This window comes from Cucumis melo, chromosome 7 (genome assembly GCF_025177605.1).
Source record: "Cucumis melo cultivar AY chromosome 7, USDA_Cmelo_AY_1.0, whole genome shotgun sequence".
In the NCBI taxonomy this organism is placed as follows: domain Eukaryota; kingdom Viridiplantae; phylum Streptophyta; class Magnoliopsida; order Cucurbitales; family Cucurbitaceae; genus Cucumis; species Cucumis melo.
The window spans coordinates 111,321-659,511 of record NC_066863.1 but is presented as its reverse complement, the minus strand read 5'-3'; the positions used below and the strand labels follow the sequence as shown (position 1 = coordinate 659,511).

General features: G+C 34.4%; 82 protein-coding genes, 3 long non-coding RNA genes, 3 other non-coding genes and 1 pseudogene across 187 annotated transcripts in view; 39 read left to right on the top strand and 50 right to left on the bottom strand.

Annotated features, from left to right (window-relative positions):
- The window catches only part of LOC103493772 (probable receptor-like protein kinase At1g80640), a 5,781-nt gene extending 1,057 nt beyond the window's left edge, over positions 1–4,724 (bottom strand). The window contains exons 1-7 of one of the 4 annotated variants that reach the window (XM_008454656.3): positions 4,485–4,724; positions 4,149–4,307; positions 3,821–4,047; positions 3,237–3,369; positions 2,978–3,041; positions 1,670–1,766; positions 1,029–1,131 (exon numbers count right to left, since the gene is read on the bottom strand). In XM_008454656.3, coding sequence (XP_008452878.2) covers positions 1,029–1,131; positions 1,670–1,766; positions 2,978–3,041; positions 3,237–3,369; positions 3,821–4,047; positions 4,149–4,281 — 757 coding nt within the window. In that variant the 5' untranslated portion in view covers positions 4,282–4,307; positions 4,485–4,724. Of the gene's footprint in view, positions 1–1,028; positions 1,132–1,669; positions 1,767–2,977; positions 3,042–3,236; positions 3,370–3,820; positions 4,071–4,148; positions 4,437–4,484 lie in introns of those variants that run through there. The other 3 variants (XM_017045793.2, XM_017045794.2, XM_008454657.2) reach the window with 3 other exon arrangements.
- An 8,864-nt stretch (positions 4,725–13,588) lies between these two features.
- LOC103493773 (uncharacterized) lies at positions 13,589–17,799 on the top strand. 4 transcript variants are annotated; one of them, XM_051087804.1, is made up of 6 exons: positions 14,154–14,397; positions 14,513–15,603; positions 16,253–16,312; positions 16,514–16,576; positions 16,843–16,911; positions 17,139–17,799. In XM_051087804.1, the coding sequence occupies exons 2-6, from the start codon at positions 15,583–15,585 to the stop codon at positions 17,382–17,384; spliced, it is 459 nt and encodes a 152-aa protein (XP_050943761.1). In that variant the 5' UTR covers positions 14,154–14,397; positions 14,513–15,582; the 3' UTR covers positions 17,385–17,799. The 4 variants fall into 4 exon arrangements, with proteins under 4 accessions (XP_016901256.2, XP_008452882.2, XP_050943761.1 ...); XM_051087803.1 differs by having other exon boundaries at positions 14,154–14,414; XM_017045767.2 differs by lacking the exons at positions 14,154–14,397; positions 14,513–15,603 and adding an exon at positions 13,589–14,104.
- An 880-nt stretch (positions 17,800–18,679) lies between these two features.
- LOC103493774 (aberrant root formation protein 4) lies at positions 18,680–24,195 on the bottom strand. Of its 3 annotated transcripts, none has more exons than XM_051087802.1 (14): positions 23,808–24,195; positions 23,224–23,400; positions 22,954–23,100; positions 22,297–22,363; positions 21,530–21,708; positions 21,376–21,435; positions 21,057–21,207; positions 20,919–20,969; positions 20,546–20,808; positions 20,337–20,408; positions 20,164–20,241; positions 19,875–20,072; positions 19,374–19,425; positions 18,680–19,216 (listed from the first exon to the last, which is right to left on the bottom strand). In XM_051087802.1, exons 1-14 carry the CDS (start codon positions 23,913–23,915, stop codon positions 19,005–19,007), a joined length of 1,815 nt encoding a protein of 604 aa, XP_050943759.1. In that variant the 5' UTR covers positions 23,916–24,195; the 3' UTR covers positions 18,680–19,004. The 3 variants fall into 3 exon arrangements, with proteins under 3 accessions (XP_050943759.1, XP_008452883.2, XP_016901309.2); XM_008454661.3 differs by having other exon boundaries at positions 20,919–20,978; positions 23,808–24,192; XM_017045820.2 differs by having other exon boundaries at positions 20,919–20,978; positions 23,224–23,324; positions 23,808–24,187.
- Positions 24,196–24,829: 634 nt separating this feature from the next.
- On the top strand, positions 24,830–32,741 carry LOC103493775 (trafficking protein particle complex II-specific subunit 120 homolog). The gene is made up of 10 exons (XM_008454662.3): positions 24,830–25,372; positions 25,518–25,724; positions 25,904–26,086; positions 27,137–27,246; positions 27,695–27,754; positions 28,104–28,392; positions 29,108–29,403; positions 29,706–30,583; positions 31,022–31,957; positions 32,231–32,741. Exons 1-10 carry the CDS (start codon positions 24,962–24,964, stop codon positions 32,449–32,451), a joined length of 3,591 nt encoding a protein of 1,196 aa, XP_008452884.2. The 5' UTR covers positions 24,830–24,961; the 3' UTR covers positions 32,452–32,741.
- Positions 32,742–49,845: 17,104 nt separating this feature from the next.
- LOC103493777 (homeobox protein knotted-1-like 3) lies at positions 49,846–54,338 on the top strand. Of its 10 annotated transcripts, none has more exons than XM_051087798.1 (7): positions 49,846–49,952; positions 50,105–50,973; positions 52,019–52,139; positions 52,561–52,754; positions 52,893–53,024; positions 53,531–53,667; positions 53,771–54,338. In XM_051087798.1, exons 2-7 carry the CDS (start codon positions 50,185–50,187, stop codon positions 53,805–53,807), a joined length of 1,410 nt encoding a protein of 469 aa, XP_050943755.1. In that variant the 5' UTR covers positions 49,846–49,952; positions 50,105–50,184; the 3' UTR covers positions 53,808–54,338. The 10 variants fall into 10 exon arrangements, with proteins under 10 accessions (XP_050943755.1, XP_008452888.2, XP_050943753.1 ...); XM_051087801.1 differs by having other exon boundaries at positions 49,868–49,952; positions 53,779–54,338; XM_008454664.3 differs by having other exon boundaries at positions 49,873–50,028; positions 53,768–54,338.
- A 1,500-nt stretch (positions 54,339–55,838) lies between these two features.
- Positions 55,839–56,198, bottom strand: LOC103493778 (uncharacterized). Its single transcript, XM_008454669.3, has one exon. The coding sequence runs from the start codon at positions 56,196–56,198 to the stop codon at positions 55,839–55,841; it is 360 nt and encodes a 119-aa protein (XP_008452891.1).
- Positions 56,199–59,285: 3,087 nt separating this feature from the next.
- On the top strand, positions 59,286–68,230 carry LOC103493779 (uncharacterized). 7 transcript variants are annotated; one of them, XM_051087793.1, is made up of 20 exons: positions 59,289–59,475; positions 59,920–60,209; positions 60,318–60,510; positions 60,625–60,787; positions 61,270–61,406; positions 61,498–61,601; positions 61,744–61,836; positions 62,037–62,130; positions 62,803–62,923; positions 63,007–63,203; positions 64,229–64,320; positions 64,402–64,457; positions 64,989–65,078; positions 65,170–65,269; positions 65,392–65,496; positions 65,774–65,846; positions 66,331–66,494; positions 66,801–66,855; positions 67,246–67,347; positions 68,082–68,230. In XM_051087793.1, exons 2-19 carry the CDS (start codon positions 60,207–60,209, stop codon positions 67,311–67,313), a joined length of 1,908 nt encoding a protein of 635 aa, XP_050943750.1. In that variant the 5' UTR covers positions 59,289–59,475; positions 59,920–60,206; the 3' UTR covers positions 67,314–67,347; positions 68,082–68,230. The 7 variants fall into 7 exon arrangements, 5 of the variants coding, with proteins under 5 accessions (XP_008452894.2, XP_050943750.1, XP_050943749.1 ...); XM_051087792.1 differs by lacking the exon at positions 68,082–68,230 and adding an exon at positions 67,444–67,598; XM_008454671.2 differs by lacking the exon at positions 68,082–68,230 and adding an exon at positions 67,444–67,598 and having other exon boundaries at positions 59,290–59,475; positions 66,798–66,855.
- A 773-nt stretch (positions 68,231–69,003) lies between these two features.
- LOC103493780 (uncharacterized) lies at positions 69,004–73,191 on the bottom strand. The gene is made up of 4 exons (XR_538512.3): positions 72,911–73,191; positions 72,697–72,741; positions 72,441–72,567; positions 69,004–69,252 (listed from the first exon to the last, which is right to left on the bottom strand). It is a non-coding gene; the product is annotated as an uncharacterized LOC103493780 (long non-coding RNA).
- Positions 73,192–74,109: 918 nt separating this feature from the next.
- LOC103493781 (protein PHOX1) lies at positions 74,110–77,945 on the bottom strand. Of its 2 annotated transcripts, XR_007822558.1 has the most exons (3): positions 75,299–77,945; positions 74,932–75,173; positions 74,110–74,456 (listed from the first exon to the last, which is right to left on the bottom strand). XR_007822558.1 is itself a non-coding variant. In XM_051087791.1 (2 exons), exons 1-2 carry the CDS (start codon positions 77,307–77,309, stop codon positions 75,025–75,027), a joined length of 2,160 nt encoding a protein of 719 aa, XP_050943748.1. In that variant the 5' UTR covers positions 77,310–77,925; the 3' UTR covers positions 74,110–75,024. The 2 variants fall into 2 exon arrangements, 1 of the variants encoding a protein (XP_050943748.1); XM_051087791.1 differs by having other exon boundaries at positions 74,110–75,173; positions 75,299–77,925.
- Positions 77,946–80,452: 2,507 nt separating this feature from the next.
- On the bottom strand, positions 80,453–84,408 carry LOC103493782 (calcium uptake protein, mitochondrial). The gene is made up of 7 exons (XM_008454675.3): positions 83,678–84,408; positions 83,406–83,473; positions 82,606–82,829; positions 82,365–82,448; positions 81,517–81,730; positions 81,027–81,323; positions 80,453–80,933 (listed from the first exon to the last, which is right to left on the bottom strand). The coding sequence occupies exons 1-7, from the start codon at positions 84,024–84,026 to the stop codon at positions 80,739–80,741; spliced, it is 1,431 nt and encodes a 476-aa protein (XP_008452897.2). The 5' UTR covers positions 84,027–84,408; the 3' UTR covers positions 80,453–80,738.
- Positions 84,409–86,083: 1,675 nt separating this feature from the next.
- On the bottom strand, positions 86,084–88,145 carry LOC103493784 (uncharacterized). The gene is made up of 3 exons (XM_008454676.3): positions 87,377–88,145; positions 86,715–86,810; positions 86,084–86,603 (listed from the first exon to the last, which is right to left on the bottom strand). The coding sequence occupies exon 1, from the start codon at positions 88,027–88,029 to the stop codon at positions 87,388–87,390; it is 642 nt and encodes a 213-aa protein (XP_008452898.2). The 5' UTR covers positions 88,030–88,145; the 3' UTR covers positions 86,084–86,603; positions 86,715–86,810; positions 87,377–87,387.
- A 6,405-nt stretch (positions 88,146–94,550) lies between these two features.
- Positions 94,551–98,791, bottom strand: LOC103493785 (uncharacterized). Of its 3 annotated transcripts, none has more exons than XM_008454678.3 (10): positions 98,518–98,782; positions 98,131–98,333; positions 97,630–97,811; positions 97,254–97,538; positions 97,111–97,169; positions 96,961–96,997; positions 96,556–96,627; positions 95,835–96,159; positions 95,352–95,740; positions 94,551–95,055 (listed from the first exon to the last, which is right to left on the bottom strand). In XM_008454678.3, the coding sequence occupies exons 1-9, from the start codon at positions 98,633–98,635 to the stop codon at positions 95,357–95,359; spliced, it is 1,665 nt and encodes a 554-aa protein (XP_008452900.1). In that variant the 5' UTR covers positions 98,636–98,782; the 3' UTR covers positions 94,551–95,055; positions 95,352–95,356. The 3 variants fall into 3 exon arrangements, with proteins under 3 accessions (XP_008452900.1, XP_008452901.1, XP_008452899.1); XM_008454679.3 differs by having other exon boundaries at positions 94,551–94,964; XM_008454677.3 differs by lacking the exon at positions 94,551–95,055 and having other exon boundaries at positions 95,108–95,740; positions 98,518–98,791.
- Positions 98,792–105,696: 6,905 nt separating this feature from the next.
- Positions 105,697–107,076, bottom strand: LOC103493786 (protein TPR1-like). Its single transcript, XM_008454684.3, has 4 exons — positions 106,914–107,076; positions 106,656–106,835; positions 106,464–106,532; positions 105,697–106,056 (listed from the first exon to the last, which is right to left on the bottom strand). The coding sequence occupies exons 1-4, from the start codon at positions 107,000–107,002 to the stop codon at positions 105,846–105,848; spliced, it is 549 nt and encodes a 182-aa protein (XP_008452906.1). The 5' UTR covers positions 107,003–107,076; the 3' UTR covers positions 105,697–105,845.
- A 3,925-nt stretch (positions 107,077–111,001) lies between these two features.
- Positions 111,002–112,496, top strand: LOC103493787 (U11/U12 small nuclear ribonucleoprotein 25 kDa protein). 2 transcript variants are annotated; one of them, XM_008454686.3, is made up of 5 exons: positions 111,002–111,294; positions 111,465–111,710; positions 111,820–111,925; positions 112,010–112,109; positions 112,200–112,496. In XM_008454686.3, the coding sequence occupies exons 2-5, from the start codon at positions 111,467–111,469 to the stop codon at positions 112,293–112,295; spliced, it is 546 nt and encodes a 181-aa protein (XP_008452908.1). In that variant the 5' UTR covers positions 111,002–111,294; positions 111,465–111,466; the 3' UTR covers positions 112,296–112,496. The 2 variants fall into 2 exon arrangements, with proteins under 2 accessions (XP_008452908.1, XP_050943747.1); XM_051087790.1 differs by having other exon boundaries at positions 111,021–111,294; positions 111,452–111,710.
- Positions 112,497–113,309: 813 nt separating this feature from the next.
- Positions 113,310–115,449, bottom strand: LOC103493788 (high mobility group B protein 9). Its single transcript, XM_008454688.3, has 6 exons — positions 114,975–115,449; positions 114,744–114,822; positions 114,485–114,647; positions 114,293–114,391; positions 113,735–114,093; positions 113,310–113,650 (listed from the first exon to the last, which is right to left on the bottom strand). The coding sequence occupies exons 1-6, from the start codon at positions 115,124–115,126 to the stop codon at positions 113,528–113,530; spliced, it is 975 nt and encodes a 324-aa protein (XP_008452910.1). The 5' UTR covers positions 115,127–115,449; the 3' UTR covers positions 113,310–113,527.
- A 1,740-nt stretch (positions 115,450–117,189) lies between these two features.
- TRNAP-UGG (transfer RNA proline (anticodon UGG)) lies at positions 117,190–117,261 on the top strand. Its single transcript has one exon. It is a non-coding gene; the product is annotated as a tRNA-Pro (tRNA).
- Positions 117,262–119,812: 2,551 nt separating this feature from the next.
- On the bottom strand, positions 119,813–121,178 carry LOC103493905 (F-box protein SKIP23-like). The gene has a single exon (XM_008454859.2). The coding sequence runs from the start codon at positions 121,062–121,064 to the stop codon at positions 119,886–119,888; it is 1,179 nt and encodes a 392-aa protein (XP_008453081.1). The 5' UTR covers positions 121,065–121,178; the 3' UTR covers positions 119,813–119,885.
- A 39-nt stretch (positions 121,179–121,217) lies between these two features.
- LOC103493789 (uncharacterized) lies at positions 121,218–123,869 on the bottom strand. Of its 2 annotated transcripts, XM_008454690.3 has the most exons (3): positions 122,477–123,869; positions 122,041–122,359; positions 121,218–121,710 (listed from the first exon to the last, which is right to left on the bottom strand). In XM_008454690.3, the coding sequence occupies exons 1-2, from the start codon at positions 123,718–123,720 to the stop codon at positions 122,044–122,046; spliced, it is 1,560 nt and encodes a 519-aa protein (XP_008452912.1). In that variant the 5' UTR covers positions 123,721–123,869; the 3' UTR covers positions 121,218–121,710; positions 122,041–122,043. The 2 variants fall into 2 exon arrangements, with proteins under 2 accessions (XP_008452912.1, XP_008452911.1); XM_008454689.3 differs by lacking the exon at positions 121,218–121,710 and having other exon boundaries at positions 121,867–122,359.
- A 1,656-nt stretch (positions 123,870–125,525) lies between these two features.
- On the top strand, positions 125,526–136,114 carry LOC103493790 (probable alpha-amylase 2). 18 transcript variants are annotated; one of them, XR_007822557.1, is made up of 17 exons: positions 125,533–125,740; positions 125,993–126,204; positions 126,345–126,427; positions 126,565–126,598; positions 126,973–127,010; positions 127,294–127,420; positions 127,504–127,730; positions 127,811–127,956; positions 128,195–128,307; positions 128,438–128,550; positions 128,866–128,988; positions 129,738–129,773; positions 130,264–130,362; positions 130,456–130,645; positions 132,618–132,715; positions 132,822–132,871; positions 134,374–136,114. XR_007822557.1 is itself a non-coding variant. In XM_051087786.1 (15 exons), the coding sequence occupies exons 2-14, from the start codon at positions 126,195–126,197 to the stop codon at positions 130,642–130,644; spliced, it is 1,338 nt and encodes a 445-aa protein (XP_050943743.1). In that variant the 5' UTR covers positions 125,533–125,740; positions 125,993–126,194; the 3' UTR covers position 130,645; positions 132,618–132,965. The 18 variants fall into 18 exon arrangements, 11 of the variants coding, with proteins under 11 accessions (XP_016901348.1, XP_050943743.1, XP_050943742.1 ...); XR_007822555.1 differs by having other exon boundaries at positions 132,603–132,715; XR_001763191.2 differs by having other exon boundaries at positions 132,603–132,715; positions 132,778–132,871.
- Positions 136,115–143,821: 7,707 nt separating this feature from the next.
- On the top strand, positions 143,822–145,403 carry LOC127150320 (uncharacterized). Its single transcript, XR_007822551.1, has 3 exons — positions 143,822–144,437; positions 144,683–144,705; positions 145,101–145,403. It is a non-coding gene; the product is annotated as an uncharacterized LOC127150320 (long non-coding RNA).
- Positions 145,404–150,216: 4,813 nt separating this feature from the next.
- LOC103493792 (uncharacterized) lies at positions 150,217–155,865 on the top strand. Its single transcript, XM_008454702.3, has 12 exons — positions 150,217–150,571; positions 150,740–150,959; positions 151,073–151,273; positions 151,383–151,453; positions 151,732–151,894; positions 152,622–153,215; positions 153,489–153,869; positions 153,959–154,034; positions 154,107–154,170; positions 154,342–154,477; positions 155,336–155,449; positions 155,575–155,865. Exons 1-12 carry the CDS (start codon positions 150,306–150,308, stop codon positions 155,638–155,640), a joined length of 2,352 nt encoding a protein of 783 aa, XP_008452924.2. The 5' UTR covers positions 150,217–150,305; the 3' UTR covers positions 155,641–155,865.
- Positions 155,866–156,340: 475 nt separating this feature from the next.
- LOC103493791 (uncharacterized) lies at positions 156,341–162,727 on the bottom strand. The gene is made up of 16 exons (XM_008454700.3): positions 162,474–162,727; positions 160,942–161,255; positions 160,200–160,320; positions 159,904–160,024; positions 158,915–159,015; positions 158,470–158,541; positions 158,299–158,367; positions 158,145–158,225; positions 157,957–158,076; positions 157,800–157,874; positions 157,635–157,715; positions 157,463–157,536; positions 157,312–157,372; positions 156,975–157,030; positions 156,759–156,862; positions 156,341–156,656 (listed from the first exon to the last, which is right to left on the bottom strand). The coding sequence occupies exons 1-15, from the start codon at positions 162,612–162,614 to the stop codon at positions 156,778–156,780; spliced, it is 1,572 nt and encodes a 523-aa protein (XP_008452922.1). The 5' UTR covers positions 162,615–162,727; the 3' UTR covers positions 156,341–156,656; positions 156,759–156,777.
- A 594-nt stretch (positions 162,728–163,321) lies between these two features.
- LOC103493793 (L-ascorbate oxidase homolog) lies at positions 163,322–169,293 on the bottom strand. Its single transcript, XM_008454704.3, has 8 exons — positions 168,600–169,293; positions 168,403–168,512; positions 166,602–166,872; positions 165,396–165,495; positions 164,953–165,298; positions 164,249–164,614; positions 164,055–164,133; positions 163,322–163,970 (listed from the first exon to the last, which is right to left on the bottom strand). The coding sequence occupies exons 1-8, from the start codon at positions 168,738–168,740 to the stop codon at positions 163,758–163,760; spliced, it is 1,626 nt and encodes a 541-aa protein (XP_008452926.1). The 5' UTR covers positions 168,741–169,293; the 3' UTR covers positions 163,322–163,757.
- A 565-nt stretch (positions 169,294–169,858) lies between these two features.
- On the bottom strand, positions 169,859–172,677 carry LOC103493794 (uncharacterized). 4 transcript variants are annotated; one of them, XR_538515.3, is made up of 3 exons: positions 172,223–172,677; positions 172,075–172,136; positions 169,859–170,179 (listed from the first exon to the last, which is right to left on the bottom strand). XR_538515.3 is itself a non-coding variant. In XM_008454705.3 (2 exons), exon 1 carries the CDS (start codon positions 172,567–172,569, stop codon positions 172,243–172,245), a length of 327 nt encoding a protein of 108 aa, XP_008452927.1. In that variant the 5' UTR covers positions 172,570–172,675; the 3' UTR covers positions 169,859–170,179; positions 172,223–172,242. The 4 variants fall into 4 exon arrangements, 2 of the variants coding, with proteins under 2 accessions (XP_008452927.1, XP_008452928.1); XR_538516.3 differs by lacking the exon at positions 169,859–170,179 and adding an exon at positions 170,200–171,305; XM_008454705.3 differs by lacking the exon at positions 172,075–172,136 and having other exon boundaries at positions 172,223–172,675.
- Positions 172,678–173,569: 892 nt separating this feature from the next.
- On the bottom strand, positions 173,570–175,146 carry LOC103493795 (uncharacterized). 2 transcript variants are annotated; one of them, XM_008454709.3, is made up of 6 exons: positions 175,089–175,146; positions 174,778–174,850; positions 174,577–174,698; positions 174,314–174,478; positions 174,072–174,221; positions 173,570–173,931 (listed from the first exon to the last, which is right to left on the bottom strand). In XM_008454709.3, exons 2-6 carry the CDS (start codon positions 174,818–174,820, stop codon positions 173,863–173,865), a joined length of 549 nt encoding a protein of 182 aa, XP_008452931.1. In that variant the 5' UTR covers positions 174,821–174,850; positions 175,089–175,146; the 3' UTR covers positions 173,570–173,862. The 2 variants fall into 2 exon arrangements, with proteins under 2 accessions (XP_008452931.1, XP_008452933.1); XM_008454711.3 differs by having other exon boundaries at positions 174,781–174,850; positions 175,089–175,143.
- A 1,427-nt stretch (positions 175,147–176,573) lies between these two features.
- LOC103493796 (ubiquitin-like domain-containing protein CIP73) lies at positions 176,574–188,490 on the bottom strand. Of its 2 annotated transcripts, none has more exons than XM_008454712.3 (18): positions 188,109–188,490; positions 187,325–187,472; positions 186,464–186,581; positions 185,679–185,774; positions 185,459–185,592; positions 185,194–185,271; positions 183,723–183,908; positions 183,544–183,616; positions 183,275–183,396; positions 180,283–180,447; positions 180,118–180,189; positions 179,650–179,770; positions 179,299–179,571; positions 179,091–179,227; positions 178,783–178,986; positions 177,622–178,266; positions 177,084–177,233; positions 176,574–176,984 (listed from the first exon to the last, which is right to left on the bottom strand). In XM_008454712.3, the coding sequence occupies exons 2-18, from the start codon at positions 187,448–187,450 to the stop codon at positions 176,916–176,918; spliced, it is 2,769 nt and encodes a 922-aa protein (XP_008452934.2). In that variant the 5' UTR covers positions 187,451–187,472; positions 188,109–188,490; the 3' UTR covers positions 176,574–176,915. The 2 variants fall into 2 exon arrangements, with proteins under 2 accessions (XP_008452934.2, XP_008452935.2); XM_008454713.3 differs by having other exon boundaries at positions 179,416–179,571.
- Positions 188,491–189,199: 709 nt separating this feature from the next.
- LOC103493797 (probable CoA ligase CCL5) lies at positions 189,200–192,352 on the bottom strand. The gene is made up of 5 exons (XM_008454714.3): positions 190,844–192,352; positions 190,450–190,595; positions 190,187–190,254; positions 189,832–189,934; positions 189,200–189,526 (listed from the first exon to the last, which is right to left on the bottom strand). The coding sequence occupies exons 1-5, from the start codon at positions 192,063–192,065 to the stop codon at positions 189,413–189,415; spliced, it is 1,653 nt and encodes a 550-aa protein (XP_008452936.2). The 5' UTR covers positions 192,066–192,352; the 3' UTR covers positions 189,200–189,412.
- Positions 192,353–193,095: 743 nt separating this feature from the next.
- LOC103493798 (NADH dehydrogenase [ubiquinone] 1 beta subcomplex subunit 2) lies at positions 193,096–194,647 on the top strand. 4 transcript variants are annotated; one of them, XR_538518.3, is made up of 5 exons: positions 193,096–193,289; positions 193,626–193,671; positions 194,073–194,138; positions 194,201–194,278; positions 194,372–194,647. XR_538518.3 is itself a non-coding variant. In XM_008454716.3 (4 exons), exons 1-3 carry the CDS (start codon positions 193,183–193,185, stop codon positions 194,136–194,138), a joined length of 219 nt encoding a protein of 72 aa, XP_008452938.2. In that variant the 5' UTR covers positions 193,098–193,182; the 3' UTR covers positions 194,372–194,647. The 4 variants fall into 4 exon arrangements, 2 of the variants coding, with proteins under 2 accessions (XP_008452938.2, XP_008452937.2); XR_538517.3 differs by having other exon boundaries at positions 194,361–194,647; XM_008454716.3 differs by lacking the exon at positions 194,201–194,278 and having other exon boundaries at positions 193,098–193,289.
- A 1,294-nt stretch (positions 194,648–195,941) lies between these two features.
- On the bottom strand, positions 195,942–196,014 carry TRNAK-CUU (transfer RNA lysine (anticodon CUU)). Its single transcript has one exon. It is a non-coding gene; the product is annotated as a tRNA-Lys (tRNA).
- A 128-nt stretch (positions 196,015–196,142) lies between these two features.
- On the top strand, positions 196,143–199,350 carry LOC103493800 (ATP-dependent zinc metalloprotease FTSH, chloroplastic). Its single transcript, XM_008454719.3, has 5 exons — positions 196,143–197,752; positions 197,988–198,234; positions 198,342–198,525; positions 198,774–198,945; positions 199,026–199,350. Exons 1-5 carry the CDS (start codon positions 196,430–196,432, stop codon positions 199,245–199,247), a joined length of 2,148 nt encoding a protein of 715 aa, XP_008452941.2. The 5' UTR covers positions 196,143–196,429; the 3' UTR covers positions 199,248–199,350.
- Positions 199,253–203,329, bottom strand: LOC103493799 (serine/threonine-protein kinase BSK1-like). The gene is made up of 9 exons (XM_017045819.2): positions 202,440–203,329; positions 202,164–202,299; positions 201,692–201,825; positions 201,236–201,341; positions 200,805–200,890; positions 200,519–200,707; positions 200,076–200,240; positions 199,860–199,973; positions 199,253–199,733 (listed from the first exon to the last, which is right to left on the bottom strand). The coding sequence occupies exons 1-9, from the start codon at positions 202,773–202,775 to the stop codon at positions 199,479–199,481; spliced, it is 1,521 nt and encodes a 506-aa protein (XP_016901308.1). The 5' UTR covers positions 202,776–203,329; the 3' UTR covers positions 199,253–199,478.
- A 4,320-nt stretch (positions 203,330–207,649) lies between these two features.
- Positions 207,650–215,834, bottom strand: LOC103493801 (uncharacterized). The gene is made up of 3 exons (XM_008454720.3): positions 215,820–215,834; positions 215,111–215,140; positions 207,650–208,894 (listed from the first exon to the last, which is right to left on the bottom strand). The coding sequence occupies exons 1-3, from the start codon at positions 215,832–215,834 to the stop codon at positions 208,046–208,048; spliced, it is 894 nt and encodes a 297-aa protein (XP_008452942.2). The 3' UTR covers positions 207,650–208,045.
- Positions 215,835–216,014: 180 nt separating this feature from the next.
- On the top strand, positions 216,015–216,495 carry LOC103493802 (uncharacterized). The gene has a single exon (XM_008454721.3). The coding sequence runs from the start codon at positions 216,050–216,052 to the stop codon at positions 216,353–216,355; it is 306 nt and encodes a 101-aa protein (XP_008452943.2). The 5' UTR covers positions 216,015–216,049; the 3' UTR covers positions 216,356–216,495.
- A 555-nt stretch (positions 216,496–217,050) lies between these two features.
- Positions 217,051–219,449, bottom strand: LOC103493803 (uncharacterized). Its single transcript, XM_008454722.3, has 2 exons — positions 218,658–219,449; positions 217,051–217,920 (listed from the first exon to the last, which is right to left on the bottom strand). Exons 1-2 carry the CDS (start codon positions 219,222–219,224, stop codon positions 217,150–217,152), a joined length of 1,338 nt encoding a protein of 445 aa, XP_008452944.3. The 5' UTR covers positions 219,225–219,449; the 3' UTR covers positions 217,051–217,149.
- Positions 219,450–224,645: 5,196 nt separating this feature from the next.
- LOC103493804 (O-fucosyltransferase 16-like) lies at positions 224,646–229,270 on the bottom strand. 2 transcript variants are annotated; one of them, XM_008454723.3, is made up of 10 exons: positions 228,883–229,270; positions 228,751–228,807; positions 228,529–228,619; positions 228,221–228,297; positions 227,779–227,867; positions 227,510–227,693; positions 227,170–227,351; positions 226,564–226,666; positions 225,860–226,194; positions 224,646–225,770 (listed from the first exon to the last, which is right to left on the bottom strand). In XM_008454723.3, exons 1-10 carry the CDS (start codon positions 229,039–229,041, stop codon positions 225,323–225,325), a joined length of 1,725 nt encoding a protein of 574 aa, XP_008452945.1. In that variant the 5' UTR covers positions 229,042–229,270; the 3' UTR covers positions 224,646–225,322. The 2 variants fall into 2 exon arrangements, with proteins under 2 accessions (XP_008452945.1, XP_016901336.1); XM_017045847.2 differs by having other exon boundaries at positions 228,751–228,801.
- Positions 229,271–233,335: 4,065 nt separating this feature from the next.
- On the bottom strand, positions 233,336–235,875 carry LOC103493805 (butanoate--CoA ligase AAE1-like). The gene is made up of 2 exons (XM_008454725.3): positions 235,522–235,875; positions 233,336–235,158 (listed from the first exon to the last, which is right to left on the bottom strand). Exons 1-2 carry the CDS (start codon positions 235,717–235,719, stop codon positions 233,698–233,700), a joined length of 1,659 nt encoding a protein of 552 aa, XP_008452947.2. The 5' UTR covers positions 235,720–235,875; the 3' UTR covers positions 233,336–233,697.
- Positions 235,876–237,339: 1,464 nt separating this feature from the next.
- Positions 237,340–239,468, bottom strand: LOC103493806 (butanoate--CoA ligase AAE1-like). Its single transcript, XM_008454726.3, has 2 exons — positions 239,271–239,468; positions 237,340–238,818 (listed from the first exon to the last, which is right to left on the bottom strand). The coding sequence occupies exons 1-2, from the start codon at positions 239,466–239,468 to the stop codon at positions 237,340–237,342; spliced, it is 1,677 nt and encodes a 558-aa protein (XP_008452948.2).
- Positions 239,469–244,424: 4,956 nt separating this feature from the next.
- LOC103493807 (dolichol-phosphate mannosyltransferase subunit 1) lies at positions 244,425–247,760 on the bottom strand. The gene is made up of 8 exons (XM_008454727.3): positions 247,459–247,760; positions 246,872–246,971; positions 246,748–246,781; positions 246,597–246,673; positions 245,767–245,792; positions 245,493–245,657; positions 245,296–245,410; positions 244,425–244,908 (listed from the first exon to the last, which is right to left on the bottom strand). The coding sequence occupies exons 1-8, from the start codon at positions 247,563–247,565 to the stop codon at positions 244,804–244,806; spliced, it is 729 nt and encodes a 242-aa protein (XP_008452949.2). The 5' UTR covers positions 247,566–247,760; the 3' UTR covers positions 244,425–244,803.
- A 124-nt stretch (positions 247,761–247,884) lies between these two features.
- On the top strand, positions 247,885–250,253 carry LOC103493808 (small nuclear ribonucleoprotein SmD3a). The gene is made up of 5 exons (XM_008454728.3): positions 247,885–248,150; positions 249,210–249,262; positions 249,375–249,441; positions 249,534–249,590; positions 249,794–250,253. The coding sequence occupies exons 1-5, from the start codon at positions 247,992–247,994 to the stop codon at positions 249,854–249,856; spliced, it is 399 nt and encodes a 132-aa protein (XP_008452950.1). The 5' UTR covers positions 247,885–247,991; the 3' UTR covers positions 249,857–250,253.
- A 537-nt stretch (positions 250,254–250,790) lies between these two features.
- Positions 250,791–257,930, bottom strand: LOC103493809 (BTB/POZ domain-containing protein At2g30600). Of its 3 annotated transcripts, none has more exons than XM_008454731.3 (13): positions 257,725–257,930; positions 255,923–256,816; positions 255,247–255,576; positions 254,368–254,598; positions 253,854–254,015; positions 253,110–253,322; positions 252,976–253,023; positions 252,813–252,877; positions 252,020–252,152; positions 251,852–251,926; positions 251,693–251,773; positions 251,326–251,394; positions 250,791–251,250 (listed from the first exon to the last, which is right to left on the bottom strand). In XM_008454731.3, exons 2-13 carry the CDS (start codon positions 256,715–256,717, stop codon positions 251,032–251,034), a joined length of 2,421 nt encoding a protein of 806 aa, XP_008452953.2. In that variant the 5' UTR covers positions 256,718–256,816; positions 257,725–257,930; the 3' UTR covers positions 250,791–251,031. The 3 variants fall into 3 exon arrangements, with proteins under 3 accessions (XP_008452953.2, XP_008452951.2, XP_008452952.2); XM_008454729.3 differs by lacking the exon at positions 257,725–257,930 and adding an exon at positions 257,303–257,523; XM_008454730.3 differs by lacking the exon at positions 257,725–257,930 and adding an exon at positions 256,951–257,247.
- Positions 257,931–260,370: 2,440 nt separating this feature from the next.
- On the bottom strand, positions 260,371–263,628 carry LOC103493811 (G2/mitotic-specific cyclin-2). Its single transcript, XM_008454732.3, has 11 exons — positions 263,276–263,628; positions 263,015–263,078; positions 262,737–262,884; positions 262,514–262,573; positions 262,215–262,413; positions 261,999–262,124; positions 261,810–261,899; positions 261,179–261,400; positions 261,001–261,099; positions 260,731–260,909; positions 260,371–260,632 (listed from the first exon to the last, which is right to left on the bottom strand). Exons 2-11 carry the CDS (start codon positions 263,067–263,069, stop codon positions 260,488–260,490), a joined length of 1,323 nt encoding a protein of 440 aa, XP_008452954.2. The 5' UTR covers positions 263,070–263,078; positions 263,276–263,628; the 3' UTR covers positions 260,371–260,487.
- A 7,322-nt stretch (positions 263,629–270,950) lies between these two features.
- Positions 270,951–274,724, top strand: LOC103493812 (catalase isozyme 1). Its single transcript, XM_008454734.2, has 8 exons — positions 270,951–271,116; positions 271,539–271,635; positions 272,335–272,612; positions 272,982–273,758; positions 273,930–274,019; positions 274,140–274,207; positions 274,300–274,393; positions 274,492–274,724. Exons 1-8 carry the CDS (start codon positions 271,102–271,104, stop codon positions 274,549–274,551), a joined length of 1,479 nt encoding a protein of 492 aa, XP_008452956.2. The 5' UTR covers positions 270,951–271,101; the 3' UTR covers positions 274,552–274,724.
- Positions 274,725–276,857: 2,133 nt separating this feature from the next.
- On the top strand, positions 276,858–280,115 carry LOC103493813 (catalase isozyme 1-like). The gene is made up of 8 exons (XM_008454735.3): positions 276,858–277,037; positions 277,148–277,244; positions 277,362–277,639; positions 277,989–278,765; positions 279,244–279,333; positions 279,444–279,511; positions 279,592–279,685; positions 279,778–280,115. The coding sequence occupies exons 1-8, from the start codon at positions 277,023–277,025 to the stop codon at positions 279,835–279,837; spliced, it is 1,479 nt and encodes a 492-aa protein (XP_008452957.2). The 5' UTR covers positions 276,858–277,022; the 3' UTR covers positions 279,838–280,115.
- A 4,219-nt stretch (positions 280,116–284,334) lies between these two features.
- Positions 284,335–289,694, top strand: LOC103493814 (protein NLP4). Of its 6 annotated transcripts, none has more exons than XM_051087780.1 (6): positions 284,367–284,837; positions 285,239–286,247; positions 286,840–286,887; positions 287,007–287,687; positions 287,778–288,021; positions 288,260–289,694. In XM_051087780.1, the coding sequence occupies exons 2-6, from the start codon at positions 285,375–285,377 to the stop codon at positions 289,144–289,146; spliced, it is 2,733 nt and encodes a 910-aa protein (XP_050943737.1). In that variant the 5' UTR covers positions 284,367–284,837; positions 285,239–285,374; the 3' UTR covers positions 289,147–289,694. The 6 variants fall into 6 exon arrangements, with proteins under 6 accessions (XP_050943736.1, XP_050943737.1, XP_008452959.2 ...); XM_008454740.3 differs by having other exon boundaries at positions 284,480–284,837; positions 287,004–287,687; XM_008454737.3 differs by having other exon boundaries at positions 284,478–284,837; positions 287,004–288,021.
- A 1,413-nt stretch (positions 289,695–291,107) lies between these two features.
- LOC103493815 (uncharacterized) lies at positions 291,108–306,100 on the bottom strand. 4 transcript variants are annotated; one of them, XM_008454742.3, is made up of 39 exons: positions 305,893–306,098; positions 305,195–305,268; positions 304,873–304,972; positions 304,595–304,702; positions 304,076–304,192; positions 303,225–303,375; positions 302,623–302,870; positions 302,341–302,529; positions 301,976–302,052; positions 301,780–301,897; positions 300,920–301,003; positions 300,679–300,774; positions 300,422–300,523; positions 300,181–300,249; positions 299,803–299,898; positions 299,615–299,722; positions 298,692–298,805; positions 298,413–298,496; positions 298,123–298,251; positions 297,265–297,463; positions 297,018–297,158; positions 296,861–296,904; positions 296,326–296,409; positions 296,167–296,235; positions 295,959–296,035; positions 295,085–295,154; positions 294,788–294,937; positions 294,401–294,472; positions 294,105–294,249; positions 293,929–293,993; positions 293,752–293,817; positions 293,450–293,543; positions 293,162–293,198; positions 293,007–293,064; positions 292,776–292,886; positions 292,356–292,423; positions 292,156–292,222; positions 292,003–292,071; positions 291,108–291,475 (listed from the first exon to the last, which is right to left on the bottom strand). In XM_008454742.3, the coding sequence occupies exons 1-39, from the start codon at positions 305,935–305,937 to the stop codon at positions 291,389–291,391; spliced, it is 3,882 nt and encodes a 1,293-aa protein (XP_008452964.1). In that variant the 5' UTR covers positions 305,938–306,098; the 3' UTR covers positions 291,108–291,388. The 4 variants fall into 4 exon arrangements, 3 of the variants coding, with proteins under 3 accessions (XP_008452964.1, XP_050943735.1, XP_008452965.1); XM_051087778.1 differs by lacking the exon at positions 305,893–306,098 and adding an exon at positions 305,399–305,577; XM_008454743.2 differs by lacking the exon at positions 305,893–306,098 and having other exon boundaries at positions 304,595–304,698; positions 305,195–305,237.
- An 8,951-nt stretch (positions 306,101–315,051) lies between these two features.
- Positions 315,052–318,371, bottom strand: LOC103493817 (probable serine/threonine-protein kinase PBL21). 4 transcript variants are annotated; one of them, XM_051087776.1, is made up of 8 exons: positions 317,933–318,318; positions 317,585–317,833; positions 317,440–317,469; positions 317,154–317,329; positions 316,830–317,019; positions 316,221–316,612; positions 315,567–315,905; positions 315,052–315,247 (listed from the first exon to the last, which is right to left on the bottom strand). In XM_051087776.1, the coding sequence occupies exons 2-7, from the start codon at positions 317,646–317,648 to the stop codon at positions 315,600–315,602; spliced, it is 1,158 nt and encodes a 385-aa protein (XP_050943733.1). In that variant the 5' UTR covers positions 317,649–317,833; positions 317,933–318,318; the 3' UTR covers positions 315,052–315,247; positions 315,567–315,599. The 4 variants fall into 4 exon arrangements, with proteins under 4 accessions (XP_050943733.1, XP_008452968.2, XP_008452969.2 ...); XM_008454746.3 differs by having other exon boundaries at positions 317,585–318,371; XM_008454747.3 differs by lacking the exon at positions 317,440–317,469 and having other exon boundaries at positions 317,585–318,331.
- Positions 318,372–319,016: 645 nt separating this feature from the next.
- On the top strand, positions 319,017–322,121 carry LOC103493818 (DNA repair RAD52-like protein 2, chloroplastic). Of its 2 annotated transcripts, XM_017045827.2 has the most exons (4): positions 319,608–319,838; positions 319,946–320,046; positions 320,967–321,011; positions 321,092–322,121. In XM_017045827.2, the coding sequence occupies exon 4, from the start codon at positions 321,247–321,249 to the stop codon at positions 321,874–321,876; it is 630 nt and encodes a 209-aa protein (XP_016901316.2). In that variant the 5' UTR covers positions 319,608–319,838; positions 319,946–320,046; positions 320,967–321,011; positions 321,092–321,246; the 3' UTR covers positions 321,877–322,121. The 2 variants fall into 2 exon arrangements, with proteins under 2 accessions (XP_008452970.2, XP_016901316.2); XM_008454748.3 differs by having other exon boundaries at positions 319,017–319,838; positions 320,967–322,121.
- A 972-nt stretch (positions 322,122–323,093) lies between these two features.
- LOC103493819 (uncharacterized) lies at positions 323,094–327,527 on the bottom strand. Of its 2 annotated transcripts, XM_051087774.1 has the most exons (10): positions 326,969–327,527; positions 326,369–326,408; positions 326,152–326,230; positions 326,015–326,060; positions 325,815–325,913; positions 325,124–325,192; positions 324,667–325,027; positions 324,423–324,574; positions 323,677–324,147; positions 323,094–323,584 (listed from the first exon to the last, which is right to left on the bottom strand). In XM_051087774.1, the coding sequence occupies exons 1-10, from the start codon at positions 327,374–327,376 to the stop codon at positions 323,576–323,578; spliced, it is 1,734 nt and encodes a 577-aa protein (XP_050943731.1). In that variant the 5' UTR covers positions 327,377–327,527; the 3' UTR covers positions 323,094–323,575. The 2 variants fall into 2 exon arrangements, with proteins under 2 accessions (XP_050943731.1, XP_008452972.2); XM_008454750.3 differs by having other exon boundaries at positions 323,094–324,147; positions 326,969–327,526.
- Positions 327,528–328,150: 623 nt separating this feature from the next.
- Positions 328,151–330,116, top strand: LOC103493820 (HMG1/2-like protein). Of its 2 annotated transcripts, none has more exons than XM_008454751.3 (8): positions 328,151–328,446; positions 328,555–328,609; positions 328,795–328,896; positions 329,219–329,276; positions 329,391–329,435; positions 329,516–329,596; positions 329,687–329,779; positions 329,870–330,116. In XM_008454751.3, exons 2-8 carry the CDS (start codon positions 328,563–328,565, stop codon positions 329,885–329,887), a joined length of 444 nt encoding a protein of 147 aa, XP_008452973.1. In that variant the 5' UTR covers positions 328,151–328,446; positions 328,555–328,562; the 3' UTR covers positions 329,888–330,116. The 2 variants fall into 2 exon arrangements, with proteins under 2 accessions (XP_008452973.1, XP_050943730.1); XM_051087773.1 differs by having other exon boundaries at positions 328,183–328,446; positions 329,873–330,116.
- A 777-nt stretch (positions 330,117–330,893) lies between these two features.
- On the bottom strand, positions 330,894–332,890 carry LOC103493821 (putative 12-oxophytodienoate reductase 3; annotated as a pseudogene).
- A 164-nt stretch (positions 332,891–333,054) lies between these two features.
- On the top strand, positions 333,055–334,780 carry LOC103493822 (WUSCHEL-related homeobox 8-like). Its single transcript, XM_008454753.2, has 3 exons — positions 333,055–333,462; positions 333,837–334,346; positions 334,500–334,780. The coding sequence occupies exons 1-3, from the start codon at positions 333,246–333,248 to the stop codon at positions 334,580–334,582; spliced, it is 810 nt and encodes a 269-aa protein (XP_008452975.2). The 5' UTR covers positions 333,055–333,245; the 3' UTR covers positions 334,583–334,780.
- A 355-nt stretch (positions 334,781–335,135) lies between these two features.
- Positions 335,136–353,948, bottom strand: LOC103493825 (uncharacterized). 4 transcript variants are annotated; one of them, XM_051087771.1, is made up of 29 exons: positions 343,682–343,811; positions 343,199–343,353; positions 343,010–343,094; positions 342,828–342,903; positions 342,556–342,620; positions 342,405–342,449; positions 342,203–342,303; positions 341,981–342,122; positions 341,802–341,863; positions 341,646–341,719; positions 341,493–341,563; positions 341,000–341,087; positions 340,836–340,908; positions 340,664–340,759; positions 340,258–340,366; positions 339,796–339,889; positions 339,631–339,714; positions 339,396–339,552; positions 339,028–339,218; positions 338,637–338,681; positions 338,439–338,467; positions 338,234–338,355; positions 338,085–338,132; positions 337,603–337,727; positions 337,365–337,499; positions 337,220–337,281; positions 336,033–336,975; positions 335,826–335,897; positions 335,136–335,720 (listed from the first exon to the last, which is right to left on the bottom strand). In XM_051087771.1, exons 4-29 carry the CDS (start codon positions 342,837–342,839, stop codon positions 335,577–335,579), a joined length of 3,189 nt encoding a protein of 1,062 aa, XP_050943728.1. In that variant the 5' UTR covers positions 342,840–342,903; positions 343,010–343,094; positions 343,199–343,353; positions 343,682–343,811; the 3' UTR covers positions 335,136–335,576. The 4 variants fall into 4 exon arrangements, with proteins under 4 accessions (XP_050943728.1, XP_050943726.1, XP_050943727.1 ...); XM_051087769.1 differs by lacking the exons at positions 342,828–342,903; positions 343,010–343,094; positions 343,199–343,353; positions 343,682–343,811 and adding exons at positions 352,529–352,604; positions 352,715–352,799; positions 353,424–353,948; XM_051087770.1 differs by lacking the exons at positions 342,828–342,903; positions 343,010–343,094; positions 343,199–343,353; positions 343,682–343,811 and adding exons at positions 352,529–352,604; positions 352,715–352,799; positions 352,943–353,292.
- On the bottom strand, positions 345,677–352,318 carry LOC103493823 (uncharacterized). The gene is made up of 24 exons (XM_017045787.2): positions 352,259–352,318; positions 352,109–352,153; positions 351,901–351,964; positions 351,680–351,821; positions 351,501–351,562; positions 351,345–351,418; positions 351,195–351,262; positions 350,742–350,829; positions 350,578–350,650; positions 350,406–350,501; positions 350,155–350,263; positions 349,710–349,803; positions 349,539–349,622; positions 349,305–349,461; positions 348,954–349,126; positions 348,544–348,588; positions 348,342–348,370; positions 348,136–348,257; positions 347,983–348,030; positions 347,509–347,633; positions 347,271–347,405; positions 346,578–347,187; positions 346,369–346,441; positions 345,677–346,262 (listed from the first exon to the last, which is right to left on the bottom strand). The coding sequence occupies exons 3-22, from the start codon at positions 351,923–351,925 to the stop codon at positions 347,131–347,133; spliced, it is 1,806 nt and encodes a 601-aa protein (XP_016901276.2). The 5' UTR covers positions 351,926–351,964; positions 352,109–352,153; positions 352,259–352,318; the 3' UTR covers positions 345,677–346,262; positions 346,369–346,441; positions 346,578–347,130.
- Positions 353,949–356,057: 2,109 nt separating the features above from the next.
- On the top strand, positions 356,058–359,363 carry LOC103493826 (putative pentatricopeptide repeat-containing protein At5g43820). Of its 5 annotated transcripts, none has more exons than XM_051087768.1 (3): positions 356,058–357,994; positions 358,468–358,616; positions 358,970–359,363. In XM_051087768.1, the coding sequence occupies exon 1, from the start codon at positions 356,215–356,217 to the stop codon at positions 357,931–357,933; it is 1,719 nt and encodes a 572-aa protein (XP_050943725.1). In that variant the 5' UTR covers positions 356,058–356,214; the 3' UTR covers positions 357,934–357,994; positions 358,468–358,616; positions 358,970–359,363. The 5 variants fall into 5 exon arrangements, with proteins under 5 accessions (XP_050943725.1, XP_008452986.2, XP_008452987.2 ...); XM_008454764.3 differs by having other exon boundaries at positions 358,468–358,880; XM_008454765.3 differs by having other exon boundaries at positions 356,059–357,994; positions 358,447–358,616.
- Positions 359,364–359,855: 492 nt separating this feature from the next.
- On the top strand, positions 359,856–371,408 carry LOC103493829 (uncharacterized). 2 transcript variants are annotated; one of them, XM_008454770.3, is made up of 13 exons: positions 359,856–360,378; positions 361,057–362,128; positions 364,299–364,517; positions 364,614–364,813; positions 365,039–365,113; positions 367,516–367,587; positions 367,663–367,761; positions 368,308–368,379; positions 368,472–368,586; positions 368,863–368,931; positions 369,080–369,383; positions 369,484–369,565; positions 370,612–371,408. In XM_008454770.3, exons 1-13 carry the CDS (start codon positions 360,259–360,261, stop codon positions 371,200–371,202), a joined length of 3,090 nt encoding a protein of 1,029 aa, XP_008452992.2. In that variant the 5' UTR covers positions 359,856–360,258; the 3' UTR covers positions 371,203–371,408. The 2 variants fall into 2 exon arrangements, with proteins under 2 accessions (XP_008452992.2, XP_008452991.2); XM_008454769.3 differs by having other exon boundaries at positions 369,481–369,565.
- A 157-nt stretch (positions 371,409–371,565) lies between these two features.
- On the bottom strand, positions 371,566–373,943 carry LOC103493827 (uncharacterized). Its single transcript, XM_008454768.3, has 7 exons — positions 373,776–373,943; positions 373,445–373,650; positions 372,966–373,083; positions 372,526–372,678; positions 372,302–372,357; positions 372,027–372,114; positions 371,566–371,919 (listed from the first exon to the last, which is right to left on the bottom strand). The coding sequence occupies exons 2-7, from the start codon at positions 373,631–373,633 to the stop codon at positions 371,813–371,815; spliced, it is 711 nt and encodes a 236-aa protein (XP_008452990.2). The 5' UTR covers positions 373,634–373,650; positions 373,776–373,943; the 3' UTR covers positions 371,566–371,812.
- A 237-nt stretch (positions 373,944–374,180) lies between these two features.
- Positions 374,181–377,641, top strand: LOC103493830 (uncharacterized). Of its 2 annotated transcripts, none has more exons than XM_008454773.3 (9): positions 374,181–374,370; positions 374,762–374,788; positions 374,941–375,020; positions 375,661–375,733; positions 375,860–375,914; positions 376,224–376,275; positions 376,381–376,405; positions 376,512–376,600; positions 377,301–377,641. In XM_008454773.3, the coding sequence occupies exons 1-9, from the start codon at positions 374,269–374,271 to the stop codon at positions 377,344–377,346; spliced, it is 549 nt and encodes a 182-aa protein (XP_008452995.1). In that variant the 5' UTR covers positions 374,181–374,268; the 3' UTR covers positions 377,347–377,641. The 2 variants fall into 2 exon arrangements, with proteins under 2 accessions (XP_008452995.1, XP_008452994.1); XM_008454772.3 differs by having other exon boundaries at positions 377,298–377,641.
- Positions 377,642–378,456: 815 nt separating this feature from the next.
- On the bottom strand, positions 378,457–382,610 carry LOC103493831 (probable protein phosphatase 2C 27). Its single transcript, XM_008454774.3, has 4 exons — positions 381,517–382,610; positions 380,772–380,963; positions 380,096–380,301; positions 378,457–379,178 (listed from the first exon to the last, which is right to left on the bottom strand). The coding sequence occupies exons 1-4, from the start codon at positions 381,718–381,720 to the stop codon at positions 378,620–378,622; spliced, it is 1,161 nt and encodes a 386-aa protein (XP_008452996.1). The 5' UTR covers positions 381,721–382,610; the 3' UTR covers positions 378,457–378,619.
- A 2,144-nt stretch (positions 382,611–384,754) lies between these two features.
- LOC103493834 (glutamate receptor 3.3) lies at positions 384,755–392,176 on the top strand. Of its 5 annotated transcripts, none has more exons than XM_051087763.1 (7): positions 384,762–384,833; positions 384,972–385,939; positions 386,072–387,414; positions 387,494–387,771; positions 388,373–388,404; positions 388,542–388,951; positions 389,060–389,747. In XM_051087763.1, exons 2-7 carry the CDS (start codon positions 385,675–385,677, stop codon positions 389,486–389,488), a joined length of 2,757 nt encoding a protein of 918 aa, XP_050943720.1. In that variant the 5' UTR covers positions 384,762–384,833; positions 384,972–385,674; the 3' UTR covers positions 389,489–389,747. The 5 variants fall into 5 exon arrangements, 4 of the variants coding, with proteins under 4 accessions (XP_008452999.2, XP_050943720.1, XP_016901297.2 ...); XR_538522.3 differs by lacking the exon at positions 384,762–384,833 and adding an exon at positions 389,814–392,176 and having other exon boundaries at positions 384,856–385,939; positions 389,060–389,711; XM_017045808.2 differs by lacking the exon at positions 384,762–384,833 and having other exon boundaries at positions 384,856–385,046; positions 385,826–385,939.
- On the bottom strand, positions 390,026–392,872 carry LOC103493832 (glyceraldehyde-3-phosphate dehydrogenase B, chloroplastic). Its single transcript, XM_008454776.3, has 9 exons — positions 392,394–392,872; positions 392,199–392,309; positions 391,853–392,014; positions 391,566–391,733; positions 391,295–391,455; positions 391,104–391,165; positions 390,979–391,028; positions 390,454–390,860; positions 390,026–390,361 (listed from the first exon to the last, which is right to left on the bottom strand). Exons 1-9 carry the CDS (start codon positions 392,490–392,492, stop codon positions 390,226–390,228), a joined length of 1,356 nt encoding a protein of 451 aa, XP_008452998.1. The 5' UTR covers positions 392,493–392,872; the 3' UTR covers positions 390,026–390,225.
- An 853-nt stretch (positions 392,873–393,725) lies between these two features.
- Positions 393,726–397,062, bottom strand: LOC103493844 (uncharacterized). Its single transcript, XM_051087766.1, has 5 exons — positions 396,840–397,062; positions 395,770–395,902; positions 394,784–394,880; positions 394,471–394,557; positions 393,726–394,141 (listed from the first exon to the last, which is right to left on the bottom strand). The coding sequence occupies exons 1-5, from the start codon at positions 396,898–396,900 to the stop codon at positions 394,007–394,009; spliced, it is 513 nt and encodes a 170-aa protein (XP_050943723.1). The 5' UTR covers positions 396,901–397,062; the 3' UTR covers positions 393,726–394,006.
- A 392-nt stretch (positions 397,063–397,454) lies between these two features.
- Positions 397,455–400,254, top strand: LOC103493843 (peptidyl-prolyl cis-trans isomerase FKBP18, chloroplastic). 2 transcript variants are annotated; one of them, XM_051087764.1, is made up of 6 exons: positions 397,455–397,798; positions 398,137–398,207; positions 398,285–398,371; positions 398,624–398,773; positions 398,901–398,960; positions 399,194–399,391. In XM_051087764.1, the coding sequence occupies exons 1-6, from the start codon at positions 397,552–397,554 to the stop codon at positions 399,215–399,217; spliced, it is 639 nt and encodes a 212-aa protein (XP_050943721.1). In that variant the 5' UTR covers positions 397,455–397,551; the 3' UTR covers positions 399,218–399,391. The 2 variants fall into 2 exon arrangements, with proteins under 2 accessions (XP_050943721.1, XP_008453010.1); XM_008454788.3 differs by lacking the exon at positions 399,194–399,391 and adding an exon at positions 399,928–400,254 and having other exon boundaries at positions 397,466–397,798.
- A 1,914-nt stretch (positions 400,255–402,168) lies between these two features.
- On the top strand, positions 402,169–403,253 carry LOC103493842 (RING-H2 finger protein ATL80). Its single transcript, XM_008454787.3, has one exon. It carries the CDS (start codon positions 402,370–402,372, stop codon positions 402,925–402,927), a length of 558 nt encoding a protein of 185 aa, XP_008453009.1. The 5' UTR covers positions 402,169–402,369; the 3' UTR covers positions 402,928–403,253.
- A 2,954-nt stretch (positions 403,254–406,207) lies between these two features.
- TRNAW-CCA (transfer RNA tryptophan (anticodon CCA)) lies at positions 406,208–406,279 on the bottom strand. Its single transcript has one exon. It is a non-coding gene; the product is annotated as a tRNA-Trp (tRNA).
- Positions 406,273–410,247, top strand: LOC103493840 (protein MULTIPLE CHLOROPLAST DIVISION SITE 1). Its single transcript, XM_008454786.3, has 6 exons — positions 406,273–406,530; positions 406,615–406,905; positions 407,204–407,370; positions 407,506–407,893; positions 409,481–409,673; positions 409,774–410,247. Exons 1-5 carry the CDS (start codon positions 406,486–406,488, stop codon positions 409,670–409,672), a joined length of 1,083 nt encoding a protein of 360 aa, XP_008453008.2. The 5' UTR covers positions 406,273–406,485; the 3' UTR covers position 409,673; positions 409,774–410,247.
- A 565-nt stretch (positions 410,248–410,812) lies between these two features.
- On the bottom strand, positions 410,813–414,027 carry LOC103493839 (protein PLASTID MOVEMENT IMPAIRED 1). Its single transcript, XM_008454784.3, has one exon. The coding sequence runs from the start codon at positions 413,602–413,604 to the stop codon at positions 411,004–411,006; it is 2,601 nt and encodes an 866-aa protein (XP_008453006.1). The 5' UTR covers positions 413,605–414,027; the 3' UTR covers positions 410,813–411,003.
- A 1,915-nt stretch (positions 414,028–415,942) lies between these two features.
- On the top strand, positions 415,943–417,187 carry LOC103493837 (uncharacterized). The gene is made up of 2 exons (XR_538523.3): positions 415,943–416,186; positions 417,031–417,187. It is a non-coding gene; the product is annotated as an uncharacterized LOC103493837 (long non-coding RNA).
- Positions 417,188–418,864: 1,677 nt separating this feature from the next.
- Positions 418,865–428,621, bottom strand: LOC103493836 (protein CUP-SHAPED COTYLEDON 3-like). 3 transcript variants are annotated; one of them, XM_051087762.1, is made up of 5 exons: positions 428,328–428,621; positions 421,849–422,272; positions 421,171–421,378; positions 420,256–420,530; positions 418,865–419,782 (listed from the first exon to the last, which is right to left on the bottom strand). In XM_051087762.1, the coding sequence occupies exons 3-5, from the start codon at positions 421,370–421,372 to the stop codon at positions 419,015–419,017; spliced, it is 1,245 nt and encodes a 414-aa protein (XP_050943719.1). In that variant the 5' UTR covers positions 421,373–421,378; positions 421,849–422,272; positions 428,328–428,621; the 3' UTR covers positions 418,865–419,014. The 3 variants fall into 3 exon arrangements, with proteins under 3 accessions (XP_050943719.1, XP_016901299.2, XP_050943718.1); XM_017045810.2 differs by lacking the exon at positions 421,849–422,272; XM_051087761.1 differs by lacking the exons at positions 421,849–422,272; positions 428,328–428,621 and having other exon boundaries at positions 421,171–421,607.
- Positions 426,417–427,963, top strand: LOC103493835 (cysteine protease XCP2). The gene is made up of 4 exons (XM_008454780.3): positions 426,417–426,923; positions 427,011–427,246; positions 427,346–427,486; positions 427,576–427,963. The coding sequence occupies exons 1-4, from the start codon at positions 426,473–426,475 to the stop codon at positions 427,789–427,791; spliced, it is 1,044 nt and encodes a 347-aa protein (XP_008453002.1). The 5' UTR covers positions 426,417–426,472; the 3' UTR covers positions 427,792–427,963.
- A 2,017-nt stretch (positions 428,622–430,638) lies between the features above and the next one.
- Positions 430,639–433,255, bottom strand: LOC103493845 (probable inorganic phosphate transporter 1-9). Its single transcript, XM_008454792.3, has 2 exons — positions 432,158–433,255; positions 430,639–431,775 (listed from the first exon to the last, which is right to left on the bottom strand). Exons 1-2 carry the CDS (start codon positions 432,841–432,843, stop codon positions 430,791–430,793), a joined length of 1,671 nt encoding a protein of 556 aa, XP_008453014.2. The 5' UTR covers positions 432,844–433,255; the 3' UTR covers positions 430,639–430,790.
- Positions 433,256–433,823: 568 nt separating this feature from the next.
- Positions 433,824–434,684, top strand: LOC103493846 (heavy metal-associated isoprenylated plant protein 44-like). The gene is made up of 3 exons (XM_008454793.3): positions 433,824–434,165; positions 434,296–434,368; positions 434,488–434,684. Exons 1-3 carry the CDS (start codon positions 434,160–434,162, stop codon positions 434,682–434,684), a joined length of 276 nt encoding a protein of 91 aa, XP_008453015.1. The 5' UTR covers positions 433,824–434,159.
- Positions 434,685–435,635: 951 nt separating this feature from the next.
- Positions 435,636–438,186, top strand: LOC103493848 (uncharacterized). The gene is made up of 5 exons (XM_008454796.3): positions 435,636–435,825; positions 436,145–436,487; positions 436,656–436,927; positions 437,062–437,258; positions 437,504–438,186. The coding sequence occupies exons 1-5, from the start codon at positions 435,636–435,638 to the stop codon at positions 437,936–437,938; spliced, it is 1,437 nt and encodes a 478-aa protein (XP_008453018.1). The 3' UTR covers positions 437,939–438,186.
- LOC103493847 (AT-hook motif nuclear-localized protein 10) lies at positions 438,042–441,785 on the bottom strand. Of its 3 annotated transcripts, none has more exons than XM_008454794.3 (6): positions 441,608–441,785; positions 440,376–440,898; positions 439,758–439,810; positions 439,317–439,448; positions 438,783–438,944; positions 438,042–438,633 (listed from the first exon to the last, which is right to left on the bottom strand). In XM_008454794.3, the coding sequence occupies exons 2-6, from the start codon at positions 440,848–440,850 to the stop codon at positions 438,400–438,402; spliced, it is 1,056 nt and encodes a 351-aa protein (XP_008453016.1). In that variant the 5' UTR covers positions 440,851–440,898; positions 441,608–441,785; the 3' UTR covers positions 438,042–438,399. The 3 variants fall into 3 exon arrangements, with proteins under 3 accessions (XP_008453016.1, XP_008453017.1, XP_050943717.1); XM_008454795.3 differs by lacking the exon at positions 441,608–441,785 and adding an exon at positions 441,307–441,464; XM_051087760.1 differs by lacking the exon at positions 441,608–441,785 and adding an exon at positions 441,316–441,451.
- A 3,306-nt stretch (positions 441,786–445,091) lies between these two features.
- LOC103493849 (cyclin-dependent kinase B2-2) lies at positions 445,092–447,361 on the top strand. Its single transcript, XM_008454797.3, has 7 exons — positions 445,092–445,568; positions 445,899–446,040; positions 446,145–446,206; positions 446,294–446,405; positions 446,522–446,615; positions 446,720–446,789; positions 446,885–447,361. Exons 1-7 carry the CDS (start codon positions 445,342–445,344, stop codon positions 447,114–447,116), a joined length of 939 nt encoding a protein of 312 aa, XP_008453019.1. The 5' UTR covers positions 445,092–445,341; the 3' UTR covers positions 447,117–447,361.
- A 391-nt stretch (positions 447,362–447,752) lies between these two features.
- Positions 447,753–450,380, bottom strand: LOC103493850 (protein PIN-LIKES 3-like). Of its 2 annotated transcripts, none has more exons than XM_008454798.2 (10): positions 449,954–450,380; positions 449,751–449,830; positions 449,507–449,631; positions 449,303–449,424; positions 448,954–449,199; positions 448,779–448,859; positions 448,586–448,686; positions 448,447–448,499; positions 448,155–448,346; positions 447,753–448,046 (listed from the first exon to the last, which is right to left on the bottom strand). In XM_008454798.2, the coding sequence occupies exons 1-10, from the start codon at positions 450,092–450,094 to the stop codon at positions 447,922–447,924; spliced, it is 1,266 nt and encodes a 421-aa protein (XP_008453020.1). In that variant the 5' UTR covers positions 450,095–450,380; the 3' UTR covers positions 447,753–447,921. The 2 variants fall into 2 exon arrangements, with proteins under 2 accessions (XP_008453020.1, XP_016901341.1); XM_017045852.2 differs by having other exon boundaries at positions 449,747–449,830; positions 449,954–450,364.
- Positions 450,381–453,497: 3,117 nt separating this feature from the next.
- On the top strand, positions 453,498–456,211 carry LOC103493852 (cinnamoyl-CoA reductase 1-like). 2 transcript variants are annotated; one of them, XM_008454799.3, is made up of 6 exons: positions 453,498–453,850; positions 454,032–454,201; positions 454,743–454,928; positions 455,004–455,166; positions 455,482–455,671; positions 455,756–456,211. In XM_008454799.3, the coding sequence occupies exons 1-6, from the start codon at positions 453,727–453,729 to the stop codon at positions 455,889–455,891; spliced, it is 969 nt and encodes a 322-aa protein (XP_008453021.1). In that variant the 5' UTR covers positions 453,498–453,726; the 3' UTR covers positions 455,892–456,211. The 2 variants fall into 2 exon arrangements, with proteins under 2 accessions (XP_008453021.1, XP_008453022.1); XM_008454800.3 differs by having other exon boundaries at positions 453,642–453,850; positions 455,485–455,671.
- A 1,126-nt stretch (positions 456,212–457,337) lies between these two features.
- Positions 457,338–462,460, top strand: LOC103493854 (SWI/SNF complex subunit SWI3B). Its single transcript, XM_008454803.3, has 6 exons — positions 457,338–457,743; positions 457,815–458,245; positions 458,857–459,270; positions 460,140–460,278; positions 462,025–462,113; positions 462,207–462,460. Exons 1-6 carry the CDS (start codon positions 457,524–457,526, stop codon positions 462,384–462,386), a joined length of 1,473 nt encoding a protein of 490 aa, XP_008453025.3. The 5' UTR covers positions 457,338–457,523; the 3' UTR covers positions 462,387–462,460.
- A 230-nt stretch (positions 462,461–462,690) lies between these two features.
- LOC103493853 (pyrophosphate--fructose 6-phosphate 1-phosphotransferase subunit alpha) lies at positions 462,691–467,806 on the bottom strand. The gene is made up of 19 exons (XM_008454801.3): positions 467,511–467,806; positions 466,851–467,023; positions 466,509–466,621; positions 466,173–466,247; positions 465,969–466,082; positions 465,824–465,891; positions 465,541–465,624; positions 465,346–465,399; positions 465,121–465,201; positions 464,924–465,017; positions 464,773–464,846; positions 464,501–464,611; positions 464,367–464,411; positions 464,221–464,277; positions 463,933–464,037; positions 463,720–463,836; positions 463,491–463,594; positions 463,196–463,361; positions 462,691–463,076 (listed from the first exon to the last, which is right to left on the bottom strand). The coding sequence occupies exons 1-19, from the start codon at positions 467,598–467,600 to the stop codon at positions 462,942–462,944; spliced, it is 1,860 nt and encodes a 619-aa protein (XP_008453023.1). The 5' UTR covers positions 467,601–467,806; the 3' UTR covers positions 462,691–462,941.
- Positions 467,807–468,612: 806 nt separating this feature from the next.
- Positions 468,613–472,223, bottom strand: LOC103493855 (bZIP transcription factor 60). Its single transcript, XM_008454804.3, has 3 exons — positions 471,447–472,223; positions 470,766–470,989; positions 468,613–469,269 (listed from the first exon to the last, which is right to left on the bottom strand). Exons 1-3 carry the CDS (start codon positions 472,022–472,024, stop codon positions 468,995–468,997), a joined length of 1,077 nt encoding a protein of 358 aa, XP_008453026.1. The 5' UTR covers positions 472,025–472,223; the 3' UTR covers positions 468,613–468,994.
- Positions 472,224–473,231: 1,008 nt separating this feature from the next.
- Positions 473,232–476,014, bottom strand: LOC103493856 (splicing factor U2af small subunit B-like). 3 transcript variants are annotated; one of them, XM_051087758.1, is made up of 2 exons: positions 474,763–476,014; positions 473,232–473,597 (listed from the first exon to the last, which is right to left on the bottom strand). In XM_051087758.1, the coding sequence occupies exon 1, from the start codon at positions 475,620–475,622 to the stop codon at positions 474,792–474,794; it is 831 nt and encodes a 276-aa protein (XP_050943715.1). In that variant the 5' UTR covers positions 475,623–476,014; the 3' UTR covers positions 473,232–473,597; positions 474,763–474,791. The 3 variants fall into 3 exon arrangements, with proteins under 3 accessions (XP_050943715.1, XP_050943714.1, XP_050943712.1); XM_051087757.1 differs by lacking the exon at positions 473,232–473,597 and adding an exon at positions 473,716–473,990; XM_051087755.1 differs by lacking the exon at positions 473,232–473,597 and adding an exon at positions 474,562–474,685.
- Positions 476,015–477,597: 1,583 nt separating this feature from the next.
- Positions 477,598–480,843, bottom strand: LOC103493857 (mitotic spindle checkpoint protein BUBR1). The gene is made up of 11 exons (XM_008454807.3): positions 480,512–480,843; positions 480,374–480,433; positions 479,980–480,124; positions 479,726–479,883; positions 479,091–479,172; positions 478,881–478,947; positions 478,760–478,814; positions 478,403–478,571; positions 478,228–478,310; positions 478,062–478,145; positions 477,598–477,969 (listed from the first exon to the last, which is right to left on the bottom strand). The coding sequence occupies exons 1-11, from the start codon at positions 480,706–480,708 to the stop codon at positions 477,909–477,911; spliced, it is 1,161 nt and encodes a 386-aa protein (XP_008453029.1). The 5' UTR covers positions 480,709–480,843; the 3' UTR covers positions 477,598–477,908.
- A 563-nt stretch (positions 480,844–481,406) lies between these two features.
- Positions 481,407–490,924, top strand: LOC103493859 (chlorophyll a-b binding protein 7, chloroplastic). Its single transcript, XM_008454810.3, has 6 exons — positions 481,407–481,679; positions 481,755–481,921; positions 487,824–487,970; positions 488,428–488,560; positions 489,091–489,183; positions 490,446–490,924. Exons 1-6 carry the CDS (start codon positions 481,407–481,409, stop codon positions 490,746–490,748), a joined length of 1,116 nt encoding a protein of 371 aa, XP_008453032.3. The 3' UTR covers positions 490,749–490,924.
- Positions 490,925–494,732: 3,808 nt separating this feature from the next.
- LOC103493858 (uncharacterized) lies at positions 494,733–501,691 on the top strand. 2 transcript variants are annotated; one of them, XM_051087754.1, is made up of 8 exons: positions 494,733–494,839; positions 495,006–497,878; positions 497,986–498,144; positions 498,280–498,459; positions 498,809–499,003; positions 499,609–499,707; positions 499,843–500,433; positions 500,536–501,691. In XM_051087754.1, exons 2-8 carry the CDS (start codon positions 495,047–495,049, stop codon positions 500,863–500,865), a joined length of 4,386 nt encoding a protein of 1,461 aa, XP_050943711.1. In that variant the 5' UTR covers positions 494,733–494,839; positions 495,006–495,046; the 3' UTR covers positions 500,866–501,691. The 2 variants fall into 2 exon arrangements, with proteins under 2 accessions (XP_050943711.1, XP_008453031.1); XM_008454809.3 differs by lacking the exon at positions 494,733–494,839 and having other exon boundaries at positions 494,858–497,878.
- Positions 501,692–503,982: 2,291 nt separating this feature from the next.
- On the top strand, positions 503,983–510,271 carry LOC103493862 (squamosa promoter-binding-like protein 14). Its single transcript, XM_008454815.3, has 10 exons — positions 503,983–504,983; positions 505,088–505,281; positions 505,376–506,199; positions 506,307–506,381; positions 506,467–506,574; positions 506,660–506,777; positions 507,063–507,198; positions 507,325–507,466; positions 507,564–508,163; positions 509,164–510,271. The coding sequence occupies exons 1-10, from the start codon at positions 504,517–504,519 to the stop codon at positions 509,578–509,580; spliced, it is 3,081 nt and encodes a 1,026-aa protein (XP_008453037.2). The 5' UTR covers positions 503,983–504,516; the 3' UTR covers positions 509,581–510,271.
- Positions 510,272–510,697: 426 nt separating this feature from the next.
- On the top strand, positions 510,698–513,681 carry LOC103493861 (wall-associated receptor kinase 2-like). Its single transcript, XM_008454814.3, has 2 exons — positions 510,698–512,143; positions 512,246–513,681. Exons 1-2 carry the CDS (start codon positions 511,078–511,080, stop codon positions 513,475–513,477), a joined length of 2,298 nt encoding a protein of 765 aa, XP_008453036.2. The 5' UTR covers positions 510,698–511,077; the 3' UTR covers positions 513,478–513,681.
- A 678-nt stretch (positions 513,682–514,359) lies between these two features.
- On the bottom strand, positions 514,360–516,040 carry LOC103493863 (uncharacterized). 2 transcript variants are annotated; one of them, XM_008454816.2, is made up of 2 exons: positions 515,433–516,040; positions 514,360–515,308 (listed from the first exon to the last, which is right to left on the bottom strand). In XM_008454816.2, exons 1-2 carry the CDS (start codon positions 515,842–515,844, stop codon positions 514,794–514,796), a joined length of 927 nt encoding a protein of 308 aa, XP_008453038.2. In that variant the 5' UTR covers positions 515,845–516,040; the 3' UTR covers positions 514,360–514,793. The 2 variants fall into 2 exon arrangements, with proteins under 2 accessions (XP_008453038.2, XP_050943709.1); XM_051087752.1 differs by having other exon boundaries at positions 514,360–515,302; positions 515,433–515,975.
- Positions 516,041–521,891: 5,851 nt separating this feature from the next.
- On the top strand, positions 521,892–522,533 carry LOC103493864 (uncharacterized). The gene has a single exon (XM_008454817.3). The coding sequence runs from the start codon at positions 521,892–521,894 to the stop codon at positions 522,531–522,533; it is 642 nt and encodes a 213-aa protein (XP_008453039.2).
- Positions 522,534–526,621: 4,088 nt separating this feature from the next.
- Positions 526,622–545,153, top strand: LOC103493866 (tetratricopeptide repeat protein SKI3). 2 transcript variants are annotated; one of them, XM_008454818.3, is made up of 22 exons: positions 526,622–526,825; positions 526,914–527,033; positions 527,112–527,318; positions 527,402–527,524; positions 528,050–528,133; positions 528,213–528,263; positions 528,375–528,467; positions 528,973–529,113; positions 529,192–529,272; positions 530,259–530,497; positions 530,583–530,754; positions 538,136–538,251; positions 538,425–538,482; positions 538,828–538,893; positions 538,983–539,195; positions 539,363–539,414; positions 539,523–539,896; positions 540,001–540,095; positions 542,371–542,613; positions 543,177–543,811; positions 544,058–544,258; positions 544,632–545,153. In XM_008454818.3, exons 1-22 carry the CDS (start codon positions 526,823–526,825, stop codon positions 544,814–544,816), a joined length of 3,552 nt encoding a protein of 1,183 aa, XP_008453040.2. In that variant the 5' UTR covers positions 526,622–526,822; the 3' UTR covers positions 544,817–545,153. The 2 variants fall into 2 exon arrangements, with proteins under 2 accessions (XP_008453040.2, XP_050943708.1); XM_051087751.1 differs by lacking the exon at positions 530,259–530,497 and having other exon boundaries at positions 530,587–530,754.
- Positions 545,154–548,107: 2,954 nt separating this feature from the next.
- Positions 548,108–548,191, bottom strand: part of LOC103493867 (uncharacterized protein At1g76660) — a 4,955-nt gene continuing 4,871 nt past the window's right edge. For all 5 annotated transcript variants that reach the window (XM_008454819.3, XM_051087748.1, XM_051087749.1 and 2 more), the window contains one exon: positions 548,108–548,191. This exon is cut by the window's right edge and continues 388 nt beyond it. The gene's annotated coding sequence lies outside the window, so the exon portion shown is untranslated.

Here is a 548,191-nt window from a genome sequence, read left to right as displayed (position 1 = left end):
AGAATCCCAACCATCGCCTGAGAAAAGATGACCTATAATAAATGTTTCTAGTCGTTCATTTATGAAACAGATGGCCTTCAATACTAACACACGCCCCACAGATGGCATCATTTAAATCTCAAAATTCAATTTCACAAAATATCCTACGGGTCATTATTTATCCTACCTCCTTCAATCGAAAAATATTAAATGATACCATTAATTATGCTATAGCCGTCTCCTTCCAGAGTGATTGATGGTTGGATTTTGGAACTAATCAAGAATCAAATTAAACCATTCGGTTTTGCATACAAGGGACCTAAACCAATGTCCAATAAAAACAAAACCAATGGACTGGCTTTATGAGTTATTATTCGGTTGTTTCTCGGTTTTTAACATATTTTTTCATTTCAAATTTTTATTCTTACTTTTCATTTTGTTTTGAATTAATCTTTTTTGCAAACTTTAAATTAAAATTTGGTCTATTTCTTTCTTTATAAATGGTAATTTGACATTTTAAAATCTTTTTGGTACTTTTCTAAATACAAATGGCTAGTAACATTAAAATTTAGTCTTTTATTCTAAATAAATATACATGCATCATAATAATTATAACATTAAAATAATTATAATACAAAAAGATACCTAGTGAAGAATGTAATGTTAGGAGTATATAAACACCATTTGGTTTGGTTCGATTTTCAATAGATTTTCCAACAAAAATTCAATCCAAACCAATACTTTCTGTTTTTCTCTAAATACAAACCAAAAATCCAGTTTGTTACTAAAAAACCAAACCATTAGGATTCTTTGATTCGAATCAATATTTTTTTTTATTTTAATGGATGTTGCCATGGTATAGGAATTCAAATTCTTAGATTGAACAAAAATATGAAACTAAACAAATTCTTAAATAACTAGTGAAGGAAATTAAATGTCTAGTCTAAGATATATAGATACTATAAGAACCAATATTGAACGAAGTAAGTTTAATCCTAATTATAATAGAATTTATGCGGGAGTAATAAAGTAAAGTGAATGTGGGTTACCATGTAATAGATACTCTGGAGCTACATATCCCAAGGTGCCAGAAAGCTTAATTTTGTTATTGTTTTGGGTTCCATCAGTGATTGCAATCCCAAAGTCAGCCAACTGAATTGCATTCAACAACACCAACAAAACTTTTGTTTAGGCTAAATTCTACCGACTACTCTAAACCTTTTTTTTTTCCTCGAAACTATCATTTATCTTTTATTAGATGTTCCAAAACTATTACTGAAGTAAAAATTAAATTAAAGAAAAAAAAGATCAAACTTCAAAGGAATGTTTTGGTGGCCGCCATCATGGGTCATGAGCACGCAGTCCAAGATTCTATTTTTAGATACAAAATTTTATAAGATTGTATAACTTAAACAAGTGGGATTGACTATTAAAACGGCCTCCAAATGTAATGGTGGTGTTTATAACTATTTCTAGTCTACAAATAATTATAATAATATTATTTAAACTCTTCCTTGTTAGAGTGTCATAACTCATAATAACTCATGCATTTTCTTCCTTGTTAGAATGTCGTAACTCATATGCTATAATTAATTCGACGCATCATTTGTTAAAGCATTGATAGTTCAAAAATAGTATTGGGTAATTTTGCAGGTTTGGAAAGAATAGAAACAGGAAGCTAGAGAAGTACCTTAGCGTTGAAGTTGGCATCAAGAAGGATGTTGGAAGTCTTCAAATCTCTATGAATAACTGCAGGCTGGCAATGCTCGTGAAGGTATTCTAATCCTCTGCGAATTCATTAGCTTTCCATTATTTTACCTCTATTTATATTACCATGTATTCTATTTAAATGCATAACAAATGTTTTTTAAGAAAATAAATGTTACATGAAAATATTGAATCCTCGTTTAAGAAAAAAAATAAAACAAACAAATTTTTGTGTGAAGCTTTTAAAAAGGAAACAAGCAATATGAACGAGAGCGTACCAATTATTTGAAAACAAGTTTTTCAAACAAAAAAAAAATCAAAAATTTATTTATTTGAGATAAATTGCATCGGATAACAATAAAATTAGAAGAAACAAAAAATAGCTCATAGAATCTCTTTTTTTGCATATTGCAAATATAATAAGTAATTAGATATATCATCCAATATCAAAGATTATTAACAAACTATTCGCTTTTAAATTTACTACTTTTACTATTTAAAAAATATAGTAAGATGAGCTCTATTATTATTAAATGTTTTGCTATTTTTGTAAATGTCCCCTTAAAAGGGTCATGTTAGGTTTGATTGGATTTTTTTTTTTTTTCTTATTTCTAAAAATTAAGCTAATTGATATTAATAATAATGCATCTGAAAATATAAATTTTAAAACTTAAAAGTAAAATGAAAACCAACTTAAATTTAAGGACTAAAAAGCTAGTTTAATTAACATCAAGACAAAAAGATTTGTTATCAGGTAAGTGACGTTTTCAAGATTTGCATGTCAAATATAGCATCAAAGAAATTCACAAATTTTGTGAGAAAATATTAATTTATAATCTAATTTTTAGTTAGTTTAAATATTAAATTAATAATTGTATCAATTTAAACTTAAATTTTAAAAGTTGTTTTAATTTAAACTCAAACTAATAATATCAATATAAACCCTAAATTTTACAAGCTTTTCAATTTAGATTCTTAATTTTTATAAATATATCAATTTAAATCCACCATTTATATTTAATTTGAACAATTTTGATGAAAGTTGAAAATTTCTAAAGTTTAAGATTTTAATTGATTTAACTATTAATTTAAATTTTAAATTGATACAACTTCGTAAATCATCGAGTAATTGCCTAAAATCTTAAAACGATGATTATAAACTTTTTAAAAACAAGTCGAGTTTTATAATTTTTTTTTTTTGTCAAAAAAAATATAAAAAGTGCACATGATTATTTTATTTATCAAAGGGGATCACGAGAATTGAGAATAAAAAGGAAAGCAAGAGACATGCCTTGCAACATCGAGAGCAATCTTCATCCGCATGTGCCAATTTAAGGCCGAACCACGAGAGGGCCCTGCATCATAATTTTCAACTTACAGCAATTAAAAATGCATCACATGGACATGGCAACTCTAGTTCTAATTTGGTAAAAATAAATAAATCATTTGGTTTATTTAGTCCTAGTATTTTATTTTTCTTCTGTTGATGCTAAAATTTGAGATAAAGTACTTAATATCTTTTCGTTGTTAGAAAGTAAGAAAAGAATTACCATGGAGTTGAGTTTCTAGAGATCCATTCTCCATGAGCTCATAAACAATCAACTTTGCATCTCCCTCACTGCTACATCCCAATTGGCAAATAATATTCGGATGATGAATTCTGCTCAATATATTCACTTCATTCTGCATTAGAAGTCGAAGCAAAAATTCCATTTCAAGATAAAAACAAAAAATAAAAAAGAATAATAACAATAATCAAACGTGTCAAACAGATGATAGAATTGCTATCGAATTTGTGTCTATATCCATTAGCTATCTAATTGATGTTTAATACGTCAAATTTTAAAGTAGATATGTAAATTATAACAAAACAAACCTATACTTTTAAATTTTCACTTTTGTTAACATTGAACTCTTATAAAATTTCGAATAAAAACGACACTTAAAATGATGCATGCAGTGTTAAATTTCTTTTAGTTGGTTGCCACGCCATTTCACACTCAATTCTCATCCAAAGTTTTAAAGAATTTCTACCCTAACAATGTCTTGAACCATTCTGCAATCGAAGTATATCGATATTTTTTAAACAAAATCACAACGTTTGGAAGGCATACGGCAAAGAAAAAGGAATCACCTCAAATTCTGTGTCAGCTTGAAGGCCACTGCAGTCAAGCTTCTTCACAGCCACGACCAAATTATCATCCAACAAAGCCTTATAAACTCTCGCAAACCCACCTTCACCCAATACATTACTCTCCCCAAAATTCCCAGTAGCTTTCTCCAATACTTTGAAATCAATCACCGATACACATCCCTTCTTCCCAGTCACAAATGGAGCTAATCCCATCCCTTTCTCAGCATCTTATGATCCACACACAAACACACTTTCTTTCAGAAATTTCTAAGTAACTCCATTTCAACGAATGATCTTAACACAGATATATTTCAGATTCTAGGCTTACCTTTCCGTTTGCTTTTACCAGCATTTCTTCTCTGCCGGTGAATCCACAACCAGAGCAATGAAAACAAAGCAGCGATAAGCAGGGCAGAGCAAAATCCAGCCACAGCCACTCCTATTCTCTTCCGAGCTTCCATCTAACGATTGTGATATTGACGATGTTCTTCACCTCGAAATTTAAATGGAGAAGTTAATAAGCGATTCGGAAAAAAAAAAATAACGTATTAATCAGAGAAACTTCAATTTAGGGAGAAAAAGAAGGACTATGGATTTGAGAATGGGATGCTTCTTTATGCGGAAAATCAAATACAAGATTGTAATGTGTAATTAATGTACCTACCGAGTGAATGAGCAGCGGTTGAAGACGAAATGGGAGAGAGTGATGGAGATAAAATGGGGGACCGATGGCTGTATAACACCAACCAAAATGGGACATCGCCATTGATTAGTGCTCTATTCTTCTTCTTCTTCTTCTTCCTCTTCTTGGCTAGGGTTCAGAAGAAGCTTGAAAATGGCGAAAAATCTGATGAGCTTAAGAGATGCGGGAAATGGTTTTAGGAGTGAATGTTTGTTTAGCTTTTCATGTTTCCTAATTTGAATCTTTTCGCGAAAATTGAAGAAAAAAAAACCGCTAACGATATATTTATGTTTAATAATAAATTAAGCTTAATGTTAAATGAATAATTGATATTAGTTTTAAATTAATTGCACTATATTTTTATTTTCATCTCAATGCATAAATTTTACACAATTCTACATAGTATTAAAAAAAATTATATGGAAGGTATGTTTTAAATTCTTTGTAAACTAATATTTTAAGCTTTAGAAAAAAAAAATAAATTTTGCAAGACGAATAAATAAAGTAAATATATGCTTAAAATTCTATGAAAAAAACATGTGAAACATATAGAGTGGTGGACTAATAACAACCATGAACTATGTCACGGGGTAAAAGTTCTTGCACATGCAATATCTCTTTAACAGCACCTCAATAGTCCCAGTTTGAGGTAAGTCTTTCGTATTATTCTCGAGTTGGATTGGTTTTACCCTCCCATTGGCTCGTCTGTAAAGGTGTTATGCACATCCGTCCTAGACTAGTGACAACCCTCCCCGACCTACTTTGGCCAGTTTGTCTAACTAAAGAGTAGGCATACAACTCTAGCCCGTACTCCACTTGATCCCTATTTCACATGCTCTATTGAGCATATATTGGGACTAACCAACCCACTCATGTCTCCCCATGCATGTCGTGCATCTTTAATACGTGACGACTAACAAAAACTAACTAAATAATCAAAATGAATTCATGAATTTTCTCCACATAGATCGGAAGGTAAATCCCTCCCACACGTAGGTCTTTTGCTAAAATGATGGACTAAAAAATAAAAGTTAAAATTAGATATTTAACCATTCAAAATTGAACTAAACTCGAAGGATTGTAGACTAAAATGATATGTGTTAACTCAAATATATGTAATAATTTAGGTCTAACTTGACTTAGACAAGAGTACTAAATAGTTATCAATCATCCGTTCCTTTATTGGAGCAAACATGGGCCTCAACCTCTTTTTTGTTTCCAGCCCAATCTTTTCCCATGGGCTCCCCATTGGGCCACAATTCATTTGCATGTAATTTTGCCAACAAAATTATATAAAAGGTAATTATAATATGTAGCAATATTTAGAATAATTATTAAATATGTAACAATATTTTAAAAAAATTGCAAAAATAGCAAAATCTATCAATGATAGGAGTCTATCACCGATAGATTTTGACAGATTTTGCTATATTTGCAATTTTTTTAAAATATTGTTACATATTTAATTATTTTGAATATAATTGCTACATTTGCAACTATCCCTTATATAAAAGCTTGTTTATTTTAAAACTAATTATAATTTATACCATAGATTTCAAAATGGGTTTTTTTTTCAGAATAGTAAAAAAACAAAATATTTCCATATCATTACAAAAATCATTAAAAAAAATAAATATATTTCCACATCACGACAAAAATACAAAAATTCAATACATTTGAATTTGTCTTAAACCTTAAATATTCTGTCAATTTTACCGTCTTTTATCTAAGGATGTATATATATATATATATTTTTTTTAATACAGGTTATATGTGTTGTGAAATAATATTATAAAGAATTAACAATAGAATTTTAAAATTTCAAAAGACAAATTGAAATTTTGATCAATGTAGAAGATAAAGGGGAATAGAAAAATGAATATTCAAAAACAAATGGAAAAGAATAAATAATAACCAAATAAATTCTCATTCCGTTATATGAAGTCCAATATTCTAAAATAACTAATGACTAAATGACCAAAGAATATGGAAATGAAAAAGAGAATTTGTTGGGGTGATCGCTATTTTAGTTTTGTCTCAATTTAGTTAATAAATTTTAAAATGATTTAACTTTACCTCTTAAAAATTACTTATTTTATTCGAAAGTAAAGACACCTACTGAATTCACATAAGAAATCGACAAAAGAAAGACGAAATAGAAATTGGGTTTTTTTTTTTATCGGGTAGAAAAACAGGTCAATATTTACATTTGTCACTTCGTTTCTTTAACTAAATATTCGATTGTATGAAACAAAAATCATATCAATTACCGTGTTGAATGATAATTGATATAGTACTTGTTTTACCGAAACATACAATACTTCTTTGATAAATCATCTATTTGATTCTTTAATATTTTATAATTTAGTTTCGATAGTTTATAATTATAAATAGTATAATTTAAATTTTAACCCATTTTGAAGAATTTTCTTAAACTTTTAAGCTATTGTTTTTTGTGGGAACGATTGGAAGGAAAGTGAGAAAATAAATTCCATTGTTGAATTTCGAATCATCCACTGAAATAGATTGCACTTTCCTTCAAAATTTTCGGAATTTTCTTTTTGTATAATCTAATTTTTCTTGTTCTTCCTTTCTCTCCAAGTAATCATAATATTCAAGTTATAGAGGAAGTCAACTTTAGTTGTTTACAAAATATATATATACACACACTAGAGGTTCAAAATTAATATTAATTTTTTTAAAATAAATTTTAGATTTTCTGATTTCTTTTTTAATCTCTCGTAATCAAATTTGGAAATTGACTTCCAAAGTTCGCGAATCAAAATGGATCTAAAAACTGTAGAGAACAATAAGGAAGCGACTACTACATATCAATAGACGACAATCGAACTACACTCAATCTGAAATAACCTTGGAATCTTGAGTTTTAAAAACAAGTCTGACATTACTGTAGTGTGGTCGGCTCAACATCGTACTAGTGCGAGGATTTAAGTCAATTCATAGAGCAAGACCAAACCAGTAGAAGTAGATTGAAGGTTGAGTATAACAAACAAACACACGTGAGCAAATCTTATAAGATAAAAAATTAAAGGTCGTTTGGGACAAATATTAACTATGACTATAATAACCATCTCTTACTACGATAAATCTCTAATTAGTTTATTTACTACCGTGTTTATTATTTGTTACATAGGAATTATAATAACCTACTTCTTATCTCAAACCGTCGTTTAAAATTTACGAACCAAGTTTATAATTTATAAAATAATATTAATGATTAATAAAAAGTTAGGAATTGAAGAAGTACTTTATAGTTGAGTCAATGAAGACTACAAATGGTTGGAAGAATGATAGAAATGGGACAGAGAAGTCAAGGTCACATGAGTGATGATGATTCCTTTCTCTAAAATCCAACAAAGCATTTTAGCATCTTTCTTTATTATTTTTTTTTAAATTTATTTTAATGCATATTTCATCTTTAATTTGTACTTTGTTATTTCTTTTTGGGGTCCCCTTTTATTGTAATTGTCTTTATTTGGATATGGAATTTCTTATACTATCCATAAGGTTTATAACACTATAATATGTATCATTGTTGTTATTTGAGAGATTTTAATTTCCTAAATTTTATCTCATAATTTTGTCAAGTTGTATCATAATTTGACCTAATTTTGGTTTTTTCACGTTGACCTTTTAACCTAATTTTGTCAATATTGAACATATGTTCTTAAAGATTGTTGAATGTATATGTATATATAAGAAAATTATTATAAATGATAAAACAATTGTTGAAAATATTTCTAAAATTTAATAAAATTTTAGATTATGTCAGTGTCTGATATTGGTAAACAAATAAAATCTGAAACTTTGCTATATTTTGTTTTACTAAAAAGAATTATTTAAATTTTGATTTTTAATTTAAAAAATAAAAACTCAACGTGTTTAAAAGTTTGAGATTAAAATCGTAATACTTACCTAAATTTAAAATGTAATTTGCTTAAATTGAAATATAAGATGAATGTTGACCCAACATTAACAACTGTGTATTTGGGTTAACTTTTCAAGTATTTAGTTTTTAAAATAACTCGCTTTCGGAAGAAAAAAATTAAAGTATTTGACGATCATTCGAAACATGAAATTCATCGCATGAAAATGGTCGTGGAAGTTGCGTTTAGACAGAGTTTGTTATTAAAGCTTAAAATTGGTCGTCATAGTTGGATATGCAAGGGTAGTCGTTGGAGGTGGTTGTCGAAGTTTTTCGTCAAAGGTAATTGCTGGAATGAACCATTAAAAACATTAAGGAGAATGAAGAGTAGATAATATTATCTCACTCAATTCATATCACGTTAGCGAGTCAAATACCTACTAAAATTTTTGCAATAAAAACTTTAAAACAACTTTTTTTCTCTAAACTTATGAATCAAAATTGACTTTTATCCCATGAGTGAGAATGATTTATTTTGAGACCATACATTAATTAGTTCATCTTTTGAGACCAAAAGAAAGAAAGCAATGACTCTTAGTTATTCTTTACCATAAAATATCCCATCTTTTCTTCTGTAAAGTAAAAATTTTGAAAACATCTTTATTCACTCAAAGTCAATACATTTTTTATTTTAAGGATTAGTTGTTTAATTTTAATTTTAATGGTTTTGTTTTATAAAACGTAAATAAACTCTTAATTATTAATTCAATTCCTTCGAATTATTCTATAATTCTATAAATTTTTTGGTTTTTTTTTTTTTTTAAAGATTTGGCTATATTGTAATAAAAATTTTGTTATATTCTAATACTTTAAATATAATTGATATATTTATAATCGTCTCACAAATCTTTTAAACAAAAAAAATATTTCTTAAAATAAAATATCTATATTTTGTCTCTCGAATTAGTAGGTGTAGTTAGTTTACACAAATAGATTTCTATTTTCAACAAAAAAAAAAAAAAAAAGTTATTTACTTTTTCTTAATAGATTCTAAAAACATATCACGTAGAACAATTGATTCATAGATAAAAATTACAATCCAAAAAATCATCATAATATCAAGTTATATTTATATTATCGACACTTTCAAAAAAAAAGAAAAGTAACTATTCATAACACGATCAAGTATAGATGAAGGCAGTCATACGAGTATGTCGAGTACAACCGAACAAATTATGTTGAGTCAAGAACATCTTCGTTTCTTCAAGTCACACGTTGATTTCTACCACATCGTTTTTAAACGAAGCTTTACCATAACATCTAATTTTTTTAGGGATTTGACTTTTCTAAAAGGTAAACTATTCGAAAGAAAAGGAAATTGATCGTACCAATGCTCGAAGGATTGTATATCCACACAGATTAATTGCGTTAAAAATGGTATTATCCAATTTTAATTAAGCAATGAATTGGATTGAATTGAAGAATACGATTTTTTAGGGGAAAAAAATAATTGCGATGTTAGTTGCTGGGAATATTGATATCCTCATAAATGTATCGGTCCGATGCCCGTGACAACCAAAATTGCATACAATAATAATGGAGACCCAATACTTTACGGAATATCAATACACTATTTCTATTAATGTAATCATAAATAATAATACTAAATTAATTAAATCATTAATATTCATTAATATTAAATTATTTTAAATAAAGTAAAAAAATATTATCCTAAATATTTAAAAATTACTATTTACATATAAGAAATGGGTGAATTGAAACATTGAACAAACGATCAAAATTATAATAAAATGAAACAATAATTATTGAAATTTTATTAAATGAAGTGAATTTTAATATCGACAAATGAAGTGGATATAAATCGTATGGGATAAAATTGTCACAAATTGAAGATGATAAGGACATCTCTTCCTTCAACATTGCCCACTCTAATAATCATATGTGAATTTCAGCATTTAAAAATCATTTTAATTCTTTTTATTTTATTTTATTTTCTTTTTCTAGCTATACATTATATGGACAAAAAATGTATTCAAATAATTATATTATTTCCATACGTGTGACAGAAAAGGGGTCAAATATATTTATAGAAGCCAGTAACAATATCTCATTAAAGTTTAGATTATATTGAGATATGAAACTAAAAAAAGGAGTGTATGGGTAATCTTAAGAGATCAAGCAGTTTTTTTTCTTAGATATTATTATAGTTCCTTGTAATTTTGAAATTATTATGTTGGAAAAATATTTTCGATCGATCTTAAATTTAGGATTCGGTTGATTTGACTTTCTAAATGTTTATAAACATATGTTTTTCACTTATAAATGCTATTCTTAATAACCTTATAAATATATATATATATATATTAAGATAAAAATGTTAAAATAGTAGTAAATACTAAAATTAAAACTTTTTAATTTATTGGAAAGGAAATTGTTATATACTGCAAAAGAAAAATTGAAACTATTTACAAAACATTAAAAAATAAAAAATAAATAGATTAAAGAGAGTTTGATGAATTTTGATATATTGTAAATAGTTTCCATATTTTGATATTTTTAAAAAACAACCCTTATAATACATAGGATAACGTTAAGGATGCGTTTGAGGGAGTGAAAGAGTTATGGAGAAAAATGATTATAATAATCATAGGATTATGACAATTTTAGTGTTATGATAATATGTGTTTGGGGGAAATAATATAAAAAGTAGTGTTATGACAGTATGTGTTTGAGAAGTGTGATTATGATACGTGTTATAATAATATGTGTTTGGAGAATAATTATGATTGTAGTAATTTAAAAGATAATAATAGAATTTGGATTGGGCTATTTGTGTAGGGTAACGCACGATTGTAAGAAAGTAAAAGAGAGATAAGATATGGTTACTTAGGGATTAGGATAACCCTAATCCCCATTTATCATATTCCTTAGGCCAAACACGGTTTGACCCAATTTTCTAATCATTTTCTCCTTAAGACCCTACCCCAAACATACCTTAAATATCAGAAGTGAGCATAACGGACCGAAAAATCGAGCCGACTTACCAGACCAAAGTACTTTGGTCGAAAATCGAAAGGAGTCGGTCAGGGTCATTTTCAAAAAGTTTTAAATCGAGAATTTTAAAAAAGTATTTTTAAGTCTTAAACCGACCCGAACAACCATTACTCATTGATGTCGAGGTCAGTTTGATCACCCCTACTAAATATACTTAGGAAAACTATTTGTAGTAAATATTTACAAAATATAGACGGATTAAGACAGATAAATCTACGCTTTCTTATATTTTATAAATATTTTGATTAATGTTAGTTATATTAAAAAATGATAGAAATATTAGTATTTACAATTACAAAGTAAAAAAAAAAAAAAAGAAATTATTATTATTATTATTATTATTATTATGTTCCACTTGAAAATTAACCCATTGACTTGGGGAATGGCGGAGGGTGCAAAAGTGGAAATATTTGACAACAAATTAATTAGGAAGAATTTTGGGGAAGAATTGAAATTACGTTCTTTGTTCGGTACTTTTGGCCCAATTTTTAGGCTCATTCCTAAAAGGGAACTGCTCATTGGCCAATTAACTTCCCAATAAGCAAGCTGACAAGCGTTTCCTTCTACCCAACCACGTGGCGTCCCGTTATTGGACACCTTTGATGATATGTACAACTACGACCGTACGTTGTTTAGTTGAAGTTTGGAGTAAATATCAATTAATCGATATTTTTAAAATAAAAATAAAATACACAAAAGGGTTTGTTTAAAAAACCATCAAAATTAATGACATTTTTTTAATAAAAAAAAATTATTAATTAAGAAACTTTGTTTTTTTTTTTTAATAAATAAAACAGGAAACTTACGACAAATTAGGTTAGTTTTATTAATTTAAATAAACCAAATAAAACTAAATCATATCTTTTAGTTTTGAAAACGTTGTGACCATACAAAAACAAGTCGAAATCTTAGATATAGTCCCAAAGTGTTTATTTATTAATATAAAACACATTTTCAAGTTTGATTGTTGTGCTATACTATATAGTTTTTACTTGAAATCATAAATGAGAAAACTAAATATTTTCATATTTAAATTAATAAATTAATATTGTACGGTGATTTATTTATTATTTATATTATAACTAGCTTAATATCTTCATTTTGTATTTATATATATATTTTTTGTGTGTATATTGATAATATAGCTTCACTATCAAGTCGAATCTACATAAATAAAAATATTTTTCATTGACGTGTCAGTGAATACACTGTAATACCATGATTAAGACCAACAATCAAGTATTTTAAATTGTGTATTAGTCCATCTATTTTGTAGTGGTTAAACTTTAGAATTAGATAAATTTGGGACAACCGTCCAACAAGACTTGATTTGTAATTGAGCCTAGAAACATGAATCATCACTCTACATGATTTCAAATTTTTAGCAACACAAATTTTTCGCAATAGAATTTGGTGAAAATTGAAGCAAAAATATCTTGCAGCTAACATCAAATTTTACATATTAACATATTGCATTTTTAATTTCAAAATTACTATATGAGAAATCTCGATTCAAATGCGATTATAAATACTACAATTGAACAAGAGAACAAACAAAATATTACATGACTACTTAAAATAACTATTAGATACATTTTAAACAACTTTTATTAAAATGTTAAAAATATTTTTCAATTCAAACAGACTTTAAAAATTATAACGAGTAAAATTTGGAAAAAATTGATAAATAGATGAACAATGTTTAACATTTTTATTGGAGTAAATGATATTGTAACGGGAACTGGAGGCTAACCGAAAACCCGTGTAGTTGACACCGTTGACAGGAGGAAGGAGGACAAAGCGGTGAATGAAATGGGAAATTAGGGTCCGTCCGGGTTTACGGAAAGGAAAAGAGAAAACCCGAAACAAGAATGGAAGCTGTCACTTTTACGTCTAAGGGACCCACATATCCAAGAGCTAATTAAAATTAAAAAAAAAAAAGTGAAAAAAATTTGAAATTAAAATTAAAAAGAGAAAAAAAAAAAAAAAAAAAAAAGAGAGTGAGAGTGGAAGGCCCACGCCGAAGCTGACAAGGAAGTGGAACAAAGAAGGGAAACCTGAACAACCACCACATAGCAAAGGCAAACCCCACTCTCTCTCTCTCTCTTTCCCCCCTTTTTTTTTTTTTTTTTTTTTTTTTTTTTTTTTTGTATCTAATATTTTTCCCCCAATATTTATACCCTTTCTTTACTCTCTCCGCCACCCTCTTTCCCTTTTCTCTTCTTCTTCTTCTTCTTCTTCTTCTTCTTTCCCCCATTTCCCCATCATGCTCAACCAAGACAAATGGCTTTCAGCGGCCATGGCCGACGATACCCTCGTTGCTGACTTATTGTTGAGGTTGAAGCAGTCTCAGGCTGTTTTACCTTCCAAATCTCCTCTTCCGATGTCCGTTCCGTTTACCTGGGGTATTAAGCAACCGAGGTCCAGGATGTCCACAGCTACGGCTACGGCTACGGCTACGGTGTCTGTCAGATGTGGCGATGTTGTATTGAAGAGGAATAATAAGGATGTTGACTCTACTAGATGTAGTCCTACCACGCCGCTTTCATGGAGTGGTGGAGCTTCGCCTTCTGCTACGCTTGACGGTTTTGAGGAGTCCAGTCGTCCCGCTACGCTCTCTCAGGCTGCTTCCAGATTTAAGGTTCTTGAGTTTTTATTTTGTTTATTATCTTCTCATTCTCTGTTTTGATTTATGCCGTCTGTTTTGGATTTTTGTAGTTTCGTCTCTTTTCTCGCGTCTGTGTGCTTTGAGTTTCCGATCTTTCTGATTTTTTTTTTGTCTTTTTGGATATTCTTTTTTTTACGAGTTCTCTCGAATCTTGACGCCGGCGTTCTTAATTATGGTTTTTTTTTCTCGGCGGTGGTGTCTCGTCGGCTGCGGATTTTAAGCCGCTGGTGGCGGCGTAGATTTTCAGATGAAACATTCTTATCTCGGTGAAGCTTCATATATTGTATCGTCACCGTTTTTTTTCTCCATTTGCTTTTTCAAGAATCTGATTCCGTTTCGTGAAATCTCTTCTGATTTTCTCTCTCTCATTTTGTTCGTCAGTTAGTCGAAACGAACTTCCTCTCTCAGAACTCACAACCTGCAAATCTCTCAATTCCATAATCGCTCCGTACTTCACCGAACAGTTTCCAATTCTCTCCATCAATGGCGGACAATCCTCACAAATCACCGTCGAGAAAACCGCTCTTTAATTCCATAAATCCACAAATAAACTCCTAGATTTTCCTAAAAATTTCACTTCTCGGGTCAGCGAAAGGACGCGTGTTGAAAATACTTAGCGTTTTCTTCTCGCCTCTTTTCGAGCTCCAAATCCATTATTTCTTCGAAAATTGACGAAAACGCCCTTCAAATCCCTCGCTAGATTCCAAACCTTTCCAAATCGTACATCGAGTCGCTGTTTCGTCACGCACGCGATTTCGCAAATATAAACTCTCTTCCATCGCCGACGGTCAGTCTACCCAGGGACCATTCACCATAGTAAGGGCCTCGAAACTTCCCTACATCCATCGTCCTTTCTTTTTCCTCTCCTTTTGACTGTACTACCACTCGACGCGTAGAAGATTCATCACCAAACCGCGAGGCTATTCTGGTCATTCTTCACATTCAGAGCCGGTCTGGTCGAACCGGCGGCCAGATTCAACCGTCGACGAAGCTACGAAGTGAGGTCCCAAATAGGATCAGGTAAGAGATGAAACGCTCCCAAGAGAAGAGATAGGCGTGCGTTAGGTTTGATGCAGACTTGTTGTTTGGGGAGGGAGTAATTATCAGGTGTGGCGATGGTACACGGTTTGTTCCTGCTTCGCTTTCTAAAATATATATATATATATATATTATATATATATATATATTAATGATAAAATGGAATCTACCCTATTGTTCATGATTGATGGATAGGAGTAGAATAACAAAAAAATATACGATTACGAATTTGAATTTGGATCGTGAAAATGGTTGGGGGAAAATATATAATTTATGTATAGAATTGTTTTATAAGTTGTTGAGGTGAGAAAAGGAAGAGGATGATCCACGTGACCAAGTCACGCGAGGTGGGAAAGCAAGACATGAGATGGTACGGGGTGTGGTCGCAATCTTAAAGTGACCACGTGGAATTCATGATGTGGCGTGAGATTCTGGTAAATGTGTATTTGGGTCATATTTGTTTCCCAAATAATACTCCGATTCATTCCGGTTCTGGACAATACTTATTTTGTTTGTTGTCAAATAATAATTTATCTTAATAAGGGTAAGATGGATGTATATTCCCCATCTCTTCTTAGTGGGAGGAGAGAGAAGAGGTATTTGCTGTTTCCGTTTCAAATTTTGTGCCACTTTGCTTTTTTTTCCTTTTTTTTCTTCTTGTTCTTGTACTGATTCATTCTTGTTCATATGTCTATATGTTTGCAATTTTGATTCTTATTAATGGGTTTGATAATTGGAGTTGATTTGAATATTGTGTTTAACTGTTTTGTGATAATGATCCTCATCAATATGTTTGGAGTTGAATTTAAAGCCTGTGTTATTTGTTCTGTAATACTGATTCATATTAATGGGCTTGAAAATGGGGTTGATTTAAACTTTTTTGTGACAATGATTCATATCAATGTGTTTTGTGGTTGATTATATAACTTTTGTTACTTATTTTGTAATTTTGATACTTGTTAATGGGTGTGGACTTGATTTATACCTTATACTAGTTGTTTTGTTGGTTATGTTGGTTCTTCTTCTTATTGATAGACTTTATGTTAGTTATTTTTTATAATATGTTTGGGATTTGCTTTTCAGGGTGCTGCTGGAAATGAGTCGGCGGCTGGTAATACTACAAAGAGGTTAAGACGAAAGAAGGTAATTTCTTGTAGGGAAAATCAATTTTGGATTTGTTGGGGTCTGGCCGTATAAGTCAAGTATTTGTTTATTGCTGACTTTAATTGAGTTGTTGGCTTGCATTGTTCTTGATGAATGAATTGTTCAACAACCAACTGTATATCTAACTTATTTCTTTTTGTGCTCTCATTTGATGACGTATTCTCTTTGTTTGTTTTCCAGACATTTGCTGAACTTAAGGAAGAGGAAAGCATCCTTTTGAAGGAGAAAGTTCATCTAAAAATGGTATGAATACGATCTTCTTTTGTTATCCTCTATTAATTCCTTATTGTTTTTTCTTTTGTTATAGAAGTGGATATGTATATGCTATATATTGTTTTGTTTATAATTTATAATTGGGAATAAAGAACTTTAAATTTATAATTTGTTTTGTATTTTCTTGATGTTTTGTTCAATATAGGACAAATTATGGGCTGTTGCCTTTTTCCTTTCTTGTTGGCAGTGTCACCATCTTTTGTTTTTGAGGACCTAACCTCTTACTTTTTGAACAGGAACTGGCCACTTTAAGGGCAAACTTAGAAGAACAAAGAGCCAAGAATGAGGGTCTGAAGAAAATGAAGGTAATTCCACCTCTTTTATTTTTAATCAACATGTCTGCTGCTTTCTTTTTCCATGAAAATTTGAGTTGCTGTCTTTTTGCCTTTGTAAAGTTGTGAAAAGATTGATAGAAAAAAGTGTTTCAAAGATGTTGACATTTCACAACCAATATTCTCTTTCTTTATCAAACAAATCACTTCCTTGATTTACTAAGGCTTCTTAAGAACAATAAATCTCTCACTTTATGCAGGTAGATCTCAACTTGAAATACCCAGAGAAATTCAGTAAAAACTCCAATATGATGATGATGATGATGATGCCAGAAGAATCTTCATCCACTCTAACCCATCAAAGAGAAAGCTCTTCCCCCACATTGCCATTCACAACATCAGGCTCAGGTTCTTCCGACGCTCAATCGCAGAAGAACTTGAAATCAACCGAAGAAGATTGTGTCTTTCTCTTACCCGATTTAAATATGATACCCTCAGAAGATTAACTAAGATCAAAATACATCGACTCTCTCTCTCTCTCTCTCTCTTCCTCTTGCTCTCGTTCTCTTTCTTGTTTTTCGTTCTTGCTAATATGTTGACATGGGCAGGCACAGATTGTAAAGCCATGAGAGCTCCAATGGCTTTACAATTTGTAGATGGCAAAAAAGTTTGCCGTCTTGTAGAAGAACATTCAATTCTGTCTGTTATTAGCATTTGTTAATTCCTATGTTTCTTACAAATTTTTTTCTCTCCCCTTTTTGAAGGATGTAACTCTTGTTGGGTTAAACAAATTGTTGAATCCCTCTAGAAGAATGGTGTAGGGTTGATTCATTCGTTGTAGCGTTTATTATATAGGTACATAGTTACTGAATTTGTTTGTCATGACTTTGTTGTTATAAAAATTATTTTTCTTTTTGGCCATTTTCCACTTTACTGCGCCTCCCTCCTTTTGTGCTTTCTTACTCATTATGTTCACTCACAAGTGCTTTTAGTGCAAAGCATTAGCACAATTTTATTTGAATTAGTGTTAAATCGATGTTAAAAGTTTTGGTTCAAATAATGAGAGACCCACTCATGAGAAAATGTGTTCGATGTATTGGTGAGGCACTACATGTTGAATAGAATATAGTTTTAGTGTAGAATTTTGGTTTAAATATTACTTTGTTTGGTTTTTGTACTTTCGATTTTAGTTTAGTTTGATCTTTTCAAAATATTCATCGATTGTTTTATTTCCAAAATTAACCTTACTTTCATAAGTAAGGAAGACTTGCAATAATTTTTGGTATACTTTGAGATTTAATTTAACGAGTTTAATGTAAAAAATTTAATCGAAAAGAAAGGTGAAGTGATTAAAAAATGGTCTCAAGTTTAAGTGCATAGGGAACTAAAACGTGCATGTTAAAAATCTAAGAATTGAATAAATCAAAACTGCTGATGTGAGTTGACTTAGTGACATTGGCATGCATTTTTCAACTCGTATTTGTTGGTTGAACTAAAAAATAATATAAGGTATGTTATTTGTTGGTTATGGTAAAAAAATTAATTCAAAGTGAACAAATATTGAAGAATATTTAATTTTGATGTAATTTAAAATTATCTTTGTTCGTAAAATTGAATTTGTGTTTATGTTTATTTGATGTAATGTGGTCATACAATCTTCTGATTCTCTCTTGATTGGATAATATGTGAAAAAATTCGAACGTTTGATATATGAAAACCAAACATTCAATATTCTTGAAGTTAGAAGTTTGGAAGAAAATTTGTATTTTTAAAGAACCTAAAGAACTTGAGGTTGAGGGGATGGATTAGAAATTATGTGTCGATTTGTGATTGATTCAAAATTTTTCAACCAACTATTAATGTCTCCTAATTTCTCATAAAGTCAATTCAAGAAAGAGTAGTTGAATAAATATAAATAAAACAGCAACACGTTTCAGAACTGGGAAACGGACGTTCTAAGGGACACTATCCATTGTTTTCCTCGACTCATTACGTGAAATTATCTTACGTAAACATAAGACTTTTGGCATTTCCATTTTTGACTGGAAGCATGAATCATCTTGTGTAGAAGAAATGAAGACTTTTGGTCACCATCTCTCTCACCAATCTCCACCAATTTTTAAGCTTCATCTCAACTTCTCTTCGACAAGATCGATGCAACGATATAATACAAGCTCTACAGGGTTTAAGGCACACTCTATGTCCACTGTAATCTCATCATAATCGGTCTTGTTCTCCGACATTATCCCCGTCACTAACGTCCGGAGAGGGAGAAGCCATTCGTTATAGGATTTCTGCAAATTGCTCTTCAACAAAACCCCAGTATAGTTTGTGTTTCCTGTTCCGTGGATTTTGATTATGATTCACAATCATCAATAATAATTAAACATTAAGAGTCCATACGTTCAAGCAGATTGTATTATCTCTAGTAGTAACTCAGATGCAAACTGTAAATACCAAAAGGCATTGATATTTAACATTCACCAGTGACATACCTGTTGCCTCGGTTATCAGCACGTAACGGTATAGATTGAGGGCCGAAAGAACCTGTAGTAACATTACAAGTTTTTAACTGAACAATATAGAAGAACCAAGATGAAGAAAGCCAAACACTTCATTTGTAATTTCTAGCCCAGTTCTCAAATACATGACACCCTTCTACAAGCTCCCCTGTCTTATCTATTGGTTCATGACAGACACGATGTAAAGCACATATGTACTTTCCATCTATTATTTTGCATTTTAAAGACCATAACTGCAATTATACGTAAGCATAGACATCGGTATCCACTAAAACTCAGTTTTAAGGATTGCATCAATAATAGAAACATCTATATGGATGTACTTAAAGATGGGAATAATTGATGAACAAGGGCGAAACTAGTAAAAATGATAACAAATCAATGGAGATATGGCTTTAGAAAGTAAAATGGGGCAGGCAAAGCGAAAAAATTACGAAAAGGCAAGAAAGTTTTGTTATATAGTTGTTTAAGTACCGCATCACTTTGCTCTGGAAGCACTGGAGGCCCCCCTTTCGGAGGCCTCAAAACGAGCTCCACCAATTCTAGGATACTTGGAGTGCAAAATGAAGGTTCTGAACGTGCTTTGGTATCAACTTGCAAACTGCCAGCTGCTCTTTTCTGGCAAAGCTCCGCATGCATTTCTCCTTTGACAAGATCTAAAAGAAGTCCAACCTATTTTAATGTTTTAACCATAAGGTCAGAGATGATATAACCAGGATGATCAATAACATTTAACTGAAAAGGGAGGCTAGATTAGGTTTACCATAGAGGGAGAGTCACTATTCATAATTAGAGCTCTAAACATGTCGAACCTTTGAGAATAGGGAATATCAGCAAGTAACTGGTTATGGTAGTTAGACATAAATAAGTTGATATTCTCATAGAAAAAATGCACCGTGTAAAAAAGAATTAAATTATTGAACTTAAGAAACACACCTTTTTAAATAAATCAAACCCATTCCTCCGTAGTGTTGCATCTGGTGCATACATGATAATTATCTGAACAGCCTGAAATGTAACTTGACCAACAAAGAAGAGTTTAGACAATCTTCACCACCCTAATCTATACATAGTAATAAGTAATAATAATAACAATAAAGAAGGTTGAGTGCTCAATATGGGATCTGAAGAACATGAAGTACTACCTGCAAAGCAGCAAATAAACTAGGCATATACGATATGTAGTCACTTTGTTTGTCATCAAAACTTTCAGACCCATGAATGCAGAGCAAGAAATCGATGGCATGTTTCTTTAGTTTCCAAGATAGAGCGGCAAAAGAGAGTATGTGCCTGAACATGCCTATAGCTTTCCATCTTTCAGTTTGTTTGGACGTCAGTTCATCTTTAAGAACATTAACTTTTTCATCTGCAGCCTGAGCAACCTCTTCAGAAATAAATCCCCAGAGAACTGCATGAATAAAGCAATAGAAAAAGGATGGGGAAACAAAAAAGAAGCCAACGATTTAGAACCTGACGTTTAAGCATGCAAGGACTCCTTTGAAATTAATGAACACAAACCTGAAAGACATGCACCGTGCTTGATGTAGGAAAAACAGGCCGTATAATCATCTTCATCCTCTAAGTACAAAAAATGAACAAGGAATACATGGATTTGTTAAAAATTACAAACTTGCTAGGAAAAGTAGCAAGGTTTACCTCCAATAATGTTATTAGAAATTTTGTCGATATCGAATCCAGTGATAAGACCAGCGTATGACAACCCACAGAATGGAAGAAAGGATGACAACTTTGAGACAAAAGGAAGACAGCTTGAAACTTCATGACTCATGCTGACTGAAAAGAGAGCCTGCATTTCAATCATGCATTTCAATCATGCATTTGATGTTTGAGAGACTAACCATATCAGCACCCCCAACTCTGAACACAACGAGAATTTAAGAGAAGGTGGGGAAGAGAAGCAAGACGTGACTTGATGAACAAACTTGGCAAATTTTCATTTGAATGGACAAAATACCATGATTTGCAACACATAGAGTCCAAGCAGAGAATGGAGCTTCTCCTGTACTTTGCCATCCTGTATCATAAATTAGAAAACGCTAGGGAGTCAACAGTAATTGATAGGCAAATCATTGGATGAATGAACCATAGCACACCAAAACACCACATACCACCAACTTTACACAAACTGACTGAATGGAACTGGCAATGTCCATCGCTCTAGCATATAAAGTGTCACAGTTCACATCCCCTTCACTTGTTTCAAAATCCACGGCTTTAAGTGCATTGAGAACAACAGGAACTGCTATTTTTATTTGCTCAAAATGACGCCTCTGAATGGAACGAATCACTGGAAATCAATTTGTCTTAGAAGATGCTACTTAAAAATATATTAAAAAGTTTGAAGAGAAGATAAATGTAACTTAAATTTAAGGCATCATGAGCAAGCCCTCTGGACAAATAATGCCTCACTTTAATACTAAACCAAAAGTGTGGTAAGGTGGAGGATAACTTTTATTCAGTATTACATCATGTGAGCCGAATTCAAGGATCCTAATGCCAGTGTTCTCCCACAATAGATGATGACCCAAAGATGGTTTTGACCATACTCCAGGAGGGATAGAAAGGGAACTGGACAAGGGAACACTCGTCCAGTGGGATGTAGGAATGTTGTTAGTAAGTTTGTTGGTCTGTTAGTAGTATTATAGCTGTCTGTGTTCTGGCTATTCTTTTTCAAGCTTGTATTTTGAAGAAACAGTAGTTTTAGGGTTGTGAGAGATGATGGGCCCTTTCAAAATTGCTGGGCTTATTGTGTTTGGGTTTTATTTCCCATTATCATTCTCATTGGCAACTAAAAGAATCGTGAGGAAGAATGCTTAGCTTACAGCTAGCAATCCAATCACCCTGCCCACAGAGATACTCAATGTGTAGTAATTACCTTTTGAGAGCCCACTTAGAAAAGGGGCAGCACAAGTGGCTGCTTTGGTCGTCTGCAAATCTAATGCCTGAAGCAATTGCAATAATTGTTAAATGAAGAACTATAATATGCAATTAAACCACCATGTTAAGCAAAAACGAGTTTGAAATGAACTTTATCTCCTCCAAAGAAGCCTATTAAAAATATCTACGAGCTGCAACTCAGTCATTACATGGAGTTATTCAGAATTAAAAGTGCAGTTCACTTATAAAGCACATTGCCCCAGATGCTTTCACTTGAATGCCATGTGTTAGAGGTAAACGTTTTATTGTTTTGCATCAACCTGCTAACTTGAGCAAGGTATAGATACAAGAGTGGAAGTTCTTTTCAATTTTATTTTAATTTAGTATTCACCTATGAGTCTGTAATTGTCTTGCAAGATCTCACTGAACAATTGCTCGACTGTACTACTAGTGGAAGATACAATAGTAATCTAATTATATAGATCATTATTTTAAAACAAAGTAACAGTTTTGGAAGAGCTGTACGCAGGTGGAAACAAGAAAACCCTACAGTTATAGACGTCCACCGGTGAACTAAAAAGTTGAATGCCAAAACATGTTGTAACAGCAAAGAAACCATCCAGTTATCACTATGAAGAATTTAATACTGATGTACCTCACAAAGAACCGAAAGCATATCCCGTGGACTGCACAGAGTAACGAACCTGTCAATAATGCTATCAACAATCTCCAGACATCCACCTACTCTTATAAACTTGGAAACTGCCTTTGGAAGATCAAATGAAAGAGTGTCAATAGTACCCTGCAACGTTTGTGGGCAGTGGTGTCAGCTGGGAAAACAGCTAAAGTGCAGCAAAAACCATAAAGATCAAATGGCAGAAATATCGATATGAGCTTAAAATATATGTATATATAGATATGGAACCTGGTCTAATGAAGGAGAAGATATAAAACGATAGATCTCATTGAGGACTTCAAAGGCATCACTCTCTGTATCTCCATTGTCCAACTCTGTTTCAGCAGCCTCTGAAATACAATCAAGGTAATTCACCAGCTCAGATATCAAGGCTTCAGATTGATGGGTGTCTCCGTTTTCAATCGACTTGAAAATAGACAAACAGATTGTTAAAATCCAGCCATTGTCAAAACAACTAAACGCAAAACATGAGTAGTCATGGACTCCTTCATCATGCTTCATTTGAAGAAACGAAATTAAGTGCAGATAATGGTGGCCCATGAAAACATTTACATGGTTCTTATCTATAAAAGTCACCATCACATTAAACAAAAGAACTTGCAGCCAGGTAAGCCAACTGCCGAAAAACTTAATTTCATTCAGGTTCATTGCCTAAAATCTTAAAAATGACAGTTTTAAAAGCATACACTTTCAATAACAAACCGAAAAAATCCGGTCCCTGGTGTCACTTAGTTAAATGGAGCAGCCAACAATCCGGAGGGGGGATGAAGTTTGAGCAGAGAAGTTCTTGGAGTGGAACTTCTAGGTCTTACCTTGGAGCAAGCCGCAAGTAATTCACGGAGCCGAAGCACTGAAGGACGATCATCGGAAGGCACGGTGAGTTGAAGTTTAGACAAACAGTGATCGTCGGCCTTCTCCATTGAAATGGCTTTCCTCCGCTATAAGTGTGACCTTGAGATTACTGCACAAAGTTCTGATAAATATACCGGTTATTCTCTGCCGCCCACCGGCGGTTCAAAGTTTCGGTCCGCCGTGCCTCTTCTCCGGCGGGGCGGAGTTTCTGTCGACTTGATGGGCGAAGAGGTAATCTCTTCCGGACGGATCTTCCCGGTTCGAATATATATGTATGCACGCAAATAAAGGAAATTTACCACATCGAAGAGCATACGCTTGGAAAGTTATATGTAAATTAATGGTATTTTGCTGTAATAACCAAAAAGAAAAAATTATGAAAATAGACTCAAATAAGATTATATTTTTTAAATACTAAAAATAGTAAATTGAAAAGCGGATAACTCATACTATGACTGTGTTTATTATATTTTGGTACTTTAACATCTCTAAAGTTATACCTATAAATGTTATGTTTCAATTTAATATGAAAATGAAATATTGTATAAACAATATTTTAATCGAGAGTGTATAAGATTAATTGAAAAATAATAGTGATTTTCTCTCAAATCTAAATAACACGATCGTTGTATTAAAAAATAAAAAATGTTCTTTTCATCCATAAATTGAGTTTTGGATAAGAAGAGAGAAAGACAGATAATATTATAACATAATTTTGTCACGTCATTTTTCTATCTGTCGATTAGATTAAGGTGTAAGTAACTTTCGAACTATTTTTTTAATATATAAAATTAAAGTATTTATTTTAGATTAATGTGTAAGTAACTTTAGAACTATTTTTTTAATATGCAAAATTAAAGTATTTATTTTAACATTTTAGAGACCAAATAAACACGAAGGAGAAGTGTATTTTCGAGAGCTACTGAGAAAGATAATTACTGTTGAGTGAACAATAATGTACACTTAGAGAGGATAATTACATAACTTGGGAAGGGGCAGCATAACGCCGAATCCAAACAGACCTCTCCACTGTCCTCGAAGCTCCACCAACGATCACACCAAAATCTCGATCGTCTTCTTCCCTTCCGTTCCAATTTTCGTCGAAGATCCCACAATGGAGCCCGATGTGAGCATCGAAACCGGCTCCATGATCAGAGTGGCGGTGCTTCCGGTCGGTTCAGTTCCGCCGACTCTACTGCGGGACTACTTGTCCATGCTTCTCCGTCATCAATTGATTCCACTTTCCGCCATAAGTTCTTTCTACACCGAGCATCAGAAATCCCCCTTCTCCCATCAACCTTGGGACTCTGGAAGTCTTCGTTTTAAGTTTATTCTCGGTGGAGATCCGCCTAACCCTTGGGAAGACTTCCAATCCAACCGCAAGATCCTTGCTGTTATTGGTATCTGTCACTGTCCTTCTTCTCCTGATCTTGATTCTGCTATTGACCAGTTTAATGCCGCCTGTAAGAGTTATACTTCCGCGCTTGTTGAACGATGTTTCGCCTTTTGTCCCGATGATTCTCAGGCAGGGAGTTACTTTTCTGCTGTTTCTTAACTTCGATTTATCCTTGTTCATCTGAAAACAGAATGTATATCTATGATACTCATAGATTTATTTATGATTAATTAAAGGTTTTGAGGATCTAATTCTCTGTTGGAATTTGCTGCAGCTTGAAGAAGGCAGCAAAAAAGGAGGGAATTTGAGGTTGTTTCCTCCAGCTGACCGGCAAACTCAGGAGTTTCATCTGAACACAATGATGCAAGATATTGCAGCTTCTTTGTTGATGGAATTTGAGAAATGGGTCCTTCAAGCAGAGTCTGCTGGAACTATTTTGAAAACCCCCTTGGATTCTCAAGCAAGTCTCAGCTCAGAGGAGGTTTATGTTTAGGTGTCCTAATTAATTGATTTCTTTTTCATGTTACAATTGTTGCTGGAGAAGCTATTTTTCATATCTTGATACGACTGTCATCTTCACTTTCAATTGGTATTGTACGTACATGTGAAAGGATGTTCTAAATGCTGCAACTTAATCATGTTTATTTAATGAAATTGCAGGTTATTAAAGCCAAAAAGAGAAGGCTTGGTCGTGCTCAGAAGACAATTGGTGACTATTGTTTGCTGGCAGGATCGCCAGTTGATGCTAATGCTCACTATTCTACTGCAATCGATCTTGCTAGGTTAACTGGGGACTATTTTTGGTACGCGGGGGCTTTGGAGGGAAGTGTCTGTGCCTTACTGGTACATTCCTCTCACTAGTATTTCTCTCCTTGTTTTTTCTCCAAGATGATGCAACATTATTTTCGTTACTAAAATAATAAGCATCCAGAACTAGAATGCAGAGAATTCAATGTATGAGGAAATTTCATTAGTGATTTCCTGTTCTGCCCACGTAGTTTTAGCAGCTATTTTCTATGATCGAAGTACAAACATGACTTCCAAGTTTGAGGCGGTTTAGAATATGTGTATACCTATGAACTTTTCTTTTTCTTCTGATCTCTTTGATGGATGTTTTATTTTACCGGAATGTAGGAGGGTGGAGAGCTACTATGGCCATTTTTCTTATGAGTTTAGAAGTCACTTCAATGACAGTTAGGATCAGTAGTTTGTTATTAGTTGATTACGCGATGAAGAATAATCCATCTATTGGACTTCAAAGATTCTTACAGGACCTCCATGTCATGGCATTGTGCATGATGCTATCATACTATGGATTGTTTCAAAATTGGGATATTATCATGGGATGCACTTCATTGTCGATGACATTGACCGAATTTGGCTGAACTTAATTCATTCAATTTGACCGCCACGTAGAAGGATGGTAGGAGTAGTCCCATAAATGCTCTAATTGTTGATAGGCCTCCCCTTGTATTTTACTTGTGGCCAGAGGTGAAGAGAGTAGTAGTTGTGAATATGTAGAATAAAGGGCTGCCTCTGGCATCCCAACCTATTTCAAAATACAAGAGAGACAGCTTAAATAAGTAGATCCTATAAGAGAGAGCTTAAATGTTGTTGATTTGAGAGCAAGAGGTCTTCTTAATACGCCCATCTACTGGACCTGTTTTGAGTCAACATAGAACGTGTTCGACAGAAAATCTGTTTAAGTTTCTAACCATTATACATGTAGGTAGCCAAATCCCTTATTTTGTCATTCGTTTCAAGATAAAATTAGCTTAATTGATGTATGAGTTTTTAAATCCTGTTGGTAGTCATGGGATGCTTAAAAATTTGGGGTGCTTGTGTTTTTATGATGTATTTTTGTTACATTACACTTTATACATGTGATTTCAGATTGATCGAATGGGTCAAAAGGATTCAGCTCTGGAGGAAGAAGTCAGATACAGATACAGTAGTGTCATTTTGCATTACAGGAAGTCGTTTATACAAGATAACACCCAAAGGTAGTTTGGGGTTTTTTTTAAAAAAATAATTTTTTAATAAATTAAAAAAAGAATATTTTGGCAAATTAATTAATTGGGTATTGTTAAAAACATTCTCCTCTCAAATAATTTATTCAGACAGTTTTATGCAATTATGTTAAATATTGATGTACCTAGTTAAGAACTACACGAAGACTGAAATCTCCCACAATTGAGATTGCCTAATGGTATTAGGGCCTGTGCAGAAATAAATGAAATTTCAGGGGTAGGCACCTATGATTTTCTTTTTAGGACGATAGTAAGAAATTGTGTTTCTTTGTGAAAATCTTTTGTTGTTCTTGTTCTAGTTTGAAATTCACTTTTTGCAATTCAATTAACATATATGAATATTTTCATGTATTTTTTTTCATGATTTCCTTTCATATATTTGCCCCTTTAACATTCTTTTATTTTTTTCTCTCTTCATCAGGGTTTCACCCCTAAGTTTTGAACTTGAGGCTACTTTGAAGTTGGCTAGATTTCTTTGCAGGTATATTTTATGATTTATGCACTTGAATACTGAACAAGATACCGTGTATAGGTGACATCATGGGTGACCTGAAGTAAAAGAATCAAGATAAAATGTTATCTGATTACAAATAATACATTGGCTATTTGTGTGAATCTGTGTGTGTGGATCTCTTCCAGAACATGCATCTCTGTATGTTTTGAAAGTTAGTTGCCCACTAAAATAAAATTTACACTAAAAATTATTAGTTCGTATTTTAACATAGAATTAGCTTTTTTCAGTGATAACTACTTGCATATTAATTCATATCCTTTACTTTACTTGTGCAATAAATAACTTTATCTACTCTTTCGAGGGGTTTGATTTACAGGAGTGAGCTGGCTAAAGAGGTTGCAGAGTTATTAACCAGTGCAGCAGATGGTGCTAAATCTTTGATTGATGCCAGTGATAGATTAATATTATATGTTGAAATAGCTCGTTTATTTGGTTCTCTTGGTTACCAGCGGAAAGCTGCTTTCTTTTCGAGGCAGGTTGCTCAGTTATATTTGCAACAGGAAAATAGACATGCTGCTGTTAGCGCCTTGCAAGTCTTGGCCCTGACAACAAAAGCTTATCGTGTACAAAGTAGATCATCTGAGATGGACGATTCTTTCTCCCATGTGAGTATTACAAGAGTTATATGACAAGATCTAGTTTGTTTTTCCATTTTTTGTTCTTTTTGTTTTTGATAAGGACGTTTCATTGATTAAATGAAATAGGAGAAATACCCACACCTATAGGAAAGAGATCTAGTTTCGTAACTCCTCTGACTTTTGTGGGTAGGCTTTTGCCTCGTGTTTCCACTTTTTTAGTGGAACTTTCTCTCACGTTGCTGTGTGTATTGGTATATATTTTTCTATCTTCTCGATAATGCTATGAATTTAGTACAAACACAATCTGATTGTTTGACTCGTGAAGGATATAAACCCTGCCTTTTGCTTTGATGGCTGATTGTGATGTATTTGGTTTGTTTCTAGTTGCTGCAAGTCCTGTCTCTTAATGGTGCAAGCCTGCAATCAGATTGTTCTCTGAAATTCTCATTTCCAACTTCAAACTTTATGAAGTTTTTTTTTGGTCAATTTAATTTACCATGTATATAGTCTTATTATTCTCAATCTTCAATTCTATTGTCATTCACTTGTTGCTCATCTTATATTAAAAATATTCTAGCAGGTCTAGTCAGTTCCCTTAGTTCCCTTTGGTTGAAGTCCAACGTCAGTTTTCATATTGGTTTAATTAATCTTTCCAGTTTCCTCTTTCTCCTATATCTTGATTTAATGTTTTGTTCTGAACTGACTTGTTTAACTACATTTTCCTTCTTTTCTATCCTTAAAGAATAAGGTAGGCCTGAGTAATTCTGATTCTGGAAAAATGCACCATCAGTCATTAGTATCTTTATTTGAGTCTCAATGGAGTACTTTGCAAATGGTTGTATTAAGGGAGATTCTACTGTCTGCTGTCCGTGCTGGAGATCCTCTTGCTGCATGGAGTGCTGCAGCACGACTACTTAGATCTTATTATCCTTTAATAACACCAGCAGGGCAAAATGGCCTAGCAAGTGCCCTTTCAAATTCCGCAGATAGGTTACCATCAGGCGTTCGCTGTGTCGATCCTGCCTTACCTTTCATAAGGTGATTAGCCATTTTAATACTTGTACTGTATGAGGAATAATCATCTAATCTGTTGTATCACACACATTAACCATTGTGATAATCACAGACACACACAAAAAGTTCGATAAGTTACCATCAAATATGAGTGCTTATCTGAAAACGTTTATACCACCTGAACAGATTTCCTTGATTTCCATTTATACTATCTGAGTGCTTATCTGAAAACATTTATACCACCTGAACAGCCACCTAAACTGTACTCAATTATGCACAACCTTGAATTTGTTGTTAGTTAATTAATGATTAACTGGTTGTTCTAGGTTGCATTCCTTCCCTCTCCATCCTTCACAATTAGACATTGTAAAACGCAATCCAGATAAGGAAGACTGGTGGGCAGGATCTGCCCCTTCTGGACCTTTCATTTATACTCCATTCAGCAAAGGAGACACGTCAAATAACAACAAGCAGGAAATGGTTTGGGTTGTTGGCGAACCAGTGCAGGTCTTGGTGGAATTAGCTAACCCATGCGGCTTTGAGTTGAGGGTCGATAGTATATACCTCTCCGTGCATTCGGGAAATTTTGATGCTTTTCCAGTTTCTGTGAATCTTCCTCCCAATTCATCGAAGGTGGTTACTTTATCTGGTATTCCAACTTCAGTTGGGCCAGTGAGAATTCCTGGGTGCATAGTACATTGCTTTGGTGCAATAACTGAACACCTTTTCAAGGATGTTGACAATCTACTCAATGGAGTAGCTCAAGGACTTGTTCTTTCTGACCCATTCAGGAGCTGTGGGTCCATGAAGTTGAGGAATGTATTGGTTCCAAATATATCTGTGATATCATCATTGCCGTTGCTAGTTTCACACGTTGTTGGTGGTAATGGTGCCATTATTCTCTATGAAGGTGAAATTCGTGATGTATGGATACATCTGGCTAATGCAGGTACAATTCCAGTTGAGCAGGCACACATATCATTATCTGGAAAACACCAAGATTCCGTTATTTCAATTGCTTTTGAAACTTTAAAATCTGCTCTTCCTTTGAAGCCTGGTGCTGAAGTGATCATACCTGTGACCTTAAAAGCTTGGCAGCTTGGGGTGGTTGATTCAGATACGGTTAGTGGCAAGAATGCATCTGCAAGCATGTTAAGGCATTCCAAGGATGGCAGCAGCCCCACTTTCTTAATACATTATGCAGGTATTTGCTTCTGATAGTTCTTCCTTTCCATTATTGATCACAACTGATGTTTCATAAAATTGTACTATTCGGATCTTTTCTTTTCAACTTGTACTTCGTTGACCACGTTCACCCATGCCTTCCTTGAACTTTTTGTGCACCTAATCCAGGTGGGACCATCTAAATTATGCTCCTCTTCATATCTTATATCCATGGTTTATGCGTGCCCTTGTCTGTCATTAATTCCTTTAGTTAAGTTCATTATCAAGTTAAATTCTACGCATTGCATGACACTCATTCTCATGAATATCAGTCCAAGCATTGGTTGTTTACCTGTCCTTCTATTGTGTGAGAAATGAGAATGAACCGTCAAAATAGTGTAACGGCACTCAATGATCCATTTCCTAGAAGATTTCCTGTTTATGTTGATGGTATATAATCATTTATTTTGCTTTCTAGGGCCTGTGGCAAATCCTGGAGATCTCCCCAATGATTCTGCTATACCCCCTGGTCGACGCCTAGTTATTCCGCTGCAAATCTGTGTTTTACAGGGCTTGTCTTTTGTGAAAGCTCGATTGCTTTCAATGGAAATTCCAGCACATGTGGGTGAAAATCTTCCTAAACCAGCTGAAGTTGATAACAACTCTACAGAGCCACCAGTTGATACTAAAAGCAAGATTGACAGATTGGTGAAGATTGATCCATTCCGGGGAAGTTGGGGTCTTCGGTTTCTTGAACTTGAGTTGTCTAATCCAACCGATGTATTGTTCGAAATTAGTGTTTCTGTCCAGGTTGAAAACTCATGCCAAGGGGAAAACACATCTGGTGACCAAAACGTTACCGAATATAGTTATCATAAAACCAGAATAGACAGAGATTTCTCTGCAAGAGTGCTAATCCCCTTAGAACACTTCAAATTGCCTGTTCTTGATGGTTCATTCTTTCGGAAAGATATTCGAGCAGACGGAATGGCCAATGCCAGAAATTTGAGCTTCTCAGAAAAGAATACGAAAGCTGAACTAAATGCTTCGATCAAGAATCTAACATCTAGAATAAAGGTCAAGTGGCAATCAGGACGGAATAGCTTTGGAGAACTAAACATCAAGGATGCTATACTCGCAGCCTTGCAGTCGTCAATGATGGATGTATTATTGCCAGATCCATTAACTTTTGGGTTCAGGACAGTTAGCAATAGTTTAGAAAGGAAAGAATCTGATCAGAATCTTCACTCCGTATCTCCCCAGAGCTCTTTGGAAGCACATGAAATGACTCCTTTAGAAGTTATTGTTCGTAACAACACCAAGGAAATGATCAAAATGAGTCTTAATATAACATGCAGAGACGTAGCTGGTGAGAGTTGCGTTGAGGGTGCGAAATCAACAGTCTTATGGAACGGTAAGTTACTTCTCTTAAATCACCAATGAATCCAAAAGTTAAAATTAATGGATTACGGTAAATTTATTTACATTAATACTTTTGATAAGTTGTTACTTTATATCTTCATTCATAATGAATTGCATTTAGATTTTATTATATTGTAATTAGTCTATTTTCTTTGAACAAAAGCTTCTGCTACTTGCTCCATCCAGTCTAATAATGTAAAACTTCCTTCTCTACGTCTTTCTCCCTCTCTCTCTTTTTGACCTTTCATTGTTACTTTTCTTGTAGGTGTATTAAGTGGGATCACCCTGGAAGTGCCTCCGCTTGAAGAAACTGCACATTCTTTCTCATTGTATTTCCTTATTCCCGGCGAATATACATTGTCAGCTGCTGCTATTATCGATGATGCTACAGACATACTCCGGGCTCGTGCAAGAACAAGTTCACCCGATGAACCAATTTTCTGCTGTGGACCTCCATACCACCTTTGCGTTAACGGTACAGTGTGAGTTCCTTCTTCTTTCATCTGTATCAATCGGTTATCTCATTATAGCTGTTTTTCGAGGGAATTATTTATCTCCCAGATTACAGGAGCCAAGCTTTTATTCGGTAAGGCATGAGTACATCGACAAATTCTTTTCCATTCTTCCGTTTGTAACCTTTGTGTCTTGCTAAAAGAGGGGGAAAAGACCCTGTCCAATCTTCTTGAGTTGTTGGATGGGGTTGTCATTAGTTACACTTTGCACATTGAATTTCTCAATCTCCGAAAAGAAACTATTGAGTTGTCATTCTGCTTTAATATTGTCCAATTTCACACCTTATGGTTTCTTTTGTTGTACAAATTGATTCAGGGTGTTGATTCCTATCATCTTAGTAGAATCACATAAACAGGTTAATGGTAGATTCTATTCTCTAATAACATTTTCTGGCTGATTGCTCAACCACCAAAATTTACCAAATACATTGAGATGAAATATTACTACACTATATTTCATCTCAAATAATTATGTTTTGAGAAGTTGTTTTGTAACAATAATGATAAATTATTATTATTTTCGAGGAAAACAACGTTATTGTTACAAATGTTCTCGCAATCAACACCAGTCAAGCAATGATCACTACTGCGATGTCCACATTCAGACTCAAACCAAGCTAGAAAAGAGTCGCACCCTATAGTTCTCAATACTTCACTTTGTCCTATCATCACAAGGAATATTAATAAAATGAAATCGAGACAAAACCTCCTTCGAAATCTAATATTTTCCGCAGCAAATGTCAAACCATACCTCAAATGGTGAGCCATAAGTTTATAATTGTTGTTAATTTTCAGTATTTTGTGATCTTCTCAAAGATTGTTACAAGCCCTTTTTTGTCAATGTTTTTGTAGATCTCAAAAACTTCTTGTAGAGCAATACAAGAATGAATTCATGAATACAAGACATACCCATCTTCAAGCTTTTAATCCAACAGGGAGGAATTTTTACATTTTGATCTTCCATCTCACATTCAATTAACAACAAAATAAGAACGCCACAAACTAAAAAAACCATTGGATATGAACTTAAAAAAGATTATTATTATTTTTTACTTGTTTTATACTCTTTACATGCATGTCAAGATTGACATAAAGTACAATGAAGTGAAGTGAAGATGAATTATTCCACTATCAATGCATGACTTAAAGAAATATCTCATGTATTGAAATTATCACTATTGTTATTACTATTACAATTATTCTTCTTTAAAAAAACATTAAATCAAATAAATGCAATATTCTTCACATTTTTTGTACTATTAAACTTCTTTTTTTCTTTTATGTATCTCTATGCTCCAAAAAAGGATTAAGACATTTTATCATCCTAAGGAAAGTATGCACTTTTTCTCTGATAGGGATACTCCATAACCTTTTAACTCCAAAAGATGTTGATTCCAATGGATGATCATTATTTGAGTGAATCTTTCTTATTCTATTCTTGCAAATTATGCTCTTTTGATTTCTCCATTCTCGGTTGTTCTTTTTTCGTTACTTTAAAAGATGCATCCTTATTGTTTTCTCCTTTTTCTTTTCTACTCTCAAAAGGAATTTTCTTTTCCTTTTTTAAGATAAACCGTAGGTTAACTAGTTAGGGTGATCTCGAGTTCATGTTGATTAAGAAAGCAGTTCAATAAAAAAGAAATAAAAAAGTCTTTCAATCTTCTTTACTCAATAATTAGGGAAAAAAAAAAGAGATTATAATATAAGATACTTTCTTCTTTATCGTCTTTCAAACTATTTTTTTCTTTTTATTATTACGATAAGTTTGGGAGTACTTTGTAATATTATAAACTACTTTGGTGATATGCAGAAGTTATTAAGTGATTAGAGACATATTTAAAGTGATTTTGAATTTGAGAAAAATAATTTTAATAATTTTAAAATCACCTTACACCTCCCGTAAACTGTACAAATTCTTCTTTAATCTCAACTCAACACAATAACTTTCTTAAACCAGCACAAAAGATAGCAAAGTTAAAGTTGGGCATGCATGACTTTTAGATACAACTGAGTTCTTTTAGCCCATCAAAAACATTTTTCAATGCTTACATGATGTTTTGATGTACAGATCAAAAGTGATTTTTGAAAATCCTAAAAAAAATTGAAAGTATTTTCAATTACTTTTACTTTTTTTTTTCTCAAAAATATATCTCAATAAAAAAATTATACTTCAAAAAAATCGTATCAAACTCACTCAATGAAATATAAAAGAGAGAAAAAACATTTTTTTAGCGTAAAAATAGTCATAGAGTCGAAAGATTAAATCGCCGTAATAATTATAATAAATAATAATTTTAGAGATAATAATTAAGTGTATAATAACTTTTTTGAAAAAAATTATAAAAAATCTATTAGCAATAAACCAAGCTGTAATATGATCTATCAGTGATAAACTTATATTATTGATAAATTATGATAGATTTTGTTATATTTGTAATTTTCTTTCTAAAATTTTGTTATGTATGAATATAATTATTCCTAAATTTAGATAAAATTCTCAAAGACCGCTAATAGATATATTAAAGTCTGTATTTGATATTTTGATATATATACCATTATGGGTAATTATAATGGATAGTAATTTTTAAAATAATTATTAAGAATATTGTTATCTTTTTAAAAAATTGTAAACATAGCAAAATTTATCGGTGATAGACCAGCATTTATTACATAGTCTATTAGTGATAGACTACACATAGACTCCTATCATTAATAGATTTTGTTATATTTGTAATTTTTTTAAATTGTTGCTATATACTTAATTATTTTGAATATAATTGCTAAGTTTGCAATTAATTATCCTATAATTATTAACGCAATTACCTAAATTTGAAGAGGGAAGTGAGGAAGAGCAATGGGCTTTGGTTTTTAATTGGGCCAAGAAAAACACAAAAGGAAGAGCCCTTCCTATTCGAAAGGAATCATTGGTTAGTTCATGTTGAAAAAAATCAAAATTTCCCTCGAAAAATCAATCAGATTCCATTGATATTTTTCTCTCCATGGCTCTGCAGATCTGCTGTGCCAAGGTACGCCGGCCAGATGCTCCAAATATCATTTCTTCTAAAAGTTTTGACATTCTTTTACTTTTCTGAATTGGACGAATTGAGTGATGAACAATGCAAGCATTTTCCTCATAATTATCCAAAACCTGGGAATAAATAAATTGCTTTATGTTTATTTATCAATAATTGACCTCTTGATGTTGCCATATTTCATTTCTACTCATATTTCCTACTTTAGATATGATAGTTGGTTTTTTTTCCAATCCTTATTGTTTGTTTCCCTGTTCATTGGACGATTGTACTTTGAGAGTCATGTCGGTGGATTGAATTCTCTCTTTTGGGGGCCCTTTTTAGGGTAAGGAAATAACCAACAGAGATAAGAAGGCATTTGGGAATTAGGTTCTTAAAATTGCGACATATGAAAACGATTCTTTGTTATTCCGACCAATAATTTAATTTGGTCTACTGTTTTTCAATTCCTTTGGGTTCACCAATTTGATACTAAGACATCACTTAATGTAGACAGCATGTGAGTATGATAAAAAGAAAGTACCTAGGTTTTTATTTGTTTATTTTTTGCCTTTTTTTTTTTTTTTGTCTCCTAATATTCTTCTCTACTTAATACTGTATTTGGCTTGAAGTCAAGTGGGTATTTCTTGAAAAACAAAGAAGAGGGTTAGAGTTATAATGGGTGGTGGTGGGGTAATAGCAGTAGAAGTAGTTGGAAAGGTTTGGGGGCATGGTCGCTCTCTGATTACAGAGTCAGGAATGGAAAGAATGGAAACAATTCACTGTTTTGAAAATGAAATGGGAATGAAATTGGACTGAAATTGTGGGAAAATGTAAGGCTCCAACCACATCTGTGACAATGATTGTAGATACCCACCTTCTTCTTTTTCTGTTTCTTTTTCCTTTCTCGAGTTTAATAGTGATGATTTGGACTTTTGATCTCTTACTTAGTCGCATTTCACTTTGTTATAATAGGTTAAATTATTTTTTTCAAAAAAAAAGGAAAAGAAAATACTCATGAACTTGGTTATTTATTTCAATAATACGTGCATACATTCAAAAGTTGCAATATTACTCTTTAACCTTTCGTAAATGTTTCCAAACTATCCTTGAGCATAAGACTTGGGTTATGTGATAGGGGCCTAGAATGAGCATAAGACTTGGGTTATGTGATAGGGGCCTAGAATGAAAGTTTGTATTGTCACACCATTCTAGGTTACTACCACACCATTCTTTGTCCTAACATTTGTCTAAAATTCTAAAGAATGTCTATTCCAATGTTACTTTTGATAACTTCTATAAAAGGTTAAGTGTAATTGTACAACTTTAAACTTAAAATACTTAGTTTTCAAGTATCTAAAAAATGCATTGTTTTGTGTATCTCATCTTTTCGATCTTACAAATTACTTGAAGATTACAAAATGACTATGGAATAAATTAGTGTAAGATATGAGGTTCAAACAAGTTTATTTCCCCTGTTTAGAACATCCTTTAGGCACTCTACTTTGACGATGCAATGATGCGGTCCTTATCCTCTTTTGATATTTGGTTTCTACAGTAGATGCACACGGGGTTCTCTGTATAATGATGTGAAGTCCTTTCACAATCAGCACTTTTTTTTAACCTCATCAATATTTTAATGGTCTATTCAATTTTCTTTTGTTATTGAGGCTTTAAGAACTATGAATATAAATAAATTGGTGTTGTTTTTCTGCCCTTCGGTTACATTACATCATTCCCATCCAAGAATTCCTTATTCATCTCACCTTGTTCACAACCCCCAAAACATTTGTACACTGAATCTTTGCAAAGAAATAAAAACACTTTGGACCAATATACTCCGTTTGCCTTAAATTATTGAACAGTTCTGTCCCATAGTGAATTGAGTTTATGGCCTTGGAGGCTGCTAACCCAAACTTCATAGAATGATGCCAACATCCTTCTTAGTTCTTTTTCTATGTCTAGTGCAATCTATGTCATGCAAAGGGGAAATATGCTTCTCTGGTAGTGTTTGTCTTTATAAAATTCTTAATTTCAAATGTTAAGATGGTCCCACCAATAATAAGGGGGAATTTTTTTAATTACTATTACTATTATTTATTTATTTATTTTTTTGGGGGGGAAGCAGAATGGTTTGACACCGCTGAAGAGTAGCAATGAAAACACAACATCAAGGCCATGTTTGTTCATAGCATACGTCCTTTATTGCCCTTTTTTCCTCATCTATCTTATCACCTACATTAAATGGTGGGGCAGCTGGAAAGAATGGACTACTTTTTACCCATTTTGGCCCTTTTTTCCTCTCTCTCTCTCTTTTTTTTTAACTGTTCTTCCGGCTTTAGATCTGCCACTGAGGGTCTTTGTTCAACAGTTTTTAGCGACATCCAAATGAGGATCTGTTTTGTGTATCATCTTGTTTTCTATATGTCAAGCTAGACGTCTGCCTGTCCCTGTCTCTCTCTATTTGAAGACCTACAGTATCAACAATTTTGATGGACTTTTATTATAGGTAATTCCATTGTTCAAGAAAAATTTATTTGCATTTGCACTAGTAATGTGAAACATACTTTTCCTTGTGCTGGAAGTCCCATTTCTCATATGACAAAACATTTTATTGAAGAAAAATGATCAGTCTAAGACTTCCTAGCTCTTACTTTTTAACTACCAAATTGGAAAAAAAGAGTAGGCAAGCATGGTTATAATGACAAATGATGCTTTGCCACAAGGATCATTCTCTAGTCTTTATTTTGTTTTCCAGCTCCCATGCTCCCTCTTTTGGTTCAGCAGAGACTTGGGTTGCTAACTTCCAAAGTAAAATAGAAAAGTAGTTCATCTTGTTTTAGAGTTTTCAATCTAAAAATATCTAATAATTTGACTAACAATAGATGAAACTACTGTTGAAGTTCCTCAGAGACATCATTTTTCCTCTCCTAAGTTTGATTTATTTATTTTTGAATATATGTGGCGTAGAATCATAAAGAGTGATAGATAAGTGGGTTGTGTGGTCCATTGCAAAAATGGTGCCTTTTGTGCAAGTGATGTAGTGGTCCATGGAGCAAAAGCCTAATTTGGAGCGCAAAGGGAACATATGTGTGGAAGACATGGAAGGATGAATGGATGTGGGCTATAAAGACAAACTCATCAAAGAAAAACCCAAAACACAACAGTACAGTTCATGCAGAAGACCAATTGATATGACTTCCTTTACTCTCCCATCTTTTCAATCAATCTTCTTAACCCTCCTTTCTCTTTCCCCACCATTTATCATCATCATCCTAATCATCTTGTCATTTACCTTATAAAAACTCTCCCTTTTCCTTTTCTTAAAAGAAAAAAAAAGAAAGAAAACTCTAAATTCTTTCATGTCTAACTTTTAAAAACAACTACTATTGAAATCAAAATTCTTTAGCTTTTTTATTCAATGGAAAAGAAAATTTGGATTGTCACCGATTTTAAGCAACGACTATCTCCTTCTAGTTCTCAAGAATTTCAAGAATAGTAGTTTTGAAACGTGTATAAAAAGGCGAGTATTTTTGTTTATCATGTAGACTAGATTTCACAGCACACAAAGGCTTGTAAATATTGTATACTGAGGCTTTTCTCCTTTAGGTGTGTGTAGGGCATGAGATAGGGAAGTATAGGGTTTGTAGCCTTTTGATTTAAATTTCTAATCCATACCATGAGACAAGTGCTGGCTCAAAAGCAAATATATAAACAGTCCTACACCGAAAAGGGTACCTTCTTCCTTTCTATTCTACACATAAACGTTATGTCAAATATGGATAAGGGCCACAGGTTTTCCTTTGTGGGGGCACTCTCATTCCCACTAGTCAACACCATTTTCACGCGCAATTCCAACCGAAACCTATTACACAAAACACTTCCCCTCCCTCCAATTCATTCATTTTATCCTTCTATTTTTTTTTCATTGCCATATCCTTTTATCCAACAACTTTTACGACAATGTTTCTTTTCTTCTAGTTTTGATTGATAGATATCAATTATCCTTTAAACTCTTCTTAAGTCTAAAATATAGAATTAGGAAGGAATAAGTTTAATCTATGATAGTCGCCTATGTATATTTTTATATTTTGCAAAGTTTCATTTTCATATTTTGAGATCTGTTGGTTCGAATGACACCAATTATTCTTCATACTCTTTAAACTAGAGATGAAACAAAGTTCAATCTATGGTTTTCGCCCATCTAGACTTAAATTTCTTATAAGTTTCTTTACATTTCCTGATAGTTCAAAAGATGTCAATTATTCTTCACGCTCTTTGAACTAGAGATGAAATGGTAAAATAAAAGGCTTGAGAGAGGGAATAATTTCAATACATTGAATAAAAGGATATCTTACGGGTTTTCTTTACGTCTCTAGAAATTTGTCAAAGTCCACACACTAGTTATTCGTATATATATGTATCAAACATAGATCTACATTTGTGAGGGTGAGGGCCACGAAGAAAGGAGAAAAGCTTGGGAGAGCTTTGGTTTGGTCAAAGTTGAAAAGAAAGGATTATCAATAATAATGCAATGGTTGAAATATTGATGAGATGTGAATTCAAATAGGTGTGCTTTGAAGCATTGGTGAGAGTCCCTTGGCGATATCTTTTCTAAAAAGGTCTCTTCCAAATGAAATGCTACCCCACTTCTTGTCCTTGCAAAATTATGACACATAAGAAAAACCAAATCTATACGTTCTTCTTTCATATTTATCCATGCTTGTGTGACTCTTATAATTAGCATGTTTTCCTCCCCATTTTCTTTTTTTCTATTACTTCCAATTTCGAGTCATTTAATTTCTATCAAGTTTGAAAACATAGCTAAATGATCTTTGACCAAAGCTATATCGACTTGTTACAAGTGACATCTTTGGTTATTATTCATAGATTACCCATAGTTTATATCACCAATAGTGTACTTAAAGTCGCACACCAACTATCACGAATATACCATTATTAATGGACTTAGCAATAAAGACAATTCAATCATCGCACCAACTTTTGTGGAATTATAGTTGGAGTCGTAAAAAATTGTACATCCCTACAAAACTCATTTCATGTGCCATACGATAATGATTTTTCTTTTCCTTTTTGTTCAAGTGGGTTGACGAGGATAGATTTATGCTTCCGATAAGGGGTGCCCCCATGTTCAAAAAACAAACCAAAGTTGTCCACTCAAAAACAATCCCTTCTAATCTCTTATATATCATATAATATTCACATACAGTTTGAACACTAATTGATCCCAACAAATTTAAAGTAGCAGAATTTCTTTAAACTTAAAAATAAATATATAACAGGGTTAAAGGGTGATGATGAAAAGAGGCATATAAGTTTTATTAGTTCATAACCCCTAAAATCCAAGATAGTTTTGTAGATTAGGGTTTGTTGTTTGGTGAGACAATGAAAAAGTATACCCCCCTCCCCCCCCCCCCCCCCCCCCAAATAATTTTTTTTCTAAAATAATTTATAGTTTAGTTATGTTGGTACGTGTGAAGCGTGTGGGGGCCAATGGTGGCGTGGAAGAGACGATAGGTGGAAGAGATTGATTGGTACAGCGTTTAGAGAGAAACTCTCAGATATTTTTTTTATTAATAATTTTACAAAAGCCAAAAGGGTGGCGGATGCCCCACGAAACCCTTTCCTTCGTTTCTTTTCTTTCTTCTTTTTCTTTCTTTTTTTTCAGTGTTCTATTTTCACACGTCATTCTCTCCCTTTAAATAAAAAAAAAAAAATTAGCTGACTATTTCTATTGGATTTTTATTTTATTTTATTTCCACTATTTTGTTTTTAAGGTAAAATATTTACAAAATTTTTATTTTTATCGATAATAAAAAATTTATTATAATTAATTTAACTTGTATTCATTTTTTTTAGATATTAGGTTGAATTTACCAAAAAGATTGTTTTGTTTTGGATTGTTGTACTTTGCATGAAGAAATGATTTTTGTTTTCTTTTATAGGTCAGGTAGTTAGAGACTCAATTGTGATTTATCTTTCTTTTTAGTACAAAAAAAAATAATAGCATGTGTATGGTTTTGGAGGAATTCAAATTCTTTGTGAGGTATATATTAATTAAATTAGTTCTTTTACATTCATTTTGTCATCATAATATCTGATTTCCTTTTCCTTTTGTGTCTTTTTTTGTTTTTGTATTTTTGAATTCTGTGATTGTTAATACGGTTCTTTTGCTTTCTTTTCTTATCTCATTTGTAATATTGTTATCTCTAGCCATGTATTAAAAAGCTTGTTTGCTTTCTTTCTTCTGTTGGTGGTTTTGTTTTTTATAGGATATATGTTGTGGTTTGAAGTAGGGTTTGAAGTACATTACTAAAATGGAGGTTTTGAAATTATAATCCTAAAACTCAATAAAAACAAATTTGTAAATTTTGAGACTAAAAATAAAACACAAACTTAACTTCAAAATATATTAGACTCAAAACATATGAATAAAAAATGTTCTTTTTTTTAATTATAATAATAACAACTAACTAACTAAACCAAGATGGAATATTGTAATATTTTCAAGGGTGATTGAGATGTTGAGATAGTTATTATAGTTTGTGTATTATAGTAATTTGAACATGATAGACCAAAAATCGAACTGAAGTCAATCGAACGAAGAAGAATATGGATTGGTTGGTGTCAATTTGGGAAAACCAAAACAAAAAATTTTCTTAAAAATACTTTAAAGAGTTAAACCAACCAACCGAATAAACTTTGGATCATAGTGGGTTTGATGATGATTTTGGTCGGAAAATCGACTCTGACCTACCGTTGCAAGTCCCTAACTTATATATAATAATAATTTGTATTTAATCTAAATTATAATAGCTAGTATTTGTTCGAGTGAAAATACTAAACCCTAAACGAGAGCATAAAATATTGAACACTATAACAAAAATTGAAATTATAACACTATAATTAGTAGTTATAATAGTCGAAATCTCCAACGTGACTAAAAGTTACATTAACTCATTCTATCCACCTATTCAAAAACTGCTTTAATTTTTTTTCTTAAAATATAAATAAATTATAATACAAATGGAAGAGAGAAAGTCAGAGACTGACAGATTGACAGAAAAGAGAAAATAATTAATCTCCAAAACCAAATCCGAAACCCAATCCCGAAAAGAGTATCAGAAACTCTTAAAAAAACAATGTCCCATCGCCCTCTTCTTCTTTTCTCTATTTTTCTTCATTAATTTTTTCAAAATTCCCACTTCCAAATCTGCTCTCCCATCTGCTTCTGCTTCTGCTTCTGTTTCTGCCCCCTCTCTTCTGCCTCCCTTTTTGTACTCTTCTTTCCACCCTTTTACTTTTGTAAAATACATACCTAAATTAAAGTTATAGTTACAATTTTAACTTCTAATATCGTAAATTTATTCATTCATGTAAGTTTGAGGATTGGGTTTTAAGATTTAGATAAGTTAAAAGATTTTATTTTTAATTTTAAAAGTTTTAGGGTACAATTGTGCAACAAGTGGTTTTTGCAATTTGCTCTAGATTCTAATATCATTTTCGTCCTTTATTCTTTTGTTTCAGTTTCCTCTCTGTTCGTTTTTTTTTCTCTCTCTTTCTTTGAATGTGTAATTTAAAGATAGGTTTAAAGTATATATTATTTACTATTTTATATCATCAATTACATTCCATTTCAAATACAGTATAATATCAGTTTTATAATTTTTCCAAATATAATAAAACTAATCAAAATATATACAAATGATAGCATGCCAATTTATTTTTTAAAAATTTGACATTGGAAGAAGTTTTCAACGAAAATTTTGATCAATATTTACATATATTGTTATTTTCTAAAATTTAAAATAATAACATTGATATTTTTCAAATGGTGAAATAATTTACACGAGTTTTGAATTATATCCTTATCCCAATTCTACGTGGAGATATCTCAAATTGACATATTTTATATGGCTAGAGAAAGTTCCACCCTTGTTGGCATTTTATATATATATATATATATATTAATTGGAGGAATTTTCAAATTTTCTAATGGAAAAGACATTAGAAAGAAATAGTTTTGTATATTCATATTCCCAACCATCTCAAAGACTTTGAAAATTATTATATATTACAATTAAAATGCTTGCCGGCAATATTCCTCTAAACCCTGCGGAAAATTCAACGTCAATTTTATTAAATAATCCTCATTGAAAATTTCAAACCCTAGCTACGGTTAAAAATATGGGAATCTAGATGCCCCCTATAGTAGTGAGGAATCTTCGGTTAAATTTTTTTTTACCGCACATTAAATTCAACTGATGAAAGGACCACTTTGCATCTCTCTCTCTCTCTCTCTCTAGGGTGCCCTGGGGTTTGGCCCAACTCTAGTGCCTGAATACAATGGTAAAAGGAGAAAAAAAAGGTTTACTTTTTCAGTCCTAGGTCTTGGATTATTTCGTCATGGTCTCACTTAGTTCTAGATATTTACTATTTTAATCTTGGGTCAGATGTTTTATTTTGTTTTTAGGGTTTCAATTTTTAATAGGAGTGAACATCCGTGGGTTGGAGTCGGTTAGGTAAGGAGACGATCTTGAATATATAAGTATGGACAACTATCTCTAGTGGTATGAGACATTTTAAGATGATTCTAAAAACAAAGTTACAAGGGTCACGTATGCCCAAAGTAGACAATATCATACCATTGTAAAGATATTCGAGAAATTTGTTGTCCTAACAAAAACAATTTAGATGCTCAAGTTTGGTTTAAGTGTTTGAAATTTCAAAAAAATGTTGTTGGTTTGGATTTTTTTCAAGTCAACACCGAATGAATCCTTTCTTATTTTCGATTGATCACCTTCAGTTTTTTCGATGTATTATGCGCATATCTAAAGTTTAGTATTCATTTGGTACTTAAATTGGTATATTATCTTTTTCTTTTGAGTTTTCATTGATGTTTAGTTTGATATTTGAATTAACTTTTCTGTTAAAATAGCTATGAAGTTGAGTTTTACGATTAATTTTAATAATGTTTGGAAAATGATTGAAAAGGGATTAATTATTATTTAAATTTATTAATAGATATTGAGATTCATAATCAAAATTGTGTGTATTTAGAGGGAAAAAATAAAGAGAAAGAAAGGTTTATCTCCCCCTTAAAATAAATTAATATAAATATGAAATTTTATTTTCCAATTTAGAAAACATAAATATTTACAAAAACAATAATATTTTTCTAACAAATATTAAGTTTATTATAATATTTTATCTTAAATCTTAAATCTTAAATAAGTTAGAGAAACATTATTGATAGAAAAAAAATCTCTTGGTGCCTACATATTTTATCTCTAAACTTTTGATAAATATTAAAATTAATCTCAACCTTTTATTTATTGTTAACTCTTCCATACAAAACTTGACTAATTTAATCTCTACAAAATTTGAAAATACAATTCTAATTTTAAGATGTATTTTTAAATATAGTAAAATAAACAAAAATATTTACAAAATATAACGAAATTTTAGATTTTTTTTAACATATTGATAGACGGTTATCATTGTCTATTAATGCATTAACATACAATTATAAGTATGGACATTTTTAAATATAAATAAATTAATTAAAATATTTACAACATATAACAAAATTTTGGATTATACCAATGATAGACACTTATAGATTTCTATTATTGCTTATCAATACGATTGGTAGAAGCATATCAGGTTTATCGATATCTATTATTGATAGAATCTAAACTTTTACTATATTTTATAAATATTTCGTCAAATTCTTCATTTTTGACAATTGTCTTTATAAGTCTTTAATATCAGTTATTATTTTATTATATGTTATACATATTTTTAATACTTTTTTTCATTTCTAACCATTTTAATTTATTTGTTTGTTTGGAGATGTACTAAAAATATATTTAAAAAAAAATATACGAATGATAGAACATTTGAAATCACGGACTAAAAGGGAATAATTAACTAAAAAAACTAGTTTTTAATTCCAAAAAAGAAAAAATACAATAATTAAATAAATAACGAAAGGATGTGATGTGGGTAAACGGAGTAGTAGGGGACCATGGCTTTCTCGCGGAGACCGGCATTTAAACCAAAACAGTTTCACTTTTTTTTCTTTTTCTTTTTCTTTTATTTCTTTTTTTCCTTTTCCAAAATAATAATTTATTATTATTATTATTATTTTGGGGGGGGGGGGGGGGGGGGGGGGGGGCTAGTTAGTGGACCCGACCTATTGTTTGTGCCTCCAATCTTCACGCATGGGTCCCGCCTAAGCAGAGCGTCCCATTGTGCGGACCACCCCGCGGTTCGCATTCATTTCAGCCGGCGGCTGTCAGATTATTGATCAAGGAATTCCCCTCTTTCGTGGTCCCCAGTTCTCCTTCCTCCACGTGTTCTCTTCTCATTCGCTTATCCCAAGCGTGCTTCCTTCCCGGTCCCCACATTTGTGGTCCAAACGCTTTCAGCTCGACGCGTGTCGACCGGTCGTTGTCCCGCGAGTGGCGGAGAGAGAACCGACGTAATCAATGGTCCCCTACACTTTCTTCTTTTCTTTTTCTTCTCTTCCTTTTTGCCACCGGCTCACCCGGTCACTTTAAACCCTCTAAACCGGTGGCAGGTGGAACGGGTATGTAAAATTAGGTCAATGGACAATGAATAAATAATAATTTTTTTTTTTTTGTACGTGGTCGTTAATTTTTTTTTTAATTTAATTTTTTCGATTGGTTGGTTGGGTCACCCACGCCAGAGTGGATGACGTGGAGGCCACGCTCCAAGACTTAGGGGGGGATATTAACGAACTTCCACTAACCTCCTCCTCCTAGATCACTATCTACTTTTATTATAGAATGGGAATTATTACTTTCATTAAAGTATTTTTTTTTCTCTTTTTCTTTTGGTTCTTATCATTATTATCTTAATTTAATCTTTAAATCATTATGTTTAAGCCATGATTTCCCCATAACATAACAAATTGCTTTTAACCTTCTCCACGTGTTGTCTCCTCATTTCCTTTCATTATCTAATCAACTCCTAATTATAAAGCTTCCTTAGTTCCCATATAATATTATCTTTCCCTTTTTCTAAAGATACATAGAGTATAATTTTGGACTATGTCGTCGATTGTCACCTGCAAAATGTATATATTGCTAGCTAGGATTTTTTTTTCCTTGTAGTATTTGAAACCACGTATCTCTTAGTTGTTAATACATATATGTATGTATGTTAGTTTATCTATGATTGTTTTAGCATAAGTCATATGATCACGATAATGTGGTTGAGGTAATCCAATTCTTAGAATTACGTAAATTCAAAGGTTTAATTTTCACAATTATAAAATAATGAATACTTTAATGACAATGACCACAACGGGAATGGATGAAACATTATTTATAATCATCATAAAAAACCAATGGTACGATGTCTTGCTCTACAATTGTTGAGTAAAAAATTGTGATTCTAGTACAACAGTTGAGTAAAACTCAAATGGAGATTAAAAATATAGTTTGCATACGTAATTTAATTTGAGTTGTAAACTTGTGGCTTGTGTCTTATTAAATGTCATGTTAACTTTTCCTCTTAAGAGACAATTTTAATGTGTAAAATTGAGAGGATGTGACTTCCAAATAGACAACCTAATATATATATACTTATATATTTGTACCAAATACATGATAAAAAAAACAATAATATTAAACAATAAAAGCTCTACAAATAGAGTCATATATATATACCTTTTTTCATCAAAACATTTGTTGTTTTATAATGATGCAACTTTTTGTTAAAATAAAGAATAAGAATGAGGTTTGATTGGTGTGACAAGTTAAAAGGAAGATTAATAGCTTGTATAATGCAAATTAAATAAGTTTAGGACCAACCTAAACAAAGTAGGAATAAAAAAGGTGATGCACCCATCTGGAAAAATTAAAAACAATAAATCAAAATAAAATCAAACCAAGATTCCAATGTACTTAAAAATAATTAATAATTTATCCGTAGGTGGCTGTTGGGTATCTTCAAAACACGTAGCGCACACGATTATTTTACAATTATTAAATCATATACCCCAAAATTCCCCCCTTTTCTTCACCAACTTTTTTGTTTAAGGCTATGTTGATTTTCTTCTTTATCGCGATTTTGTTCGATAAATATTACGTGAAACGTATAATTTTGAATCAATTAAATTTATTAAATTTGACATGTGATTGTGATTACGTAATTTACTTTTATAAGTTGTTTAGGCATAATCTCAAATATGTGTATACTTCTTGATATTTTGATTTTTATAAAAAGTTGTAAGAGTTCAAAAGTATATTGAAATACATTCGAATTTCAATTTTTTTTAAAGAGTTTGAATGTAAATGATTTTTTTTTTAAATTATTAATATAAAAATCAAGGACCGTTTGTGATAAAGATCTATAACTATAACAACCACATTTTGCTACAATAAACACTGTTTAAAAGTCTATGAAACATCATTTAAAAAATGATATCTATTTCATACAGTGTTTACTATTTGACATTCATCATTTTTCTTAGTCGGTTGCTACAGTGTTGATTATTTCTTTATAAACAAAAATAGTTTACACACCAAACATACTTACTATTATAACCTAAACTAAAATAATCTTACACTTCAAACACAAACTATAATAACCGAGAACTATTAATAGTTCACTCATTACCCCAAACACCTTCTAATAACCTCATATGATTTTTCTCAAATAAATGTAATAAATAGAGTTTTCCAAAAATCTTATATGATTTTTCTCAAATAAATTGTAATAAATAGAGTTTATTAACATGAAAATTGAAAACCGAGAGTTAAAATTCAATTTATATTTAAAAAATAAATTTAGTTAATTAATTAAATAAGTTTATCATTTCAAACACAAACTACAATAACTGAGAACTATAATAGTTCACTCATTATCCCAAACACCTTCTAATAATCTCATATGACTTTTCTCAAATAAATCGTAATAAATAGAGTTTATTAACATGAAAAATGAAAATCGAGAGTTAAAATTCAATTTATATTTTAAAAAACTTTAATTAATTAATCAATCAAAGTGTAGTGGAAATAACCCAACGAGATATTATTTTTATTTTTATTTTTATTATTATTTTCTTAATAAAAATATTTATTTAAATTCAACGACCAGATGCTGCAGTGAGAAGCCGGAGAGGGTATTGTTTTTGTTTTTTAATTTATTCATTCATTTCATTGCATTTTAAAAAAAATATACAAAAAAAAAAAAAGAAAAAAAGTGACCGAAACGAACAGTAAGTCACGCGCTTTTCTCCGTGGCCGTTCGGTTCCTCTCTCTTCCTCCTGACTCAGCTAAAACATAACGATTTGTACGGCGGAACAATGCCGCATATACCACGCGCCAATCTCATTCTCTCACGCGCTCGTTACTCTCTATGATGTTCCGAATTTGATCCAACGTTGACGGTTCTACACCGTCCGATTCCCTTCTAATAAAACATGATTCTTATTGGTCCACGTCAACAGATTTGTTTTTTGTTTTGTTTTAAAAACTATTGTTATTGTTAATATTATTTTTATGTTTTTGTTTGATTATTACTTATTTGTTAGTATTTTCAAGTCAATGGCTGTGATTTGATAATCCCTAAGCTAAAGATTTTGATATTCCTTCTAAATATCACATATATAATTTGAGGGTATTTTTTTTATCATCCCTTCTCTTTCTTTTTTGCTTTATACAAAAAAAATATCTATTTAAATTTGTCTAAATAAGTTTAGTTCAATTATAAGATGTTAAATATATGTTACAATTTAATTTTAGAAAACACAAATCTTTTTAGTTCTTAACACCAACATTTCCAAACTATTTTTGTTAGAATTTTAAATGGGAATCATGTGGTTATAATTTGTCATCAAAATTTAGAATACAGTGTTATCTCTTACTTCTTTTTACTACACTATTTTGAGCATTTTATTTTTGGTTTATTGTGTTCATGAAAAGCAAACATAATAGTACAATTATGGAAAGAATAAAAATACCTTAGAAATAAATTTAAAAAATTCAAAACATTTTCTTATAACTTATTGTGTAGGAAAACAAACAAATATAAAATAAATTATCCGATGAAGTTGTCATATTTTACAAGTCAGGTTAAAAAAATATCATAAAACTCATCAAATTATAGTTATTAAAATATACTTGAAGATTTATTAATTCAAATTCGTTATTACTATAAAATTAAAATAAAGTATGACAATGGTTGTGAAGGTTTTATTAAATAATAGGTAATTATGAAGGAAAAAAAATCTCAATGGTACAATTTTTTTTGTATGTGCTATAATGTTTTAGAGTAGAAGAAGACTAGGAAGTAGAGGTTCATAATCATAATTCATATCATCTTCTTTCTCTCTCTCTCTCTCTCTCTCTCTCTCTCTCTCTCTCTCCTATTCAAACTTTCTGTTCCAATCACCATTGAAAAGCATACGTACAAACCTTTCCCCCATTTTTCTCTCTCTCTCTCTCTCTCTCCATATTATTTGTTATTACTGCAACAAAGAACTGTAAATCTTCTCTTTCCTTTTATTTCCACAGATTTTTATTGGTTTCTCGAATTTGATGATCCCTTTTTGCTTACAGGATCCACCGCCATGGCTACATAATCACTGACCCATTTCACAAAATAATTCCTTCTTCTTCCCTCCATCTCCTTTCTTCCCATGGCGTATCACAATCACCTCTCTCAAGACCTTCCTCTTCACTTCTCTGACCACCACCACCAAAATCAACCTCTCTCTGATTCTTCTTCTCTCCGTAACATTCTGCCGGACCAACTTCCCGCCGGCCACACCTCGCCGGACCCCAAGTCTCAACAACCCCATCATCACCACCATCATCAACACCCTCTTCAGACCGCCCCCAATTGGCTCAACAACGCACTCCTTCGTAACCAAAACCCCCATTCTCACTTCTCTACCGACACCGCCACCACCGCCGCTGCTGCTAATACTAATTTCCTCAACCTTCATACAACTGCATCTGATTCTACCGTTTCTCACTCCTCTAACCAATGGCTTTCCCGTCCGATTCTTCACCGTAACCATAGCGATGTTATAGATGATGTCGCCGCCGCCGCTGCCGGTGATGCTATGATCGGTGCTGCCACTGCTGCGCTGTCTCATGATTCTGGTGACTTGAAGAACGATGCTAATAGTGGTGATGGATTGAATAAAAGTGAAGGTATGGTGATGGAACCTGGTGCGGGTGGAGAAGGGGTTTTGAATTGGCAACATGCTCGTTATAAAGCTGAGATTCTTGCTCATCCTCTTTATGAGCAGCTTCTCTCCGCTCATGTTGCTTGTCTTCGTATCGCGACCCCGGTCGATCAATTACCGAGGATCGACGCTCAGCTCGCTCAGTCTCAGAATGTCGTCGCCAAGTACTCCGCCTTGGGCCACTCGGCTCCACCATCCATGGTTGGTGATGATAAAGAGCTCGATCAATTCATGGTATATTCCCACATAATCCTTCCAATTTTCTTCCTCTTTTTACCATATTCATAAATCTGTTCTTATTGGCAATTGCTAAATTGATGCTGAAACTTCATTTGCTATTGCTGTTTATGTATACGAATGTCTTCCTTTTCAGCTATAATCCATTGGGTTTCTCTCTTTGTCAGAAATTGTTCTATTTTTCTGGCTTGCTTCAATTAATTGGGAAATGAAATGTTTGTATTCCTGGGTAATTTGAGTTGGGTATTGGGTATTGGGTAATGGGTAATTATTCTTTGGTTGTTAAATTAATGTTTTTATGATCATTTTCACTAGTGGATAGACATTTTATGTATTTGCTTGCAACTTGGAGTACTGCCATAATTAGTAAGCTAGATGTGGTGATAATAAATAAACTGAAATCTCCATTTAATTATGTTACCTGGCTTTTTACAATGTATGGACAAATTTTCAAGACAGTAACCATAAATTATATTTTTTATGTCGGTTGTCACTTGGTCATTTTTTTTTTAAGTTGTACTCTCCTGCTGCTTGGGTGGAGAAAATTTATGTGTTTTTGCATTGCAGCTGATAAAAGGCTGTCCTGCCTAGTTTATGGACTCTCTCGGAATGATACAATCACCCATAGATTTTTATTTTTTATTTTATTTTTTTGTTTGTTTCTAACAATCTCTTCGTATCTTGTAACATATATTGATATATTGACATTTAATTGAGTGACTGATGATCAGAACCAAGATTTGGGACAAAGTGTACTGTAGACGTCATGCTAACTTAAATGAATCTTATTTAAAATTTTGAAAAATGTGTCTTCTTTTACATTTGTGATGCTTTTTGTTTCTGTAGTAAGTTTCTAAAAGCATTTTGAAAATAGATAAAGTCGCATTAAAGGAATTATAATTTGCGGTAATCTGATTAATCTTTGTTGTTCTTTTTTATTTACTTTAACACTCTGCATCCGTTTTTTTTTTTTTTTTTCCTTTCAATTAGGAATGGAAATTAATCTGTCTTAGTCCTTGATATACATATTCTCTTGTTGCAGACACATTACGTTCTTTTGCTTTGTTCATTCAAAGAACAACTCCAACAACATGTTCGAGTTCATGCTATGGAAGCAGTAATGGCTTGCTGGGACATTGAGCAGTCCTTACAAAGTTTAACAGGTATATATTCTTGTTGTAGCCTTTTGTGTTTTGCTATTACTTGCTTCTATGATCCTTATCTCTGATTAGCCACTCTTCGATGGAACTTTAGCTTTAGCCAATTCTAATCAAGGACCCATTGAGTTTAACACTATTTTTTTACTGGTGTTAACAAAATCCAATTCAAGTTTCTGAAAACTTTAGAAAGTTGTTTTTAGAATTTTGATTATATTTTTAGAATTTGTGTAAAAATTAGGCTAAAATGCAATGGAAACTCCTACAAGACAGTCGGAGAATCAGTTGGATGTCAAATCCTTACTCAAAAATTATGAAAAACTACGGTTAAGACAATGTGAAAAAAACGAGCCTGATTTTCATTTTCTTTCTAATGTAAAGAGTGTCATACATTAAGAACAACGTTGTATTCTTTTTGCTATATCAGGAGTTTCACCTGGCGAAGGTACAGGAGCAACAATGTCCGACGACGACGAGGACCAAGTTGACAGTGATGCAAATCTGTTTGATGGAAGTTTAGAGGGTCCAGACACCATGGGATTTGGCCCTCTTATTCCCACAGAGAGTGAGAGGTCCTTAATGGAGAGGGTCAGGCAAGAACTGAAGCACGAATTAAAAGCGGTAAGGGATATAATATTACATTGAATATTTTGTTTCATTAAATATGTTCTGTTCCTGAATCCCTTTCTCTCTCTCTCTCTCTCTCTCTCTCTCTCTTCTTCTTCTTCTTCTTCTTCTTTTTTTTTTTTTTGCTTACAGGGTTACAAGGAGAAAATTGTTGATATAAGGGAAGAAATTCTGAGAAAGAGGAGAGCTGGAAAACTCCCTGGTGACACCACCTCTGTCCTCAAACAATGGTGGCAATCACATTCAAAGTGGCCTTATCCTACAGTAAGTTGGGGGGTTTGAGCTTAAAAGCTATTACTTACACTTACTTTCAATTAATCACCTAGTCCAACGATATCAAGAAAAAATGTTGTTGTGTCAATCTTACTTTGGTCTTAAATAAAACATTAACATGGTTTAGAATAACTTTGAAAATCTACTCATGTTATTGACTAGGGAAAAGTCCAGATAGATAAACGCTTTGTATGCTTTTAATTCAATTCTTTTACTTTTCTACTTTACTCATCTTTCTCCCTGTCACATCATCTTTTAGTTAGCATAAATAAAACCTGTAATGATGATTTATGAGTTTGAAAATGAAGTATAAGAGCAGGAGATGATGCTTAGTTTGATAAAACTTTTACAATTTACTCTCCTCTAGATTCACGAACACTAGCAATTGACTTGAAGTGCTTTATGAAAAAACTTTTAAGAATTGACTTGAAGTGCTTTATGACAAACTTCAAAGCTAGTCAAAACTTTAATCTGTATTTGGATGGTTACTTTATCAGGAAGAAGACAAGGCAAGATTAGTGCAAGAAACTGGTCTACAACTGAAACAGATAAACAATTGGTTCATCAACCAAAGGAAGAGAAACTGGCACAGCAATCCTTCAAGTTCTACAAACTTGAAAAGCAAACGCAAAAGGTACAATATAAATTCCTTAAAATTTTTTTTGAGTATATGTCTATTTCTTTTCTTTACGATTTTTAACTTAAACGAACTTGCACCAACCTTAATTTGAAAGAAGTAATGCAGGTGAAAACAGCAGCGACCGTTTCAAATGACTTGTAATTTCAACTTCAACAGCCAACAAAATCCTGTTTTTCAACACTTTTTTGCTGCAGCAATTATAAACCCAACCCCCCCATACTAATTATTTTACAAAGCATTGGAGGTAATTCATTTTTAAGCTTGCAAAACAAACATAGTTATCGCTTTGACCGAAGAAGTTAAGGATGAAAGAAAGATGGGACGATCGATCGAGGACGGAGACGGAGACGAAGAAATATATGCATGCTATATGTCGTGAGGCGCAAGCGCGTAAAGATATCGAAAAGCTGCTGCTCAACTAAAAGAATATGAAGCATGTGAAGGGTTTTTTGTTTTTCTTCTATGATATATGGTTAGAAGAAGTTTATATTTAGGAGTATTTTAGTGGAAATGAATTGGATACTCCACATGGAATGGAGTTATGATTTTTGTTTTAGCTTCTTCATGTATGTGAATAATTAAGAAAAGGTCATGGGTTATATGGGTGTACAGTTTTAATAATCTGTGCATTGTTTCCTCACAGTATAATACATGTCATTAATATAGCTCTTTTTTAAACAAAAAAATTATATATTTTATACAAAGTGGAGTATTATATATACTTTATATATATATTGGTGATATCCTCTCTTAACTATTTTTTTTTGGGTTTCTATTTCTTTGAGTTTTCATATATTATAATATAGAGATTACACAGTAAATTGGGTGTGACAGAACAGAACTATATGGTTGCCTTATTTATAACCCATTAACAAATTACCATGGAGTTTAATTCGTAAAGTTTTCTTTTTCTTTCGAGCATAAATAGGTGGAAGGTTTAAATTACGGATCATTAGGTCCTCTGCATATATTGATTTCAATTGACGAGAAAAATTACAAACTAAAGGAAATAACGATTATTTGAAAATTTATATTTTCGATCTTAAAGTTAGAAATAAGTTATACAAAGGTATCTAAGTTTACCGCTTTAAATCACTATCGTTAGGTTATTGTTATTATATATAAATTACATTTAAATCCTAAGATAATAGATATGTTTAAATCAAATACTAACATTTACATTATATTTATTTTGAGGGGAATAATTTGATTGATAATTATTATTTTTAATTAATTTAATTTTAAATTCAAAAACTCCATCTAAGATTAATCATTTTGATGATTTTTTTAGTGAAATTAAACTAATTAATTTCAAATTTAAATATAATTTATTTTAAAGAAACGATAGATGAACTATTGCAAAAACTCGGTCCTCATAATTTTTTTGTTGGAAGCTCCAACCCGGTCCAAAATCAAATGGGAAATGTGAATGGGGACAAGGAAGGTTGGCAAGCATTGCCTCGTGAATGTATGTATTCAACATATATCAATGGTTGTCATTCGTTGATTGTCTTCCAACCGATGTAGTTTTTTCTTTTCTTTCTCCTTCTATTTAATTTGTTTTCTCTCTTTCGCTTTTCTTTTGATCTATACTTTGAAATGTATAACTTCTCCTTCCAAAATTCACGGAACTACTAAACAAAAAAATTAAAGTTTGAGAATTTATGTTGAACTATATTGATAATAGTAATTAAGCTACTAATTCATAATATGCTAAGATATGAGTTTGTGTGGTCTAGCTGAATTCATGTTTATAAACTATTTCTTTGTACTTATAAATACTTATTAAGACACTTATAAAAATCTATCCAAACATATATTCTAAATTTTCTCAATTACTTCGATAAATTTTGCCAATTTTGTGGAGAAATGAAGAAACTAATAGTTTGTACATGTTTATTGACATTATCAAATTCATAAATTACAAAGAGGTTTCAGTTATATAACTAAACTTTTTTTAGTAGAAGGTTTATTGAAATTAAACGAAATTAGAGACAAACATAATCGGTTAATAATAACAATAGAAAGAATATATAATTAGAGAACCTTTTTTAGATATTTATACACTTGGCTCTACGAACAACATCTTTAGCAAATTACAGTATACACATAGTTAATTAGAATCAATGGGTAGAGACTGTCTGTAGATCCCCAATCCCATGGTTTCAAAATCGCATGAGATTTACCGGCGGCGGCGGCGACGCCGGCAATCTTGAAGTGAAATCCCTAATTGGGAACTCATTGTCATCTCGAACTTGTTCGTCTTCGAAATTAAGGGCATAGCTGGAAGGATCGTATCGAAAATCAGCAGAGTGATGGTAGCGTCGGCGACTCGGCCAACTGATCCGAGCGACGAGACTCCGGCACATCCCACGGAGCTCCGGGAGGTCAGAGGTCATTGATTTGAGAGCAGGATTATCGTCTTCGTTTTCATGTAATTCGGCATCGTGATCGGGGCGGAAACAAGAAGGGATTGAGGATTTGAGCTTGTGAGTAAATGAAAAGGGATTGTAGTGGTTGAACATGGTGAAGATGGAAACTGAAAAATGGATGAGAGGTGAGAATTGAGTAGTGATGATGGAATTGGAGGAGAGAAATGGGAAGAGATATTTATAGAGAACTGTTGGGAGAAAAATAAGAAGAAGAGGAATGAAGAATGGAAGGGGACAGATAAGAGTGAGAGAGAAGAGATAATTGCGGCAGTTTGGCTCTCTAAAGTTCGTTGGGGAAGGAGCGGGGAAAGCGTGTGTGAAAAGAGTAGTATCCTTTTCATTTTTAATTTAGGTTTTTTTTAAAGAAAAATTGTTTTAAATACTCTTCTCAAATATAACAAAATAAATTATTTTATATAATATAACAAAATATCATAGATCAAAATAAACTACTATCTACATCAAAAAAAAATTTAGTACGGGTTCAAGGAAAATTCGAGCTCTCTCAACTTTATACTCTTTGTAATATATGTATATATATAATTGAAATGATACCTAAGTTAATAGCTAGCCTAGTAGACTCATTTTCAAGCCCTAATCTTGAAGTAGTTTGTGATATTTTGCTATACCTTTTAAAAGTTTTGTCGGCTAAAATTAATTTTTTTTGTTTTAAATAAATTAAAAATTAGATTGACTAATAACCAACATTCATCCAATATTCATACTTGAACATGTTTATAAGTTATAAGTTTAATTTGATTAAAAAGAATGTGTAAATTGATAACAAAAGTTTAGAATAGAATTGAAATTGATACAATTACTGTATCCTTGATTTGAATTAGTAGTTAAATTGTCAAAGTACTTTACCATATTTTAATCCCACATTTCATTAAACGATATATGCAATGTGGGTGCACTTGAGAATATCAATTAAGAGACAATGGATGCAGCCAAACACAGTTCCCAATTCAGCATAACCACGAGCTCTTTTCTAGGAAGAATACAAATGCAATGCATCAATGACCAAAAACAATTAACTTGAAATTGAGAACTATGCTTTGTACGAGAAGAAAAATATCTAAATCAATATAAGTTTATTCTAAATTTAAAACTTGAACTAATAATTATATCAGTTTTCGAAAATATATCAATTTGTATTATTTTTAGTTTGAATTATTTAGTAAACTATTTGTGCATTGATTTCAATTGTTCATCATGCTATTTCAATATATTTGAAGAAGACTACCCATATATAATATTTGTTTAATTAATATCAACTTTCACTTATTACAATTTAGAAGTTTAATTGAAACAACCCTAATTAAGTTTCTCGTGTAAAATTACAACAAGATCAAATGAAGGGTAAATCAATACCGTTAAGAAAGTTGATGACTAAAATTAACAGAGAAAACTACTGTTTTAGTCCCAAAGTTTTGACAAATATGGTGTTTTCTCCACGAGTTCTAAAAGTGGACATTTTTTAGTCTCGAAATTTAAAACATTAAACAATTTTGGTCATCGAATTTTTTAGATCGTACGTTTCTAATCATTGAGTTTTAAAAAATAAGTTTATAAGATCCTAAAAGTATTTTATGTTTGATTTTTAAAATTAAAAAACATATAGTTTTAGAATGAGATATGATTTTTAAAAACTTTCTTCTAATTTTAAAACGTCAAATAATTATTTAAAACAAATATATACACTTATTTAAGATGTCTTTTAAATCTATTTTTAAAAACTCAACGATCCAGAAACTCAATAACCTAACCAGTTATAAACTTGAGAAGGCTGAAATATCTATTTTTAAAATTTAAGAACTAATTCATACATATTCATCAAAACAACTAAAAATGTAATTCTTTCAATTTAAATTTAATACAACTAAATTAATATTTTTAATTTGTTAAAAAAGCTATATATATATATATATTATTATTATTATATTACTTTTGGAATTGAATGAGTTTATGTGGCCTCCGATGGTCACTTCCATAGGGATCTCAGCCACAGCCACCCGCCAAAGCATCCAACGACCATTTTCAAAGTCTGCACCAATCAGAATTCCACACGGCTTTCCTTTTCTTTCTTTCTTTCTTTTTTTGTTTTAAAGTCTATTTTATTTGTTTATTGATTCTGTAGCGCACGTGACCAACACCACCTGCCGACCATTTTTGGTTCATTCGCCAGCTGAAGGTTGTTCCTTCATCTCCGCAACTAACAACAACACGTTTCTTAATTTATTATTATTACACTAACTATAATTTATTTTAATGCATAGTAATGCCATTAAATGTTGCAAATTTAAGATTGTTTGATGTGTGGTATAAACTCTTAATTATATTTTGGAAGAGGGTTAACAGTAGCGGATCTAAAAAATATATTGATAGAGGGCTAAAAGAAAAATATGGAAAATGTAGGTAAGGTTTGAACTCTAGTTAGAAGGGAGTTAGCAAACAAAATAACCACTAAACTAACTATAAATATTAAAAAATAAATAGTTTTTTTTAATATATATTATATATAGACAATAAAGTTGTGGGGGAACTCGAGCCCCTAGACCTATGCTAAATCTACCGATGGAGTTAATGGATGCAAAATTATCTTATATTTTACGTTACAGTAAATATATTTAAAACTCCTCGATTAGTTATAATAAATAATATTTCAAAAACTTAGTTTACTGTAGTTTTTACTATTTTACGTTTATTGTTTTTTATTACTTGTTACAGATGTTTACTATTTTATTTTCGAAATAAAATAGCATGTACTTAAAAAATATGCTATTATAATCCAAACCGAAATAATAACTATTAATTATAATAATTCACTCATTGTCCAAAATGTCTTATAAAATGTGAGCTTTAGCATTTAAGTTTAAAGTTTAGATAACTTGCCTTCAATAAAACAAATTTTGAAGCATGTGTTGAGTTTAAAAGGATCGTGCTTTGAAATCTGAAGTGCATATTTAGGAGATTTCATTGTCTTTAATCCATGGTTAAATCTTATAGTAATTTAAATAGGGGTGCAAAAACCAAACCGACTCAGTTCGATTCATGCTGGATCGGTTTAAAAGAATAAAAGTATCGAACCAAACTGAACCGGTTTCGATTGGGTTCGGTTGGCGATTCAGTTAAAATTATCATTTTACAGTAGGTTAAAATTAAAGCCACTTTCTTAACACTCTGCTTGGAAGCCGTCATTCCTCATTTCGACTTAGTGAGTTCGTGGGTCTCCTCTAAGTCCTCTCCTTCATTCATCTTCGTTCGTTCTCCTTCTTTTGTCCGGTGTGGGTTTCTTCTTTACAGTAGCCTCCGTCGGCATGGGTTTCGTTTTTACTGTAGGCCTCCGGCGTCGGTTGAACCTTCTGAGGTATTTGACGATTTTAAAGTATTTTTTATGTAAATATTGCGAGGATTAATTTCACCCAACTAATTATGTACTAACAAGAATTACGGTAGCGTCCTTTACTGTATTTCACGATTCAGTATAATATACCGTAGTTCAAATGAAAACAACTGAAGAAGGGTAGTTGAGTCGTTCTTTATTTACTTTTGAATTCCATGATTCTTGTGAAAACATACTCTTCTTTGTGAAATTTATTCAATCAACATGCTTGTTGAGTTGAATTCCCATTTGAATCCTAATTAATCATAGTTAAATTCAATTAAGTTGATGTTGCAAGTCCAATCACCGCTCTGCACCTTTTGCTGTGTATCCGATTTTGCATCGACCGAGAAAATGCCAATGCCAACTCACTTTTTCTTAATTTTAAATTAATTTTTTCTAATCGCTGATTTTTCTCTTTTTCAATAGCCTACGGCCCACTTATATATAAGAGATCGGCCCAAATATAAATAAGTGGCCTTTGCAATAGTCTGTTACTTTCTGGGCTTCGGAATTGGAGGCGGGAAGGGGAGCCCTCTCGAAGCATCCATGGCCGAATTTCGTTTCTGTATTACAATTTTGAACCATGCTTGGAAGCCATAACCTCAAACAAGCATCATCGAAGAGAAGCAAGACGAAGTGAAGAAAAGCTTTCTGAATCATCTTCTTGGTTCGACTTTTCAAGTTCATTCTCCAGTATCGGCTTCTTCGATTTCATGGCGAGTATCTTTGTCTTTTTCTGTTTTTTTTTTTTTTTTTCTTGTACGAACTGCATTTCGTAGCATTCTCATTGTATGTATTTTTCTTCTTGTTTTACTATTTTGTAGGAGTTACAACAGGAGCAAACTCCGTCGGTATCCATAGAAGATTGCTTGAAGCTCCTGAAGGGAGAGAAAGACGAGCAGCGTCTTGCTGGCCTTTTCTTAGTTGCTAAAATTTGCAAGGTGGATGACCTTGCCTCGCTTTCTAGAGTTTATAATGCCGTTGGAGCGAAGTTTCTTGAACGACTTCTGAGAACTGGTATGTTTCTTAACACTTCGTGATCACTTAAACTTTTTAGTTGTACTTGAACAGTTTGAGGCTTATATGCTTCTTTTGATGTATACACTCTGAAACTGTGTTTAAAACTTCTAGGCATGGGTAAAGGAACTGTCAGTGGACCTGGAGAAGATAATCGCGATGCGTATTTGCAACTGTCTGTTAGGATTCTGGCAGCGTTTTGTCATGTTCCTGAGATCGCTGCTTCAGAAGAAATGGTCTCGAAGATTCCACTGATACTGGAAACCCTATCCAACCAGTGCGTGCGCTATCAGTAAACTCTTTCTTGGTTACATTTCTACTTTAATCAGTTTATTATGCGTACGGAATTAGAACGACGAATATCCTCTGAGAGATTGAGGTGATTTTGAACGAAAACGTGTCACACTGGAATTAGAAAAAGAAAATCGTTTGTGCTATTTTTCTTTTCGTATTCACCTGTATTCTTCTTGTTCCTTTGCATATTGGTGTTTCGTTAAGGAGATTTAGAGATTGATCTTCAAGCAGACTTTAGATTTGCAGTACGAGTACGTACTCAACCATTTTTCTGATTGCAATACATAAATTTATTTATATTATTAATGCATTCTTGAATCTACTTGTGCTATCGGGATTTAGGTTCTTACCATCAAGAAATGACTAATTGCATTAAGGACTGGATTTTCTTAATTGCTATTTACATCATGCTTTCTTGTCCTTTCGAATCCCTTTCATCGATGTTTCTTTTGTTGTTTATGGAAGGTCAGGATCTTCTGTTTTGGAGGAGTATCTTGAATTTTTGTATCTGGTATCAACTGCATCTGATGCTGGAGTGACCACTCTGTATGAATCTGGTAGTCTGAAAATTATAGCTTCTTGGATGTTGTCAATGCCAGATGGTAACACTTCTCATTGTTTGTTGAATCTCATTGATGACCTTGTTGTGGGCTGTTGATCACTCAATATCTCAGTATAACCTTTTGCATACAGGTCCTAATCTGATGAAGATTTCCATGCAACTTGTTCAATTGATCATCAGTAAGATTTCTCTGGACATCATCATCATCGACTCTTTGCCTGAACTATCAGATATTGTGAGTTAAATTTATGTTTATTCTAGTTACTATCTATTAGGTTAGGACATGTCACTCGTTTTGGTTTGTTTTCGGTCATATTCTTATAGGGAGACACAAAAATTCTATTCCCCCCATAATCGAGTAAATATTATCCAATTAGGTTGTCGCTATTGCGAGGCAATTTGGAGTGGCACACGATGCTATGAAGTTTGAAGCCCTTCGCCTGCTTTCTGCCATCCTGTCTTCAAATTTGGTATGCAATTAATGGTTCCAATAGGAAATATTACTTTAGTAGTTTCGCTGCTTAGCCTTGACTGATGCATTACTTTTTAGGTTGATATACATTCTTTTTAGTTTTAATAATTGTCGTCCTTTGCTACCTTTTCAGACATGTTAGTTCTTAGTTCTGTTATAACTCATAATCATGTTTTGCAAACGGCATTTCATTTTCAGACACCACTTTTTGAAACCCTTCGTCAAGTGCCCTCCAATGTTTGGGCAAAACATATGCGTGATGGAGTTTCAGCTATTCTTCATAACCGCACAGGTATCCTAAGCTGCAATTTCTTCAATGTAAAAGATTTCTCCTCCTTTTCTATTTCTGGCAATCATCGTGTAGCTATATGTTTTTCCTATGTTGCTATTACTCAATTTCGCACTAAACTGCCATATTATCAATCTTCTACTTAGCTTGATTATAATGTATTTGACATATATTCCAATTGTTGGGTGTTGATTTTTTTGGTGTTTGCAATCTACAAGTTTATTTGATTTATTATGAAAGCTGCAGCAATCCTATGTTATTAGACTGGTGAAACTTGGTCTCTGAGTTGGTATAGAAGGAGACATGAAATATAGTTGAAAGGATATTTGCAATTTGGCCCTTTTCTATTTTCTTTTGGGGTGAAGATAAAATGAAGTGTATGTTAGGGCCTGGATACTGTATATGTTGGAAGGCCACCCTTTTTTCTTTAAAAGTAAATTAATTACAGTGCATTAATTTAGATAATCATTCATATTTAGCGCTTCATAAGGTGAAATTTTCTTTTCTTTCGATTGAGATTTAGATGTTTATTTGCTCTTGTAATGGAAAAGTGAAAAATTGGAGGCAAACGTTTCAAGTATATTCTGTTTTTTGAAGCTTTTTTTGTAGTTGTGTCCAGGAAGATGTTTGAGTTTCTAATTTATTGAATCTCTTGCTTTGCTGTCCAATGTTCAGCACCTGCTGAAAAGCTTCAGGCTCTTAGTTTGGCCGAGTCGATGGTATCTATTCTAGGAGAAGGTTGGCTGATAGGTGAAATAGAATTACCTGATGTACAAGACGCTATTCCATCGGACAGGTATTCGGTGATTGCTACCAGTACTGATGCTTTATTAACTTCTCGGATATATTTTTCATTTTTCTCTTCTATCTTGATCTCAGATGTCTAATACTTGTCTTAGAGCAGTCAAGGGTTGAGATTGCCGTGATGCTGAATGAACTGGCTTATATGAAATATGAAGCTTCCAAAAATTCGTCCTTGAAGGAAGATATCATCTTAAAGCAGCGTAATGTAGCTACTGCCTTCTCTTTGGTGGAAAAGATAATTAAGTTAATATCAAATATCGGAGAAGAACAAGGTGAATTACTAATGTGATGTCAATTATTTGCTAGGTCTTGAATTTTATTTATTAGCATTGAGATTGATAGCCCAGATTTCAAAAGTTTAGGAGAATAAGCTCCTGAAGAATGGGTTGGGGGGGGGGGGGGCATGTGAAGTATAGTTTCTTCATATCTTTATATTTTGTTGGTTAGAGAAAGGGTGCGATGGGGCAGGATGATATGGGTCAGTGTTATCCTTTTGCTGACAACTCTAATCTGTAGGCTTTCTCTATGTTTCTAATGGTAGGTTTAAGATTTTGTCCCATTTGTAGTTTACTTCATAGAATCAATTGGATAATTAATTAATTGGATGATAAATGTATAATTAGATGATTGCTTTAAGGGTGCATAAACAAATTAAGGAAATTGATGACTTAACTCAACCAACTATATAAATGAGCCTTTTATATTTTCTTAAAATTTTACAATTATCAATTTTATATTATTTTTGAGTTAAGTCAGATTATGTACTGATTGAAGTTTGCTCTAGAAAAGAAGGGAGTTCGGAAATGTCTTAGAGATTTTTTTTTTACACGAAATTATTATTATTATTGTTATTTTTCAAAACAGGATCAATCTAAATAGAATTACATAAAACTTGAAGATGGTTGAAGCTTGGAGTCATGGACATAAATGTCACTTGATGTGTTTGAAATAGTTGGTCTTTCATTGACCCTTTTGGGGCTTTACGTGGTTGAATTACTAACCTATTGATATTGCTTTGTGGCTTGCCCAAGCTTGTTTGGTGGATGGTCTGTCCATGTACTAGGTCTTTCTTTTAAAGTACAGAAAATGCAGGACTGATTTTAAGGGTTTTTTTTTTTGTGTGTGTGTGTGTGTGTATCTGAGAAACCATTTGAAATAGACATTTTAATTAACGTTGTTATGATGTTGTAATCCAGTGTTGACCTTTGGCTAATATATTCGGCAACGCCAAGTTATTTTCTTTTTAATTAGTTCACAATCTAATAGTTTCTTGAATACCTGGGGAATTTATCTGTAGGGGATCTTATCAGTGAAAACACACTGATGAAAGTGATTAGAGGGCTTAATGAGACTACTGGGGTTGTGCTAGAATATTTGCAAGATGCAAAGGTAATTATGGGAAAACTTATAGTTGTAGTAGGATATGGGGATACTGTTCCTTATTTAAGATTGTGATTTATGATTCTTCAGGAGCATGGACAAAGAAAAGGAGATGACATTTTAGCATCTGTACGGGTTATTGGGAGGTAATGTATTCTATATTTGTTTGCAATCCTTTGTGAGAGAGCAGAGTGTTTCAAATTCTAAAAACAAGGAAACGGTTTTGAATGAATTTCTTTTTACTGTTTAATATATTGAAATGCCCCTTGTTTATCCTTTTTATGAATATCTATTTTGTAAGAAGCATAGAATGGAAAATTTGAGCTAGTTTGCGTATTCTTCAATCTTAGATATAAATAGAAGAAAAAGAATGTAGCAAATCTTCAATGTCTTTTGCCTTTGCTGTGTAATTGCTTGTCTTAGTATTGCTTGATAATTGAGGAGTGTCTAGGTGCAAATTTTATAACAAGGAACAATACTCATTTGCAATGGTACCAACTACCAAAGACCGTTGAAGTAATATGAAATGTGAATTTTCTTCATTCAGTTAGTATAACATGTGGGTACTCTAAATTTTTGGTCCGGTGGACCATTTATGATTTGGTATCTTCAAACTAGACTATAGTTTTATTTGTACATGGATTGCCTTTGGTTAACATTATTCTCTTTTATTCCAGTTTTCTTGCACAAACCCCCGATGCATGGACAGAAAAAGTTAAGGAACTCTTGGACTATATGCTCTCTGTTGAAGGTGAAGATGAACAGAGGTTTGTCAGCGCCCAGTTATTACCGACAATTTGGTATTTATTGTATGAATCTAAAATACCTGAATTCCGTTTCTATGTTTACAAATGACAGCCCCTTCAACTCTGTGTGCTTCTTGCTTCCCATGCTATGTCAAATTACGATGAATGTTGAAGGATGTAAGACTTTGGTTTCTTCTGGAGGTCTTGCAGCTGTAAGTGATTGCAATATGGAATTGGCTTTTATACAAGTGGCCTTGTGAACTCTGAAACTTTCTATTTATTACTTTTGCCAGATTGAAGTTCTTAATAACTGAGCATTTGGGTCTACACACAGGTTGTGAATTGCCTTATTAATTTGATTCACAAGCACGGTTGCTGGATTGACAATGATGGATCCATCTTCTTGGCTTGTGATACAATCTTGAATGTGCTTCTGAAGGTACTCATCTAGTAAACTACTGTAGTACGGAGTTCTGTTTATATTGTTTCTTTAAGGTCTTGATTGGTCACCATTTGATTTTCTATTTTTGGTTTTTAAAAATTGAGCTTATAATCACTACTTCCATCTTTTAAGTTTCTTTGTTTTCTTGTCCACTTCCTACCAATGTTTTGAAAAACCAAGCCAAATTTTGAAAACTAAAAAGGTATTCAAAAACTCCTTACTAGTACTCGTTCAATTTTGTAAGTTGTAACAAGGTACTTGTACTCCTTTCTAGAAAGAGCTTGGTGGGCTTCTATGTGGCGAATCATCTTTTATTCACCTGTTGGATGCAATCGTAAATTCAACTGGTATTTTTCTTGATTTTTTGTTTTTTACCTGCATGTTCAATGACTACCTTAGCTTTAATTATTGCCTCCATGTTTAAAGATAATATCCGATGGTGCTTGCTTTATTAGTCCTTTCTTAAACAAGATCTTATATCCTAATAGCATAGGAAAAAACTTACAACTCACCAGAACATTTTTATAACGTATGTTGTTTGATTTTGATATAATAGTTGAATGATTTAGGCAATTGTGCATAGTTGGTAATGAAAAAATGTGTATAACTTTATTTAATATTTTTTTAGTACAACAAAAGTAGGGTGTGGGGAATTCTTCAACCTCAAGGAAATGAGTAAATGATAACTATTTCCTAACTGTGCTTATGTTTGAAAATTATTTTCTCTTCTTTTAGATATCTTGGGAATGTGTGTTAAATAAATAAAATTTGATTATTTATTTATTATTATTACGTTTTTAAAAAGTTACATTGTGTTTATGATGGTTGTAGAGGATTCCAAAGAGCTATCTGTTATCATGATGGCTGGTAGTATATGTGCCTTGATATTTGATTTCACCTCGGAGACCGCTCTTCTAAGCAATCCTAATTTTGCCGATAAATCTCTCGATAAGTTGTGCAAACTCTTTTCAAGAATCTTCATTTTGTCTCAACAGGTATGGTAAACATTAACAATGTGCTTCCTTGAAGGCCTAAGTATTCTTATTTTATATCTAAATGGTCATTAACATTCCACATTTTACAAACTTCACAATTCTAGCAGGAAAGCTAATTAAATATGTTTGGAGACTAAACGTAAAAATTATAAGTCTATTTTCCTTGACCTACACATTGAAAGTTTCATAGATTTATTAGAGATTTACTAAATATCCATTTGAAGGAAAATGTAGTAAACTTATAATTTAACAACAGTGTGCTGAAGATGAATATATAAAATGTTGAATTTCTCTGTATTTCAGCAGAGCATGAACGACGATGTAATGGCACACATGGATCTTCTCGAGATTATCACAGCAGGTTTGTGCTTTACTCAAACATATATTAACAAGACAACTTTAAAAATTCTATTGCAAGAGAAATTTTCTATTTGAAACTCAACATTGCACCATTCAAATCTTTTTCCCTTCGTTTTATTTTTTCATTTTTATAATTATTAGTCTTACGCAATTGTGAAATGTGACGTGTCATTTAAAAATGTTAATTATGCAATGGGACACTTCATTGAGTCTTTAGTTTTATTAATTGATTCCATTTTCGGAGAGATGTATTACATTTCATGGTGTCTGGACTCTCGTAGGGCAGAAGCCACTGTGTTTAGGCCTTTTGGCTTCCTGTATTTAGAGGAATGGTGAGGATGTTTGTTTTCTTCTTTGCAAACATTGAAAAATGCTTTAAATTTGATTTCAGGATATTCTCGTTGGGGAGACAGATTTCCGCGTGTTCAAAAGGCAATTGGCAGTTCACGATACTCATGAGCATTGCATCCATCCTTATGATTATTGGTAAATGGTAATGAATAAGGAAATCATATGTTTGCGTTGTGGGGTCGTTAATTAGTATAATTTATGAAATTAGAGTTTTCCTGTTTGTTGCTTTTTTTTTTAGATGACAAAGCATGCAGCAAGCCATATTTATGAGTGTAACGTTCCATCTATGGAAGTGTAGCCATATTTATTAGATTTCGAGCGTTGAAGGGAATTGTTGAGAGAGAATTTAGAAATAGAAGCAAAAAGGATGATTTACTCGCATAGTTTAGTTTAGAGAGGTTTTCGGTCTTTTCTTTGGTATTCTAAAATTTACTCACTAAATCAAATGTGTTTTGGAAGAAAAGCTTTTAGGCGCCGTGAGCATAGATATTGAATGTCTAGGATAACCTATCGTTTGGGCAAGTCTAGGATCGAAGGAATTATTTAGAAGTAATGTAGTCATTATAATTAGATTTTAATTATTAACATCGTTATGTTAATTATTTAATCACAAATAATTTTTAATGTAACATTATTTAAATCATCAATAATAATTAATTAAATGTTAGAATAACAAATTCATATTTATTAAAATTGTTAACTATAAAAAAGTTATTTTGGATGAATAAAATATTATGATTTATTTTTGTCTTATATTTTGTTATATCTGTAAATATTTTTTATTGATTTTGCCATATAATCTAAACGTAATTTTTAATTTATCAATTGGGTTTTATTTATCTTTCTACAAAGTGTCTATTGGGTTTTATTTTATAGGTTTAAGTGTCTATCTACAGTCTCACGACGATATTGACAAAACAGACAGGTTGGAAGTTTTGGTTAATTTTAAATGAGACTTTTTTCAAATGCATAAGAAAACGTAATCTTTTTTAGTTCTCAAGTTTTAATAGATGTATGTGTTTAGTTCTTATGTTTTAAAAGTGTATTTTTATAGTTCTTAAATTTATAGGAATAGATTTATTTGGTTCCTAAGTCTTTCAAAAGGTAGTCTTTGAGTTTTTAAAAATTGTATCAAAAGGATAGTAAAAACAAAACTTATTTTTTAAAATAATTATATGATATTTAAGATTAGAAAAGACTTTTAGAAAAAAAATGATTTTTAGATCATATCTTTTTAAATGTAAATGTTATATAATATTTAAAATAGAAGAAGAAAGTTACAAGGGACTTGAAACGTACATTTTCAAGATCAAGGAACTAAACAAAATTTGGGATTAAAACGATGTTTTTTCCAAAAGAACCTAAAATGATCAATGGTCTTATGTGAGAACACTATAAGTCAAAATCTATCTTAAAGTATCTTTTTACCTTATCTGAGGTGGAAAGAAACTTCTGTCCATGAAGGCAAAAGGTTTTCATGTTTACAAGGAGTGGAAATGATCGATCAGCTTCAAGTTCAGAAAGCTTAAAGGAACTTGTGATAAAGAAATGCAGAAATAAATTAACGATTTATGCACATCGTAAAAATCAGAGTAAATTTCATAAAATTGGGTCCGGCGTAAATCTACATTACAAATTCAATTCTTCTTTTCCCACTAAACGTCTAAACTAGTGAAATAGTGCTTAATAGCTTAATACCTAACAACATCTTTTATCTTTCAGAAAATGTCTAATGACTTGTTATGTTCTCCATATTTTTCAAAACCCGGCCACAATTGATTGTTTAAATCTCCTTATATAACACAATTCAATTTTGTCAAAGTTTTATTATGAATTGAGAGTTGCCACAAATACTATGTTCAAGAGTTGTACTGTTTAGAAAGTTGGATTAAGGACGTTCAGCAAAATCTTTATTCATCCAGAAAAGATAGTAACGAAATATTCAAGTAAGAAAATATACCTTCTCATAGGCTACCTATGAATCAAGCATTCTATTGCTCAAGAGTTTATGTATTTTCACATCCAAGAATTTTGTAACCACCTGCAGCTGCGGTAAAAAGAGTACAAATTTTAAAAGTAGTATAAATAAAGCATCCAACATTCTATTAGCCAAGTTCCCCCACGTTTTCTTGGGTGGGAAAAAAGAAAGAAAAAAGAATCTATCGAATAACATAAAAATACTTTTATAGTTCTAAGTTCTAAAAAAGAGGATAGAGAAAAACTTGTTTGGAAAATTTGGGGTTTGAACCTGAGCCAGTATCTATCTTCTAAGTTCTAATATTGATTAGCGAAACAAATTTTAGATTGAAAGCTCTTAACGCGTAACTGTTACATAATCACATTCAAATATCAGTAGTATATTTAGCTCGATGAATTACTTTACTTTTTCGGGAGAAGAGACAAGTATATTAATAATTAATATTTCATGCTTTACAAAAATTTGAAAAACTAAAGAACACAGAAGCATGCATTGAACATTAGAATGGTGATGGATGTATTATCCGCCACTAAGCTACGCTCAAATTGGCAAAGATACAAACCACTATTTCTAACCATGCATGAATGTGTGATCCGCTAACGGAGTACTGCAAAGAGGGGGAAGGGCAAGATCTTTTCTTTATTCTAAAAGGATCAATAGGTGTAAAATTTTTTAAGGGTGGTCGGGAAAGATACAACTAATGATCGGTAAGTATTATTCTCAAAAGATGTATGAGAACACAAACCAGAACTCAAGAGGATGCAAGAAAGGGCAATTGAAGCATATCACCCTAAATTTCAAACTTTTTTTTTTCTTTTTTGGATAGAAACAACTTTTTTCTCAATGAAATAATAAATTTTGAAATACTATACACAGTTAAATACAAGAAAATGTACGAGTGGTTGAGAATACATTATAAAGACTACATTCAACCTAATTGTAGACACACTAAACTACAGATCTACAGTCGATTATAACATGCTTATGCAACTATGCAACATAAATTCTTTCACGGACAGTAATTTGGAATGCACAATGACAACAAAACATGCCAGGTATGTATAGACAAACAGGGTCAGATGAACGTAAACCAGTCAGATGGCAACAGAGCAGAGCCATCCAATCTCCATTGCCGCAACTAATTTACGAAGACAAAATTCATACGAACAAAACACTGCTCAAGTCCTAAAGGAAAACACATAATCCATAAAACAAATACGATGGAGCCTAACGATTCAATATTCTCAGCAATGGAGGTTATAGTAGTACTACAACTTGCTTTCAAACTGTGTCATTAAAATTCGATAGTCGGTTGTGTTCTAAGTTCTAATATCGACATGCAGTTTATGCAGTTTGAATTATTATTATCTTTTTTTTGCTATAACAATCGAACTGGACAAACTCCTTGTTCAGGTTTTTAGTGTCTGTGGTAATGGAGATGGAGCAGAAACTAAAGCGTTAATGAGCCACATAATTTTAGACTGAAGGCTCTCGAGATGGACAAAGCTCTTAACGAGCAACTGTTAGAATATCAAATATCATTGTGTTTGCTCAATGAATTACTGTATTCTTTTTTTTTTTTTCTTTCGTTTCGTTTTTGAACAAGAAACAAGTTTATTGACATTTAATGAAAAAAATTATAAAAATTTAGTCTAAATCTCTGATTAATCCTCTGTTTTTGAACTATGCAATGCTAATTTTTTCTCAACTTTCTATATTGATTTACATTTCTGACGTAAAAGAGTTGAATTCTTAACCAAATTTCATTAAAAGAACAAGTTTTAAAAACAATCCTTTTAGTTTCAAAATAGATAACAACGACAAAAATTTACATGTGGAATTGCATGGGTGCGTATGGGCATAATTTTCAAAAAGTTAAAGTTATGTTTGACAAATTATTTTGTTTTATGTTTTTGGTTTTCGAAAATTAAACACTTAAATCTTCTAATACGAGCCCAATCCTAAATTTGAAAAACATATTTTAAAATCAAATTTTTAGTTGTTTTTGGTAGATTATATAGTAAGAAATTTAGAGGTTTATAAGCTTTTTGAAAACTGAAAAATAAAAAATCAAATAGTTAAACCTAATTACTTAAATGATTACCAAGCTAGGCATATAATATTAGAAGCAATAGTGACAAACAAGTAAACAAGAACAACTAACAACTTTCCGAATCTAATGGGAAAATATCTACACAAAAGCCCGAACGTCCAAAAGAATCTCTCTTTCACATGGTTCAATTCTTTTCATCATAAACATCAGAAATTGTATTCATTAAAAAATAGAGAAAGCCAGCTTGGAAGACAGGACATCACCTCAGTCCATCTAAAAGGGCATTTAAAAATACTAATCTAGAGAAGAAAAGCTAACAGAATTACTTTTCTTTAGTTTAACAGGTGGAAGATTGGACGACCATTGAAATTTAGAAATGTAACAGTAATGGATGACTTATCCACTAATCCGATCGGCAAGAATACTAACTAATGTTTCTAACGATTAAAAGAGTAACGCATGGTGGGAAACTGATGATGGCTTTTTTTTAAAAAAAAATCAACAAAGATCAGGAAAGATGCAACTAACTAGTAATAGGTAAGCTATCATCCTCAAAGAAAACCAAGAAAGAGATGCAAGACAAAATAAAACAGAAACTGAGAGGATGGAAGGGAGGGCAAGGAGGAAGCGTATGACCTAAATTTGAAACATTATTCACAGTTAAAGTACAATGATGTTCAACCAACCATCCGGTAGTACATTTGCATACTTATACGTTTAGCTTTCAGCCAAACACTCGCATGTATGAATGCAAATGTATGAGTTGTTGAAAATACATTATAGACTACGTTCAACCTAATTATAGAACACACTTTAGATCTACCGTCAACTAAAACATGCTTATGCGACTATGCAACAAAAAAATCTATCACGAACTGTAATTTGAAATGTCGACAACAAAACATGCTAGATCTATATGAACAAACAAGGTCAGATGAACGCAAACCAATCAGAAGGCAACAGAGCCATCCAAGCTCAAGTGCCGTAGCTAAGTTAACAGGACAAAATTCATACGAACGAAACGCTAATCAATACCTAAAGGAAACACATAATCCCTAAAACAAACACGAAGGAGCCGAACAATTCATTCTCAGAAATGCACAGGTTATAGTTCCACATATTTCTCGATTTGGAAAGCAATCCAAATCAAGAAGACGAAAATAGACGCAGCAAGTAGCAAGGGACGAAAAAACCAAACGCAAACCTGTTTTCGCCGCCGGAGACTCGTAGAGGAGCCATCACAACTGTACTCTAGATGACAACAATGCCAGTCATAATCCATCACTTGAAAAGTCGACAGCCATCATTCCACAGAAGAAGTGAAACAAAACCTTCGGATTCAAGCACCGAAAACAAAAAGAAGAGAAGGAAGAGACATTAGGCGTAGAACACAATAAACTATTTCAGAAATTCCAAAAACAGAACCCTAAATGTAAAAGAACATGGAGTTAAGTAGTTACAGAGCTCCTCGAGCGTTTTCCGGCAATGTACACGAAGAACAGTACCTTTAAGCCGTAAGCATATCGATCAACGCCGGAGAAGAAGAAAGCATCCATCGGATTCAAGCACCAAAAACAGAAAGGAAGAGAGATTAGGCGTAAAACACAACAAAAGATTTCAGAAATGCCAAAAATGGAACCGTAAATGTAAAATAAAATGGAGTTAAGTAGTTACAGAGCTCCTCGATCGTTTTCCAGCAATGTACACGAAGAAGAACAGCACCGTCAGCCGCATGCATATCGATCAACGCCGGAGATGAAGAGAGAGCATCCGCACACACATTGATTGAGAACGATTTTAGAAATTATTCTTCATTCAGAATCCAAGATCGGTTTCTTCGAGTCGACGATGGATCGGTTGGGAATTTTGATTAGAGAAAAAAGACGAACTGTGGAGTATTTTGTAGCGTAAGAAAGAAAACAAACAAACAGAGAAATGCTTTTTGCGTTGCGCCCCCGCCAACAAACCTGAAACGTGGTTTCCTTTTATACGTGACTTGTGTGGGCCCTACTAAAATACTTTTTAATTTTGGAAAAATGGCCCACATGGTCCTATTCGGGAGTTTAGCGGGTAATACTACGCATCGTTCGTAAAAATGACTCCTTATCTAATCTTCGACATGTGGCCTACCATTCATTTATTTTTTATTATTTATTTATTACTTTGTTTTTTTTGCTTCACAAACTTCAAAGAAAAGCATAGAATTTGTTTTTTTTTTCAAAAAAAAAAAAAAAATTGAAGTATTTTCAAATTTAGTGCAATGAACCCATTATTTAAAAAAATATAACAAATTTTCGAATTCAATCAATGATAGACGTCGATGGACTTCTATCACTGCATTTAATAGACATCGATAGACTTCTATCAGTGTATTTTATAGACAATAATAGACTTTTACCACTCTCTATCTTAATAAAATTTGATATTTTGATATATTTTGTAAATATTTTCAACAATTTTATCATTTTTCAATAATTTTTGTTTTTATTTTGAAGTTTCTTTAAATTTGAAAATATAGAAGCACTATTAATATGTTGATTTTAAAACAAACAATAAAAAAACAAATGATTTCTAAAGAAAACCCATGATATTGTTAGTTTTTTAGCTGATAAGTATAGATATAAGTTCTCGAAGTTTTAAATTTTAGAATAGTTACATTTTATAAATTTTATGACCAAGCTATTTAGAAGGAGCATTTCAAGAAAATGAACTAAAATAATTACAAAACATAGCAACATTTCATATTTATCACTAATAGACTTTTATCCGAATATATCATTAGTCGTAAATATTTTTAACTGTTTATCAAATACCAAAATAATTTGAACAAGTTCGAACTAAAAAGCATAAAGAGAATTTTCTACATGGGAAAGTAACAAAGAATATTAATTTGTTGTAGCTATATAATTTCATTACAATCACTCTTCAAATTCCAAAACAATCACTTTAACAATCTCTATCATAAACAAACTGCTCTTGAAATTTCACAAACAACAACTTCTCTGTATTCAATCTCATAAATCAAATTCAAAATTAAAGTTTCTTCCTCCACCCTATAGAATCGTCGTTGATGAATAATGAATAGTTCTACAACTATATCTTTGTTGCTGAATTGCCCATCTTCTCTTGAATGAAAGTGCAAATGAAAAATACTATAAACAAACTTACACTCTGACCAAGTAAACAACAAATCGAAAAGATAACGGCTGGCGTAAAACATCTGCAACCACAGAAAGAATGCAGCATGAGTAACTTGGAAGATGAGGAATGAAACATGTTAACAGGCATGCTGAGTTTATTGGAAGAAATTGTATAGAAATTTTCGAATAGAGGACTGAAAGAAAACATGAAGTATATACTAGAAGCTACAAGAATCGAGTTCTCGAGAAATAAAGAACGTAATGCGTCTCTGCTCTGGTATTGTATGTGTATAAACTAATAAACAACAGGGTCTATGAAGAGGGCAGCGCCACAAAACACATAAGAAAGATAAACTTGAAATATATCAAGAGAATAATTAGAGCTACCAATTTACATCATATAATTGCATTTATAGAAGAAATAAGTTTAAATTAATAACAATTCAGCATGGTGGGGTTAATATAGATTGCATTAACAACATTGAGTTCTGTAAAGGTAACTTTCTGTCATAAATAAATAAATTTGGAAAGCTTCTAAATGAGATGCTCTATTACCTTTGTCTATAGGGGAAAGCAGAACACCAGAAAATTTGATGCAAAGAAAACTGAAATATTGCTTATAAAGAAAGCCCCCATCGACAAAAACTCTCAAAAATGTTCGAGAGTGAAGTGAAGTTTTGGAGCCCGACGTCGAAATAAAGGCTCGAGGCGGAAAGATGGAACGCCAAACTGCCACCTTTTAGCATCATACATTTCATTCCATGCCTGCACGATCTCATCGATTTTGAAGCCGAAACCTGCAAGCCCAAAATAATAAGATGCTCTATTAACAACAGAAAAAGATTGTGTGAAAAGAAAAGTTGAATAATATTGCATCAAACAGAAGCTGTATTCTCCATGGGGAGGCCAGCTTGTGCTTTACCTTCCAGTGCTGTTTCATTGGAACAATGATTCTTTATCATAACTGCAATATCTGTTTGGGAAGCCCCAGCAAGTTCGAACTTCTCCACCGACACTTCCAAACATTCCTCCCAGGTTGGTAGCTCGATCTTATATTCCACGACAGAACGCTCATACAACAAGGTGCCCCATAAAAGGTATATCTGTGATCTCATGTTTGAAGCCAGCTCTGCAGCTTCATCAGCAGGTATCTCAGTAAATAGTTTTTCCAATCCCATTTTTTCTAACTCAGATCTGTATTTTTCACTTTTGGAGAGTCCATTCAGGCGCTGTTCCTCCATTTCTTCCCACATCAGCATGCCCTTCTCCATGCTGTCCTCGGCCTTGTTATAAAGTTGTAAGACCTCTGTGGAGAAGCTCGATTCCAAATCGATTTTGCTTCCACTAGCAATAGCATAATACCAGCAAAGCTTAGCCTGCTCAAACTGCTGCTGCCCAAGTGCAAGGAAACCTTCATAGAAGTCAGGTTTTACATTTAGAGCTTCTTCGTATCTCATTTCGGCTTTTTTGTATTCTTTTCGTGCCCATTCATATGCATCCTTAATCCGTAGAAGTAGAGTTTCTCTCGAACTGTCTTCTGGAAAGAACACCTGCTTCCTTGCCCTGGACATGTGAACATTGCCCCAGTTGAAGAATGCCAGAGCTGCCATTTCTTGAAACTTATCAGCAGCAATTTCAAAAAGTTCCTGTGCACTATCTCCTGTTACTGAATCCTCCATCGCTTCCGAGTACAGCTTCATTCCAAGCTCATGAAGATCTAAGTATGAATCAGAATCAACCGCAACATGGTTCTTGAACAATCGTGCAAACTGGACTATCCAGTCCTCAACCGTGGTCGTTCCCCTTACAATCTCTTTGTCATTTACCGAATCCCCATTCATCACCGCTGTATTTTTTCTTTTACCAACAACCTCTGGATGCTTCTCCTCGCTCTCGATTTCCTTGTAGGCAGGTTCCTGGTCAGGACTGACCTCTGTGATGTAAAGTCTAAGTGAACCCTGCGACTGACTAGATGATTCAACCGACCTTAACTCCTCTGTGGTAGTAATTGTAACCAGATCACCCTCTTGATCTCTGTACTTCACAAGAACACCCTTCAAGCTTGGAAATCTGTCTCGAACTATCTCGCTCACCAATTTCATGCTGCAATTTGTAGGTAACTGTGCCCATCTTATGTCTTCTCCAAATACTAACTTCACTGTCTTTGAGACCGGTTTTTCCTCAATCGGTTCAATGAACAGTTTGTCTTCCTCAATAGTATTTATTGTAACTTCCTTATCTTCAACATGATCAACTTGAATCACTTGATCAACCTTCTCCTCCACAATCAACTTATCATCTGTCTTTTCATCAATTTTCTTATTCTTCTTCTTCCTTAGTTTCTCCCTAACCACCTTTCGCAAATGCGCTCCGGGAGGTAGCTTTACGCTGGCCAAACCAATTTCTTTCTCATCAATATCAACACCCTTTTCTCTCATCGTCTTCTTGACACTATCCAAAATCTCCAACGCAGAGAAGTTATTAGGCTCCAAGCTCAAAACAGTATTGACATCTCTCAACGCCAAATCAAACCGATTCAAAGCCTCGTAACACCTTGCTCTCTTCAACAACGCCTTGCTGTACCTTGGATGAGCCTCCAACGCCAAATTGCACTCGTTAATCGCCCGTGGATACTCGCCCAATCCCAATTGCATATAACAAGCAGCCATGTTGCTATGGAGATGAGCAACATCAATATGATTTCTCGGCAAAAGCTTAAGAGCTTTCTCATATTTCAACATGGCGCCTTCATGATCTCGCTTCTGAAATAGCCGGTTGCCTTCCTCCTTAAGCTCTTGGGACATGTTTATGAAAATCGCCGTGTCTTCATCGAACGCCTTCGAATTCCGGTCAGAGGGCCGAGCAGTCTTAGAATTAGTATTCCCAGGCTTCTCCCCAACATTTTCCTTCTTCTTTCCCGTTGGCTTCCCCATTAAAATAACTCAGAAATCACAAAGTTGCTGATTCAAATCTCAAATCCAAGCCTCACCCTCCTTCCTTTTTAATCCTCAAATCATACAAAACTGCATCTATACATGTATGTAGGAATTTAAAATTCGTGGAATATAGAATACAAAATACAGAGAGGCAAATGAAACAGGAATTGAAGCTAGAGTAATAAAATTGAAAAAAAAAAACCCCCCAATCAAATACGCTTCCCAACTTGAAGATCGAAATTACAAAACTCGTACAAATCTTAGTTGATGAACGAAAAAAAAAAAAAAAGAAACGAAAATCAAAGAAGCACGTCTGTATATGTATCTGGCTTCCTCTTAACTGCTCCGGACCTGAAAATTCAGATTCTGAAATCGAAAATGGGGAGAGAAATCAACAGAATCAAATAGAGATGGAATTGTTGAGCCGAGAATTTCAGGAACGGAAGAAGGAGATGAGGAAGCCAGATGGAAATGGACAAGAAAAGGGCGCGTAGGATAATGGGGAAATGAAACGGAATATTATTAATATTATTCTTCTTCTTCTAGGCCTCTAGGGTTTCGGGAATGGCAGGTCAACTTTTCAAATGATCTTGTCAATCCCCATTGTCATTACCGCGCATGTCGCTACTTTTTCCTTCTTCCTATTCATAAAAATTACATACCTTTGACCCATCCACCCAACATATTTGGAAACATACATTTATTTAATTTTCTTCATTTGAATTCAAATATTCATCGTACTAAAATAATAATCAATTTAAATAAAAAAAATATCCACATTTTTTGGGGTTTTTTAAAAAATGATAAAAAAAAAAAATACAAACCTTTTACTCTATAGTAAAAAAACAAAAACTCGTTACCCTCTATGACAATTGTCTTCTGGTTTTTTTGCAATAAATTAGTTTAACATTTTTCTTTTTACATCGAGATGGTATTTTTTTTTATCACGATCTAGCTTGTCAATTTCAAAAAATCATTTTTGATGTTGGAATAGAAGATCATTCTTTAAAGGTGGACGTGGTCGTTAATTGTGATTTAAAATTCTTGACTTAAAAATACTTTAAAATTTCAAATTTATTTATATTAAATCAATAAAACAAAAAAGTTAAAAATTTTAGAGTATATTAAACATTGCCAATATAATTTAAATTTAAAAAGTTATTATATACTTTTTTAAATTGGGTTTTTTCGAAATAAAATAATAATTAATAATAAACTAACTAATAATATTAAAATCATCTACAAAATATATCAAAATTTATACTTTTTGAATTAAATTTTTTGCTATATTATGTAAATATCTTTTTTTTTATTATTCATAACAATTTGGGTTTTAAAAGGTAATTTCTAGAAAAGTAGACACTGTTTCATTAGAAAAATAAAATTTCTTTCTTTAAAAGGGAAAAAAAATTGGAGATACTGACTCACTGTTGTTAGTATTTAGGAAAGTTGGAAATAAAAATGTAGTGGAATTGGTTGTCCTCCAGCTCTTACCTTATAAAGTTTCCTTCAAACCTGCTCAATTTCAAATAATAATAATGAATATGTGAAGTTTTGTTCATTAAATAATGGGGTATTTAAAAAAAAAACAAATTATTAAATACTAAAAGACAATAATAAAATATACTTTATTTTTCATTAAGTATAAATATTTTGTTTATTTGACTATTTTTTACCATTTTTCTTAAATTATTAAACGTAGTTTAAATGGAGTACAACAAGTATGTTGTTGACGTCCCTCTCAAATGGTCTCTCTCAAGGTCAAATTTTAATTTTAGACCAAATAATTGTTTAGGTTTTTATAGACTATGATACTACACTAAATAAACATGAAATTTTGTTTCAAAATTAATTTGAAACGTATTAAGTAGTCCAAAATATCATTTTAATATGAAAATTTGCTAGATATCTCTTTAAATGAGTTAACAACATAATAAGTAGTCTAATATACCGTTTTAAACATGAAAATTTGTAAGATCACTTATTTTTTTTAATGTGGAATCCTCAAGGCTAAAAACTATAACCATGTTATTTTTGGTCATATACAAGAAAATGATCAAACTTGGGTTCATATCTCAAATTTTAAACTATCTAGAGATGATAATTTTTGAGTAAATAGACTGGTTTTTCATTTTAAAAAATAATAAAATAAAATACAACCAAATTTTCAAACACAAAGCATTTCAATCTTTTAACCGTCGCCCAACAATTTTTTCCACGTTTTATTTTCACTCTTGTTCTTGTTCATACTTTCGTTTTTGATCCCTTGCTTGCTCTTCCTCTCGTTCTTTTTCATGTAAAATCATTCTAGCTCATTTTTTATGGTTAAATAAGATTTTTGACCTATTTTTTTAAAAGTAAATCTATTAAATTACTCTCCACATTTTGTGCATATAAAGAAAAAAAAGGCAGCAATGTATATAATTTTGTGGGAGTTTTAGGGTTTTAGGTGAGCTATTTAGTCGTTCAAGCGTGGGAATGGTTGTCCACAAAAGCTTAGTATGGGAGAAGGTGAAGAATATTTGTAATTTGTGTAAAGGGAATATGATCCTTCCTGGTTTGCCGTGCCTTGTCTGCCCACTTAAATTTCTGTGCTCTAAAAAAATATAATAATGGTGAAACATCAATTTACAAATGAGATAATACTTGGCTCAAGTGACATAACGTTCTACAAAGTAACAGGTCATTTATGAAAACGTCTCACATTTAAATATATTAAAAAGAGAGTGATTGTATTTCCCAAAACATATCAACCATTTAAAGCCCAATAAATCTCATTTCAATCAACTTAATTCAAATAGACTGTTGCTTGAATATAGCTTTCAATCAACTTAATTCAAATAGACGGTTGGTTGAATATAGCTTAACTTATATTTTAGTGATCAAAAGTTTTATGGTCCGAATCCATGTACACATTTTACCAAGAAAAAAAAAACTTAAATTGATCCTCAACTAACCAAAAACAACATTTTTGGACTTTCCTTCATAACATTAAGAGAGATTTGACTTACTTAAAGATATTCAGAGAACATAATCTCTATCCCAACAGTAATTAAAGAGATTAACAAACTAACAGAATCTTAACAATCAAAAACAAACTCAAGTATATTCTATCATTACTATCCATACAAGAAAAGTAATGAAAGTTATAAGACTGAACCATATTCAACTAATATTTGACAAGATTTAGTCCCAACAAAGTATGAACTAAATACACATAAATGCTGCCATATAAGCTTTATACGAGTTAGAAGCAATTATAAAGATTTTCTTTAAAAGAACATTAATCAAGATAAGTTGGCTAGCTAGGCCTACGCTATTATTTACATTTTTGAAGCATATGAGATCCAACGTGGTAGGGGCCGTACGATGGTTAAACTTTACACAAACTAAAAACTAGTAAGAAAGAAAGCAAACCTACAAAAATCAAGGGCTTATTTCGCAACTCCAGCAGCGAGAGAAAAGACCCATCATTCCTGCCTCCACAGGCTGAGCAACGTCCCTCTCTCGATTATGCAACACTCTTACAAATTCCTCTGAACTCAGTTCGCCATCTAAATTTGTATCGAACAGATGAAAAATTATGTCCACAACCTCGTCCGAGAGATTGATGCCACACACCTGACATTACACAAAATCAATGGTTTGTTCTTCAGTCTTCAGAATGTATAAGGGTTAGATAGATTGTAAGAAGGTTGATTATAAACACGATACCTGTGATGCAGCACGTTGAAAATCGTTCTTTGTCAGAAGGCCGTTTACCTTTCCGTAACTAAATAATGCTAGAGAAAAAGGTTGCAATTTTCTGCGTAGAGTATCGAAATCCTTGAACTCCTCCCATGAAATACGAATGTCCTTAAAATGTGGTTTATCGTCCATTCTACTAACTCGATCGAGCAACTCACGTAAACGAGATGAGTCAGCTGAGGCAACCATGGACAATGCAAAGTCCTTTGCAGATATGGTTCCTCTTAATTTATAGTCATAATGTGCAAACTCCAATTTCAGCATCTACAACACAAATGGATATTTTGGAGTTCAGGATTTAAATAGAAGGTAAGTGAGCATTTTCCAAACTGTTTCCTGATCAAGCAATTTTGAAATGTCACAACGAATAAGCTTTTCGCAACAAGTTAGTTTAGATTGAGTCGTTGAAAAAAAAAAATTAGAAATTCAACACTAGGCTTGGTTAGCATACGGTTACCTCAATCTGCAGATCTTTCATAAATTGGATAAACTTTTCAAGTTTGAGGCCTGAGTTTCCATCTTTACCAAAGAAGTATTCTACAAGGCCTCCATTTTCCACACAACCGTCAAAGATTAATCTGCTACGATGTCCATTTCTATGTTGAGAGCCTTGTCGGTTATGGGACCGCATCAAAGCCATCACTTTCTTGAATTCTTCCTTGTCAATCTCTCTACATAATGCAATACTGTTACTCAAGCAACATTGTAAATGAAATACATGTAAATTCAAGGAGGTTAGTGGCAGTTTAAACTGTTTTAGGAATTCAGAATTCAGCTAAAAGATGCTTAAACAAACAAACTAAATTCAAAACGATTATAGTGTAAAGTTCAAATGCTAATATAATGAGAATAAAACTATCAAGCATGTCACCCCCTAAATGGCTCCGATCATTGAAGATCCTTGAGAAAATGCTAAGACAACAGATCCACATGTAAATCTCAATAGCCTAAGTTATCGAGAATCATTCTAGCTTTCCAACAGCTGGTGTAACTTAAATGTGTTAGGACCGTGGAGCCACAAATATTGCCACAACATTGACAGAACTCCATGAATCATGAGGCACACAATGTAAACTTCAGTTAAAGTTAGTTTTGGGCTCCGCTCCATTATTGAATAGGTTAGCATTTGTTACTTTATGAGTGATTACCTAGTTGCCTCTAACTTGTGAAGTGGAAGTTCGAGATACAAGAATATTTCGCAATTATTTATATCACAATAAGATTTGACCAGGCTCAAAATTGCAAGACTGGTGTCTGGAAACTTTGTGAAAGTAAATTTATTGAATAAGGTTACACGTTACATACCCATCGTTGTTGAGGTCAAACATTTTAAACGTAACAATAAAACTTGATTCTGGGATGCTGAGTAGTGTTTTCAGGAAGATGTACCTGTTAAGCAAAGAAAAGCATCTTCAAGATTGAGTATAATAACAGACTAAATGTCATAGTGCGAATATGTGTAAGCATGCGATGACATGGAATGAAAACATAATCTCATAGCACAAAGCAAATGAAAAAAGTAACATAAAAATATAAAATGGCTTACTCTTTAAAAGAAACATGCCCATCATTGTTTATATCAAAAAGCATGAGCAAATCAGAAGGGGCACAACGTAGCTCCCCAGGGTTTCTTTCCCCGCACAAATATCCATCTCTTACAAGATGTGACTCTGAAGGCGGAAAGACAGGAATCACTGCCCGCATGAGATCCATAGGTGTCATGAGTAAATCACCATCTGGAGCACGAAATGATGCAAAATACTCAAAGACCTTCAAGAAAGGATCAGATGGCAAGAAAACATGTCAAATAAAACAAAATTTGAATAACAAGATTTAAGAGCAAATTAATTGATCCTTGGACCAAAATTTTCCTACAATCCAGATTTAGTATTCGCAAAGAAAGACTACTACTAGGTTACTGGATTTGGCTACAAGTTGATAATAACTCACACGATTGTTAGTAATACTGTCAAAGAAAACACGATGGAGAAAATCAGATTATGCCTATAAACTATGAAGTTGAATAAACTAAAACTTCAAATTAATAATTGTATTGATTTAAAACTCTATAAACTTCGAATCAATTTAGATTGAATTATACTTATTTTCATTTAAAATAAGCTCAAAAGTCAGGTAATTAAAATTATATTTATCCCAATATCCCACCGAAGTAGCAACAAAAATTATCGCACAATTCTATTTTAACTGGTAGCGGAAGCAGACGGCTCGTACTAAAAAAAACCGCTACTATCAATTTAATTCGAGTATTTCACTATAACTATGTTATGTCAATCCCAACTAAATAAAGAATAGCACATAATACGCAGAATAAAAGGCATAATATACCTTCTCAGGAGGACTGTACAATCGAATCCGTTTCTCGTAATTGAAGAATACCTTTCGACGAAACTCCTCTGCAACGACAAGTAGAAAGGAGCAAAGAGTAAAAAACAGTAAACTTCATTTGATTTTCATCCTTTCCAACTACGATTACTCATCTAATAACGTAATCAGTAAGTTCAAAAACCAAACAAACAACCTCTCATAAACAATTCTACTCCCCTAATACTGACGAAAGAAAAAACAATGAAGAAATGGAAGAACGATTACTTCTTTACCTCCAAACAGAAACTTGGTGGATATTTCAGGAAGAGAGAATTTCCGAAAAAACGAAGTCGAACGCGGGTGCTTGACAACGGCATCTTCAGCACTATCCACGACAGTTGAATCAGCAAAAGCTAATGCTGGAGTAGCAGAAGTAGCAGACACGTAGAAAAACCCTAATCCAGAAGCAAGCAAAATTCCTGACGACCATTTGAGAAAAGAAGAGATCCAGAGGCGATCACCATCGGAAGTGGAAGGTGAAGCCGACGAAGAGGATGATTGATTGACGGAGAGCCATCGGATGGAGTAGAGTGAGGGAATGGACGGTGATGATCTACGGAGAGACCGTAAAGACAAAGCCATAGCTAAAAGTATTTTGGAGTTTGAGGTTGAAAAGAGAGAGAACTATGGGAAAGGAAAAAAGAGTCCGCGCTTTTATATGTGGCGATTTGTGGGCGCCAATGGGATTGTCGTCTAGTCAAACGTGGAATTAATCACCAACCCCACTTTATTTTAAAAAAAAATAGTATTTTGCACCATAATTTTGATCTCAAAAGATGAGATTTTTCAAATATTGAAAAGTGAAAACTTAAAAATAGAGTAAAATTTTGTGGGGATTAAAAAATGATTAATAGTTAATCGTGGGCCAATTTAGGCACGAAATTCTTGGACTTTGATTACGATTATACCCAACAATAGATAGATCTTTTGCTTAGTCCATTGGATAGTTGTAGTTTACCAAATCTAACCCAAATATTATGCACTCAAAACCATGTTGTATTTAAGCATATTATATGCTATAAATAAAATTATCTATAGTATACATTTTGCTAAATTGCTTGCAATTAATATCGCTCAACTAAAATACAAAAGGGGAAAAGAAACTAGAACGCTAGGCCATATAGTCTTTTTGTCTTAAACTTTTTTTTTAAATATATAAACACTTATATTTATATTTTAGCCGAGATATAAAGTTTGCTATGGATAGATTTACTCGAATGGACCTATAGTTTAGAGATATAGGAAATCCAAGGACATTGAGAGCTAGATATGGCAAACCGAAGCTAATTCGTCCAACCAATAGTTAGTCGTGGTCGTAAAAGACCTATATGATTGATTGTTTGAGATCCACGAGAGAGATCATAGTACCAATCGATAAACGCAAGATGACCCATGAGGATCTTAGAGGGGCTCATATGACCTAAAGAGGGTCTATTTAAGTAGCCAAAGGACCACGAAAAGCTCAAGGGTAACTCAAAAAAGCCCATAAAAAAGCCTAACAATACCCTAAATGTTACATAAAATGAGTCTAGTGGTAGTTTAGAAGAATTGCATAGAGTACTTCGAAGGGGATTGAAGGACCCATGAAGTACCTTGAAGTGAGTAAGTTTGGAATTGTGTAGATTATCAACAAACGATCCATAAAAGAGTCCTCGAGAAGTTTTAAATGTTGCATTCTAGCATATGTTACACCCTAGAGTAGTGGTAGGAGTAATCACTCAACGAGTAATTGATTAAAGGTTTTATAAATTTAAGATGAACAATACGAGTCTATACCTCAATTACTTTACTAACCTATATGAATGATCGAAGTCATTAGTTGTACACCTGAAATTTCAAAATCAACACCATTTAGTTTAATCTTTTGATACGAGGACAAGAGGATTTTGAATCAAGAATCTCTTAATGAGTTAAACTCTTATTGATGAGCATAGTTAAACTCTTATTGATGAGCATATGGTACTTAATAGGAAAGTTTTGGACGTTATACCAATAGGTTTTTTTTTTTTTTATTAATGAAAATGAAATATATCGAATGAAAGCTATATTGATGAAGTTAGACAGTTGGAGAAACAAAAGGGACAGCTGGACTGCAATTAGTGGTTTTTATTATATTTTGTATTATTTAAAAAACGTCTTTATTATCTTTTACTGAAAGGGAAATTGTAATTTATTTGGGATTTTTTTTCTTTAATTATTGAGATTTTACTGTGTGGGGGAAATTGAGAGTGTGTAAACTAATAAAAGAAAGAACATTCCAAAATAAATTGATAGGGAATGGCAATGCCAGCTGGCGAGCTGAGTGGGATTCACCGAAAAACGCGTTGAGTTGCCGTCCATTCATTGTATGCAACATTTTCATACAAATTACAAAACCTTTTTCAGTTCATGAATTTTCAAAAATGTTAAACTCAAATTCCACGATGTTTCAGAAACACGTTTCGTTTTAATTGGAGGAAATTTGAGACATATAATTTAAAAATCTTAGACTGTTTATATTTATTAGAATTTAAAAAATAATTTTAATTTAAATACCTTTGCTTGGCTGTATTTTTTTCAGAAGTTTTTTCTTTCACTAACAAATTATCTAACCTTATTAACATTCAAAGTTCATATGTTATATTTTATAAGCACTCCAATTTTTGTAAAATAATATATATATTTTTTTTTTCAAAACGACACTTGAAAGGATGCTCCCACTGGGGTCACAAGAATCTCGGGGGCACCGCCTTGTAGTAGATGAGAGGGTCCTTCTTAATTTTCTTTCTTTTATTAACTATTTCTGTTTTGTCTGTTGAACCATCACACTCATTTCCAGCACAAAATTGTCTCCCAAACTTTTTAAAATTTTGATGAATTTTATTTTTGTTAACGTCCATTCCTTTGTATTTTCTTCTTCATTTTTCTTTTAACTTTTAATCAATTTATTAATTTCAGAATGTTTCTCGTTAATTTATTTTTCTCAAACCACACTCGTAAAAGTTCCATAAGAGTAATTAAGGTCCAATCCAATGGAGCAGCGACACGTAAATTCCGCCAACGTAAATGTGTAATTTTAATTAATCTTCCGGTAGTCAAAAAGTCAAAGGTCAAAGTTTCATCTCAAAAGGATCAGCGCAGGTTTCGTGACGAAATTTATCACCGGGCGGCACTTCCTTCCTGCACCAAAAAAATAATACAAATCGTAACACAAAAATAAATAAAAATTAAACTTTATGGTAACAAAATGAAATGAAATGAAATGAAATGAAATAAAATAAAAAAAAATACCTGGAATGGACACGGAATGAACGGGAAGGGAGTAAACGGAACACGTGAAACGACGGGGAAGAAAATCACGAGGACGGCACAGACGGAATCCCAACGCTGCACACATAACGGATTTGGAACGGTGACATTATTTTTCATCCAACGGCGTTAAAACCCATATGCAAATTGTTGGAAGATACAGATTAGTTCATGTTGAAAAGAGTAATCTTTCGAATTATAAGTTCATTGTTTTGTTGTTTCAATTTTGATTTTGTTTGTTAGGTTGTCAAATTTCAAAATAAAAATGTCCGAAATTCTCCTTCCACAGCAAATGATGTTATATGTACAATTGGTGAAAAATTCGTCGGTTTATCTTCTTCAATCCTCGGCCAAAAACCACGAAGGATTTCGACTGACGAACTATCCCCTCAGCGTACAAAACTCGGTGAGCCGACCCAGTACCGCTTCGAAATCAAAAGCTGAACTCATCACGAGTCACAAACTCAGTAAACAAACAAACACAATCTGAATTTTGATTCTACTAGATTTCACCACTGATTCCTTCTCGAAGATTATGCTCTGCGTGTGGTGTTTCTTTTTCTCTATAATTCTTAATCAGAAACGTTCACAAACCGATCCACTTCGTCGAACCTGAGATCATAAAGTTTTAGACATCACCGTACCTTCTGCAATTTCAAGCGTCGTCGGCTTTCGACATGACAGAGAGACGACTAGATCTAGGTTGAAATGCCGCTCTCCTTCTCTGCTGATGCGAAGAAGGACGAATCAGTGTGGTCAATGCTCGTTTCACCAACTCTCCTTCCACACCGCCGATTCTTACGATCGAATTCGCCATAGCCGACCTCCACATATTCAATCTGGTTGAAGGAAACGACACCATTTGACTATGGCCACCGCCACTCGAAACGTTTTTATGAAGACTACACCGGAACGAGCCTGGATGCGTGGTCGGAGAGCACATACAAGTCCTCTTGACGTTGGATACCGGCCTATTTTTCCTGGAAACGATAACCGATCGATTCGGAGAACTCGAACGATTATCAATAAAAAAACGGACAGAAGGCGTAAGAGAAGGAGATGAATACACATTAACACGGCTGGGAGATGTGGATCTAGTTTGATGATTATGAGTGGGAAAATCACGATGGTCATCGTGACGGAAAGCGGAAGAAGACGAGTAAAAGCTTGAAGATGAAGCAAACGCTGAGGGAGAAGAGGACAAAGAAGGAGAGTTACAGAATCGGCCGCCCGGTGAGAGTGACCGGAGCACCGGGCCACTGGATCTGGTTTTCGAGGAAGAAGATGAAGTCACCATTAGAGAGGAGAAGAGAGAGAAAGAGAGCGAAGAAAAAGGAAGAAGAAAGAAGAAAGCTCCTTAGTTGTGCTTCCCTCAAAGGGGCCCCTCGGGGCGTTAGTTTGGCAAACCTAACGATTCTCAAAGGCCGATTTTATAGAATAGAGAAAACGGGGTTAGATGGTAATTAAGAGAAAAACGAGGGCAGTTGTGGAAAGAAGTGGAGTCAGTTGACTTAACCATGGTATGGTTAAAGAGTGGTTAGGGTTTGAAGGTGGGTTGGGTTAAAGGAGCGTTGGGAATCTTAATCTAACGGCTGGAAGAGGAATTGGACTGAGGAAGAAGACGAAAATGGGAGCCGTTTATCCAAGATTAAGGAGGTGGCAGAATGTGCCACGTGTTAAGATGCTTCTGACAAGAAAAAAGGAGGGTGTGAAAGTACGAGAAAACCAGATAAAAAGTAGTTAATTGCAATTTGACATTGGATGAGGATATGCTAAAGCCACGGTATCCATTGCGTGAACTCCACGTAGTGTAACTGTAAAGTTTTCTCTTCCTTGTGATTTGTGACGGGCAAACCGTAATGTAAGTATCACCATTCTTCCAACACAAGTAAATAATAATAGTAATACCATTTCTTAAAATCACAAAATATTTAAATAAAATTATAACTTTAGTCTCCTGTAAGAGAATTGCGTTTGTTGTTCCATGAACTAGATCATTGATTTTTATACGCAAAATTTAATGACATTTATGGCTAATTAATGTGAATCTGGGGAGAGTTGGAAAGTAGAAAGAGAGAGAGAGATAGAGAAAAATATGAGAGGGATATTTAATTTTTCCTGTCTGACTTCGAGATCAGCTTGATTTTTAAATTTTCCACAATGAGGTTCAAATTTAATAGTGTTTTGTTTATGCTTCTACTACCAAATTTTTGTTTTATATCTAAAAATTTGAAATAAGACGCTCCGTCGGCTCGGCCGCATATTGTTGACGAAATTTTGTTGATTAAGTCGTTTTGTATCTGTATGGTTGATGTTTGAATATTTCGTGCGACATGTCGAAAGTTCGGGAAATGGAGGGAAATGGTAAATGTAAATAATAATAATTACGAGTTAAAGGCTACAGAACCGGAAAGTTGAAAAAACAATGAGTTGACAAATCCAAGAGAAGCGGGAAATCCGCAATTCTTTATTTCTTTTGGTGGATCGACAGCTGTCTCTTTTTATTAATTTATACCTTTTCATTCTTCACTATTTTCTTTATTTTATATAATTTCTATTTTAGTTCGAATCTCTATTAATTTAATTTAATTCAATATCATCAACGCCAAATTTCATTTATAATTATCTTTTCTAAGAAAAATTACTAGAAGATAGCATGCCAAATATTAAATTTCATTTATAATTATCAAGTCATAACTATTTATTCTTGATGAGATGATGAAGACCGGAAACTTTACCTAGATTCCTATCCTCACAAGCTTCTGATATTAAACCTCTTAAGGTGGAGCGTTTTTATTCTTTTTGAGTTATCTTTTCCAGAAAAGTAAATATTATTGTCTCGACTAATAGAACTACAACTACTACATAGTTAAAGTATAGTTCAAACACCTAATGTGCTTAGAGTAAGAAAATTTTCATACTATATTTACGAAGCAAATAACTTATGAGATTCTTTGGAGTGAAATTCAATAAATATATGTTAAATTTTTAAGTTTATAATGAACAACGACAATAATTGTTGGATAATCACGCTAAAGCCCACTAATAATTAGTGGAACGTGAGCTGTTAGGTTTTGGTGTTGGATGTAATTAGTTTATCAATAGAGAACTTTTCAAATCTTGTAAAAAGAAGTTGGTCTTTTAAGGGCCCGTTTGGTAACGTTTCTATTCTCTGTTTCTTGTTTCTTGTTCCTTGTTCTCTGTTTCCTGTTTCTTCTTTTTTTAGAACAAGAAACAGTAATGCTTTTGATAACTGTTTCTATTTTTTGTTTCTTGAAAAAAAAAAAAGAAACATAAACAAAAAAAGTGTTCGATAACTGTTTCTTGTTTATTGATTTTCTTCTAGATTTATTTTTTATTTTTCACATCTACTTCAATTAAACATTAAACAAAAATATAGGTCTATCCATCAAACATAACAAATAAAATTATCAAAAGTTTATTCATTTAATACGAAGAAGTATCAATGCACGAATAAAAATAATAACATAAACATAAAATTATATTTATCCTTCAAATGTTACCAAATTTGATTGACAATATCATCTCTTACTCAGGCAATTTCTCTGTTTAATCCATCAATTTCTACAATCTCATCGTTATTTCGTGACATCTAGAATTTAATATTAATTTTAAAGTAAGTTATTATGTCTTCAATATTCAGAATTGAAAGAAACAAAACAAAATTTAACCTTTAACTCTTAACCTATGATGCTTTAGAGAAAAACCCACAACGAAAATCCAGATTTGCACAAAGAGAAAGATGAAAACTATGGATCCGACGAAGAGGAACAATCAGGCAAAAACTATGGATCCGACGAAGAGGAAGAGTTCGGGTTGTCGAGAAAGACGATGAGAGGTGAAGAGGAAGACAGTGTGCAAAGAAAAACGATGAGTAAAAGAGGAAGAGGATGATTATTTGGAGAAGACGATGGAGATAAAAGGAAAAGGAAACCAATAAAAATAATTGAAAAAAGAAAAATGAACCAATAAAAATAATTGAGAAAAAGGAAAATAAAAGAAATAAAAATAATTGAGAAAAATGAAAAGGAAACCAATAAAAATAATTGAGAAAAAGAAAAAAGCCAATAAAAATAATTGAGAAAAATGAAAGGAAAAAAAATTGAGAAAAAGGAAAAGGAAACAAATAGAAATAAATTGAGAAAAAGGAAACTAATAAAAGCAATTGAGAAACGGAACAGAAGAAACTACTTTTTTTTGTTCCCAATAATTCTTTATAAAATGAGAAACGTTTCTACTTTTTTTGAGAACGAGAAACAAGAAACGTTATCAAACACTTCTGTTTCTTAAGAAATGAAAACAGAAACAAGAAACAGGAAACAAGAACGTTACCAAACAGGCCCTTTTAGTTTCTAAACAAAATTTCGCAGGAGAAATTACTCTCCCAACTTCCAACCCTACTTCCATTCTCCAATTAATTTCCATCTATATCTCTCTAATACTTCAATTATCAGGTCTCACAATTTGATTTTAAGTCCGAAAAATAACGGATCAACACTAATGGTGGTCCGGTTCGAGTTCGTGAGAAGATTACAAGTATTCGGGAGCTATGAAGGTATATATGATGACTTCAAACCCTAATTCTATTATTAAGTTAGGGAGTTTTTAAGTCTGTTAATTTCTAGATTAGATTAAATGCAATTAAAATATTGTTTATTCGTAGTCTGTTACGCATGTCTATCGTTTCCATGATCATGTGGTATCATAAGATTATAAATGGTTTCTCATCACTACTCTTGTGTCAACCTTTTTATATGTAGTATATACATACACACATACATACATATGTGTGTGTGAAAGGATATGGAACCAAGGATAATATAATGTAGTGATTTAAAATTTTCTTCTAAAATCAAGTAGGCCCTGCCCCCATACTTAAAACATTAACAACTTAATTATATAATTTAATTAAACAGCACAATATTTTGTAATGGTATTTGACATTCTTATTGTCAATACAAATATTGCATTATTATTGATGCCACACTTGGTGTAATTGCAATTATGTGTATATTTTAAGTTTTAATTAACACAAAAAATATATATTGCTATTTGTAAATAAAAAAACAATACTGGCCTTTGATTCCCCCAGAGGGTTGGTTACCCTTATGCACTTGAAATATATACACCATATAAATATAAACTTGGCCTTCCCACTTTTCAACTAATTAATTTAAAATATATGTATTATTCAACGACACGTAAATGTTCGAAATTAATGTATTGAAAGAAAAAAAAAACAATTTTTTTAGGTTTTAAATCACAAGAAAGTGAGAAGGGTACATAATCGATATCGAACTAAGTCACATCAAAACATAAATAGAACTAAAAGATTTAAGAAAAGTTAGTTAAAGACACATCAACCAAAGAAATATATTTGATCATCGAAGAGAATCAGTTTGCTTTTAGATTGCTTTAAATGCTTCAAGCTACTAAGAACAACAAAGAAAAACTCTTTTAAACCAAGGATACATAGATTAGGTAATTCACGTCAAATGTGATAAATAACAACACATCTCAAGCCACTCTCAAACTTTATATCTAAAATGTTCACCTACACCAGAAATGACAAATATCCATCGTAACCAATATTATATTGCTTCTATAATTCTATTTTCATCTTTTCATTCTTGTTAAAAGAATGATCTATAATTTCTTAAACCTCATAAATCCATCAAAAACAACATCATATCAATGGAATATAGTTCAAACTAACTAGAATATGAAAGTTGATTAAAATGTCAGACATTTGAATCTTTACCCTTGACATGTTGTTGATCTAAAAAATTATATTACGTAAAATACAACTCATAGAAAATAATGCACACTTTTATCAATATTTTAAATATATAGTATAGTTACATATTACAAAAAAAAAATGGAAGGTGATGATGTAAATATTATAAAGTTTGGAAAGAGAAAGATTGGGAAAGAAAAAGTGGATAGGGAGTGGGAAGGAAAGGAGTAGAGAGAGCAAATCACATGGGAAGGAAGGTGGAGACATTAAAAGAGTGGTAGGGTGATTGGGAAGCAAAAGGGTGACATTGTTCCAATTGGCTCTCCCACTTTTGCACCTCATATGTTGTGTTTTTTTCTCACAAGTCATAGTTAGCTTATTTTAGTTCATTTGTTTATTTATTTTTATTTATTAAATAAGTAAACGAAGGATCGAACCCAAAACATTACAAAACAAGTGTGTGATAATTACTATTATATCAAGTTTACTTTTGTAGTAAACTATATAGTACTATCGAATATGTATACGTTGTAAGGTCGAACGATGTTAATAAAGTACATTTTAAAAAAAATTATAGTATGAATAAAAGGAATAGAAAAAAAAAATTAAATGGTTTAAAGTTAGTTTGATGGATTTTGTTATAATTTGTAAACAGTTTCAATATTTTGTTATTTTTTAAAATGTCACAAAGGAATGTGCGTTTTATTTAATATAAATGATGATGCATATTTACTATTTGTTATAATTTTTATTATTGACATTCATCATCTTTATTATTCGTGCTTTGATACAATATGATATTTACTATTTTCTTATCAAATTAAAATAGTCTACATACAAAACGTATATTATTATAAACCAAACTAAAATATTCTACTCCTTGAACATAAACTATAATAACTCACTCGTTTCTCCAAATACCTTCTAAAAATTCACAAAAGAAGAAGATAATGACCTTTTATATATATATATATATATATATATATATATATATATATATATATAAAATTTTATCCTCATCAACTTGAAAGTCAATGAAGATAGAGTTCAACTATTCATTCAACTTTATTTAATATATATATACATACACAATGATATATATTTTAAAATAAATATTGAAAACAACAAAACTACTTAAAATATTATGATAAATGACAGAAGTCTATGGATGTCTATTAAATTTAACAGACATAGATAGTAACAAAAGAATATTAATATATATCATTGATAGAATCTAAAATTTTATTATATTTTATAAATATTTTAATTTATAACATTATATTTAAAAATATTTCTATATTTTATATTTTAAATTTTATTTTAAGAATGGTTGTTATTTCTTAAATTCCGAATAAATAAAAAAATGAATGGAGCTAAAATATTATCTTAGGCCTTACGTGACGGCTGGACCCCCTACACTACAAACTCTATCATCTAAAAATATATGTTTAGTTCTTTAAAAAAGATTTTAAATGCATTAATAATTTTATTTATTATTGAATTTCTACCTTATCAAAACATTTTAGGTCCAATCTCCAATCCCAAGGCTTCAAGCTCTATCCAAAGAATTCAACCATTTGAATTTTTAATTAACTTCCATGGCTATAAAACCGTCTTAACTATTAAACTCGTATTAAAATAAAATAGAACTTTGACTATTGCAGTTAATTAAAAACTCTTAAATTTTTTTCCACCCCATTTATAAAAAAATATTATTTTATTTGTTGATTTATTGTTTTAAAAATAACTTTGATCAAAATTAAAATCAAATAAAGATCAATTAGATCATCAAAATTGAAATAACATGCAAGGAAAATCATCCACCTTCTTTTATATCTTTTGTGATTATATATCTTACTTACCTACTAAATAATAAGTTAGCAATCAAGAAATCTCTGGCTTAAATAATTCGTTTCTATGTAGAATGATACTTCAAATCAACACATCTCTTCAAGATCATGGAGCTATTTTGAGAATGTGATTAGATTACCATCCTCATCATAAGTAAAGATTCATTGATATCAATTTCGCCAACTACCCTCTTACCATTAACCAACTAATTTTTTCTGCCAAAGGAAACAAAAGAAATTTTATTCCCAAGAAAAGTAAGGTGGGCAGAGCAGAAACAAGAAATATCCTTTCTTACAAATACTTCCAACCCCTACAACCTTTCTCACCATCTTCTAACAAATATGTTTACTTTAAGCTTACTAATAGCTCTCCATTTTCCTCATCATCAAAGAAAATTTGTAACCATATATGCCTTTTTACTTCAGTAAAATCAATCTACAAGTAGAGCTACACTACCATTACTTTCCATAATCAAGCTATCACATATTATGATAACCAACTCTTCGTAGACTTCCTTTCCGAAACGCCAACCAACTACAACCGCTCGCATCTGTCCCTCTAATAAATGATCCTTATTTGAATTAACACAATCTAATAGTCTTCTTTTCTCTCCTTTAGTTCCCCTGCGATGCATACCAAACTATATGATAAACAACTTTTCGTAGACTTAGTTTCCGAAACACCAACCATCTACAACTGCTTATACCGGTCCGTCTGTTCCATAAATGAATTCAATGGCTGAATCACAAGCCAAATAACATGTTCATAACACAATCTAATAGTCTTCTTTTCTTCAGTTTAGTACGCCGGCAATGCATACCAGCAGTATAGAAAGAAGCTGGCTAATAAAGCAATGTCGGTTTTGAATGAAAGAATATCGAAAAATAGGTCGGCACACTAAATAGAATTTTGGCATATCATACATTCATGGAATTATGCGAAAAAAGTATAAGTAGGTCCTTAGATATAAGCTATGTTAGCAGTGGAAATAATCTTACATTTACACTTACAGTTTTCAAGATTCTTTGGTCCCCTCCAACTCCTCGTCAGTTGGTTTAGAAGTGAACCCTTTTCCAGAAGCACGATAGTGCCGTTCTCGACCATAAATAATCCATAATATCAAAGACAGCATAACAGCAATGGAGACGGTTGCTAATCCAACATAGACCCATCTGCTGTATTGTTGTAGACCAGGACAAAATTTTCTATGAATGTCATCAAATGTCTGTCGAACAAACGTGCAATCTTGAAGCTCGACCAAAGTAGGGCTATAATTTAAAAGTGCATAACTTAAATTAACTCCACTCGCCATCTGGCTGTACAAGCTTGGAGTCAACCGCCCTGTTGTGATGCATATATCACCAGTAGGCGAAACTTGGCAGACATAGTTGCCCCATACCTGCAAAATGAAAATAAGGCTTCTCGTTTAACATTTGTCAGTTAAGAATAATAATTGCACTATCCTATCTTGATTTGAGGGTCATATGTCTTACTTGTGTAGCATTTTGCAAGTCTACTTCACCAGAAGAACAAGTTCTTGGTGTCAAATCTGGGTGAAATGGGTTACAAAGAGTTGGCATAACCGGACCAGATTGGTTGAAGTACATAGGTTTGAAGTTCGGTGAAAAATTTATGTTGGAAACATTGGTGATCACCTCATTGACCAGATCGACAAGTTGTGCACTCACTTCCTTGCTTTTTAACAGGGTTTCTTGGGCAGTCACTTTATCCACACAGGGAAGAATGTCATCTAAGGCCGTATGCGCAGTAGGATTGCGAACCCACTGGTCCATTGCAACACAAGTATCCGCAGCCACGCTACATATCAAGGTGAACAATATATCAGATTTCATTGTTTATGAATCGAAGGACAAAGAGTGAAAAAAGAACGATAGGCTATTGATTCCATCTCTCCCTGCCCCTAGAAAGAAGGAAAGAGAAGACGGTGAACCCATAATTCAAATGCATATGTTCGTTTGTTTTCTATGAATGCTTAGATTCACGCCTAATAATTAGATCTACTAGGAACAAAATTTAAGCTTAGGCACCTTGCCGTAGAAGTGGAATTCTAACAATCAACTTCAGTACGAGTGAGGATTGTAAATATTTCTTCCAAATGAATGTAAGCACATGAACGACAAGAAATACTTTCGCGTTTTATAGAATTCACTTCATTTCATTTATGCATCATAAGATTGTATGAAGAAAGCTTACTTGTGGAGAACAAGGAATGTGCCGGATAAGATGAATGTCCCAGTTACAAGTAACCAGCCAGTTATCACCAGGCTGCAATAGTATACAACGCATCATGATGGTTGTTTAAGGAAATACAATGTGAAAATAAACTACTATAGAATGGCATACATGAAGAGAAGAAATGAAGAGCAAAAGGCCAAGGCCCCTTTTGATTACAATTTCACTTTTAGTTTCTGTTTTAAAAATGTATGCTTCTTCCCACCTAATTTTCGTACTAAGGTCATTACATTTTCGTTTTAAGGAACATTAAGAACTTTTTAGGTCAAATTATATAAGCAAAATTAGCAAGTTTTGAAAGCATTTGGGAAAGGGTGGATAACAGAAGGAAAAAACTTAGACGTGGGACCTATATGTTTCACTTACATGTAGACGAGAAGTTGCATACCAAATATGGAGAATACTGCAAGAAAAGTTATATCATACTAAAACGAGTAAGAATCACAAAAGGAATTTTCATAGGTAGAGGGAAATTAAGGAACTGATGAGCATGTTTAAAACTTAGAAAGAGCTTACAGAATCCAAGAAATGTCAGCAGAAGCATAATAGCTGCAACGATTATAAGAGCCAGACGACTGCGTTGTCTGAAGATTGTCAGCTCATGACCAAAATATGGGAAACGTTTAAAAAGGGAAAAGAGAAGTGAAGGCTACACGTACATAGAATCAAGGAGATCTTTTATGTCATTTGAGTTGTGCACAGTTTTGTCGTCAAGAATACTAGCAGAAGAGTTTATCTTTATCTCAATTTGATCAATGTCAGTTTGAACATCAGATGGCAGAAAAACTTGATCCACTCCAGTCTGTTTGGCTGCAGCAAAATAATCCGAAACATCACGAAGCTTTTGAGCAGTCAAATCTGCTTGACTTACAACATATTCCAATGTTTCTGATGTACTATTGTGAAACTTTCCTTGACCAGTGTATAAAATAACACATCCTATGCTGAAACACAAGATGATGATGCATAAGCTTTCCCCTCCGAGATAACAACCAAATACTTAACAAGTGGAAGAGAGAAAGACAAGATAATTACATTGATGCAATGGAGAACAGAATGAGGAAAAGAAGTGAAAGAGCATAAGCCATTCGAGAATAGCCATATGACTGCCTTCCGCAACAGAAGTAACAAAGAGAGACGACCAATAAGCAAAGCCCAAAACCCAAAAGCCAGGCTGCAGCAACAGCAAACAAAGGAACTGCCGTGAAGCCAACAGACTGTATCCAAATGCAGAAGCACAAAGTAAGAACAAAGACAGTGATATATCTTGGATGGAATGAAAATGCTAATGAATGGAATACCCTCTACGAGAAGTTCGATATTTAACTAATGTAAGAAATGCATCAACCACTAAATGATATGGAGATAAGCTTAAATTGTTTGCATGTCTTATATTGGACAGCAGCAGCTCTAAGTTTTCATATATTTTCCAAGCAATAGAACAAAAGTTGAATGTCCTTACAACGTAACTTCACAGAGGAAAAGCAACTTATGTAAAAATTTCAGCAAGGAATTGAGTTGGATGAACGAACTTACAGCCCAATAATGGCGGTCGCTGATATTCCACCCACTAGTGTAAGCTTGAAAGCCATTAAGAGGATCTTTTCTTCGAGTTCTTTCAGCTGCCAACACAAATAACGAGTACTCAACAGGCTCCATTGTAGGGCCTTCCACAACAGACCCACTCGGACTTACCCCAACAAGTTCCACACCGGAGTAATAGTCTTCAGTTCTCCATTCTACAAAATAATAGCCGTAAAAAGAAGAAAGCAGCTAGAAAATCAGTAACGATCCTTGTTTTTGTCCCTCTTTGTAAACGTTATCCTTTTCAGGCTGTTAACCAAAGACAAAAATCGAAACAACCCTTTTCACTAAATACGTTACGCTTTCGAAAAGAAACCAGAAAAAATTGAAAGTAGGAACCTGAGATAGGTGGAATTTGAGAATCGCCATGGGAGAAGGAAACTAAAGCAGGGGAACAGCAGAGTGAGAATGCAGCGAGAACTAGAACTGAAAATGCCGGTGGCCTATGACGTGGCATTTTGAGCCGTTTTTAGAGTGAGAAAGAGAGAAGTTTTCAACAATGGAGCTGATGCTTGATGCTTGCCGGTGACCGGAAAAAATGGTGGTCGGAAATGAAAACGGTGGCAAAGGGAATTAACAAAACGTTGGATATGCTTTGGATTTATTTTAGTTTTATTTGGGTGTGTCCTTTATTTCTCTGCTGTCCCACACTTGTAATAATAGTTGGGAATTTTTCTGACGAGATTACCCTTCCGTCCGTTATGATGGTTTTGGAAAATAATAACCACAAGAAGCATTTTTTGTTATTTGTTAAATTGTATATAATATGAACAAAAATTCTCATAAATTTCTATCGTAGGTTTCAATATGAAATTGTAACGTTATTCTTTACCTCCAAACTATTGTGGGTGTTTAAAACTTCTGATGAAAATTGAAAGTGTCATGGGTTTTTTTTCTTTACGAAAATAAATGATAAAATTTAAATATGATTGAATATCTATGCAATGTTAAGTATACTTGTATTTAAAAATAGTAAAATATTTTTATGAACGAAAAAAAGTAACTTTCTTAAAATTAGACCAAAAAAGGATATTCATACTATAAGCGGTAGGGAATCATGTTTGATCGATGCTATTTTTGTAGAGGTTAATATTTCTTCTTAATTAACTATTAGTCTCTTCTTTATAAAAAGATAGGATTAAGATCTAATATTATTCTTTTCTCTCGACGAAATTAGTTTCTATTTACATTTTTTTAATAAATAATAAAATACAATAACCACCAAAATAATTACTATTATTTAACTAATATGGATAAAAGAAAATATTTTAAAGTATGAATTTTAGGATTTATTAGAAGCATGGGAATTTAAGAACTATAAAAAAGTTTATAGACAAAAAGTTGGAGAACTAAAATCCATTGATTATTATAACCTAATTTAGATTTGGAAATTTACGGTGAAAAGGCGGGAAAGGTAGGGGCATTTACGTCAGAAGAAAAGACGGGCGGGGAAATTTGATTGGGCCATGGGATTGTGAAGTGCGGCCCAAATAAAGATTTATATTTCAAAAGGTGGTGGGTCCCACCAAGGCTCGACGTCCGATGAATGAATTTTTCTCTCTTTTTTTTTGTTGGCTTTTCTGAGTTTTGTTTGTCTGATTTTTGGAGTACGCAAAGGCCCATTAAGGCCCACTAATTCCGCCTCCCCTTTCGGCTTTCCATATACCAAATAGCGAGATTGGAAAAATAATATGAATATATATAAAGATAAACTTTTTGCTTACCTCTTTTATCTTTTTTGCGTTCGTGCTCTTCTATCCTCATTATTGGTTGTTTAATCTAATTCGATATAATTAGTTTTAACTATTCTTCCGTGACTTCCTCATACTTTGCCAATCTAGAAAAAAAAGGAAGAAAGAAAACATTAACCGTATTTATTATATTTTGTATATATTTCGATTCACCTTATTATGGATGAATTTAAGTATGAAGTCTTGTGTGAGAATATCGATGAACTCATGAGCTGAATGGATAGCGATAAATTCAATTGTACCATCACTTTTAATAAATCAAATATAAATATAAAATTTATCGTAAAGACCGTCAGAATGGAAGAAGTCAATAGTACTAACCTACCTTAAAGAAAGCCACAAAAGTAAATAATGTTGTGTATGAAGGAAGGTTTCAGATTACATTATGTTATGAGTTATGAATTGTTTTAGTCGTAAAATTAGGGCTTAGTGTGTATAAAAAGTCCATTGCTCCACATTGAAAGTGTAAAGAAATACAAATTTATACTCCCAAAAGCTCACATGGACTGAAATCTTAATTAAAACTATGGTTGATTTGGGTTTAAGAATGTTAAATGCATCAAAGACTTGAACATTTCACACTGATTTATTTTAACTAATCTAAATAGCATAATATGACGTAGTATGTAAAGATAATTATTAGAAAGAAAATAATCCCCCAAAGTTTCCTTTCCCCAAAAATGTGTTGAGAAAAGTGGTGTCCTTCCTGCCAAATTGAACCCTATTTTTTCAAACATCTGTCTTTGACTTTTTGACCATAGAGACAGAAACTGGGGCCCACTGCCCACGAAAATGGTTCATATTCGTGGGCCTCGCTGGCAATGCAACAAAGATAGGCCCACGGGAAAGCCCACATAAAAGCTTCTCTCTCAGTCTCCACTGCAAATCTATTAGGTATTTGTAAATCTGAAATGTGAACAGGGGTGTAAGAATAACCCGATCAACCCGAGAACCCGAACAACCCAACCCATATTATATGGGTTGGGTTGGGTTAGTTTAAAATGTGGGTTGGGTTGGGTTAAAAAAATTTAAAATTTTCGGGTTGGGTTGGGTCTCGGGTTGGGGGTTGAAAAATTCGGGTCAACCCAACCCAACCCGAATTAATATAATATTAATATATTTATATTTATATTTATACTTTATATTATATTTTTTTTAAATAAAAGATTTATTTTTAGGGTTTCTTTCATTTGTTGAAATTGAAAATCTTCAAACTTCAAAGGACAGCAGTAGCCTCACGTCTCCCATCCCAGTCCCTCCTCAGCCGTCATTCACATCTCCCCGTCGTTCACGTCTCCCCAGCCCCAGCCCAGTCGCCGACTCCCCCGACTCCCCAGCCCCAGCCCCGACGACTCAGCCCCGACGACTCCCCCGACTCCCCAGCCCCAACCCCGACGACTCAGCCCCAGCCCTAGCCCCGACGACTCGTTCACGTCTCCCCAGCCCCAGCCCAGTCGCCGACGCCCTTCACGTTCAGCCCCAGCCCAGTCGCCGACGCCCTTCACGTTCAGCCATTGTAACAGGTTTGTTCTATTTGAATTTTGAAATTTAAATTACATTTTATATAAATTATTGTTTGTATTTTGAAACATATTTATATAAATTTTGTTGGTTACCATAGAGATGATTGGAACTCTTTGTGCTTGGAACTCTTTGTGCTAAATAAAGATGTATCAAAATATAGGATTGGAACTCTTTGTGCTTCTCTTTAGTAAAAACTAAATACTTGAGATTTTAGACACTGGCCTCCTAAATAAAGATGATTGGATGTATCAAAATATATAAATAAACATATTTATATAAATTTATAAATTTTGCTGGAAATTACATATTTATATGAGTTGATTGGATGCTTGCTGGAAATTACATATTTATATGAGTTGATTGGATGCTTGCTGGAAATAATTGCGGTGATGGTTGATTGAATGATTGCTGGAAATAATTACTGAATTACATAGAGTGCTTGCTGGAAATAATTTTAATTATGGTTGTCGTAATTGTTTATATTGTTGGTTGATTGTGTGAGCTATCTGACTTTAGCTGTTATACTTATATTTTTTTGTTGGTTGCGATTGCCTTGACTGTTTAAAATTGTTGGTTCATTGTGTGGGTTATCTAACTTTAGTTGTTATATTCTTTTAGACCATGGAGACAAGTAGTGGACAACATAGTGAAACTAGCCCCAGTCTTAGTCCTAGTCCTGCCCCTTCCACTAATAACGCAACGGGAACTGTGAGTTCAAGTAAACCACCACTACCAGATAAGAAGAAAGTTAGAGCCACTAAGAAAACAACTTCCACGGTATGGGATCACTTCACAAAGTTGGAAGAGAATAGTTCTAGGTGCACATGCAATTATTGTGATAAAGAGTATTGTTGTGATACTACATCATGTGGAACTAGCACATTATGGAAGCACCTAAAAAATCAGTGTAAGAAGTACCCATATAAGGAAGTAGAAGTAGGACAAACTATTTTGACTCTCCAAACTTCCACTAGTGGAAAAAGTGGTAGTAACTTTGTGACCTCTCTTTTTAGTCAACAATTATGTAGGGAAGCATGTGCTAAGATGATAATTGTTGATGAGTTGCCATTCAAGTTTATCGAGAACGAGGGATTTAGAAATTTTTGTAGAGTGGCTTGTCCTAAGTTTGACCCTCCTTCAAGAGTTACAATTGCTAAAGATATATATCAATTGTACCTTGATGAAAAGAAGAAGTTGAAATCATTCTTAGTTTGCAATTCTCAAAGGGTATGTTTAACAACTGACACATGGACTTCTTTGCAAAATGTTAACTACATGGTACTCACTGCACACTTCATTGATTCAGATTGGGTTTTGCATAAAAAGATTTTAAACTTTTGTCAAGTTGCTAATCACAAGGGTGAGACTATTGGAAAGTTGATAGAGAGTTGTTTATTGGAATGGGGGATCGATAAAGTCTTTTCTATAACTGTTGATAATGCAAGTTCAAATGATGGGGCAATTTCCTATATTATGAAAAGACTTAGAAGTTGGAAAACCCTAATTTTGGAAGGAGAACTGTTACACATGAGGTGTTGTGCTCACGTAATTAACTTGATTGTAAATGAGGGATTAAAAGAAATGCACGATTCAATTGCTTGTGTTCGTAATGCTGTACGGTATGTTAGATCATCTCCTAAAAGATTGATAAAGTTTAAAACTTGTGTGGAGCAAGAAAAAATTGATTGCAAAGCTCTTGTTTGTTTAGATGTTCCAACAAGATGGAATTCTACATATCTTATGCTTGAGCATGCACTTAAATTTGAAAAAGCTTTTCAAATATTAGAGGAAGAAGAGTTAGATTATCAAGACTATTTTGCAGAAGATGAACATGGGAAGAAAAAGATTGGGCCACCAAGTAATTATGATTGGAAGAATGTTGAAGTGTTTGTCATGTTTTTGAAGGTGTTTTATAATGTCACTAATAAGATTAGTGGTTCCTTATATGTGACTGCCAATTCTTTCTTTCATGAGATGTGGGGGATTAATGATCTTTTAATTGGTTGGAGCAACGAGCATAACTCTATTTTACGTAATATGGCTATAAATATGAAGTCAAAATATGACAAGTACTGGGGTTCAATTGAGAAAATTAACAAGCTTGTATTTCTAGCTGTGGTGCTGGACCCTCGATATAAATTGGACTATGTTGGCTTTTGCTTTGGAAGTATACATGATGATGCTACGGTTAAAGTTCTTGTTGATGGGATTCAAGCTTATTTGATGCGTTTGTATAATTGTTACAAATCACAAAATGGTGACTTTGCCTTTCGTAATGATTTGAGTGGTCAAGCTGTTGTTTGCGAACAAGTTGAATCAAGTGATAGTTTAAAAGTATTGAGTTCGGGAACTACAATGGAAACTGACGCGAGTTGTAGAGTATTATCACGCTACAAGAGAAGAAGACAAGAACAAAATACTTTAGAATTGAGGAATGATGTTGATCGGTACTTATCCGACCCTTGTGAGGAGCTAAATGATCAGTTTGATGTTCTAACTTGGTGGAAATTAAATGCGGTCAAATATCCAATTTTGTCAAAAATTGCTCAAGATATTTTTGCCGTTCCGGTGTCTACTGTGGCTTCTGAATCTGCATTTAGTACTGGAGGAAGGATTCTTGATTCTTTTAGGAGTTCCTTATCACCTAAAACAGTGGAAGCTTTGATTTGTACACAAAATTGGATTCGTGGCAAAACAACCTTATTGGATCTTTGTCCAGAGCTTGAAGAAATGGAAATTTGTGAAAAAATTGAGAACGGTAAGTTTTGTACTCTCCAACTTTTATTTTTATTGAACATTGTATTCTTATATAGTTATATTACACTTTATAATTTTATTTTGTGTTTTTAGATAATATCAAGTCCTCCATCACATCATCAACGTGATCTAAGCATGATTTATGGGTTGACAATTTTCATGGTAAGTTGATTACTTGTATTTTCGTCATTTCGTTTATTTTATATATTTAAACTACTAACTTGGTATGTTTTTTTTTTTTCAATTTTCAGGACAAATTTGATTGCTTGGGATGCTTATTGGATTTTAGAAATTTATATTTGGCTTCTCTTATGTTTAAGAACTTTTTTATTCCTTTATTATTAAAGTTGTACTTAGTGTTCTTTTATGAGTAATTTGTTTGGATTTATGTATCTTAATGTTCTTTGAATTTGTTTGGATTTATGAGCTTTATAAACTTTGGTATTTAAAAATTTAAAAAGAAAAAAACAACCCGACAACCCAACCCAACCCAACCCATATTTTATGGGTTGGGTTGGGTTGGGTTGGATACATAATTCGGGTTATTCGGGTTGGTAACCCACCCAACCCGAAAATATGGGTTGGGTTGAGAATATCTCCCAACCCAACCCAACCCAACCCATTTACACCCCTAAATGTGAATAACGCTTTGTATATTCTATATTGGACCTTTTTTCCCAACTAAGAATAAAATAAAATAAATTGACATTTTTAAACACAGCGTCACATTCGTTGGTGTCTTTAATAGATATTTATAAACTTCTATCGTTGATAGAAGCTTATACTTTGTAAATATTTTCAATAGTATTTTTTTTTAAATAAAACCAATATTAATTAACAACTATCTCGTTCAAAATACACTACTTGCAAATATTTTTAAACATAATAAACTAACGAATATTAGTTTAACGAAAAAAATACCTGTATACGTCGAAACTATATACCTAATAGTGTTTTAATTTATAAATAACAAGTAAATATTTATTTTGATAATTATTTATTTATTAAAAAAACGTACAAATACTACTTGCAACTACTAGGTTTTTTTTTTTTTTTTTTTTTTTAACTTTGTTTATACATCTTTAAGTGTTTTCAAAATTTAAGCCAAATTTTTAAAATTCAACGGTGTTTGGTAATTAATTGACTATTAGTAGTATCATGAACTTAAAAAAAGGGGTGTGTTTGACATTCTATAGAATGTTTATTTGTTTGTTTTTACAATTTATTTTGAAAACAACATTCTTCATTTAGTTATTATGAAATAGAAATAAAGAGAAATTAAAAATACAATCATCTAATAAAATAAGAAATTTGTTTGAAAAGTATATAAGAAAGCTTTGAAATTAAAATTATAGGTTTTGTTTAAACGTCGAAGAACAAGTTCCTTAGCTGATTAGACATCAACATAGAACCACATAGAATGTGAGATAATAATTTTAGAGTACTTTTTACTCGCAATAATGATTTGTTTCACTCCATGAAATAATGCATAACCAAACGTCTAAGCGTACTTTTTATTTTCACTTCGTTAAAATTACTTACAAAACATAAATTAATTGAAAGATCATGAAGAACAGTTTTTATGTTGAGCAGCAATAATATATCCCCAATAAAATCTAATTCTCATTGATACTTTCAATCTTTGAAATCTCGCCTGCAAGTCGCCGGTGCCCTGCCCCGGGAGGCCATAGCCTCCATGTAGAAGGCTTGCAGCGTCGTCGAAAGCGGCGGAAATGAAAGCTTCCCTTGAAGAAGGGGATTAGCTTCAATGCATTTCTTGATATTTTCCATCACAACTTTTCTTGCTTCTTTCATATTTTTGTAACTTGAAAGCAATATGTGAGACCTGCATTTCATGAAGAGTGATGACATATCATGTTTTTGAAAAAGAAACGCTATATATTTGGTCCTTTGATTACAATTTGGTATATCTATAATTTGATTAGATCATTAATCTTCTTAAGATTTTTGTTAAATATTGAACACGAAGAAGGTAATCAACAAAATAAATTAGGTTGACAAAAACAACTCTAAAGATATACAAGAGCAGAAAACCGATTAACTAAATTCGACGAAAACTTTAAAATTCACAGGACTGAATTTTAATTTAGTTAAAGTTTAAAATTTGGTTTTTAAAATATAAAATAGGACCAAATTCGTAATTTAAGATTAGGGAGAGAAAAAATGATAAGGAATTTGAAAACTTGCATAAAATTGTCCATTTGGAGTAGCTCAAAAGCTTGCTGGACCAACCCGGGATTATATTGGTCGAAGATTTCGATGTCCTTTTCAACCACTTCACGAGCAACCTCCCGCTCTCCACTGCATATATATAGTTTTCATCATCGTAAGTTTGAGTTAAATTATCCTTGTAATCAATCAATCTTCCAAATATTTTAGAATAGATGTAATTAATTATTATTAAAGGACGTAGATCAGACGTACTCTGCTAGTGCTTCAAGGAATTTGAGCTTTCTAATCCCAAAGTAGATCTTTGTGGAATAAATATTATCGTGAATATCAGTGAATCCACAAAGGTAGCTTTCAGCCTCATTATAAGCACAACAGTTCAACAACTCCTCAAAATAAGTCATGTTGAAGAACAATCCCGTTTCACATTCCAATCTACAAATAAACCAAACACAATATCACCATTTAAACGTACGTTTGAATATACAAAATAATGACAATAATTATTCTTACGATCGAGCGGTCTCCGAGAGGTTTTGGTGGTCGAGGAATTGGAGGATGAGGAAGAGCAAGGCACGATCGGGATCGGGGTCGGTGGCCATATCGATGGCGGAAGAATGATGAAAGGAGAGAGGTGGAAAAGGGTGGCCGGAAGAGGTTGAATTTATAAATGGGAATTTGGGGCCACCTGCATTATTTGTCATTCAGTGTAAGTTGTAACCGGCGAATAGCATCACCTTCTTTACGTGAAAGGGAAACTTTTTATGAATGGTAACTTCGCCAGGATGGAACCATATGGCAGTATGACCGACACGTGTCTATGTATGATGAGGTTGTAAATTAAATGTAACTTCTTAATTGGAAATATAGTATTTGTTAAAACAATTTTTTTAATAAATAAAACAATATAATTATTGCTGTATTGCCATTTGAAGCCATTCATATGTGAAATTGGGGATGAGAATGAGGGTTTTCTTTTCTTTTTGTAACGGTTACTTTGGAGGCTTTAATATGGTAAGGAATCTGATGTTGGAACTCTACCATATGAAATAATATACATAAACACATAAATACTACCATTTTAATTAAATGTATACTCCTAATTAAAATTCCGCTAAGTTTGAATTATGTAATTTAGAGTTTCAATCGATATCGTTTTTTTAATATATTTATAAGTAAGTTTTTTTGGATATTTCTACTTCATCGACTAATATACACGTGGGTTATGCTTTCTTGACAATGAAAGGAAAATTTTACTCTTTTCGCGTAGAATAATGCTTCTCTCACTTTTGTATGCGTTTAAAATTCACTGTTTTTCTTAAACATCCATCGTTTTAATATTCGACAAAATTTTAATTGTGATATTGATTTTTACTGAAAATATATATTACATATACAAGGGAGTTTATATTTAATTGATTGTTACGGTTTTTATATAACTATTCTGTTTTTTTCTTTTTCTTTTTTTTGTTAATATATCTATTAATTTTGAAGAAAAGTAATAAAAATCACTCATTTTAATATGAAAATTTAAGTTTAAGTTTATATTAATATGTAAATTAACCATTTAATAATATTTGTCAAAACTCACTGGATCGAAGAAAACATAGTTTACTAAATTATTCGATGGTAATTTGATATAAGGTAAATTAGTTTTAATATATTTTTTATTAGTGAATTAAATTATGGGGTGGGGAGATGAAATATCGCATATGATTATCGTCGATTATTATTAATCTAAATAAATATTTTTCTAAAGATAAATGTATTTTAAAATAGATCAGATTAGCACATATAATTTTCACGACAAACATAATTAAATGATCATTAGTATATTTTTGTCGTTATGCAATGTATTAACTAACTATATCATTGATAACATATAGTTATTAATTGTTGCCGTTAATAATAATCATGACGAACGATAATTTATTATACATATCTAAAGAGTTGTACATCATTAAAGCTAGAAACGGTTTTGTGTTAGGTCAATCACACTTTGAAAGAAGACCAATTTGTATGATCCCTAGCTTTTCAAAATTTATATTTTGAGTTCACAAGTTTTTAACAATAAATGTGTTTCATGCCTAAGTTTTCAATTTTTATGTTTTTAGTCCTTGAATTTTAAAATTGGTTGGTCAAATATCCCCTTAATATCAATTAAATAAAATGCATGTATATATAATTTTTGCCCTTACAACAATTCTTTTTACATAAAACATACATACATACATACATACATACACACACACACACACACACACACATATATATATATATATATATATATATAAAGAATTTCAATTATATTAGTTAAATTTTATTTTTTAAAAAAAAAATTCCATCCATGAAGTCAATTCTCTCAATTTCAATCTTCAAATAACTTTTGCACTCTATTTAATTTAGTGATAGAAAGTGAAGCAATTAAATAAAATAAGAGAAATGTATATCAAAGTTATGGAAACAAAATATAAAGGAAATGTATATTAAGTTTTATATAAAGATATATATTTTATAAGAAAAATGATCAAAAATAGAAAATTTAACAAAAATATTTATGCTTATATTTATGCTTCATTGACAAGTGTAATTAATGGTTTTGTTATATAAATTGTAATAAGTTAGTCAAACTTTTTTATTTTTTAAAAAAATCTATTAATACAAAAACAATTTTTGGAATTTTCAATAATATATGTTTTTTAGTTATGGAATTTTGAAATGGGTCGAAGTAAATTCACTTTAATCTCAATTAAATAATATACATGTATAAATAATTCTTCCCTTTACAACAACTTTTTTATATTTAGAGGAAGATATTATAAAATAACAATATAAAATTTCCCTTTCAAAAAAACAAGAGAACGATATAAATTTATTGTGATTTTAGTTAATTGTTCCAGAAAATAAAAAATCATAATCAAAACAAATATATATATATATATATATATATATATATTTATAGCAGCAGAAGACCAAAAAACTAAAAACCACCTTGAGGGATAAGGCAAATGACAAAATGAAAATTCTCTTGTAGCATAAAGACCAAAGTAAAAGCTACCTCGATATCGATTTGCCGTGCTAAGGGAAAAGCTACAAGTCTCAGGATTAGCCACGATGTTCAAGGGGAAAAAAAAAACCCCATTTGACAAATTGTATAGTACAATCCAAAAATCTGTATCAATTCTTCCTTCCATTGCAATAACCGTAACCGATACATAATACATTACATAAGTAATCAAAAATAATACAAAGGCATCAACAAGGATGGAAATGATTCTACCCAAAGAAGATTATTCTTCATCGTAAAGCAAGAACGTATAATATTCATAACAGACAGACAACATTACCATTTGTAAAGGTTATAGGAATGGATATCAATAGTAGCCATGGAAAAAATGTTGGAAGTTTCAAATAATCCATCAGAGATATGAAACCACATAAACAAAGCTGAGACAAACGGAAGGAAAAAGGCTGCCTTAGCAGGCCGATCTCTATTTGTTCTTCATTGAAAAAGAACAGAGAAAAAGATCAAAATGAAGATGTTCATGTTAGCTAGCTAAAAGAATACAAAAAGAAGATAAAAAATCAAAGAGAGGAAGAAGAAGAAGAAGAAGAAGAAAAGAATAAAGTGAAGAATGGTTTGTGTGTATATATATTAAATATATATATAGACTTAAAGACTTGGTCATGAGTTGTCCTATTCATGCAGACGTAGAACCTGACACCACCTGCCACTGTCCTATTCCCTCTCTATTTTTTATTCAGCTTTAATTCTTTTATATTTTTAAAGAAATTAGGACCCTTTTCTACTCATTTGTGAAACTGAATAAGAAAGTGCAGTGGGAGATGTTAGATAGAAAGCAAGCAAGCAAGCAGCCCCAGAGAAAATCTTCTGATAGAAAATATTTAATTTGTCCTGTTGTTAATTTGTTTGTCTTTTGTGTGCTTTGTCTCTTTTGCATTTTTAGCCCTTAGCTTCGAAGTTTCATTATGTTCTTTAGTATAAATAGAAAGCTATGCTCTCTGATTTGATAAGAAAAAATATACAGAAACTGTTGCTCTATAGAAGCGTTTTTGTGTTGCTTGGCCATAAAAGAAATTTTGTGTCTCTCAAAGGGCAGTTTGTTGATGTTTTGATTGGCAGAAAAATCTTCTTTTATGATTTGATTGTTATTTTGTTTCCTCGTTGAGTCTTTACTTACTGTTCTCCCAAATGTTGTGGGATTTGTCCTTTTTGTGGTTGTTGGCCTCAATGGCTGGTTGGAATATATTGGCTGCTTTACGAGTCTGCCCTAGTGTGTTGAATAGAAAACCTAATTGTGTGCTGATGTTCGATTTCGATAGATTGTTCAACATTAATCGAGAAGTTGAAGTATAGTTGTTAAAAGGAACCTAATCCGATTACATCTCCAAAGAACGATTATACATTATACCTAATTTAATTTAACATATTTATAATAAAAATTATTATTTGTTGCGAATATAGCAAAAAATTTAGATTTTATTCGTGATAGAAATTTATTATCCGCATTTATTCATGATAAAATTTAAAATTTTATAATATTTTATAAATGTTTTCTAGAATAGTTGCTTTTCAACATTTTCCTAAATATAATTTGGCCGGAAGAATGGTTTTTTTTTCTTATTGTTTACTCTAACTCGAAGACAACCCCTCTATTTCCTTCTCCATCCCTCTTTTGAGTCCACCTCTCTTTCCTCTTCCTCCAAACACCCACGTCACTGGCGGCGACGCCTGCTGTTGCAGATCAGGCGGCGTGAACTGAGTCCGGCCGAGACGGTGGTTACCCAAACGGCAGTCACCTACCGGGAGCCCTGCAGCGAATTGTCAGCTTCGCAACCTCCGTGAACAGTCTGGTCATTTTTCCCATTTAAGGTGAGGTTTAATATTTTAGTCTTCGATTGATTTGTGTAAGAATTTTTTCGAAATTTGTTGTTTGGGATTTCAAATATTTTGTTTAAATAACCTTTGGAAGTAGAATAGTCTGCTGAGTGAAATGTTTTGTTTGGGTCTCAATAAAATAATTTGGAAGCAAAATTGTGTAGCAATGAAGGAAAACGGAGATGGATCAATGAAATCCATGAGTAAAGATGAAGAGAATGTGGTAGGTTACCACAGCAACAACGTAAAAAAAGTTAGGTTAAATTCAACTCTCGCTGCTCTGCTTGACGATCCTATTCTCGCCGATGTCCCCAAAAATCCCACCCTATCGCACGTCGACACTCTCATCAGCCTCGAATTGGGAAGCGCCATGCGTATCTCCGTTCTTAAGCTCGATGGCACTGCCATTGGTACACACGTTTTCCTAATGTTCCCTTCTCTTTCTCTGTCTGGCATTTTCACAAACACCTTGTTATATGAACAACTGAAACTCAATTCACCATCTTGTTCTTTGTTTAGATGTGCTGATCATGAATTCTGCGACATTGAAAGACTTGAAGCTTGCAATCAAGCAGAAAGTAAACGAGACGGAACAATCCAAGATGGGGCATCGCCACATTTCATGGTACTCTTTCTTGATAGCTCTCTAACCCAATCATTCAATGATCGCTGTTCATTGATTACAATTCCTTCGCTTTTGGATTTGCAGGAAACACGTATGGGCAAATTTTTGCTTAGCACACCACAACGAGAAGATTCTTGATGATAGCTCAGTACTTCAGGATTTTGGAATCCGTAACAATTCTCAGGTTGGATTTTTAGTAGAGTTGGAAGTATTTGAAATTTATCTGAGTTGAATCATTCAATCATTATATACAATGAACAAAAACTTGTTGCAGGTGCGTTTTATCCCATACGTTATGTCAAAGAACTCCAGAACACATTCTAGGAGGAGAAAACACCGATTCTTTCATGGTCTCAACAAATGTGCTTGAGCTTCCAGATGCTTTGGAGGATGTTTCTCTTCAACACAAATTCAGTAAGCTTGAGTTCCATTACAATTTTTGTAACTGAATATGAACTTTAGATGAATGTGTTTATAGGAACTTGACCCTTCCATGTACATTTAACATTATGATATGTAAAAATGCAAACTAATATCTACATGATTAGCAAATTTTTGTTGTTTGTGGAAATTTGGTTAATTTAAGTGGAAAATTGAATCAAGCTATTCCTTCCCAACCCCAACAACAAAAGGATCTTTACTTTATCTCATAAACTTGTTCTCATTTAGCTGAATTGTTATGGATATTATTTATTTCTGATCCGTTGTTTCTAATAATCACTTCTTTGCTACTGTTCTCTTGTTGTTTTATTTTCCTCCCTTTTAGCCACGTTTATTATATTTTAACTTTCAACTTTGGTCTCTATATATTAAACTTTGGTCTCTATATATTTTTTAAAAGTTAGAATTGATTCTTTTGTTTTGATAAAACATAATATAACCATATAGTTTATTGATAAAATCTTCATAATTAGTGTTAACTTAGGTATTAAATTCTAGTTATATACTATAAAAACTAAATTCAAACCTTTTCATGATCAAATTTGTAATTTCAACTACTAATTATTTGAAACTTAGCACCAATATCGTTTACGTTTTAAAACTACTACTACAGTATGTTCTTAAGAATACCAAACAAAATTATGACATAGAGGACTTGACATTAATCTAAACCAAAATTTCGAATCCGTAAACAAATTCTACTCCAATATAAAGCCCAATGAAATAATGCAACTTTACATTGTTTTTTGGTTTTAATAAATTAACCATATTTTAATACTGACGAAGCCTCTCGTCTCAAGCTCAATTAATTGGCTTCTTCATCCTCTAATGGAAGGGTCTTCATTCAACATCTTATGTTCTTCAAGATTTGGGGTTGTATATAATGAACTTTCTTGAACTTTTGTCAATATAAATGGTTTTTAAAGCAAAACCAACCATCAAATGGCAGTTCCAAGAGTGAACTTTTGTAAGTGACTGTAAAATCTTGTGGCCAAGCACTATAGATATGAGAGAACCTATGGTTTGCCAAGTAAAGTTAGGAGGATATAAATATGATATGATATGATATGATACAAAATCTATATATCATATTAAATTTAGCAGATCCCCAAAAAAAAACCTAAAAATAGACTGCTGAATTCTCATCCTCCTTTGTTACTACTAGTCTCCATGTTTTGAATAGTTAGCTCCATCAACATCTGTTCCCATCCTCATTTTCTCCTTGTACTCCTTCAACTCTCTCCTGTATCTTTCCTTATCTTTCAACCCAATGTTCTGATAAACCTATAACACAAATCAAATCAACCAAATAACTTTACGACTCTTTAAACTAAAGAGAAAAAGAGAATGTATGAAACACATACATACCATCCTTTCTTCAGGGCTAAGATTATTCCAAGACTCTCCGATCATCTTAGTGAACTCCCTCTCTCTGTTTGGATACAGAGATTTAAGCTTATAATGCTTCTCGGCAAAGAAGAAATTATACCCACTTCTATTCGGTTTCGGATGATTCGGATCTCCCTTTCTCCGGCTCCTCCGGTGCCGTCGACCCGAATGTCGATGTCTCCCGCCGGTATACGGTACAATGGCGTTGGTAGATAGAGGTCGGAGATCCGATGGAGGTGGCTGCTCTGGATGGTAAAGAACTCCTCTTAAAACCTCAGATCCCAATTTCACAGTTACAAGATAACCACAGTCGAATTTGCCATCAATTGTTCCGGTAACTGAAAGAACAAGTAATATACATAAGCCCAAAAAGAGAAATTTAAAAAGAAATGGTCAGAGTGGCAATAATTTGTTGAACAAGTTGAGTTATATAGAAAAGCCAAGGCATTGGTGGAGAACTGTTGAGCTTTTACTGCTTGACCCCACGAAGGGGAATTAAAAGAAGTGAATGAAGTGAAAAAAGGGGTGGTTTGTCACCTTCAGAAGGAGGGCCAGGGGAAAACGACGTAGTTTTGGGAGTATATTCCACTAGAGCCAATTCGTTTTCACTGGTAGGGCTACCAAAAGAAAATGGTGCTGTTGTAGTAGAAAGACAAAAGCCAAATCAGATTTTTAAAAAATCCAATGTGGAAAAGAAATGGATAAATGAAAGAAGAAAAAAAAAGGGACCTTGAGGGACACAAATGGGGCCCTGCCGGCCGAACAAATAAACTTGCTCGTAATGGTAAAGAAGACTTAGATAATGTTTTCTCAATACAAATGAAGCACTTGTAGTTGTAGGAGAAAATTTAAAAACACTTCCAACTTCTCTCCATTTCTTCTCTGCAACAACCTAAATCCGCCATGAAAAAGAAAAAAAAATAAAAAAAAAAACCAGAGTCAAAAAGCTTCATTAAATAAAACCAAAATCCCAAACCCCAAAACTTACTTTTTCATGCCCTCCTCTTCTTGTAACTTCCGAATACAAAACATGCAAGTCTAGTTCCTTCCCTCCAATCACAGGAATCCTTTAAAATATTCAACAAGTAAAGATAAAAGTAGCCATTAGTAAACAGGGGAAGGGAAAAAGTGTAAAAGTGTAAAAGTATTGTGTCTTTTGGTTATGTAGCCGCCATTAATATCATATTATGAAGCTTTAGAAAAGAACAAAAATACTCACATGAACTTTGTGTTCATCATAAAATGGAAACGGCGCAAAGTGTCCCAAAAAACAATGGGGTCGGAAATAACTTCATCGTGTGTAGCAAGTGGGGGTGGATAATGCTTATCGAGGCCGCCGTTCCATGTTTTGGTTCTGGCCGGCGGTGACATGGCTGGAAAAAAAAAAAAAAAAAGAACAGAGAAAATAAGGAAGGAAGAAGGAGAGTGAGAGAAAGTGAGTGAAGAAGAAAGGAAAGAGAAAAAGTAATGATGGTATTAAAGAACATATGATTTCCAAGATAAAGTAATTAAATTGAAAGAAGAGAGAGAGAAGGGAGGAAGCTGGAATTAAAGAAGATGGTTGGAAGCGTGAAAGGCAACTGTTGTGCAGAATTGGCTTTTTCTGAGAGGAATTTGGGCAAAGACCAGTGAACAAAAAGGAAAAAAATTTAATAAATAAATAAATAACATTTGTAATTACAAATTATATTAATTAATATTTGTGTGTGTGTATATATATTTTAATGTGTTTGTAATGTTGTTGAGTCGTGTGATTGGAAGTGTACAGAGAGAGAGAGAGAGAGAGAAGGAACGTTGACATGCACCTGGGGACTACTTTTTGGGTTTCTGAAGCATATCTCTGGGGGAAGATATTTGAATTACACTTTTTTTTGGGGCTACGAGTTAATAATATTGACTCCTACCATTTCACTATTTAGACTCGAAAGTACCCTACACAATCCCAATTCTAGGATTTCAAATTACAATATTCTTGTCCAACTTAAAACAAATATTCCATCTTAGGAGTGTTTATAGTATTGATGAAGTTATTTATTAAAAGTACAAACTTGATAAAAAGGATAAAAACATGTTGTTTATTGATAAATGTGTTACTGTTGTAATCTTCAAGGTGTATTAATTTATCATCTTTCAAATGCCATAGTGAGAGACTTACTCACATGAACTTGGTAAAGCTGCTGGTGGTTTAAATGGCTACAAATCATAAATTTGAAGATTATAAATTGAAGTTTTTTTTTTTAGAGAGAAGAAAGAAAGAAATAAATAAATAGGTGGATTGTATGAAGAAGTGATGAGATGGGTCCCGTTTTGAGGTCGGGGTTAGGTTCCCTATCCACTGGCTGCATGTTTCGTCCCTCCATGCATAACCTGCACTGAGTGGTCTATATTCCCACTTCCCTTCAACTCTCTTTTTCTTCTTTTGTTGCTGTCTCTATTTATTTTCATCACTCTTTATTTAATGGATTCCATTTCCAACATTAAAACCCTCTCTTCTTTTTCTTCTTTTCAATTTGTACTGGAAAAATAATGTTTGTTTTGACAACTCAATCCTAATTCAAACACATTAAAATTGTCTACAAGTAAACTAGTGCGATATTGTTTTGTTTTATATGACCGTATATACCCATGCTTTATTTACATAAAAACAACGCCATAGTGAAATATTTTACTGATCTATAACTTCCAACAAATATTTGTAGAGTTTATATGAAGTGAAATAATATTTCAGTATTGAATATAAATAAATTGTATGAATGGAAGGTTGAATTTATTTTGAGTATTGATGTTTGTTTGCGTTATAAGTCAAGTAGAGTAGGCAGTGTGATAAGACAATGCTGTGTACAGATTGTCTATGCTAAATTACTGAAAGAGGGATTAAATTTCTTATTGAATAAGTTGCATTATAATAATATTTTTTTATATGAAAAAAAAAAACATTTGCAAAAATATAATAATAATTATTTAATGTTTAAAAATAAATAAATAAATGGTAGTAATATTATTGTTTTTGCATTTGTGAGTAGCCGAACTTATTTATGCATATATCGACCATTAATGGAAAACATCAGTTTTTTTTTTTTTTTCGATGTCTGCCAAATTAGCAGAACTTTGCAAAAGAAAAAAAAAAGTCTATTATTTTCAAGTTATTTGATTAATAATTAATATATCAATTTATTTTTCATTAATGGAAATGTAAATCAAAAAATAATTTTTTGAAGAGCAACTGCTGCTGAGATAAGTAATATCATCAATTGGGTAACTACCCAATAACCATTAACCATTATTAATTCAAATTCAAATCTTGTATGTAACCGTTAGCATTCCTAATGTATTTCCTCCACTTTAACCGTTTTTTACTGGCTCCAACCATTAAACACCACGTGGCATTAATAATATTAATTATCTGTGAAAGATATAACACAAGTCAACAAAATGGGCATTTGGTCTAGTGGTATGATTCTCGCTTTGGGTGCGAGAGGTCCCGAGTTCGATTCTCGGAATGCCCCTTTTTTCTGTAAATGTTAATTTTAATAGTTTACTTTTTTAAAAAATTATTTTTGCTATACTTTCTAATTTTTTTTATTTTTCATTAACGTTAAATATAGGAAACAAAATTGAAATTTTTTACAAAATACATCAAATCCTATTAAATTCTTTAAATTTTTTTTTTATTCTTTTTGTTATATTTTATAAATAATTTTAATTTTTATCATCTATAAAAAAAATTATATACTATTTTATTTTATTTAATTAGATTGATAATAAACGCCTACTAATTAAACTCAATCAAAATTGATATATTATGATAGAAACTAAGTTACAAGTATTTCTAGTCACATTTTACAATATATTTGAGCTAGTGATTTCAAAATCTGTAATTTTATTATATTTTTTATTTTATAAACTGCTTTTATAATGACATTTAAAAGAAAAATCTAAAATGACCTAAAACGAAGGGTTATCAACATTTTCGTTTGAGATTGACCATACAATATTGACGAGCTAAAATTTTATTCTAGATCATCGATAGAAAATTATAGGTCTTGATTTTTGTTCAAAATTTTAAATATTTTTACTATGATTGAAACTTGTTTCAAATGTTAAAAGTAATATTACATGCTTTGAAATAATATGATTATCTTTCAAAATATTGATAGCTATAAAAGTTCGTGAGTGTTTTTTTATAATATAAACTTTAAAAAGTATGTGGTTTTCGCACAATAATATGTCATCTAATTAATTTGACCGTGTATGTTTTGTTCAGTTAAACGTACTCAAATGGTAATGTATTGCTAAAACGAGTATGGACCATTTTGTTATAGTATTGACTTGGGTTCTCTTAGTAAATGCACTTCTCCTTTATCTTAATTATTATGGGAAAATTAGGAAAACATTAAATAGACATAAATGACTGAGCCTTCTAAGCAGAAGGAATTATACTTCATATTTTAAGAGTCCCATTCCTATTCATAAAATCTAATGTTAGATTGAAGTTATTTTCTTGTGTTGTTTATTCAACAAAAAGCATTGTTTTCCCAAAACCAAGAAACCCTATTTATTCTTCCTCCTACTATTATTAATAAATTCAAATTTATAATTTATAAATCCAATTGCATTGCCCAGAAAAGTAAATATAGGTACGGTAGTCTAATTTTAATGTAAATTAATTGACCTATTATATGCATACATACACTTATACATACATGAATGTTATTGCCATGAAATTCAAAACTTTCAATTTTTATGTTAGGGAGAACCATGAATTTTAAAAAACACCATAAAGACCAATGAGATACAAAATTAAAATTTGTGAGCTGTATTAAATACAATAATTAAAAATTTAAGAACATATTAAATACTTAAAAGGACTATTTGAAGAGATGGAATGTAATTATAATTATTAAAAACTAGATGAGGGTTGGAAAATGTAAGTTAACAAAGACAAAATGAAAATGAAAGCATCAAAGCAATGAAAAAAGAGTTAGATTATAAATTTTGGGTTACAATACAATGTTAGAATCCATTTATGCAATAGTCAAAATAACTTTAAATTTGATCTAATTACATCAAAATTAATTTTTAATTATCAAAAGTATGATTTGAAATGATTTTAAAAATAAAAAAGAATTATTATAGTCGTAAGATTTAAAAAAAAAAAACAATATAAATACATTGTTATATTTCCTAGATCTTTGTTGTGATTTAGAAAATTTGACATTTTAGTCCAAAAGGTTATAGTTTTGGAAAAACGGTTTTAAAAGGGTCCCTCACTATCCTCATTTCTCGTTAGTCTTTAATCAAGTAAAATTTATTATTGAATGCATATTAGAAAGAAAAAGAAAAAAATATATATATTTTCACTCTCTTATGGACTTAAAAAATATTTTTCAAAAAATACTTTTTTCCTTTAAACATTCTTTTTCTAAAAAAAACTCTTTTTAGAAATATAACTGTTTTCGGTAACTTTTATTTCACTAAGTGCTTTTAGGTAAAAATAAAAGTTTTCTTTTCTTATAATTTCAAATTATTTTGATAGAAGTTCGATAATGATAGAAGATGGTCGTCGGAAGTGACCGAAAACAATCACTGTAAAGTAATAATCAAAGGTTGGAAACTTACGATGAAAGTTGATCAAAGGTTGGCCGCATATGATAAAAGTTGACAACAGTCACTAAATTAATTCTGGTACAAATCGGGAGCGGAACTGGAGGGTACAAATTGGTTTTCCCTCTTAACTTCTTCATTTTTATTCTTATGAAGTGTACGCGAGAGATTAAATCGACTGAGCCAGTAGGAAAATTTTGAGAAAAGGAACTCCCATCTATCAAAAAATGTTTTGAAGACAAATTTTCTCACAATTAAACAAAATTTCTGAAGAACACACGCAAATCCCCTGTTTGTTTGGTTATGAGAACATTTAAAAAACAATGGTTTATCAACAATATGGAATTCCAAAGAAAATCACAATTTTTATTTAACCCAGACTTTTATCTATAAATTTCAATTGAAACGAGTCTACTTGTGTTTATCTTCATCACCGATTCAATCGAAAATAAATGAAAAGCAACAATAATGACGTGCAATTATTTTAATTGAAACGGTCCACAAACGCCACACGTACAATTAACAATTAACAAGGGTTCGGAGTAACCCAAATGGGTGGAAGCAAACGCCGGCGAGAATGGGAGCCGCCGGAGTAATACGGCAGCGGCTCGAAGCTTTCGTCGCACAATCGGAAAATCCCCATATCGGGTTCTTCACCTTGTCCCTGATAATCGCTATCCGAATAATCATCGGTGTAATATATACAATTCCCTGAGATTTCACCAAAATCGGCAGCAGAGAAGGCCATTGAAGAATTTCCCCCAACAAACAACGCCATTTCATTCAAGTTTTCAACTTTCTCCCATCGTGGTCCTTCCCATTCCATTCGAAACACTTCAAATCGTACCGTCCGATACATTACAGATATCAGTTCGTCATCCATGCCGTCATTGACAATATCCAAATACCGGCTCACCAGCAGCAATTCCTGCCCTAATCTCACCAGATATTGTATATCGCCGGCCAATTGCCTCTCTGTCGCAACTAGTGAAACTTGAGAGCGGGAACCACGTAGATCCATCAATGAAACGACGCCGTACTTATCCACCGCGTAGAACACCCCGTCGGTGTATATAACATCTTCGCAATCAGACGGTGCGTCGTCTACGAAAGTCCACGATCCCCCACCGCTCCGGCAAAACGCCAAATCGCCGCTGTGATTCAGAATCGCCACGGCTAAGAAATCGTTTTGGTTCGATGGACTTGAGGATAGAACGATTTTCTTGACAAAAGAATCGCGCATCTGCCGCAAATTTCGAGTGTAGATATGTCCTGTGGGTGTACGGATCAGATATTCTCGGCCAACTCTGGAGTAATCGAAAGAGACGACGTTTGGGAACGTGGAGAGTGGAGGTAGCCGGAATTTGGCCCTGGTTAAGGGGTTGAGAAGGAGAATCGACGGAGTTTCATCGAGGATCGTAAGCCAGCCGTGGGAAGAACCACACGGGCGCTTCCGGAGAGAAGCCTCCGGGAGGTAGAGGAAGTGGATTTTGTTGTCGGAGAAGTTGAATAGACCACAGCGGCAGTCGTGATACAGAGGAATTATGAGGCATGGAAGCTGGGGAGGAAGACGGTGAGGGATTTTAGGGACCGATGATCGCCAGCTTTGACAAACAACTCGAAATCGGAGATAGTCGGAGTAAACGGTAAGGTAATCTGAGATTTGTTGAAGGAGATCGGGCGGGAGTTCAGTCCAGTCGGCCATTTTTCCAAGCCCTTACAATTTCGTTGAGGAGATGGAAAGACGAGCTGATGATGTGTTCGCTACTCTTCATTTTTGTCTTCTTTCTTTTCATTTTAATTTATGATATCTTTTTGTTTCTGTTTCTTTATTTTTCTTGGAAAAAGACTTACAAACTAACCGATGGAAATAGAATCCTTTAATTAGTACGGGGAGGTTCAAAACTAATGGATTAAATGGATAACAAAAGAAAAAGGACAACAAATAAAGTGCTTACATGTTGCTCCTTACAAAATACATAAACATATTTTAAAAACTTTTACATGTTTCGTGACAATTCTTTATTGTTTCTCAAACGACTATCAGAACGTCTAATTTGATTTGCCAGACAGCATTCCAGAAATCCTTGCTAAATGGTCAGGTGAGAATTTTATGTCAAACACCAAAGTGTTTGACCTCTCCAAATTTTTGTGGTCTACTGCTTCTTGAGTTATTCACAAACTCGAGCACGACCCAATTGAAAAGAAAGTGCAAGAAAGAAACCATTCTTTTTTCCTCAAATAAATCTAAGCTGAAGGCAATGAACTGCTGCAGATATTCTTCATTAGATGTTCCAAAAGTTATATAAGCTGAAGGTCATCTACGATATACAATCTCGAGAGCAGATTTTCTACATGAATTGGGCAAAAAACATTTTAGAGTTCCTCTCTAGTACCCCTAATCTAATATTCTCAAAGTTACAACAACTCTCGTTGACCTATGTTTTCTAGAAAAATTATAACCCTTGTCAGTAGGGTTCTATAAGGAAAATATGACTCATAGGTAGTAATTAGAACTTAACATAATTAATGGATTTGCCTCACTTTCTTAAGCAAAATTTATGCATAATCTGATTGGGTTTATAATTTAACAAGCACTAAATCATCAAAAACAAGTATTTTTCCGCTCAGAATCCAAATGGACGGTTAATGCTTAAATAAAAGCAAAGGTGGAAGAAGACCTTTTAAGTTTCAGCTTGCGTCTCCATGTCAACACTGGTGTTCTTAGCAATTTTGGCAACTTCATCAATGACACGTAAATCTGGATAATTTCGATGATTTAGAGAATGCAACCATAAGGCCACGGCTCCATCTTTGTGCTCTGTGGAAGCAATGTGAGAATATATTTGTTTCATTTTGAAATCTTCTGCTACCTCTTCGTATGCTTTCATTGATACCTCTTCATGAGTGTCTTTCCACTTTTGATTATATGATGTGAATAGGCACTCATCTAAGTACAGCCCAACCTCAGGTGCAGTGGGCACATTGATATTTACATCCCTGTGTTTGAATTTTGATTACCAGAAGTTGGTGAAATCCAATTCTATTCTATTCTAATAACAAATGAAAATCAAATTGGATCAATTCAAATCGTTGTCGAAAATGGAAATTACTTACTTTTGCAAAGCTTTCTCGATCAATGACTCTGGAGCACAGTTCCTCATGATTGCCACAGCAAGACCCATCATCTTACGGATCTGATGAAGCATGAAGCTCTGCCCTACAACTTCACATTTCACAAATTCAATGCCTTCAACGACGACGGTTGTAGAAGCATCAAACGAAACAATGAATCGGCGAGCAGCAGGATCCTCTGCTTTTGTTCTAGTAGTAAAATTGTGGAAGTTATGAGTTCCCACATAATGTTTTAAAATCCTATTGAACCTAGCCTTTTCCTCCTCGCCGTACTTGAAGCTCCCTGAAGGTTTCTCTTTCCCATTAACGCTCTCTTTGCTTACAACAATCTCTGAATCATTCCCTAATCCAGACATTTCACTGCTTTCACTTTTTGCAATACCTTCGCTTGCAACAGTGAGTTCAGTAGCAGTGTTTTCTACTAAAACGCTAGTTTGTTTGTTAGAATCAGAGGTCGTGGCACTGTCCTCCAAAACCCCATTTGCTTGAACATCAGAAACTTCAATGGCGTTGACAATGTTCGACGAAATGTCTGACTCAGTTATCGCAGTTTTTACTTCGAAATTGCGCTTGCCCATCAAGCCTTCGACCTTGCGTCCGCGTTCAGAGCACTCTAAGCACTTCACAAGCTCGTTATCAGACCCTAAACTAGCTTTCACACTTTCTCTATCACGATGGCAATTGGGATCGAGAGCGAAGACAGGGATTAGGTATACATACCTTCTCCGATCGCAGAACTTTTTCGCATTGAATGACGCTGTGACGCGCTTGTACCCGAAAATCCGAATCTGAGGCGAAAGATTCGAATTGAGACGATCAACAAAACCTGGTGGATCGATGTAGAAGCGACCAGAAACGACCTGACCCACGGCGCTCACGCCCTTATCAGTGCGAGCCGAGCGGGCCCAATCATAGCGCTTCGAGAGCCCTCGGTCCTGCTCCGGGACGGCTCCGGCGAGATATAGGGCCTCTTCAAGGTCAGCTTCAATGGTTTTAGCGCCAGGGTTCTTCTGCATCCCTTGGTAACCGACGCCACAGTAGGCAAAGAAAATGGCGACCTTGCGGCGCTTGTACCTTTGTTTCTTGGGCGCCGCAGAGTTGGAATTGACATCTTCGTCGTCGGATGTGGTGGTTGTAGATGACATTTTGAGCTTCTTGGGGTCGGGTTCTTCGATCAACGGTTGTGGCGGTGACCTTCTGGTTTCAGTTGGCGGTTCTTCTTCCATTCTAGTCGGGTAGGGAAATGGAGTGAAGTAGACATTAGGGTTTTAGAGACCATCCCATCCAACAGATTTTAGTAACTTCCCCTCAATAATAGTTTTTCTTTTTTCTTTTTTAAACAATAATTTTCTACTTTTGCATTTCTTTTTTATTTTCATTTCATAACTTCCGAAAGCAACCGTAATTTTCAAAAATTTTAAAGGAGTAATTTACATAAAAGCAACAAAAACTCACAGTATTTATGTAGGTTGCGCATCATTCTTTTATAAATTACATATATGCCTTTCTAATTTATATTTTCTTTACAATTTAATATTCCCATACCATTTTGATACAATTAAAACCCGAGGTCGGATAACTAAATGCAAAAGTCTTTCATCTCAAGAGGCAATATATGTACAAGATTGAATGAAATAAATGAATAATTCTTTCATTCTCGGTCATCTCAATGTAATTAAGGTTCGAGATCAAATAATTAAAGGCAGAAGTCTTTCATCTCGGGATATTTTCAGAGCAATGTATGCCTAAGATTGAATAAAATAAAAGCAGAACTCTTTCATCTCGGGCTATCTTAGTGCAATTAAGGCTCAAGATTGAATGACTAAAGGCAGAAGTCTTTCATTTCGATGCATCTCGGATAATATATACCCGATACCGAATAAACTAAAGATAGAATTCTTCCAGAACTATTTTAGTGCACCTAAAGCCCCATATACAATAACTAAAGGAATAATTCTTTCGTATTGAGGCATTCGGGGCATGGTATGCATGAGATCGTGTATCAAATCTACACGATCGTGTATCACGCATGTGGTCGATTTATTGCGTATTAACAGTGTAATATTGGTATTTTACATTGTGTACCTGTGAGTCTTTTTCATTTTCAAAACTATTATATGTAGTGTATAAATATTTTGTCAATTTGTTGTATTTTTTAAAAAAGAAAATTGCCAAAAATATAAAATTTTAGCAAGTACTTACATTTCATAGAAAAAGGGTGAAATAAATTTTATTTTCGAGTATTTTCTATAAAGTGTAAGATTTTTTTTCTATTTTTGAAAAAAATATATTTTTAAAAATATTACCGTAATCCATTCGATGGTCTAAAAGTTTGGTAGCCAATATGTAAGAATGAGTTTGGCTAGCTGTACTAAGAAGACATGACTTTCTAGTTAGTTACCGAAACTATGTCTCATTTTTTACCATTCGACAACCATATGCTTTAGTTATATGCAACACATAATTAAAAAATAAACCATGTTAATCTAATGAAGTTTAGGGTACCGGGAACAATATCATTTTGGAGTAATTATAGACAAGATACGAGAGTGAATTATCTGTAATCACATTTTGGACTAGTTTCATTTCTCATGGATATAATGTAATGACTTATTAGTTAGTCAGTGGGTTATCTCTTAAGATTATTATCGTTAGATTTGGTTGAAACCAACTTATTTCACGACCGTCTTTACTTCACGTATCTCTCCATTAATTATTCATCTCGAGCATTAGATTAAAAAAAAAAACAGAGTTTGTGAAAGTATAATTCCCTTTCAGTAATAATCGAATAAACAATGAAACTCGAACCATTTCACTTTCTTCAATTTACTATTCAAAGAGGTGAGACGTAGCATTGTCTCTAATACAAGGCTACGAAATTACATCACACTATTATGTTCGATAAAATAGAATGAGATACAAAGTTTATAAAAATAAAAACAAAAATTTAGATTTAAACCAATAAAATAAATAAAGGGCAATATCGTGATTCAATTAGCATACGTTCAATCGGACGTCCCATTGTTAGTATTCCATGAAACTGACTGTTGCCTAACGCTTAAGCGATTGCAAAATGATCAGAGACGGAAGTCTACATCCTACACCTCTTCGATTGGCTCTAGCGAAGAATCTCGAGCCCACGCGGCTGCAGATCAATTGCCTGATTGCAAATGGTTCGAACAGATAAAATCGTTTCCCTGAACCAGCAGAACCTGGAACGTCGAACCGCGAAGTGATTGCTTCTTGGTAACGTTTTTCATTATTTGCTTAGTAACTTTTATTCATGATCGCCTTATGTTCTTGCGACGTTCAAATGCGGAATTCTAATCGCATGGCTTAGTGAAGCGTTTTGGTTGTTTAGCTATTTTCCCATTAATAAATATGTATACACGACGAATCACTCTCAAAGCATCTTTCGTTGTAATTGCGTTCTTCTTTTATTTTTTCTGATACGAAGATTCTTGCTAGCTGATCTTATCTCTTTCTTGAATTTTTCAGCTGTAAATGTCTTCAAGCCAATCTGAAACTATGATTTCAGCTGATTAATTCGTATTGTCAAGGTTGTGAACGCATCTGCTGCATAGCTACTTAGAAGTTGATTTTGGACAATTTTAAGAAGTGTGAGTGGTTTATCCAGTTTGAAATTGAGGAATAGATTCTCAAAATGAAGCTAGAGCCATGAATAGTCCCCAGTCCCACCATGTCACTAAGTATTCTGTTATAATTCTAGCTCGTTATCTTATTTTCTTTTTCGTTGTTCGAGTGGCCATACGGGTAATGAAGTTAAGACCACACAATATGAATGAGGTTACACTTTGCAGATTGTGATGCTTTTTGATTTTGGTTGTAGGACTAGGACGTCCCTATCTTCTGCAACCAAGACGACAAGGTTTTCACAAGTTTCTCCCAAGTATTATGGGTGACCATGATAATGTATGCTTCTTGTTTAATTTGGAAATTGTTTCCTTGATGAGTTTTCTGCATCAGTGTGATATGCTTTTAGTTATAAATTTGTCGGAATTAGAATATAGATTCTGATATACAAATTACTTATTTATGTTGGAATTCAGGTTTTCGATGAAAACTACGAACAGACTGATACTGGTATGGTTTTTTCTTTGTAAATTTCACATCATGGTATGCTCACGTCGATCTTAAGTGTTTGTCAAAAGATCATACCTCTCTTGGAAGTGACTTCAAACTCTAATACATTTGCTTGGTCTAACTAACTAAAGAGAATGTTTGATGATGCTCAAAATTTGACTCAGGGATAAGAAATTTGAAAAGAAATATATGCTTCTTAGGTGTGAGTACGTTGCAATATTTGCTTTTAGTTTACATAAAATTTGTGGTTTATGAAAAGGATTGAAACACGTGGATTTGAAATCAGAGCTGGATTTCTGCTACGTAAATTTTCTTTTGTTTGAAATTATTTTATCGTTTTAATAATTTCAGTGTTTCTTTATGGTCACCTGTAGGGGCAGTGATACGCAATGGAAGAGAAATCCTTTTCCAGGTAGAGGTTACAATTTCAGCTCTCTGATTTTTCTCTAGAGCAGAGGTCAGCAGGAAGGAAAATATTATCTTGCTCTTAATTGAGCCGAAGTCTCGGAAACAGAAAAAGAAAAAAATGTTTGCCGTTTGAAATTCATGCTCGATGTTGTTGATTCTTTTAATGTAAATCGGCTAGAATTTGAGGTGGAAGGACTTCGGGACTGTCAATGTTTTGGATCAAATCTCCAGGTCATGCTAAACTTATGGGAGAAATTTTGCACCCATAATTTCTATTGTAATTACAGGCATTCAACTGGGAATCTCATAAATGTGATTGGTCGGGAAATCTAGAGTGTAAAGTTCATGATATCGCAAAAAGTGGATTTACCTCTGCATGGTTGCCTCCTCCAACTCATTCCATTGCTCCTCAAGGTCAAAGGAACAAATTCACTTGAATTTTTATGTTCCTTTCACATATATGCGTGCATAACTCAATATTTTCTTCACAATTTCAGGTTACCTCCCTCAGAACCTTTACTCCCTAAACTCTTCATACGGTTCTGAGGACATGCTGAAAGCTTTACTTCTCAAAATGAAGCAGTGCAAGGTTAGAGCAATGGCTGACATAGTCATCAATCATCGTGTTGGAACTGTTGTAGGACATGGAGGAATGCATAATCGCTTTGATGGAATACTATTACCATGGGATGAGCATGCTGTTACCTCGTGTTCTGGTGGCCTGGTATTTTTCTGTTACAAATTCCAAGTGAGCTCATAATTATAAGAAAACCTTTGGTCTTTAGTCTGTGGTATCTGTTCTAGGGCAATCGTAGCACTGGTGACAACTTCCATGGGGTTCCAAACATTGATCATACCCAACCTTTTGTCCGTAGAGATATCATAGCATGGCTGAAGTGGCTACGCAGTAGTGTTGGATTTCAGGATTTTCGTTTTGATTTTGCAAGGGGGTAATATTGTCCTTCTCTGTTTGTGTGTGTGTGTAAATATATTGTGGGGAGGCTGGGGCGTTACAGAGGTTCAAGGATAAATTGTTCTGAAAATGACAAGATCCCTCCTCTGTTTCAAAATTTCACTGTATCATCTTCTCAACATTCGGCTTGTCTTTTCTTGTAAGGAGTTCTTCAATGGATTATAACATACATTTGCCGTCTGCTTTTTTTTTTTTTTTTTGATGCTTTAACTCAGTTTTTCTGCAAAATTCGTGAAAGAATATATTGAAGCAGCAAAGCCAATGTTTTCTATTGGGGAATATTGGGATTCTTGTAATTATAATGGCCATGACTTGGACTATAATCAAGGTAACATGATGATGCATTATGTTGATAAATTGAAATCATGTTTTCAAGTTTCAGGATTTTTAGTTTTTTTGAATGGTCTTGTCTGTGAATAATATCCTTTGTTCGTCTTATCAATTCATGTGTTCCATAGTGATGATTACAGCTCTAAATGCAGATGGACATAGACAGCGGATAATAAATTGGATTGATGGCACAGGACAACTTTCAGCTGCTTTTGATTTTACAACTAAGGGAGTCCTTCAGGTATTGGTGTTTTGTGAGGCCATTGCTAACTTCCTTCCCTCCTAAAAATTGTAATACTACGGAGCTCAAATCTTAATTACTTAAAATAGAAAGGATGAAGTGACAGCTATGTCATGGGTTTTTTCCCCTCTAGATCAGTAGATCCACAACATTTGACATTTTACAACTCTTTCTATTTGCTTCTTTTCTCCTTCTTTATTAAGTGAAGTTTGGGTTTTGTTAATATTTGCTCTTGCTAGTACATTGCTTGACTAACATGCATTTGTTTCCTTGTTTGCTTAGTAATAAACATAGTATAATTAATTTTGCTTGTAGGAAGCTGTTAAAGGACAATTATGGCGTCTGTGTGACTGTCGAGGAAAGCCACCCGGTGTGATGGGATGGTGGCCTTCAAGGGCCGTGACATTCTTAGATAACCATGATACTGGTTCAACACAGGTACCATGTCTTCAAATCTGTTCGTGAAATTATTGGTTGACAAATTTCAACATTTGTTTTCATTGCTCATTGTGCATGTGCCTTTTAAAATTGTCTCAACTTGACCGCGTATCCATGTCCTTTTATTTGGATTAATATTTGACAACACGTATTTGGAAGTCATGCCCTGTATTGGGGATTGAGTGTGACCAGACCATACATGAAAATGTCATAGGAAGCAAGGGAGAAAGGAAGTATTGATGCATACCTGAATGAAGTTGTAATGTCTGGTTGTTCTACACGGCTTCTATATGGCCAAATATGATGCCATCAGAACAGCTACTGGACTCTGTTCCATTTTTCTATTTTTCTATTATCTTTTGTAAGATTCGTATGTGTTTTTTGCAACATGTAACTGAGATTTATTGGCCAAGCTTTCTTTCATATAGGTTTGTTCAAATTGAACTAATTAAAATGTAAATAGTTCTAGGCTTCATCCAACTCTGCATCTTATTGAGTAGATAGCTTTAGATTATTATTCGGAAACTCTTAATTAAATTTTTTTCCTAGGTTGAAAGCAAGCATCAAGTGTGCTTTCAAGTATAGATATTGACTTGAGCAGATCATGACAATTAATGCAACTCGACATGCTTGGCAAATGAGCTATATAATTCTTCATATGTATTTTCTTGAAACATTTATAGAAGGTGAAATTGTACCATTAGAATGTTGGTGACTCCACTAACCTCAGCGTACCATTGTTCTTGCAGGCCCATTGGCCCTTTCCTGCCAACCATATCATGGAGGTATGCAAGTGTGGCATATCATTCCATTTGCAATCTCTTTATTGCTTATAGTCTTATTCTTGCTGCTGTGGCTTCATCGTGGTTTTTGGAAGCTCTCAATTGTTTGGTCCAATTATTCGTTGTGTAAAGTCTAATTATCCCCCATCAGGTGGTCCTCATTGTTCCCTGTGTGTTTTGGAAGCTTTCAATTGTTTGTTCCAATTGATCCTATGTATGACTGTCTATACATTTGAAGTTAGTTTCCTACTTTTAGCTGCAAATTCTATGGCTATAACTGTTCAGTATAAATTTAAAAAAAGAAAAAAGAAAAAAAAAAAAAAACTGTTCAGCATACTAAGCAATCAATCTTTGATGTTTCTGGGTGAATTTCGTTGAAAGAGCTTTATAATTACTTTTATGCTTGGCCTAGAGTCGTCACTTGTCTTCCAGTAAAAAAAATTCCGTCATGTTTCTATTTTCTGATTCCTGGAGCTTTGGTTATTCCCTGCAGGGCTATGCATATATTCTCACACACCCAGGGATACCAACAGTATTTTATGACCACTTTTACGATTGGGGTGACTCAGTGCACGACGAGATAGTAAAATTAGTATGTGGCATAGTCAATAATGCTTCAATAGAGTTTGTTATCTTCTATTCAAGCAAACTTCTCATAGTACTTAAAATTTTATTTTTCTTGCAGATAGACATTCGAAAACATCAAGACATCAACAGTCGGTCATCTGTGAAGATCCTCGAGGCACGATCAGATCTTTATTCTGCAATAATTGGGGAGAACTTGTGCATGAAAATCGGAGATGGTTCTTGGTGTCCTGGTACGGAATGGACTCTTGCAACCTATGGATGCAGATATGCAGTGTGGCAGAAATAAGGTTTGGAAAATTTACCTGCTTTCCCCATGTTTCCTTTTTGTGCCATCGGGGCTACCTGTGTAAACTATAAATTTTCGTATCAAGTTGGCTACTCAAAGTATGTATCATAAATAAAATCACTGTGGATGAAATGTATTTTCATATAGTCTAGATTAAATCACATCGCTTATATTACTGTCTACTGTGTGATTTTTAAATACATCGTACGGTTAATTCTGTTAATAGAAATGATTGTTTTCTTCAAGCAAACTAACCTTCCCCATTTGGAGCTTTGAGTGCTATATATGGTGGAATGCCTCTCGAACAAAGTTTGATGTACTTGGATAGTTGGAACTTGGTAGATAGTTATTCATAATTTGAATTATGTGGATACGTAATATGTTTTTATTTACAGATTCATCTGTGCTTTTGATTAAGTTCAAGATGGTAAAATGGTGCTCATTATGAAATTGTTCAATAACGTTACTAAAGCTCGTTGTCATGGAGATGTTTACTACTTGGATTACAATGATTTATGAACTTAGAATTGGAATATAATGAAAAGGAAGCACTTTGAAGTCCTCTACGAGATTGGGATGGTTTGTGGAATTGAGCTATGAAGAAATTTGAGGAGTTACACATCCTTAGAAAGGTTGTCTTATTCTTGTTCGGGAACTATAATCCGAAATTTACTTTTTCTTTTTATTTTCTAAACCAAATAATATAGTCAAATCATATTCAAATATTTTGTTTATAAAAAAAATTGTCCTAAACTACAAACATGAAGGTAATGTTTAAAACTTTCAATTAGTATAATATAATCTCCATGGGCCATTCTATCATAAATTTTGAAATGAAGTAGAATTCCAGGGTATTGAGCACTTGGTGTCGTTTCATCGATACCTCAAAAAGTCCGTCCAGTCCTTTTTAGGGTTCATTTCTTATCCTATGTAGGCCTTCCCTTCATCAAGTTTCTACTCACTACGCTATATAGACACTGATGTCTTTATGTGGGCGTAAGGTTGAGCAATCATTGATTCTTTGGATAAATCTTAAGGCATGGAGGAAAAGTACTGATGAAGTTAGTTTGAATGTGCGAAGCTCTGGATAGGGAGTCCACGGTATTAGAACTTTAAATTAAATTTGGTATGTAGATTGGTTGGAAAAGTAGGGACAGAGTTTAGGCATAGCAAGATGAAAAATCACCATAGTTTGATCGGCTCAGTTTTATTTAGTAGGTTGATTCAATTCAATTTCAGTTTGTTCGATAGTTGGTTATGATATATCAGATATTCCAAAAGGTTAGTCTCGGCATCTGACTAAATGGAGTCGAACTAATCTGTTTGTTCTCTTGATTCTTAAAGTGTGTGCCACATGGCAGAAGAGTAGGGAAGAGACGACAAAGCATCGCCATCACAATACAACGGTCAATCCCCTCATCATTTTTGCTTTGAAACTCCAAAAGATACACAGAACAACGCAACCCTTCCACGGCTTCCCTTAATCTTGACCTTCATCTCGTATATGTATGTATTAGTTGGGCCATTATCATGTTTATCAACAGTGAATCTCTATAATTTCTTGAGTTATGTAACCTTGTCCTGTGTGGACGCTACCTTTGCCCATGTCGTCAAACTTGGACAACTTTGTTTTACCTGCCACTTGATTATTTGATAGGCTGATTAATTTATTCTCAAGGGGTACCAATTAATCACAGTAGATAGTTTGCTTTTATAAATTTGACTAGTAAATATTCATGATTCATCTACCGGCATCAGCACTAGCACTTTCCATATATCTATTGGAAATTATGATTTTTTTTAATTCAGAAACACATAACTACTGTCTGAAGCAGCAGTAAATCTGGCATTCATGTGACAGAATATTAGCTACCAGTAACATGGCTGATTGCAGCAAAATGAGTCTTAACTTTTTTATACCAAGCATTCATTCTTTTGTTCTCTAACTGCCTTTTCAGATTCTCTTCGTGCAGGATTATAAAGTAGATTTCTTGAGGCTCCAAATGCAGCAGCCAGCGATGAACTCCCTCTCTCTGACGTCCACCGCCGGACCATAATTGGGGATTCTAAGGTAAAGTTAAAAAAAAAAAAAAAAAAAATTAAATTGGCTTTGAGACATTTTCATTACGGCAGATATCCACTTTTTAACCACAACGGCTCGCAATCATTGAAAACAGTATGGGAATCCTATCCAGTATCCACCGAGAGCTGTGCAGTAAACAAAAGTGTAAGGCCCACTTGAACAATAACAAAATGTTGTTGGTTTTTACTGCTTGCTTGCTGCCTGATTCTTTGAATGAAATTCAACTTGTCTTGGTCAACCATCCTGAATTTCAGTTAAGAAAGAGAAAGAAAATTAGATGCTTATAAGCATGCGTAAGTGAAGTTTTCTAGTGGTCGTCCCTACAAACAAAATGCCATACACGTTTCCCCAAGGAACATGGAAGTTGTTGGAATTTTTGCACCCCAGCCCTAGGAACGAACCACATGAAAATCCTTTCCAAAAATTCAAGTAAAGATCACATGAATATTTTCCCTATCAACATTAGACTAAATGAAGGGTAGTGGGTCATTTTAGAATGTTTGACTCATGTGGGTATCTACTAAGAATTTTTCCAGTATTATAGGAATACCATTACTTTTCTTCGTTGATACTGTAAATTTGTTTTTATAAATATTTGTAGATCCTATATTAATGTCAATAAATTTCGTTCCATTTTAAAAACATAGTATAGAAGATCCGAATTCAACATTTATGGTCAGTGAGAGAGTCTAGGAAGATTGTCTAAGCCAGAGGGTCTAGGAAGCTTTTTGCCTTTGGAGTGTAAGTTTGAAAAACTATGTGAGAAAGTAAAAGTGTGCACGGTTGAATCTCGTTAGCTTGTTCATAACTTGACAAATCCAAAACCAAACATAAGTTTGATATATTAAAGCCAAATTTACTTAAATCCAAACTGAGACTCTCGATCCAAACACCCAAAATAGGTTCAAAACTTTAGCCTTCCATGATTATGAGTTTAGAAGCTTCAATTTAAGTTGACTACATAGAGAAATATATTTTAAAATTTTAAGTTCGTATAGTTTTTGGGATAAATAAATTTATAATCTAAAATAAACAAAATTATTGTGTGTTGAGAACTCGAGAGTACTTTTTCAATGGTTAAAAACAATTATTTTTCAACATTTGGCAAAAAACCTAAAACTAAAACGGAAAGCATGTCAATTGTCAATCATGAAAGTAATTCTTCTCAAAAAAAAAAAAAAAGAGTTGAAAGTAGTTTCTTGTTCATCAAGTTTTTTATTCTTAAATTGCCTTCTTTCTTCTTTCTTTTTTCAAGTTCAATTGATGGAAATCAAAACGTTTGTTTGAAATATTAATTGGTGCGATCTTCTCTCAAAGTAGGTTAGGTTTGAAATATTATTGAATGTTTGAGTTAGTTTATGTATTTCGTGTGAAAAAACTTATGAAATATGAGTTTTTAGATAACTAGGTAATCATCTTAGACTATACTTGTGATTTCTTAATTATTTAGAGAATGTCTCATCTTTTACTATTGGACTAATCCATAATGGTTTAAGAAATTAATTCTTATTTTTCAAAAAGTGGTTCATAAGCTCGATTTTTTTTTTTTTTTTTGTAAAGAAAACAAAAACAAAACACAACAAAAATATCAGTAGGATTCTAAATTAGTTTTGTTGTTAACCCAACTGCATAATCTCAATTTGCAGGTTAAATTTCTCATGTATTTCTTCAAATTTGGTGAGTTTTCTCTGAATGTTCAAAGTCTAGCAATGATTTGGTCTAGAAAGAACATAATAATGCTCACATCTACCACCAATGATGCTTAACAAATTTCTTAATCCTTGCAAGCCTTGATTCACAATCTGGTGGGGAAAAATCATTATTTAGTATTAAAATTAAAAAAAAAAAAGTTGAAAAATAAATAATAATTTTTGGAATATTATCACTTTAGTTAGCCTCCAACAACAAGCGACTTAGAAAAAGCATAGAGTTTTATTATATATTTATGTAGTTGAGAATTATTTTTATATATACGATTATTTAAATATTCTTGATTTTTTGTTTTTTTGAAAAGTAGATATTATTTTTTAAAAATATGGTTGATTGATTGTATGCCTTCTAATTAAACTTTAGCTCCAATGAATATATAAATAAATCAATTATTAAAAGCAACTCTACATGATTGGAGTCGGATGATATAGACGCTGATATCCCCACCTTATGTAAAAAAAGGTGATCTAAAATTATGACAATATATGATATATCTTTTTGGCATTAAACTTTAGGAAAATCAATAATTACCAGTTTTCGACTATGATTCTATATAGTTTATTAATTTGGTAATGGGATTCGAATGTGGCATGATTAGTAGTTGTCTACTTATCTATCCATTCATGCTGAATTTATTCTACTTTTCCTTTTTCTTTTTCACGATGGTGTCATGTTAGCATTTTATTAATGATATCAATATCTAACAACACATTGTAGGAACCATTTATCATACCAAGGTATAAAATGCATTTTAGGAATGTTTATGACAAAGTATTTTAACAAAAAAGAGATGGCATATTAATACATTTGACTTTATTTCTTGTTTCTTGGTTCCTTTTTCTCATTTAACAAAACTTCCCTCGTGTTACTATGAATGAGAGATGTGAAAAGTAATTTCAAATGTGTGTGGGGATATAGGCTAAGAAGTACAAATACTTTAGTTTGGATGACGTGTTTGAGTCTGACACGTTAACACTCTAACACTTGGTGGATACCTATTGGACGCTTAGTAGTACAACGTATGTATTAGATATGCATAAAAAACTCGTTGCAGAGACAAAAAATATAGATATATGACAATAAGAATAACTTTTAAGCGTAGAATACATCAAGCTAAGTTTTTTAAGCATATAAATTCATCAATTCACTCACTATGAATTTTCTTTTACTATAAAAATGATATATATTTTAAAAATGAACATTTTAATAAACATGTCCTTGTTGTCTCGTGTCTTATATTTTTAAAATATGGTATGTGGCCATCGTATTTGTATCTCGTATCCGTGTTCGTGCTTCTTAGAGTATAAGAATTAATTTATGTGGTTGATATTTGTGTTATTATTATTTAGTTTAGTAGTGAAGAAATTTAAAGGAAAAAGTGTGGAAGGATAGAGTAAAGGAGGGAAGAGAATAAAATCAGGGGGCGGTGATAAGAAGATCTGGGGAGCAATCTTGAGACAAGATAGGGGAGGTTGGAAGGGGACGATACGGCAGTGTCCTCTTTGCTGGGAGACCCAATGGGTAAGCTTAAGAGCCAAGAGGAAAGGGAATCTCTTGGGTTAATCCCACACATTTCCCATTTGCTATCCCAAATATAATCATAATAATAACGATGTTTTTTTGTTCTATCGATTTTAAACCATAGATGTATTCGGGTTCATAATATTTTCAGTTAGTCGTTTTAGTTTTTAAGATTTTCTTTTTAATGAAACTTTGTATATAGGTGTTTGGTGGATCTAATATGTGCAATTGATTTGATGAGCTAAAGTTCTTTAAGATGAAACATGATTATAATTTGAACTAATGTATTTGTTGAGTTCAACAAAAATTGATGTATCAACGAGTTACGATTATTTGGATAGATATGGTTGCATATCGATTTGTTTTATTGTTTCATTTATGAGTATATGTTTGTATAATTAAAAAAAAAGTGTTATTTATATTCCCTAAATTGAATTGATTATGCATGATTGAGAAATAAAACATTTATATATGTCATATGATGTGTTTGCATTTGATTTTTTTTTTTTTAAAATTCGTTGAGTACTATTTTAAAACAATAAATATAAACTTTTTTTACATATTCATTGCTAATAAATTTAAAATGTTTTAGTAGAAGAATAATTAGATTTAAACATAAGATTGATGTGACAACCTAATCTAAAAAGTTCATTTGTATCCGACATTAAATTAGATGATAAATACGATTTTAGCATCCTGTTTTGCAAGCTATAAAAATTATCTAGGTTAATAATCGTTAGTATTCCGTATTCTTAACCATTTAGGTCAAATAGAGACTACTTTCTTATGTCACACAACACTTCAAATCAATGTCTATCAATGATCATCTCCCTTAGATTATTTGAGGCCCTAACTTCCGAGTGAAATGGGTGAGAACCCATTTCGTTTACAAAATTCAATTAACAATTAGTGTTTGTAATTATTATAACTTACAATTAATTACAATATTAGTATTTCAAATTCCTCTTTGTTTTAGTATTTACCATTTCTTATCTATCTTCTAAAATAATTTATACAATCTACTATAACTCACCAAAATAGTAGACATTTCTAGATTATATAACTATAATAATCAATTCAACTTTCTAAAACGTCAAACCAAAGTCTGTCGGTCGGAGAACGAAGGGATCGACTTTGAAAATTTCCAAATCGAAAAAATTACAAAAATAAAGAAAAAAACTAAAAGTTAAATCGATCAATTGATTCTTACTATTCAATAGTCGGAAAGATTCGAACATTTACTAGATCGATCATTCTTAATTTAATAGGTATGTTGATGGAAAGATGGATTCGGACGTATACCGGTAGGCATCCTCGGAAAAGAATTGTTGATTTGGGGGATCCTCTCTCCCTCCTTCGTCCCCGTGATTCAATCATGGCTTGTGTCAGTGACTACAGCACATCTCTCTCTCTCTCTCTTTTATTTCTTCCCTGCATTACTTCTGTTTCCTTTGTGTTATTACATCAGACAAAAACAAAACCAAACCGAATTCCAAAGACAGAATACTCTTTATTTATTAATTTCATAGAAATAAAGAAAAGAAAAAACCCATCCCATTCCATTCCTCTTACCATTGATTTTGAAACTCTACTGAATTCAATGCGAGTCGTTGGTGGTAGATTTCAACCCATTTAAAATTTTTCACAATATAATAAATATATAGAGAGAAACATATAAGGATGTTGGTTGCTTTCATAAATGCAGCCATACACAGACACCAACACTCATACATATTGGTGCGACTTTTGTTTTCTTTTGCTTTCCTTTCCTTTTCTATCTTCTTTTCATTTTAAACCATCTTTCCCTTCTCTTTGATAATGACCTTTCACTCGACAAAATGGACCATTCCCACCCTCCCCTTCACTTCTCTTTTACTGTGCCCCTTCCTATTCCTATTCCTATTCCTAACCTTCTCTCTCTCTCTTCTTTAACTAACCATCCCACCCTAAAATTTGAATTCTTTCACCTTACAAGTTCATGGACATGGAAACATAGACTTTTCTTTTCAACCTTTGACTCTAATCTATCTTTTCACTCTAAAACTTTCCATTTATATCCTTAACTAATATTAATTTACACCTTAAAAATATATTAATTCAAACTTAAGAAACATTGACAGATAGTATTCAAGTCCGACACTTGAACACTCTGACACTTACTAGTATCACTAATATATTAAACATGCATAGAACACTCGTCGAGTAGACTAAAAAGATACATATATATATATGACAATAATAATAACTTTTGAGTATGAAATACATCAAGCTAAGTCTTTTAAACTATGAATTTTCTTTTACTAAACATGTCCTTGTCGTGTCATGTTGTATTCGTTTCTTGTATCCGTGTTTGTGCTACTTAGATGTAGATCATTAACATAACAATGTGTCGATTTAAACACTTGATCAGTGTGTACTTATGAAAATTGAGTATTTAAATTGGTATATGCATAAAAGTTGACGGTTTAAGATATGAATTGATATTTAACTCTGTTTATTTACTCTTTTTTGTTTTCTTTAGTTTCTCATTTTCAAATCAACTTGATTGTGGTTTTAATATATTTGTGCATGTCATGCTCATGCCTTTATTTTCAACAGTGGCAGTAGGGGTAGGGTTTTAATTTTGGTTTCCTTATTTGTAATGTACACAGTGCTATAAAACAGATATCTTTTAGAGTATAATGAATTGGACTTCTTATAATTCATGAGTGGGACTCCAAAATTGTTCCTTTTTTCAGACCAGTGGTTAAGGGTTTATAATTGCCAGTTTTTATGGGTGGAATACTTTGTGATTTCGATAGGATCATTACTATTAGTTTAGTTGTTCGTTTGGTTCGTTCTAGCCACATTTCATTGTCATTACTCAAGTTTTGGATTTGCATTAGCTTTGTTTGATTATGTATTAGTTAGTGCATGCTTCGATACCATCCTTGTAATTGTTCCTATAGTTCGAGTCGTTCAATTTTAGTTAATATCTAATTTTAATCTTTATATTTTAAATAAATTTTCAATTTAGTCTCCGATGCTAGTTTTTGTTAAACTCTTTTAAAATATATTTTATTGCACGAAAGTTTTTTACAATCGTTTAATGATCTATTTCGAAAAAAATTAACTTTGAAATACTAAATTTAAGATTTAAACTAAAGATATTTTAATTTTTTTAAAAAAACTTATAAACGTGTTGTTAATATGGAGATTGAAATTAACTAAACTATTATTTTATTTTTTTATATCTATAAATTACCTTATAATTTATAAAAAAATTAATTCCTATGTATACAGTAAGTGAAAAAGAAAATAAAAGTAAACTTTAGTGGGTAAAAAATAAATACTTTTACAGTTGTAATAATTATAACAAGTCCCATATAGTTTTTATTATTATAATAAGAGAGAGAGAGAGAGAGAGAGAGTTTGGTTCTTCGATATTCTCCCTTTTGTTGTATGTGAAATGAAAACACGAAGGAAGGAAGTCAGAACAGAAGAAGAAGAAGAAGAAGAAGAAGAAGAAGGGGGAAATTGCAGTTTTGAAAATGCTTTGTGAAACGGACCTAATAAATAATAATATTAAAAAAGGAAAAGAAAAAAAACACACACAAAGTGAGGGTCCCACCCAACACAAAACACCGACTTCCTCTCTTTCCCTATTTCTTCTTCCCATCGTCTCTCATTCAAAACCAAAACATATTCCCTACTTTTCCTCTCCTTTTTACTTAATCTATTTATCAATCATTCTCTCTTTGACCTATTCCTATTTCTATTTCTATTTCCTCCTCAACAAATACACCTATTTTCAATTTCTTATTCTTACCCATATTTTAATCCTTATAATAATATAATCATAATTTTAAAAATAATAATTTAGGATATACCAATATTTTTAAAAAATTATAAATATGTCAAAATCTATTAATGGTGATAGACTTCTATTACTGATAGACTATTTGGTCTTAATCTATAAGTGATAAACCAATATTTACAACATGGTTTATCAGTAGTGATAGACTTTGGATAGATTTTACTATATTTGTAAATTTTTTAAAATGTTATTATATACTTACTTATTTTGAATCTAATTGTTATATTTGCTATTATCTTTAATTTTCATTTGATCCATATTTATGAAAATAAAATTATGATAAAATAAATAATTAGGTTAATATTTTACGGTTTATTATTTACGTCGATGACATTTTGTTACTTTTTGTTTCTCTTTTGTATGTTTCTTGAATTTCTTATGATATAACTAAAACATCGATTTCTCCTCTAATTTCAATGAAAATATATGCCGAAAAATGCAACGTTGCGACTTTATATTAAAACCTACCTAATTGTTGTTAAAAATATATATCCTTATGTTGTTAATGGTAGAATAGGTTAAAAATGTCATTGTGGTTTTTTTTTTTTTTTCAAGTTTTATTAATTTTAGTTATTGTATTTTTCTTGTTTGTTATTGAAAACTTTTTGTTATTTAATGCAACTTTTGCAAAGATGAAATTTAACCTTGAGAATTTAATTTTATATTTATTAATGTACGAGAACTAAAAATGGAACAAAACTCAAATTTTTAAGATAGAAAGTATATTTTAATTAATAAAAATGTTACCTCCTACCATCACTTGTCCAATTGATACTATTGCAAATTAAAATATTGTGCATTTGATATTAAAAATCAATACTGCTATTGATTGTGGGTATGAACGTTTTTATTATTTTTCCATGGACCATTAAATTCTAATTATTCATAAAGTATTTAACACATTTAGTTTGAATGTTGAAAAACCTGCCCTATTTTGACTGAAAAAAACGTTGATTAAAGGTGCATAATCAATATCATCAATGTTTTTTATTTTCTTCTTCTTCTTCTTTTCGTTCTCGTTAACTTACTGATTCAATTTGAATGGAACAATAATAAAGTATTACGTCCTTTAGCACTATATATATATATATTGTTCTTTCCAATAGTCAGACATTTTGCAACTTATGTTGACACGTACTTGATGGTCTCTTTGGAAATGTTTTAATGACACTTTATTTGTCAATAGCTTTGAAATTTTTACAACACTGAAATCAGAAAAAAAAAAAAAAAACATTTAATTTTTGTGAATCCGTAGTCCCACATCGTTTATGAGGCCTTTTGGGATGATACAAAAAGCAAAGTCATGATGGTGTGTATATCTAAACTGGACAATATTATACCATTGTGGAGATATTCAGATAACTTGTTGTCCTAACAATTTTTAGTTAGAATTTAAGTCTATAATATAACATTTGATTTTTCTTGATAAAACTTCGAATTTTTGTAATAGTGTTATACTCATGATTTTGTAGTGGTGGAGGGTTGACATTTTCTAGCGAATCTCGAGCAACGATAAAAAAAAAAAAAAAACAACAAGTTTTCTTTAGTTTGAAGTACCTTTTCAAAACAAGATAGTTTTTTCTCGCATTTTAATTTACTTTCTCTATGAACAAAACCTAAAGAAAAACACGAGTTTTTTTGACAAAAGTTCGTGGTGGTTTGACTTTTCTCAAAATATCATTTAAATTTTTTTTAATATTCTTTTGATGTATTCCTAATATTTATAATCCTTAAAAATTAAACAACTCAATCTAAGTACATAATTATTTCGATAAAGATGACACACGACCTTCATATATATATATAAGTGAGATTAGGAAGTTTGAAGTCAATAAACCTAATTAATATTTTTAACCAAGAGCAAGTTTAGGGGTAATAAAGTCAAATGAATGAACTTAAATCATATATAGAAAAGCTTAATTATTAACAATAAAAGAAAAATAAAACAAGAAATTCATGTGATTTAAAGACAAAATTTAGTGTTGTTTTATATGTTATATAGAATAAATAATGGTCAGCCAGCAAATATGAAAAAGGTTTGTATTATATAACGTAGATGAGAGTGCTCCTCCAATGATGAAAACCCTAATAAAAGGAAAAGAGGTAGGATGTGTTCTCATTTCATTCATTCCATTAGCCAATTATGAAAATGGTTTCGTGTAAAAAGTGGTTTTTCTTTTTTTGCACAAAGTATAGAAAGTAGAAAGTAAGTAATCTGTATATATAGAATTAGATCAAAGAAAGAAAGAAAGAAAGATGTGAGATTATTGTGAGTTTGGTGTGTGAAGTTAATAATTTGTTTTTTTGACACAAACAAAACAACCGTTGAAAAAAACCATTTATGAGGCGCGGAGGGATATGAACCCTTCTTTTCATTCTCATCATTTCTTCAACTCCTCTCCTCTATAACCAAAACCCCTATTTTCTTTTTCTTTTTATATATATATAGTTTTTAGGTTTTATATAGTTTTACTTTTAAAATATTTATTTTTGGTATCGTATTTTTTAATTTTTAGTTTGTATATTTTTAAAACCAATCATTAGAGCTTGTTACGGTGTGAAAATGGCTGTTTTTGTAATGATTTAAAGTTAATGTTTCAATTTTGATGGTTGTAAATATTTTAATTGTTTTACGGTTTTTTAATGATGTATTTTAATACATTAATCGTTATAGATTTAAAATTGTATCATTATTGTTTTTATATATATTTGAGGAAGAAAGAGTAAAAGATCTAATTATTATAAGAAATACGGAGGAAAGAGGTTTAATTTTCATAAACCAATAACGAAAAGGACGATAGTTATTGAATGAGACATTCATTGTTTGTTTTCATTTTGGATACAGATACTATCAAACTTGAAAGTAGGAGTGTAAAATGAACATTTTAAATGTGTATATAGACAAAAAAAAAATGTGAACTAAAGTTAAAAAGTAAAAACACTTAAAAAAATGTCTTAAAAGTATATAAATTAGAAACTAAACTCAATCATATTTGAAAGTACGATATTGATCAAAATAAACAAACACCATTATAAACGAGTTTGTAAAAGTTTTAGAAGTTTTTTTTTTCTAATGAAACCGTAAATAAAAAACATTTATATATTACCCATTTAAATGTTAAATTACTAATTCAATCATAAATCCAAACATATTATTGAACTTTTGGTTTGCCTTTCAAAGAGCATTTTGAACTTCTAAATTTTGAAAATACACACTTTTTAAAGTAAAGAATTGTATTAGATACAAATTCAAAAGTATACTCATATATACTAATTCATCATCTTTAATTTACTCGATCTCAAGCAAAATACCTAATGAAAAATTAAATTTAATGGAAATGATTGAATCGACAAACCCCAATTTTTCATAAACGAAATTGGATCGATGTATAGTGAAATTCATAAACTTCAATAAAAAAGCATACACCGATCTTGAGTAAATAGGTTTAATCTTTATACAAACTTAATTACCGTGGGTTAATTTTTCTTTTTTTCAAAACCTCAAACTATAACATAAATCTTAACACTCCTAGAGTAGAAACATGAACAACAACCCCAACAAATAATGTAGAGTAGTAATAATAAAAAGTAAATAATAATTAAAGAAGAAAATCCTAGTTAGGGTTTTAATAGATGAAACAAAAGTGGTTGTTAATTACTATTTGGGAAGAAGTGGGTAGTGGACTTAATAATTTAGTTGAACAAAGCAATTGAGATTTGAGCAAAAAAATAAAATAAAAAATAGCAATGGGAGAAAGAAAAGACAGATTGATGGAGCAAAGAAAGAAGGTAATATATTTTCAGAAAAGTGACCAAAAACAAAAAACCCTTCTCATCATTATTTCTTTGATCCCTCTTCTAATTTTTTTTGCAATTTGCACCCCAAAGCCACCAATGAAAAAAAGAAAAAAGAAAAAAAAGAAAAAACACTTCTCTCTCATCCCTCATGCATCTCTGTCATCTTAATTAATAACTCTCTTTCTTTTTTTCTTTGTATCTCTCTCTCTCTTAATTACTTACTGTTTATTCACTTCTTTTTTCCATCTTAAATACAACCCTCCTATCTTCTTCGTTTTCCCTATATTCATTCTCTCATTTCCTTTTTTCTCTCTTTTTTAGGACTTTTTCTTGTTTGGTTTCTTATAAGATCACTTCCATGGTGGTTTCTTGTTGAAAATTTGAAGTTTATTCAAGGGAAAATCAAATGATTTGAAGACCTAATTTCATGTGGGTTTTGTTTTAGCAAAGGATTTCCCAATAGAGTTTATTGGCATTCTGTCCACCTCCCCTCCTTTCTTCAAATCTTTTTATTCAAATTTTTTGGTTTTTGTTTTTTTTTTTTTTTTTTATAAAGAAAATTTATTTATAATATAGGGGGAGGTGGGCATACTGCCAACTGAGTTCTGTTGGATTCTCTTTGTTACAACCCTCATGATGCCTCTTCTCTTTCATCATCTTTCATTTTTTAGTTCTTTCTGATGAGAAAATATATACAATTTCTAAGCCAAATATTTAACATCATTATATCATTTTCTTTTTATTTGTTCAATGTTCTCTGAAAATTTTCTCATCATGCTGTTTTTCCTCAGCTCACTATCATGGAGAGGTTCCTTTCTTTCTCAGGTTTGATTTCATCTCTCTCACACTCTTCTTCTTTTTAGAAAGAAATTCCTAAACTAAAGAAATTTTTAGGGTTTTCTTGGGAGAAGTGAAAGAAAACCCTAAAAGTTTCAATCAAGGCTTACTAGGTTTGAAGAAACATTTGGGTCAAATCCCAAATCTCAAAATCTCTTAGATTTCTTTCATGAGTGAGTGAAAAAAGTTGTGTAGAAAAAAATGAAGTGATTGTTTCTTTTTATTTTTTGCAGCTTATGGGGCCAAAATGATGAAGGTATATTATGTAGGTTTTTTTTAGATGAAAAAATATTCACTGTTAGTCTACAAAATAAACTTTTTGCCACTGATTTCTTGTAAAAGGAATAAAATTTTCAGAATGATTTGTTATCATAAGGTCAACAAATAATTATTTTAGATTTTATTTTAATTTTTTTTTCAGATCATCAGTATGTTCATGGCCTTCATGCATGCTTTGTCTAATTTCACTTTAAGATCTTTGCTTTAATTATTATTATCATTGTGTTTGGTTAAATCAATTTGTTCGTAAGTTATTTTATAAAAATCAATCTAATTTTTACTCAATTTCCCAAGCCTTGAATACTACGACGCAGCCCCTCATCATTGTCCACTGACAAAAGAGTTTAAGCTTTTCTTTTACTTTGATGCCAGCCGAAGATGCTTCCATTATTTACCCATTCGTCCGGCGGCGCGTGAGTTCTCCACGGCGGCGGAGAAAACAGTAAAAGAGTTTTGTTTAAAAAATAATAATAATAATAATAATAATAATGGAGTTTTGTGTGTTTTTGGTATTGGAATTTGAGCCTTTTGAAGATCTGATATGATCTTCTTCAAGCTTTGGAGCTACCTAGGGTTTGCCCTTATAATTCTCTGCCCTTTTCACAGTCGTAGGGGAATGGAATGGAATGTATTCTCTCTCTAATTTATTATTATTATTACTTTTTCAAATCTCAATTGTCTTTTTAACTTTTTACTTTTTAACCTTTTTACTTTAGCATTACCAATTTAGCTTTTCAAAATTTTATTATTTACTGGCCCCTAAAGCAATCCTAACTGTGTCCAATGTTGATTTTCTTTTCAAACTTATGGCCAAGTGTTTGAGCTTTGAATCAATTACGTAGAAATTTAGAAATATCATTGTTGTTTTCGATGGATATCTTATGGATCTTTAAGTTAAGTTATGGATATTGTAAGTTTTATTTTTCTATCGATATCCGACTAAATTGATGATATGTTTTATGTGTTTCTATATAGCATTAATAAAGGATGTTTTTTGAATTTCTAAACTTGTGGATGTATTGCTTATAGTTTAGGAAGTTGAGTGTAGTTTGTTTTATGACATTGAATTTACTTGTATTCGATTAATTTAGAGAATTCTTAAATTTAAATTCCCGTGTCTTATACTAAAATATTATAGATAACATTCTATTTGGTAATTATATTATTTGTCTATAAATTAAGTCGATAGAAATATCTTTTGGTTTTTTCTTGTTAATATATCTTATCAATAGTGAAAAAGGAAGAAAATATTAAGGATATTTTCTTCTTATTAAAGCAAAATGGTTATTAAATGGATTTTTATTTATTAAATTTTCTTGCATGAGTGTTTGCAAAATTTATGAAGATTGAATAATAAAGGAATTAGTGAGAAAAGAAAGTAGAATGAGAGCATCTTAATTCTCAATGCTAATTTTCTTTTCCTTTTAATTTCATACATAGTTAGGCCTTTGACTTTGTTTGTGTACATGTTAAAAAGTGATTATAAAAAGTTTTCAACTATTTTAAGTGGTTGGTAAAAGTCAATTTATTTAACTTAAAAAAGTACTTTTTCTAAACTACATTTTCAAAATCTAATTAATACTAAATATTTTAAATTATCTATTCATAAAATGTATACTTTGTTGGGACTGAATCACCATCCATTTTCAGCCTCTTATCTTTAATTTTAATTCAATTTAATTTCTTTTCTAACCTTTTTCTTATACAAATTTAAATAACAATTTTCTTTCCAATATGATCTTTTATAGCATATTAGCAATGGGTGTTTTGTGAAAAGCCTATTATTGCTAGAACTTCCCCCATGCCTATTTAGAACACCTCAGTGAAGGAGCACTCTACAATTATTGATTCTTACAAATGGCTAATTTTCAAATAGGTTGACTTTTGAGTGGAAAGTGATATTTACTTTTTTTTTTCTCTCTCGAACACAAATTGAGAGTTTAAAACAAACGTGAATTTTCATAAATAAATTTTTCTTCACCCATACACTTAAGCTAATATTAGCCGGATTTGTGATTTAAGATGGTATCATACCAAAGGTCTGATATCAATAACACTCTAAAGGTTTTCAAATGTAGGATTTGAATATTTTAAAAGTAATTTTTTTTTTTTTAGAAAAACATTGGAACTGTTTACAAAATATAACAAATAGTTTTATTTTTTATATTTTTATTAAAACCAAATTTTGTTAATGATATATAATTAAGTTTATCTTCAGAGTTAACAACTCATTTAAGAAAATTGAGAAAAAAAAAGAAAAAAAACTTTGATATCACAAACCCTAATTGCCGAATGCAATTTGTGGGCCAATTTATCTTAAAGATGGTTAGAGCACATATCAAAAGTTCAAAACTGACGTATGGGCTTTCACAATAAAAGCCCAAAACAAAGAAACTATATGCAATGACAAAATAATAAAGAAAATAATTCGTGGCTGTTCTCTGTTATCTAATCTAAAAGTTAAAAAAAATAAGCATTTTTTTCAAATGCACCTTTGAGGGGATTTGATCTCTAAATATACCAATCGAGCTAGGCTCTTGTTTATATTCAGAGCACAACAACTTATCCAAAAAAATAAATGTGTATTTTCTAATATAGTAAAATAAACTAAAATATTTACGAAATATAGTAAAATTTTAATGGTAGTTTTATAAGTGTTAGTAAAATATAAAATCTCTTTATATTTGATAATTTTTTTTAACATAGTTTTGCAATTTATAATAATTTTTCAATAAAAGAAAGAGGGTGTTTTTGAATTCACTTCTCTTAAGTTTGGATAAATTAATAAAGTAGTTGATTCATTTTTTAAGATTTGAAAGTCAATTGTTAATTTTATGTTAACCACATAAAGTTTTATTGTTTTTAATAAAGAGGATGAAAGTGAGTACGATTGGACGTCGTGATTCTTTTCTTTCTTTATTTCTTTCTGTTTTTTGGGAGTCCACCACCAACCTTCTTACTAGTAAAAGGGAGAAGAAATAAGTTAAAAACAGTACCGGTAAATATGATAAATCGAAAAATTGAATTGATCGATCAAATCAAAATCAATTTCAAAATATATGTATTAGTGTTAAACCGATCGATTAGCATTTACTCATTGATAATTGAAATTGTTTTGAATATTTATTAAACTGATTATAATTGGTCCGGTGGTAATTAGGTTGAAAAACTGATTTCGGCCGACAAATGATCATCCTTACTTTAAAGCAATAAATTACTTTAAAAAATTAGTTTTTAATTATTAGTGTTTGCATTTTAATTTAATCATTGAATTAACGGTAATAGTTCAGTCTCCATAGTCACAAAATATTTCAGCAAAATTAAATTTCACTTTCTACTGTGTGTTGAATGAGATTTGGCACTTATAACGTTATACACTTGATTTATAATAAGTTTTTTGGATCAACGTATCTGAATTTTTTTTATTAAGTCCGACTAAAAACATTACAAATTCTAATATATAATGTTGAATGATATAACATTAACTTTGTCTTCACTTGTTAACTTAGACTTTTAAATCAATCGGTGTTATAATGATTAGATTGTTACGGATTAAAATGTATAGATTAAATAGTTTTTTTTAGATACAACAATATGTGGGACATAGAATTTGAATCTCATACCTCTCTTGATTAATAGTTATAGTTCGTATCTTATGTCACTCAAGTTATGCTTTTATTGACTTGTAAACTAAATAGTCGTATAATTAAAGGTATAGGAATAACTTCTTGCCAACTAAAGGGGAAAAGGTAAATGGTTACTTTCTAAAAATATAGAGATAAATAGAAATATTAAAAAATTAAGAAAAAAATATTTGTAAAAAGAAAAGTTAATCACCAATGAGGATAACCTCCTACTTGAAAAATAGAAGATCACGTCAATTATTGTTAAGCTAAATTAACTTTACGGAATGGAAAAAAAAAACCATATTTTGTACTCAAACATTGATAAAAAGAAAAAAGGTTCGAAAAACATTTCTTCTATTGTAGTAAGTGATGGGGAGTTTTACAAAAGCTATAATCATCTGTCCAAAGTTGTTTTTTATAACATAGTGTAGTTGATCAAACTTTAAAGTTGTGCTAATTTGACGTCAATTAAGATATACTTTATTTTGGCTAGAGTGGAACGTTTTTTTTTTTTTTTTTTTAAGATATCCACGCTTTTCATAAAAAAATGTCTCGACACGCCCCTCCTAGACCACCTCCTATCTTGATTCGAGAGACATGGTGAGACCAATAGATACAATTCTCCTACTTAAAAGTACACGTTGATCCTAACCTCTGGTATCTTTACTTGTATAAACCGTGAAAGCAAAATAAACAGAATTCTAAAGAAAGAAGAATCAAAGGAACTCAAGTGTGGCCCATATTATAACAAACATAAAGAAATGTCTTACATGGAATATTTGAAAATGAATATTCTACATGGCATATTGTTTGGGTTATGAGGTAAGAATGTCCAACACTTATACAGTGTTTGGTTGGAAGAGCATCCTCAATGAGTGGATGCCCTAATCTATAGGGTAGTTTTTCTTTTTCTTTTCCTTCGACGTTTTAGTTTTGCTTCAAATTATGTTTAAAAAATTTAAAAGTTCGATGAGATGATGACTAATCTGTGAACTTTTAAAATATCTATTTTAATTCATATATCAAAGAAGAAAAAAACTAAGTACTTGGATTTTGCTATTTTTGTAAATGTTTATTTCTAATTTATTTAAATTAAAATCATGGTCAAGTCAATGGAAGTTAATTTGTTAAAACTAAAGTAAATTAAGGACCAAAATAGTTGAATTTTTATGTTAGTAGATTGCAATAGACACATATCTTTAAGAAAATGGAACAAACTTGAAAATTCATATGCTAAAATGTCTATTTTGAAAGTGTAAAGAAAAAAAAAACACACCCTTAAGAAAAAGAAAATAGATAATGACCTTGAAATCTAAAGATTGTTAGAGTTTATAGGCTCGACGTCTATTTACATGTCATATATGACTGTGATTGAGACTAAGCTTACAATTAATTATAGGAATGCATGACAAAAGGAAATTTAAACTTTTCCGAATACGTAGATTTATATCCTAAACTTTCATTGTATTAACGATTTAAACTTTGAATTTCTATAAGCATATCTAAATAGAATGTCAAGTAAATATAATTCTAAAAAATTCATATATATATATATATTTGACATTTACTATAAAACTTATATCGATATATTCTTATTAAAAAAATTATTATAAATATCAAAATTATTAAAAAATATTTATAATTTATAATTAAGTCTCCGATTCTAATTTTATTGGTGGAATATAAAATTTTGATATATTTTATAAATATTGTGAGTCAATATAGCAATATTTTATCGATTGAAATGAGAGAAAGGAAGAAAAAAGGAATAATAGAAAAAAAGAATTTAGGATATTCCAAAAGCGAAGGTGTGTATCATCGGCGAAAAGTGCGAGAGAAACAATGTAAGCCTTAGGGAGAAGGGAAATCCAAAAGTTTGTTTAGAAATTAAATTTAAGAAAAGGTAAAGAAAAAAAAGAATGAAGAGCGTGTCGACATAGATGTTGCCACCATGGTCTCATTCCGCTTCGCTCTTCCTTATATCATCCCGTTATCCTTCTCTCCTCTCTTCCCGCCTCGTCTCCCTCTTTCTTCTCTCTCTTCTCTCTCTTCTCCATTTCCCTTCCTTCGCCCTTCTTCCTCTTTCTTCAACCACTCTCGACGGAGGATGGGATCTCTCTCTGCTCTCATCGATCCATTCCTCTACCCTACTGCTCGCCGAGATGACTCCGTTGTCGACGATTATCACGGCTTTCAGATCCCCGACCCTTACCGATGGTAACCTCTTTCTAATTCTTTCTTCTTGCTTTCATTTCCTGTTTTCTTTTTCGTGTTTGTACTTTCTAGTCTAGTGTCTGTCGGTGTTGTTTTGTGAAGTTCTTCTTGATCTGTTTTTGAACATGCTTCTCGAATTCTTGTTTCATTTTGAGACTTGCTTGTTCGTAGGCTTGAAGATCCTGACGCGGATGAAGTGAAGGAGTTTGTGGAGAAACAGGTGAAATTGACGGAATCGGTGCTTCAGAAGTGTGATACTAGAGAAAAGCTTCGCGCGAAGATTACTGAACTATTTGATCATCCGCGATATGAACCGCCGTTTAAGCGAGGGAATAAGTACTTTTACTATCACAATACTGGACTTCAAGCGCAGAGCGTTCTTTATGTCCAGGTTCGTTAACTTCGAATTCAGATTCGTCTTCTTGCGGTGCGCTCTCTTTAGGTAGCTAATGCATGCATTGTGTGTCTTTTTTTTTCTTCTTTTCTTCCGATTTTACCTTTCAGGATAGTTTGGATGGAGAACCTGAGGTTTTGCTGGATCCTAATGCGCTAAGTGAAGATGGAACAGTTTCGTTGAGTAATCTTTCTGTCAGTAAGGATGCGAAATACTTGGCCTATGGCCTTAGTTCAAGCGGCAGTGATTGGGTGACAATTAAGGTCATGCGAGTTGATGATAAGAAAACTGAACCGGATACATTATCATGGGTGCGTATTTGAAGTATATTTTTAATTTTTTTCCATTGTTTACTGGAACGGCAGAATGAAGAGTGCAATGAGGTCTAATGATCTGATGTATTGTTCTCTGGTGTTTTAGGTTAAGTTTTCAAGTATTAGTTGGACAGTTGATGGCAAAGGTTTTTTCTACAGTCGCTATCCTGCTCCCAAGTGAGTAACATATACAATGCTACTTAAGTTCCTGGCAGGATTGTCCAATAATCGATGATATGTTTGATTGAATTTATTGCACAACGATTCTCGTCAAATTTATGAAAGATGGATTAGTAATATAAGAATTGAACGTAGGAAATTAGTTAGACTGTCGATCTAGACAGTTCAGCAGCTAGGTAGTTTAGTCCGCATGATCAGTTCAATAATCTTTTTTCCTTTTATTTTTATTGATGAGTTATATATTATATATTTTGGTTTTCTTGTTGGTACTATAGAGAAGTAGGAACTTTGGATGCTGGTACTGAGACGAATGCAAATCTTTATCACGAAGTATACTACCATTTCTTGGGAACTGATCAATCTGATGATGTATTATGTTGGAGGGATCAAGATCATCCTAAATACCTCTTTTCTGCCTCTGTTACTGACGATGGAAAGGTAATAGTCCCATGTTTCATGGTTTGGAGTTTTGTTATGATTTATGATTGTTTTCTGATTTCCTGCAACTATGTTGGCAATATCACGGTCTTAGAGCTGTTATAAACAAGTATTAATTATTGTTTATTGGTTTCATGCCTTCTGCATTCCTTGCTGTTCATGTCAAGCTCTCTCCATTCGTACTTGGCCTTTATGAAAAAAATGCATGTGTTTCTTCAGTTGTTCTACTGAATATGGAATGAACAATAAGTTGGCTCCTGCTATAGACTTTAACATTATAATATTGTGATGCTGCTGCTTTACCTAATCTTGTAAGTTGTATAGACTACAAGTGGTCACTCTGTTAGTTTGCCTTTGTTTTGTTTAATTTTTTTTTCAAAGAAACATCTCTCTGCCATCCTACGGAGTTACAATTTAAAAGAAAAAATGCTCTTAGTTGGTATGACATGTGGTTCAGTGATATATTAAGATTTAAGGGACTTACAATTGTTTTGTTTTTGTTATGCAAGATTTATCCTGCAGAGGCGTGTTTTAAACTCTAGAATATTTATATATATGCCATTTCCCATGTGCGCATGAGTTCATTGTTGCTTCACTTCAAATCTCCCCTTGTGGTTTTTAGCTTGCAAGCTTGTTTACAATATAAGTATTTCCTCATATATTGCCTCTTTGACTGATTGTTATCCAGTTGCATTTACATTTGTACTAATGCCATTTTAATTTCCAGTATGTCGTTATGGAAATTGAGGAGGGTTGTGATCCGGTCAACAAATTTTACTATTGTAAAATATCGGCACTTCCTAATGGACTTGAAGGCTTCAAGGGGAAAAATGACCTGCTCCCTTTTACAAAACTTATTGACGACTTTGATGCTCAATATCATGACATTGCAAACGATGATACATTGTTCACCTTTATAACGAATAAAAATGCTCCTAAATATAAGCTTGTAAGGGTTGATCTGAATGATCCTACAGTATGGACAGAATTACTTCCAGAATCTGAAAAGGATGTGCTAGAATCTGCATGTGCTGTTAATGGAGACCAAATGATAGTGAGCTACTTGAGTGATGTTAAATATGTCCTGCAGATAAGGGACTTGAAGTCAGGTTCCTTATTGCATCAACTACCCATCGATATTGGCACAGTTTATGGAATCTCTGCTAGGCGTGAAGATAGTCTAATTTTCATAGGGTTTAGTAGCTTTCTTACGCCTGGAATTATTTATCAGTGTAATTTGGAGTGTGGGACTCCAGATCTGAAGATATTCCGTGAAATTGCCGTTCCTGGATTTGAGCGTTCAGAATTCAATGTTGATCAGGTAAGAGTACTTTATAAGTTGAAAATGAAATCCTAGTCCAAATGTCTTGCTGATTTATCATTGTCAATTGTGGCATGTTTATATTAGCTGTCTGGACATTTGTTTTTTTTAATCAATTTAGTTCATTCATCACACTGTTTCATTTAGATGGCAGAAATTCATATTTTTCTTCTGGGTCTGTAGGGTTTGAGTTTCTCTCTGTCAACACCAAGAAATTATGCATTTCCTACGGATAATTTTCTCCTCAAGTTCTTTTGTGGTTCTTATGTGTAGGTTTTCGTACGTAGTAAAGATGGCACAAATATACCAATGTTCATTGTGGCACGAAAGAATATTGTGTTTGATGGATCACACCCTTGCTTGCTATATGGGTATGGAGGATTTAACATTAACTTGACGCCATATTTCAGTGTGAGTCGTACGGTACTCGCAAGGCATTTAGGTGCTGTTTTCTGCATTGCTAACATTCGTGGTGGCGGAGAATATGGAGAGGAATGGCACAAAGCAGGTTCTCTTGCAAAGAAGCAGAATTGCTTTGATGACTTCATTTCTTGTGCGGAGTACCTTATCTCCGCTGGTTATACCCAGCCCAGTAAATTGTGTATTGAAGGTGGAAGCAATGGAGGGCTTCTCGTTGGAGCTTGCATTAATCAGGTGCGAGACCTTTTCTAAGTTTTATTTTACGCACATTTCTAATACCGATCCTATTCTTCAATGAGGTACTGAATGCCTTTCTATGGCAGAGACCCGATCTTTTTGGTTGTGCATTGGCTCATGTTGGTGTAATGGACATGCTGCGATTTCACAAGTTTACAATAGGTTAGTTCACACCATTCATCAACATTGATTTTTATTCATTAGTTCTGTGTTTAACCAAGTTATTGTCTTTAGGTCATGCCTGGACTTCTGATTATGGTTGTTCCGACAACGAGGAAGAGTTCAAGTGGCTAATCAAGTGAGTAAAATTTTATTCTCCGCATAACACATATCATCAGTTGCTATCGTTATTGTAGTTTGCGGAGTTATGCTGCGGACGTTGCAATGTCTTCAAGCTGAGAAACAGTTGTTGAGTACTTGAATCATGACAGAATTATTGTTCTTATTATAATTGTGTTACTGTTTCCAGGTATTCCCCACTCCACAATGTGAAGAGGCCATGGGAACAGCATCCTGATCGACTTCTACAGTACCCATCAACCATGCTATTAACCGCTGATCACGATGATCGTGTTGTGCCATTGCATTCATTGAAGTTATTGGCGGTCAGTTTCTTTCTAACTTGACGATGGTTTGCATTGTTTACTTCACATTCATATCTACACTATTTTGTTGGCACATCGTTGCATCAAAACATCTGTTTGTGCATCAAAAATTGAATTTGGCTAAATTACAAAATTGATACCTATAGGTTCTAGAAAGTTAAAGTTTAGTGCCTATAGTTTCAAGAGTTATAATTTAGTCTATTGTTTGATAAAATACCAAGTCAACATCATTTTTTTGTTTGACATTATTTTGAAACACACTTTCGTTAACTCGATCAATTCAATATTTAAATCTGTACCTTTTTAAAATCATGTGCTGTAATATTAAAATTAATTTTAGATCATAAGTAATTTGTGAGTGACTTCGAGAATAACATTTAAACTATTTTAGAATCGCTCTCAAACCTATTTAGTTTGTATAATTTGATAAAATTCTCAGTTGCAGACTAAATTCTTATTATAAAAGTTAAATTCTAACTTTATTCAAATATCAAATTTATAGATTAGCGTACAAATTATGAATGGTCTGTCTTCTGTTTTACTTCATTTTTGTTTTTTATTGGGGATGATTTAAACTTTTAAAACTTTTAGGCCGATTAGTAATTTCAAATTTTTGTTTTTGTTTTTAAATTGTTGTTTCTTAAAAACAGAATCCTGAACAAAATAATATTACATATTGTTTTAAAGTTATTTTTTTTCCTTTTCAATTTTCCTTCATAAATTTAAAAACGAATTTCTTGTTTAAAGAAAAGGAAAAAGGGAATTTGTTAGCAAAGAACACACCTGTTTTAGATAGTATTTTGGTTTTGTTCAAATTTGTTCCAACTTCACTTCATTGGGGTATTTTTTTTATTCCAGACAATGCAATATATTCTATGCACAAGTTTGGAGAAAAGCCCTCAAACCAACCCTATAGTTGGCCGCATCGAGTGCAAGGCGGGTCATGGAGCCGGCCGTCCTACACAGAAAATGGTAATCATAATCTTACGCGGTTGATTGCATATGTTGATTTGCTTTTCTTTTCTTCTTTTTTGTTTTTCGCAAAGTATTGTACTAACTTACTACAACAATTGTTGCCCATTTTGTTATATTTACAGATTGATGAAGCATCAGACCGTTATGCGTTCATGGCGAAGATGTTGGCAGCAACATGGATTGATTAGATTATTATTATTATTAGATGCAACAATCAGATAAAATTATGCATTGGTTTTCTAAAGTTTACAAAAATTTACCAAAGCCATCATCTTAGATGTTTCTGTGCTTTCCTACAATTTATTTGTAACTCTTGCGTAATAAGCTCTACTTTGGTAATAGTTCAAATTGTTTGAGCGGCCGTGTTTTTGGTTTGCCGCCAGGTCCTAGAAAAGAAAAAAAAAGAAAAGAAAAAGATCCTAATACCGCTCTTTTTTTTCTCTTAGTTTTAAGAAACCGTAACTATTTTATTTTTTAGAACTACATTAATATATTAAAAGTATATAAGGTTGTCTTGTGAATAAATAGTTTGGTAGCCGTTATTTTTTTTATTTTTATTTTGTTTTTGTTTTTCATTCTTTGGTTATCCACATTTTACTATTGGTTTTGAAAACTCAGCCAGAATTTAAAAAAACAAAAATAGAAAAAGTAGCAAAGCATGTTTTCACTTTGAAATTTAATATAAGAATTGAAAGGAAATAGGCTTAAAAGTCTAAATGATTTGAAATATTGTTGCATATTATATGATTTGAAATGTAGACAGATTATTTTCGTCTTATCAATATTAGGAACAAAATCAACTCAACATATACCCTACCGGCTTGCCTTACCTAACGAGATAGACCACAATAATTAAATTTAGACAAAAATGAGGGCGAAACTACTCTCTACAAAAAGAAAGATATCATAATCTAGTCTAAAAAAATAAAAGGAGTTTACCAACTAACCTTACTGACAATACATTGCCACATTGCTTAATTTGAAAGTACGTCTTGACCCTCCCCTTTATAGCACTTATAAATTCAATACGACCTCCAACAATGATTCCCCCAAGAAAATGGGGAAAAGAAAAGTTTAGGTTAATCAATTTTAAATTATCAAATCAAATAAATCTATTTGAAATTACCAAATTGACGGACGGGGAGGAGGGGCATGTGAGGGCACCAAAGTGAATCTCATCCTTCTCCTTCTTCTATGAATGAACCTGTTGATAATGTGATAAGTTGGGGTCCAACATGATCAAGAGAGTAATACAATTTGCAAAATCCACGAGAATGAGAGCCAGAGTTAAAGCAGGAACGCATACCTTAGACCAAACCTTTCTTTTATTCGGCCAAATGGCAGTCCATTTTTATATCCGTAACGTCAAGTTGAAGAATCTCAGCTCGGCAACTAAGAATAGATCCTATACTGGTAATAGATAACAAATCCATAAATATATGTTAAGACAACTTAGAACCTCAACAATGTGGGTTACTACCAACTACAATGGTTATGCTGAACCAAGAGTTCCTCACAATACCTGGGATGAGTCCGACCAAGATCCCCATGGACGAATTCTTTAATGTATGTTCCAGCCTATGTAACACAGAATCGTTAGGTTTTACATTTTACTATTTAAAAGTGTAAGGTTTACATCCGATTCAACTAATCGTTTATGCTTTTCGCCTTTTCTTTTAACAACAAAGTTGCTCATGGTTTTTTCCAAATTTTGGTGTTGGTGTTAGTTTCACCGTTTAACACCATCTTTTAAATTATGTTTGTAAATAATTTCAATCGAAAGGTCAAGGTAATTTAGGGGTATATGTATATGTATAGGACAAAGCGTGGCCTTAATTCAACTTTAAAAGAGTATATACCTGAGTACACAAATGTAGGAGATAGTACTGAGAACTTTTAGCAACCTTCTCAATCTTCATCCTATAATGAAATAAAAGAACGTTGTCAGTGACCTTAGTGGAAGCATGAGTGGATTGTAGTTTCACTGTACAATTGAAAAAGGACTCTAACCAGTGGATGATCTTTTCACGTTCTAATGGACTTCGGCGATGAAGCACTCTTATTGGAGTTCTTTGCAAAATTTTCTGCACAAGAAAAAATAATTTCATAAGCATAGTTCTAAAATGTAATGCATCAATAATAAGTTATGAAATCAAAGCATCAAGCTCGCTGAACTCCTCACCAAGTCTTTGAGTGATGATATTGATAAAAAATCGTCATCCTCGAGTGGGCGAGATGTCCACACAAGTGCAGCATATTGCTTCTGCATCATATAAAGAGTTACAAATGCAGAATTAAACAGAACTTTGTATTTGTAATTGACAAAAAGATTGCTCATAGAAAAAACCTGCTTCTCTGCTTCTCCTTCTTGAACCAGGGCCCAACCTTCGCTGCCTACAACTTTCAGATTTCTTACGCCAACCTGAAATAATAATGTGATTCATATGAAGTTTGCAATAGTTTTAATCAACGGAAGAAGCAGTACAGTATGAACAGTGTGTTACCAATTTAGTTTCTGGACTATTTATCTTTGACTGTATTTCATTTATTATCATCTCAGATGGGAGAAGACGTGCGTTCTGTATTTCAACCAAGAAAGGTCTACCTGAACCCAACATTCGAACCTGGAAAGAGAATTTAATATTACAAACAGTAGAGAGCTTCCTGAATGTCAATAAGGAAAGAATATTACATCGAGATCCTCTCTACCGGCAGCATGGAACTTGTAACTATCACCTCGACAGAAGGGAAGAATATTGTTGCCTAGAATCTCCTGCAGATACCCATGAACTGTCAACTTTTTCTTGCCAAATGAACAGTTAGTCACCAAAGCAAAAAATCATTACCTCGACAGATGCTTCTCCCATTCTCTCTTCACCAATTACCCAACGTGTCTGACTCACATTTCTTGAATACTACAATAAAAAAGTTAATAATCCAGGGGGTTATGAGTCAGTGAAGTACTCAACCAAGTTTTTTGGGGGAAAAATGAAATGTAGAAAATAGAACTTAGTTACCTTTATATATCTGCCAAACATGTATATCGAAGTTCTATAACAAGTTAGAGCCAAATGGCATGGTTCTTTGATCTACGACGAGAAGCAGAGAGTACCACCATTAGTAACCAATAAAAATGTAACAAAAATCTGAATGCAAGGGATCAAATTACTATGCACAACAAAGAGTTGATCTTGAGTCCCTTAAACCGAGAATAGAAAACGATAAAAAGAAAAAGATACAGTATCCTTTTCTACATCATGAACCTGCAGTTTATTGACTTTAAATCCTTTAATCAAAATCTTATACCTCCATTCATTTTTTTTTCCAATATACACTTGCGATGATGAAATCAAATGGTCAAGGTCACGATTTTATTAATATCTAGAAGGACATAAAGACCAAAGTTCATTTAGTCAGTGCCATCATCTTTTTAATTATTTAAATAGTACACAACAAACTTACCGTTTCTTGAGGAAAAATAACTTCTTGTGAAGGGTTGATACAATCATCAGCAACAGAATTGACATTACAGTTTGAAATATCCGAGGGTTCATCACTGCCAACTGCAATAGAATCATCAATAGTCTCTAAGCTACAATCACTGGCACCAACAGCCATCTCAGTTCACATGTCAAAGGTAACCTTGTTTTTTTATCTTTCCAGAAATTACATGTTGAAGGTAACTGAATAAATACATGTAAAGAAATACAAATCAATTCCCTACTCTAGGTTCCCAAAGGTAAAGGGACTCACTACAACATCCCCACTGGGATTAGGAAGTAAAAACAACACCTCTAAGACAAAAGAAATGGAATCGGGCTCTACTGTACAACTTTGTGCTACAGATAAGACATTTTTAAATATAATAGTGACTTTGGAGAAAAATTCCAACTCCAAATGGCTAATGAAAAAAGAGGAAAGTACTAACTTCATCCAAATATAATAATAACAATAATGATAATAATAATAAATCTTATATTCTTAACTCCTGATTTTTCTTGGGATACAATTTCTGCTACAAACAGAATTTGGCTTGAAAGGCCCATCAAAGAAATTTGTATGCAGCTAAAAATATTTAAACTTCAACAAATCTCAAGATGCTGACGATCGGTCAGCAAAGTTCTTCACAAAGGAGTGCAATGACAATATGGACACGTTTCAAATGAATTTTTCTACATCCAAGTGTGTGATTTAAGTAAATGAACTACGATTCTATGTTTCTCAAATCTCTTGCACTTTCTAATTAAGTTATATAGTATTGCGAATTTGCAATAGGTTTTGATATGAATTTACCGTGCATGTACTTTCAAACATATAGATTACTAGAGCTTGACATCCAATAAAGTTGATGAGAGTGAGAAAATTTTGGAGGTAACCAATAGATAACTTCTTGTTTCTCAATCTATACAGAAGAGTAGTGAAAATTTATAGCAAAGGTTCAACTAACTTACTGATTTTTCTCATCTTGAAGCCATCCTGGTTTCTTTTGATGGAATTACCATTGCCATTTGAAGCTTTAGGATGACTATAAGTTAACCGGATGCGCAAGCCACTTGAACTAGATTTGCAATCCTGCATAACTTCATGGATAAATTAATCAACGAACTTTTTCCTTTCAAATACCAAAATAATAAAATAAATAGAAAAAAAAACTAAAAAATAGTCCTCTTCATGGTGAAAAGCTCACAGCTATCATTTTGCATAAGATAAACACTTGTCTTCAGTAAACAATGAAGAATGCACTCACCAGTAAAGTTTCAAGAGGCTTTGTTATACAGATTTTTAAGGCATCCTTCGCTGAAAGACATATAGGAGGAGGCTTGCCTTGAAACCACTGTTCAGACCCATATTTTCTTTTCAAATACAGCCTGCAATGCAGAAATGAAAAATAGTAACTACAATATGAACTGGCACATTAAATGAACTAATGAAAATCCAATGTCAGCAAGGCTTGGCAGCACAAACGAAAGAGGTTTTAAGAGGATCAACTTCTTCAGCCATGTCACGTATGAAATCTCCCAATAACAATAACTTTCAAAAGGTTATGCGTTTTAGAGCTTATAATGATAATCATTTTTATTCTGCTATTCTAACAGTTTACTTTGTCTTCAAAAGAAGCTTACAAGAGATCAGCCCATGTAAGAGCGAAAAAAAAACATGTATCAATTATTTATTATTCAAAATCACTTGTTAGATAATATGCTCTAGTTATGAACTTGTTTATCACTTTCTATAGGCAATTTATTTCCTTAACCTTTAATCTTACTTTCCCTCAGTAATTTCTTTCTGCAATCTCTTTTCCCACATCTCTGCTTAATCTCTTTGTACGCACTTTCTCTCATGGCACTCTCCTAATGTATTAGTATTAACACAAAGCTTTCTTCTTACATGAAAAGTTAACTACAGTTCTGTTCGGAATACAAAAACCGCAATTTATGTTGTTATTGGAAACACACACACATTTAACTTTGGGGGGGGGGAGCTCTTACCAAACACGCTTCTCATTCTCCAGAATGATTGAAGGAACCGACACCTCAAGAGAAAAGCTATCAATCTGATGGCCCTCTTTCTTTACCATCTCAGAAATCGAGACAGCTAAATCATCAACTCCTTTACATTTTATAAAGTCACCTTTATCGTCAATGTAACTGAACTGTAAAATACCTAAACATAAGCAGCAAGTATTTCTATCATTATCATCCTCAATTGCCTCCGTATCAGAACCTAAGATTGGTGCTGACAATGAAAAGGAATAATTGTGCCTTTCAATGCCAGATAGGCGAATGATGCAGGGAATGCATACCTGCAAGGAAAGTAACGATCAAACATCTTCTGGCTATCCTAAACAGTACCATCGATGCAATTCCAATACATGCCAACATTATTGCTTTAAATAGTAAATGCATGTCAATATGAAAGCAGGAAAACACCGCCAAATGTATCCTACAATATAATAGATGCCGATCTTCTCAGCTGTAAACCATTATTAGGCACCAATAAAATTAAATTATAAAAAAAGAGCAAAAAGTAAAAAATAATGCTGCTACTGATGCTACTTCTATCATGATTCCATCAACATCTTCTGATTTTTTATTGTTATAATAAAACCATTGGCATTACGCCAGTCGTCAGTAATAACAGACATAATTATTTTCAAGAAATTAATAGGACTTGTAAAACTGTATATTGCTAAATGGCAAGCGGAAGTATATATAAAACAGGACGCCTTGAAAAGCTAGAAAACAACTTATGAAGCGAAAGTTAACAGGCCAAACTCGTGTTTACTGTATAAATAGGAAAAAGTAGAATACATAAAACTGAAATTTGGAAATATAAAAGATGACTTATCATGTTAAAGATGTCACAAAAATAAATAGCCCTAACTCGGTGAGGTAGAAAAATCAAGAATAATGATCGAATAAAGGAGCACATTCAACACAAAAGCAATTTCCTCCAAACTACAGGTAATCAAGATATAATATAAAAGTGACGTTCGTTATATTAATCGCCTTCCTATCGACGGTGATTACGCTATGAAATCCTAGGTTCAAGTGAGGAAAAATTGAGGTTAGCGATCGAATGAAAAAGCATATTCAAGAATTTCCTCCAAATTATAAACTGTTCATTTAAGAAGCGAAAGTTAATCGATTGCATTCGTATAATTATCCACGAAAATTTAGGTTGCGATGAAAAATTAAGAATAGCGACTGAATATAGAAGCACATTCAAAGTTAAGACACAACCAGAAACTTCCTCCAAACTGCAAATCATCAAGTTAGGAAGTGATATCTTCGTCGATAGCATTCCTAACGACGGCGATTCTTAACTCTAGAGGTTTTAGCATGAAGTGAACAAAAAAGAAATCAAGGATATCGACAAAATGAACAAGCACATTCAAACACGACTAGAAATCGCTTGAAACTACAAACTAAGACGATATGAAGTGAGTGAAATCGATCGCATTCGTAACCACGACTGTTTAATACTACGAAACCGAAGATTTAAAGACAAGAAAATGTACTCCAATCGACAACAGGTCTTTTGCGGCGTAAGAAGGAAACTGCAGTTTGTCACCGGGAGAAATGGCCTCTTGAGTGACGGAAGTAAGTGCCAGCGGTGTAGCCTCAGGATTAGCTTGAACTTCGTCCTGTTCGTTGGCCATTGAAGAACTGCGGGAAGTAACTCTGTGCGGGGAGAGAGAGAGAGAGAGAGAGAGAGAGTTGTCCGCCGAATTGTTAGTTTAGTGCGCTTTCAGTTTATTAGCGGCAAGGGAAGGGAAGTTCCTTTATTTATATATATATATATGTAGTTTTTACTTTGCACGTTCGGTACGCAATAGGGAGTACGCTTCTGTCCCGCGTTCTTGATCGTTAGATCATTTCGATCTTGAACATCGTCAGAATCGTGTTAACATTCCATATTCCAGATAATGCAAAAACGTCGACGTATTGCTTTCATCATTATTTAAAATAAAAAAGCTAAAGGTTTCATATTTACAATTTAAAATTTTAAATAAATTGTTTATGTTAACAAATATACCTTTTTAAAAATGGTGCGTAACTATGTCTAAATTTTGCATTTAGATTTAATATTTGGGGTATGCAGTGAACAATGCATCAACACTAATTTATATTCAAATTAGGGGGCTTTGTCTATCCAACATTTATTTGTTTGAATGTCTAAATTAATTAATCAGCCTTCCCATTTCATGCCATTGTTGTAATCAAATCCTTGAAAATTACTTCATTGAATTGATAATATACTTGCACCTTCAAATTATAAGTTCGTTACAATCAAGCCTCCATTTTCTTTTTGTTTGCAAAAGAAGTGCATTTTCTGTTTTGTAAATTCAATCAAAGTAATGAGGGGTATCTCAAAGATCATCTATTAAAATTCACTACTCCATTGACAAGCGTGAGAGATTGTCAACAATAAAAGATTATTCATACAGCAGAAGAATACTTGGATTCTAAAGGAACAAACTCATGTTATTTTGGATTGATAGATTCTTCTATCCACACCTCAAAACCAAAACAATCTTGATATTAATTAACGTTGACAGATTTAGCAATATCATAGAGAAAATATGACTAAATGGGTAAGGATACCAAATGATATCTAGCGAAAGAATATGACCGGACCCCGAGCTGGGGTTGATTGGAGAACCGAGAGCGGTCTAACTATGGATATTCCTGGCTACAACAATATGAAAAAGCAAAGAGAACTTGCTTTTCCATCATATATTAAAGTTAAGATAGACTTTAACTACCTTGTGGGGGTCTAAGTATTTGGAACGGTTAATGATTTAGAGCGGTCTAGTGTGTCTACCGCTTGCCCTGCCGCACAGAAGAGCATTCTTTGGAATGGGAAACTCGTCCCTGAGTGATGTCGATGGAGTGTAGACACGAAGGTAGAATTGTTGTCCGAGATACTGCCTTGCCCAAAACTCCGACCTCACATTCCACAAACCTACATTATCGAGGGCCACGTAAATTGCAGTCCACGAATAAGGGTATACCTGCACCAAACACCATCATCAGACCATTTAAACATAGGAACTGTGGGGAAGAAAGGCAGAACGGAATCAATATCCAATGCTCACCTGAGTTGTGCAACGAGCGATGGCGTCCCGAAGATTGTATTGGTTTCTGCTAGACTGCGTCCATTGGCCTCCATCCATGCTAAAAATAGAACGGTTTTAGCACGTGAGGTTTTTAACCATAGACTAACAATCAAACATTAACCAATCCTAGTGTTGTAATGTATGTGTAAACCAACCAAAGTATCGGAGCTTACCCGACCACAAAGAAAGAGTAGCCATCAATATGCCAACTTTGGACAATGTTTTCATTGTTTTGGAAAACAATTTCGACAAATGCTCTATAGTCTGCACCCATCACGGATGTGTCGAGGTATATTCCTCCACCAGTAGGCCTATCAGAGATGCTTCCAACGCGAAAAACCCCTCCAATTTTGAAGAAGTCGGCAAGTTTCAAGGGAGTGTCAGCAGGGACAAATGACACACTGTTAACCGCATACCTTTGTTTGCGGTTGACTTGACCCGCAGAATTGGCAAGTATGATGGTTTTGGTTGTGTTTATGAGGCCATAGTGATACGACCCTTGCGGGTTTGGCCTTGGTCCACTGGCTGTAAGATTGGTCCTGCAAAAGAGAAAAAGTCATAATCATGGAAACAGATTAACCTATTGGTCTGATTCAGTGAACAAAAGGGGGGTGGAGGGTTGCAATAAAGCTTTAATGAAAAGTTGGTTAAATTCCCCTTCCAAAACTCAAAAGCTTGAGTTAAGATGTTAGATTGCATTCAACATGTTTCCAACGATCCCTAGCTATGTATTATAGACATTTAGTTGGTTTCACAAAGTTCAAATTCAAAATTTAGTGCATGTTTGGGAGCAATTCTGAGATGTAACAAAGCACTTTTAACTTGTTTAAAATCAATTGGAAAAGGATGGTTAACAACTTAACAGAAAGTAACTAACCTAATAGAGCGTGCTTGGTTGAGGGACCAATCGATCTGTATCGTCGGACCGCCAGGAGGGGGACCTTTGACAGGACCAGCAGAGTTACTGTAACGAAGAATGCCAGTGGTAGCGAGCACCCGAGAGGTGAAGCGAGTGGAAACGACAATGTAGTAGTCCTGAGCTGGCTGATCAGCTGTGACGAGCACAGAGTAAGACTGACCAACATGAACATCAAGCGAGGAGTAGGTTGTTTGAAGGGTATGTGTTCCCTCCACTTCTACAAGCTTCATTTTATGACCTTGAATTCGAAAGTTGAGGGAATGCTGCAGCCCCACATTTGAAATTCTCAACCTGTAAGTTTTTCCTACAATAAGATTGACATAAACGATCGTCATCTCATTTCCATTTCCCTTCAAATCAGCAATCCTCAAATCAGCAATCCAATTAGTCAGGGAATGTACCTTGTTCGACACTAAAAGAAGTATCATTGGCACGACCATTGATGAGGATTCCATCTGGAAATGGAAGCTTCTTACCACGATCCAGATGAGCCTTCAGGGTCTATTCACCATACCAAAAATTTAAAGGTTCAAATAAGAAAAGAGAGAAGATACAGAAACTTGGAGCAACTTAGGAAGGGAAAATGCTATTTAAAATACATTCTTCACCTGGACAAAAGACCAGGTTCTATTGTGGTCTCTCAAACATCAAATATTGCTTTCAACGAGAGGTTAATTTAGCGATAATTGGGTGGGGCATATTTTCTAAAGGTTGGGAGTCCAATTCTTATATCTCCGACAAAAATTCAAACATTGTATATATAAACAATTTATTTATCACAACCATGTTTTCATTCAGTCAAAACTTCAAATTCATTTAGACACCCAATCCGTTGTTTAAAAGCATTTACAAACTTAAACAACCAAGCATAAAATGATGAATATTTTCAAGTATATTAAAAAGTTCAAAATATCACAAAAATAACTTAAATTCAAACCAAACACAAACTCAAATTTAATACAAATATAAAACACAAATGAATTTTTTTGGTAGATGCAATAACACCAGTTTACAATGCATGTTGAATATTGGCTATTTAGTGAAGTATTTTCCCAAGTTTATTACATGTAGTTTATATATATAAGATAACTAAATAGAATTTAAATTTCGGTTCAATAATGTATATATATATAAAGAGGAATTGTTATAGATAGCAAAAAAAAAAAAAAAAAAAAAAATATATATATATATATAACAAAAAAAACTGTGTAAATAGTGTTCATATTTCGATATTTTTGAAAATGACCCTAAAAATAATTGGTCAATTCAATAATTCATCTTTAAATGTAAAATTTAAAAATTAGCATTAAATGTTAGAAATTAATGCAGGATAATTGAATAATAATTATTTTCAAAGTTTTAGGTACGAAACGACCATTCCAAAGGTCATTAAACCCCACAGGACCAGAAAAGCGAACATTTGATTCGGTCGTCAATAATACAAAGTCACGGAGTGGACTCCACCAGCGACCGACGGGGCAAAAAGAAATAGCGATAATGCGATCCGCATTCACCGCCCACTCCCCGGTTTCCAACATTTTTTTTTCATAATTTTTAAGAAATAAAAATAAAAATTGCTTGGCGAGAAAGGAAGTTCAAATACATACCGTGTGATTAGACTTGTACCAGTCGCCAATGAGGACTGTGTAGTCGCCGGCGGGATCGGGGAAGGGGACCGGAATGCGAGGCCGGCTGAGGATTCTGATGCCACCGAAACCCCCTGCGGCCTTGTGGAAGGCGAGGGAAGGGAAATAGTAAAAGCTGCCGATCTGATCCTTGACTTGGAGAATGTACGTGAAGTTCTTCCCGGGAGGGATTGGGCACGTTGTTCCATAAACACCGTCTTCGTACGAGTTTCTCCTCTGTTGGATTCCGTTCCTGAATTTTGCACAGTTCGAACTCCAACGTAAGATGATAAGATTATTCCGACCAAAAAACAAAAAATATATATATATACGTTTTTTTATTTAAAAAAATAGTTGTTTATTTCGTTTAAATTTTGATGTTAATTACTCATTTAAATTTTTTACTTTCTACCAACTAAATTTTCAAATAACATTTCAAAAAGAAAAACGTATCTTTTTTTAACCACAAATTAAATACCATTTTAATTTGTTTTGAAAAAAAAAACATTTTAGTTCTATATTTCGGTTTTATTTTAAATTTTAATTTTAGTAAATGCACTTTTAATAAATCAAAAAGTAGTTGATGGTGTTAGTTATTATTGATTTCTTTTTTTGAAATTTGAAAACATATTTGACTTTTTTTTTTCTTTTTACATGAAAAGTATTATTACTACTATTTAACTAATTTCATTAAAAGTTGAAATAACTAACTAAATTTAGACAAAGTCTATAATAAAATGAAATGCGATGTAGAGACATAAACGGGAAATCTTGTTTAGTACTAAAATGTTGAAATGATATCTATTTTGATCCTTTTTCTACTTCTATCCTAACCTCAACTTATGTGATTTCATCCACTTCATTACCTATGGTCTATGTGTTAAATAATCAATCAATAATTGAAATAACAGTGAGAATTAAAATTTTCATTTTTTTTTAAAAAAAGAATTTGGTATTTTGAAGGATTTGAAGCTATGGGTACACTAAAATAGTAATTTTAAAAGTTTCATTAGAGAGAGAGAGAGAAATCGAATCATATATGTGCTTTCTGTTACGTATATGTATCATAAAAGCACTTGGAACAAAGTGGACCACAAAAAGAATGAGGGAAAAAATAATAAAAGAAAAGGAAAAAAATGATCAATAAATGTTTTAAGGGTTTTAATTACACAAAACGACTTCCATTAATCATGACATAGAAGCTTTCTCATCAAACAAAACTTCCATTCTTCATTATTTTGCTTGGCATTTAATCCATAATGATACATACAAACACAAGCATTATTACAACAAGTCTTTATCAAAACTCAAAAGCACTTCTAACTTTAGTAGTCAACCACAGCAAAGACATCAAATCAAAACACAAACAAGATCTAAACATACTGGTATTCATATTCGAGATTGAACGCAGTATCAGAACAGAAAAACACAAACAGAAATGTCCTAACTCCTAATATTTTCTTTTAGTTCAAGAAGACCCATCAAAAAAGCACATCAAGAAGAGTAAGATGACAAGCTCAAAGACATCAAAAAGAAAAAAAAACTCCAAAAGTAAAGCAAGAAAAACACAAGTCAATGAAAGCACGAAGAGTCAGATCTCGGAATAAAAAAACTAATTACAAATTCACAACACGACAAACGCTCTGCCACTGAACTCTAGTACACTAGAAGCAGTATAAGTGGGGCGGTGGCTGTTGGACTTTACTTTTTTTTTTTTTAGCCCTTTTCTTTTTTGCCGACTAAAATTGAGATGAAGAAAAAATAGAGAGTAAATGGGAATCACCAGGATATGAGGAAGGGTTCATCCAAGCTGTTGAAGACATTGATGATGAGGTTGTCATTGGTGACACAGTGGATGTCAGGGCCAGGGAATTGGCCATTGATGAGTATTCCCTGAAAAAGAAGAAGAAGAGATCATGGAAGTCATTAACAACGATCAGATCAAAGTAAAGAAAGAGGGATTGCTAGGAAAAAACTAACCTGCTGGCGGACGCCGAGAGGGTAAATGTTGGCGTAAGAGACATTCCAGGTGAAGAAACGGTAGGGATTTTCAGCAGAGAGGGTGGAGAAGAAGCAGAAAAATGCACAGAGTGCAAAGAAAGGTGAAGTTAGAGGGAGCATTTTGGATTATGGGAATAGGAAAAAAAGGGTAAGATTTAAGAGGAAGGATGGGGAGTGGGTAATGAAGGTGATGGAGATGGGGATGGGGTGTATTTAAAGTGGGATACAGGAAGAAGAGGAAGAATACAGTGGGTTTTTTTTTTTTTTTTTTTGAAGAACTACTTAGCCGCAAAATAAATTATAAAGTAAAAAAGAAAAGAAAAGAAAAGAAAAGGAGGGAAAAATGAGGCAATGTTATTAGAGAGAGAATTTAAAGAAGAGTGTGGAGTGTCGGTGGTGGGATCCCACAATAACATTAATATAATGAATTGTGCATGTATGTCTACCACATGGCTTGGTTTTGAAGGCTAAGATGGCATGTGATTTGATGACATCTGACTTCTTAATTAAATTCTAATTACTACGCTTAATTATCACTAGGCTATATGCTTAGTTTGACAGTAAATTTTTCAATGAGTGAAGTCATTTTTCAGTTTTAATATAATATAATGGATCACTCTCATAATGCCATAGGTTTAGAAAAATGTATTTATAAACTTATAAAGTATATAAAGTATAGAACCCTTATTTTCTAATTTATGAATCTTAAATTCTAGCCTATCAAATTTAAAAATCTACTTGACACTCCTTAAATTTTATAGAACTATTAGAGAAAAGTTTATAAACTAAACCCATTTGGTTGGCATATTAAGAGAATTTATCAACTTTCTAAACAATATGCTTTGAAATTAAATTTTTCACTAGAAACCAAAATGCCAACGGAAGATAATCAATAGCAAGTGCAGTATATTGTATCACATCAGCAATGTAGTCAAAGAATCATCAAAAAATTGTAATGATATCACAAATTGAATAACGTTGCTAAAGACAAGAATTAAATAGAAGAAACCAAATTCACTAGTTAAAAGAATAAATTCATTTTTTTGCTACGGAATGTGGTACAAGTTCTTTAATCCAGAACTTTACTATGATATGACAAAATATAGTTCTACATATACAATAGAGCAAAACTCAAATAACTTTGTTTTTTGAAGGGTTAGGTTCTTGATCCGCCGGAGTATTTATAAACTCACAGAAAAGAAAGAAATCAAATGTTAAAAGGCAAATCTTTCCAGTAATTAGCCAACAAAAAGACCATTTTGAGCATAAAGTAACGACCAAAAGCAACAGAAAGGCCCTGTTCTGAGAATTTGAAATAAAAAAGAAGGGAAACGTCAAATCTAGAATTTGAAAACGTTCCGCAAGAAGCGCTAAAACTATATAATAAGTTCAAATAATCACTACAAAACAACGCTGACCCACAGACAGCTGCCAACCTTCCCTTTTGTTGCATGTGGACTGAACATTATTGAAACCATACCACATAATTATGCAATCGAATAAACCAAAACGCCAAGCCAAGCAACCTGATACCCCTAAACGCGGCAAAGTTATAGAACCTGTAGCATTACAACAGTGCTCGAGTTAACGCGCCATTATATTTGAACTCAAATCAAATGCTCAATATGGCTACAAATCATTCCAAATCAAGGTTTCGATCCTCTAATAGGGTCCCCCTCTTCGCAATACAAATAATGGAATAGACAAATAATTGAAAAAAATTCACCATTGGCTTACAATTTTGAATGGCAACACACTTGACCAGGCAAGCTAATCATAAAAAATGTAAGCAACTGTTAAGAGTAGAATACCACAAATCCTATGAAATATGATCAATGCTGTTGATGAATTTTAGAAAATAAGTAATGAGAAAGAAGGTTAAGCAAGAGGGAAGATGAGCTCAATAGATCGTTGAATAGCTTTATTGAGTGTAGGGATGAATGCAGTGGAACTGAACTACACATAGTAGTGCTCAAAATTCAATCAGCTGTATGGCAAATAAGTTTGAAGGTACACCCAATCAGTTCATACATGATTCTCCAAAGTAGCTGGGTCCAAACAGAAAAAAGCTTAGATTGTGATTGTTCTTGTACTTGGTAGTGACTCATGAGTGACGTGAAGAAAGGGGCAATACAACTCTAGAGAGAATTAGCTCAAATGAACTACGTCAAATAGCATAAATTTAACCATCTCGACTTTGATAAAGAGCTAGTGATTTTTTAGTTTTCTTGACACCCAAATGTTGTTGTTCGACTTTGATAAAGAGCTAGTGATTTTTTAATTTTCTTGACACCCAAATGTTGTAGAGTTAAACAGGTTGTTCCCAAAACAAATAGCATAACCTTGGCACATCGTGGTCCACATTAAAGTCCCATACCTAGAGTGAGTTTTTCTTCCCAAGGCAAGGATAATGATGCATGCATCAGTAGAACATGTGGGCACAAAACAAACTTCACTCTAACTAATGGAAACTTTTTGAAGAATCAGCACATCTACTATTCTACCCTATAAAATTTTCTACGAACTATCCATCACTTGAATGTGAAAGTGTGCCCTTGGGCGTTTTCCTTGGGCTAGTTGGTGGGCAGGGCACAATCGGTTTTATAAGAAATGTCTTTGAAGATATGAGCCCACAGTCTAGCTCTTCAAATGGCAGCAGATCTTCAAACAATAGATTAATTTATCCTACATCACAAGAATAGCACAACGTAAGCTTTGTAGTATCCTTGCGCCAAAAAAATTGCCATAAATTACACAACCAGGAGCTTTAACATTAGTCAGATACATACTTGAATTGAAGGTAAAGGAACCAGATGTTTAACAAGTTCACCCTATTCCTGACAAGTACCAAACTTGTTCTCAACTCATTCTTTCAGGAAAATACTTAGGTGCATCTTGCGTTACACCTATCTTAATGCTGCCCATTAGACGTCCACGACAATGTTAAAGATGGGCACAACGGGATGCTGTCTAAGATCAACCAATCTAAATCAATATCTAACTAAACAAAAATTTCTTCCTGAAAACCGTATAAAGTAATTTTCATCTCTTGATATCTCTAGACGAAAGGATCTTAAGAAGAAACAAGACCTTAAAACATCAAGAACCAGCCTGAAAGAACAATTTCCTATCGTACCCGGATGTTTCCAAAAACATCCATAGTACTTTTAATCAATGTTTTTTTAGCATATTTTTACAGAGCTCGAAGTCTTGAAGCATAATCACCCATTCACCCTACCATTTCTATCTATGACCGAGTGGTAAGAATGATGTCACACAATAAATGCGCAGCCCGGTGGGAACAGAGTCTATTAGAAAGATGAACAATCAATAAAACCCTAAATCAATAGGGTTTAGGGATTTTGTATCGCTAGAAACAACAAATTCAACCATCCAATTCAGAATAACCAAAAAACAATGAACAAAACAAAACTTCATCGAAGATTGAATTAACCTCTTTATTGCATTAGAACAAGTAAACAAAAAGTTTCACCAAGCATTCTGGAATTTTACAAACTGCAACAACAAAAATGCAGGGAAATTTCAAAAATCCAGTAACAATTGGGTACAGAAGCATGAAGAAAATACACTACGAAACTCACAGATTGAAGACTTAAAGCAATCAATCTTCATCGCTGAAGAGAAGGCGAAGCCTGGATGCAAAGAGGCCAGTGGATTCGAGGGATGCCTCATGAAGGAGGCTGCGCTTGATGTTCTTCATACGGTCGACTAAGGTTTCGTGTTCTTGTTTGAGAGCCGTAGTGTCTTCTTGAAGGTTGTTGATACGGTACTTCTGACCCAAAGATCGACAGCTTAAAAGCAAAATACCAGTCATGGCCAACAACTGAATGAGGCCATCCTTGTGTTTTAGTACGTTAGCATAGAAACCAAGTGGCTTTTTAGACATTTGAAATTCAGGGGTTGAGCTTGACGGAGCTGAAGGCGCCATGGGATGACTGTAACAATGAAAACCCCAAACACGAACTCGAAGGCACACCAGTAGGCTGAATAATTCTCCCTCTCTCTCTCTCTCGACCGTCAAGGGAAGGAGAAGTCAATGGTGAGTAAAATCCTCCACGGGTGACTTCATTTTCTTTGTTAGCTTTTAACGAATTAAACTTCGTCACGTCCTCGGGGCAGGAAAACGATATTTTTGTTGATTAAGAAAAGTGAAATTAAACATATAACAAAACTAAGATAAAATTGTGTAAATATTTTTTTCAAATATTCTTTTTTTGACAATTTTTTTTTATTAATATTTTATATCAATAGATCATTTCAATTCTCTCTCATAAATTTTTATAATTACATCAGTAAAATTAATTGCTTCAATAAATAGGTATTAAACCTTTTACGCAGGGTATAAGTCTTTTTTTTTTTACTATATTCGTAAATTTGGTTTAAAATGGAAAGTTTAATAGCAATTGATCATAAAATTAAAATTCTAAAGGAAAACAGGCATTCCTTGAAAAGAAAATAAAACATGAACATTTCCATCTCTCATAAAATATTTTTTTTATAACCTTTATACACAATACTACAAATTGCTACTAAATTAATGCATTTTTAAAGATTAAAATAAAGTTATTTATTTAAACAATAAAAACTAGCTCCATTCACGTAAGATGGTTATACGACAAATTAATGATAAGTGTATGTATATGATATATGATCTACAAACATTATTAACAACAATTAAGATATATATGAGCCAACAATCACATCCTTGTCTTTCAAATTTTTATTTTAATTTTCTCTCCAAATTAAATAATTATTACTTTTGAAGAAAAACAATAAAAAAAATACTTCTTGTATTGTTTGAATGTAGTAAATAAAATTATATAAATTTAACGTGCATTCTTAAATTACATTTCATCTAATCTTAGAAGGTAATTCATTTTGATCCTACAATATTTTTGTATTTTTTAAAGAATTAATTCTTTTATAGATGAATTAAATTAAGAATTAAAAAAGATAGCTCGAAATGTATTTTACAGACTCGAGAATCTACAATTAGAATGTAATAAATAGATTAAAACATAACATACTCACATAGTTTAGAGGATATATATAATCATATATATGTTTATAAGAAAAAGGAAAAAGAAGCATTAAACCAAGAACAGAAGTTGAGAGAGAGAGAGAGAGAGAGAGAGAGAGAGGCATTGTTGTTGAAGAAGAAGAAGTTCCCAATTAACATCCTCCACAAATCTCCCATATTAATTCTTCCAGAAAAAATGCATTAATCTTCCTGTTCTGAATTGCTTTGTAAACGTCGGGTTATATCACTTGCTAATATCTCTAAATATTCCTACAAAATCAATTCACAGAGAAATAACCAACCAACCAACCTATATAAGAACTACAAAATAATTCACATCTTGATCTACTAAAGAAAAGAATGAATAGAGAAAGTAATTATATATATATATAGAGAGAGAGAGAGAGTACCTCAGCAAGTGAGTCATGGGTGCACAAGTGATTAGCAATATCATGAGTACTACTCCCAGAAATACGAGCTGAACTTTCTACCACAGCTCGAAACACATCCATTGGACAATTGGTTGATACAACTCTTTCAGCTAGATCTTGCAAATCAACCTAATTAAACGAATAACACCACTTAGCTTTCATTAATTATAGTTATTTACCCATAGTGATCTTAACTAAATTTATATTAAAATTAAACTTACAGTTGATTGTTCCAAGCGAAGCGTCAAGATGGAACTCCCAAGATCCAAAAGAAGGGCTCCAAATTGTTGCATTCTAAGGCCTACTTGAACTAACTCTTCCTGAATTTGACCCCTCACGTCAGGATCACTTGAAGACCCATCTTGCTCGAATCGCTCAGCAATACGCTACGTTTAATTTGTTTTGTTTTTTCCTTTCAATTTAATATTGTTGAAGTAGAAAATGAAGAAAAGGAAATACGTTATATAATTTGATTAAGACTTACAGGCAATGAAAAAATGGCGTAATCACTTAGGAGTTTTTGTGCATTTCGCAAAACAATACTCAAAGATTCAGGGCTTTGCAATTCTTGAGGATTGGTGGGCAGTTCAAACCTCGGTGCACCTCCTACAAATTTAAATTACAAATCATAAATTACTATAAGAAAGACTCAATCGAATCAATCAAATGAACAAACAAACATTACCACCATTTTGAGATATTGATATTGCGCGCTCGAATCGGTTCATGAGCGCTCAGAAATTGTGTTGTCAAAGAATCAAGAGTTGATAACGAAGAGAAGAGAAGGAAAAAGAAATAATCAATAAAAATCAAAAGAACCAAGAAATGAAATGAATCAAGAAATGAATCAATTCAATTCACCCATGAAATTAAAATTAAAGAGAAGAAAGATTAGGATATGAATGTAGTTTGTTGTATTGATCTAAATTTTCTGTTTGGGTGATGAAGAAGGCAACAAAAATTGAAGAGTGAAGAAAAAAAAAAGGAAAGGCTTACAATTTTTTGCATCTCAGAAATTAAGTGTTTCATCAATTTTCTTCCCTTCTTGGTCAATGAATTCTCCGAATAAAAAGCATCTAATTCTGACTATCAAAACTATAAAATTAGTTTTTCTTTTTTTCCTTAATTTTATTACCACAAAAAATATAAATAAATAAACTCTTTATTATTTATTGTAATAGCACCAAATCAGCAATTTTTTATTTTTTAAAAAAATTGCTTTCTTTTTATTATTATCATTATTTTAAAATTGCACGTCCATGAGAAAATCAATCATTTTCTGGTTTGGTTTTGAAAATACAAATAGACTTTTCACACAAATTTTTATTCTCAATAGTGTTCGTGCTTATGTTATTTTAAAGATAGTGTGAGATCCACTACTATTGAAAGAATATATGCTAATAGACACAAAAATTTGCCAAAATGAGTATGGTACCCTTGAATCTCGACCAATTACTTTTTTTATTATGTTAAGTTGCTATGTTTTTATTTCTAAATAGATGCTTTCTTCAATCAATTGAAAGAAAATCAGATTTGTTTCCTGAGATGATTTCTCTTGGAAGAAAAGAAACTAAAGTGTTTTGAATGAACTATTGTTCTAACAGTTGAAATTTTGATTCCAACTAACAAGTTTTTGGTATAATTAGTATAGATGTTAGTTTATAGTGATTTAGTAAATATTTTCCAATTTGTAAATTGTGAGATAATCAGTTTGTTGGTCTGGTTATACTGCATTTACAAATTCCTCCATTATTCTTAATCGTTGAGTAGTTTCTATTTAATCCAACTTTTCTTGCAGTATGTAACATCTTTATCACATTTTATTGAGAAAGTCTAAAAAAGAATATTTTAGAAATAATACGCATACAGAGAAATAGAGAAGAGAACAATGTTTTTATTTCATGAATATCAAAAGAGAATTTTTTATGGATAAACAAAAAAAAGTTGAAACTAGAAATATAAAAGAAAAAATTAGTAGATTTTGTTATATTAATAAATAGTTTCAATTTTTTTTTCTATATTTAAAAATCGTGTATTTAACAAAGTCATTGCGTGATGGTAGAAATTGCCGATTGAAGTTCTTGATTGACTGGCAAGAGAAGTCAATTGCAAGGGTCGAAAGGATGAAATGACAAGAAATAAAGTTGATAAAGTCAATTTAAGATCAAGAGGTCGAGAAATCAAGTTGATATTTGACAAGAAATTGATATCGAATAAGTAGTTCAATGTTAAAGATTTATCCCAAATTGGCGCTAATTGTGAAGCTTTGGTGAAAATAAACAATTAATTGCCCTTTCAATGAAAAAAAGCATCAAGAACATAGTTAAATACTCAAAAAGTCAGCAAATTGTGAAAATCAAAACACACAACCATTAAATTGGATGGAATTAGCCCTAAAAGAATGCAACAAGAAGGTTTTGTTTTGCACTTCCTTGATATAATTCATCCCCAATGTAAAATTACAAATCTAGAGAGTGAGTGTAGCAGCAATAAATAATATTGAATTTCATAATAATAATCTCAAGAGGATTCGAAAATATCTCCATCGTCTTATAAACCAGAAAAGGAAAAAGAAAGGGGAAAAAAAGGAAGGTATTTTACAACCTAGAGAATCTACAATAAAAAAAATGCAAAACATGATTTAAAGGAGATGGTAACATAAAGTTACTTTGGAGCATCATCTTGTGTATAACGACAAAGCACATGGGAAAAGAAAGGATAAATAATCAATTCACCGTTACCAACCAAGCAAAGCCACTGTTCCACACCCATGAATCATCATATAATATAATATACCCTCTTCGGCTTCCCCACGTATTAATTTTACTTTTCCTGATCTGAATTGCCTTGTAACCGTCGGTTTACATCACTGGATAACATCTCTACGTATTCCTACAACCATACATTCACACGGAGGATCCCATCATCAGAAGAACTCAAATCTACAATATCTTAAACTTTATATTATGCAAGTATAATATTTGTGTTCACCTTAGCAAGTCTCTCATCGCTGCACAACTCATTTGCGATATCTTCGCTACTACTGCCAGAAAGCCGAGCTGAGCTCTCAACTACAGCACGAAAGACGTCCCTTGGTGAATTGGTAGATGTGATCCTTCGAGCAAGATCTTGAGAGTCGATCTAGAAAACATGAAATGATTAGTAGAGTTCATTATGAACAAAAACAAAAAAGAGAGATTCATCATTCTAAACGATATCATAAGAGCATTGGCTAAAACCAACTCTTCGAGGTACTTAGAACACTTCCGAAACCATCTAAAACAATTCTCTAACTTCCTATTTTCTCCCTTTTTTATAGCCAAATATCAAAAGAACCTCTCCTAATTACTGGTACACCTCCAATATTCTAATAAAACACTAATAATAGCATTCCTCTGATACTTGTTGGTTACAAGCAAAGGCTTCAACAAGTCACAGAACTTTTAAAGGATCTCGCAGCATTAAGCAAAATAATCAGACAGGACTAGGTTTACATTGGATTAAATTAAATTAAACATGTTAAACAAACCTGAAAATTTGGATTATTAGATGTTTCCAGCCCACTACCGGACCTCTCGCTATGTGTTGGCTCTCTTTCCAGGTTTGACGAAGGTGGTTGCTGCCTTGGCTCTCTGTTCATGCTAGAGGAAGACGGTTGCATTGGCCCTCCTCCAAGCACTTGAGAGACGATGGGCATCATCTGTTGGAACATCCTGGACAAATCGATACCACCACCTTGGCCTCTTCCTGACCCAGCAAACATGTGCTCCATATCTTGAGGGTCAACCTGCTGAGCAATTTGATTGACCGTGTTTCTCATCTGAGGGCTTTGCGTGAGCTGTTGCAACATGTTCCTCAAAACATCAGGAGAACCAACGCCAGCTTGCTCTGAAAGCCCTGTCAATAGGCCATTTAAAGCAGGACTCTGCAAAACTTGGGACATACTGCTTCCCAGATCAATTTGGCCGTCAGAACCCGACCCATGTGAGGCTCTTCCAGCCACAGTCGGGCTAGCAGTCGAATGTAGGCCTGAAGAGGGTTCACGAGCATTTGACCTATTCATGGAAGCACTGGAGGCAAGAGATTGTAAAATCTGCTGGCCTGTAGAGCCTTGGCTGTGGCTGGTTCCACTGCTACCCCCTTTAGCCTGCGAACTTTGCTGCCTGCCTCGCCTCTGATCAACCAATTACCAAAAGGAGGAAAACATGACATAATTAAAGAAGAAAGAACAAAAGAAGATGAAAGAGAACCGAAGAGATTTGTGAATTCTTTTAGTAGAAACAAGTGGTATGGGGACCTAAACCTCCCAAAGAGAATTGCAAATTAAACTCCAATATAACAAGAACTATCCACGGAGTGGATATGAATCACATCTCAATATAATTAATGCCCTATAATGCTTCTAAGACAAGTACCACAAAAGGTCTCCACACTACACATTGTCAAAAAAAAAACCATCGATTTGTAAAAAGAAAAATAGGCCAATAAAACTATGAATACGGACCCAACCGTAAAAGAATAGAGCACCATAGTGTTCTATGAACTAAAACAGTTCCAAGTGCTCCACATAGACTATAGGCACAATGTGTATAGTTCAACAATAGGCCGTCAGAACAGAGATCTATTATGACAACCAACATCAATGATTATCAAAATTAAAAAAAAAAAAAAAAATACAGCTTCATCTTACCGGTCGTTCCAAACCCCCCAGTCCAAGTCCGAGTGGAACAGTTTGAGAAGGCCCTGTTTCCGTGCTCTTCTCACAAGATGCCTGACTTTGAAAATTTTCTTCATTTCTTCCAACAAATTCAGATCCTCCACCACCAGAGCATGTTGGTAAATCCGGTGGGTTTACAGCCCCTGTATCTCGACAAATATTGTCTGGGTTTACCATCTGTGGTTGGTTAAAACTAGATTTAGCATTTAATCACATAAGAGGACCAGCTTAAAAAAGTACTGGCAAGGGTGAGAAGGAAAAATAATGTACTGAAATTCTACCTTGTCAATTCCATTTTCTGGATTGTGTGCATGTAATGACTCACTCGACTCTCCACCCATGTCCCTTTTTGTATCACTGTGCTGTTCACTCCCTTGTCCAGAACCACTAGAAGTATTCTGAACAGTTTGCACTTGACCTGAATACAAGATGTTCAATAGAAATGAAAAACGCAAAGTATTCTGGTGATCAAACAACTAGTATTCTTACCTGATTCAGTAGGGCTACCACCTCCAACATTACCAACTAAATCTCTAATTCGTGAATTGACATCAGCAATAATGGAGGACAATGAAACGGAATCAGGGGAAGGCTGGGAAAAAGCACCTTCACCAGGTTGCACAGCAGCAGAAATCGAAACGCCCAGCGGATGTGGAATGTTGATGACAGGAGGTGCCTGTGCTACACTCGAATCTGTAGGTCCACTGACCACATTCTGACGCTCTGCAGGTGCACCCTCCCCATTATTTGACCTGGTACCAACTGCAGGTGGCAGAACTTAGGAGAAAGCACATTGCATTGCATGAAAATAACACACCATATAAACACCAACATCCTCACCAGCATGTATGTGAATGTTGATGTGCCTAGGGGCAGTTCCAATACCAACTGCACCGACAGAAACTGGGTTTGATGGTAGTACAGCACCACCAAGGAGAGAATTAGTTTGAAGGGGGAAAGGCTGCAAAAGAAGAAGATGCGATGATTTGCAACTAGCAAAACTCACAAAAGCACAGAACGTGATAATGTAAATAAGAGCAATTATTAATATTCGACTATTTATTTAAATATTATAAGAGCAATTTCTCTCATCATTAATACTAATTATTTAGATCAAATGTAGATATTCACTTAGAAGCACAATAATTTGTATGGTTCTGTTGTAAATATGTAAAGAAAAACCCTTCATCCAGATAAGCAGTTCGTACAGGACACCCCAGCCCAAATATTTTGCAATGAGAAAGAGAGAACTTTCCAAACAAATCAGCAAACGAACAGAAATTACTTTTAACAAGAGACAGCGCTAACCTGAACCATTAAGGGATTTGGCCCCATAGGAGAAATATACACAGCAGGGCCAGCATTAATAACTGACTCAGCCTGCAGAAGCAAAAAAATACGATGATACAATTTCAAATCACAATTTTGAATTACTGTATAAACCAGGATTATCCAGAACCAACAAAAACTTACAGGTGACTGCCCCATGCGGAGTGTCAAGATTGTACGGCCCAGTTCCAGAAGAAGAGAACCAAATTGTTGCATCCTAAGTCCGACTTGTACCGACTCTTCCTGAATTTGACCCCTCACAGTAGGATCAGTGGAAGAGCTATCTTGCTCCAAACGCTCAGCAATACGCTAAATATTTTTCACAAACACACAAGGAATAAGATTCACGTTGTTTAGAAGCATAGTTCAGCTGATTGTACTTTGGAGTGCATAGTGTAAGATAAGCAATAGAAAGGGAATGCAAATTTACTCATCAGTCATCCCATATTCTATGCATTCAGATCCATGAAACCACCAGTACCTTATTTATTAAGATACTACAACACTTGAGAAATCTTTTGGACACCCTCATAAATGATGAGCAGTTCTTCACAAACAACTCATTTTAGTCCCAGGGGCAAGTCTCAAGAACCCCATAGGCAACGAATATCATAATGTTTCCATGGTAATTCTAAAAGTCTAATATCTACAGCTTATACTTTTATACTCTCCATGAAAAACTTTCTTATTTAAAAATGAAAATAAAGCACCAAGAAACTCTACGTTCAATAACTATTTTCTTTTATTAATAAAAGTAACAATAAAATAAATAAATAGAAGAAAAAAAAAGGTCATGTTTTTCACACAGCAGCTAGTAAAAATTCTCAAGCACTCACTGAACGATAAAACTCCATTTTTCACCCTAAAAGGAAGGAACCAAGAAGATGGAGAGAAAATTGGCTGAGAACCAACACCATAGACAATACTATTTTAACAGATCATAACCTAGAATCATATGCTTTTAGATCATTCGTTCATCTGGACTTGCAATCAAGTTCTTCTGTACCTCAACTGAGAATTATTGTCTCGACTTACTAGCATACAAGCTTCCTTTATTAGGATTTTTGTTACTAATGAAAAAAGAGATTCTATGCTTTTGCAAATGGCTTGTGTGTCATGGCCATCCCCTCGATGATTGGTTTCATGAAACCAAGAAAGGTGCAGTGGATTCATAAGTGGATCTAACTTACCAGGCTAAAGGCTTTGGAAGGGTTTGGCATAAGTGGATTCATGGATTTGTCTCTAGTGCATTATTATTAGTGGTAGACCTCCTGATAAAATAATCCCTACTCGCGGCATTAGACAATGTGATCCTCTTTCTCCTTTTCTTTTTATATTGGTCACCAATTGCTTAAGTTGTCTGTTGGACCATAGTTTATCTAAAAATTTGATTGCCACTCACCCCATCGGAGCTTCGAGTTTTACCTTTAATCACTTGCAATTTGCTGACAACACTTTGCTCTTTTCCATTGCTTACCGCACTGCCCTTACATGCTTGTTTGAGGTTGCAAGGTATTCAGAAACACAGACAATGCAGATTCAACTGCACCACCATCTGCTACCACCATATTGGACTCAAGAGTCCTCTTGATGATTGATAACACATCATGCAAAGCCCTCTCCATCTCGTCCAGCACATAGTCATCGGAAACATGCTTGTTTGAGTTTATTTTCATTTGACCAATCTTCTGATTTATCTATTAATCTCTCTAAAAGTGAGCTCCTTGGCATTCGTACATCTGATGATGCTTTGGGTTGGATGGTGACTGTTTTTGAGTGTAAGAAAGGCTCAAACCATGATGGCCAGCTACCTAGAAATTAATTTCCTACGAGTTTTCTCGACACCCAAATGTTGTAGGGTCAAGCGGATTGTCCCATGAGATTAGCCGAGGTACAGGTAAACTGGTCTGGACACTCACAGATATAGAATAAATAAAAAAGGGACAATGGCCTTGGCCTTCCCCTTGATGGCAACTCTAAATTGATGATTTCCTAGCAACCAATTATTGAGAAGTTCCAACAAAAACTCCATAGCTAGAAATATGCCTACATCTCCAAGGGTGGTCGTCATACACTTATTCAAGCCACCCTTTCAAGCTTGCCTACTTATTACCTTTTTCTTATTCATGCCCCTAGTGATGTGATTAATTGTTTGGAGAAACTGATTCATAATTTTTTAGGGTTGGTTCATGTGATGAAAATGGTATGCATAACTTTAATTGGATTACTATTCAATGCCCTCAGTTTCTAGGTGGCCTTGGCATTGGCAATTTTCATCATTGAAATTCTGCCCTTTTGGCGAAGTGAATCTGGAGATTTTTACATGAGCAAGATGATTTGTGCGTCGGCTAATTGTGGATAAGTACTATTATCCCTCTTGTGTTTGGCCGACTATAGTTAGGTCATCAAAGTCCCCGTGGGGCTCCATCTGCCATACTGCTGACCTTATATTTTCTAGGACTCAACATTGCCTTGGTACAGGTGACACTCTCTTTTTGGAAAGATCGATGGCATGATTTTGGTATTCTCTTTGTGATTATTCCTTGTTTGTTTCGTCTCTTTTAATGACTTGACAGGTGCTCTCGAGCCTTCTAAAAGGGAATTTTTATTCGATCATTTGGATGGATCACTCTAAAATGTCTCTTTCTCCTTCTTGGTGTATTATGTGTTGTACTAACGCTGAATGCCCGGGTCATCTTTTTATTCATCTGTCCTTTTGCTCGACAATTTGAGGATCTAATTTTGGAGGCTTTTGGTTGGTCTACTGCTTTGTCCAATGACATTTCGAAAATCCTCAACTCTCTCATGTGCGTCACCCGTTTATTGGTTGTAAGAAGGTTATTTGGCTGGCTGTTCTTCAGGCTTTTTTTTGGACTTTATGGGGAGATCGTAATAGGCATCTTTTTCAAGACTCTTTTTTCATCTTTGGGCACCCTCTTAAGAACTTTAGCTTATCGGTCTTAGTTGCCAATTGGCGCTCTTTTCGTAAGCACCTCTAGGTGCTTGAGGTTTCCCCTTGTTTCACTTTATCAATGAAATGTTTGTTTCTTATAAAAAAAATAAAAAGAGGCAAAAATTACACCACCAACTTCCAGAAGCTGTCAATTTCGAGAAATGAAATAAATGTAGTACTTACAGATAGTGAAGATATGGCATAATCACTTAGAAGCCGTTGAGCATGACGCAAAACAATGCTCAAAGATTCAGTGGTTGGCAAACCTTGGGGATTGGTAGGCAGTTCCACCCTGGTTAAATCTCCTATGTTATCATAAAATGTGAAAAAGAAATTGTTAGTAGTCCGGGACAGAAAAATTAAGAAATATAAGTTAAAAGTATGCAGAAAGCTGTTCAAATTGAGCATCTATTTAAACTATCAAATCAATAATATTGTGGTTTAGAGCTTACCGCCATTCTGAGATATTGCTAACTCCATACGGTTCATGAACTCAGAAAGTGTTGTTATAGAATCAGGAATGGGCTAAAAGTAGAAGGGTAAACAAATGGTCAATAGGAGAACAAAGACACCAACCCTATCAAGCAATATAAATCACAATCTGGATCATGTACAGAAAAGGGCACCCTACCGAATGAATGGAAGGAACTGATACAGCTGCACTAGCAAGTGGAATTTGAATCACATGAGGAAAACTTTGTGATGGTTGGCCCGGAAATGCCTGTCCGATTTGAGCCTGACTTGTTGCTTGCCCTCCAACCCCATTATTAGCTCTAAACGTTTCATTTCCTTGATTTGCTGTTCCACGATTGTTTGGCTATAAGAGCATAACCACGTCAACCAGATTTTATATGATATCCAAAATAATAATAATAATAATAAATGAAGTCCCAATTAAAATGTCGTAGGAATATGATATCGACATCAACAAAAAAAATGATGTTTAAAGCTAATAAAATCATGCAATTAAGATGAATATGATAAAAAAAAATAACAATTAAATATTTGAGGGAACTACAGACATATGAGGGAATGATTAATTGGGTCACATTCAACACAACACAGCGTCAAAACAGGTTCTTCTTCAACTACAATGTACCACATAACATAACTATTTTTGAAAAGAACAGGAAAAAATGAAAAGGCAAGCTCACTTGTGTACACTTCTACTGGGAGATATACCGTTTTAGTTAGAATTAGGAAACATACATGATACCAAGAAAAACAAAAAGAGCTGATGAGAAATCAACTCAAAGCAGAGGGAACAAAAAAATTCCTCCAATTGGATTTAATAACAATAACATCAATTTGATAAAGAGAAAAAAGTTACAAAAGAAGCCTTCCTAAAAACTTTGATTCAATCAAGAAAAGAGTTGTAGACTTGTAGTTCATATTTTTTGTATTTTTTTAACGTGTGTTTGTAGCAGCAAATTTAGAAATATATTTATAGAACAAATAAATATTTATGGTTACTATTTACCAAGTAGATATTTAGTTGAATCTCAACTATTATTAATTAATAATAAATATGTTTTATGTTATAAATTTGCTATAATTATCATTTTACAAAATTATATAATTTAGAATGTATTATTATACTAATGTTTGATGATATCAATTTCATGTAATTATCACTTTACAATGTTATACGATTTATGAGATCTTATATGTCTATGCAATAGAAGATTTTATTTAAATAATGAGATGCTATGATTTTTTGTTTATCTAGATTTTAAAATTTTAAATGAATGATTATTATTATTTTAAAAAAAGTTAGATTCTTTTAATAGAAATACTCTATCATGTTATAAACTCGTCTCATTTTTAATAGAAATACTATACACTATTGTGAAAATGAATCAAATACAGTTTTCAAAAACAAAATTGCTAGACAGGTATTCACTAAATGAGTAAATTCATATGATTAAGTGAATTTGAAGCCAAAAAACAAAGTCTGAATTGCGAGCAAAGCAGGACCTAAAATATACCAAACTTCCCAACAATTCTTGATTTTTCATGGAAACACACATCATTTATCATTTTTTTTTCTTTTCCGAGTGTATACACCGCTATCGTTTAACGTTAAAGAACTCCTCACTTACCCCTGTAGACTGCATACCAGTAGGGATGTTTGTATTTTGGCCGCTTAGTCCAATAGAATTCAGAACTGCCCCAATAACCTAAAAATAAAAATAAATAAATGTTTCATTTTTATTGGCCTAATGGACAATGAAACATTCGTTAATGTCCATCACAATGGGGATGGGATTACATTAATAAGATGAGAATCCATTATAAGCACATTAATTACAATAACAAACAAATAAATAGAAGGCCAAAAGGAAAAAAGAACATTAAGATATGTACCCGTGAAAGATCAGGAACAATTCCTTCACCTTGATCCCCAACATTAAATGTTCCTAAAACCACACTATGTGCAATTTGTCCAACACGATTTCGAGGGGCACCAGCGCCAGTTTCATTACCGGTTGATGAAGGTACTAAGAAGCAAATAAAAGAAACTTGAGAAAATTAACTAATCCACAGTGTTCATAAATTCTCAAACCTAGAACTCTATCTAGCATACCATTTCCTGGTCTGTCACCGGTGCTACTTTCAGATGGTGCATGCTGCTGAGTTGGTTGCCTTTCAACTAAATGCAATGTATGTCCATTTTCCAAATCTTAAAGCGTTAAGAAACCACACTCCAAAAATCCAAATGCGTAAACAAGTGCACTCAATTGCACAAAAAGAAGTATCGAACAGCAAAACTAAGCAACAAAATTTTCAAGGCCGCAAATATAGATGTGCATATGCATAGACAGTACTTTACTAAAAGTTTAGGCTGTCCTGTTGTTAAAACTAACTAAATAATATAAGAATCACAACTATGTTAACATTTTAGCCAGTTGAACCCCGTTTTTCTTTGGGGGGCTTTGTGGATCTGGTTTTTTTTATGCCCTTGTATTCTTTCTTTCTTTTCTTTTTTTTTTTTCCAATGAAAGTTGCGTTTTCTATCAATAAATAAATAAAATGTTAAAACTAGTTACAAAATGTCATATTTTAATCTAACTTAAGAAGAAATTCCCATGTGCAATATCAACCCATATGCTATTGGCTTTTGAGATCAACTTCACCATATTATTGAAATAGCTGATTTTCACCATCAACGTGCAAATCTATCAAGTACAGATTATTACCCAATTAATTTGAGATCAGATACGCAGGTTAGGAAGCAAGTGCACCCTACATGAAAAATGTGGCAACAAGGTTTGCAACTAAAAAAATAGGACATGTGGTGGGAAAAGAGAAGGCGAAATGTAAAACAAATGTTATAGAGAAATAAATTCAACGCAGAAAATGGAAGGATACAATATTCAGAAAGCGAACATTCATCCTTTAAAACCTTTCCCCTGAATATCAAACGTTGCTGATTCACTGGGATTCCTATTTCATTTGCGATTTTCTCCTTGAATAATTGAACTGGCATCTAATACATTGACAAACAAAGAGAATACGTGAGGAATGTGCATGAACAGAAAGCAGACTTGAATATTAAGAAAAGGGAAGGGCTATTCATTTCTCTTTCCTGGTACGTTTTTGAACATCAAAATTGATGTTTTTTTTCGTTTTAATCGTTATTCCCTCTTCAAGAACAATGAATTTCCCAAGTAAAATACATATAATCATGGCTACATTTTTTTTTTTTTGTTCTAATAGATAAATAACATTTTCACTGATAATTTTCTTTTGTTGATACATCAAGATTCTTATAAGAAAAAAATAAGGGTATGTTCGGCAGGCAACTCAAATTCTGTTTTATATTTTCAGATTGACTGAGTTAAGCAAATATGAGTTCGGTTGGCAGGCTGGACTCTGTCTTCGAAAACTATTTCCAGATTTTGTGATCCAAACCGAACAAATTCTGAAAACAACTTTGACATGTTTTCAATGTATCCAGATCTTGAATTCAAAATTTTAAAATGCAACACTAGATCCAAAATGATAAAAGCAATAACAAATATAGCATTTCATGTTAGAAGCAAAATTAATTTTCATCAAATAAAATATGAAATATATTATATATTATATATTTCCATCAAACCGAACAAATTAAAAATTCTGTCTCTAGATTGCCTACCAAACCCCAAGTAGTTTAAGTAACATTTCAAACAAAAAAAAAAAAACAAAAAAAGTAATTTTCTTTCTAGAATAAAGAAGTTCACTTCTTACATCTTTATTCACGTGAAAACTGTAGATATGTGAATCTAAAGTCTTAATGTTCAGCTCAATAATGGAAGTTCCAGGCTCGCCGGAATTACTGCTGGTGCTGGAACCTTCATGTGAATGGTCCGCCATGCTATTCAACTTCAGCTACCGTCTAAATAAATAGGCTCATTCAGAAACAATATCCCAGTCCAAGAATGAAAATCATAATATAGATATATGACAATAACCAACAAACCAAAGCAGATACATTCATCGCGGGGATGTTGTTTGGAGCGGAGAGGCCGCACCAACTCAACGCCCCCCATACAATAGATAGCACTTTGGACGAGGGTACTACAGATATTGATGAAATGGCAATGATTCCATTGCAAACCTATTCAAATTTCTTTACATATTAGCGAATCTATAATGTGAGAGACCTCCGTTCGCGCCAATACAAAATGGGCAACAATAAGATATTAAGATCTAACGCAATGCCCTCAATCTACGCAAAAATCTAGCCAAGCTAAATCATACTAGCACAGCTCTTGGGGAAGAAGTTGCTGTATTCATTTAAGTTCCGTTCAAATTGATGGTGAGGAATAACAGCAGTTAGGCAAGATGTCAAATAACAAAAAGAATCACCCATGGAAACGTAAAAAGCAGAATAAAGGTGAAGATCCAATTATGAAGGAAAGAATCATCCAACCAACGAAAAGACAACCCGACGATCCCGATGGAAATGAAATCAAGAAACGAAAATACAATCCTCCTAGGGTTTTCGGAAGCAACGATAAAAAAAACGTACCTCTTCAGACGAGAAAATAGTACAAGCAACGGAAACAATAACCGGCGCCGATGGAAATGAATGTAGTCAATAATCAGAATAAACCACCGGCGAAATCCTTTTGTAGTCGGAGTTCGATTCAATTCAATAACAGGACCGCAGTTTCCCGAAGGCGATGAAGGTGGTGGGGCAGAACAGCGGAGGAGTTATATGAAAATTGCTTCCAGAAAGATCTAGACCTTCCCGACGGCGAATGGCCTTTATCCGTAAAGAACGGACCGGAGCTGAGAGAAGAGGCGCCAAAAACGGTGCGTTTTGAGATAAATATTTTTCTCGACGGCTTTTGTGTTGGCAATAATGATGGAAGAATTATGAAATATGGTATTTTGCTTAAGCCGTGCCCGCGAGTCGCCATTTGCTGTTTCCCGTTTGCGCTTTCTGAAACTATATATCAGGCCTGTCAAGCCCATTGATTTGCCATGTCGGCCCAATAACTTTAACCAAGTTTCTAAAAATTTAACTACAATGAATATCAATTCTAAAAATCTATCGCCCATATCTACGATAAATCAATATTTGCAACATTATCTATTCGTCGTATTTTTTGCAACATTATCTGTTCTTCGTATTTTTTACAATAATATTATATATGTTAATATTTTGAATTTAGTTACTATATTTATAATTGATCTTATTTAATTAAATTGTCAAATTCTCCCCTATGTTTTAAACTTAGTTTAAAAAGTTTCAAAATTAATTTTAAACTTCTAATTTTTATATAATGTATTTTTAATAAGCTTTAAAGTATATCAAATAAAATTCTAAATTTTTAATTTTGTATGCATGTTATACTATTTACTTCAACATCGAATCAATTGTATCTATTTCTATTTACTTTTGTCAAATAACATAAAGAAATGAAGTTTTTTGAGTGATATAATCCAACGTCTTATTCAAAAGTTTATTGTGCAAGTTTGCGTCTTTGAACTACTTAAATTTATAGTCTGCTTTAATCATCGATGGTGCTTTATCAGATAAATTATCCACCATATTAGTTCTTTTTTTTTCTACACTCAATCGCTACTATTCATTATTTGAGTCTTTAAGCAACGTAATATAAAATTGACTTCTATTAAGTTTTATTCTCAATACAACTTCATACATATTATTATACATTCAACATTTAAAAAGGAAAAAATGACAATTGTATCAAAACGACGTCGTTACAATCAACGTATAGTATATCGACTTTGTGTACATGGACTAAATCTCATCAACATCTAACGATCTCATCAATGGTCCAGATTATATAAAGATCGTTAAATTTAGAGTTTGGAGGTTGCAAGCTTTATAAGATCCTTCCTCAAAATTTTACCGGACGGATTCTTGGGAATGGAATCCACGAACGCCACCCGTCGAATCCTCTTGTACGGTGCCACCTGTGCAACAGACCCATATCAATTTATAAATTTATGATCATAGCAGAACATAACAACATTATTCTTTTCACAATTTGATTCATTCTTAGATGAATAGAGACATCTTATTGTAATTTCATCGACTAGAAATATATTAATTATATTATCATATGAACACGTGTTTTTGCAACAATTTAAATTACTTTAAAAACATTTTATGTTTTAATTTTATTTAATTTCTTTTGATCGATACTATCAAACACTCTATTGGTGTTTTTCTCAAATGACTTGTTTTTAAAATTAATCACTTAAAAATGTATTGTTACCTGTTTTGCTACAAATTGCATGATATCGTCGTGTGAAAGGTCACTTCCGGCCTTTCTTACCACATAAGCCATAGGAAACTGTCCAACATCCTTGTCTGGATATCTGAAATTAGAAGAAAAGAAGGGTATAAAGATGATATATAAAATATATCACTCCACTTATGTAGAGGGGCATTACCTAAAAGGAATAATTTAGTTGAGGACTTTATAAGTATTTTATTTTTTTTTGGTTTTTATAATCAACATTATAAAAATGAATCATACTAATTTAATTTGACAATTTTCCAATAAATCTTAGTTTTCATTTGAATTTAAACAACAAAAACAAAAAACAACGTGAAAATGTTTAACTTACGGAATCACGGCTACGTCGGAGATGTTGGGATGAGTTAGCAACAATGCCTCTAATTCTGCCGGTGGCACCTACAAAACAATAAGACATTGGATGAAATACAATAATTTTTCGTGAGAATACATTGAATGCACGAAAAATCAAAGGGTTGACTGGAAATCGTATTTCAATATTACAAATCGAGTCTAGAATACTCAATCTAGATGCGTATTGTGGATTATATTAAAATACTTATACAACCGAAAAGAAAAATGAAGGTATATTACCTGATAACCCTTATATTTGATGAGTTCCTTAAGCCTATCAACTACAAAAATAAAACCATCTTCGTCGATATAACACAGATCACCGGTTCTCAACCATCCCTCCGAGTCGAGGGTTGAATTTGTTGCCTCCACATTACCAAAATACCCTAAACATACATACCAAATGCATTAATTATACGAAATAAAAATTGAATCAAAGTTAGTCCAAAAAAAAAAAAAAAGATCACGTGTAAAATGTTGAAAAACAAATAAAGTCAAATAAAATCCACTGCTTGTTTAAAAATTATTACAGATTCATCTTTTAGACTAAAAGAAATTTACTAATTTAGTATCCAAACAAAATGCATAGGACAAATTGGATCCAATCATGTCGGCCATTGACCATTTTCTTTACCTTTCATCACGGTGGGGCCTCTAAGCCAAAGTTCTCCGGTCCGGTTCACAGGAAGAGCCTCACCGGTTTCCGGGTCAACAATCATCCCTTCAGTACTCGGCGACAGAAGCCCCGCCGTGCCGTACCGGCGACTCTCCTCCAAAGAATCGGTAGACGCCCCAATTCCGGTGGACTCTGTCAATCCATAACCCTGAAGAATCGCAACATGCGGAAATTTCTCAACAAAACCCTCAATCACCTCCTTCCCCAGCGGCGCTCCGCCGGAAAGCGCCGTGTGCAATGACCCCAAATCGTACTTTCCTTTTATTTGCTCGGCAGCGTTCACCAGCGCCACCAAAATCGGCGGCACGAGAGGCAAGTACGTAGCCTTGTACTTCTCAATCGCTGACAACATTTCATGAATCTCGAATTTCGACAATACAACGATAGTCGATCCTGAGGAAAGCAGCCCCGTAGCGAACGCCACAAGGCCGTAAATATGAAACATTGGGACTGTACAGATAAAAGTCCCTTCCCCTTCGCTTAATTTGAACCTCGTTACCACCACTTGAACCATGGCGATTAGATTCTTGTGAGACGACACCACGCCTTTGCTCGCTCCTGTCGTTCCAGAGGAATAAAGCAGAGTCGCTGTGTCGTTTTGCTCCACGCGTTCCTTGATTTGACTCCCACTTGCTTTTTTCTTCATCATTTCGCTCAACGTCGTCACGATTTTGTCTTGGGATTTCGGAATTTGACCGTCGATTATGACGATTGGTAATTTGGAAGTAGAGATTTTGGGTATTAATTCTTGGGTGGTGAAGGCTAAAATCGGTCTGGAATCGGCTATTTGCTTGGCGATTTCTTGGGGAGTATTGAGGGGATTTGTGGTGGTGATGATGGCGCCGATGGACATGACGGCGAGGCAAATAATGGGGAAGTGGATAGAATTTGGGGAAAGGAGGAGGATGACGTGGCCTTTTCTGATGCCCATGTCGGAAAGGGAAGAGGCGACGGAGTGGACGGCGTTCCAGAGATCGGAGTAGGTTATGTGGTGGCCGGTGGCGGCGTCGATCAGGGCGATCTTGCCGTTATGAGGACGGGAAGAGATAAACGTCGTGGCATCGAGGGATTCGTTAGGGGGAAGTGGGATTGGGCGGCGTTTGCTGTGGAAGATTTTTGTGGACTTACAGAAACCGCTTCTTGGATCCACTTCGACATTCTCACCGCCGTACTCCGCCATGGGGTGGTCGAAAAAACAAAGAGTTTTTCACAGGAGTTTGAGTGTTTTGAGCAACGATTTTGGTTGGGGATTTTTAGACTCGGTTCTTGTAGGATGTGAGCAGCCACCGCCGTTGACTGGTCTAAATTGAAATAATAATAATTTAATTTCAAAAAAATTTATATATTAGTGGAAATTTTGTTTAAAATAATCTGTGATAGAAATGAATGTTTAGTTTGTTTTGATTTAAATTGAATATCTTTCTTTCAAGAAAAAAAGGAAAGAAAAACAATAGCTTTCTTTTGGCCGGTAACACGTTTATCTTCTTTCTTTTTTTCCCTCTCTTTTTCGACTATGTCAGGAAAATTATTATTGATTCGTAAACGGACGGAACACTAAACAGAATCTTGCGGGTTTTTCTTTTTGGCGCTTTTTTTGTAAGTGGAGGTTTGAGTGGGCGACTGATCAAATAAAGGTTTCTGTTCTTTTCTTAGCATGTTAGGATCAGGACTACCACATAAAGTATAAGATTTATATGTTAATTATATAGTGGAAAATAATTTGGTAATAAGTACTTCTCCATATCAATAATCGATCTGTTTTGATTGACTATATTTGTAAAATTAAAATTTTCAATTATGATGTGTAGTCCTTAAAATTTTCAATGTTAGTCGTAGTTAATTAGTTTCCTATAGTTATCTAATATTATTGTAATCATTCAGACATGTATTTAGATAATGTCATGGATCGATGTTAAGCTAACAAATAGATGAACGAGAAAAATTTGATATGTCGAAGTAATTATTAATCAAGATAGCTATAGTATTAAAATTATTTTTAAGGGAAGACAACCATTGCATCATAATATATTAAATATTTGATTACGAAACTTGAAAATTCTAAATCAACAATGCCATTTTGTTTGTTGCGTGGGCTTGGGCTTCGGGGCTTAGTGGGCCGAATGAAGGGCCTGTTAACCGAAATGGCCTAGTTTCGGAGCCCAATTAACTGACTTCTCCCATAGTTGAACACAAAGTCGAGTTTTCTGTTTGATTTTTAATCTCAAGCTTCCATCTTCTTCATTCGATCCTTTCTGCAGTCGGATTTTGGTGATCAATTGAAAGTGTAGAGGGCAATTATGGGAGGCGGTGGACATGGAGCTGGAACTACTTACAAGGGCGTGACCATACACCCACCAAAGCGATGGCACACCGTCACCGGCAAGGGGCTGTGCGCCATTATGTGGTATAAACCCTAGCTTCATTAGTTTCCGATCGAGCAATTCTATTGAAGGAACCTAATTTTGATTTTCCTGTTTCAGCCAAATTGCCTCATAGTTAATTTCTTTACTTTCTTTTTCTGTTTTACAAATCCTGCGTCTATTCCGATCTGTCCTCGTCGCATTATTCCAAATAAATGCATCGCGCTCGAGTGGAGTTACAAGTTTTAATAATATCTTGATGCCAGATGCTATATCCGAGTTCATCGTCTCGTATGCAATTTGATGTTGAGAATCAGTAGGATTGCTATTGAGAAATTGGCATCTGGGTATTGACCAAATTTTTTATGACTATCTTTCAGGTTTTGGGTGCTATACAGGGCGAAACAAGATGGACCTGTAGTACTGGTAAAAATCACTGTTTCCTTAATCGTAAATTATATTTCTACTTATTATTGGTTAAAATCTCTAAATTTTCTGGCTGAAGTTCTTGAGGATATATATGTTTTAGGGCAATCTTTGGAGCGATTTAAAATCATTTTGTTGTTTTTAAATTTAGTAGAAAAATGTTGCAATCATTCAAAATCCATTATATTTCTAATAGTATGGAAAATTCAATTAGAAGTGTAAAATTAAACATTAAATTGATTTTAAGTGATTAAAGCCTAACCTTGTGTTTGGAAGTTATTTTAAATATGACAAAAAGTGACGTTAACCATTTTCAAAACATTTTGTTGCCATTTTTAGCTTACACAGTATGTATTTTCTATTCCAGAAAATCTAACTTTTGTAATATTTGTTACGATCAGGGCTGGAGACATCCATGGGAAGGCCATGGTCATGGTGACCATGGTGACCATGGGCATGAGCACTAGGTATTGTTTTTATTATTTACCTCTCTTTCCAAATTTCCCCAATTAATTATCTGTTTTTATAGAGAAAAAAAGTCGAAACAAAGTGTGTCCTAGCATTCTGATATAATTACAACACTGAACTATTAGCTATTTGACATCAGGTAATATGAGCGCTATCAGCTATGGGCACTTTTTGTTTTTTTTTTTTTGGTTGGAGTGCATTTCTATTGATAAGCTTTCCAGTTTACTTGTAGTGGCTCGATGCTAATGGTGGGCGAAGGGGAAATGGCAAGGCCTCAGTTGCAGGTTCTCTATTTGAACGTTAAGAGTACCATATTTGCTAAGTTCTGTTCAAATAAGGATATTGTGATAGCCAAATGGATATAAACATCACTTCATCATTTTTATTTTGTAATCATGAATTCTTCTGATGTGTTTTGAATATTTAATTTGTGCTCAATCACCGCTGTGGTTGAGTTGAAGCAAAGATCAATGCGCTATTTCTGAATATAGGTTGTTCTTTTATTTCATTATGTCTTTTGCATGGCGCATACCTTTCTTTTAAATTAAGGTTATTCCATTTGTATAATTTGATCTGCTTAAACTGAAATTCACGTACCCTTCAATCTAGTGTCACAACAATGGGATTTTATTTGCCATGAGACAGTTACAGGCATTGTATTTGCATAATTCCTCTAGAAACTTAATTGAAGTGATACGAAGAATGCATAGAACCGAGATCCGCTTTTTACTTGCTGCAATCAGAGAATTGTTAAGACATTTGAAAGAGCATTCCGGCCTCCTAGCTTAGCTTTTATATTTTTGTCGTATATATAGATAGCAAATTCGACTAACTCAGTGCCTGTTTGCTTGGTGGAGGGTAAGCCTTAGGCCAGGGAGATTATTTTCTAAAGTTCATTGTAGAAATAAGATCACATTATATAGGTAAATTTTTTCTGTTAGCTCGGCGCTAGCAAACATTCTCTTGTTCTTCATATCTTTCTATAGAAGACTAAGATCGATGCTTTTCAGCAAACGGAGCATGCGTGATTGAAAGAGTTGGATTTTACTGCTTCATCAGTTAAGAGCATGGTCTTGCTAGCCACTTTCCTTAAATTTTGAATGCATTTTTTTTTCTCTTCCGGATTTATAGAAATTTGTAACTGTAAACTATAACGATGAGAATCGAACTTTGAAATGCCTCGCAAACTGCGGAAGTTATTATGTTGTCCTTTCCATTTAAAGGTGGTTGATAGATTTTTATCTCAAGGTTTTGGCTTCCTGATAGGTCTATTCTTACTACTTCTCTTAGTTTCAACTGGAGTGTTCTCAATCGAGCCAGTTCGGCAGCTAAAACCACGTCAAACTGCAAAATGCGAAAAAAATTCTTATCCAAAATCGAACTGTTCATGAATCGATCCTTATCTATAAATATTAGAATTGAAACCCTTTGTGAACATTATACATGAATAAAAGTCTTCCAAAGTTACAAATATTAATTAAATTAATTTGTACAGTAATTTAAGTACAAAAGTCTGTTCATCCAAATAATTCTATCAAAGTTCACCTTACATTCAAACTTTGTCACTCCTTCACGATCCTATTCTTTTTCTCATTTTTGTTTTTCTCCTTGATTTTTGCCACTATATCCGATTTGAAGTCTAAGAAAATCTAGAATATATCTCTATTTACTTTTAGTATTCATTTACCAATCTCTGATACATATGACATGAAGTCAGGTTCCTATTTAAAATGCTCTTATACTTGGAAGATAAAAACGGTCCAATACACAAAAGGGCAAAAGAGAGTAAAAAAAGGAGAATTCGCCCACCGTGGGGCTCGAACCCACGACCACAAGGTTAAGAGCCTTGCGCTCTACCGACTGAGCTAGACGGGCCGTTGAGAGTAGAATCCCTAATTTTTGTATTTATTTCATATTCAAATGAACTAATTGCTTTAGCCATATGGAATTTGGGCTTCAACAACGTTCGTAAAGAAAAATAGAAGACACATAAATATTATGTCATTCTTAGGATGCCACGAAAGATATTTGGTAGAAGAGAAACGATTTAGAGGAAAAATGAAAGAATTAATTGGAGTTTAACGATACACGTGGAGGAGAAGCTAACACTACTTGAATCTATGGCGCGGATTCAAAGATGAAGCCCACCCCCATTCCCCCTTCACATTATCAGACTACAAACAACGAAAAGTGGATGCAATTTCTCTGATTTTTTCTCTTTATTTACCCTTTCATTCCCTTTTCATCTCATTGAATTTTGAAGCAATCCACTGAAATTCTCGCCGGAGTTATGGCTTCCTCCGCCACTAATCTCCTTCTATCTTCAACCTTCATTGGAACTAATACTTTTATCTTTCCTCCAACCCCCAAAACCACCAGATCGATTACGCATTTGTCGTTCTTTTCCAAGAGAAAATCTGTTCTTACGCGAAGCGTTCTTAGTGAGAAACCCAATTCCGAACCCTACAAATCCATTCCATCCCAAGCTGCTTTGGCTGCTCTTATCTTCTCTTCGATTGCGCCACAAGCTTTGGCTGTGGATGATGCTTCCCCTCCGCCGCCTCCGCCGGTAATTGAAGCTCAGGCGGTGAGTCCAAGTACTTCTACTTCCTCACCCTTCTCTCAGAATCTTCTTCTTACTGCTCCGAAACCTCAATCTCAATCGGTTTCGGACCTTCCCGAAGGTAGTCAATGGCGATACAGTGAATTCTTGAATGCGGTAAAGAAGGGAAAGGTGGAACGAGTTAGGTTTAGTAAAGATGGCTCTGCGCTTCAGCTCACTGCCATTGATGGCCGTCGTGCCACTGTGATAGTCCCAAATGACCCTGATCTTATCGACATTCTTGCTATGAATGGCGTTGATATTTCGGTGTCTGAAGGCGATACTGGAAATGGGTTGTTCAATTTCATTGGTAATTTGTTGTTCCCCTTTCTGGCTTTTGCTGGATTGTTCTTCCTCTTCCGCCGTGCTCAGGGCGGCCCTGGCGGTCCCGGTGGACTTGGTGGGCCAATGGATTTTGGAAGATCGAAATCCAAGTTCCAAGAAGTGCCTGAGACTGGTGTGACTTTTGCTGATGTTGCTGGAGCTGACCAAGCCAAGCTTGAATTGCAAGAAGTTGTTGATTTCTTGAAGAATCCTGATAAGTACACAGCTCTTGGAGCTAAAATCCCAAAAGGGTGTCTTCTTGTTGGACCACCGGGTACCGGAAAAACTCTTCTGGCCCGGGCCGTGGCTGGTGAAGCTGGCGTGCCATTCTTCTCCTGTGCTGCCTCAGAGTTTGTAGAATTGTTTGTTGGTGTGGGTGCATCGAGAGTCCGGGACTTGTTTGACAAAGCCAAGTCCAAAGCTCCTTGCATTGTTTTCATTGATGAGATTGATGCTGTGGGGAGACAGAGAGGGGCAGGTCTTGGAGGTGGGAATGATGAGAGAGAGCAAACGATCAATCAGCTATTGACTGAAATGGATGGGTTTTCTGGTAATTCTGGTGTGATTGTGTTGGCTGCTACAAACAGACCAGATGTTCTCGATTCAGCTTTGCTAAGACCCGGAAGGTTTGATAGACAAGTTACCGTTGACCGTCCCGATGTTGCTGGGCGAGTCAAGATTCTTCAGGTTTGTGCATTGGGAACTCTTGAGTTCAAAGAAATTGTAATGGCTTCTTGGTTTGAGCTGTTGTTATGCTCGATTTTTATGGTCTTTCAACCTTAGAAACAGAGTTAAAGATGCATATTTTGGATTTTGATGTGTTATAATATAGTTTAGAACATCTGCTGCATTCTTGTTTTGTTTAAAACATTTTAAGCTCTCTTTATTCTTTCTTTTTAAATGATATGCCAATATCTTGTAGGTGCACTCAAGAGGGAAGGCACTTGCTAAAGATGTCGATTTCGAAAAGATAGCTAGGAGAACCCCTGGTTTCACTGGAGCTGATTTGCAAAACTTGATGAATGAAGCAGCCATTCTTGCAGCCCGGCGCGATCTTAAGGAAATTAGCAAAGATGAGATTTCGGATGCTCTCGAGAGGATAATAGCAGGGCCAGAAAAGAAGAATGCCGTTGTCTCTGATGAGAAAAAGAAATTAGTTGCATACCATGGTATATCAATATGTTGAACTCTTAGCCATTCTTCTATGAACTTCAATTTCTTTCATTATTTGGTTTTGCAATTTTATTAACAGCTCATACTCTTTTCCAAATGCCAGAGGCCGGGCATGCTCTTGTTGGTGCTTTGATGCCAGAATACGATCCCGTGGCAAAGATATCAATCATTCCCCGTGGCCAAGCTGGTGGACTTACCTTTTTCGCCCCAAGTGAAGAGAGGCTCGAGTCTGGATTGTATAGCAGAAGCTACCTGGAGAATCAAATGGCTGTCGCCCTTGGAGGAAGGTATACATCATTCAAATTTCATCCTATTATTTGATTGTCTGGCTTGATTACTTGATGGTCTTTTATGTATTACAACTGTTATGAGTTTGGCTTTGATGATTCTTTACCCCAACCTGACTTTTTGAAATACGCTATAGAGTTCTTAGCCAATTGAAATTAGAGATACATCTTTCCCCTCAAAATTGTTGTAGTTTTAGAGTTATATAGAGCTGATATGATGCTTAATTTGCAATTAATGGCTAATGTAGGGTGGCCGAAGAGGTAATATTTGGAGAAGACAACGTGACAACAGGCGCATCGAACGACTTCATGCAAGTCTCTCGAGTGGCAAGACAAATGGTTGAGAGGTTTGGATTCAGTAAAAAGATTGGGCAAATCGCAATTGGTGGACCCGGCGGAAATCCCTTCTTGGGTCAACAGGTATGCTCTAATAATGTTACACAATTCACGTTTAATAGTTTGACAGACTCGACTTATAGTGAATCCTTTTTAACTTGCAGATGTCATCCCAGAAAGATTACTCTATGGCAACTGCAGATATTGTGGATGCAGAGGTTAGAGAGTTGGTAGAGAGAGCATATTCAAGGGCTACGCAAATTATCACAACCCACATTGACATTCTTCACAAACTTGCACAACTCCTTATCGAGAAAGAAACTGTGGACGGGGAAGAGTTCATGAGCCTCTTCATCGATGGAAAAGCTGAGTTATATGTTGCGTAGAGACATACCAACACGGAATTGTATTATAAATGTTAAATATACAGATGAATCAACTAATCATTTTCACTTGTTTTCACAAAATTACATACTACTTGATTGATAACTTACAGATCCCATGGTATGTCGTTTTGCCTGACATCGACCCCAGCTGATTTGTTACAACTTAGAAGAAGAAGAGAAAAAAAAAAAAAAAAAAAAGAATACACCAAAGAATTTGTGAGAAGTGAATTCTCAATACCCTCTGCCACCTCTATGCCTTTTCTTCTCTAATGTTGATGCTTCATTCAACATATCGGCTGCATCCTTCTGCATTCCAAGCTTAACAAGAGCAACTGCTTGCAAGTAAAATGCGATTGGCCATTCAGGGTGAACCAATTGTGCTTGCATAGCATCTCTAAGTGCAGCATCTGGTTTATCGCACAGCAGATAACAAATACTTCTTCGTGCGTAGACTGTTGGGGAAAGTATGTTGCCCACGTCAATGAACTGCACATTATACCATAAATAATAAGGTAATCTTGAGCCTAGAGTAGTTCAATATAACCATCCAGATCCTCGTTTTCTTAGGTTCTAAGAAATTTTTCATGTTTATCATCAAGAATTATAGCTTACCGTAGTATATCCATCAATTGCACCTTTGAAATCTTTGTCCCGAAATGCCATGTCTCCTCGCTTGCGTGCCTCCAACATATCTCTTATCTGTTGCGTCCATTCTTGGAAGGAAAGCTGCATGTATACACATGGAGATGAAGTTTTTAGTATTTATTTACAATCAACAATCTAATTAATAGGGATGGAACAAAAGTTTCTGTAACAAAGATGGTTTACTTCACAGGATCCATCATCGTCTTTATAGTGCAACACGAGCAAAAGTTGATGAATGGCTGTAAGGTCGACTCGTGAACAAGCATCCCCCATTGCAGAGAGAGGCTCTTGTGGCACCAATGGTATTTCCTCATGTTTTGGGATGCCCAACATTTCATATGATGGAGTCTATAAGCAAGAACTTATCATGTTAGATGTCTTCAAAAAGGAACCGAACCAAAACATGAAAACAATCAAAATAAACATGAATCAGGCTTTGCAGCATTCTAAGTTGGGAACTGGACATTAACTTGAAGAATTTAGATCGACACCCATATATGTAAAACAATTGAACTCGAATCAGAGGAGCAGGTTGGATTATAATCCTTCAAAGTACAGAGACGGACACTCATAATATTTAACCAATCACCACTAGAAGTCCACAGGTTGAAAAAACAAACGCTTACATCAGATTTATTTTGCAGAGGGACGAGTGCTGCAACAAGTTCTTTAATACTTGGTCGATCCCGAGGTTCATATTGTAAGCACTGTGAAGCAAGCTCAAACACTAACGTTGCCTCTTCAGTTGAAAATTTGCCGTCTAAATGTGAATCCATCAACAGCGTAATGTTTTTACCTCCTATCATATCAAGTGCCTGCATGTAAAATCATAAAAGTATAAAAAAATATTTGCTAGTGAAAGCAGTTGGCTAGTTGCTAGTGACACTCATAAAATATTTATAAAGTACTTACTTGATTTGGTGGGACATGCTTTCCACTAAGAAGGTCTAAAAGGATTGTCCCAAAGCTATAAATAACGCTTTCAGCAATTACCGTTCCTGAAAAACAGTAACCATTACGACAATGATACAATCCAAAACAAATGGGACAAAATCCGATTGAAGTTCAGCTATAATTTCTAAGGAACATTTATTAGGATCGTACAACTCATTTTCATTTTCCTTCATACACTAAGATTCTAGATGCAGGAGAAGAAAACTGATGATCACGTGCTAAGGGAGATTGAATGTATGGATAATCGGATAATTGAATATTATAAATTCTAATAAGCAATTTTGTAGGTTTCCTATAAACTTTTGTATTGACATTGTACAGATATGCTCCTTTTGTAAATGGAAGCAGAATTTAAGTTTGGTAATAGAAAGAAGATGATGTTCAAGTACCATCTCTTAAATACTCTGGAGGTGTATAAGCCAAATTAGTGCTGTAACTTTTCCCATCCATGCTGTTTTTCATCAATCCAAAACATGAAAGTCGTGGATCACCATTCTGCAAAACCCTTTATGAATCTCCACAATAATACAATATGATACAAAGGGTCTCTCAATTAGGAATTTTCATAATGAAATCGCTATACAAATGTGACTGTTTCATAATAACCGTTGGACATATTTTCAATAATTTGCAATCTCATATACTTCTCTCTACATCCAACGGTGAAAAATAGTCGGCCATGTTATAACAATCACATCGAATAATTCCTTATCGAGTGGATAACCTCATAAAAATCAGAAAATTGGCATTTGAAGAAAAAAAAAACCACATGTTTTCTCTCAAGTTTTATCATACATATCATATCAAGGAAATTAAGCGAAGAAAAGGGAAAGGGGTCGGTGTACCTCATCAAATAGAACCCTATCTGCATTCAAGTCGTGGTATAATGGACGTTCTGCCTGACTACAATATTCTAATGCTTCAGCAATGTATAGAGCAACTCTTAAACGCATTGCCCATTCAATGGTTTGTTTCTCCCCTGTCAAAGAGATTTGTACAACTGATCTAAGTTTTACTTGAAAACAAAATAACCCATTGCATATCAAATTTGCAAGAATCAAAATGCAGAATCTCCCTCAATCAGGTTTTCAAGAAAAAGGACAAAAATAGAAAGGAATCAACAGATTCAAACTATGGTGAATCATCAACAGCTTCTCTTCCATGGCAGTTCTAGGTCGTCCATAGGCAGATTCCACAACGAAGAAGAGACAACGACGTAGAAGAGGAAGAGGGAGAAGAAGAAGAATTCGTTTGCATTTGATATGATAAATTCCAGAAATCTTCAATCACGAATGAATTGAAAGTGAAACGACTTACAGTGGAACAAATGCTTTGCAAGGGTACAATTAGGCATATACTCCGCAACAAGCAGCCTTTCATCGCCCTCGCAGCAATAGCCGATTAAATTGGCGATTCTCTTGTTTCTCAATTTCCCCACACCAGAGGCTTCATCCTGAATATGAATTCAACATTAACAACAAAATCAAATAACAATTTCAAAACCTAGGGAACAACAATGGTGAAAATATCAGAACCAGGGAAAATTGAAAAAAAAAAAAAAAAAAAAAAAAACAATGAACATCAGTTGCGTACAGCGAACTGTTGGTGGTCCGGCCACGCAGCTTTGGTAAATTTTTTAACCGCAACACAGCGTTGATTGTTCTCTTTCTGAAGACGTCCTTTGTAAACCACATTAGGAGATTTATCACTTTTTTCCGATACAATATGATCAGTAGAGAAGTTGTTAGTCGCCGCCTTGAGGTCAGCGAAGGAAAACTCCACAAACGCCGGCACGCATTCATCGGCCGGCAAGGCATCTACTCCATTCTGATGGTGATGATTCTTCCGGTCTTGAGAATGACCACCTAGGCTACTAACATCCCCTGAAGGTTTTTTCAGTTTAAGTAACGATGATTGACAACAGCCCATAATAACAAGAACTCGATTCAATTCAACTCCTAATAATCCTGGGACTGGAACTTAAGAATTAAAAAACGAGAAGCGGGCAGAGATAGATTCTGAGAGAGGTTTGTGAAAAGGGAAATTCTACGGGATTGAGGTGGTTGGTTTGTGAGAAAGATAGAGAAACAATGAAAGCTAATTGCAGGTTGCATTTCTCCTTGATGACATTGCCGGTCGTCGTTGTGTGTTCTTGGTGTTGAATGTTGAATTTCTTCCAGCGGATTACAGAGAGATTTGGGGGATTCGTGGTTTCTTCAACAAATGAGTTGTCGTAAAGAGATAATTAAGCAAACATTTTGTTACAACTTCCCCCATTTCATTCTTCTCCCGCCACAACGTCTAATTTATATTCTGTTTCTTCATTCTTGTTTCCTTTAACAAACATTCATCCCCATTAAAACAAACTTCTTGCTTTTTAACTTAACCATTTCTTTTTTCCCTTCTTCTTCTTCTTCATCCTCATTCAAAAATCTATTTTCATATAAACAGATATTTTGGTTTTATTTCATTTTTATTATTTTGAAATTTTAATCACTTTAGAATTTATCCCAAAAATGTCTTTAATACCCTATTTTGATCCTATTTTATCCTATTTTCGTCCCTTCCTTCTTAAATTATCCTAATTTGATCCCTTAATTTTTAAAAATCGTCCATTTTTATGCTCAAACTTCAAAATAAAAATATTATTTTGGTCATTACCGTTAGAATTCCGTTAAAACGGGATAATGATACAACTTCGATTGGGTTTAGATTATTCTTAGTATTAATTCAATTGACAAATGACTTAGTTGTTAATTTATTTTATAAATATTTTATGCAAATGAAATAATTAAAAACTTATTCTTTTTTATTTTTTTTCTTTTTTCTTTTGCAAAACTTAAATCTCTTACCTTTTATTACTTATTTATTTATTCTTTTCTCAAATTGAAATCGTGAAGCAAATCAAAAGAAAAAAAAAAAAAAGATGATATATTGGTGTTAACATACATGCATGGTAAAATAAATTAGAAAAATAAAATAAGTTCGTATAAATAAACTTTGCGAAATTGCTAATAAATATTTTTACAATGAATCACAACCCTCCCAAAAATACATCACAATTAATTACAAAATATCTCAAATTTTGAGGCATTAAAAATTTTTGTATGTGGATAAATTGCATTTAGCATGTGAGTTGAGAAAATAAAGTCGAATGACAATGCGACAAAATGATGACAATCAAAATCTTGAATACAATTAGTTTTTTGAGTTTTTCGATAAGACGCCAATTTATCTAGTATTTAATTAAAAATTAACCCTAAATTATCAAGAGTGACTAATGCAACTTAATCATCCAAATATAGAAGTAATCCCATCAATTCGATAAAAAGTTAACAAAATCTTGACTAAAATAGACTCGATTCAAAAGTTCAAAGACCAAAATAAAATGAAATAAGAAGTCTAAGCCTTTAATTTACTAAATTATTAGTATGTTATTTATTAATTTAGTTTTGTACCCTATAATTTATTTAGATTTTTTAATATATATTTGGTCTTTAATTTTAATTTTAAGAACTTTAAATGGATTTTAATTAAAACAGTTGAAGTTCTATATCTATAATGATACAAAATTATATTTAACCGCTAAAATGAGCATAACTTAACTAATACAACAGTCAACCGTAGTTAGTTTTTTTATTTTTTTAATAGATGTTTTCGATAATAAGGGATGCAAAATAATATTTTAGTTCTCAAACTCTCTCTAATATAATATTGATCATTATTTTCCAGCTTCGATCTATTATCTTTTAAAATAAATCATATTTATTTTTTAAATTAATATCAAATCTATTATAGATATCGATTCAAGTTGACCGTTATTTAAATTTTTAAAAATTTTAAAATACAAAATATATTTATACGTTAAATTAAAATTATTTCACATTATCGTTTGGAATAAGTTAAAATTTAATCCACAGTTTAGAAGTAAACTATCATATAACACTTTTTAGAAAATTTTACTTCCTCTCCTATTAAGACAAAATATTAACTTTTTTTCTTTTTTATTTCAATTTATAGAGATTAAATTTATAATTTATCATTAAAAAAGTCCAAAATATGTTGCAAATTTATTATTAGTTGTCCCTCTTTTGGACAGATCATGTAGTCATCATTTTTCATGTGCATTGTGGAATTTAATATTATAATGGGGAATTAAAATCATATTTTTTAAGTACAATTAAAATTATATTATATATGATATTATTACAATTAAAATTAAACAACTACATGATGTATATGTTGACATTCTTAAAAGGTTTTTTTCCCCTCTAAAATATTCCCAATGTTACATATTTATATTTAAATTTGATTTGTTGCTAATCTAGATTTTGTAGTTGCTGATTTTTAATTAATAGTATTTATTAGCATTTGTATGAACAATTAAATTATAAAGTATAGAGTTTTATTTTTGTTCAATTTATTATATTTAAAAAAATTAATATTCACTAAATTATAGATTTAGATTTAATTTTAAATTTTGGTTTGTTAATAATATGTCTAGTTTATGCACGTACCTTCTCTTAAACTCTTTTTTATCCCAAAATTTTAGTCTCGTTCGGTAATTATTTTGCTTTTTAAAAGTAAACTTATTTTGTCCCAATTTCTTATAATGTTTTACTTAAAATGGTGAAAATTTTAATCAAATTCTAAAATAAAACAAGTTTTTTTCTTCTAAATAACGTATTATGTAATTTAAATTAAAGGTGAAAGGAATTTTTAATACGCTTGATATTATTCATAAACGAAAAACTAAAAAATCAAAGGGTTGAAAAATGTTCTTAGGCTTTAAAATTTGTATTTAATGTATATTTGATTAAATTTATTTTTTTAATTTACAAATTTATTGAATTCCAAATTTAGAGTTTAGAGCTTTATTACATATAAAATTCAATTTAGTATATTACTGTAAATGATTTTTAACATTTTTAAATGATACAAAATTAAAACTTAATAATATATTAGACCTTTTTATTGCATGCATAAAAAAAAAAAAGAAAAAAAAGAAAATTAAAACTCATTAACAACGTTAAAAGTTTAGAAATAGATATAAAACGCTTTAAAATTTGTACTATAGTTTGTCAATTATATATTTATATATACACACTAGAAATAAGTAGAGCATTGCTCATTAATTTTCTGAATATAGTCTATATTTTTTGGTAATTCATTAATTTTCTGTTTTTAGTTTTTTAAAAATTGATGTGTTTAATAGCTAGGTTATCTTCTTGTTTTTAGAATAAGAAATTTATTTTTAAATTAGGAAGGATTTGAGAAAAATAAAGAAAATTTTTGTATTTAAATGGGTTAGCAAACCTACATGATTTTTTTTTTTTTTTTAATAAACACAATTTTAAAAACATAAAAAACTAAAATGATTGGAATGTACATGGAAAAGTAATAAAAATCCAATTGTAATATTATATATATATATATGACTTAAACACATGTTTAATAAACAAAGAATAAAGTATAAGTTAGGGAATATATTTCCCTTTTTCTCAAATTTAATTAATGCAACTAAGTATATCTATATTTTCACAAGTGCTATTTTTTTTTATTTAAGCATATTAAGACAATAAAAGACAATTTTATAGGTCAAATTGTTCGAAAATTATAAAAAAAAATACAAAAAACCAAAAAAACAAAACAAAATATTTACAAAATATATTAAAAATTAACATTTATTTTGTGATAAACATGGATAGAAATATCAGTAACATGATAGAAGTTTTTTTATATTCTTACTTTTTTAAATGTTTAGATTCATATATTGTATTGAAAATGTACGATTTTGTTTTCATTTTTTCTCTCTTGTATTAATAGTCAATTATCATTTTAATTTTTAAAAATTTCCCACATTAATTAATCGCAGTGTCGGCAAAGTGTATATATATATATATATATATATTTATTTATTTATTTTTCTTGAAGGAAAAAGAAAAAGAAAAAGGAAAACACCCACGAAAAATTAAAAAAAGAAAAAAGAAAAGGTTTCATTCAAAACATCTCATGTTCTTCGAGAAGGTCACATCCAACAAAAAAATAATATATAATTATATGTATATATATCCAAAGATTATTATTATTATTATTATTATTATTATTATTATTGTTATTGTTATTGTTATTATTTAAATACTTAAAAATCTCATTGGAATATCGCCGCCGTGAATTTTGGAACTTAATCCATGAAATTATACAACACAACTTGAGACTTTCAAGAGTGGAGCAGACGTTACAACTTAGAAGCAGCCCAACCACGCCTCCCTTTACTTTTATTTACTTTACCCCTTAAACCTTTACCTTTATAATATATATTATAAATATGCTAATATATTTTAATAAACTTGCATTTTTATTTTTTTTTTCTTCTAATTTTTAAGGTAATTCAGGTTCAATTTTTAATTATTTTCCAAAGAAAATAATAAAATTTAAAATTTAAAAGTTTAGTGTATGATTCGAGTTCGTGAATACAAAATTTCTCTGTCTAAAACTATATTGCACTAATAGTTATTTGCATTAAATGGATAAATTTCAATGTGATAGTGATCCTAACTAATATTAGTTATAGTTGAATTTCAACGAGCTACTGTTTAAGAAACAATATTTTCTTAATGATTCCATTCAAAGCCATATACGTAATCATTCTTTTTAATCGAAATTTTCCTATCAAGAAATTTGTGGACGAAGGAACTAATTTAAATAGAATGAGAGATAACCTAATGTTGGTATTTAAAAAATAACGATAAGACTTGCCTTTTTTTTATAGATTAAATCTTTATTGGTAACATCACACTACCAATCTTAAATTTTATTTATTTATATATAAGTTTTGAAATTACATATTATTAAAATATAATGCATCAATCAAATGGAACAAAATTCACAAAAATTTAATAAACATAAAATTCAAATTATGATATCCAACAATTAATATGGGATGGCCATGGCTATCAATTTGCTACACACTTCCAAAGATTCTATCTTCAATATATCATACAAACCAGCTCATATGTACACACCACAACACCTCATAATGTAAATTAATTGTATTTTCCCCTAAATTAGATTTTTTTTTTCTTTTCAAACCCTTTTTTTTTTCTTGACAAAGAGGATTAAAATCTCTAATTAATGTACATATATTTAATTAATTAGTATAGTAATTTTGTGTAAAAAAGTTTTTAAAAAATTTCCCTCTAATTTTTGTGTTCTTGCTGCTGCGACAGAGCGTTGAGCAATGAAACTCTTGCACTGATCAAACTTCTGAAAACCCTTTGGCTTCCATTTTCAATGTCGCTTATCCAATCCTCCAAATCTCTCATCTTCTTCATCGCTATTTTCGTTTCTTCTTTCCCTTTCTTCTTCAATTCTCTCAAATTCTCCGACCCAATTTCTCTGAATTCTTGAATCCCCTTCTCCTGATCTTCCGCCGATTTCTTCACCTTCTTCGTGACGCGATCTAATCTTGTCCATCTCCATGTGTTTTTAGTCCCGAATGATTCTGAGATTCCGTTGAACAGTGCCAGGGAAACTGTCATCGTTACTCCTATGACTTCTTCGATCACTGCGGCAAGATCGGCGGTGACTCCGGCTTGGCCTTGTTCGGCAATTTTGGTTTTCTTCTGTACGGTCGAAAGACTCGAGACCAGTTTTGCCATTTGCCTAGCTAACCTCTTCCTTGATTTAACGTACAACGCTATTTTCTCTTCGTCTTTTCTCCTCATCGCGACCTGTGCGGCGGAGTGTTCTTCTTTGAGGGAGAGAATCAAAGTCTGGAAGATTCCGTAGACGTCGACGAAGCGTAAGAAATGTTCTAGAAGCTTATCGATCCAGTGCGGGTTGTGTCGGAGGGACTCTCGAGTTTGAGGGAGGTTGAGAATGTCGTCGAGATGGTTGTGGACGGTTTTGAGATGGCTTAAGCCTTCACAGATCCAGGCGGCGGTGCGGGAATCGGAGTTGAGGGACCAGGAATGGAGATTGGCGATCTGGTCCTTGAGTTGGAAAATCAAAGGGTGAGATCGGCAGGGAAGACTGATGGAACGGACGTGATGGGAGAGGGAGGGCTTAACCGGAGTCTTGTTCGGAAAAGAGATGGATCGCCGGAAAACGCCGACCATGGTTTTTGTGGGAGCGGGCGGGAAGAAGATTTGGGGATTTTGGGATTTAGTGGTGAGGAAAATGAGAAGGAATTTTTGAAGTATTTAAAGGGGGAGCGGAGAAGAGGGCGGAATTTGAGAGAGAGAATGTGTGAGATGAGATGCACGAGGGAAAGGTAGAGTGTGAAAATAAAAAGAAAAATATGTACGCGTAGTATTTCTCTTTTACATAACTTAGCATTTTATTTTTGTTTTGTTTTCCATTCCTCACGCATTCCAATATCTTCTCCTTTCCAATAATCTTAATCAAGTTTTAAATAACTTCTCCAGGTGTGTTATAATGATTGGAATTTACATTTGATAATTACTATACTGAAATAAATAAATACCTATAATCAAATTTGAATTTATAATTAGTTAATCTCAACATAAAAATACAAATAGGGTTAATGTGTTTCAAAGAAATAAGGTAATTTGTCATTTAAAACTCAATTTATAATTATTTTGAGAATAACAATGAAGGAACGCCAATTAATTAAAAGGAGAGTAATATAGTGAATAACCCTAAAGCATAGTAATTAGTTTGGTTGATATGTGATGTAGATTCCGATGATTGATGGAAGAAACACCCAAACTGCTCCCTTTCATCCACCACTTCATAGAAATAGACCTACCCATGATATATATATATATATTAAAAAAAAGAAGAAGAAGAAGAAAAAAGTGGTGAGCGTTAAAAAGGCAAAGGTAAACGAAGTGTGTGTTAGTATATGGAGGAGAGGGGACTAGATCCGGGAATAAGTAAAGTAAAGAAAATGAAGAAGTGGGAAGGCATGGGGGGCGGAGGGACACGGAGGCGGTTGTGTTCTACTGTTTTCCTGGGGAGCAGACACCACGTGCCTTCACACGCTGGATCACTTATTTTGCGGGCCCCCCGCCCCATCTCTTCTTCTTCTTCTTCTATACTTCTAAGTTCTAAGCAAGCAACATTAACATTAAAACATATTAATTATTTCAATTACCATACTTAATCATCCAAATATCCTCACTATTAATAATATTTAATATCACCTTTTTTTTCACATATATATATATATATATATATATAAAAGTGAAGTTTCATGTTTGTTTCATTTGATTTATTAAATAATTATAATTTTTTATTTATTATATGTAGGACGGAGAATCAAACTTTTAATCTTCAGATTAAAATAAAAATTTTATGTGAAAAAACGTGATTTAAAACTATTAAATATCATAAGCAATATTTATTCATTTATTATGATCTTTAAAATTTTTATTTTCGAGCCCTTTTTACTTATTTTACTTGACGTGGTTCGTCACATCAAATAATGTCTTTATAATATAAAGATACATGATTTGTTCAAACTATATTAACTACTATAATTTGAATTAGATGATCTTTTTAAAAATACTAATATACATATATTATTACCACTATATGACAACATGTTATTGTCCCGAACGATGGTTACAGTTTTTTTCTTAGGAAGGACGTCTTATTTCAAGTAAGTAGTCTTGCATATCTAAAAATTAACGAAATATACATATATTTACATGAAAATACGAAGAGATGAAACGATTTTAATCGTGAAATAATTAACAAATATATATTTATATAAAAAAATATGTATGCTGCCATCACAAGTAGCTAACTTGATTGTGAAAGTTGCCACAATGTATACATTTATATTAATTGAATCTCTCTAAGTTGTCTATATAGACTCAATATATATATATATATATCTAATAAATATTTTATGTCATTAAATTGAAGAACTATTCAAATGAAAGCCAATGAATGAACATAGTGGAAATTGATATTAATTTCGTTAACAAATGAAAATGGTAATGGTTATGTGCACTTTTCTTTGTCCTCCCTCAAGTTGTACACTACAAGACAACCAACGTTGGGATTTTAGGAAACAAATTGTGTTTTTTTTCGAATAATTCCTAACCACAATTTCACGTCTTTTAATTAATTAGGTCTAAAAAATGGTTTTTTTTAAAAAAGGGTTTCAATTAAACATGTTGGATGAAAATGGTTTAAAATAAAATAGTTACAGAGTTTGTCGTAATTAGAGTTGACCGTTAGAGATAGATGGCGGAGGTGGTGGTGGCCAGAGATAATCGTCAGAAGGCAATGGTAGCCACAATAAGTAGATGACATTTGAAGCATTTTGAAAAATTTAAAAGTTATACAAACTAGGTAAAGATTAACCATTAATTAAACGGTTAATTTTGTTTCCTAAAAGTTTATTTTATGTTGCTTTTATGTCATATCCAACCATATTAATTTTTAATGTTTTCTAAACTCGAGAGGGAGTAAAACATCTACGGTTGCACATGAAATGAAATAAAATCAATTGTGGGAATATATTGGGCTAAATTTCTTTCATAGTTACAATACAATCGCTCAAATCTTGACAATCACCTAAGTGTTTGACGACGTCGTCTCAACAAAGCTTTCATATATATATATATTTTGCATGAAAATATAATGTTGGAGAAAAAGAGAATTTTAGGAATTGTTTGTGAAGACAAATTGTAAGGGCCAAAATGAGAACTTAACTATTTAATATTTATGCTTCCTACAACTCTATATCTTGGACCTATAGAATTAGAATTCAACAAACCATTCAAAGATTCAAAATATATAGAACCCAAAAAGAAGAAGAAAAACATCAATAATTAAAACTACATTAAGATGCGATGGGACATTTCATTGTCTTTGAAGCACAGAATTTTAACCATTAAATTTTAAGTATATGGAATCCCATCAACTCAACTTTATACCTCAATGTACTTCCTAACTTGTCTTTCTCCCAAATAATAACAATAACCAAACAAAAAACTTCAAATTCTCATTTTTATTAAATTAATCAATTATTTAATGATAAAAAATAATTATAATAATATACTTAATGTGTTAATTAATGGCTGATTAATTAAAACAAGGAAGTTATAATTAAAATTAAAGAAAAGAAAATAAATATAGAGATATGAGACGACGATCCACGTGGATGATCGGAAGATCGAAGGAGATCTCCACCGTTGAAATGCAATAACCAAATCTTCGGATATTAAATGTGAGAATTAAAGAGAATGAGAAAATAGAAATAAAATAAAAATGAAATCCCCAAAGTTTCGGATCTAAGGAAGTCAAAATAAAAGAAAGGAAGTTAGTATTAATTATGATTAAGAAAAGGGATTAAGGTTTAGTTAATTAAGGTTTAGTTAAAGGCCCGTGAAAGTGATTTGGGTTAAGTGAGTGATTGGATAGAGAGACAAAGACAGGGAGGGTTGGAATTAGTTGTCCGTTGTCCCAAACAAAACAACAAAAATTGTTCCGATTCCTAAAACTCCAAATTTTAATTTATTAAATCATTCGAAATTAAAAATAAAAAAAGAATTCGTCATTTATAGGGAAAAAAAAATGAAGTTATTTATAAAATATAGAAGAAAAAAAAACTTAAATAAAATGTATAAAACCCGATGAATTTTGCTATATTTTGTTATTCTTTAAAATGTTCTAAAAAATGCATGTGATGTTTTTGTCGTTGTATTCTCGATTCAATTCATTCCTCATCATGGCTTCTCTTTTTGCAGTCAAAATTAATCGTGCTATTTTTGTTCTCACTTTATTCCTTATGTTTATTCAAACTTTTGTGATCCCTACTTTTGTTTTAAATCTCAAGGTTATTATACATATCTAAGTTAGGTTTGTTCTTCGAGAAGACTTCTAATAATCAATTAAATCTTTTTTTATGAATTAAAAATGAAAAATCATTGTAAATAACAAAATTGTTGAAAATATTTATAAAATATACTAAAATTTCATATTTTTATCAATGATAGGCATAAATAGAAGTCTATTAATGTTTATTAACGATAAATTTGAAAATTTCCTACATTTTAATTCGTTTTGTTATATTTAAAGATATCCAAATAAAAAATTATAAATAAGTACTTTTTTCTTTCTTTTTCTTTTGTAAGTTCTTATCTTTGATTTGGTATTAAGTCCTTTTTGTTATGTACCATACCTAGCAAGCAATATAAAACTATAAATTTAGTTAGAATTCAAAATTCAACATGACATTGCACCCATCATTAGTCAATTATTTGCATGTCTCTCACATATAATTTGTCACTCACATTATTATAAAAAGAAGTCCAAACTTTTTGCATCTCTAACATTTTAGTTTGTTGTATGTGATATGAATGAGAAAAAATGATTCTTTTTGTTTTTCTATCTTTTTTTTAGTAGATTGAGAAATTAAAACTTTTAGACCTCTTCACATTATTATAAATTATAAAATGGAGTATAGATAAAGTGGCTATATATATATATATATATATATATATATATATATATATATATATATAATGTGGTTGTTATATCATAATGGATTGTACTCTCTTAATGATTGAATATAATGCAGACTTTATTACTTCTATCAAAGTCATGCATCCAACAACTATAAGGTCATTTTCATCAAATGACAAACACCATATGATCATTACCTATACACACACAAGGTAGGTCACAAAAGCAAGTCCAACGGGGATACCCTACGTATATAAACTTTCACGTTTTTGCCTAATTTTGTCTAAGAACTTTGAAAAACATCTAATGATAAGTTTCAAAAACTTTCGAAATTTTGTCTAACAATGAAACTTCCAATCTTCCAAGTTCGTGTCTAGTGAATATATTTTAGAAGATATCAAATAGATCCCAAAGCGAAATGTACAAAACTGAAAAAATTCAATAGTCTACTGTACACACAAAATTGTCAACAGTACACTTTTTGTAGTTAACTTTGAATAAACTTGCTTTCGATTTTAAAAACGTACGTCTCAAACCATCATTTATTTGTATATTTCTCTAAAAGACCCTCTTGACCATCGTCAAAGATAACCGTAAACCTAAATATTACTCGATTGAGATGAAATTATACAATCTACCTCGAAACGTTTGTAAAAAAAGAAAAAAACAATATCAAAAGCTATAAAATTACAAACAAAGCAGAGAGAAGAAAAATCAAAGTCAAAGTAAGGAAAGAAATAATGCAAAAGTAGTCCAATGTAGAATTGAATTGAATATGATGAAAAGTTGAGTCAATGATGAGTTACCGAAAAAAAAAAAAAAAAGAAGAAGAAGAAAGGAAAACATAAGGAATCTAATAACTAGAAGTGGGGCTGCTGCAAAACGTGACACATTAACATTAGAAAAAGAACACAAAATGGTTAGTTAAAGTATGAAATTTGGATTGAATATTATTAACAATCAGTGGTTCAAATCAAATGCATTGAAATGAAAGGGACGGCTTAGATCCATTCCCCTTTTCTTCAATGTTTTTCAATGGTCCTTTGCTTTTCCTAAAAGACCTTCAAAAATAAATATGTCTCTTTTCCCTCTCTCTCCCTCTAGCTGTCTCCATGAGTTTTGGGTTTATATCATTCAAAAAGTGTTCCATAAAAATATTTATTATTAGTGTTATTGATTCTTTTGTGTTATGATAATTAATAATTATTCATTCAAGATTTGTATTAATTTAGTTGCTAAAATGTGTCCTACGACGTGTCCTATGGTTTTGTCTTTCATTTTTTTAAGAATTAAAATTCAACACTCACCAACATGGATGTCTTTAATCATTTAGTTTTATGAGATGTTACATATTTTGAGATTAAAAGATCCATAAACAATATTACAAAAATTAGAGCTAAATTAAATTACTTATTTGGTAATTTGACTCATTGGACATTTCCAAATTTTATTGTTTCAATTTTGTGCTTAAAAAACATGTGAATTTCATAAAATTGAAAGTTTATGGGTTATTTACATTTTTAATGTTTAAGGATCTATTTGGAATTTTTGTATAGTTATATATTTGGGAAATCGAACTTTCAAATATAGGTTAGTTATCGTTGAGGTAAATTTATTTGTCAATTCTCTTCAATCTAATAAACTATCAAAGTCATACATTATTATAAATGTTAAAAAAAAATTAATCTGTCGGTAACTAATTAAACTTTAAGTAGATACGTGGGCGCACAGTTATTATTGGTCACTGCAAACTATTTATAACCAATAATTAAATATATATACTATTTTAAAACTCTCTTTGCTACAATTTTAGGTATTCTTTTCTTTATTACAATATTTACTATTTTCTACTCAATAAAAGTAATTTATACTTCAAACACAAAATACAAAAAACTTATATAGAAATAATATGTACTTCGAACAAAAATTATCAGAACAATCGACTATTATAAACTAGGAATAGTTGCAAATATAGAAATTATATTCAAAATAATTAAATGTATAGAAACATCTTAAAAAAATTACAAATATAGAAAAATATGTCTAAAACTGTAAATGATAAGAGTATTACTGATAAACTATATAACAAATGTTAGCCTATTACTAATAAATCATAGGAGTCTATTAATGATAAAAGTAAGGGATAGTTGCAAATGTAGCAATTATATTCAAAATAATTAAGTATTTAGCGACATTTTATAAAAATTGCAAATATAGCAAAATCTGTCAAAATCTTTCGATAGGAGTTTATCACTAATAGATCATGTGGCAAATGTTGGTCTATCATTAATAAACCATAAAAGTCTTTCAATGACCACAAGAATCTATCAATGATAGAAGTATATCATTGATTTTGCTATACTTGTAATTTTTTAAAAATATTGATACATACTTAATAATTATTCAAAAAATTGCTATCCATTGTAATTATTCAGAAGATTGTTATCCACCGTAATTACCCGTAAACTTCATACCTTCGTCTTCCGTAGATATATATAATGGGCCTTAGACGTGAATCCAGCAAACAAAGCGCAGGCCCATGTACGAAACCTACAACTACAGGCCCACCCAATAAGGGACGTGGACAGAAATAAAACAGAATAAACCCACGTGGCATGGCACGTGGGATGGAACGTGGCGTTTGATAAAACCGCCAAGGAAGTGATATCGACACGTGGAAAGAAACTCGAATTTAAGATATAAAAAAGGGGAAAAGCGATTTAAAGTAATGGGGTTTTAGGTCGAATTACCCTAAAATGGAAAACAAGCAGAGGATAGAGATGGAGAGGGAGCAGCAGAGGCGAGAACAATCAAAGAAGATAGAGCAAGAACCGCCGTACTACATTTCTCCGATGCAGCCATTGACGGAAAGTGCTTACGGCGGAGGAATGTACGGCACGGAGGAGGGAGATCAGGAAAGCCTGCAGATCAAGAAAGTACCTGCGAGCCAGACGCAGAGCGCCGATGGACCAGTCGAAGCGGAAATGAAGCTGAAGCATCCGCCTCCGCCGTCATCAGGCGACAGAGACATCGATATCACCGGGCAATCGTATTTCCAGTAGCGTGAAATTAAAAGCTCGTGAAGGCTGCCCCGATTGCCTATTGTGAATGTGTTTAATAATGGCGATCGAGAGGTAGTTTGTTCCATGTAATTTGGTTCGTTTTCTTTACTCGATTGATGCGTTTGCTTTTTTTATGGATCTATGAATGATTGCATCAGTTATTTCCAAGAGATTGAGTATACAACTTAACCTAAATTAATATATAAAATTAGGGGAAAATACAGTTTTAATTAAAAAGATTTAAGATAACCTAAATTAATCGGTATTTATGACAAATTTCTACAAAAAGAATATTTGTTAAAAACATATTTTTATCAATCCATTCATGAAAAAAAGGGTAAGGACGCAATGTATTCACGGAGAAAACGAATTCATTTGACATTTGAAACGTATAACGTAATATTTCATTAATAATTATTAAAATATGAACCCAACTACGTGACACGCGAACTGCCAAACTACCTAAAACCTCTAATCAAACCAACCAACCAATCTCATTTCCAACTCTTACGTTTTCCATTTCTTCCATTTTCCTTTTTGAGAAAAAGTGTAACAATTTATTCTTAACAAAAAACATTTACACTTATTAATTAAAATTAAGTTTCTTATATAATTCATGTTAATAAGTGTGTGTGTATATATATTGACTTTTTGGTTGTCTAGTTTGATCTGGAAAAGATTAAGATCTTGTACTAATTAAAAAACTTTGTATATCATTGTGTGACCAAAATATTTAAACTATACATTGATTTTTTGAGCTTATAACCCTTTTTTGAGACCTTGGTATTAATTAATTAAGTTCTAAAACCCAACTTACAAATATTCTCCCCATTTGGCGAATCCCAAATCCCACTTCGTCTTTTCATTTGGTTAAAACCTTGAACACATTCACTCATCTTCATCTTCTGAATTTTCCAACTCAAATCCCCCATTTCTGCCCCAACCATTTCCTCGTATATTTTCTCCCATCCCATCTCCCATTCTCCACTCGCATTGCACAATCCCATTGTCCCATTTTCCCAATTCGTCCAACTCCATCCTTTCTCTAACCAAACCATAACCCTCTCCACACACTCTCCCTCACACGCCACCCTACACGGCCTACACTTCGTCCCACTCAGCGGCCCCCGGCTCGACATCGCCGCCACTGGTACCCCAAACCTCCCCGGCGGAAATTCATACTGCCTCTCCGTCACTATACAAAACGGCAAACGCATCCTTTCGAACGGTACCCCCATGGTGGTTAACTGCGCCTTGAAAGCGGTTTCCGAGTTCAGTTGGAGGAATCCGGCGGCATCCAGATTAGGAATAAGACCAAGGCGCGAAAGAGCGACGGTGGAGGTGTTGAGGTCTCCGACGCCGAAACGGTCGTTGAGTCCGCCGTAGGAGGATCCCGACGGCACTACGTAATGGCCGGAGACGAAGTAATCGGGTCGGAGTGGGGCGTTCCAGTACCCGTCGACACGTGTCCGCACAACCCAGTCGTAGGTGAAGTTGTTGAGTTGTTGGTACGTTCGGATCATCGTAAGGCATCCTTCCACCAATTGAAAATACTTCAAAAGCCCCTGAAAGATAACTCATCCATTAATATACAGAAGGGCTAACATCGTACTTTCACATAAAAACTATCCCTCGATGCACACGTGTCAGTATTTGCTGATCCGAAGTATAATTGTCACATTCCCCAAACCATACTTTTTCTAGTAATGTTCCCAACTCTATAATCATAGGTCGCATAACATTTCAATTATACAAACTAAATCATTAATTTGGTAACATTTTTTCTGTTCGTTTGATCTTAATTTACTTTCACCAAAACTATAGTTAGTTTTCTTTAAGTTAAATTTTAGACATCATAAAGTTATTATAAAAAAAACCAAAAAATAGGTATATCAATTAATTGGAGGCATTAATATAATGATGAAATATTGAAATCTAGCTAAGTTGTCAATTGAAATTAAATCTCGGTTCAATCACAAACTTTATATTATCAATTTTGTATAATAGTGTATGTAAAAACAAATAAGAGAGTAAATAAGTTTAATTTTGTAAAAGAATTGATGGAAGAAAGAAAAGGAAATAATTAAAAGGGAAGCAAAAGTTTAGGCTTATAAAAGAAGCAAAAAAAGGGAAGAAAAGAGAAGTGGTTTTAATGTGAAAAAAGGGAGAACGGTTGGGATACAGAGGGGGCCTTATTCTTCATCCAAAAAGCTACCTAATCATATAACGTTTCAACTTAAATTCGGAAATAGCAAAATTCAATATATTGAGAGTATATAGTTTTATAGTTAGACGGAATAACCTGGATGCCGTTGGGCGAGTTCTTCGCCGTTAGAACTCGGAGTTGCGACTCAGTCTCCGGAATCGGTTTCGGCTCAAAGATTCTCACGGCGGCGATTTTCGGCGCGTTTTTCAAGTACGATAACTTGAACGTGTTCTCATCAAGCGGACTATGCAGAAACAAGTCCGCATTCGGATACTCCTTAAGAATGTTCTCCATAATCGACGGTCCAGTAACCTCAAACCTCCTCGCTCCACCGACTAAACACACAGCCATTTTCGATTTCTGTAACTGAATCTTCATCTTAGCCTCGGGCGACGACGACGACGACGACGAATTCTCTGCCTCCATCGGAAAGGAAGAATCACGATCAGGAGTCGTCATCGGACGATAATTCGAAGCGCGAGGCTGTTGAAAGGCAGCGCCGATGATGAAGGATTGGAGCGGCGCGAAAGTGGAAAAGGGAATGTCAGAGAGGGTGGAGGAAGCGGAGAAAAAGAGGATGAGAGAGATAAAAGTTAGGATGAGAAAGAAGAGACGGCAATCGATGAGATGATCGGTTAGAGATGATCTTCGAAAGGCGGCCATTATTATAATTGAGAATGGAAGGAAAAGGGCAGAGTGCTTATGAATAATGTGGGAAGAGGAAGAGGAAGAGGAAGAGGAAGAGGAGAAGGAGAAGGAGAAGAAGAAGAAGAAGAAGAAGAGAATATGAAAATGAAAATGAAAATGAAGGAATTTTGTGAAACTGAAATTTGCGTTTCCATTTGAAAGGAGAATCGGTTAGGTTAGGCATTGGAAGAATATGAATGAAAAAATTGGGGTCCGACTCCGACCTTTTTGGCGTGATAAAAACGTACCCATATTTGTCTCATTATATCATTCCTTATTAGTGTAAACTTAATTAATTAATTAATTAATTAATTCATCATTATATTTTAAGATAATCAAATATTACATTATATTAACACAGTCCATTTAATTAATTATTTGGTAATTTTGTTTTCATTTCTTTATAAACTTAAGTAATTGCATTTAGTTTTTCTTAACCAATTTGACATATACTTTAGTTAATAGGTACAAACTACCAACCTAAATACCACAATTATTATTGTTAGAGCAAGTTAAGCATCAAGGTTAACTAAGTCCTGTTTGTTAATTAGTTTTCTAATAAGGTTGTCTCTTTAGTTATTTTTCTATAAATATATTATTTTGTTCCTTTTACAGAACGAAAAAATACTTCCAAATATTAGTGTAATTTTTTCTTTATTTTTTTTTAATTGAGACAGTATATTTAACTTAAAAGTGTTTAAAAGAAATATACTGTGTTTGAAGTTTATTACTTTCTTGAATTTTTAACTGTGGGACAAACTGCTCTTCTAATTCTTTTGCCAAAATCCAATACTATAGAGTTTATGTTGATTTCTTTTGTTATTTGTCGTTCACTCACTTTCTTTGTTTCTTTCAATTAAAACATATTAATTTTACCATAACGCACAATTAATTAATTAAGACATATAATCTAGACATCAAAACATGATGAAGAAGGATCAAATCCAACCTCACCTCACATGTTTTAGAGTAAGAAATAAAACCAATTAATAAGTCGAGTTTAGAAACATATATTGTGCTATGTATTCATTAAATATTTTACTTTCCCGATAAGCCAATTACAAAATGGTATCCATCCAATCCAACTCGTTGTTAAAAAAAGAATTATTATGTGTACAACAAAATATTAAAATTGTTTATAAAATATAGAAAAAAAAAACTTAAATAGACTAACAAATTTGATAAATTTTTCTACGGTTTGTAAATAATTTTAATATTTTGTTATTTTTAAAAATAACCCTTCCATTACAAAAATTATCTAACTTTAAAAGTGTCTAATTGCCCATATATATAATATATATAATTGGCGATTTTCTTAATTAAGTTTGGGTAATACGTTGATCAAGTATTGTTGAACAACCTAATCTACATTTAGTTGGTCGACCCTTCAATAATAATCTTCTTTATAGTTTAAACAACAATATATGCACAATAATTTTCGATTAATTATTCAAAATCAAAAAATTTTATTTTATTGAACATATTGGACAATTTAGCATTAGAAAATAAGGATATTCAAATGTGTTATTAACCTTTTGCATTTTTGATACGATATAGAATGTATTATATGTATCATATATATATATATATATAAATATAAATAAGTGATTTAAAAAGAAAAGTGAGAGAGAGAGAGTAATATTTCGTTTATGCAATTGATTATTAAAAATAGAAAGTAAAGATTTGGGATTTTTTTGTTTTTATGGTTTAAAAGACACAAACACACAAAAAAGGAATTTATCGTAACAACAACAACAACAAGAATAATAATAATAATAATAATAATAATAATAATAATAATAATAATAATAATAATAATAATAATAATAATAATAATAATAATAACAATAAAAAACCGTTAAATAGAAATAGAACGAAATTATATCATTATTCCATTAATAATTATTGTGTTTTTCTCCGTCACTTTATTTGAATATTTGCCTTTTTCTTTTTTCTTTTCTTAATTATTTTTGAGAAAGACAAGAGCAGGCTTTGTTTTTAAATAATCCTTTTTCTAAAGATAATTACTATGAAAAATATGTCTTTGTTTTATATCTTTTTATTATTTTTTCTAAACTCAATTTTGTCATTTACTTTTAATTTTAGGATAAAAACAAAGTCATATTTTTTTAAATAGCAAAATATTATAGTATTCTTTTCAAAAATATAACAAAGCGTCAACAATGAAAAATACAAAAAATATTAACAAACCCTAATATATTTGGTACATTATGTTTCATATTTGACTATTATTTGGATAGCCAAATCTAAATGATTTATTTTTTAAATTCTCTATACGATATACACGATCGTTTAGATTGACTAAACGATAGATTATTTTGGTATATAATCGTTTAGATTTGTCTTAAACTACGTTTTTTTCCAGTGTACACGATCTTGAACAACCAAATAAAAGTTTGAGAAAAAAATATGTCTTTTATATTTGATACACGATCTTGAACAAAAAAAAAAAAGTAAAAGAATGATCGAAAGACGAAAAGAATGAAAAATGATGGAATAGACGAAAACGGAAAGAAAGAAGAAAAAAAATGAAAAAGGACGAAAGAACAAACCTGAAATATTTAAAAAATATCTAATTTTATAGGATTTGTTACACGAGTTTGATGTTTTATTATATTTATGAAAGTTTCTGAATATTATAACTATATATAAAATATGGTAAAATTCATTTTTAGTTATATTTAGTAGGTAGTTTTTTTTTTTTGGTTATACATAACAATTTCTTTAAAACCAATGTATTTTTAATTAATTGGAAGATGCATGAATTTTTAACTTATTAATACATTGAATTAACAGGAACTAATTTTTTGAATTCTCTTAATAAAGTGATTAATGACGGTGATCAGTTCATTTAGTTTTTAGAAATTGGTGTATGTGTTTTTCGTTGTATTTGGAATTCATCATCTAATTTCTATGGTTGGATTCAAGATGTGTTTAATTATTCGACTAAAGTTTTGATGATAGTTGATCTGTGTTTGAAATACATTTTTAAATAATTAATTTATAAAATAAATTAGTTTTGAAAAGTTTCGAAGTATTTGTTTAAGTAAAAATAAATCTTTTTTCTCAAGTCAATTTAAAAGAATTCTTATTCCTTTCATATGCTAATAGTTGTAGAATTTTAAAATCTATCTTAAATTTATGAAAAACGAAAGGATATGAATATCGTACAAATTATCATTGAGCTAAACTCGATTTAGCCACAGTTGAGTTTTTGTCATTTAGGATGTTTTGTTTTTAGGAGGAGAGATGAAATATTAGTTCACTATTTAAATCTCATTTCTTCCTCTCGCTTCTCACTCTTTTGATTTTTCTTTTCTTTCTCAAATTTGTAACTCTTTTCTTTGATTTGTTTTCCTGTTTCCTATTGCTCTCACATTCCATCTTAGGAAGATTCATGTAAATTAGGTTTGAATATTTGTCTCCCCCGTCTTAAAAATTCTGTGTTTGAAGTCAATATTTTATTAAAAGAATATATTTAATATAAAAGATTTTTTTTATTTTTTTTTTTAATTTTAAATAGTTCATCTCAAGATATTATTGTTAAGAAAAGTTTCGGTGATCAAAATCTTATATTCACTTCTTTCATGGAATATGGTAGTATTTTAGGTTCTTATATATTTTTCATTGAATGACATTTTTGCACGAAAAATAAAAAAGTTACAACGTAAAAATTTGTGAAGCAATAAAACAAGGATCAACAAGTAGTAAATGAGATTGCTTGGAATTGTCTTTTTAGTTTTGTGAAAAACGAAAAACTCGACTTCAGTAAAAAGACCAAAAGCTTCATTACGATGAAGGAACACTGAAGCTTAATTAGATGATTGATGAGAAACTTGATTAAAGGGACAATTCCTAATCTATTAATTGATGAGATACATAGTTTAAGGGAGAGATTTCTATTCATTTTATCTTTGAAATGTATTAGTGGTAGATTTAGTTACAGTAATATGTTTTGACCCTTGTACTTAAGATCATAAGATTGTATATATGATTCATATGTATGAAAGTAATAAAATCTTTGATCGTGGGTCAAGGACCCCAACGTAGATTTTGTGTCATCAATTTAGGTTAACAATGTATTGTGTTCCTACTGTTTAATTCACATATTGCATCGTTTGTTTGTTGTAACTTTTGTTCTTAACTGAGGGATCTTCTCAAGTTGTTGACTCTTATGTTGTTTTATCAAATTAGATCTAAGATAAACATTTTGCAAATGGAGAGGCAAAAGAAGAAGCGGGAGATAAACGTTTCCATGATTATCTCAATCAAAGAAGAAACAAAACGATTGAGAATGAATAAAACATAGAAATGATTTTGGTAATTTCACAAGCGATGCCATAAGTAAAACACCAAAAAAGAAATGAAAAGAAAAATCTTTATTCTCAAAATATAAACCAAATATCATTTGAACATCTCATTTTTAATTAGGATTAATAGATTGAATGTGAGGCCAAAGTTTATGGTGTTTCCGTTGCAACTATGTCAACTAATAACACATAATCCTTCTCCAACTCTACATCATATTTTTCAACATTTTTTTTCTATCTTTTCAACAGCAGCAATATATATATATATATATATATATATATATATATATATTGATTTTTATTGTCAAACAAACAATGAAATTCAGTCTTGGAGGCTTTCAAATTAGATTATTGACTGAATTTGGGCATAATTTTCTTCTTGAAAGAATAATAAAAGAGAAAAAAAAACTTAGAAATTTGAAAACTATGTAAGAGAAAGATATGAGAAAGTTGTATATAGTCTGATTTCTTTACGAAGTATAAATATTTCTATTAGATGTTCTATTAAAAAAAACTTTTTTTTCTAATAAATATCCAATTGATAGGTTTTTTTTTTTTTCTTTTGAAAAAAGGAAAAATTAAGTTGAGAAAGAAAATGTAAAATAAACATAATGGGCGTTAATATACGATTGATTGTATAGACAATAGAGGCGAAACCAAACTCATATTCTAAAATACTACAATTAAGAGCAAACCTAACTTTTTGACGAAATTTGGCATCTTTCATTAGTAGAAAATTCATAAAAAAGAAATGCAGTAAGACGACAGAAACCTTACTTTACAAATTTTGATACCATAAATCAATTTGATAATTATTATTAACTTGATTATGAAATTACTTAACAATTAAATTACCAAATTCGCATTAATTTCTCAAACAAACATTCATAACCTTTAAATAAAACCAAAACGAATATAACTCAATCCTCAAACCTAATATCAGAAATATGATTTATTATCCAACAGATCATAAACCAATTTTGAGATTAAACCAATAAGTATTAACTAAAAATTCAGCAACATAATTAGAGAAGTTGGCTAAAAAATGAAAGCTACCAGAGAGAGAGAGCTCTAATCTTGAAATATTATTAATAGACGAAACTTGAAATAAATAGAAAAACCACAACAACACATCATTGATGAGACGAGAAGAAAAGAAGGCAAACTATTTTCTGGAAAAAGGCTCTAATCAATCTATAGGGGACCGGAAACTAGAAATAAATCAAAATCCACGCAAAACCTAATTACCACACTGAAAAAAAGAAAAAAAAAAAAAAAAAAAAAACAATGTACAGGCAAGGTTTTTAAGGCCCTACCTCAGAGGAATTTGACAATGGCAATGGCATTTCTTTGGTTCTTTTTTCTTTTGCAAGCTCTCCTCCTCCTAAAGCCCCCAACCTTGATTGCAAAAGTCCTGCCCACACCACTACTTTGTCGAGATACTCAAATTGTTGATGTAATATCCGACAGTTGAAAACCACGGCCGAAAAGAACGTGTTATGATTGTTCAAAACATGGGAGGGAGACATTTTCTTTCTTGGGTCTGGATGGGGTGTTATATACAGGATGACACACACGCACACACCAAAATCTGACAGGGTTCGTCTTGTTTGAATGAAAAATGGACCTGTGGGATCTAACTCTCAAATTCTCGTTTTCTTTCCTGTTTGGGGGTGCAAAGTTTCTTAGTGAAAGTAGGGTTAATAAAGTACCAACAAGAGTAAGGATACGGATAGAGGTTGTTTAGTCGGAGAGCATCTCTTCCAATTCAGGCTCCTCAGAGTTAATTGCATCATACTCCAAATTTGTCGCATTCAACGGACCTTTATCTTGGAAGTCAACTTGATCCTCCTCTTCCTCTGAGTCTGGCCATTCTGGCTCATAATCACTGTTTTGGTCGTCTACTGTTGCAGGCTCATCTCTCCTTGGTGTTATATCACTCTTGCCATATTTTCTAGGTCCCGAATCAGACTTTACATGAGGCTTGGCAACTTCACATATACAAGGCGATGGGTTTTCATGAAATTCACCCCTGCCTGGCCTCACCTCATTCGGCTCCCCCATGAAGCCTCTCTGATAAGTTCTAACCCTGGAGGAAAATGCTCCCCATGTCATGTTGGTTCTGTTCAAAAACAACCTATAGAGTTTCTTGGCATTTGGACGAATGGTAGGCTTGTGTCCGAAATATCTTCTGAAATGTAATTCAAATTTTAGAAAGTTAACCATCTGATCAGATAAATGTTTTAAAAATATGTTTCGGGGAGGGGGGGGATTCCGCACCTTCTTCCAGCCAATATTCTCGCCATATTGCCATTATTGTTGGTGACAAATACATCGCTCTCGTCACAGACAATGAAATCAAGTGCAGCCATACGAGAAGAATATGAAGAAAATTTGTCCAATTCCGCCTTGGAAGCTATGGTCTCTTTTGAATGGAAATTAGGAAAGAGGGCTTTTAAAGGAGCTAGTGTCTCTTCCCCTCCATATACTTCACCAGATGCCACATAGATATGAACATCCTGCCCATATCCGAGTGCTCTCAGCATCAAACCAACCTCTTCTGGAGTCAGTGGACATTTTCCATGCCTCCTTTCTTTATCAGGGTTGCTTACTTGCTGAAATAAATTTGAATCAGTTTTATACAACAGATCATACAAGGCATTAATAGTTGTCATCTAAATTTAAACTAGAACTTAGAAATTAGACTCATCTTAATATCAGAATGTATAGATATCTGAGACAAATTTTTGCTAACAGATGAATTCTATAGAAGACCCGGACCAATATTGCTATGCTATTTACTACATTTCCCAGACAAGGATTAATTATGCCCCTCATAAATATTCAAACACAAAATCCATTGGGCTGGTCAATTTCATTTCACAACAATTGACCTGCAAATATTGGTGAGAAGAAATGGATTTTTCTGTAAATAAATCAAATCAAACAAATGGATTCACATAATTAAAACTAAGACCCCTTACATGTAATGTTTTCCATCGCCTTCGAATAGCTCCAAGTTCTCTCCTTTCCTTTTCACCTCCACCATAATAGCAACCTGAGAATGCTAGCATATCTGGTTCAAACCTATGGTAATACACAAATGGCAGGATCAAAATCACAACTGATGTCCAATTCTGCAATAAGCTTCGGTATGCATTACATGGCATATAATCAAGAGTAAACAAATTGTTATTCCACAATATCATGGACATTATAATTAAGAACCTTCACTCCAACGTGGAAATGCATTTGTTTGCAGAAATTGAAATTGATTCTATATTTCGAGCTGGAATAGTATAAATAAATAAATCTAAGAAAGGCACATAAAGAACATGTGAATATCTTTGTAAAATCAAATGTGTTTCTATGTGTGGAAATAGAAGCATAAACCGGTAGAAAAGACTTTTGTATTCCATTTCATCAAAGCAATTTCAGATGAATTATTGAAATTTGCAGTCCATTTACTAAATAAATCATTTGAGAACAACACACCTGCAGAACAACTGTACGCTATAATAACTAACCAATAAACAGAAATGGAAAGCAATTAATCGATAATGTAGGACCAAGTGGTTACCATCACATACCTGAGGTGCAAAGCAATGTAATGATTGCTTCTTGCCCGCATTCGATTGACCAATTTTTCGCCCATTTTCTGTATTGAGTCAGTGAATTTCAAAGCATGGTAGTTAACTCTACATCTGAGTTTCTGCAAATCTGTCTCCAACTTGTTTGCTAGTCTATAATCGAACTTGGAGAGCTGAATAGCCTGACATATTATGAATACTTCTGAGTACATATTAAAAATTAATAGAAACTTGAGACAAAGATAAAGTACAAAAATAAGCAGTATCAGACCACTGTACAAAGTTTCTAATGAAGCCGTGTTTATGTAATCAAATGGGTTGTAGAGAACGGAGAACTTACATGCCTTTTCAAAAGAACAGGTAATACACGGTTCTGATAACATCTTTCACTACACTTCCTGGGGACACGCATTGAGTGTGTATTCCATGTTTTCCCACCCCTCTTTGGTAGCTGATGAATAATTTTCACATCTTTTGACAGGAATGATATAAACCAATCAACATCGAAGATCTCTGAAAAGTTGCTGTTGAGAAATAACAAACATAATTCTGTGATATAACAAGGACAAATTTGGAGAAGTTACTTTTATTCCATAAAATGTAACAAACCTGGAATCCCTCCAAAAGGACTTCTGATCAAGCTTAGGCACAACAAGTGTAGCATTTAATATACGTGCTGCAACAACGGCATCTGTTATCTGCCATTAGGAGCTTTAGTCAGCTTGAAAATAGCTATAGAAGTAAAGAAATCAATTCAATTTAAGCAACTAAAGAGTGGACAACAACACAATTATCAGAGAGTGCATCAAAAAGATGGGCGTTAAAGCCATGGAAATCATACAAAACTAATACGTTAATAGCCTACATAGCCTGCGGATACTCTATAAAACATAAACTACTCACAACAAATCCAATTCAAACGCAATTTGTTGTCAACATTTATATAATGTTCGGTTTCATTGGGATTCTTCCAATAAATCTTTGAGCCTTATTGTGAATAGCAAACCAATAAATAATCGTCAAAAAGAATAATTCAAGCCCATGACATTACCCCAGTTCTTTGTTGATTTAAACCTCCACTAGTTGCAATCAGCAAGTAACGGTTCGGGTGTGTAATAGCATTAGCTTCTGCAGCAAAGTGAGAAAATATTAGCTCTGATTCTCAGCAAAAAAAACTTAAAAACCATATAAGATGCGAGCTCACTACATCCGAGTTTAACATGAATTGGTTCCTTTTTAAAAACGGAAATTGAGAATATTAGTTAAGGGATCTAATTCATCTCAAATCGTCAGAAGAAGATACGGTGATTCAATTTCTTCCAATTACTAAACAACAGATAACTTCCGAATGTAACATACTCTGAAACTTGTTGCTAGCATTACAACATCCAGAGTAGAACTTCGCATTTCTAGAAGTCCAAAGATCACGACCGGATCTCGCTCCATTGCGCTGGTTACAGAAGCAAGAAAATCACATCAAGGAAACAAAGATCTGTCAGCTCCAGCATCAACTAAAAGAAACAGTAAAAAAAAAAAAAAAAAAAAAGAACACTGAAGTAACAAATTCAAGAAAACCCTAACCGGAACGCGAAAATGCGAAACACCAATCGCCACGTCGGAAGCAGCATTGAACTGAACCTATCCCATGAAAAGCAATTAAAAAAAAAAAAAGAATAAAAACACAAGAAACAGAAAGTAAGAGGAGATAAATACCGGAGGAATGAGGCGGTGATGATCGGAATCATTAGGAGAAGGAGCAAGAAAAGAAAGAAGTGCAAAGAATAGAAGGAGACCGGCAGAAATGGCGGAAATGAATGGGATCAAGAATCTAAAACGATGGTAATAGTGGTTACGCCGCCGTTGAAAAGCCATAGCGACAGTGACCACCGTAGCTCCCCTCCCCCCGCCCCCTGTTATCACTCCTCCACACTGATTGGGAAAGAAGGGAAGAAAAATTGAAGAGAAGAGAAGAGAAGAGAAAAAAAGAAGAAAAGGGAAAAAGAGATGAAACGAAAAATGGATCTCTCAGTGTTACCGCTACGGCTCCAACAGAGCCTGAAGAATCCTCCTCATCTTTATTATTATTATTTTCCTTTTCTGAACAAAGGACAGTCTAATAACGACAATGGAATCAAAGAAATCAAATATATAGCTTATTGTCGCGCTAACACAAAACGATTCGTCGGAAAATTGTGGGCCGCACGGCCCATTTCGCTCCCTTTTTCCCTTTTTCAATTTTCTCTATTTCCCATTTTGCCCTCCTTCTCTTCCATTTGCTTAATTGCTTTGTGATGAGACTTCCCTTCCGTACTTACCCATTTCGACAATTTGCGATTTTTATATTGTTTTCCGTTTGTCAACTAAAATGTGTTTAGCTTCTAAACGTCGTCGTTTTATGGATTCGATTTCATAGCCTAAATTAGGAATGTCATTCTTCGATGTTCACCGGCTACAGCTCAGTGAACCAAATCCATTTTTTTTAGTCTCATCTTCGTGGTTTAGTTTCATTCTTTCTTGCCTTCTTGGTTGTTATGGAGTTGAATTTATTAACAAAATTTGTTGATGATTTTGTAATTAATGTTTTTTTTATCTTCTAATCTTTAATTAATTTTGTTACAAATCTATCCATTTAGTCTAATCAATAATTAGATTGGCATACCAATAAATAAACTTTGATTGGGTTGATATAAATATAACCCTAATTAGATTGACATACCATTAAATAGCTTTTAATTGGGTTCATACAATATAATCCCTTTCAAGAGCTAATTAACAGCCTGCTTGTACTATGAAAATAATAATAACAAAAAAAGACACAATGTCTACTTTGTGTGTGTGTTTGTCTATGTCTATCTATATATTGAGTTTGTTAAAGTTTACTTCAACTAATCTTGTAAAACAACTCGTTCGAATTATTATATTTGAGCGTCGAAGAAAGTTGTTTGATATTAAATCTTAGGTAGATGATTATCTTGAGTTGTATTCATTCTTTTTATAACCTTGTGTTTAGTTCATCAATTAAATTGAGAATGTTTTACTCGTTAACCTATTTTTTTAACTAGTTATTACCGACTCGACTCGACTCAACTCAACTCACGATTCAACACCTTAAACACAAAGGGGCCATTTGGTGTACTAATTAGAATTTGATAGCTTACTCCATATTTATACATCAATTATACAAGTGGTGTGTAACTATTTATATCCTAAAATTAAATTTAGTAAAACATTATTTTAAAGTCCATTTTGCTACAATATTTACTATTTTTTCTCTCATAGTCTCTTTTCGAAGACCCATAGTTGAATTAGCACTCTACATCTAAGCAATGTAATGTTCTTCTTTTACACGAAAGCATGATTAACCCGATACGTAGAAGAAGATGAGGTATTCAACTTAAGCATGGTAGAACAAAGAATTGAACTTCATCTTATGAGATTCTTTAGCCATCATATGAACTTGTAAGTCTCATTGCTCATGGACTGCGACTAACTAGAGGAGACAATCTCAAGTTAAAGTTGCCAAAACTTGGGCTCTCTTAAGAACATTGGAAGACTTCCAAAATACGTAAATCAAATCTGACATCTTCTGCAAGCACGACGCTTTCGATGTTATTCATTCATGTTTGGAGAGGCGTCGTCTTCTTTGCATAACATACACATGCTCTGTACTTGCATTGCTTCCAACTCCATGGTGGTGCTGTGATAACCACCAAGGTAAAAGAGAAGACTCAATGGCAAGTCGAAAGGTCAGGCGGAATCTTTTTGCGGTTCAACAACAAACGCAATCACATCAATCCCTTACCTAACATCCATTTTTAGAAAAAATCGAGAAAGGATGATGATGGGCTGAAATCAGAATAGAAATCATTAAGGACATTTATTACTAATCACAAAAGCATACAACAACAAATGATGGTTTGGAATACCAAGAATGGATAATGTGTCAAGGTCCAACGTAATTGAAAAGAATTACATTTATTTAAGCAGTTGATGGAGTGCTTTGAGAAGTGTTGTTATTAACGTATTTGGCTATAAACACTGTGGTGTTTGAAATCTTTTACTGAGAAGGAATACCTTTTTCACAAGCTTTCTGCATGATTGTATTAATTATAACTACGCATCAAGTTCGATCCCTTCGAACTGGCTTGATCCAAAAGATTCGGGGCATCGTCAAATCTCTCGAATCCCAAGCACAACCTGCATCAGGATAATCCAAACGTTAAATTTTGAATGTTATAATAACACAATAAACTGATAAAGGAAAAGATTAACAAGTAAGAGTATTAATATGAGTTGGAACAAAACATATTTAGCTGCTTTTGCAATCATTCTGTTGAAAAATTGACGCTATTTTATAACCACTTAAAGAAGCCCCGAGTAGCACACTAGCATCAGCTTGGAAAAGCATATTACGAACCGTGTAATTGCACAAAATTACTTCAGAAATTTTAGAACATAAGCAATTGCATTTGTAAGACGTTACGCCTTAAAATTGTTAAATTGGAAGATCTTGATGAATTCTGGTCTATGCAGTCTTCCGGTCTTCCAATCTTGAATAAAACCAATATAAACTTTCTTAGAGACGAACCATTTGCACTGTCGTTTCTTTACAAAGTCTGTCCAGATTTCATGCACAGAAGACAAGTTTTTCTGATGAACTTCAAGATGATTGAAAAAAGAGAGCTTAGTATTCATTCATAGAGACTTCTAATACACCACATCAAAACACATTCCCGAAACAGTTATACAAGAATGATCATCATAACTTAAAAGTAAATATACGCTATAACAATACTCTTAAAACAAAAACTTTCCTGCCAAAAGGTGTCATGCGATTGAAACTGAAGAACGGACATGAATATCCTTCTATCACACTAAACAAGAGAAAGTCTAAGTATCCTGATGATCATCATCATCAGTTTAAAAAAACTAAATGATGCAGAAATATAGCATTCAAAAAGTGAAAGGGAATCAGGCTTCTTGTAGACCTTAGTGCAGAATATGTAGCTTCATTCTTCCCAACCATTATGTGATCCATCAGATCCAAAAATTGACTAACATGAACCCTAATTTGCCTTTTGGCATAGGCTCTCAAGATACAATTGAACACAAGCAGAACAGGAAAACATGACAGGACATTCTGCTAGGAAATTTGTTAGACCAATGGCATGTGTTATCACAAGAAGAGAAAATTGTTTGTTGTTATTGCAACTGGATGTGGGTGCAAAAGATTGCATAGAATCTCAGAATAAATAATATGCTTATACCTCATCAATGTAACCTCCTTTACAGAGTGCTTCTATCGAAAGTACGAAGCATGCATTATTTAGGACAAACAGCAAATAATAATAGATAGATAGATAGATAGATAATAACAAATACTGATGTACAATATAAATATAATACCTTTCAATTCATTTTTTCCCCGGGATAGCCAATAAAATGGGTAGATGCCACCTACCATGTCCGTTTGTAGCATATTCATGGTGACATTGTATCATAATGCATCAAAGATGGGAACACACAACTTGCTTTCATAACACCCTTATATTTGGAAACTAATAACATAAGATGCAATAGAGGATAACAGAGAACACATAAGCCTACCAATGGATCAGGTGATCATTTAAAAACGATAATAACAAATAAAAATCCAAACTGACTTCAAATCTAGAGACAGCATAGGGGGAAATGAAAGAGGGAGGTAATGAAGATAGATAAATGGTTTTGGATACTAAAAATAAGGATATTCTTTCAACTTCTTTTTGTTCTGAGAAAAAAAAGTAGATTGAGACTTGAGAGTATTGCAACTGTTGAAAGTTCAGCATATTTTTCAATGGAGGTCTTAACAGTTTTCATCCATAAAAAATACTCTTACTACTAGTATAGCTTTTGTTTTTTAACGTTCAAGATATTGCTGAAAAAAATTTTTAAAGTTCAAAAATATTTTCATTAACAGCGGTTTATCTTTTCTCGTTTTGCTATAATAAGAAAATAAAGATATTGGTGAAACTTATAAGGAATATTTAGGGTGTTGTGCTTGTTATTGTGGTTTGAAGGTTATAACGGTCTATGTTTGAGATGCAGACTATTTTAATCGATGAAAAAATAGTAAACACTATATAACAAAGAAGAAGAGAGAATGAGTGGGAAATAGTGAACACAATTTAAAGGAAGTCAACTCCGTGAAAGATCAAAATTAAGTACCAGAACCGGCAGTAGTAAATAATAATTATGTACTTTCACATATTTGACCAATGTTTGTCGAAAGAAAAAATGCAATATCAATCGTACCATTACAACATCTTCGATAAATAGAACTAAGACAGACTCTCTTTTAGTTCTTAATTTTCCTGAAAATGTAAAAGTACAACATTAAATGCAATCAAAACAGAGAAGATTTGTAGGCCGGTGCACATCTATGGAGAACTAAAATTTATACCAATCAAGACACAAACAATCAGGACCTTAATTATTTAGAACATCATTGCCTTTCCAACACCGTTGCCTTCCCTTTCAAGAGTGAATTTACAGTTTACTAACCCGTTTTGGAAGGCTACCCATGGCTTTGGCTTCCTTCTTGAGAATAAATTTTTGAGTTTTCCCCGTAGAAGTTTTAGGTAATTCCCTAAATACAACACTTCGTGGAGCCATGTAATGAGGTAGGTGTTCTCTACAGAATTTTATGATCTCTTCTTCAGTAGCACTGCACCCATCTTTGAGCTTCAGAAATGCGCATGGTGTTTCTCCCCAGTGATCATCAGGTCTTCCCACAACAGCAGCGTCAAGAACTGATGGATGACTGAAAAGAACAGACTCCACTTCAATTGTGCTAATATTTTCTCCCCCAGAAATGATAATGTCCTTTGAACGGTCCTTCAATTCTATATAACCATCAGGGTGTTTGACTCCTAAGTCCCCACTCCGAAACCATCCGCCATTAAACGCTTCCTGTGTGGCTTTGAGATCTTTCAAATATCCACTCATCACAGTATTGCCTCTGAGCATAACTTCACCCATGGTTTTTCCATCAGCTGGAACACTCTTCATTGTGACAGGATCCTTTATGTCTACTGCCTCTAGCCCAATATGCTGCAATCCTTGGCGAGAATTTAGTTTTGCTTGTTTATCTTGAGGTAGTGAATCCCATTCAGGCTTCCAAGAGCAAACTGTTCCCGGCCCATATGTTTCAGTTAAACCATATGAATGGACAATACGAAATCCCAAAGCTTTAAGCTTATAGAGTACATGAGAAGGCGGCGGAGCACCACCAGACATCATAGTTACTTTCCTGGGAAGTGGCTTCTGTTCGCTAATTGGTGCATTGATAATCATGTTCGAAACTGTTGGTGCACCACCCATATGAGTAACCTTATGCAGAGAAATATTATCAAAGATTTCTTTGGCAGTCACATTTCTCTGGCAGATGTTTGTGCCGCTCTGTGCAGCTACACCCCAAGTTAAACACCATCCATTGCAATGAAACATTGGAACAGTCCACAAATACACAGGAAGCGAACACATATCATTCAGTAGGACTGCAGATAGTGCATTGAGATATGCGCCTCTATGGGAGTAAATAACACCCTTTGGCCTCGAAGTTGTGCCTGAAGTATAATTAAGAGCGATTGGATCCCATTCATCCCTAGGTCGCCTTATCTCAAAATCGAGTTCTCCAGATGCTAAAAAGCTCTCGAACTCTAAAGCAGATCCCGGTCTATCGATGTGGGAAGGCGGTTGATCATACTCTTGTATAATAACGACACGAGGTAGCTTTTCTTTCCTTTCAGACATAGTATTAATTGCTCCGGTTACGATATGTTCAAGCTGGTAGTCTACAACAATGATTTTAGCTTCTGAATGGCTTAGCAATGTTGAAACCATTGCCGCATCATGGCGTGTGTTGAGGGAGCAAAGAACTGCACCAGCCATTGGTACAGCAAAATGTAACTCGTACATAGCTGGAATATTCGGTACCAAGGCAGCAACCTGCTCGAAAGAATCGGACTTCATTTCCAAAATTATGTCGAGAAAGTTTAACCAAGAAATACCTTAATCTAACCAAATACTACTTTCAATTTCGCAATTGATCACAATAAGACGGGAAACAGAGTTCATCCATCCAGATAACTATCACCATAAACACAAAACTAGAACCGTAAGCTTCAAATCGTCGCAAGTAAACGTCGAACTCATAAAACAAGCATCAAAGCAACTTGCACAATTCATCGTTCTACATAAACACAGTGACCTCAAAAAATCGAGCAAAATAAGAAAAACACAAACTTATATAGAGAGTAAGAATGAAAAAAAAAAAAAAGAGAGAGAGAGAGAGAAGTTGTGAACACATACCACATCTCCACGAGCGATTCCCGTACGAACAAGAGCAGAAGCAAGCCTGGTACATCGCTCAAGCGTATCCCGCCAAGTATACTGAACACGTCCATAGACAAGAGAAATCCGGTCGCCATAGACGGCGGCGGATCGCTCCAAGAAGGTTATCGGAGTGAGAGGAACGTAATTAGCAGAGCAACGGTGGATTCCGTCCATGGATTTTGGAGGGGTTGATGGAGCGAAGTGGAAGAGAAGAAGAAATCAGTGTCCAATCCTTCAGCTGAGAAGGATAATGGCGTCCGAATTTGCCCATTCCGAAACGTCGTCTTAAATGTAACTCTTTCTAGAAGAATAATACAAACAAATAACTTAAACCCACGTTTAAAATCAACTAAAATATTTCAAACTTTTCAATTCTATTATTCATCAAACTTTCTTTCAATATTATTGATAGAACTTATTTTTAATATCTATGGAATCTAATTTTTTTTTATATATATTTTATAAATATTTTATCAAATTTGTTATCTTTAACCATTTACTGACTTAAATTTCTTAAATCTACTTTTCAAGATAAAGAAAAAAAAAAAAAACTAAAACACTTAGCAATGTCCTATGTGATGACGATGAATATGACTTAACAAATAGTCGTTTTAAAATAAAAAACTAGCAAAACTTAAAATCGAGAATTATTATATTTTTACCGACTATAGAAGAAAAAAACTTAGATGAGGTAGAGAGAGTTAAATGGATTTGTTTATATTTTATAAATAACATCAATATTTATATTTTAACCATAATTATTTAAATTTGGACGGCTAAAGATAAAATGTGATACGAGTGATTCATCGAATAACATTTTTAGAATTAATAATTATTTTGTATAAAATTCTCAAGAGAATTACAAATTATAAAAAAGTTTATCGGTGGTAAATTATAGTCTTAAATAAAGCATAAATAACATATTTGGAGCTAATACTTTTTTTTTTTTTTTTGTATAACAACGTTACTAAGAAAAGTACAAATATAAAAAATATATTGATGGTAGACTATATTCTTATATAAGCATAAATAACATGTCTAGAGTTAATAATTATTTTGTATAACAACATTTTTCAAAATAATTACAAATATAACAAAGTTTTATCAGTAATAGACTATAGTCTTATATAAGCGATACTTACAAATATATATGTGCAATGCACTCATTAGTGATAGAGTTTACTAATATTTTAAAAGGTAAATTTTGGTCGTATCGATTTAAATCATAAACGCATCATTTCAAACGTATCAATTTAAACTCTTAACATTCGTAGGGGTGTTCAATTGAAACATAATTAGAGTGTTTAAATTGATACATATGTATAAGTTTGTGGTTTTAATCGATATACTTGTGAAAGTTTAGGGTATAATTTGATACAATTTTTTGATTTTTTAATTTAAATTAGTATAATTTCCAAAGTGGTGGGTTTAAATTTATATCTATACTTATAAATTGAAAATTATAACTATATAATTTTTAGAGCTACACTTTAGGAGTTCAATTACATTAATTATTGCCTTGAATGAATCCAATATAATAAATTTTTAAATTAAAGTCAACGCTAGAATTAGGCCATGATAATAATAATAATAATAAGATCAGTATGAAGATAAATATATGAAATTGATCTAATCCAACACTTAATTTAATATATATATATATATATCTAAAAAATTAACAAAGATTATGATGGGAATTTCTCAAAATTGCTAAATTGACCTGCAGGTAGTAATTAATTTATTTGGTTTATTAAACTTTTCTCAATTTGTTTTATGTAATAAAAAATTATTTATTTAGTCAAACCTCTTAGCAGGGGAAAGGCTCCCCATGGCCTTAGCTTCTTCCTTGAGAATAAGCTTCTGAATTTTCCCTGTAGAAGATTTAGGCAAATCTGATTTAAACACAACAGTTTTTGGAGCCATGTAATGAGGAAGTTTATCTCTACAAAACTCTATGATTTCTTCTTGTGTAGCATTAGAACCATCTTTGAGATTCACAAAAGCACATGGAGTTTCACCCCAATGATCATCAGGTCTTCCAACAATGGCAGCTTCAAGAACTGATGGATGATTGAATAGCACAGATTCAACTTCAATTGTACTAATGTTTTCTCCTCCAGAAATTATGATGTCTTTTGAACGATCTTTCAGTTCTATGTAACCATCGGGATGTCTTACTCCCAAATCTCCACTTCGAAACCATCCCCCATTGAAGGCTTCTTCTGTAGCTTTAAGATCTTTCAAATAACCACTCATTACGGTGTTACCTCTGATCATAACTTCCCCCATGGTTTTTCCATCAGCTGGAACACTTTCCATGGTGATGGGATTCTTAATATCCAATCCCTCCACTCCGATATGTTGCATTCCTTGACGAGATTTCAGTTTTGCTTGCTTGTCATCGGGAAGGGAATCCCATTCAGGTTTCCATTGGCAAAATGTTGCAACACCACATGTTTCGGTTAAACCATAACAATGGACAATAAGGAATCCTAATTCTCTCATCTTGTACAGTATGTTAGATGGCGGAGGAGCACCCCCAGTCATTACAGTTACCTTCCCCGGAAGCGGCTTCTGTTCAGTAATTGGTGCATTGACGATCATGTTTAATACGGTCGGTGCGCCACCCATGTGAGTGACCTTGTGTAGAGAAATATTGGCGAAGATTTCTTTGGCATTCACATTTCTTTGGCAGATGTTTGTGCCGCCTTGTGCAGCCACACCCCAAGTCATAGACCATCCGTTGCAATGGAACATTGGAACAGTCCACAAATATACAGGCATCGAGGACATATCATTCAGAAGGATTGTGGATAGAGTATTGAGATAAGTACCTCTATGGGAGTAAATCACACCTTTTGGTCTTGATGTTGTGCCTGAAGTATAGTTAAGAGAGATTGGATCCCATTCATCTATAGGACGTCTGATTTCGAAATCGAGTGTTCCAGTGTTTAGAAGGCTCTCGTACTCTAAATCATCTGAAGCAGAGTCGAATCCGTTGATGTTGGAGGATGGATGATCAAACTCTTGAACAATGACAATACGAGGCAGCTCTTCTGCCGCCGTCATCTTGGACATAATTTCGATTGCTGCCTTTACAATATGTAGATATTGGTGGTCTACAACAATGATTTTAGCTTCTGAATGACCCAACAATGTAGAAATCATTGCTGCATCATGGCGCATGTTGAGAGTGCAAAGAATTGCACCAGCCATTGGTACAGCAAAATGAAGCTCGTATGTAGCTGGAACATTCGGTGCCAAAACAGCAACCTGCTCGAGTTGATTCGAGTAATTAGTTGCAAAATTAGATCAATGATTATAATCAACAACCAACCGAATTATCCGGAAAACAATTAGAACATAGAAGCTTCAAATTAGATCCGTAACATAAAATTAGATACTAAGAAGAATCAACACCATAAGAAACAGAATCGAATTGATTCACAATTCAGAAGCAAGAAAGAACAAAATCAGTAACTTAGTGATTCTTCTTCAAAACGAAACCTACATCTTCAGTCATACACAATGCACGCTATCAAAGCTCAAATTCACCGTTCTCACCTATCTCCAATTCAATATAAATTTTCATTAACAGTAATGCAGCAAATCACTCCGGTTCTACAAATACAGCCACATCCAGATACTAACAATGCCAATCAACAGCCGAACCAAAAACCAAAAATATATCAAACAAACGAAATGAAAAAGTTCAAAATACAGACCACATCGCCGCGAGAGATTCCGAGGTGAACTAGAGCAGAAGCGAATTTAGTACATCGTTGGAGAGTTTCTCCCCAAGTGAAGCGGACATTTCCATAGACGAGAGAAATTCTGTCAGCAAAGACGGCGGCGGCTCGCTCCAAGAAAGTGATGGGAGTGAGAGGAAGGGAATTGGCAGAGCAAGGGATGATTCCTTCCATTGAAATTGGGAATGTGAAGTTTAAAGGAAGAAGCAAAGCCAATTTCGTTGATCCTCCTTCTCTTCTGCTTTCGGCTATTTATATAAGAAACCAACAATGGATGAATGAATGAAGCGGCAAATTCAAACATATAATTCTTTTTGTATTGCGTTACAAATAAATAAATAAATCGTAACTTATAATATGATGGTGATTAGAGTTAAGAACTATAACTTAAAACTTAATACTCATTAATATAATGTTTGAGTTTTTTCTTTAGCTTTTCGTTATAAATAGGGAGATGGTGATTTAAATATCAAATAGGTTTTTTTTTCCCTTCAAAAGTAATAAAAAAGAATTAACTATTTACCCTAAATTTATTCTTTTTCAATTTTAACTTTTTCAATTTTAGGTTTGGATGTTTCGATTGTTAATTCCATAGAATTCAACATCAACATTTCTGTCAACTATATCAACATTTCTTGTAGTGACACAACGAAATCTCTAACATAATTTTAATGTAATTATGCAATACAGTTCGATTAACTCAAAAAGAGCGATAACCTAATAAAAACGAAGAAAACACTTATTATCTCTTGAATTCAACATTACCATATTAGTTAATACTTTTTTCTCCGTACGTTTTAGTTTACAAATAATTGTTGGATTCAAACTTTACATCGACTCTAAAAATTTCTATTTCATCCACCACTTTTTTTCCAAAAATGTCTTTTGTCTTCTCCCACCTTTTCATTCATTATATTAATTAAAGGGAAGTTTTAAATCACATTGCTCATTTGAGGTGGAAATTTATTTATACTAATCTACCACTTTGTAGTCAATTCATGTTAATATGGTTGAGTTGGTCTAAGTTGTCAAATTAAGATTTTGGTTAAAAGGGATTCTCAACATCAATTTTATTTCGGTTTTTTTTCGTTCAAATGTCCAATTTTAGTGACTTTAAATAAATCTTAAATTTAGTCCTTATTATACTAAATTTCTCGTTACTTTCTTTTTTTATTAGCATTTTCACTGTGAATATTAAGAATATATTAACATATTGTGTTTCTTTGCATGAAAATTTCAATTAAAAAAAATAATTTCGAGAGACTAAATTTAAAATTTACTAAAAGTACGTTGACTGAAATTTAACATTTAAAAGTAAAATGATTAAACTTGAACAAATTTCGAAGTAACACGATCAAAATAATCTTTAATCTACATTTTAGAGCACCAATAAAAATAATTTAAGACTTTACTTTATATTTTTTGATTAGGTTATGAATAAAAAAAAAACAAGTCAATTTTATTGAATATGAATAAGTAGTTCAATTACAAATTATGAGGTAAGAACATAAAACTAAACATATACAGATTATGTCCAAACATCACTAAGAAAGTAAAATTAAAATGTTAACAAACTACTTCACAAGAAATAAGTCTTCGCTCTTCAAGTTTAAACGCGAACGGCTATTCCTTCCAACTCTTGACTTGGTATATCTTGACGATCAATTTTCTTCGATTCTATGAGTAAATTAAAATAAAAATATTATTTACGATTAATGGAAGTCAAAAGCACCAAAAAAAAAAAAAAGAAAAGAATAGTTATCTACTAAAGTCTAAAATATATATTTCTATTTCAAAGGAACAATTACATCAAATTTGAAATATAGTGTATTTAATTGAGGAAAAGATCCATATGATTGAGATAGTTAGCACCGATTCTCACTTCACATTTATGACTCAAATGAGAGTTGGATCAATTGATTGTGTCGGTTAATTTAAAGGAAAAATCACATAGGAATAAAAAATTTATAATAAGGAAGCAACTTGGCATAAACGTTCTTTTTTATTTTTTATCACCCACTCTACAAGTTTATGTTAATTGCAATTTAAAGATTTCACGAATTTTTGAAAAAAAAAGATATTTACTTATATGTTCTCAAATGTCCTAGAGCTATACAAATCATATCTAATTGTTTCCAACAACATTTCATGCACATGTGATTGAAAAAATTAATTACATAGAGAAAAATAAATTACATACCTAATTATTATTAGTTCACTCAAGTCGGCTTCAATAATTCCTCAAAATCTCTCATAGAATCAAGATTCTCGTTGAAATCAAAGACGGGCTTGATCTTGTCAAGAGATTCCCTTGAAGCTCGTCTTTGTTCTTGTATGGAGCATACCTTTGGAGCCTCAACAACAATGTATTTATAAATATTCGAATCCTTATTGAAAAGCTTTTGTTGAGCCTTCAAAATGGTACTTCCAAATTTTTCTTTGAGCATCTCAACTCGAGCCGCTTGTCTTGGTGACAACACTACGATAGTAGTTTTTGTTTTTTTGGGCGACAATGTACTGTTATTGTTTTTTGATGATGGAGATTTGAACTTTGCTAGTTCATGATTACTATTGGATTTCTTTGTTTGGTGAATGGCGGTATATAGTTCTCCAACGGTCGTTGTAACTTTGGTTGAAAGAACTTTGCGTTTTGGAAACCGATCATTTACATATCTTCGTTTTGCTTGCGCCATCCTCATCTTTCTGATGCTTTCTGAGAGAAAACAGTGAGGAAGAGATGAGAGGCAAAATATATATTAGGATGGATTGTTATATTGTATATTAGAAACAAACAAAAAAAACGTAAAGATAATTGAACTTAGAAAAAGAAAAACTCACAAGAGAATGTATGAAACTGTGATGAAATTAGAGAAAGACAATCTTAAAATTACTTCGTTCTCTTCTAATTTTCTGGACTTTAAATTGCTTCTGTTTTATTTATATTTGTAATATACTTTAATGTCAATTCTATAATTTGTTAATTATTATATGCTCAAGCATACACAATGTACAAAAGAATCTGAAAATTAACACGATCTTTTAATCTACTTTTGGAGAGTCTTCTATCTTTTGAGAGAATTTCTATAGATTTTTTGTAGTAAAAAAATTTCAAATCTACAAATGATGAGAACTCCTATGTTGAATTTTAGACTTAATCACATGAATTTGAGTCATATCTAACTTTAGACAGATTATTTTTTGGTTCAATTAAATTTTAGCCCAATAAATAATATTTAATTGAATCAAAATAATTAATTTGATGAAATGGCATGTGACATAGTTGAATCAAAATAATTAATTTGATCAAATGGCATGTGACATAGTTAGAATTGCCCATTTCTAGTTAATGACATGTCAATTTGTGATTAGTTCCAAAAATTCTTATTATCCTACAACCCAATTTGTAGGATTGGTCAAGAAAATCTCCCTAACTCAATCCAATCTAAGTATAAGAAAGCTTATAGATGTTGAAACAAAATGCAAGATAATTAAATTTGAGAAAAAGAAAGAAAATCTCTTGAGACTTACCTTGATTTGAGGAAGCGAGCGAGGAGTTGGGAGTATTTTTGAGGAAGCGAGTGAGGAAAGTTGGGAGTGTTTTTGAGAAAATTTTCTCTAGACAAAAATTTTCAACCCCACAAATGAAGAGAACTCCTTTATTTATAGAGTCTGTGCTGGACTAAATTAAATTTATTTTTTGGTTCAATTAAATATGATAAAATTGTCATATTGACATTAAAATTGTCCAATTTGTCTAATTGGGGACATTTGTCTTAATCCCAAATACAATTATGGTTAATCCCAAATACAATTATTTTGGTAAATAATGTAATTAGTTCCCAAATACAATTATTTTGGTAAATAATGTGATTAGTTCTAAAGTTTGAATCCTCTTATTTTCCTAACTCAATCCATTCCAGTCATAGGAAAGCTTATGGAAATCGAAACAGAAGGCAAGATAATTAAATTTGAGAGAAAGAAAGAAAAGCTCACCGTAATCGAAATGGAAAAATATTTGGGAGAAGTTGCAGACGGCGAAGAAAGTAGAGAGAGATATCTACAGAAATCACCCTCTTTACTTTTAACTCTAAATTGCTCTCTTTTCATCTATAAGTATATATTACGGTTTATATATAAATAAATAAAACTATAAAAGCAAAAAAAGTTATTTACATTTACAAAAATATGTATTTATATGCATATGTATGTGTATCATTGAAATTAAAAATAAAACCATTTTCTATCATTAAGCTTAAAAATAAAACCATATCGTTAGTTTTTATTTTAGATTGGGTTGGAATGAACCTTTTTATGTTTTTATTTTCTTGTTCAGTTGGATTAGATTTTTAAAAATTCGAGTTGGCCTATAGCCCAACCCAAATTCATAATATGATTAATATACATATATATCATAATTTATAAATATTATAATTCATACATTTTGTTATAAAGTTTGTAATAGACACGTTGAATTTTGATGTTTAACGTTTAAGTTTTATGAAATTTTAGTTGTTATTTATGACAATTCCGCTTGTGTAATTACATTTTGCAGACAAATTTAAATATTTTAAGTTAATAAAAAAATAATTTAAAAAATAAAAGAATAATAATCCGATAATTCAATCTAATCCAACTCAAAAATTGAATTCTATTGATTGCTTTTTTTCTTCATAATTTAGACTCTTACTTGTATAAAGGACCTAAATATGTTAGATCAAATTTTTTAAAATTTATGATCAAACAAACAACAAGTAAAGTCCAAGTGTTGCCCTCAAATACATGAGACCTAAGTTTATGTAAAATCTAAGTCTATATTCAAATTCATTCAAAGTAGAAATAAAAAGCATTCAAAATTTAAGTTGTTGAGTTATGTTGGATTGATCGGATTACTAAATATTACCTTAAGGTTTAGACTCGTTGGATAATCCACCCTCTTTATTTGTTACTTTAAATTGTGTTTTCTTTTCATTGATATTTGTATGGAGAAATATTTTTTTACCGGATTTTAGCGCCACCTTCACATATATTATTAGAAAAATTTAATAATATATTTTTCTAACCGAAAATGACTTTTCAATAATTTTTTTATTATACTTTTTTTTCAGAAAGACATGAATTGAATTAAATAAATTTTGTGAACGTAAATTGTTTAAGTATTACGTAAATTGAACTTTTATTACATATACCAATCACCTATGTTTGTAAATGAGATGTTGTACAATTGATATTGAGAGGAAGTAAATGACACGGGGGGTGGGGGAATCCAATACCTGAGCTATGATAATGCTAGCTACCATAATCAAAATCAATCTATGACATTTGCTATTTGAAGGGAAATTAGGGGGAAAACTAATAGTTATGAAAATATTTCCTAAGAAATCAATCTCAAATTTACACACAAAAAAGCCTGGGGGTGGTGGTGGGTACTTTAAATCAGAAATTGGCAAAGGGTTGAAATCAAACAAGAAGTTCACCTGCCAATCAATCAAATTCACTGTTTAATGTCTGATCATGTGGTGACTAGAAGGTACAATAGACCTTTCAAATACTCTACAATTTCAGATCCTCCAAGCTTGGAAGTTCCAAACACTCTATCAACAAACGTAATTGGAACCTGTAGGCCACAATGAAACACAAATTATCTCGAGAACAACGGAAGAAAGAGTAATACTTCAGCACATCCCAAAATTCATCTATCTTTGTGCATCCCACTTCCATCACACATAATAAAATGGATTAAAATGTTGAAGGAAAAAGTTAAGAGTAATTGTCAAGAAAAAATTATGATTTGACTATTTGGTGGGATGCATAAAGATGGGTGCTACTCGAGATGCACTTAAAAATTTTCCAAAAGAAAAAAAAAAAAGATTTGACCATATATATATATATATATATATATTCAAACATTTATCTAAGGTGTTCAAGATCCCGTGATAGGCAGAAATGAAGGGGGGGAAATATTGTAAAACAACAGTTACATTGTCACAGGTCCCAACTCTACCTCTTCAATGTGATAACCATTTCTTGTAGCTCGAACAATCATCTCCATTTGGAAGACGTATCCCTTGCTAACAACTGAAGTAATGATATCTTCAAGCACTGATTTCTTGTAGAGCCTACAGCATAAGAATAAATCATTCATCAAGAATTAGGAACGATTGATTCAATTCATAAATTGAAAAGAAAACTGATAATTACCGAAAAGATCCAGTTAAATCTGATACACCAGGCCACAAAAGTGTTTGTGCAAGAACATTAGCTCCTCTACTTGTTAGTTTTCGCATAAGATTCCATCCATGTACACCGCCACCTTTCACATATCGGGTTCCTGTAACTATATCGGCACCAGTTTGTAACTGTTTCCTGAAAAAGAAAAAAAGGCAAAATAAGTGGTCGTTAATATTAAGAGTTTAATTTTTTTGATGTTGAGTTAAGGAATTGAAGGAAAGTAATTGAAAGAAGTCAGTCTTACTGAATGAAGCTGGATAAATATTTTGGCTGCAAAAACAAGGCGCAAAAGGAAATAAAAAGACAAAGTTATTCCATGGACAAAGGATCATAAGAAAGCTACCGAAGAGAAAAATGGAGAAGGGAAAAATTAGAACTCCAGTAAACATGCGCATGGAAGTTTGCAAATTGAGTTTCAGAAATGAAGACAGGCTTGAAGAAAGTAGAAGTTTGGATAGTATTATCCAATTACATGCTCAAGTGGTGAAATTCAGAAGCAAAAACATATGATTAACGGTCTTTACTTCCTAGCGTCCATATAAGCAAAGCAAAAACCTAGATTCAGTCAAACATCTGCATGATCAAAAGAAATCCGGATTTCTTGTCCCAACATTCCAAAAGTTTTTGAATAGAAACCCAACACAAATTATATGACCACATTCTTTTCTTGTCACTCAATCTTTTATGTTAGAACATCCTCATTCCCCTCTAAAACTTATAACAGAGCCAATTTGTTAGAGCAATGAAACTAGAATCATGTGTTCCTACTATACGACATTCAGCAATTATAAGTATTCTTATCTACTGTTCTTCCATACATTAGAGCCATAATTTTAAACAGAACCTTTAGTTAAGCATCAAACAAAGACGAGGAAGTTTACGTACGTCTTATTCATGCCATTTTATTGTTAAATTATAAAAGAAACTTAGATGTCAACTAATAAAATATGAAGATAATGACATCGTGGAAATAGGCATGATAATGCAGATTGGAACCCATGGAAACATTACAAACCCCAAATCCAATGCTAGAATATTCTTTTCAGAAGTTTCCAGAACTCCTAAAACACTTACATGGTGAGATAAGTCAGCATCCATTATAACAACAAAATTACCAGTTGCATGCTTGAGACCATGACAGTAAGCCGTTCCTGAGATTAGTTATTCATCAATCATCGGTAATGAGATCTGTTGAATTTTCAAAAGAAGTAATCGTACAACATACCTAATCCAAGCTTCCTAGGTCTGGCTCTCAATAGCTGCATTGGAAAAACAAATAAACAAAATAAGCTAAAGAGTACACTGTGCTGCAACAAATCCAGAAACCATGCACAGCACAAAGAACTTACGATCCGATCTTCACCATATACCCCTTGCAACTGTTTCACAACTTCTTGAGTACCATCAGGACTTCCATCATCAACAACAATTATTTCAAAATCAACATCCCTGATACCAGAAAGAAAATACCATGCATCATCATTTCCAATTTCCTCTTCTTAAAATTGGACGGTGAACAATAAAAGGATGCATGAGTAATCCGTTGCTATTTCAACTTCCATTCCAATATTGTAAAAATAAACAGAAAAGAGTAGAATTGAACACTCTAGGTTAACTCAATACAACAGCACAAACAAAATGATAATTCAATCCTAAAAACACAAGTATGAAATCTGCAAACAATAATCTCACAGAAGAATCCTCCTCGGCCTCAAGAACAAGATCGATCTCATAAAGGTAAATCCTCACTGTAAAAGCTGAATAAATTGAAACCGAAGCGAATCCTGATTTAATCTAAATTAACTGAATTACAATTTTATACAAACGAAGCCTCATTTGGAAAATCTGATTACAGCATTCCAGAGAGTCTCGTAACAAGAATATAACAAATGATCGATAGATGGATACAATTGAAAACAGAGAAAGGAATACGTACGGGAGGTGCTTGAAAATGAGGTAGACGAGGAGAGCAATATTGAGGCGCTCGTTGTAGGTTGGGACAATCAAACTGTACTTATTCCTCTCCTTCTCCGGCTCCGCCATGAATTCGATTACGTAAATGCTTAGAGAAGACTCTTAAACCAGGAAGTCGTATGATCAACAATCTCGAAATCAACTGGAAAGTGATCGACGGCAGTTTCGATTTGCTCCCTCTAGATTCTGGGCGGGGGCAGCGATGCACGCTGAAGAGACGAAGACGCCGACGAACACAAGTCGTAGTAGTTTCAGTGGGCCTTATTCATGAGAATTGGGCCGTGGGCTTTCATTTTAAATAAATAAATGGTGCAACGACGTCGTTTAGGTCAAAGAAGGTAGGAAATAAAAGCAGTAAAACGACGTCGTTTTTAAGTAGACTTGGCGCTGCATTTCGCAAGTTCTAAAGGTTAAAGAGAAGGTGAGAGGGCGTTAGGGTTTTAGAGGGAGATTTGAGATTTGAGGTTTCAGATTTGTCAATTGCAGGGAGTAGCCATGAGTAGGAGCTTGGGAATTCCAGTGAAGCTACTCCATGAGGCCGCGGGCCACGTTGTATCGGTGGAGCTTAAAAGCGGTGAGCTTTACAGAGGAAGTATGATCGAGTGCGAGGATAACTGGAACTGCCAGCTCGAAAACATCACCTACACTGCTAAGGTTCCTCTCTTTTTTTATGTTTTTTTGTTGTTCATCATTCCTTTGTGCAATTTCTGTCTGTTAGTCGACTCTTTACGTTTGTTAGTTTTGGCTTTAGTTCATCTCGTACGTTCTGCTTCTTTCTTTCTAAAGCTGCCTACTTCAATATATAGTTCAAGTTCTTTTTGAATTTTGTATTAAACCTAACTTGGTGTAGTTTCCAAAAATTTGTAGCTTCAAATGCCGTGATCCCTCGTTTTCTTTGTCTTGTTTTTAATTTTAATACAAAATATGTGTAGGAAATGAAAGTAGCATCGTTCGAACGGCAGAAAATTTCCGAGAATAGAAAATGCTCCCCATGTCGTTAGTTCCAACATATAAAAGGAACAACAATTGCATTTAAACCTCACAAACCTGATATCTATGTTCCACAATAAAGCTGGGGTCTAATGAGACTGAAAATGGGAAATCAATTGTCTGATTTCCCACAATGTCCAGTCCTGAGCACCACGGCCCTAGTTGGCGCAGGCTTCCTAAAGGTTTTTAACATTTTGACAGGAGATGGCTTTTTTGTATCTTTTAACTTCTGGGCCTGGCTTCGTAGGTTTTGTTGCTTCTGGTTATTCTGAATCTCCCAAATGAATCTGGGACAGTATGTGAAAAGGAGATCTCTACAACTGAGTACCCAGCTTCCTCTCTATGTAAACCAAAATGCCACATTCTTGATTGCAAAAGGAATTGATTAAATCAACTATAGGGACAAATGTTAATTATGCACATTGATTCTCCCTGAGTGCACCGTTTAACTGCAACTTTCTTGCTATGCGATGCACAATCACCAAGTTGAATTTGAGAGATTGGCATCATCATGGATTCATATTAATTAGAAAGAAAACATTTTCTATAAAATGTTGAGATATATCATCGTTTTCATTAACTGATCTCCCTTGTTTAAACTATTGGTGTTTTGCTTATGTTATAGTTATTGCTCAACGTCTCTGAGTTTTTTAACCCTTTGCTTGTGTGTGTATAATTGAGAGTTATGTTCTCCGGATTTACTTTATGGGTTTTCTTTTGTAGGATGGTAAGGTTTCACAACTTGAGCATGTTTTCATCCGAGGCAGCAAAGTCAGGTATCTGTACCATCTCCTTTATTATAGATTATCCAATTATTTTATTATTTCTTATTCAAGGGGTTTCTTTTAGGATTTGGTTGGCATGCTGACATACGTTCATACATGATAGGTTTATGGTCATACCAGACATGCTGAAGAATGCTCCAATGTTCAAGCGTCTTGATGCTAGAATTAAAGTATTTTCAACTCAATACCTATGAATTTTAATTCAGATGGAATCTTTGTTTGTGTTTTCTTTTTCCTAACCCATGCTTTCTGGATCTTGAAGGGTAAAGGCGCCTCACTTGGTGTTGGCAGGGGCCGGGCTGTTGCTATGCGAGCTAAAGTAAGTCCTTTGCATCTTATTTTTGTACATCTGTTGTTTATTTCCTGGACCCATTTTGAATCATTTTGTAATCAGTGTGCTTTGTGCATGTGTTTAAAATGTCTGGTTGATGTCATATTACAAGCAAAAACTGAGTGTGTCACAGAAAATTTTGTTCATTTATCGATTTCCAAAAATTGACAAGAATATCCTCTCTTTCCTAGGCTCAAGCGGCTGGCCGTGGAAGTGCACCTGGTCGGGGTGCTCCACCATCTGGCAGAAGGTGATGAAAACCATGAATATAGTTTGTTATATCCTTAGTTCAAACCCTAGAAAGTCATTGGAACATCGACCATCAAGTTTTTACTAGTTCCGGGTATTGACATCATCAACATTGAAGAGGGCTATATGCAATTGTTCATTTTGTTGAAAATGGGCGATTGACCATAATATCACCAACTTGATAATCAACTATTTACTTCAGCCCAATTTTTTTTTTTTTTGTTGAGATCAAACTTTCCTTTACCCTTCTTGTTCATCTTTGCCATGTATGTATTGGACGTTCTTTGCATCTTATCACCATAGGAGTAATGTCTTTGTGCCATTTATTCTACTTCTACCGTTGGCTGTATGTTATGGGTTGAGCTATGATTATGAGACTGCCTACACTGAAGTTGTTTTTAACATCTGCTTACAATTTACTTGGTTCGGTATTACCTTCTTCAGAACAAGGTTCCACCCTCACAATCATCGCCCTTTTTGTATTCAAAACACAAGTCTTAGTTTGAAAATTTAGTTCTTTTTTCAAACTAAAATTTTCTTTTGAAAGGAAACCATGCATATTTTTCGTATATTTGTACCAATATAATTTTACCAGATAATTGCCAATTGTCTATCGCTTGTTTTGTCAATTGACTTCAAAATTTGATTGTAATTAATTCAAATTTGCCAATTAACTGTTTAAATATTCACTGATTAATACTCTCACGTTATTGAAGTTTATACAAATACATCTGATCAGGAAAATCGACAACGATGTCAATGTTCACACTATGCTTTTTGGCAACACCTTTATTCCCTTATATTCCCGATGGGTATATGAGCAACATGGTATATAAGATTGCTCACTGTTCACAAAAACAGAAAGGGGCAAAGCAAATAAACTGGCTAGGTTTAATTCCACTTTGAGTTTCACTAAAGAAATATAAAAAGGCAAAAGGAGAAGAAAAAACTGAAAAATCGTTTACTTCTTCGTATCCAAACATATTGCAGTATTTCCATACATTAACATACATCTGAAAACCCTTTATTCCTGAAGATTTCATCTTAAAGTAGCATTGCCCTAGACAATGCTTACAAAAACCTCAAAACATTTTTATTCTGAAACAGTAAGCATCATCTGCCCGCATAATTTACAGCTCGAAAGGAAAGGGGTGGCACGATAATTTACAAATACAGGAATCTAGAGGAAGTAGCCATAAAGTTCCAGAAAGCAAATGCACAAGTTCCACGGATTCGAAGCATCAGTTGTTGGGGCTGTGAGAAGAACACGGAAGAATCTAAATGGAAGTAAAGCGTTTGGTCCAGTTACTGGCCATGATGCAAACTGACCAGGTTTGCAGACCGTCTGATCGTTCTCATGTACTCGCAAGTTTGTCCAAGTTTTCCCGTCCAATGACCCCTAAACAAATGCACGTAATGACAAGTTTGCAAAAAGAGAGTAAGGATAGAGAGAAAAAGAGAGATGAGCTTTTACCTGAAGATTCCAGTATCTGATGAATGCCCTTGACCCATCTTGTCTTAATGTGTAATAATTGCACATCAGCTGCGTCCAAAAGAAATACCATTTGATGAGGCTATAACTTAAGAACAAAGCAAGTGACGGTTGCAGTAGAGCTCATCACTTGAATACCCTTGTTTCATAAGGATTATAAACGGATTGTTTCAAAAAAAAATTGACCGACTCTCAAGCCCAAAAGCTACAAGATGGTTTACAATTCTTCTGTCCGCCCACTCCAAAAAGCCTAGAAGTACGGTTTTTGTTTTCTATGTCTAATGCAACAAGTTGAAATCCATGCTTTAATTTTACTAAATCGATAGTGCTACAGAAAAAAGAGAAAAACCTGATGATCTTCGCCAATATCTACCATCCACCATGAACAAGTTTTCCCATCTTCCACGCGAAGGCCCGCAAAGGAAGTTCCCTAAAAAGCACAACCAACCGGATTAACAGAGCACTCTCCATTGGTATGAAAAGATGTTTCGCACAGAAGTTTCATTACCTGGTAAGTTCTCGAGACCAGAACCTTTGGATCTGTATATCTTGAAGGTGGACTGCTTGTTGTAATAGTAATTTTCTAAAAAGTAAAAGAAGAACAAAAAGTTCAGCGATGAATTTACCAAAACTGAGAAGCGCTGAAACAAGAACGTCTAGAAGCTTGAGAACCTACCTTTGAAAGAATGGGATTAACCCACTGGTGCTCTCCATATGATGTACCGGCAAAGAATAGAACTCCATTGCTGTCCCCATCACAAATGTACTGCAGCTCCTTATAACTAGACCGTCTATGTTGAAATCTCACACTGCAAATACAAATAGTCCAACATGAAAACTTGATACAATACCTCTGGCCAAGCCACTTGCAAAGTAAAAAGGTCTATATTCTAACGCAACTTGAATTATCTATTTATTTATAAAGGAACGTGCTAGCTTGGAAAAAACTATAAATTCCATATGCTCAAATGAACACTCTATTTGACAACTTGCTAACAGAAGTTATAACAAAAACAGTTTAAATGGTACGTGTGCCTACTCGGATCACCAAATATCAAGCAGATTTGAAAATTTTACATCTAAGTATTTCCAACGAGGTGAAATCAAGAAATTTATCCGAAAAGGCAGTCTCATGAAAAAATAAAATAACCCCATCAGATATTACTAATTAGGCTGAAACATGTGTTCGGTTCCCAGTAATTTAGTTCCTGTAATGTTCGATCCTTAAACTTCCACTTCCTATGATTTAGTCTCGTTAGAAAAATGTAACAGAGCCTTTGCATAAAATATCTCTTTCAACGACTTATAAGGAGGCAGTGAACATATTCAACTAGATCTCACTAACATAACGTTATTTCCTTTCCATCTTACACATCAGATATAATAATCTCCTAAAATTTATGATGATGAAATATGAAATTACGATCATAAAAATAGAATAAGCAGTAAAAAATGAAAAAGCACATTACTTGTTCTTCTTCTTGTCCTCTAGGCTTGATGGTTCAAGTTTCACAAAGTCGATAGCCTCCTTCACCTGATAAATAAGGTTCAACAGAAGGAAATGGTAAGGTATTGAAGCATCAATTTTATCATATCATCTCTTATTTACACCAAAGGAAATGATTCACTCACAAGATTCTTAAAGGTACGAATCTTCCTGCTAATGCTACTGTTCTGCAACTGTATGATAATCATATGAAACCAAGAGTGAGAAAGTTTGTATTTTAATCACAAGCCAGGAAATCTTTTAACTGCGACATGCATACCTTCTTCAACAAGTCATATGGGAGTAATGGAAATCGCACGAGAGAAAGCAAATCCTGAACTGATTGAAGTCTCTCACCAAAAAGGATTTCAGGGGTTGAAAATGTTATAAGCTCATCTACAGCCATCCACCCACATAATTCACTTGCTTCTAAACCCCACATTAAGATTGCATTGAGTACTTTTTCCTCAGACGTCACTGTCAAATCAGGGCACTGCAAGAAGCACTTCACCTAATGATGATAAACGTCCAAAAATATCTAAACAGACATAGTTTTCCACAGGTCTTCCTTTCTTGATCATATATGATTTTCATAAGAGTGTTACTACATTATCAGGGCAAAGAAATGGTCCCACATAAATAACCTTCTCAATAGAGAAAGCAAAGCAACTATCAATTACAAAAGTCTTGATGGCTTCACAGCAACAGCTTCAAGTAGAAAATACTTTAAAGCAGGGGAAATGTGGGGATGTCGATTTAACAAGAGGTTTTATGATGTCATTTCTAAAACTAGATAGCTAATAGTTCAGTTGAAGCACTTCTATTGATCTAATTACCCAAAGTAACCACCATCACTGCATCCATAAATTTTAATTAAAAGCCAAATCCCTCTTCCACTAAACCTAGAGTTGTTTCAGAGTAGCTTTATGATAGAAGATACTCCAACTTAGCAATAAATACTTGTCCTAAAATTCTTAACCATTAGTACCCGTAAAAGAAAGCAGTAGAAAACGTGAGCCCATACCTGAAGGATTTTGCGGAAAGTTGACTCATCTAACATAACAAATTCAATGTTCGCAGTCGTACAATAATCAAAGTGCATTGAGAACTTCCTCTCACAAGTTTCTTCAATGAGCTTACAGCATGGAATTGATGAAACAACTTGAAGGATGGAACATACTGAATCCTGCAACAAAGTTCAACAGTTAGCTTCGGAAGCAAAGTCCAACTTTCCCAAAATTGTCTGCTTCCTCGTCCATTAAACTTGTGCATAAACAAAAAATCTTGATGTATGACCATCTTCCACTAGGAGACTCCATCCCTGCATATAATATGTACAATATCAATACTTCTATAATTCATTACATAAAATGATTCTCTTCTTTTGTTCTCAGAACCCCGAAACCGCATGACGATCCTCCCTTTATCTTCCAGTCATACAAGTACAATAAGAAATAATGAACAATCCACAAAAAAATTAACAAAAGAATTAAATACATCCTCTTAACAAGTGTACAAGATAAGGATTACCACACTACCTCCGAAAGGCATTCTAGAAGTATTTTGCAGCATTCTTGATGAAGAAGAGAGACACCAAATTGATCAGCTAAAAATAGTAGTTGAAGTAACAAGACATCAGATTCCATTGTACTATCTTTACTCAATTCTCCACTATACATGAACTTGAGCATGGTTTGAAAAGCTTCTGGTGATACATCCCTAATATAAACCTCAGAGGACGCTGTTTCACTCATTCCATTGGTAAACATCTGCCCACGTACCACCAGAATAGAATTTTAAACATAAGAAGAAAAAACATATATACACTAACCTGAGACAAAAAGTATACAGAGACAGCAAATTCTAGTTGAAAGCATCCTGACCCATATATGAAGGCACAGTAGGTATCAACTATAGGAAACTCGGTATCAAACAACAGAAGAGGTGCTATCATACCTAAGCAAATATTGCACAGAATCTCTAATTTGTTTTTCTGTCTCCATTATAAATTACAAGCCAAACCTTTCAAGTTGCATTTCAATTATCAGTTCTTACTCCGCAGTCCACTATTAAACAAAGTTGTGTAATCACAGAAGTTTCCCAAAAAAAAATTAATGGTATAAGCATACCAAGTATCAAGGAGCATTTTTTATCATGGAACATAAAAAATCTTGAAAGTCCTATCAATAGAGAGAAGAACGCAAACTAAAAGATGCATAACTATGTGATTGAGAAAAAAACTATACAGGAATGTGGCCTCCAATAACTTTGCTTTGAGGATTTTGTTTACTGTTTTTCACAACAAGAAACGTTGTGCTCAACATACCCAAAAGAAATAATAAACAAAGACAATAACAAAGTAATAATAATAACAATAACCTAATTGCATTAGATGAGATGCAGTATCGATTGCTCACCCTTTCAAATGGCATGCTCCATAAGCTAAGAATGATTTTGTGCACGTGGGCAACAAACCCATGACCTTGTATATAGATGGACACATCACTGAACTCGCCAGTACATTGTAATTGTTTGAGCCTCTGTACGTTTAGTGGAAGCCCGGAGGGGAATACTGTAGTACAATGGGGTTGAGTCCTTGGATATGATAATTCCACCCTATTGCCCGAGTCCAACAACTTTTTGTTCAGTTTTAACTGTCCCATCATGTCATCACACTGGTTCACTAACACTATCACTTCAAGTTGTAAGGCTAAATCCCTCAAGGAACCAAGTTGAGACTCCAGAATCTATAGTAAATAAGAAGCATTGATCGTCAATCTATTAAACATGATAGTAATTTAGTTGTATCTGTGATGAGATTCAAAATTGCCTACTTTTGGTGCAGCTTAACAGAATATCAGAGTAGATCTAGAATCAATTTAAACCGAACACATTAGGCAAAAAGGAAATGGTCAAGACACAAAATAAAAAGGGGCAGAAAGAGATAGGAGCGGAAAGTTTTCATGTCAAAGTTATCTGTATGATGTCAAAAGACAACAAGCCATGGTCATAATCTGACAAATAATTATGCATTCAACCAAAAGTAGCAAAGAGGATATATATATAGAAAAAACATATGATCGGAGAAATTACCTCAGTTTGACCTGTGTAAACATATTGGAGAAGAGCATGGAGAACTGGATATGATACTCCATGTAGCTGCACGACAACTTGCGACAAATTCGAGGGAAAGTTTCCCGAAGCAAATAAGATAGCTTTATGAGCAGGCACAAGTGTTTCTCCAGAATCAACACAGAAAAGTATATCTGATAAATCCCAATTTTCAAGAAAATGTTCGAGGCCCCAGTTCTTGTAATCTTTGTATTCATCTTCAAACTCCAATTCCACATCGTCCTCGCCTTCATCACCATTATCCACATGCTTCCACAAGGAAATATGATCCTGCGTCAGTGGCAAAACGTTAACATTTCTATATCCCACATGTTTATCCCAGCTACTAAGCCCAATATATTGAACGCTGCAGTTTGGATTTGTATCAAGCCATTGGAAGACCATATTCTGAAAAGGGTATCTTCCCTTCCCAATGCTGATCAAACCATCATAGACACTGATCCAATAGCTTTGAAATGCTGAGGAACTGCAAAGAGCAACACCCTCTTCATCAACAACAGTTCTCCCATCGGCTATAATTCTTAGACGTCGATTTCGGTGACTACCTATTATAACCGTATAATGAGGACTCATATCTCGTTTGTAATGGTAATGTTGACTCCCCACGTTCTCTCGGAACACGAGTGTGACATCGTTGTGAGCGGAAGCTTCAAAAGCCACACACCCCCGTCCTGCTTCCCGAAATCTTAAATCCTTGAGCCAAGCACACTCAAAAGGAGCCACCGTGATGGAGTTCTTCTCCTTCTTATCCATCATCAGACCTCAAGAATATTGGAATATCCACTCCCCAGAGCACGAAGAACAGTTGAATTGATAGGAACCTCAAATAATTATATGGATGGCAAACTTGTCTACCTGGTAAGAAACACACTGTCGCAGTTTGAGTGGAGGATATAGACAGAAATGAATATGCGGGATATAAGAACTGCTTAAAAGCACTCCTAGTTGGAAGAAAAAAAATAAGCTCCAATCAGTAAATAAGAACATACTAGCCAGTGAGAAAATCGGTGGAGATGGATTGTGAACCAGATTTTTTCTACAGGTACCCCCATTATCCATGACAATCTTAGAGGACAAAAACAAAGACCTACAACTATTCAAATATCTCAATCACAGGATATCTAGAAATTGCTAGAAGAACCCAACTGGTCCAAGAATCTGAACCCACAACAAACAGCAACACCACTAACAAACGGAGGTTTTGTTCGCATAGATTTCCCGAGAACATACGACAAATAGATGCAGAAAACGTTAAAATCACTCCACTGGAAAATCTCGAAAAAGAGATTCAATCTCCAACATAAATTTAGTAAGAAAATAAAGGGCAAACGCAAAACCCACCTCAAAATTTTTGGATCATATTGAAACAAATCGATCGATTCTCATCGCAGGTATTGGGTTGGCGCCATTAGTATTTAATGGAGTTTCACCCCTACAAGTATAAATCTAAACACAGCACGAAATGAGGACCATTACTTGATCCAGATATTTGCACAACTTGCGACATGGACGGCTTGTTTTGATTGATGACATGAGAGAACTGATGGATATATTTTTGGAACTTTCTTCTGTTTTCTTTCCAATTATCCACAGAAAGGGCAAAATATATTAAAACCGACATCAAAGTGCGTGGCAGAGCTAATCTACTCGACTAAACGACAGGATGAACGAAATCGATTATCCAGAAACTCGATTCGTCATTTCGTTTTCAAACAAAAATTCACAATCATGATTAACATAGCATAGATCTTTGTCTTTCTTACCGATTACAGTGCTCCAAAACTTTCCCTTCGATTTTTCACTTTCCACAGAGAATCAACCCTCGCTATATTTATTTATATATACACACATATACATATATGTAAAATCAAACCATCAGACGTGATCCCAAAATTCATGGGATGATCATCAACTCTGGTTGGTTTAGAAAAGTGTTAAACCACATAATTTAGAAACAATCCATCATATCGGTTTAATACTTAAATTGAAATTTTTCGAAATCGATCTCTCTTGTTTTTTTCGTCTGGGTCATTTTCCGACGTTCGATCTTAATTTTAATAGTTAAATTTTATTTTACTTTTTCTTTAATTATAATTAAACTCTAAACTAATAATTTTATCGATTTAAACGTCAAACTCGTAACTATATCATCTTAAGCTCTAAATATATTGATTTAGATACCATACAAATATATCAATTTAGACTTTTCATTACGTTTTACTTCGATTTACTTACGAAAGTTAAATGTTTAAATTAATGATACATATATGGAAGTTGGAGGTTTCAATTAATATATTTATGAAAATTCAGAGTCTACATTGATATAACTATTAGTTTCAAATTTAAATTGATACAATTTTTAGAGTTCAATATTTAAATCGATACAATTATTAGTTTAACCTTAAAATTGATACAATCTGTAGGGTTTAGAGCTATAGATCGATATTTGTCCTTTAATATTTTTGGTATGTAATTCTAAATTTTTCATGATTATCTTTTGTTTGTCGTTAGCTTTTGATAACTATTTGGGGGAAAAAGAAAGTTTAAACACTTTATTGATATGACTATGAGAATGGGATCAACGTATTCATTCATATCTACAAAAATTAAGATTGGATCAACTCGACAATCATATATCTTTTATAAATACTTTTGGTTAGTAATCTTTTTCTATAAATAGGTAGCAAACATGAGAATAAAATATTACTTTGAATTTGTTTTTCTATTTAAACAATATTCGTCGCATCCCCATATTAATAAAAATAAAATATCTAATCAATATTGATATTGTCATCAATGTTCAATATTGTTTGAAGTCAACACAATTATTATTGTGCATAATAATCATGATGTTCTAATTACCGTAAAACGTTCATTTACATTTGATTAAGATAGGCAAAGTTAAGTATTTTTATCACTTGATTGTTTTAGTATTACTTTAATGAAAGGGAAATGAATCTTGAATAATAGCAATGAGTACAAAATTGATCGTTATTTATCAAATGTCTACGATAGACCATTTTTTAAAAGTTAAAATAAAAATAGAGATAATTGTCCGTACTAATTTTTGTAATTTCCACATGATTGTCGAACTATAATAAAAACTTACCTAAGTTTTGAATCTCAAATAAATGTTTTAAACTAAATTACAAAAATATCTTTCAACTTTGATGTCTATTGTCAAAAATATCTTTAAACTTTCGAAAGTGATTCAAAAATATTCTCACTCAAACGGGCAAAGTTCTGTTTCAAAAATACGTTCGGCCTTAAGGTTAAGAAATACTCTCATTGATTCAAATTTTAGATCCATTTTCTCACTAACTAAAATTAAGATCAAATTTTTAAGTTTAATTTGACTATTAACACACAATAATAAATTACTAACGTAGTCAATCTCAATGGTTATACATGCAATTAATTGTCAAATAAAAAATTGTACTTGATTATTAACATACAATAATAGTATGATAGATATAAGTGTGAATTTTTTTTATTTGACTAGTTATTGTTTTAATATGTTTTAAGGATTTTTTTTAAACTTACATGAGATTATATCAAATTTTATGTTTAACGACGGTCAAAAATATTAATATTGATTGATATATAGAAATTTTAATTATACATAAATTTTGATTTTGATTGATATTTATCAAAAATTATAAAAAACAACAAGTTCAAAAATAATTTTAAACTAATAAATAAATATTTTTATTATTTTCAAATTAGTAAACACGACTGTTAGTTATATTAGTATCATTTTCTTGTGTGATTCATCCGATACACCATTTCTATTCAACCCTATGGAAATGTTAAAATATCAAATATCCACAATTAATTTTTTAACTTAAAATTATGGCTTTAATTTTGAGGGGAAGGAAATTTAGTATAAAAATTGGATTAATAAAAATATATTTTTAGTTGTTTAAAAGTATTTATGAAAATTTTCAATAGTTAAGATATTCTTGAAGTAAAACTTTAACCGTTCTTTCCCAAACAGTAATGGCGTTTTCTAACATTTTTTGAAAGTTTGAAGGCATTTTTGAAACTATTAAAAAAGTTTAGAAGTATTTTTGTATACATACACATCAAAGTTGAGATACATTTTATATAATTTAGCCATTCTTTTCGATATAACAAATTTGAGGATGGAGTACTAAGTTAAACTCACTTTCTAAATGAGATCCACCTTTTAAATTCAAGATAAATGTTACAATTTTAATTTACTTTAAAGAACATATCACAAGACACAAAAATGGAGAAAAATGATTTTTTTTTTTTTTTTTTTTTGTGTGTCCAAATTAGAATTATCATTCAGAAGGAAAATAAAGAAGGCAGGGGCAACTTGTGTTGCTCTTTCTACAACAACATCCCATTTCCCCCCAACCCAAAAAGGGAATATCATCAAGCAAAAAGGTTAGCAGCCCAATTATAAAAAAGAAAAACTCAATTATTCTTGACACACTAAAAAAAAAAAAGATTTTTTTTTCTTGTTCCTTTCATTCATATATTCACAAAATCAAAAGATATCACAACCTTTCTTCCAATAGAAAGCTTGCTGGCTCACTTCTAGCAGCATATCCAAACTTTGATGTGCAATACTTCCTGTGAACTCCTGTCAATTTCCCCGTCCCTGCTTTCTTATGAAACCCCACCATCAGCTTTGAACATTCCCTAAAAACCACAAACCCCATTCTTTATATAAATCCATCCCATTGTAATATTTAATAAGATACAACAAACACACCACACAAACATCTTTCTCTACTTACAGAAGTTGTTCTTGTGAATACCCAGTGTGCCACTCACTGGTTTTGCTCCATTCTTTGAAGCCATTCAATGTGCATTGAGCAGTGAAGACTGCAGCAGCAGCCATTAATGAAGGTCTATACTTCAGCATTTCATATTCTACTAGACAGAGCTCCACCATGAAGAAGGAGAGGAGGTCCAGCTAAGTAAAAAAAAGGGAAATGACAAAACATCAAAATGTAACCTAAGTTGTTGTATTTATGTTGTGGCTTCATTCTGCTGTTTTTTCTTACCTCTCTATCAGATTGTGCAGCTTTGAGAAACCTCCTCATGAAGACATAAGGAGTTGGAACAGACAGATTGAACTGTAAAGTATTGATCATCAACTTCTCCTGCAAAAAACCATTCAATAAAATCATATCCCTTGTATTCAGAATTCTGCATGACATCAAAAGAAGAAAGAAAACCAACCATGTCAAGAACTTCTTTCCGGCTGTAGGCCTTGTCAGATATGAGAATAAGATCATCCACAACAGGAACAGAAACCTCTTCATACTTGCAGGCAATAAGCATGGCTGTCACTCCAACAAGCTGGAGTTTCTTTCTCACAACTGAGTGAACCGCCAAGAATCTGTCGATCAGGTTGACTGTTAAGTACAATGTCTCCTCCATCAGCTCAAATTTGTAGTGTACCTTTGAAGCAATCATCATGTTCTGCTTTGTTAGTTCCTTCATAATGAAATGGAGTTCATGTTCATATAATATAAACACTCTCTCACTTGTGGAAGTGTTTGTGGTAAATTAACACAAGCCTCACTGAGCGGTGATCAACAAGTATTGACTAATATTAGTTCAAGAACAAATGAGAGTCCATATGGACTTCATTCTTATAAATCATCACAAATATTGCATCGTTATTTCCCTATGTTTAGGACAACAAAACACGCCGTATCTCTATAGTCATACGAGATTGATCGTTTTTGACATTTGGCTTCACTCAAGGTGTCTTGTAGCAATAGAGATGATGTCCCTTACTACATACCGTTATCTTTTCCTTATAGTTGCATTTTCAATTGCCTTGCTACCTCACTACTAAACTAACCTCAATTAGCCAGTCAATGAGAATCCCTCTCATCCTCTCGTTGATATCTGCTTGCTGAGCCATGTAGTTTGGTGAGACACAGCCAGAAACCTGTCAAGAGGAACATTTTAATTAGATAGAAAGACCCTGAAAGAACAAGAACATGAGCTTTATGTTTTAGACTTGTCTGGAAGATTCTTCGCTCTTTACCTCGGATTTCCTATAGTAAGCATACAAGTCATCAATGTACTCCACAACAGCTAGTTGATCACTTTTATCGCGGCTGTCTATGTCAATGACTGGTTCTTCTTCTATATCTTCCATTTCCACCTCCTCCTGTAGATTACTTAAATGCATGTCAATGACACAGTTCAAGGAAAGAATGAGTGAGTTGTGATACGAAATGAAAAGGTTTCAAATCATTACCATTCTGTCAATTTCGTCCAACATTGCTTCTGTGTGTTGAACAAACATTGGAACTGCTGATTCACCCATGGAATCATCTTCCTCTATGGTGGTGTGGTGATCTGAAGACTCCTTTCGAGTTACAGCAGATTGCAGTGGTTTTTTATCTATCTCAGGCACAGGTGGTTGGTGCTTATTGGCCAGCTGAGCTGCAAACTTCCTAAAACAAACAAGAAAACAAAATGCAGATCAAGAAGCTGTGATTGAAATTGCAGACAATTATCACACACAAAGGCTATTTATGAGGCTGGTTTACTGACCGAGTGATGGGTCGATGAATTGGAATCGGAGGGTCTTTATTGTTGAGGAAAACTTCAGTTCTGAGAATTAAGAACAAACGTAAGATCTAGAGTTGAAACACAGAAAGAAACAAGAGATAAGCACTCGGGTCATCGATTAAAGCAAGAAAGAAACAAAAGATGCCATGGGGATTTTCATTGTCCTGGATTTTCTTAAGAACCAAACAGATTAAAAGATCATTACTCTGTTAAGCCTCTTTTCAGGACGGCACAGGGATGAGGGGCAGGAGGTGCTGCTGCAACATTTCCATTAATGCTGCTCAAAGCTCTGCGGTTTTGACCCATCCCCACCACGAATTTGCCACCGCCACCGCCACCAATTCGTAAATTCCCTTTAAAATTCATCCAGAGAAAAAAAAAATCATTTCCATTACAGGCCTTGAGGGAAAACTAATTTCAAATCAAATAGAAATCCCCATTTTGAAGAAACACCTAAAAAAAGTCCATTTCTAATTCAATTACCATGGAGATTTTCCCGTCCGATCACTCCAGGGTTGTTCTCATCCGATCCAGCCATTTCCTTCACCTACAGATCGTAACCCCCACAAGATTTCACAATCAAATCGCCATATCCACAGCCAGTCAAAGAAGATCGAACATTACAGTCAAAGAATACGAACTAGTCTTTCAAGCTATGGAGGGAAAAAAATTCAAACTTCAAAAGAACGAGAGAAGATTCCATCAAGAAGCGCTATACCCAGATCGTGAATCGCAAAAACCAACCTTCTAAAATCAAGAACTCCAAAAAATTCCTTTCAGACTTTTGATCAAAAAGGTTACAGTCCCTAATGAGTGCCAGCCGGTGCTCCCACTTTCAAACAAACGAGAGAGAGACAACTTCGGAAAACTTCCATCAGTAGCCGGAGCGATCTCTCTCCGCCAATACGCCGCCGCTTCTCACAGTCCAGGAAGTGGATCGGTGGCGCTCTTCTCCCTCTCTCTCTCTCTCTCTCTGGTCGTGGTTTTTAGTACAAAAGAAGGTAAAAGAACAGATGAGAAAAATAAGAAAGAGAGAATGAAAATCCAAATTCCAAACTGCATAAGCGAAATAGAGACGTAAACAGCGGATATATGTCCGCACATGGTCCTGCTACGAAAAAATTTAAATCTAACGGCTAGTGAATCATTGCCGTTGGATCTCTTTGATGAAAAGTCGCGTGGTTCTCTGCGCTCCTCAACGGTTACCTCTCCATGTGCTTTCAAAATTTCTTCCCGTTCACTTCCAAAATCCTTTTTCAAGGCTAAAACCGTCTTTTTCCATTCCCTTAACGTTCATCTTTTTTCTCATCCCAATAATAATTTCTCCTCACCTAATTAACCCATCATTCAATTGTTTCAGTTTTTTTTTTTTTTTTTAATTAATTCTCTTAATTCTTAGGAAAAGAAAAAAAAAAGATCAAACCTCTTTGTGGGTATTTTAAATTTAACTAACTTTAATATAATTAAATTGGTCAAAATATTTCTTTTTTCTTCTTTTACTTCTTTCATTATTTAAATAATATTGTTTAATTGAATTATAAAATTGAACGCCAACTCTACTTTAAAATGTATAAATACCATTTTGACCTTACATTTTAAATATTCAATTTTAGTTCACAAATTTAGTTCATCCAACCAATTTACTACTAATAGTTTCAAAATCCTTTTATTTTCTATTATCATCGTCTCAATAAAAATTAGTTTTGATAAATTAAATTTAAAAATAACGAAAAGTACAAAAACTAAAATTTAATTAACTCATGTATTTTTAACTCGTATTTTACAATTTAAATTATTTTTAAAATTAATTTTTTATAAATTAGCTAATTTGTTTTTGTAGTTTTTATTTATTTATATAACATTTATTTTTGGAAATGATTTTTTTTATTTGAAACTTAGGTGATTAAATTATTTGTGTATAAATAAATTTAGGATATTTTAAACATTGCATCCCAATTACTTTGTTTCCTTATTCCTTCCTCGTTTAGGAAAAAGTTGGATGTACCACACCCACCACATATATATCTAATAATCTATCATTTCCATATTTTTGTTTCTAGGGAGAATATCTTGGCAAATTAGGCCTATATTTACACGTGTAATGTAGGTCTTCTTAGTTGTCGTTGAGGTGAACATTAATATTGGTCGAAGAAAAATAACTATTAAAATTAAGCTGGGATGAATAAAATATTTTGATTCATAGTGTAACATCGATTTGGTTCAATTTTGGATTTGAATTCATATATATATATAAAAAGTCTTGTATATATATAGAACATTTGTTTTCAGCTTGGACATGTGACTTTTGCCTAAATAGGCTTTGAATTTTAAAACCAAGAATCGAGCTTAATATTTGTTTATTTGATTCTAGGTATAAAAATGATTTGGTTTGGTTTGTTGTTTTATTTTAAAAGACAACTCAAACTGAACCATAAACACACCCTTAGTTACCACGTCGAGTCTTGCAAGGATATAGATGATAGGAAAATTCTATATTACTAATTGAATGTCACTTATTTCATTCTACATAAAAGATTAAACCAACTAAATAATAATAATAAATAATAACGATAAATTACAAAAGTTGTCGATGTGAGTTTGCTCGACTAATCTAAAATATAAGTTAATGACCAATAAATCTATGATTCAAATACTCTTCTCTATATAATCTAGTTTATGAATTTTTAAATTTATGTTTACTAAACTTAACATGAAATATAAATTAAATATGTATGCCCAATCTTTGTCGCTCCAGTATTTTTATAAAATGTTGAAAAATGTACAATAAGGTAAAACCAAAGATGACCTCCACGTTAATCCTTCGTTTCCCACAGCATAAAATGTCATTATTACTGACAACGCATTCGTATATTTTAGAATGTTATTTAACTTCGCCACCACTAGTTATTGTCCTCTACTTTATAATCGTCTTCTTATACATCGACTAGATGAAATATCAACATTTTTACATTTTATTATCTTATAAGTGTATGTATATATTAAACATATAAAATAAAATAAAAAGAATTAAAAACTTAAAAATATTCCTTTTCATTAATTATTGGGCGTGTTAATTATTTATTATTATCCTTTTTAAATTACTTCCCATGGAGGTCCAGTCAGCACCAAGATGCCCTGCGCTCCACCACTCAGAAATGCTTCGATTGAGGATCGACACGTGGCATGTTTTGATTGCGTTGATATACTGCCACGTCCGAATTCTCTATTGCGTGATGGAATCAAACAGCTCTCGTGAATGGGTGCTTTTAAATGATGAGTCAACCGTCTTTGTCAGAAGTCAAAGGGACGCGAACCGTAGGATATTATAAGGGGATAAATCTAACGGTAGAGATTGCGTATTGGAGACAGTAAATTGATTGTTTATGTTTTTTTCTAATAACTTTGGTCTTCAGTAATTGGGGGTAAAACTGCCGACACTGTGGGTTGTTTTTGCAGTGTCTTTGAATAAAACATTACTATGATTAAACAAACTAATTAGTGCTTAAGATTATTATAATTTTGGAATGGGGACCAATATTGATTTTGATGTATCCTTCAAATTCGTTTGTTTAAATAACAAGATTTTTAAATTATAAAATGGAAATTAAATAAATATATTGAGTAAAGTTTTGGATTAATTATTTTTTCTCATCGATTTGTAATTGTCAGTTTGTTTTTACGTTGGAGTGTTTGTTTTACTTTATTAAAAATCTTTATGGGATGTGATTATAATTTAATATTTGTTGGAGAAGCGGAGATTCATGTTATATAAGTGATGACTTCTCCTAAAATCAATAGGAAATAAGGTTGAAAAAATGTCACGTCCCGCCCCGCACGTACCCTAACCTCATAATGCATTACGCAACTTGGTTTGAGCAACCCTAACGTCTTGCTCTAGAGGAGGCTAAAGTTTTTATACTTAAATTTGAACTCCTATTATTCAACTAAATATCAACGATTCATTGTGAGTTGTTTAGTCGTTTAATATGAGAGGTTCTTCTACCAAAATTGTGTAGGGATGACTTAGTCTTTATGTTAATACAAATAATCAAATTTTATAAAACAAATGAAACCTTGTTGTTCATGTGGTAGATCATTGCTCCATCATTTGGAGTGCATTATTCTGTTAGAGATGTCTCACCCATTGCACGTGATCAAAGCTCTAACATACTTTTTTTTTTAAATATAAGTTAGATGACTATTGGTTTTTTCAAAAAGATTCGATTGGCATGAATATTTTGTTTTTTCAATAGGAAATATACCCAAGGCGATAGTATTTCGGCCTAAAGTTTGTCTCTCTTTGTTTTTAAAAATCGGTATCAAATGAAAAGAACGTACCAAAATATTGAAAAATCTAAATATTTTGTATATAATATATTTTTTAATCGTTATGAAATACAAAATATTGAAACTATTTACAAATTATAATAAAAAATATTAAATAAGAAGTTTGGTAGATATTGCTATATTTTATAAATATTTTTAATAATTTTATGTTTTTTAAAATACTTTTTTTCATCTATAATAATTTATCGTTTTATAATTAAAATCAACTTATCCTTTTATAATTAAAACTTAATTAAAGGTGAGGGTGAATTTCTGATGAGGCTGGGCTCACTACTATAAGAAGATCCAGCTGGCCCAATCTCAAAGGCCCATAAAGTTACAAAATTTATCTTTACTTTATTTATTTTTTGAATTTTTTTTTCTCTTCCACACTATTTTCATCATCAAAATCTTTAGAGGACCTTCAACTACAAAATCACTTTATCCCATCACTTGTAACTAAAAAACCCGAATAAACAACTACCTTATTTTACGAAACAAAGTTAAAAAAATTTAGATATAACTTAAATACATGAAAGATAGTGTAATCTATAATACACCTAATAAAATATTACCACGTGACAATTTGATTTTTTCTTCAATTTTGTTTCAAAAATGTTTATGTGCATGGTTGTAAAGAAGGGGAAAATATAGTAGTTAGGTGTAACTTTTAATCATTGCTCAATAAAAAATTTCCCAATGCTTTATTGGTATTGGTATATACTTTTATCTCTCATACTTCCTTAATTTTCTTTCTCTATTTTATTGCTTTTTTGCTCTACACCCTTCGTTGTTTTTCTCAAATTAAAAACGAGAAGGAGAAGGAGAGGAAAATGATTTTTTTTTTTTTTTTGTTATATATGTATATATATATAATCATTAATCAAATTCCTTTGCCTTGTAATGGCAAGATATTTATTTATAGCTCTTGCAAACCAACTTGATTATCAAACAAAAGAAAAAACATTTTTATCCATAAACTTCTTTAAGTTGTATATATTAATTTAGTAATCTTTTATTATATACGTAATTCACCCACTAATTTCAATTAAAAAAAAAAAACAATACAAACTACCTCGTTTCAATAAAATTAGGAATTTCAAAATTTTAAGTTTGGTTTTCCTAAAAATTACCTATAGAACAAATTTTCTAAAATTCTCAACTCCAACCAATTCTTTGAGATTAGAAGGACACACAAAAATAATTTTATAATTAAAATTGTTCGATACATTTTTTAATAGTAAGAGTTCATTTCAGTTACCGCAAAAGTAAATTAACTTGCTAACAATATTATCATTTTTTTTAGTTGACTTTGGACCAAATAAACATTAATTAAAATCCACATAAATAAATATATACTCTAATTTGTAATTTGAATTGACGAAGTATTATCTCTTTTATTTAGACTTCCTTTCGTCTTTTCAATAAAGACCACAAGTATTTCAGTTGATTTCCAATAAATTGAAAAATAAATAAATAAAAAAGGAACCAAACCCCCACAAATCATAATTACTTAATAATGTCAAAATGAATATTGAGAATATTATAATACAATAAACATTTTTTTCAAAGAAATTGAGTCAAAAGAAAAGAAAAAAAAAGACTTAATTTGGATGGAAATGAGGAGAGAGGGGACAGCCGAATCTAAATCACCCAATTAAAATGTGTGGTTTGAAAAAAGCAAAAAAAATAAATTCCTAAAAATACCCAAAAAAAGGAAAAGAAAAGAAAAGAAGAAAAGGAATATGACAAAGAAGCTATGTCGTGGGCCCATGTGTTGTGGCTAAGCTTGGGCCAAGGCCCATGAACCGCCTTATCCCAATTGAAGCATCTCGCCATGTTCACACGGGAGCACACAGATCAAGGCCTTGTTAATGCAACGTGGAAGAATAGTAGTGGACCATGTCACTCCTATGCATGCGTGGCTGTGGTTTTATTTACGCTAAATGACCAAATTTGGGGATAAGGAACCGCGCTTCTATGACGTCCTTTAATTGTCTTTCCAATATTATCTTCAACCCTTCTTCGCAAAAAAACTCACCAATTAAATATTTTTCTTTTATTTCACGTACTAACATTACCCGCGGGTCCCATACCTGAAAGCGAAAATTTGTATCACGGCCCAAAATATCACCACTTTCTCCCGTGAGATATCGTGCGTTCTAAAATCCATTATTTATTTATATTGTTTTTCCTTTTCTTTAACAATAAATTCAATATTAATTCTAAAAATTTGATTTTCTTTTTATTTTAGAAAAAAAAAAAAGCATGTACATAATAAATAAATCATGTATTGTTCAAACACTCTTAAAATGGGTTTACATAAGACTTTTGAGTTAATTTTGAAAATGTTTTTAAAATTATCGAAACAAATAATCAAAATTCATAGATTTGTTGTAGAATAATTGTCAAAAACAACAAATTTGACAAAATATTTATAACATATAGCAAAATTTCAGATTCTAACATTGATAGACACTAATATGCTTCTATCAGTGACATTGTTAGAGAATGATAAAACTCTATCAATTTCTATAATTGATAGAATCCAAAATTTTGTTATAGCTCGTAAACATTTTAACGTAGTCTGCTATTTTTAAAAATATCAATTTGTTGAATTTGTAAAAAGAAAAAATCAACACCGACTTTTTAAATAATGTAAAAACCCCCTCTACTTATATTATTTTTAAAATAAAAATAAATTTCATTAAAATGAAAAAAATATTATACAAAAGATTAACAAACCGCGAAGAAATTGATAGCTTTTGATATATTTTATAAGTAGTTTTAACTTTTGAGTATATTCGTAAAATGTTTTCGTTTAAAAAAGATTTTAGATTTAAATATATTTTTATTTATTTTATTAGGTATAATTTTTTTAACAAATTCAACTAGGATAAAAAGGTTTTGTTTTTCCTTCTCTAAGCACAATAAATAAATGTGTTAAAAGCTTCAATCCCTACAAGTTTAGAGATAATACAAAGTCAATAATTGATTTTATCATTTTGTTAATAAAAAAATCTCTCAAAAAAGAACAACCCAACTAAATATTTTAATTTTAATTAAGTTCAACTGATTTTAAAATAAATAAATAAAAAAGCAAAAGAGTTAATTAATTAATTATTGTTGTTTACATTTAATTTAAGTTAAATTGATTGGTTTACATAATACGTGGATCCTTGTCATTTTCTATAAAATTGATATTGCCCATGTTAGTTAGACACAATATCCGATTAAATAAAAAAGTTAGTGAATTTCTTACGTCACCATTTCTCTTTGTGTGCACTAGCAGATAATTTTACCACAAAACACTCCGGCAGATATGTTTTAGTTCATTTTGACTATATTAGAAAATGTTCCAACGTATCTACGCTACATAAAAGATAAAGGTAATAAATTTTGTATTTTAATGATTTTATATTAATTATAAATAAATTGTTTTTCCTTTTTTGTTTTTGAAAAACTCCTAAAATATATATATATATATATATATATATATATATATATATATATATATATATATATATATATATATATATATATATATATATATATATATCTAGTAACCGGAATAGGCTAATACTAAAAAGTAAAAAAAAAAAAAAAAACTCTTGTAATATCATGTAATGCACGTCTAAAACTACTTATATATACGCGTTTATAGGTACGATTTTTATGTATGTGTAGATATACAATGTGTACTTCATATATGATATATGATTAGATGGTAGTAGATATTTTTCTAGGAAGGATGCCAAACCTATTTCATAAAAGAATAGTCAAAGATTAATATCTTAAAAAGGTTGGAATAATTTACCAAAATTCAATATGTTGGATAAGAATTAAATTCCAAAACATGGACTAAATTCTGTAATTTAATTAAAATTTATAAACTTTTTTTAATATAATAAAATAAACTAAAATATTTATAGAATATATATATAGAAAAAATCGCGAAAGAATTAATTTTATCGCGAAAGAATAAGAAAAAATCGCGAGAAAAAGGGGAGAAGATCAGCGTTATTGGGACGTGTGGCAAAGAATAAAATGACTATGAGATTTAAAAATATATATATAGAAAAAAAAAAAAAAGTGAAGAGAGATGGGGACGGCATTACTAAAGCGGAAGCCACGGAGGCTTTGCTTTTATTTATATCCTTCTTCCCTTTTCTCTCTTCCTTGATCGTTTTCTTCTTTCCACGTTCTCCAACCCTTACTCTCTCGCTCCTTCTTCCCTTCCTCCAATGGATCCTTACAGGGTATCCCCTTCTTCATGCCCTAATTCTCATCCCTTCCATTTTCAATATCTTTTCTTTTTCCTCCTTATTAATCTAATAACGCCTTTTTTGCTTTTACTTCTTTTCTTCAACGTTGCCTTCTTGGCTCTTGATATTATCGTTTTTTTTTCTTTTTTTTTTTTTAAATTTTAAATTTCTTCTTATCGACATCTTGTTTTTTCTCTGCTTTTGTTTCTAATTGTTTGCGTTTTTATCGGATACAGCTACACGGAATGTTTGAAAATTTTGTTTTTCTTTGATGTTTATTTTAGTTTTTCGTTTACATCTTTTTATTCGACGATAGACGAAGGCTTTGATTCTATGGAGGAGGATGTTTAGCTAGTTTAATTGCTGTGTATATTTTTGCTAAGTTTTTTTTTTTTCATCTTTTTCCAACGATGCAGCACCGACCTTCAAGTGGTTACAACACCCCTTTCTGGACTACGAATTCTGGTGCACCAGTGTGGAACAACAACTCCTCGTTGACCGTTGGACCCAGGGGTAAGAATTGGTTTCTGATATTCCGGGATTTGATTTAGTTGTTAAAACATCAATAAGATTATGTTAATATTGCGCGTTTATTATTTCTTTTTTGTTGGATAGTGGTTTTGATATTAGTTGTAATAGAAGAACTGTGAATCTAGGTTTAAAATTTAGTAGTAATGAATTGAGATGTTTGGAGATTCCCTCGAAGTTTCTTGTCAAGCCTCTACCCTGCATCTCCCGGCCATGCCTACGGAGAATTAGTGAGGTTGGAGGCTCTAATACCTTGTTATTAAAAGTGAAGGCTGTTTTCATCTTTGAAGATTTGTTTGTTGGTCTTATGTGCTTAGAAGCTATTCAAGTTGTGGTATACTTGGTTTGATGAGTGAGCTAGTTTTGCCACTTATTCGTCATGTGTTGCGCTCTAATGTCAATTAAGACCAGTTCCTGAAAGTTGATGGTCCATTTTGTTATTAAAGGTCTATATTCTGCCAATTCTGGTAGTTGTAGAATGTGAGAAAAAATTAGTCCCTGGAGAAGTTGTCCTTGCTTGACGAATATCTTCTTCATATCTTAATTCTATAAATTTTCTGGCAAAATTGTTTTAAATCTTGCTCTATATTGCAATAGATAAGAATACCAAAAATGTTTGATTGGTCCATTGTATTTGAAGGACGGACTATCGATGGAAATACTCATATATGTTTTATTTGGCAGGTCCTATTCTCCTTGAGGATTACCATCTAGTGGAGAAACTTGCTAACTTTGACAGAGAGCGTATTCCGGAGCGTGTTGTCCATGCTAGAGGAGCTAGTGCCAAAGGGTTTTTTGAGGTGACTCATGATATCTCCAACCTTACTTGCGCCGATTTCCTTCGAGCCCCTGGAGTTCAGACTCCAGTTATTGTACGTTTCTCCACTGTTATCCATGAACGTGGCAGCCCTGAAACACTGAGGGATCCCCGAGGGTTTGCTGTGAAGTTTTACACCAGGGAGGTGAGAGTTTTATTTGTTTATGCTTTTTTGGTTGCACATAATTTATTGCTACAACAATTCTGGCATTCCTAATTCAAAGAAGCATAAGAATGCAATTGTTGTGATAAGAGTAACTGGCTTGTCTTTTGTACTCCTTTAACTTGGTCCATGCCTATTGCATTACTTTTTAGGCTGCACTTCTACTACGTCCATTTGTCTATTAGTCACGTTTTATCATCCAGAAGTACGAAATATACTATATTTTTGCTGGAATAGAATTTGCATCTTTTGTGCATCTTTTCTTTTGTTCAAATGTAAAGTCACGCTTTCTTTATGGTTTGTTTATGCGACTCATGGTAATACAAATTTGAATCGACCTTTAACTATCAGGGCAATTTTGATCTTGTGGGCAACAACTTCCCTGTATTTTTCATCCGTGATGGTATGAAATTTCCAGACATGGTACATGCTCTCAAACCGAATCCCAAGTCCCACATTCAGGAGAATTGGAGAATCCTTGACTTCTTTTCTCACCATCCCGAAAGTTTGAACATGTTCACATTCCTATTTGATGATATTGGTATCCCACAAGATTACAGGCACATGGACGGTTCAGGTGTTAACACCTATACTCTGATTAACAAAGCAGGGAAAGCACACTATGTGAAATTTCACTGGAGGCCTACCTGTGGAGTCAAGTCCTTGCTGGAGGAAGAAGCTATTCGTGTTGGAGGAAGTAATCACAGCCATGCCACTCAGGACCTGTATGATTCAATTATGGCTGGCAACTACCCTGAGTGGAAGCTCTTCATTCAGACTATTGACCCTGATCATGAAGATAGATATGACTTTGACCCTCTAGATGTAACCAAGACCTGGCCCGAAGATATCTTGCCCTTGCAGCCAGTTGGTCGCATGGTTTTGAATAAGAACATTGACAACTTTTTTGCGGAGAATGAGCAACTGGCCTTTTGCCCTGCCATTATAGTTCCTGGAATCTACTATTCGGACGACAAATTGCTTCAGACCAGGATCTTCTCCTATGCAGATACTCAGAGGCACCGTCTTGGACCAAACTATCTGCAGCTCCCTGCTAATGCACCTAAGTGTGCTCACCACAACAATCACCATGAGGGTTTCATGAACTTTATGCACCGAGATGAGGAGGTATAGTGTACCTTTTGCTGTCTTATATCTAGAAGATGGTGGCGTTTCTTTTTATTTGCATTTCATGTGCATATTTTAGTTAATCATGCTCATGGCATAGCACTTTAAGCAAAACCAATTGCTTGGTAATTTGATTGTTCTGACCCTGCCTTTGGTTATGCTTTGCCTCAGGTGAATTACTTCCCTTCAAGGTTTGATCCTGCTCGCCACGCCGAGAGGTATCCTCACCCACCTGCTGTCTGCACTGGGAAGCGTGAGAGGGTCAGTGGTTGATATTTTTCCTTTTTCATTTAATGTTTAACATCAACTCTCTTTCCTATTGTTTGGTTAACAAGTATGCTAACCTTTTGAGATTCCTCATGACATCATTTGTTACACCAGTGTGTAATTCAGAAGGAGAACAACTTTAAGGAGCCCGGAGAGAGATACAGATCGTGGACACCAGACAGGTAACTTTTGTATATTTTTGGTTGTTATTGGAAGAATGCACCCATTGTTTTCTCTTCATGTAAACTGAGCTGGTGGTTTGTTTATATTGCAGGCAGGAACGGTTTATCCGCAGATGGGTGGATGCTTTGTCCGACCCTCGTGTCACCCACGAGATCCGCAGCATCTGGATTTCTTACTGGTCTCAGGTGCGTATCTTCGACATATATGTATTATGTCAAGTTGTAAGGAGAATTGTTAGTGAGGAGATTTAATGGGGGTTTGTTTTTATGGTATTATGGAACAGGCTGACAGGTCCGTTGGTCAGAAGCTTGCATCTCATCTCAACGTGAGGCCAAGCATTTGAGGAGTGTTGAGTTGGTAAATTATACGGAAAGGGGGAAGCCATTTGAGATGATCAATATATCAGTTATTAGTCCATCATGTTGTTTTATACCATGTTTTGATATTTGCATCTCTCTTATGTGACTGTTCAACTTAAATATGTCAATCTAATAAAGCTATTGTTTGTGCTTTTCACCCTCACATATTATCTGCAATGATCGATCGTCGCGTTTTTTCTTTTCATCTTTCATATAAGTTGCGTGTGTAATATGTCGGAACTCACGCTATATGAGTTTTTTACTTCAAGTTTTATGTGCGCTTAGTACGTGAGTTTGTTTATTTCTAGTTATGACTTACAATTTTGGTGATGTCGGTTTATGACTTATAAGAATGACTATAGTGTAGGGATTCGTGGAGTCATTAGGTAACTTTTGAGAAATAGAAGTGTTGTGTAATTTCTTGTATTATTGTTTCAAAACATTCATGAGCTTGAAACAAAATTAAATTTCTTGTTATCTAGAAACTTGTACTAAATACGTTCCAAATTATGGATTTTCACATACATCCTCTCAAAGAAAGAATGGTTAACCTTCAAATTTTGTCTTTTGATCTTCATATTTGTGTCAATTAGGTATGAATTTTAAGAGTACTTAGCTGGAACCAATGAATAGTGTTTTATTTATGTGACATTAAACTGAATTTCTTATATAATATATAAGACATTAAAATTTTAAATTTTTCTAAATAGATGTCAAATAGGTGAAGAGCCAAAATTTAAAGGTTAATCGCTAATTAAACACTATAATTTTTGTCATAAATAAATGTCAAATAGGTGAAGGAACTATTAATTATAAAATTTTAGAGGTCAATAACTAATTAAACACAATAAAAAGTTTATAGGTCTTTTAAAGTTTGGAAATTTATTTAACAAAGGTTTAATGTTGGAGACTACATTTATCATATAATTAAAAGCAATTTTGTTTTCTTTGAAAAGTCATTCTACTTATACCTAAATTCTTTAACTTGCAATTAAAAGATAACATATATATATATATATATATAAATATTATATTAAGAAATGGAGCTGTATTGTTAAGTTGTAGACATGCAAATTGCAAATTATAAGAAATTTGCTTTAAAATATTTAAAAGGAAACAATAGGTTATAATCATGAGACCTTTTTCTATTGATTTGACATGTCATGCAACAAAATCTCTTGAGGCTATTATTGTAACCATTTATATATTTGGGTATATTGGTTGGTTAATGTGTACTTGCAACATTGACTTCTACATCTGCCCACTCACTGTACCATTGGGGCCAACCCATCTGCTCCATTTCTGACTACAAATATTTCCTTCATCCCAAAAACACAAAGCTCCATCTTGTACTTCAACCAATCAAGCCCTTACCATGGGAATTTTTTATTTTTAATTATTTGTGATTGATTTAATCCTAAACTTTAAACCCTAATCATGTTCGAGGTTTAATTCCTTATCATGCTATTGTTATGCTTAAAAAACGTTCGAAAAATTAGACATAAACACAACATTCAATTAAACTTAGATATGATAGAGATGAGTTAGATATATACTCTATTTAGAGTAAAAGTTAAGCATCGGCTAATTGTTGCACGTCTTCAAAATCCCAATCATTAAAAGATATTCATTTTTTTCAAAAAAAAAAAAAAAACTTTAGATTCAATTGAATTATCAAATATAATCATACTTTTTGGTTGAACAATTGGTCTTTGATAGTGAATGTCTTATTGATTTTCTTTTTCTTCTTATTTTAGCACTTATTCATTGAGTTACGTAGTTGATAATTGATGTTTTATTCATTGAGTTACGTTTAAACCAAGGATTATAATATAAAATTTTTAAAACCACGTAGATAAAATTGAAATTTAAGCTCTTTCACTACAATAACAATCATGGCGACAAAGTTGTAACGAAACAACGACAAACTTTTACATTTGAAAAATGAAATCATATGTAACAAAGTATTAATTACTTGTAGGCGTAATCACTTTATTACCTGGAGACCAGACCAGGTATGCCATTCAATCTAACTACTCCTTCGATCCATTTTTGTCTGTTGTGTAATGGCATAAAAATTCAAAGCAAATTTTTAGTAATTTTGATTTCTTCTTTGAAATTAACATGAACAACATTTTTATTGTTTCATCATCATTATTGATATAGTTTTTGGAAGAGAAGTAGTTTATTAAACCAATTCTTGCTTTTTTTTTGGCTAAATACGATAATGTATTCACAAATTTAAGAATTAAAAATAGCGGGAAGTTATGAGAGGGGGAAAGAGGAGAGGATGATGGAGAGAAAAAGACGGGGATGCCATTAATAAAGCGCAAGCTCCGGGCGCTGCTTACTATATATATATGATCTTCACTTTTAACTTTTCGCTTCATCCATCATCGGTGCATTCTTTTCTGATTCTCCAGCTATCTGGGTTTGTCTCTAATCTGTTCTTGAAATGGATCCTTACAAGGTATTTGTTGTTCTACACGGAATGTTGATGAAGTTTTTCATTTAGTTTTCGGGATTTCTTCTGAATTTTTCGACTAAGTTTTTGCTATCTGTTATTTTCTTACAATGCAGCAACGACCTTCAAGTGCTTACAACACTCCCTTCTGGACTACTAATTCTGGTGCTCCTGTGTGGAACAATAACTCTGCCTTGACCATTGGATCCAGAGGTAAACAATTTGTTTAGCAAGGTTACGCTATAGATGAGATTGAGAATACCAAATATTGTTGTGGTTTTTGTCATTTGTATTTGAAAGAAGATTATTGATGAATATGCTTGAAAATAGGACCTATACTCCTAGAGGATTACCATCTTGTGGAAAAACTGGCTAATTTTGATAGAGAGCGGATTCCAGAGCGTGTTGTTCATGCTAGAGGAGCTAGTGCAAAAGGGTTTTTTGAGGTGACTCATGATATCACCCACCTTACTTGTGCTGATTTTCTTCGAGCCCCTGGAGTTCAGACTCCAGTTATTGTTCGTTTCTCCACAGTTATCCATGAGCGTGGAAGCCCTGAAACGCTCAGAGATCCCCGAGGTTTTGCTGTTAAGTTCTACACCAGGGAGGTAATTAACATTGTTATTGCTTCATGCTTTATTGGTTCTACATTACCTTATAATTACAACACTTAATGACATTTATATATTAAAAAGAAGCACAAGATTGCAATGCCAGATATGATTTTGGTAATGAAATTTTTATCAGTTTATTAGATTATATGCTATCGCATTCCATCAGCAGGATGTACATAATATTTATATTTGTTTGTGCTGGAAAATTAAATATGGGATTTGGTTCTAGTAGCTTCCATTTGCTTAGATGTAAAATGTAAGTACATGCTTTGATCAGGCTTTGTTTATATGACCTGATTCATGGTAATAAAAAATTCAAGCGTCCCGTTTTCTTTCTCTTCAGGGAAATTTTGATCTTGTGGGCAACAACTTTCCTGTATTTTTCGTCCGTGATGGTATGAAATTTCCAGACATGGTACATGCTCTCAAACCGAATCCCAAGTCTCATATCCAGGAAAATTGGAGAATCCTTGACTTCTTTTCTCATCATCCTGAAAGCCTACACATGTTCACATTTCTATTTGATGATCTTGGCATCCCACAAGATTACAGGCACATGGATGGTTCAGGTGTTAACACTTATACTCTGATTAATAAGGAAGGGAAAGTACACTATGTGAAATTTCATTGGAGGCCTACCTGTGGAGTCAAGTGTTTGTTGGATGAAGAAGCTATCCGTGTTGGAGGAAGTAATCATAGCCATGCTACTCAGGATCTCTATGATTCAATTGAAGCTGGAAGCTACCCTGAATGGAAGCTTTACATTCAGACTATTGACCCAGATCATGAAGATAAATATGACTTTGATCCTGTAGATGTAACCAAGACTTGGCCCGAGGATATCTTGCCCTTGCAGCCAGTTGGCCGCTTGGTTTTGAATAAGAACATCGATAACTTCTTTGCAGAGAATGAACAACTGGCCTTTTGTCCTGCCATTATAGTACCTGGAATATACTATTCAGATGACAAATTGCTTCAAACTAGGATCTTCTCCTACGCAGATACTCAGAGGCATCGTCTTGGACCAAACTATCTCCAACTTCCTGTTAATGCACCTAAGTGTGCTCATCACAACAATCACCATGACGGTTTCATGAACTTTATGCATCGAGATGAAGAGGTATTTCATACTTATTTTTTCCTGTCTTGTATCTAAAAGTGGGAATATTAGTAATATTTTTCATGTGCGTAATTTTAGTTAATCTGCAATTCATGGCTTAGGATTGAAGAAGTATAGATGCGAATAAATCATTGCATGGACACAAGGACATATCATCTTTTAAAATTTCATAACACGACACAACAACAAAGATACATTTACTAAAATATACATTTTAAAAAATATATCATTTTATACCTGCATTTATATGTTTAAAAAATTAGTTTAGTGCATTTCCCACTCAAAATTTCTTATTATTCTCATATGTGTCATTTTAGTGTACTCAATCTGAGTTTTATGCATGCCAACACATTTGTTGGACTAACAAGTATTTGCTAGTCGAACTTAAGTGGCCATGGTTTTGTGCACATTGAGCAGGTCAACTTCTTGGTAATTTGATTGTTATGGTCTTTTCCTTTCGTTTTTCTTTGTTTTTCAGGTCAATTACTTCCCTTCAAGAATAGATCCTGCTCACCATGCCGAGAGGTATCCTCAACCACCTGCTGTTTACACAGGAAAGCGTGAGAGGGTCAGTGATCAATACAAGTATCTTTTGAATGTTTCAACATTAACTCCTTTTGCCTTTTTTTTAGATTAACAAGTATGCTAACCTTTTGAAATATCTCTTGCTGAATTTAGTGCGTAATTGAGAAGGAGAACAACTTCAAGCAGCCGGGAGAAAAATACAGATCTTGGCCAGCAGACAGGTAACTTTTAATAGGTCTACAATTTTGTATATATTTTGATCATGTAACTGGTTTGGTTTGCTCATTTGTTTATAACGCAGGCAAGAACGATTTGTGGGTAGATGGGTGGATGCATTATCCGACCCTCGTGTCACCCACGAGATCCGTAACATCTGGATTTCTTACTGGTCCCAGGTGTGTATGCTGGATCTTATGTGAAGTTGTGTATGGAGAATTGTTAGTGAGATTGAATTAATGGTTTGTTTGGATATGATATTTTGGAATAGGCGGACAAGTCTCTGGGCCAGAAGCTTGCATCTCATCTCAATGTGAAGATAGACACTTGAAGGTACTATCCACTTGTTCCATAAATTATACGAAAATGGGTGAAGCGACTCCATGCTGTTTCAATTGATAGCATGTAATAATAAAAAAAAAAATATATATTTATATAGTACACAAAGTTATTCTATCATATTCTGTCATGTAATAAATTCTTCTTGTATCTTTCTTTAAACATTTTACTTTCGTTCGAGTAAGATGAGAATGAGATGCATCAAGATAAATGTATTTTAAGATGTAATCGAAATATTGATCATGTAATAAAATGCTATTTTCTATGTAATTCTTTTATTTGTTATTTGTTACAATCTCAGTACTCTCGCCTGCCTGCTTGCATTTCAAAATTAGGTTCTTCAGTTCCAAGAAATTTAGACATAAATGAAATAAGTATGTTAAAGTTTTATTTAAAAAATGCTATTTTATTAGAGAACATTAAATTTTTATTCCATAATTTTTTTTAATATATATATTTAATACCATATTACTCATCTAAACCCATTTAGTTAGTTATACTAAATCTATTCTTTCATATATTATATTACTAATTCTTTTCCGCCGCTCATGAAGAGATATTGAATTGTAAATTTAGTCTATAAATTTTAGGTTTGTGTCAAATAAGTCTTTAAAAAAATCAAATAAGTTCTTAAACTTTCAAATCGGTGTTTGACGTATTCTCAAATCTCCTAAACATATTCAATTTTCGTTTGTATGTTTAATAAACTTCTTATATTAATTTTAGAAAATATCTAATAGATTAAAGACTTATTAGCCATAAATAACATTTGAGGATTTATTACCTTTCGATGAACAATTAAAAACACAAAATAAAAAAACTTGTCAAAGGGGTAAGCTCATAATTTAAAGGAAAAAATATTTCATTTTGAAAAGCACTTTTTTTTTTGTCCTCCCTCAAACATCAATTAATTATATATTTATTTTAATTCGTCTAATCTTTTAATTTGAAGATATAATTTTTCAACTAACCGAACTACGTTTAAATTGTTAACGGTTGATATTAGGTAATTAGCTATCACATATTTTTCTTGTTTTAAAGAATTTCTTTTAAAAGTTCTCTTGACGTGCAAATTACCACAAATTTGGTTTAACTATTTGAATAATAATAAATGGGTTGTAATTTTGAAAGAGAAAGGCAACTTTTTATATTCTTTTAATTGAAAAGAAAGAAAACTTTTGTTTGATTTGATATGTAATGTAACAAAATGAATTTAAGGCCACTATTGTTTTACAGAATTGGGTATGTTTATCTGTTGGTTAGTGGGATTTTCTAAAAATTGACTTCTACTTCTGGCCATTGCTTGATTGGGACCAACCTGTTTATTTTGGATCCTAATTTTTCCTTTTTTTTTTTTTTTTTTTCTTTTCAATATTCAATTAATACAATAATTCCATTGCAAAATTTCAATTTTCTTCATTTTATGTCCCTATTATTAATTATTGTTTTTGTACTTTTAGTTTCTTTTTAATTATTCATGCTCTATAATATTGTCAATTCTAGACCCTAACATTTTTCAATTCTTAATGAATAATTTGTTTTCTCATATAAAATATTTTCTTTAGAAAGTAACTAAAAATAGCTTTTTTTCTTTCCTCTTTTTTCTTTTTTTGTGTAAAAGAGAAAATGGGTTGAGCAAACGTTTGTGGCCAAGTACTTAATTTTCAAGGCCTCTCGTTTTCTTTTAAAAGCAAATCTTACTTATTAAAGGAATATGAAATATGAAAGGATAATGACAAAGAGAAAGTGGGTATTTATTTACGTGACTTTGAAATAATAATTATTGTCTTTATCTATTAAATTAGTAAGAATTTTAATAAAAAATATTTTATTTTAAACCATAAAAGCTAAATCGAAACTTAGAATGAGTTTAGAATATAAGGATAACTTCTAACCTAAATTTTGATGAGTTCGGTTAGGTTATGATTTAGTTTATTTGTAACTCAGTGGATAGAGTTTATTTAAACCCTAAAAATTATCCACAAAAATTTTATCCACACTGCCCATCAAAGAAAACCTTACCTACATATTTTCCTATTTATTATTCCACGATCTTCTACCTTAAACAATAACTAAACACAAAGACCTAGAGATGTAAATAGAGATATCACGTAAAGTTTATATTGCAACCATATAAATAATTTGCGAAGTTTAACATAATCACGTAAATGAAATTGAAACCAAAACTTAAACATTATTTGATAATTGTTTGATCTTTTACTCTTTTTTTTTTTTTTTTAACATCAAGTTAGTTTCTTTATTTTGTTAAGAAATGACATCTCTAATTCAAAAGGTTTCAGCAACAACGAAAAAAAGTATACTTTGAAAACTTAAGACTAGAATATAAGTTTTAAAAACTCAGAAGTTAAACATGTACGTTTTGCTAGAACTAAAAATGCAATCTTCTACAAAAATTATCATGATGCGTAAATTAAATTCGTTTTAGATAGAAAGAAATAGAGGTTATTACATGCATATATTTTCATTGATATTTGTATGAATTTGAGGTAGAGAGAGGAAAGTACTAGAAAATGAATTTAGGTTAAGAGTGTAAGAAAAGTTGAGGAGATGTTGGTAAGAAGGAAGAGAGAAATAAAAAAAGAAAGAAAGAAAGAAAAGAGAAAGCTTTTGGTTAAAGGAAGATGACATCAGAAGACAAAAAATAAATTAAGTGAAAATCTTCAACTCCAAAGCCGCCTGTTTTTCAGTGTCTCATGAGAGGAAGTATGAGAAATTCAAATGGGACTATGGAATCAGAGGGGTGAGATGACGTTTTTACCCTCACTTTGATTCTTCCAAATTCTGTTGGTCCCTTTAACACACAGTTGTCTCTTTTGGTCAATCAATGAGAGGTTTCTAAATCACTTATCCCCACCATAACATATACATATATATATATACATATATATATATATATATATATAAAACAAACAACAATCCAACATTATCATGTCCACCACCCCCTCCTCCTCCTCCTCTTTTTTATGATCAGGACATTTCTTCATTTCTTCATTTCCTTTCCTTAATTCATATATATAAACTAAATCAATTAAGTCCAATTTTAATTAAAACACATTATTATTATTATTATTATTAGACAAAAATAAGATAATCTTTCAACATTGGATCTCAACACCAAGATGTAATGATGTCAATACCATGTGATCCATACAAATCTCCTTCTATAATAAGACACCACACCCACCACATATCTCACCCCTCCTTTTTCTTTTCATCCATTTAACTAATTTAATAACAAACTTCCATTTATTACCTTCTATTTCCCCTTTTAGTTTCTTGACTCCCAAAAAAAAAGAAAAAAAAGAAAAAGAAAAAGGGAGAGCTACACCCAACTAGTAAAAATTAATATTAATTGAAGATACTACTTAAAACAAAATCTTCTAGATTTTTTTGGTACCAAGTTTGATCATGGATGATCAAAGAAGTTTAAGTTGATAGGTGAAGACGTTTAGTAGTGCGTCAAACTAAACGAGAAAATGGACTAAGTACATGGTTTATATACTCATGTGAAGCTGTTTTTATTATTTTTTTCTATGTAACAAAGGTAGGAAAGAAAGATATGTGTGAATGGTTTATAGAAGAGATTCAAAAGGGATATATATTGATTTGAAGAAGAGGTGATATTGAATCGATAGAGATCAGAACAAGGGTCAGAAATTAATGGATGGGTGTTGTGTTTACGGAGAAGGAGAATAAAAGAACGAATTTGATTGTGTCAGCAAGGTGTGTATAAAGGAAACCCACATGGAGCAGAAGTCACAAACAAAATTGAACTGAATTAAAATAATGCAAATGGGTGCTGAGCTCATCTTTTGATGAACTTTCTTTAGATTTTTTTATACCAATATTTTAATGGTGGGTGTGGCTGACGTCTGAATCTCAAACTTATTTAAATACAAACTAATAATTAATAAACAAAAGCCAAATGCTTAATGATGTTTACCAAAAAATTTCCTTTTTAATCTAAATTTTGATTAGTGGGAAGTCCATTGGATGCAGCGTATGCAGTCAGATTAGTGCACATGGCAGTAAAAATTTAACTTTTAATTTCTAGTTCTTCATCTCTTTCCATTAGCTTTGAGATTGCAGGTACTAAATTAAATTTTAATTGATTTTGGAGAAAAATCAGCAACTGGGTCATCGTCTTTATCGTCAAATTTTATAAAGTTTCTTTTCAAAATCCAACTGGGTTTTGTTTTGCTTTGTTAAATTAATATACCCATCCTCTTGAGTGTTGATCAGTTGGTGGATTATCCAAAGGAAGATCAAGAACTTATGTTGGTATTTATTTTGGAAGTGGGAAGAGCAATGCTTTTGTACTTAATTAGTTTTATACTTTTAATTTAAACCCTTTTGATTTGAAAGATTCTGATTCTGATGGATACTGTTTGTATTTGTATAATTCCGCTTACCCAAATTAAATATTCATATCAAGCATTAAAAGATTTATTCTTTAATCTCATCAACGCCATTAGTTTTCACCCACACATCACATAAGCGATCGAGAAAGCTCTGTTTTCCCATTAGCTTTTCATTTTCTTTGTTTGTTTCTTTCTGTGTGTGTGTGTGTGTGTGTGTGTGTTAACTGTTTAAGAGAAGAGAGTGTGCAAGTTGACTTTACAGCGAGAATTCCAAAGCCGGACGCAAAGGGGGAGTTGGGTTGATGAAAAAACTTTTGTGGGGTCATGCTCGAACTTCGAAGAAAGAATCTTCAGCATTAGAATCACACTGAATAAAGCAGTACTTACAAGGAAAGGGGCTGAAGAGAGGTATTATTGGGAGAAGGACTTTGGTGTTTTTGTGGTTTTGGGCTGCAAAAATGGAAAAAACTTTCTGAAGAAATCATTCTTCATTTCTGCAGAGTTTCTCGTGTTCCTAGTCTTCAGACACTTCTTCTTCCTACCCATTTCAGGAACAGTGCAGGAATAATATAACTAACCTTTTGGGAATCTCTTTGAATCTTTCAAATTTGTGAGTTCAGAACTATTTATTCTTCTTTGTTGGGTTTCCTCCTCCTCCTCCTCCTCCTCCTTCTCCTCCTCCTCCTTTTTCTTCTTCTTCTTCTTCTTCTTCTTCTTCTTCTTCTTCTTCTTCTTCTGTGTTTGGGAATTTTTGGTGTGTTTGTTTGGTTGTCTCGTCTTTCTTGGTGGGAGAATCAGTGGGTGAAACTTTGGCAAATATAATTCTGAAAAGAAACTTTATTGTATTTTGATCCTACTTTCTTTTGTGCTTTTAGTGAATCATAAGCTTTTTTGACCGTGGGGTTTTCTCTGTGTATGTTAAAAGTCTTCTTCGGTGGCTAACTTTGTTCTCTGAACCTGTCCTTGTTTCATATAGAATCCACTGAATATGTTTCTTATAATATTCAACAGGTTGGTTCTTCCTAAACATGGAATGGAATTTCTTCTTCTGGGTTTGTATCTGATATTGGATCGGTTTAAGCTATATCTGAATCATCAGTGGTAAGAAGTTCTAAGCATCTTGGAGTTTTCTGGGGAGTTTTCTTTTATGGATGATGGTATGTTATCACCAGCTACAATGCTGGATGCTCCAGCTGAAACTGCCATGGATTTAGACTACATGGATGGGTTGTTTTTGGATGGTTGTTGGTTAGAAACAGCTGATGGTACTGAGTTTCTTCATACTAGCCCTTCAAGTTTTGGTGTCAACTTAGACCCTTTGATTGGATGGCCTGCTACAGACATGAATGGTGATTTTAACATGACCCAGATTTCAAGAAGTAATCAAGAAGAAGGTAGGAAAATCTCGACTGATGAGATGTCTTTGGGGAGGAAAAGAATTGATATGGGGCAAGAGGAATGCTCTGATCAATCAGAAAACAATGGTTTTGAAGGTTCTGAAATGTGTAGGAGATTGTGGATAGGACCTGGGGAACATTTGGGTTCTCCAACTTCTGTTATGGAGAGATTGATTCGAGCTGTTGGGTATATCAAAGATTTTGTAAGAGACAAAGATGTTCTTGTACAAGTATGGGTGCCTATAAATAGAGGGGGAAGAAATGTTCTCATAACAAATGATCTCCCATTCTCTCAGAATTCTAGCTGCACAAGACTCACTAAATACCGCGACGTCTCTGTAACATATGAATTCACTGCTAATGAAGATTCTAAAAAAGCTTTGGGATTGCCTGGTCGAGTTTTCTCCAGGAAGGTTCCAGAGTGGACTCCTGATGTTCGATTCTTTAGAAGCGACGAATACCCGAGAGTCAATCATGCTCACGAACATGATGTACGTGGAACTGTAGCACTTCCTATTTTTGAACAAGGTAGCAAGAACTGTTTAGGAGTCATTGAAGTTGTCATGGTTACCCAGCAGGTCAAATATGGTTCAGAACTTGAGAATGTTTGCAAAGCTCTTGAGGTTGGTCTCTTTGATATTTTATCTTCAAATTTTTGCCTTTCTTCTTTTATCCTTCTTCTTTGTTACGTTTACCTCAAGGTTTGGATTTATTAAAATTGTATATCATTAATTTTTATCATTGGACTCGTAGAAAAACAGCTTAAAATCTCATGAACTCACAAACATACAGGAAGTAATTTTTCCTTTATCAACGCTTGAATGTTTAAATAGAGAAAAAAGATGGTTGCTTATTAATAGCCTACAAGGACCTGAGTAAATTGGTTTGAGTATTCTTCTTAGAGTCTCTGAGGTCAATAGTTTAATGGTGAAAAATTCCTTTAAAACACTTCTTTTTGGTGTAATTCATGAATCAAAACTATCGATATCTGTTTATGTGAATTTGGTTTCTCAACACTGAAGATAAATCGGGGTCGAGATAAAACTTGGAAGAAGTTCGAATCACGGTGTCTTGAAGCCAGATTGTGGTCTAACATAGATATAGAACTCACTTTTGGTTCAGGGTTGACATTTTTGTAGTACTTTCTGAAGCTTAAATTCTTAGTTCACGAATCCTTTACTGATTGGAAGTGGAAATTTTTGTTTTTGAGTGCAGGCAGTCAAGCTTAGGAGCTCTGATGTTATTGGCCACCCGAATAAAAAGGTAACTGAATGAAATTCATTTGACAGAACCGAATATGCAACCTTTTTCACGCTGTTCATTTGAACATCAAATGTTTATTTGCACTAAGAACTTATTTTTTTGATCCTCTCTTTCAGCAGGTATTTAACAGGTCCAACGAAGCTGTATTACTAGAGATTCAAAACACTTTGAAAACAGCTTGTGAAACGCACGGCTTGCCTTTGGCACAAACCTGGGCATCGTGTATCCAACAAAGTAGAGGGGGTTGCCGGCACTCGGATGAGAACTACAGTTGCTGCGTATCGACGGTAGACCGAGCTTGCTTTGTAGCCGATCAGCGAATTCAGGAATTTCATGAGGCATGCTCTGAGCATCATTTGCTAAAAGGCGAAGGCATTGTTGGGATGGCATTTAAATCTAATGAGCCGTGTTTCTCAAGTGATATTACATCCTTTTGTAACACAGAATATCCTCTTTCTCACCATGCCAAGCTGTTTGGATTACATGCTGCAGTTGCAATACGCCTTCGTTGCATTTATATTAGTAAAACCGATTTCGTACTAGAGTTCTTCCTGCCTGTAAATTGTAGAGATCCTGAAGAGCAGAGAGTGCTACTCACTTCATTGTCCACAATTATACAACGATCTTGCAGGAGCCTGCGTCTTGTAACAGATAAGGAGTGTAGGGAGGAAAATATGCAACAATCTTGTAGAAGTTTACATCTTGTTACAGATGTTAAACTTGGAGAGGAAAGCCAGTTTCCATTTGGAGAGGCGGGTCTCGGTGCAAATGGAAGATCCGCTATGCAGGACATGTCTAAGGTACAAAACCATCAGTTAGAAACGAGTCATCGAACAAATTCATCTGTTCAAAACATCCAACAACATAGTGGCTTTGTCTCATTTTTCCAGGGGGGCAAACCATCGGAAGTCTTAAGTTCCTCTGGTTACCAGCATCGTGGATTTAATTACGATCTGAATGGAGTTGTCGAGGACAGTGGGGAGTGCACAACGGTAGGTAATGGTACCTTGCCTGATGTAGGTTTGGGAAAAACTGGTGAGAAAAGACGAACCAAGGTGGACAAGACTATCACCTTACAAGTTCTTCGGCAATATTTTGCGGGTAGCTTAAAAGATGCTGCAAAAAGCATTGGAGGTACTAATCTACTGTTAGTTTCAGTGCAAATTATTAGACATATTAGTCTTGAAAAACGTCCTATATATCAGTAGAGTAACTAAATATGTTTTAGCTTGAAACTAGAATCATGGTAGGCTGCATTTGGAAGTGGTGAAGATATGAGTTATTGTCATCTGCTGTTTGATAGCTGTGAACTTTTAACATTCTTTCTACCATCAAAACTTTTCATCTTTAACCCATTTTCTTCCTATTTCAGTTTGTCCTACCACATTGAAAAGGATATGTCGGCAACATGGGATTAAACGTTGGCCTTCTCGGAAAATAAAAAAGGTCGGTCACTCATTGCAGAAACTCCAGCTCGTAATTGACTCGGTGGAAGGCGCATCTGGTGCTTTTCAAATTGGATCCTTGTATTCTAATTTCCAGGAGTTGGCCTCTCCAAATCTATCAGGTTCAGGTTCAGGTCCACCTTTTGGTGCAAAGATGGGAGATTGCCTGAAAACATCAAATGAAGTTGGTATGAGCAACCTCCAACGTGCAGCATCAAAATCTCCATCCTCTTCATGTAGCCAAAGTTCGAGTTCGAGCCAATGCTTTTCTAGTCGAAGCCATCAAAATATTCCCCATTGGAACGAAGCAGGAAGTGAAGATCAAATGGGTGGAGTGAATCCTTGCGATGGAGAGCTAAAGAGGGTCAAAAGTGAAGTAGAGATACATGTATCGATTATGGAAGGATCAAACGTTCCTCGAAGATCCCAAAGCTGCAAATCTCTATGCAAACATCCAGGCGCAGAATGTGTAGTGCACACAGCAAAAGAAAGCAATGGGATGGCGGAAGCAGTCGAAGTTCAGAGAGTAAAAGTCAGCTTTGGGGAGGAGAAAATCCGTTTTCGAGTTCATAACCGGTGGAGACACGAAGAGTTACTGAATGAAATCGCAAAACGATTTAGTATCAGTGACATAAGTAAATTTGATCTCAAGTATTTAGATGATGAATCTGAATGGGTGTTATTAACAAGTGATACAGATCTGCAGGAGTGTTTTCATGTTTACAAATCATCTCGGGTCCAAACAATAAAACTATCGCTTCAGGTGTCTCGTCGCCATAAGAGAAACTTTCTTGCAAGCAGTGGCTTCTCATGATCAACTTGCAATGACAGACATTGCAAGAAAGCTAATGGAGGAGCCACAAAGCTTCTTCATTTCCCATTTTCTAAAAGGACTCAAATTTTACAATAACAACAACAACAACAAAAAGAAAAAAAGGGTCTTTGTTTTAGATTTTTCAGGTGGAAAGTGGAAAGCCATGAATGAGTATGCAAATATGTTTTTCTGAATTTGAAGACAAGAAAGTCCAATCAACTATTGAAGGCATCTTTTTGCCTTTGTTTAAGAAGCAAGCCAAAGCTTGTGTCCTTTGGGGTTACATGTTGGCAATGTCATGACAACTACCTCGTATGTAAATTACCTTTCTTCTTCTTTTTTTTTTTTTTCTTCCATTTAGCAATTGGAAAAATAGTCTTTTTTCTTTTTCTTTTTGACTTTTGGGGTTTGTATGTAAATTTGACTTGTTGAGGGTGACATAAATGTGGCTGAGCTGGGAAAGACTTTTTTGAAGAAACAAATATTTTATATGCTCTGACGTCAACTTCTCTGTTGGCAATAAAATTATCGATAATATTTATTGCTTATTATTATTATGATTATTATTATTATTAAAAATTCAATGGAAGTGATTCATTTGAAAAATGGGATTCGGATGAGGACGTAAAGCAAGCAATAATCCAATTGATACGGTGCGATGGGTGGCAGCTAAGCTTCCGATTTTATTCTTCTCTCAAGAATCTCTCCTATCCAATTCATCCATAGTGCTATGCTACCAATATTCTCCCTATTTTATTATTAACAATTCCAAATTTTTGTCTTTCTTTTCCTTATTCTTACATCATTTTAATTTTAGGGTTCGTCGACGTCGTTCTAGATAGCAATTTACAAGAAAAAGAAAAAAATAAATAAATAATACACTTATTTTACTAATAATTAATTAATTTGACCATTTTGATGTTAGTCTTAACACTAAATTAATTATAATTATTTAGTTACGAGTACAATGTTGGTTATAGTCTCCAAAAAAGAAAAACTTCTACGTCATACTTATTTATTTTTAAGCCAGAAGTATCCTGAGAGTGCTTTCCCACAACATTTTTAATACGGAGTTGTTGGTATCTTTGGTAAGAAAATCTCAGTAGCTCCATTAATGTTTGTATCTGATTCTAATCACCAATATGTTATAAAATATTTTTGTACAGAAGGAACAAAATGGTGAGTAAATAAAATAAGTGATCATATCCCAGCTTGGGTTGTATTGTATTGTATTGTAGCTATTTAATTTGATCAGAAATATTTATTCCTTGTTCCATCAAAATAGTTTTTATCTTACTTTGACTTCAATTTTTCTAACATAACTATTGATAATTATTTCATGATGTGATTTGAGAATAGATCAAACGAGAACTTTGAATATCATGAATACTGACGCAAGCCAAAATGGTCTATTCAGTGCGGAAAACATGTTTATTTTATAATCATTCAATTCCATTGATAATTTATGTCAATACTCCCATTTTTGTGATCATATATTTATAATTGAAGCAACATTTTTGTGATCATATATTATAATTGAAGCAAACAGAATCATCAAATTCAATAGCATAGGCGAAGTGAGTAAACGTAAAAATTACTATGTACCCTATTAAAATCATTATTTGTTAATTCATAAAGGGAAAAAATAAACAAATAAACCCCACCTAACGTGAAAATAACTCAACCTACAAATAGGATAGCTAAATTCGAAATAGCCATTAAACAAAGTGCTATGTAATTGGAGCTGCGAGAATTTTGTGATCTCGAGGTCAACATCCATGGATGCTAATGGATAAAAAAAATAGCTCCATGACCAGTCTTGAGTGAACATCTGATCATCAAGAAAATTATTAACAACTCGACCAACAACCCTGTATAGCTACTTTGGATTTTCAAAAATTATAACGATATTCACTAATTAACATGATGGTCAGCGATATTAGAATTGTCTATACTGTTAATTAGAACTTAAATGTTTTTTTTCTTTGGATTGCAGGGAATATATAAATTACAAATTAAGAAAATAACTTACTCTAACTTGTATGGAAATTTCACTATACAACTTAGAAGGTACTATATATATATATGTATGTGTGTATATATATATATATATATATATTCTTTCTTCCTTTCTTTATTGGCGTTTAAGCATGTGTGCCAATGAATGAATGCGCCAAACCTTCAAAGGCCTACGGAACCCTCTTTGGCTGTTCATCTGTGATGCAAATTCAATTATAACTCTTTATGACCGAGACGAAGTAGAGGGCCGATTGTCCTGTTGCTCAACGAATACACATCTTGAAGGTGGACCGAACAAGCTCAACACTACCTGCAGCGATCCATGATGTTTTCATAAATACATGTCAAATTTGATTGGATGATTGCATTGCAGAATACAAAGAATTTGGTATAACCATCCGTCACAGTTCACCAAAGGTACAATAAGAAAATATCATAAGATCAAAGAAGGAAAAAGATCCAGAATGGTGTAAAAACTTGATTAGAAATATCAAATTTTCATGTGCAAATGTTGTCGTATAACTCATGCAAATAACCCGAACCAACTCAATCCAATCAAACCCAAAAATTTCTTGGTTGGCTGCTTGGGTTCATTACTTAACATGTTAAGTGTTTTGGTTGAAATTTTTTATAACCCAAATAACCATGTTTGGTCAAAAAGGTATTTCAACCCTTTCTGACCCAACCCACAAATACTACTATGAGACACAAGGACATTTTCCCTTTTTATCGGGAATCATTATAGTTTTTTCCCTTTTTATAAGTATGCTCCATGGTGAAAAAGACAAAACTTGCACCTAACAACCTCTTGTACAGAAGAAACATGTCTATACTTACCGGCAAGAATACGAGGCCGTGCAAAAATCCAAGAAGTACTAATGCCAAGTACACATGGAAATAATAGACCTGCAGAACATAGATTGAAGATATAAATGGACCTCGCAAATAGATTACTTAAAATTTAAATTTGGGGGTTGATGAAATTAATACCACAAAAACTTCTGTCCTAGAGAAGCAAAGTACAAGGACCCCGACTAGCTTTGTTAGTGTGATTCCACTGCAAGCATCAGTATAAAGTAAATGAAAACTGGCAAATAAATTGGATAAAGAATGATAATAACGACACAAGGTTAAATTTCCAGGATTGCATATCTAAACAGAGCTCCACTACAACACATCGCAAATGGTACCTAAGAACAGATGCTCCCATTGTACTAAGAGCCTCCTTCATCCGTTGATTTCTATCTCCGCTGCTTACCTGTAAGAGAATAAATAAATAAGAAAACGCATGACTAGTGAGAGCAGTGTATAATCAATTCTGATTGAGAAAAGTTCCCAAAATTATAGGCCGTCCTTTGTGGCAACGGTATGATAATTATGCCTCTAGTCACTAGTTTAGCCAAAGATGTTAAGCGTTGACAGGCAGTCTGTTAATTGAAACGCCCATTCTGATTAATCATGCGACATTGTATAATCCGACTAATTTCTGTATGATATTAATTGTTAAGTTGTGGATTTTATTACATAAAGTAAACCCCCTATGAAAAGATTATGACTACGGTTGACTTTTAAGTGGAGTGCATTAGTGAAAAATGAAATCATGTACTGACCGAGAAAGCATGTGTCAAATGCACACAAAATTCAACAGCAATTCCCACAGACATGACAAGATTGACGACAGAGATTGCGTTCAATTGGATATTCAAAATTGCCATCACGCCCTGCGAAGTATTATCTTGTCAGCAAAGGGTAAGATTTATATAAACATCTGATAGATATTAAAATAATTAAACTAACTTCTAATATAGCATTCCGGAGATAATTAGGTATAAAGAAAATACCATAAGATCCACAATAATCATTGCCAACACCAACAAGATGATAGCCGAGGTCCATAAGCTACAACAAAGAAATCAAGCACGAGGAAGCTTAGTTAGCACATTTGAAGAAGAGAAAAATATCTGTCTACTTGAATGCCAGTAACACCATCACTAACCTGCATGTAATGATCAGGCATACAATAAAAACCGCACCTGGAAAGCAGTAAAAGAATATAAAATCAATGCTTTTCAACTTTTCAGTATCACCAAGAAATCTTTTATAACTATATTGGGGATGATAATTTTCCTTAAAAGGTCTTCAAATAAAAATAAGTGAAAGAAAAATAAGCACAAAGCATTTGATATCATCATCGCGGAGGACAAATTTGTATTACAGGAAGTGCAAGGTAGCCTTCTACACTATTTATTAAACAACGCACGCACAAATGTCCTTATTTACTGACCAATAGCAATGGCAAGGTTGATCAACGCTGTCCTCCATATATTGAGGTATTGCTCAAAAAACATGTAAAATACAGAGTAGGGAAAGATCTCTATCTGCAAATGACAAGGAGGATAAGTTCAAGATTAAGCTAATGCAACAGAAGCAAGTAGTTCAAAGAAAGAATTAAGGTGAAATAATGTTCAAAAGCAGTTCGTCACTGAACTCAATCAAATGTTGAAACCAAGTGAAAAGCAAAATTATTAGTTCAAAATAACATGATAAGAAAGAGAATCAAACTAAAATTGTAGTTGAAAATTTTACCTTCAAAGAATCAGAAAGCCTCGAACTCAATTCTTGAGCAGCCCTCATCGAATTAATATAGTCAACCTGATAATTTTTTTATATTTAAAAAAGAAAAAAATTAAAAAAAAAAAAAAAAGAATTATATTCTTTAGATACAACTATCTAAATCACAATTAGAAACTGACCACACCACACCTGCTTATTCAGGGGCGTATGGTATGTTCTGAAAGAAGATGCTTGAATAACACCGTTTTCATAGTCTAGTGAATAAAAAATAAAAATGCAAGCGTTAGTTTAAGGTAGTAAGAAATATTCCACTCTCAGCATATTATTATCCAATAATGCAATAGAAGGAATTCAATGCTGAAAACCTTTCAGATCAACACTGCTAGTGTATGCCCCATGACCTCCTTTAGCACAATCAGCAGAAGGCAGAGCACTAAGAAACCATGGCAATTTCTCCTTAAATTGGGCAGTAGATGGCCTACCACCGTGTAGATCCGAGTGAAGAAAGCACTGCATAATTCCTAAGCATTAATATTTACAAATTTTAGGATGAAATTAGCACCCATGACTCGGGATTGGCTGCTAATTTAGCAAAACACTGAAAAGCAACCCAGCAGAAGTTAATTTGTTATCTGTAATCCAACTTAAAGGGAGTTGTTACCGTTGTACAATCTTTGCATACTCCGTTCAGACCACAAGAATCACCACCACCGCTTGAAGTACAGCAAGGGGGCTGAAAAAGACTAAATTCAGTAAATTTAAGGAGATAACATACAGGGCACAGAACTACCAACAATTCTCAAATATTTCAAAAAATAATGGACCAACTGTTATCACCTCACCAATATATCTTATAATTGGTAAACTATAAAACAACCACATAGTTACAAGTAAAACGAACTTCAAAGGGTAAAATCATTGCATCAGAAAGAAGTGAAGTATAGATAAAACCAAATATAGAAAACAAAACCAACTGTGGAATGAACAATAGTCTGCAGCTATGTCATGATGTTAATTCACAAGAAAATTTTCAAAGGAACTACATGACCTGATCATCAGGAGGGCAATAACTCCCATTTGTGAACTTCCGACAGCATCCAAATGCTTCGGGAGATATCCACACAAGATAATCATCAAGCCATGAAGCAGCTGGTTTGGCAATGAAACTCGACTCTGGTATTAGTGAAGCTTTTGCAATCTACAGGAAAGAGGAAAAAATAAAGACCAAAAAATCCTTCGTTTGAAAAAATAATGTAACATGAGCAACAAGAAAGATTTGGAGCACATCAAGAATATTGGAAAAGACGTGCATTTTCCTGTGAAAATGAAACGGCGATAGACATACCTCATTTAAAAGAGAGTCTGAGTCACATTGACTGATGGAGCATAATTGGTTTGTCTGTCTTGATTCTGAGCTGAGCATAGTAAGAGGATATCAGGATGGTAACAAGAAGGAGGGAGAGAGATAGAGAGAGAGAGAGAGAGAGTATATGAAAACAATCCATCCTCGTTATTACCACTTTTGTATTACAAAGGCTTGTACTATGACAGTTACCATGTTGTAGAGAATCCATATAAAATATAGATTACAGTTCATCACAAAATGGTAAAGGACTATATCGTGAAAATAAGTTGGCACGGTATTTTTATTTAGAGTTGAAAGGAAAACCATACTTTTGAGACATGAAGGGAAAAGAATACCTTCAGTAACTGACAAATTAAAAAATAATTCCACTAACGTTTATTTGCCTAGCATGTAACAAAATAAAATGAATAAACTTGAAGATATAAGTTTCTTCATAAAGTTCTACGCCTGGTAAATTTTAAATTCCTGAGACAAAATATAATGTGACAGCCAAAGATAGCAAATGAGGGTAAGCGTAGGAACAATATGCCAACAAAAAATGGTAAAAGGCCCCATATTCTTTCAGCACTTCAACTTCTAAAAATTGCAGAATCTATATTATAAAGTGCAACATAGGGAGCCATAAAGTCCATAAAATATGAATGTAAACAAGAATAATACTTGGTCCCGACCAACACTAAATGTTATAAACTAACTACAAGATAGAGTGCAGAACCTAAACCATTAAACACCATGGAGAGCCTTATAAATCCGTCAAACATGAATTTGTACAAGAAAAATATTTGGTCCCAATCAGTTAAAAGTATTATAAACTAACCACAAGCTAGAGCACGTAATTCTTGTATAGTTTTACCTGTAATTGTAATTCTTTACAACGAAATATACCGGTGGACCTATTCTGAGATGTTCTGAGATGTTATTGAAGTACCCCTGCATAAAAAGTAGAAACAGCTTTTACATGCCAGGCAAAAAAATCAAGAAATAAGTGGTTTTAGGATGTAACTATAAGACAGAAAGGCATCCCTTCAAAATATATAATAAAATGAATAAAAATAAAAAACCTGAAGATAAGAATCTTTGGGTAGCACAATCTTTTGTTCCAAACCAGCTTCAATTCTGGTGCATAAAGCCTGTGAATTTGGAATAAAGGAAAATTAACATCCCGTATAAACAAGCATGGTCAGGGAACCTAATAGCTAGACAACAGATCGAGAACTCACTATGCTTGCCAATGTGAACCCAACAAAGATGGATATGACGACTATTTTGACCATCCAGATGCTAAGTGCTGGTGCATGGATCTCCTGGATGGACAAAAAAGGGAGCGTGAAATAGAAAACAGAACAATAATGAAATGTCAAATATTATGCAAAAGTTGACATTAGGAAAATATAAATACTTCAAATTAACTGACAGTGTAAGAGGATGACGCCAATGAGAAGTTTGAACATTTACATCAACTTTCGTGAATTATATCAAAAGAACTTTTATATTAGAACAAATGAGCCAAAAACAGAACTTTTAAATCAAGAACAAAAGAAATGGCATTGTCTAGATTCAAAGCAGAAATCAAGCTCCTGAAAAGAGAAATCAACTTTTATTTATTTATTTATTTTCCTTCTAAATATCGCACAGTTCTCTTGGACACAAGTAGAATTCCTCCGATGAAAAGTTTAGTAAGTTAATATAAAATACCAGTGGATTGAGCTTCAGAAAGAAAAGAAAAAAGAATTTGTATTACAATTAGAAAGTTACCTTCATGTATCGAGCTAACAAGCCAGGACTCCTCTGAGTGATACCTAAACAATATTCAACAAGACAAGGTATCACCACAGTGAATTGCACCAATAAATCAGAACAAACGTATTTAAAAAGAAAGTAGATCAAGATATAAGAAGTGTGAAAATACTACCTTTATCACTGCCAGCATATCTTGAGCTCTTAATACAAGGAAAGCAGTCAACTCTCTTATCCTCCGTTCTTAGAAAATCAAATACTATTAGAGCAACAAAAGCTGTAACTTGGAGCAGGAAGTCCAGAAGAACGGCTAACGCTGTATAAGAAAATGAAAATGGTGATTGGAGAACTATGCCTGTCTCAATTAAGACATGTATATCTCAAGCATCCTTGACGGCTTTCCAATGGATAAATACTCAAACCTGCAAACATGGAAAAAACACGACATGCTGGCATAGGAATGAAACTTCCAACTGCAAATGCAAGAACCTCAGATAAACTTGCTAGTGTTATGGATGGTCCAACTTCTACAAGTGCATTACTAATTCGTCCTTCCAAAGGCAATTCTACTGACTGCCGTTTAACAGCATGTACCAATATACACATATTATCCACCCCAACCTGATATTTAGATGAGAAAATTTATTAGAAATGAAACATAAAAAGGACTTCACATAAGAGTGTATCAATAGTTATGGTTTTGACAATAGATCCAAGATATGATCAAGATTTATGAAGACATTAGCCAATCAGTATTCAGTGGATATACATTTTAAGAACGATATATATTATATAAGGCAATAATAGGTTATCGTGCTTAACAAGACAGATTCAGCTTGTTCACTTCAAACATAATTGTGATAAAATGCATAGAAATTTTGGGTATATAGTGCTGTCACTGTAAGACATATTCTCTTCCCAAAATTTCAAATTTCGAAATACTTGCCAATAGCATGTGAAGAAGTTGACAAGTAACATGACAATCTCATTCTTCAGCCAAACCAAAATATTCTAAGGTTCAAAGTTTGAACAAAGTTCTAGGTTATACAAATAACAACCCAGTCCCTATATGAGTACCTAAACAGAAGAACAAGTACGAAGCAACAAAAGGTGTAATCCTAGAAAATATGGCAGATAGTATTGGCCCAGTTCCACTGGGCATAAAAAAGACACAGAAGTTCATCAGATTTGCACAATATGTTGAACTGATATGATCATCTGTGCACAAAGTCCAACAAAACATAATCAGGAGTGCAAGGACGAGAAAAGACAGAACTTACTGCCAGAACAAGGAAAGGAATGACTTCCATAATGATTAGAGTAGATTTAACACCAATAGCACTGAAAAAACCTACTGATGCAAGAACAGACAACATGACAAGTACAACTCCAGAGAGACCAAGTAACACCTGTTCATAGAAGAGAAACATAAGTTACTAATGCAGAAATTCCAACGCTTGGGAGGAAACATTGGTGAGTTAGAAAATAATCCGACCAAAGAGGAAAAGAAAATAAAGGATGAATGGCCAAAGTAGAATTAAATGAAGTTACAAGAGCGCCCATTGCATACCTTTGATGAAACGTAAAAAGTAGATAAATGTGGTCTATCACCCAAAGTTAGAGATATGTAAGCAAACATCACAAGATAGCTTATCTGCAGATAAATTACGTAAACAGGGTGAATTGACAATTAGAAGGAAAATTGGCATGACGGGAAGCTACCTCTACACTAAATAAAATAAAATAAAATAAAAAGTATAATGCAAGTATCTGGAGAAAATTAAATAAATAAATAAGGTCAGAAAATGAAAATTTAACCGAACTACATTATCTCTAGAAAAGAACTAACCAAGATCGTGATGACATCGGCAGTACTTTCTCTTTTTAGTTCTTCTTCAATGGAGCTTTCCGAAGAAAAAGAAAGCGTCAAATTTTGAGATTGCACCATTGTCAATAACTCAGCCTATCACAAAAGTAGATTAATATTGAGAAATTCCATACAATCCTGAGAAGGACAGACTCCATAACGTTATATCAAATTATAAACAAATGAAGGAAGACATAGCATCCAAATAACTGGATCCCCAGAGTTATAGAGCCTAGGATTAAGAGGAACGAGGTTAGTAAGAAAAGTAGGGAAGTTGAAAGCAAACGTTTGGAGGTACAATAGATTGAGATTCATTGGGCTTGTGATTGTAAATGGTTCTTGTTCTCTGGGAGGAGAAACTTGTGAGAATTAATTTTTTATTTTCTTATTATTATTAGAAAAGTAATAATTTTTCATTAATAAAAATATGGAAATTGGACAAATTTTGTTTAATCTATTACTTTAAAATTATAACTACATCACATATTTTCATTTTTAATACCCATAATCTTATAGTATTATTTGTTTAAATTACTTGAAGTATGAGTAAACCTTTAAAAAATATATAATTGGTAATTTTTTAATAAAATTATTTCATGATGATTGAATAGGGAGGAACTAAATGCCAATGATTACAAACTTCGGTCATCCCAAACTCAGCTTGAGATTAAAAAGCTAAGGATGATCAAACCCACAGCCCAAAACTCAACTCCGAACACCACCTTAAGAATGAAGAAAAAAGAAGATTGTTTTTTAGATAAAGCTACAGCAAAATTTCAAATTTAGGCAATTTTTCACATATGGAAGTCACTAAAAATGAAAAGAGCACATTTTCACATATGTCACAATGAAAGAAAAGTATAATAAGGTAGCACAATTTAAAGAACGTAAAAGCCACAGCCAACCTTAGCCAACTGAATGAAAGCTTTCTCCCAAGCCACAGCTGGCCCAGATTCATTCCCTTCTTTATTAATAGCATTGTTTACTGGATAAGTTATTAAGAATGCAGAAGCCTGTCTTGAAAAACTAATGGTCAGATGGGAGATTAACTGGTTCAATTTTAGATTACCAACTAACAACCATAGTAAATTACTTCTGAATAATTGTTCCCGGAGTATCCCCCTAATGCGGTGCTTGGATCAAGTGGAGCTTCAAATGCACTCCTGCAACTGTCTGCAGAGGAATAGTGCTGAAATAAAAAATAATAATAATAAATAAATAAAAACAAATACAAGAAAGTAAAAGATTGTCATATGAGCAAATGGGAGAAGACAATACAAAAGATATTCATTCTACTTTTTAAGGAAACAAATCATTCTACTCTAATAAGTCACAAGAACTATACTTCGAAAATCAAGTACCTTTTTTTTTCTTTTTTGAAGGAAACAAACCATTTAAATGCCTCGTGCATTTTAATTCTCTACTGTCTAACAATCAAAACCAGATCAGAAAACCAAACAATATATAATACCTGAAAACAATATTCAAGATGGTCGACTCCTCCATAGTTATCAACATTTTCTGGATTCATTTGGAAATACTGTCAAATAGAGTGGATACTTCAGTAATAAATAGTAAAATTATGCTCTATAACCTAAAACCACAAGATTGATGATCTAGAAAAAAATAAGAAATTTTTCAATTGAAATATTTCAGTGGACGTTTGTTTGTTTTTATAAGATTAGATCAAAAGAGCAATCCAGAATATCCACCTGCAGCACACTCTGGGTGGCACATTCCTGATCCAGTGGCTTCAAACAAATGTCACTTAGAGATATGCTTGTGCCAGAATAATTAGCTCGAATACCATCTATCTGTAAAAGTTGACAAGTGGAGAAGAAATTCTGAGAATGACATCATCATATGTAAATATTACATTTAAACTACGGGAAGAAATATCCTAAGTAATACAGTCTAATCCCATAACAAAGAAACCAATCTTGAAGTGTTATTCTAGTCACAAAAATACCTTCTTTTGTATGTCAAACAATAACTTAATATTGTTATCGTTCAAAATACTTGGCGGCTTTCCATGCACGGAATCTGGAACTGTGGCTATTATAATCTATAAAAGAAATATGGCATTAGAAGTAGACCGAAGTCAATATCAGACGATAATCATTCTGCAGCCCAACTTCACAACAGATATGATAATCCATTAATTAAAACGATTTTAATAGTTTGCAGAATTATTAAACAATAGTCTCCACCTGTTCAATCCTATAAAAAGGGGCTAGATGTGAATCAAAAAATTCCTTCTCTTGGGATGCTTTGCTTCCTGGTCCTACCCATAGCTGAAAAAAAATGTAGAAATCATCAAGAGGCCAACAACTGACATTGGGCTACAAGTATAATAATTAGTACAAAGAAGGATTGCAAACAACATGAAGCCAAGCACGATAACCCATTCTACTGTAAAAGGCAACTAAAACTTTCTTCACTGAATTATATAATAAAAGATTGTTGTAGCTTCGGAAAAGTTACCTAGAATCTGACTTGAATCAGGTCCATCATAAGAGGTTAACAGAAAGGGGTACCCAGTATTAGCAGCCAACTCAAGCATAACAAGGAAGACTAACAACAATCAAATGAATAGTAATAAAGAGATGAAGATATTCCGCCACTAAACTCTCCATATCACGAGTGACCTCTGTTGCCCTCATGCAGCTAAGCAACACTGGTTGCTGATTAGCAAGACGACACTGATTCACACATTTCTAAACACAACCAAGTAAATTACTATGGTCCACATGTTGCATCTTTTTGACCAAAATTGTCACACAATTTGCTTATCAGAATCACATCTACCCATCAATGAATAAATAAACGTATACATATATATACTACATGCATGAATTCAAAGAAAAAGAAAAAAATGGATGGTCCTAAAAAGAAAGAGGAAACTGAATACACACATGCATGCAAATGCGTCAGGATGATGAGAGAGAGAGTGAGATCCTCAAGAAAAGAATGGATTAATTTTTTTTTTAAAAAAAAAGCAGCACTTCAACTGATTGAAACAGGACTTTTCCTTGTCAATCATTTGAAGCTCGTATGAACCATATTATACCTTATCAGGCCTTGTCTCCACCTTGAAACGAAGGAGACCTAAACACAGAAGTAGAACAATGGCTAGTGATGAAATCAACACCAATGTTGGATTTCTGGCCACCCATGTTCCATATTTCCTGAGAAGGCACGTGAATAAAAAAAAGTCATAAATATGTTTTTTACATCTGTACTAGTAAAGCAGCAACGTTTAGTACCTGTAAAAATTGGACATGTATCCCTGAACAACTGAAAGCTGAATCCTACTTCTGATTTGAGGAGCATCTTCAAGCATCTGAGTATATGAATAATGGACAGACAAACAAATAAGGAAAGCCTTCAGTCAACCAAATAGCAAAATTATTGTTAATTTACAGCTAAAATATCTGGTAGAAATTTCTTATAGGCCAATCAATCAACAAAATTCACAAGATTGATAGAAATGTGAAGCATAATAACATTACCTTATTAGCGACATATTACCAACATGAAGAGCAGGAGGGTTAATGGCAAACTAAACTAAGATGATTCACTAAGTTAACTGAAGATGTCGTTACAGAAATATCTACTTTGAACTACGAACCTGCATTGGCAAACTTTCATCCTTTTGCCGAGTAGCAGAATGGAGACTGCCCCCATCCATGATATTTGGCATTGTTTTAGTTCCTGAAGAAAGGCTCTTTTGGGATTTGCGATAAAACAAACTCCATCCAAGAAAAGCAGAGGCAATTATAAAGTATAGGATACACAGAGTGAAGTCAACACATTTGACCTGTAGCAGTTAGAAAAATAAATCTTTAAATAAAATATGCAAAACTAACACACATAAAAAACAAGATGGCCAATTTGTGAGGTGTTTTCTCACCTTGAGAGACCCAATTCTCACTGAACAAGATTTTTTTCTATGGAAAACGGGGGTAGCAGTGGTACTGCAGACTGGTGCTGAAGGACAATCACCACAGGAACATCCCAGTGAAGTATCTCCACAAGAATAAGCAGATGCATTCATATGCTTCATTCCGGATGACACAGACACCGTAGATGGAAATCCAATGGCATATGGTGAACCAGGCAAGCCAGGGCCAGCTTGTTTACCGATAAAAGCAAACCACTCTGCCCGCAATCATACCAATGTCCAAATTTTAGAAGGAAAAGAGAACACAATAAAACGAGCCTTCATATGTATATTAAGAGCAATCCATTCCAAAAGAGAAAAAACACTACAGGCAAAGGTTTAGAAAGCAAGCGTCTTTTCTTCTTCCCCTTCAATACTTTGATTCCTCCACTCCAGAGAAAACCATTACAAAATACTTTCTACCTTTTTTAAAAATTAAATTTCCCGATTTGAGTACTTAAAAAATGTGATTTAACTCCACAGCATCAGCTTATCATGGTATAAGTTTGTCCAACAACCAAATAATGAATGAGTGTGCACATACATGCATGAGAGGAAGAGAGGGTGTTAACCTTTAAAATTTTTAGCATCAGCACCAATAAATTGCATGGCTCGAGTGTTCATTGTACCAAATTTTACATCCTTGCAGGACTCATATAGCCCTTCACCAAAAGCATCAGCTACATAATAATCAATGGCATCAACTGTAAGGCTGTTATTAACCTAAAAACAGAGACAAGCCATTAAGATTCAATGTGGTCCTCTAACTGCTCTAGCATTCAGCTAAAATAAGGGGAGAAATCATAAAGCGGTCAGCATAGCAAAAGAGCATGCAGAGAAAATAAATGGAAATTCAGAGCAAATGCAACAAAAATGCACAGTGATTCCAGATACGCACATTTATTTGAGCTGTAATTTTTGCAGCAAAATTGGAATTTACTTCCAAAGAAACTCTAATCTCAAGAAAGAACAATCAGCTTACAATTTATTGACAGAGACTGCTAGGAAGAAAGGAAAAGGACTGGAACTTGCTTGCATACAAGCTCAAATCTTTAGTAGAAAGGTCATACGACAATTTGCTGAAAACTAAACTGGAATATTGAAATGACAGTACAATAAAGAGAACAAATGTCACTTATCATCATTTATATTAAAACAAAGTGAACTACATCATAACCTTGTTTTTCCTAACATCTACGTGCAATTACTTGGTAAGTAAGTGCTTTAATGAGCTCCTACACATGTTAAGAATAAAAGAGAGACATTCCATTGGAAGAGCAACTAATATATGCCTCTCTACAAGGTTGATCATTGGTCAGAAGTGATGGAAACAAAGTACACAAACACATGAATTCCTTAACAAATACTACTTAATATTGAATTGCATAATTATGCAAGTGTTATAAGAAGAGAGTGTTCTAACCTTTAAAACAGAAGTTACATTTATGAATAAGCTCTGATTTGGGGAACAGGTAAGCTCACAGAACAGGTTCAAAAAGTTCCTTAAGCATGCTGGACAACCTACAAGAAATGGAATAGCCTGCGCAAAATACATAAGTCATATTATGGGCCAAATATTTGAAGTACTTTCATCAAAAGAAGAATGAGAAATCAGAAATTTTAACGTTCCTTTAACATTACAAAATGCAATGCATTGCACATTCAATGTTAAACAAATAATGAGCACAGTATTAACAAAAATCAAAAGATTAATACTTCAGTGCAGGAGAAATAATACCCAGACAAAGGCTGTAATATGCATAGTTGACATTCAAGAATACAGGGTCATGCAATTTAGTAGAAGCAATATACATTGATTTTATAAGAAAATTTCTCATAAAAAATATCATGATGCATTTTTCGACCTCCTATCAGTGTGCAATAAATAACTCTGAAACTATGTAACGCAGTTTAGGTAACACGAGTCAGTTAGAGATCTCACTTGCATAACTTGTGATCGTAGGGTGTCGAATTGTTGTTCTGTGCAACAAACATTGCCAGTAATAGTTGGACATAGACTTTGGATCTTTGATGATAGGAGATTATCTGGCTGGGAACACAATAGTTTGTGATCATAAAGAAAAAAACGAGCGAGCAAAACCAAACAGTAAGATTTGATGGAAACAGAAAGGCTAAACAGCTAATTCTGCATATTTTATTTTAAAATCACCAATATTAATTACGTGTGAGTAGTCCAACAACAGGAAATCAAAAGTGTACCTGCACAGATGGGGCACCAGTAGGACAGTTCAGCGCTTTACCATCAGGTCGCTTTGCACAGATGCCATACATTACACAATATCCTTCGGAGTGTTTTTCCCTTTAAAGGCAGAAAAAGTATGCATTATTTGCAAGTTCAAGCGAAAAATAAAGCAAAAATTTCTCTTAAAAAGTTAATGATTAAAAAAAAGTAATAATGCACAGATTCAAGCTACCTTACTCACAGCAATAAATGATTCACAATATAGGAAATTAGACGTGTAATCTGAGAAATAACTATTCTAATGAAATGTAGAATGGTCAACCAAAATGGACTGCATACCCAGATGTCCCATTCGTAGATAACTGCAACCGTGTATTAGACATCTCTGCATACACCAGGACAAAACATAGAACCTGCACATATCTCCACTTTTAGTAAGAAATCAAGGTCAGTGATCGTTCCTATAAATTACACGATGAAGCGAAGTTCTAAAACAGATGCCGAATACCATAAGAAAAACATTAGCTAGTGGTAGGTACGCACAACGCTACACAATTTACACTTTTATTTCATTGGAGGCCACAGATGATTGCAGATGAAAGTTATTCGCGAGTCTGGGAATTAACTTTTAGACCAATCAAGATGCTCATTCGGTTAAACATTTTCGGATACGTGATCAACCTCAGAGTCCTGTATAGCAGAGCCGCACTATTTAACCTGTTCCCTAACTGTTTTCGATATAAAATTCATTTCCAAGCTCCTCCAAACTCCTCATATTCTTTTGCCGAATACGGAAAGCAAAATCAAAATTCAGAAAGCGAAAGAGAAACTAGGAACACGAACAGTACTAAACAGCAGATATTGAGGACTGGAAATGCTCATTTTGCAACATTCATTCAGCAAACAATCACAGAAACACGGTACGAAGGAGACAAAACTACAGAGAAGAGCTCACAAACTCGCAGTGCACAGAGAACATAGAAAGGGAAGAAAACAAAAGAGAGAACAAAAAAACGTAACAGCAACAAAATTCATGCCTGGAGGAGATAAATGGAGAGGATAAACCCTAAACGGAGCCTCATTGTAGAGGAGAAGAGTAGAAGATGAGTCGTGGTGTAGGAAGAAGAGCAAAACCGCCAGAGAAGGAAAGCGGGCCACAGAAGTTGTGTGAGAGTCAACAGAGACGTATTTATAGTTACTGAGTTGAGAGAAGGATATGTGCAGCTCCAAGTGTTGGCGCTGGCAGCAGCTACGCGGGTGGGGCAAATAAAATCGGCGTAGGGAATGAAATAATGTGGTTATTTACGTAAATGCCACTGCTTTCGGTTTGATTGTCAAGCGGGCCCGCATGACAATGATTTCTGTGTTCTATAATTTGGAGCCAATCCTAGGGTATTTCAGTAAATGCGCTTTATAACTTAAACGGCCACCTTCACCACGCAAAACGACAGAACCCAACCTTCAAATGTGTTTTTTTTTCCTCTCTTTATCACCTCCTATTTTTTCAGTACACAACGTAGATCAATCCAAGGATTAAAGGATTTTAAATAAATTTTCATAAAGAGAAGAGAAGAAAGTTTAATGATAAATTATGGAGAATCCAACCGTTGGCTCGATCGTTTCTTTTTCTATATTTATGTATTCTATAACCACAGTTTCTCATAAGCTTGTTTGGAGAAGATCAACAACTTCAACCTCTCAAACTAAGAATCGAATGGTAAATTTGTTTGTCTCTATATTTATAATTAATATATATTTCTTATTCAGGCGTCGAAGAAAATGAGGAGAAAGAGGTTGAGAACAAAAAGAAAAAATGAAGGAAAGAAAGCGTTTAAAATAAATAATTATGAAAAAAATAGTTATACGTCATCTTAAAAAAACTATATTCAAATGTATAAAGATCAGTAAAGTTTCTTATCTCATTTAAATATTAATATCAATAAACATCGTGTTACATTTTTCTTAGTCGTCAAATAAATTCAGTGATCATTTTCAAAACTTCAGGGATTAAAAATGTATATTTTGGAGCATAATGAATCAACTTAGACACAAACTTCAAGTATTAAGAATCACATAAAGTTGATAATCTTTTCTCAACGGTTTAGATTTGGACCAAAGTATGTTCTTTTGTTGAAGAGGTTCGCTCTCTTACTTCCTCTGTGAATATTACCTTTGACTTTAGTACAATTTTCGAAAGATAATAACAAAGTTAATCAATGTATTATAGTAGCTTTGGCTTCTTCCTCAACCGTTTCTACGGAAAGACGTGTTTCTAGTCTGGGGTTCTAGTTTCCAATTAAAGAGAGTTCAAGTTTTTTTTTTCTTTGTTTTTCATGTTTGATCTTACTGAATTACTTGCTTAAAAAAGTATATTTTACCCAAATATTAAGTAGGTCCATTGTCCTTTTTCTATTAGTTTTAGTTCAAAAAATAATAAACTTATTTCGATCGCTATCAGAATAAAATCTAAAATTTTATTATATTTTGTAAAAAATTTATTTTGCTACGTGACATATATAAAAATTATCTTTCAAAATTTTAGTTTTATAAATAATTGTTTTTCTTTCGATTATAATTTTATTTCCAGTAAAATTGAATGTTTTGAAATTTTATATATGGACGTATTATCTAATTAAACTTTAACTCAACTAACTAATTGAAATAGTTGAGAAGTATGGTTGAAATCAACATCTTGAACATAATATAATAAATGAATGAATACTAATTTATTGTTCAAACTCCAAACCTAAAACATCTCCATCATTAATAAACAATAATCAATACCTATTTGCTTTCCATCTTAAAATGTTAATAAATTTTAAATAATTAAACAAATTATAATTAAAAAAATTTGTAAACAATTACCAAACGAACAAAATATTTATTACTGTTTATTTTTATTACCGTTAAAAAATCCCTACTAATAATAATAATAATAACAACAACAACAACAAAACCTCATAATTAATTCGGTTGGTGTATTACACCAACTAAATTAAATTGTAATATTTCTACCCAATTACTTTTTCTAACCAATATTAGTTTAATTTTTTCTCCTCTATATTTTTTAAATTCACGTTGTAATTTATTTTCTACGAACAACAAATTTGCACTAATATTCTATAGTACAAGTGATTAATGGTTTTTTATTTTCGACTAATATTTTAACATGGTTGAATTATACTTTATTATGGCATATTAAAAGTGTTTTTGCTAATTACTTTTCTTAATTTAAAGTAAAAAGATAAGAGAGTTCATAAATGTATTCTAAAAAACAACTATTTGAATTTGTGTATGTCAGTGTCATAAAACCCTTTCAAAGAAGTATTAATTAGCGAAACCATATGTACATATAAAATGGTAAAACCATATAAAGTCGTAATTAAAAACTTTAAATGTCCTAACATATCGGCTAAATAAATGACAAATAATACATTTTCTGTATAAAGAAAATTGGTATTTGTCAAGAAAAATAATGAAATTAGAAATTGGATGTGTAAGTTTTGAGATTTAAACTTCAAAAATGTTGAGTTTGTGTTAAATGAGTGCAAAGATTTGGTGGTGTGTATTGGTAAGATAATATTGACGTTGGGGGGTTTAATGTGAAGATATATATATGAAAAAGAGTGTGAGAGATGTAAAACGTAGTATAATGGTAGAGAATGGGAAATTCCAAAACCCCAACCACCGCACTTATAATCAAAGCCCAAGCCTACACGCAATAAACTTCCTCAAAATTCGATCTCATTCGACTTTATACTAAACTACCAAACAAAACCCACTAAGCTAGGATTGTGCTCCATTCAAATTTGGCATTTTTTGTTCTTTTCATACACATAATTAATGATCCACACAAATATTCAACGAATCAATTTTAATCTTCTATTCTATTTAAATCAAACAATACCATCATTTTTAACATTGCATTGGAATGATCTATGTCTAACTTAATTTTACTACAATGGTTACGATCTATTGCGATCTTCGTTTTTCTCACGCATTGTCGTGCTTTTGCTATGAATATTGTGATGGAGTGGAGAGAAAAAGTCACTAGATATGGAATGCAAAATCAAATACTCGTTTGGGTTTAATGGGCTATGATAACATATTTGATAGAATAGATTTGTAAAACCAATTGATCACTACTAGAGAAATAACTCATCTATCTTATAAAGAGTGTGAGTTATTTTGGTTTTTTTTTTTCAACTTGAGATTCTCAACATCTTAAAATATAATAGTTTAAAATAATATCGAAAAAATAGAAAGAAATTTCGACGTTGAAACTATATATTGGAGGAAATAAGAAAAGTCGTGAAAAATTTATAGTACTATCGTAATACCATATGCTTTTTATATGTTCACACAATAAATTTGTTTTCATAAATATTTATAAACTCCACGTTTTATAATGTTAGTGGATCTCATTTTGTTTTTAAAAATGCATTAGTTAGGGATGAGTATGATAAACCGAAAAATCGGGTCGACCAATAAAAATAGATTGAATAGAAGACGGTTAATGAGAGATAAGGAAAGTTCAACCGTGTCTTATCCAAACAGAGAACAATTGTTAAAAATTTCAAAGGTTTAAGTCGATCTAAACCAATCAATCAATCAGTCAGTTATTCTTCTTTGTGGTTGGGATCTATTTAAACATTTACTAACCGACTATAGTCGATTTGGTGTAGGTTTTGTTCGAAAACCAACTCTAACCAATTGATACTTATTCTAAAGTTATTACGTCACACAATAAATTGTATGAAAGATTTTCGATATTAGTGTAGTATAAAATAATATTTATTTAGGAAAAGTTGGTAGAAGGAGAAAAGGGGAGTTGATTGGAGGGTAGGAAAAGAATGTAATCGAGAAGTTTAGAGAATGGAGAAGGTGGGAGTAATAATGATAGTGGATGGAATTAGAATTGAAAAGAAAAAGTGGGTCCAAATGGAGATTGCGAGAAAAGGGCATTGGCATTGGCATTGGCATTGGCGTTTGCCAAACACCACAGGACACGACACGACACGCAGCATTTTGGGGCGATGAGATGTGAATGGCGAATTTAACAAAAGCCTTTGAGTTCCTTTGGGGCCATGGGGGTGAGCCATTCATCTTCATCATTACTACTCATTTGACGCCATCATCGCCATCGGCGCCACGCCTCGATCATACACAATCCCAATATATTCCACTTCTTTTTTTTTCTTTTTTTCTTTTTTCTTTTTTCTTCTCCCCATTTTATAATCAAATTCCATCTCACCCACATGTCCCCTATACCCTATTATATATGTGTGTGTACGGACAAAATCACATCAGAATTATGAACATATGTTGTTAGGATTAAAAAATTATTCCATTTAAATTTTATAATTAATTATAAGGAAAGAAAGAGAAGAGTGAATCACAATCCCACATGCCCATGTCAAAGCGTCGTGGTCTAACATTGGCAGTCGGAGTTATGTACTACACTTTTTCCGTTTATGTATAATGTAGTCCTTTAATTATTGGATTAGGAAAGGTCAATATAGTTGAGTATTTGAGAAAGGGAGTAATAAAGTGGGGGTAGTAGTTAGTACCTAGGGGGATTTGACTTGGGATTGGTGCATATATTTAATCCAAATCCAACCACCTTATTCTATGTTCACATAATTGTTACTACTTAAATTATATGTTTTTAATAAATTCTCTAATAAATAAAAATAATATATAGCCCAATTCCTATATTTACGGGACCATTCGTTTTTACTAGTTCTATTCTTTTTTTTTTTTAGTTTTGAAAACTTAGTTTCATTTTCAAAATTTTAAATAAACAATTCAAACGAATAATCTTAAAAAAGTATATTCATTTAGAAAAACGTAATTTAAAATTTTAATTTTGCTATCGTAAACTTTGAAAGGTGATCGATTTTCTAACTATATAACGTTGATACATGTTAGGTGTCCATTACACTTCTACATTAAAAATATACCTCAATTTTACGAGTAGCATTTTTTAAGAAAAAAAAACACCACAAAATTTATTACATTAAATTTTTTTAAATATTTTAGAAATTTTTTTATGAAAACTTTACTAAATATAACAAACTATCAAATACATTTTTTTTTAAATATTCTAGATTTACCCTTTTATCCTTTTCTCCCCTCAAATCGTCTTCTTCCTTTGTACATGCGATTTTTTCTATTTTTCTTTTTTAAGATTCACCATCTTTCTTGTATCTTCTTTAAACAGATGGTGTATAAAGAATATTGAAAAAATTGGACTAGCCAATTAAATTAAAATAACTAAAATTAAAAGATTGTGTATAAAAAATATTAAAAAACCCGTTTATACCAAAATTTGAAAAAAAAAATAATTTTGAAAAGAAAAAATGATTTAGATTTGGACAGTCAAACCTAAACGATCCCAAATATAAACAATCGTGTAACCACAAATTAATCAAATCTAAACGATCTTGTATCAAATCGCGTTACCAAATATATTACCATTGTTGACGGAACATTTTTGTTATTTTAAACATTGGGCCTCAAATACTTTCCCACCTTTTTATATTTTTGAAAAGATTCGGTTTCTTAAAATTTTTGATTATTTTTATAGAAAAAAAAAGAAGAAATAAATAAGGGAACTTTTGGTTCCCTTCCAAATGTGACGCAAAGTTGCGTTTCTGTTTCCGTTCCTTATTTTAAGGAAGAGGTCTTTGTTTTTTACTTTCTTTTGTATTTTTAAAGCATCTATTTTCATTGTAGTCTATTAATGCCTAAACTAAAAGTAGTCCAAAAAATAAGAAAATATATATTTTTCTCTGCTTGCATGTGAGGAAATGAAATGACCAAAATACCCAAGCCTGCATTTTTAAATTAGGGTATATATATAATAAATCAACATCAAGAATCTTGCTGACCGTTATATCGTACCAATTATCACTACAAAATTGCACTCCATTTACCTTTAATTCTTAACTTTATAAATTACTACAATTTAAATAATTTTCACGTTGCACGCCTTTTCCAATATAATACATATGATTTGATGTAAGAATTTATTATTATTTTTTTTTAAATTGTAATACCTTAAATAATTAAATTATACTTGATTTTTAGATATCATAATTATTTGAGTTTTACACCGCATTTTTTTTTTTGTAAAGAGTTTGTAACTTCAAATCTTGTATCTGTCTCGATGTGATGAAAAAAGCTCAATATATATTCCTAAAAGTTGGGTTTAATTAGAGAGAGGTGGAATGAATTTGGAAATGTGACGTGGTATGGATTAGGACGTGTGTAGAAATTTGTAACAGAAACATTAATTATAAATGAGAGAGTCGACAAAGAATTGAAGAAGGAGAATAAAAGAGAGGATAGTTCCAACCCTCTTCATTAAAAGAGCTACGTACTCTCCGTCATTGCAATTGGACACAGCTGAAACCATTAACCAAAAACATTGACTGTGATAAAGAGTCAGACAATTTTGCATATTGCAAATAGATAGGACGCTCGACCAGATGCCATGCCCCCTTGAAAAAATAAACACAACCTAGTTTGTCCCCTCGCGTTATTTGACACGTATTCTTCATGCATTAATCAAAACAAAACTTCTCTATTTTTTCTCATTCATTATCAACTTTAACTTTTTTCACCTACTCAAAAGAAAGACATGCTCATTATTCATCTCCACATCATCCTTTTTCTTTTTCTTTTCCAAATTGGTGATAGTTATAATATTCTTATAAAAAATAAATAAACCATCTCAAATATATATCAAATATCGAAATTTATTTTCTATATTAGAATAAATGTTAGAATTTAATTTTGAACCAATTCATGAAGTGAAATTGATATCACTTTTTAAACTAAATTGTAGGGACCAAATCATTAGAACTATATTATATAAAGTTTAATAACAAGAATTAAATTGATTTAAAGTTTAAGATAAAGTATGATATTTAATTTTAAAATTAAGTGATTAGATGAAAACTACTTTAATTTTATTTTTTCTTTTTTGGTATAGCTTCGTTGAAAAGTAGTAATTGTCTATATTGCTCTTAATATCGACAGGAATACAAATGCAAATAGGCGAAATAGTGCTTTTCGAAATAATACTTTATTTTTTCATTGACGGGACACCTACCAACTATTTTCTAGAAGTACATAGTTTTTGGATTGAAAAAGAAATTGGGTGAATGCATCAATTTCGTATGCTCTCTATTTTTCCATCGCATATAAATAAAATTATCGAATGTTTGTTTTAATTATTTATGTATCGTGGAGAGGTGGAGGTTAGTTCGTATTTAATAGATTCAAAGTAAGAAAAACAAGTTGTGTTTTTCAATAGTAATCTTGTGTATCATCGACTTGATTCATTTATTAGTTGAAAATGAAACTAATTTATTGAGAGATTAATTTTCGTGGTTATCGTGTATCCAAATTCTTTTTAAAAATGGACTTTTGTTAATCGTTATTCGCACCTAATTGCAAGGCCATAAAGTTGAGCATCGCATTTAATTCTACTTATTCTTTAGAAAAACATAGGTTTAAGTGCAAACAAATATCGCATTTGTTGAAAATAATGTATCTAACGTAGTCCTAAGTTTTCAAACACATTTTTTAAATAAGATTTTTTTGGTTGACTAGGAAAATCTTAAATTATGTTAATTGACAAAAGAAAAAAAGAGGAATAAATAGGAAAGTTGAACTGAAACACATTCTCCAAGTCATTTAGCCCATAGATAATGAACATGCCTAAAAAGTTAGAATATAAGGTATTCCACCCATAATCCACAATCATATCACCATTCTTATTATTAGTTTTTAAAATCTCTCTTGCAATTGAACGGGTGGGGTCATCACAAATTAAACGTCCGTTTGAATTGACTTTCTAAATACGTATAATAAATGAAATGAATTACAAGAAGCCAAGAAAAGTCAAACACATTTAAGCAATGAAACGAACTACATGCAATTATGTGAAAACAAGGAAAAAGAAAAAAAAAAAAAAAAAAAAGGAAGGAAAGAATCAGAGAGGATTTTGGTTTATAACCAAATTAAACGAAGTATAAAAGTCAAAAGTAGGGTACTTCAATAAATAGGAAGAAAAGAAGAAGGTAATATATTTAGTAATGGCTAAATAGTGAAAAAAGTAGGAAGGAAATGAAGATGATGATTAAATTTGTAGATGAAATAGGTAGAGATCCATGAGAAAGGGAGTAGACCATGGCCCCCAAAATCAATCATACAATTAAAGGAAATTAAAGTTGTGCAAATTTAATTTACTCAATAAATAAATAAATAAGAGTTGTGTAAACTCAAGAAATTCAAACTACTGCTTTGTAGGGAAAGTGTGGTGGCCAGAAATGGGCCTATTGGGGGCCCAATCCAATTATGTGTTGCTATTAGTTGCTGCTTCTAAGTCTTTGCCAATTTGGTCAAAATATTGTTTCTTTTGGAAGGGACTAAATAGCAGGTCTTAGTTGCCTATTGAGTTGGGTTGGTCAAATGCCAATCACTTCTTTTCACAAAGCTTATTATTAGTGCTATAATTCTTCTTCTTTTTTTCTTTCTTTTCTTTTCTTTTCTTTTCTGAAAGTCTATTTTCTGAATGTTATTCAAATGATCAATCTTAAAATTAAACAACACTAAAAAAAAAAAAAAAAAGCATAGATAATAACTATCAAAATTTATACTTACCTAAACAATGAAAGCATAGCCTCAAGTGTTATAAATATAATTCAATTTACCTTTCAACCCTTGCCGTTTTTTAGCATTACTTATTGTGTTCAAATGATAAAACCTTTTTTTTTTTTTTTCTTTTTATAGAAGAAAATGAACAAGTTACCTTGATTTATCCATAAAACTTATTATAATTTTTACCAATTATTTTTAACATCCCAAATGTCATAATTGGATTAATTTGTTAAATTTTGTGTAGGATTATATATGTTTCCTTATCCTATACTTATGTAGACCATATGGGCTGGATTCACTGCTCTTACTAAGCCCATTTGACCCATTTATTACAATCATGTTTGTTCAAAGTAGTCCAGGGAAATTGTTCATTGCTTTCACAGCTATCCATAATTATTAACCCCAGAATCTAATCTGATTTGAATGATTTATAATTTGGAACCTAGTGAAAATTTTGAACTATGCCAAAAAAAAAAAAAAAAAAAAAAAAAAAGATGAAAAAAAAGTGATAAGATGTGAAGTCATGTATGAAACTATTTGATCTAAGTCTGTATTGAAGGCAAACAACCCATATTACCTGAAATATGTGCAACTACCACCAAAGGAGAGATATTGTCATTCAAAAATGCATGTGGATTACTTGCAAATTTAGATACTTATTCTACAATATTAAACAGGAGATTGGAGTTGGTCGGGTTTCTCTATCGCCGGCAAATGCACCTGCAACCAAATACATGAAATGCAACTCGAATCATATTCGGATTCGATTAAAAAATCGAGTCGAAAAACAAAATCTGTATCGTTCTTGAATGGTTTATCATAAACTATATATAAGAAGAATCAATGCTTGAGATCTTCAAATGGCCTTTTCCTTTTAGATTAACTACTTAAACCGATGTAAATAGTCAGGCCTTTTCTTTTAGCAAAGATTTCTTTCTACAATCTTCGCTAAAAGAAAAGCTGGCTATTTCTCTGTGTACAGTAAACGATATTCCGATCGAAGAAACAATAATTCGAGATAATTGATCTGATGCCTTACAGAGCTGTGCGAAGACTTCTATAGCAGCCACCCTTACTTGGATGTTGAACTCTTTCCGCATCTTGAATCTTGAACATGGGCACTACTGTCCCCTTGAGGAGATAGTTTGGACGGACTACGTACCCCGTCCCTTGGTTGTTCTGATGCGTGACTCTGAGAAGCTAAATATTCAAGGGCTACAACAATATCACTGATAATTGGACGGAACATTGGCTGCTCCTGCAGACACATTGCAGCAATTGCGATTGCATGGTGTAGACAACGAAGTGGATAGCGCCCTTCCAGCAGTGGGTCGACTAATTGAACAAACTTCCTCCGGTCTTTTAAAAAAGGGCGAGACTGAAACGAGGCACAGGTGAAAAGTCAGTTCATTTAATATGTCATCTTCTACAACAACGAGAGCCCAGCCACAGGAAATGGTAATTGAAAAACGAAAAAATATTCTCTATAAGTACGATTGTAAGACTCATAACGTTTAAGTTGAAATAATTTTCTCTAAACAGGAAAATCATGAAACAGTTCTCATTTTCTGAAGATTGTGGAATAGCACCAATAGTTTTGTTCCAAGGAAGCTACGGTAACTACAGACATACACAGGGTTGGTAAAACAACGACATAGATTTTCCCAGGCCAATATGACGATTGACAACTTACCCAAGCAACAAGATTTTGCTCTCCAGGTTTCTTGGTGGTGTCTATAGCTTTTCTACCTGTAATTATCTCCAAGAGAACTACACCAAAGCAATAGATATCAGATTTAAGGGTCAGTTTCCCACTCATGGCATACTCCGGAGCACAATAGCCATACGTTCCCATAACTCTGGTGGAAACATGAGTGTTGTCGCCAACTGGTCCTAACTTGGCCAGTCCAAAATCGGAGAGCTTTGGATTGAAATCATCGTCCAGTAAAATATTTGCAGATTTCAAGTCACGGTAAATGACTGGCGGATTGGCTGTGCAGTGAAGATACTCGAGGCCCTGTGCAGCACCAAGTGCAATCTTGATTCGAGTGTTCCAACTCAATGGCGATCGTTTGGGCAACAAACCTGAAAACAAAATACAAAACCAAGAAGAAAAGGAACATAATTAGGAACTAAGTAGAGAGAGTCCCACATTAATATTTCTATGCTATTCGTTAGGATATCAAAAGGCATTAGTTACCACTCTCTAATCCCTCAGGCTCAAGAACAGAACAAATATCAAAAGCACCTGATCTCCTTTAGTTTGTGCAGAAACATAGGGTAAAGAAAGATAGGCATTTACCAAAAAGATGATTTTCCAAGCTTCCCATCGACATGTACTCATAGACCAACAGCCTTTGATCTCCATCAGTACAATAGCCAATCAATGTGACAAGATTACTGTGATGCAATAAACTTAACATGAGAACTTCAACGATGAATTCCTGATATCCTTGAAGACCATCATGATTGAGTTGTTTGATTGCAACAATCTGTTCGACCAAGCAAACGACAGTTGCATATACGTCAAACTCAACTTTAAAGAAAAACGAAACCACAATGTGTTTTTCATCGATCTAGGTGGTTAGAACAAAAAAAAAAAAAAAAAGGAACCAGCAAGAACAACCTGGCCTGATTCTAATCGGCCTTTGTAAACTCTTCCAAAACCCCCTTCACCAATCAAGTTCACTTCTTTGAAACCTCTTGTGGCAGTCGCCAATTCGCGAAACGGGAAGCTTCGCGCAGCTCCACATTTCCGGTTGTTTCCACCTCTGTTTTGTGATTCCTTCCCTTTTCCAGTTTCTGCACACAAATTCAACAACCATATGATGAAAATCAAAAGCTTATTTACTAATCCTTTTCATTTAGCAACAAAAAACATTAAGAATCTGGTAGTTGCAGTAGGCATTTACCATTTGAATATGACTTCCCCCTCCCACTCCCTGCGCGAAATTTTGCAAGTGTACAAATCCCAAAACATCGAAGTCTTAGTGAAATCTGACCTCAAAATAAAGTAAGAAAGAGAAAGAGAGCTTAAAATTCGAACGAGTACCATACCGTTGTCAATTTCGACCTTGCTGGCGTCTTTACAACGAGTACGAATGCAAGAAAAACAGCTCATCTCCAAAAGCAGAGCAACTGAAATTATCACTCACAAAGAAAAATCACTCAAACCAACGAAATCCGCAATTCCCAACTCGACCCATAAACACATTTCAAATTAACTTCACTCTAGCCCTGACCAGAGGGAGAAAGCTTGGTCCCATGAGCCTCCCCCTCCGAATCAGGAAGATTCGAAGACAAACCCTAGGGTTAAGCAGAGAAGAACCGTTAGAAAGAGAGGAAGAGAGAAAAAAAGAATTTTTTACGAAGAAAAAAACAAAATAAAGAGTGTAGGCTACATACTCTAAGAACCCAACAAAAAAGAGAGTAAATAAATAGGGAAATTCGATCAGAAGTATCGCCACAGGCGAATAGGATCTTTCAACCAAAGATAGATCTAAAGGGCAAAAATGAGAAAGCAAAGCTAAATATGAATGGGTTGGTCGGAGGAGGAAGTCCACCGGCGACGATCGGGTTCAGATTCCGGCGAAGTAAAAGGAGAAGGGCGATAACAGAGAGATTTAGCTTCAAATTATTTCCCTGTTTCTTCCTAGAAAAGGAAACCCAAGTGAGCAATGTTTAGGGTTTGAATCTGGGGAGATGGTGGGCCTCCATTTCTTTGCATTTATGTTTGTGGGTAATCGTCACAAGTCGCTCTCTTCCCTCTGAATTTCTTCTTTCCTTTTGCCCGCATTTAAACGTTCCGGTCGGCCGGTCGTCAAGTTTCCCTTACTGCCCTTCATCTTCACTGCTATTTACCAAACTATCACTCTCCAACCGGTTCAAATCCGGTTGGAACTGTGGGTTAGCGTGTTTGACTTTGTTTTTGGTTAAAGTCAACTCCTTCCCTCCATTGACGGACGTTAAACCTTACCTGACGGAGCACTGTAGTAATTCGGTGCAACACTGCAAATCTCATCCACACCACATGCGATGTTGATTAGAAATTCAAAATTTATCATTAATCTTGAAAAATGGGTCATAGAAAGCTTGATGAGCCAACTGGCTTGATATAGATCGAAGCAAAGTTGTCGTTAATGTCAACAGTGACATGAATCATATGATTTTGTTTAATTAAAGAAAAAAGTTTTTGTTTTTTGTCCTGTATCTTGAAAGAATATGACATAAAACTAGACTGGGACCCATTAAAGTGAAAAAAAGAAAGAAAAAAGAAAAAGAAGAAAGACACAATTAGAAACAAAAGATGGCACATGATTGGATTGTTGTATAATGTGAAGAATGGTGGTTATAGATTTGGACCCAAATCTAGGATGCAAGTGTTGGGAAATAACAGCACAACCCCAATTCTTTTTCCAAAGTATTTAAATAGAAAAGTATGTCTGGTTCTATTTCTGTTCTATTTCTGTTCTATTTCTGTATTCAATGTGTTTGGCTGTCTGGGACCAGAATTACATATTGGGATCTCAACCCAGTTAACCATAGCACAAGAGAAAGATTACAAATTCTTCAACATGGTCATTGGAATCACTTTTTTGGATTACAATCAGAATTTTGATGAATAGTCATTTACCATTGTCCTGGAAAGGCAATAATGCAATTGCAGACAGTCGACCAAGTTAATGCGTTTGGAATCACTTTCTAACACATTTGAAATGCTTTTAACGTTTCTAAGAACTTCGAAAATCATTCCAATAAGCTAAAAGTTGGATTGAAGTTGGGCGGGAATCTGTATATAAGAAACGACGCCAGATGCCAAATTCTGTTCTTGCTCGACTTTGCTTTGTACTCTTCTTAGTTCTTTCAATTCTCTCTCTTATGAAATCATTCCCGCAAATGAATTTCCTTATGCTTTCAATTTCTCTTCAAGAGGTTTTGATTGAACGTTTCATCAAAATATGGACTTCAATGGTTGTTGGTGAAGATCCGTACAGTTCGGTCAAAGAAGAAACGAGGGTGGTCAAACTCAATTTCTATACGGTGTATGACAATTTGTAGCCATTTGAAAACTAACCTGTGAAGGGTGAAGTTGATCTGGAAGACCCAATAACTTTCTAAGCCCACTTCAAAACTAAAGCCCATGGTGAAAAACCCTTGATCTGACAAACTATCTACATCATTTCCTCAAAGAGTTAGGTGAGGGGAAGAAAAGTTAGCTGCCGTTTCAAGTTGTAGAGAGGATCCTAAGCCGCCGTGCCAATTTTTGATCAAGAACTGCATCCAACTTGTCTCCGGCGACGTTAAAATCAAGGTTTTGCCGTTGCTAAAAATGAAACTTATTTGTTGAAGATCTATAGCTTTTTGACTATTTGAACTTTTGAGATATTTACAGATTTCTTTTTCTTAAAACCATTGCAGATCTATCGAAGAAAGCTCCAAACGTGAGTGGATCTAATCGGATCTGAAATCCGAAAATTATCGGGAGAAAAATATTTTCAGCGTGGTTGGATAAATTGAAGGTTGGTTTGATCTGTAACCCCTCTGGTGCTCATCTTCACTAAATTCGTTCCACTATGCATCTACTTTATACTTTCGGTTGCTGATTTCCAATTGTTTTGACTTTTGTGTGCTTTTTTGCAATTTTTTCTGCCATTTTATCTGATTAAACTCAATCGTAGAGGGAAATTTAAACAAGTCCACAGTTAGTCTAGGCAATTTAGTATAGACAATTTCAAGTGGATGCTTCCCTGCTGAGTGAGAGATTTTGTGTAGTTGAATGCAACCACAGCTTGAGGCAGTGCTATGTTCCACTGCTTTGGTTTTGGCTGCTAAGGGACCTTATTAGATTGCTCAAAGTTATATTGATCACCTCTGTATGGCCGTCGGTCTTTGGATGACCAGTGGTACTAAATTGCAACCCTTTCTTTATCCACCACACCTTATATGGGGAAGGGTGTGCATCTGGTTTTAAGTTTGGTGTTGTAAATAGGGGTTTAGCAACTTTTCTTTTTCACTATTAATCAAAGTGTTTTTAGGATCAAGTAATTCTAATGCAGAAACTCACAAGTGCCAACTTGTGAGTTTGCTAAGTTTGTTATGCGTCCTCGTTGGCCACAGCAAATACACTTTCCGAGTGTTGGTTTGGCATAGGAATAGTGCTTTGGGATTCTGAGTTATCTGTAGGCTTAAAATTATTTTCTTTTGTTTTGCCAAAAGGATAAGTGGAAGTACCACCTATTTCAAACGTTCTTTGGGATTTCAAAATTTTCTTCTTTGAGATTTATCGTGATACTCCAGCTGGATCTTTCTATTGCATTTGGGGTTTTGTGAATCTCTTTCTATTGTGGCTGTCCAATCCACTGATTGCACCTTGGGTTGGGATGCTGTTTTTTGGTTGATCTTGATTAATTTACAGGTTGTCTTTTTTCTTTATGTGCAGGTATGTTAAATTCTTGGTGTCACTCTTGAAGGCATTCTTGTGCTTGTAAGCTACCTTTGTTTCTGTTTTATCGACTCCGAATTGTTCTCTTTGCCTTCTTTCACGATTGTTGATTTTTTCGCTAGTGTGGATCACTGTCCCTGTCACCAACCGCTCAAATTGAATGCTCTGATTCTAAATTTATGTCATTTAGTATTTGGTAAACACCTTGCATATTTGCGAGAGAGTTGAGTTTAACTTAAGTCATCATTGGTTGCCCCTGCTCTGCTTCATTGTTATTATGGCTCTCCAAACGTATGCTCATTCCCAGCTCTTAGGACCTCACCCCACTGCCTTATCCTCCATACACTCTTCCTACTCAACTAGTGAGATCCGACTCCCTCTAACTTCTACCACTTCAAGACGACCCCATCTTCGTCTTGTTTGCTCCAGCAGTGATGCTAATAGTAGTAAGAAGGGAGTACCGAATTCCAACTATGTTGTTCCACTCAACAAATCTTTTTCCCCAGCTAACTCATCTTGCATCACTCGACCCCTTGCTGAGATCCTCCGCGATCTAAACAAGAGAATCCCCGATAACATCGCTCAGAAAGCGCCTCATTCTGACACACATGATCGTTCTCCCACCACTTTCATCCCTTGGTTTCATGCTAATAGGATGTTGAGTTTCTATGCCCCTGGATGGTGTGGAGAGATACGAGATGTCATATTTTCTGACAATGGTAGTGTAACTGTCGTTTATCGTGTGACTGTTCGAGGATCGGATGGAGAGGCACATCGTGAATCGACAGGAACTGTATCGGCTACTGATAGCAATATTGAGGATCCTGTAGCTGCTGCAGAGGAAATAGCTTTTTGCAAGGCTTGTGCAAGATTTGGCCTCGGTTTGTATCTCTATCATGAAGAATGAATGAAGCAAACAACAGAATAATGCCAAGCTTCCGACGTGTAATAAAGTTTTTCGTTTCAATATTTTGTAGAAATGAGTATAATCTTGGCCTTGACACTTGAGAGGTGTACAATAGTAGTTTTAGATGATTCCGTGGAGCTTGAACTTTAGCAAAGTCATGTGTGGATACTTCCATACTATGTTGCTGATTTATATCTTTTCGATTTACACGTGTACTCCATTTCAAATATGCATTTTCAGATTTACCCTTTGTGTTCTTCTTTGAGATTACCCTTTTCAAATGGATTCTTCATAGTTGCTTTTATTGTTTGAGGCACCGGAAATTTGGCCTCAAATTTCCCTGTTTCTTCCAAGAAAAGAAATTTCAATTTTTTTTTTCTGGGAGAGGCAAAAAGAGGAGTTTTGTAATTTGTGTAGAGTTTGAACTTTTGACTGGGGGAATGGTGGGCCATTGTCTCCTTGCATTTATGTTGGTGTGCAATCCTAACACAAGTCTGATTTCTGCCTTACCTTTGCCGGCATTCAAAAGTTTCGGTCGGCCGGTCGTTCAGTTTCCGCCACTGCCCCTTATTATCTCTGTTATTTAGGAAACTAACACTGCCAGCCCCACGGGTTCTGTTGGGATCGGATTTGAATAAGGTCAACTCCTTAGCCTAATTTAACGGAGATCTGTACAAATTCAGTGCAACACGGCAAGTCTCATCCACATCACATGTAATGCTGCTTATAAATTCATATGACCTATAAAATAATTTGTTCATTATTTTTTTAAAAAATAATAATATGATCAATTATTTCTTTTATGATTATTAAAAAAGTGGCACTGATAGGGTGATGAGCCAATTGATCGGCATGGATAGTGATATAATTTGGGTTTAATTAAGGAAGAAAAGGTTTTTATTTTTTATTTTTTGCCATGTCTTATTATTAGAACATGAAACTAACACAACGATGAATATATATATATATATATATAATTACTACCAAAAGAAAAAGAGAGACCGGGCCCCATCGAAAAGGAAAAGACAATTTGAAGCAAAAAAAGTCACGTGATTGGGTGGTGGTTGTATAATGTGAACAATAGTGGTCATAGATTTACACCCACCCACCCCCACTCACCCCAAAAAGAAACAGACGAATAAAAAACAGTATAATATAACAGGCATCATCTACCAAAGTTTGGGAAAAAGCAATAATGGAGACAGTTAAACACATCATTGTTCTTGAAAACTTCACTGTATATTGATTTTGGTTCTGGTTTGAACCCGTAAACAGATAAATGAGTTGGATCTAGACAATAATTGTACAATCACTATGGTCTAGATCTAGAAAATGAGATAAACTGAAGTTACTATCTGTACATAACTGCAACTTTGATTGTATCGTATACATAAAACAAATATCATGTCCTCACAGCTGCAATACTAAATCGGGTTGAATTTGAGAAAGAATCTGCAGATTAGAACTGGGTGCAGCAGATAAGCCTAATCCAAAATTAAGGTCGGTATCGAAGGTGATTGAATCTAGCACAGGACGTGTTGATAATTCTTGCCAATGTGCCTTTTCACTACGCTTGTCTTGTTGCGCATCGACTGAGTCCTGAATGTAGACACGGGCTGGTGAATGCAACAGAGCGTGTGACTGAGAGGCAACTTCTTCTGCAAGTTTTGGCATTCCAGCTTGGCTTAACAAATCCGTATTATCTGAACTGGAAGGGATTTGGAAAGAAGCATTGTTGAGAGATGGGCATGTAGAGTAGTCTGAATAAGACGTCCCACCAAGAATAGAATCAAGTCTTACCATTCTCATTTCTTGTGAAAAATGGGGGAAAAGATTACCATTTGTGGTGTGGATGTTTGAAGGAACTACTACGTTCTGCTCATTCGGTATACAAGTTGTTGATCCTGTTACACCTCTACTTCTGTCTAGCAACACTGTCTCGCTTTCAGGATTTCTCACTCTATCAATTTCATTACCAGCATCTTCGCCAAGTTTCAAAAAATTATTTGAAACACCAATGTTAGAGCCAGATATGCTTCTACATGGAAGAACAGCCGTGCTCTTTGCCACTGTTTTCATGTCGGATGAGCCTCCATCCAGAGGCAACAAACGATGCTGCTGTAGCATTTCAATTTCTTGTATTAATACTCGCCCCAGCTCCCGACTAATACTTTCAATTTTCTTTAAAGCAATATTCCAAACTGCAGGACCAAGATCGGCTGCAAAGAGAGCTAAGCTTCTTGCATAACCATGCTCGGCATGCAAACCCACCTGTTTGATAATGATAAAAATTAGCTTTACGATGACTGCAGTCAAACTCATACCAATCACAGAAAAAAGCCCCCCCCCCCCCCCCCACCCCCCCCCCCCCCCCCCACACACACACACAAAAAAAAAAAAAAAGAAGAAAGAGAAAAAGAGCAACCCCACACTCATTCCCAAACTAAAATGGATTTCTTCAAGACAATAAAGGAGAAGTAATGCGATCTCCAATGAATATACAAAAACATTCAATGGAAGAACAGAACAAGGAATGCACTACATACAGTAATTAGTTGCTTCAAGTCTCCATCAAGGTCACCAAAGACAGATGGCCAATTCCCACATGACATGGAACGATTATAGGTATCACGTCTATTCTCATTCACAGCCATATTATCATTCTTTCCACTTTTAAGAACACCCTTTAAAACTGAAGCTGAAAACGAGTGGATAAAACTCTCAGATATGTTGGACAAAACTCTAACGATGGCCATAAGATATTTTGTAGTAGTGTGAAGTATAAAAGACCTGGAAACTCATTTTTCCATTCAGGCAACCAGCTGGCCAAAGTTTCGCCATGTTGAGTTTGTGCTGCAGATGATGTTCTTGCTAGAGGATCTGCAGGCAGGGGCCTGAAGGTGGAACGTGCTCTTCTCAAACTGTAACCATTGACATTGTAGGAATCATCACATCCAGAAGCAAGAGTAGCACCTGAGCAGAACTCTGCTCCATTACTTTCAATAGGGTTACAGAGACCTAATGATTTCTTCAGGCTCTTTCCTGGAGGCCTACCTCTCCTCACAACTTTCTGTTCTGGTTCACTTTCATCACTGCTCTCTCGCCTCAAATTCTCAAAATCCTTCTTTGCAAGTTCTTGTATTGATCGTGCCTAAAATAAAGTGAACTTTAAAACATATAAACAGTAAATCCAATAGTTATTCTAAAGCCATAACGTTCAAAGACAAAGTTCCAAACTTGTCTAAACCTGACGGAAGAAAACAGTATCAGAAGCATTATACTTCATTGCATTCGAACATATCAAAAAAATGTCTTCCTGCAAGATTAAAATGATAAAATATCAATACTTCACCCTATATTCCATCGCTGCCACATTAAATTCACAAATTACTTGAAAACAAATATATAAATATATAGAAAAAAAGGGTACAGTCATACAGAGTAAAAGATGTGCATCTTATGTCATTCTAAGCAAATTCTTGATGTTCAAACTTTTAGACAATAGCATGAACCATATATTATGAGAGCTCACCACAGATACTAATCAAAGCCCATCGAGATTAAGACTTCGCACATCAGTGCCTTGAGTACCAAACCACAGTTTATAAAAAGGGCAACCATACACTTAAAGTTGCTGAAAACGTTTTAGGAGCGTAAAAACATGGGGGATTGTGAACACAGGTAGGGTAAATAGCAGAAAATTCCGCAGTCTTTTGCACATGCATTGACATGGATGTAATTCAGACGACTCAAACAGTTCCATAAGTCAAATATCATAAAATTAGAGAGTTGAAAAGAAGACAGAGAGGTGGTAGGCACAATCTACTGGCCAACAGAATGCAAGTCTTGAACAATAATTAAGAACCACGCACTACATAATTAGTAATGTACGTATCAACAGAAATAAAAAGAGAAATCATAAAAGCACAAGTACGCACTTCAAACTGTTCCAAATTTGCGTAAGCTCCTCCATCTAATTTCGTTCTCACAGTCCCAAAATCCATAGGATTTTGAATAATGACATGGTAATCGGGAAGCTGTAAAGATTACCAAAAAATGAATCAAATTTAAAAAAACCTAAAAACTAACAATAAAAAGATGATATTAAAGAAAAACAAAAAAACAAAAAAAAAAGTACATCGTTTGGATCCACGGGTTCGGAAAATACTCCATGGGTGTCTTTTCTGGAAGAAAACAGAGAGCACTACTCAGAACGATTATTAAATTGCAAACAATAATGTTGGAAAACGATAAGAAACAAATGAACAGTCGCACTTTTGAAGCCTATCAAGGATGAAAATCAACAACTTTTTGTCTGGCAAAGTTGTCGTGGGACCAGACTCCACCTGCGACCCTACACACCACATAAAATAGTATCAGCAAATAAAGTTCACACACACACACACACCACCTTCTTCTTCTTCTTCTTCTTCTTCTTCTTCTTCTTCAACAATAACAAAAACTGAGCTTTGTTAAGAATTGGATAACATACCATGTGCAGTGTCTGTCGCTTTCAAAGCTTTATCTTCTCTCTGCAAATTAAGTTAATATCACCATTAAAACAATATTACAACTCTTGGGGAAGTGGGAACCGATTTCAATATAATATTTAACTGTTCAGAAAGGCCTTCGATTTGATTGCATCAATAGAAAAAGTCAGAGACAAGACAAATTCATTCTTTTTCTAGTTGATACTCCATTATTTGGTTTGATTAAAGCTTCCATCTGATTAATAAATAATAATAATTATAAAATAAAAAAAAGCGAGAGTTCCATTAAGTAATATTATCTACCGAAAGAGAGCAACTATCACCTCAAACTTCAAAAAGATAAAATAGAGACGAAACTTGACCAAGTCAAACACAAACCACAAACAACCGATCTGACAGAAAGTTTGCCAGAATCTTCAATGTACACGCGAAGATAAACAAATAATTAAATCTCGTTCGTCTGGATAACATAACACAGCAAATGAATTTTTTTAATACATATTTTAAAAAAGAAATTTAAAATTGGTAGATTTTATAAATCATTTCCAAAGGGTTTTTCTTGTTTTAAAATGTTTTTTTGTTTAAAATAGGCAGTTCATCACCACTTGAGAAGATCCAAACTGGGCGGCACCGGTTCTGCGACGCTTGAGGGCCGTCTCCGACTCTTCGCCGTAGGAGGCCGATTTACGCAAAGAATAACCGGACAATGTTGGACAGTTTTGACGAGAAGTTAAACCGAGTAAGGGCTTATGCTTCTTCTCAATGCGCTCGTCGTCGTCGTCGGCGACGGCGGCAGCGGTGATGGGGACTTGCTCTGTTGCGGGGTGAACATTGGGATTCCGACAAGAAGGTGGGTTCTTAGGGTTGGAGGGAAAGTGGAAAGCGTTATGGGGTTCTTGATGCTGTTCCTGCAACTTTTGCTGTTTGAGGAAGCGCTTTTGGAGATCTAAAAGAGAAGGGCGACCCTTTTTCTTCTTCTTCTTCATGGTGGATTTAGAAACCTCGCCCATTGTTCTTCTTCCCTTTCTCGCAGGAACGAAGCGCAGGGAGGTTAATTGATTTCAGTTTTCACGGCGGAGGGTGCAGGATTTCTAGGCACGTGCGAATCGCATGACCCTATCACGTGCGAATCAGTGACGGTATAACGTGCATGCAAAGGAATAGAAACACAAACCGCTCTTACAATTATAAAACTCTAAACTAAACTACGAACGCATCTCATAATGGGCCCACTCCATCATCCTATGGGCCTTTTGTATTTTATTTATACTATTTTTTTTTTATGTTTTCTTTAATCACAATCAATTTTTCTAGTATTTTTTAAATATTCAACAAACTTTTTGTTTTAATGTTGTGTATATCTAATTAATTTTTTTTTATTGGATGTCATTTTTTCTATTTTTGAAAAAACTCTTAAAAAAAATATAAACAAAAAAAGAATGGAAAAAGAATATCAAACAAAGAGAGGAGAGAGCAACCATACCTAAAAAGTTTGAAAGTAAAATTGAAAAAAAGAATATACATTGAGGGCAGTGTTGAAAATGAAATTAATGAAAAAGGAAAGGGTACGTAACAATAAATTACATTTTCTTGCAGGCTTAAACGAAGGCCCATATATGAAAAGGGAAGCTTCGATTTGGGTTCAGTTATGCGGGCCTGGGGTTGTTATTGGGCTTAATTTTATAAAGAAGGCCCAAATGTTGGAAAGACGGGCTTTGAGAGAGGGTGTTCGGCTTTTGCCCGAGGGGGGTGGGGGAGTGGCACCGCCAAGCGAAGACAACGAATATTAGGAGAGAAAACACAAAGAGGCGGAGAGATGGAAGAGAATGAGGTGGACCAATGAGATAAGAGTGCGCAGATTATTGAGGTGGCAATAAATTTAGAATCCCGCCTAAATCCCAGCTTTCATTTCATGCGCAATTGAATTTCAATTTGCCATTCCCCTCCATAGGGACTTAATTATCCCCTTTTTTACTCTCATAACTCCCTCTCTTCCCACCACGTTCGCTTCTTCCTCCCCCTTCCTCTTCAAACCCTAAACCTAACCTAACCTAACCTCCTTCCCCAACTTCTTCCGTCGGTACGTTTCATCCATCTCCTCCCACTTTTCATCTTTTTTTTCCTTCTAATTTCATCTCTTTTCTTTGTTTTTCCTTCCAATTGTTGCTGATCCCATACTATACTGCAGGATTCGAAATGAAAGGCGGTAAATCGAAGTCGGAGTCGAAGAAAGCAGACACCAAGTGAGTTTTTTTTTTTTTTTCTTTAAATAAATTTTTTATTGGTCTTATATGTTTATTTTCTAGCTTTGATCGACCCTAGATCTACGAAGCTTCATTGTTTTTCAATTACCTGTTTAAAAGCTAGGCGTTGACTTTTTCTATTTGATTGATCGCTTTTGGTGATTTTTTTATCCTTTTAATTGTAGGCTTGCTGTGAAAAAAGGTGCAGCGGGTAAGAAAGGAAGTAAGAAGGCAGGGAAAGATCCTAACAAACCCAAGAGGCCTGCCAGCGCCTTCTTCGTATTTATGTAATTTTTTATCTTTTAATTTACCGTTTTGAATTATTCTTATTATCTGCAAACTTTCTAATTTGAATGGTTTTAGAGTTGCGAAAAGATTGTAAACAAGGATACAAAGACGACGATCTTGTTTTCCGTGAGCGACTACCGGTGTTGGAATTAATTTGAAATATCTGTGAAAATAGAATTGTTGATTTTCTACAAAATAGATTCCTTTGATTTGTTGGGTCTATGCATAGACCCTTTGTTTTTGCAGTCGTTTTCTTTAGGTAAGTAGAGTATCATCTGACCTATTTGCTGTCCTATTGTTGCGTTTGTTTTATTATCAAAGGGAAGAGTTTAGGAAGAAGTTCAATGAGGAGAATCCGAACAACAAAGCAGTGTCTGCTGTAAGCTATTTAACTTTGTACTAGTTGCTCTTTTAATTTCTGTCTCTATTTGAATTTTTCGTGACTCTTTTGTGGGAATGAGCGAAGATATTGGTTTACAATTGATGCAATCAGGTTGGTAAAGCTGCTGGGCAGAAATGGAAATCAATGTCAGATGCTGTACGTGATAGCTATCATAGTATTTCTTATCGTTATCCTGATATTATAAACTCTCTCTGAATTACTGTTTATAATATCAGGAAAAAGCACCTTACATTGCTAAGGCTGACAAGAGGAAGGTTGAATATGAAAAAAACATGAAGGCCTATAACAAGAAACAGGTATATCCTCTCGTAAAAGTCCTTTAATCATTTTGATTGCAGCACTTATTTTCTTATGTGAATGAATTCTCATTTAACGGGTGAGTTCAGGCCAGTGGAGCCAATGCTGCAGATGAAGATGAATCTGAGAAATCAATGTCTGAGGTCAATGATGATGAGGATGGAGATGAGGGCAGCGAAGAGGTTAGTTTTCTTAAGGAGTTTAGTTAAAATTAAACATCTAATGTTGGGTCTGTTTTTTCATTTCATCTTTTTCCCCCTCCAATTTTGCAGGAGGACGATGACGAGTGAAGATGTAGATGATAGTAACGTCATTTAGGCTGTCAGTGTACTTGATCTTTCCATAATAATGGTTTGATCATTTCCTGTTAATTGGTTTTTTATATCATGAAAATATATTAGTATCTCCCTGCTATTTTGTTTGTGCATTCAGTAACGAAGGGGTTGTAATGGGAGATCATCTGCCTTGTACCTTACAATGTTAGTTATTCCAATCCAACTGTGTTTTTTAACTTTTCAACTGAGATAACAAGAAAATTCCACTTCACACATCGTGTGACAAGATCAAAACACTCACTTATGTATTACATTTTCCGATCAAGCTCGGTTGGGCACCATTAACAGAGATCGTTCTTTAATTTCTCTAGTGGTTGTGTTTTTATATGTATTTAGCCGTGTCTTCTTCATGGTTATTTGTAGACCACTCTTTTATGCCTCTGTTAGGTTGGTTCTCATTTGTCTGCAGCTATTATGTCTCTGAATTTATATTCCTTCTCTTATCTGAAGAGAAGGTAATTAGTTGAATAGTAGTTTGAATGAGAGTGTCTTGCTGGCTTGGGTTGTATGGCGTTTCTGGCTGGAAACTGGAATCTCCTCTGGCGGGAGCGGTTGAGGAGAGAGGGATATTCCGGTATATTGCTTCCATGTATTTGTTGGGAGGGGGCTTGTGTCTACATCGTATTGGTTCTTCAACCATTTGGCTGATAGAGTCGTTTATACAACATTGCTGCAAATTATAACTAATAATGCATTATAGAATCAGATACTCGATTATTTGAAACTCTTCCACCGTGGTAGGGCTCGGTATAGAAGATGCCTTTCTCATATGCTTCCAAATTACGAACTTCAACCAATTTCTTTGGGAACACTTGGGATTCACTTTTTTTTTTAAAAAAAATATTAAATGTTCTCGTAGGACAATATAAAATTTGTTATGCTACGCCGAGAGTTTGCTTTTTATCTAAGCCAACTTTTGTTTTCTACAATAGTAAAATGTACTGTTCATACCAAAAAACGATTGCAAATCAAATACCGTATACTATTACCATATGACGTTCAATTCATTTCAAGGATTTGATAATCAGTGTATCCAATTACTGAGTCATGAGTCTGGAAAGTACTTGTATCATACCTTATAGGCAAATCTGGGTTAGCCAAGAACAACCTTCCGAAAGCAACAAGATCAGCACCACCATTTCTACTGCTTCCTTGTATCCACCGGACAAAATTGCCCCTCTAAACGCTTTTCTCATCCCCAGTAAGCTTCTTTCTTCCCCCTCCCTTTTCTCAAACCGAGTTGCCATCCTTGGCTCAACCATTTGGCAATACAAATTTCATATTTGTGCAATGATTTGCTCTAGAACTTGCCTAGAGCTTTGGGATTGGAGTCACTGCAGTCGTAATCTGCAAATGACGACAACCAAATTCTAACACGTCGCTGCTGATCTCTTCACTCACAGCTTCCATAACTTCTAGACAAAATCTTGCGGCACTTCTAAGCTTCCTCCATATTGATCATCCCTTGTGTTGTTGGCTTGTCTTTAAGAAACTAATTGATTAAGTACCCATTGGCTCCATTGATCTCAACTCCATCGAAACCTAAATATTCAAGGATTAAACTTGTGATATCAATTAGGGTGTTTTTCTTTCATTTTGTTATAATAATAAATAATCTAGTACGGACGATTAATTGGTCTGCTGTTACCAGCTTCTATGGCATTCAAGACTACAATCTAGCAATCCTTGACCATTTTGACTAATCGCTTTCACCGTTGGTTCCAGTTATTTGAAGCCGTAATTGTAACTCTATATTTTACGTGGCTTTTAGGTATTTTTTAGTTTTAAACCCAAGAATAAATTAAATTTCTCGTTTTGTTATTTACTTTTCATTAATATTTTAAACAAGAAAGAAGTCAAGTTAATTTTGAAAATGAAAACGTAACTAGAAGTAAGTTTTGGTTGTAATAGACAAATATTCAAGAGAAAATTTGGTCTTTTAAGGATGAAACAATTCTTGTCGATGCAAAAGATGATACCATATTAGTTAGAAGGAAGAATTATGGTCATAATATTTTAATTAGAAGTATCTGGTCAGCATTTAAGCACAATAATAAAATAAAATAATAATAATAATACTTTCGTGTATTCTAAATTGAAAATAGTAATCAAAAACCTTTTATCCTCCAAATCCAGTACATAAGTGAATGTAACCCAAGTTCATCTTAAATCATCACACACTCAATTCGTTATTGTAAAAAAGGTTTAATCCTCATTATAAACTCACGATGACATGCAAAATAACAAAATTTTCGTTAGTTAAATTGGAGAACACTTCAACGATTTTTTAGGTTAAAAAAACTTCTTTTTGTTTTTTTTGTCAACTTTTTGAATAATCTGACTTGAAATAATCATCACAAAAAATGCAAATGAAATGATTAGGTTCACTTTTCATATCACTTCCAGATTGATGAATGATTATGGTTATATTTAGCAAAGATCAACAATAATATTGACAAGTGCTAAAATAGAAAAGAATATTTAAAAAATTTTGGAATGAAATTTAGAAGAAAAAAAAAACGAGAGTTTTGAGGTGGTGGTCATAAAGTTAGGTACACGTACCCTTTTTTTGTGGAAATCCAATTTCCTTTTTCCTGGTTTCAGTAATCGTCTACGGGCAGGTCTACGATCAACTAGTTCAAAGAGGGAGAGAGGATCATGGTTATTTAAAATAATATGGACACCACTAAGCCAAGCAGTCCACCCCTCCACCATTAAATGATAAATATGGCATTATTGTATTAACTTTACCCAAAAAATTAGTTTGTTTCTTTGATTTCGTTTTCCAGAATAGGTTGAACTTTCAGTCGGTGGCTTCTGCAGAAAAAATGACCAAATTTTTAAATTTGTTTGTCTAAATCTAAACTAAACCCTAAAAGAAAAACAACGTTGCATGGAATTGGGAATATTCAATAAAGTCAGCTTTGACGACACCAAACCAAAGACGACCGTAGCCATTGGTCCGTGATTCCCACGCGCTTTACCTGCCAGCAGAGGAGGGTTAACGTTAAAGAAGACATTGCCGTCGTGGCAAAGCAAAAAGAAAAGACAAACAGACAAACGGAGAAATTCTTCATAAGACCCGCCGCGACCCCCGCAATCAGTGTTAGAGTGCGCGTCCGACGTGGCATTTTCTTTTTAGGGTCCAATCCAATAATTCTTCTTCTTCTTTGAGTGCTTCCCCCCCCCCCCCCCCCCCCCCCCCCTTTTTGTTTTTGGCTTTGCTTAGAGGAGAAAAAATGGAAATGGCTAAATGGGTTAGCTGAGAATAGAGACATAGAAACGAACCCAGAAGTTGCAGAAGCAGAGGGTGATGGAGTGGCAGAACCAGCAGCAACAGAATCAAACAGAGCAATTGCAAATGCAGGTGGAGCAATTGAGCAACGCCGATGGTGTTGGTGGTCTCTACGTCAAAGTGATGACCGATGAGCAAATGGAACTTCTCAGGCAGCAGATCTCTGTCTATGCTTCCATATGCGAGCAGCTCGTCGAGATGCACAAGGCAATCACCGCCCAACAGGACCTTGCGGGTCTCTCTCTTTTCTTATCTTTTTGCATTACTCTTCTCATTTTTTCTCTGTTTCATCCCCCATTTGTTTGGACCTACTAGAATAGTTTTTTCTGTTGGATCTACTTGTCGTATAGGAAGTAAACTGTAAGACTAAATCTGGGTTTTAGAAAGTATACTCCTCTGTTTCTGTTCTGTTAATTGATTAAACTTTAATATTAACGGTTCTGTTTGCTGTAAACTAGAATTGTAAGAATAAGCGGGACCGTTGCTGTTTGTTTGTTTCATCATCAGAACGATCTACTTGTCTTTCCTGTTTTTCAATGCCTGGAGAACTGGACTCCTTGGAAAATGAATTTTGCTCCGTAAACAGCTTTTATGCTTCCTGGTTTTCAGGAATGAGGCTTGGGAATCTTTACTGTGATCCAATAATGGCATCTGCTGCTGGTCACAAGATAACTGCTAGGCAGAGGTGGACGCCTACGCCTGTACAGCTTCAAATTCTTGAGCAGATCTTTGATGAGGGCAATGGGACCCCTAGCAAGCAGAAGATCAAGGATATAACTCTACAGCTGACACAACATGGCCAAATTTCAGAAGCAAACGTTTATAATTGGTTTCAAAACAGAAGGGCTCGTTCAAAAAGAAAGCAAGCGAACTCATTACCAAATAATGCAGACTCAGAACCAGAGACGGAAGTTGATTCTCCAAAGGAGAAAAAGACTAAACCAGAAACCTTCCAAACTTATGAACATTTGGTTCCGCAGTCCGGCAACATGTACTCTCAGAGAACTGATTTAAGTACTGAAATACTTTCCTTTGATGCACAGTCGAATAAAGGGGAGTCCATGTTTCAGTCTTTCGGATCTGGTCATATCAGTCAGATGACTCCAATACAAAATCATAGTATGTCACTTTGTTTTTCCAAGAGTTAAACATTTGAGCATTTCTCGTATTTTCTTCATCGGAAATTTCCATAATGCAGCAATTATATATTTGAGTATGCTGAATCAAACATATATCACTTGTTGCTGTCTAATTCAACTTGTCAATGTGCAGGAAATAATATGTCGAATGATAAAACGAACGTACCAGACTACTCTGCTTACACTCCTTGCGAAGGATATCACTTGGTCGAGTGACTGCTTGCCCTGAAGCTCATCCTGGAGGAATGTGCGAACTGACACAGTACATATTACACTGCATGTATAAGGAAAACAAATTTTGAAAATGCCTGTGAGGCATTTTATATACGTGGTTATGAATTATATAGTTTACAGTACTGCTTGAAACCAAAAATTGAAGGATTTTATTAAATACGTTACGTTTTGGTACGGAAATGTTGTTTTCCTGCAATTTTAGTTATTTGCTTGATTCAGCTTGCATGATAATTAATTTTGCACCTGAGACGTAACAGACTGTCAACTCACCTAATCCCTGCAAGTGGATTATAAAGAAAATGGTAAAAATCATAACCAATGAATTTACAACGGAAACCAACCTTGACTTTTAGTCCAAGCACTGCACAAAAGATGATGTAGAACTCAAAACAGACCTGTAGTTGCGTCTGATGAATTAACTAGCCAAATGGCTAGAAAGTAGTCCATGTTGCAACTTGCGACTTCATCCAGAATAATGATCAATATTCATGGCAAGTCTTATTTTTTCTTGAATGAAAAAAAACATCTAGAGAGATTATGAAGTTAAACCCAAAACACTAAATTCAGAAAATTTGCACTTTGAGATCAACAATCATACCCTCGATAAGGCATGGGAACTGTCTAACATTATTACTAGAGGGGATCTACAATGCTGTCCTATCTAAAACAGCATGACAGCGTGACAAAACAATCATGCAGAAACTATACAGAGGGCTTCACAACCCGGAAACAAATGATTAAGATAAATATGCAGTCAACTTTACAATTGTAGTATAAATGTACATAGATTAAGAGATTCTTTTGACCAAACACACACCAAAGCTTCCACCTTAGCTGCAATCTTTGAATGGTGAGTTTGACCGATAGAAATGACCAGATCTCCCATATATCACCACGTAAACATCCAGGCAATCTTATAAGCTTGGACTGCAGCCCAGAACAGTGGTTAAATTAAGCCAAGCAGAATGCATCTAGATCATGAAGTTCCTTTCCTTCTGACTTTCAATTTAGTAGACCTCCAGCCGCCTGAGGTTAGCGGGCTAGGGGAGTATGAAAAATTTTCAATGGGTTCCATGACGGCATACTTATTCTTAGCTGAGCTACCAACGGGTGATACTTCCTGCAATAAAATTTGGAAATCATAGTCAGCCATCATACTGATCGTACTTCATGCCGCAGTAACAGTTAATTAACTTTGATTTCTCATTATATCACAATCGTTTACCTTGTTTACTAAAGCCTTTCCTGTATCAGCTTTAAGGTCCTGGATCTCCAAACACTCAACGTAAAACATCACCTGCAAATGAGGAGACGAGAAATGTAATAAAAAAAATTATGGATAAAACTGTCATGATAAAGTTTGAGATGCCGATACACAAAAAAAATCCATATTCATCTTCATGAAAAATTAGAAGAACTGAATAACACGTACTTTATTAAGTAATGGAATATTTGATGCATCAGTTGCCATGATCTGTACACCAATGCAATTGTCACTGCAACAGAAGGGGCAAAAGACATAATTATATACACAGCCGTCCTCCTCACTCCATATACCACGTCCTGAATTTTTCGAAGACCTAACTAGGAGCCTCTGGTTAACAAACAAAATGTCTGTAATGATAAGCTGTACACTTGCTGATGAATTGGCAGTTTGAGCTTTAAACCTTTCCTTATATATCGATACTAAGTGTGTTTTTGATGATACAGTAAATGAGCACGTTATGTTTAAATGGTTCTCTGGGCGACCAAGTGGGCTTCTACAAAGTGCACAAGACAGATACAACTTTTTGTCCATTGGAAGACCAGACGACAGACAAACAGGAACAGTATCATTTAGCTTGGGCACTCGTGTGACATTTAAACTGTTAGACTTCTTTTCCGTGAGAAGAGTTTCATAATTAGTATCTTTTGGACTAGTTAAATTTCTGCTAATTATTGAGCTTCTGTCCACACTGTTATATTCGGGATTTTTGGTTCTGGGATCGGTAAGAAACTCTTCTTGAGCAAGTTTCGTAATAGTTATACCGATAGACTTCCTCCTTTTCTGGGTATGAGAATTTACACTCGTATTCAAAGAAGATTCTGTATCTCGTGCAAAGCTGTAGGCATTCACAGAAACATTTCTTTCAGGAGTATGCAGAATTGAAGTTTCAGATGTAAGAGGAGATCTTGTTGATTTGACCAGAGGTTTTGAATGATATGATAATTGATCAGAAAGCTCAGAATATGCCTCAATTACAGTTGAAGTTGATCTTTCATCTTTGGATTCTCCTGGACTAGTGGCGCCAACAATATCAACACAAGGAGTCTCCTGAACAATTGGGGAATCTGGAACTTCAAGGACGGTATTCATAGATAGAAACTCATGGTTCCTGCAATATGCAGTGGTTCAAGACCATTGCAAATGAAAAATGAATAGTGATTGCTAAGTAGGGAGGTAATAAGAACACCTAGTTATAAAGGCATGATAACTAATCAACCTTCTGATTACAGTTCCTGTACAAAAATTGTTAGTGTTAAATCAAATTATGCACCAACATAGAAAAGCTAATGAATTTTTCAGCTCTTCGTAGGCCATGCCAAAAAATCACTTTAGCAAATGGAGTCCATATTTACCTTGTTTCTGTTTCAACACTGCACTCCAGATCAATTATACAGTTTTTTGCATCTTCATGAGCCTGAAATAATGCTTCTCATCAATATCAGCTGGAAATTTTGATTGAAAAGAACAGGTATTATACTTCATTATTTTAGTACTGACTTTCTGCCCATGATGATTAAACTTGTCAATTTTCTCCATCTTCGTTCTTCTACAACTACTTGGGAAGGTAGAAATAATATGCTCCTCATTCTCAGAATTTGGTAACTCGCTTTCTGTATTGTTGCTAATGCGCTCCTAAAGTGAAACCCAACAATAATGTACCGTGATTTATTGCCTGACTATAAGTGTGTAAAGGAAGAAAATAACACAGAAGAAGCAAGGACAATATGTTCCAGACCTTAATATGGCTGAAAAAGGATTTCAGCTCCTCCATAGACTGTTCAAAATTATCAAATTGTTTAATGGATTTTCTTAGCCACTTTGAAATGTAAGTCCTGTTCCTCTCTTCCTGGAAACGCTCATCTATTTGCCCAAAGAAAAAAAAGAAAGGGTGAAAAGCTACAGGAGATCTGTGCAATAAATAACCTCATGAGTCTACCATGGAAAATACTCTTTTAAGAATGATAAGGAAATTTTAGATTTATCAACACAAATATAGGAAATACAATATTGAAACCATAGAACTAGCTAAAATGTCACGGCCAAGGAATGGCAGCTTCCAAGCAAGTTTTGGAGGAGTTATGTTCGAGTTAAATAGCTTGGTTTCTTCCTCTAACCAGCACAAACAATCATACGCATGCAAACAAAATCGGTGGCCTGACCAATGAAGCTCGTATCTTTAATAGGCAATAGAACAAGTGAAATTAAAGCAATTATTACCTAATAGCACAATGGCACCATAGTCAAATCTGTGTCGAATACAACGTCCTACAGAAAGAAATTGTTACAAAATATAGCAAGTTTATTTGCATGATGCCACTCCACATACAAGGAAAATGAAACTAAATGACAACAGCTATAAGCAATACCTGCAGCTTGATTTAGAGCTCGGAAGGCCTGTTGACAATACCACTCATTTCCACTTAAAAGGTTTTTGGACATTTTATATGTGTCATTGAACTTTTTCTTCAATGCAACTTGAATATCATTTCTGAAAGGAATTATAAATAAATAATCAAAATATTGTATGGTATATATTTTTTTCCAAAAATAAAGTAAGGATAATGTTCTTACATATTTGGAAATGGAATACCAACTATTATCTGCACATGTTAGTTAAGAATTTCTATAAATAAATAAAAAGCAAATGTTAAACTTCACTGACACTGACTTCATGACTTAAAAGTCCAATTCATTCGTAATATGATAATGGACCTAAAGCAATCCCCAACACAAGGAAAGGTAGATGATGCTTAAAAGAGGAAAGGATACAACCACTCTAGCATTATCATCAGAAAAGTCTATTCCTTCTGAAACCTGCAAGCACAACAAAGCAATTTAGGATATGTAAATCACATTATAACATCAATTTATGGATCTTTTTATTTTAAGATCTTATTAGATCATTAAACATCTTAGTTTTTTTTCAAGAAACGAAGCTGTGGGTCATACTGAACTGGCGACTTCCACCTATTGTTAAATGAAGTTCTTACATATTTCTTAACAAAAGGAAAAGAAAAGAAAAGCACATGATGCGTGCAAAACTGGGAGCTGCATATAAACGCTCGTAGTTGTTTTGTGCTGTCAGGCCAACAAGGTTTTATCATTGCCATAAAGAAACAAGGAAAAGCAATTGAACTTCGAGTAATCAAAAAGAACACACCTTTCCTCGAAAAACTGCAAGGAGTGCTGCTCCTTCCTTGGAATTTTCACAGCCAACGACATACGAGTGATTGGGTTTGACCTTCTTACCTCGACTCTTCTTCCCGACTGCAAAGTTATCACCAAGACGTATAGTATCATAATAACCTTTCAATATGGAATCAAAATCCTCTTGAGCTCCTCCTCTTGGCTCTGTACAAAACCATTGAAAAGATTTGAATTCTTAATGCAACACGTAGAAAGAAAAAGAAAATTTAATAAATACAGTTATGCAAGAAACATTATATAATTCAACTCGTCTTGAATGACAAAATACCAGCAAAATATATTTACACTACCCTAAAATTAGTTTTCCAGTGCGCATCTTACCTACAAAAAGAGACTTCCTTGCATTCAGTCGAGACCATTGACCAGTTTCAGACCAACGTTTTTGGAGTTTTTCCATCAGCTTATAACTGGGGAAGAACACAAGACACCCACCAGGAGCAATAAAAAATATCTCCTCCAATGATTTTCCTAGAGCATCCTTTTAAGAAAATGGCCAGTATAAGACGAGAAAAACCTAACATATAAGTTTATATCGATCATGAAGTTCCAAAAATACCTGGAATGCATATCCATCAGCTGTTTTATAACTTCCATTCAGCGGATAGTTTTCTGGACCAGTTGATATAATAGCTGGCCACACCTGCAGTACAATTGTTGATAGGTCAAAATTTAACAGTTGCTGGAATGGAAAAACCAGAAAATAAGAAAAGTCCATTTGAACCTGAGATTCCACATCAATCACGTGAGGAGCTTCCAGTGAAGTTCCAAACTGAACTCCTAGTTCAGATGAAAAGGAATTCATAGGTGACAGGGTCCTAATTATTTGAAATCAGAAATGATTAGTTGTCTTCTTAGGCACAGATATAATATACCTTACCAAAAGAAAATGTAGGAAAGAGAGAAAGCACTTCAAAATTTAAAGAAGCATCTCAATTTTCATACTTTCAAGTGTTAACTCAATATAGTCTAGAAATCTGCTAAATAACTGACTTATAGTCAATCTAACAATTCTAATCATTGAGTAACTGCAGGTCTTATTCTTCCAGAAGAAAGGAGGATATGTTAAATTTAAATTTAACATGGCTGAAGAGCATGGCTGTATAAGCCAAGAATGAAGATATTTTATAGATTGCATAAACTATATGATACATCATATTCCACTTTTCAAGTTTTATGTGCTCACCCAGATGTCAAAATAACCGACAAGGAAAGATCACCAATGTCTCTAAATACAACAGCTGGATTAAAGCACCACAAACTTAAAGTAACCGTCCATTCAGCATAAGCTTTTCCTGAAATAAAATATAAATATAATTTTGTAATAAGAAATTGTTTGTACAAATAAAAAAATAAAAAAAAATAAAAAAAAAACTAAAACTATTTCAAACTAAAAAAAGGTGACAAGAGTTTTCTTTCTTATTCTCAAGGTATAAGATCCAGTGAAAAATGTCTTCTCTTGAAAAGCTTAATAGCAAGTCAGTTATAGTCTCCAGATAACATCAGACAAACTAACTAAAAAAAGGTAACAGAACCGTAACCAACTTCAGTTATGGCAGGCTGTGAATTAAGAAGACTAAGCAACTGATTACCAGGATCTCTTTTAATGTAGCGTTGTAATGCAAGCTGGTAGTCAGACATGTGGCAACCATTTCTTGAGAAGAAATATGTCAGTGAAGAGAATAATCCTGTGTCGTATAAATTGGTCAACATTGAAAGTTTTACATAAAAATAAAGCAAATGTTGAACACAGTAGTCTCTTACCTTCCAGGGTTATCACTGACAGGCCACTCAAATGTGCATCATCTGACTCAGTATCTGAAGCTGCTTTAATAGCCTTAGACAAGCATACAGTGAAACTTTAAGATAATGAGAACAAAATGAAAGGTCCCCCAAATAATTCAAAGAACCCAACAGGATCAGGATACCTTTGTTGCACATTCAAGCAAAATGGGAAAGCATTGTTGAGTTATATTAGCTTCTTGGAGCTCCCTTTGAGCATGATTGCCAGTCCAGCTACAACATTCATAAACGTAGAAATGGGATATCTCATAGACCGATGTTGTCAAACTGATATCAACTACTAGAGAGGTAGAATGCACCGTTTTTAGAAAAGAATAGGTAGAATGCACCGTTTTTAGAAAAGAATAAGTCAGACAACCATGTTTATTGGAGGGCTCAAAGTGTGAAAAGAAACACATTTAATCTGAAATCTATACCCAAAATGTTTTAAACGCACAATCTACATCAAGAAAATCAGTTTAAATCAATTTCTTCCATGGATCAAAGAATCTAGAATGGAAAAAGTGAATTATATGATATTATGTTTTAAATAAACCAATATGATGCAAAGAAAAATTATATGCAACGAAGAAATGAAATGCTACAGCAAAACCTGTAAAATTTTCTTTCTTAACTCACCAGGTGACATAATGCTGAAACTCGCGCTTCTGCAATGTGGTCTTCCTTTGGTCAATCCAACTTGTGAGATCCTAGAAGTTCAGTTAGACTTCTAAATATCAAAAGATCTTTTGAGATGTTTGCAAATAATTCTAAGTAACTATAACTAATTACCTGTGTCATTTCATACAGAGGCTGGTAAACCAAAGAATTAAAAGGACATAGTTGCTCTAACTCCATCTGCAATTCTTCGAAAGATGTGAAATGCAAGCCATCAGAAAATATTTTTCTCAAGTCATCAAACAAAATAGTATAATTTCAGTGACCTACTATTTAAAGTATCCTCTTCAATATCCACACTACCACCATGACGTGCAATATCCTCTATATTGCTGAAATGTGAAAACAGAATAAACTAATTAATTGTCTGCAGTTGCCACCTATCTCATGAACGTACCATCAAACTGAGGTAAAGGAAACGCATAATGTATGGATGCTAGTACACATACTGGGCTTCATCAAAAATCACAATTGCACCCTTAATGTCTACATCCATTGCTCCTCGAATAACTGGATTGATAATATAGCTATATGGGCAAAACACCAGCTGTGCGTCGTCTGCCATAGAGCGAGCTGCATAATATGAACAACCTAAAGAAGATAAAGAAATTAAGTTAAATATGTGATGACAACATAAGACATGTTAAACACCTTAAAGATCAAGGATTAACCTTTTACAGCTTCTCCAACTTTCACCAAATCTTCAATGTCATGAACCTCGTGACATCCTCCTTTCTGAAGAGTTGGATGACATTTAACCTTGTTTGCGTTTCTTTTAGAAAAACAAAATGGTATTTATCTTCCTTTGTCGATTGCTTTAAGTAATAATTGAGAGAAATAAATTGATGAAGAAATAGGATAAATATAACTCACTTAAATTCGCTGCATCCTGCATCTTGATCCTTCAAAAGTAGTTTGCTGGTAGATTTCAACAAATTTCACAGTCAAAAGAAGAATATCAAATGAATTAACTGGAAAAAGACAAACAAAGAAAGAAAAAGGTGCCTTTGAGAGAAATATGCACCATTCTTCATCTAAATTATCTTTCCCTCGTACATAAGGATTTGTGCATAGATGTTTCCTTGACGCCTGATGATAAGAAGGGGGTTAGTAAGATAACAGTACAGTATAACCTAACAAGGACCACCCAGAAATGTATTGCAGCTGAACCATATCTGAGAGGAGAGGAAGTCACAGGATTCTTACAACCAAAACAAGTTAATTCAACTTCTCAATTCCTTCAATGCATAATCTCATACAATATGTACACACACACGTGTTAAAGCAGTGACATACCAACACTGCCATTGGCACTCGATAGGAAGTTTTTCTATACTCACGGATCACCTGTGATATCTGTGAATGTGTTCTCCTTGAATAAGAAAACGTATAGCATTAGCATCAAATGTAGATGACAAAGACAATTTGGAAAAGAAAATCCAAGCCCTTGTTTCAAATTGCAGTAAGTTGAAACTTACGAGGCGTAGTATATGGTCGGGGCTGTTTTTTTCTTCTGACTTTTGTTGTTTGGCCCTGGAAGAGATGACTCAGTATCTGTAGACACTAGAAAACCCAACATATCCCTCAGAAGAAGTTACTGGCCCGTAAAACACAAAAAGCATAAAAATGCGAATATACGTTATAAAAAAAAAAGTGAGCAAAATTACATTATTGTTAGCCGAGGTCCTTCCATCTGTAGAAATTTTAGTACAAATGACAAGAGCCCCATGTAAAACAAAAGCGTGCGATCATCCGCATTTCACAATAAACGTTTGAAAGATGATATTCCACAGTGAATAGAAGAAAAACAATTTGTTCCAGCCTTAGTGTGCCCACGTATATCCATAAAAACAAAAAAGAAAAAACCAACCATCCCCAGATCAATTAACCATCGAAAAAGTTAACAATTAAAGATGATTAACACTTTTTGTTGCAATCGATGCGCAACGAAAATATATGCCGTCCTAAGCTATTGCCCTAAATATATTCTCACGATATAAGCCTGAAGCGCTCGCAAGGTGAACCCAGTTACACTAAAATAAAAATGTCCATGAACTTTAAACCAATTTTTTCTGTCTCTACCTAACCACTCAATCGAATTCGTGCGTTCGAGATGTTCGGATGATCAGGGTTAAGACATGCAAACTTACTTGACGTCTGCACTTCGGGAAGAAATCCACCGCCAAAACCGAGAGGATCTGTGGCAGCCTCTGGAGCAGGCTTCGTGTGACTGGAATTAGCATCCTGATTCTTTATCTTGTAATTCTTCTGCCAAGCAAGACTCGAGCAGAGAAGTGAAAGCGACTTCCCGGTTCCAGTCGGAGATTCCAGTAATGCGTGGCAATGGCCCTCTCGCTGAGCTCGATCAAGGGTGGATATAACTCTGCCCATGAACGCCAGCTGCGAACCGTATGGTCGGTATGGAAATTCCACTTGGATGCCACCAATCGGGTACACATTCTTCGTGAGCTGATAAGTTGGATTGGTCTTGGATTTGGGGTTCGTCCCCCCTTTTGCATATACCATTTTGGAAGTGTTGCACAGGACTTGTCGGGTGGGGATATTCGAAATCCTAGCTTGGTGAACTACACGATCGACAATGGAGTCCTGTGCTCGGTTCGATTTGGTGGTGGTTTCTTGAAAAGCTTTGGCGGGAAAAGTTAGGGTTTATCGTAGTTGAAATTGGCGGTAAACAGTATAATTCCTTCATCTTGCAATGCACGGTGAGCCTTTTGTTTAAAAATACTATTTTGTCCTTTGGGGCCAACGTCCGTGAAAGTTACCGTTTAGGCCGAATTGAAATCGATTCTTTTTTTTTTTTTTTCCTTTGGCAATTCAATTAGTAATTTGGTACCATTTTTAAGGTAATTAATATTTAATTAAAGATATAGCAAATAATGGTAACTTTCATAATTTTTTTCAATCTCTCATTTATTTTTTCTTATTTTCAATTATACCCATGGATTGAAATTTTCATCACAGTTTTGAAGTTTCAAATGGGGTCGAATCGGGAATTTTTCATTTTTTTCCTCTATTTCGTAAATATCTCAACTTCCTCCATTTCTATAAAATTTCAAAAGAAAATCGATATTTTAAAAAATGGTACCAAATTACTCTTTTTAATTGATGTGCTTGCACCCACATTTACACATGCATATATAATATTATACATATAAGACCATTTTATCGATTGCAATAAAAAATGGTATAATCGTAATCAAATTTAATTGGTAAATTAAATTTTGAAGAACCGTAATTACAAATACAATTGTATTTACTTAAAAAGATGTATTTTGTGAAATTTAATATGACCATCTTAATTTGGGTTATAATTACGGTTAATCCAAACGATAACAAAAAAAATATTGTTGATACATAGAGCATAGAGCTTATGACAATAATTAAAAAGAACGTACCGTTCAAATAAATATAATTGACACTATAATCAGAAATTAAGAAAAGATAGATAACAATGTTAATTAAAAGAAGAAATATGTCATTCACTAATTCTCACAAATTTGCAAACGAAAAGGAAAAAGAAAAAAAAGCTCTCATTTTAATGAAATGTATATGTTCTTATTTTCATTTTCCATTGTAGAGAAAAGAAAAAGAATTAAAAATGTTATATAATTAATACTGGTTCCTAAGACAGCGAGATTGAGAGAGGAAATTGGTGTGTAGAAATGGTTATGGTTACCTGAATTTTCCTTTTAATTTTTGATTCCTTTCCTTCGTTGTTGTTCGGTATATAACCAATGTTGGTTGGTTTATCCTTCTTCGGGATTCAGTCTGGAATTATTCTTTTTCAAAGCATATTTGGGTTGACTTGATCAAATTTCTCTATCTTCGTTCTTCTACAACTACTTGGGCAGGTAGAAGTAATATGCTCCTCGTTCACACAGATTTTGCAACTCACTTTCTGTATTGTTGCTGATGGGGTTCCTGAAATGAAGCCCAACAATAATTTACCGTGATTTATTGTCTGACCATAAGCATGAAGAAAATAACACAGAAGAAGCAAGGAAAATATGTTCCAGACCTTAAACGTGGCTGAAAAAGGATTTCAGCTCCTCCAGAGACTGTTCAAAGTTATCAAATTGTTTGGTCGATTTTCTTAGCCTCTTTGAAATGTACGAGGGATCATGAAGCTAAACCCAAAACACTAAATTCAGAAAATTTCCAGTTTGAGATCAACAATCATACCCTCGATAAGGCATGGAAATTGTGTAACATTATTGCTAGTGGGAACCTACAATGCTATCGTATCTAAAACAGTATGATAGCATGACAAAACAAACAGGCAGAAACTATACAGAGGGATTCACAACCCGAAAACAAAAGATCGAGATAAATATGCAGTCATCTTTACAATTTTAGTACAAATGAACATACATAGATTAAGAGATTCTTTTGTCCGGACGCACACTGACTTTTCCACCTTAGCTGCATTCTTTGAATGGTGAGTTTAACCGATAGAAATGGCCAGATCTCCCATTATATCATCACAAAAACATCCAGGCAATCTTATCAGCTTGGACAGCAGCCCAGGACAGTGGTTAAATTAAGCCAAGCTGAATGCATGTAGATGAGTACTTCATGAAGTTCCTTTCCTCCTGACTTTCAATTTAGTAGACCTCCAGCCGCCTAAGGTTAGTAGGCTAGGGGAGTAGGACAAAATTTCAAATGACAGTCATACTTATTCTTGGCTGAGCTACTAACGGGTGATACTTCCTGCAATAAAATTTGGAAATCAAAGTCAGCCATCAAATTGGTTTTAATTCGTGTCACAGTAACTAGTTAATTGACTTTAATTTCTCATTATATCACAATCGTTTACCTTGTTTACTGAAGCCTTTCCTGTATCAGCTTTGAGGTCTTTGGATCTCCAAACACTCCACGAAAAACATCACCTGCAAAATGAGGAGACGAGAAATGTAACCAAAAAAATTGTGGATAAAACTGTCATGATAAAGATTGAGATGTCGAAACACAAAAAAAAAAGTCCATATTCATCTTCATGGAATATTAGGACAGAATAACATGTACCTTATGAAGTAATGGAATATTTGATGCATCAGTTGCCATGATCTGAACACCGATACAATTGTCACTGCAACAGAAGGGGCAAAAGACATAATTGTATACACAACCATCCTCCTCACTCCATATACTAACTCCTGAATTTTTTGAAGACCTAACTAGGAGCCTCTGGTTAACAAACAAGATGTCTGTAATAATAAGCTGTATACTTGCTGACGAATTGGCAGTTTGAGCTTTAAACCTTTCCTTATATATTGATATTAAGTTTGTTTTTGATGATACAGTAAATGAGCACGTTGTATTTAAATGGTTCTCTGGGCGACCGAGTGGGCTTCTACAAAGTGCACAAGATAGATGCAACTTTTTGTCCCTTGGAAGGCCAGATGACAGAAAACCAGGAACAGTATCATTTAGCTTGGGCACTTGTGTGACATTTAAACTGTTAAACTTCTTTCCTGTGACAAGAATTTCATAACTAGTATCTTTTGGGCAAGTCAAATTTCCGCTGATTATTGAGCTTCTGTCAACACTGTTACATTCGGGATTTTTGGTTTTGGGATCAGTAACACTCCTTTTGAGCAATATTAACTCTACAGTTTTTCACATCTTCGTGAGCCTGAAATAAAGCTTGTCGTCAATACCAACTAGAGGTTTCGATTGAAAAAAACAGGTACTATACTTCATTCTTTTAGTACTAACTTTCTGCCCACGATAATTAAAAATGTCAAATTTCTCTATCTGCATTCTTCTATAACAACTTTGCCAGGCAGAAGTAATATGCTCCTCATTCTCAGAATTTGGCAACTCACTTTCTGTATTGTTGCTAATGCGCTCCTAAAATGAAACCCAACAATAATGTACCGAGATTTATTGCCTTTCCATAAGTATGCAAAGGAAGAAAATAACACAGAAGAAGCAAGCACAATATATTCCAGACCTTAATGTGGCTGAAAAAGGATTTCAGCTCCTTCATAGACTGTTCAAAGTTATCGAACTGTTTAATGGATTTTCTTAGCCACTTTGAAATGTAAGTCCTGTTCCTTTTTTCCTGGAAACGCTCATCTATTTGCCCAAAAAAAATGAATGAAAGGGTGAATAGCTATGGGAGATTTGTGCATTAAATAACCTCATGAGTCTACCATGGAAATACTCTTTTAAGAATGACAAGGAAATTTTAGATTTATCAACATGAATATAGGAAATACAATATTGAAACGATAGAACTAGCTAAAATGTTACGGCCAAGGAATGGCAGCTTCCAAGCAAGCTTTGGAGGACTTATGTACGAGTTAAATAGCTTGATTTATCCAGCACAAACAATCATATGCATATGTACAAAATTAGTGGCCTGACCAATGAAGCTCGTGTTGTTAGTAGGCAATAGAACAAGTGAAATTAAAGCAATTATTACCTAATAGCAGAATGGCACCATAGTCAAATTTGTGTCGAATACAACGTCCTACAGAAAGGAATTGTTACAAAGTATAGCAAGGTTATTTGCATGATGCCACTCCACATGAGCACCAAGAAAATGAAAATAAATGACAACAGCTACAAGCAATACCTGCAGCTTGATTTAGAGCTCGGAAAGCCTGTTGACAATACCACTCATTTCCACTTAAAAGGTTTTTGGACATTTTATATGTGTCATTGAACTCTTTCTTCAATGCAACTTGAATATCATTTCTGAAAGGAATTATAAATAAATAATCAAAATATTGTATGGTATATATTTTTTTTGCAAAAATAAAGTAAGGATAAAGTTCTTACATATTTGGAAATGGAATACCAACTATTATCTGAACATGTTAGTTAAGAATTTCTATAAATAAATAAATAAAAAGCAAATGTTAAACTTCACTGACACTGACTTCATGACTTAAAAGTCCAATTCATTCATAATATGATAACGGACCTAAGGCAATCCCCAACACAAGGAAAGGTAGATGATGCTTAAAAGAGGAAAGGATACAACCACTCTAGCATTATCATCAGAAAAGTCTATTCCTTCTGAAACCTGCAAGCACAACAAAGCAATTTAGGATATGTAAATCACATTATAACATCAATTTATGGATCTTTTTATTTTAAGATCTTATTAGATCATTAAACGTCTTAGTTCTTTTTCAAGAAACAAGCTGAGGGATTGGAGATCATACTGAAACTGGCAACTTCCACCTATTGGAGATCATTGTTAAATGAAGTTCTTACATATTTCTTAACAAGAGGAAAAGAAAAGAAAAAACATATGATGCGTGCAAAACTGAAAGCTTCATATAAACATTCATAGTTGTTTTATGCCGTCAGGACAACAAGGGTTTATCATTGCCATAAAGAAACAAGGAAAAGCAGTTGAACTTCAAGTAACCAAAAGGAACACACCTTTCCTCGAAAAACTGCAAGGAGTGCTGCCCCCTCGGGATTTTCACAGCCAACCACATACGAGTCATTGGGTTTGACCTTCTTCTCAACTGCAAAGTTATCACCAAGACGTATAGTATCATAATAACCTTTCAATATGGAATCAAAATCCTCTTGATCTCCTCCTCTCGGCTCTGTACAAAACCATTGAAAAGATTTTTCTTAATGCAACACGCAGACAGAAAAAGAAAAATTAATAAATATAGGTACGGAAGAAACATTATATAATTCAACTCATCTTGAATGACAAAATACCAGCAAATTATATATATATACACTAGCCTAAAATTAGTTTTCCAGTGCGCATCTTACCAACAAAAAGAGACTTCCTTGCATTCAGTCGAGACCATTGACCAGTTTCAGACCAACGTTTTTGGAGTTTTTCCATCAGCTCATAACTGGGGAAGAACACAAGACACCCACCAGGAGCGATAAAAAATATCTCCTCCAATGATTTTCCTAGAGCATCCTTTAAGAAAATGGCCAGTATAAGACAAGAAAAACCTAACATATAAGTTTATATCGATCATGAAGTTCCAAAAATACCTGGAATGCATATCCATCAGCTGTTTTATAACTTCCATTCAGCGGATGGTTTCCTGGACCAGTTGATATAATAGCTGGCCACACCTGCAGTACAATTGTTGATAGGTCAAAATTTAAATTTAACAGTTGCTGGAATGGAAAAACCAGAAAATAAGAAAAGTCCATTTGAACCTGAGATTCCACATCAATCACGTGAGGAGCTTCCAGTGAAGTTCCAAACTGAACTCCTAGTTCAGATGAAAAGGAATTCATAGGTGACAGGGTCCTAATTATTTGAAATCAGAAATGATTAGTTGTCTTCTTGCACATATACCTTACCAAAAGAAAATGTAGGAAAGAGAGAAAGCACTTTAAAATTTAAAGAAGCATCTCAATTTTCATACTTTCAAGTGTCAACTCAATATAATCTAGAAATGTGCTAAATAACCGACTTATAGTCAATCTAACTCTAACCATTGAGAAACTGCGGGTCTTATTCTTCCAGTAGAAAGGAGGATATGTTAAAATTGAATTTAACATGGCTGAAGAAGCCAAGAATAAAGACATTTTATGGTTTGAATAAACTATATGATACATCATATTCCACTTTTCAAGTTTTCAAGTTTTATATGCTCACCCAGATGTCAAAATAACCGACAAGGAAAGGTCACCAATGTCTCTAAATACAACAGCTGGATTCAAGCACCACAAACTTAAAGTAACCGTCCATTCAGCATGAGCTTTTCCTGAAATAAAATATAAATATAATCTTTATAAAAAATATATATGTAGAAACAAACAAAAAATCTAAAACTATTTCAAACTAAAAAAAAAGGCGGCTGAAAGTTATGGCGGGCAGTGAATTAAGAAGACTAAGCAGCTGATTACCAGGATCTCTTTTAGTGTGGCGTTGTAATGCAAGCTGGTAGTCAGACATGTGGCAACCATTTCTTGAGAAGAAATATGTCAGTGAAGAGAATAACTCTGCACCGTATAAATTAGTCAACATTGAAAGTTTGACATAAAAATAAAGCAAATGTTGCACACGGTAGTCTCTTACCTTCCAGTGCTATCACTGACAAGACACTCAAATGTGCATCATCGGACTCCGTATACGAAGCAGCTTTAATAGCCTTAAAGAAGCATACAGTGAAAGTTTAAGATAATGAGAGCAAAATGAAAGGTCCCCCAATTTATTCAAAGAATCCAACAAGATCAGGATACCTTTGTTGCACATTTAAGCAAAATGGGGAAGCATTGTTGAGTTATATTAGCTTCTTGGAGCTCCCTTTGAGCATGATTGCCAGTCCAACTACAACATTCATAAACGTAAAAATGGGATATCTCATAGACCGATGTTGTCGAACTGCTATCAACTACTAGAGAGGTCGAATGCACCGTTTTTAGAAAAGAATAAGTCAGGCATGCATGTTTGTTGAAGGGATCAAAGTGTGAAAGAAACACATTTAATCTGAAATTTATACCCAAAATGTTTTAAACGTACAATCTACATGAAGAAAATCAATTTCTTCCTTGGATCAAGGAATCTAGAATGAGAAAAAGTGAATGATATGATATTATGTTTTAAATACACCAATATGATGCAAAGAAAAACTATATGTAACTAAGAAGTCAAATGCTACAGAAAAACCTGTAAAACTTTCTTTCTTAACTCACCTGACATAATGCTGAAACTCGAGCTCCAGCAATGTGGTCTTCCTCTTGGCAATCCAATTTGTGAGTTCCTAAAAGTTTAGTTAAGCTTCTAAATATCAAAAGATCTTTTGAGATGTTTGCAAATAATTCTAAGTAACTATAACTAATTACCTGTGTCATTTCATACAGAGGCTGGTAAACCAAAGAATTTATAAAACACAGTTGTTCCAACTCCATCTGCATTTCTTTGAAAGATGTGAAATGCATGCCATGAGAAAATATTTTTCTCAACTCGTCAAACAAAATAGTATGATTTCATTGACCTACTATTTAAAGTATCCTCTTCAATATCGACACTACCAGCACAACGTGCAATATTCTCTATATTGCTGAAAAGCAAAAACAGAATAAACTAATTAATTGTCTGCACTTGCTACCTATCTCATGAACTTACCATCAAACTAAGGTAAAAGAAAACACGTAAGTATGGATGCAAGTACACATACTGGGCTTCATCAAATATCACAATCGCATCCTTAATATCTACACCAATTGCTCTTCGTATAACTGGATTGATAATATAGCTATATGGGCAAAACACCAGCTGTGCGTTGTGTGCCATAGAGCGAGCTGCATAATATGAACAACCTAAAAAGGACAAAGAAATTAAGTTAATATGTAATGACAACACAGGACATGTTAAACACCTAAAAGATCAAGGATTAACCTTTTACAGCTTCTCCAACTTTCATCAAATCTTGAATGTCATGAACCTCATGACATCCTCCTTTCTGAAAAGTTGAATGACGTTTAACCGTTTTTTTTGTTTCTATTAGAGAAATGAAAAGGAATTTATCTTCCTTTGTTGATTGCTTTAAATTAAGTAATAATTGAGAGAAATAAATTGATGAAAAATTGGGATAAAGATAACTCACTTAAACTCACTGCATCCTGCATCTTTATTCTTCAAAAGTAGTTTGCTGGTAGATTTCAACAATTTTTACAATGAAAAGGAGAATACCAAATGAATTAACTGGAAAAAGATAAACAAAGAAAGAAAATGTGCCTTTGAGAGAAATATGCACCATTTTTCATCTAAATCATCTTTCCCTCGTACACGAGGATTTGTGCATAGATGCTTCCTTGACGCCTGATGATAAAAAGGGGTTAGTAAGACAACAGTACAGTATTACCTAAGAAGAACCACCCAGAAATGTATTGCAGCTGAACCATATCTGACAGGAGAGGAAGCCAGTGGATTCTTACAACCAAAACCAGCTAATTCAACTTCTCAAATTCCTTCAACACATACTCTCATACAATACGTACACACACGTGTTAAAGAGGTGACATACCAACACTGCCATTGGCACTCGATAGGTAGTTTTCCTATACTCACGGATCACCTGTGATATTTGTGAATGTGTCCTCCTTCAATAAAGAAAATGTATAGCATTAGCATCAAATGTAAATGAGAAAGACAATTTGTAAAAAAAAAAAATCCAAGCCCTTGTTTCAAATTCCAGTAAGTTGAAACTTACGAGGAGTAGTAAATGGTCGGGGCTGTTTTTTTCTTCTGACTTTTGTTGTTTGGCCCTGGAAGAGATGACTCTGTATCTGTAGACACTAGAGAACCCATAATATTCCTCAGAAGAAGTTACTGGCACATAAAACACAAAAAAGCATAAAAAAAACAAATATGTATATATATTTAAATATTAAAAAAAAAAAAAAAAAAAAAAAAAAAAAAAAAAAGTGAGCAAGGTTACTTTATTGTTAGCCGAGGTCCTTACATCAGTAGAAATTTCAGTACAAATGACAAAGATCCCCATGTAAAACAAAAGCTTGCCATCATCCGCATTCCACAATAGCTATTTTTCAGTAAGCGTTTGAAAGATGACATTCCATAGTGAATGAAGAAAAACAATTTGTTCCAACCTCTGGGTGCCCACGTATTATTTCACTTTTTCTCAACGTTGTTCATCCATAAAAAGAAAAAAGAAAAAACCAACCATCTTCAGATCAAATTAACCGTCGAAAAAGTTAACAGTTCAAGATACTTGACAGTTTTTGTGGCAGGCTATGCGCAACGAAAATATATGTCGTCCTAAGCTACCCTAAATATATCCTCACGATAAACACTAAACCATAAACCATAAACCAATCTATTCTATGTCTCTACCTGGCCACCCAATCGAATTCGTGCTTTCGAGATGTTCGGATGATCAGGGTAAAGACATGCAAACTTACTTGACGGCTGCACTTCGGGAATAAATCCACCGCCAAAACCGAGAGGATCCGTGGTAGCCTCCGGAGCAGGCTTCTTGTGACAGGAATTAGCATCCTGATTCTTTATCTTGTAATTCTTCTGCCAAGCAAGACTAGAGCAGAGAAGTGAAAGTGACTTCCCGGTTCCAGTCGGAGATTCCAGCAATGCGTGGCAGTGGCCCTCTCGCTGAGCTCGATCAAGGGTGGATATAACTCTGCCCATGAACTCCAGCTGCGAACCGTATGGTCGGAATGGAAATTCCACGGGGATGCCACCAACCAGGTACACATTCTTCTTAAGCTCGTATGTTCGGTTGGGCTTGGATTTAGGCTTCCTCCCCCCTTTTGCATATACCATTTTGGCAGTGTAGCACAGGACTTTCCGGGTGGGGTTATTCGAACTCATTGCGAGCTACCTAGCTTGGCGAACTACACGATCGACAATGGAGTTCTGTGCTCGGTTCGATTAGTTGGTGGTTTCTTGAAAGCTTTGGCGGGAAAAGTAAGGGTTTATCGTAGTTGAAATTGGCGGTAAACAGTATAATTCCTTAATCTTGCAATGCACGGTGAGCCTTTTGTTTGAAAAGACTCTTTTGTCCTTTGGGGCCAACGTCCGTAAAAGTTACCGTTTAGGCCGAATTGAAATCGGCTCTTTTTTTTTTCTTTCTTCTCTTTGGTAATGACAATTGGTAATTTAGTACCATTTTTAAGGTAATTAAGGATATAGCAAACATTGGTGAATTTAATAATTTTATTTTTCAATCTCTCCTTTATTTCGTCTTATTCTCAATTATACACTTTGGGATTCAAATTTTCTATCTTAATTTTTAAGTTTCAAACCTATCCAAATTTTGATCGGGAAAATTTTGTTTTCTTCTCCCTCTCAAAAATATTTCAATTTTTTTGTTTCGATCAAGTTTGAAAAAAAATCGATGTTTTAACAAACAATTCTAATTTTTTAATTACTTACATTGGTGTGTCCAAGCTTTTCGATTTTATGATCGTGATTACACGATATTTTATAGCTTCACACACCAATGTCATTTTCACTGATTGTTTTTTAAGCATTTTTATCTACTGATTTTATTAATTTTCAATTTTGTTTTCGACCTAAGACTGTTTTCATTAAATTTACACATCATTTTCATCTCGATTTTGAATTGATGTAAGTTATTTTTTCTTTTAATATCCAAAACTTTCATAATTTTCATGTAATTTCACAAAAATATTCAACTTTTTATTACTTTGTATTATTATTCCTTTTTCTTATCGATGTGCTTGACATTTACACGTGAATTTATAATATACATGTAAGACAATTTTATCGATCGGAGTGAAGATTTGTATAATCGTAATGAAATTTAATTGATAAATCAATCCCAATGAATTGTATCACAAATGCAATTATATTGGTTTTGATTGTGTTTACCTAAAAATATGAATTTTGTCAAATTTAATATTACCATTATGGTTTTGATTAACTATAACGAAAAACAGTAACAATAAATGAAACTTTTTCTCTATAAAAGATAAAAAGTAACAATAATGGTAATTATAATCAAAACCATAACAATAACAATATTGGTACGATATAGTTTTTGGAACGCAATAGAATTGGTCACCATTCGTTTTGGCCCACCTTTTAATTTATCGTTCATCCACTCTCATTAGGCTCGGGTAAATGTGACATGGGTCTGTATAAAAATTGTAACTAAAATTTATTAGATATATTATAATTAAGCTACAATGGGAGATTCATCAATTGTTTATAATAATTTGTATCCAAATTTCTATTGATATCGATATTTCTATAAAATTTAAACCTTAATTATACACTTTGTACCTTTGCAATTAGGTATTTTTCCTTATAGTTTTATCTTCTTCCCCTTCTCGTCTTCTCCCCTTCTTACAATCGAGTGAAACTTAGCTTCAAGTTCAAGTTATCAATATGTTGTTATGCTGATTAATAATATTAGAGGCAATTTTCTTCATTTTTTTTTTTAAGATTGTAACTAAGTCAATTCAAATGTTGATATATTTTTTAATTTAATTTTGTACGTTTACATATTTCCATTGCCAACGTAATTGACATATACTAATCTATCAAGGTTATAAGTTATAACATCCATGCCACTTACAGATGAGAAAACGAGTGAAGAATGTTTATAAAATATTATAGATCTTAAAATATATATATGAATGAATTTAAAATATGCAACCAGAACTTACGTCTGCAAATCAGGTCTTATATTCAATAACAAATTTATTATTGCTATAAATTTTTCGATAGTAGAAGTTTATCAGTAACAAACTCGTATAATTAATAGAAGAATACAATCAAACGTATGTTGCAATAAAGCTAAATTTGAGTATTATAATGTTTAGCATTAGTTGGATTGTCGATTTTGATTAGAGAAATTTTGAGGATAACATTCGAAATATATTTTTAAAATTTTACTTTTTTGTTTATTGTCGATCTATCCCTTTTAATTCATTCGAGAAATTAACATAAATCGTATAAATTCCATCTTAGTCTATAAAATCTATATCTTATTCTATTTTGTATCAAAATTTGTTTTAGTCCTAAACTGTTAAAAATGGTATATTATAGTCTCTGTCTTTGAGAAAGTGTTAACGGCGGTATTGAACCCGCCGTCATCACCGTTAACAAGTTCACGTCTGGCGGAAGTCCAATCGTCGTTTTGTCTCACCTCTTTGAGCCTCTCCGATACTTTTCTCTCTTGCTATCAGCGCCGATCAATTGATAGCTTGTATGGCATTCGGCGCTTCCCGGCGTCTTCTTCCCTATCAAGTCAAAGCCTGCTTTTTGGGACTTATTGCCAGTGGCAGGTATCACTATCCCTTAATCCACTCGCCGTCGCCGGCTTTATCATACCTATTTTCAACCCTAGATGAACCATCAAATTTATTTGATGATGGTGTTTCGGGTAATGGTGATCGAAATCAACGCTGCATAGATGAGCGATTCGTTATCAGCGAACTTTCTGATCTTCTACTAGTTAATCCTCATGGTTCGGTTTCTAACACTGTCAAAGAGAATCTCACTGAGAAACAGGTGCCAATTAGGGCAGTTGATGGATTCTTACTTCCAGAAGAGAAATTGCGAGGTGTTTTCCTTCAAAAACTGAATGGCAAAACCGCAATTGAGCATGCTTTAGCTAATACTGATGTGAATTTGAGCCAAGATGTTGTCAGCAAAGTACTAAACACCGGGAGTTTGGGTAGCGAAGCAATGGTTACCTTCTTTTATTGGTCTATTAAACAGCCGTCGATACCTAAAGATGCCTCTAGTTACAACATAATTCTTAAAGCTTTAGGTAGAAGAGGGTTTTTTGACTCCATGATGGATGTTTTGTACAGCATGACACGGGAGGGAGTGGACGCGACATTGGAAACGGTATCCATCGTAGTAGACAGTTTGGTCAAGGCTCACCAAGTTTCTAAGGCACTTCAATTTTTCAGAAACTTGAAAGAAATTGGGTTGAAATGTGATACTGAAACCTTGAACATTCTTCTACAATGCATGTGTCGACGATCTCACGTGGGTGCTGCAAACTCCTTCCTTAATTTAACCAAGGGGAGTATCCCTTTCAATGTCATGACATATAACATTATAATTGGTGGATGGTCAAGATACGGTAGGCATAGTGAAGTTGAGCAAACGTTGAAAGCAATGGAAGTTGATGGATTTTCTCCAGATTGTCTGACCCACACTTATCTTATTGAGTGTCTTGGCAGAGCTAATCGGATTGACGATGCTGTCAAGATTTTTGATAAAATGGATGAAAAGGGCTGTACACCAGATGTTGCTGCTTATAATGCAATGATCTCCAACTTTATATGTATTGGTGATTTTGATCAATGCCTGACCTATTACAAGCGTATGTTGAGCAACAGATGCGAACCTGACATGAACACCTATTCCAATTTGATTACCGGCTTTCTTAAAGCCAAGAAAGTAGCTGATGCACTAGAAATGTTTGATGAGATGGTGGCAAGAATAATTCCCACTACGGGGGCAATAACATCCTTTATTCAACTTAGCTGTAGTTATGGTCCTCCGCACGCAGCTATGTTAATCTACAAGAAAGCAAGAAAAGTTGGATGTAGGATATCCAAGAATGCATACAAATTGTTGCTAATGCGGCTTTCTTTGTTTGGTAAATTTGGCATGCTATTAAGTATATGGAATGAGATGCAAGAAAGTGGTTATGATCCTGATATGGAAACTTATGAGCATGCCATTGGCTGTCTTTGCAAAACAGGGCAGCTTGAAAATGCTGTACTCGTCATGGAGGAATGTTTACGTCAGGGTTTCTTCCCTAGTAGGCAAATACGTAGTAAGCTTAATAACAAACTATTGGCCTGTAATAGGACAGAGATGGCATATAAACTCTGGTTGAAAATCAAAGTTGCTCGTCATCAGGAAAATCTGCAAAGATGTTGGCGTGCCAAGGGATGGCATTATTGAACTTTCAGGCCGTATCGGTTACAAACATGTCTTTTTCTTCTATTGTTTTTGTCCTTTGAAGGTTAGTAACATTTCACAGAAGTCAATCTACTAATGCGTGCAGGTCATACTTAGGATGTTTTACAGTTGTTGACTGCTCACTTTTTTTTTGTTACATATACAAGAGTCTGTTTATGAAATTTCTTGGGCTTCCATTGAGGTAAATCTACAAAAAAAGTGGACTTTAGGTTTGTTTATTGAATCTGGATTGCAAAATGGAAGAATTGTCATCTCTACATTACATTTCTTCTATTCGTTTTGACTTGAGTCCTGTGAGCCCTGTTTCTTATATTTTGTTCGTCGGGATTCTCTGAATCTTTTTATCGGAAGGAAGGATGAAAGTTAAACGGGGTGCAGGGAAGTTTTTTTCACTGGGTTTCTTATGTTACTATTCTATTTGTTCTAACTGTTTCCTTGTTTATTATGTTTCGTCTATCAAGGTTTTCATTTATTCAATTAGTTCTGACATTGCAGGAACCTTGTTAATGCATATAGGGCTTCGGCTGGTGTCAACGGCCACATCTCGGGTAACATGTCAGATCAATTTGGTCATTCATTTGGTTACACGGATGTACGCCTTTGATAAGAATGTTTTTCTACCTCAAGTTCACCACAACCGCAACGTAAAGGACTGATGTGCCGAGGTGCTCACCTTAAGATTTCCTTAGTAGGATTTAACCATGTTTCAAATATGGATCAACCTACTTGATTATATGCTTCTCTATCCTAGCCAATGTCAGCCACCTAGTTCAGTGGAATATCACTTGCTTACCTATGAATCAATGAGGCCTAGGTATGTACTGGCAAGTGGTAATGAACATAACTAGAACGACGGCGAGATGTATCTGGATATTTTCTAGTGAACCCTACCCAGCACATTGTCACGTAAAATCATTTCTACCAGGAATGTACGTTAGAGTAGCTTCAGAATCATTTTAATGTAGAAGTAAGCGCTAGAATCCATCTTGAACTGCAAACTTTTTCCCACTTTTTTCAGGTTATCTCTATCAAAATGGGTGAATGAAAGTGGACCATACCTCTTGAAAGATGTGGCCAATTACTTAGTTAAAAGAATAACTATCCGAGGCTAAATTGCAAGGAGGATTAATAACTTGAGTAAAAGGACTTCCCACTGAAAGTACGAGTAGAGTCTTCAAGCAAAGCTAAGTCAGAAGCTGTCGGCGAGGTTCGAATCTGCAAGAAAAAAGAGAAGATAACAAGTAGACAGAGAAGAAGACTATTTAATTAACCCCAGGGGAGAACCAGAACCATCTAATTTTCTTGTAAATTGCTACGCAAAAATAAAATTTCAAGTTTGCTTATATCAAGTGTATGGACATGTGAATCACAAAGGTTGATATTAAATAAATAAACCACAATATTATCCATCACTAACGTCATTGAAACAGGTGATTTTCGCAAGGATTTTTTTTTTATTCTTCTTCTTCTTCTTCTTCTTCTTCTTTTTTTTTTAAAGGAAAAACAAGAGCGAATCCTTTTATGCTTTCTATTTGATTGAAGAATGTATTTCTATATTAGGTTTGTGGTTTTGTTAGGAAATAACCGCTAGAATTGAACCAATATTTTCATGAAACTTTAGCAATTGGAAAAAAGATATATAGAGCATAGTTTATGACAATAATTAAAAAGAACATACCTTTCAAATAAATATAAAGCTTATTTTAGTTATAATTGACACTATAATCAGATTTTTTTAAAAAAGAATTACATATACCAGGATTGAATAAAAGAAGAAATATGTCATATAATAATTCTCACAAATTATTGGAGCGAGATTCAAACGAGAAAAGAAAAGAAAAGAAAAGAAAAGAAACTCTAATTTTAATGAAATGTATATATATAGTTTTTCATTTTCCATTGTAGAGAAAAGAAAAGAAATGAAATAAAAATGTAATATACTTATTACCGGTTCCTAAGACAGCGAGATTGCGAGACGAACTTGGTGTGTAGAAATGGTTATGGTTACCTGAATGTTCCTTTCGTTTTTTATTCCTTTCCTTTGTTGTTGTTCGGTATATTGGCAATCGGCTTCTTGTCTTCTCCCACTTCTCCACCTCCGCTCGATCCCTCGCTTCAGACCACAGCTCATCCCTCAACTAGTAGCATCTCATCATTTCTCTGCCTTTTTTCTCACTGCTATGATTGAATTGTCTATTCTCCACTCGGATCATAGTTTCATTACTGCCTACGACGATTCTCTGAAGGAAGTTTGATCTACTGTTTGCTCTACCAGCGGGATCCAATCCAGGGGGGGAGGGGACTAATATGGATCAGTTTGACGCATTCTTTAGGAGAGCCGATTTGGATGGTGATGGAAGGATTAGTGGAGCTGAAGCTGTTTCTTTCTTTCAGGGCTCCAATTTGCCTAAAAATATTCTTGCGCAGGTTCCCTTTTTTTTCCTTTTTCCTCCCTCTCTCACCTTTTCTTCTTTGGATTTCTCGTGCGTTATTTATCTTAGATCAATGGCGTCCATGTACTTGAATTAGGTTGCGAATTCGAAATCCATAAGTTGCTTGCTTTTCACTTCAATACTTTGTTTCTCGGTATCAAAAATTTAGGTGCTGCGCTTCGTGGAAGAGCATGTTTATGAATTAGGCGGTTGCCGGTATCTTTTAGGAAAGTTCTGGTGTCTAATTTCCTACCTCGAGTTTTTCGTTTAGTTTTTTCTTCATATGAATCTGTTTTGAAATGTAATATTTAGATATAAGTTGTCACGCATTCTACCGTTAGACCTGTGGTTGAAATCTATAACTTCCTCACGAGATTGAATTGACAATCTTCGTGTGCCTCATTTTTCTGATATGGTCAACGGATGCTGCTTTATTCTGGTTGTACAATACAAGCTTTTACAATCTTGCGTTGCGTAGGTACTCTGTGTCTCCACTGGTACATATCGTCTGTAATGTGTTGAAGCTATTATGTTAAGAGGCTCGCTCTTTTACTTGATCCTCTAATTATATTCATTGCCTACTGGCACCATTTGATAAGAAATTCTAACATGCTTACAAATCTTTCATTGTGTAAACGGTTGTGCCAATCGAGGTTATCTTCTCTACTTGCAGATATGGATGCATGCTGATCAGAGAAAAACAGGTTTTCTTGGTCGACCGGAATTTTATAATGCTCTCAGACTTGTGACTGTTGCTCAAAGTAAGCGAGAGCTGACACCTGAAATTGTAAAGGCAGCACTATATGGTCCTGCTGCAGCGAAAATCCCCCCACCGAAGATTGATCTGCAGGCTGTATCTGCCCCTCAATCAACTTCAGTGCCTGCTGCATCTCCTCCACAGATGAGTATACCTGCATCAACGGGATCTCAAAATTTTGGCTTTAGAGGACAAGGGGTTCCAAATGTGGGCGTGAACCAGCAGTATGTATCAGCCCAGCCAAACCCTTCCATGAGGTTACCTCAAGCCACACCTGGTGGTGTTGCTTCCAATATGCAACTGGTTGTTTCTTCTGAACCTTCTGGAGGAGGAAATCTACTGGGTTCAAATCTTTCAAACTCAAATGATTGGCTCAATGGAAGGCCAGGTGGGGGCCCTGCTGCTGGGCCTAGAGGAGTCGGTCCTTCTGTGCCTTCCCCAGCTACTTCGTTATCTCCAGCTTTAATGACTTCGCAACCTATGCCTAATGATAGAGCACCAGCTGTTACTGGTAATGGATTTGCTTCTAAGTCAGCATTTGGTGCTGACATGTTTTCTGTTACTCCATCTCCACCTAGACCAGAATCTTCTGGACTCAACAATGCAGCTAATAGTAGTATTGGTCCATCAGCTATTGTTCCAGTTTCCAGTGTATCCCAACCTTTAAGTAAGTCCACATCATTGGAGTCATTGCAGAGTGCATTTGTTTCAAGACCATTAGCTAGTTCACAGTTTCAGCTTTCTCAGTCACCACTGGAACCTAAAAAGGAGGTTCGAGCGGCAGGTCCATCGCCACTTATATCTTCTGGGATCACAACTGGAGCCAGTAACTCTACTTCTGAAAATGCGCAGTTTACTTGGCCAAAGATGAAACCAACTGATGTTCAGAAGTACACAAAAGTTTTTATGGAAGTAGACACTGACAGAGATGGCAGAATTACCGGTGAGCAGGCACGGAATCTATTTTTAAGTTGGAGGTTACCTAGAGGTATATACTCTCTCAATTCTTTTATTTTTAATTTTAAAATTTTAAATCTATACTGTCATTTAAGATTGCAGTTGAAGCATATTTTACTCGATTTCCAGTATTGATCAATTTAGCGTGGTTTTTGGGGATTTAGAATGTATTGTTAATGTGAAAGGCATGGCATCGTTTTCTTCTGACAGCTTATCTCCGAAGTGGGGATTTAGTTTATTGTTCTTTCTTTATTATTAATCCTTTGAGATTCGTTATTTTAATTTATTTTAATCCATTTTTAGACCATGTAAGGAACACGTTGAATAAAGCTTGAGTATTGTTATTACTTTCATATGATTTTTGCGAAACCATCGTGGAGAGCCTTTAAACCAATCCGTTTTTCTCCATCCTGGGTAACAACTGTCCAACATTCCATTTGTCAGAACAATGGGCTTTGGATAACTCAGTCTGTATTGGAGCTTGCCTTCTTATTGTCAAAATTCAGGTCATATTTGGACAAGTACTAGTTTTCTAAAGAGCTCATCAAGTTACATGTCACTAGCTCTGAAACACGACATTAGCATAGAGTGCTAAGTTTCATATGAATTTTTGGATCCTCGGCTTCAAAATGAAGACCGTGGAGGTATAGTATGAGATTCTTGCTATTTGGAATTTAGGCCGTAGAAGAAACCTTAATCTGATGAGGAATTGAAAAATGGGCTCAGTTGCTTCCCTCAATTGCTGATCGTTAGATTATGCATAGGGAGGGTTCCAGTTTTGGAGCATTGGTAAGTCCGGGTTCAACTGCATGATCATTGATCAATATATTGTAAGCTCTTTCAGAAAAGAATTTCAAAGTCTATACGAAAGTGGAAGATCCCAAAGAGTTATTCTCTTTTTGGACTCTTCTCCATAATTTTTATTTGATATCCATGAGTGTGGACTCTTCTCCATAATAGGATTAACACTTTGGATAGAATGCCCAAAAATATTGTCTGGGAGTTTCTATGGGTCACAGAACTCGAGGATGTTCAATGAATAGGAATGAGACTTGGGAAAGGGTTTTCTTTTGACAGTGTTGAGTTTCTGTTTTTATTGCTGTTCCTTCTCTAAATGTTTTGTTAGCTACAATCACTTTATTATTTACTCCATTTTATGGTTTTCTGTGAACTCCTAAGGAGGTTTAGATTTTGGAGCTAAAATTTCTCTTAATTCATGAAGCCAATGAAATCTGTCTTAAAGAGGAAAAAAGCAAAAAAAGAAAGAGGAAAAAAGAAAGCCAATGTTGGTTGGTTTATCCTTCCTCAGGATTCAGTTTGGAATTTTCTTTTTCAAAGCATATTTGGGATGACTTTATCATTGACTTCATCCTTCCTTGAGAGAAAGAGAGTCTTCTGTAGGGTGTTGGTGGCTATGTTTTTTTGGGCTATTTGATCAAAAGGATAGAACAAAATTTTGAGATTAACTTCTCTATTCGGCAAAAAAAACTCTTGAAAGAAACCTTCTCCTTGTGTTTATAGATGGCCTGCACATTCCTATAGTTTTTCAATTGTTTCTCTTTTTCTTTGAAAAGGAGACAAGCTTCTATATTATTAATAAACTCAAAGTACAAGAGAGTTACACATTGAGAATAATAGAGAAGCCTAAAAATTGGGGAGAGAGGAAGGATTAGTAGGTCCACCCGAACATCTCAACTAGGTTTACACCCCCATAACACCCTCATCATATCCATTCTCTTTTATCACTTAGGTTAATTCCAGAGTTTTAATAACTTCTAGTCAGGAAGGTTTCCCCGTTCTCCTATTCTGTTACTACATGGAAAAAGGGGGAAACGAACATATATGCTCAACGAATATGTATTGAAGGTCTGCTACAAGTTTAAATGTTTTATGGTTGTTTTCACCTTGATACAATAATATTTGATAATGCCATTTATTCTACCTTTTTTTAAAAAAACAGGCAACTCCTTTTGCATATTCGCAATTTGAGTGTTTGGAAACATATTTGCTTTCTAACGTAATGCAAGGTACATAGTTTTAGTTTAAGAAATTGACTTGTACTTTTCTGCAATCTCTCGGAAGTTATGCAATCCCATTTATTTTTTCCTTGTTTCACTGAAGCTCTTGTAAAGTTGCTTTGATGATTGATGAATGTTCTTTTAATTTATAATATATACTTAAGCTATGTTTTATATTCTCAGAGGTCTTGAAGCAGGTGTGGGACTTATCTGATCAAGACAATGACAGCATGCTTTCTCTCAGAGAGTTTTGTTTTGCTTTATATCTAATGGAACGTTACAGGGAAGGACGGCCACTTCCAGCTGTGCTTCCAAATAATGTTATGTTTGATGAAACTCTGTTGTCCATGACAGGACAATCTAACATTGTCCATCCAAATGCAGCTTGGGGTCCTCGTCCGGGTACTTACCAAAGTTGTCAATTGTACTAATTTTCTTTTGGCCTCTTATCTCTCTCTCTCTCTCTCTTTGCTCTAACTTTTCCTTTGTTGAAATTAGGATTTGGACAGCAGCAACCTCAGGTCACTGCTCGGTCAATGGCACCAACTGCAGGATTGAGACCGCCAACAAATATACCTGCTTCAAGAGCTGATGGTGCTAAACTATCCAATGAGCAGAAATCAAGGGCTCCGGTGTTGGAGGATTCATTTCTGGACCAGCCTGAGAAGGCTCAAGATGCTGCAGCATCTGAGAAAAAGGTATTCCCTTATATCTATATGTCAACTTTCACAAATTGTTTTCAAGAGGACCTAGTATCTACTTATTGTGAATGTGGAATTCTTTTACTCTTCATAAATTCTCCCCATATATCCTGTTGACTGTACACGTTTCTTTCTTATTTTCCTCGTGAATTCAAGGTTGGTATATTTTCACCTGCTATGCAATATAAATCCCTCTAATGTTTCATGTTTCATCCTTGATAGGTTGGAGAGACTGCGAATGTTATTTTGGATTCAAAAGAAAAGATGGAGTATTATCGCACAATGATGCAGGAACTTGTAAGTACTCTTTATTGCTCTTTGCCTTCAGTTTCTTTATAGTATTTGTGCAACATATAATTCCAAGTCTAAGTTAATTCTACAAGCTATACACGAATTTTTAAACTTTTTATTGTGTGCCAATAATGGTTACTCATATGCTAGAATAAATATTGTCATACAGTAGTCATTATCTCTGTATGAGCTGACAACTAGTTCTGATTAGTTAATTTTAAAAGGTGCAAGTTCCTGATTAAATTTGGTTTAATAAATACTCCCTTTCTAAGCACGACGCCCAATCTATGACTGACTATAGTCACTTAATTATGAACCCCTCAATCCACGTGGCATTTCCATGTTTGGAACAATGGAAATTTTGTTGGGTATGTTAAAATTTTTCTATGCCAAAACTGAGTTAAATTGCATTTCCGGAACCTTTTGTTCACCCCTCAACTTATCGACTCACTATCATGCAAGCTGCTTAGTGCTCACTTGTGTGATTATTATAACCGTCATTTTTGTTCATAAATGAAAATAGTTTAGGAGAATGGAAACGGTTTTGCTGCTTAGTTTTCTGTTTTTTGTTTCTGGAAAAACAAGTTTCATTAGAAAGAGAGGATAATACAAAAAAGTGGGGAGGACAAGACGATCAACCAACTCAACTACAAATGATGTGCGAATACTTGAAACAATTACAGAAGTCCCTATCTAGAGTATAACATGGCCATTTTTTTTATTGTTTTTACTGATATTATCTATTTTTTTTCTCTAATGAGAAGAAAAATACTGTCCAACTGTTTATCCGTCGCTACATACATTTAAAAAAAGCCTGTTTCTTCCGCACTAAATCTACCAAAAAATAGCCAACAGACTGTTGATCCACAAAACTTTCGCTTTGATCTTGAATTTCTGATTTGTGACCAATGCTAGGGAGGCAGCACTGATGACATTTGAAGTAAAAATCACTGTACCAAGTATATATATACATATATGTGTGTGTGTGTGTGTGTGTGTGTGTGTGTATTTTGAGAAGAAACAGAGAAGCTGTATTAACACAAAAAAAAAAAAAAAAAAAAAAAAGAAAGAAAAGGAACAGCCTAAGGGTGGGGCAGATTGAACCCCCACAGAATCAAACAAGAAGAGCCCTCTAATTGTTTAAAATCACGAGAAGGCTATAATTACAAAAGAATCTAGTGTAATTTGTGCATCACCATGATGTCGTATTCTGCACCAAAGCCCAAAACGAATCAAAAGAAGTAAACTTATCTTAAAAATTCCTACTGTTCCGTTTGTTTCAAAGATGCCACAAATGCGCATGAGTCACGTCTCCATAGAATTCTCCCCTTACCACAAAAGTTTCAACCATTCAAACCACATCCATGATCCACTCATCTATTTTCTTAGGAGGACAGCTAGCTACCCAAGACGCGTTAAGAAGACTACTCCACCCTTTAGCAGCAAAATCGCAATAAAGAAACAGATGATTGACGGTCTCAATTCCTTTTGACAAAGAAGGCACATAGACGGGGAGACAGACCAGTCTGAAGTTTTTCATGGGTATTCAGACTTTTATAAGCAGGGGGACCAAAGGAAGATCTTCACATTTTTAGGAAATTTTAACTTCCAAGTTGACCATAGGAATTTTAGAACCACTGTACCAAGTATTTGGTGAGAAGCACAATGAAAGAGGTGATGGTTCTATCTTCTATCCAATCTTTGCATAAAATAGGCCCATTTAGAGAGAGGTTGCGTTAGGGTGCTTTTTTCTGATTTTTTCACATGTGCTTTCATTCTGACATATACTCCGATACTTTCTAGGTGAAACGTTTCACTTTCTTGGTCAGTTTCAAATTCCTTAAAAATTTAATAATGGACCTGGGAATAATTTCCATATTACTCATGAGTGAAGCTTACATTGATGTACAAGAAAATCTCCCAGTTTTGTCATAAGCTCAAGTTCCGCAGGTAAACCTGTCAAAATATCTTTAAAAGTTGTGATGTATAAAAAATACGCCAATATTTTATTCAAAGAAATGTCAATCCGGATACAATAGCCAAAAGGGCAACGAACTCGACCAAACTAACCAAATACTAGTATGGTTACAGAAAAAACACAAATTACAATGGGGAGTAGTTTCTAAGCAACTCTTTAAGTAATTTCTCTTTAGTTTCAAATTGCCCGTGGACATCTCTGAAGCTGCCTGCTGACAAGGTTTGTGACTACTAAAATGATTCAAGCTTTTCAAGAGTGCACATAGGCCGGTAAGGGGTGAGAGTTCTTACGAAGGGGCTTCAGCTTAAATGCTAAATTTGGTATTTTAGTGGATGATTTCATGAACATTTTTCAAAAATATTTTCGGACTATTTTTCTCTTGCCTGTGTAATTCATTTAATTTTACCTGTAAACATTGTCTTCTTTTCAGGTTCTACATAAAAGCAGATGTGATAATAGATTGAATGAAATAACAGAAAGGGCATCTGCTGACAAGCGTGAGGTATTTCTATTCTTCTTTTTCTAGGTCCGCTATACTTGAGTTTTCTTTGCACTGATTTATGGCTTTATATTGCAGGCAGAATCTTTGGGAAAAAAATATGAGGAAAAATACAAGCAGGTGGCTGAAATAGCATCCAAGTTAACCATTGAAGAGGCAAAATATCGTGATGTTCAAGTAAATACGTACCTCTTGAAACTGTGCTTCAATTTTGTACCTGAGTTTTCCATACACGCTTTTCAACAATTTTATTGCATCTACTAGAGCCAGCTGGTTAATCTGGCGGCTGTTGATGTTCAGCGGTTAATTGGAAAATTTCTTTGTCTTGATTCATTATTCTTATGCAATTATCCCTTTTTCCTTTCCTTAATATACAAAGTGGAAGTTGCATGTGAAGTAAGGAGATAATGCAAAGATATTCCATCAATCAACATTAGCATGTATAGGCATGCATGTTAGCCGAACTTAATTAAATACACAATAGAAAAAAAAGGCAAAGTTAGAGATTGCTATACATCTTTTTTTAGGAAGAGTTTATTGAGTGCTTGTGCATTTAATTAAAAAAGAAAATAAGAAAAATTTATATTGCTTAGTAACCAGAAGATAATTTTATGCCACAAGGCCATATGCTCATCCTTCAATAAACAAATTTTGTCATTAGTTGCATCTGAGTTTTATTGTTACGATAGTGATCTTACATTCCCCTATTTGTCATTCTTCCAGGAAAGGAAGACAGAGTTGCATCAAGCAATTATTAAAATGGAACAAGGAGGAAGTGCCGATGGTATTCTTCAGGTTTGATTTTGCTAGATAGAGCTGCGTGCTTCAATTTGCAACCGGCTATTCTGTGCAGTCGTCTAATACCGATGCTTTTTTGCCTTTTTCAGGTCCGAGCTGATCGAATACAATCTGATATTGAAGAGCTCATAAAGGCTTTAACTGAACGTTGTAAGAAACATGGATTTGATGTTAAGTCGGCAGCTATAATTGAGCTTCCAGTAGGTATTAGTCTCACATTAGCCTGAGATTTATACTTTTGCTTCTTATATCTAGATTCCTTTAGGACGTGCTTTCAAAAGTTTCTTTTAGTCATCCCACTTCCTTTCAAGAATCTTCTCTGGATTTTTTAGTTATAAAAAAAAAAGTCAAGGAGATGTTTGGTACATTTGTTCATGTTGACTGTACATCATCTGTGGCATAATATGATCCATTTCGCATTCAAAGTGACTTGATGTACCTTCGTTTCTATTAGTGACATTTTTATGATGGATTTGTTAGGTTGGCAACCTGGAATTCCGGATAATGCAGCTATTTGGGATGAAGAGTGGGATAAATTTGAAGATGAAGGTATGAGGGGTGGCTCTTGGCAAGTTATTTGCTTCTCTGCACTAATAATGTTGCAAGGCTCTATTCATTGTCAGCATACTTTGGCTGGTAATTTGATGGAAATACGTTATATCTTTTGTTGATATCAGTTGATTTATGTACCTTTCAGGATTTTCCAATGACCTCAACCTTGATCCAAAAAGTGTTTCTGCCTCAAAACCAAAAATGTCAGACAGTGAAAAGGATTTAGCAGATTATAACTCAACTCCTGATTCATCCTCAAATGCCAATGGAAAAACAGGGCACTCCTTCAGTAACAACAATCGTGGCCTCGAGAGTGAATCTTTGTATAGCCACAGTGAAGATGAGTCAGCAAGAAGTCCATATGGCAGTCCAGCTGCTAAGACATCTCTAGAAAGCCCTTCTCGTGACTTTTCAGATGCTGGTTTTGAAAAAAGTCCGGAGGCATATGGGTAATAATGGATTCATATTTTTTATACCCAACTTCATGCAACTCTTTCATTCATTCATCATTTTTATGTTATGGTTCTAATTTATTTATTGCATCAGAAGTTTCAATGACTCCGCCTGGGGCACCTTTGACAATAATGACGATGTGGACTCAGTTTGGGGAATAAAACCAGTTAATACCAAGGTGAGCCTGACAATTCGATATTTTATGTTGCCTTGCTTGGGCTTGATAGATGTTCAAGATCTATTTGGGTTTATTATTTTATTTTTTATGGGACTGTTTAGGTTTGCCATAGGAAACTATTTTTCTAAGAAAGAAAAAATCTCAAGTATGATGATTATTCTTTTTCCTTTTACTTTTGAGAGTATTGGGGACCTAGTATTTATGGTTTGTTTATGCTTACAGTTTGTCGTATATTAAGTATTTCATTAATTCACGTTATTAAGCACCTAAAATGTTATTCAACGTTTTATCAAAATAGTTTTATATAAGCATGTAAGAAGGATAAATAGCAACATTTGTTTCATTTGCTATAATTGTTCGGTAAAAAAAACTACTTAAGCTGAAATGCTTAAGTAAAAACAGATGATATCATAAAATTAATTCATAAATATGCTATTGGTCTTGCGATATCATATGTTTTTCGGGAATTGCATGGGTGGCCTTATGTTTCATTTTAGTAATATCAACGATGTGGTACTGGTATGACTTAAAGATGTGTTATTAGGATCGGTTCTGCATCCTGGCTCCTGGGTGGTAATTTCTGAGATGATGGAATCTTAGAATAGACTGCCCTTCCCTAAAATTTTTTTTGCTGAATAATTTTAAATGCTTAATCCTGGTGGATGGACTTTCCATCAATAGTCGCTTGGTTAGATAGACAGTTATTGAGAAATGAGAGGAAATAAGTTTTCTTGTGTTCTTTGTACTTTCCTCCAACTTGTCGTGAGGAGATTTGCCGGTTTTACTTTCAAAAACTTATAATCGGAAATGTACTCGTCTAATTGTAGAGATTGCATTCAGAAGAGTCATTATGACAGAATTTAACCTGCCAAGGCTCTTTGTTGCTAATTCTACACGAAATTGTTTGATTGCTCTATTTGAGAACATAGTTGCCCATGAATCATGATGTTGTCGAATTCTAGTGTGTCAAGTTAATTGCATATGTGGGATATTTCAGCCATGTCTAAACACTTATTTCTCTCCTTTTATTTGATGCCATCACACAGGAGCCAGACTCGGAAAAGCACAGAGATTTCTTTGGATCCAGTGATTTTGATACAAGCTCCGTCAGAACAGGGTCCCCGAATGCAGATAGCTTCTTTCAGAGAAAAAGCCCATTTTTTGAGGATTCTGTCCCTCCCACTCCCCTCTCTAGATTCGGCAACTCTTCCCCTCGCTATAGCGATGTGGGGGATCACTACTTTGACAATTCCTCCAGGTTTGATTCTTTCAGCATGCAGGATGGCAGTTTTTCTCCTCAGCGTGAGAAGTTCTCTAGGTTCGATTCAATAAGCAGTTCTCACGATTTTGGCAATAATCAAGAGAAGTTCTCTAGGTTCGATTCAATAAGCAGTTCTTGTGATTTTGGCCATAATCAAGACAAGTTTTCAAGGTTTGATTCTATGAGTAGTAGCATGGACTTCGGCCAGAATAGCCAGAGGCATGCCAGGTTTGACTCGATTGGCAGCTCCAAAGATTTCGGCCATGGTGCCTTCTCTTTTGATGATGCAGATCCGTTTGGAACCTCTGGCCCCTTTAAAGTCTCATCAGAGAGCCACAGTCCGAAGAAAAGTTCTGACAATTGGAGAGCTTTTTAACCATTAGGTTCCGTTCGAGTTTATACTTGTATCAATTCTCTTGTTTGACCCCATCTTTGTCTTGTTCTTTATATTGAGCCGGGTGCCGTTGTTTTTTTTTCCTGTTTTTATGGCTTGGAAGAAGTTAGAACATGAGTTGGATGGTCATATTTTTGTATGTTATGGTGGTGCTTTATGTATTGTATTGATTTCATGACATTATATTGTTCTTGGTTCTCTTTTTGTGGGCAAGATACATTTTCACGCCCACATCTTGCCTCGAATAGATCCTTAAGAACACATATTGATGAAATTGGCAGAATATTGCTTGCATTTGTTATGAAAAAGAATAATACCCGCACCCATAATTGAAGATCTAACAAATGACTCAAAATTCAGTCGTATAAATAAATTTATTTCTGTGGCGACTTTGAAGAATACAAAGTTTATATATTAGGTGCTGCACGCTTGTGAAGCAGATCGACGATAAAAAACTAAACAAGTCCATTAATTTGAACTATGGGCATCCCATCCCACCTACTGGCATAGCAAACTTTGAGGAAATTACAACAAAGTTTACCAGAAGGGCAACAAATGATTGTTCCTACTTTGGTGTCTTCCAATTCTTGCTTCACTTGCTTGAAGGGAGATGTGTGTCTTCCAATCCTTTCTTGACTTTATCAAAGGAAGATAACATTGCAATACGCTTATTTGCAATTCCCACTATAATTTCAAGTGCTGCAGAAAATAAATTGCAAGTGTATATCATTATCATTTACTTGAACCATAAACAGACACACACCCCTGCCCCATTTAATGAGGAATGCAGATATTGAATAACTAACCATTTTCAAATGAAAGTTGAGCTAATCGAAGCTTCGGGGAAACTAGAGTTCCAAACGTTGAAAGTGTCCGTGATCGTTCCTTTTGTACCTACAATAGCATAATAGTCATAGTATGAGCCATTGTTCCACATCTTTACCTTCGAAAGTACTGTGGAGCCAATTTCCAATTTGATAAATGCGAACCATAAAAAAAGGAAGAAAGAAAAGCCACAACTAATATATAAAAGGAAAAGGAAAGTACAAGGCCAATGTTAGGAATAGTAATGAACACTTGCCTGATCATCAATGATGAGAGCATCTTCTTTCTTTAAAGAACTTTTCCCCATATTATCTACACGAAGAAGCGTTACATAATCTCCAATGATTAGATACCAAACATACAAAAACTTGAGTAAAATAAAATCTCCAAGCGTGAATCATTAACAGCATGCGGAAACAATATTTGCAGATACATGGTGATCTTACGTATCTCCTAATAATAATAGAACACATCAATTACCGGAAAGATCAGAAACGTTGCGCTGCCGTAGCTGTGGACTATCAGATTCCCTTTGCAATTTGTCGTTGTACTTTTCTTCCCCCAAACACTCTCCACCTTCAGAGGATGTCCATTTCCTCAAGTTAATGAATGGCTGCATTCCTATAGAGCCATCTGTGTGTGGACATTTCAGTAACAAGTGGGACTGTGTCAACATATCGTTTCAACAATATTTAGTCATCATGAGGAACAGTTAACTAGATGAACTATTTAGTTACATGCTAATCATACTCTCTTCGGTTTTAGGCTTAAGTCTTCAAGATGTTAGGGAATTTAATCGTTTAACAGTAGTTAGAAGATGGTGTAGCAACTTAAAATTGTGCATTAGAATGATTACAGAATTTCCTAACTGGTTCAAACTTCAATAATGATATACAAGAAGATGAGATGATTGAGATTACCATCTCGTTCGTCCACCCTCAGCGATGTAGCGGCAGAATGGACTTTCAAGTCCAGTAATGCAGTGCTTATGCGAGAAGTACCCATAGAATGTCTTGCGCTCGCCAGCTCAAACCATCCCTGTTACTCCAATTGAGAATGAGCGAAGTTTAGAGGTTACATTTCCGCAGCTAGCAGAAAGTAAGAGATCACGAGTAAAAACAATCACGCAGAATCAGTAGGCCTTCTAAAAATTCATGTTGAGAATTTCATCAGGTAAGTCTTAAAATAGAAGTGAGTCCTATTAGAAATCTCTTCCATTGCAAATAACAAATAGCCAGTCGTTTTAATACCTTCTTAATTTCAACCATGTCAGATGCATAATTTAGTCAATTTGTTTTGTAGAAAATTAAAATTTAGAGAACCATCACTTGATGTAGAGATCAATACAATGGAATAATAGTTGTTAGAATTAGAGTTTGTATGATCAATTTTCGCGTACCTTTCGTAGTGTTGTGGACAATGCATCTAGGAGACTCAGATAATCATCCGTCGAGTCCATAAATTGGAGCAAACAGAGTTCTTGATCTTGACGTTGGGGATTTTGCTGTTCTTGCTGCGTTTCTTCAACTCCATCTTCTTCCTCCGATTCGATTTCGGAATCCAGTAATCGGTCTTGAGTTTTCTTCATCGAAAGTTCATCAGATTCTAAAAACAGAACCTCGGATTAAGATCAAATGCATTGCCGCCTACTGAAATGACTTTCAAGTAGAACGAGGAATTAGGAACAAGGATACGAATTGAAATTTGAAGCGTCAAATTTGAAATCAAACCGGGGATGAACGGCGAGAAGCGAGCGTCGAAGATCGGGGTTGAAGGAGAGAGGGAAGACAACGAGTATCGAGGAGTGAGAAGAACCTTTGCTGCTGCGCAGTCGACGGTGAAAAAGAACTTCCGTTAATGGTGAAAAAAACATTAAAACGAAAAAAAATATAATATATATTTAGAGCCTATCAATACCAATTTAGCAATCGTTGAAATATTTAGCAAATAAAGCAATCACCCAAATATTCCTAATAAAATTCATCAAAAATTCAAAGATGAAGGTTATAATACTTACCTGAATGGGCCATTATCACAGCCCAATTTGGATTGGGGCATGTGTTATTGGGCCTATTATTCTTGCGCCAAGCCCATACATTCGTCATGTATACCGCCATTTTCTTGCTTCGTTTTTGTTGACATTTCAGATTTGCAAACGGAGAAGCTCTGAAGGCGTTTGGAGAGAGGTGAAATTCTTCAGAACTCCGATTCGACCAACCGCAAATGACGATGAAATTCAACGCCTGGGTTCTTTTGTTATTGGTGATCTACTCCGGCGTCGTCGATTGCATTGATGACAAATGCGCTGCTTGCAATGCTGTTGCTGTAATTTCTCGTTCTTAACAATTCTGCTTCCCCCTTTGAATTCTATTTGTTGCCTCTCATCATTTGTTCTTCAAATCTTCATAATTCATCATCGTTTTGATTATTTTTGTGTGTTGCGTGCCTGAATCTGATCACTGTCAATTACTGTTTTTCGAGTGCCTTTAACTTTCTAGCCATCTTTTTCTGTTGCATTGTCTCATAGTTTGGTTTCCACTTAGTTCTATGTGCGTGTATCTTCATCTTTTCTTTAGTGGATAATTACATTTTCTTATTTGATATTCAATTAATTTTTCTTACTGATGCTGACTCGATCGTAATGCCGCTGGGCAGCGCTGATGCTAACTAATTGATTTGCAAAAGGGGATCTAACTTCTGTATTTATTGTTCGCAGGAGGAGATAGAACATGGACTTTCCAATGTAAGACGATGTACCTTTCTATAGAAAATTTCATTCCCCCCTCTCCCCATTCTTATTTCTGTTTGACATGGTTTATATTGTGGTAAGTTTTACATAGTGTCCAAGTGTAGTAGTGGCTTCAGTAACCAAACAGTAATTACATATTTAACTAGGAAAAACCGAGGAATCATTTAGATATGAGACATCGGTTGGATTCTAAAGGTCAGCGTAAGGGGAAGGTGATTGATTACAGGTAAAACATCAACCTTCCGATTTTCAGGATGCCCTTTTTTCCTTGGCATGTTTAGAACATTCTTGTTATTATGTTTACAAAATGCAGTGGTACTAATAGATAGTAGATGAACTGTTAAAATAGTTCCGTAGGAACATATGTTGGGACGATATCGGAACTTAATAAATATCGGCTGACAAGTAGCTTGAAGAAAGGCTTGTAAAGAACCACGATGTTTAAAATTTATGAACTTAATGGCATAAGTCTGACCCTTCAAAGCTCAGTTGAAACTGATGAAGATGGAATCTATTTTCTTAAAATTCCAATTAGTCAAGCAATAAATAGTATTTGATATTAATCGAGCAGAACAGAGTTTTTTGTTACCATATGAATTATGAAGCAAAATTTTATTGTTCACTGTAGTCACCAGATAAAGTGTTCGTAGTAATTCTTATTTTATTTGCTTTAATTATATCAAAATGTTACTTTATTATTGAGAACTTAATGTGGTAAGCAGTTAGGAACTGTTTGCGTGGAAAGGCTATTAAAATTGATTGTTCTTAGTTACCTTTTCCAAATTAATCGGGTTTTTGTTACTAGGTTGTTTTTAAATAATGAATGAACAACACATTTTGTAAATTGTAAACTTAAATTTCGGCAGGGTTAGTGAGCTAAGAGTTGTCGAACTCCTGGATGGGCTTTGTGAAAAAATGCAAGATTACACTATTGAGAAGGTACTCCTCTTTGAAATTATCCATTTGATCATAGTTGGATTGGAATCTAGAAGAATGGTTCTTTTTTGACTGTCTGGGGGCTTATGTGTGATGGTTCGTTCATCTGTTGTTGCCTTCTTGGTGCAGACAGGTTCAACGGGACAACAGTGGATCAAGGTGGATAACTGGGACAACTTGACAAGTATATGACAAATTTAAGCTTCTGTCTTTCGATGAGTTCCTTCTCACCTATGTTTCTTTTGTTTTCTTCGATTTTGTTGCTCTTCTTCTATTGAAATTGTCACTCAAACTCTTACTTGAGTTTCTAATAAAGAAAAAGAAGCTGGTGACAAGAATCACAAAGTGGCCTGGACTGAATTTGTTTAAATCTTGGCCATACCCTATATTTCACTTCCTTGTAGATGACTGGTGATTATAGCTTATTACAATTTCATATGAAACTATCTTTGTTTGTTTGCTTTAATGTAAACATTTAATTGCGTTATTACAGATAAACAAGAAGCTCGGGCTTATTCTAAAGATATATCAACGTATTGTGGGAGGTGAGACTAATCTTGTGATGATTATTTAGCGATCATAGTAATTCAGCTGATTCACGTAGATTTATGATTTTCCTAATCTAATGTTGTTGTTTATTAACGAAACAGATTATTAGAGGAAACAGAAGATGATGTAAGTTGGCATGCTTTGGCTCATAAATAAATACTCTCTCTCTCTATCTGCTTTTTTCCCCCTCATAAGAGATCTAATCAATTTCTTGATATTGATAAACCTGCAGTTAGCTGAGTTGATTAAGAAAGGATCTGTCACGCCAGGTGACGTTAGCAAAGTTCTATGCCATGATTTGAGCAGGCATTGCAATGCGAGGTAAATTTTATGTGCTGTTTGAAATTCTTTTGAAGAGTGCTTTCATATCAATTTCAAATGTTAATCTGACCCTTAAGTTGATATTGTGATAAAAAGGTTTATTCTCTAATGATTATGGTATTGATAGTTATTATATTTCTCGGCCGGTTCGTCAAAATAGCTTTCTTAGGTAGATTTTGTTTTTAGTTATTCTGTTTTTAAAATTTTTCCTTGTTTACTCCCAATTTCCATAGTGAAGTTTTCACTTTTCTTAAAGAAATATTTGAATTATTGATCAAATCTAAAAAACAAATTCAGAAAAAGCTACATTTTTTTTTTTCGAGACTTGGCTTAGTGTGTGGAAATGATGGTGGAAAATGGATAACAAAAGAACACTTGACTTCATTTTCAGAACTAAAAATTGAATGGTTATCAAATAAGACCTTAACTAACTGTTCTAGGTATATGGAAAAATAATTGTTAACTTGTAGAACATCTAAAATGATGATATCAAACCTAAACTACTTTATATAACAGTAACTTATGAACTTATCCTACCTCAGAGAGTCTAGATGGCGGTCCTTAGTTGTGATAGAGAGTAAAACAATAGCCATCTTTATAGATTGCAATTCCCTTTTTTCACTTGACCATTTTGGCAGATTTGTGAAATATAATAGTTTCAATACGAATAAGTAGTTGCCACCTTTTTTATGTGTAGCAGCGTTCAGCTGAATGACGACGATGATGAAACAGATGGAGAGCTATGAAAGGATGGCTGGAGAGAAGCCATAAACGATGCAAGAGTTAGCTTATTTCAAATTGAGAGATATGTGCTTACACGCTTATTTTCTTGTATAACAGTAGAACTTTGATAGCACCTTGTACTACAATTTTGATAGAAGGCTAAAAGGATGGGGTTATGCTGATTTAAAAGCCTGAGTAAAACTTAGGAACTTGAGGTAGGCTTCATCAGTGGGACTTTTCTCCAAGGAGTCGACCAGATCCCAAACATGCATTTATTAAGCTAAATGATCTAAAAGTAAAACTAACCATTTATAATAAGGTTATGATTGTGATATTAGTAACCTCGAAATTCACATGCCATTTGTCTATTATGCTGAAACAATTAGGTGAAAAAAAAAACGAACTGGCAATTTAGTTTTTCAACTTCACTTTGCTCATTACTCTTAAGCTAGATATTTGGAATGGCCATGTCACCATCAAAATTTCACTCGTTACTTATAGTGGCATCACATTTTCAAGCTTCGTTTAAATTGTCGTGTATACACAGCCCTTTGCATTACTTTGTAATCTTGTGTTTATGGTTCCCTGGGAAGAATGCTTTAACTTATGAAGGGAGTATCCATATAACAACCAAGCCAATGTGGGGTTATATTTGTGGTTCCTAGAAGAGAATTTCTATGTTTGCCACTAGTGTTACTATTGTTATGATTTTATTATTATTTATCTTTGAATAATATTTAGTATCATAGCAGTAACATATGATTATTACACTCCCAAACTGATCTTTCAAGTTATTCTTATTGTATGGGGCATCATCGCATATTCTGCCCCTTCCGTAAATTGGGAAATATGACCATCTTTCAGGTCGAATAGCAGTTTCAGCCAGAAAGATTAAAACCAAAACACATGTGGGAGAGTAAAAAGGAACAAAAATATGGGGACAAAGGCCATTGTTCATTGTTGAATAGAGATGATGGTCAAAAGAAGATTCTATGTTGCACCAATTAAAGCCTTCGATAAATGAATTTTTAGGTACTCAACTGGTTAACACGCACGGAATTCGAAAGCACATTTAACAAAAGGAAAGAAACGAACAATAATAAGAAGAAAAAAAAGAAAAAAGAAGAAAGAAAAAATCGAATCCGACATGACTCTTATTTTCCTCGTTAAAGCATCCAATGCCAAATAGATAAAAAAAAAAAAAAGGGCATCGGCAGCTCGGGTCGAGAGACCGTAGCCCAGTCTGCATAACCAATGTTATATATACACCAACTCTCACATTTTCTCCATTTAAAATCAAGAATTGCAGTCCAGTACACCTTTCAACAAATTCAGCCCTTCTAATGATATGCTTCTCCTTACTCGAGTTGGAGGAATTTCTATCCGAGGGGGTGGGTCAGCCGAAAAACAGACCACAATAACAGTTAAATTATCGCATGTATTTCGCTTTAGTGCCTCCCGTACCAGCTCTCTTGAACACCTCTCTGGATCATTATGTAGCATCAGCTCTTTCCTCGCCATTGTAACGGCATACTGACTGCTCATCACATCCCAAAGCCCATCGCATCCCATTATTAGAAATTCATCTTCCTCCGTCAAGTTCAGTTCCTGCAGCTCCGGCTCTGCACTCAGAGGGCAGGCAGAACCCTTAGCACCTTTCATGTGCCAATCTCCTATTGCACGTGCAACAGATAACTGCCCATTCAGGTATCCATCATAGATCACCCCACCCAGCTTTTCAATTCTAAGCTTTTCAGATGCACAGTTGGGCTTGTGATCCTTTGACACCTCAATGGCTTTTCCCCTTCTCCCCAGAACAGCTCGACAATCCCCAGCATTCGCAATAATCATTGTTCTGCAACGAGGGAAATGAGAAGTCAGCAATGATTGGACAATATTGGATTCTGAATAAAACATGCTGAAACTGTAAATTTATGTCCGACACCTTTGACTTTTTAAGCAATGGATGTTAGTCCAATAAGAGGACACAATAATCATGTAACATTATTAATCCAGGAATCATTGAAACCTATCGCGCCTTAAGATACTATGTATCTTCTCTTATCCAATTTCTTCCTCTAATAACCCCTTCCACCTTTCATTCTCACATCTTTTCTTTTCTCTACAATTTCCACATTCTATTCTTTCCTATTCTCTCAAACAATTACTAAAGCAGTTCACTTTTTATACTGAAGCATAGAGTAAGCATCTCACATCATTTTCCTCAAACTGTCACCCATCATTCTCCTAAAGAACTGCCGACGCAGTCCTCCATCCTTTTAATCCTAGAGAAAAGGACGATCACCAACAATGTTGCATTGTAAAATTATGCACATTTCACTCAGCAGCAGCAAATATGGCTGAAGAATTTTTAATTGGTCAACTTCCTAGGGATCATGTACAATCATTAGGTTCACTGACAAAAATCAAGCAGGCCAATCCAAACAAGTGGCAACAGCATATAGATGCTCCTGCTTGCTAATAGAAATGTGGCACAACTGCTGCTTGTTAAAAGTGGTACATGCATACAATTTTTCAACAATCATGGATGCATGGAGAGGTTGGTTCACTTAAACCACCATGTTCGTGACCCCACAGGATAATAGAAATCCTGAAAAATAATCCTTCAGATACCTCCCACTGGTTGTAGCCTCAAAACACAATATATGTAATAGAATGCTATAATTCTGAATCCAAGAAAACTTTCTGAAGAACTTTGTTTTACACGTACAAAAACACACACAGAACTCCAGAACAAATTGAGGTCTCTACCTTCCAGAAATTAAAGCAGTTAGGGCAGTTGTGCCGGAGGAGATATCCAGAGAACTAGCATCAGCAAATGCGTAGTCAGCTTTCAGAAAAGCACTCTTAATTGCCTTCTCTACGCTAATTGGGAAACAGGAGTCTTCGATTATGAATCTGAGGATGTTTTTTCTAACAAAAGCAGCGGCGTCTGTACCCCCATGGCCATCAAATACCTGCAAACACATTAATTCCACCAAATTCAACGTTAATGAGAACATCCAAGAGGATGACAAATATGGTGGTTATTGCTAACTATAGAGACAGACTATTATTCTGGTGCAGTGAGCATGTGACATAGGAAAAAAAAAAACTGATTTGCCAACTCAGGCCATGCCCAGCAAACAGTACCACAATGTGTGTCCTTGTGCCTAGCTGTCCTGAACAGCCAATGCAAACTTTTTAAATCCTTCATTCAGCCACTGTGTTTTAACCAATGCTCTTCTCAAGCACGTAAATTTCAATGTGCACTAATACTAACAGAATTACTGGGAGCCAACAATTAATTTTTTTTTAAATAATCATACGGGTTAAACTTTGTAGGGATTTGAATAAATAGCATCAGCACTTGGTCTGCCATCAAAGGAGATTACACCTACAATTTTACTATGGTCAAAATGTTATTCAGATGAAAAGTGATACTCACACCATAGAAAGCTCCAGGAGAAGTGAAATCTTCACAAGCATGGATATGTTCAACAAGATCATCGATGCATATGTGCTCGTCTTCCATGTACTGTTTAGGTCCCCTTTCTGAACAGCTACCTGACCTAAAGACAGGTAAGAATCCTGCTTTTCCATCAGGTGACCTATTCCCAAGAGTTTCCGCATCCAAGCTCTGGAGAGTTTATGAGCAGGTAAGTATGCGTTTCATAGCTACCCCAAAATTTACAACAAAAAAGAAAATAACAATTTAACTATAAATTATAAATAGATTCGGCGACCAGTAAAGGTACTGATGACAATAGAACAAGAACTACGATTCTACAAAGTACAATTATTTTAGGAAAACAAGCTAGGGCATCCCAACCTCCTATAATAATTGCAACTAAACACAGGTAATAGAATATTGCAATTTTCCATTTGTAGCCCATCATTAATAATAAACCCAAGGAATAGAAGTCTGATGGGGTACAGAATTCTTTCAGACATTAAGCTGTCCCCAAAGCAACGCGTCAATGATGTTCAAATACAAATCATGCTACTTATATCAAAAGAAAATGGAAGCAACCAGAGCTTAATGATTGAGCCAGGCTTGTCTATACTATATCTCAACCATCAAAGCATTCCATGAAATTGGGAGGACATTACACAGATAATATTAAAAGAGAAGCTATGAAATTGCATCTGTATCTCCAGAAAATAGAAGATGTAAAAGTAATTGAACTCACTAAATCAGTTTGGCCAAGGAGCTTTAAGGAGCCCACACTATGTCGCATTACTGAGAGGTGTCGGGGAGGCTTCCCACTGCTCATCTGTTTCAAACTATTAAAGCTATCAGAATTTTCGTCGTCTGTGGCTGATACATTGTCCTTACTGTATCCGCCGCCTTCCAGTAGTGTGAAGGGAGGTGAAAAATCTATACCCGTAGCCATATTTCTGTCCAAGACATAAATTAATATATAAATTCGATTTTGACTTTATCCCAGAAGAAGTACAAACAGCCCTTGGCACGAATCAATTCCTAGATGTCAAATTCCCAGCTTTAAAAGCTCGGAAAAATAGCCTCTGCTGTGCTGGCCTATCAAAAAATTTTAATAATTGCAAGTTCCTGCAGCATCGGCTAGGGCCTGGGGCACAGATCAACCAATAATTCGAAGAAAAAAAATCCTCCTCAACTTTACTAAATTACTAGAAAGTCGCAGGCTCCAATTCAAAACTTCAACACACAATAACTTGAAATCAGCAACACAAGGACACCCAGATCAAACTGCAGATCGAACTATGAAACACCAAATAAACATTCCCAAATTGTGGCAAACTTCCGTTGAGTTTGAAGGGAGAAATCGGATCTACTCGAGCAAATATTAAAATCTTGCGGAAGAACCAAAACCCACCAACAAAATTGCTCGAAGAAATCAGAATCCTCAAAAAGTTGTGGAATAAAGAAAAGTGGAAAACTGGCTTTATATGTATTACTCAAATCGACAGAAGAAGCTTTATGAAGCCACAAAGCAAAGCAAGTGGAACAAGTTATCAAAACCGCGGAGAAATCTCATAGAAATGCGAGCAAAGAAAAAGAGAAAACGAAAAAGATAATAAATTTGGAGAAGAATCTGTAAAAAGAGAAGGAGAATTCTCACGAGGAGGAGCGTAATGGAGAAGCTTAGCGGTTTGTGTTGATGGGATAGAGAGAAGAGAAAAAAAGGAAAGAAAAAAAAAAAGAATCAGAAGGGAGAAAGGAAACCCTAAAGAGAGGAGAAAATGTGAGGAAGACAAGCAGAATCTCCGAGGAGGCTTTTCTTTTGGAGCGAAGAAACTGAATGTGAAAGGGAGAAAAAAGAGGGAACTAACTTGTATGTATTTGGTTGGCGACCGGCGATTCCAGGTTAACCGGTAGATCTCGTAGCTGTCAGTTGGGTGCGGGAATACCGACACGTGATCAGTTATTATTGGTTGGTTTTGTGGCTGACGCATGACCCTTGGCTGAAATTTGTGGATCGGTGCCGCCACACACACACCCAGCCGTTAGATCTCTTAACTGGCAAACCAACGGTTCACCGTTTATCCCTCTGTCTTGTCCTTTTGGGACTCTAAAGGGCTTCCCCCATGGGTCCGTTGACGGTCGCACCCTATACACCAGATCCTGTGACCCCCAATTCCTCTCGTGGGTTCCGGCTAAGATTAGAATGTGATTTCCCCTCCGCTTTTCGCCTCATCCCCACGTGGGCTTCACTCATCCAAAAGCCCACTCTTAACTCAAGCCCACACCCAAATCAATATTAATAATCCGTAATACTTCAAATATTTTAGTTACTTTAATTACAAATATAACCAATTTTTGATTGTATTATTGATAAACTATAACGTTACTCTTATTAGCCAAATGTTTCACTAATGATAGACTTTAATATTTTTATTTAAATTTATCTATATTTGTAACTTTTTTACCTCTTGCAAATATTTTGAACTCCATTTCCATTTTAGACTCGATATACCAAATTTTAGAAGTAATTTGAACTAAGCATACAGGGGAAAGGGAGACTCATAAAAAGCCAAAACCACTGTGTGCGTGTGTGTAAATATATATAAATATATAGCAGTATTATATAAAACATCTATAAGAATTAGTATTGAAAGGGTGGGAGATGGTGGAATTAATAACATACTCTCTCCTACAGACCACATCTACATCCTTCAAGGCTGTATTTGTAAAGAACAGTAAACAAATAGTACATGACAACTTTAATATATATATATATATTCAAATAATTTGTGAATATGGTAGGATGTACTTCTATATACGTGCCACAGTTTATATTGTCGTGTCACATAGGCATGCCTTAATTAAAATCATACTACTTATTATTGTTTTTTTAAGTAAAATTGCATGATGAGTATTGAACCTTTGACCTCTAGAAATGAAGTTCATGGCAAGCTCACTTTTTCATATAGTATAAATTTTATCGTAGGAAGTAGATCTTGTTTGTGAATTTTGTGTACTTATAGTTTACTTGGGTTTTCGTGCCCGACTTTTTTGCGGCTACATCTATTTTTGTCTAGTTGATCTAATTGTTAAATCATATTTTATTACGTCAACATTGAAATTAGTGTGGCTTACAAAATGCACAAAGTAGGGCTACTTAAGCAATGTTGATTTTGTAGAATCAACGAAACCTATTCGATTCAAGCAAAGTTTATAGTAATACCTATTTTTTCACGTATATCTCGTTGTTTATAAAATTGTTTATTTTATATGTTTGAGAGTTAAATTGTAATTTAAAACTTATGGCTTGAAATGTTAGAATTTAGTCTATTTAGTAAGTATATATATATATATATATATATATATATATATATATATATATTTATTGTTTAGAAGACCATTAGTAAATATATGTATATATTAAAGGACTTTAGGGGTGTAATTAATAAGCTTTACAGATTGGCTACTTTTTGTTTTCAAAGGGAAAAGTCCAACCAACATGCTTATGTTGCGAGTGTGCAACTGTTTTACATTTTCCATTCCACAAATTTTCTTAAGGTCCAACTTTTTCTTCAACCATCCTTTGACAAATTACATAGAAATCTAAAAGTCTACACTTTCATGTTTGTTGATTGATATATTTAACTTTTTTTTTTTTTAAAAAAAAAGTATAGTTTTTTACTTTGATAAATACATTTACACCTTTAGAAATCAAAGAAAAAGAAGGAAAAGTTGTAGCTTTATGTAAAACAACCTTTTCTCCTTGGTAAGTATATATATAATTGGGACATAAGTATACTTTTTTGTTTGTTTAAAGAAAAAAAAAATCTAAGCACTATTTAAACTAGAAGTTATTAGTTAGATGTTATAAAATAAAATAAAATAAAAAGAGAAAGTTACCACTTTTATGGAAATAGAAATGGGGAGATTTTATATAATATATAGAATTGGATGAAGTGAAATTGAATGGTGGTGTGTAGTGGGAGAAGCCGTGTCTCAGCCGGCCATTAGGGCGGAAGGCCCCACCTGTTGAGTATCGACGAACCACTGTTGGCTTCACAAGTAAAGAACACTCAACTACTTTTATTGCTTCATCAATCAAGGAAATTTTTTTTTCTCTTTATCCAAATTTTCACGTGCTTTCATCAACTGATTTCTAATTATATATTTTTTAATTTCTCTCTCACACGATACCGGCAGCTGATTTAGAATCTATCATATACTTTGTCTCCCAATCATTCCAATATCTTTCCTACTGGGATTACCCCCAATCAGGTTCTTCTTCGTAGAATCTACTCTTCTGTGAAGTTTTGTATTTGCAGTAGTATTAGATTTTGCTTCTCTACCACTATTTGATGGTCCTCATTATTTGATTTTCTGCTAGTTTATACTTTATCACCGGATTTTGCTTCTGCTTATTCTATTAGTTCTTTCTTAATTTCGAGGACATCTGTGTGTCCATTACTTAATCAAGCTGCTGCTGCTTCTGGGAATTGGGGCATTTGGTATGGAGTGTTTTTGCTTCTGTAGAATAATACTTACCTTCAGGGATCAGTTAAGTTTGAAACTGTTGCCGTGAACTTCATATTATTGGGAGCTGTTTTTTGTTTTTTTTTGGTTGGAAAGAGTAAAGAATCGGATTCTAGGTCTGCTTACATTCACAGCTTCGTTCTTTCTGAATGTTTAATATTTAAGCTTTTCTTGCATCTGAGTGTTATAGCGGAAGAAACAGGAGGTTTTACTGTTTCTATTGGTGGCATCATACTATATTTCATTTTGGTTTTAGTTATTCTTGAAAGCAATGGCTAACTTCACTGGAAGTTTCTTTATTTCAATAGACTAGACGTAGATATAATTCCCTGTTTTGGCGGCATCCCATAGACTTCTTAGGCAAGAATTGAAAATGAGTTTCCTTTGGTTTGTTTCATCGTTATCTCTCGTTTGTGGTACTTTTCCTCTTGGATTTGGTAAGAACATTTCGTCAAGACCATCGGTTGTGAATATTGGTGCTATTTTATCTTATAATTCTACTATTGGAAAAGTTGCCACTATAGCCATTGAAGAAGCTGTGAAAGATGTGAATGCGGATCCCAGCATTCTTCCCGGAACCAACCTTTGGTTACAAACGCAAAATTCCAACTGTAGTGGGTTTCTGGGCATGGTTGAAGGTGATCCTTTCCTTCTTTTCTTCTTTATTTTCTTGCCCCACTTGATTGCTTTTATTTTCTGATGTTCTTTTGCGTGTGTTGACAACGGGCTCTTTCTAATCCAGTCTAGAACTAACGATTAATTTGTTGTAGTTTTGCAACTTATGGAGAATGAAACCGTTGCCATCATAGGCCCCCAGTCTTCTGTTGTTGCCCATATTTCATCCCAAGTTGCAACTGAGTTCCAAGTCCCTCTGGTCTCCTTTTCAGCTACTGATCCTACCCTCTCTGCCCTTCAGTTTCCTTTCTTTGTGAGGGCTGCACAGAGTGATTTGTTTCAAATGACTGCGATTGCTGAGATTGTTGAATTCTATAAGTGGAAAGAGGTCATTGCTATATATGTTGATGATGATTATGGGTGGAACGGAATTGCAACACTGGGTGATAAACTTGCCGAAAGGCGTTGTAAAATCACATATAAGGTGGGTATTAGTCCAGATTCTGTGGATAATCGAGCCCAAGTTATGGATCAGCTTGTTAAAGTTGCTCTAATGGAATCAAGAGTTATGATTCTCCATGTGAACCCCAAATTAGGCACCTTAGTATTTTCAGTTGCTAAGTACCTTCAAATGATGGGCAATGGATATGTATGGATAGCGACTGATTGGCTTACGTCTCTATTAGACAGTGTTGTTCCTCTCCCTTTTGAAAAAATGGAGTCGATGCAAGGAGTTATTTCTCTACGGCAGCACACAGCAGAATCTGATAAAAAGAGAGCTTTTCTTTCCAGGTGGAATAAGTTAACAGGTGGCTCTTTAGGTCTCAATACTTATGGTCTGTATGCTTATGACTCTGTTTGGATGGTTGCTCATGCCATCGACAAATTTTTCAGTCAAGGTGGGGTCGTCACACACTCTAATGACTCCAAGTTGCATTTCAGTGAAAGTGGTGATCTTCATCTTGAAGCTATGACAATCTTTGATGGTGGAAACCGCCTACTGAATAACATATTGGAGAGTGATTTTGTTGGTCTGACTGGTGCCATTAAGTTCGATTTGGACAGATCTCTTATTCATCCTGCATATGATATTATTAATGTTATTGGGACTGGATCAAGGAGGGTGGGTTACTGGTCCAACTATTCTGGTTTATCAATTGATGCTCCAGAGATTCTCTATTCCAAACCACCCAATCGTTCACACGCAAATCAGAAGTTGTACGAGGTGATATGGCCAGGAAATACAATTGAAAAGCCTCGAGGATGGGTATTCCCAAACAATGGGAAGCTATTAAAAATTGGTGTGCCACTTCGGGTCAGTTACAAGGAATTTGTGTCAAAAATCAAGGGGACAGAAAATTTCCAAGGTTTCTGCATTGATGTGTTTACGGCTGCTGTAAACTTATTGCCGTATGCTGTTCCGCACGAATTTATAGCCTTCGGCGATGGCCATCACAATCCAAATTACACAGATCTTGTGTATGGGATTACAACTGGCGTGAGTACTAAAGCATTTATAAAATCTGAACTTTTTAAAGTTGCTCGACTTTAATTGACTAATCTTATCTGTGAATCAGAAATTTGATGCTGTTGTTGGAGATATAGCCATTGTCACAAGCCGTACAAGGCTTGTAGATTTTACTCTGCCATATACTGCTTCTGGACTAGTTGTTGTGGCTCCATTCAAAAAACGGAACACTGGGGCTTGGGCTTTCCTGCATCCATTTTCTCCCGCCATGTGGATGGTCACAGCTAGTTTCTTCTTTTTTATTGGAATAGTCGTCTGGATTCTGGAGCATAGGACTAATGATGAATTCAGAGGCCCACCTAAAAGACAATGTATTACAATTTTATGGTGAGGTCCTTTATCTGAGATATTATAGCACAATTTGTCCTATTAACATATTTCAGTTTGTCACTTACACACTGAAGAAGAAAAGGAAGTGAAAGAGGTACCAAATGCTGCTTATATAACTTCCAATTTTGAAAGGTTAGTCATTATTTTACTGGTAAGATCAAAACCAAGTGCAGGAGACTACTATAGGCAATTTCATAGTATAGGAAAGATCTCGCTTTGATTTGGAGAGTTGCTTAAAGATGGTCTAGTTGACATTAATCCAAAGATCGTAGCCTTGGAATACTTCAAATAGATTATGGAATTCCATGCATCTGAGGTTTTCATGAAAAATTTGGTTAGTTTGGAACTTAAATTGACATTTGTGAAAGAGATAAATTGCCAAACTTTTGTCTTTTTTGTACTTCTCATGATATATGAATTTGTCTTTCATCTAGCGATAGCATCCCAAGAGTTTGAGTGTGACCCTACTCTTATCTCAAACTAGACAACTAGGCCATGGCGATTGCTCAAGTCCATAGCCTTCTTCTCTCCCCCTCTTCCCTGTTGATATCTGGTTAAAATTGCCTGCTGATCCATTGACTACTTGTGAACTTTGCAGGTTTAGCTTCTCAACTCTATTTTTTGCCCATAGTAAGTGGAAGTATCATTCTTCAATCTACATCATATGTCAATTGCTGTTGTGAAAGATGGTTTGCGGTCATTAGTTATCGTCACTTCACCTTACTGTTATCATCTGTAATTTAATTAGTCCTATACCTATTTTGCAGAGGAGAACACAATTAGCACTCTTGGCCGCCTAGTGCTAATCATATGGCTCTTTGTGGTTCTGATAGTAAATTCTAGCTACACTGCCAGTTTAACATCCATTCTCACAGTGCAGCAGCTATATTTTCCAATCACTGGAATTGAAACCTTGAGGGAAGGTGACGAACCAATAGGTTTCCAAGTTGGATCATTTGCTGAACGCTATCTGAGAGAGGAGCTGAACATATCTAAATCTAGGCTTATTCCTCTTGGATCACCCGAAGAATATGCCAAGGCACTTGAACTTGGCCCTGACAAGGAGGGGGGTGTTGCTGCTATAGTTGACGAACTTCTATATGTAGAAAGTTTCCTCTCGAGACAGTGTTCATTCAGAGTTGTTGGTCAAGAGTTCACAAAAAGTGGCTGGGGTTTCGTGAGTGTCAATTCCTTCTAGGAGTTACCATTCTTATTAAGTATGTGATCAATCGATCTCATCAATTATTTAGTAATTGTTCTCCTGTTGCTTCTTTCGGTATTTCAGGCATTCCCACGAGATTCTCCCTTGGCTGTAGACTTGTCGACGGCCATTTTGCAGCTCTCAGAGAATGGTGATCTGCAACGGATTCATGACAAATGGCTAGTGAAAAGTGCTTGCACCATGGAAAATGCAGAGCTAGAATCAGATCGACTTCAACTTAAGAGCTTCTGGGGTCTTTTTCTAATATGTGGGATAGTTTGCTTCATTGCCCTTGCCATATATTGCTTTCAGATAATTCGTCAGTTATACCATACTGAACCGGAAGAACCCGATCTATCTAGCAATAGTGGATCACATTCTAACCGCCTTCGACGAATTATATCACTATTGGATGAGAAGAAAGAATCTTCTAAAAGGGGAAGCAAACGAAGGAAAGTTGAGAAATCATCTGAAAATGATAAGAACAATGATCATTTGGGGGTAGATCCTTGAGAAGTTGGAAAACAGAAACTGAAGCAACCAACCAGGTTCACTATGTGGTCTTCTTATCAATAATTTTAAGGCTTTACAGAGATAAATTGTTCTCTAATTCAGTTTGAGAGCTGTAACTGTATAATTGAGCCATCTCTTTCATAGGTTTAGAACTGTATTATGTGCACTTTTGGGAAGTCATTGCCTTCTGATAAAGGATGTTGGAGGAAATGAACATGTACAGGTTGTTTAAATGCACATCATCTTCCATGTTTTTTTATCTTATTCCACTTCCTTTTGGGTAGACTTGAGACTGACGATGCTCCCTCTCTAACTCTTATTGAAGGGAAGTTCAAATTGATAACCCACAAAGATCTAGAGCAACCACAGGAACAAAAGGCAGTAGCTGTGTCATGGCTTACAGTATTCGCATATTGGAACTAGAATTAGACCATTTTGTATTCTAATTTTAGAAAATAAATTAAAGGAAATATCTAAATTTAAAAAACAAAATGGACCACAAGATGTGGACTAATTTGCAATGCAAAGATGAGGAAGGAAATAAAGGTGATGCTGTTTTTCATTCATTCCTGTCCCATTTCAAAGGTTATTGCAGCTTTTAGAACACTGCCTTCAAATTTTATAAATGGATAGATTCAAATCTCTTCCTTGAATTTGAATTCGAATTCAAAACAAACATTGTACAGTAATGCACAAGAACAGCCTAGACTTAAAGCAGCCAGCGAGACACATGATGCCTAAGCTTCATAAACTTTGCACTCTTCGTCGGCTGGGTTAGTCTGGCAGAAGTCCTCCAGTGGATCTCCACTTTTTCCCGACCCCGCTCCCGGCCATTTGGTTGCCACCAAATGAGCCAAGTCGACAACTCTTTGGCTGCAGACAAAAAAAGAGGCAAATGAAAATTAATATGCTTTGGTTTACAATGTTAAGGGGAACATCATTTTTTCATGGACGGAAGTCCTCACCTGTATCCCCATTCATTGTCGTACCAGGCAACAACCTTGAGCATATCATCTCCCATTACCATTGTTAATGACGAGTCAATAGTGGAGGAAACATCGGTACACTTGAAGTCCACAGAAACAAGAGGGATGTCACACACAGCTAAAACACCCTTCAACGGTCCATCAGCTGCCTTTCTGAAAGCAGCATTGACATCGTCTGCGGAGATGCCTTTCTTCTCAATGTTCACAACGAGATCAACAACTGAAACATTTGGAGTAGGCACACGAAGTGCAATACCATTGAGTTTGCCCTTAAGCTGGGGCAACACAAGGGACACAGCCTTTGCTGCACCAGTGCTTGTAGGGACAATGTTCAAAGCTGCAGCCCTGGCTCGTCTCAAGTCACGGTGCGATGCATCCAAAAGTCTCTGGAATATAATCCCAAAAACATGACGAGGTTATAAGATCTTTCTCACTTTCAAGAATCGTTTATCAAATCAATGTCATATTGCATTCATTCTATGATCATTTGTATATTTTCTTTACCTGGTCTCCAGTGTAGGAGTGAGTTGTTGTCATGGTTCCCTTCACAATGCCTGAATTTAATCATATATCAAATGGTTAAAATCAGGAAACAAAGCTGGTCGACCAAAATGAAACCAACTGCTTACCGAATTCCTCGTCGATGATCTTAACAAATGGAGCGAGGCAATTGGTGGTGCAAGAGGCATTGCTGCATAAAAATTAAAACAAAAATCTTGAATTATCAGAAGCCTGACCAACCAAACCAATCATAAATGATTACTTAGCAGCTTGAATGAAAAATGAATTTATTTCCAGTTATGGAAATTGTTACACTGACCTAATGATGTTAGCAACATCATGGTAGTAATCTTTTTCATTCACCCCAACAACATATGTTGGAATATCAGCACCTTTTGCAGGAGCAGTGATGATAACCTTCTTTGCACCTGCTTGGATGTGTTTCCCTGCACCTGGGCCATCCACAAACACTCCTGTACCCTGCAAAGGCCATGGATATTAATAACTTATCCTTGGACACAACTATTAAGCTTATTAATTATTAATGGATGTGGATGATCTGATATTAATCGAGAAATTCTTAAATCAACCTCAATAACGATGTCGATGCCAAGCTCTCCCCAAGGAAGCTTAAGGGGATCCCTGCTCGAGACAACCTTGATTGGCTTTCCATCAACAGATATTGTTTCATTGTCTACAATTTTCACTTCTGCTTTGAAAGTTCCCAGCATGGAATCATACTTTAGCAAGTGGGAGGCCTGAAAATTTTCATTTAAATCATTCATCCTTTATGAATGGCGAGACTACTATGTTCTAAGTAGATTAATTCTAGAAAGTGTTATATGATTAAATGTATTGAGAGATAAATATTACTTACATTCTTGACGCCACCACTGTCATTGACGACAACAACGTCAAGAGGTGAATCTTTCCTGCCATGCCAGCACCGCAGGAAGTTTCTGCCGATACGTCCAAATCCATTGATTGCCACCTTAAGTTTAGCCACTGTTTCTCCTCTAACAGGAGTTGATCCTACTACCTGTTATGAAAGAAAATGTTTCTATTCCGTTAGTAAGAAGCAAAATGAATATGGGTCGTTTATTATTACTCAAAACTAAGATAGATTATTCATATACATTTCATCGAACTCTATCAATTTCCTCAAATACATTGATCTCTTTGTCACCAAATCGTGTACAATTTCAAACAATAAAAAGAAAAACCTTGGGGGTAAGCTGAGCAGCCACGACGTCAAAGAAAGATCCTTCTCTGCCATTGTTGGGAAAGCTCAGGGAAGCAGATCTAAGCCCATTGAACTCAGCCACATCCAGCCTCTGCACATGGGAAAACCAAAAGTAAATTAAGAACACAGTCTGTCTGATACAATTTGGCTGAGTCCGAGAGATGAATAGACCAACCTTGGCTGAGCAGCGAGTGGGGAAAGAGTAGGAAGTCTTGGAAGGTAGCCTTGTGTTGGTTGGGATTCTAGTGGAAGCCAGAGCTGCGTGAGTGGCCATGTCTGCTAACTCTGGCTAAACGTGCATTCACTTCACAAATATATATATATTTTGTTAAAACTCTGAAAATGGTATTTAAGTTATTCAGAAGCTACCCTTTTCGAAGTATACATGGAAGAATGGTGGGAACTTCAAGTGATCTAGAAAGTGTTTTGTGGTGAGAAATGTGTGAGGAGCAGATGCATGGGATAAGGTAGTATTTTTCGCCTTGCAAATTCAGAAAGCCTCTGAACCACAGATCTTTCATCAGTGTAACTTTCCAATAATGCCCTCAAGCCATATGTGGTAACCAAAGGCAGAGGACAGTTGATTGTAGAGTCCATGCTGGAGATGTTCAGTCTGACAAATTACTGATTTTTCTGTCTAATGTCTGCCTCTTATTGCTTGGTGGCGGAGAATAATGTTCCAAGTCAATGATTCATAGCATATCCACGTCATTTTCGCCCTTGGCTTGGAACAGCAAAAAGTGAATGCAATGGTTTCGTGCATATTTTAGACACATACTGCCCACTGCCTTCTTTCGATTGGGCCAGCGGCTGCCACTGGTTGAGCTCAAACAGTAACATTTTCACCTAGTTTTCTCTTTGGTTTAGGATCCACTTCTTACATTATGGCCGTACTTTTTTCATCCCGTCATCTCCACAATCTATCCAGAAACAAGTTCTAAGAGAGTATGAATGAAAACTTGTCAAAGTTTTAATCTGAAAACCCTTTGATCACCTTTTGATTATCACTGTTTTCCTTGTGTTTTAGACTTTTGATGGAAGGTGGTATTTTTATATGAATTGCATTGAAGTGAGATTGGACCAAGTTTCACAAAATAAAGTTTCTAACCTTTAGCTAGCTATATCAGTTCTCGTGTTGTTGCTCCATATGTTAATTGTTTAACATTTTTTCGTCTTGCTCCTTAGGTTCTCTCACTTTTGGTTCCTATCGAAAAAGAGCTTGATCAGAAGTCGCTGAAAAAAAATATCAAGCTCGAGAGATAGTGAGGTACAAGTACTGAGAAGAAAAGGTGGGAGCAAAAGCGAGAAAAAACAAAGGGAATGAGAACACAGAAAAAATGTTCATTGTCTGGATCATTAAAACTTATTTTAGATTTGAGCGTAACTTTTTAGTTCAAACTGTCGAAAGTTTTGTGAAAGTCAAATCCACTGACAAGGAGTCATTTGGCTGGTGAGTTGTGACTCGAGAGGTAGACGAATGATAAAAAATGCAAATAAGAAGGCGGGAGGGATGAAATATGTGGCTTTCAAATACAAAACAATGCCTTGTTGTTCGTGTACAAAATAGAAAACACAGCAAGAATGCTCTTCTACAAATCTATTCAACTTTTATATGGAGCATTTGAGCGATCCTAGCAACACATTATGCGATGATGAATATTACACATCAAAGCTCGGATCCAAGTGTTCAAGAAAGAGAAAATCAAAGATAATAGCTAGAAAATTAACTATTATTCCGAGTCCTGGAGTCGTGTGTGACGAAGGAAGAAGGCCGATGTAACAATTCTTTCAAATGGCAGATTCAACTTCGTCAGAGTTCACAGCCACTCCATTTGGGGGATCCTCTGGGCGGAGCTGAGCAGAAACCTCATCAATTGCAGAGTTCAACTGTTCAATCTTCTGTGCCAGCACTTTTCTTGTTTTCTGCATTTTGAATTAAAGAAAAAAACATGGTCATGTTGGCACGTCAAAAACCAAAAACATATTGTTATATTTCCCCAAGTCAAATACCCCCAGCAAAATTGCCGAAACTAGAATTACACGAGAACATTTTGATATATCTGACAAGCAACTACATTTCGTTGCCAACTCAGGGTGGTTAAGAAGTCTATATGTGATATTACCAATAAATAAAATAAAATTCACGATTATCATTTGGTAAATCAATCTTCACTAAATTAGTGCCAAGTGAAGACCAAACGTCCATTCAGGAGAACTTGCAACAAATAAGAAGAGACAAAGTGATTTCACACCTCTAAAGCTTTTTCTTCATCATATATGAACTTGGGAAGTTTCCTCATCAAATCTTTCCGGTCTGCTCCAGCAATCGCCTTGCTAATCTGTAATTCAAATACTAGATCAACTCTCAATCATAATAAAAAGTCTAGGATTCAGACTTGAAGCTCGAACACAACAGTTACACATATTTCTTGGTAGAATACTTAAATGGGTATCTTCCATAAGGTTGTAACCTAAGACCGTAGCACACAAGTAACAGATATACTAGCTGTACTACCCAGGTGTACGATTCAGGGGTTAGATAAGAGATGAACAAAAGTAAATTACCTGAGGGGCATATACACAGCCAAGTGTGCCAACAATGATCCCTCCCAATACAAAACCTCCAATAAAAATGCCTGCATTGCTTGACCGTCCACCATCACTGTCATAACGTACAAAATAAACTTAACTGCCATTAGAATATTTTAAATGAATCTAAAGGACAGCCAAACCGAGATAATATACAATATAATAGACATCAACTCAGGCCATGTCCATTTAAAACTTATACTAATATTATTAGTAATTTACACTGGTGAATGCTATATGTGATACTAACAATTGTTACTGTACATTATTTTCAACTATACAGAGCTTTATTTATTTATTTGGATAAGAACGATGCTTTAGAGACAAAACAAGAGAGAAACAACCTAAGGGCTTGGGGAAGAAAAATCCTCCTCCCAAACCTAAACCATTAGAGTCTTCTAATAGTTAATTATGACCAAAGACTTCAATTACACGTTACCCAAACAAGAAAAAAATCCGGGAAAAGAAAAGACATCTTTCACCCAAGTGTGAAGGATTTTAAATAAAAATTTCAGATTGAGGCAGTCTCCTTGTATTTAAGAATCCTATTGTTTCTCTCCCAACAGATTAACCAAAGGAGAGCGTGGACTACACAATTCCACAAAGTGTTAGGCTTGCCTCTAAACATTTAGCACCCAAATATAATAGGAACAAATGCTCCACACTCACGTGAAATTGGACTGGCTTAGTTCAAATTGATCAGATTCTCGGCTGTTGATTAGCAATTGCCTTATGTTAATACGTTCACTTTGGTTTTGTTTGGTAGTTTTATTTCCAGTTTTTGCAAACCCCAATGATAAGCTTATATGCACAAGGATTTTAGACATGCACTCTTACCATGCAAAGGTTTAACATCGTTACATCAGTGATTAATAATAATTCATTCCAAAGAGACTCCTGAGACTATAATTCTATCATACAAGATGACTTGATTGTTTCATTAGCAATTTCGAAGATTATACCTGTATGCAGCTTGAACTGAAAGTGGCCGCCTGAATGTAGAAAGCTTCGCCTTTCCCACCCAACCCGGACTGAGTACTAAGCTGGTAGGGGACAAGCTCCCCAAACGTTTATCAACAGTTTTCAGATTTGATCCTGGCAGGATAATTTGCGAGAGTGAGTTTACACTGATGAAACTAAAGGGTTTGTACATTTGTACACTCCCCAACACTTGCAAAGTTCAGAAATGAGAGCAACCATGTAGTAGTCATATTCAATCTTCCAAGACTTGCAAATTTTTCATTGATTTGATAATCAATTCATCATGACAAAGTGTATTCCTTCATTTTTTGTTAATGAAAGCAGTTGTTTCTATTAAAAGTAAATCATCATGACAACATAATCAAAACATCATGGCAATATAATAGCCATTTTCGCCTAGTAGCCAACAAGAACCATTGGCTTAAATAAAAAACTTAGAGAGAATTAATATCCTATGAGTTTTCTTGAAACACATGTCCTCCCGTGAAATTAGTTGAGTTGCACAGACAACGCTCTCATGTAAAAGATAAAAACAGTAGTAATAATAATAATAGTGCCAACGTAATCAAAACTAAGCCTTTTGACAGCTATCAGGAAAGAACAAACATCCCACCATAAGCTGCATAACAGTGAGTGAAATCCACATTCCCCTCACAAATTGCCCACAGAACAAGGCCGTCTCTGCATATAAGTTATAACCCAATACTGATTTATGAGCTAAGAAGTTGGCAAAACTCAAAAGTAGCAGGTAGCTACCATTTGAAACTGGGTGTAATTCAAGATTCAAATTGGAAGGAAACCCAATAGCTCTTAATGGAAATGATAGGCAATTTAAAGAAATCGAGAGCAGGAGTCCTAAATCTCCAGCATAAACGATCACCCCCGAAATTAAACAGAAAGTATGTTAGATGAGATGGGCAAATTAGAAAAGAAATGCAAGAAAAACAGCTAAAATTGAATCGATAATAAACGGGGAGGTTGAATAGTAAAAAAGAAAAACAAAAATCAAAGATAAAATCAAATGCTGAAAAGATTAGGTAGTAAGAATTACCATGTGTTAACTGGAGTTGAGGGTTCTTCGTTAAAACCAAGGAATTAGATATAGCAGTCATCGTTGAGTGCCAGAGATGATGAACGGAAGAGAGAGAGAGAGAGAGAGAGAGAGAGAGAGAGAGAGAGAGAGAGTGTGCGGTCTGTTAAACAAATGTGGAGAGAAGACGGTTGAAGGGCAAAGCAGAGTATTACGACTGGAAATTGTTTCTTGTTCGATAATTTCGATGGCCTTTAGGATATTTTATTGGGTGCACTGCGATTACGGTAATTTCCATGAGCCTAACATATCGGCCCAAAGGCCCATTTCAGCCCATTCGACCCAACTTGAACATCGAAACTTCCTTCCTGGTTTTTCTTCCAACAAATTCTCGTCGTGTAACGATATGAAGCATTTACTTTAGATTATCCACATTGTTGGTCGAATGTCAAATAATTTAGTAGTGAATTAATTGAATCAATGAACGTTGATTCTCTTTTGTTTTCAATTTGTTGCTGTTTTGAAGAACATTTTATGGGTTTGAAACTTCGAACAGAGAAAAAGAAAAAAAAGGGGAAGGCAACAACAACAATTTATTTGAAATTTTCTATTTCAAAATTTAATTTAATTTTGGGTTTAGAATTTAGATTGGAAAAAAGCCGTCAGCGTTTAGTGGATAGAGGGATATAATGAGGGCGCTTTCCGAACACAAGCTTTGCGTAGTCCAACCGCCATGGCAGTGTCCATGCCCAACACCTTGGATTCTTGTCCCATTCATCGCCTTCTTCCTCAAATTCGTTCACAGTCCTCGCCCAACCAAAGAGAGAATGCAAGCCAACAAGAGTTTTCTCTGCCAATTTCAAGAAGGTCTGCAATTTTGATCTCTTCGCTACCTTTCACTCTCGTTTCTGTATCTCCGTCAAAGGCAAGAGAAAGAAGGAACAAGAGGACCATTCCTCTCGAGGATTATCTCACCAGCCGTTAGTAGTCTCATTCTTTCGTGTATTGCTATCTTCTGAATTTCCTCTTAATACTTTCTGTAGGTAGAAAATCCTTAAGTCTTGATTAGTAATTACCACATATTCCTCAATTTTCATATCTAAATTTTATAATTCTACTGAAAATGAAGTTTTGATTTACTACACGAGTTGAGCTTCTCGTGGAGTATAGTTTTATTTCCAGTATTCAGAGAGATTTGTGATGTTTGTTGATTTAAGAAAATACCCATCTAAATTTCTCCTTTAATGGTTGGAAAATCTGGATTGGGAGAAGCATTTCTATGTAGCTTTTCATATTTTCAACGATATTTTGAATGCAGCAAATGGACTGAAGTACTATGATGTTGAGGAGGGAAAGGGCCCTGTGGCAGAGAAGGGTTCCACGGTTCAGGTAATCTGTCTGAGAAATTTGAGAACTGTGCCTGTCCTTGAATTTTAACTTTTCTCTATATTAGCTTTCTATTACAGGTGCACTTTGATTGCCTCTATAGAGGGATTACAGCTGTGTCGAGTCGAGAATCTAAACTCTTGGCTGGAAATCGTGTTATCGCCCAGGTTTTTACATTTTACTTGTAGATTTCGTTTAATCAGTTGTTATCAAAAGAAGCAGTGTTTACAAACGTGATGATTAGTATTGAGAATCCTTCATAGGATTAAATGCTCTTTAGTCAACAACTTAAGCTTTAGATCAATTCAGTAACTAAGCGTCAGGATGTAATCTAAATTTCTTCTTTCTTTACTTAGAGAGACGTGATATTTTAGACCCCAGTTGAATTTCTAATGTATGTTGCCCCATGGTTTGATCAGCCTTATGAGTTCAAAGTAGGAGCCCCGCCTGGGAAGGAGCGGAAACGTGATTTTGTGGACAATCCAAATGGTCTGTTTTCAGCACAGGCTGCACCTAAACCCCCACCAGCAATGTACTCCATAACTGAAGGGATGAAAGTTGGGGGAAAGGTATGTCCTATCTCCATTATTTTAAATTTACAATCTTCTTCCTCTTTATAGTATTCTCTCAACTTTTAAGTCTCGCCCTTTTATCTTTATGAGTGTTTCATGGACTTTGTTTTTCTTCTATTTGCAGCGAACGGTGATTGTTCCCCCTGAGGCTGGATATGGTCAAAAAGGAATGAATGAAATCCCAGTAAGTCCAATTATTTTAGCTTTTTCCTTGTGCGTGACTTTTTTACCCATCGACTATTTCTTTTGAAATTTACTTACAATTCTATGTGAATGCATGAAAGCTCGTAACTAGAAAAGTTAGCCCCTGAATTTTAAGTTGTTAATGTCACCGAATTCTCGAGTATGGTATCCAATTATCCATTATTTAAAGTAAGTCAATAATTTTACCTTTTTTTTTGTCCAACTTTTTGGCAGATTGGCTATTTAAAAATTGTCTGATCTCACTTTGCATGTGAACGCATGAAAACGCGGGATTAAAATCTGGTCTGACTCCATGGTTTTTGTTGCCTTATCATCCAATTTGATCTCAGAACGTTGTACTGAAAGAAAGTTGCTTACTTTTATCATGAAACATGTGCACATATGTTTTGGTTCACACTTTTTCGCCCTCAACCTACGATGTCTCTTTTATATGCAGGCTCTTTATTCTTTAGTTCAAATAAGATTTCAAAAATACCGGTATAACTTTTTCATTTAATTTTTCAAAATAACCTGTTCAAATAACTTCATTAACGGAAAATACCCAAAAACGAGAAAAAAGAAACTTGTATATACTTTAAGGACAGGACAAGAATACTGTATATTGTTTGATAGCGAAATTGAAACCTTAAATATACTTTTAAAATGAATAGTGATTTGAAACAATACAAAAGTTGTAAAGGGGTGTATTTAAAAAAAGCTCAAAAGATTAAGTGCAGAATTTAATAAATCATATAAAGTTTATGGGCAAAAGCCAAAATTTAGTCCCTTTTTTCTTGTATGTGAGTGTAATGAGTGGAGGAATCCAAGAAATGGTCAAGTCAAGTGCTCTTTGGTTTACTTATGTTATTTATGTCAATTATTGCGTGGAGGGTTGAGATAGAGATAAGATAACAACTTTTAGTTGTATGGTTATCAGATGTACATGTAATCCTGCTTTGTATTTGCAGCCTGGAGCTACTTTTGAATTGAACATCGAGCTTTTAGAAGTAGTGCAGCCTGAAAAAGGTGGGACCTGACCTGATTCGAGAACCAGATTTTTGATCCTCCACTGAACAAGAATTTGAGCATTCTTTAGGAAGGACGAGGAGGAGCACAACAGCTGGTCTTTGGTAGGGGGAGTTTTTCTAGGAAACCTCGAGTTCTTTATTTACTTGCTATTATTCGCAATGTAATCAAAATGTTAAATCATTTGTTTGGCATCTTAGCTTGACACATTACGGGCCCTCTAAAATATAACAAAAGCCTCCAATCTTCTTAGTGCCAAAAGCACCAAATTTCTACTTGGGTCTTTGGCCATGTTGCCTTTTCTCTGCCCCCTCCCTCTCTCAGCTCTCTCTTTCTTTAGGCTTTAGCATTTGAGTCTTGTTGGATATTAATTTTTAGGAGTTAGAGGGCGGCTTTGATAGGGAAAACGTGACAGCCTTATTTGTATATTGCCTATTGTTTTATTATCAAAAGGAGGGAAGAAAAAGTAGAAGTTTCGAAGTTTGTTGTGGATATCGTTTTCAAAGAAAGACGCAATACAATATATTGGTGTTGTTGGGAAGGGAGATTGGTTTGGATTGGATTGGATGATTGTCCCAACTCCCAAGTGTCATTTTGTGGAGCAGAATCAAAGATTTCCCTTTCTTTGATGCGTCGAAAGTGCCTTGTCGTTGCTAGGACCTTTCTCTAAAACCTCCTTACTCTTCCCCTTCCTCTTCTTCTTGACATTTTCCTTTGCTCATCTAAACTGAAAAAGTGTACGCCAACTCAAATCAACAAACAGTTGTGTACACAACACGTTGTTGTTTTTCTCCAACCTCGGAGTGAAGTCCAATTTCAACCCACAACAAAATGATGTCGTAAAAAATAGTGTATTACTTTTACTGTGAACCAAAAGAAGTGTTCCATGAAAGAGAATCAGCTCCAACTTCCAAATCCATTCTAACTTTGAAAATTTCAAAAAGTGAAGCGACAGATGGAGGAGAGATGCGGTGTATTTTTTACCTTTTTTGTTGCACCTTAATCCAACTTACCTAAAAAGAGAAAGGATTTGCTTCATCTTTGATAGTATCAGATCGCTACAAATACTGCTTGTTTGTTTGATTGATGGTTTTGTGGTTTGTTAGATTATAAAATGACTAATAATAGTGGTTTTGGATTGGGACCCAAATGGCGTGGGGAAAGGGGTTTTAGTTTTAGTTTTAGTTTTAGTTTTTTTTTTTTTTTGTTCCATAATTTTCACTCTTTTGATACGAAACTGAATTCGTCGTTTTCAGATATTTTGTACTCATGTTTATCAAATGAGTATTGATTTTGATATGTGTGGCACTTGCTAGCTTGTTTCATCGTTGTAGCTAAATTTTGTCTTAATTAAGTTGATCACTGTCTTTGTGGAAGTAATTCATACGTCTTCTAATTTTATTTAATTTATCACACATCTAGCTAACTTTAGTTATGTACTCTCTTTTCTTTCCTTTTCTGAAGCCAACTAAAAGACCTCTACTTCCTTATACTTCTTCCTTACAAAACCTTAAAACTTTTTTCTTTAATTTATATATTCGAAGGAATTGTTGTTGAGAGTGAGCGGTAACAAGGTGGACGTAACACTAACATTATGATTTTTTTTAATTTATGTTTGTGTCCCCATGTTTAAATTTGGACTATGGTTTAGCTTACCAAATACCTTTGTTGGCTAGTATTATTAATCTTAATGGACATTATTTAATAGGTTTACAGACTTAGTTATTTTATACTTTTTCTTTCAACTAAAACATTATCTTTGACCCACTTATTATTTTTTTACTTGCTCGATGTTGGACTGTTTAAGGAATGTTTCAAGACTTCTTATCACTTAACTTATCAATACAAATGCTTCGATCCATGAATTTTAGTGATATTCAAATGTTGCAGGGTCTAGTTAAATGGATTGTTTCGGTAAAATTAATTGAGATTTGCATAAGTTGATTTAGATATTTATATAAGTAAAAAAAAAAAAAAAGGAAAAAGAAGGATGTGATGATATAGAGTTTAATAATGATAGTTAGAATTGTAATTGAATTCATTGTTTTTTTTTTTTTATAAATATTTAAATGCTTGTTGAAGTTAAACGTAGTGATGAGAGGGATTAGAATAGTGTATCTGTGGAGTATATTATCCAATGATAATAATGTAAATTAATAGTCATGAGATGGTGGCGTCTATATAAACGGCGTTAGTATTGGGGTGGGTGAGTGTAATGAGCAACTACGAAAGCGGTAAAACGCAAGGCCGAATCCCGTTTCAGTATAAAACCCCCTCAAAATCCCCCCTCGAAACGACAAACGTTACGCCCACGGTTGATTCAAAACGACGGCCCTTCTCATCTCTTTATCCTATAACCTCTTCCTTTTCTCTCGCCGATTCAAATGCGTCCCTTCAGGTACCTTGCCGGCGTCAATTCCTCCGCCACCTCCGATACCTTCGAGCCTAGGTATGACTCTGACTTCGTCATAATCCTCGCCGCCCTCCTCTGCGCTTTGATTTGCGTCCTCGGTCTTGTTGCGGTTGCCCGCTGCGCCTGGCTACGACACCTTGCTGGTGATGGTGCTGGCGCTGGTTCCACTCGTCCTCCCCCGCCTCCTGCCTCCAACAAAGGTCTCAAGAAGAAGATCCTAAGGTCTCTTCCCAAGTACACTTTCACTGCTGAGTTTTCTGCTCAGTTCTCAGATTGCGCGATCTGCCTCGCGGAGTTCGCTGTCGGTGATGAAATCCGTGTGCTGCCGCAGTGTGGCCATGGATTTCACGTGTCCTGCATCGATACCTGGTTCCGATCTCACTCTTCCTGTCCTTCCTGCCGTCAGATTCTGGTTGTAAGTCAGTGCCAGAAGTGCGGCGGTTTTCCGGCGAGCTCCAGTTCGAACGGCGGAACGGAATCCAGAGTGAAAGAGGAAGGAGATGATAAGACGAATAGGTTCTTACCTTAGCTCTAGGGTTTTTCTCTTAACTACTGCGATTCTTGTTCCTTCCTTCCTCCGTGTTGTAAATAGCTCTCTTAATCAAATTCATGTAATTACTGAAAATCGTGGATGTATTCAAGTTGTAAACAAAGGAGATTCCCCTGAATTCGAAATCGGCCGCTCTGATAATTCCGTTTCTGTTGTGAATATTGACTTCAAATCTTGTCGTCGATTTTCAGCGGAGATGGCATAACTTTACAGTACAGGCGATGAATTGAAAAAGGGGGAACAGTATGAGTATCATCATGTGGATGGTGGACATTCCAACAGCCAATGTGATTTGTTTATTTCCATTTTGGATCGCATTTTTCAGCACCAAATGCTTCCCTCTCCTCATCTCTCTCTTCATCACAATGCCAATTTTTCTCTTTCCTCTTCCCTGAAGATTTAAAGAGGTCAGATCAGATCCATAAAGTTTTTTTTTTTTTTTTTTTTTTTTTGAAAATGGAATAATTCTGCAGCTGCAACTGCAACTGCTCCATTTCTAATTAAAAAAAGTTTTAGTAAATCCTTAAATCCAATTTTTGTTACCTTCCATAGCCATAGCCATGGCTGCTTGCTGCTCTGCTGCTCTCTGTCCTTTTCACTTTCGCTCATCTTCTCAACATGATAATCACTATCAAATTTTTTAGGTTTAAAATTAGTTTTCATGTCTGAAGTTTCCAACTACTCTTTCTAAAATCAGTTCTTTTTAACTTTTATTAATTTATTTCCTTAGATTACCAATTTCTTGCTCTTTATTTTGAACATAAACTTAATTCTGCCTTCCACTTTTTATTAATTCTCTCTTCCTTTTCATATGTCTAAATTTTATGAATTTCCAGATTAGGGGAAAATCAATGTTGGAGATACCTAAATTATTCTAATTATAAAATAAATATATTTTTAGAAATAAAAAAGCATAGGGGTGTGTAGTGGGATTTATCTATCCATCTAATCTCATTATAACAAGTTTGAAGGTATCAAAATCAAACAAACCCCACTTTTTACCTCTTGATGATACATCTGTCCTCTCTCTCTCTCTCTCTCTCTCTCGTTCATTTTTTCCTCTAATGAAGTCTGAATTCAATTTTGTTGTAATATCTAATTCACATGCTTTCTTTTTTCTGCTTTCCCATTATCACACTTTTCTCTGCCACTTTTGAACCAACACAATTATAACAATTCCAACACATTTTCCTACTCATTTATATTTATTTTATATCTTCACATTACAAATTGGAACTTTACCCTATTTTATTCTTTTATTATTTATCTTCTTTAATTCCAACTTTTTTATGTTTTCTGGAATTAAGCTACCAAAATTCAGACCTTTTATTATTACTTTTTATATTTTAATTCTCTTTTGAATCAAAATTCTTGAGTCTCAAGATTTCCTAATCCCTTTTTGTTCCCTAACTTTTCAAACATCAATTTGGTTTTTGGACTTTTGGATTATTAATTACTGCATTAGGACACCAGTTGTGTAGGTAACTATTTGGTTTTTTCAAATTTTTACCATTTTCTCCCTGTTTCTCCCTTTAAGCATTTAATGTTCAAATACTTACTTTCCAACTTATATTAGAAGCAACCATAATATACCAAAAAAACGACCGTTCTTCACTCGTTTTGAAACTTTACTAGATCGACTATAATCGTTTTGGGGTTGATTTTGTCAAAAAAACTGATTCCGATTGACCAATTATCACCCCTATCTTATATAACCCATATCGTTAATAATGACCGATGACTTAATGTTTTGGTGTAGCCTTAAATTTCTTTGTATATTAATATAATAAATTATTAATTCACATACATAGCCCGCGCTTCATTTGAATTATGAGTAAATTTAGATTTTTTTTTTTTTTTGGTTTTGAGGAATAAAATATAGAAACCAATTATGTGTTTATGAGTTAATTTTTAAGAATAAAAGCTAAGCAAAATGAAAGGTTAGTAAATTGATTGCACGACTCTGAATATGCGAAGTAAGAACAAAAGAAATGGATATGGATTGATGTACATGGGGGATATAAAATTATAATAGTCGGTTGGTCTGTGTAAGAGACAATGCACTAAAAATGGACCAAGATGATAATTGAGGTTCAAATAGCCACCAAAAAGCTTTGTTTTGATTTGATTTCATTTCATTTAATTTAATTTAATTTAATTTAATGAATATTATCGTTAACTAATTACAAACTTGTTATTAAAGAACAGCCATTAGTAGTAGCCCCCTGTTTTTTAAAATAGTATTTTTGACAAAGGGAGCTGGAAATTTGTGGTAGCCAAAAATGGTAATGAATTAGGTGGAATTGCATTATCGAGACTAACCTTTGTGTATTTTATGTGCAAACACATACTGTCAATGCAAATAGAAATGGATGGATTGATTGGATTAGAGGATCAAACTTGTTGTTATTCAATATGTAATCCAAACAAATTGCAGTTGTTAACTCCACTACTTAATTCGATTCTTAATTTTAATTATATATAAATTAAACACGAACATGGTCTAATTTATTTATTCATTTATTTTAATAATCCATTCAACACACACTGAAAATGAAATATTGCGGCCCTTTCTTTCTCTTTAGCGTCCTTTAAGAAAATTGGTCCAAAAGACACTATTTATCGTAATATGGAAAAATATATTCATATATTTTTTTTGTTCTAGTGGTGATTTTAGAGTTAGTGTTTAAGATATATTTCTTTTTCATCAAACCCATTATAATCCAAAGATTGTGTGTTAGTTAGGTCAAAACTTAAAATAATATGTAGTTTTAGTATAAAGAAAATTCCATTTTATTATTCCATCGCATTTGGAGCCGCCCAATAAAATAAAATAAATATGTAAATAAAATAAGAGAATGCCCCACCCACTATATAACTATATATATAACTATATATATATATTACTAGTCATCACATGGGCCTCACATCACTTAATTATACTAGCGTCTTTACTTGACTTTGTTTCTTTTTACTCTTCTTATAAATATAAATTCCACTTCATACCCACAAAACTCACAAAAACTCAACTATTCCTTAAGTCTCATTTAAGTTATCAAATAATTATTATAATTTTTTCTAAATAATAATAATAATATTTGAATCAACTTTTCAGCCTAAAGTAGTTAGATAAATCGAATAATAGACGACCCACATACATACTACTTTTTTTCACAAATAATTGATGTGTATAAAAGACACCATGAATAGCATTAAATTTTAATTCAATTCAACGCATTTAGAAAAAATGAGGAAAAAGTGAACCCGACGTGAATCGAACACGCAACCTTCTGATCTGGAGTCAGACGCGCTACCATTGCGCCACGGATCCTCTTTGGGTAGAAAACATATAGTTTTTATTTACTCTTTTGCTCTTCAACATTTGAATCCGAGGTGAAGTTACTCCAGCGAAACCCAAACCCTATCCTCCATTGGCTCACTTCATTTGCTTTGGTATGGCGTCTCTGTGCATTTTCCCGTCTCCACCATTCTAATTCCTCTTTTTATTTTCTTTCAGTATGTTTTCCTGCACCTGTAATGGCATTCAATTGGACTCTGCAGTTACATTCTCTTTCTTTCCAGGTAATCCCTCCTCCAGTCTTCTTCTGATTTTTTCAGGAAATTGTTATCCACCATGTTTATCAACTTTTTAGATAATATGTGCAGCCATACGTATGGGTTCGAAAGCCTCCTGCTCTGTCTGTCATATCCCAACTTGGACTTGGTTCTAAATGGGATGGCATTAGGTATGGTCATTTGAACTGCAACTCGAATCGGTCTCGAATTGGTGGAAAATTTGTTATAAAATCGGCTGAGGGCTCCGGAAGCACTGATTCCGGCAGAAATGTCGAAGGTGAAGAAATTGTGGTCAAGAGTGGGACTGGTGGTGTGGCTTCTAAAGATTACATCGGGAAAATGCAGGAGATGATTGCTTTGTCACCTCCAGGCGTTTTCTTGGTAAGCTTATGATAGATTAGGAGTTTGTAATGACTGTCTTCTTTCTGTTATATTCATAATTTACACCTGTCTGCTGAATCGCCATGGAACAAAAGAAACTACGTTACGTCATGAATGGTGACGTCGACGGAATTGATATAAACTGATGCAGGTTTTGAATGCGAATTTGCGACAATGTGCATTGCCTTTTGTTATAATCCCTAAACTCTGATGAATGAACTTTGAGCTCAAATCATGTCTTTTGTTTTTGGTGTTAAGGGTGGGCTAATGGTTACTCTCTTGACCTATTCTGTCTCAGATGAACAAATGTACTCGAAACGGTCTTGCAATTGGATTTTGCGTTGTAACTGCTTGTTTAGCAATTGTTGCAAGAGTGTATTTGATGGGGAAGTCGAGGAGCAGTCATTCCGGATCAGTGGCTGATCTTGTCAGGCGAGGTCAGCTAAGATCTGACAGAAGAGGCATGTATGATTTAAATCTTTGGAACCTTTGCCCTTGCAACATACTAATCTGTTTGTTATGTTCTGTTTGTTATGTTCTGTTTGTATTTCCATTATATTCTTATTGTTTTCTCTGTAATCTTCCTTTTTTTTATTTCAGTTCAAAACCTTTAAAATACAACGACCCCTTTAATAATCCACTGGTGAAGGTTGACAAAAGCAATTCGTCTGTAGAAATGTGCGGAAAGGTTTATCGGTTGGCTCCAGTTACTCTTACTAAAGAGGAACAGAATATTCATCAGAAACGGAGATCTCGGGCGTATCAGTGGAAGAGACCAACCATGTTTCTTAAGGAAGGAGATTCAATTCCTCCCGATGTTGACCCGGAGACAATCAGGTGGATTCCTGCAAACCATCCTTTTGCAACAACGGCTAGTGATATTGATGAAGATTTGGCCCAGAACAATGTCTACCAAAAGCATGGTGTTCCTTTTCGTATTCAAGCGGAGCACGAGGCTTTGCAGAAAAAGCTTGAAGCACTTCAGAGTGTGAGTACCTCTGATACTCTGTACTTGATTCTGTGGTGTCTTCATGCTCATCCTTTTAGTTGATAAGTTCATTTATAACATTTGCTGCGTGTTAATGGGGAGTGAATATGTTCGTTCAATGATGGAATTGGTGACCCACAAAAAATTCAGGTAGACAACCTAACACGGCTCTCCCTGATAGATGTTCTTTGTGGTAAAACTAATGATAAATGCCGAGTCCAAATCCATCTCTTTATCTTTTGTCTACAATTTTATCATATTAACCTTTTCTTAAGCGGCCAATTCCATTCCTAAAGATGTTAAAAAAGCGTTTCATCTATTTCTTAGAAGTTTGAACCCTTTCACAGTCAGTGGACACTCCTTCGACCTCAAGAAGGAGAAGATTCCTTGGATTCAATTATTTTAGGCCTTTGGGGGACCACTTAGTTAGAGAAAGTAGAAGATCTTTTTAGGATAAGGATTCTTTTGGCTTTTCTAAGATTCTGTCACTTTTGGATTATCTCACTTTTGTTACTCACTCTTGGGTGATGAAAGTTATACGCAACTCCTTGCAATTATTGTTTGAATTCTGTTTCTACCAAGTTGTAGTATTCTTTGAATACATTTTTTCTTTGCTAAAGTTGGCTCCTCTCCTTTTGTGATTTCATTTCTTCAATTAAATTAAGAACCATTTTGTTTTTAGTTTTTGAAAATTGTAATTGTCTTTTGCAATTTCTCTCAATTTCTTTGTCCTACTTTTCATGTTTCCTCATTTGAATTATTAACTAAGTTTCATAAACAAAAACAAAATTTTTAAAAACCTAACTTGAATTTTGAAAACATTCCCAGAATTGAGATAACAAAACAAAACAAAAAACCATTGACGGGAACTCTAGAAGTATTGCCTATAAACTTAATTTTATAAATATTAAATGGTTACCAAAGATGAAAGTTTCTGGTTCCTCCACTATATGAGATGCGGATCGTCATTCTCGGTGACTCGATGATGTTGACTGCAGCCTGCAAAAATTACAGTTTGTTGGTTAAAAGGTTAAACAAATATTTGACAGTGGATCGCTTAATGTGTTCCTGTGTGTATTCCAGTTCTGTGTGATTAATTGGTTTACACTTATTAAGAAAGGAATTTATGGTTTGCATACTTGAGACAACGAAAGAACTCCTCCCATTAGTTTATAATTGAGAAACAGTGGTGGGAACGGTTTGGTTTTGAGAACAAATACAAGGATTTTTTAGAAAATAGCCTCCAAGTTCAGGTAACTATGCATGGAAGTTACATGCAAACGATCTGTCTTGTATTGTGTAGTGAATGCCTTTATCTTAATTTAATAGTCGTGTTCTTTCGGGGCACCACGTCAACCAAGTGGTTCCTCCTCTAACATCGTAATTTCTAATCATTAATTTTCACTACAGATGATGATTTTTTGTTTTCACTTCCCTTTACCCGGTCCTCGAGTTTTCTGATCAAGGAAATTAATATGAAATTAATTATTCCAGTGTTGCTAGCATTTAGATATGGTTTCCTGGTAACAGTCTAAATGGTTTCCTAGTCACCATCACCCTTATATATTTATATTTACATTTTTGCAGGAACAGAAACTGAATAATTTATTTATAGATCCTGGAAGTGTGAAGGAATTTGAGAGGCCTTTTAAGTCAAAATCCAAGTCAGATGAACAAGTAGAACAAAGTTCTTCAGATCTCCAAACTGGAGAGTCAAAGCCTCCAAACTCTTTTGGGGGTCAATCATCGTCCGATGAAGCACAGAATCCTGAGGTGTAAGGTATTTTATTTTTGGATATATGCTATCTTGGTGGATATAATCATTTTACAACGGAGCGGGCAGTTCTGAAAAATTTTGAATGTGTGTATTTAACGTGCAGGTTTGCTGTATAAAATAGGGATTAGCTTGCAGTTTTGCTACTAATACACACCACGAAGTTAGTTATTGAGAGGCCCTATTGTATAGTATGAATGCGTGCAGACTTGTTTCCTTAGGTCATCCAGTTGTGAATCAACGGATTTCTGTTGGAGACAAACTTCTGAAGAATGCACTTCGTTGATTTGGGGGAATATAATAGCTTCTTGGTAATAATATTATTGGTTAGTCGGATGCTGCCTCTTGCCCTTTCGCATTCATGAAATTAACGAAAATTTCTACTTCTCCTACTCCTTATTTTGATGAGGGGTTTCTTAGAATTAGTGTGTATATGTGGATGAGATTTGAAACTTTTAATTTGTAGAATTTATTTGACCCTGTTTATTCAACGATAGGATGGGCTTGTCTGCCCAATTATGGTACCAAAAACTGTAGCTTTTTCGTTCTTATGTCTATTCCAACTAAAATTCTTCAACAATGTTTGCTCATATGCATAGATGTAGTGCAGTCCGTCTCTAAGGGTTGGGCCTAAGCTGCTGGGTTGAACTATATATTTATCTTTCCCAAAAAGTCATCTTCCCAAATGATGCACGATATCCAACGTTCTATATATATATATTAATTTCTATTCATGTGCAAATTTGGTCCATGGGATGAGAGTTTCATAATATATAATCTTTTGAAACTAAACCTGGAGTAGCATTAACACCAGTTTGAATAGGTGGAACTCCAAAAAGACTTTAAACAAAAATTTCTATGGTGTCTAAGGAAGTTTTTGCTGGCCACCTATTTTGAAATATATATTTTGTTTTTCAATTAAATTTCACTATTTTGTAGGGATTTATCGATAGTGTGTCACCTTCTAAATTGGGAAGGATAATCTAAAGATGATGAGGTGTGACTGATACTTCCTCTTTCAAAGTGACAAAAGTAATAGTGTCGAACCATGGCTGCCCTAACATTTAAGATACAAAACAGTTAACCAAAAAAATATATATATATCGGTTTGGTGACGGTGGTTAGTCTTAGAAAAAGTAAACAAATATAGAATGATTTTTGGTGATTTATTGGAATTCTTTAGTTAAATACAAAATGAACTATGCAATTCCTCCTGTTTTCCTACTCAACACATGTACTCTCTTAAGCTTACTTATTATATAGAACACAATAAATATGAACACAATAAACAAACATAATCTCCGGCATGGGTTGAAAGGAAACGGTTTGTTCTGTTCTAATTAGCGAACTTAACATCTGGGTTTCGTATGGGTTTGAGCCACATGTCTGCCATTACTCTGGACGATAAGCTCCACAACAAATCTGGTCCCTTTGATGCCAAATGTCTTCCTTTCTTCGCTGCCTTCCCAATCCCGTACGCCACCAGCCACTGCATCGCCGTTAGCCTCTGTTTTTCACCGTCCCATGCGTTTCTCTTCCCTCCGCCCCTCACCTTCAACCCTCCCACATGCATGCTCTTCACCTTGAATCTTCTTTCCTCTTCGTATTTGCTTGTTTTCTCTTCCATTTCTACTTCTGTTGCATGGATCAGACCTACCAATGGACCTCCCACTGATTCGTATCTCCTTAATGGATCTCTTAGCTGCACCACCACCCCCACTGTCACCCCTTCTTCTTCCTTTTTGCTTCCATACCCACTGAAGTTCAATTTCTTCATCCAATCTTCAAATGGAACTGCTGTGTCCAATGGGTGGATTTGATTTTGATCCTTTCCCCCAGTTTTCACATTCAGAGCAGAGACGTCAAATGGGGCTTCTTCCTCCGCCATTTCGGCCTGGATTTTCAAAGCTTCTACGCTCATTTCTTCCAGCTTCTGCATTGAAAATGCTAGAATCTCTTCAATGGTCAGAGGGATTTCGTTCAAGTTCCAAATTCCTGTCGAAATCCTCTCTTTCCTTCCTGTGCTCAATGCGGTCGCCATTGCTTTTACAGCAGCAATGGCGCGCGCCGCCGTGGAGCTTGCTCCTTCTTTATTTCTTCCTTGAATGATTGCTGAGGCAATTCCTTCAAATGCAATTTGTTCTGCTGTTTTCCCCATGAGTTCATCTGAAGACATTAATGCTACTACTTTTGAGCTTAGTTCCTCTACTCCACTGCAAGCCATTCTTTGAAACAATTCAAACCCACTCAGCGACTGTGTGGAGGCTAAAATGAATGGTTTCGATATCTGCATCGCCAGTTTTGGAATGTCCTTCTTTGAAACTTGGATGTTTAGGGGATTCATGGCGGCCAAGTACCCTCCGTCTCTGGTTTGAACTACGCAGCCTAACCCCTTCCCAAGATCTGAAATGTATGATTTGGATTCGGTCTGCGAAGAGTCCTCTGTTTCTTCGAGTTGGAGAGGAGGAATTTCAGGGTAACTTAGTTTACTGTTATTGTTGAATGAGGCAGTACCCTCTTCTTCCTCGAGCATTTGAAGAAATTCTCGAGTTACGTTTTCTTCATCGGCATCAAGCCTCTGCGAATCGGACTCTTCATCGTTTTTCCCAATGTTTTCATCTTCCATCATTGACTCCAGAGCTTTGATTTGTTGTGCAATCGAATCGAGTTCTGATAATCGATTCAAATGAGCTTGATCGAGTACAACCTCCTTGACTACCTCGCTTGAAGTCGACTTTTCTTCCACTGATTTTTCAGATTCTTCTTTTTCAACTTCTTCCTGTTTTTCCTGAATCTCTACTCCTTTGTCCACAACTTCGAAGTCTGGAAGATCGAGCTCTTCAATCTTTGGTTCTTCTGATTTTTGAATAGACGGCGAGGTTGACGGTAATGGTGCTGGTTCATCTAAGTTGAGGTCATCCATTCCTGGAAGATCCGTCGAAGCTCTTGTTTGAGATGGAGTCCAAGCTTCACTTTGACTGGTTAATCTCGGACTAAGAACACTGAATGACGTCTTCGATTGCTTTCTGCCGAAATTTTTTCCCGATTTCGATTCCTTTGCCTGTGCTTGATTGTAAATTCCAATACCTCCGTCTTTCTCCATAATCTGAAATCCTAATTTGACTACGAGTTCTCCCCCTTTGGCCTTTCCCGCCAGATTGAAGCTAAAGTCCCACTGTCGAACTCGCGTTCCTTCGTAACTCTTCTCTATGGATTCTTCAATCAGTTTACTCAAATCCACTGGACTTCTCCCGAAATCAAGCTCTTGAGCATCTACAGCAAAGGCATAAATCCAAAACGGACGAGGCTCGAACTTCAGAGGCTTTCCGTTTCCAGGAGTGCAATAAACATGGCATTTGAGGAACAACGTCTCTTCGAAATCCGCTGCGCCTTGAGAAACTCTAGACGGCATTGTGTTGACAGCTCCATCTTTGGTCTCTTTCTTCCTTACACAAACGGAAAGTCGAAGCCCATTCATGGAGGCGGGAAGTCCCTGAACGGTAACAACTTCAACAGAGAACAAGCAACTCACCTTCTGCATTCCGATGTGGGTTAGAGCTCGAATCGGCTTCCAATTCCAAATTCCCTTCTTCTCCGGCGTCGCATCATCCAACTTCCTCGGCTCCGGCTGACTCGAAGATAATCTGTTTCGTTCCGTTTGCGATTTATCCTCATCGTCGAGCTTGGGACGAGAACGCCACGGCGACAGAGACATCCGCCGCGACCTCGGCTTGTTGAATTTGTCATCAGTTTTGACGATACCCACATCTTCAGCAGAGGGAATAGAAGGAAGAGAGCTCCGAGGAAGAGCAAGCGAGGCCGTTCTCCGAGTAGTGGAGATATGGGTTTGGTAGAGCGATTGGCTCAGAGCCTCGAGCTCATCGAGAAGCTGGGTATTGGAATCCCTTCTTTGTGTCGTGTTCTGATCAGTAGCCATTGATGAAGTTGGAGCCAAAATTGTTGCAGAGGAAGGAAGAAGAGAAACAGATAAGAGAAGAAGTGGGCACGGAGCATTGGGGGTTGAGAGAATATGAGGTGGAGAAACTTGCAGAGACGATAAGTAATAGAAAGCAGTGGGTGGAGGATGGAGAGCCAGCCATTTTTGTCTGGGCACAAAAGCTTCATCGTTATGTAATGCATAGACAGAGAAACAGACAGCCACCGCCACGAAGCTTCTTCTTGGGTCCCTTCTGCATTAATTGATCAGTAACTTTCAACCCTCAACTGTGACTTTGTAATTTACAACATACATGAATTTTACATAATATGATTATGAATTTTTTTTTTTTTTTTTTAATTTTATGGTTTGCGAATGTGGGGCTCAGAGGAGAGAGCGGGTCAAGAGGGAGCTGAACTTTTGGAAACACATGGACATAATTGGTTCCTTTGTTTGAGGATTGTATGCATAAGTAAGAGGTGAACGACCAGAGTCTGTTGAGAGAGGGAGAAAGTGTCGAATATGGAAGAGCAGGGACAGCACCAAATGATGGGTAAGATGGAAGAGAAGGCCCCGGTGGAGGATTTGCTGCCATTAGAGAGCAGTCCGTACGTGAAATACAAAGACTTGGAAGAGTATAAAAGGAAAGGGTATGGGGCGGAGGGGCATCTTGAGCCCAAGCCTAATCAGGGCGGCGGCACCGACGCACCCACCTTGTCCGGCAGCGGCTATCCGGAGGTGCAGCCCACCACCATTGATGTCGTTACCAAACAAGGCCTTATTCATTGATCTCCCCATCATCCATGCCGTTTACAGTTTCTCTTTTGTTTCAATGTAATCTAAATTTTGATCTCATTTCTGCCATTTTTCTTCTCAAGCACAAGGTGGCTGCAACAAAAACCCAATCTTGTTCTTGTAGGATAGCAATTGTTTCAAATGTTGTATTGAAATTATCACATTTTTCTTCATGCATCCTATTGAGCTTCCAAGTTTATGAAACGGGTTCGTTTGTGGATTATTTCCTAATTTGATTAGAAGTTTTTGGAAAGTGGTCCATTGCCATCACTATATTTCTCACCTTTTTCATGAATTCATCACATATCTACGAGGCAAGTTCTTGTTTTTTCCTTTAAAAAATGTCATATTCACTGTTGATATGCACATTTTCTTCATTTGACAATCACCAATTATGATCCTAACTCACTTTTTTAACCACGTGCTTCAAATACAGTATGTTTAATTTTTAGAATTTAAGTCTTAAGATGTTAGATTTGAAGAGTTACGGTTTTTATGTTAGAAATAATTTAGGAACAACACTTTTTCTTTGAAATTTTTTACTAAAAATGGTTCCTATCAACCAAAGTCCAACACATGCACGTTTTCTTCATTGATTTGGCGGTAACCAATGATGATCCAACACTTCTTTTCTAGCCAAGAAGAGTCTTAAGGAGTTATGTTACCCCCAGCTCATGGCTTTACATTCTTAGTTTTTTGTGATAAAAAAATAATCCCTAAACAATACATTTTGAAAAGAAATGAAAAAAAAAAAAAAAACAAGAAAAGAAAAAGCCCAACTTTTAAAAAATTGACCAAGTATAGCCATCTTCTTAAATTCTTTGCAAACAAGGGAGACAACTTTTGGTTTATATAATATTAATCAAACATTTATAAGTTTTAGGTTAGTTCCTAACTCGTTTAATTATGACATGCTTGCAATAAATTCAATTCATAAACGTTGTAATATGTTTGAAAGGTTAATGCCTTTAAAGTAATTGAATTTTAAATCAAGCATACACATTTTCTTCTTTGGCAATAATCAAGGGGTGAAACGAATGTATTTATGTAATCAATCTTAGGATTCTATGATTCAACATAATTCCCAAATCATACAATATTAAAAGGAAAAGTTTCAAATTTAGCAATTATATTCAAAATAATTAAGTATATAACAACATTTTAAAAAAATTACAAATATAGTAAAATCTGTCAAAATCTATCAATGATAGAAGTCTATCACCGATAGACCATGTAGCAAATGTTGATCTATCACTGATAAACCATAATAGTCTATCAACGATAAAAGTGTATCACTGATAGATTGTGCTATATTTGCAATTTTTTTTAAATATTGCTACATACTTAATGATTATTCTAAAAATTGCTACCTACTGTAATTATTCAAAAAGTATAAAGTATGTGTTAGAAAAAAGAGAAATGGGCTGGTTCTTTACCGCCTTCGGGTTATAGGCCCAAAACTCCAAGGAAACATAAGGCCCAAGTTTGAGTGTCAATGGGCCTTAACGGTGTGAGCTGGCGGCATATAAAGTGTAATGAAGCAAAGCAACTTCCCAACTGGACTTTTATACATCAATTCGTGTTGGAAGTGGAAGATCTGCAGAAGAAGAATAATGGCGCTGATGAGAGGAGAACCCCTGCTGAGGAAGCTCGCCGCGCTCGCTCAGTACGTCGTTCTTCCGGGAGCCATGGCCGCCGCTCTCATTTACTCTCCTCCCGATTACATCTACTCCAAGAAAGACGATAAGTCTTCCAAATAGGACTCTTTCCCCTTCTTTCACCGAACGGTTCGTCTTCATCTTACTCCCTTAGGGTTACTGTTTTACAATTCATTCTTATTCTAAAATGTTGATACACGATCTTATCTGACTGCTGCATATTGTATGTTGATCTTATCTTGAATGAATGCTCGTTGTGGTTGCAATCAGCAATTTATGTTTCGTGTATCTGATAATCATCGATTACGAAATGGATAGTGGTTATATCTAATGTATTTAAATTCCTGATTTCGCCTAGTTAAGAAACGCGTGCGTACAATTTCCTCGTCGTCGTGATTGGGGCTTGTACCAAGCGTATTGAACTTGTTTCTTCATTTATTACTCTTCCTCGGGTGCCTCCTAGTCGATCTTTCGTTGATAATTTTTTTTTGACTTAGTGTGAATTTAGCCCGAATAGACTAGCTTTGGAAGGGACGAAAGCAGTAGGCTCTATAGATCAAATTGCATCTGGCTTGAACAAACTAGCTTTGGAGTGTTTATCTTTTCGTAGGATCATCATCTAGATGACCAGCCATGTAATGGCCGTAGTAGTTGTTGATTATGCATTATTGCTTGAACGTAAGGTTTCTTATTCTGGATAGTAACCACCCAACACGCACAAAGGAAAAAGGAAAATTGCACGAACACTAGCCATCTATCCCCCGTGGGGTTTAAAGGCTATCTGTGCTGCACGATAGTTTCTTGATACCTCTTTTCTCTACGTATGGATTTCAAATTAAGGCTTAAATTTGCAGAAACAAAAGTTTGGGAATTACGTTGAAAACTATATGCATTATAAGCTTTGGTATTTTTTCTTTTTGCTTCACTCAATAAGTTGGAATTGGACTTGATTTTCTGTTTTCTTTTTATGCAGGACCACCTGATCATGTAGGCTTGCATCTGCAGTGTCGTATTTCTCTTATGTTGATAATGGTGTGTACTGGACTTGTTGTCATGTCTCAATAACTAGTCATTTGTCTTACTTTTGTGGCTTCGCCTTGGGAGAAATAATAATCATTTGTTTCCTTGAAGGATAAGCAAGACGGGAAGTATAGATTTTTTTTTTCCCTCTTCTTTTTCTCTTTATAAATTTTGAAGAAATTCTATGTGATACATATCCTTTGAAGCAGAGACTGAAACATGGAAGTGGGAACTTTATGGGATACATACTCTAGATTTCATATGCTTATATATCAAAAATTGAACAGTTATAAAATGATGGAATTGAAGATTCCCCACGACCACACGAACATACATATTCATTCACAGTTCACACAGTCCTAAAGTACTAAACCTTTGGTTCTGCCCACTGTTGAATTGAAATCAAAATTTCCACTTTTAGGTGACTTGGAGTGTTGACAATGACAGAGGATAAAGATGTTTCATGGAGAGATTATCATAGCAAATAATTAAAAAGCCACTCCCAACTGGGTTGAGTGTGTTAATAACAGGGAAAGAAGATACTTGGAGCAGACTTGAGTAATTGCTATTAAGTTATAATTTTAGTAGATAAAATACCAAACTTGGCTTGTGTTCGATTTAAGTTTAAAAAAATTTAAATGCTTTTGTTGCAATTGCCATCATTTCTCTTCCAAGTTTCAAGACTTCACATCATTATTTTACAGCTTTACAGTGGGAAGGCTCGCTGCTGACATGTGGTTATGGAAGAAATATTTTCAAAAATTTAAATAAACAAACAGTAATTGTTAGCGTTATTTTATCAAGCATTGGTGACAATAAACTCTCCATTGCTCTCAATATTTGGTGTGACATAAAGTGTATGGAACTCAAAGATGAAGTTGTTCAAAATGGCAATTTCAGAGGAGTGGTTTATCTATCTCTTACAACTCCAGCAAGCACTCCAACCCAACCATAACCATGCATGAATTTGGGGATTTAGTTTCAAAGTTTCAGCCTCAGTCTGGGGATGGAAAATTTATGAGCTTTAAAGTTGTAAGCAATGATTGAGGGGAGGGATTGGCATGGGAAGAAGAGAAGAGGATAATGGATTACACTGCAAACTGTGTCAGGTATTATTGTGGCGGAATAACTATGTTTTTTATGAATGGAGGGGTTGTGGTTGGAGACAAAAACAACAAAGGAAGATTTGGGGTCCTTTGGTTCACAGTTGATTCAAGATTTTAGAATCCAAACATGATTTTGATGGCCCCATCCCCGTACTCGTTTTATTTTGTCATTACCCAATGCTTGCGGAGTAGATATGTCTGTTCCCTCATATAATACTAATTATTTTTTAGAGGCTACTTTTCTGTGCCACTCTCGTGATTCGGATTCATCAACACCAGCCTCCTTTTCTTTTCCTTTCTTTTCTTTTCTTTGCTAAATGATGGTCTCCAAACTTATTCCCCACCAAATAATAATAAATCATCCAATTCCCACACAATACAATACAATACAACCCTACTTCCAATACCCAATCAATTGCAGGTGATGTCAAAAAATGTGTTAAACAATCCCTTCAAATTGAATCTCATCCATGGTGTCAAATCCAGCTAAACCTGCCCTCACCTAATCTCACCCCATCAACAGATTCTCAATCTAGAGCAGAGCGGCCACAACCACAACTATGATTTTCTTATATATTTGGTAGCCCTCTTAAATATACATTACAATTCACGTCTAGGCTGGACAGGTGGTGTTTCTTTTTCCAATAGTGCAACGGTTACGTAGAGAAACGGACAATCAGATTTAAGCTTTTTAGCTAAAGAAATGGAAATCATGGATTTTAAAGAAATATTTGGTACATACAAAAGATTACAGATACAGATTGGACGTTACGCTACAAACGCTTACTAGAAAAAAGAAAAAGAAAAAGAAAGAAATAGGAAAAGAGATGTTTAAGCATCTAAAGGCCAAGATTCTCCATGAGCATGGAGGATGTTGATGCGAGGATCTAACATAGTTTGATAGGAGGGCCTGTTGAAGGAGATTGAAGTTGATATGTCATGAAGAGACACGTGGGCAGGCAGAGTTGGTGGTGAATTGCATTCTGTTTCAAAAAACAAGGGATGTTGATGGTAAGAACAAGGAGAACCATTTGGCACCATCATCTTCTTGATATCCATCAAGTTTGAGTTGGCCTCTGCTTCAGCGGCCTCGAAATTATGGGTTGTAAAGCTGGGTGAGTCCGCTGCTTTGTTGAACTGTTGCTGCTGCTGCTGCTGCTGCTTTAGTAGTACTGTGGAATCTTGATGTGAGAGGAGAGACTTGAAGAGAGTGGATGGCGACGGAGCATACATGTTATTGTTGTTGTTGGCAGCATTCGTAATAATGGGGTTGATTGAGGTGGGGGATTTGTGTAGCTGCTCGCTCGAGGAAAGGAGGTTGGATTGGGACATCACTGAGCTCATAAACCTCTTCAGGTCGTTTTCAGGAGGCTGCCGAATCTGAAAAGGGTTTTGGAAAGCCTGCAATTGCAATTGCATTGCGGCTTGAGATTGACACTCTACCAATGTTGTTGTTGGGTTCGTCTCCAATAACGGAGGCAACGAGTTGGAGGTTGTGGACGATGATAACGCCGACTCCAGAAGATAAGTCTGACATTGGAACATTGAATTCTTTTTCTCGCCGTTCTTGTGAAATATTCTGCAAATAACCCATTCTTCCTGCAAATTGAAGAGCCGGAACAGGAAAAAAAAAGAGAGAGAGAGAGAGAGATAAGTTCAGAATACATTAACACAATTAATGAACATAATAATTAAACATGGCAATATTAATATTGATGTTTAACTTAAAAGGCGTGTATCATATGCATGAAAGTTAAAAGAAAAAGGAAAAAAACAAGAAAAGGAAGAAAAGCTAATAAGGACTACAGCACATTGCACCATTTCCAGAGATAAACTTAGCAGTGGTTAAATCAATCGCATCACATCAAAAACTTACCCCCCAAAGTAAATAATAGAAGAAAGAACAGTGTAGCTTCGGAAAGATGCAGTACTTTTATGGAATATAAAATAAGTCAACTCAAAAGAGGACAAAAAGAAAAGGGGTTAAGTGGTATTGCAGGTTAATAGCATGATTCGCACGGTGCGAGAATGCACGTGCGGTGGGTGGTGAGAGAGTTGATTGTTGGCATTACCTTGCAGGCATGGCGGTAAGAGAAATCGCCGTCTAAGCGGTACTCATGCATCACCCACTTGGTTTTCTCTCCACGTGGAGCTCTGCCTTTGTAAAACACGAGCGTCTTCTTCATCCCAAGTAAAGATCCATTTGATGCACTGTAAACCTCTCTGTCTTTTCCGGTGGCTTTCCAGTAACCAGCTCCGGTTGCCCTATTTGTCCTTAACCCTGTTGGGTACTTCCGGTCCCGTAAACTGTAGAAGTACCATTCTCTTTCCCCCATCTTTGCAACATCTGAAAATAACCAACACGCAACATATTGTTAAAAACCCACCATTTCTTCTTCTATTAGGCGTACCCATTTTCCTTTCTCTTCTTTCCCCCCCCCCCCCCCCTCTCTCTCTCTCTTAGCTCCACATTTATTAGAGTCTACCATTTTGTCGGCAGTTCAGAAACTTTTACAGGGAGCGAGTAGATTTTGTAGCATTGTTAAATGGAAAACGTAATACTGGCTACACAACCCCACCGATCATTGAAAGTTGGCAAGAACCTATCTCTAGTATTATGGCCAGGAAAAAAAAGGATAACACTTGTGAACTTGAAATAAGTGTTCCTTCTACCTGCTAGTTAATTTTAACATTCCTTTTGCCTTGAAGATCACGAAGTGGTAACTAAACTTAATAGAAGACTAAAAGAGAGAACACGTTTTACTTTTCCATCTTAAAGAAGTAGAGAGAATCCGCAGCCGGAAGTCTACAATTTCAAGAAGAAACAAAAATGATAAACAGATGGTAGGAACATTTTGATACAAGTACCCGCACTGGTTAAAGGAAGAAAAAAAAAGGCTCAGCTTTTCCCAAAGAATGGTGCATGAGATAATGAGTAAGGTGATGAGAATCATGTATGTAATGAGTGTATATATATAGTAGGGTACCTGGAAGTTCCCATGGTTCACATCGATTAAGATCTACCTCAGCTATCTCCACACCGCAGAAGCTGCCCTTGAAAACCTTCGAAGCCAAATAAAATGTGATAAGTTCCTCGTCAGTTGGGTGAAACCTGAAACCTGGAGGCAAACCCTGCTCGTTTAACTCCTCGCCATTCAGTTCAGATAAAATTTGCTCCATTGCCAACATGTTTGTCTGTGGATGTGCAAAGGAAAGAGTTGAAGAAATAAAGACAGAAGGGAGGAGAGATTATAAAGAAAGGGTAAATTATATAGAGATGATTATAGAGCACTGAAACCAAAAAAGAAAGAAAAAATATGAGGAAATGAGGAGGCCAGAGAGATATAGATTTGAGATTCTTAAAATGCTTTCATGGGGACCTAGAGAAACGCACCTGAAAAAGGCCTTCCCTTCCGGGACTAGGTAGCCAACAAAATTATATTTTATTAATATGTTTTTTTTCCTTTTTGTTTGGGAGAAAAAAGAGAAAGGAAAAAGGGGCGGTTTGGTAGGAGAATGTTAAATGCGAAAGTTAGTGTGATACCTCATTTATCTGTGCGTATGGTTGTTATCAGGATAAACAAATAAATAAAAGTGAGATAACAATCTAATATATACAAGGGAAAGGACGAGTAAGGAGCTGAGAAATAATGAGATCATCATACTTTCTTTTCTTTTTATTTTCTTGAAAATCGAGATCATCAATATCAGACGAGCTTAATCCTTTGCTTTTCCATGCCTTCCAAAACTGCATCAACTTTTAACCCTATAAATGTACGCATATGGTTTCTCACACACACACACTACATTATCAAACCAAAACAAAAAAACAAAAAAAGGGTAAACCCATTGGATAATAATATTATCAACAGTGAAAATGAGGGTATGGAAGGAAGAAAGAGAAAGGAGATAATGAAGGAGATAAAGGGGACAGAGTAGAATGGGAATAGAACTTAGGGTGGGGCACTTGAGTCTTGATTGTAATAAATGATTTGGTGGGCTGTTTTATGCAATTCCAAGTGTGGTGGTCATTGCAATGCAATGCAATGCAATGAAATCAGTCGGCGTTGCACGTGTACGTATCATCACCTAATAATAATAATAATTATTATTATTAATTTAATGAAACACAACACACAAGAATAGTTATGGCCACTGAGTGAAGTAAAAGATAATAGAACTGCAACGCCAAAGATTTACTGATGCATTTGTGTATTGTAATAGCCGAATAATAGGTGTAGGTTTACATAAGCCTAGCTATTTGGGCGCTGCTTTCGTTTTCTTTAAATTGCTTTGAGCTGGAATGGGGGGAAATTTCACTGTGCCTAAACCCCACACGTACTCACACACTCCTCTTCTACCCTTCGCATTTTAAGCAATTTTTTCTTCTTAATCAATCAATGTATGGAAAATAGGAGGACGTTGATGTGTGGCGTTGTCAAAGAGTCAGTGCAGCTGGGGACATGAGAATTTAAGGCATGGCACACTCCAATTCAATGCACAGAGGCTGCTTATTAATATATTAATGTGTCAACACAAAGAAAATTGGCCTCCAAAGAAATTTTTATTTTTAATTTCCTTTTATTTGTAAATGGAAGAGGAATGAATGCATGCACTAACACGTACACACGTGCTAAGGAAGGCTTTGTTTTTGTTATATTGGGAGGATGCAAATGAAAAGACAAGTCAATGTGTATAAAGGCAACAGGTTGCGTGGGACCTCAAATTCGTCGATTTGTCGTTTTTTTTTAAACAAAAAAATTCAAATCCAATGAGGGTATGTATAAATAAAAATAATACACAAGGGAAGGAGTTGAAACTGTCGAGTAACTAGTAGTAAGGAGGAAGGAGGTGGATGGGTGGAGCTGGAAAGCACGAAGCACAAGCAGAAGAAAAGGTGCAACTTTTAGAAAATACAGGGACCACTCTGCAAATAATCTCATCAGATTTCGAAAGAAAATCGAAAAAATTCGAAATGATTGGGGTTTATATGTAAACCTATATATTATTTAAAAAGGAAATATGATTGTATTGTATTGTATTTGTATTGGGGCCGTTGAGTTGAGAGAGTTGAGTTGCAGAAGGCAGATCGATTCTCTATTATTGTCTGTCATTAATGAATTTCAAAACAGAAAACGAGAGAAAGGTGAAGCCATTTGGTATTGGCGATGATACGTCATCCTTCTTCCTTCCTTCTCCCCATTCCGTGTTTGTTAATTAACAACACCAACCCTTACACTTACACTTATACTTACACACCTCAATAATAGGGGTAGACTTGGTAATTTTTCGAAGGCAATATAGGCTTGGTTTAGTTGGACAAAATAGAAAGAAAAAAAGAAAAAGAGGGGCAGAATAGGTAATTTCACATAATATCTCCCTTAAAGGGGAAAAAAAAGAAAAAGAAAAGGCCGTACAAAAGGGAGGCAGAAGAAGGAGAGGGACCACGAGGCTGAGTCATTGGTGAAAACGGAAGGGGAAGAGAGTGGAAAAATAATTGGGGAAAGAGCAGAACACAACAGAACAGATGAGAGTCTGAATAAATAAATAAAGAAATAATAGAAAAGGTGCAATTATTAAACAACAATTGTCTCTTATTTACTCATTCACTCTTGACTTCCACTTGCTTTTAGTTTTGTCACTCTCCTCAACTTCACATTCCCATTCATTCTCCAAGTTCTTCAATTCATTTCCCCCTTGGGGCTTCAGCTCAGAAATTCTACCCTATTTAATGTAAAACTGTGGAGGAAACCATTCTAATCTGTTATTAAATTAAAAATCTCCGAGTGGAAGTATATACACACAAACATGTGTCTGTAACCAGATGCCAGATTCAACATCACTAACCGTTTCTTAACAAATTAAACAACTCCTAATACTACCGTTGATTGCAATGCATCGTACTCTCACTTTTAACACCGCTTTTGGCCTCCTTTATCCAAAAGCATGGTGTTTGGCAGTTTTTAGGTCCACATTTTGAACGATAAAGAAAAACTAATTTCAAAAGCTTCATTGGTAGGTTTCAGATTTGTTGAAGTTAGTGCCTAAACTAATCTGTAGTCTGTAGGCAGAGTCACTTCATTATTTCAATTCATGGAGATAGTGAACTCAATAATCTAAATAAGCATACTTACCAACTATAAGCTCAACCACGAAAGTCAAACCAATGAAACTAAAGTCCTTCCCCCCAATTAAGGTCATGGTCGGTTAATTGGAAAGCATGGCTATCCCAATCCTTGTCACCGCCCCGTTTCATTTTCCATTTCCACAAAATTACCTATTAATTTTTACAGAGTTTAGAGCAGAGATTATTTTCCCACAAAGATCAGGTTAGGGAAACTAATCCTAATTTACTCTTTCTGTTAAAAATTAAATTAATTTCTATTTGAGAGAAAATCTACTTCATATAACAAAATGATTAGCCGGGTAAATTATCTAATTGTTGATATATATATATATATATATAAAACCATTCAACTTTATTATCCAAAGTCAAACCATATAAGCTATTAAACAATAGAAATAGAAATTTGAATATTTTATTATATAATTAGTGTATAAAAATGTATACACATGGGATACACGAGGCGAGGTGAAGTTAGAAAATGTATTCCGAGTCTTCATCCCTGTTTAGCTTCAAATAATATTTTTCCACTCTCATTCTCCACCCAAGTGAGGATTGATGACCCATAAAATGATGGTCCCATGGGCAAAATGAACACTGATCTATTAAGTGTAATTAAACATTTTTATAAAACATCTTTCTTTCTAAGATTAAATTAGTTCTTATTTTTTAAGAACTCCAAAGTGGAAGAATCAATATGTTCTTTTATTTATCAAATTTTAGGAAAAATTTGTTTTTATTCCTACCTACGTTTTCAAATGTTATATTTTTAACCCTTATCATTAATTTCAATTTGAGTTTCTGAGTTTTGATCCTTAAGTTTTTAGATTTGCATTTTTAATACTAATTTTCACTAAATAATCGATTAGTCTTTAAGGTTAATATTTATTAATTAATTAAAAAGAATTCTAATGAATTAAGTTTCACTATTTTTTTCTTCTGTTGATATTTATTTTTATTTTTTCAAAATATTAATCAATAGACATTAGTTCAAACATTGAAGTGTACTTAGAATAAAAATATAGATGTTAAAAAGTGCAAATTTTGAAATCAATAAGTTAAATTTAAACAAAATTTAACTTTTCTGAGCTATTGTTTTAAATCGCAATACCGTTCTATATATTTTCAAATATAACAAATTTCTTTACCTATCAATAATAAATATTTGTAGACACTAATTAAACATTAGTAATAAATGATACTAATTTGTTAGTATTTATCGATGTCAGTGATAGATTGTAAAATTTTATTATATTGTGAATATTTTGATTTATTTTGTTATATTTAAAACAACATTTTTTATACTAAGAAAATAAGCTGAAACCAAACTCCAAACTCAAAAACTATAAATGTAACATTCTTAAACATAGAGAACAATTAAAACTTAAACTCAAAGACTAGAAAAGAAAATCTCAAAATTATATTATCAGAATTTAAAAGCATGTTATCTTTAAAAGGGTTTGTATTCAACTTTCGTTATCCATTTAAGTTAATACAATAATGGGAAGTTTAATAATGTTTATTGTACCTAGCATACGTAAAAATGCCCCTAGGCTGATATAAAATGTGTATCGTGAGTAAAAGATCTAGTTTCTTTCCTTCTTCATTTGGAGGTCTTGTTGAAGATATTATTTTTTCCAAATGCTATTAATTCCTCTTTTTACGTGACATCCTCAAGAAGAAAATAAATGTGTTATGTTCTAGCTGCTTTAGCATCTCTTAAAGTTAATAACCCCTAGCCTTTAGGCCATTACTGTGACCTTATAAGCGGTTTGGACATACTTAGTAACCCCAAAATAGTAACTCTGTTTAGGATAAAAGAGAAAAACCTTTCCTTTAGTTTGAAGTGGAACCAAATTTTTTCAGACATTTAGCAAACTACATGAATGAGAATGACAGAAAGCGTAGATTCGAAGTCAGTTAATACCACAAACCATTCTTAAAGACTGGGTATGGGTATCAATATTCCGATATAGATATGTATAAATATATATATTATATCAACTTTGCTTGTAAGCAACACTTAGCTGCACACAAACACATTCATTCGTTCCTCCTAGTATAAATGATTCCCTACATCTCTTCGTTCCTCCAACCCATTCTTTCTGCCTTTTCTCCAATCAACAATATTTACAAATTCCAAGACAAGAGAGCAAGCATTAACAATGGCTCTGTCTAAGTTACTGCCTCTAGCTATGTGCATGTCCCTTTTTGTCGTAACAAGTTTTGGGAAGGACTTTTCTATTGTGGGTTACTTGCCAGAGGACTTAACTTCAATGGATAAACTAATTGAGCTATTCGAAGAATGGATATCAAACCATGGAAAGATTTATGAGACTATCGAAGAAAAGTGGCACAGATTTGAGGTGTTTAAAGACAACTTGAAGCACATTGACGAAACAAACAAAAAAGTGAGTAGTTATTGGCTTGGACTTAATGAGTTTGCTGATTTGACCCACCAAGAGTTTAAAAATATGTACCTTGGTCTAAAAGTTGAGTCCTCTCGAACAAGGCAATCCCCAGAAGAGTTCACCTACAAGGATGTAGATTTGCCCAAGTCGGTGGATTGGAGAAAGAAAGGAGCTGTCACTCGTGTCAAGAACCAAGGTTCATGTGGTAAGTAATATATCTAATTTCCATTATGCGTTAATATATCCATATAAAGAGGATATTCAGCTGTGAGTGGGCTTTGAAATTGCACAGGTAGCTGCTGGGCATTTTCCACCGTTGCTGCAGTTGAGGGGATAAATAAGATTGTTGGTGGAAATTTGACTTCGTTATCAGAGCAGGAACTAATTGATTGCGATAGACCTTATAACAATGGATGCCATGGGGGCCTCATGGATTACGCATTTTCTTTTATTGTGTCTAGTGGTGGACTTCACAAGGAAGAAGACTACCCTTATCTTGAGGAGGAAAGCACTTGCGATAACAAAAAGGTAAAAGCAAATACCAACTGATCAACCCCCAGATCCCATTTTTGGACATTGTATTGGACAATACATATACAACTAAATTTTTATATTTCTTCTCTTCAGGGGGAATTGGAGGTAGTGACAATCTCTGGCTATAAAGACGTACCGGAGAACAACGAGGCCAGCCTCATAAAGGCTTTGGCACACCAGCCGGTCAGCGTGGCCATAGAAGCTTCAGGAAGAGATTTCCAATTCTACAGCGGGGTAAGAAAAATTTGGAACTGATCATAGGGACATTTCTTGGTTCAACTATTTGGGTCTAATCCAGTTATCAACGTTACAACTTTGTGCAGGGCGTTTTTGATGGACCCTGTGGAACCCAGCTTGATCATGGAGTCACAGCCGTTGGATATGGATCGTCAAAGGGAGTGGACTACATCATTGTGAAGAACTCATGGGGACCCAAATGGGGGGAGAAAGGATACATAAGAATGAAGAGGAACACTGGGAAGCCTGCAGGGCTCTGTGGAATCAATAAAATGGCTTCCTATCCTACTAAATCTAAGTGATAAAAACGAAATTAATTGTCCCTTAGTTTCCCATTTTATATTCCTAAGACATGGCTCTTAACTTTTATTTCTTTGTTTTCTTCTCTCTCCCCTAACGACATACGATTCTGAAGAATATGTATAGACAATGATCTTGTGAGAGAAAAGCAATGGAACATGATACTTCCTCTGATACAGTATTCTACTTGACATTACGAATATGCAATTAGATCATATCCGAATGATTGAATGTATAGCACTCCAGCAGGGAAAGAATTATAGGAAATAGATAAAGGTTGCTTTAGTGAATTAGTCAATTAGAAGAAATAGATTCATAGTCTATTAGAGTTGCTTATTTGTTAATTTGGTCGATACATCAAGTCAACTCCTCCACGATTTTTAATTACTCTACATTCTACAATGAGTCTTTCAAACTTAGCAAATTATGCGTATGAAAGAAAAATGAAAATGTCGTCAAATTTTGGTGTTGAAGTTTGTCAAGAAATACGCAAGAACTTCGTGGCAATGTCAGGCATAAAACAATATCGGTATAATACCTGGAACTGCGGCCATAGAGTACCCAGAACGCTGCAATCCGCAATGAAAGCTCCAGATTCCGATTACCAGAAGGAACCAAAAAAGGGAGACACGCAACATTACGGCTGCGCCTACTGCAGAAACAAAAACTGAATCAGGAGAGTCCATCACCATCACCGTCGCCGTCGGAGTGCCGTATCTGGTAGTAGTGAGTTTTATTCGATTCGATGATCGGCGAAGAAGGCTCAATCATGCGGCAATGACAATCATTTTGAAAGGGAATAAATTAATTTTGGCGGTATCAAAGCACTTTGGGCGCCATTTCATAACCTAATTAGTTACCAGACTGCCTCCATTATTATTTTAATTTTCCCAAAACTAACCTTTTTCTCTTTTAACATTTATAAAAACTTACCTATCATTCTTAAAACTAAGTTAAAATATTTACTATATATAATAAAATATTTTATTCTATTAACGATAAATATTGATAGATTTCTATTAACGTTCATCGATAGAATTTAAAATTTTACTATATTTTATAAATATTTTGTTAAAGTCTTCATTTTTACAATTTTACTAAGTAATTTTCGGTCTTTTCTATTAAAATATAATTTAAAATTTTATTTTATAAGTATTTTAAATGAAAAGAAAATTATTTTAAAATAAAAATATCACAAATCAAATAGACTATTATCATTATATACAACCTCTGATGTATATATATAATAATATATATATATATATATATATATATTTTTTTATTTAAATATTTTAATATTATTTAAAAATAATATGGTAGGTAGATAAAATATATTTATAGGGAACTTACCTCGGATTTTCCAATTTGTTTGTTAAAAAATTGAAATATATATTGAAAAGAAAAAAATAAAAGGGAAAGGAGGAGGAATATTCCAACTAAAATTCAATAATGTTTAAAATAGTAATATCATTTTTAAGGGTCAATTCCTTTCATCATCAATCTTTGTCACATAAGGTATTGGAAGTATATGTTTATTCTAATTAGGTTCCACTAATTCACAATTGTTCTAAATCCACGTGTATGAGTATTAATGCACGTAAACAATTATTTGGTCATACCTATCTCTCTACGTTTCCTTCTATTTTATATATATACTCAAAATAAAATAAAACTATAAAATATGGACCATTTTAGATTGGGTACAAATTGGGTTTCTAAAAATTAATTCTCTTTCGATAGAAAATGACTCAAAACTAAAACAATCATAGTACTTGTTTTCAAAAAAAAAAAAAAAAACTCTTTATATACAAGTGTGTTTGGTTTGTTACCCAAAGAAAATGTTTGTGTTAATGTCAAATTAATGGGAAGACAAAAACAATTATTGAATAATATGGACCAATGATTTAAAATAATAGTGGCATCAAATTTGATCATTTAGGGTGGTACTACTCTACGCAATTGGTGGTGGTTAGTATAAAGATAGTCAATGGAGCTTGTCATCCGACGTACGCATGGGCGTTGTTTGGAAGTAACAATTTCACTAGAGGGGTCTTTGGAGAGTAGTGGTAACCACAACCCTAGCATATTAAATATCTATTAACATATATTGATATTTACATATTTTCATGGGTTTGATATTGACACAAAGATGAATCGATATTTTAATCGTATCATTGAAAAATTCAACAAACACACATAAATAAAACAAATATCATTAACGTAAACATAATATAACTAAGATACAGGTTAACTTGTGTATAAAAATCATAATTTTTATATTTACTAAATTAGATTTAATTTTAGTGTTTTTAGTTTTATATTTTTGTGAAAGAGAGATATATATGATGTTGACATTTTATTGATATTTCATTGAAACCTTTGTATAATTAAGAGATTGATAGTTTTATAATTGGTAACAAAACTTTAAACAATGGTCACCACAACGACATAGTAGAAGTGGATATGTAGATGAGCAGTAGGAAAATATTTCGATAATTTAAGGAATTATACAAATTAAGTTGAAAGAAAGAAATACTTTTTTTTTTTAATTTATTTCAAGAATTATTTCCAACTTGATTTATGTCTGAAAGTTATTTTAAGAGAATTAAATGATCCAAAATTATTCAAATTTGTATTTATTCATTCATTATTATTATTAATAAAAACTTAAAACACTTTTGAATTAATTCAATCCAAATACATTCTTCATTTTTAGCCAAATTATTATTTTTGAAGTAATTATGCTCTCAAACCGTTGTTTCAAGTCCTAATTTTTTTCATTCAAACACTCTCACAAGTCTCTAAATTATGGTTTTGAAATGTAATTAATTGATGAAAGATGCAAAAGAGGAGTAAAAAATATTAGGTATGGATTGAGAAAAAAAGAAATTAAATGATGGAATAATAATGTAAACCTGGCCTGAACTAATATACGTGTGGAACGTGGTGGCGCACATCGGTCGTAGTTACATTAGATATAAAAAAGGAATTACGCAGAGAATTAAGCTAACGATCGATGAAATGGTGCAGTGCTTGGAATGGAGTTTGATGTGGAACGTGATGATACGTCATCGCCTTGAGCACCAGAAGATGACAAACGGGAGCTTGCAACAGCAGCAGCAGCAGTAATATGGTGAAAGTTAAAGCCCCTAAGAAAGAAAATCCCAGCATATTCATCTTCATTCTCATTCTCTTCCAACGACCTTCCATTAGTCTCTCTCGTGAAGAAATACGTGACTGCCACTCCCGCTAAACTCACCCCACCAAGCAACATCAACGAAGCCTTCATCCCAATTCCGTTGTCCTTTTGATCGTGAGAGGCCCAAAGGAACCCCACCGCTCCAATGATGGCCCCAATTTTTCCAGAGGCGCCAGAGATTCCATGGCAGGTGGACCTAAATCTAGCCGGGAACAGCTCCGCGGGGAGAATAAAAGTGGTGGTGTTAGGGCCGAAGTTTGAGAAGAAGAAGGTGAGGCAATAAAATAGCATGAAACCGTATTTATGTTTATCAGATGCCCAGAAAGAGTCGTAGGGGATGGCGATGATAACGTAGCCAATGGCCATGAACAGAAATCCCAGGATTTGGATAGTGACTCGACCAAGGCGATCGATGAAGAAGACGGAGATCCAGTAGCCAGGAATGGTGGAACAGACAGCGACGATGGCTTGGAGTCTGGCTTCATTGAAGGCTTGATGGTAAACGTTATTGGTGGAATCTTGGTTGTGGGGAAGGAATTGGGTGTAGATTTTGGACTGGAAGAGGTTGCTGCTGTAGAAGACAATGTCGACAAGGAACCAAGAGGCGGCGCATGCAAAGAGGTCTCGGCCATGGCGACGAAGGAATTGGTTGGAAAAGAAAGGGAAATTTGGAGGAGGTGAAGGGGACATAGGGCTATCTTCCATGATATCAACCAAGGAAACATCCAACACTTTCTCCATGTCCTTTGCTGCTTGTGCCACGTTGCGCTCCACCAAAGCTGTGTATCTATCATCAAATCACTAAATCATAAATCAAAGCATAATTAATGTTAAACAATTTTAATTACTTTTATATATTTATATATATATATATATATAAATAATTAACAATAATATTTTAATTATAGACTTCACAACTTTTTTGTATGGTGATAAAATGTTATCAAACATAATTGGTAATTGATTTTAATATTATATATATATATACGTGGAAATTATTCCAGATACGGTGTTCGATCGTATGAAGAAAAGGATGTGGAGAATACAAAATTACGATTGATTATAACAAGACGTGGATTATGATTAAAGGAAAGTCAACCCCTCTATTTGGTTGGTTCCCAGATAATTCAAAAACAAAGCTCCAAATAAATTAATAATTAATAATTAACCTGGCAGTTTCCGGCATCATCATTCGCCAGTAATAAGTCATGGCCGCCGGAACAGCGCCCAGCATGAGGATCAGCCTCCAAGCAATATCCGCCCCCATCGGCGTACGTTTACCTGTTGGGAAATTCGAGGCCCGATCGAATATGGAGCACACGATCATGGTCACCGTGGCACTGGCCAAAATCCCAAATCCCTGCATCGAGAACACCGCCGCTATGAAAGCTCCACGCGTCTTCTTGTTGGCGAACTCCGACATAATGGTTGCCGACAATGGGTAATCTCCCCCAATTCCCAGCCCTAGAAGGAACCTGAAAAACCCTAGGCTCACAAGGACACAGCTTCTTGTGGTACAGATTGAAAACCCACACCCAATTGAACTCATCACCATCAGCGCCAATGCCAGTCCGTACACTCGCCGACGTCCCACTCTATCTCCGAGTATGCCAAACACCAGTTGACCCATCGCCGTTCCCAGAAGGGCCACTGCGAGCATAGCGGATTTGACGGTGGCGGGAATCTCGTAGTTTTTGTCCTGATAGTAGACACGTCCAAGGATGATCATAATGGGAGAGATGCTGAAGAGATCGTAAGCGTCGGTGAAGAGGCCCATCCCGGCGATGACGATGGCCTTGAAATGGTATAATTGGGTTTTGGCAGTGTCGAGAGCGGAAAGCACTTTGAGCCCCATCACAGAAACAGAGGAAGGAGTTTTTTTAGGCCGAAACAGGGTTTTAATGACGGTGATTAAAGGAGATGATTTGATGATAAGAGGCAAGGGAAGGTCGTTTTAATTTGATTGGGTCGTAGACCATTGACCAAGACGGAGTTTTTAAGTCTCTCTTCTCCAGATACCTTGAATATGCGAATCGAGGATCATTTGCTCGTAATCTTATTTCAATTATAATCGTACTAAATTAGTTTCAAAATTGACTTTATAAAGTATTGTTTTTGTTTTGGGTTTAGATGCTCAGAAGAGTTTTTATCACTGTCACCGAATTGCTTACTCATTTCATCTTTATCTTCGTCCTAGCCCTGTGAGTTATTAACTTGTTCCATTTCATTTCAATGTTGTTGGCCTTTTAAGGGGAAGTTATGTTTGTGTCGTTATATATAAGGGGAAGTTATGTTTGTGTCGTTATATATGAATTTTGAAAATTGGGGGAAAGGGATTGGAAGTCTACGCGAAGTTCGAGAAGAATAATGAAGATTCTAATGTCTGAAAATTCGAGATTCATAAAGTGAAGACTAAGAAGGCTCTGATCGCTCTCTGTCGGTTCCATGTCTGTGTGTCTCTGCCTTTGTGAATGCGATCTAATCTGAGACAGCCCACCATTTCTTTTTAGTTAAGCAAATGTTGCAAGTTTTTTTAATAAAGAAAATCAGTTGTGTGTTTGATGTGTCAGTTCTGAGCAGAGATTAGAAATACCAAACTTGTATTCAAGGGTGTTATCATCTCTTTTTCTTTATAAAATAAAGAATCAAAGATAAAGATGGGATTATATATATATATATATATATATATATATATATATATATATATATATATATTTTGATGGGGGAATGTAAGGCTAGGATGATGTAATAAAAAATCAGAATAAAAGAAATAAAGTGAAGTTGGACTGGTCAAAGGCAATGATTTTGAAAATTTGGCAGTTCCATCCCCACTCCCACATTGCTTTGAGAAGAGGGGATTCCTGATCCTGAATCTTCAACACACTGTTTCTTCTCGTAATTTGGTATTTCGTGTTTTTCTTTGGAAAAAGCAGATTAGATTGAATCGAGGTTCGTTGTTGTGGAAGACCGATCATTCCCTCACTTTTCTTCTTCTAAAGCATTTGTTATAAAACCCTTCTCCCTTCTCCCTAATTTTCAACTTCAACGTAACTCTCACACACCATTTTCTTTCTTTTTCATTACTTCCATCTGAGTCGTCCAATTAACTCTACTTGTTTACCATTTGCATTCTTTTGGCTTGGTTGTCTTGTTGATATCACACACTATTCCATGGAGGTACCAATTATATTTAACTACATGCACCAATATATCCTTGTTAATTTATGTCTATATACTATTTAGTAAGAGGCCGGAATATATTAGCTAATTTATTTGTTATTTGGTTTGTTTTGCATACATTGTTCAGACAGTTGAGTTGAAAGTAGAGATGGTGGGAATCCATGAGAAAAGGCTGCGAAAATGTCTATCAAAGTTGAAAGGTAAAGCAAAAACGACGACTGAACTCCCAATAATTGGAAGAATTGATTTAAGAATTATATTGGGTAGCCATTTAGTGTATTGAATAATAATGATGAATATTGTGATTGAAATTGGGCAGGGGTGGAGAAAGTGGAGGTTGATGCAAACAGCCAGAAGGTGGCGGTGAGCAGCTACATTCACCGGAACAAGATACTGAAAGCGATTAGAAGAAGTGGTTTGAAAGCTGATTTTTGGTCAGCTCAAAACGAGCTTCTTAATGCATATGCCACCACTTATGGCGCCTTCAGATTCTCTCCCTACAACTCCTTCTTCTAGAAAACTGATCTCCTTTCTTATTCCTCATTTTGCCACACCTTCTCTTTCTTTCTTTCTCTCTTTCTTTCTTTCATTTTTTTTGTTTATGGGTTTAGGGTATAAAATAGCAAATTAGGTTCTGTTTTTGGTTCTTCGTAATTACTTGTAGGACTATTTATATATATATATATATATATATATATATATATATATATATATCCAATCAATACAATACAATGTGAGGGTTCACAGTTTTGTATTTTTATATTAGATGTTCATGTGATGTAGAAATAGAAATTATATATTTGCCTCTAATTTGTATTATTCACTCATGTCATTATTAAAGGGGCTTGAAATTGTTACAAAAAAATCATTTCCGAAACTGTAATTGAATAACTGCACGCAAACCCATACAAACAAACTTATGCAGATTCCATGGAAAACCAAGGCATAATCCAATACAAAATTGTTTTAAATAGTAAATGGATTATATGTTTGAAGATAATTTAAAAACAGAAAAGGGAGTTTGTGTCAAATCAATAAGAGGCATGTCAGGAGGAGGCGTTAGGGATGTTGGTAATTTGGTAATTAGTCAAAGAATTACTTTAAAAGACGAGACTTGTTTTCATTATTTTCCTCACAAAATCAAAATGGTTCCTTTTCCTTTTCCTTTTCTTTTTCTCTTTTGACAAAATCCCGAAAATAAATAATAAAATAGTAATGATAATAATGATCAAAACAGATAGTTTTGAGTTGGTGAATATTTATAATAATTAGGGTAGCCACAGCGTAGAACAAAATTTAATTAAAACTCAGCAGGAGGGAAGTTAAAAAGGAAAACTTATAGATCTATCTCTGATTCTCAACCTATCTCTACTCAAATTTCCGTCTTCTTCTTTGGATTCTCCCCCACCAAACTCTTTTCTTTTGCTCTTCACCCTCATAATTACTCCAAATTTCCACCCTTAAGCTATGCATTTGAGCGCCAATGAAGGCATTGAAGGCAACACCTTCGCCGTCACCGGCGGATTGGGCTTCGCCGGCTCCTCCCTTTGCTTAGACCTTCTCCGTAGAGGCGCTCTTCAGGTTCGAGCCTTTGACCTTCGATCAGTTTCTCCTTGGTCCGACCACCTCAAGACTCACGGAGTCAAAATCATCCAAGGTTCATTCCTCTCTCTCTAGACTCTAGTTACGGCCCTCTTTTACTGTTTATTTTACGACTTCCCTCTTAGTTGTTACTCTAATCTCTCCGCCATTCGCATCTACTTGAATCATCCTGCCACTATTTGTCTCGCTTGAACTCTATTTTATTATCATTATCTTTTCTGGGTTGGTTTGCCTCCCTTTCCCCGAGAATGGTCACGTCGTGAATTCCGATGATTTGATTTCCACATTCTGTGATCTGTTTCTCTCTGTAGTAGTAAAGTAAAATTGAGTGCAACACTAGGATTCTGTCGACGTTAACTCTTGCAGTCATGCAGGGGATGTTACCTGCAAAAAGGATGTGGAGAGAGCTCTTCGTGGTGTTGATTGTGTATTCCATCTCGCTGCATATGGGTTGTCAGGAAAAGAAATGCTTCAAGTTGGTCGTATTGATGAGGTGAATATTAATGGTACATGCCATGTCTTGGATGCTTGCCTGGAATTCGGCGTTAGACGGCTTATATATATGAGCACATATAATGTAGTTTTTGGAAGTCAAGAAATTGTTAATGGCAATGAGGGATTGCCTTATTTACCAATTGATGATCATGTTGATGCATATGGTCGAAGTAAATCCATTGCAGAGCAGTTAGTTCTGAAGACCAACGGGCGCCCCTTAAAGTAAGTGAATTATACATACACACGCTCATATAGCTATGGTTTTGATTTCTCTAGTTTTGGTTGCTTGTATTTGAATTTCTTTTAGTGTAACCACTAGGATATCTGCTGATGTGAGTGAGGACTTGTGAAGATTGTATAATAACATTAGCTCAAGCTTTGCATTTGTAGGAACAGGAACGGAAAATGTCTTCGCACCTGTGCTATACGTTCTTGTGCTATCTATGGACCTGGGGAAGAGAGGCATTTTCCTAGGTTGGTCTCCTTGGCAAAGTTAGGCTTGCTACCCTTTAGAGTTGGGAAACAAAGTGCTAAAACTGACTGGATCTATGTGGATAACCTTGTTCTTGCTTTGATATTGGCAAGCATGGGGCTTTTGGACGACATCCCTGGTAAAGGAAGAGATCCAGTAGCTGCTGGCCAGCCATATTATGTATCAGATGGTAACTCTACATCCAGACTTTCTTACTTTTCAAAACCCTCTCATCTACATTCTACTCTGTGTATTTGCTTCAATATCCTGCTGTTTTGTTTCCATCACTGGATTCTTAGGTGACAGTTTCTCTATTTTCATCAGGTCATCCAGTTAATTCCTTCGAATTTGTTAAACCTCTGCTCAATAGCTTAGGTTATGACTTGCCAAATTATTACCTGCCGGTTCCAAAAGCTCTTCCCTTGGGGAAATTTTTTGCTTTATTGTACACAATACTATATCCATGGCTGGATAGATGGTGGCTTCCACATCCCCTGATGCTTCCTGCTGAGATTTACAAGGTTACGTTTATTATTATACTTCAATGGTTGTATCTGAAAACATGCAAATGGTTTTGCTAAATGTTCGGTCATCTAATTGCAACCAGAATTTGAGGAACGATTGCAGAAACAAGAGTTCTTTCCTTCACCATCCCAATAATGCTTCTTGATAACGTGGAGAATTCTTCCATGCTTAATCAATAGAATACCAGGCATTAACCAATTTCCTTCTGAATCCTCATTAGTCGTTTTTATATATCATGCAGGTTGGCGTCAGCAATTATTTCTCGTATCTTAAAGCCAAGGAAGAACTGGGCTATGCTCCAATGGTTACTCCAAAGGAGGGCATGGCTGCGACCATTTCATTTTGGCAGGAGAAAAAAAGAAAAAGTCTTGATGGGCCAACAATATATGTCTGGCTGTATTGTGTTGTCGGAATGAGCATCTTATTTTGTGCTGCTTTCCTTCCAGACGTAGGACCTGTTCCATTTTTCAAAGCCATCAGCCTTTTTTTCTTTAGGTCAATTAAAGTGGTGAGAATGGTGTTTCTTGTAGCCTTTCTATTGCATGTTGGTGAGGCCATTTATGCATGGTTCTTAGCAAGAAAGGTGGATCCTGCTAACTCAGGAGGTTGGTTTTGGCAGACTCTTGCTCTAGGCATCTTTTCCTTGCGTTTTTTGTTGAAAAGGGCAAGGAATTAAAGGGGGAAGGGGAGCATCGCTTAACTTCAACCTATGTACTGTTGGCAAACGATAGATAGCTGGAAGAAATGGTATAGGAGAGTTTGAGAGAAGAAAAAACCGGTTGTAATAATAGCATCCTTCAGCCATAATTTCTCTTAATTATATATATAGTATCAAAGTACTAGCGGTGTAATTGAAATAAACTCATCATTTGTAATTTCATGACTATCTTCATAATACTAAAACAAAACACAGCTATTTCACAACCCTTCTAATTCCTAACTGAAACTATTGGTATCGTCTTTTGTTTCCAGCAGGCAAGGTTCCAGGCCAAACCAAACCGGAAAGAGTTACATTATCCTTTAAGGCTTAACATAAATTGCAGGTGCATCTAAAACAAATTAGAAAATAGAGCACCAGATTCCACGTTGTCCCGCCATATTAGCAAATCAAGTGAGTTAACGAAGCAGCTTTGAGTTTCACTTCCAAGGTATGGTGTTATTGTTGCAGGCTCCAGCACTCTGATTAAATGGACTCCCGGGCCCTCCTGAGGATTCACTCAGAGTCCCACGCGATGGAGGGCTGCTGGCCCCCGTCATTCCAGCACGGATGGGAGCAAGTTTATGGGGTGCAGAAACAGGCGGCTGTTCTATTTGGTTTACTTGTCTCAATTCCTTGTGCCCCACATCAGTGACGAAACTCCCCACGACCACCTGGTAACCAATAGAAACCAATGTTTAGCCAGTAATAACAGCCACGTGGCAAATGTGCTGTGCAAATGGGAACAATGAAAAGCATCCTAATCCTCTTACACGGGAGTGATAGGGATCTATGAACCCTCTTAATGGGAAAGCTAATGTACCTGTACAGGAGATGCTGCCGTTAGAAGACCAGCCACCCCACCACCTAATACTCTACCATCTGGTCCAGATAAGGAAACACTTAGCCCTCCAGTTCGACTCCGCTGGCCGCCATTCTCTGAGAGGAGATAGGACCCAGATAACGATAAAATCTCGAATCGCCCCTACATAACAGATACATTCCATCTAATACTCGCAGACATCAAAATTATAATTGCGCATCTAATGGCCCATTAAAACTTCTTACACAGAAATAGATTTTGGCAAAGTACTAAAAGCATAAACCCCAACCTCATGAAACTAGTTTCCTTTCCTTCAAATTCATTGGATGTAATGATCAATCCGATGAAAGGAAAGAACAAAATCTATTTACATTACTCGATGATCTTCAAAACAGCCGTGAAGCTAAGAACTTCATCAATGACTACAAATTAACATCCAGGCAGGCATATGTAGGAACATTTAAAAGAGAATTTAAAATAAATCAGAGGTTCATCAGTTCAATCAGCGGGTCCAAAAGAACGAGATCAACAAACCTCGTAAGTCACAGTTCCACCGGACATGGCTGGCTGACGTAGCGTCACATTGGATATTGCACCATTTGCTGTAAGAATACAAACAGCTCTAGGACCATTCTGTGAAAATGACATTATTTTCGAAGAAACATCCTGGAAAACATAATAAAACTTGAGATTGCAGTCCTAATTAAGATATCAAATCGAATATAACAGCACAAAGATCAAAATCTGCCCAATGGTTTACACGTTAGCATTGATTACACCTGATTATCTTTCTCACATCATGATTCATGAACACGTGTGTAAGTTTCCATAATAAAATTTCCCTTCCACACATTTATGGGTAAATCATGCATACTCAAATCTTCAATTACGTGGAAAAAGAAAACAAAAGATAATCCAGCAGCAGCAAATTTGAAATGCCAATTAAAGAAACATAAAACAGGCAAAAATACGAACCTCTCCAGCTTTTACGGTGATGACGTGTGGGGTAAATCCAACTCCTCCTGACTCTACAATTACAATTATAGAATGATTAACTCTAATGGCAATACCAAAGTCGAAACTGAACTATAAAAATGGCATGCATGTAAAGAAAATCCAATTTTAAGCACTTTTGCAGCAGAAACTCAAAAAAGTACAAGGCCTCAAGGGTAGAGACATGACCTTGAATGAACTTTTTAAAATTTTATTTTCTTGCAATCGATAACGAGGAAAAAAAAGGGGCTTTATAGACTAAGGTTAGGCAGAAAGTATCCATAGTTTATTAATGCCAACAAACAGAGAAGCCATAATGGGGATTAGCACAAAGCAATTATTTTAGATATCAAAAACCAGAATCAGCTACTTCTATTTTACCTAGAACTACTGAAAGTTGCATTTGTATTTATTCTTTTTTATTAGTTTGATAATCCTTTAATCTTGGAGAACTAAAATACTTAACCGTTAACCCACATGCTTAGTTTAACATTAATTAATATGGATAATGTGTACATTAATAAATCTAATCACCATATATAACAAATTGCCCTACAATAACCAATTAACTACAAAAGGATGTGTCATCAGTAGAGTTACCCGAAGAATCCAACTGATGTTTTTTGGTGGAGGAGCCAGGGGGTCTGCCTCTGGGTTTCTTCAAAGAAGTTGGAGAAGTTGATCCTCCCGACTGAGGGGCGGCAGTCGGTGAAGGAGAAAAACCTCCACTGGACTGAGTTGCAGCGGCAGGGCGGACTGCAGGAGCCACTGACATACTGCCATCTGGCCCATACTTTCGAGGTCTCCCTCTCTTCCTCTTTACAGGCTCGCTTTGCGAATTCATGTTAACGAAAGCTTCACGAGCAGATCCATCGGCACCGGCATTACCGGCAACTCCGACGTTGGAGGATTGGTAGGTGGGAGAGGCCGCGGTAACGGGCTTATAGACGCCATCTGCGCCGAAGGGTAAATGCATGCTCTGCATGACTGGCTGCTGTGACTGTACTGAATTCTTTTGAAGACCGATGGTGAAGTGTTCGCCGCTGGATATGACTCCGGTCTCAGATCCCGACATTGTTATCCGTCGCTGGAACTAAAATCCCATAAAAGGAAGTCCAAGTCCCTAAGGAAACAAAAAATAAACGTAAATCCATCTTGAACCTCTTCCATTTCAGAGAATCAATAATCATAAGCACAAAAACTTGGAGAACTTCGGAAGGAATCACAAGTGACAAGATTTTACAGCATCTACAAATTATTAAAATAAATAAATATTTATATATATATATATATATATATAGATATGTATATATATTAATAATTATATAATTGTTTTTGGCTCCACCCGGTAATTTTATAGTGGGGGGAAATTATTTAGGGTGGAAATGTGATTTTTGCAAAAAAAAGAAAAGAAAAGAAAGGAAAAGGAAAAAGAAAAAGAAAAACAAAGAAAACGGAATTTAGAAATAGGGATTTAAAACAAGAAGAAACCCATTGTAATATTACACTGAAAAGACTCAAAAACACGTACCCACCGGACCTTAAATCTCGGAACAAAATCAGTAAAAGTCGAAGAAAAACCCTAACACCTACAAAAACTTTCATAAAACTGCATCAATTTTTGGTTTTCAACCACAGATCTTGACAGTCGCCACTCCAGGAAGAAGAAGACCCACATCATTCAGTAACTAATTATTTTCCAAGTTTTTTCTTTAAAAAATTGAATTTCACAGTAAAAGATTCTCCGAAATAAATAAATAAATAAATACCAAAAATAAGAGAAGAAGACAGAAACTGGGGAGGGAAAATGAGGAAAAATCAAATAAACTTACCAATTAATAAATGAAAAATAGCGGAGATGTAAAACAAAAAGGGGAAAGAAATTGAAAGGGTTGGGAAGGAAAAACGAAAAAGCAAGCAGCTGAGCGGAGCTTCGAGGGCTTTTTTTTTTCCTGCGAGAAATGCAGAAATTCTGAATATTTTATTATATTATTTTAATTCCGTAGATTTGTAATTATTATTAATGTTTTGAAAAGAATTCCGTGGATCTCTAAAAAGAAACCCGTGGGTAATTTTGGTATTTTACAATATAAAATAAAACACTTCTATAAAAATCATAATTTTATTTCCTTCTGCCTTTTCTTTTTCCTTTTTTAATATTTTTTTTCCTGATTCCTACGAAAAAAAATAGAAATCGTCAAAAATAAAATATTTATCTAAATATTTATCCTTCCTACAAATATCATTTATCTTTGTAGTGATTTTGTTTCACCAAGTATAAATAATTTTTCAAATCTTTCTATTTTTTATAAATTTTTAAAAATGTTATTTGTGATATAAATTTTCTTACAACCTAATTCTATTTATTTTGGCATCCCCTAACTGATGGGAACTGAATTTTGTTTCCAAAAAAAAAAAAAATGTAAGGTTTTCTTTAAAAAAAAAACTATACAATAGACGACACATTCTCGAACATCTTTCATGAATAAAATTTTGCATCTACGAGTTACGTCGTAACACACCGTGCATTTTATAATGTATCGCCTTAAAGATGGTTATGTCTATCGTAGTCCTAATTTGATGGTCATCTCTATCGCAATAAAAAAGATTTATACCAAACTATGAAAAAAGAAAAACACAATAAAGCATGTTATAATGTATCACGTTAGAGATAAACCATGTGTGACTCACACAATCATCATCTGTATCGTAATAAAATTTTTCTAAATAAAAAAGGCAACAAATGGTAAGGAAATGAAAATTGAGAAAATACAAGATAAATTATTTAATTCTATTGTGATGGAGATTATCATCTTGTTAGGAGTACGATATACATGATAATACATAATGTGATACAATATAAAATTCAGTAGTACACTGTAATGGGAAGTATAATATTATATTTTATATTTTTGTGATAAGTGGATCATTAAAGGATCGGTGATAAACATGTCCTTATTTGGTACAGAGGTTTTGTAACTTAGGTATGAGAATAAACTATTTCTGCCCATCATTTATGGGCATGAACAAAAAAAGCCCATCCAAAATAATGGGTTTTCTTCTTTTTCCACTCTCTTTTGGGTTTTAATACACTTTTTATATATATATATATATATATTATAAAAAATAATTAATTTAAACTAATCATATGAAAATTAAGTTTTTGGTTTATAAAACTTTGATTTTATTTAACTACCATAATTTAATAAATTAATATATATTTTCTTTTTATTTTAATTTTATAAATTAGGTTATACACACATATAATCCATATTTATTTTTAACTAAATGATACTTTTAAACAAACGGTAAAGATGCGATGCAATATAATTATTAATTAATTTATTATATTTATAGTTATTTAATGGTCATTATGATTAATATAATTTAAATTTATCCCTTGGTAGTATTATAATAAGTTTATGATTGATTAAATTAAAATTTATTAATTAATTTGAACTATAAAATTTGAATCAATCACAAATTGTCACATCATTTACTAAATTAACAGCAAAAGGTACAAATAATTGAATTTAGGACTATTAAACGCCTCAAATTGAAATTTATCATGACATGTGTTTTCATCGTGAACCTTGAATCAAGATAATTATTTTTGTTCAATTAGATATTATTTATTTAGCTAAAGTTCAAGCCCAAAAATTAATTTAACCAAAATGTTAAATATGACATCATGTAATTGAGCCTATGGATCTAATTTATGGATGAACGAAACTTGAACACATAAAGCCCACCAAATAACTCTATAAATATAAAAGTTCTCTCATTTGAATGGGGCATAAATTATTTTTACTTCATAAGGTGTAGAAAGTTCTCCAAAAAAACCAAAAGACTCCCATACAAGCTTTGGAACACAGTTCGCTTCCACTCCAACTTCGATCATGAGAACGAATAATGTCGCATCATAATCAACATAAACACAAATTCAACTTTACGAACTAAATTTCTCTAAAAATCTCACATAAACAACATCATCATTACATGCATTCATCAAATTTATCTAATCAAATTACACATTTTACAACTACTAATAATTAATAATCTAACTAATTTTATCATTTGATTGTTAATAATTATTATTTCTAACAAAAATGAAATGCATTTTATTGTTTATCGATTAATATATTAAAATTTTATAGAATGTTGATTTTTAATTTTACACATGAAATTAAAAAAAATATATTTTTATATACATTTAAAGACAAATATTTTTAATTTTCAGCAATCTTATTTCCAACTAAAGACAAATACTTTTAATTTTTAACAATCTTATTTCCATCTCAATTCACTTAATTCAAACGATTCTTGATAGGCTACAAATGGCCCGGTCTAAAAATAAAAAAAATAAAAAATATATTCTCAATCTCTAAGTCTTAATTTCTATTCAATGTTGTACGTTGGTCCCTACATTTTTAAAATGGGTGTATTTTTTTAAAACTTTCATCCTTTCATCTTTAAAACTAAATTAAAAACGTATGATATGTTAATTTTGTTGGGGTTAAAATATCATGTTTGTTACTTGCTTCTAATAATTTTGAGCATCAAAAAATTAGTTTTGGTTGGTTGTTAATTATTATTTAATTGATAATATTTTTTCATAGGCAAATTAATAATAAGTTTGAAACTACATAATCTCAAACCTACTAAAACATTTAGAAAGAGAATCTATTTAAAACAAAAAAAAAAAATGTTTTTATTGAGAAGTTAACTATGATTTAACAACAGTATTTAAACAGATTCACGATTCATAAATTAAATTCAAATTATACATACATATTTGCTTATTCATACGTTAATCTCCGGGGCAAGTTTCAATTATGTTGTTAGATTTGAAAATTGCTAAATTTTTAATAATCCAGCAATGGTTAGTATGTAAGAATAGCAACAAGCCATGCATAGTAATATTTATTATTAAATTACAGAAGTTAATGGTAAAAATAATACTTTTCAAATGTATAGACCTGTTGCCATAGATTTTTAGAACAACAGATCAGTGAGAATTTGAGCATTAAGATATAATACTCATTAATTTAAATAAGAAAAATCATTATGTTTGTGTTAAAGGAACCAATATTTATTATACTTAAATGAATGTATATATTTTTTTTAAAAGACCATAAAAAATGAATTCATATTTTTTTTCAATGATTAGGAAATTTTATCTTTTTCTTTTTAAATTAAGCATAGCTTAATTGCATTAACCATATAATAAATTAAGTTAAGAGCAGGTACAATCTTTCATGTTACCAAATTAAAAGGAAATGTAATAATAATATTCGTAATAAATAAATAAATAAATAAATTAGGAAGATATAAAGTTGGGCCGGTTGGAGAAGACCGATAATTGGGCCCAAAAGTGCGTGGGAGGGACAGGGTGGACTTTAGAAATTTGAATTTCGAAAATATATTGCCGTTTGGGGAAGTAACAACGGTCAAAAGTCCCTCCCAACGTTTCATACATATTTGACGCTCCCATTGATCTTCCCATTCATTTTCAGCATAGAAAGGAAGAGAGCCTTTGTGAGATATTTCACTTTCAGAGAGAGAAATGGAGAAGGGGCCAACTACTGTTTCAGCCATGGAAGCCTTCGAGAAGCTGGAGAAGGTCGGAGAAGGAACTTATGGTAAGGTTTATAGGGCAAGGGAGAAGGCCACCGGCAAGATTGTGGCGCTCAAGAAGACGCGCCTCCATGAAGATGAGGAAGGTGTTCCTCCTACCACTCTCAGAGAGGTTTCGATTCTAAGAATGCTTTCTCGGGATCCTCATATTGTTAGGTGACCCCTTTCTTCTTTCTCTCTTGATCGGTTCTTTCTTCCTCCAAATTTTGTTTTTTGAAATTTTAGTTTTTAGGGATTTTTTTTCTTTTTCGGATTTCTCATTTCTTGGATTGCCGATGTTTTTTTTTTCTCTCTCTTTATACTACTCTGACTATGGCTTCGATTTTGGATCATTGTACGAATAGGGGATCAACTTTTTTAGGGTTTTGTACCTTCTGTCTCTCTCCTGGGTCCTGCAAATCTGGACCTTGGTCTTGTTGTTTTTCTCTTCACGGGATGTCGACTGCCAATTTCCTTCTGATGATCGTTGTAAACGATTTTGTACAGGTTGATGGATGTCAAACAAGGCCAGAACAAGGAAGGAAAAACCGTCCTTTACTTGGTGTTTGAATACATGGATACGGATCTGAAGAAATTCATCAAGAGTTTCCGTCATACGGGAGAAAACATTCCCGTTAACACTGTCAAGGTACTCTGAAATGCTCTTGTAGTCCTTATTTTTGTTCAGAAACTACTGGTTTGTTGTTTCTCATTTGCGGCAATAGAATTTATAATCTCTGTTTAACTTTGTAGAGTTTGATGTATCAACTCTGCAAGGGCGTTGCCTTCTGTCATGGCCATGGAATCCTGCACAGGTAATTCATGATTCTATTTGGGTCACTACAATGGTGATAGTGTAAAAGTACATGCAATCTGATTCTCTGCTTGCTATATTACACAAGGGATCTGAAACCACACAATCTCTTGATGGACCGAAAGACTATGATGCTCAAAATTGCAGACCTCGGGTTGGCTCGAGCATTTACTGTCCCAATTAAGAAGTATACTCATGAGGCAAGTCTTGTTTTTGCTTTTTGTTTTTTTTTTCTGAGTTTTGTTCTTCATTCTAGTTGCTGTTTACACATGGCATGGCCGTTTTGAATGGATCTAACCTTTTGTGTGTCCTCCAGATACTAACCCTCTGGTATAGAGCTCCCGAAGTTCTGTTGGGGGCAACTCATTACTCTACAGCTGTAGATATGTGGTCTGTTGCCTGCATATTCGGTATCTTTCCATCCCAAGATCAGTATAGCTGTTAAGTTTTTTTGGTGTTTCTCAAATCAATGTAATGCAGCATTCTGAACTAGCTTGTTTTTTTATAACTTCAGCCGAACTTGCCACCAAGCAGCCTCTCTTTCCTGGAGATTCTGAGTTGCAGCAGCTCCTTCATATCTTCAGGTGCTGATGCCACTTCCCTCTTCTTGACTAACTTCGACAATTTTTTTTGGGACCTCACCTTTTAAACAAAGATGTCATGGGAATTTCGTATGCAGGTTATTAGGGACCCCAAATGAAAAGGTCTGGCCTGGTGTGAGCAAACTAATGAACTGGCATGAGTATCCCCAGTGGAACCCCCAAAGCCTTTCAACTGCAGTCCCCAACTTGGATGATAAAGGGCTTGATCTGCTTTCAAAGATGTTGAAGTACGAACCCTCAATGCGTATTTCAGCAAAGAAAGCAATGGAACATCCTTACTTTGATGACTTGAACAAGGAATGTCTCTGATGCTACGTTAATGATGTGGGTAACTTTTTAACCGGAGAAGAATGGTTGCTTTTCTCAAGCAGGAATATGGGGGGGGGGGGGGGGGGGGGGGGGGGGGGGGGAGTATATTGGAAGGGATAACTATTTGTTGTAACCAAAACGATGAAATTAGGTTTTAAGTCGGTATTTGCTGTGAAGAAATGACCAGCTTTTTTGGAAATCTCATGATTGCTATGTGAATTTGAATTACCACTTCTCATGAGCTATCTTTAGTGACAAGATTACTAAATTTTCTACCCTGTTTTATTTGTGATATTAATGGATGCTGTTCGTGAATATATGCTCAAGCCACTAACTATATGTGTTGTTGATTGATGATGTGTTTGATTTGGCTTTCTTTCCAAGTGCTTCAAAATAGTAGAGATTGGCAAAGAAGGTGGAAGGTGAAAGACCTTTAAGAGACCACTTGTCCTGGCCTCGTCCAAAATAACTCTCTTTCCAAGTGCTTGAATTAGTCAATTGAAGATCTGTGCGAAGAGACCACCTCATTTAATTTTGAACTTCTCCTAACATCCGAAACTACGTAGAAAGTCGTTGAGTTCTTAAATCTCACAATCATTTTTTGAATGTCTTATAATTTAACGGTACATGGGGAAAAAACATTGAATTTTGTAACTTCATAGAAATGAATGAACAAATATATCAAAGAGTGAGTTTGTTGTAAAATCCTACTTATTAAGCTCATGTATTATCTAGGTAAAATCCTACTAAAGTATCATGCCTATCTCTATCTTAGAACACGAGTTTTATGTGGTTTGGTTGTTGATCAACCCACTAGCCACATGAACAAGGTGGACCAAAAGGTCAATGAAATTGAAGCTAGGACGTAAGTCCACAGCAAAATGACCGAGCATTCGGCCTCTCCAGCTCCAAACAATTGAGTGATTGTTCCTGAATTCAATAACAGTATTATCATTCAATAACAGTATTAATCATAAACGAAGTTCACATTCAAAATCAGCCAGCCAGCCAAATAAAAAGAGTAGATCTTTTGTTTACCAATGTTCATTGCTGGTGGGACTGCAAATTGAAGCAGAAGAACAAACAGATACAAGGGATCAGATCCCACCCAACCAAATTTTGCAGCTCCTCTCACAATCAAAATTCCAGTCAAAGGCAGCGCAACATACCGAACCAAAACAATCCCAACAACGATGGATTTCTTCAACTCCGATTCCGATCCTCGCAAACCTGGACATTGACCAATGCAAAAGAATAATCAATTCTCTTTACCACTTTTGACTAAAACCACTATTTAATGTTTTATATACTTCAGTAAGTTGTAGTGTACCTCTTAGAAGGTTCCCTCCTACAATTAGTGTGACAGTTGGAATGGCTCCATTTCTGCAGTCACCAAAAGATGATTATTGAGTGATCTGTTATTGATCATAGGCATTGTTTCAAGAAGAGTGAAAAGTTTTAAGACAAACCCCAACAAGGCAGCCGAGTCATCGATGACACGCAAAGGAGCATCGGCACCGATCAACAAGTTTCTGAGTTGAGGAATGAGACCAATCACAAAACCAGCAATCTGTAGGAAAGGAAAGATAACAGGATTGAGTATGTTTTGATTGGTTAAACCAAGTATATGTATCTTACTACTCACTTCCTAGCACTACATACCGCTCCAATTGTTGACGGAGCAAACAATGCTTTCAAATTAAGCGATTTAATGAATGTGGTTATTCTGACAGCAACTGAAGCCTGCCATTGCATTTACATTAAACTTAATTGGGTTAGATGAGATTGAGAATGAAAGCAATGCACAGAAGATAGGAAACATTGATCAGAAAAGCACCTCATGTTTGGATTTAGAAGAGGAGATGACTGCATTTTCCTCCAAAACCAATAATTTCTTCGAATTAGAAACATCATCATCATCATCATTATAAACAACAAGCGGTTGATTGTGAATCAATGGTTCCTCAATGGAGGAAGTATTAGTGATGGGCAAGTTATTAGAGGTAGGATCCGCAGTGATGTGGCTCATTGAAGAAACTCGAACAATATTGTAAACATAAGACCATAAAAAAATGGCTCCAATCTGAAAACAAAGTTAAACATACATATAGATATATTAATTAGGAGGAGAGGAGAGGAGAGGGGTAGATCAGAGATTGAATGAATGATATGAAGAGTGGAAATACCGCCATTGAAAGAGAAACATAAGCCATTCCATAAGTGGTGCAGTTGTCGGAGTCCCCAAAGGGGCTTCCCTTTTCTTTACAAACGGCTGGAATAATAATAAGCAAAATGTTGCCCAAATTTCCTGTGGGAAATTAAAAATGGAAAGAGAATGAAAAGAGAGAGAGAGAGAGAATATAAGTTGAGTTAGTTTAGTTAATACGAACCAGCAGAGGAGCAACCCAAGATGAGTCCACGGAGATGAGGAGGAGGTTTGGTCCATTGAATCACAATCCAACCAAATAGTGATCCCACAATGAAAGTGATGAGGATATTGAAAGGCATAAACCACCTGCGTGTATGTATGTAAATCGATCAAACACCCACACCCACAACCCAAACTATTAATATATGTATATACCATTATCGATCAGAAAGAAAACTAGCTATTATATGAACAGACATACATACATCTTGACCATATTGTTGTAGGTAATAGTTTCAGCAAGATTGGAGGCGACGAGGGCAGGATTGAATACGTAAAAAACCACCTAAATACAATTTGAAGAAACAAAAAAAAAAAAAAAAGGAAAGAACTTTCAGAACGGGAATGGAATAGAGGAAATATAGGCCGTATTGGTAGTAGTAATCAACATAAAAAAAAAAATAGTTACTCCATTCAAATGCTTTCTGGCTTCTTGGCCCAAGATGTCGATGTAAGGGAGAGCCAGAAAAGAGCCAAGCCCTGTAATCAGAAGCACTTTCAGAACGGGAATGGAAGCCAAAATCAAGAGACTCAGAAACTTCATCATCATCTCACTGCACACCCAATTTTTTGTTTTGATTTCGATTGCTCTACAATCAATATTATATCATCATATTTGCTCTGTTTTGGTTCAACGAACAGAGATCGGAATTACTTGTTTTTCATCCACTACCACAAATCATCTAAATATATCACCGCTGTGACGCTCAAAACCTATGGACAATTCGATTCTCTCACTCCTTAAAAAAAGAAAAAAACGTTTCTCACACAACTCAAATTCTTTTCCAACGTCGTATAATTAAATTATTATTTGTCGACTTTTAGTTATATAAAAGGTATTTATTAGTATGAGCAACCAAGGCAAGGCAAGGCAAGGACATATATATAAATATGACAACAACCAACGTCTAACTCCAACTGCTCTCTTTTAAGTTTTTCTCATTTTCCAAACACAACTATGTCATTTGTCAAACAAACTGTGCATATAATGAGTATTGACAGTAGAGTACTCCTCTAATCCAATGTCGCAAAAACATACTCAAAACACAGAGATACCAATGCCAAACCTGTTTTTTTACTAGTCTTCTTTTATGTAAAAGTTGTTTGCACTAAGAAAAACTAAAATTCTATGGTTGATCTCGGTCAAAATGCACCCACAAAAACTATTTTACTAGTTTTCTCTTGGATCTGTCAAATAGAGCCATTTATAAGACAAGTCAGAAAGAGTTTATTAGGAATAAAGCAGGAAAAGGGAGAAGACAAGATTTGTGATAGAGAGATGGTACGATTTGTTAAAAGGATGTATAAATTTACTTGTATTATATTATATGTTGATAGTTATATTACATAGTAAAAACATATGATAAATTTTTGTAGCCTAAAATTTTCCTCTTTAGTGAATGGAGTTAAAAATGCATCTACTTTATACATTTTGAGATGCATAAAATGTCCTTTTAGACATGGGCATCTTTTTTATTATTAAATATGTTGTAGTAAGATATAAATGCATCATTGATTAATTAACCTATCAATTATGAATATTTAAAATTTACGTTTATCATTGATAAGAAATATACTGTAAATAGGGAATCAATTAAGATAGAAAATTTGGTATGGTGCAACTTGTTAATAGATACATTATTATAAATAGTAAGCTAATTAAGTGGAAGTTGTATTCTACTATTAACACACAATCAAATTTCAATACGTATTTATAAGAAAAAAGTACATTTGCAATTAAAAATTGAAAAGAAAGAAAAAAAAAAGGTTGAAAAAGAGAGCCAATAAAAAACAAAAAACATTGGTGAACATTCATGAATACGAACATGAATATTAATAGAATATTAATGTGTGGAATTGATAAGGGCGAGGGAGACCGAAAGTTTGGGAAAGGAGAAAGCAAAATTGGAGTTTAAATGGTGGGATAAGGAGAGTGTGGATGGACCCCAGTTAGACCAAAGCATATTAGCATTCAACTTCTAACAATCAAACATAAAAAATGAAAATGATATATTTTGAAATATTTTGAACGTGTTATCTAAAGCTTCGTCTCTATTATACACTACTCTTTTTGTATTAGAAAGATATATATATATATATATAAAAGAAAAAATTTGATGCAACCATTTGTCGTATTTTTTAACTCTCTCCTACACAAATAAAAAATTACAAAATATTTTTAAAAAAATTATTTTCAGATGACGACTATTTAGGATAGGTGCATCTTAATTAGGATAGACCTCACCATTGCCCCAATATATATATATATATATATATATATATATATATATATATATATATATATATACAAGTTGAGTGTGTGATTAGTTTTTGAGGTTTCATTCTTCCAATAGTTTGTTTCATGTATTGCTAACTAAACTCAATTGAGATGAGACGACGGGTGCAGGATGAGAACAAGTGGTTTAAATCTCTCCACGCATTTATACTCAAAAATAAAATAATCCCCTTCTACTTCGGCACACCAAACAATGCATTCTTTTTCTTTCTCTTATTTTGAAATTACACCGCAACCCAATCTGTCTTTTGACGCAAACTGTCCAATCATGCACTATCAAAATGCATTGGATTTCATTTTCGGATAATTAAATTATATTATATTATTATCAACATCATCAGCATAAGATTGAGGAAAAATATGTCACCTTTCAGTTAGGAAACAAAGATCCTACATTCAATAAAAAATAATAAAGATGGAGAACGTAGTTGTTGAATTTCATTGGCATTATGTGCCTATGATATTCCAAAAATCGTACATAGCAATTACTGGTTCTGTTTTCTCTCCTTTTCCTATTTCAACTACTATTACCTACGTCTCTTTTCTAAAATTCCTAATAATATTATTATTATTATTATTATTTATATTTAATTCACTTAATAAATATTAAATATCCAATGTTGGTTGTCGGTGAGAATTTATTTTACAATTTGTACAATGTGGCAGACCAATTTTAATTCAATTCTGCTCCTCTTACCTCTTTCTTCATATCACTTTAAATATCACGTTAATCTTTTCTTTTTTAATTCTAGACTTACTCTCTTTCATTTTTCTTATTCTTATGTGTTCCTTTTGTCACTTCCCCACTCCAAACATATATTCTTCCTTTGTGTTTCTAGACGTGAACACGACTTGGATAACTCGAATGCTTCTAACAAAACACTAGAATGCTTGGACTTAGACTTAGTTTTTCTTTTTCTTTTTTCTTTTTTTATTGAAACTACACGTTACTTTAAGAGAGCGCCAAAACACATACTTCTAAAAACTTAAGCTTAAAAGAGAATTTGCTTCGCAATTAAAAGTACACAACACTTAACAACTCTATTCATTCCTTATGAACTATAACTTCATCGCCTTGCCCATATCTTAATGTCTGGCATAACGTAACATCTCGCTTTCTCTACACGACCTCCTCACTAGGCTTATTTGGGGATGAGAAAACTTAAGACGTTAGTCTGATGCTTAATAAGTGATAATCTAGAAAAACATTAACTTCTACTTATTCTTTTAGTCGGGATATTAAACCATCCCGACACGTAGACTACTGTGATAACTTGTGTATCATCATTGGCATCCCTAGAGATTTATATGTTCAATTCAAATGCGGACCTTTCAATGGATACAACCAACTTCTCATCGTCTTGCGGATCTCTCGATGTATGGTTATCTTGAATCTTGTGCATATAATGATTAGCTAATTATAAAAATAAAACTAATGGTATACTTATGAATATATTATGGTAGTTATTAATGAATAAATTACATTACTTTAAAACTCACAATATAATATTGGATGGGATGATTATTGTTAGAAACTTTAATTTAACAAAACAAATAATACCATTTTGATTTGGAGAAGAAAAGAGAAACAAAATGATTGGAAAGAAGAATAAAGTGCGGGTCGTTTCCAACCTTCACAATCATCTCTTGTGCCTTCAGGCCCATCTCTAACTTATTCGGCCCAAATGTCTTTTTTCTTTTTCTTTTCTTTTTAATTAATTAATTTATTAAAAGAAGAAAAGAAAAAGTATGATTAACCCCAAACTGTTTCTCAATTATTATTAGAATTTAAAATGATTACAATTTTCGTGGTTGAAATGAGGAAGAGACGACACGTGTTCAAGAAATACAAGTAATTGGTGTCTCAGCATTAGCAGGTACCAGCAATGGCGACGATGGCGATGAAGGGGAAAGTTTGTGTTACAGGTGCTGGAGGGTTTATTGGTTCATGGCTGGTCAAACTTCTGCTATCCAGGGATTATATTGTCCACGGAACTGTCAGGGAACCCAGTAATTATACCTGCTCTTCCATCTCTTTCCAAATTCATTCAATTCAACTCCCCTACTTTCCATCATCTGCTTAATCCACTGCCTCTCTGCCTTCGTCTTCTTCACACAACATTTCTTTGTTATTGTTAATCCCCCCCTTTTTTTTTATTGATTGAATGAGGTTTCCTTAAATAATGTGTAGGCGATGCTAAGTATGCTCACTTAAGAAAACTTGAGAAAGCCACCGAGAATTTGCAACTGTTTAAGGCTGATTTACTGGACTACCAGTCTCTGCGTTCCGCGATTGCAGGATGTGATGGAGTTTTCCATGTTGCCTGTCCAGTTCCTTCCACAACTTCATCAAACCCCGAGGTATAAATGTCTCATCATCACTCTTTTTTTTTTTTTTTTTTCCTTCTTCTTTTCCTTATCGATATATACATAGAGGAGACTAGGAGCAATCAATCCGTAGTGTTTCATGAAGCAAAGTTCTTCAAACAAGTATATTTGGAACGGGAGGGGCAATTCACTTTACTAGAATCATAAAGTATGTTCTTCAGAAAATCTTTAGCAAGAGTCCATCACCAAGAAACTGGGAAATAGCAGTTTTCTCAACAATCTAAACACCATTAGAAGGTGTAGAAACGCCCCTATTATTCCTTTAAATCCTGATGCTGCTACTTGCTAAGGGGTAGTTATGGTGTTGTATGAAGTGGAATAAAATTTTAATATTAGCTAAAGAGGAAAGCTGATGGAATTTGAATATCACAGTTCGGTTCTTTTCCTTACAAAAAAAAAAAAAAAAAAAAAAAGCTAAGGTGAGATTGACCATGAAGATTGATTTTGTCAACTCACTTCAGCTAAGTTGTGTATAGAGTGCTCCGCTCTTTGTCTCAATTAATATTACTCTCAGACAGAAGTGATTGAACCTGCCGTAAAGGGCACACATAATGTGCTTGAAGCTTGCGTTGAAGCAAAAGTTAAGCGAGTAGTTGTCGTATCCTCAGTTGCTGCTGTGTTTTCCAATCCCAGTTGGCCACGAAGTCGAGTAATGGATGAAAGTTGTTGGTCTGATATGGAGCACTGCAGAGCTTCTAAGGTACTTAAATAGAAGTACGTTTGTGCTTTTATTATGGCTATCTATATTCATCGTTATTCCTCAAAATTGTACCAGGACTGGTATTTTCTGGCAAAAACAGAAGCTGAAAGTGAGGCCTTGGCGTTTGGGAAAAGACGTGGGCTTGACGTTGTGACTATTTGTCCTACCCTCGTTATCGGGCCAGTTTTGCAGCCAACAGTCAATGCCAGCACCTTGGCTCTTCTCAGAATTCTAAAAGGTACTATTTGTGACACATGCGTGTGTGAGCTAAATATGCACATTTGATATCACCTCTACATTTCAGCAAGATCTTCGAGCAAAAATTTTACAAATTGTGGGGTAAGGTGTGTGGGAGACCTAGATGTAAACTTAAAGGGTAAAGATTCATGGGCAGTGCCAGTTCGAGTGGCATTATCACTAGTAGGAATTATCTGCTATATTCAATATTGTATGAAAAGACAAATTTGATTGTTGCAATGAAGAGTGAAGAGAATCGTGACTGTGCAACAACCTAGTTTATTTTCTTTATAATATATGGAAGGTCTTTTTGCAGAAGGGTGCGAGTCAATGGAAAACCGGCCACGGACGTTAGTAGATGTACGTGATGTAGCAGAGGCACTAATTCTTTTATATGAGAAGAGGGAGGCAGAAGGAAGGTACATTTGTACAGCGCATTCAATTGAGACACGGGAGCTGGTGGATGCACTGAAGAGCAAGTATCCTGATTATAGCTATCCAAAGAAGTAAGCTTGTGAAAGTAGTATGGTTTGTTATGGGAGTTAAAAAATATATGTGGTTCCATAACAAAAACTGGTGTGGCACTGCAGGTTGAGTGAATGGAAAGCGGAGCCAATAAGTCTAAGCTCGGAGAAACTGCAAAGATTGGGTTGGAAGTATCGGGCATTGGAGGAGACGCTTGCAGATGCTGTCCAGAGTTTCCAGGACGCCGGCATGTTGGAGTGATGTCACCGATCGCTCACTTTTACCCTCTCATCACTCTTGGCTGCTCGTTTGTATTGTTTGTTACCATCTCTGTCTCTGTTATCACTCTGTTGTTAATTGTTACTAAAGTGAAACACCCAAAACCGCAATCCGCAACTTTTTTTCTAAATGACCAAAGTACAAGCTAAAGCTATGTATTCAATATTTTTAGTATTCACTATTCAGACTTTTGAAAAGAGTGAGAAGATGGTAAGACTTTTATGTTTGCATACAAAACCGAACAAATAAAACCTGAACAATGGGTAAGCCGTATGTCAAAGCTTTCCGTTTTCGTGTTCAAATCTCAACAATGCTCATGATGTTTATGATGAGTTTCTTTGTTTATTTTTTTTTCTCTTTCTTTCTTTTTCTGTACATAATGAAATTCAAACCTTGTTAAAGAATCAAAGTCTAAGAGGCTATAAAAACTCATGGGTGTTTGTAACGGACATTATAGTTTAAAGAAGATTGCTCCAAACTTGAAGCTAACTTTCAGTTTCAACCCTTTCTCCTTCACGACATGAAATATCTAACATAGATTATGTAAGTTTCAGTTTGATCGAAGGGAGAAGGAACAAACTAGTGGATAGAACAAATGAAAATTTTGAGGGGGGAAGGAACAAACTATTGGATAGAACCAATGGAAATTACTGATAATAGAACACTAGTATCCAAGTGATCGCAAGATGGCTATGGAATTGACTCATGGCTGATGGAGAAAAACCGGTTACCCAAGTCGGCAACAGACTCATTCTCTTCCACAGTTTTCAATCTAACCTTTTTTTTTCGATCATTTTATGCTTCATGATTCCTATTTTCATTTCACTTACTCATTCCAACCCCTTAAGTTGCAAGTAATCTCCCACCTCCCAAAGAATTATCAAGGAAAATATTTACAATGCCCTTCACATGTGGTTACACTTTGCTTTGTTTATGTCAAGGTGGTTGCAGCTTTGAGGTTCCGTGGTGCGTGGCTCTCAATTATTTCCTAATTTATATATTCTTTGGCCTAACTAGTTGCCTCGAGATCTGAGACTCTAATTTCCTCTTAGGATGTGAGCTTAGATTTCCCTCTTGGCAAATCTAATACCGTGAGCTTATGTTGGCTTCTAGTTTCCTTTTAGGCATCTTTGAACTTTGCCTTAGATAACCCTTAACAACCATTATAGTTGATGACAACCTACTAAAATTTTACGTATGTTTGATATGTTTGATGATGAAAAAACTTAATTGATTACAACAAATAGAACGATTTGAATTGCAAAGATCAATATGTTAATGCACATATTTTCTTCTTTGACCTCAAACCAGTTGTCCCCAAAATTATGAAGAAGACTCTCAATGTGTCTATCTTTTTTAGTTTATTTTGAAATTTAAGTATAAAAAATAAAAGTGGAGAGAGCAATGGAAGTGGAGGATTTGAGGGAAGCAGAGCCCAGCCGAGCCCAGTCGAGCCCAGCCCATTTCCATATATTTGGGCTCCTTCTCCCGTCTACTTCTCCGATTTATCGCTTCTCTCCTCGCCTGAGCTCACCTACGATTTATTTTGTTATTCCGATCTACTTACCGGAGCTTCCTTTCTCTATTTCCTTCCCCTGCTTCGGGCACCTTGTTATGGCGGCTAATTCACCGGTCCAAGATCCTCCCACGGACGCTTCTGCTAAACAATCTGCTCCTTCCCCCTCCCCCGCTCTTGTGACCCCTCCCCTTAAAATCGAGACTCCTCCCTCCGACTCCGGTCAGACCCCCTCCGCCGTCCCCGCTCCCACCCCTCGCCCCGACGACCTTCCTCAACCCACTTCTCCGGATCCAATTCATCTTCCCAGCTATTCCAGTAAGTACTGCATTCACTGCAACCCCGGCAGCTACTTGTTTTTAGATGCTAACTCTTATTCTCTTGTCCAGGATGGTTCTCCTGGAACGGCATTCACGAGTGCGAGGTTCGCTTCCTTCCGGAGTTTTTTGATTCACGGTCGCCCTCTAAAAACCCTAGAGTTTACAAGTACCTTCGAAATTCTATTGTCAAGAATTTTAGGGAATGCCCTTCCAAGAAGATCACCTTTACTGATATCCGAAAGACACTCGTTGCCGATGTAGGATCCATTCGTAGGGTTTTTGATTTTCTCGAGGCGTGGGGTCTTATCAATTACTCGCCCTCCGCGCTGAGCAAACCCCTGAAGTGGGAGGACCGGGACTCCAAGTCTAATGCTTCCGCTTCCAACACCGGCGAACCTGGAGGTGGTTCCGCGAATTCGTCGGCGCCTAAAGACGCTTCTAAGAGAGTATGCAGCGGTTGCAAGTCTATTTGTAGCATTGCTTGCTTTGCTTGCGATAAGGTTCGCATCTACTTGCATCTTATTAAAGTTTCCTCTACCCGTTTACTTGTTTCCGCGAATTAATTTGTGTTTTGTTCCTTCCTCAGCTTATTCTTACTTTGTTGTATTCTCCGTGCTAGACTTGCTAGTTTTCGACTCTGTATAGATAAAAGTTTTTTCTTCAAGTGGCGATGATATTGAGTTTATATACATACATACATACATACATAATATATATATGGATAGATAGATAGTTTGGGGTAGTTTACAAGTGTCCCGAGGCAGCGGTGGTTTATTTGTTTAATTAGTTTTCAATATCAACCTTCAATTATTTTCATTCCCACGTTGTATTATAGAAAGCCATGTAGGTATAGATTTTGTGGTCTTTAATCTGTCAAAAACCTTCAGAGTAGGGTTGTTAATTGTTATCTATTCATTTTCTTAATCTTCCTGCTCAAATTTAATGACGACGTTTGCCGACATATACTGGTTTTAGTGGATAGGTGTCTAATTGGTTTTGGTGACTGGATGAATTTGGAACTTGTAGAGGTTTGAATTTTTTAAGTGGATATTAAATGAATCGATATGATTTAATGAATTAGAACTAATATAATGGTCATTATTTCGTACAGTTTGATTTGACACTTTGTGCAAGGTGCTATGTTCGTGGAAACTATCGAGTTGGTGTTGTTAGTTCTTCAGATTTTAGACGTGTTGAGATCAATGATGATACACGAACAGATTGGACCGATAAGGAGACTTTGCATCTTCTTGAAGCTTTGACGCATTATGGTGATGACTGGAAAAAGGTTGCACAACATGTTGGTGGCAGAACTGAGAGGGAATGTGTCGCCCATTTTGTGAAGCTTCCTTTAGGGGAGCAGTTTCATGGTTATCCAGATTCTGAACATATTGACAACAATTATACTGTGGTGAAGGATCATGCCAGTGCCAATCTTACGTTGGAAAGTACTGGCGCATCTATTCCTAATAAAAGAATCCGTCTATCACCTCTGGCAGATGCAAGCAATCCCATAATGGCTCAGGTTAGTGTTGGTTTTTGTCCTTTCCTTTTAGCTTGCATTAGCTGCTTGCCTGTTAGTAATTTTGTTAGTTTCAACCAACACCTTGTGTTATCGAAGTCCTATTCACATGCAAAAAGAAGTGTGTATTAGAGGTCTGATTTGCACGAGTAGTGGAAAAAGTGATACAACGTGTATCAATTTGATGCCTTCTACTAGATTTCTTTTTCTTTTATAGGGATTTTTAACATTTTGTAGGTGGGATTGGGTTATTAATCAATGGGAGACTAATAAAGGCTTATTCATTTTAGCTTTCGGTGAATAAATTTGACTCCTCTCGGAGAAGGGGAAACAGAAAGAAAGGAAAACAATGGATTTTGTTAGTTTGTCCTGACTGGAACCAATTTCTTCCTTTTTTCTAAAAGAAAAAGTCAAATTAAATTACCCAAGTTATTCGAATCATGAATTAACGTGGACAAGCTATAATCCAAGTTAACCCAACTGCAGGTTTCCAATACTTGGACTTTTACTAGCGTACTATTCTTCTTCATTGCATATAGGTTCTTTGGATTGAAATTTTTAGGCCCGATTTGTAATAATAAACTCATTATGTTCCTCAGTTTTCAACCTAGTCCTCTTTTCCTCTGTTTTCACGCTTCATGATCCAATTTTATTCCGCCCTCGATTCATCACTCTCCACTAATTCTGATTGCATTCCAACCTCCCAAACAGCCCCAATATAGCTATCTTTTGTAGACCGTAGTAATTTTCCAAGAATATCTATGGTACCTGGCTAAAACTGATAGTGGACCTACTGGTCGTTTAAAACTGTCTGGTTTTTATTCTCTATATGGATAGAGAGATAATTATGTGATCGATATTTATGCTCCCAGGCTGCCTTTCTGTCGTCTTTGGTGGGTATTGAGGTTGCAGAAGCAGCTGCCCAGGCAGCTGTGATTAAACTTTCCGAGATGGACTTTGGAAGAGATGGGGAAATTGCCAGACCTATCGCTAGGAATACAGAAGAGCAAGGTATTAGCTTTTTTTCTGCTGAAGGATTTTTATTTTTATTATTTTCATGGTTATTTTATTTTTTATAATAATCATTCATAGGTTGTTGAAGTTGAATATGCGTGTGTATTTTGTTTGCATTTGAAGCTTACCCGATCATCTTATGGAGAAAAAAAAAGTGTGCATCTTCTTTTTCTTGTTTTCTGATCCACTGCTTTTATTTTTGTTGATTATAAGTTATACTTGTGTCAGAAAGGAAAAACTCAGGGTCAAGTTGATGCTAATCATTTTGTTTTCAATGTCTTCTCTACATCATGTTTACTAACTACATCTTCCTTTTGTAATTTGTATTATAATTTGAGTTCAACAAACGTGGGGATCGGGAATCGGGAATCAAATTGCGGATCTCAAGCGAACGATTTATTGTTTAAACTGCTGATCTAATTCACGTTAGAAATATGTAAATGCTTAGTGAATATGTTTTGAAATTTTGGTAAGATTTTAATATTTTTCTTTTGAAATTTTGGTAGGATTTTAATATTTTTCTTTCTTCCTCTTTTACTTATTACACCTAATAAATATACCAAAACCCAGAAAAGGCAGACAAGAATCCACTCGGTTTAAGTTGGTTAGAAAGGGTAATAGTCGCAGAAAGATTTTCGAAGGGTATACCTAGGAGAGATTTAAGTTTAGCCAAACAAAACATCGATTCAATGTTTTTTTCTTGCTAACTAGACACCCTAAGCTTTAACCACTGAAGTCTACCTTCCTTAAAAGTTCTATGGTCTTCTCCCAACCGTGCTCCTTGAGTAATATCTTTAACCATATGTGATACGAGCATCTTTGTTTTGTCTCTGAACTTAGGTTCTCATAATAGTTGTTTGCTAGGGTTTAATTATCATGATCCTCGATGGTAACCATTTAGTTTTTTTGTTTTTGGTTTTTGAAAATTAAGCCTATAAATACAACTAAATTTCTTTTTTTGTTATCTAGGAATTTGATCAAGAATTCGAACTCTTGGACTAAGATAGATGTAAATCATTGTGAAATGTTAAGAGAAAATCAACTTAATTTTCAAAAATAAAAAACCAAATAGTTAACAAACGGGCCTAAGCTTTTCACCTAGTGGCCAAAACTTTGGAGAATCTCTTCCTCATTTGACTTGTACATCACTATGTGTGGGCTTAAGAATAGTAAGCCCCCAATTAGATCGGGTAGATGCATCATAAATCAAAAAAAGATCCAAAGGGGGACTGGACTAGTTTCGGAGGTGCTAGACTATCTTGTATGAGGAGGAAGTCGAACAGATCTAGAGTAAATGATCGTTCCTACCTATTTTTTTATTTTTATTTTACTCTAAACTTGAGTACCCTAAATAGGTCTTAAGTTTCTTAAGACCATTAATTGAAGTCCATTAGTGAAAAAAACACAAGACCTTCGTGTTTATAATTCAGAAATCCACAGAGAAAAAATACTAGGGTTTCACGCACCATTTAAGAGGAATAGTAGAGGCTTTCGCATTTCTGAAATGTTCCCTATTTGCAATTTTTCATTATTCCTTCCAAAGTTAAAGGGATGAATAATTTTGATTTTTCCTACCTTTCCCTTTCATAGTAGTTTTAGTTTCTTAAGGAGCATATGCTGAGAAATAACAAAACCTAATTTCACGCATCTGCTAAATATGACTATATTATAGGTTTTCCTCCCGATGTTAATTGTTAATGAGATAGTATGGAAATGTCATGACTCTTGGTGGTTGTGATTCAGGAAACGACGTTGCATCCTGTGAACGCAGCTTGTTAAGGGGGTCTTCGATGGATATGGAGAAAGCAATATCTCATATTGTAGACGTTCAGGTGAGGGCTTGGTATTCTGGGATAGTCGTAGGTTGAGAAGTTTGCGTTATTTAATTTCCAACAATTGTACTTATTATTCCCTGTACCCTGTAGATGAAAGAGTTCGTAGATAAGCTTAATGGTTTCGAGGAGGGAGAGTTGCAGATGGAGAAGGTATTTAAACAATTAGACCAAATGAAAAGTATGCTTTTCGTTGATCAACTAAATCTCTTATTCAATAAAGGGTGTGTTCCTACTGTCGAAGACAAGAGCAATATGAATGTAAGAACGTGATTATTATTATTATTGTTATTCTCCTCCTTAAATGAAGCAATATCAGAGTATGCCACCCTCTCTTTAACCTGGAATTTTCAAGTCGACCATGTGCTCTATGATTCATTGCAATATAGTTTTAACCCCATTTTCCACATATCAAGAAAATTAATGACATTAGAGCTATTATTATTATTCTTTAAAACACATCACTTGGGTAACACAATCCAGAATGGGCCACTGTTCCACACCAACTAAATTTTAAAAAACGACATGGAAATGCTAAAAAATACGAGATACACTGCAAAGCCGCAGGAGAGGAGAATGCAAAATAAGAGTTCCTTCCGTATTACAAACCCAAACTGGTGGAAAAGGAAAAAAAAAACAGTACTTTACAGATTCCCAAAACTGCAGAGGATGGGTACTTATTCATTAAAAAATGTTACGCAACAAATTGAAAACTCATCAGTCATTATCAGGTCATCTATAACCCAATTCCGCTAGCCGAAGTAGACAAGGTTTTAGAACAGTCATTGTTGCTCTGGTAAAATAAACACCAACATAAAATGAGTTTAATTATCCTTCTAGTGATGCTTTTCCGCTGAATGAACTGGAAGACATAACAGAAAGGACGTCGGTCACTGATGCCATGACACTTAATGCTGCTTTAAGAACCTCCTGCGAACACCCTGGTTTCACGATGGTTCGGACCTGAAATAGCCACAGGAGCAAAAATCACAATTAAGTTCAACCAGATAGACACCAATATTTTAGCTATAGTGGTGGAACAAAAACCAAAGGGAATATTCAAACAAAAACCACCAACGCACCTTATCAAGGTATTCCTGTAATTTCTTGATGCGGCCCATGTAATCCTGGTCCTCAACGCAAAGGGAGACGGGCTTGGCATCAGCACCAGGACCATCGAACTGAAGAGGTCCAGGGTTTCTATAGAGATCGTCCATCAGAAACTGACTCGCATTTTGTCTCAATAGCCTGTAACAAATACCTTAGAGTGAGTGAAGCTATCTCCAATCGTCAAACCATTAGTGTAGAATTATGGAAGTCCTTGGTTGCATATGGGCAGTTGAGAGGAGTATATGGATATGGATTATGGACCCTTACTCGTATGCTTTCCCTTTCAAATCCACGGTTGCTGGGTGAATTGCTGGTTTTCCAATGGACGATGCTCCAGGATTTTGAGCCCAACGCTTCACAGTCATCATGGCCTGTGTTTCATCATAAGCAATGAAATGACTCACCAGACGTAGATGGCATGAATAAGAGATAAAAATCTGATGATATTTCGAAGTAGTTAAACTGAATAGAAGGCATGAAAGGAAGAAAACCCTACTGCAATTGGAGCAGCACCACAGCGCCATTTGTTCACAGGATTTTTCAGGTTAGTTAAAGTTGCCATATAACCGTTCAAACCAGCAGCTAAGATATGGTAGCAAACATGGCCAAGAACCTGAATTAAATGCAACATTCAAATGTTTAACACCCATGTTCATGTTAAAAGGGAAGAAGCCATTGCGAGATTCCAAGACTATTAATTATCACATACAAAGGCATAGTCGCAATCAAATTTTGAAGGTAAAGATCCCCGAGCCTGGTAACCAAAGAAGTGGCAAATTGCATTGAATTTCTTCCCCTTATAAGTCCCTTCTTTCTGTTAAAAATGCAATGAACAAAACAATCAAAGAATTTCAAGGAACGAGGCACAGACCAAAACGCAAGTCCTGTAAATATCTCCACAGGGGATGATGCCCATAGAATAAAGTTGAGAGTAAAAACTCAAGATTACACCAAAAGATAAATAAAACATCGTTGTAAGACCAAACGTAACATTTACCAGACGCTTGTTAATTTCAGCCTCCACAAGATGTGCCAAAAGTTTCTCCGTCTCAATCTAAAGAAAATTACGGTCAAAGAACATATCACATATCTATGTACACAGCGGGCATCTTTTATCTAAAATAAGTATCTTAAACACAATACCTGAGACAACTGAGCAGAATCGTCTGATTCAGGATGAAGTAGCAACTGGAACAATAAAGTTACACTTAGACCTCACAACTAAGAGCGGACAAAATTGGAGATCCATTGAATTTGAAGATTAAATAAACATTAACCTGCTTCCTGATGAAAGGTGGCAGAAATTCAAATAGCGCTGATGCCCAAGGAGAGAGTTGGGAAGAAATATTATCAACGAGAACTCCTTGCCTGAGTAAACTGTGAATTTCCTGAAAAGTGCAATAAAATTCATTATTTCAAGCAAAAACAAACAAGACATGTTCCGTAGGTTGTACGATAGTGTCGTTGATTTCTAAGATTGTGTAGTTCTTAAGACAAAAAAAATCAATGTGCTGCTTTCAAGAACCAAAAAAGAAGGGAGAAAAGGAACCTTCAAAAGGGCATAGATTTCGGGAATGCTTTCAATCAGCCCTTCAGGCAGTAAGATGACCCCATGGTACTTGTCTGATCATAATGCACAAGATCAGATAACCGAAAACTATTACCAAATATGAGATTAGAAACAATAAATTCTACGAGACCTTGTTGTGCTCTAGCCTGAACAGCATCACATATCTGTGTCGTCAAATCAAAAAGAGTAAGTTTTGATGCAGCTACCTCCTCACCAAGGATAACCTGCAAGTGAGCATAGCCATCAATTTTCAGACGATGTATGGATAAACCCTTCAAAGAAGCAACTCTGGTGAAAATAAAACAATGTCATGGAAGAAACACTAACCAAATTTGGATGAGATTGAAGAGTGCACTCCAAAGCAACATGGGATGCTTTCCGGCCCATGAGTCGAATGAAATAGTAATACTGGGAGAATCAAGGCAGATGTAAAGATTCTTTGTAAGGTTTTCAACAGAAGTGATTTCACAATGCAAACGGAAAGCAAAGAGCAAGATAAACAATATCAGCCTACATCCAAGTAGTCGTCGAATAATGACTTCTTTTTCTTACCTTCTCTGCAGACAGGGCATCAGTGCATACATTGCTGATTAGCTGAGAATTAACCTGACGATGAGAAAACAGGGAAATTAGTCTGTTACACGAGATCATCGAATGCTGAGTGAACAATATCGAAGGCATAAAGCAAAAGAGATAACCCACAGATGTGAAAGAAATATGAGACGTTTCTCAGTCATCTAACTATACCTTGCATATGGTGTCAAAACCAACATTTGTTTCAACGAACTGGTTCTTGAGATCGCCATTCAAAGTAACTGGAACTCCTACAACCTGCATGGTTCAGTAAAAGTTCATTCACTTCAATGAAGAAGGTAAAATCACACTGTGGACAAATACGATAGAAGAACTTAAAAGTTGCATCTAAACTATAAATACTGAAACAGATTTAATGATTTTATCAATTTAATAAATAATGCAAAATAATAATAATTAGTAATGTGTATGCTATCTGCATTGATGGAGACCACACCTTTGTGGGGCATTTAGCTTCCGCAAAGGTTTCAGCAAGTTGAGCAGCATCAGTGTTTGACGTCACTCCTTCAGAAATACCAGATTTTCATGTTTAATATTCACGTGAGTAAAACAGCTAGACAGAGCTAGAGAACGAAATTTACCGCCAATTATGACAAGACCATCCAATTTCAAATCTAAGCACGTTTTCAGTGCAGCATTAACCTGCTCTTTAGTTCGAATTTGATCCTTGGTTCGTCCCAATAAATCATAACCACCTAAGAAGCATGAATACCACTGGTGTAAAGAATCTCCATACAGGATAGCATATCTAAATATCCTTATTGATTATTAAAGCCCCTGCAAACCTTGATTTTTGTACGTTGAAAGAATGTCATCGGTAATCTCAAGAGTTTTCTGGGCAAATAAACCTTCAGAACCACCTGTTGAAAGAAATGACAGCTTATCACGATTTACCAGTCTTTAAATGATAATAACACATATCACAACAAAAATCAGTTTAATAAATCCTTTGATATTAAACTTAGTTATAGATGTAGCATATGCAAACATTATCGAACATCAACATAAAGTTCTCAAAAACTCATCATCATGTCATACTGCTAAAATATTATAGCATGTCATACAAGTGCATGATTAAGAAAACATTTAAGAAACATATCAATATCCAGAGGAATTCATACCCAGAAATCCAAACAATATACTGTTTGGGTTGTGAATTTTGAGAGCGTCATGAAGCCCCCAAATGACGTTATGACCTCCGGGGGATTGCCTTCCACAAAAAACTACTCCCACCCTGTTGGCAGCAAACCAATGAGAGAAGTTTTTCATACAAAATCTATTATGTAGCCTCAAAGCACAATTGAAACGTAAACGGCCATGCATTCACCATGTTTATGTCTATAGAAGTGCACGTAAAAGAATAGATGTAAAAACAAACGAAGGAGAATCCATATAGTTGAACCAAATAACTATTAAGTTCTAGCGATGGAGTGCGACGAAAATGAATCACTAAATGAACACACCGGATGGCTGGATGTTCAGTAATAATTTGAGCATCTGGGACTTTAGCAGTCGCCCTGAGAAAGTGAGCCAATGGCTGACCGTAAGTGTGGGGAAAGGCCCGACAAATGGTAGGGGCATCAGCAGGATCCACAGCTGTAGTGGCATCCCCAAATTCAACCCTGACCGCTGTTCCCTGTAGAATAAGATAAAAAGAAGATAAATAAGCCACTCATCCAAATTGAACACTGAAAGGAAAATAGTTTGTCTCCAATTTCAATATCTAATATAGTCCCCTGTAGTACCACAACTGTAAGCTAAAAAATCATGCAGTGGGGAAGGAGAATGAATGACGGCGGATTGGTTCTTGTATAAGTCGAATGAAAGCAAGAAGCAGTGATTGAATAGGAGATCCGGTAACAGGAAATAAATGGTATGAAAAGGCAAAAATGAAAATGCAGGTATGATAGGAATCATTTGGCAATAGGAGAGTAAAAGAATTGAGATGAAATATATGTATATAAAAGAAAAAAGATGAAAAATAAAAATAGAATGAGGGAGATCTGAGAAGTAGGTGGAGGGAGAGATAAAAGGGATGAGGAAAAGATGGGATCTGAAGGATGGATGTGGGTGACGGCAGTAGTAGACTGCATGAAAAAAAAAAAAGAAAGAAGAGAGATAACCTGAAGACAAGGAGGAAGGTCAGGTTGGTAGAGAGATCGGATCTTCTGAAGATCGGAGAGTTGACGAGGAATGCCGTAATCAGAATCCATGGGAGATGGAGGATGAAGAAGAAAGAGAGAAGATGTAGAGTAAGTGAGGGTTTTGTTTGTTTGAGGGTTTTGGTTATTACGTTTCCGTCAAACTTCGAAATGAGGCCTTTTATAGGCTTCACACTCACGCTAACCCTTCGCCTGTCTTGGCGTTTGTTTGGTGTTTGGCGATGATACCAATTACCAACTAACCTCAACCCACACTTTTACTTTCAGCCTTTAGGCTTCTTGTTTGGTTCATACATGTCTATTTCTTTCGCCCGCTGTGCTGTCTACACAAACTAAAAAACGTCCATGCTTTCGGATTTTATTACCATTATTGCCATTCCTACCCAACAAAAACAATTATTATTATTGTTTATTATTATAATAAAAACAAATGGCGCAATGGATCAGATTCATTTCCACATCAGCCCCCCACTGTCTCATCAAAACCAGTTCCCCATCATCTTAACAATGGGCAACCCTGCATCCCTCTCCTAAAATCAATCTTACACTTTTCCCTACTTTCCCCTCCTTAAAGAAATATATATATACTTGCTTTTTTGAGAACTTACAATATTATTCATGGCCTTCTTCCATAAACGTTTCATTATTTACCGTACCGATGATAATGTTGAACAAAAAGGTAATTTTGAACAATACGATAGTGATATTATGGTACCTGTTTGAATGAAGCCTGGAAAACCATGTAAATATGTCCCCTCGATATATTTTAAAAATAAGTTCAAATATAAATATATATAAGTTTTTTATATAAGTTTTTTTTTTTTTATATATATATATATATAATTTAAACATACATTAATATGGATACACGTTTCCAGTCAATCCTTTCTACAAAAATTACAACCTCGACATTCCTTGGATCCACCTTTCCAACAAAGAAATTATATAAATAGTAAAAAAGCATCCACCCTCCCACCTCCCACCTGTAAAACAATGGGCAAATGAACAGTGCTTTGTTCCGAATTGCACTTTCTCTTCAAATTGCAAACGAAGAAAAGTTCACTTTTTCAATCAATTTAAAATAAATGTTGAATTAAATATTAATAAAGACAGAAAGAAACCGTAATTTTAGACGACTCTCAACTTATGGGTACAATTCTAAATAGACAAGAACAAGTTAAAATGGATGACAACGGCTGCAACCCTTTCAAGCTTACAACCACATATGGTTTTCGATAATAACATAAACTGAGCACCACCAATGCATACGAGATCCAATCCATCCTTCGCATGTGTTTGTCTTTTAGATGACATATCTATTTCCACCAAATATAGAACACAAGTCAAAGTTAAGATATAGTGTTTCCTTTCGTTTATTCATACCATTCAGTGTCCATCTAGCTTAACCATCGAAGCAAACGCTACACTTCTAAATCCTACAACATTTAAGTCGAAATCAGAGCCGAACTAGCCCCAAGTATCGCATCAAACATACTTGGTTTCATTCTTGTTCTCGCCGCTTTGCACCTCCTAGTCTGTAGTGAGGAGTATGACCTAATGGAATTGTTATTTTCTCTCCCGTTGAGAGGCGCGCTTCCTGGACCTTCGTTTTCCATTCTCTCTTGTGGGACAGGTTCCAGAGTTGATTGTGGGAGTCGAGGAAGGGTGAACAGGCAAACGGTGCCCATTAACCAAAGCAGGGAACCCAACAGCAGGGATTCTGCAGGAGAGAAACGAATATTTATTACATCATTCATTTGACTTGTTCTCAAGCTACACTATCGTTCGATTAACCAACAGATCAAGTTATCGTCATCTAAAAACTAATGGCCAGATCACTGAAAAGAATAGGTGGCCGTCCCTCAGGAAAATTGAACGCGGAAGAAGGATAGAGAACAAACACAAAATAGAATTTTAAGAGAAACTAAATCTATATCACAAACTTACAGTGAAATGGAAAAAATTCAATGCCACATAACTTAAAAAAAAAAACAGATTATTCTACTTTGAGAGTGCAGACTCCTAAGTAGAAGGGGAGTGTCAGATTCATGTTATAGGCACACATCTACAAGGTAGTGTATTGTGGATGGATCATAGAGCAGTATGATCTGTCTTTCAGGGTTATAAGCTCAAGTCCATATCATTCCCTATTCATGACATTAAACTTGATTTGGCAGTTGGATTGATCAGACAATATTGCAAATAATGTAAATGGCAAAGATACGTGCACCATCAAAATCTACTCCAATAGAAAGTAACAGAAAGAAAAATGAGTTCTACCATGAAGCAAAACTGTACAACACTTAAAAGACATAAACATGCAAACGTTTGACAAAGTAGTTATTATATAGAAGCACAAAAACTGAAAGGATCTTCTGATCTAATACTAAAAATTCCAGATCTTAAAGTTACTAGTTCTTTTTAGTTATGAATTATATTATATAACACTAGGTAGTAGACATGTGTTAGGTAGCAAAAGAGATTAAGACAGGTAGCCTGATTGTCCAGAGGGCAGAGGCAGAGTCACAGACACCTTCTTAGGTCCATAATATCTCACTAGCCAAGTTTACTCAGAATTGACACCCCAAACGTTTTCCGTCACAATTTTCACTTTTTGCGGTGGCTTGTAGCCACCCTCTAAAACCAGATGTATAGAATTAGTAAAATTTTTAGTTTCACTCTCATATCTCCAGCAACAGTAGGAAAGCACCAGCACACTATATCAGCATTTAAATAAAATGAGAAATGTAGTCGGATAAAAAGACAGCAAATGCCCTATACTTGAATATATTCTTCAATGCTTAGGCAGTCCTTCAAAAGAGGATCATGTGTATATGTATGTGTTAATTCAAACCATACTTACACAGAAAATAAAAGGAGTATCGCGTACATCTCTTTTGACAGCCATTTGTATTTTCATTTTTAGGTTTTTTTTATAATTAATTTTATAAACACCGAGGTTCATTGTCTACCTTTTAGGAGAGTTTCATCCCAATTTTGTAAATTATGAAAGTCGTTTTTAAAGACAAATAGAGTCTTAGATGACCTTCATCCACTTATTCTAAAGGCGGCAAAGGTCCATAACAAATCGTTGTAACTTTACCTTTTAAACTTTTCAATTGTTTCTCTTATGTTGACATCCAAACAACCAGAGCACACAAAAATCCATTTGGCCATATATGAAACAATAAGGCGCGCGGGAAAAGATAAACGTACCCAACAAGAGCACAGCAGACTCCTGCTTGGTCAGTGAAACACCAGAAGCGCCTCCCATCTGTAGACTAAAGCGTAACGCTTGATTCTCAGCACAGTAACACTGAAGCAAACGCCCCAATCTCCGGCATTCACCTTCAAGAAATTTACTCTTCATCTCTAGATCCTTTACGTACATCTTTTTCCTCTCCCTAGATCTTACTGCGGCATCCCTATTTCTCAGCTGCCTGTAAAATTCAAATTCATATATTGCAGTTATCCTTCGAACCACATTCATATAATATGGCAGCTGATATCCAGACGTAAAATGAACATTGGATGATTAATTATTTACTATCCTCTTTCGTTGTTCATATCACAGAGTCAACTTCACCCCATACGAGCCCTTTAACTACCCGCATTATTGGTGCTTCAAGCATACAAGATAACTTCGAATTAAGCATCCCAAATGTCCACAAACTTCAATTAATATTTGGGTTACATGGTGACTTATTGGAAGTTATTGTTAATCTCAAAAGAGAAAATTAAATACATACAGTACCACTACAAATAGAAGACTCGAAAAAAAGATTTTCATGGCAGAAACTATAATTGCTTAAAGAGACTGTACGTTAACACGGGGGAAACCTCCTAATTGATTACAAATAGTAGAATGCCAGCTCGTATTAGATTCAGTAACAATACCTTCGCCGCTTTTTGGAGACAGCATCACCAACATCTTCACCTACACTTTCATCGATGTTCGCTGCGTCGACCTTCTCCTTTTGGGAATTGTTCGAGTCGTCACCGCAATCGGAAGCATTGGAGAGAACATCGACTACAGCATCAACCCCAGAGGACCTCCCATGTGCATCTGCAAGTACATCAGCCATAAAACTGACACAGCAATCGTCTGTGGGTGCGGCAGGAGAAACCTTATGTACATCCTCTTTCTGGGAATTGGTGAAATCGTTACCGCAGTCGGAAGCATTGGAATCGACGTCGATTACGGAGGGTTCTTCATGAGAGTCTACGAGAACGTCAGCCAAAAAACTATCACATAAATCGTGAGTAGGAGTGGGAAGGGAAAGGCCCAGGCCGTTGTCTTCATCGTCATTCAATAAGGCGTTTTCGATATGGTTGATCCAGGAAGAAATAGAGTCGGGGGATGCCGAGTCCTCGACAATAGGAATTTCCACCTCCGGGAATTCATCAAAGAAGTCGTTCCAATCAATCTGTCCGCTTAAGTCATCGTATTCGGAGAACTGGAGATCCTCCTCCATTAAAGGGGAAAAAGAGAAGGTGAGAGTATATAGAGAGGAAGGGAGAGGGAATTCTATGTACTCCAGAAGTTGGAAGAGAAGAAGGGGATTTTAGGGTTAGTGGTTAATGGTTGATTGTTAAATGGGAATTGACAGAGGAGCTTCTGCGAAGGAGGAGAAGAAAACGCGTGTTTTATTGTTACTTAAGCAGCAAGCAATTGGGGGATAGAAGAAATAGGGATAGATCTGGTAGGGTACGGAGCGTGTTTATTTGTTACAGTGGTCCTCCTCATCTGACGCCTGGTCTCGTGACGTGTGTGGCTTAGAATTGGTGCATGACACGCAGGATTCTTAACTGTGCCTACTCCATCATTCAACCAATTAAGTGATGCCTACTGGCAGTATATTGTCCATCTGTCTTAACTTTCTTTACACCTATGCTTCACCCTCACCTTCAGCCTTCCATGTACATAGGTGCATGCATATGTGTGCATTTTGGGTACTAAAAAAACTAGTTAAAAACGGTGGTTCGTTTATAGATAAACAATTTGAATTGATTTCAAATGAGATTTTTTTTTTTATTTTGCAATTCGTTGCGGTTTTCAGACTGAAACCTAAATTGAACCAAATCGTGAACACCTCTAATATGTATGTGTATAAATCTAAATGCATGAAGTGTAGACTTAAAAGGTTCTTTTTGTTTCGGATCTGAAAAAAAGTGTAGACTTAAGAGGTTCTTTTTGTTTCGGATCGATATTTTTCAGATAAGTATTTTAAGTTCAACTAAATACATGTAAAAATTGTTGATATAAACTTAGCACAACTCCACTCCTACCTTCATTTACAATACCAAAAATCTTAAATTATATAGAAGGAGAAGGAGAAGAAGATCTTAATTATATAGAAGGAGAAGGAGAAGAAGGGATCTGTTGGTGTCGATTTGGAAAAGAATGAAACCAGTTTGAACATATAAGTCAAGTCGATTAGTGGCACTTTGATCCAAAGACCGACCTCAACCCAATCCAAAACTGTTGAAAATAATTAAATAATAGACTTCTATTAGACAAATTTCTTAATTTCATAAATAAATTTACTCATCTTTCTAGGTTTAAAAACATCATTTTTTACCATGGAGTAATGATGTATAATAATAATGTTGAAATATGAAATTTAATTATTTTCTTCGATAATAAAAGTGAGATACAATTTTTCACAGAAAGAAACAAAATAAAATAAGAGTGTAAGATACATAATTAATTCTCTCTCATCCGAGAAAGTAATATTAAGAGAAATTGAACATTAATGCCAACCACACTTAGACCTTGCAAGCCTGATCTGATGACAAACCAAAACACCTTAGATGTTCAAACTTCAAAATACAAACGTGAGACATAAAAACAATACTAAACTAGTAAATACATATATATTTTAGTTGAAAAAAATAAATCCACGAGTAAAGTTGAAGAATAAAAATTGAGAATTTAGGAGGCCTATTAAACGGAGACTAACAACATTTGTGTCCTTTAACTCCTCCTGTACACTAAAGCTTCCTCATCAAAAATTTGAACTCTTCCGTTCGAACTTCAACAAAACCCTGTCCAGTGAAAATCTATTGGCTTGCCAGTAATAAAATACATTTTGGACAGAAACATTCTTAGTTAATCTGCAGCCAAGCCAAGACAAACACCCAGCACAAGAAAGAAATTCAGATATGAGCAGCAAATAATTAATAAGCCACCAGTATTAGGCATACTCAAATCAAGATAAGCTCCTTGGCAAGAAGAACGAATTAACATAGAAAGAAATCGACAATGCCTCTGGTTGAACGCAGGGAAATGGGTAGATCCACGTTCAATAAGTCCTTGTTAGTCAAGCCCTCCAAACTCCGGTACTTGTGAAGGATTTGTTTCGTGTTTCCATGGCCATGGCAATCTTCCTCTCCCTCTCCCTCATTCACAAAGCCATCACTGTCCTGTTTCCTCCGTTTCTTTTTTAGTACAACAAACAAATGAGTAATTACGCTCACCTTAACTCCTTCATTTCTTATCTAGTACTTTGAAAACCCAAGGCCATAATTTGTTCAATTCCACTATGATGTACAACCTTACTGACTTGAGCTTGAAGGGTGGGCTATTACAACCCACCCATGTTTAGTGCTCCAATTACAGTAATAGGTGTTTTTAACGATTGTGATCTACAATTAACTATGACATTACTATTTCAAATACCCTCTCTGCTTCCGTGTATGATTTTGCAACTCAAACATGAATTATAATAACTATCCTAAGATAGTTTGCACACGAAGCTACTGTAGCTCATTAACTATAATAACTAACACAATGACTCAAATCATTGCTGTTGTACAAATAGACTAGTTAGCTATGGAAGTAACGAGGCAATACACAGATAGATGCCATATTCAACAATCATCGATTTGCATAGCACACTCAATGAATTTCCCATCTTGTTCATGCCTGGGTCGTAAGCTCAAGCAGGCGAGTGGATAGGAAGTGATGGGTTTTAATGGGTAAGATGAGGCACAAGTTAAAGCATATGGATGATGAAGTGGAGATAGAAATAGTTAAGAGATCACATCCGACAATATCGTCTAGAAAGTTAACCAAAAAGGCTACTCTACTTGATATCACATCCACGGCTTTGTCTAGAAAAGATTTCTACTTCCTATTCAGGCAGAAATATGTGGTGTGAGTAAGGGTAAGGTACATAATTAAATGACAGAGAGAGCACAGAACAATTACCAAAATAGAAAGAAAAAAATACGAAGACGTCACTGCTTCTCCTCCCTTTCTCGGTTCCACTGTTCAATACGGGCACGTCGCTCTTCGCTACCTTCTCTCGCAATGACGGGGCTTCTGCTTCGGCTTCGTCTGGGGCTACCATGTCTTCTCCTTCCCCCATCCCTATCATGACGCTCCTTGCTCCGTCCATTTCCGCGATACTCACGTTCTCTGTAATCCCTCTCACGCCTATCGTACTCTTTCCGGTTCCGCGGACTCAAACTTCTACTCCTGCTCCGGCTGGGCCTATATCCCCGGTACCTACCGAATAGCTTCCTTCTCAAATCCTTCCCAATCATCTTTACGTGCATAAAATTGCAATATCCCCCTCGATTGCAATTATTCTCCTCGTACTGGCGGCACGTGGCTTCGCGGAAATCAGTTACCGGAGAAAAATCTGCGATAATGGGTCGACCTGAGTAAAACCGCCCTTGCAACGCTTGGAGTGCGGCGGCAGCCTGGTCCTCTTCCCTAAACTGAACGTAGACATTTCCAATCATGTGGTCGGCGAGATTATCGCAGACATTAAGGCTCTCGATCTCACCGAACTTGCCAAGTTCCTCGTAAATGTCTTCGTAGAAATCTTCAAAGTGTTCCTGAATCTTTCGGGGATCTATGGGCTGGCCCTGAGCATCAACGCCCGGGGTGATCATGTCGGGGCGCTGGTACATGTTGGATAAGAGGAGAGTGGGGGAAATAGTAGGGCGGTTGTGGAGGCGAGAGCAGCGATCTCCATGTCGGCAAGCGCCGATCTTGAAATAGAAAGGGCAGTTGACACGGTCCTTCTCGGTGCCAAATATTGAGGCCAAGTGTTCAGCCATTTGAGATCAGACGAGAGAGATTTCAGCAACAATTGTCGAGCTGGTTGAAAGGATTTCGACGAAGAAGAAGTGGAATTCAAATTAGAAATTTAAAGGAAAAACGGAACCGATAGCTGTATTAGAACTTCCAGGAGAAAAGTAGAAGAGCAGAAGAAAAAACCCTAAATTGGAGGAATGGATCCCAGATACGTAATTCGAGAATGAAGAACTTGGGAAAGGTCTTGGTTATGTTTTCGCATAGCAGACATGTTATTTTTATTTTTATTGTCTTCATTTTTTTTTTTAAATTAATTATATTGTTATTATTTTCCGAAGTTAAGACGTGTCTTTTTTTCTCTTTTCTTTTTTAACTAAAATTTTATTTATAAAATCAAAACGCCACATAGGCCATCAAAAGACAGTCATTTACAACAAACAATGGAAAACGGCACACCAAAATATTGAACTTTTAACCAAGAAGTGAAGACGTTCTACATCTACTACTTGCTTGCTTCCTTTACTCTATACATTTGTGTTGAGGTTTTACTTGTTTTACTTTATCCATAAATTTTTTTTTTCTTAAAATACTGTTATATATATAATAGTTTAAATCTATTTGTTTTTAATTTATTTACCACAACCATATTAAATATGAATGTGACTTAAAAAGCAGTTAAGTTCAACACATACTCTCAACTAGAGATTTAGAAGTTCAAATATCACCTTCATACAAGTAGAGGTATGACTCAACAAATAGACAAGAGTTGTAAGATATTTCATAAAATCACATATCCAATAGAGATATAGGGGTAAGATCTTTTTTTTTTTTTTTTCCTATAATCACAATATATTCATTTGCATGTAAAAAAACACACACACATATTTCACCAAATTACCTTGGTCCTCATACATTTTGTCAACTTATTGTGGATGTTTGGCCGACATGTAGTTGGAATATCTCCCTGTATTGTTTCTTTTTTCTTATGCCAATATTAAGTTTTCCAACGTATCATCTTGTTCCTTTTCTAAATTTTCTCAGTTGTCAATCTATAATTCATGTAGGTTGATGCGTATTCACTTGTTTGGATGGCCAATATAGGCATGGACAGTGTGTGCTAACATCGTGATTATGACAATTCTTGAAGTAATTATAGTCATTCAAGCAACTGTAGGTATTATGGATTAAAATAATAGGTTTAACACATCGATCTACACACTTAAACCATGACTTTCTCGTAAAATCGATGAAGACCCATACTTGAATCATCTATATTATTAAAAAAAGTCGAATTATTCTTATTTAAATTATCTAATGTTGGGATATTACATCGTATATCAATTCTTTTTTTACTTTTGAAGTTTATATTTGGTTTTCATTTTGTATGATCCAAACTTTATTAATGAAATATTTCGTTCATAATAAATTTTTAGTATCTCGTGTTCTTTTATCATTCAATGGTCAATTATATGTTACTTCTAGTTATTGGTTTATATACTTAAAAGTATTAGTTTATCTGTTATTTAAGTTTACTTTAAACCCATGTATATATAAAACATGATATTTTATGAATTTTCATATATCCAAAAAATATTCAAAATATTTGATGATATTTAAATACCTATGGAAGAAATTTAAGCTACTAACATTTGAATAGATAACGATATTTCGTATTTTGGATCAAAAATTGAGTTGCTAATTTTTATTAACTCAATCCAATTTGTTTACTTAAACTAAACACCCTTGCTAAACAACAATGCTCTTACTTATATATATAAATATATCAAAATCTTCCATTTAAACAACTTAATAGCATTTCACATACACAACTAAAGAAAAAACTATTAAACATAGTTGTCGTCTACTAACTCACAACTAAATAATAATAACTAAACACCTCAAAACCGTTGGTTATAATGTGAAACTACAACTGGTTGTTTTTTTTCCTACATCCAACTATACAAAACAACCATCCACATTGAAGCAAACTCCTTCGAATTACTCCGACTAAAGATGCATTGAAAGTCATATTCAATCAACTCCTAAGAAAACAAAGTTGTTTCCAGAAACAACACAAAACCCAAAACTAGAACAACTAAACAATGAATTAAAAGCAAATTATCTTTTAAAAATTAAAAAGACAATGAACGCTGGCTTTGACAGACTCAAAACCAAGATAGGGCCATTTATAAAACAAATGTCTGTGCAGGCAGAGAACTTGGACACAATTTCTCAGCAACGGACCGAGCACACGATATTCAAGTTGGAATATTACAATTTACAACAAACAAAGCTGAATAATTGTTTGATCATCGGAAGCTGTTAGAAGGGAAATTGCGCAATGGATTCTGCCTCAGCAAGTCTGTTTCCCTGTTTGTCGAACATTAAAAAAAAAGGTTGAAGTCGTATATCATCCTCATGCAAAAGAGAGCACTGGAAATACTGTGTTATTGACTTCTCACCTTTTATAATTGCGTCCATCAACCTGCCTAAGGTGTGTGGTTGACGATTTTCCACCTTCATTGTGTTCCAAGTTATGCGCCGGCCTATGAAAAGAGAAGTTGTGTGGGGTTAACGAACTACTGGCTCTTGACTAAACCAACTGTGAATAAAAAGATATGAGCTTACTTTTCACATTCTTCATCTACAAACACCTCTAAGGGTGCACTTGCACTCGCCCCCCCAACCCTGGATCCAATTCTTTGTGGTATCTGATAAGAGAAACGTTGATGGTCTTATAAACTTAAGAAGTATCAAATCTAATAATAATAATAAAAAGAACTGCATCTTGATGAAATCGGACCTTGTTGGAAGTCCATTTGGAAGGAAGCGCATTGTTTTCTTTATTTCTCTCCCTTCGACTCCCTAGTATTGTCCAAGAATTCGAATGTGTCTTTGACGCATCTGGCTCAAGGTGTGAAGTACTGACGACTTTTGAATCATCATAAACATCAAGTGGAGCTAGATATGGCCTATCGTTTAGTTGCAATAATGTCAATAGGAGAAAAACCAAAAGAAGTGAACAACATTTGAAAGGACCCCCCCTCCCCACCCAAAAAAAACGAAAAAAAAAAACACAAATAAACTAAATATTAGTAACAAAGCAACTTCTGGTGTTATTGCTGTTTGTACTAAAGTCTCTCAGTGCAAGAGCGCTCACCTTTCTGCTTTCATGTTTTTCCTGGACGGCTGGAAATTGCCCATTGTAGGTGGCCCTGCAACGGAAGAATGCCTAAGAAAGTGGAAAGTTATAGAAAGCAAATAAAAGCAATTGGACGTACGGTGGTGCTCGGGATTGGAAAGTACAGTTCCAAAGCTACGAACTGGCAAGCATTTTTCCATCGACTCCTAAACGAAACAGGTACACCGGATAGTCAAATGCTTGAAATACATTTTATCCAAATAGTTCTATAACGAATCAACGATCCAACATGTAAGTTCGGTTACTGGTAAAATGAATTGAGCTAAATTCTACCCAAAAACTTGCTTACTTCGGCTGCTTTTGGTCTTTGCATTGAGCGTGTAAGAAACATTCTATAAACATCCTTCAATTTGTCTATTGGCTGAGCGTTCCTACACATCAAAAGAGTTAAATTACAACTGTACCAAAAAATGCATGGAAATTAAATTTTTTAAAGAAATTATAAAGAGAGTTTACTATTTTTATAATGTAAGAAATATGAGCTAAGACATAATACCTCAAAACAAAAGTAGAGCAATTCAACCATTGTGGCATCATTGGAGGGGGAAAAGGAAAGAAGGAAGGAAATATTCATTGCCGAAGCATGAGGGGAAAACAACTAGCTTCTATCTTGTTTATATATTATGTTGTGTTCAAACCAAACAAGCAAATCTACCATAGAATGATAAAAATTTATCTTCCTCCACTAAATTAACCACACAAAAGTGTGAATCAAATGAAAATAAATTGTTGGCAAACCCAGAATCAAGACCAATGCATAAAAACCCTCTTTTTGCTTCACTTCCAGTTCGTACTTGCAATAAGATGCAGTGAACTCAGAATTTACAACACATTTTTCTCAATCAGCAAAACAAACGCCAACTTACTATTCGTTAGGTGGTCCAATTCAATAGGAAATGCCAAAGGTTCTAACTCGAAACTCACCTTGAAATACCAAGATTAAAAGTGTCATTTGCAGCCTTTATTTTGGCATTGGATTCCAAATGCAGAGCATACGATATGTAATATGCAGAATGTGTGGTCCCAATCGCATTCGCATGCAGAAAATTAAATATGACTTCCGCATCGAAACAATTTTCAGCCTGCAGCAGTTAGTTATCAATCAGCAAAGACCCCAAGTTCTGATATAACTGCGAAACAATGGTAGAACATAATTTAAAAGGGGGCATCAGACTCACATATTCGAGCCACACTTTCAAATAACGGAGATCTTCCTTGTAGCGGTCTGAATGCCAAAATGTCCGCACACAATGTTCGTATATCAAAACAAGTCCAGAGAAATCACCGCCAGCTGGATATGCTTCTTGAACCCATTTAATACACCTTTGACCAGTAGGTTTTCGTTTGTAAAAACGACAGGGGAATCAGAATGTAAAGATCGACGAGAATGAGATGCAAGATACAGTTAGTTCAGTAAATCAAAAGTTAGGAAATTCGGGAGGTATATGTTCAATATACGCGTTAGCAGTTCATGGATAGGTATCTCGTAAGTCGGAAAAAAAAAAGAAAAAAAAAAGGAAACAGAATGAAGATGAATATATATCAACGGTCCTTTTCAAAATGAGAACTCACTCGAGCCATGGCTGCAGGGGATCGTCGCCTTTGTAATCATCGATAGCCTCAATCAATTTCCTGAAAGAATAACGCAAAACAGATAAAGAAGAGGGGACGAGTACCGTGGAGGTAGAGGAGAGAGAGAAAGGTGAAAACCTTCGATTTTCAAGGAGGGATTTCTTGATATGATTATCGGTGTGGGATTTGAGGGCATTGTTCAAGATGGTGATATTGCGACCCCTCTTCAGAGGTTTGACGTTCTCTTTGAAGAGTTCCCAGTCGTTCTGAGTCTTGCGCTTGGAGCAAAGGAACTCGGTTTCTGGGTCCAATTCCTTTATCCTAGGGTCTTCCATAGCCGTTGCTTTTTCGTCTACCACCTCACCTCTAGTTGTAACTGACGAGTGAGGAGGAACAACCTGGTCTCTTCCGAGTCTGAGATGCTACACTACGCTCCACGAGTTTCAAAATTCAAATTTCGAATCTTCAACACCCAAACGTCTCTCCTATTGTTTCTATGTTTAAATACAAGTAGGTAGATGGGCCTATCCACAGAACCCCGCCCCAAATATATGAAAAGGCCCACGCAGAGGGACGAGCCTAAATAAATCACCCATACAATGCAATCCAACCCAAACTCTATCGTTAACGTACAGGTAAATTATAATACGTGACAATTTTTAGAATAATTATTAAGTATGTAGTAATATTTTAAAAAAATTGTAAATGTAGCAAAATCTATCGGTGATAGACTTCACATTTGCTACATGGTCTATCACTAATTATTTTGAATATAATTAGTACATTTGCAACTCTCTCGATGAAAGAAAATAAAAAATATATATTGATAGTGTCTAACTAAAATATATTTAATTTTCAAAAAAAGAAGAAAAAAATAAGAGATTTTATTTATTTATTTATTATTATTACAATGGAGTTGTAAATTTTATATATAACTAATATCTTAATGCATTGATATAATACATTTACTATTCATTTGATTATATTTAAAAATGCTACTTAATTTTTATAATCGTAATTGTTCCAATAAACGATGGTTTTTGCGATTTTGGCAATAGAAAAAAAGAAAAAAGAAAAAACAATCTTAAAACTGGTTTTTGATGCCTTTGGCTTAATGATCATTCCGTCACCAGAGATAGTAATGGCGCTAATTCAGCCACACACTCCAGCTTCTTCAATTTCATCTTCATCCGCCTCATTCTACGGAACGTATCTTCAACAGCTCCGTCCGCTCACCACAACCCTTAATCTTCGAAGCAACCACTCTATCTCTCATCGTTCCACTTGCAGAGCTTCCTGGCAGGAGGTTTGTAAGAAAGCAAGCTACCTGTATCCAGCTCTTACTCTTCATTTCTGACTCCTTCTTTTCATCTTGCTTTAGCTTGCAGGTGTTCTGATCTTCTCTGCAGTTCCTTTCACGGCGGTTAAAGCCATTGCCAATAGCCCGCTTGGAGAGTCGCTCCAGAGACAATTGGAAAAGAAGAAAAAATCTGCCGTAGCCAACTCTTCCAAGTTCAAGGCTCTTGCTGAGGAGGCTAGAAAAGATAGGTAATCGGGTAAGCTTATTTATTGGTGCTCAAATCTCTCTCTTAAATTCTTAATTATATCGATCCGTTCATGTTTATCCAACTATTAAACCTGCTACATTTTTCGCTTAAACTATCCGGTCATTTACACCGTCGAAATTTGTTCCGAGGACGCACGAATGATTTGGTGACGTCAATGCCAAGTTAGACTACTCAGTTTTTTAGAATAATTGCATACACGTCGAATTAAGATCTGTCTAGAACATATAGGACTTCAAGCTGCATTGTAGTAACAGTTACGTTCAAAGTGAGTAGATCGTGACCAGGAAAATGATTGTTAAAGAAGATCGTGGAAACCAACGAGTCCCTGGTTAAACAACTTATTGGAATCATTTTGAACTCGCTTCAGGTATGCATATAATATCCTTAAGCTCGAAGTTCATTAAAATGCACAAAGTAGAGGCTGTTCTAGGCAACATAATTGAGACATAATCAACTGGTTTCATTGACATGGAAACTTGATCTGTTGAAACCGCGTAACTCGTAGCTGCAGAGGCAATTATCCAGTAACTCTTTAAATTAGGCAATGATTTCGTAGCATATAATAACAAGTACTTGAAACATCAATTTTGGGCACTGGAACCACCATTCTTTTCCAACTAGACGACAGTTAAACTTTCTTTTGAACAAGATACAAAATGACAATTAAACTTAGCGATTCATTGCTGGTAAGTGCTTGCATTAAGAGACTGGATGGCTTTCCTGTAGCTGCTTTGGCCTGAAGGTACGTATTCCATCACGGCCTCCTCAATCCCCACCTCATTCTTCCCAGGCCTCCACGGTCGCCTTCAGATCTGCTCCTATTTGTATCATTCTCTTCACTCACCTTTCTCGCTCTCCTCCAATCCTTATGCCAAATCTGTGGTTAACTGCTGCCACCATTGAACTCCGTTATGGCACCTGAGAGGGTTCTGATTCATCTAGAAAATTTCCTCCCAAAGTTTCGAAAAACTAGGATAGTATAAGCTTTTTTTGCTGTTTTATTCTAGACTTCCTTCCGCTGGACCCCTGCAGAGGAACGGAAGTTTAGACTTCATAAGGGCTCTTGATTTAGATGATTGTTCTGCAAACAATCTGTCGTTTGTAAAGCGTTGAAACTTGATACTATTTGATTACTTGATTATATCTTATATTACGGATACTTTTGTGAAACAGAAAACTTCATACATAGGATGATGGTGTTAAAGGATGGAAGGCTTTAACCATGTTAACAATAACATCCTACCTAGTTTTCTTGACACCTAGATGCTTTAGGTTAGGTAGGTTGTCCCTGAGATGATTCTATGTATACTGTAGCTAACCTAGACACACACAAATATCGCATAGAAAAAGAAAAAAAGGGATGGAAGGCTGCTGACCATCTCTCTATACTGCTATCTAGTTTATGTTTGGTTGAAAAGATCCATTTACATCTAAGTACACGTTTACCTTGGGGAAAATTTGTAAGTACTCATGTTCCATTTTTCTCAAGGGCCTGTAACTCCTATAGAGTAGCTGCTTTCCATTCAGGTTTCTGTAATCCTTCCTAAACAGTGTTTGGAGGTACCCAATCTATCGAGGTCACAAATGCTCTAAAAAGTAGTGACAGATTAGTATAAGACAAGTGGTGCTGAATAGGATGTTGAGTACATGAGCGAACACCTTTTCTTATAGCGATAGGTCTGTCCATGTCTTTTTTTGATGTCTTGTATGCCATTTTAGAGACAGATTTTCGTTTAGATCTAGGTGTTGTTGAACATGTATAGATTACGTTTCTTTTCCCTCCGGTTGTCTTGCTCTTCATGAGTAAACTCGTAGACTTGGGTAGATCGTGTAGTTGTCCAAGATTAAGGTATAGGAGCATTTCCTAAAGATGAGATTAAAGGAAAATCAAGAATACAATCCCAATTTTGGATCATAATGCTCCTCCTTATTTGCAGAATTGGAAAAATGTGACTGGTTTTCAAAGAATATGACATCCATGGTGTGAAAGAATTGGTGAGTTGGAGGATGATAAGATGGGAGGTAGGATATAGTGTAAGTAAACTGGTTAATGGTGTGTGTTGAACTTCAGAATGCATGCAGGAGAACATCTGATTTGTGAGATAGGTAGAGGTTAAGATGCTTCACCCCAAAAGGCTTTTGGAACTTGTAAAACTGACCATGAAGGACTGAGCTACATTGAGAAGGTGGTGATTTTTGCGTTCAACGACACCATGTTGTTAGGACGTGTCTTATAAGTGGCATATTTTTGCCACTTATAGGCTTGAGTTTTAGATAGTTTTGTATAAATAGATCAGCTTTAAGGATTAGGATATTTTTTCCTTTTATAAATGGAACCATCTACCTAATTCCAAGGGGAGTCAATTCAGAGAGAAAATAGTCATTGTTCAAGTTGTACACGATTTTGGAGGTAAGGTAGACCAAGTCAAGGAAGGAATTCAAGGCTTGAGATCGTGGACTTCATGTCGGGAACGAGTGTGACGCGTGGCTTTTAAGAGTTCTTTATTCCTTTATTTTTACTATTCTAGTAGATTTATCGTGAACTTTATGGAATTTGAGTTTTATGGCAATATGAATTGTAGAACTCCGTAGTTGAGAACATCGTCTTTTCTTTTGGATATTTTTATATCGCAACACTTTTTAAGGTCTTTCCAAGTATTAATTGATTTGTAAGTTAAGTTGGAGCGTGAAAAAGGAAAACTTGAATGTAGACTTGAGGTTTCATAACTAATAAAGTTACTATGCGAGAGTATGTTATTTTTATTAGAGGTTGTTGATTATTTCTAAAGGGACTCCTGATTCTTGAGTGACAGACAAGATAGATTAGAGATACTTTCAGGAGCAAGGAGAGTTTCCTGATGCCTAGTTAATTTCTAGAAAAGAAACTGAAAGGATTGATTCCAAATATTAATAAGAGTTTAACTGAGCTCGGGATAGGATGTTCGAGACAGGATGTTGATATTTTAGTAAACTTCCATACAAGTACATCAATGAGATTGAGATGTAGCTACACATGATTGACATGACTAATTTTGATGGGCATAGATAATACAGGGATGTTTGAACCAAATTATGTATGAATGTAGTAAAATTTCATTGTCTATCAATGCTGTATTTGTAAATATTTTCAATAGTTTTGCCATGTAAACAATTACATTATAATATATTATATGTTTTAGATAATGGTATTATTATCGGTTGGGTTCAGTTGAGTTTTCAATTATTTCTAGACCTCCTGCTCAACTGTCGATTGGTTATTTAACAAAATCGACCACCAATCAGTTTTGATAATAGACTGCCTTCCCGCTTTCAGTTAGATCGGTTTTGGTCGTTCAGCTCAATATGTTGGATTGCTTTTCTCACCCCTATTAATGGAAGAGGAAATAACATTGCAACAAGACTTCATGGACTGCCAACCTTAATTTCGTGAAGCTTAATATAGGAAAATATAGTAAAATTTCATTGTCTATCAACACTATATTTGTAAATATTTTCAATAGTTTTGCCATGTAAAACAATTACCCTATAATATATCATATTTATTATTAGAAAATGGTATCATTGTCAGTTGGGTTCAGTTGAGATTTCGATTATTTCTAGAATGCATGCTCGACAGTCAGTTGGTTATTTAACAAAATCAACCGCTGATCGGTTTTGATGATAGACTGCCTTACCGCCTTCGGTTAGACCAGTTTTGGTCGTTCAGCTCGGTATGTTGGATTGCTTTTCTCACCTCTATTAATTGAGGAGAAATTATATTGCAACAGGACCTCCTGGACTACCTGCTCTAATTTCGTGAAGCTGAATATAGGAAAATTTTATTTTTTCTTATCGTAGGAGTGATTGAGAAACGCTCAATCTAAACCTATTTGGAAAGAATAAATTACAATGTACAAGGAAATAATCTGAATTCATTCTCTACTTTGCAGCTGCATAATTTAGCTTGATTTCCTACAAATAAGCAATGATATTATCTAGATCCAAAAATCCATAGCATATTCCATCTTGTAAATATCAGTTAATATCTTTGTGCCTTTACACACACACATCACGTAAGTGTTACCAGGGCTATAATTTAATTGCTCCTCTTTTCTCAGTTAATTTTCATTCAGCAAATTATGTACTCACCAACGTTTTCTTCCTTGTAAGAGTCACCTACTTCAATCATAGCCGAACACTTTGAAGGGCATTCTTCTTTGAGAATCTCCCATGTTTCTTGGGCTGAACGTAAACTGCTGTCTCATTTAATAATGAGAATCTAGAATACTACATGATATTGTTGTGGATGCACACATTTACCAAAGGATAATTTCTTGATGGACATGCAAGATGCTATCAATAATCAGACTACGTCTTCAAAGATCTCCTGCAAAAGATTTTCCCTAAAAGGATCAAATTTCTTCTTTGGAAAGTTGACTACTATTGCCTCAACACCATGGCTAGACTACAAAAGCTCTGCCCTTGGATAACTCTCTCTCTCTCTTGTTACTGGCTTGGCCAACAGGATTTTGAGACTCAAAATTACCTCTTCTTCAGATGCTCATTTGTCTTTTCTATTAGACTTAATTTGTTTGAAGCTTTTCATTGGTGCACGATACCCCATCAATGTGGCTAAGGATGTTGTTGATGGACCACTCGTTCCAAGCTACTGAAGACTAAAGAGCACGTATGGGTTAGCATTATTTCTGCAGACTGCAGTTTTGTGGAAAGTTTGGGACGAGAAAAATACTAAAATGTTCTAAGGCAACCAAATCCTTACATAATTCCTTGAATTAGCTAATATTAATGCGTTCTTTTGGTATAAAAACTTGCATGCTATTAATAGTCATAGTTTCCTTGTTGCAAATTGGAAACATCTTTTGTGTATCCTATGAATAGGCTATCATTTTTTACTTTGGATATTTTGTTCAATCAATGAAATAGTTTCTTATAGACAAAAAAAAAGGAGAGAGGAGAACCGTTGCTTTCTTCATGGAAATTGGAAAGTGCTATCTTTTTGGCTTGACTCCAGAAAATGAAGTTTCTCCAGTTATTTGGCTGGAAACAGGCATCAAACATTGATTGTCTGAATGGCGGATGTAAAGGGATTGTTGGAGGTGTCTTCCATCAAATAGTTATTTGCAATTGAGTAGGGTTTAATTGTAATTGGACAAGATGTTTTTGAATATCCTTAGAATTCTAGGAGTAAATATCTGGAGACTCATATCTCTTCAAGTCTACTTTGGTGAGAACATGCAGTAGATGAGCACTTCTCTGACACACATTCAGGTGAAGGAAGCTTGTAAACTAACTTTCTACTATTATGATGAAAGTACCATACACAAATATGGATATTGCCAAATGTCTAGCCAACTCATAACAGAATGAGGAAGCTAACTATGACCAAGTAAAACAAACTAACATGTTTCGTTTTAATATTTGTGAATTCTAGACCAACATGCACAAATCTCGACTCTTCTCATAGAACAACTGTCTGGCTCTACTATACTTGGCTTCTATTGACCACAGTGAAATGTTTGGTACTATAGTTCTTCTTCTAGTTAACTTATCATGAATGTTCCAATTCAAAATTTGGATACCTGTTTAATTTTTAAAGTTTCATTGTAGAATTGGGTCAGTAGTATTCTTAAATATTTATTTCATTTAGTTTCATTTTACTGTCTAGAATCTTTCATGTTCTGCAAACTTCCTTCATTCTTGAAATTTAGTACATGGCTGTTATCTTTCGATCGTAGTAATGTACATTGTGTTGGGTGTCGTATTATAAATTATTGTTTCTCCAACTGTGAATGTTAAACGGGCAAGTAAATCATAAACAAACAGTAGATTTTAATCCAATTGGACCCTGTTGTAAACACTATTCTATTGGTGAATAATTGCAGCTCGTGGTATGGAGAAGAGCGTCCTCGGTGGCTTGGTCCACTACCATATGATTATCCAAAGTATCTGACAGGTGAACTGCCTGGTGATTATGGATTTGATATTGCAGGTTTGAGTGAGGATCCTGTGGCTTTCCAGAAATACTTCAAGTATATTGAGCTTCTTTAGCCTGAATTTTTTTCTCAGCAATTCCCTTTTTCCCCAATATCTGGAATCATATGCAGATGTAATAGTGCATATCATAAGAGAATATGATTATTTGACTTGTGAATTGGCTGGTTGACAAAGTGACGACATAATGATGACTATGTTGATAAGCTGTGAGAGTAACAAAATGATCCTGCACAATATAATATAGACATCACCTTAAAATGATCCCTGAATAAATATCCACATATTTGTTAGCTATGATACAAAACTCGCATACAGCACAGCTTGCTATCTAATTTTGAAGATATTTGAGCTATTCCATATGCAATATAACTTTGCAGTCCTAAATTATCTCCAACAGTAGCAACTCTTGTTGAATGTATCAATTTCTTTTAATTGTTTTTTCTTTTTGAAATTTTCATCAATAAGTGATCAATTTACTCTATCTTATTTCAGCTTTGAAATATTGCATGCTCGTTGGGCTATGTTAGCATCCCTAGGTGCTTTAGTTCCAGAGATCTTGGATATTTTTGGAGCGTTTCATTTCACTGAACCCATCTGGTGGCGAGTGGGCTATTCAAAACTTAAAGTTTGTTTTCTAGCTCTTGGTCTACCAATTTTTTGGAGATTTATTTCATAGATTCTTTAACGTTTGTTTGCATGTTTTATTTCTATGTTTTTACCCTTTTGCCTGGTTATATTTCCACTCTATCAAATTGTTGTTTTGCTCTTGTTGAATCATGTTTTATTTCAAAGTCTAGTTTTTCATGTCTGCCTTTATTAATGAAATCAAATAATGAATTATGGCTTCATATCTTTCAGAGCCGTGGTAAGCTTGAGTTGTTGCTGCCGTACTTCTATTTCATTTAATCTTCCATGCTGTGTGACTTCGGGAGAAATAGTGGTTAATCAAGTTTAATTCCATTTTGACTTTCTTGTGTACTATTCCCTATAAATAGAGGGCTCTCCCATGTATTTGAAGAGAACTGAATCATGTTCCCTTTTTCTACAAACTCCATGGGTGTGCGTAGTTCCTCAATCCTCTTTCATTAACTATAACTTTCCAGCACTTGTAACTGACTCCTTTTCATGTTACTGTTTGTGTTCTCTTTCCACCAGGGAGATACACTTGACTATCTTGGAATACCAGGGCTTCATTTAGCTGGAAGCCAAGGAGTGATCGTCATTGCAATTTGCCAAGCTATTTTGATGGTAACTTATGACAAACAATCTTATTTCTGTCTTCTGATATTTTCCTTGTCATATCTTTTGGGCACTTTAATTAATGGCATGGATGGTTTAGGAAGTGTGACGCTATAATCTGTCCTGTTCTGGGTTTAAACCAGTGTTAGGTTGAGTTGTTTAATCTCAATCAAATCTCATCCATTCCCACAAAAACACGTGTTTTGGTTACCCTTGCAGTTTCTACAATGATAATTGGCCCTTGATAATCTTATTGAGGAACTTGGAACTTAAATTATTATTTTGGAGAATTATCCTTTTGGAGATTATTCAAGTTAGAAAAAAGACTTGCTGAAGAAAAAAGTTCAAAGATATAAACCTCCAAATGGGGCGAAAGGGAAACCATAATGCCTAAAGAAAAAAGATTACAAGAAACCAAAACAAGCCAAACAAAAAGGAGGAACTAAAGAATTGCCAACAAGCAACAAAAAATGCAAAACTAGAAGATCGAAGCGCCAACCTTTTTGATGACTTTCAAACGCAAGCTAAAACATTAACGGGAATCTCCTCGAATCGCTGAAGCTTCAAATAGAAACCGCACCAACCAGCTTGAAACATCACACCAGAAAAGGAAGAAAAGCAGCATCTCCCATGGAGAAATGCATGAATACCAAGGGGATGAACAATCAAAAGCTCTATTAGTGCAAATACTAACTGCAAAAAACACTAGAAGAAGCAGCAGCTTCGCCCAAGAACTAAAAACTGAAGAGCAAAACAAAAAACATCCACCAAAGACAAAATTATTCCATAGAGGTAACGGAACCAAAGTCCAAAATCTCATCCTCATAGATATATTCTAATAGATTTAATGCCACATTTCTCTAGAAAGGAAGAAAATTTTCCTTTTCATGAAATGTTTTGATAAGAGGGGGGGAGATGAAGAACTATTTGACTGCTACTTTAAAGGTAAATTAATTTTGTGTTCTTGAAAAATAGAACAAAGAGCTTCATCAAAATCCTCATCCAGGGGCCTCATCTTACCTTTTCATGCGATTAACAATTGGAAAATTGAACTCCAAGTCATAACTACGAAGACTTATCCTATTCCTCACTTCTCTTCAGAGAAAACTGACTTTTTTTGTGATCCCATTGAGTTGAATAATACCCATAGAAAGAGTGTTATTAACTAAGGATGTTGAAGAATTAGATAGTTTAATGTTAAAAGAGCGTATTAAACTATTATATGTCTGACTGTTCTTACAACTGTATGATGTAAGTTAAAATGTAAATAGGTTGGACCCGAATATGCAAGATATTGTGGCATAGAGGCATTGGAGCCTCTGGGAATATATCTGCCGGGGGATATAAATTATCCAGGTGGTGTGTTGTTTGATCCCTTGAATCTGTCCAAGGATGCTGCAGCCTTTGAGGAACTAAAAGTAAAAGAGATTAAAAATGGGCGTTTAGCCATGGTTGCCTGGCTAGGATTTTACAGTCAAGCTGCTTTGACGGGTAAGGGACCAGTCCAAAACCTTCTTGACCACATTGCAGATCCTTTCCACAATAACTTTCTTTCCCTGCTCAATTCTTCATAAAGTGGTTAATAATTGGAATTTGGAGTATAAAGTATAGTGTCGTCAAATCTGTATAGTGTTCATAAGGGATGGACAACCTGTCATAGCTGTTCTAGACGGGAGCTAGTTGCTCAGTAAGTTAATACTTGTTGGTGTGGTATTATATCTTTCTATCTTATACCAGGTATCTTTGAGAACCTTATGCTTTGATAAAATTTGTTTCAAAAACTATAAGTTGAGTTCCTAGCTTTAAAAAAGCATCTAATAGGTTTTTGAAAGGTCGTTGAACGTCATCAAAAATTGTGTGCAATAGTACCAAAGCTTATAGGTATTTGAACATTAAAAATATCAATTAGGTTATTGAAATTCATTGAATTTGTGTGCAATAGGACATTTCTGGGAATGTTTTGTAACAGTTGAATAGATCAAAGACTTTTTCGCATGAAATGAATAGATCAAAGACTTTATAGATATGAAAGATTAGAAGCTTATAGACACAGCATTGAAAGCTTAGGAACTAGACTTATAATTTAACAAAAATTTAAAGATAAATAGAAAGGCCGTTGTTTAATTATCATATGGAGCTTTAAGTGGGAATAGTTGTAGGAGCTTCTTTCGGACCCGTGATCAGTGCTTACAAACCTATAGTTAGGTTCTTAGCCGAATTTATTACTGGTACACAACCAATCCTGGGGCATTTCTGGGAGGAAGAGGGACGCAGTGCCCACTTTGTGACTGCAGGATTTGGGGAGCATAACGAACATGATTATTCTGCATTATTGTATTTTGTCGTTTTAGTTGGTAATTTGAATAATCCAAAGAGATTAAGAAACCTAAGAGCCATGGGGCAGGATGCATATTTGAGGATGCTGGTGAACGTGAGGCGAGCCTAGTAATGTAACCCATCCCCAACCCGGTTTCTTCCTTCCCTTGTGTATTGCTTCAGGCCCTGTTGCAGTTATGATTTGCCATTGTATTTTGATATTCATGATATCCACTGGCCTTTCTTCCTTGTTACAGCATTTCAATTTGGGGTTGTTTTCATACAACTTCGAGAAAGATTTGTTGGGTTGCAAAGGGACCAAATGTAGGTCTACCGTTACCCTAGCTTTTTAAGGAATGAGTATAATAATCCCTCAAGTGGCCGCAGCCTCAGGTCCCTACGTGAATAATTAGGAAGGAGCGTTATAAAGTTGTGGGAAACCTTTATATGGTTGCCGTCCATTATACTACGCTTATACTTTTATTAAGAATGTTGACAAGCCCTCCTCAGGCTTCTAAGTCAACTTTTGTATATGGATCGGATCCAAGCCAATTTGGGACCTCAATTTGCATGCGAGCCAACCACGCTTCAACGTGGTCCTCTGCATCTTCATCTTCCTTTTTGGTGGTTACCGGTAAGAGTTGTTTCACCACTGGATGTAGAGACTAGAGAGAGAAATATCTCAAATGGATAGATGATGGAAATTATTTTGAAGGGTTAAATAATTAAGAAGGTAGATTAGACGTGGTGTGCGGGTATGATGATTATAATTTTTGTAGAAACAGAACTGGGCATTGACAATTGCGGTAGAGTTTTTTAAGTTTCCGTGAATGGAAACAAAAGTCCACCCCCACGTTACGCGTTCTCTTTTTCTCTCACCTAGTTTTGTCAACATTCATTTGTTGGAGTTGGAATTGGTTTTCCAAACAAAAGAAGAAAGACAGCTTTTATTATTAGATTTAGATTAGGATTAGTTAAATATTAGACGGTATATTCAGATTTTGGAGTTTGAATAATCCCCCATTATTTCCCACACCCCCCCACCGACACTCCCGATGACCAAATCTCCACGTTATTCAAATCTAATTGTTCATTGCATTGTTCTTGTCTTTTAAGCGACCAAATTAGAAATCTGACCCCCCATCGCGCTTTAAAGATACTGTATTCTAGAAACTCATCAAAAACTAACTTAGCTTTTGACGTGTTGTGTTGCGTTGGTTTTTTTTTTTTTTTTTTTTTTGTTCCTATCTTCTGTTAAAATCTGCGGCAATATTTGCGCCATTATAGATAATATCCCTCCATCCTTTGATTACATAACATCGTTTTTCCAATTCTGTTCCTTTTATCATCATCCCCACCCCCCATTCAAGAATGTTCATCTTATTAAAATCATTTTCTCCCATTTTACATTCATTTTTCTTGCCTTTTTTTTTCTTTAAATATTAAATTCTCTTTCTTTTTCTCCAAATGAAGATTTTGGTAGTTTTGGTGTTCCAGATATGCAAAACTATTCATGGGGTTTTATATCAAACAATTAAAATGAGATTGTTAAATTTTTCGCTTTCTTTGTATCATAAAGACCAAATTGTAATTTAATCTTTTATTACTTACTAAAAAACGGATTATGTTCTGCTGCATGGGATAAATTAATAAAATATGAGATAATGAAAATATAAGTAGAGGAAGACTACAAATAAAGGAAAAAAAACAAGAAACACTTGGTTTAAGAAAGAAAATTTCAAGGAAAAGCATTCTCTTTGATCTCGCAAGAGAGGTACAAAACAACTCAGATCTCAAACCTAAAACTTGGGGAGAATGTAAATTGGCGCCACGAAAACACACAAGCTACCCCCACTACGGTCATCAGAATATGCATGTTTTCTTTCAACCGTTTGAGAAAAAAAGGTCCAAGATGTTTGTAGTTAATGCCATCTAAAATCAAGTAGGAGACATAAATATTAGACAGCTTTACAACACTACCTCAAAATGTTTTCTTTCTAAAATCATCTAAACCTACGTTGGAGGAATAAATATTTGGAACTGAACTAATGATCGTACAATGTTAGAACCAAATAGAGTAGATAAAATAAATTGAATATTTTATAAAGGCAATGATATTTGTTTTTTACTTCTGTATTTGGATGTGGAATCTAAATGCCTAACTTTGGTTGACATGGTTTCACAATTGAGGATGGGCGACGGGCGACAAGTCACTGCAACAATTAGATGATTGTTGGTCTATCATCAAATCTTAATGAAGCATTTAGAATAATAAATAAATTTTGATACTAGATACTTTGTTGTGAAATTACTTGGTAAAGGAATCATTAGTGACATTAAATAATCAATAGAAATCTTTAATTTAATTACATTATACAATGATTCTAACCGAAAGGAGTATAATTCAACACACATATTGCCTGTATTATAATTTCAAAGTTAGGGATTTTTTATTACCCTCTCCAATTATTATGAAAGAAAAAAAAAAACTATTTTGCGCGTATAAAAAAGATTTACGTACATTTTTTGTTTCCATTTATGAGTATGTCCAAGCGAGAATAAACATTATTTGAATACAGAAATATAATCTTGGACTTTAACCTATCCTTTATTGACTGTCTTCGTATTTTTACGTTAAGCTAAATGAATATTATAATAACGAAAAGAATAGAGAATAGCCGACACTAACGTGGCCCATGTTATTGTAAATAGCAGGACGTGCATTTTTAAAAATTGCGCTACTTAAAAACAAAAAAATGTTTTTAAGATCAATGAAATCAAATAAAGGCATGGAAGATTTTATTAAAAAATTTCTTTAATTATTTAGTACTATTTTATTTTAATATTCAATAAAATGAAGCGAACATGTTTTTAAAGAAGAAAACATATATATATATATATATATATATATATATATATATATATATATATTTTGAAGTAATATTTTAGCGAGAGTGGAGGTGTGATAATTTGAATTTATATATGTATATATTTGAAAATAGAAATAATATTAGAATAGGAAGTAGAGAGAAGAGAGCAGTCTCTCTCTTCCTCCTCTTCTACCCTTCGCCAGCTGTTTGTTTCACTTTCATCTACGATTCTGCCTCCATCTCAGACCTTATTTCTCCCTCCTTTTTTTTATTTATTTTATTTTTTCGTTTTATTATGGTTGAATATTATTATTGTTATTAATAATATTTTTTAAGTCTCCCCCTCAGTTGTCTCCCCTTTCTCTGAATCAGTTGCTCTCATCAAGATCTGCATCTGCAATTCTTCTTCCACATTCATGTCTCCTACTCCATGATCTTCTCTACTCGATCTCCCATTTCAGCTCACTCCTCCGCTTCTGGTAACTCTCTCTCTCCTTCCTCTTTTGAGATCTTACTCTTTTTTAAAACATTCACTTACTCTTACCTTTTCCCACTTTGTATCCCTTTCCTACTTTTCCCTCTCTTCTTTCTCACCTTCTTTTCTTTCTCCTTTTCTCTTCATGTTTCTCAATTTCGTTTAATCAGCAATCTTCCTTTCGGAGTTTTTGCTTCTTTCATTCTAAACGATGCCTGACATGGATGTGCTCCCCGACAACGAGAAGTGTGCCTTGGATATGAGTACCTACGAGAATTTGTCTAATGTTTGCAATGCACCTCCTCTTCACTCTGCTACTCCCATTCCCAAGGATGATACCGATGGTTCTTACGTTTTCGTTACCTCCATCGATGCTGCTACTAACCATGATCACGCTGCTTCGGATCTTAATGCCCAACCAATGTGTTCTCATAACGTTGATGCCCAGATTCAGGTTCACAATCCTGATGAATTGAAGGATTCCCAATTCGACTTTTCTGAGCATATCAAAGAGAGTGACGAAATTCAGGATGAGATCAGTCTGGCGGATGTCCTTCATTCTTCTGACGCCAAGGTGGATGAACCGGAACCTGGACTCCCTTCTCAAACCGTGGAACAAACTCGAATCTTGGAGAACCAGACTATCGAGAAATCGTTTGATGCGGAGACAAATTCTGGCCAAATCCATGGGGTACACTCTCCTCAAGAAGTTGAAGACAATCAGATTCAGGAGGAAAATCAAAGAATTTCTACCTCTGGATCTTCTAACACCGATGATCGTAGTGGACAAATCGAGGTGGAGTCGTCCGAAATGGCGGAAGATATTCAAATTCATGAGGATAATGGAATTGTGGAAATCATAAAGTCTTCTGGCACCGAGACAAATCTTGTGGTAAACATTGAGGCGGAGTCTTCTTCGAAGGCAGACGGCATCCAGATTCTCAAGGATAATGGAACTGTTGCCATCAAGTTTTCCGATACTGAGTCGAACCCTGGGGAAGAGATTGACGTGTCTTCTCCGAAGGCACAGGACATTCAGAATCACGAGGAAAATGGCATAATGAAAGCCTTCGATTTATCTGATGCCGAGGCAAATCCTAGGTCAGATATTGAGGTGGAGTCTTCACGAGAGGTGGAAGACATTGAGCTTCAGGGGCAAAATGAAGTAGTGGATACCATAAAATCTTCTACTACTATGAAAAATCGTGGGCAAGAAGGTGAAGTAATTCCCGCGTGTAATGAAAGAGTGGCTATCATTGAATTGTCCAATGCCATACATGACAGCAGTGAAGAAGCTGAGATGGAACCTTTTGAGAGAGACGAAGGCATTCAAGAGCCAGAAGATGCAGATGTGGAGGCTGCTGACTGCCGTTGTGTTACTGGCAAAGAGAAGGTTGATGGGATGGTAAATAAAGCTGTGATAAGCGACCCTGTCGGAGGAATAGAAGAATCTCAAATTATAACTGACCCTGTAGGAGGAATAGAAGAATCTCAAATTATAACTATGGATGCTGCTAAATCTGACCTAGATCATTCTGATGACTCAATGGAAAATGTTAAGGAGGAATGTACATCAGGGGCTGCCTTGAATGACGAGAACTCTGAGATAACTCAATTTACAATTTGCCAGGATGGTGAACATTTGGAAGACATAAATTTGCCAGAAGAAAACAAAGCGGAGGTGGAGCAGCATTTGGAAGCAACTCCTAGTCCACTAGTCAGTTCAGAAGACATAAATGGTTCTATCTCAATTAGCTCGGAAGATGACTTGCCAACTAGTATGGATCAAGATGACCCCATGGGAACTATTGATGACAAAGATACTGTAGCCAACAGGACCAGCTTCCATGGCCACACTGAATCCTCGCCTGGCTCTGTAGAGTGTGATATTGCTACTGTTGAAACTCATGAATTATCTCCTACGGTGCTTATTAGTGATCCAATAGTAGAGATTACTGTAAATGAACAAGAGGTGAATCACGTGTTGGAACTAGAAGAGAACTCAGAAATGGTTTCTCATCCTAAAGTGGACAAATGTGTCAAGGTTGAAGTTTTGGAAGCTATGGTTTCTGGAAATGGAGATGATATGCCCACTGCACTCGGCAAATCTAAAATTTATTGTGGCGATGGCTCTGTTGCTGGCAGTCAATTGGTCGCTGAGGGCATTGGAACATTGGGAAGCATTGATACAGCAGTATCTGCTGTTGTGATAGGAAATACTTCAATTGAAATAAGGGAACCTGCCTCTGCTAATTGTCCTAATGGTCCATTAGTGAGATCCGATCTTGATGTTGAGGATTGTACAATTTCTGAAATTGGGGCTTCTGCGAGTGATGTTGTCCAACCGGATAAAGAAGTCAGTGAAAGTCATGAGGTTGGTTTTCTTGGTAACTCCAATTTTGATACTAAGTGTGAGGATGATCACGTGGAAAAAGATCACCTAGCACCTTTCCATTGTAACGATTGTACTTCAATTGAATGTGACGAGAAAGGTTCCACTGTTCCTGAAGTTCCTGATGGCGTCAATAAATCTTCTGCAATTCAATCAAGTTCTGCTGTTGCAACAGACACAGAATTGCATGATTACAAAAGCAGCTCAAGTCCAACTGCTAATGAGAAACCGGAAGATGACATCAAGATTCCATCCTCCATAGGAAGTGATAGCAGAAATGTACTCGGCAATGATTGCAGTGTGTCAAAAACTGAAATTCTCAAGGATTCTATAGTAAACAAAGAAGAGAATCTGCACTTAATGTCCGATGTTGTCTCTGAAACTGATGGTAAACCAACAACGGAAGAAATTGAGGTCAATCATGAGGGTTGCCAGAATGAACCGTCATCTATTTCTCCGGAAGGTTGTGGTGAAACTTTAACGGGTCAAAATGTAGGGGCTGAGGCAGGAACAAGGCCGTTTAACTTTTTGGTTAAGGTACCTCGATTTGATGACAAAAATATAAGAGAGCAGATTAAGTGTGCTCAGACAGAAGTTGATGGGAAGACCAAGGATCGAGATGCTATTCGGGTTCAAATACAGACAATGAGGGTAATTATGATCAGTAATTTATTGTTTCAAATTTTATTATATATGTGTGTGCATTTGTGCGTATTACGTATATACATCTTTCGTGGCCCAAATGGTTATCTGATCAGGCTGCGTGGAAAGTGTTGAGTGATAATCTTGAAGCAGCTGTGACGGAAGGAAGAGCTGCAAGAGACTTGCTGAAGTCAAAAAGATTGGAGATAGACTCTGTTCAATCAGTGATAACAAAAGTGAAGAATGCTATGTCTGTTGAGGACATCGATGGCAGGGTAAGCACATATTTCATCTTCTAGCTAAATATGTCTGCCACAACTCCCCTCCTTCCTGCTGCGTATGTGCATGAAGCCCCTGAATTTATCTTTTATTTCAACGTTCTGTGACATTATATGCTTCAACGTTTGTAGATACGCAACATTGAACATATGATTGAGCATGAAACACTGCCACTGAAGGAGGAAAAGCAATTGATTCGTGAAATCAAGCAATTGAAGCAGGTCCGGGAACAGCTTTCATCAACTATGGGTAAGCAGGATGAGCTTCAACAGGCACTGGACCAGAAAGAGCATATTGAAGAGCGCCTTAAGGTATGATTTAGGACTTACTTTTCTTGGGAGGAGGGAGCAGAGAGAGGCAGCTGGAATCTAGGGTTTGATACTTTTGTATCATCTATGGCATCTGTATCCATCACTGGATTATATAGTTCCCTGCTTATCTAAATATGGTTTGAAGTACTTGCAATGCAGCATAAAAATTTAGTATGTTCATCTTCAATTTTGTTTTAAAGATACATAGCATATGATATTTGTTAACTGTAAGCCTAGTCCTGAACTTGATTTCAAGTACTCGCAATGCAACATGAGATTAAGACAATGCATCTTCAACTTTGTTTTAAAAATATGTATCCACATGATACTTATTAATTGTACTCGACAGCTATTAAGAAAGGAGATGGATTTACTGAGAGACAATGTTCTGAAAGCCGAATCAGTTATAAGGGCTGCCAAGAAGAAATATAATGACGAAAGCATAAAGCTGGATGAATTGCAATCCCAGTTTAAAGCAGCAGATAAGATTCGCCAAGAGGCATATGCTAATTTACAGAGTTTGAGGAAGCAATTATATGAGAAGGTATGTAACCGTATTTTTTTGCTCATAATGCAATCTACTTGTGGCAAGCATTCTAGAAGACATTGTCTATAAAATAAGTTTTGTAGGTACGAGGGCCTTGGACATTTTCATTCATTCTCGATAGTTTCCAACGATCTATTTTAGCTTTGTGAGGAGGATATCCAATCGGGTTTTTAATTGTTTTGAATTATTCAACCTTAGTCGAAAATCAAGGTGTGGACCCTGGCTTGGGTGGGCTATTTTAGCTTAGATAGATCATGCTGCAATTGTATACATGTATCTTACTTTAGTGGGGTTCTCTTTTGGGGCTTGTTTTTTTATACCCTGGTAATCTTTCTTTTTCTCTTTCCTTAGTAAAAGTCTTTTTTTAAAAAAAAAAACATGTTATCATTTTATGTTCATTGGAGTTCTCTTTTGGGGCTTTTTTTTTTATGTCCCAGTATTCTTTCATTTTTTTTTCTCAACGAAAGTTGTGTCTATAAAGAACAAAAAAACATGTATCATTTTATGTTTATTTCCATTGGTGTTTCTCCACCAGCAGGAATCCTTTAATTATTGTTACCAAGAGAAAGTGTAACCGTTGAAATTTGACCTTTGGCTTGCAGAACAAATACTGCTGGAAGTATCGGGATGATGCAAAGGAAGCCAATGAAATAGCATCAAGTCGAGACATAGAGAGACTGCAAAATTTTTGCGTTAATCAGGTTACTTTATTTTTGCCTTTGTTTTGTTGACATAGTTGGGATACTTCTTGTTATTGAGTCGGTATTGCTATTTCTGATTTTCTTTCGTTTTGGGTGTCTGAGTTGTTTCCATGCTCTGACTGATTAATATTTTAGGTGGAGCGCATGATGGAACTGTGGAACACAAATGCTGAGTTCAGGGAAGAATATATTAAGAGTAACATGAGGAGTACCGTGAGGCGACTAAAGACGTTGGATGGCCGTTCCCTGGGTCCCAATGAAGAGCCGCATGTACTGAATCTTATTGTCAAGGAGGGGTCAGCAAGGGACAATTCTCTTTCAACAGTTTCAACAACCGAGGAATCTGAAAAACCGATGTCTGCTTATGATTCGAGAGATAACAAACCAGAGACCAAAGTAGCCGAAGCGAAGAACCAAATGACAAAAAAGACGAAGCCTATAACAGTTGTGGGCTTAGTGAATGCCCCTAGAAATATCTCTAGGGAAAATGAGGTAGAAGAACCACCTCGACTGGAGGAGATTAAGCGAACAAGAGAAGAAGAGGAGCTGGCAGCGAAAGTAGAAGAGTTGAGAAAGGAAGAGGAAGCAATGAAGTTGAAGGAGCAACGTAAGTTGGAAGAGAGGGCAAAAGCCAAAGAGGCGTTGGAGAGGAAAAAAAGAAATGCTGAGAAAGCCCAGGCCAGGGCAGTAATCAAAGCACGAAAAGAGGCAGAAGAGAGAGAAAAGGTATAGGGCGCATGTCTATATTTTAATTGGCATGGATTAATATTGTTGCTTCCTTTTTTTTGTATGGATTACATTTTGATAGCTAAGATGTGTTGTGCACAGCTAAGGGAGAAGAGAGCAAAAAAGAAGGAAAGGAAGATGGCAGCTGAGACAGAAGCTGGTAATGGTTGGGATGAAAGGGATTCTGCTTTAGTCACGGAGACCCCTTCAGAAGCTCAGAAGGAAGAGTCTGAAAACACAGGTAAACTGGGGATGGCAGCGAAGAGGCCTCAAAAAGCTTTGCAGTACACAAAACAGAGCAAGGCAAAGTCAATTCCTCCGCCACTTCGCATTCGGGGTAAGAAAAGGATGCAACCATGGATGTGGGTTCTTCTGACAACCATGGTTGTTTTTGCGCTGTTCTTCGTCGGACAACAACGGCTTCTCTACTAGATCATCTTGGTTCGATTTTAAAAGTTAGAATGCAATTCAATTTTATATAGTTATAGAGTGATACACAAATTAGTTGGTAAGGGAAAAGAGATAGACGTTTGGTTTGGGACATTCCCATAGAATATATAGATAATAGTAGGCTAATTCTTTGGTTCCTTTCTCAGGATTCATCTCCTCCAACTTACAAGTTGATGAAGTTGTTCACTTAAATTAGGAAAAAGAAAGAAAAAAAAAGAAAAAAAAGGAGGCTGGAGGGTTTTCCCATCATTAAGGCGCAATGAAATTTTATTATTTATTATTTTATTATTATTTTTGTTGATGTGTAGAAATGAAAGAGTGGGTGGGAGGGGAGTTATTGGTTTTGTTAAATTCAGTATTGTGATTAGGAGTTAGGAGAGTGATTAATTAGGGTGGGGAGTGCATATTGGTGTTAGAAAGAAAAGAGAGTGAAATTCCATTCCAAGTGGGAGAGTAGAATAGAATAGAAGCAGATGTTGAGGATGAGTAAGTAGTAATAGAGTATAGTAGAGGATGGCGGGGGTGGGGGCATTACATAAATATAAAATATGCCGTTGGTGAGTCCGTACAAGGGCCCCCCACTGAAATTGTAGCTATCAGGAACAAGAATCATGGTGCCCCCACCGCCTTCTGTGCCATCACCTGTCTTCTGTACGACGACGTTTATTGGTGCCCCTACAAATGCCCTATTCCCCTAATGGATCTCACTGTTACCACAAACTATGGTCAACGCTCTGATTATATATCCACCCCTCCCTTTTCATCCTCTATATAACTTTATTATTATTCATTGATTATTCCTCTTAAATTTTACTTTCTCCATAACTTTAAATCTTTTATCTAACTAAATTAATCAACCATCTGTTTCGATACTATTATATTATTTTGAAATTAAACGTACTTGAAGAAATTACAAAAGCAAGACAGTCCGCGTGAAGATGACGGTATGAACTATGAAGTTGTGAAGACAATCAAGTATTAATTACTTATTTTAGAATAGTAGCAAAACCCTAAATTTATAATTTCTCCATAGAAATCTATCCACACACACATCCGGACATCAACTTTGACTTTATCTTCTCCACTTGAAAATAATTGCACAAACAATAGGAGTACAAAATTAATTTCACTTTATACGAAGCTAATTATTTTCTTATTGAATAAGTTATATACGAACGAACAATAATTCATGGGATCTAAACCCGGTTTAGGGTTTATATGGATTGGTTGGGCGGTGGTGTCAAGGTGTGCGTGTGAGTGTGAGTGTGATTGTACGTTTTAGAATGACCTGTAAACAGAACGTATAAAACAGCTGGCTGGGGCTGGGAGTCTGGGACTTGGGAGTACCCAATCTTTTTCAATGTAGACCCCAACTCCAATAACCCATTACCCACTTTACCCATTACCCTTTCCCAATCCCAATCCCAATCCCTTCCCTTCTATATTTCTTTCTCTTTCAATTTCAATTCTATCTCTCTTCCTCTCAATTGTAATTTATAATTTTCCAAATTAATCAGAGTTGTTGTTTCTTTATATTGTAATTTATAATTTTTGTTTCTTTATATTGTAATTTATAATTTTTGTTTCTTTATATTTTCCAACAATTCTGTTGCATCTCAAATATAATTTAGACTTTCAAGTTTTCAACTTTAAACCATTAAAAATGTTCAACATTTTATCATTAAATTCTAACACCAAAACACCCCTAGACTGCTCTTTTTGTTGTGTTTAAGAATATCACAAAAAAGGTACAAAAGAATACCTAATCAATTCAATGACTTTACGATGTACCCTTAATACGATTTTATTCAACTCTATGTTTGAATTTTATAACCAATCGTCTTTTATGATAGAATAGATCATCTATCTTATGAATTCGTCTACAAGATCTAACAAATTATGTTTTGTAGAAATACATAATTGGTTTTAAGAAAAGATTGAATATTTTTTATGAGAGAAAAATGTTTGTTAAAAAAAAATGTTGCCAAAAAATAACCAAATGGAAAAAATGTTTACTCTTGATAGAAAAAAAATAAGTAGTACTTTCTTATCTTTTAGTTATTTTTTTAATACGAAGTCTAAATGGTCTTTTAAGAAAACATAAATGGTTGCAATTTAAAGAGGAGACATATTCCAATACTATTCATGGTCACTTGTCTAGAGTGTCTTCCTCTTTCATAAAATAATTGCAACTCTATACGAAGTGTGACATGCCATTTATTTCTAACACATACAATATAAAATCAACAAAATTTGAGGGGAAGGTAACTAAAGTATAATTGATAGCTTTTTTTTATTATTTATTTATTTAAGAAAACAATGCTATAGCCTTTTGTTGTTGAAACTTATGCATTTTAAAAAATTATTGGTTAGTTAGTTTTGTACTGGTTGAATTATTAGAACATTGAAAGACATTAGTCGCAGTCTATCGTGATACATTTTATGATGTTTATATGTATCTTAATTTGTTTTGGTATATTTAAAAATTGAAAGATGTGAATCTGGGAATGTATAATCAGTCGAGGTGTGATGTTGACAATTGCAGCTATATTTACAATTAAAGTCCAATTAACTTAGTGAATTGTGTTTAGATTCAGAATTGATACAATAAGAGTTAAAAAATGGTTGTTGTTGTTTTTTATTTTTGAAAAGGAAGAAAGAAAATAGAGGGAGGTAGATGGTCGCACGCGCTGGTCTCACTATTCGACAAAACTGTACTTTTCTTCCTCCTATTCTCCCTTCCATCTCAAAACCTAATCTCTTTCTTTCTATTCTCTTAATTTTACACTTTCTCTTAAATAATGACACACTACTCATTACTTTTCTTACCTTTCACTTTGTTTATTTATTTATTTATATTTTAAGAAACAAAAACAATAATAATAATAATGAATGAATGAGTATGTATATCAGTATGTATATGTATATGTAAATGTTGTATAAGTGAGTGGGTGTGTTTTTCTTTCACTGCTTGCTGTGGTCGTGTCAGAGTTGCACGGACTGAAGGATAAAAAAAAATATAAAAAAAAATATAAAAAAAGAAAACAGGAAAAAGAAAAAGAAAGGGAGGGTGGATTGATTCTCGTTGGTGTTCAGTTAAGTCGATGGAGGGGCGGCCATGTTGAATTGAAAGCTGAACCCCGTTTTTGTTTTAATTTACGGTTTCTACCAAACGACTTTCTCTCTCCCTTGCTTTGGTACGTACAGCAGGAAGGTATGAGGAAATACCCAGTTTCACTAACTTATTAACTTTGCTTGCCCTCCCCCCCTCCCCCCTCCCCCCTCATATCCATACTCAACTCATACCCTCAAACATCGATCAAGATTCTAATTAAACAAAGATTTCCATCTCCTCCTCTTCTCTTCTTTCTTTCCACTTCAACTTCACTTTACAGATCTCAGATCCAAACTCCGATTCTTCAACCCACCCTATATGGCCGATCCTCTTCATCATCTTCATTTCTTCCCTCCCCTCTCTTCCTCTTCCTTTTATTTCCGCCATCTCCTCACGTAGATTCATCAAGTTTCTTTATATATATGGATTCACTTTCTTCACCTCTTTCCTTTTTAACTTTATAATTCAGAATACCCCCCTTTCCCTCTTTCCCTTCTTCCTCTTCCTCTTCCTCTTCCATGGACGACCTCGGTGCCCAAGTCGTTCCTCCTATTTTCATCCACCAATCCTTGACCAGTCGCTACACTGATCTCCCTTCCATCCCCAAGAAGCGTCCCTTATCCTATCATCAGGGTCAACTCCATCCCCATACTTGGAACCCTAAGGCCTGGGATTGGGATAGCTCTAAATTTCTCACCAAACCCTCCAACCTAAACAACACCACTCCCGATGACCATGATGACACTCTTCGCCTTAATCTTGGTGGTCGTTACGTTGAGGATCCCGTCTCCAAACCCCCCAAAAAGGTCCGCCCTGGATCTCCCGCCTCTGTCACCTACCCTATGTGCCAAGTCGATAATTGTAAGGAAGATCTCTCCAATGCCAAAGACTATCACCGCAGACACAAAGTTTGCGAGCTCCACAGCAAATCCTCCAAAGCCCTAGTTGCTAAACAGATGCAGAGGTTCTGCCAGCAGTGCAGCAGGTTACTTATTCCTTCCTTCAATATGCCTTTTTTTTTATACGCCAATTCAGAAAAAAACTTTCTTTGTTTTTCCTAACTGTTATTGCTATTAACCTTCTCCCCAGATTTCACCCTCTTTCCGAATTTGATGATGGGAAGAGGAGCTGTAGGAGGAGGCTTGCGGGGCACAACTGGCGTAGAAGGAAAACACAGCCCGAGGATGTAACCTCAAGGCTGACCCGGCCAGGAAGTAGAGGACCCCCAAGCACCGGAAATCTTGACATCGTCAGTCTATTAACTGTTCTAGCTAGGGCTCAAGGTCTACCAATTTCCTGATCCAGCGTCTTATTGTTATTTTGTTTCTCCCTTCCCCTTCTGACTTTTTGTTTAAATACATTGATTTCAAACATCAGGCAAAAACGAAGACCAGAGCGTGAAGAGCTTGTTGTCAGCAAATAGTGACCAGCTCATTCAGATCCTCAATAAGATCAATTCACTTCCTTTACCAGCTGACCTTGCAGCGAAGTTGCCCAATTTAGAGAATTTTAAGGGGAAGGCTCCTCCACAAAGTTCTCTGCAGCACCAAAACAAATTAAATGGTAATCCGTCTTCTCCTTCGACCATGGACTTGCTTACTGTACTTTCAGCTACTTTAGCCGCATCAGCTCCGGATGCTCTTGCAATGCTGTCACAGAAGAGCAGTGTCAGTAGTGATAGTGAAAAAACAAGGTCATCCTGCCCATCTGGTTCTGATCTTCAGAATAGGCCTCTGGAACTTCCTTCAGTTGGAGGAGAAAGAAGCAGTACCAGTTACCAGTCTCCCATGGAAGATTCCGATGGCCAGGTTCAAGGAACCAGAGTTGGTTTGCCACTTCAGCTCTTTGGCTCTTCGCCTGAACATGATGCCCCACCGAACTTGACGGCTTCTAGAAAGTACTTCTCTTCGGATAGCAGCAATCCTATTGAAGAGAGATCTCCGTCATCTTCACCTCCTCTCCTGCAAACGTTGTTCCCCGTGCAAAGCACAGAAGAAACTACCAGTAATGGGAAAATGCCAATCAGAAAAGAAGTTAATGGTGTTGAGGTTCGAAAACCTCCTAGTAGCAATATTCCCTTTGAACTCTTCAGAGAGTTGGATGGAGCAAGACCAAATTCTTTTCAAACTATTCCTTACCAAGCTGGATACACTTCTTCCGGATCTGATCATTCACCTTCTAGTTTAAATTCTGATGCTCAGGTATCCTGCTGAATACTAGCTTGTTTGTATTTATGGACGTGTGTCGCGCGCGCATGTGTTTGATATCATTATTCTTCTTTATTGTGATTTGGGACAATGTCATTCAGGATCGCACTGGAAGGATAAGTTTTAAGCTTTTTGACAAGGATCCCAGTCAGTTTCCAGGGACATTGCGGACACAAGTAAGATTCTAGTTTCTTTTATAAAAATTGCTGCAGCTGCATATGTTGGGAAAAAATTCTTAAAACTGTGCTTCTAATGTTCTAGATATACAATTGGCTGTCTAATTGTCCGTCTGAGATGGAAAGCTACATACGGCCTGGTTGCGTGGTTCTGTCGGTTTATATGTCCATGTCATCCATTGCATGGGAACAGGTGAGTAAAGAGCTTTTATATGGACTGAAATTTTACTGCCAAACAATTTTTTTGCTCTAACTAGTCTTGCACGTTCTTTGCCCAGCTTGAAGAAAATTTGGTTCTGCATCTTAAATCTTTGGTTCACAGTGAAGAGCTTGATTTTTGGAGAAGTGGAAGATTTTTAGTTTACACTGGGAGGCAACTAGCGTCACACAAGGATGGTGAGAACTTACCAGGGTAGTGGTCTTTGTCTTGTTGAATTTGAACATTCTCTTGTTGTTGGTTATGTTTTAGTAATCGGCGTCACATTTTTTATCTCGATTTTGTTCATGACATTAAACTACCAATTCACCCAAAAGCTTTAGCTAGTGGTTGAAGGCAAATTTAATTATATATCACTAACACATGAAATGTGGATAGTCTTACGGTCTATTCCTTGAAGCAATAGGTCATAGGTTTATTATCGTTCTCGTGTTAAGTTCTGTTTTCCCTGATTGGGTTTTCAGGGAAGATTCATCTGAACAAATCCTCAAAAGCATGGAGTAATCCGGAGTTAACATCGGTGTCACCTTTAGCAGTTGTGAGTGGACAAAAGACCTCGTTTTTATTAAGGGGAAGGAATTTGAAAATTCCTGGCACGAGGTAAGTCCAATGTTATAATGGGATGAATTTTGTTTTTTTTTCTTCATTTTTATAGTTTGTGTTCCTTCGTTCTCCGCTATCTTTTTTTCTTCTCATTTCTAGAAGTGACATTTCACTATCCTGTAGGATTCATTGCACATCTATGGGAGGCTACATATCCGAAGAAGTAATGGGATTAAGTAGTCATGGAATATACGACGAGATACATTCTAGAAGTTTCAAAGTTGGAGATGTATCACCTACTACTCTTGGTCGTTGTTTCATTGAGGTAGATGTTCAGCTTGAATTTGCATGTGGTATCTGCCCTACAATTATTTTTTTTACAAGATCATTGTTTTGATATACTTTCTAAATAATGCTAACAGGTGGAAAATGGTTTCCGAGGAAATAGTTTCCCTGTTATCATAGCTGATGCTACCATCTGTAGGGAATTGAGGCATCTTGAGTCCGATTTTGATGAGTTTAAAGTACCTGATATCAGTTCAGAAAGTTCTTCATATGTTTCTTCGCAGCCAAGGCTAAGGGATGAAATTTTGCAGTTCTTGAATGAACTTGGATGGCTGTTCCAAAGGGAAAGGTCCTCTTATGAGCTAGATAATCCAGATTTTGTAATAAGGCGGTTCAGATTTTTACTCACGTTCTCAGCAGAGAGGGACTTCTGTGCGTTGGTGAAAACACTTCTTGACATTTTGGCCAAAAAATGCTTGATCACAGATGGACTGTCAATGAAATCATTGGAAATGATATCTGAGATTCAGCTCTTAAACCGGTCAGTGAAAAGGAGGTGCAGGCGGATGGTTGACTTACTTGTTCATTATCACGTATCTGGCTTTGGTGATGCAGAGAAAAAATACCTCTTTCCACCAAATTTTATTGGTCCTGGTGGTATTACTCCTCTGCATTTAGCAGCGTCAATGGCAGATGCAGATGATTTGGTTGATGCTCTAACAAATGACCCGCTAGAGGTAACATCTAGTTTCTCCTTGTTCTTGTTTTCTTTCTCACTATACCTGGTAAAAATAGGTGTCCTGGTTTCATTTTGGGGACTAGATGCTCATATTGCGTTACTGCATGCTTTGACATTGTTCCAAAATAATCTTAGAGGGCTCTAATCCTTGACCTCCTTGGAGATCAAGGATTGAGGCTTGGGGGATTTTCCCTGGATTTCCCTCCAAAGGTGTTACAAAATCATTAAATAAGCAATACAAAAATGTATAGAATTCGTCACAGTTTACAATAGTGTGTTTTAATTGCTGTACTAGGATTTTCTTTTGGTCTTTGGATTTTCCTTGGTTTAAAGATGTTGGCACTAGTACGGATATGCCTCCTGATTCCCTCTTCCCCCTCCCCTTCCCACTCCCACTCCCACTCCTAGGTTCTCTATTATTCTCATTGTTTAATTCTCCTGTAATTTGAGTTTTACATTAATGAAGAAGCTTGTCTCCGTTTAAAAAAAAAAAAAAAAATATAGTGTGTTAGTTATCTTCCTGAAACAAAGGGAGAACAACTTTATTAGAGAATTGTTCAGAGTACAATGTAATTTCACTTGGTTAGAGAGTTTATGTACTCTATACTCTAAGCCCTAGAGTAAAAAACATAAATTGTTTATTAATAAGCATATGTACTCAATTACGAAAACTAGAGAGCTTTTTGGGGCGTTGCCTCCGAACCCCACCACATACTGAATTAAGCGAGTCTCGCGTACTAGGTTGTTCGTAGCGCCATATACCGAATTCAAAGCATTCCAACAAAAGAAATCGAGATATTTTTTAGAAAATCTCATTTCTTAAACTAATATCTTACTGATTAGCTTTTAACAACTTTCATTATCTATCATTATAATTGTTTGTTTACCTTTTCGTTTTTCCTTCAAGTCTCAGAAGGTTATTGGACTGAGTCGGACAGGAAAAGTGAATTGCTATGTTGTTTTGAATGTTTTGTTAACTTATTCTTTTGAAATTGTAGAGTGGTTTGGAATGCTGGAGCTCCCAACTTGATGAAAGCGGACGGTCGCCACAGGCTTATGCTTTAATGAGGGGTAATCATACTTGTAATGAGCTGGTGAAGCGAAAACTTGGTGACAAAAAGAATGGTCAAGTTTCAGTTAGAATTGGGAATGAGATAGAGCAACTAGAGGTGTCAAGTGGTGAGCGGGGGAGGGTGAAAGGTAGGTCCTGCTCCAGGTGTGCTGTTGTTGCAGCAAGGTGCAACAGGAGGGTTCCTGGGAGTGGGACACACAGGTTGCTTCATCGGCCCTACATTCATTCAATGCTTGCTATAGCTGCTGTTTGCGTTTGTGTGTGCCTATTTTTGCGAGGTTCCCCAGACATTGGTTTAGTTGCACCCTTCAAATGGGAGAACTTAGGCTACGGGACAATTTAGTTTGAATGGACTTGGAGATGGAGTGAGGTGCTGAATAGAAAACATGGGGAATCAAACCGGAAGGCCAAAGGGACATGAGTGGGTAAGATGAGATGATCTCTTGCCGTGAAAAATCAAGATGAGAAGGCTAGGGATGAAATATAAGGTTGTTGAGGTTTAGCTAATGCTGATTGAAAAAGATGTCAACTAATGGTCGCTCTGACGTTATGAAGTTGTGAAGTTGAGACAGAGATGGATTAGTTGGATGGGGATTGTATTGTATTGTTTTGCAGCTGTGGACAAGACTTAAGGTTTGGGGTTATGAAATGTAGCGTAGCCTGCCTGTAACAGGGTGCCTCCGGACGAGCAGGTCGACAAAAATGAATGATATTGAAGAAGAAAGAATGGAACAGAAGGATTGATTTTACTTGGTGAAGCAACTTTGTTTTGCCTTTCCCCGACCCCACCCCGTCTTCCTTACCACATCCCCCCCTCCCCCCCCCCCCCCCTCCATCTTTGATCTTTTTATTTTTATTTAATTGTTATTTCTTAGTAGCATGCCATACAGTAAGCCGTAAGTAATGAATATAATCTATATATAAATATTACAGTTGTCTCAAAAAACAGAATGTAAAGTTGATCCGATCACATTTATACTTCTACAAGACTTTTTGTCAAGAATAGAGGCCCAGTGCATGAACTTTTCTGTGTACCCAGTGCTTTCCATTCCTTTCCTACAACACATATTATTATTATCATTCGTTAATTTCCTTTTTAATTTACACCATGTAATTGTGTTCATCAATATTCTTTTCTTGTAGTAACATTCGTGTGTTTTCAGAACTTGGAGTATAACTTTTCGGGGGTAAAAGAGTGAATAAAGACTTATTGTTGAGAAAGACGAAAATACTGGTCGATTCTTAGTTTATTGTTCATGGAGTTCTATTATAAACAATTGTCTTGGCTCTTGTAATTTCAATAATTTTGTGATTTTGTTATTTCTTTACTAATTCATTCCTTCTGCATTTTTTCTTTTCAACTTGGTATTTTTATAATTGTGATTGAGCTGGCACAGGTTGGTCAGTATCAAAGAAATAATGTTGGTTAGTCAATGTCCAATAGATAATACAGGATAGCCAGTATCTAAGTTGGTTTTATTTAATTATTATGCTTAGATGAATGCATAAAAATATGAAGCGATACTTAGAACATGGTTTAACGCAACATTTATAGTGCCGTGTACAAAGGAAAGAAATATAATATATTGGCAAAAACTCAAGTGGATGGACTTCCAAAGATACCGTACCCCACTTCACCCAAGTCAACTGACAAAATCTACTGTGGGCGGGAGACTTTGAGAGTTGTGTAATTCTTGACCAAAGAAAAAAAGAAGTTAATTGTGTCCACACGCTCTTTTTTTGACTTGCTGCCAATCCATCTTCCCTTGCTACCCACCCCTCGTCAATCAATCCCAAGTCAACTCACTCTCTCTAATGTATGTATATATTTTTTTAATCAATGTACATACAACTACATTCAATCCATTATCTCCTCTCCACACAATCCAAAATGCTGCATCTTCTTCTGCTATTCATCGTTTTAGTATCTTCTTGTGCAGCAGTTGACACCAAGCCCGGATGCCCTTCCAATTGTGGAAACGTCACCGTTCCCTATCCTTTTGGCATCGGCTTTGGTTGTTACATGGCTACCGGGTTTGACATAACTTGCAATTCTACCTATGATCCTCCATTACCATTCTTAGGCACTTCTAACCTTCAAGTTGAGGAAATTTCTGAAGCTAAGCTCCGCATACGCAACTTTGTTTCTTTCAAATGCTACACTCCAACTGGGGCTCTCACCCGGTCAATCGCGTCTTGGATCAACTTGGGCAAGCTCCCTCTGTTCTTCTCCACCACCAACAAGTTCACCGCCATCGGCTGCGACACCATGGCCTTGATCACTGGTTCTGAGGGGCTTTCCTACACCAGTGGATGCGTCTCCCTTTGCTCCAACAAGGAAACCGTGATCAATGGCTCCTGTTCTGGCATCGGGTGCTGTCAGACTGACGTCCCCAGAGGCCTGAAGCGCTTTCAGAGCGCGATTGGGAACCTTAACAACCATACCAAAACCTGGCAATACAATCCTTGCAGCTACGCCTTTCTGGTTGACCAAGACCGCTACACCTTCCGGGTTTCTGATCTTGCGGATCCCAACTTTATATCCACCATTCAAAGCTTGCCAGTGGTTCTGGATTGGGTGGTGGGTAGCACGACATGTGAAGAGGCTCGGAAAGGATTGTCAACTTACGTTTGTCAGGCCAATTCTGAATGCTACGATTCAGAGAGCGGAAGCGGTTATCAATGTCGATGCAGAAGAGGTTTCAGTGGGAACCCATATCTGAGTTCTGGATGCCAAGACATTGACGAGTGTGCAGGCCCCAACAACCCTTGCGAGGGCATATGCGTGAATACCCCTGGCAGTTATTACTGCTCATGTCCCCACGGTTCTTACGGTGATGGTAAGAAGGAGGGCAAGGGTTGTATTAACAAAACCAAGCAATTTCCACTTATTCAACTCACTCTTGGTTAGTTTCTTTTTCACCCACATTACATTACATAGTAAGTTCAACTTGTAACATACACACACCATACCTCATGACTCTAATGCTCATCCCCATCCACCTCAGGTCTTGCCTCCACTCTTCTCTTTGTCGTCGTTACAGCCACTTGGCTTTACTTCTCCATCAAGAAGAGGAATCTCATTAGACTCCGAGAGAAATTCTTCCACCAAAACGGGGGATTCTTACTGCGCCAGCAGTTATCCCAACACGACGTTGCCGTTGACTCCACAAAAATCTTCACAGCAGAGGAGCTGGAGAAAGCGACCGACAATTATGCTGAGACTCGTATTCTGGGCAGGGGTGGAAACGGAACTGTGTACAAAGGAATTCTGCCCGACGGCAAAACAGTGGCCATTAAGAAATCCAAGATAGTGGATGAAAGCCAAATTGAACAATTCATCAACGAAGTCATAATTCTGACCCAAATCAACCACCGAAATGTGGTGAAGCTGATGGGATGCTGCCTAGAGACGGAGGTTCCTCTGCTGGTGTATGAATTCGTGTCAAATGGGACTCTACACAGCCATATTCATGACAAGAACAGGTTTAATAATAATTCTCTGTCTTGGGAAGACCGGATGAGAATAGCGACAGAAACGTCAGGAGCTCTTGCGTACCTGCACTCGGCCGCGTCCACGCCCATCATTCACAGAGACGTGAAGTCGGCGAACATACTGTTGGACAAGAAATGCACTGCGAAAGTGGCCGATTTTGGAGCATCGAAGTTTATCCCGATGGATCAGTCGCAGATCACGACGCTGGTTCAGGGGACGTTCGGTTACTTAGACCCGGAGTATTTTCAAACGAGTCAGTTGACGGAGAAGAGCGATGTGTACAGCTTTGGGGTGGTACTGGTAGAGCTGTTGACGGGGGAGCTGCCGGTATCGTTCGAGAGATCGGAAACGGAGAGAAATCTGTCGTCGTATTTTGTAGCGTGTTTGCGGGAGAAGAGGTTGTTTAGGATACTGGATGGGAGAGTGCTGAGGGAGGGAAAGAGAGAGCAACTGATAGCAGCAGCAGAGCTAGCAAGGAGATGCCTGAAGCTAAAGGGTGAAGATAGGCCGAGGATGAGAGAAGTTGTGTCTGAGTTGGAACGGTTAACAATGAAAAGTGATGGCGTAAATGTAAATGAGACACAAACTTTGGTGGAAGTGGAACAATATTCGGATTTGTACCCCATTCAATACACTTCTACTTTTCAACCCTACGCATTTGATCACTCTCACGACTCTACTTCTTCCCATTCCCAAGAAGACGACGGATCCCGACTCTTACACTCCTTCCACCTCTCCAGATGACCATCACCGCCATTGCAATGCCAATAATGCCAATGCCCATTCCCTTTTCTTTTATTATTGCTTATATTTATCTTCTCTTGTATTAACCATGTCCTTAAAAAGAAAACAAAAATATAGATGATTCATTTGATCGTGCCCGCTCATACGCAGAGAAACATAACGAAATATAGATGATTACTGTATATATGTCCAAATTTTATTTCCTGCATGCTGTGTTAAATTCATCCAATCCTGCTCTAACTTTTCTTTTTCTCTTTGAACAGTTTCCTTGCCTCTATCCTTCTCTCTCTCTCTCTCTCTATATATATATATAACTCTGGTGTGTACCACCCACGGGAGTGACTTTTTCAATCTCTAAGTATAGTTCAAAAAAAATCCTTGGGCTGCAACAGATATCCGATCAAAAATAGCCAAGTGGCAAAACTTTTTGTGTAAAATAAAGAAGACACGGACAGGAAGCTCCAGTGGGTTAGAGGCTGCACCTAATCATTATTTGATAAAAAAAATGCATAGCAATTAATTTTAAAAATCATCACGTGTCAAATTTTAATTTAGCAACTGCTAAAAGTCGTCAATTCCATACGTGCCCCTAAATTATTAGAAAATCACTTGAAGATTCAATTTTTTAAAAAAAGATAATACAACTAGATATTAAAATCGCTTTAGTTAACAAATTGCTTATTATTAAATCAATTTATTTAAGTTTAATCACTACCAGGTGTCGTGTTTGTTAAAAAAGATGGTGCGTAGAAAAATGGAAGGTATAAAACTTCAGAAAGGGAATGAAACTTGGGTGTAGTCTTGGATCCACTAAAATATATATGTTTAAAAAAAACTCAAATTTTGTTAATTAGTTTTAGCCGGGTCTATCAATGAAAACAATAAAAGAAAGCGATGTTACTAGATATTGAAACTTTCAAAGGAAGTTATAATTTACATATTGATTACAGAACACAACTATACTACTTGGAATACTCTTCAGTACTCATACATATGGAAATTAAAATGAAGAGGAAATTGCAAAGGAAATAACACCACCAACAACTAATTAATACAATACTTTCTTGGTAGTTTGTAGAGAGCACCCATATTTTTGTGGTCCATGTCATTCATACAAAAAAAATAATTAATAAGTAATAGTAAAAATAGGGAAGGAATGGAAAGAGGATGGAGTACGTGAATTAATTAAGGTAGAAGAGAGAATTGGGGGAAATATCTGTATGTATGTATGTATGTATGTATGTATGTATGTATATCATATTGTATGCGCCCGTGATTAATTTAATTTGGATATGGATCGGAGAGAGGTAATTAAATTAACGATGACGAAGGGGTGAGGGGGCGGCCTTGCCATTGATATTCTGGACGAAAGCTTCCCCAACCCCTTCTCCGAGGCCCTCTATGATTCCTCCCAAGAACTCAACCACTACCTGGGAAGCCAGTCTAGCGGCGGTTCCCAGCACGCTAGGCTTCTCGGCTCCATTGTGCCCGTTGTCACGGAGGCCATTTTTCACGCTCTTTGCGCACACTGCATGCACCTGATACTCGCAAACCGTGCAACGGTACACCCTCCCGGACCTCCGCTTCTTGCATTCCCCACAGCTGGCTTGATGATGATCGACTAATTGTACGGTTGATGAAGATGTTGATGATATCGTTGTAGCTCCCACCATCTTCAGCGTGTGTGGGTGCATCGACGGGATCTTCATTTCCCAGGATAGCATCGCGCAGCAGGGATGCATCTGGAAGCTGCACACCCCGCATCGGAACGAAAATCCTTTTATTGGCTTCGCGCAAATCTCGCACTTGGACTGCATGATGCCACCTTTCACTAATAATTTAAATTTTATAATTTATAATTATATTAAATAATTAAAGGCAAGGAAAAATATTATTCACATACTGATCATCGATCTAGTAGTTGATTATTTATATGATCTTAATAGTTAAATTACCTGGCTTGGAGTAAAAAAGAAGCTGATGGTAGGAATGGAAGGGATGGGCCTTAAGGGCGGGAGGAGAGAAGGCGCAGAAGTCGTGGAGCTGGAAATCACATTGTTGGCAACTGAATCTGTTGCCGGCGCCGTACTCTTTACACCCACTGCACGTAAACAGGTCAGGAAGGCACATCCTGGACAGCCGGTGTCGAGGATGGCTAAAATGGACCATCTCTTCCCCGTACATCAGCTGAGGGGACACCGGCAATAATTCCACCCGCGCCTCCGCCTTTTGCTCAATCTTATTAACATCACTGTTACTATTATTTTCTCTTCCTCCTCCGGATTCTACGCCCATCGAGCTGCTTTGGTTCTTCTGCACCAAAAAGGTTTTGCTCTTTCTCAAATAATTACCTTTGCTACTCATCATCAGTCTGGCCTAGCTCTCTCTAATTTCTTTATTTGGAACCAAATCCTACTTATTATTGGATGGATCACTATAAAACTCCCAACCACACCCTGATATGGTATTTATGCTCATTGGGTGGATACTATTCAGTCCATACATCTAGCATGCCAGATGATGCTACCCCACACACACTGATCATATGCTGCATGCCACCAAGGAAGGCACCCTTGACTAATTTGCATACGGAAAAGACTTAATAAAATATTTAAAAATTTTCAAAGATTTTTTGGAATAATTAAAGAACCTGACTCTTTTTTAGTTTTACTTTTGGAATCTCCGAGTGGCATTCAGGGTTCCCCTAGCTCGTTCTACCCGTCCGAAGGACTAATTAAGCTGTGGTCGCACAAAAAGAATAATAATATATATAGACTCTAATTAAGGAAAATGAAATTTCGATGCAAATTAAATTTGAATTGAGTTTTTGCAAGGAAGCGAGTAAAATAATTAGCTAGAGATGATGTGGGGGTCAATTATTGTGATATTAATTTGATTAATGAGAATAAGGGGGAATTGAATTTTGCATTTTCATGTTTGTATTCCCCACACCACCGATACTTCACTTTGTGTGAGGAAAATAAACCTAGGCAAATAAACTGTATCAAATACCGATGCTTTTAAATACTTTTTAAATACATTCAATATTTAGTGTATATATGTTTTTATGCTAACTGGTAGCGCCGGAGATGTGTTACTACCTCCGCTTGTTCCTATATTTTATGTATTTATTTGATTATTATATAGGTTTTGAGCATCCTAGAGGTAGGATCAAGCCTTACGAAGAAAATAGAGTTAAAATGGACCAATTCGGAGTCCTAACGAAGTCTTTTTGTGATGGCACCGCAGCGCTGTGGCGCTGATACAAATTCGTAGCTTCAGGTTTTAGGTCATATCTTTTGATCCGATTGGTTGTTTAGGCATGTGTCTCTTTTTCGTTTTTTCATCCTCTATCTATCTACAACATTAGTTTTTAGGTTTATTTCTTTCATTCTCTTCTCTATAATCAAGTTAGAATAGTGCGGATAACCTCCATCTTTTCCACAATCATGCGGGAAGGTAAGATCTTTGAACTCTCTAGTTTTAAGAATTTTGGAGGAATCTATTGTATTTTGGGAGTATTTTGATAGTATGATCAATATTTTATTGTTTATGGGATTTTACTCTTGATTTATTTATTCTAATTACGAATTACACTTCCTTGTTATTGATTGGCAACTAGGTATTTAAGTGTACAATTTCATGCTTTAGATTAACATATATTCTTTGACATATAATTGTACATTAATCTTAAGGATGCATAGGTTAGATAAACTTGTGTTTTGTGATCGACAACAAAGAGCATTTTTTGTATTGATGTCAGAAAAAACCACTTGTTAAATTTGTAATTAAACTTTTTCCTATTAGAAATTTATCCTAACATAATCCCTAAAACGTCATGCAGTTCACTTGATTAGGATGCTTCTCATCCTTTTTTTTCTAATCGATTGGGTTAGGCATGGGTAAAAAGCTAAACATCGTACTTTGATAATTTGATGATCAAAATTATTGCATTGGGCGACTCCATTTCTCTAAGCTAAAATGTTTCGTTTGATTGCACATCTACGTTTATTTTTCTTGTACTTTATTCATTTGAATCTCAAACTACACCAGACACTCTCATTTATCACTTTAACTAAATAATTAACTTTGAGAAACTAATCTTCGTGCTTCCCTATGGATCAACCTGATCTTGCCCATTATATACTACTAATTAGTAGTATAGATAGTATTGATGGGTGTAATATAAATTTTATTTGATTGGTCGTTTACAGGCAATAGTAAAAGAGTTACATCCCTAACGCATATGACACAATTCGACATACGTATCTATTTTTATGCGGATCTTCTAAAAACAATAAGCAACTAATGTATAATATTTCTCAATTAAAAACTAAACAACCTATTTAAAATACTAGTTCCCTTGCCAAAACTAAAATGATAAACATAAATAAAACAAATCTTATTATGTTTGTTCGTAATTGTCACATTTGAGCTAGTCCCTATAAAGTCTTGTAAAATATAATTCTAGCTTGAATGTATTCAACAATTTAACAAAAAAGTTCTTCCATTATATTCATGTTTTTCCTCTAATCCTCCTCCTCTTCTTTGGTTAATTTATGTATATTTTATATCGCATTATTTTGATTAGTGTACTTCCATAATTTAATTACCTCTATCATATATTTTTTTTTTAAAAAAAAAATGTATCTTCAAACATAACAGTATCTTATTTAGAAATTGACGTATCGTCATAATCTATCATATTCACTTCTCGCTTCTGTATATGTGTATGTGTCTCAAAAGCTATCATCAATTTGGTGATCTTGATATGGGAGTGGCAAATTAAAGGAAAAGCAAATAATTGATAATAAGAGTAATATTTGGAGAGTAATACTTAGGTCCATCCTAGGTATCATTCATGTCTATGCATCCCTTTTTTATCAAATGTGCATAGAAAAATAATTAAAGGTATTTTAAGAAAAAAAAGATTGATCACATGAAAAAATAAAAATTGTGATGGTACAATTTAGTAAAATGCATAAAAACAGATGAGGAAGGGAAATGAGTAAGTATTTTTCATATTTTGGATGTGTCTCAAGATGGGCATAGTTCTGTGTCTCCCTTAATAACCATCCCTCATATAATAAGAATATTAAAATATTTCATAAAAAAGAAGTTTATATTGATATTATGATTAAAGAATTAAGCGGGAGATATAGTTGGGAATTAAGTTTATTTTTTGTAATAATAAGAAGGTGGTGGTAATAAAATGGATGATAGAAAGAATAAAATAAAAGCGTGGAGCCCAGTGTGTATTCTGAGAGGCCGGCAGTGAAGTTTCTTAATTATGTGATATATCTCGTAAATCTTGGGTTGGGGGATGCCTTGTTGAGTTATAGGAATATTAGGCAGATATTGGGGACACAAAAGTCAAGGGATTGTGTTTTTAAGCTTTTTAGAGTAAAATTGCGAGGAAAGGGGGCAGAAGCATGTAGCATCATATTTTGCTTCCAACTTACACCCACCTCCCCGTCCATCACTATCAATATTCTCTCTCCAAACTCCATTTCAACAAGCTAGTATCATTTTCATTTTGAATATATTCGGTTCCCATGATCTTCATTTTTTTAAACATCAATTTTCCTTTCCTTCCTTCTTTCTTCCTTTCTTTCTTTCTTTCTTTCTTTCTTTCTTTTTTATCTTGAAATCATTTCTCCAGATTCCCGGAAGATGGAGATATCCACTACCTACCACCCCCTCTCTCTACTAATATATAATTGGATCGCAAAAGCTTAATTATTATTAACTTTTTCTTGCCAAATAATAATAGTAAGCACCCCGTGCCATAACAGGTAACAGTGTAACACACAGTTTATTTGTTATTAATGAACAATAAGAAGTTTGTGCTACACTTGTGTATTCTCCAAACGCTAACGCAACGAACTTCCAGTCCAAAGAATGGCATCTTAGTGATTCCCTATGTTGGTAAGTGGTATTTTGCCTTTTTTACCTTTTGGACTTTTGCGTCCTTAAACTTACTTTTGAGAGAGGTTTGTGTAAATATTCAATTCAATTGATAGACCAGGAATATTTGATTCTTAATCTGTGCCGGTGCGCAGTTCCTTCACTACACCAATCATTGATATTTTCTATTTTTCTATTTCTGAAAATTAGCTCTTAAATCACTTCATTCATAAGTTTACATTTGTATAATTATAATATCCTTAAAAAAAAAAAAAAATTGGAAAGCGTCGTCCAATTGAGTTTTAAATTAGTTAATCTGAACAACTTGTCTTTTAAATTTTAAATTTAGTTAAAAATTCAAATATTTGCTCGTTCAAGAAAAAGGAATATGTGATTAAAAGTGCAGAAGAAATAAGTGCAATTTTTAAAAACTGATAATAAAAAACCAAATTGGTTACCAAAGCTTTTGTGCACCTTGTCCTTAGATATCAATGTCCAACTCCCCTCAATTCTAAGGACCAACTCCCCTCAATTCTAAGCACCTCGTCCTTAAAGCTTCATTTGAAAAAATAACAACATAACAAAAAAAGTTATAAATTGAAATGATGACAAATTTTATTTTTTTAGTTATTAATTAGTAATCGTAGAACAACAAAAATACTCCCAAATTTAAAAACAAAATTTTCAATCAAGTCCTAAACATCAAATTGTTGAAAAGAAATTGGGACTGTGCAACCGCTTTAAAGGAGCCCCACTTGTGTAAGCTTGGATCAAACGAGCGATACACATGTATAAATGTTAAAAGATACCGCAATTATTTGAAAATTTACGTGGGCATTAATACAATTATATACCATTTAAATGCATATAGTCTAATAAGAAAATTAAAACCTCCTGAAAAATACATGATCTGATTCAAAGATTTATAGTTTGGAGTTTGAACCAGAAAGAACTAAAAAACCAGCTTACCATTAAGTCAACTAATGAATATGATACAAAATGGTTATATATATAAAGAACACAAAATTGAAGGGACTGTGAGATCTCCGACCCATGTGTCAGTTATGAATGGACAAAATCTGACCCAAATCAATCCAATCAGGTCGGGTCAAGCTGATTTTTTGTAGCATACAATATTAATAAAGATAAAAAAATAAAATAATGCGCCAAAATCGCAGGTTCTTCTTCTTAACTTTTCTTCTTGTACTGAAAAAATCTTATTTTGTGTGAGAAATCGATGACGAGGCTCATGTGAGAGAAAAAGAAAAGAGGAAAAAATAAGACCGTGAGAGAGACATAGAAAGATGCGAGAGAAATATAGAGGAAATGTGAGAGAGGGAAAGAGAAGGGATGTGAGAGAGAGGGAAAGAGAAGGGACGTGAGATTTGGCGTAAGAGAACATGGGATTTGGAAATGTGAGGAAAGAGAGACGTGAGAGGGAAATTGAGAGATGTGAGGAGATATAGATGTGGGCCCACACTCGTGGCCAGAATCCCATCAATTGAAACCCGTTGTTTTGGTTCGGGCAAACCAAGATCAAACCAACCGATCGGTTTGTTTGGGTCATTTTAATATTAACAGAAAACTTATCCAAACATATCGGTTCAGGTCGGTCTTTTTACACTTCTAATACAAATCAGTCATGAATTGAGTGAGATGTAATGCAAATAAATCATACCTTGATCCTAAAATGCTTGACTTATAAATTAAAATCATATTTTAAAAGAATCAAATATTAAATTAGGATTTTGAAGAATATTTGGTAAATTAGAAGGTCAAGTAAGAATTAATTAAGAAGACTAAAAAAACAAAATAAGGTTGAAAAAAAATGAAATGAATGTAGAATTAATCATAATTTACACAAATGATTTTATCACAACAGCAAGGAAAATGGAGGTTGACCAAGGTGAAAAATGTAAAACTAGTTTGGGATGGTATTATTGGTCCAACTCACTTAGAAGAGAAGCAAAAAGAAAAAGGAAAAAAAAAAAAAAAAAAGTGAAGGATGCAGGCAAGTTTTGCGATGGGTTCCGTTGAATTCGACGTACTTGGAGCGGAGGCAGACGATGCTGACCACCAAAGTTCAAATTGGTTGGTTTTGCTTGGGAAACAAGATGGTTAAGTTTTTGTCTTGGTCTGCCTTTGTGTCTGTTGACTATTTATGACACGTTTCTCTTTTTTTGGTTACTATACATTAAATAGACCGCGTTTGAAAGTTGAAAATTGGAAAAGAGAAAGTAGTATATATGATTTATGACGCAACTCTCGTTCTCTTTCCTCCTCATCGCTTACCTCACATGATTATGATTCTCACATTTCGTTGGTGTAAATTCAAATTGTTTGCGGGAGTGGGAGACAATATAATCCCTAGGCCTCTCACTCTCCTTTCCCACGTATACTGACCGCAAGATCTCCTCCTTCCAGTTCCATTATCCCTCCTCATTCTTTCCCCAAATTAATTAAATTTGCCTGAAAAACGCGGATCGAGATACTCGGTCCCGGTCGTGATGGGCGGGTGTTTGTCAAACTGCCTAATTATTCCAAAAGTCTCTTCGTCTGTTCCTCCACCTCCTCCTCCTACCGCCAAAGTTATCTCTTTACAAGGACATCTCCGGGAATACCCTGTTCCTATATCCGTCTCCCGTGTTCTTCAGACTGAAAATTCATCTTCTTCCACTTCCGACTCTTTTCTATGCAACTCCGACCGCTTATACTTTGATGATTTCATTCCGTCTTTGCCTCTCGACCACCAGCTCCACCCTAATCAGATCTATTTCATCCTTCCTTCCTCCAACCTCCACCACCGATTGACCGCCCCAGATATGGCTGCCTTAGCCGTCAAAGCCACCCTCGCCCTCCAGAATGCCTCCACCAACAACCTCCATCTCTCCCATCTCCCTCGTAATAAGGGTCGTCGTCATCGTATTTCTCCCCTCTTTGATCTTGATAGCCCCAACGACCAACAACACGAACACGAACACGAACACGAACACGAACACGCCCTCTCCATTAACTCCAACTCCAAGAACAACACCGCCTCCTCCTCCTCCGTTAAAAAATTGCAGAGATTGACATCCAGAAGGGCAAAAATGGCAGTTCGTTCCTTCAAACTCAGATTGAGCACCATCTATGAAGGCACCGATCTGTAGTCGTAGGGAATAGGGATTACTTCATCCACCGGTTTGCACGAGGACGGTTTCGGTAGGAGGGGTTTAAATTATCTTAACTCTTCCCAGTTCAATTCATGATCCATCTGATTCCAACTTCCCATTGATGACATTGGTAACTGCTTTGTGCGTTCGGATATACACATAACATAAGTAGGGGCGCCGGATCTATTTAGGGTTCGAGGCACGTCCGTTCTACATTTGTATATATTACTGTTTATCATATACATCCATCAAATAACATACATGGAATGAACGGTTGAAGTTCTAGTCATGCCATTAAATTCAAAATACAATGTGAATGTGGCGAAGAATAATTCAGAATTTGAAGTGGCGCAGCCAAAACTGACGGACCCCGAAGACCATGGCATCTGCCACTTTGTTTACCAGAACATACAATATCTCTTCTTTCTTCTCTTTTCTGTTCCGTTTGGTTCAACTCGTTTCCAATTCCTAGTTGCATCTGTGTAATTTTTCAGATAATTACTACAGATTATTTATTTATTTATTATTTTTAATTAACACGGAAATGCAAATAAACTACTGTCCTTATAATTTTAATTATAGCTATCGATGAGTATATCATTTAATCAGCTTCAAAAACATGCTAAGAGGTTCCATTTGTTTATCCTTCTGTAATTCTCTATATTTTGTTGGTTTTCAAAATTGAATTACAATTGTAAAACGTTCACACGCTTCTTCTGCGAGAGGAATTTCATTCCTTTAAATATGGCATATCTATGATATTGAGCCCAATGTCGTCTTTAATCTTTTTTTGTGATAATATACGAGGTAAGAAAATCAAACATATTATTGCAGAGTTTACAGGCTTATCGTGTAACGATATGGATATATTAGTGGCAGTAGCGGGTAGAATGGTACATAACAGCAAAAATCTATTGTTACAGAAAATTCATAGCAATTGGTAAATGATACAATAATAATAAATAAATAAATATTACCTTCCCCCATTTTTTATAGTCGAATTTTCTCGCATTTTTGTTTCTTCACCCCTTTTATATTCTAACCTTTTATTTTAGAAAAATTATTGTAAACAGTAAAATGGTTGATTCTATCCATTGTCTGTTAATATCTGACATCTATAAAATATAAAATTTTGTTATATTTTATAAATATTTTAGTTCACTATGCTAATATTTGAAAATGTTTTCAAATTTATCACATATATTTATTATTGATAATAAATTGTGAGAAATTATTCAAAATGACAAAAATGCTTAAAATACTTACAAAGTGTACCAAAATATCATATTCTAAATATATTCATAGACAGATAAAAGCTATAAAATCTAAAAATTTGTTATATTTTATAAATATTTTAGTTCATTATGCTATATTTAAAAACATCTCTCACATTATTTATTAAATACTAATCAATTAACTATATTTAATCAATTGTTAACACCATCACTAAGATTAAACCACAACTATATCATGAGTGGTAATTAGTTAATTTGAAATATTAGATAAATTAGCTTAAAAGAAAAATAAAATAAACAAAGTTAAATTATTGAAATTGATAAAAATATTAGAAATATTTACAAAATATATCAAAGGGTGAGAGTTTGAGACTTTTATCCCTTTTTTAAAATCAAAATAATGAGAAAAACTTGTTGGAAAACTAACTGAGATCAGGAAGAATATTATGATAAAAAAAATTGGCTGCATTATAGATTTTAAGGATTAAGTTGTCATCAAGACATGAAGTTCATATAACTAAAAGATTCGAGAGTAAAAGGAACAAAAACAAAAAATAAATAAGAACAGAATGATGAAACTTCAAGTATATATGCAAAGAAATTTGTGAATAAATGCTTGTTATATAAACAGTGAAATGTGATTTACAAGATCTTTTGAATTATTCCCAACTTCTAAAATTCAATTGTGAATTACAATTAAAGGATGCTATGGTAAAAGCTTTTAACATATGGATGTTTTTGAAAAACAAGGAAAGAGTTATCAACGCAGCTGGATATATATAAAAAAAAAAAGTTATTTACACTGAGATATAAAAATAAGAAAATAATCGAACCACAATGGTTTTCATACAACAATTGCCGGAAGAATATTATAAAGATAAATGGACGACACACAATATTGGTAACCCAATTTAGTGTAAAACCACCTACACGTGAGAGGTGGTGAGACGTGGAAGGATAACTTCACTGATAAGCAATTACGACGTAGTACTTGTTTGTAATAGTGTCTCTATAACAACTCTATGACTTAATGATCACCTTGGTTCACACTTGATGAAACTATCTATAACAATAGCTTAGGCTCCCCTTAAGTTGTTGTATTAGCGAAGAATGTCTTAGGCTCCCTCTAAGATAGAGAATTCCTCACTCTAATCCTCGAGTCCCTTCAAGATATGAGACTCCTTCTCACTTGGATGGTACATTTTATTCTGAAAAGAGAGTATATCATTTTTAAGTATCTTTTCTCAAATATGAATCACAATGTATGTATGAGCAATAAATAGATAAAGGTACATCTCCACAAGAAACAGTGTGCTTTATTCTTAGTCATGATTGAACTAGTTACAATTGAACATAGAGTTGTTCTAAAACAAAAATTAAATACCAACAATAGTCGATGACTGAATGTTCTTTAGATATGCACAATAAAATCATGAAGAAATTGCCGAACATTCCAAAATCGTCGATGAAAGGAATAGGAAGGAAATCAAAACAAACACATTGCAAAATGAAATTCTTGATAACCAATAAGGAATTCTACATAATCCATATTTTCCAAAAACATTCTAATGATAAACTAGTATCGATGAGAAAATACTTTTATAACATTTGATCATCTTAAACAACTATTGCTAATTTCACGAGATTTAACACTTTTATTTTATTTTATTGTATATTCACTATTATATTGGTAATAAACCGTGAACTAAACTGTTAATTAAGTACTATATATATATATATACATACATATATATATATATATATATATATATATATTTGAGAAAAATAAAGTTGGAACTATGTTCATTGTTGATGAAAAACAGGCTTGGTTACATTTTTCTAAAGCTGGTATTATGAATATTTAATCTAAACTACTATCATCCACAAAATTAAACAACAAACCATCACCACCATCATGTATCGTAATTAATTATTATTTTGAAACAATTACATCGAATAAATTAACTTAAAAGAATTCGAAGAAGTATTTGAACAACCAAATTGTCTCAAAAAATAAAAATAGAAAGGTTTATAATAAAACGACAAAACTGAAAATTTTCCATATAGCAAGTCTATAAATGGTTTAGATCAGGGAGACTTTTTTCCACATACCTCAATTTTTGGGTCGGTCAAATTAACAATTAAGATAACCTAAATTTGAGTTGTTTAGATATGAATTATAGTACTTATAAATTATAATATATATATATATAAACTTAGAAATTCGGGCTAAGGATCAACTAAATTTAGAAAAATGTAATCCAAATCCAAACCATTACAAATTTGGTAACATTTTGAAAATGAAAGATCGCGAACTTGAAGATGGAACTTGACGGCAAAAGGAGCTTTAAAACGAAGACGAAGATGTACTTATGTTTCATAAATTATTAGAGTCTAATTATGTTTTATTTTAAAGCTCACATATCATGTGATTTGGGTTTTTACAAAATGTAGTTTTATTCGTTTTTTCATTTTTGAAAAAAAAAAGTTTTCTATATTTCAAAATGAAAAGGATTAGATTGTTGTTTTCCTAGTTGGCTTAAAAATTAACTTAACACAATCTAATAGAAAAATTAGTACGATCCAATCCAAAAATTAACCTAACCCAATCTAACATTAAAACTAAGCCAATCCAACCCCTAGAATTTGAATTGGAACCCCTAGAATTTGAATTGGATAATCTATTCTTAAACATCGTCTCGCGCATATATATATATATATATATATATAAATATAAATAAATAAATAAGAGTTTTAAAAATTTTTGGGATTACATTCTTAAAATTAGGTATATATCTATAATTTTGAAAAGTTAAACCTTCAAATTTGATTTTTTTTTTTCAAATTTAAACACCATAAAAGCTAATGCAAATAGTCTTATAGAAAGCATGGAGGCGCCAGCGGTGATGATGTTATCCGGCTCAGTTTATAGGACGGAGATAATGGATTATTGTACGTGAACTGGTTGCCGAACGAGGCTAGCGAGCTTTTGGTTGGCGGGTTTAGGGTTTAGTACTCAGATGCACAACAACTTCTGTTATTGGCACAGCAATGGCACGCTTTCTTCTCTCTTTCGGTCTTCACCAGTTGATACTATGTTTTATTCACTTCACTCTTTTGGCCTTTTCATTTTCTGTAACAGGAAGAGATTGCGTTAGAAAAAGAACACGAAGAAGAATCGGAGACCTCTTGTATTACAGCAAGACAATTGCAAGAAGCAGTTGATGCTCATCCTGACGATCCCTCGTCCCATTTCAAACTCGTAATTTTTGCACGTATTGGTTTCAACCTCCCCGACCGTTCATTTAATAAATAGCTCAATGTATAACTTGAAACGCAGGGGATTTTCATGTGGGAAAATGGAGCAAGCCACGATAAGGCGGCTGCCGCTGATCATTTTCTGAAATCAGCGAAATTAGACCCTGAGAATGCTGCCGCTTTCAAGTATCTAGGGGATTATTACGCCACATTTTCTGTCGATGTCCAAAGGGCTCTCAAGTGCTACCAAAGAGCTGTCAGTCTCGACGTCGACGATTTCCACTCTGGAGTGCGTCTTTCCTTCTAGTTTACATGGTCTATTGCTTCGTCTGTATCAGTTTTAATTACGTACTCATTGATAACTGTAATCAGGAAGCATTGTGCGATCTGTTGCATCACGAAGGAAAGGAGAGTATAGAGGTTGCTGTATGCAAAGAGGCTTCCTCTAAGTCACCCAAGGCCTTCTGGGCTTTCCGGAGGTTGGGATATTTGCAGGTTCTCAACTTTTCGCTGCTGTCTCTCTGTTATCATTCTATTTTTTCAGTCATATCGGTAGTGTCGATCATCATTCATCACCGCCACTTTGAGATTCCATAAATGATTTTCAAATTTTTGACCAGAAAACTTTGTAATGAATGTAACTGATCCACCTCATGCCTTCAATGGTGAATTATTGACCCACATGAGATGTTAAGTTAGGACTGACCTTACCTTGCAATCTTCGATTTTTTGTTTTTTTGTTTTTATAAAAGAAATCTTTGATTTATTTTCAACAATTCATACCCTTTGTGTGTGCAATTTTATGATCAATGAATGATGTGATTTGTAATACACACCGTACAAGTATGTTTCCCTCACCCTTCTCCCCTGCCCACCTGCTCTAATTGCTGATGATGTTGATGGGGCCTGTATCATGAAGTTCATTTGAAAAATTTACATTTGGAAGACTGAAAGTAAAATAAACCTTCACTTTGCGATCAATTTTCTCCTAGCTCTATTGTTCTACTGGCCAATTGGCAGGTTTATCAAAATAAATGGACTGAAGCTGTTTCAAGTCTTCAGCATGCCATTCGAGGATATCCTCATTGTGCTGATTTGTGGGAAGTAAGCTTAATTTTTGTGAACATTTACTTTCACTGGATTTATGAAGTCCAGCTAATATTGAACGACCAAACTGTTTTAGGCCCTGGGTCTTGCATATCAGCGACTTGGCAGGTTTACTGCTGCAACTAAGGTAGTTTATTTTGCAAATAGAACTTCTAACTTTCATGAACAGAGTTAATTCTTTCTTTTTAGGGAATGAGATAGATATCATTAAAGCCTACATTGTTTGTCCTTCTAACAGTCTTATGCACGGGCTATTGAAATTGAAGGAGAGAGAATCCTTGCTTGGGTTGAGAGTGGAAACATCTTCTTGATGCTCGGTTTGTTCAAAAAAGTAAGACTTGTTTGCTATACTTTTATTTACAGGTTGCAATCTTCCAATCGTTTCTACGGCACCTTTTGTTTGCCTGTGTGTATGGTACTATGGTTGTTGCCTGGAGAATGCGTTGGCTTCCTCTCCCTTTATGTTATTATGGTTGTTTCCTGGAGAATGGTTGGCTAGCTCTCCCTGATAAACCTGCCTTAGAATTCATTTCATTTTTTCCTTTATGAAAAGATCTAGAATTGGGGCAGGATTGTTGAAATTATTCATTGTTGGTTTGAACATTTACTTAAATGACAAGATTTTTTTGTTGCCTTTCAAAACCCAACATATGACTTTGAATGTTTTGGAAAGTATATGGTGCCTGGTGAGTTGGCTCTGCATGGATTTAGTACGCCTGGATTTCCTCAAAATTAGTTTCTTTATTTAATCAGAGATTTATATATTTTTGAAACCTCTTATACGTTTCTCAAGTTACTCATTTTATTTGGTCATGATGCTTATCAAATTTGAAAAGGGAGTTGAACACTTTCAGCAAGCTCTAGAGATATCACCTAAAAGTATTACTGCACAATTTGGGCTCTCTTCAGGGCTTCTTGGTTGGGCGAAGGAATACATTAATAGGGGGGCATTTAAATGGGCATCCTTTCTATTAGAGGTTCGTTATCTAGTTTTTAATGATAATCCCCTTTTAACATGCTTTCTTTTGTTACTAGATTTATTTTATTGACTTTAGGAAGCATCTAAAGTTGCAAGAGGAAGTACTCATTTAGCTGGAAACTCGTCATGTATCTGGAAGTTGCTTGGAGATATTCAGGTATGCATAGCTATCCTGGTTGTTTAGACTATAGCCAAGTGATTTTGTTTATGCTATGTAATGGAAAGTGTATCTTTTTAAGGGCTATAGTTCCCAATTCCATATAATGCTTTCGAAGGTCAAGGTAAACTTGGGAGTTTTTATTCTCGATGAGGGCCGAACTTATGAAGCAGTATGAGGTGTAGGCCTCATAGAATCCTAAAATAAAGCATCAACAACAAAACACGGGAAATATATTATTAGCTGTCACTGATCATAACAGTTTTATAAAAATGAAAAATAAAATAAAATATTTTTAATTGTCACTTAAATAAAAATTTTAAAACATCATTTAAATGTTAATTTTTGGTGTTCGATTCTAAAAGCAATAATGGTCTGGACTACTGCAACTCAGTCTGTCTTTACTTTTAGTATTGTCAACATTTTTCTAGTATTGTGAACATTTTTCTAAATATTTTTATAGTTTAGCAAATCATTAGAGTTATCCATAGAAACGTTAATTGAGTCATACTCGGTTCATTCTCATAAATGTGTGACTTGGGTTTGGAAAACCATGTTTATACTTTCACTTCTAAAGAAAGGCCCACCGGCCCTGAATTAGGCCCGCATGCACTAGCCCTTCAGGGTGTTTTTCTAAAAAAAGTTCTTTTTTTTCATTTATTTTCTGTTCGTTACGAATTAAAATATATTTTTTTAAATCCCATTTTCTCTTTAGAAAAATTTTAACTCCTATTTTTCTCAATGAATTATTTCACTTAAAAGAACCATCTACATTTTCTTGTGCGTGGCTCACAAAAATTATATTTTTCTGCACCTCCTGCTCAAAGTTTGATCCTTCTCTAGTGCAACCTCAAGGTGTAAACTGTAAACCATAGAAACCTTCAGAAACATTGTTCCAATGCTATGCTAGTATCTACGTACAATGCTCCTTTCTATTTGTATACTAACATGGAAAAGCGTGATGTGAATTATATTGTCCTGTTTAGCACACTTATGCGAAATGTTATCCATGGATGGAAGACTGGGGACAATGCTCAGACTCCTTTAGAACTTCTATCCTTTCCTGGAAGCAGACTCGCATTTTGGCTTTATTTTCTGCCAAATGTTCCTATCAGCAAGCTCTGCACTTGGCTCCGTGGGAAGCTAACATTTACACAGATATTGCTATTACTTTAGATAATATTTCATCTTTGAATGATGATTCTGGACCTCGATTCTATTCCTGGTATTAAATCTATTTAGTCTGTATTCTTTTGATGCCACCATATTTTTTGGATGCTTGTTTTCTTGATTCTCATCCTTCTTGCCAGGCAGATATCTGAAAAGATGACACTAGGGGCCTTGATGCTCGAGGGTGACAATCATGAATTCTGGGTGGCAATGGGATGCATCTCTAACCATGTTGCGTTAAAGCAACATGCTTTTATTAGGGCATTGCAGTTAGATGGATCTTTAGCTGTAGCATGGGCTTATCTTGGGAAGGTATTTTACTTAATGCTGCATTTAGAATGCCATTTTTATATTAGGATTCTCTATTCATTGTTCTTTTTTCCGTAAATTTTAAATTGAAATTGAAGATGTCGCTTGTGAGAAGACACTAAAAGAGAGTGAGGCTTTTGGAGAAGTGACTAGCAAAACAAAAAATGAGCTTGGACCACGAATCCTAATGGGAAAAAAAAAAAACTTACTATGTAAAGTAATTCTTAGGTTTTGGTTCTACATGGTCAAAGCCATATTTACTTTCTTGCAAATTTGACCCTCACACATAGTTTTCTATATATTATTTTGGTTAATATCATTCACCGCCAAAATTTTCTAAGATTACTTATTTTAGTAATGAAATCCTTGATTTTAATTTTCGAGTTGTAGTTTCTTTCCTTCATAAATGAATTGTATCACTTTTTTTTAGAAACAAAGAGACGCATGTGACATAAATCTAAGAAAAATTATAATTACAGAAACTCTTATAAAGACAAGCACCAACTTCTTTTCTTGAAGCTTTTCATTAAATAAATGACACGAGACTAATGGTAAAAGATCTGAACTCCACAAAGGATGTGCAAAAGAAACAAAATGAAATACAAGCAAAGAATATATTGTTAGGTGTTTCATCGCCTTGAAAAATCCCCACGTTGTTTTCCTCCCAAATTGAAGCAAGAAGAATAGGGGTTATTTGGGTAATTAGTTAATATTCTAAATCAATATCCTTTTTACCCCACTTGTGATAAAACTCTATAAATAAGAGTATTCCCCTCTTATATGAAACACATTATCATTTTAATAAAAAGATTTTCAATCTTGATTCTTGGAGAATTATTCGAGGCTACTTAGGCTACGTCACAAACCTTCTAGATAATGGTCAGCACTGCATTGTACCATATAATTCTAGCCTTACCATCAAAGAAATTTTCAGAAATTAGTTGAAAAAAACCAATAGAGCTGCTTTAAGGAAAGACCTGAGAGAGTTTGAAAATCCGGAGAAGATCATTCCAACACCCCATAGTTCAAAACAGTTGGTAAGCTTCCCCAACCAGCAAAAGGGTGTCGTCATGGAAAAAGGACATTTGGTGAAGGGGGTGGTTTCGTTCTTATACCATTGTGGTATTTTTAGTTATTTCTTCTCTCTTTAGTCTTTAGAAGTTTGGTCTCTAAATATGTCTGCAACATACATGGAGACATCAAGTCTTCCGAGCTCCCAATCTTCATAACCTGTTTGATAGACCCCCAATTAGATTTGTTTACAGCAGAAGGAAAAGTTAGAGCTTGTTGCATTAGTTTGTTATATTTGTTGTAATAACACATCACATATCCCTCACGTGTGAGTTAGTTAGAGGCTGGCAAAATAAGTATAAATACTAGTAGAATTCAGGAGGAAGGATATGAGAATTTAGTAAGAAGATTTACTGTAATTTCTTGAGAGAGAGAAAGGAATTGAGCCACTCAATTCCAAATTGTACCCTTATCAGAATCAATATAGAAGAGGAAATTAATACCAAAAGGTGATGTTCCATCAATTTGGTATCAGAGCTGACGATCCGTAGCTTCAAAAATGGTTCAAACACACATTGAAAAGCGACTGGAAGCAATCGATCAAGAGATCGCTGGAATGAAGAAAGAAATGAGCAAGGTACCTGCGATCGAAATTAGCTTGAGCGAAATCTCGAAGAACCTTGAATTAATGCGCCTGCAATCAGAAAAACAGCAGCAAATGTTGTTAACGATGATGGAAACAAATGCGTGGGAACGATTTGCGATGAGGGAAGGAATGGAAGGAACACCTGTGCGCAACGCCGAAAAAGATAAAGGAAAAGAAAACGAAGCCTCGTCGAGCAAAACAGAGGAATCAAAGCGAAATTTCGGGGACGACCGAAATGAAAAAAAAAAAGCGAAACCGATGAAAGCTACAGTGACCGAAACAAATTCAAGAAGGTGGAAATGCCGGTCTTCACCGGCGAAGACCTCGACTCATGGCTATTTCGCGCCGAAAGGTACTTTCAAATCCACAAATTGACCGAGTCTGAAAAAATGTTGGTATCCACTATTAGTTTCGACAGCCTGACGCTAAATTGGTTTAGATCGCAAGAAGAAAGGGATAAGTTTACAAGCTGGACGAACCTTAAAGAACGAATGCTAGTGCGATTTAGATCAAGTAAGGATGGAACTATTAGTGCACAATTCTTACGAATCAAACAGGAATCCTCTGTAGAAGAGTATAGGAATCTATTTGATAAGCTGGTTGCGCCATTATTCGATTTGCTAGAACGAGTGGTGGAAGATACTTTCATGAATGGACTACTACCTTGGATAAGAGCCGAAGTTGCCTTCTGCAGACCGAAGAGTTTAGCCGAAATGATGGAGGTAGCTCAGTTAGTAGAAAACAGAGAGATTTTCAGAAGAGAAGCAAATTTAAATCAATATTCCGGCGAGAAAAACTTCGTTCAAACATCGACCGGAAGTAAAATCACCACTAATAATGTTGCGGGAGAAACTAAAGGAAATACCTCATTTCCTATAAGAACGATCACCTTGAGAAGCCCAGGCCCACTTGAAAACCGAAAAGAAGGAACCTATAAGCGACTACTGGACGCAGAATTCCAATTACGGAAGGAGAGAGGTTTATGCTTCAGGTGCAACGAGAAGTACTCGGCCGACCATAAATGTAAGATGAAGGAGCATTGCGAGTTAAAAATGTTTGTAGTAACAAATGATAAAGAAGAACTCGAAATTGTCGATGAAGAAGAGATAGAAAAAGGAGAATTGAATAGCGTAGAAGTCAAAGGAGACACCACCACCTTTGTTGAACTTTCAATTAACTCAGTGGTAAGCTTGAATGACCCGGGCACTATGAAGGTACAAGGCAAGTTGCAGAATGAAGATGTGACGATACTAATCGATTGCGGCGCGACACATAACTTTGTATCCGAAAAATTAGTCAAAAAATTGCTCATTCCAATTAAAGAGACGACACACTACGGTGTTATCTTAGGTTCAGGAGCTGTTGTCCAAGGTAAAGGGGTCTATGAGGAGCTGGAAATACATATGAAAAATTGGACAGTCAAGGAAGACTTCTTACCCTTGAGATCGGCGGTGTTGATGTCATACTAGGGATGTAGTGGCTCCACTCCTTAGGGGTAACCATGGTGGACCGGAAAAACTTGTTACTAACCTTTTCCGTTGAAGGAAAAACCATCAAAATTCAAGGAGATCCAAACTTGACTAAAGCAAGGGTCAACCTCAAGAATATGATCAAAGCTTGGGGAATGGAAGATGAAGGTTTCCTAGTTGAATGCCGAGCAATAGAACTTACAAACAACGATTATTGCAATGCACACATGGAGATTGAAGTCGATAGTACCTTGAGCACGGTGTTGAAACAATTTGAGGATGTGTTCGAATGGCCAGAAAAACTTCCCCCTAGAAGGAAAATAGAACATCAGATACACTTGAAACAAGGAATCGATCCTATAAACGTAAGACCTTATCGATATAGGTTTCAACAGAAGGAAGAAATGGAGAAACTAGTCAAGGAAATGTTGGAATCAGGGGTTATAAGGCCCAACATCAGTCCTTTCTCTAGCCCTGTCCTATTAGTGAAGAAAAAAGATGGAAGTTGGCGCTTTTGTGTGGACTATAGGGCTGTGAATAATGCAACGATTCCAGATAAATTCCCATTTCCAGTAGTTGAGGAACTATTTGATGAATTAAGTGGAGCAGCTGTATTTTCCAAAATTGACTTGAAGCCAGGGTATCACCAAATCAGAATGGTGGAGAAGGATATTGAAAAAACGGCTTTTAGAACTCACGAGGGTCATTACGAGTTCTTAGTCATGCCTTTCGGGTTAACTAACGCACCAGCCACCTTTCAAGCATTGATGAATACAATATTTAAGCCCTTTTTGAGAAAATTTGTGCTAGTATTCTTTGATGATATACTCATCTACAGTAAGAACACAGTTGATCACGTGGAACATATGAGAAAAGTGCTATCTGTACTAAGAGAACACGAGTTATACGCGAACAAGAAGAAATGTAGTTTTGCCCAGCAAAAAGTGGAGTATTTAGGCCATATTATATCCGGAGAAGGGGTTGAAGTGGATCCAGAGAAGATTAAGTCGATCACTAAGTGGCCAAAGCCCACAAACATCAAAGAAGTCAGAGGTTTTCTGGGACTCACGGGATATTATCGACGTTTTGTACAAAACTATGGAGCTATTGCAGCACCATTGACACAGTTGTTAAAAAAGGGAGGATATAAATGGTCTGCTGAAGCCGAGGATGCATTTGAACGGCTCAAAAAGGCAATGCCATCTCTTCCAATATTAGCACTACCAGACTTTAATCAGCCTTTCGAAATAGAGACTGATGCTTCAGGCTATGGTGTTGGAGCAGTACTAATTCAAGCAAAGAGGCCAATTGCATACTACAACCATACATTAGCCCTAAGAGATAGAGCACGACTGGTGTACGAAAGGGAATTAATGGCTGTTGTATTAGCCGTTCAACGCTGGAGACCCTACTTATTGAGAGGAAAATTCAAGGCGAAAACTGATCAGAAATCGCTGAAATTCTTATTAGAACAGAGGGTTAGACAACCTCAATACCAAAACTGGATAACAAAACTTTTGGGGTACTCCTTTGAAGTAATATACAAGCCGGGTGAAGAAAATCGAGCTGCAGACGCCCTTTCTCGAATACCAGCTGAGGTAGAACTAAAAGGCTTGTCTGTACTGGTGACAGTGGATTTGGAACTGATCAAGAAGGAAGTACACCAGGACCCCAAATTCCAAAAGTTAATAGCTGAACTAAGAGAGTTGGAAGATCGACAGAACAACAAATACTCACTTCAAAATGATGTTCTGAAGTACAAGGATAGGTTGGTGGTCAGTAAAACTTCCTCATTAATTTCCAGCATTTTAGGGTTTTTACGAACCAACAAGAGGATATCTAGTGACTTATATTGGAAAGGAATGAAGACAGATATTAAGAAGCATTGTGAGGAATGTTTGGTATGCCAAAGAAATAAATCATTAGCCTTGTCCCCTGCTGGATTATTGGTACCTTTGGAGATTCTGCAAGCCATTTGGAATGACATATTCATAGACTTTGTGGAAGGACTACCGAAGACTAATGGGTTTGAAGTAATTTTGGTAGTGGTGGACAGATTGAGCAAGTACGGTCACTTCCTACCTCTTAAACACCCCTTTACAGCAAAAGTCGTGGCTGAATTATTTATAAGAGAAGTTGTGAGGTTGCACGGGTTTCCTTTGTCCATCGTATCAGATAGGGATAAAGTTTTCCCAAGTTATTTTTGGCAAGAACTGTTTCGATTATCTGGAACAAAACTAAACAAAAGCACGACTTACCACCCTCAAACCGATGGGCAAACAGAGGTAGTCAATAGGGGAGTTGAAACCTATCTCAGATGTTTTTGCAATGAAAAACCAAAGGAGTGGGTAAAATGACTTCCTTGGACCAAGTACTGGTATAACACCACGTTTCAACGAGCCATTGGGATGTCACCTTTTCAGGTTGTTACGGCAGGAAACCACCGACCTTGATATCCTATGGCAGCACACAATCAAAAAACTCGACAGTTGAGGAAATGCTACAGGAAAGGGATGAGGTTTTGAGTGCTTTGCGAGACCATTTACGCATAGCACAAGAACAGATGCAAAATTATGCGGATCGGAAAAGAAGACATGTAGAATATTGTGTGGGAGATTATGTATTTCTAAAGATTCGTCCTTGTAGGCAACTCACCCATGTGAAGAAAACGAAACGAGAAACTTTCTCCCAAATTTTTTGGTCCTTACAAAATTTTGGAGAAAATTGGATCGGTTGCCTATAAACTTGAGTTACCGCGCACTACTAGCATTCATCCAGTGTTTCATGTGTTGTAGCTCAAGAAGTTAATCGGGCCACACGAAAATGCACAACCCACTATTCAACATATTAATGAGAAGTTTGAATGGAAATCGATCCCTGAAGAAGTCCTGGAGTATCGGCAAAACAAGACTGAACAATGGGAAGTTCTAACCAAATGGGAAGGATTGCCATTACATGAGGCAACTTGGGAGTCATATGAGGAAATGCATCGTTTGTACCCTACTCTTCACCTTGAGGACAAGGTGAATCTAAAAGGGGGGAGTAATGATAGACCCCAATTAGATTTGTTTACAGCAGAAGGAAAAGTTGGAGTTTGTTACATTAGTTTGTTACATCAGTTTGTTATATTTGTTGTAATAACACATCACATATCCCTCACGTGTGAGTTAGTTAGAGGCTGGCAAAATAAGTATAAATACTAGTAGAATTCAGGAGGATATGAGAATTTAGTAAGAAGATTTACTGTAATTTCTTGAGAGAGAGAAAGGCAGTAGAGAGAGAAAGGAATTGAGTTTCCACTCAATTCCACATTGTACCCTTATCAGAATCAATATAGAAGAGGAAATTAATACCAAAAGGTGGTGTTCCATCACTGTTCTTTCCACCTTTCTAGAAATCCTATTGTTTCTCTCAGACCAAACTCTCTACAAAATAGGAGGAAAAGCCACAAAAAGGCATCCTTCTGAAAAGATGAACTCAGGTGCACCTCCAAAATAATACCATGCCCACCTCAATACCATCCTTCTGAATGTTTCCAAGCATAAAAAGATAGGTACAACAAAATAATAAATTAGAAGAAGAGAAGCACATGATTTTTCTTTTTCACCTTTTAGCTTCTTTTTAACTTTTTGTTTGCTTGGATGAAAGATTAGAATGATATATTTATCCCAAAGGATTTGAGGGTGAGAGGAATTTGAAGGGTTGAGAGAGAGAGAGAGAGATATCCCAAAGGATTTGAGGGTGAGAGGAATTTGAAGGGTTGAGAGAGAGAGAGAGAGAGAGAGAGAGAGAGAGAACACATTTATCCCTCATAGCCCTTTCCGTACATAGTGTGGATTATAAATTAATTTATTTTTAATTTGAGTTGTTCTGTTTCCCATCCCAAATAGGATAGAAAGAAGGAAAAAGAAAAGATCATAAGAAATATTTTAAAATAAAATAGTTGCGATAATAAGATCTCCTTTCTTTAAGTAGCTAGTTCATAGGTGTGTCCGAAGGTTGGGACGTCTAATCTGCCAGTGAAGTCAAATAGACACACCATTTTTCAAATATGTATTTGTATGTTTGTGACATGTGGCAATTCTGGTAATAATCTTTGTTGTGGAATCAAGATGCTTGTTGAATACTTTGAGAGAATTGGATGTGGTTAGAAACTGTGTTGTTGGTACATGTACTTCATACTTGAGTTAATGATCACAAATATCTTGATGTTCCTAAACTTGGTTGTGTTCTACATTTCTTACTCTTTTCTTTACAGTTATACTGGAATAGGTGCGAAAAGCAATTGGCGAGACAGGCTTTTGATTATGCCAGAAGTATAGATCCTTCTCTAGCATTACCCTGGGCTGGCATGTCGGCTGATTTGAACGTTAGGTGATATATAAATGTTCTTTTTGAAGTGTTTTCCATCATGAAGGAAATGTTTGTTGTGTATATTTTCCTTTGGAGGAGGAGGGGGGGGGGGGGGGGGGGGGTAAGAACGTTGGACTGGATGAATTTACTGAGTAGCATATCACTCCTTTACCTAAGAGATTTTTACTTGACAGGGAGTCAACATCGGAAGAAGCATTCGAGAGCTGTTTAAGAGCTGCACAAATACTTCCCGTAATTTTTCTGTCTTTAAGATTATTGAAATAGTAGCACTGAAATCAATCCGTAGAAAGGATTTGCTCCAATTGATGCTATTTTAAGATAAATGAGATCAAGTATTCTGTTTTGTTATTAATTGTTTCATTTTAAAAGCTTGGATACGTCCCAGGATTTTTCTTTTTATTCATTTCCTTCTAAAAGAAAAAGAAAATGAAAAAGAAAGGAGGAAAATACTATTCTTTCTAACATTTTTTGTTGTCGTCTTTGTTTTTTTGTCTTGTTTTGACTGTTGTGCAGCTGTTGGCTCTTCTGTTTGTCTACAAAAAAACATTCTAAAAGGTAAAAACAATATTCTTGTAGGTGGCGGAATTCCAAATTGGTCTTGCCAAGCTTTCTCTGCAGGCGGGCCATCTTTCATCTCCACAGGTCTGATTGTTGTCAAGTTATGATGGAATTCTAGTTGATAACCTTTTCTTTTCTTCAGAATGTTCTACGGATTTTTCTTTTATGTTCAGGTGTTTGGAGCTATACGTCAGGCTGTTCAACTTGCACCTTGTTACCCTGAATCCTATAATCTAAGTGGACTAGCTTTTGAGGCACAATTAGATTATCAATCTGCTGTTGCTGCTTATCGTTTAGCACACCTCACAATTAGCCACTTTTCAGATAGAGTTCCAAGGTCTCATGTCAGAGATATATCGATCAACTTAGCCAGATCACTCTGCATGGTGAAGTTTACTAAATTTTTTTGCACCTCTACATCTGTGTGCCCCATGAAACCTTGAACCCTCCTCGTTTTCTCTATGTATTACTCTATTCTTGGAGATGGAGAAGTGCCTAACATTAACTAATTAGAAGGAAAAGGTCTCTCTGAACTGCTATTTCTTTTGTGCAGGTAGGAAATTTCTTTGAAGCTTTGCAGGAATGTGAAAATTTAAGTAGAGAAGGTTGTGATTTTTCCTTATTTATTAAAGCGAACTCTTTTATGTTTATTGTTATAAAAGTGAGCTGTCAACAAATTAGCATCTGAGATTTGAAGTTTTGGGTGATTCCAGGCATGCTCGACAATGAAGGTTTGCAGGTTTATGCTTTCTCTCTATGGAAACTAGGAGAGAATGACCAGGCCCTTAGCGCTGTGAGAACACTTGCTTCTGGCATCTGTACCATGGAAATCGCACGTACTGCTGCATCTATTGGTTTCATATGCAGACTGTTGTGTTCAATATCTGGATTGGATTCCGCAATTAACAGTATTACGAAGATGCCGACCAATTTTTTCCAGAGTTCAAAATTGAGTTTTTTAGTGGCTGCTGTTCATGCCCTTGATCATAGTGATCGGCTTGAGGCCATTGTCTTAAGCAGCCGTTCCTGCCTCCAATCTCATGAAGAGATCACTAGAATGCACAGTTTGATTGCTCTTTCTAAGCTGGTTGGCTTCAGTTCTTGCTGTTGGAACCTGAGTCTCTTGAATTTTCTGCTGTTTTGCAATGTGTTAACACAGTGACTTAGATACGATCCTTTTTGGCTGAACAGATCAAATATCGAACAAATAATTGCCTTGGATTCCTCAATGGAGTGATGCATCTTCGAAAAGCTCTTCATGCATACCCCAGCAGTAGTTTGATCAGGTAGATCTATTTAATAATGAAGATCATTGCTCACAGTTATCCTTGTCTTCATTTTTCATTAATGAAACTAATGAACTACAAAATAAAAATACAAAGAAATGAATGTGAGAGTACTAGTAAGAAATACATTGGGAAATTATCAAGAGAATGGTAGCAAGGGCATAGTGGTAATTAGCTAGTATGTTTTTGTTATTAATAAGGAGAGTTGGGTGCCTTAGAGGCGATTTTGTTATTGTCCGGTGTAGGACTTTTGAGAGATACTGATGTAGCCCAAGTATAATTGAGTAATTCTCCAAGAATTAAGATTGTGAATCTTTTATTAAAATGAATAATGTGCTTTGTACAAGAGGGAAGAACTTCTATTTATAAAGTTCTATTATAACTGGGGTAAAGGGGAATTAACCTAGAATATTAACTATTATCCAAATAACCTTATTCTTCTTACATCATTCTACCCTTCCCAAAATGAAAAAAAATTATGAAGCATACAAGGAATGAAATAAACTTGTTCAACATAGTAGGACTAGATCAACCTCCTACATTTTGAACAAAAATATTATGATCAAAGGGATAAATTCAAGACAAAAAATTCAACATTGCCACCAAAAGATGAACCTCCATAGGCCGTAAACCAAAAAAAAAAAGATGTTTCCTTCAAGCTCATTCAAAACTGTATTCGAAGGACCTATCATTAAAAAATCAGCTTCCAAAGAGAATCGTTCGAAAATCGTCTTCTTTCTTTATCATTTGCTTCAAGTTCTTCTCAGTTTGGTGATCTATTTTCAATGCAATTGTTGTGTTGTTCTTGCTTGATTCTTACTCGGTGTTCGATACTTCTTTTGCATTTTTCTTCTTCACTTAAGACTATTTTTGAATCAACGTCTTCCAATTCTGTTTTTCTTCAATTTTATTTTCTACATTTTGTATTAAAAAATTTCCCAACCGTGGTTTCTTTGTTTTTTCATCTGTATATGAAACCAATCTGTTTTTGAACAATTGCAAATGAATTTGTAGTTGATCGATATGTTGACGCATTTTTCCCAATGAAAGTTGGATTTTTTTTTTTTTATTTCCTTCAATCCTATGGGATCAAAGTAGTCATTTTGTTGAATTGTTGAATATGTTTCAATCGCATAGTGGGTATAAGACATTTCTTGATTGTGTTTCATAACCAAAAGAGTAATTTTGAGTCTTGAACATTTTTCTTGGGTTGTAAAAACCCCATTCCTGATGATTCTTTACTTCATGTAATGCCCAATTTTTACGTTGATTTCTTGAAAAAGGGGTTTGATTGGATCGTTGGGCCCTTTGTAGATATTTCCGTCTTCATATTCCACCCAAACTTCTTTACAATGTCATCGGAGTCACTAGAATCATTAAAATCAAATTTTCTTTGTGGATAATGATAGGTTCCTTAAAAAGATTGGGCATGGGTAAAATTAGTATGTTGGAATTCTTCTTCGAAATCACTTGATTCAGAATTCCAGCATTGTTTTTGGAAGTAAAATTGACCTACATATTCGGTTTTTTTTTTTTGTTGGAATTTTAAGGGTTCCCCTAATTAAATGTGAGTTGGTCGGCAATGAGCACAACTCACGAAGCTCCCTCTTGTGATAGGTGCCACCAAGTGTTCTCAGACTTCCACTGGTAGTAAACGTTGGCATAGGTGGTCGCTCTAATACCAGATTGATGTAGCCTAAGTAGTCTCAAGAAGTAATTCTCGAAAATCAAGATTGTGCATCTTTTATTAGAATGAATAATATGCTTCGTACAAAATGGAAAAAATCTTATTTATGGAGTTCTATCACAAGTGGGGATAAAAAGGGAGTTAACCTATAATGTTAACTAAATACCCAAATAACCCCTATTCTTCTTACATCAGACCAATCCCCTTGAAAAGTTATATATATTGCAATTTCTCTTAATATTGCAATCAGTATCAAAGTGCATTTATCTTGGAGAGGAGAGCACCGATTTTGGTTGGCAATGGATTTAGATCAAGATGTGCTCGATCTTGTGTCCGAGAAGATGGTGGTGGAGAGGAACCTAGAATCAATGCAACGTTGCTTCATAGAAATACAACAAACACTACAAGGAACATGACTTCTGTTATTAGTGCCCATAGTTAGCTTTGTTCTAGAGGCTTCCTCTCTTTAGAGTCATTTATTTAATGCCCCTACTGTATTTGCTTGTCATTATATCACTATACTCTTGTCTTGATTATCTTTAGTTCATCCCACTCTGGATTCTTCTCTAAACAGCATGCTTCAAACAGGAACTTGCTTGGTTATCTTTTGCTGTCCAACGAAGAAAGGGATGACTATCACACAGCTACTAGGTGCTGCAACATGTTGTATGGTTTTGACCAACAGAACAAAGGTCTGAAATCGGCATTTGAAATTCATGGTGCTGGAGCTGTGGCCTGCTATACAATTGGCACGAGTCATCCGAGGTTTACTTTCCCAACATGTTCGTATCAGTGCCAGAATGGGATTGGGACCATCCGTCAACTTCAAAAGTAAAGTTGCTTTACTTTTAACAGTTTTCAGCCTATAGTTTTTCTTAATTCATCTTATAGTTTATACGCAATAAGCATGTTTCAACTAAGGTAAATAGGTTGAAGCACCAATGGTTGTGAAAAATGATCGATTCATGGAATGAAATATCCAAAGGATGCAATCAATATTAGGTGGCTTTTTATTGTCAACTTTGTTGTAATTGTTGTAAATATCTTTGCTGGTTTTTTTCCCTGGGTGACTAGACATGTGAGTCAGACAGCCAAACGGAAATGCATATTTATGGTTATGATCACAAGGTAGAGAATGGAGATCTTATTGTATCTCTAATAAGCACGTGGATTATCAAGGTTAAGGCATCTCTGTGTCTCTACAGGGTTGTAGGTTGAAACTCCATACCTGTTTGTGATGGAATGTTCTTAAAAAAAAATAAAGCGGGGTACAGATCATGTGATAATAATTTTAATATTAGCTGATTTTATTTATATTAAATGCCCATATCTTTGTATTGTTAGCGTTATGCAAATCAGGAGAAATGAGTATTTTATTTTTTCCTCGTTTACAGATGCTTACGTCAAGAGCCGTGGAATTATGATGCTCGATATCTTCTTATACTAAACATTCTGCAGAAGGCACGTGAAGAAAGATTTCCCTGTCATCTATGTGTGACTATTGAGCGGCTAATCTTGATTGCCTTTTCTGATGAACCATGTTTTACGAAAGATGTGTCTCATCAATATAAGAAGTTTCAGCTTCTACTTTGTGCCTCTGAGATCAGTTTGCAGGGTGGTGACCAAATTAAATGTATCAACTATGCCAAAGCTGCTTCCTCTATTTCACTTCCTGAAATTTATCTTTTTTATGCACACTTGTTACTGTGCCGAGCCTATGCTGCAGAAAATGATTCTAACAACCTTCGTAAAGAGTTCATAAAATGTTTGGATTTGAAGACAGATAACTATCTTGGATGGGTATGTCTTAAATTCATTGCATCTCGATACGAGCTTCACGATGAATCCAATATCTTAGAACTTAGTTTGAAGAAATGGTCTGTAGAGAGCAAGAGTCTGCAACACATGGTAATGCCCATGTTCGTCGACGGTTTGATATCCTTTGGGAGTCAGGATTTTGTGGCTGCAGAGAAGTATTTTGCACAAGCTTGTTTTTCTGGACATGATGGTTGTCTCCTCCTCTGTCATGGTATCTTTCTGTGCAAGTGGAAGCTAGTTCTTCCTAAATGATTTTTATGTGTTCTTTGTGGCGATTGTGTTGCTATGTTCTACATTTCCAGTCTTAGATTTTTCTCTCAGAAATTATTTGTTTTCATTCTACATGAGTTGTCCTGTTGTTATGGATTCATTAGCCTTTCAGTCCTTTTAATCTCAGTTCTTGAGGTTTCCATTTGTGCTATGCTTATTTATTTCTTTAAATCCCTAATGAACTCAGGTGTAACCTGCATGGAACTTGCAAGGCAGCTTTGCAGTCCTCACTTTTTGAGGTTGGCTGTAAACAGTCTCCTTAAAGCTCAAGTGATTTCTGTTCCAATACCAATTGTCTCGATCATGCTGGCACAAGCAGAAGGGAGTCTTGGTTTGAAGGAAAATTGGGAGTCAGGCCTTCGTTTGGAATGGTCCTCTTGGCCACCAGGTTTATCTACACGACTGTAGTTCTTATTTATCATCATTATTCTTTTAATCTAAGATGATCATTGTGGCCAATCTTGGAGGGGCCGAGGGTAATCTTCTATAGTTCTGTTACACGTTGAGATTGACAATACTTTCTCTGTTCATTTAGTTCTCTGTCCCAACAAAGGTGTTCAATTAGTCTTCTACAATAAGCGATTTAAAAATTATGTAGTTCTGTGTAGAAGAAATTATATTGTTTTGTCCAGTATTGATTATAGATTCTTGGGTTTCGGTGGGATTGGCTATTGAAAGAGAATACTTTCCAAGTATCTGTTTCATGGAAATATGCATGATGGACTTTGATAAATGTATGAATTGTTTCATGTTTCTTACAGATATGAGGTCTGCGGAGATCTTGTTTCAAATGCATCTGCTTGCAAAACAGTCGAAAGTTGTTTCTGATCAATTCAGGGTTGAAATATGTCAGTCTCCTCTGAGATGGGTTCTTCGCGCTATCCATGTAAACCCTTCTTGTGTGAGATACTGGAATGTGCTGCAAAGCTTGTGGAATGAGGGATGAATTTTCCAGATCGGGCTAGACAAAACGGACAGTTCATCGTTTGATCCAGTAGGAATCTACGCAATCACCCTGATTCAGACTCCAAGTTCCTATGGTCGATTATAATTTCAGCTTGACTTCTCTCGCATTCTAAGCAGCATTTGGCTTTTAATTCGTATCTGTTCAAGTTTCTCCGTTTGATGTGTTGTATTAATTTTTAATTTCAATGTCTGTTAAACTGTTGGGGATCGAGTGTTTTCTGTGAAAAAGATGTCCATAGTATGAAAGTTAGAAGATTGAAACTGGAATTTAGTACAAAAATATAAAAGGTTGAGTGAAAAAGAAAGCCTTACGATAATTTAATGGATCAAACGACAATATTGGTACAATTACCATACAAATGTAAAAGAAGAGCCCCCAAAGGTACATGAACTATGTTAAGTATAAAATAAATAAATCCTTTGCACATTTGCCTCTGCCATAAACCATGCCAAAAATAAGACCCCTCATTTATTGGCTTGGACTCCTTGAGCTAAGAGTTACAAAACTTAAACAAATAAAAGAAACCCTTGAAAGACTAGTTAGGACTAAAAAGAACACAAAACAAAATTAAGTTTGAAGCTTCAATGGTCAATTTAAAGGAAACAAAACTTCAACATTCCTCTAAATGAGACCAATTACTAGTTAGATGTGAATTTTCAGGACTTTGAAACCGATCAAAGTTGGGTCATTTTTTTAAGCTATAGCATTGATCATTTTTTCGAATGTTTTGGGTGCCATTGTAGTCCACCACTAAGAAGAGCACCAAATAAAAGAAACAGTTAGAAGACTAGTTTCGACCCCAAAATAAAAACTGAGTCTAAAAATTCATCTTTTTTTTTTTTAAAAAAAAAAGCTTCAACACTGCTCTAAATGAGACTAATTACTAATTAGAGGTGCATTTTCAGGAATTTTTGACGTAGGCTAATATTTTGTCATTTTTTGTCGGATATAACATTAGCTGTTTTTCAAACATTTTTTGTGCCACCTTAGTCCACCACTAAGGAACATCAATCTTGATTCTATGGACCATGCCAAAAATATAATTCTACATTTATTATTTCAGAATCTATGAGCTAAAGAGTTGTAGGATCGAAACAAATAAAAGAAACAGTTGGAAGACTATAGTAGACTCCGAAATAAAACTAAAGCTTCACTATTCTTCTTCTTCTTTTTTTTTTTTTTGAGGAAAAGCTTCAAGATTCTTCTAAATGAGACCAAATGTGCATTTTCACGATTTTTTGACACTAGCCCAAATTGGGTCACTTTTTTGTAGACTATAACATTGGCCATTTTTCGAATGTTTTGGGTGACACCTTAGTCCACCACTAAAGAGCATCAATCTCGACTCAAGCTCATTTTCTTGTGCTATCTACCATGCCACTATCAGCTCAGAATTCATGAGTTATATAGCTGCACAAGAAAAACAAATAAAAGAAATAGTTGGAAGACTACTGCAGACACCAAGCACAAAACCTGAGTCTGGGGCTTTACTAATAATTGTTTTTTAGGAAAATCTTCAAGGTTATTCTAAATGATGTGCATTTTCATGACTTTTTGACACTAGCCAAAATTAGGTTATTTTTTTGTAGGCTATAACATTTGCCATTTTTCGAACGTTTTGGGTGCCACCTTAGTCCACTACTAAAGAGCACTAATCTCGACTCAAGCTCATTTTTCTGTGTCATAGACCATGCCAAAGATGTAATCCCACACTTATCAACTCAGAATCCATGAGCTATAAAGTTGCACGAGTAAAACAAATAAAAGAAAAAGTTGGAAGACTAGTTTGGATCGCAAAATAAAAATCGAGTTTGAAGCTTCATTGATAATTTTTTCTTTTTTTGAAAAAAAACTTCAACATTTTTCTAAATGAGACTCGTGCATTTTCAGGCCTTTTTCACATTGGCCAAATTTGGGATATTTTTTGTCAACTATAATGTTTTTGGTGCCACCTTAGTCCGCCACTAAGGAGCACCAATCTCGACCCTTAGCTCATTTTCTTGTATTATAGACTATGCCAAAGATAAGTTTCCACACTTATCAGTCCAAAATCCATGAACTAAAAAGGTGCAGGACCAAGACAAATAAAAGAAATTGTTGAAAGACTAATTTTGGACCAAAAATAAAAACCGACTCTAGAGCTTCATTGATCACTATTTTGGGAAAAAACTTCGACATTTCTCTAAATTTGTCCAATTACTAGTTAGATGTGATTTTTCAGAACTTTTTGAAACTATCCAAAATTAGGTCATTTTTCGTAGGCCACAATAGCATAGACCATTTTTCGGACGTTTTGGGTGTGGGTGTCACCTTAATTAATGAGCACCAGTCTAGACAATGCCTAATAACGGTAATCCCTAGTCTCACCCAGCTATTTTTTTTCTTGATCCTTAAAATGAGTTACAGCCTCTAATTGTGCAGTTAAAATTGTTCTTAAGCTGGGAAATGTTTGGCTAACTTTTGGAAATACGAAATTCCACTCTACGGAGAAAAGCGAGTAACATGTTGCTTATTATTATTATTATTATTATTATTATTATTATTTTAATCACATGTTGCTTGAGGATGAGTGAACCTGGCCCGATACTTCAGGTTTCTACTAACAAGAACATAAAACCATTAAGCAACTTGTTTACTGAGAAATATTCTCTTAAAACTTTCTCATATGATGTATAAAGATTCGTATGTAGATTATAATCAAAATTAATTGGGTTGCTAGCACCCTCTAAAATGGACAGTGGTGAACAAGACACTTCAGTGGACATGTATTTCTAAGCTCCTTTCTTTTCACTCTACGTTAAAACTTCACAACGTGTGCGTGTGTGTGCGCGTGGAGGGTGGGGTGAGGAGATGGTACACCTACTTCTAGTTGGAAGACCATTTGGTTGTGTGATACACCTCTTGACCTTGATGGCTTTTGTCCTTTCTTCCCCAGGTTTTGATTCTATCTTGACCTTGGGTTTCGAAGGCCATTATTTCACAAGAGAAACAACAGATATTTTGACCTGTTTATCATTACTGGGTAATTTCTGTCTATGGAAGATCTTCGCACTTGGATTACATGTGCAAATCCTTTTCCTGTAAATTTGGCAATCCCTCCCTCATCCTGTTGTTCCAATTAGTTCTGTAAAAGATTAAAATCCCCACAAAGGTAAAAATTCTGTCTGGAACGCTCTTTACAATAACACCCATGGATTGGATCAGATAATAAGGTGGCTCTTGATAGGAACATGATGACATGCCAAATTCTAGAAATGCAAGACATACACATTGGGGCACAGAATAGGCAAGCAGATTATACAACGTATACAATTCATCGAAAAAAGTCAACTTTGTCTACCAAATACAGAAATC

Bases quoted from the DNA above. Each gene is read 5' to 3' on its own strand.
- LOC103493813 (XM_008454735.3), top strand. The intron at 277,640-277,988 runs GTAATTAACATT...CTTTCTCTTCAG, and splicing joins TTAAGTTCTACACCAGGGAG to GGAAATTTTGATCTTGTGGG. The intron at 279,686-279,777 runs GTGTGTATGCTG...ATTTTGGAATAG, and splicing joins GGATTTCTTACTGGTCCCAG to GCGGACAAGTCTCTGGGCCA.
- LOC103493829 (XM_008454769.3), top strand. From the start codon at position 360,259: ATGGATCAGTTTGACGCATTCTTTAGGAGAGCCGATTTGGATGGTGAT. The intron at 364,518-364,613 runs GTACTTACCAAA...TGTTGAAATTAG, and splicing joins AGCTTGGGGTCCTCGTCCGG to GATTTGGACAGCAGCAACCT. The intron at 364,814-365,038 runs GTATTCCCTTAT...CATCCTTGATAG, and splicing joins CTGCAGCATCTGAGAAAAAG to GTTGGAGAGACTGCGAATGT.
- LOC103493836 (XM_051087762.1), bottom strand. From the start codon at position 421,372: ATGTTGGCAATGGAGCAAATTTTATCTGAACTGAATGGCGAGGAGTTA. The intron at 420,531-421,170 runs GTACCCTACTAT...GGTTATTTTCAG, and splicing joins TGAACCATGGGAACTTCCAG to ATGTTGCAAAGATGGGGGAA. The intron at 419,783-420,255 runs GTAATGCCAACA...TTCAATTTGCAG, and splicing joins CTTACCGCCATGCCTGCAAG to GAAGAATGGGTTATTTGCAG.
- LOC103493785 (XM_008454677.3), bottom strand. From the start codon at position 98,635: ATGCCACGTCATAGGCCACCGGCATTTTCAGTTCTAGTTCTCGCTGCA. The intron at 96,628-96,960 runs GTAAGTGAAACA...ATACTATTGCAG, and splicing joins ATGCAACTTCTCGTCTACAT to CCTGGTGATAACTGGCTGGT. The intron at 95,741-95,834 runs GTAAGACATATG...TTCATTTTGCAG, and splicing joins ACTTGCAAAATGCTACACAA to GTATGGGGCAACTATGTCTG.
- LOC103493814 (XM_008454737.3), top strand. From the start codon at position 285,375: ATGGATGATGGTATGTTATCACCAGCTACAATGCTGGATGCTCCAGCT. The intron at 286,248-286,839 runs GTTGGTCTCTTT...TTTTGAGTGCAG, and splicing joins ATGTTTGCAAAGCTCTTGAG to GCAGTCAAGCTTAGGAGCTC. The intron at 288,022-288,259 runs GTACTAATCTAC...TTCCTATTTCAG, and splicing joins TGCTGCAAAAAGCATTGGAG to TTTGTCCTACCACATTGAAA.
- LOC103493818 (XM_008454748.3), top strand. From the start codon at position 321,247: ATGGCTCTCCAAACGTATGCTCATTCCCAGCTCTTAGGACCTCACCCC.
- LOC103493798 (XM_008454716.3), top strand. From the start codon at position 193,183: ATGGGAGGCGGTGGACATGGAGCTGGAACTACTTACAAGGGCGTGACC. The intron at 193,290-193,625 runs GTATAAACCCTA...ACTATCTTTCAG, and splicing joins GGGCTGTGCGCCATTATGTG to GTTTTGGGTGCTATACAGGG. The intron at 193,672-194,072 runs GTAAAAATCACT...TGTTACGATCAG, and splicing joins AAGATGGACCTGTAGTACTG to GGCTGGAGACATCCATGGGA.
- LOC103493820 (XM_008454751.3), top strand. From the start codon at position 328,563: ATGAAAGGCGGTAAATCGAAGTCGGAGTCGAAGAAAGCAGACACCAA. The intron at 328,610-328,794 runs GTGAGTTTTTTT...TTTTAATTGTAG, and splicing joins TCGAAGAAAGCAGACACCAA to GCTTGCTGTGAAAAAAGGTG. The intron at 329,436-329,515 runs GTACGTGATAGC...TTATAATATCAG, and splicing joins GGAAATCAATGTCAGATGCT to GAAAAAGCACCTTACATTGC.
- LOC103493845 (XM_008454792.3), bottom strand. From the start codon at position 432,843: ATGGGGCTCAAAGTGCTTTCCGCTCTCGACACTGCCAAAACCCAATTA. The intron at 431,776-432,157 runs GTTAATTATTAA...ATTTGATGATAG, and splicing joins ATGATGCCGGAAACTGCCAG to ATACACAGCTTTGGTGGAGC.
- LOC103493853 (XM_008454801.3), bottom strand. From the start codon at position 467,600: ATGGATTCTGATTACGGCATTCCTCGTCAACTCTCCGATCTTCAGAAG. The intron at 464,278-464,366 runs GTATTGTGTTTA...AATTTTCTTTAG, and splicing joins ATTCTGCTCAGTTGTCTCAG to ATTGAGACGGAGAAACTTTT. The intron at 463,077-463,195 runs GTGCGTTGGTGG...TGGCTATTTCAG, and splicing joins TACAGGAATACCTTGATAAG to GTCCGAACCATCGTGAAACC.
- LOC103493792 (XM_008454702.3), top strand. From the start codon at position 150,306: ATGGTCTCATTCCGCTTCGCTCTTCCTTATATCATCCCGTTATCCTTC. The intron at 150,572-150,739 runs GTAACCTCTTTC...GCTTGTTCGTAG, and splicing joins ATCCCCGACCCTTACCGATG to GCTTGAAGATCCTGACGCGG. The intron at 155,450-155,574 runs GTAATCATAATC...TTATATTTACAG, and splicing joins GCCGTCCTACACAGAAAATG to ATTGATGAAGCATCAGACCG.
- LOC103493852 (XM_008454799.3), top strand. From the start codon at position 453,727: ATGGCGACGATGGCGATGAAGGGGAAAGTTTGTGTTACAGGTGCTGGA. The intron at 453,851-454,031 runs GTAATTATACCT...AATAATGTGTAG, and splicing joins CGGAACTGTCAGGGAACCCA to GCGATGCTAAGTATGCTCAC. The intron at 455,167-455,481 runs GTACTATTTGTG...GTCTTTTTGCAG, and splicing joins TCTTCTCAGAATTCTAAAAG to AAGGGTGCGAGTCAATGGAA.
- LOC103493793 (XM_008454704.3), bottom strand. From the start codon at position 168,740: ATGCTCCCTCTAACTTCACCTTTCTTTGCACTCTGTGCATTTTTCTGC. The intron at 168,513-168,599 runs GTTAGTTTTTTC...CTTCTTTTTCAG, and splicing joins CTCTCGGCGTCCGCCAGCAG to GGAATACTCATCAATGGCCA. The intron at 165,299-165,395 runs GTACATTCCCTG...ATCTTATTGTAG, and splicing joins TTCTTTTAGTGTCGAACAAG to GAAAAACTTACAGGTTGAGA.
- LOC103493850 (XM_008454798.2), bottom strand. From the start codon at position 450,094: ATGATGATGAAGTTTCTGAGTCTCTTGATTTTGGCTTCCATTCCCGTT. The intron at 449,632-449,750 runs GTATGTATGTCT...ACATACACGCAG, and splicing joins TACAACAATATGGTCAAGAT to GTGGTTTATGCCTTTCAATA. The intron at 448,047-448,154 runs GTAAACAAAAGA...TATTGAATTCAG, and splicing joins CCCACCAGCAATGAACATTG to GAACAATCACTCAATTGTTT.
- LOC103493866 (XM_008454818.3), top strand. The intron at 539,415-539,522 runs GTTGTGATTTTT...GGGTGATTCCAG, and splicing joins TGAAAATTTAAGTAGAGAAG to GCATGCTCGACAATGAAGGT. The intron at 540,096-542,370 runs GTAGATCTATTT...TGCTTCAAACAG, and splicing joins CCCAGCAGTAGTTTGATCAG to GAACTTGCTTGGTTATCTTT.
- LOC103493823 (XM_017045787.2), bottom strand. From the start codon at position 351,925: ATGAAAGTTGGAGAAGCTGTAAAAG. The intron at 350,830-351,194 runs GTGAGTTAAGAA...TGAATGTTGTAG, and splicing joins GAGTTTCAGCATTATGTCAG to TTGGACTGGCAATCATGCTC. The intron at 349,127-349,304 runs GTAAGATGCGCA...GGTTTTGTACAG, and splicing joins AAGGAAGTCTCTTTTTGTTG to AGCCGAGAGGAGGAGATCAA.
- LOC103493848 (XM_008454796.3), top strand. From the start codon at position 435,636: ATGCATTTGAGCGCCAATGAAGGCATTGAAGGCAACACCTTCGCCGTC. The intron at 436,488-436,655 runs GTAAGTGAATTA...TTGCATTTGTAG, and splicing joins ACCAACGGGCGCCCCTTAAA to GAACAGGAACGGAAAATGTC. The intron at 437,259-437,503 runs GTTACGTTTATT...TATATCATGCAG, and splicing joins TTCCTGCTGAGATTTACAAG to GTTGGCGTCAGCAATTATTT.
- LOC103493819 (XM_008454750.3), bottom strand. From the start codon at position 327,376: ATGGGCGAGGTTTCTAAATCCACCATGAAGAAGAAGAAGAAAAAGGGT. The intron at 326,409-326,968 runs GTGATGAACTGC...CTTAATTTGCAG, and splicing joins AGTTTGGATCTTCTCAAGTG to AGAGAAGATAAAGCTTTGAA. The intron at 325,193-325,814 runs GTGCGTACTTGT...TTAATCTTGCAG, and splicing joins CAAATTTGGAACAGTTTGAA to GAAGACATTTTTTTGATATG.
- LOC103493786 (XM_008454684.3), bottom strand. From the start codon at position 107,002: ATGGCCACCGACCCCGATCCCGATCGTGCCTTGCTCTTCCTCATCCTC. The intron at 106,533-106,655 runs GTACGTCTGATC...ATATATATGCAG, and splicing joins TTCCTTGAAGCACTAGCAGA to TGGAGAGCGGGAGGTTGCTC. The intron at 106,057-106,463 runs GTTGGTCCAGCA...CATGAAATGCAG, and splicing joins TTCGACCAATATAATCCCGG to GTCTCACATATTGCTTTCAA.
- LOC103493825 (XM_051087769.1), bottom strand. From the start codon at position 353,847: ATGAGTTCGAATAACCCCACCCGGAAAGTCCTGTGCTACACTGCCAAA. The intron at 339,890-340,257 runs GTGAGCACATAA...TCAAATAATTAG, and splicing joins TCGGTTATTTTGACATCTGG to GACCCTGTCACCTATGAATT. The intron at 337,282-337,364 runs GTCAGTACTAAA...GCATTATTTCAG, and splicing joins TTAATCATCATGGGCAGAAA to GCTCATGAAGATGCAAAAAA.
- LOC103493805 (XM_008454725.3), bottom strand. From the start codon at position 235,719: ATGGACGGAATCCACCGTTGCTCTGCTAATTACGTTCCTCTCACTCCG. The intron at 235,159-235,521 runs GTATGTGTTCAC...TCTTTCGAGCAG, and splicing joins GAATCGCTCGTGGAGATGTG to GTTGCTGCCTTGGTACCGAA.
- LOC103493787 (XM_008454686.3), top strand. From the start codon at position 111,467: ATGAAGGAAAACGGAGATGGATCAATGAAATCCATGAGTAAAGATGAA. The intron at 111,711-111,819 runs GTACACACGTTT...TTCTTTGTTTAG, and splicing joins GCTCGATGGCACTGCCATTG to ATGTGCTGATCATGAATTCT. The intron at 112,110-112,199 runs GTTGGATTTTTA...AACTTGTTGCAG, and splicing joins GAATCCGTAACAATTCTCAG to GTGCGTTTTATCCCATACGT.
- LOC103493788 (XM_008454688.3), bottom strand. From the start codon at position 115,126: ATGTCACCGCCGGCCAGAACCAAAACATGGAACGGCGGCCTCGATAAG. The intron at 114,648-114,743 runs GTAAGTTTTGGG...TGGCGGATTTAG, and splicing joins GAAGAGGAGGGCATGAAAAA to GTTGTTGCAGAGAAGAAATG. The intron at 113,651-113,734 runs GTATGTATGTGT...TTTGTGTTATAG, and splicing joins TTAGCCCTGAAGAAAGGATG to GTTTATCAGAACATTGGGTT.
- LOC103493796 (XM_008454712.3), bottom strand. From the start codon at position 187,450: ATGGCGGACCATTCACATGAAGGTTCCAGCACCAGCAGTAATTCCGGC. The intron at 183,617-183,722 runs GTAGGGTGCCCT...TTCTACTTTTAG, and splicing joins CAGTTCCTTCCATTCATTCG to CCCATTCCTGATTCTATAAC. The intron at 177,234-177,621 runs GTTTGTTTAACA...CATGTTTTCTAG, and splicing joins CTAATAATCCAAATTTTCAG to ATCGACTCTCAAGATCTTGC.
- LOC103493826 (XM_051087768.1), top strand. From the start codon at position 356,215: ATGGCATTCGGCGCTTCCCGGCGTCTTCTTCCCTATCAAGTCAAAGCC.
- LOC103493803 (XM_008454722.3), bottom strand. From the start codon at position 219,224: ATGGCCGCCTTTCGAAGATCATCTCTAACCGATCATCTCATCGATTGC. The intron at 217,921-218,657 runs GTTATTCCGTCT...GTTATCTTTCAG, and splicing joins ACTCGCCCAACGGCATCCAG to GGGCTTTTGAAGTATTTTCA.
- LOC103493817 (XM_008454746.3), bottom strand. From the start codon at position 317,648: ATGAGCTGTTTTTCTTGCATTCGTACTCGTTGTAAAGACGCCAGCAAG. The intron at 317,330-317,439 runs GTAAATGCCTAC...ATTTGTGTGCAG, and splicing joins GGGGAAGTCATATTCAAATG to AAACTGGAAAAGGGAAGGAA. The intron at 315,906-316,220 runs GTAAGTTGTCAA...GCCTCGTTTCAG, and splicing joins AGCAAAATCTTGTTGCTTGG to TCTCGCCCTTTTTTAAAAGA.
- LOC103493790 (XM_051087786.1), top strand. The intron at 127,957-128,194 runs GTAATATTGTCC...GCTTTAACTCAG, and splicing joins CGTTTTGATTTTGCAAGGGG to TTTTTCTGCAAAATTCGTGA. The intron at 129,774-130,263 runs GTATGCAAGTGT...TATTCCCTGCAG, and splicing joins CTGCCAACCATATCATGGAG to GGCTATGCATATATTCTCAC.
- LOC103493849 (XM_008454797.3), top strand. From the start codon at position 445,342: ATGGAGAAGGGGCCAACTACTGTTTCAGCCATGGAAGCCTTCGAGAAG. The intron at 446,041-446,144 runs GTACTCTGAAAT...TTAACTTTGTAG, and splicing joins TTCCCGTTAACACTGTCAAG to AGTTTGATGTATCAACTCTG. The intron at 446,406-446,521 runs GCAAGTCTTGTT...TGTGTCCTCCAG, and splicing joins TTAAGAAGTATACTCATGAG to ATACTAACCCTCTGGTATAG.
- LOC103493801 (XM_008454720.3), bottom strand. The intron at 208,895-215,110 runs ATACCTAAAATT...CTCTCCCATCAC, and splicing joins ATATTGTAATAAAGAAAAGA to GTCCGTTCCATCAGTCTTCC.
- LOC103493842 (XM_008454787.3), top strand. From the start codon at position 402,370: ATGCGTCCCTTCAGGTACCTTGCCGGCGTCAATTCCTCCGCCACCTCC.
- LOC103493835 (XM_008454780.3), top strand. From the start codon at position 426,473: ATGGCTCTGTCTAAGTTACTGCCTCTAGCTATGTGCATGTCCCTTTTT. The intron at 427,247-427,345 runs GTAAAAGCAAAT...TCTTCTCTTCAG, and splicing joins GCACTTGCGATAACAAAAAG to GGGGAATTGGAGGTAGTGAC. The intron at 427,487-427,575 runs GTAAGAAAAATT...AACTTTGTGCAG, and splicing joins ATTTCCAATTCTACAGCGGG to GGCGTTTTTGATGGACCCTG.
- LOC103493843 (XM_008454788.3), top strand. From the start codon at position 397,552: ATGGCAGTGTCCATGCCCAACACCTTGGATTCTTGTCCCATTCATCGC. The intron at 398,208-398,284 runs GTAATCTGTCTG...TTTCTATTACAG, and splicing joins AGAAGGGTTCCACGGTTCAG to GTGCACTTTGATTGCCTCTA. The intron at 398,774-398,900 runs GTATGTCCTATC...TTCTATTTGCAG, and splicing joins GGATGAAAGTTGGGGGAAAG to CGAACGGTGATTGTTCCCCC.
- LOC103493847 (XM_008454794.3), bottom strand. From the start codon at position 440,850: ATGTCGGGATCTGAGACCGGAGTCATATCCAGCGGCGAACACTTCACC. The intron at 439,811-440,375 runs GTAACTCTACTG...TTGTAATTGTAG, and splicing joins ACATCAGTTGGATTCTTCGG to AGTCAGGAGGAGTTGGATTT. The intron at 439,449-439,757 runs GTTCGTATTTTT...TATGTTTTCCAG, and splicing joins TCACCGTAAAAGCTGGAGAG to GATGTTTCTTCGAAAATAAT.
- LOC103493779 (XM_008454671.2), top strand. The intron at 60,511-60,624 runs GTATGTTTCTTA...TAAAACTTCTAG, and splicing joins TGAACGACTTCTGAGAACTG to GCATGGGTAAAGGAACTGTC. The intron at 61,837-62,036 runs GTATGCAATTAA...TTTCATTTTCAG, and splicing joins CCATCCTGTCTTCAAATTTG to ACACCACTTTTTGAAACCCT.
- LOC103493830 (XM_008454772.3), top strand. From the start codon at position 374,269: ATGACGATGAAATTCAACGCCTGGGTTCTTTTGTTATTGGTGATCTAC. The intron at 374,789-374,940 runs GTAAGACGATGT...ATATTTAACTAG, and splicing joins TAGAACATGGACTTTCCAAT to GAAAAACCGAGGAATCATTT. The intron at 375,915-376,223 runs GTATATGACAAA...GCGTTATTACAG, and splicing joins TAACTGGGACAACTTGACAA to ATAAACAAGAAGCTCGGGCT.
- LOC103493864 (XM_008454817.3), top strand. From the start codon at position 521,892: ATGGGCGGGTGTTTGTCAAACTGCCTAATTATTCCAAAAGTCTCTTCG.
- LOC103493854 (XM_008454803.3), top strand. From the start codon at position 457,524: ATGGCGGCTAATTCACCGGTCCAAGATCCTCCCACGGACGCTTCTGCT. The intron at 457,744-457,814 runs GTAAGTACTGCA...TCTCTTGTCCAG, and splicing joins TCATCTTCCCAGCTATTCCA to GATGGTTCTCCTGGAACGGC. The intron at 459,271-460,139 runs GTTAGTGTTGGT...TTATGCTCCCAG, and splicing joins GCAATCCCATAATGGCTCAG to GCTGCCTTTCTGTCGTCTTT.
- LOC103493804 (XM_008454723.3), bottom strand. From the start codon at position 229,041: ATGGCTTTTCAACGGCGGCGTAACCACTATTACCATCGTTTTAGATTC. The intron at 228,808-228,882 runs GTATTTATCTCC...TTCATGGGATAG, and splicing joins ATCACCGCCTCATTCCTCCG to GTTCAGTTCAATGCTGCTTC. The intron at 228,620-228,750 runs GTTAGGGTTTTC...TTCTGTAACCAG, and splicing joins TTTCGCATTTTCGCGTTCCG to CGCAATGGAGCGAGATCCGG.
- LOC103493808 (XM_008454728.3), top strand. From the start codon at position 247,992: ATGAGTAGGAGCTTGGGAATTCCAGTGAAGCTACTCCATGAGGCCGCG. The intron at 248,151-249,209 runs GTTCCTCTCTTT...TTTCTTTTGTAG, and splicing joins ACATCACCTACACTGCTAAG to GATGGTAAGGTTTCACAACT. The intron at 249,591-249,793 runs GTAAGTCCTTTG...TCTCTTTCCTAG, and splicing joins CTGTTGCTATGCGAGCTAAA to GCTCAAGCGGCTGGCCGTGG.
- LOC103493905 (XM_008454859.2), bottom strand. From the start codon at position 121,064: ATGGCCGACTGGACTGAACTCCCGCCCGATCTCCTTCAACAAATCTCA.
- LOC103493800 (XM_008454719.3), top strand. From the start codon at position 196,430: ATGGCTTCCTCCGCCACTAATCTCCTTCTATCTTCAACCTTCATTGGA. The intron at 198,526-198,773 runs GTATACATCATT...TGGCTAATGTAG, and splicing joins GCTGTCGCCCTTGGAGGAAG to GGTGGCCGAAGAGGTAATAT. The intron at 198,946-199,025 runs GTATGCTCTAAT...TTTAACTTGCAG, and splicing joins ATCCCTTCTTGGGTCAACAG to ATGTCATCCCAGAAAGATTA.
- LOC103493774 (XM_008454661.3), bottom strand. From the start codon at position 23,915: ATGGAGAAGGCCGACGATCACTGTTTGTCTAAACTTCAACTCACCGTG. The intron at 23,101-23,223 runs GTTCCATATCTA...CAAACGTTGCAG, and splicing joins CTTCTCCTTCATTAGACCAG to GGTACTATTGACACTCTTTC. The intron at 21,709-22,296 runs GTAATTACTACA...ATTGATTTCCAG, and splicing joins TCTAAGTGGGCTCTCAAAAG to TGATTCGTTCCATTCAGAGG.
- LOC103493795 (XM_008454709.3), bottom strand. From the start codon at position 174,820: ATGAACCGATTCGAGCGCGCAATATCAATATCTCAAAATGGTG. The intron at 174,699-174,777 runs GTAATGTTTGTT...TTAAATTTGTAG, and splicing joins ATCAATATCTCAAAATGGTG to GAGGTGCACCGAGGTTTGAA. The intron at 174,479-174,576 runs GTAAGTCTTAAT...AATTAAACGTAG, and splicing joins ACGCCATTTTTTCATTGCCT to CGTATTGCTGAGCGATTCGA.
- LOC103493773 (XM_017045767.2), top strand. From the start codon at position 13,730: ATGCTCAACCAAGACAAATGGCTTTCAGCGGCCATGGCCGACGATACC. The intron at 16,313-16,513 runs GTAATTTCTTGT...TTTGTTTTCCAG, and splicing joins AGAGGTTAAGACGAAAGAAG to ACATTTGCTGAACTTAAGGA. The intron at 16,912-17,138 runs GTAATTCCACCT...CACTTTATGCAG, and splicing joins AGGGTCTGAAGAAAATGAAG to GTAGATCTCAACTTGAAATA.
- LOC103493782 (XM_008454675.3), bottom strand. From the start codon at position 84,026: ATGGCTTTGTCTTTACGGTCTCTCCGTAGATCATCACCGTCCATTCCC. The intron at 82,449-82,605 runs GTAAGCCATTTT...TTTGCTTAACAG, and splicing joins GGGCATGTTTCTTTTAAAGA to GTACATCTTCCTGAAAACAC. The intron at 81,324-81,516 runs GTAACCGTATGC...TTTGTGTTGTAG, and splicing joins TGAAAGATCTGCAGATTGAG to ATGCTGAAATTGGAGTTTGC.
- LOC103493784 (XM_008454676.3), bottom strand. From the start codon at position 88,029: ATGGTGACTTCATCTTCTTCCTCGAAAACCAGATCCAGTGGCCCGGTG.
- LOC103493861 (XM_008454814.3), top strand. From the start codon at position 511,078: ATGTACATACAACTACATTCAATCCATTATCTCCTCTCCACACAATCC. The intron at 512,144-512,245 runs GTTAGTTTCTTT...CATCCACCTCAG, and splicing joins ACTTATTCAACTCACTCTTG to GTCTTGCCTCCACTCTTCTC.
- LOC103493856 (XM_051087758.1), bottom strand. From the start codon at position 475,622: ATGGCTGAACACTTGGCCTCAATATTTGGCACCGAGAAGGACCGTGTC.
- LOC103493811 (XM_008454732.3), bottom strand. From the start codon at position 263,069: ATGGCTGGATCGGATGAGAACAACCCTGGAGTGATCGGACGGGAAAAT. The intron at 262,574-262,736 runs GTAATGATCTTT...CTTAATTCTCAG, and splicing joins CTGAAAAGAGGCTTAACAGA to AACTGAAGTTTTCCTCAACA. The intron at 261,401-261,809 runs GTTAGTTTAGTA...ATTGCTTCAAAG, and splicing joins TCATTGACTGGCTAATTGAG to GTACACTACAAATTTGAGCT.
- LOC103493832 (XM_008454776.3), bottom strand. From the start codon at position 392,492: ATGGCCACTCACGCAGCTCTGGCTTCCACTAGAATCCCAACCAACACA. The intron at 392,015-392,198 runs GTTTTTCTTTTT...CTTTCATAACAG, and splicing joins CTGCTCAGCTTACCCCCAAG to GTAGTAGGATCAACTCCTGT. The intron at 391,166-391,294 runs GTCAGTGTAACA...ATTTTTATGCAG, and splicing joins GATGTTGCTAACATCATTAG to CAATGCCTCTTGCACCACCA.
- LOC103493815 (XM_008454742.3), bottom strand. From the start codon at position 305,937: ATGAGGCTCCGTTTAGGGTTTATCCTCTCCATTTATCTCCTCCAG. The intron at 305,269-305,892 runs GCATGAATTTTG...AGATATGTGCAG, and splicing joins TCTCCATTTATCTCCTCCAG to GTTCTATGTTTTGTCCTGGT. The intron at 300,250-300,421 runs GTGGATATTCTG...TCTATTTGACAG, and splicing joins CCACCCAGAGTGTGCTGCAG to TATTTCCAAATGAATCCAGA.
- LOC103493859 (XM_008454810.3), top strand. From the start codon at position 481,407: ATGGTTTTTGCGATTTTGGCAATAGAAAAAAAGAAAAAAGAAAAAACA. The intron at 488,561-489,090 runs GTTTGTTTTCTA...TCTTTCCACCAG, and splicing joins TGGGCTATTCAAAACTTAAA to GGAGATACACTTGACTATCT. The intron at 489,184-490,445 runs GTAACTTATGAC...AAATGTAAATAG, and splicing joins TTTGCCAAGCTATTTTGATG to GTTGGACCCGAATATGCAAG.
- LOC103493855 (XM_008454804.3), bottom strand. From the start codon at position 472,024: ATGGAGGAGGATCTCCAGTTCTCCGAATACGATGACTTAAGCGGACAG. The intron at 470,990-471,446 runs GTATTGTTACTG...TGAATTTTACAG, and splicing joins GTCTCCAAAAAGCGGCGAAG to GCAGCTGAGAAATAGGGATG. The intron at 469,270-470,765 runs GTACGTTTATCT...TCTCTCCTGCAG, and splicing joins GTCTGCTGTGCTCTTGTTGG to AATCCCTGCTGTTGGGTTCC.
- LOC103493862 (XM_008454815.3), top strand. From the start codon at position 504,517: ATGGACGACCTCGGTGCCCAAGTCGTTCCTCCTATTTTCATCCACCAA. The intron at 506,778-507,062 runs GTGAGAACTTAC...TTGGGTTTTCAG, and splicing joins ACTAGCGTCACACAAGGATG to GGAAGATTCATCTGAACAAA. The intron at 507,199-507,324 runs GTAAGTCCAATG...ACTATCCTGTAG, and splicing joins TTGAAAATTCCTGGCACGAG to GATTCATTGCACATCTATGG.
- LOC103493775 (XM_008454662.3), top strand. From the start codon at position 24,962: ATGGAGCCCGATGTGAGCATCGAAACCGGCTCCATGATCAGAGTGGCG. The intron at 26,087-27,136 runs GTACATTCCTCT...ATGTGATTTCAG, and splicing joins GAAGTGTCTGTGCCTTACTG to ATTGATCGAATGGGTCAAAA. The intron at 27,247-27,694 runs GTAGTTTGGGGT...TCTCTTCATCAG, and splicing joins ATACAAGATAACACCCAAAG to GGTTTCACCCCTAAGTTTTG.
- LOC103493789 (XM_008454690.3), bottom strand. From the start codon at position 123,720: ATGGAAGAAGAACCGCCAACTGAAACCAGAAGGTCACCGCCACAACCG. The intron at 122,360-122,476 runs GTAAGTAATTTC...ATTCAAACACAG, and splicing joins ATCGAGAAAGCTTTGCAAAA to GGATGTAAATATCAATGTGC.
- LOC103493840 (XM_008454786.3), top strand. From the start codon at position 406,486: ATGGCATTCAATTGGACTCTGCAGTTACATTCTCTTTCTTTCCAG. The intron at 406,531-406,614 runs GTAATCCCTCCT...TAATATGTGCAG, and splicing joins TACATTCTCTTTCTTTCCAG to CCATACGTATGGGTTCGAAA. The intron at 406,906-407,203 runs GTAAGCTTATGA...ATTCTGTCTCAG, and splicing joins CACCTCCAGGCGTTTTCTTG to ATGAACAAATGTACTCGAAA.
- LOC103493844 (XM_051087766.1), bottom strand. From the start codon at position 396,900: ATGACTGCTATATCTAATTCCTTGGTTTTAACGAAGAACCCTCAACTC. The intron at 394,881-395,769 runs GTATAATCTTCG...ACGTTATGACAG, and splicing joins TCAGTTCAAGCTGCATACAG to TGATGGTGGACGGTCAAGCA. The intron at 394,558-394,783 runs GTAATTTACTTT...TTTGAATTACAG, and splicing joins GCTGTGTATATGCCCCTCAG to ATTAGCAAGGCGATTGCTGG.
- LOC103493809 (XM_008454731.3), bottom strand. From the start codon at position 256,717: ATGATGGATAAGAAGGAGAAGAACTCCATCACGGTGGCTCCTTTTGAG. The intron at 251,927-252,019 runs GTAGGTTCTCAA...TTTACTTTTTAG, and splicing joins TTAATCCCATTCTTTCAAAG to AAAATTACTATTACAACAAG. The intron at 251,251-251,325 runs GTAAAAGCTCAT...GCATTTGTTTAG, and splicing joins TCAGATACTGGAATCTTCAG to GGGTCATTGGACGGGAAAAC.
- LOC103493806 (XM_008454726.3), bottom strand. From the start codon at position 239,468: ATGGAAGGAATCATCCCTTGCTCTGCCAATTCCCTTCCTCTCACTCCC. The intron at 238,819-239,270 runs GTCTGTATTTTG...CAACTCGAGCAG, and splicing joins GAATCTCTCGCGGCGATGTG to GTTGCTGTTTTGGCACCGAA.
- LOC103493781 (XM_051087791.1), bottom strand. From the start codon at position 77,309: ATGGGGAAGCCAACGGGAAAGAAGAAGGAAAATGTTGGGGAGAAGCCT. The intron at 75,174-75,298 runs GTAAAGCACAAG...TTGGGCTTGCAG, and splicing joins CAATGAAACAGCACTGGAAG to GTTTCGGCTTCAAAATCGAT.
- LOC103493797 (XM_008454714.3), bottom strand. From the start codon at position 192,065: ATGGCGGAGTACGGCGGTGAGAATGTCGAAGTGGATCCAAGAAGCGGT. The intron at 190,255-190,449 runs GTAATATACCTT...ATTGTTTTGTAG, and splicing joins TCAAATATAAGGGTTATCAG to GTGCCACCGGCAGAATTAGA. The intron at 189,527-189,831 runs GTAACAATACAT...TCTGTTGCACAG, and splicing joins TGCAATTTGTAGCAAAACAG to GTGGCACCGTACAAGAGGAT.
- LOC103493863 (XM_008454816.2), bottom strand. From the start codon at position 515,844: ATGATGAGTAGCAAAGGTAATTATTTGAGAAAGAGCAAAACCTTTTTG. The intron at 515,309-515,432 runs GTAATTTAACTA...TTAAATTATTAG, and splicing joins TCTTTTTTACTCCAAGCCAG to TGAAAGGTGGCATCATGCAG.
- LOC103493857 (XM_008454807.3), bottom strand. From the start codon at position 480,708: ATGGAAGACCCTAGGATAAAGGAATTGGACCCAGAAACCGAGTTCCTT. The intron at 479,173-479,725 runs GTGAGTTTCGAG...TTTGATGTGTAG, and splicing joins TTTAATCTTGGTATTTCAAG to GAACGCTCAGCCAATAGACA. The intron at 478,948-479,090 runs GTAAGCAAGTTT...TGTTTCGTTTAG, and splicing joins AAAGACCAAAAGCAGCCGAA to GAGTCGATGGAAAAATGCTT.
- LOC103493777 (XM_051087795.1), top strand. From the start codon at position 50,185: ATGGCGTATCACAATCACCTCTCTCAAGACCTTCCTCTTCACTTCTCT. The intron at 50,974-52,018 runs GTATATTCCCAC...CTCTTGTTGCAG, and splicing joins AAGAGCTCGATCAATTCATG to ACACATTACGTTCTTTTGCT. The intron at 53,025-53,530 runs GTAAGTTGGGGG...TTACTTTATCAG, and splicing joins CAAAGTGGCCTTATCCTACA to GAAGAAGACAAGGCAAGATT.
- LOC103493839 (XM_008454784.3), bottom strand. From the start codon at position 413,604: ATGGCTACTGATCAGAACACGACACAAAGAAGGGATTCCAATACCCAG.
- LOC103493799 (XM_017045819.2), bottom strand. From the start codon at position 202,775: ATGGGCTGTTGTCAATCATCGTTACTTAAACTGAAAAAACCTTCAGGG. The intron at 202,300-202,439 runs GTACGCAACTGA...ATTCATATTCAG, and splicing joins CGGACCACCAACAGTTCGCT to GATGAAGCCTCTGGTGTGGG. The intron at 199,734-199,859 runs GTAAGCTATAAT...TATAATGTGCAG, and splicing joins CAATTGATGGATATACTACG to TTCATTGACGTGGGCAACAT.
- LOC103493822 (XM_008454753.2), top strand. From the start codon at position 333,246: ATGGAGTGGCAGAACCAGCAGCAACAGAATCAAACAGAGCAATTGCAA. The intron at 333,463-333,836 runs GTCTCTCTCTTT...CCTGGTTTTCAG, and splicing joins CGCCCAACAGGACCTTGCGG to GAATGAGGCTTGGGAATCTT. The intron at 334,347-334,499 runs GTATGTCACTTT...GTCAATGTGCAG, and splicing joins GACTCCAATACAAAATCATA to GAAATAATATGTCGAATGAT.
- LOC103493802 (XM_008454721.3), top strand. From the start codon at position 216,050: ATGGAAAACAAGCAGAGGATAGAGATGGAGAGGGAGCAGCAGAGGCGA.
- LOC103493778 (XM_008454669.3), bottom strand. From the start codon at position 56,198: ATGTTCAACCACTACAATCCCTTTTCATTTACTCACAAGCTCAAATCC.
- LOC103493812 (XM_008454734.2), top strand. The intron at 272,613-272,981 runs GTGAGAGTTTTA...TTTAACTATCAG, and splicing joins TGAAGTTTTACACCAGGGAG to GGCAATTTTGATCTTGTGGG. The intron at 274,208-274,299 runs GTAACTTTTGTA...TTTATATTGCAG, and splicing joins AGATCGTGGACACCAGACAG to GCAGGAACGGTTTATCCGCA.
- LOC103493807 (XM_008454727.3), bottom strand. From the start codon at position 247,565: ATGGCGGAGCCGGAGAAGGAGAGGAATAAGTACAGTTTGATTGTCCCA. The intron at 245,793-246,596 runs GTAAGTGTTTTA...TTGTTTTTGCAG, and splicing joins ATGCTGACTTATCTCACCAT to CCAAAATATTTATCCAGCTT. The intron at 245,658-245,766 runs GTAAGACTGACT...TTTCTTTTTCAG, and splicing joins TATTTATCCAGCTTCATTCA to GAAACAGTTACAAACTGGTG.
- LOC103493791 (XM_008454700.3), bottom strand. From the start codon at position 162,614: ATGGCCAACGAACAGGACGAAGTTCAAGCTAATCCTGAGGCTACACCG. The intron at 158,077-158,144 runs GTAATATTCTTT...TTCTCTTTCCAG, and splicing joins CCGGTAGAGAGGATCTCGAT to GTTCGAATGTTGGGTTCAGG. The intron at 156,863-156,974 runs GTATTGTGAGGA...ATCTATTACCAG, and splicing joins CTTGGTCGGACTCATCCCAG to TATAGGATCTATTCTTAGTT.
- LOC103493831 (XM_008454774.3), bottom strand. From the start codon at position 381,720: ATGGCTACGGGTATAGATTTTTCACCTCCCTTCACACTACTGGAAGGC. The intron at 380,964-381,516 runs GTGAGTTCAATT...TAAACTCTCCAG, and splicing joins TCCTTGGCCAAACTGATTTA to AGCTTGGATGCGGAAACTCT. The intron at 380,302-380,771 runs GTGAGTATCACT...ATGTGTTTGCAG, and splicing joins CTCCTGGAGCTTTCTATGGT to GTATTTGATGGCCATGGGGG.
- LOC103493834 (XM_008454777.3), top strand. From the start codon at position 385,675: ATGAGTTTCCTTTGGTTTGTTTCATCGTTATCTCTCGTTTGTGGTACT. The intron at 388,405-388,541 runs GTAAGTGGAAGT...CCTATTTTGCAG, and splicing joins AACTCTATTTTTTGCCCATA to AGGAGAACACAATTAGCACT. The intron at 388,952-389,059 runs GTGAGTGTCAAT...TCGGTATTTCAG, and splicing joins CAAAAAGTGGCTGGGGTTTC to GCATTCCCACGAGATTCTCC.
- LOC103493858 (XM_051087754.1), top strand. From the start codon at position 495,047: ATGCCTGACATGGATGTGCTCCCCGACAACGAGAAGTGTGCCTTGGAT. The intron at 499,004-499,608 runs GTATGTAACCGT...TTTGGCTTGCAG, and splicing joins GGAAGCAATTATATGAGAAG to AACAAATACTGCTGGAAGTA. The intron at 499,708-499,842 runs GTTACTTTATTT...TTAATATTTTAG, and splicing joins AAAATTTTTGCGTTAATCAG to GTGGAGCGCATGATGGAACT.
- LOC103493827 (XM_008454768.3), bottom strand. From the start codon at position 373,633: ATGAAGAAAACTCAAGACCGATTACTGGATTCCGAAATCGAATCGGAG. The intron at 372,358-372,525 runs GTAATTGATGTG...TTCTTCGTGTAG, and splicing joins CAACGTTTCTGATCTTTCCG to ATAATATGGGGAAAAGTTCT. The intron at 372,115-372,301 runs GCAAGTGTTCAT...ATGCTATTGTAG, and splicing joins CTCTCATCATTGATGATCAG to GTACAAAAGGAACGATCACG.
- LOC103493846 (XM_008454793.3), top strand. The intron at 434,369-434,487 runs GTAAAGCAAAAA...GAAATTGGGCAG, and splicing joins ATGTCTATCAAAGTTGAAAG to GGGTGGAGAAAGTGGAGGTT.
- LOC103493794 (XM_008454706.3), bottom strand. From the start codon at position 172,569: ATGGCGCCTTCAGCTCCGTCAAGCTCAACCCCTGAATTTCAAATGTCT.